The 576,716-nt window shown below is 39.4% G+C and overlaps 4 protein-coding genes across 4 annotated transcripts; 2 read left to right on the forward strand and 2 right to left on the reverse strand.

Annotated features, from left to right (window-relative positions):
* Positions 1–48,964: 48,964 nt before the first annotated feature.
* LOC132650957 (zinc finger protein 431-like) lies at positions 48,965–304,855 on the reverse strand (the record flags this gene model as incomplete). Its single annotated transcript, XM_060376276.1, has 7 exons — positions 304,814–304,855; positions 303,898–304,024; positions 303,633–303,690; positions 300,545–301,257; positions 300,261–300,461; positions 231,361–231,373; positions 48,965–50,012 (listed from the first exon to the last, which is right to left on the reverse strand). Coding segments are annotated over exons 1-7 (2,202 nt in total), but the record flags the coding sequence as incomplete, so codon positions are not given.
* LOC132651004 (zinc finger protein 120-like) lies at positions 147,965–164,222 on the forward strand. Its single transcript, XM_060376331.1, has 4 exons — positions 147,965–148,070; positions 161,369–161,495; positions 161,708–161,768; positions 163,129–164,222. Exons 2-4 carry the CDS (start codon positions 161,462–161,464, stop codon positions 163,316–163,318), a joined length of 285 nt encoding a protein of 94 aa, XP_060232314.1. The 5' UTR covers positions 147,965–148,070; positions 161,369–161,461; the 3' UTR covers positions 163,319–164,222.
* Positions 181,331–182,198, forward strand: LOC132650931 (pro-adrenomedullin-like). The gene is made up of 4 exons (XM_060376253.1): positions 181,331–181,416; positions 181,507–181,522; positions 181,571–181,716; positions 181,904–182,198. Exons 1-4 carry the CDS (start codon positions 181,331–181,333, stop codon positions 182,196–182,198), a joined length of 543 nt encoding a protein of 180 aa, XP_060232236.1.
* A 36,736-nt stretch (positions 304,856–341,591) lies between the features above and the next one.
* LOC132650990 (zinc finger protein 431-like) lies at positions 341,592–347,217 on the reverse strand (the record flags this gene model as incomplete). The annotated part of the gene is made up of 4 exons (XM_060376315.1): positions 341,592–341,614; positions 343,901–345,576; positions 346,852–346,912; positions 347,103–347,217. Coding segments are annotated over 4 exons (1,875 nt in total), but the record flags the coding sequence as incomplete, so codon positions are not given.
* Between the last annotated feature and the right edge of the window lie 229,499 nt (positions 347,218–576,716).

The raw sequence follows: 576,716 nt of genomic DNA on the forward strand, positions 1-576,716 counted from the left end.
CATGTTCTCATGTGTTACTATATGGCAAATCATGCTGAAGTTCTGCCTTGTAAGAGAAATATCTACAGGTGCTAGACAATGTAAAGACAATGAGATTTATTTCATAAAAGCATGTTATATGTGTATAATGTGACTGTGTGTTCTTAGGCCATGACAGATATGTGAAAACTTGACGACACTTTTGGGTGTTTATTTTGACCATTCTTATATGCTGGCCAAGGCCGTGTTGCCAGTTTGTCTGTGGATTTTTTTGGAGAGTTTATTTTTTTTTCTTTTTTCTTTTAATTGGTTACAGTTTATTCACTTTGTATCCCAGTTGAAGCCCCCTCGCTTGTGCCCTCCCAATCCTGCTGTCCCTCCTTCTGAATTTATTAAATTAAAAAAATATTTTATATTTTGACTTTACATCCCCAAGGTGTTGAGCATCCATCCTCTGCTCTTAGTCCACCATCATCCTTCTCTTTATCTTCTCTCTCACCTCCAAGAAATCTTTAGTCCTCCTTTCTTGTTTCATCCCTCCAAAACACATCAAGTCATATAAGGACTGAGCATATCCTCATCCATTGAGGCCAGGCACTGCAACCCTGATGAGGAGGTGATCTAAAAGCAGGCAATAGAGTTAATAGAGTTAATATTAGAAACTGTCCCCTTCCAGTTGCCACTCAACTCACATGGACCAAGCCACCCATAGTACATATAAGTTCAAGAGGACTAGGTCCAAACCATCCATGCTCATTTTCTGTAAGCCTCTCCTGGGTCTGGGTTACTTGTCTCTGTTGGTCTTTTTGTGACATCCTGTCCCCTCCAGATTCTTCCAATTTTACCCCAGTATTTCCATAAGATCGCTGGAAGTCCACCCCATGCTTACTTGCAAATTCCAGCATCTGTCTTCTTTGGCTGCTGGGTGGATCCTCTCAGATAACAAGCATGTCTAGGCTCTTTTCTACAAGCACAGCAAAACAATATTTACAATTTCATTGGCCGGCTCTGTAGTGTAAGCTGGGTCTCTTGTTGCCCCTATTATTGATTGGACATTCCTTCAAACTTTGTTCCCTCGTGATCCCTAAACTTCTTGTAGGCAGAGTAATTTTGGGATCATAGGTTTTGTGGATCAGTTGTTGTTTCCTCTCTTCACTAGTCCAGTCTGGCCAGAAGGTGATCACTTCAGTTTCCATGTGCCTTTTCCCCACCTCTCAATTACATGTCTCATCTAGAGTCATACCCATATCCTCTCAGGAGACATCCCTGTCAAATGTCTCCAGCTTGTCAAAGAGATGTCCCTCTCAGTTTCCCTACTAGTTCTCAGCTCTCTCAACTCATATGCAGTTCTCCCTACATTTGGTGCCCATACTTGTTTCCCTCCCCATTCCAACTTCTGCCCAGTTCTCTTTTTTCATCCACTTCTCTCTATTCTATTTCTATTCTGAGTGACATTTTGGAACCCTCCTGTGGACCCTCCTTTTTACTTAGCTTCTTTGGGTGTGTGGATTGTACTATGGTTATCCTGTACTATCGACCTAATACCCACTTGTAAGTAAGTACATGCTATATGTGTCTTTCTGCATCTCAGTTACCTCTCTCAGGATGATCTTTTCTATTTAGATCCATTTGCCTGCAAATTTCATGATTTCTCAGTTTTTAATAACTGAGTAGTATTCTATTGTATGAATGTACCAGAAGTTCTTTTTCCATTCTTCAGTTGAGGGGCATATAGGTTGTTTCCAGTTTCTGACTGTTATGAATAAAATATCTATGAACATAGTACAACAAATGTCCTTGTTCTACATCTTTTGGATATACTCCCTGAAGTGGTATAGCTGGGTCTTGAGGTAGAACTATTCCCAGTTTTCTGAGAATTCACCAGATTTATTTCCATAGAAATGTAGAAGTTTGTACTCACATCAGCAATGGAGGAATGTCCCCTTTCCTTACCAGCATGTGTTGTCACTTGAGATTTTCATCTTAGCCATTTGAGTAGCATAAGATGGAATCTTAGAGTCATTTTTATTTCCATTTTTCTCATGGCTAAGGACTTTGATCATTTCTTTAAGTTCTCAGTTATTCAAGATTCCTCTGTTGTGAATTCTCAGGTTAGCTCTGAACCCCAGTTTTACATTGGACTATTTGATTTGTTGGTGCTTAATTTTTTAAATTCTTTGTATAGTTTAGATATTAGTGTTCTTTCTCATGTAAGGTTGGAAAGATATTTTCCCAATCTGTTGGCTGCCATTTTATTCTATTTATAGTGTATTTTCACTTACAGAATCTTTTTAGTTTCTTGAAAAGCTTTATTAATTGGTGAGCTCAGAGCCTGTGCTGTTGTTGTTCTACTGTCTCCTATGTTAATGAGTTCCATACATTTCTCCACCTTGTCTTCTAGATTATTTAGTCTTTGATTTTATGTCAAGGTCTTTGACCCATAAGGACTTCATGTTTTTCAGGGTGATATAAAGGGTTCTATTTTCATTTTTCTACATAGAGACATCCTGTTATACCACCACCATTTGTTGAAGGTGCTGTCTTTATTCCAGTGTATGGTTTTGGCTTCTTTGTTGAAAATAAAGTTCCATTAGGAGTGTGGGTTTATTTCTGTGTCCTTATTCCAATTGTACAGGATTGGTCTGCGATCAAGGGTCTTTTATTTTTCCATATGAAGTTTATGTTTGCTCTTTCAAGGTCTGTAAATAACTGTGTTGAAATGTTGGTGGGAAATGGATTGAATCTATAGATTGCATTTGTTAAGAATGCTGTGTTACTATCTTAATCCTACAGATCCATGAGGTTTTTTGTTCATTCCATCTTCTGATATCTTCTGCAGTTTCTTTCTTTAAAGACTTGAAATTCTACTCATAGAGGTCTTTCACTTGCTTGGTTGCAGTTACAACAAAATATTTCATACTGTTTTTAGCTACTCTTCAGGGTGTTCTTTCCCAAAATATCATTCTCAGCCCATTTTTCATTTGTATACAGAAGGGCTAATAATCATTTTAGTTAATGGTGTTTCCAGCCACTTTGTAGAAAGTATATATCAACTTTTGGAATTCTCTGGTAGAATTTCTTTTGTCATTTATGTATGCTAGTATATCATCTTAGAATAGTGGTACTTTGACTTCTTTCTTTCCAATGTGTATCTCCTTGATCACCTTCAGTTGTCTTACTGATCTATCTAGTAGGATTTTAATAATATATTGAAGACATATGGAGGGGGAAGGCATCCTTGTCTTGTATCTCATATTAGTGGGATTTCTTTAAGTTTCTCTTCAAGTAATTTGATGTTGGCTATCATCTTGCTTTTTACTGCCTTTATTATGTTAAGTATGTGCTGATTCCTTGTATGCCTGATTTCTCCACGTTTTATAACATGAAGGGGTTTTGTATTTTATCAATGTGTTTTCTCATGTAATGAGATGTTCATGTGATTTTGTTCTTTAAGTTTGTTTATATAGTGAATTACATTGATGGATTTTCATATGCTTTACCATCTCTGTATCCACGAGATGAAGCCTATTTGTTCATCATCTATATCTTTGATGTGTTCTTGTATTTGGTTTATGATTATTTTATTGAGTAAATTTGTGTCAATGTTCATAAGTGAGATTGGCCTGACATTCTTTCTTTGTTGAGTCTTTGTGTGGTTTGGATATCAGGGTTACTGTGCTGTCAGAATGAGTTTGGCAATGTTACTTCTGTTTGTACTTTTGGAATACTTTGATAAGTATTAATATTAACTCTTGTTTGAAAATCAGGTATGATTCTGTGCGAAAGCCATCTGGCCCAGAGCTTGTGTGTGTGTGTGTGTGTGTGTGTGTGTGTGTGTGTGTGTGTGTGTGTTTGGCATACTTTTAATGACTGCTTTCATATTCTAAAGCATATTAGCTCTATTGTTTTATTTTATTAATTTTGTTTTTGCTTTTGAAGTAAAAGTTCTCTCTGTTGTCTTCTGTGTCCTGTTATTAAGCATGTAAATCAAGCAAGCCTTAGATTTAGAGATCCACCTGGATCTGAAGTCCTGGGGTTAGATGTGGGCCCACATGCCTGTCTTTGTACTGTTGTTTTGTTTTTATATTATTGGCTAATGGGCATGAAATTTGATATTTGTACGTATCAAACCTGTTCTTGAATTGATCTTTACCCACATCTTGAATTTTGAGAATTTGCAGAGCATATTTCTCATTTGGCAACTTCAGACTCATTAACCCTTGCTGTTAGATTAGGGCCATGCCTATAAACTTCCAGTAGCCTCCCAATACCCAGAAACTCAACCACCTTGATTTCTATTTTTCTCCTTGTTTCCTCCTACCTCTACTCTCCCCATACCTGATGTCCATCCCCATTACTGTAACCACTCCCACTTCCAACCTATTCCTTCTCTCCATTTAATTCAGATACTTTTCTTATTTTGTCGCAGAGTGAATTTCCTATATCCTCTCTTTGCTATCCTTGACTCACTGGGTCTGTGGATTGTTCCATGATTATCCTGTAGTTTATGATTAATTTCCACTTATAAGTGAGTAGGTACCACGTGGGTCTTTCTGGGTCGGGTTATCTCACTCAGAAAATTTTTCCTAGTTCCATCCATTCTCTTACTAATTGCATAAAGTCTTTCCTATTAATAGCTAATTGGTATTCCATTATGTGACTATATCACATTTTCTTTATATATTCTTCAGCAGAAGGATGCCAAGTTATTTCCAGTTTTGGTTTATTACAAATAAATCTGCTGTAAACATAGTTGAGCAAGTGTCCTTGTGGTATGGCACAGCACCTTTTGAATATATTCCCCTCATTGGTACAGCTATTGAGGTATATAGGTATTGAGATAGGTGTATTCTAAAATTTTTGAGAAACACCTAAAGGGATTTCCAAAGTGTTTGTTCAAGTTGTCATTCTCACCAGAACTTGAGGTGTGTTCTTACTCCTCCTCACCACCATGTGCTGTCATTTGAGTTCATGATCTGAGCCATTCTGACAAGTGTGAGATTGAAATGCAGAATCCTTTTAATTTGCATTTCCGTGATGCCTAAGGACACTGACTATTTCTTTAAGTGCCTCTCAGCCATTAGCACTTGCTCTGCTGAGAGTTCTCTGTTTAGCTCTGTATGCCAGCATTCAATTGGGTTATTTGTTTTGTTGCTGTCTAGTTTGTTGAATTGTTTAATTTGGATATTATCCTTCGGGGAGGTGTAGGATTGGTGAAGGTGCTCTCCCAGTCCACATGCTGTCATTTCTCTTACTGATAGTGTTGTTTGCCTTCCAGGTGCTTTTCACTTTCATGCATCCCTTTTGTTAATTGTTAATCTTCTTGTCTGAGCTGTTGGTGTACTATTCACAGAGGTGACTCCTGGACCAATGAGTTCAATGCTATTCCCCACTCTCTCTTCTATTGTATTTAGTATATCCAGTTTTACATTACAGTCTTTGATCCAATTGGACTTGAGGTTTGTGCAGGGTGATAAATATGACTGTATTTGCATTCTTCTACATGCAGACATCAAGTTAGAGAAATACCAATTGCTGAAGATGCTGTCATTTTTCCCATTGTATCTTTTTGGCTTCTTTGTCAAATATCAAATTCCTGTAGGAATATGTGTTTATTTCTCAGTCCTTAATCTGGTTCCATTGATAAACCTGTGATTTTCTATGAAAACACCATGAAGTTATTACCATTGCTCTGTAGTATAGCTTAAAATTATGGCTGTTGGTACTACCAGAAATTCTTTTATACTACAGAAATGTTTTACCTATATTGCATTTTTCCAATGAAGTTAATGATTACTATTTCAAAGTCTATAAATAATTGTGCTGGAATTTTGATGGGAATTGCTTTGAATCTATAGATTGCATTTGGTAAGATGACCATTTTTTACAATGCCAATTGTATGATCCATGAGTTTGGCATGACCTTTCCATCTTTGGTATCTTCTTCAGTTTCTTCCTTCAGGGACTTGAGGTTCTAGTCATACAGATTTTCACTTGTTTTGTTAGAGTTATACCAAAAATATTTTATATTGTTTGTGGCTATTAGTCAAAGTGTTGTTTCCCAAATTTCATTCTAAGTCCATTTAATGTCTGTATACAGAAGGGCTACCAATGTTTTAAGTAAATTTTGTACCAAGCCACTTTGTGGAAAGGGTTTGTCAACTGTAGGAATTCTCTTGTAGAATTTCTAGATTCACTTATATATACTACTATATTGTCTTTGTATATTGTTACTTTGATGTTTCTTCCTTTCCAATCTCTATCTCCTTGAACATGTTCCATTGTCTTATTGCTCTAGCTAGGAATTTGGTGGAACTGCATAAATTTTCTTTCCATTTAATTTGATGTAGGCTCTAGGCTTGCTCTTGATTGCCTCTGTTATGTTTAGGTTTGAACCTTGTATGCCTGATCTCTACAAGTCTGTTAAGATGAATGGGTGTTTGATTTTGTCAAAGGCCTTTTCAGCATCTAATGAGATGATCATGTGGGTTTTTTTTTCTATCAGTTTGTTTATAAGGTGGATTAAATTGATGGATTTACATATGTTGAACCATCCCTGCATCATTGAGATGAAGGCTTCCTCCTCTTGGTGGCTTATATTATTGATGTGTTTTTGAATTACGTTTGTGAGTATTAAAGTGAGTGTTTTTTACATCACTTTCATAAGGGAGATTGTTCTGAAATTCTTTTTCTGTTGTTTCTTTATGTCATTTAGTTATCAGGGTGACTGTGATGCCATAGAATGATTTTGGAAATGTTCCTTTTATTTCTACTTTGTGGAATACTTTGAGGAGTATTTGTATTAGCTTTTCTTTGAAAGTCTGGTACAGTTTTTTTTTTTTTTTTTTTTTTTTTCAAAAACCTGCTGGCTCAGAGTTTTCTTTTTTGTTTGGGAAACTTTAATGGCTGCTTCTTTTTTCTTAGGATATATAGGCCTTGTTTTTTGTTGTTGTTGTTTTGTTTTGTGGTGTGTTTTTTTTGAAGTCATTTCCTTTTTGTATTCCTGTGTGTCCTGTATGTAGGTATATAGACCAGGCAGGCCTCAACTTAGAGATCAAGTTTAAAGTGTCTTTAGAGTGCTGGGAGTTGTAGTTATATTATTTTGTGATAAGCCTGGAATGTACGTATTGTACATGTTAAACATATGTGTTGATCTTCATTATGACATTAATACTGCTTAAATCTCCTGAATCATATGATTGCTTATTTAAAAAAATTAATGAATATTAATATTTTACCTGTTCCTGTGAATAAATACTTCATGTGTGCTTAGTCTTCACAGTACTCAGAAGATAGCCTCAGAACTCTTGTATTTAGAATAATGGATCGGTGTGAGTTACGATGTGTTGGATATGTCAAGATAAGCCCTTAAGAGGTCCATAGGGAAAGGCAAGTGAATCTTCAGGAACTGATCCATTGCATACAGTGTTTTTATACTAGCTACTTCTAACACACTATTGAAGTCTCAAAGAGATACAACACTAGGGCAGTGTTGCTTTCCCCTTCTTTATGGAAATTTCCTAAGTTGTGGGGTACCCTACAACTCCAACATTCCTTACAGTTGCACTAACCTGATTGATTGTTAATGGAACTTGGGGCTAGCATGGAATGGTACAATTGGGCTTTCAATCATTTAAAAGCTGTTACACTTGTTTATAGTGTTAGAACTGTATCTTTGAGTATTGTCACTGGAGTTTGATTACCAGGTTTCTGTGTGGACTCTGTCACTCTTAACCCACCTACTGCATGGTTCCTGATCCCCACCTATGTAAATACTGGCGATCAGGTACAAATATCTGCAAAACCAACAAGTCTTTACTGCTGAGCCATCTTTCATGCCCTATGTTGCCTATTTCATTAATTAATTTGTTTATTCATTCATTTATTTCTAATAATTAATTTAATTTTGTGTGCATTGATGTGAGGATATCAGTTTGATTGAACTGGAGTTACAGACAGCAATGAGCTGTCATGTGGGTCCTGGGAATTGAACCCTGGTCCTCTGGAAGATCAGACAGTTCTTAAACACTAAGCAATATTGCCTATTTATGATCAAAATCTACATTGCTAATATTTTCATCTGTCCTATTTTAATTATTCAAACATACATTTCATTTTAGCAAGATCCTATTGATACTACGGTTTAAAATGAGGTAGTTCAGGTGTCTATAAATGAGTACAGAACTGGAGAGAATGTATAACAATTTGTAGGAACTTTCTCTAAGTTTTTTCTATCTTTTGTTTGATTAATTTTTGTAGAATACTCAGAGTCTTATGTACCGCTTATTGTCCTGGAACTTATTGCTTTGAGTAAGCTAGCATCCACCTCTATGAGATACACCTGCCTCTGTCCCCTGAGTGATTTTGGAATTAAAGACATCAGAAAATACACCCAGGCTGCCCATTGTTATTATAATCAGGAATCATTCATACTATTTTTCTCATATGGGCTCAATACTTTTGATCTGTTTACTCTTTCTTTGTCTGTTAATTGGCATTTTTCTTGAAAGTCTATATCCTAATTAAAGGATGCAAAAATTAGAGATATGTACCTAATATTCAGTTTCCTCCTAAAAGGAGTTGCTTATTAAATTAGAACTTGTGTGTCAGAAAATAAGTAGAAGAAACACCAGAATTCTTTGAAAATATTATAAATGAAGTATATTATATTGAAAATATAATATATTATATTTTTGAAAATATTATAAATGAAGTATACAGAATCTTTAGAATACCTTTCCAGTATTCTAAGTATCATGCCTTCTGTTGTACATGTGTGCGGATATATTAGAGTGCATTGACCTACAATGATGTGCATGTGAACTTCACTCAAGAAGAGTGGGCTTTGCTGGATCCTTCCCAGAAGAGTCTCTATAAAGATGTGATGCTGGAGACCTACGGGAACCTCACTGCTATAGGTAGGAAAATGAATATTCTTTACTTATTAAAATATGGGGAAACTTTTAATTCATTGTAGATGTGCTTCTGTAATTTCTCTTGAGGATGAGGAAGAATGAGATGAATGGTTCTTTGATTGAGTAGAGATCACGACCTAAATTTTGCCTTTTTCCAATAATAAATCATACATTTTCTGTTACTGTATTTTAGGCTACAATTGGGAAAATGATAATATTGAAGAGCATTGTCAAACTTCTAAAACACATGCAAGGTAATTTTTATATGTAAGCTGAAATGACTAATTCTGAGAAAACTTTATTATGTCTTCGAAGTTTGAAAGAGAAAGGACAGTGTAAATGAACTGCTTTAAGTGTATTTATTGATGATTATTAACTTGTTACTAAACCATGTACCTCCGTGTTAGTTATTTGATGTGTGTTTGCAAGGCATTCCTGTAAGAAAGAATGCAAGGAAACCATACCTTATGCAAGATCAACATTTAAATCATAGCCTCATTAGTGCTATGAGGCAGAACTGCAATTTGTTTAGTCTCCTACAGCTCAGGTAATACCAAATGTATTCATAGTAAATAGGTGATGAAAGTATATCTAAAACATTATACTAATCAAGTAGTCCATAGTAAAGCTGGGTTTATTCATATTCTTGTAGTAATGTTGCTAAGTTTTGTGAGAAGGGCAGTATTTTAGAGTCAAGAATGTTGTGGAAAAAAACATAATCCCTATTGCACATGTCTATGATGAACAAAAATCAAATGTGTGAATGCAACATGAAACCATGTCATTTTATTATTCTCCTTTTAATAGTTAAATAGTTATATTGTATAATACAATGACTACAAGTCATGTTAGTATATGTATCTTAAAAGAAATGATGTACCACCCAGAACAACTAAAAGGTATAGTAATCCTCATTTTGAATAGATGTCAAAAATTAATACCTAGTAAGCTTTATATGGGTTATTCAGAGCTGCCTGCAGTACAAATAATGACACAGAATCTTTTTAATAATTAAAAGCTTAGGCAATTTAACTGGGCAGATTCTGAACCCTTTTTTCCCCTAACACAAATAAACCTAGCACAGTGTCCCGATACATGCCCAGCTCTACCTCTTTGTTCATGTTCATGTCAATCTGTTAATCTCACTGGCCTGCTGGTGAGTAGCCTGTCATTTGCTTTCTTCTTCCCAGGAACCCTCTCACACTCAGAAGTTCAGGCATCCATTTTGTGCCCTGCTATCAGTTGTTAGAACTTTTTAAGGATGGACAAATGTTTACAAAATATAGGACAGGAGATGGTCCATAAAAGGAGCAATTCCACAATCTGGTCATCACTTAGCTCTCTGCTGGCTCAGCAATCAGCATATACTGATACACTTTCACGCAATATACAGCAACATCACTTAACTGGTTATTTAACTTCATTACAAATTCTCACAAAATCCCACTGCAGAAAATATAATTTTTAGGAATATACAAATTATTCTGTTTGTCTCAATTATCTTTGCATATTTAGTATGGCACACAGTATAGGGAAATATATTAATCCAGTCACAGTGGTAAAGCTCTGTAGTCTTGCAGTTTTCTACAAATCTGTGGTAAAACATGTTATAGAAGAAAGTAGGGTATAAATGTGAGCCAGATAACCAATATTTTTACCATCACAGGTATTTTCAAATATGCAAAACAATCCGCAGAGAAGGAGAACACCGTAAATGTAGAAATAATGATGAAAACTCAAGATGTAATTCCTCTTTATATTTACACCAAATTGTAAAATTAAGTGACATGCACAAAAAATTCATTAGTATAATGAATGTGATAAAGATTTCATATGTGCCAATTATCTTTGCAGGTATGGAAACAATCATAGTGGAGACAACCCCCCTGAAGATACTCAATATGATAAAGTCTTTTCATATCGTAGGAGTCCCCACACGTATAAATGTATGCATATTGGTGAGGATCACTATGAATGGAACCAATATGATAACACCTTTGCACATAACAGTCTACTCCTAAGATATAAAAGGGCACATACAGGAGATAAACTTCATGAATGTAACCAATGTGTTAAAGCCTTTTCATCTAACAGTGATCTCCTAAAACATAAAGGAACTCACACTGGAGAGAAACCTTATGAATGTAACCAATGTGGTAAAGCCTTTGCACGTAACATTAATCTCCTAATACATGAAAGAACTCATACTGGAGAAAAACCTTATGAATATACCCAATGTGGTAAAGCATTTGCACATAAGAGTAGTCTCCTGATTCATGAAAGAACTCACACTGGAGAGAAACCTTATGAATGTAAGCAATGTGGCAAAGCCTTTGCACAGAACAGTAATCTCCTACTACATAAAAGAACTCACACTGGAGAGAAACCTTATGAATGTAACCAATGTGGTAAAGCCTTTACTCAGAAAAGTAATCTCCTAATACATGAAAGAACTCACACTGGAGAGAAACCTTATGAATGTAACCAAGTGGTAAAGCCTTTGTATGTAACCATCACCTCCTAAGACATAAAAGAACTCACACTGGACAGAAACCTTATGAATGTGACAAATGTGGTAAAGCCTTTGTACGTAACATTAATCTCCTAATGCATGAAAGAACTCACACTGGAGAGGAACCATATGAATGTAACCAATGTGGTAAAGCCTTTGCAAGTAATAGTCATCTCTTAAGTCATAAAAAAACTCACACTGGAGAGAAACCTTAGGAATGTCACCACTGTGGTAAAGCCTTTGCATATGAAAATATTCTGCTACATAAAAGAAATCACACTGGAGAGAAAACTTATGAATGTAACCAATATAGTAGAGCCTTTGCATGTCACAGTTACATAAAAGAATGCACGCTGGTGAGAAACCTTATGACTGTAACCAATGTGGTAAAGCCTTTTCACTGAACAGTGATCTCCTAAAACATAAATCTCCTAAAACATAAAAGAACTCACACTGGAGATTAACCTTATAAATGTAAGCAATGTGTTAAATAAAGTCTATGCATGTAACAGTAATCTCTAAATATACAAAAGAACTCACACTGGAGAGAAACCTTATGAATGTAGCCAATGTGGGAAAGCCTTTACATGCAAAAGTCATATGGTAGTACATTAAAGAACTCACACTGGAGAGAAATCTTTTGAATGTATCCAATGTGGTGAAGTCAATGCATTTTAGAGTAGTCTCTGAAGACAAAAAGAACACAGCTTGGAGAAAAACCCTATGAATGTAAGCAGTGAATGAACCACCTTTGTACACAGTCATCTCCTAATACAAAAGAATCCATGTTGCAGAAAATCCATATGAATATAACCAATGTCATAAAGGCTTTTCATGTAAGAGTCATCTTGAACAAGAACACTTACTGGAGTGAAACACTATGAATGTAACCAATGTGTCAAAACCTTTGCATGCCATAATAATCTCTATGTACATAGAAGAATGCACACTGGAGAGAAACTTTATGAATTTAACCAATGTGATAAAGCATTTTGACATAATAGTAATCTCCTGTGACATAAAGAACACATACTGGAGAGAAACCTTATAATTGTATCCAATGTGGGAAAGCCACTGAATGTAACAGTAGTCTCCTAAAACATAAAACAACTCACACTGGAGAGAAAACTTATGGATGTAATCAATGTGTTAAAGCCTTTGCACGTAACAGTCATCTAATAAATGAAAGAGCTCACACTGGAGAAAATCCTTATTTATATAAACAGTGTGCTAAAGCCTTTGCATGTAACAGTCATTTCCTAATACATGAAAGAGCTCACACTGGAGAGAAACCTCATGAATGTACCGTATATGGTAAAACCTTTTACACATGTTGTAAAAGCCTTTACAACAGTCATCTCCTAATAAAAACTTCTCTTCACAATCATCTTCAACGTCATGAAAGAGTTCATTATGGTAAGAAATACATACTGAGTGTATTTACATGGTGAAGCTATTCCACATTTGTATAATCTTCATCATCATGAAAGAATTTGTACAAAGAGAAACTATAAATTTGTTAAAATGTGAGGCCTTTGCACATATGTATATTCTACATTATCATAAAAGTTTCAAAATGGAGGAAAAAATATGAGAATATAATTAATATGGTAAGACTTTTGTGTTCTTCTGTCCACTGAATCCAATACAACACAAACACTAGGTCAATACAGATGACAAAATTTTATTGTCATCCAGGCACTACTGCTTGATTAGGGCCACATAATGTTCTTGGGAGCTGAACTTTGATGCCTACCTGTCCAATGAGCCAGAAAGTTACAGAGGTTGTAAGCTTGAAAATCATAAACATCTTTAACATTTTAAAACTAAATTATTTCCATCAGTTATGGTTTAGGGATATGGGAATTTTTTTATGTCATTGGGGAAGTCACCTGTTGCAAAATGTAGGTTTTACAGTCAAAACAATCATATCCATTTGTTCTTTTGTGGTTAAGAAAAGGTATTATGTTTTAGGAAAGAGAATCTGTGGTTTGGGTCAGTCATTTTGTTAGGGCACCAGAAACCATGGTATGTAACAGTCATGTTTTGGGCAACAAAAGTTAAGTGATGAAAGCTGGTCAGCTATTGGGAAGTCTACAGACTTCCTAGGGACTATGAACTTAAACTTATGCTCACCCTATAAATTAGTGGAGGCTGGTATCTTAAAGGAAATACTTATGCAAATTGCTTTTGCATGTTCCCACATACAATTTGCTTTTACAAGTTTTGCATGTCAAAGTCATCTTCAAGTATACAAATGAACAGATAGTAGAGAGAAAACTTACACATGTATTCAATGTGATAAAGCCTTAATGCATTTATCTCCAAATACATAAAAGAACAAATACTGCAGTGAAACCCTATGAATAAGCAATGGAATAAATCCTTTTCATGGAGTTGTCTTTGAAATCATGAGAAAAAGTCATGTTACAAAAAAAACAAAAAACAAAAAAAAAATTCCATGAATGTAATCAGAGTATGGTAAAGTTTTCTGCTTCATGGTACCATTTAAAAGAGTAAAAGCTTTAGTATGTGAGCTACATCTCACAAAGCCATTGTGTATCACAGTAGTCCTTGAAAACCTGAAAGAACTCATTCTGAAGAAAATCTATTAGGAGAAAAATTTGTAAGATCTTTGACCCACCAACTTGTATTCAGTTACACGAAATTATTTGGGAGAAAAATTCTAACAAGTGTCAACAATGTATTCATGAATTATGATATCCATCCTTATTTTGTTTCCAATTGAAAGCATATATGAACAAAAGGCTTATAAATTTTAGATTTCAAAAGACTCTTCAATTACATGAAATAAACCATCCACTTGTAAAATTTATGTGTGTGTATTATTGCCTTTTTTGTGACAATACACAATGTCTGTGTCAATCTTCCAAATGTGTTTGCTTTGCCTTATGGTTGCAGAGTGAGGTGGGATCTCTATTGAATGGGCATCACAATTGTCACACATAGCAGATAACATAGCAAACTTGAAGCTCACATCCTCAACCAGAAGCATGAAGCAGCGTGGGAACTACAGATGTTATGCAGTTGAAAACTAACAAGCCCACCCAAAGTAACATACTTTCTCCAAGAGTGCTGCATTTCCTAAACCTTCACAAATGATACCACCAACTGAGAAGGATTCATTTCTCTGACTTCAATCCTACATGTTTGATTTCTTTTACATGAAGTAATTCATGATGCAGAAAAAACTCTGTAGATAAGCCTGTAGATGCTTCAACATCTGGACGAATGCTTATACAAGTAAAACATTCATGAGTAAACATATATTAGCTTAACTTTTGTTTTAATTCACATTATGTGATATCAGTGTGTCTTTCCATGTTTATGTGCCTGTCCATTCTAGTTTCCATGAAAAATGGACCCTTTGATCTTCTTGTACCAAGAATTATAGACAGTTTTCAAAACCTGACCTAGGTCCTGGGAATGAACTCAACTGCAAAGCCATGTCTCTGGTACTGTAAATATCTTAAATCTTTGTATATAATCTTGAGGTGAAGTAGAAAAGAATTCATAGAAGAGAACAACCCTATTTGTATATAAGATTTGGTTTCTTTGGACATAACAAATGTATTCAATTTCAAGAAAAGAAACTTTAAAATCTGTTTATCATAACCTTGGAGCAAGTAAATTATTTACTGTGTTCACTTAAATGTAATGGAGGAGCTCAACAATTGTGGTTGTGGTCTGAACTGAAACATTGGAGCAAATATTGAAGTTTGTTGTGTGTGTAGCAAATGCATTCGCAGAAGTTTATTAAGTTGTTCTGATATTCTTTCTGTGGTGGCTGTTCATCTTTTACTGCATTTCCACTTGGTGATAGATATTTTTCTGCTGCAATGTATAGAAGGGGATCTCCATCATCTATGTGGTCTATTGCTTATTTCTATCAGGCAATGTGTGATCATAGTTTTTAAGAAAGGGTCTCTGAGAAGGCATTGCACTTTTTTATATTTTCACAATTTTCTTTAAGATGTTTTTCAGCCTTGTTTGAATGTTAGTAATTAATTAATGTTAAAATGCTCAATAGTATTTGGTTATGTATGTATATATTGTTTGAAGTTCCATGCTTCTTCATGTTCCCGTATTTGCTATATATCACATCATATATCACATCATATTGAAAAACTCCCTTCTAAGAGAATTGTCTAGAGGTGTTAGGTAATGTAAAAGCAATGAGATTTATTTTAAAAAAGATTGTGTTGTATGTGTAAGGTAACTGTGGGATCTTGGGTGATGACAGATATATGAAGATTGTGTGATACTTTTTGAGGTTTATTTTCATCATTGTTATATGATGTTCAAGGTTATGTTGCCAGTTTTACATACCACAAACATTCCCCCACTGAGCTCATTGATACTAAAATAAACTTAGTTGAAACAGTACGTCAGTGCAATATTGTCTTCTATTCATGTTATAAACAAATTGTCATCTGAGGATGGAAGAAAATGATATGATTTGGATAATAAGTGCTATTTGCAAATGGAAATGATTTACTGATTTCCTGTTTTGAAATGTGTTAGTTTATTCTTAGGAGTAAAGACTTGTTCATGACACTTTCTCAGAACTACAAGTGACTGTCAGAGAATTGTCTCTGTGGGTAAAGTTGGTTGTTGCTAACCCTGATGATTTGAGCTCAATCTCTGGGTAACCTATGTCATACCTACATATTTTTGTAATATTGCTATACTTGGGTTGCTGTATATGCAAACACAAACTAGCACGTACATAATTTTTCAACCTAAATGAGGGTCATTGTAGTCACTGACCAAAAGACTCTTTGGGTTCCATGTTGAAAACTCAAATATAGGATGTAGATTATAAATAGCATAAGTTGTACTCTTACTGGCACACACACACCATGGCATAGTTTTATACACACAAACACACTTTAAAAGGATGAAATTAACAAAGCAAAGGAAAGAACTCACTTATGAACAACATCAGAAATTATTTGTAAGTATAAATAACTGTAGAATTTTCAGAATTATTTTCTTTATTAAAAGAATAATTGATCCTTTATACATCTTATATTATCATTTCATTCATTGATTTAAGGGTAGGTCATTTTAAAAACATTTCAGCTGAGGCTCAGAGGTGATTCCTGTCATCCTAGACCTAGAAGTTAGTGGCAGGTCCCTGTCTCTGAGGTGGAGGTCAGCATGGTCCACAGAGTGAATTCTTTTGTTTGTTTGTTCGCTTGTTTTTATAATTTGTTTTTGAGGGAGAATTTGCTTATGTATCCTTGGCTGTCCTGGACTCACTTTGTAGACCAGGCTGGTCTTAAATTTACAGAGATCTGCCTGCCTCTTGCTCCCTGAGTGATGGCATTACATGTGTGTGCCACCATGCCCTGCCCCACATATTGAGTTCTAAAACATCCATGGCTATATGGACATATCCTGACTGTAAATGAGTCCAAAAGGTAGACTAAATCTCAAATGATGGGTCTTTTTCCAATATAATTGATGGGTTTCCACAATTTTTGTTACATTTACTCATATCAAAAGAACTGTGAAAATAAGAACCAATGTGGAAAATCCATACAGCAGTAAAAACCGATTGATTCCTTCTCCAGACATTTATCAGGGACATCATCACCTTCAAATGCTAGGAAACAAGTGGGGTAATGCAGCATCTTCATCCTGTGTATTTTAATGGTACCACTGGGAACTAGAGGGTTAGTGGTACTGCTCCTTTGTAAACTCAGTTTAATTCCTAGCACTCACATCAAATGGCTCAGAACTACCTGTGTTTTAAGTAGAGGATATCAGATGTAGTCTTCTGGCTTCCTAGAGGACAAGAGAATGAAAATGGAGAAAAAGACACATGAACATGTGATTCCCTGATATAAAACATATTTTCTTCACATATATCTTATTTTTTTGTTAAAAAATTAAAAGTGATTTAATTTAGGTGCATAAGTTATGCCAGTGTGTATATATCGTACATGCTTTGTATCAGTGGAAACCAGAGAGAATGTCTGTTCCCCTATGATTATAGTTACAGACAGTTGTGAAGTATCTCTTGAATAGGCCATGTGGTTGTGCAGCCAGCGCTCTTAGGTGCTGAGCCATCTATTCTGCCTTAGGAACATATTTTTAGTGCTATGGTGTGTTTCTTGTATGCAGCAGAAATATGGATCCTTTTCCCCTGTCCATTCTGTTAACCTGTGCCTTTTCATTAGGGACTGATACCTTTGATGGTGAGAGGTATTAATGAGGTGAAAGCTTCATTTAAAAAAGACAACTATAACACCTGGTGAAAACCTCATTTCCACCTCCCACAGTAAGACCAAGTGCCTGGCCTAGAGTTCAGGCCTTGAGCTTGAACTAGCCTACTCCCTTGCTCTCTTTCTAGAGAGATATGGTACCTATGGTCTCAGGGTCCATCTGTTCTTTGTCCAGAAGCTGAGAGCCAGTTCCCAATCCACCACTGTTTTGTTTATCAGAAACAACACACAGTGTTTTATTAGAACACAAAGATTTTAAAAAAGAAATTAAGTAATTAACACTCATAAAAGTAAGTTTGTGTGGTATTTTCTGCTGCATAAAATTCTCAAATCTTTTAGTCAACTAAATTATGATGAGTTTTGTTTTTAGCCTTGGTTACCCTGTAACTCGCTCTGTAGACCAGACTAGCCCCAAACTCACAGAGAATCCTCTGCCTGTGTCTCTAGAGTGCTGGGGTTAAAGGCAAGAGCCGCCCACCATCCAGATAATTCTGATTATTTTTTACATAACAACATGACTTAATTTTATTCAAACATTATTGTTTTATTTTATTTTGAATTATGAGTTTGTATAAATGGAGGAAGTCAACCAACATCCTATATACTTAAAAGTTTATATGTGCATACATGTATGATACACATAAACACAAGCGTACATGTATATGTAGACATATAGCGTGTATGTTCACACAGATTATATTTCTGTATGATTGTTCATTTTTTTAATTCATTAAAAAATAGTATTTTTAAAACGTGTTAAAAGATTATGATGCACATGCCTGTAATATCAACATGTGAAAGAGGAGAATAAGGAGCTCAGAAATATTCAGCTTCATACCAAATTACATGCTCCTCTGCCTCTAGTAAAATAGAAAGCATTTATAGGTTGATTTTTAAAGTTTTATTTTTAGGTTTATTTTATTTTTAAGTATATTTGTAGGGGACTGTGTGGAAGATTGTGCACAGTAAGTGCTGGTATCCCTGGAGGCTAGAAGATAATTTCAGACTGCCTGTGGGTTAAGTTAAAGGAGCTTTGTGACCTGACTGGTATACACAGTAGGAAGTGAACTTTGCTACCCCAGAGCAATGGCTCATTTATTTGTTAAGAGCCCTTGTTGCTCTTGAGGACATGAGTTTGAATGTGAAAAGCTTAAGAGCTCTGCCAACAAAAGATCTCCAGTTTTAGTTGTGATTTACATGCTAATTCCAGGCTGAATGTCTCTTCTCTGGTTGGAAGTACCCTGCTGTTTCAGGTTGCAGCCCTCCCAATCTGGATAGCCATTCTGAGCTGGACATTAAGGTACAGAACTCCCACTCCCCACCAGATCTTAACTATATCTGTAGAGTGTGTTTAGACAAAGATGCCAACTACCACTTTTGATACATAGTCTTGGACACAGATACTATCTAACACTCCATTCCCTCCACCTAAAGGACAATTAGGTACTGTGTTCTTGTTCCTATGATAGGAGTGTGCTGTTTAATGCAAATCAAGCATCTTAGAAGTGCCTAATTTTAAATAATTATGCAACCTATCCTTGGAGAACCCCAATTTCAAGGAGTATATAGCTTTTATTTTCTGGAATTAAAATTGAACTTGCTTTCTGCAGGGGTTCCCAGAATGGCCAATCTCTGTCATACTTGGTCACCTTCCAAGTTTTACACCCAATCTTCTCTCCCTCCTGCCTTCCTGGGTTTGTGGAAAACAGCCTCCAAGGCAGGAGGAGAACCACCTTATCTCTGTAAGGCTTGTAAACCTTGGGATCAAAATTTCAAACATCATAGCATTTCATATTTCAGATGTTTCTGGATGTGAGATGCCCAATCAACCAGTGACTTGGGGGTGGGACTCTGTGAAATGTGTTACACCTAATGTTTATTTCACAGTAATGTTGCAGGCATGCTTCAGGGTATGGTATCTTTTGAGCCAAGCATAGTGGTGAATAGAGAAGAAAGAAGAGCAGAAATTTGAGTACAGCCTGGGTAACTGCCCTCCCTCACAGAAAATAAAGTTTTATTATCAGGTTTATTTTATTTTTAATTAAGTATATTTGTAGGAGACTGTGTGGAAGATTGTGCACAGTAAGTGCTGGTATCCCTGGAGGCCAGAAGATAATTTGAGACTGCCTGTGGGTTAAGTTTATTTTTTATTATAATTGATTATTGGTTATCCCAATTTCAGCTTGCCAATAAAGAAAACCTGGCTGAGAAGTTACATTTCCTGTTCATCTTGTTAATTGATCACAAGTTGGTTACTTAGAAGTGTGTATCAGGTCTTGGGAAAAACTTGTTTTTCATATTTGTTTTTTACCCGTAATATGTAAAACATTTTATTATGTGAAGGTATTGGGGGATATATGGGGTTTTTTTGCATATATTCCTTGCACTCATTCACTGAAAGAAAAATAGAGTGTAACCACATTGTGTGTTTAGTACTGCTTGAAAGATCTTAATGGGATAGATAAGATGCGGGGAAAAGAGTAAAAGTGTGGTTTGAACTGGCACTCTGGGTCTTGTTCCATCCACCAATGTGTATGTATGTAAGGTGCTTTAGACCTCACTCTTTGGAGTTTGTTTCATCCACAAAGATGTATGTATTTAATTTTGGGATGGAAGTTGCTTTTTTGTGTTTGGTCCATCCATCAAGATATATGTGTATGTAGGTAAGGTGGTTTGGTGCTTGCTCTTTGGAGTTTGCTCCGTCCACTAATATGTATGTATGTAAGGTGGTTTGGCACTTACTCTTTGGAGTTTCTTCCATCCACCAAGTTGTATATATGTAGGATGGATTGAAACTCACTCTCTGGAGTTTGCTCCATCTGCCCAATATGTGAATGTGATTGTATATATGTATGTATGTAGGCATGTGCATATATATGCATATATATATATATATATATATATATACATATATATGTATGTGACTGTGTACAGTAAAATAAGCCTGTAAGAGAAGGTAAATAAAGAGAAGCTTAAATAAAGAGAAGAAACTTTTTGAAACCTACCTGCTGGAGTCTGTTGTACTTCATCTTTAAGAATAAGTGTGTGCGTGTGTGTGTGTGTGTGTGTGTGTGTGTGTGTGTGTGTACCTGAGAGCTACAGCTGATCAGGGCTTTTAGGGCTTCTCCATGCATTGCCATTGGTTACAGTATCATTCTCTGCAAGGGTCCCAGGGTCTAGTATTTTGGGATCTTTTTGGATCTCCTTTCCCCTCTAGGTCTTTCTTTCTCCCCATTCTTTCATAAAATTTCATGTATTCTGCCCCAAATTTGACTATGAGTCTTAGCCTCTGCTTTGACACTTCGATCAGTGGATTCTTTCAGAGTTCATCTGTGGTAGGGTCTTGTCCTATTCCCTGTCTTCTCTTTGGATATCTATCGCTTTGGATATCTATCGCATTTGCCATTCTGAATGAGGTTTGAGCATCATCCCTAGAGTCTTCCCTGTTTTCCAGCTTCTGCAGGAGTATAGATCTCAGTATGTTTATCCTCTATGTCTAGTAATCACTTATGAGTGAGTATATACCAAGTGTGTCTTTGTGCTTCTGTATTATCTCACTCAAGATGATATTTTCTAGTTCCCACAATCTGCCTGCCAGAAATCTCCTTCAGCTGATAAACACCTTCAGCAAAGTGGCTGCATACAAATGTTACTCAAAAACATCAGCAGCCCTCTTTAATACAAAAGACAAAATGGCTGAGAACAAAACAACACCCTTTACAATATCCACAAATAACATAAAGTACCTTGGTGTGACTCTTACCAAGCAAGTGAAAGACCTGTATGAAAAAAAAAAAAACAAACATCCTTTTGGATCTTCAAAGCTCCTCAGTCCCCACTCTTTCATCTTTTAACCTGCCTGGTAGGAATAAGGATATTCTAAAGACACATTTATATCTCTCCCTTAGGCGAACATCTCGTGAAACTGTGAACTCCATGAAATTCTAATTTCCCCTTGAGTCTCTTTCTATGAAAAGGCTGATTCCTCTAGATGAGATCTTCTTTGCTAAATAAACAGTAACTCAATGTCTGAATACCTTGTGGAAGATAAAGGAGTTAAGAATGAAGAGGTATTTAAGGATGGGAAAATTTTATTATATGGTTTGGTTAGATTACTTAGTGCTGTGTATCTTGCCTTCCATCTAAAATTGTTAGGACCTCAAGGATGAATTAGTTACCTTATAACTTCATCACTGGTCAAAATTATGGAATAAATATTTTAATATGTTTTCAGTTTTCATTAATAATTTACTTTTTGTCATTGTTTTCTCTATTTTTTTATTTTAAAGAATAGTGCCACTATGTATCTCTGGCTGTCCTGGAACTCAGTATATATCCTAGATATACTCACCATGCCTCCAGAGTGCCTGCTTTATAAGGAGACATGTCATGGCTTGGTAATTCAGTTCTTTTAATTGGCTTATTGAGGGTGAGTGGTTGAGCCTGACTGGTTAAGGGAGTTAGGACATGGGATTTGGTCCTAACTCCAGTAACAGAAGAAGGCTCCCATCAAATGCAGCTCTCCTGGTTAAAGTCCACTGTCTTCCATCTATGAGCAATATCACTTTCCTTTATCATCGAGTGTATTATAACTCATCTAAGAGCAGGGCAGAGTTCTATCCTTATTCTACAGAGTGTGAAACTGAGGCTCAAAGAGATATGTGGTTTTGTAATGTAGTTAAGTGTAACTGTTCATCTTACTCATCACATCATTTTATTATATCACTAAATGAAGTTGAAGCCTCCTCATCCAGGTATGGTGACACAGTTCTGTAATCAAGGTACTTAGAAAGAGGACGCAGGAATTTCAGGGTTTCAAGGTCACCCAAGGAGTGAATGATCAGTGGTATGGTGGGAGACCTTCAGAACAAAGAGAGGCAGTTAGTAGCCTAGGCCAAAGTCCATAGGCTTCAGGCCATAGTCTACAGAAATTCAGAGCCATGGCACTAGCAATTGTTTGCTGAAGTATTTACCACTTTGTCTTTTCTAATGTTTCTCTTTCAAGGCAGCTTAGGTCACTTCAGGTCATTAATGAATGGAACTCTCCTACAAGTGGAGAAATTTGCCTCAGGCAAGGATGAGCTCCCTCACTACATATCCAATGGAAAGTCTTCAGCCCTGAAACCATATACACAGAATCAACAGAAATGGATTCAGGTTTAATTCATATATTCACACATAATTGCTCACATACTTATAAGGAAAAATTGGAATGGAAGAATTTGGGAAGGGATGAAGAGAGGACATGGAAAGGGGAAATTGATGTAATATATTTTAATTAATGTACAATAAATACACCCAACAGAAATGGACTCAGCAGGTATTGTTTATATATTTATGCAAACTTACATACTTAATAGGAAAAAATAGAAGGGAAGTATATGGGAAGGGATGGAAAAAGGACATGCAAAGGAGGAAATGGTGTAGTGTATTTTAATTAACATTTACAAAAATAGATTTTAACTCAAAAGTGCCTAGAAAGATACCATAGCAGTGATACCATAGCACTGGATGGTGTTACAAAAGATCTAGGTCCCAATTCACAAAAAAGCTCCTAGCTAAACAGCTCCTTAACTTCATTCCCAGTGAATCTGGTGCACACTTCTGGCCTCTGCCTGTACTGTACATGGATACATGGAAAAAACTTCCATATACATATACATAAAATATAAATAAACCTTATGAAATAAAATTTCCTGTGATGATGTCATAGCCCTGAGATAGACTGCAGCCAGGGGTAGATGAAATGAACTGGTTCTGCATAGAAGCAGCTGTGTCTCTCCTCTGAGCCTGCCTTCTCAGAGGCAAAAGATGCCTTATTTTGAAGTAAGAGTAGCTCAGCATATCTGTTCATCTATGAACTGTGAACACAGTGCTTATAGGTGACTTTTCCTTGATGTTTTCCGTATTTGTGTTCTCTATTCTTTGTATGTGTGAGCATTGTGGCATTGATAAACTCTTCAGGTCTATCTTTCAGGGTATACATTTTGATCCAGAAGACAGATTGCTCTGTAAGTATCCTAGTACTTTAAGGGTGAGACTTGCAGTCTAGCATTTGTAACAGCTGAAATTGTTCAAAAACCTGGGTCCTGAACCTAGAAGAGATTTAAGGTTGACAGGACATGTGGAATGCAAAAATCTGTGTTAGCCAGCTCCCCTTTCAGTAGTAGTCAGAGATCAATGCATGCTACCACTTAAGATATTTTTATTTAACAATCTCTTAAGTGTATGAATTTCCTTGTATAAAGGTTATTAATTCTAGAACATGGTGGCTTGGAGGTCTTCTCCATCTTGGACTCCAGTGCAGGACTTCTGGGGTGCATCTTTTTTCCAAAGTGTTACACTATTTTCTTAAGACTTGATAAGATCCCTTTGAGATGTTTTAAAAACAAAAGACAACATATAAATAATTGATTATTTTCATGAATTCACAGTATCTCTAATAAAACACATTAGTATAATAAAATTAAACTACCTACTTTTGAGTAGTTTTTCTTGAAATGTATATTTAATCAAAAATGAGAGCCCCTCACTTTGTCTCACAATCACAGACATTCTATGTTCAGAATAGATGCTACTGTTGAAAACACATTTTAGGAAGTTTTGGCTGTTAATTATTAATTTGTGGACAATATAAATATTCAAAATTTAATAACATGATAGTAATTATTATATATAAGAAATGAACTAAATATGTGGTACCCTTTTTCTTTTTTAGAGTATAACAAAACATTTGGTGTTATTTGAGATTCTTCTATGGAACAGAAAAATAACTGGATTTCTGAAAAACAAGATAGGGCAGCTTTTAAAAAGGTTGAGCCATTCCAGAAATCAGTGTAGAAATTTCTCTTAAAGGAAAAAAATAAATCTGCCCCATGACCCTGCTCTCTTATACCTTGACAATATGCACAAAGGAATTAACATCCCAGTCCAGATATACTTGCTCAGTCACCTTCATCACTACTTTATTCAGAATAAGTATGAAATAAAAACTTATAAATATCTTTTAAATGGATAAGGAAAATGTCATACAAATAAATCGATGGACCTAGAAAAACATATTGTTTTTGGTTACCCAGAACCAAAAAAGCCAAAGATCACTTGTTCTCTCTACTCTGAGGCATCTACTTCCAAATCTTCAGCTGTGAGTATTCACCATTGAGTAACTGTAGAAACAAAGAAACATGGTAGACAATCAATACAGTGGCAAGGTGAAATTGATCTGATTGGGATAATGTGGGGGAGGACTCTAAATATGAAGGTGGATAAATATAAAGGAAGGAAGTGGGAGAACTTCCAGTAAATATATGTGACAGTCTTAAGCAATAATACTGAGTTATCTACATAAAAATAAGTATAATACAAATAAGTCCATGCATGTATATAAACATATTGTTAAAATGGAAAGTATACAATGATCACTTTAATAAACCAGCATAATATCTACCTAATATTTTCATTATATCTATAGATAAGCATAGTTCACCAGTGACCAAAAAAAAGCCTTTTGTTTTGTTTTTTATTTTGTTTTGATTTGTTTTTGCCAAAAAAATCATGAGAGAAAACTAAAACTTATTAAAAGCCAAAATTTTCGATAACACATCTGCTACAAAAGAATCCCCACATTTAATGCCTAGAGAACATGCAAAAAAGGTTGTGAAAATATTGTTTAAGACAGAGAATCAGAGTAGGATCTGAGATTGTGTCTGCTTTTAATGACAGAAACTACACTCATAAAACTTACCAGTATATGTGCATAAACATTAACTGAAAAGGAAAATGCTAATAGACATACTGAGGTGCTCCAGGAAGGAATCATATTCCTCAAACCTAGGCAAAGAAATACATGAGAATGGGAGAAATATTCTTCCTAGTAAACAGCATAATAATCAGTTATTATCCAGCACCAAAAAAGTCACCCTGAAAGCATATAGAGGTCACATTAAGACATATTTAGAACTCTATATGCATACATATGTGTAATTAATAGCAGTAAATTAAATCAGACAATGGATGTGTTTTTTTCTTCCAATATAGATTTATTTATAATTTCTATATTGTAACATTCTTCTTTTTCCTTTTTATTTATTTATTTTTTATTTATTACAATTTATTCACTTTGTATTCCAGCTGTAGCCCTATCCCTCATCCTCTCCCAATCCCACCCTCCCTCCATCTTCTCCATCCATGCCCCACCCCAAGTCTACTGAAAGGGGAGGTCCTCTTTCCCTTCCATCTGACCCTAGCCTACCAAGTCTCATCAAGACTGGTTGCATCATCTTTTTTGTGGCCTGTAAGGATGCCCATGTCAGGGGGAAGTGATCAAATAGCCTGCCACTGAATTCTTGTCAGAGACAGATCATTTCCCTTACTAGGGAACCCACTTGGAAACTGAGCTTCTATGGGCTATAACTGAGCAGAGGTTCTAAGCTATCTCAATTCATGTTCCTTGGATGGAATATCAGTCTCAGAAAAGACATCTAGACCCAGTTTTTTTTTTGTCTCTGTTAGTCTTCTTGTGGAGATCCTGTCCCTTCCAGATCTTCCTATCTCCCTCATCTTCCATAGGGTTTCCTGCACTCTGCCCAAAGTTTGGGTATGAGTCCTAGTATCTCTGGCAAAACCCTTGTGGGTAGAATCTTTCAGAGGACTCCTGTGGAAGGCTTCTGTTTTGTTCTTTGTCTTCTCCCACTTCTGATGTCTATCCTGTTTGCCCTTCTGATTGAGATTTCAGGCGCTTCACTAGAGTCCTCCTTGTTGTTTAGCTACATTAGGACTATAGATTTTAGTATGTTTTTCCTATATTATATGTCTAATATCCAATTATAAGTGAGTATACTCCATATGTGTCTTTCTGTTTCTGGATTACCTCACTCAGGATGATATTTTCTAGTTCCTGCCATTTGCCTGCAAATTTAATGATTTCTTTGTTTTTAATTGCTGAGTAATAGTCTCAAGTTCATATGAAAAAAAAAAAAAAACAGAACTGCTAAAACAATCCTGTGTAACAACAGATTGTCTGGAGGTATCTCCATCCCAGATCTCAAGCTGTACTACAGAGCAACAATAATAAAAACTCCATGGTACTGGCATAGAAGTTGACTGGTAGATCAATAGAATCAAATAGAAGACACAGAGGAAGAACCAGAACTGCCCCCTGAGTGCTGTGGGAGAGCTCCAGCATGCCATGAGATCTTGTTGGAGAGCAGCAAGTGGCTGAGCGGCCAGGGTGGGATGGCTGGGCGGTTCCGAGGCTGGGTGTGCAGGCAGATGTGCAGGATATGGGAGGACAGGCATTAGCGCTGCTGAAATGCGAACCTCTGCAGATCTGGAGAAGGCGCTGTCCTGGACTGGAAGCCAGGGTCAGGGACTAAAGGGCTGTGTCTGTTCCGCACACTCTAACCCTAAAGGAGACTCCCTAAACCTAAGGAATGGGCTCCCATCACTCAAGACACTCCGGCCAATCAAGGCCTCCGGACCCGCCAGACAAGAGAGGAGGCCTGTCCTTCCCGATGCCTTGCTGTGGGTTCAGCTCCTGCTGCTGAGCAGGCTCACGTGGTTCCGGGTGAAGTGCTTTGAGCGCCGCCTCCACCGCCGCTGCTTGGGTGCTGTGAGAGAAACTGAGGCAAGCTCCGAAGTCGCAACATGGTGAGTGCGGGGAGGAGAAGGCGGATGAGCGGCGGGAGCTGGTGTGCGTGGTCTCTTTCAGGACTGGCTAGTCAGCAGCGGCCACTGGGGAGGAACCTTGTGGTCCTGGGCGCTCGCTGGGCCCAGCGGTGGCATCTGAGTCACTTCAGTGCAGGGACTGTATCCACGCAGAGCTTTTGCAGCAGGGTTTTGTGTGCAGAATCATCCTCGTGGCGGGATGCCAAACACGGAATACTGTAGTCTTAGTTTCTCTTTGGTGTTCCAGTTTCTCTCAAGTCTTCCACAAATTCTTCTCTTAGCATTTAACATTTAGGTGTGAGATCCATTCGGAGGTAGTTTTGTGGGGGTTGTAAACGGCATCTCGTGTGTTGGGTAGCACTCCAGTATTAAGCTGTGATGAGGAAGAGTAGAATTAATGATGTAAAGGATTTCCAATGCTTGGGAAATAGTAAGTGACACTAAGTACAATTTAGCTGGGGGAGGATTGCCTCTAAACCACCCCACAGGTAAATAGTATGCTAACCAGGCCTGTTAGAGATTAGCATGCTAGCATACACAAGTTGAATGGCTTGTCCAGAAATTTGGTTCCAACCCTAGCAAAGGAGAGAGACGACTCTGGTTTACAACCGGGTAACAGGGCAATCCTCATATCAAAGATCAGGCCTCTACCGAGCTGCTCAAGGTGGTCTTACAGGGTCACTACCAACATCATGGCCTGTGATGACATAAAGGTGTTAAAGCAACTTTTATTCCCCTGATGTAATTGTCCTCCAAAAGCTTAGTGCTTTCATCTGCTAACCTAGGCCTAGTCCTGCAAGGTTCTAGGCTCCATACAATCTAATCTAGGCCTAGAATGTTTTCATCCTCTAAGACTTAGTGCTCACCCTTTCTAGTTGTTTCTGAACTCTTTCTAGCCTCTTCAGCTCAGCTCTTCTAGCTCACACTCTCCTCCAAGGTGACTGAATCAATTTGGCTTTTCTTAGTTTCTGATTGAATTGCTCCACTTGGCCTCATACTAACATTGGCAATATGTTATAATCTTCAGGATTGTTCTCATTCTCTGGCTCTGTCTGTCTTCACCTGTGTCTAGTTTCTCTCTTTAAGTTGTGTTTGTAAAAGTCTCCAGTGAAAACTTTTTCTGAATTCTGCAAACTCAACTTGAGCTCACTGACTCTCACCTCACTGACTTAGCTGAACAGCTTGTGCAGAAATGTCTAGAGCTCAGTCATCTGCATGCCTGTTTCCTGAGGGCTAGGATTAAAGTTTTCTACCACCATACCCAGACCACTTCAGAAGCACTTCTTTACCTGAAGCTTGCTCTATACCTGGCTGGCCTTGACAACAAGACTGCTTATCACTTTCTCCTAGGAGTAAAGGTGTGTCTGTATTCCAACCAGATCATATAGACCTAGAAAGTCTTTAGATGTGATCTCTTGCCAGAACAACCATGTTCTGAATTAAAATTCATTTACCTAAAGGTCCAGTTTTCTTTTTGAGGAAAGAATAGTTTTGCCACAGGGGCAAGTCTATACTGGTTGACAACTCTTTGAAAAGGAAAACAAACAAACAAACAAACAAACAAACAAAAACTTGTTTGTGTTCATGGCTGACTTAATCAATAAAGGCATACCATGAGGCTGTCATTTAAGGGGAAGGGCATAGTTCTTTCTCAAACCCATTAACATTCTTAGCATAGCCCATAACAGACAGGGGTCTAGGCCTTTGGAACTTTCCCTAAGTTCTCCATGTATTGAGAATAAAATGGAGATCCTTCTCAAAAGCCAAGAAAATGTTTGGGAGAGCCTGTCATGATCTTGGTCCCAGGCCTTTGGGGAGGCATTGCTTCAGATCTTGAGATCCCAGCTCTTCCCACAACATGTCTTTGATTGTCAGTCCCAAGGCCATTGTAGGCTTGGTTAGTAATGTTCTTGAGAGATCCTGTGTTCCTCGTAATGCAGCTTTGTTTCATTAGAGTCCTCATGAGTTTGTTCCATCCTATGATATTTTCTGCTGACATCACAGAAGTTAACCATTTCCTTCTATTTTCCCCTAAAAGTAGTATACCAGATGCTATTCTTGAGAAGCTAACTTGGCCCATGGTGCTCACAGAGACTGAACTACCAACTAAGTAGTAAGAGTGGGCTGGACTTAGCACCCCTCCACATTTGTAGCAGATGTGCAGCTTGGTCATCATGTAGCTCTCCTAACAATGGGAGTTTCTGGCTGTTTCTGACTCTGTGTTTGGATCACTTTACTCCACCTGGCCTTCCTTGCCTAGATTCAGTGGGAAATGGTACAATTGGTCCCAATTAGACTTGATACATCAGGGTATGTTGGTACTTAAGTGGGGAAGGGACTCTGCTTCTATGAGGATAGAGGTAGGGAGGAGTGGGGTGTGGGGGTGAGAAAGGGAGGAAAGGAAGTTGGAGGTTTCCATCTGGGTGTTAAGTGATTAAATAAATGAACTGAAGGACAAAAACTCTTAACACATAACTTGTACAAGACCTCCCCACCTCAGCTTTTATTTTTTTTTCCAATGTTGCTTTTTCCTGTCTTCTCCTCTTCTGGCATACTCACTTCAGGACCCTGTCATTGAAGAGTAGCCTGCTGTTTGAGGGCACTGGTGTACTTCTGGCAATATTTTGCTATGTAAATCTTTCTAAGTAGCTAGACTCCAGTCCACATTTAAATTGTTGAAAACATAACCTGGGGCCTGAACCTAAAAGTGACTTAAGGGTTACAAGATCCATGTAATGCAAAATTCTGTCCTCAGCTGGCTCCTTTTGAGCATTGGCCAGAGCTGAATGTATGCTGTCATTAAATGTATGCTGTCTTAATTAATCTTTTAATTGTGTTTACAGTGATTTCTCCTTGGGAGGGGATATTAATTCTAGACCAGCTGCATCTTCAACTTGGTAGATAATTGTTTCCATGACAAGCTGTTCAGACTGAGGTCACCTTCATCCAAGTCTGTTTCTCCCTAGTGCAGTGACCTTGCTTTCCTCTTGATTAAACTTTCTAAATTCCTTAGTTAAAGGGCTGTAACAAAAAAGAGCTTTATAATTTGAGTTAATAATAAACTGTCCATTGTACTTACAGTGAAAGGATTTCCATGTAGAGCTTGGTTTATGTCTTCTGTTCAGAACAGGAAGAACAATTTATTATGTACAATTGCTGGGTGAAACAGGATAGGCAATAGCTAGATCAAAGACTAAAGTTTAAGGCAGTCAGCTGCAGGGGTCACTCTATGAAGAAGGACATGATCCCCACAGGGTTAGTGATTTTTCAATTTCTAGCATGAATTAACTTTTGCATGTAAGTGAAAACAGACCAGATTGGTGGGTGTTCAATTTCGGTAGGTCAGATGGAGCCAGTGAATACTGAATTTCCAAGTAATGTCTATCCTATGCATTTATTTACGGTCTTCATAGACAGGGCTATTTCTGCTCAAAAATTTGAGACTCATCTATTGGTGGTAGCTTTGTATGTCAGGTTACCAATCTCAGCAGCTAACATTGCAGGTAGAATCAAGGTCAAACAGTATCTGATTAATGCTATTAGCTCTACCAGAGAAAGGCCTGCTTTTATTCAAAGTCCGTATACCTACGTAGTTTTTCAATTATATTTATCTTTCTAAAAAAGTCAATTGTTGGTATTACTTAGTAAGTTTTACTTTCTTTATGCATCACTGCTCTAATCTCTTATTTCTTTCTCTTCTCCAACATTTATGAGCCATTAAGAATTTCATTCCTGGTATTGGAGAGATGGCTCAGTGGTTAAGAGCACTGTCTCCTCTTCTAAAGGACCCAGATTCAATTCCCATCACTCATGTGACAGCTCACAGATGTGTGTAATGCCAATTCCAAGCAATCTAACACCTTCACACTAATGCACAGAAAAGAAAATTAAAAAAGATTAAAATTAAAATTAAAATTAAAAGATTAAAAATTAAAATTAAAATTAAAATTAAAAAAATTAAAAAAAGAATTTCATTCCTAATTAAAAATGGATTTCTCATTAGTTTCTGTTTAGAGAAATGTCTCCAAAAACTCAGCGTTTCTTCATGCTATGTAGTTAAGACTTCCTTTGAACCACCTAATCCTGCCTTTGTGGTCCAATGTCTTGCAACTCATTTCAGGCTGGACCTTAACCTGGTCAGTGAAATACAAAAGGAACCAGTGAATGAGGTCCCTCAAACATCCCTGGCTTTCATAGTGTGGGTAATTACAAATAAAGAGGGACCTCTGAATGAATTGAGTTCAATGACCTACTTTGAAGCTGGTGTCATCATAGCACAGAAAGGGATGGAGAAGAAGGATGGTGAGAGCTTTCCTGCTTGGACAGAAGTGTCAGTTATTCAGTTTAAATGGTTAGGAAAAGTCCAAACTGGTACTACTTGGAGTTCACAGACCAAGGCAATCAAAATTGTAGAAGAGGAACTAAACTTATTTCTAGAAACCAAATTTCTTTAGTTACACTGGTTCAACAAACACAGAAGACCTGGGCAAACTGGTGTGGCTGAGCCTAACAGGAATGTTATTACTCTAACAATAATGTGCATCCCAAGAGAAAAGGAGTGCATAATACTTGGTGTGCTCTTCTATGCATGTCTAGTCCCAGAAAAATCTTGGGGCATGAAGCCAGTTTCAACTTTTTAAAACAAGTTTTGAGATTATAGTGAAATCATTTCAACCTCCTCATTCTTCCCTACTGTTAAGTCTCAAATCCTGGGACAAATGGCTGAGGTACCTATTTAACAAATAAAAGCAGGCTCAGCTGCTGGTTCTCCCAGCATCCTTGTTTCTACCTGCCATAGGGTAATGCTTGGCATGCCCAGCCTTCTAGACCAGGGTCTGAGTTCCCCTTCCCCTGGGTGATCTTCCTTATGTAATCCAACCATTTTGGTTACCTGGGCTTTTTCATCTATCATTTACTATCCAGGGTCTTGGTCTAGCTTTCCCCTCTCCCCTCCTACTTTTCCTCATAATGCTCACAGTCATGTCCACTCTGGACTCTCCCAGATGTCCCTGACTCTCGCTATTCTATCCCTTTTCTCTATAATAAACTTTCTACCCCACCATACCTAGAATCATCCATGACCATTCTTTTTTATTTCTTTTTTTTTCCATTCATTTCCCATTTACCACTCCTTTCAAATTCTTCGTCAATTTTTGTTTTAATTGTTATTGTTTGACTTTGACTTGTTTGGCTTCAGGATTTCTCAGCTATAATGTAGAGATAGTGACACTGAACAATGATTGTGTGTTGGAATGTCCACACAAAGGACCCTGTGAGGTAGAAGAGGAACTGTCTCCTTTTGTCTTGGAGACGGGAACGTCACACTAAAATACAGATTTCTTAGAGTAGGGCTCTGTGTGTGCCTAAGGTGTGGGCCCAGCTGGGAAGGTCTCAGCTGCCTGAGCTATTTGATCTCATCCCCTAGTAGAGTAGCTGTTAGTGTCCTTAAGCCCAGCTGGGTAGTCAAAGGAAACGAGGGACTCTAGGCAGACCTATTAATCAGTAGCACCAGTGGGAGGTAGCTCATAGTTTGTTTCCAGGATTCTTTTCTGATGCAGCTGAAGAGAACTGTGAGGGGGACTTCAAACCATGCAATGGTGAGTGTGTGGGCCACTGTACCAAAACCAGGAGGAACAGATCTGCTAAGCTCTCAGAGTCTGATATTGTGATGCTGAGACTGTGGGTCAACTGTCATTCTGTTGATCTATGTGGTGATTTGGGGATTGGTCCTTGGTCTCTGACTCTTAAGTGTGGATTCCTTTGGGGCAGTAGGTGGGAGCTGGGAGAATTCCTCTGCATCCCTGGCAGCTCAAAGCTGTGATACTTAAAATATCCCTGTCCAGTGCACACACACACACATAGCTTTTGGTGTGTGGTAAGAAGAGAAATTGGAAAACTGATGGTCTGCTCTCTAGAAGTTCTGAACCTTGCATTCCACATTCAGGTTTGTGTGGCAAATTTTATAAATAGTTTTGAAGCTGGAAAAAGGGGGCGATGTGCATCCTCCATCAATTTTTGTTTGGAATATTTTTATCTTTTTGTTACTTTCAGCCATACTGGTGTGATTCAGGAAAATTTAATTTCAGGACACAAAAGGAATTTCTGAGATGCAGAGGTTTTTACGTTGTGCATAGTGTTGGGGAGGTAGATACGGCAGATTCCATATCTTATGGCACAATCCATGTGGGAGTAAGAAAACATGAAAACACTCACCACATTGGTTGTGTATTGCTTTCATTGGTGCTGGATTTGCCTGAAACCACAAGAAGGCATGAGGGGCTTTAGAATCGTAGCCCTCTTTTTTGATCACTTTTTTTCCACAGTGAGCTCCAGACCATTGAGCATGTAGTCTCTCCTTTTGGAAGAGTGACCTGCAGTAGCTGGTTTATCAGAAATATACTTTAGGGGTCAGTTTGAGTTGCTTTTGTAAGAGTTTTGCAGTCTGTGCTTATTTAATTTCTGTACACACATAACCATAAGTAACCTTGGTCAAGTCACATTTTTCCTGGCAGAGTTTCCTTGGGTCTTTGGAGGAAAACTTGAATATATTTTTAGGCTTATGATTTTGGCTTTTTCTCTTTGTCTCCTAATTTGGTCACAACTGTTGTACACATTCTTGATAGTTGTAGCTCTGAGATACGTTCTGAGGTCACAGCTGCATATGTGTGTACTCTTACTTCATTATCCTATTTGGAATTCTTTGTCATTTTTTCATGGGACATAGCTTTGGAATCAGCTTTCCTCTTAGAAATTCATAGAAATTTTCTTTGGATTCTGGTGAATTCATACTGAAATAGAAAATAGCCAACATCTTTTTTTTAAAAATACATCATCCCATTGGTGTTGTTTACTCTAGTATAAAAGGGTAAATGATATCCTACATAATCATTTGTTTAGCAAACTACAGTTAGTATATAAAATTGAAAGTGATGAAATAATTTACACAGCCATAGAAAGAAGACTTCAGTATAGAGTTTACTGACACATAATACATTGCTATGGTTACAAAAGCTATTCCCCCATGTATAATTTGAGAAGACAAAAAGTGAAAATAAAACATGGTTCACAATTGAACAATAAATTTGAATGTGGTATGGGATCATGTATTAGCATACAAAATAATCTCTTGATAGCGGAATTTAGGAATTCCCACAGATTTGAACTAAAATTAAGTAACATCAGTTTGTGTTCTTATAGTTCATGTAAAACTGCAAGTATTTAGTGTTTGTAATCTGATGCATTTGTTGGTGTTACCTACACCTACACCTCCTCATTACCAAAAAAAGCACAATAAACCATGTTCTTCATACCTTCTTATTGTATCCATGTTTACGTGTGCCTACATTGCATGTAGCTCTCATAAAATGACAAAATTGCTATTGATCCCAGCAGTCTTCTCAGTAAAGTTTCATGTGCTTTTGATTAGTTTTAAAAAAGTATCTGTATTCTCACGCTTATTGTGTTTATGTTCGTGGTGGATAACTTTTAAAATAACCTAATTCCGTATTTGTTGAGGTCATGGTTTGTGACTCAGAAGGATGGTATGGTAAATGAATGAAGGCAATAACAATGGTAAAGGGATTATACACTTACAAAAGACTTTCACAGTCAGTGCTATATTGGTCATGAAACAGTGTATAATTACAGCATAAGCAGTGTCAAATCAACAAACTTCTCTCTCTCTCTCTCTCTCTCTCTCTCTCTCTGATTTCAATCTTGCTGCATTCCCATTTGTTCATTGGGTAGGAGAGCTTCAGTCAACTTGTCTAACTTATAGTTCACAATAGAAAATGAAGGGCAAAAACAACACAACCTAGCTAAAGCAATCACTTTCAAAGAATTTTTGTAACATATTTTTAGTTGGTATGCAGAGAAGGAAAATCAAATCTCAGGCTTTTTAGAGCAAAAGTTGTTATTGAAATAAAAAGCAAATGTGCTTTTACAATATACTATAAAAATGCAGAAAGTTGGTTTATTTTCATGGCATAAGAGTTTTCTGCCAATGAGTCATGCTGCATGAAGTGAAAATGAGTTAGGAAACAGACTGACTTGTTTTGTTTGAATTGAAATAATGACAAATTACAGTTGAATAAAAATGTAATAATATTAGACAAGTAAGACTTTTCTTAGTTTTGTTTTGATCAGCTAACCCACCTTAGATGATGACACTTATTTTTATTGGGAAAACATGTTTAAACACTTAGCATTTTAAAATATCAGTTTGTATATACTTAATGTATTATATAGTTATGCATAAATAGTGTATAACATTACATACTTATTTATATTATTGTGAATATTATTCAAATTTACTTTTTTGTTTTTTTAAAGACTATATATTTAATTAATGTTCTATCAGCATTTGTACCTGCATGCCAGAAGAGGGCAACATATCTCAGTATAGATGATTGTGAGCCACTATGTGCTTTCTGGGAATTGAACTCAGGACCTCTGAAGGAACAGAGAGTGTTCTTATCTGCTGAGCCACCTCTCCAGCTCCAAACTTTAGTTTTTATTATAGAGAAGAAAGAGTACTCTTTTGGAATTAAGTGAGCAGGGACCCTGTAATTCCACATAACACCAGAAAATTACCTCATTTTACCTGTGTGATATACATTTCACATTGGTGAGAGCAAAACATCTGATTTCATAGATCTAGATAAGACTAAAGAATAAGCTTGTTAAGCTCCAGAGTGATGTTTCCCCTCTTTGCACACAGAATAATAACTGTACATCATGATTTTGTTTTCCTTATCTTCACTATTTCACTTCTCTTTGATTGCGTCTCTTCTTTGCATTTTTAGGTAGAAAAATTAAATTAATGCTTTTTAATTGAAAAGGATTCTTCCCTCATACAATATATTCTGACCACTGTTTTCCCTCCCTGCCCTTCTCCCACATCCAGCATAACTCCCTTCTTCCCCATAACTACTTCCTTCCTCTATATCCTTTTCAGAAAAGAACAGGCCTCTAAGATAGGACTGCCGAACAAGATACAAAAAAGACAAGGCCAACAGACCTCACAGTGAGGATGGACAAGGAACCCAATAGGGGAAAAGACTCTCAAGAGCAGGTGAGAGAGTCAAAGCTACACCTGTTCTTAATGTTAGGAGTCTCACAAAAATATAGAACTAACAGCCACGACATCTCAGCATGTTTATGTCTTGGAGACATTCCTGGCCATCAAGGGAATGGGTTCCATCTCATGAATTGGGCTGCAAGTTAAACCAAACATTAGCTCACCACTCAAGCAAGTTTGGGGCCATCACTGCCCCTTTACATCTTGCAAGCAATACAGATTTTAGGTGGAGTAGTTTTTATTCTGGATTTGTGTCCAGGTTTCTTTTTTGGGAGCCTGTACAGTACTGTCTCACCCCAAAGAGACTAGAACATAGGGGTGAAATCTTTCAGCCTGCACCTGGTCCACCTCTCCACTTTCAGTGCACTGTGTATAAGCTTTCCTCCAGAGTGTGGCCCTGCTATTGTTTTTCAGAGAAAAACGCTCTCTCCTAACATCAGCCTGGGCTTTTAGGCATCCTCTTACCCAGTTTTGTGAGAAAATACAATGTTAGCTGTATTTGTTTGCCCTCCAACCAGCAATGGAGGAGTGTTCCCCTTCCCCAACACCTTTGTCAGTGTGAGTGAGCTGTCACTTGTCCTGTTAAACTTCACCACTCTGACATGTGTAAAATTAAAGCTCAAAGAAGTTTCCATTTGCATTTCCTTAAATGCTAAGGATGCGGAACCTGAATAGTGTTTCTCAGCCATATGAGATTCTCCTGTTGAGAATTCTACATTGAGATCTGTTCTCTGTTTTATATATTTTTTTAATATTAGTTACAGTTTATTAACTTTTTATCCCAGCTGTAGCACACTCCTTCACTCCCTTCCAACCCCACCCTCTCTCCCTCATTTTCTCCATGCCCCTTTCCAAGGCCACTGATAAGGGAGGTACTCCTCACCTTACCTTATCAGGTATCTTCAGGACTGGCTGCAATGTCCACCTTTGTGGTCTATGAAGCTCCTCCCTGGGGGTGGGGGTAGATCAAAGAGACAGCCATCGAGTTCATGTCATAAACAGTCCCTGTTCACATTACTAGAGAATACACTTGCCTATTAAGCTACCATGGGCTCCATCCGAGCAGGAGTTCTAGGTTATATCCATACATGGTCCTTGATCGGAGATACAGTCTCAGAAAAGACCCCTGTGCCCAGATATATTTGGTCCTTGTGGAGCTCCTGTCTTCTCCAGGTGATACTAACTCTCTCTTTTTTCATATGATTCCTTGCCCTCAGAGGATCAGACCCACAGTGCAAGTGATGCTCAGCACAGAACTCACTGCCTGGGGAGATGTTTTTCTAAAAAAATAAAATAAAATTTCTTAAGCATAAGAGTAAAAGCTCTGATCTAAGAAGGTCTATGAGGATGGCAACAATGTCTGATTTAATGCACACACAGACACATACAGATAATAATAATCAGAGGTCCCCTCATCCACCCACTCAAAAATCTTATAAAAATTTAGTTATATAAGAAACCCTCCCTTAAGCAAATCCTTAAAAGTCTAAAGTCTTGCCAGCCTGGCTTGCCCAAGCCTTTAATCCAGGTACCTGAAAGGCAGACACAGGCTGTTCCCTGTGAGTTCAGTGTTGGCCTGGTTGACAAAGAGAGTCCAGCACAGACAGGCCTACATGATGAAACCCGGTCTTAAAAAAAACAAAAGATAAAATTAAAACAAAATCTGAGATGGAGTTAGTGGCACAGACCTTGAATTCCAGACCTCTGGCAGGAAGAAGCAGGTCAGTCTTAGTGAGTTCAAGGTCAGCCTCGTCTACACATCTAGTCCAAGACAGCCAGGGCTAAAAGGAGAAGCCCGGCTCAAAATACCAAATCATATATACATACATACATACATACATATATATATGTGTAAACATATATATGTGTGTGTGTGTGTGTGTGTATTAGCTGTATACATACAGAGAAATTTATTCTGTCAGTTCTTTTCGTGTAGAGAGCCTTCACTAGTACAGCTTTCTGTTTTCTTCATCTTCCCATTGAGGAAGAAGATTTACCTGATGATAGTACTCCAAAGTGTCATGTTTTTCCTGCCTTTCCCCCACTGGGGTTGTCTCTTAACTTCTAGGAGAAAAGTGGTTGCAGTTTACCTGGCCCCAGTGTGAAGTCACAGAACAAAAATCTCCTTGCATTTTCTAAAATTTCTCTGTAATTCTTAATAGTCTTGGCACCCTTCTACCTGTGGGACAGACTGTTCACTCTGATACAGGTTGAATAATGGTTGTGCAATATTCACCTTGATTCCAGGAGGAAGAGGGGAATTGCATCCTGAGTGCTGGAAGACAGAAGGTAGGCTAGGGGAGGACTGGCACAAATGATGATGAAAAGGAAATCTGCAGATCTGAAGAAGATTCGGTCTGGAAATTGAAGCCTGGGCCAAAAATCACTAAGCCTTGTCCCTTCAGTACAGTGTAAGCCAAAGGGATGTGCTCATGTCACTCAAGACTCACTGGCCAATCAGGATCTTCCATCCCTCCCGTAGAGGAAGAGGCGGATTCTTCCTGGTGCCATGGTGCATGTTCTCTCTATAGCTGAGCTGGATTGAATGGTTGGTTTGCTCTGGTATGAGCGCAGCTGCTGTGTTCTGTGAGAGGATTTCAGACAAGTTCCAAAGTCTCAACATGGTGATTATGTGGTCAGTGTCCCCAACCTTGTGGAGCACGAGGCTGAACAGCAGGAACTGCAGTGTAGGATCTTTCGTAAGGCTGAGTGTGAACAAGCAGCCAGAATCAGCCATGGGAGAGGTCCCTTTTCCTATCCCTGAACACAGCAGAGCATCTGAATATTTTGACTATTTTGGCTTTGGGTTCTGAGCAGAGAAAACTCATTTCTGGAACAGAAGGTTAAAATTAAAACTTTATTTATTGTGCTCAGGGAGGCAGCCAGTTCAGGATCTGAACGGTGCCCTAGGGTAAGCTTTATTGTATATTTCAAGAGTTAATCCATAAGGGTCGGGTCCCTTGGAGAGTCTTGGGTTCATACAATCAAATTTTAACGTTGTGGGTTAGACAAGGGAGTTTATGTTGGAGGCTGTGATGAACCAGGCCACTGGGCTCAAGGCCTTTAACTGTTTTCTACGACATTTGGTCTGGATTCGAAGGCCCTTAATTTATAGCTCTTGACATTTGGTCTGGAGCACAAGGTTATAAAGAAAAAAAAGACGTGAGTGCTCTGTCTGTAATAAAGCAGGGCTTTGTAAGTGATATATTTTTACAATTTAGGCACGTTGGTTAAGGTAACAGCAAGTTTTACCAGTTAACTGTTAATTAGGAAAATGTTTCAATGGGTTCAGTGGGAGATGGCGCTGCAAGGTTTGGAATGTGAAGATAGTTTAATCTTTCTAGTAAAGTGGAAGAGTTGCTTGGAGAGGGCTGGGACACTGGAGGCTCCCTCCTTACGCACTATGGGCTTGCATGTTTACAAAGTATTTGCAGCAGGGGCTTGAACACAGAAATGTCCTTGGTAGGATGCAAACTCAGAGAAGCCTAGTTTCTAGTATCTTTTCCAATTTCTGACCTTGGCATTTAACATTCAGGTATAAGATTCCTTTGGAAGAAATTTTGTGGAGGTTGTAAATAACGTGTTGAGTAGCACTTCATTATAAAGCTGTGGTGTAAATGCCTAGAATTGTTCATGTAAAGGATTTACCAATACTTAGGTGACAGGAAGTCACACCAAGTAGAATTTAGCTAAGGGCTACATAAATAAGTAGCATGCCAACCAGACATGCTTGAGATAAGGATGCTAGGAAATACATGTTTGCTTAAGACAATAGTCAACAAATTTGTCTCCAGCCATAACCAGGGAGACAGCCCTGATTCATATGAAACACTGGCCCATGTCCATGTCAAAGAACAGGCATCTAACAAGCTGCTTAATTGACATTACAGACTGACAGCCAGCATTGAAGACTGTTGTGCCATAAAGTTGCAGTTTTCTTAAGAAAAGCATAGCTCTGTCACATGGTGAAGACATCTGGTGAAAACCAATTGAATAAGGAAAACACTGCCCTGATCAAACAAAGCTTTCTCCAAAAGCCTCGTGTATGGAGAGTGACCTAACTTCTTCTCACACTCCTCACTTATGCTTGGCAGAGCCAGATCTACCTGTGGCCTAGGCTTTGGGAGATTTCTCCAAGATTATGAGGTATTTAAAATGAAGCACTGTTCCTATTCTAAAACCAGGAATAGGGTGAGCTGCAGATTCAGGGCATTTGAGGAGGGTTTCCTTCAGATTCTGAGAACCCAACGCTTTCTAACACCTGGAAATACCCACATCAGTTCCAAAGTCACTGTGTTCTTGGTAAATAATGTTCTTGAGATCCTGTGTTCCCCTTGTGCAGTGTTGTTTATTAGACTTTTCATGGTTTTATACCATTGTATGAGATTGTCTGATCAATTCATAGATGTCTCCTGTTTCCTTCCAAGACATCTCACTTATACCCTGTCACTGAATAATGACCTACTGTATTAGGGGAGTGGAGTACATAAATCATTTTAGGAATAGCTTTGCTATGTAAATCTCCCAATTGGCTCAGTGGCTAGACTTGAACTCTCTGGTCCATATTTAAATTGTTTAATGTATAAACTGGAGCCTAAAAGAGACTTAAGGAAGACTGAATGTATGGAATACAAAATCAGTTTTAGGTTGTCTTATAGCATTAACTAGAGCTAGATACATGCTATTATTAAAGAAAACTTTTTTAATTAACCATTTGATTGTGTGTGGCGTACATTCTCCCTGATGGTGCATATTAACTCTAGAATAGCTGCATCTTCATTGTTTTGGAAAAATATTTCTGAGACAAGTGTTGTTGGCTCAAGTCACATTTATCCTAGTCTCTTGCTCCCCAGATGCATGACTTTGCTTTCCTCTTGGTTAAAATTCCTAAATTCTCAAGTTAAAGGCTGTACACATCTGACATAATCTGATTGGCCTGCTCTTTGATCACCTCCCTCTGGGGGGGAGGAGCCTTACCAGGCCATAGTAGAGGACAATGCAGCCACTTTTGATGTGAACTGACAGACTAAGATCAGAAAGGAGAGGAGAACCTCCCCTATTAGTGGACTTGGGGAGTGGCATGCAAGCAGAGGGAGGAGGGAGGGTGGGACTGGGAGGGGAGGAGGGAGGGGCTTATGGGGGGATGCAGAATGAATAAAGTGTAATTGATGAAAAATTTTAAAAAAAGGGGAAAAATAATTTAAGAACCTTAAATGACTTTCAAAAGTGGAGGAAAATATGGAGTTAGTCAATTGGCATGGAGCACGTCTCGCCCCTGGGGGCAATGGTCTCCTGAACCTACTCAGACCTCGGACACCACCACTGCTAGTTCTAGAACTGATGCAGGATGTTCCAACGAGGGGGTTAAGGCTTCTCATAATATTTCCTATAAGCCCACACCTGTTTGTTTATATCCTCCATTTTTATTCATTATTAGCCAGATAGAGCCAAGTAATCATGGTAATGATACTTGCTTTTTTGCCCAATGCTGGAATGCTAGTAAATTTAGGTATGCTCTGGTTACTCGCATGCCTCGCTGGGTGCCTGTGCCCGTTGATGCCCCACACGCTATGACTCTCTTCAGACAGAAAAGGGATCTTGGAATTACAGCTGCCATTGTTACTGCCATCTCATTGTCGGCTGTTGGAGCTACCACCGGGCATTAGCCATAAGTCATACTGGGCAGACTGCTCAGACCCTGAATAACCTCTTAGCCAATGTAGCACATGCCTTAGATGTACAGAAAGGAATTAATGCTCAACTAAAAGGAGACTTGATGGTGTTCAATCAGAGGATTGACCTCGTGCAGGAGCAAATTGATACCCTATGGCAAATCGCTCAACCTGGCTGTCAATGTAAGTATGCTGGACTTTGAGTCAGTAGCATACAACATGAGAATTTTTCCTGTGCTGCAAATCTGTCTAAACAATTGTCGAGCTATATTTTAGGTAATTGGACTGGAGAATTCGATACTACGATGGAGCAGCTGAGAGTGGCCATTGTCACGGTAAATTCTACCAGAGTGGACGCAGGACTAGCCACAGGATTATCACCATGGATTGCTGCAGCCACGAATCATCTGAAGGAATGGGCGGGCATGGGAGCGTTAGCAGGCCTTCTGGTGTTGGTCTCCTTGGTTTGCCTGTGGTATATATGCAAGATTAGAGTCTCACAACAGCGTGATGCAGCCATGATCATTCAGGCCTTTACAGCCATTGAAGCAGGACAGTCTCCCCAAGCATGGGAGCTAAAATGTTACACTCAGGATGCGAGGCTAAGCACTGCCCTCAGGGTCAGCTGCTTTTGACCCAGAGAAGAGCATGTCTGATTGCATGCAGGTTGATGCCCCAGGTCCCGCCTCTGAGAAAAAGGTATCAGATGGGTCTGATGCTCTTTGGGTGGATGACACCTAAATGAACATCGGTACAAAGTCCTAATTTATTTCTAATATCAGAGATCAGACCTCTACTCTTGCCTGATGCGTCTAAAAAAAAGGGGGAACTGTAGAGAGCTGCGTAATGCCGGGCCTTAAAGATGGAGCTGGTTTCCGCCTTCCACCTTCCCGATGGTGAGTGCTCTCTGTCACAAACAACTCCACATTTGGCTAAGGCTGAGGATCTGGCTTGCTTCCATGTATATGGACCTATCTGCATTACCCACGTGGCATGCTGGGGTTGGCTACCCAGAGGCTATTTAAGCTGTGGGCTGGCTTTCCCCAGGGTTAGATGATTGTTCAAGATTCCTGAATAAACTGCATTGAAAAAAATAATAAAGTAATAAAATAATAATAATAATAATAATAAATAAAATAAAACAGTAAATTCTGAAAGTTAAAAAAAACACTTTGCAAGAGCTAAACATTTTTACTGTTACAAAAATTCAATGATTTTAAAGACAGGCATTCTAATTTTGAATAATTTGTCCATGATTATTATATTTACAATGTATACAGCATATTTTATTATGAAATTGACAGAGTATCTCTTCAGTCAAAATTCTTTGTGCCTCTAGGATTAATATATAAAATTTGCTATATATTAATAAGCATGTGTAGTCCTCTCCACTTTTCGAAACTTCCTGACTTCTCTGTGCATGAAACTTTCTGACTGTATCTCAGTACAGTGCATTTATCTTTAAAATCTGCTGTGATTTTTGCATGTCTTATACTCTAAGTTTCAGTCTTAATGATTTTGAATGCTGCCTTTTTTCACATAGACCTTTAACAGTTTAAAATAATTAGGAATTCATAACCTTTGGAGATGAATATAAAATTCCTGATGCCTTTTTTTTAACATTACTGTTTATTATTTTAATTATTAACATTTATTAAAATTCATTCAAATTGTACTGTGGCTGTGCCCCCTTTCCTCATCTCCATCTGCTCACATCTTCCTTCCCTCTTCTGTGCCTAAGTCCCTCCCATAGTCCACTGATAGGCAAGGTCCTATTCCCCTTCTATTTGACCCTAGCCTATCACGATGTTTTATACAAGTATCCTTCCTACTGTTGCACACATATTATTACAGTTATCTAGCCATCTATCTCACACCTATCATCTACCATCTTTGTCATATATCTATTACACACACATTGTTGTGAAAATCTGTCATTTCTTCCAGAGAAATGTGGTTCAAAACTTGTTCAAAAACAATGTTTTAAATCAAAAGTAATCTAATAAAAATGGGGACAGAGCTAAACAGAATTTTCTGTAGAGGAATATCTCTGAGAAACACTTAAAAATGCTCAATGCACTTAGTTATCAGACAGATGCAAATCAATATGACCCTGAGATTTCACCTTACACCCATCAGAATGGCTAAGATCAAAAGCTCAAAACACTATTCAGGCTTGTGGTCATCCTCAGCTACAGACCGAGATTAAGGGCAGCCAGTGTATATGAGACCCCACCTCAAGAAAAAAAAGAGTGAACTAGTGTGCAGTGATGAACAGAGAAAGTAGCAGAAGATTTGATGGACTTGCATAGTAGGGTTAGCAGGAGCTGAAGCAGGTTGATGTGCACAGCAGCTTGGCAGGCACAGTGAGGGGTCTTAAGCATAGCGGTAGTCTCCAGTGCAGGGCGAGCTCATGCTGTGTCCACCTGTCCATCTCTCTCTGTCTGTCATTCTCAGTTTTTAAGTAGATTTATTTTATTTATCTGTGTGCATGTGGGTATACATGCCTGGCAAAGGCTAGAAGAGGGTAAGAGATGCCCAAAAGCTAGAGGTCATTGTGAGCCACCTGATATAGGGGCTGGGAGCCCAACCCAGTCCTCTGCAAGAGCAACATGTGTCCTAACTACTGAACCATCTCTTCAGCCCAGTTCTCTGGGTTTTGGTGGGAAAAAATTTGGAAACATGAAGCCGAGGTTGGTCTGGAACTCATCATCCTCCCTCAGCTTCTTGTCCTCTAATTATAAGTCTGCACCTTCATGCCTGCCAGTCTTTTCTTGAATGGTTTCCGGTCCTCATTTTGTGTTCCAGGCCACAGACTGCAGATAACAGTGAACCTGACTTTAGCCCTGTGTCCCTGAGGGTGTACAGACAGAGTGTTTCCTCTGTTGTTAGTGAGGCTAGGGTAGACCTGCCACCCTGCTAGAGCTTTAAGAATCACGCTGGGAGTGAATTTTAAAACTTGTCCTTCATAAGGGCCTTTTCCCCTTAGCAAAAGTAAAAGTGAATAATTAATTACTGTTTTGTCTAGGGCTGATCTCGTGGATCCCAGGCTTCTGTAGATCTAAGGTTGGAACACTGTGCCCCAGTACCCAAGTGGTAATCAACAACAGGAGAGTGCAGCAGTCATGCATGCAGTAGGAGGCTACAACCTGGAGCATGTGGGAACCCAGAAACTTTTCCTGAACTGGTTGTCCTGAGTTTGGAATTGATGTTTCCCCCACTGTATGGTAATCTTCTGACAGGGTGACCCAGTCTGTCCTGTTTTGGGGTAACAGTTCAGTCTAGGATGTTGAGTAGAGCACACAGGAGCAGGTAAGGGGCTTTATGCTGGTGACTGGGCATCAGAAGGAACCCAAAAACTTTTCCTGAGAACTTTTTGGGGGAGTGTGGGGGAATTCCACTGGATGCCCTGAGGTTGGACTTGATGTTTCCTTCACCATGGGGTTTCCTCCCAACAGGGAAACCTGGTCCCTGGTGCTTTTGTGCTCACAGTTCTGTGTGGGACAGTGATTTGGGCATATAAGCAGCTCTCTGGACTGAGCACCATCTAGAGCCCAGACATTTTTCAGGGGTTTTCAGGGTGACCTGAGGTCAGTCCTGATTGCTTCCTACTCTGTGGGGTTTTCTATAGCCTGGAAATCCCAATCTCTGGTGTTGTGGGGCCCACAGTACAGTCTGGGATGGTAACCAGAGCACACAGTCATGTGTCTCTGGGCTGGTGACCTATTGCCTGCAGGGACCCAGAAACTCTTCCATGGTTTATCTGGGTGTCCTGAGTAAAGACCCGATTACTTCCCACTTCGTGGGGTTTGTTCTTAACTTGGAAACACAATTGCTGTTGTTTTAGGGCTCAGAGGTTGGTCTGTTGCTTGCTGTGTAGTCACTGCTATACTGCTGTGCAAATACTGTCCTCTTGGTACCACCATCTTTGATTCTCCTTTCTTTTATTAAACATTTTTAAAATTTTTCTTTTCTTTTTAATTTTATTTTAATAATTACAGTTTATTCACTTTGTATCCCAGCTATAGCCCCTCCACCATTCCCTCTCAATATCACCCTCCCTTCTTCTTCTTTTCCTATGTCTCTCCCCCAGTCCAATGATAGGGGAGGACTTCCCCACATTCTGTCTGACTATAGTCAATCAGGTCTCATCAAGACTGGCTTCTTTGTATTTCTCTGTGGACTGACAGGATTGTTCCCCACTCAGGTGGAGCTCATCCAAGAACTAGCCCATGAGTTCATGTCAGAGATGGTCCCTAGTACTATTATTGGGAACCCTCTTGGATACAGAGCTGCACTGGACTATTTCTGTGTAGGGGTTCTAATTTATTTCCATGCATGGTTCTTGTTTAGAGTATCAGTCTCAAAAAGACCCCTGTGCCCAGACCTTTGATTCTGTTTTTCTCCTTGTGGAGCTCCAGTTCCATCCAGATATTTCTATCTCCCCCTTATTTCATAACATTCCCTGCACTCTGCAAAATGTTTAGCTCTGAATCTCAGCATATATTTTGATACCCTGCTGGGTAGAGTCTTTCAGAGGACCTCTGTGATAGGCTCCTGTTATTTCTCAGACAATTAGGAATAGTGATACCTCAAGATCCAGCTATACCACGCCTAGGCATATATCCAAAAAATGCTCAAGTATACAACTAGGATATTTGCTCAACCATGTTCATGGCAGCTTTACTTGTAATAGCCAGAAGCTGGAAACAAGCCAGATGTCCCTCAGTTGAGGAATGGATACAGAAATTGCTGTACATTTACACAATGGAATACTACTCAGCAATTAAAAACAAAGAAATCATGAAATTTGCTGGCAAATGGTGAGATCTAGAAATTATCATCCTGAGTAATGTATCTCAGAAGCAAAAAAACACACATGGTACATACTCACATATAAGTGGATATTAGACATATAATATAGGATGCTCATACTAAAATCTGTAGACCTAGAGAAGGTAATCAAGAAGGAAGACCATGGTAAGATGCTTAATCTTTTCTTTCTTTATATCTTTTTTTTTTTTTTTGAGCAAAGGCAGTTACCCAGACTGAACTCAAATTTTTGCTCTCTGGTTTTGTTTTTCTAATTCTTTTTTCTTTTATTAATTATTTTTAATTTTTTCACAGTTTATTCATTATATATCCTGACTGAAGGCCCCTCTCTCAACTCCTACTGGTCACATCCTTTCTCTTCCCTCTATCCTCTTCCCATAGTCCACTCAAAGGTGAGTTTCCCTCCTCTGCCATCCACCCTATCACAATACTACAAAGCTATTAAAACAAAGAAGTAATATTTCTGATCTTATTACTTCTCCATAGGCCACTCTGCTCACATCAGAAGACTCCATACCCTGAAGCTTGCCTGCAACCTTACTGTGAAATTAACACTAAGTATAACTCATTTTACAGAGTCCCACTCACAAGACAATGTTTAATTGACCATCTCACATCCAGAAACATGTGAAATATGAAATGCTATGAAGTCTGAAACATTTGATCACAAGCATTTCAAAGAACTTGGTTCTCCTTCTGTCTAGAGGAAACACCTCAGGAAATAAGTTCAAATTGAATTTCAGAAAACAGAGGCTATATACCCCTTGGGAAATGATTGGGATGCTACATGGAGAGGTGTATATAATCGTTCAAAACTAGGTACTTCAGGAATGCTTGATTTGCATTAAATAGCACATTCGTATCATATGAACAAGAGCACAGATCCTAATCATCCTATATTTAAAAGGAGGAGAGAGTTAGCAGGGATCAGTGTCAAAAGCCATCTATAAAATTTGGCTAGTAGCATCTATGTCTAAAGACAGTCGCAAAGTTGAAGTCAGGCACAGAAAACTTACCCTTACATGGTTACACATCTAGGCCAGCAGCAGGGTCATACATGGAAGAGAAAGCCTGTTCCTTCACATCTCAAAGTTCAGTCTGGGTTGTGATGGTTTTCAATAGAACCCCTGGAACAATATATATGTATACACAACAAAACTTCTACAGGCTACCACTGTTCTATTACTCTCAGAGAACTTCCTGGCTGGTGTTAGTTCACCATTCCCTACATATTCATCCACTGGACTGAACTTTTCTTGTCTAAAGTGGGCAATTGAAAACAGTAAATGTTGAGAATCAGATTTATCAACAAGTCTTCCCTAAACACATTTTATAATACTTTTGCATGTAATTGATATTCACCATTCATTTTATTCTTTTTAAAAATAAGTTTATTTGCTTTAAATTCCAATTGTAGTCCCACTCCCTTCTCTCCCCCATTACTACCCTCCATTCCTATTTCCCCTATTCCCTTTCCCTTTCCCCTTCACAAAAGGGAAGTCATTTCCATTGAGCTAGTTTTTCAGTTCTGTTGGATCTCAGTAGACCAAAGAACACAAAGGTCTTTCCATATTGCTTATAGTCAAAGAATTCCTCTCCAGTAAGGATACTTTTATGATGATGATGATGACTCTAGATTTGTGCAAGGCTTCACCATTTTAACACATTCAAAAGTTCTCTCCAGTATGAATCCTTTCATGATGATGAAGATTATACAAATATGGAATGGTTTCACCATGTTAAAAGCACTGTCCAATAGGATTTCTTTCATGAGTGTGAGGATGATTCTGAAGTGCAAAAGTTTTTTCACATTGGTTAAAGCCAGATAACTTCTTTCCAGTATGTTTTCTTTTATGTATTAGGAGATGTTATGTACAAAGGCTTTGCCACACAGTTAATTCATATGGTTTCCCTCCCGAATGTGTTGTTGTCTTAGGAGATGACTGTTATATGCAAAGGTTTTATCACACTAATTATCCTCACCAGGCTTCTCTCCACTGTGGGTTTTTTCATGTTTCTGGAGACAGCTGTGCAAAGGCTTTATCATATTGGGTATATTCATAAGGTTTCTTTCTAGTATGTGTTCTTTTATGGCTTATGAGATTATTGTGGCGTGCAAAGGCTTTACCACACTCATTACATTCATAAGGTTTCTCTCTAGTGTGTGTTCTTTTATGGCTTAAGAGAGTACTGTTTTCTGCAAAAGCTTTGCCACACTGGTTACATTTGTAAGGCTTCTCTCCAGTATGTGTTATTTTATGCCGTATGAGAGAACTGTTATGTGTGAAGACTTTACCACATTGATTACATTCATGAGGTTTCTCTCCAGTGTGTGTTCTTCTATGACTTAAGAGATGATTGTTTCGTGCAAAGGCTTTACCACACTGGTTACATTCATAAGGTTTCTCTCTAGTGTGTGTTCGTTTATGGCTTATGAGAGCACTGTTTTGTGCAAAGGCTTTACCACACTGGTTACATTCATAAGGTTTCTCTCCAGTGTGTGTTCTTTTATGGCTTAAGAGATGACTGTTTTCTGCAAAGGCTTTACCACACTGGTTACATTCATAAGGTTTCTCTCCAGTGTGTTTTCTTTCATGGCTTATGAGATGACTGTTTTCTGCAAAGGCTTTACCACACTGGTTACATTTGTAAGGCTTCTCTCCAGTATGTGTTCTTTTATGCCGTATGAGATTACTGTTTTGTGCAAAGGCTTTGCCACACTCATTACACTCATATGGTTTCTCTCCAGTGTGTGTTCTTTTATGGCTTATGAGATGACTGTTTTCTGCAAAGGCTTTACCACACTGGTTACATTCATAAGGTTTCTCTCCAGTGTGTGTTCTTTTATGGCTTATGAGATTACTGTTTTGTGCAAAGGCTTTGCCACACTCATTACATTCATATGGTTTCTCTCCAGTGTGTGTTCTTTTATGGCTTATGAGATGACTGTTTTCTGCAAAGGCTTTACCACACTGGTTACATTCATAAGGTTTCTCTCCAGTATGTGTTCTTTTATGCCGTATGAGATGACTGTTTTTTGTAAAGGCTTTACCACATTGGTTACATTTGTAAGGCTTCTCTCCAGTGTGTGTTCTTTCATGGCTTATGAGAACAGTGGTATGGTAGAAGGACTTACCACATAGAGTGCGTTTAAAAGGTTTCTCTCCAGTACGACTGCTTTCATGCCTGCAAAGATAATTGGCACATGTGAAATATTGACCACAGTCATTTGATTACTATAATAAATATATTCATCTATATGAATCAATTTTATAATTTGGTCTAATGATAAAGAAGAATCAAATCTTAATCTTTTATCATTTTATTTACATTCATGGCATTCCCCTTCATTATGGGTATTTTTGAAGATCTCTGTGATGGTAAGAACATTTATTATGTGGTTCATTTTATAGCATCATTTTTCTATAAGAGGTTTTCTCGTGTATATGAAGAGTATTGTAAGAATTCAGAGTTTTACCAAAGCATTTCCATTCACAAATTTTTGTACGGTATGAATGACACTTCATTTACAAAGTGAGCCAGGATAAGCAGAAGAAGTTCCAAATTTCTAGTATTCATAGGTATTTTCAGCAGTATGATTTTGCTGATGAATTCTCAGTGAAGTTGCAAAACTAATTAACTGTTACCTTTTATCACATTCAGAAAATCTACTCAAAGTGGGGACTCCTACAAAATTAATTATTCTTGGAGAAAACATAGGTACACTGCTTCTTTCAATATCTCTAAGCTCATGTGTCTTATAAACATTGTGACATATGATATACCAATTTAAATTACAAAAATAATAAAAGATTCCCACATTGAATTAACACTTTTTTTGCTCATCATAGACATGTCATCTAGGGATTAATGTTTCTCCACAATTATATTCTTGACTCTCATAAGCTGCTCCTTTCACTAAACTTTACAGTGTTACTACATGAATATGTGTAACACTCGTTGTACTATGAAATATCTGCTCATTAGAAGGTTTTGAAACATACTGATCACCTATTCAACGTGTATACCTCTTACAATATCTGAGTAGATAAAATGAGACTAAACAGATTGGCAGTTTAACTCAGTAGCTGTAATGTCTATATGATTTAAATGGTATTTTCTGTTACAACATTATTTTATTTTCTTCTATCTTAGGGGAGTGCCTTGCAAACAGAAATCATATACCTGACATTGAGGTACGTGGAATTGTGAGATTTTAATGATCATCATTATACTAAAACAGTGCTCTTTTTACTCTGTTGCTTTTCTTTAAAACCTCCAGGTCACAGCCAGGTGTGCTGGTACATTCCTTTAATCCCAGCATTTGTGGAGGCAGAAGCAGGCAGTTCTGTGTGATTTTGAGATCACTTTGTTCTAACAAGCAAGTCTAAATCAAGCCACAGCTACACAGCAAAAAGAAAAACTATTTCAAAAACAGAAAATAAAAAGCAGACAACAAACAAACAAAAAAACCACAAACTTCCAGGACACATTAAAATTTCTTAAGATTCACATCTATATCAGTGTGCACATAAAGTTACCTTTTATTACTTGTAGAGCTTTGAAAATGTTCTTCAATGGTATGGTCTTCCAAATTGTAGCCTAAAATAGAGTACCAGAAAATATATATGACTGGAAATATCATATTATTATTAAAGCAAAACTTAAATCACTATCTTCTATGACCCTTAGAACAATGCCTGATTCATTCACCTCATTCCTCCTCATTCTCAATTGGAATCATAGAAAAGGATCAATAACAAAGTAAGACTTGTCTCCTTATTTTAAAAGTGAAAGAAAATTTGCTGCCTTACCTATAGCAGTGAGGTTTTTACAGGTCTCTAGCATCACATCATTGTAGAGTTGTTTCTGTGATGGTTCCAGCAAAGCCCACTCTTCTTGGCTGAATTTCACATGCACATCATTGAAGGTCACTGCATTCTAAAATATGCCGTGCATTTGTACAACAGAAAGAGTAGCAACAATATAAATTTATACTTCATTGACAATAGAATCATATAATTCTAGTGCTGCTTCCATTTATTTTATGACACAGAAGTGCTAGTGTTAGATAGTTGGGTGCTGTGCATCAGGTGAACAAGGGGAGAAGAAAAAGCTTAAAGGTTAGATTGTAAGGAAAACCAAAGGCGTGCTTTGGAAACCTTTGTTAAAGGCATTTCATTAGTTTGTAAGGCATGAATATGAATTAGACATTAGTTGGTTTCTTGAGTGATTTATGAATCATCTTTAGTTACTTGGGTGAGTAGGTCAGGACCCTGTCATGAGACAGGTGGAAGGACAAAACACAGTCATCATATTTTATCTAGCAACAAAGGAAATGTGGCTATCAGGTGACAGTGAACAGATGGGTGGCTTCAGTCAAAAGACAACATGACACTAGATATCATGTTTTGACCATGGATCAGAGATTTGGCATACCAGTATATGAAAATGGGGGCTCATATATTTGTGGAAGGGAAATTGTACTACAGTGAATAGATGGATAAAAATAATGTGAGTGGCAAGCAACAATAATCATAGCTGATAACATCATATTTCTGAGTTCCCAGACAAAAGAAAAGGCATAGAACATATGATTATTCTTTGATCATTGTTTTGTATATTTTCCTTTCTAAATCATGTATAGTCTATAGTTTAAAATAAAGATTAAAACTTTTCTATTAAAAAATAAGTGTTAATGTTATCACTAAGTCATTTTAGAAGAAAACTTTAACTGTGTTATATCTGAATAGGACAGAGGTTTGGAATAGTCATGGCAATTAATGTGGACAAAGACAAACAGAGAGAAGAGAGCAAAATAGAAAGAGAGAGACAGAGACACACAGAGAGAAATTAACAGATGAACAGTACTAAGTACACATCAGAGAAATTTATGAACAGTTACTAACTACAAAAAAATGATGGACAAGCTGGGTATATTCTATAATGCCTTTAATTCCATAACTCAGGAGGCAGACACAGGTATATCTTATTGAATTGGATGTCAGCATGATCTATACAAAGTGTTCTAGGACAGCCAGACCTATATAGTAAGACAGAGTCTCCCCTATAAGTCAATAAAACAAACACAAAAGATGGAAAGAACTGAGAGGTGTTTACTGAAGCTTCTACAAGGAATTATACATTCACTGCATTTGTGTATTCATTTTCCAGAAATCTACAATGCCTTAGCTTAAACTGTAACTTTAATAAGATCTTACTAAAAGGGAATGCATGTTTAAATAGCTAAAAATAGAAAGATGAAAATATTAGCAATGTAAATAATGATCATAAATAAGCAACACAAGGCAGGAGAGATGGCTCAGCAGTGAGGAGCTCTTCTGCTCTTGCAAATAATTGGGCTCAATTGTCAGTGTTTAACTGGGACCCACTACTATCAATTGCTATAAGTTCATGAATTCTGAACACATCATCAGACTACTGTGAGGATAAGGCACACAAGATGTTCATATTCATGCATACAATCAAAATACTCATATTCAGTAAAAATTAAAAACAGATCCCAGATGGCAGGGCCGATCACAGACTGTGGCTGATCAGCGGGGTAACAGAGACTGCACAGTGACAAATTGTTGGAACTGTTGGCCTCCAAACACCATTTACTGTGTTTACCAGGTGATAAGAAACCCACTGATGAGAAAAACAATTGCGTTCAACCTCAGAGCACCCAGCTAATCCCTGGAAAATTTCCTGGGCTGTTGTGTCAGGAGTAAGGTTTTCAAGCAAATAGACCCAAGAATCATGTCCTGATCACCTTCCCAGGCTGAACTGTGCACCCCAGGGCAGCAGAGACTGGGAGTCACACTATCAAGAAAACCTCACAGGGAAGGAAGCAAGTGGGACTGACCGAATGTCACCCAATATATCCCTGGAAAAGGTCCTGTAGACTTGCAGGTGCACAGCAGCCAGCCCTGAGTGGGGCTCCAGCTGCCAGACCCAGGCAACCGTCTCTCCATCACAGATAGAACTGTGTGTGCCAGGGTACTAAAGGAGGGGTTTCCATGTAGGGAGAAAACCCGACAGGGAGGGAAACAGCAGGTCCCAGCTTAGAGCACCCAGCTGACCCCACCACCACCACTATGACCACCACATATGGGAATGTTCTCGGGAAAAGTTCTCAGGTTCCTGTCCAGTCACCGGCTTGGAGCCACCACTCACAAGCAAGTGCCTACATACTCTACACACCTCCAACAGTACAGACTGGGTCTTCCTGTTGGGAGAAAACCCAAAGGTGGGGGAAATATCTGGCCCTACCTCAGGACACCTAGCTCCAGAAAAGTTTCTGGTTATACACAGGCTCCAGACTCTAGCCTTCTGCTGCATGCCTGAGAACGGTGCTCACTTGCCACTGATTACCACTTCAGTACTGGGGCACAGAGCTCCAAACTCAGACCTACAGAAGCCTGGGTTCCCTGAGATCAACCCCCAGATACTGCTCCAAGTGACAACCAGTTATTCCTAACTAAACTGACCAAACCATGGGGTACCCAGGTTAAAGTTGCAGCTCACTAAATTTACAGCAAGAAACCCAGGAGCAGGGCAGCTGTCTCCAGGACTTCTCTGGGTGAGATTAGAGCTCCCTTGACTAACACAGACCATACTTACCACTAAGGTCTGTACACCTGAGATGAGCTGTGGCAATTCCTGAAAAACACCTGCCATTCAGTGACCATACCCAAAAAGCTGAGAAGGCCTTCTTTGGGAAAAAAATCATCTTCCTGCCACGGGGATTTGACCCACCACAGGATTCCAGGAAGTACCAGAAACTAACACACAATACCTAAGATAGCCCACTGGGTAGAGGCCAGCATAAAAGCTCAACCAACAAAAGACAGAGAAATATGTCAATTCCAAAACCATTATCCAGGAGCAAGCATCCCTGGATACCGCAGCATAAATGAAATTCAAGATGATGACTTTACATCTGTGCTTATGAACAGGATAATAGAGGAGACAAATAAACTGTGTAAAGACCTAGAGGAAGATAAAGTCAAACAGATTATGGCCATCCTTAAAGAAACACAGGAAGTTGCAGCCAAACAATTTGTGGCCTTTAGAGAGGAATTACTTAAATAACTCAAAGAAATTAAAGAAACAGAGGATTGTTCAAACAAACACCTGAAGGAATTAAAGGAAAATACAGTGAGAGAGGTGAAGGGAATCAATAAAATGGCTCAAGATCTGATGATAAAATTGGAAAAATTAAAGAAAACACAAATGGAGGAAATTGTGGAGAAAAAGAACTTAGGGAAGAAAACAGGAACTACAGAGGTAAACATAACCAATTGACTATGAGAGATGGAAGAAAGAATTTCAGGTATGGAAGACACAATGGAAGAAATTGATGTATCCATCAAAAAAATGTTAAATCAAAAAATTCCTGACACAGACCGTCCAAGAAACCCAAGACAACATGAAAAGGCAAAACCTAAGAATAATAGGAATAGAGGAAAAATATTTCCTCCTCCAAGGGCCAGAAAATATTTTCAGCAAAATCATAGAAGAACAACCAGAGAACTCCTCCAGATGATAAACACCTTCAGCAAAGTGGCAGGATACAAAATCAACTCAAAAAATCAGAAGCCCTCCTGTATACCAAAGACAAAAGTGCTGATAAAGAAATAAGGGAAACAACACCCTTCACAATAGCCACTAACCATATAAAGTACCATGCGGTGACACTAACCAAGCAAGTGAAAGACCTGTTTGAGAAAAACTTCAAGTCTCTTAAGAAAGAAATTGAAGAAGATATCAGAATATGTAAAGATCTCCCGTGCTCATGGATTGGTAGGATAAACATTGTGAAAATGGCCATCCTGCCAAAAGCAATCTACAGATTCAATGCAATTCCCATCAAAATACCAACTCAATTCTTTACGGACCTGAAAAAAAAAAAGATTCTCAGCTTCATATGGAGAAACAAAAAAACCCAGAATCTCCAAAACAAGCCTGTAAAACAACAGATCATCTGGAGGTATCTCCATCCCCGATCTCAAGCTGTACTACAGAGCAATAGTAATAAAACTGCATGGTATTGGCATAGAAACAGAAAGGAGGATCAATGGAACCACATAGAAGACCCAGAAATAAACCCACACACCTATGAATACTCGATTTTTGACAAAGCAGACAAATCCATTCAATGGAAAGAAGACAGCATCTTCAACAAATGGTGCTGGTCCAACTGGATGTCTACATGTAGGAAAATGAAAATAGATCCATATTTATCACTGTGCACAAAACTAAAGTCCAAGTGGATCAAAGACCTCAACATTAAACCAGATACTCTAAATCGGTTAGAAAAAAAGTGGGGAACAGCCTATAACTCATTGGCACCGGAGACAAATTCCTGAACAGAATTCCAACAGCACAGGCTCTAAGAGCAACAATCAATAAATGGGACCTCATGAAGCCGAAAAGCTTCTGTAAAGCAAAGGACACCATCATCAAAACAAAACAACTGCCTACAGATTAAAGAAGCCAGAAAGCAACAAAAGAAATAATCCAATTAAAAAATGGGGAACAAAGCTAAACAGAGAATTCTCGATAGAGGAATATCGAATGGCAGAGAAACACTCAACGTCATTAGCCATTAGGGAAATGCAAATCAAAACGATCCTGAGATTTCACCTTACACCCATCAGAATGGCCAAGATGAAAAACTCAAGTAAAAACACATGCTGGAGAGGTTGTGGAGAAAGGGGAACCCTCCTCCACTGCTGGTAGGAATGTGAACTGGTACAACCACTTTGGAAGTCAATCTGGCGCTTACTCAGACAAAAAGAAAGACCAGTATCATTTTTCTACCTGTTTGGTTGGAAATGTGCTGCTCTGGACAAAATGCACAAGAGAAACAGCAGACTGGTCTTTTTGTCTTTTTCCTTAATTTCTCATCCATCAGATTCTCTGTTTTCTTGACTTTTACTGAGCTCTTTAATCTATTTTGGTGAGTTTTGTTCAGAGTGATACATAGGGATCTTTTGAATTATTTTATGTGCATTCTTCTAGATTGACCACAAAAATGTGTTGAAGATGTTATCTTTTTTCCAGTATTTATTTCAAGATTTCTTATTTTAAAAATATCAATTGTCCATAGGTATTCTGCCTGGGTCTTCGATCTCATCATTGACCAAAGTGTTGTAACTATGCCAATACCATCCTGTTAATTACTACTATATTTTTTAGTTCAATTTAATCTTTGGATGGGTGATCCCTCTTGCAGTCATTATTTAGGATTGTTTTAGGTTTCATGGTTTGTTTGTGCTTCCATTTGAAGCTGAAAATTGTCCTTTCAACATCTAGTAAGAATTGTCTGTAATTTTGATGAGGATTGCACTAAATGTTGATGTTGATTTTTTTTAGGATGGAGAGTATTACTCTATTAATCTTACTTATCAATGAGCAGGGGAGATCTTCCTAGCCCTTGCCCAGGCATAAAGATAAACAATCTTCAAAAATACAGCAGATAACTGAAAATCTTCTCCATAACAAAGGACTACCATCATTCTGAAAATGTAAAAGTGTACAGAAATCTAAAATACTTTCATCAATTGCATACCCAAATAAAGGCTAATATGCAAATGCATAAATAAGTCAAAAGAAAAATTAGATATAAAGAATATATAAAATACAAATAAAGCACACATGTAATTCTAAATAAAGGCTTTTTTATTACTCTTATTAATTACAGTTTATTCACTTTGTATTCCAGATGTAGCATCCTCCCCTATCGCTTCCCAACCCACCCTCACTTTTCTTCTCCTATGCCTCTCCCCCAGTCCAATGATAGGGTAGGACCTCCTCCACTTCCATCTGGCACAAGTCTATCAGGTCTCATCAGGACTGACTTTTTTTTTGTTTTCATATGTGGAGTGGTAAGGCTGCTATCCCCTCAGATGGAGGTGATCAAAGAGCCAGCCCATGAGTTCATGTTATGTCACTATTTGCAGATGATATATGGTAGTATATCTGAGAGACCCCAAAAATTCTACCAGGAAATTCCTACAGCTGATAAATCTATTCAGCCAAGTGGATGGATATAAAATCAATGCAAAAATACAGTAGCACTCCTGTATACAGAAGACAAAAGTGCTGAGAGAGAAATTGGGAAAACATCACCCTTCACAATAGTCACAAAGGACATAAAGTACCTTGGTGTAACTCTAACCAAGCAAGTGAAAGACTTATAAGGAAAAAACTTCAGTCTCTGAAGAAAGAAATAGAAAAAGATATCAGAAGAGAATTCTTAAAGAAATAATTCAAATGGCTGAGAAACATTTAAAGATATGTGCAAGATCGATAGTCAATAGGGAAATGGAAACCAAAGGTAGTTTGAGGTGTGGTCTAAAGAGAGTCACAATGGCTAAGAATATTCAGACATTGCTATTAGGAGTACAAAAATGTTTAGCCACTAAGGACATACTTGTGGCTTTTCCTGAGCAATATGGAGAATGTTCTGCCTCAAGAACCAGCTATACTACTCTTGGGAATATATCCAAAGAATGTTTCATCCTTCCATGGAAACATTTGTGCAAACATGTTTATGATTGCTCCAATAAATACTTCCAGAAATTGGATATAACCCAGACATCCATAGCAGAAGAATAGATAAAGAAAATGTGGACATTTACACAACAAAATAGTACTCAGTCATTTTACAAAGTAAATCATGAAATGTGAAAGTAAATGCTTATCTGCAGACAAACTAGAAAGAAGTCAGTCTGAGTATCTAGTAACACAAGTTCAAATATACTAATATGGCATGTATCTTCTTACATGTTAATATTACTTTTAAAGTGAATGACAAGCAACCTACAGTACATAAAACCATGTAGGATACACACAGAATAAGGGACTAGTGTTTGAGAACAAGTAACTAGATCTCCCTAGGATAGGTCAGTAAAATAGTTATTTATAGATGGAGGATGGGCTAATAAGAAGAATCGGTTGGAAGTGGGGAAGAAAGATGACATTAAGGAAAGTAATATTATGAGAGAGCGAAGATGAAATGTCAATTGAATGTTACTGTAGTAACCTAATACAGCAGGAGATTCCTAAAATGTATACATATCTGAAGGTGATCCAAATGAAATAATACAAGAGAGTCTCAACAGGATGTCACTTGTCATCAAATGAAGAATGGGTTTTATCGACTTGAGGTGGTGGCCAAAAGAGTCTTATTTGAATGCCCAAACAATGCACACTTTTATCAAGATTATAATTTGCTCTCCATAACTTCACTGCAAGTCTCTATCGCTGAATACAGCACTTACACAACTCACTGAACACAGAGACATTAAGCTGGTGCCTACATAGAAATTTCACTGTATAAGTATATTTATCTATATCTGGACTGATGTAGAAAAAATAGATAGATAGACAGATAGATAGATAGATAGACAAATAGATTTATTTGTGTGTGTAATCTATCTGTCTATCTATCTATCTATCTATCTATCTATCTATCTATCTATCTATCTATCTATCTATCTATCTATATCAGATAGATGATAGATAGATTTGTGTGTAACGACTATATATTTTTTTAAAATTCCAGTAAACAAATTTTGCAAGACTATACATAGGAGACATCAATTAATTATTTTGTTTGTTTATATACAAGAATTAACAGTACATAATTATTTTTCACTTTCCTACCTTCAAAGCCTCTTGCAGTTTTAGCTCTTTTGAAATTTCATGGCTGCATTTTCATGAATGGAGTTTACATAAGTTAGATATCAAATTTTGATTTGCATTATATTGTATATGTCTTATTATAACAATATGTATAATAAAAATACCATGAAATTATATCAGTAGTAATTATGATAAACAGTATTACAGTAAAGTAGAAAAGGTATAGAGATGAAGTACTTTTCTTTTTGGTTGTTATTATGAGATAGTTGACTGACTCCAGCCATCTCAAGACTTCTGCTGCCAGGTTCAAAGCTGAGTTCATAATCACAGGCTCCAAAACTTACTCCTATCCTGATTCTTAAGATGGTTAATGTTTGTCTTTTAATCAGGAAAGAATGTAAAGAGTAATGTGGCTGATAAGCTAAGCTAAGCATACAAGCTGTAAATGTGTTGTCTGTCATGACTTAAATTGCCTATGAGCATCTTGCCCCCCCCTTTTGGTCCTGTATAATTCTGAATTTGGTGCCAGATATCCAGGAGGAGGTCTGAATGCAAAAGCTGAGTTGAGAACCCTGAACCCAGGTGTCCTGCATAAGGCTGAGTCAGTAGTGTTTACTTTCTTGGTCAAAACCCCATGTCAAAGTATGATTGAAATATCCCTTTCCAGCCTCCTCCCATGTTCCTCCTCTAATCCACTGATAAGGGATGTCCTCTTCCTCTATCTTACTGTAGCTTATCAGGTCTCTTCAAAACTGTCTGGATCTACTTTCCCTGTTGCTTAGTTTAGCCACCTTGACTAGTGGAAGTGATCAAAGAGCTATCAAAGTGATCAAAGCATGACTTCCCCTGCTCCTCATCCTAGGAGAAATCAAATGTTCAAACTACTCTCACAACAGCAATCCAAAACAAACAAGCTGTTTTTGGATGAACTACATTTTTGTCTCAGACTCTGGTGCTCTCCAAAGTCACTGTGGACCATGATGAAATCATACAGATTGTTGAAGAAAGAACCAAACATGTTTTTCACCCACATGGAGGAACCAGGTGCAGAGCCTCAGGGCTATGGGATTCCAAGAACACCACGATGAGAGGAAAACAGAACAATAAAAAGACAACACATTCAAAGCAAGTCTGGCTACAATGACAGAAATATCTCAGCACTGTGAGCCTCAGTTGTCTGGACTTTGCTACAGTGTGTGCGATGGCCTGTTATGAAAACCTTTGGGTAGGCACAGACTAAGAGCCTGAAGCAACAGTAGGAAGCAGCTGTAGCATATGAAGTCTTCTCTGACATTGTTGAGGTCTGAGCCTATTGCAGGAACTAAGCCAATAATCTCCTTGGATCCACCTTGATGCAGACTGTCTCTGTGTAGTGAAGAGCCTGACATGTCCCTTCCTTTGCTTTGCCTCAGCCTCCTCCTAAAACCTGTGTATACATCAATGGAGATGCCTCTGTTCGATTGTGCTTATTACGAGGAAACCAACCCCTACATGGAGGGAGACGTTAACCTTGCTACATTTATCCCCATTTCCATCCCACTTGATCTACCCCAATACCGCCAGAACCTTTTTGACAGAGAACCAAGTCTACTATGGAATATCAGCCTGTGAGTACTTGTTTGAATGTGCTATGTTTGTTCTGGTTCAAAGATAGTACATGACCTGCTAAATACAAATAATTCCAATGAGAATAATGAACTAGATGCAGAACAATGTGAAAAAGTTTCATATTTTTTCTGCTTCATTGTGCTTCTGCAAACATTTCCACTTCTCTTTGTTATGTTTCCAATCAGGAAGAAATCAGACAGTGAAATAACCAACCTTTGTGTCCGCTCCATGGTGTGATTCCATGGTCAGACTTAACATATTTTTAACACAAGGACTGTAATATGTCAAGATAAGTTTCCATTCTTTTCAGGTCCATTTGGCCATCTAAATGTCTTTTGATTAAATATCTGTTTCTTTCCAGAGACTTGGAGAGATTCTGCTAAAGTGAACTTGAATATTCCTATGTCCTCAGTACAAATCTTAGACTCTCTGGTTTCACATGTTCTGGCTTTATTATCTTTTAAAGTATCTCAGAGTTTAGACACTGTGGTAGTACTTATTACTGATACTGTAATAGAGTGTTCTGAAATTCATGTTTTTCGTGCCCATATTCTGGCCCCTGCTTAGTTAGCTCTGCTGGAAACCCAGTGTTCTCTGATTTGATTGGTGGATTTATGATTTTAATTTGCAACCTTTCTGTCTGTCTTTCTCCTCCCCCACAATCTCAGTTTGGTTTTAGGATTTGTATTTTATGGTACTCAGTTTTCCCTGTGTACATCTGTTTATTCTATCCTTCATCCGAGTTCTGGTGGAGACTGCTGATTCTTGCTTCAATGCCCAGGTGAAATCATTGATTGGCTCTGTCTTCTTTTCTGTTGTTCATCTCTTTACATTCTGAAGTATTCATCAGACACTTTATCTCTCTGAGAAACTGTGTGTTAGGTTGTTGGTTATTTGTGATACTGTGGAGGAGTCATTAGGCTTTTTCATATTCCTGTTTTTCAGATGATGCTATAATTGGTACATGTGTTCATTTGAACATCAATTTTGGGATTAGGGTGGTCCTTTGCTGAAAAGTACCTTCTTGAAACTTGAGTACATATTTCCTCTCTGAGCAGGAAATAAACATACAAGCCTATATTTCTGGTAGTTGTATTGTTATGGAGTATTTGTATAGGAAAAAAAAACCCATGCACAAGGATTCCTAATATTTTTGTGGAAATAAAGAACTCTTAGAAATGCTTTCACAAGATAGAGAAAGCATAGTTCAGTAGCCCACCACAGCCAGAGAGAGAAGGAATCCCAACACAGGAGGAAGAAAAGAGCCCATCCTCAGAGATAGATAAAAGACAGAAAAGACTGAATTGTCAATTGACCCGTCTTAATCTAGATTCTGTTTGACCTGTGATAGGTGGATCAAGTCTCAACTCCTTGAAGTTTAAATCATGGTTGTTTAAAGTATTTAAACAAAGATATAAAAGTTCTGAATATATTAACATGACCACAATCTATAATCTACACTGAAAATCTCACTGTAGGAAAAGCAGGTAACAAGTATCTGTAAACAGTTGGAGAAGACTGATGCTTCACAGATAAGCTTGGGTACCAAAAAAAGATGGTTCTGAGCTAAAAAAAAAAAAGAACAGCCTTTCCTCTCTCTGAATATGTAATGACAAATAAGATTTCAGCAAAATGAGAGGCATTGAAATTTGTCTTCAGCAGGAATGAAAGGACATTAAAAAGTTTGATCTTGTAACTAAGAGAAGACTAGACAGTGCTTTTACCTGGTGGTTCTCAAAGCATTTCAGAACTCCACTGATTAATATTTTAAAACTCTGAAACTTTAAACTCTTTAAGTCTCATTTTCACATACTTTAAACCACTTTCTCAGACATTTATAGCTTGCAATTACATACCCTAAATCACTTTCTTAGACATTCAAAATTTACATCAACTTTAAAGTGTGTGTTTCCCCAATCTAGGCATTTACCAGGAGGCAGATTTGTTTGATTACTGGGATAAATGTTTGACAAGCAATTTCTTTTAAATGAAAGAACCATAAAATGTAAACTGTTAGGTATTAGTAGCTATAGTTTAATCTCATTTAAATCTAATTTTGTGAGATTAGATATTTCAATGTGAAGCCAGCAAGGTAATGCCTTCTTCACCAGGGAATCTAGATATCTGTAGAAAAGAACAAGGCCTGGCTTTCATGCATGATACGGATGGACCATCCAGCTGCAGCTTTGTTCACAGGAGCTGCCTAAAGTTTCATAACCTCTGCTAAACTTTCAGAGTGACCACCTGCTGTGAACAGGACAAGAAATCTGAGAGGGGTCAATTGGAGCAGGAAGTATAATCCAAATGGCCTCTATATCAGTTAAAATGACAGAGACTTACTGGATACCTGGGCACCCAGTCTGGGGTCCTCTGTGGCATTCTCAAAGACTTTGTAGGGAGCAAGGATTGACAGTCTTTGAATGCCACATAAAACAACATTGTCTTCAGCTGCCATACAAGGCATCAAGACCCACCAAACGTCAGACTTGTGAGGCCTGAGATTTTTTTTTTATCAAGTAGGAACTTGGAAAAGTAACCTACGTTGGCCAGGCAGAGTAGAGCATTTAACTCAACAGTGTCCAAAGGTTGGGCAGGGATTTATTGTTGGGTGAAGCATATGGCAATTCATGGTTCAGTAGTCATCATCATCACAGTTGAAATATGATCAAAGGAAAGGCCATTTCTGCCTATCTTAGCTACCAACTCCAGATGTCTGGCAGAGACATCATTTTCATAACATCTTAAATCCATACTCAGCAGAACTCTCTGAGGACTTTGAGGGAGAGCATCTAACTTATTGCCGTATTTTTTCAGTTGAATACTTTTTATTAATTAATTCCATTTACATCTTGGTCATAGGCCCCACCCTCTTCTCCTCCCAATCCTACTCTCTCTCCCACATCCTCCTCCAGTATTCTGTCCCCTAACTACATGCCCCAGCCTCTGTAGTCTTATGATGACTGAGTTCATTTTCCTCCCCTAAGATTCCTTAGGACCCTCTGGCCCTGGTTGATTGTCCCTGATGATCTTCTGGTGGCATTCCTGTCACACAAATATAAATGAATAAGTATTCATATGTAACCACCTGAATCAATTCTTTAGTCTTTAGTAACAATTTTATGTGATTGGAAAAACATAAGCCCTCAGCTCAAATGAAAAAAGAGAGAATTTCTTTTTGAATAAATTTGAGAGTCTGTAAACACAATTTAGGTTATCCCAAATTCCATGATACAATGTGGAAGCAGCTTCATGAATGTTCATAGTAACAGAATAAGTGAAGAAAATTATGGATCCAATACAGGACGGGAAACCTCAAAGAGGACGTTGACAGCAAAATGGTGCAAGTTATCATACAGGCCCAAGATGGCTATGTGATGTCGTTCTTGTCTTTTAGATTGACAAAAGCCAGGAGTATGCTGGGTTACTATGTTCTAAAATGATTTTATTCATCAGCTATAAGAGAGATAGATAGAAATTTTCTTTCCAGGTCTGTAAAGAATTGTGTTGGCAATTTGATGGGAATTGCATTAAATCTGTAAATTGCTTTTGGTAAGATGGCCATTTTTACTATGTTAATCCTACCAAGCCATGAGCATGAGAGATCTTTCAATCTTCTCATATCTTCTTCTAATTCTTTCTTCAGAGACTTGAAAATTTTTCATACAAGTCTTTGACTTGCTTGGTTAGGGTTACACCAAGGTACTTTATGTCATTTGTGGCTATTGTGAAGGGTGTTGTTTCTCTAATTTCTTTCTCAGCCCTTTTGTCTTTTGTATACAGGAGGGCTACTGATTTTTTGAATTAGTTTTGTATCTGGCCACTTTGCTGAAGGTGTTTATCAGCTGTAGGAGTTCCCTGGTAGAGTTTTTATGGTCACTCATGTATACTATCATATCATCTGCAAATAGTGATAATTTGACTCTTCCTTTCCAATCTGTATCCCCTTGATCTCCTTCAACTGTCTTATTGCTCTAGCAAGGACTTCCAGCACCATGTTGAAGAGATATGGAGAGAGTGGGCAGCCTTGTCTTGTCCCTGATTTCAGTGGGATTGCTTTAAGTTTCTCTCTGTTCAGTTTGATGGTGGCTATAGGCTTGCTGTATATCGCCTTTACTATGTTTAGATGTGTGCCTTGTATCTCTGATCTCTCCAATACTTTAAACATGAATGGATGTTGGATTTTGTCAAATGCTTTTTCAGCATCTAGGGAGATTATCATGTGTTTTTTTTTCTTTCAGTTTGTTAATATGGTGGATCACATTGATGGATTTTTGTATGTTGAACCACCCCTGCATACCTGGGATGAAGCCTACTTGGTCATAGTGGATAATATCTTTGATGTGTTCTTGGAATCGCTTTACAAATATTTTGTTGAGTATTTTGCATCAATGTTCATAAGGGAGATTGGCCTGAAATTCTCTTTCTTTGTTGAGTCTTTGTGAGGTTTAGGTACCAAGGTGACTGTGGCTTCATAGAATGAGTTTGGTAATGTTGCTTCTGTTTCTATTTTGTGGAATAGTTTGAAGAGAATTGGAGTTAGCTCTTCTTTGAAGGTCTGGTAAAATTCTGTGCTGAAGCCATCTGGTCCTGAGCTTTTTTTAGATAGGAGACTTTTGATGTCCGCTTCTATTTCTTTGGAGGATATAGGACTATTTAATTGATTTACCTGGTCCTGATTCAGCTTTGGTGTTATGCCAGGTTTACGGGACCTTCAGAGACAACCAGATGACTCAATGCAATTGCAAGAGAGCTTTATTATGAGAGCGATCAAACTCGGGACCCAAGTCTCACTGGTGCAGCAGAAGAGAAGTGGGACCCCACGCTCTGAGTGAACAGGATTTTTAAAGGGAAAGTCTGTGAGCAAGGGGTTTCCATGGCAGCAAGCAGGGGCACACAAGCCTTGGCGTTACAGAGTTGGGTGAAGTTTAGCAGGGCGGGGTGACCTTTTCTGAGGCACATAATCACAATGGCTAAGGCATATAATCACAATGGCTATTTTTCTAAACCATAACTGAAACATTGGGGAGAATTTTTCCACCCGATTCCCAACCAATTCCCATTGATTATTGCCAGGGTGTTTGTCTCTATTTTCTATGAAGCATTGATTCTGTTATATTTTCTGGAGGCTGTTGCTAGGAGAGTTAACTTTGTTTTCTGCCAGGTGTACATTCTGTGATATTTCCTGGTACCTGAATTCAGTTCCCAGTCAAGATCTTTATTTCAAAATGGAGTTATATTCAGGCTATCTTAAGCTCTTCATTGGTAAGTCAAACCGATCAAGAAAATTGTCCATTTCATTTATATTTCAAATTTTGTGGCATATAGACTTTTGAAGTAAGTCCTAATGATTGTTGGGATTTCCTCAGTGTCTGTAGTTATGTCCCCCTTTTCATTTCTGATTTTGTTGATTTGGGTGGTGTCTCTCTGCCTTTTAGTTAGCTTGGCTAAGGGTTTGTCGATCTTGTTGATTTTCTCAAAGAACCAGCTCTTGGTTTCATTGATTCTTTGAATTGTTTTATTTGTTTCTAATTGATTGATTTCAGCCCTGAGTTTGATTATTTCCAGCAATATACACCTTTTTGTTGTGTCTGCTTCTTCTTTTTCTAGGGTTTTTGAGTGGGCCATTAAGTTGCTTGAATGAGCTGTCTCAAATTTCTTCTTGAAGGCACTTAGTGCTATGAACTTTCCTCTTAGCACTGCTTTCATTGTGTCCCTCAAGTTTGGGTATGTTGTGTCTTCATTTTCATTGAGTTCTAGGAAGACTTTAATTTCTTACTTTATTTCTTCCCTGCCCCAGCTATCATTTAGTAACAAGTTGTTCAGTTTCCATGTGTGTGTAGGCTTTTTGCTATTTCTGTTGTTGTTAAGGTCCAGCTTTATTCCATGGTGATCAGACAAGATACAAGGGATTATTTCAATCTTCTTGTATCTGTTGAGGCTTGCTTGGTGATCAACTATAATGGTCTATTTTGGAGAAGGTTCCATGAGATTCTGAGAAGAAGGTAAATTCTAACTTTGTATGGAATAACAAGAAACCCAGAATTGCTAAAACAATCCTCTACAATAAAAGATCTTTGGGAGGTATCTCCATCCCTGATCTCAAGCTGTACTATAGAGCAACAGTTATAAAAACTGCATGGTATTGGCATAGAAACAGAATGATGGATCAATGGAACCAAACAGAAGACCCAGAAATAAACCCACACACTTATGGACACCTTATTTTTTACAAAGATGCCAAAACTATACAATGGAAAAAAGATAGCATCTTCAACAAATGGTACTGGTAAAACTGGGTGTCTACATGTAGAAAAATGAAAATAAATTCATACTTATCACCCTGCACAAAACTGAAGTCCAAATGGATAGAAGACCTCAACATAAAACCGGACATATTAAATTGGCTAGAAAAAAAAAGTGGGGAATACCCTAGAACTCATTGGTACAGGAGAAAACTTCCTAAACAGAACACCAACAGCACAGGCTCTAAAATGATACTTTTACTCCATCTGCTTGGGAATGGAGACAGGAAAAGTTAAGAAAGTGACCGTGGTGTCCTAATGTAATGCTCTAACACTCATCCCTGAATCCATTATTAATCATCACTGAAGCCACACAATGTGTGAAGTTTAGAGTGGCAATTCTCATGCTATTGTGACATATACACCCTACTTTTAAAAACCTGCCTTTTGGTGCATGGAATGGCCATCTCAGCTCTTGCAGTGATCCATGCTATGAGCTACCCATTAAATGTGAGATATGCAGTTGTCCAGGATCGATTTGTATTTCTGTGATTAACAAACCTAACGATTCCTGCCTCAAAATAACTCCAGGAAAGCTACATGTCTGACGGTTTCTGAATGCACAAGGAACTGAACTGCATTTACAACACAGTTGTCATTTTCAGTATCAACAATAGAAAAAGCAAGTCTTTGTAAATGAAAACATGGCTGGTTGTTTAGGGTTGTGGTCAACACTGTGATAACATATATAAGTAACATCATATGGAATGAGCAGGTTGCATTTTTATATACAAACACACACACAAAGACAGAAACACATCTAATGAGAACCATATATTTGAGAGAGAATAAATATAAAGTGGGTGTTGGAGAAGGTTTAGAGTGATCAAAAAGAAGAGGCATAGTGAGGTAATTATATTCTTTTTAAAATGAAATTTTTATGAAAAAAAGTCAGAAGGAAAATACATTAATATTTACATTAATACATTAATATTAATGATGAGAATCTACTATATATTTAAAAAGGCCAATCCTTAGACTTCCATAATACAAACAGAATTTTTATGTATTATTGCAAATGATCAAATGTTGAAAAATTAATTAAATATTCTTTATATTCTTAGATGTAATGCTATCATAAGTTAAATTCCTTGCAAAGTGATACATGACTTCAATTCCTATGTTAAAACGATATGGAGAGAGCAGGAATCCTTGTCTTGTCCCTGATTTCAGTGGGATTGATTTGAATTTCTCTCTATTTAGGTTAATGCTGGCTATATGGTTGCTGTATATTGACTTTACTATGTTTAGGTATGTAATTTGTGTCCCTGATCTCTCCAAAATTTTATACAGAACAGGCATTGCATTTTTTGGCTTCTATGGAAATGATCATGTGAATCTTTTCCTTCTCTTTGTTGATGTGGTAGATTAAATTGATGGAGTTCTATAGACTGAACCACTCCTGCATGCCTGGGATAAAGCCTATGTGATAGTGGTGGATAATATCTTTTACGTGTTCTTGTATTTGGTTTGCGAGTATTTTACTGAGTACTTTTGTGTCAGTGTTCATTAGGGAAATTGGTCTGAAGATCTTATATTTCTTGGGTCTTGACTGTGACCTGAATGTGGCTTTCATAGAATTAATTTGTTAATGATCCTTCTGTCTCTATTTTGTGGGATAGTTTGAAGAATATTGGTATTTACTATACTCTGAAGGTCTGGTCAAATTCTGAGCTGAAACCAACTGGCCCTGGGCATTTTGGATGGGTACTTTTGATGACTTCCTCTCTTTCCTTAGGGAAGATAGGATGTTTTATTTACCTGATTTTGATTTAACTTTGGTAAGTAGGATCTATCATGAAAATTGTCCATTTTATATGGATGTTAAATTTTTGTGATGTATACACTTTTGAAGTAAGACCTAATGATTCCTTTGATTTCTGTACTTCTATAATTCTTATCCTTTTTTATTTTGTTCATTTGGATAGTGTCTTTCTGCCTTTTAGTTACTTTGGCTAAGAGGTTGTCTCTCTGGTTGATATTCTCAAAGAACCAGCTCTTGGTTTTGTTGATTCATTGAATCATTTCATTTTTAGTATGTTGATTTCAGCACTGAATTTTATTATTTCCAGACCTCTAATCCTCTTGGCCCTGTCTACATCTTCTTTTATTCTAGGTCTTTCAGTTGTGTCATTAGATTGCTTGTAAGAGATGTCTCAAATTCCTATATGAAGGTACTTAGTGCTATGAATTTTCTTCTTAGCACGGCTTTCATTGTGTCCCATAAGTTTGGGCATGCTGTGCTTTAATTTTTACTGAATTCTAGGAAATCTTTAAATACTTTCTTTATTTCTTCCATGACACCTGTCATTGAGTAGAGTTGTTTAGGTTCCATGTATATGAGTAGGCATTTTGCTCTTTCTGTCATTGTTGAAGTACAGATTTAGAACATGGTTGTGTAATTGGATCCAAGGGATTATTTCAGTCTTATTGTATATGTTAAGACTTTCTTTTTGCCTGAATATATGTTCAATTTTGGAGAAAGTTCCTTGATTTTCAGAGAATAAGGCACATTTGTGCCTGGGTGAAAATTTTTGAGGACTTCTATTAGGTATTTGATTCATGACCTATGTAAGCTTCATTATTTCACTGTTTAGCTTCTGTGACAATGATCTGTCACTTGGTGAGAGTGAGGTAATGAAGTTTACCATTATTACTGTGTTGGAACTGATGTGTGATTGAAGTTTTAATAATGTTTCTTTTACAAATGCAGGTGCCCTTCTATTTGGGGCATATTTGTTCAAGATATTGTTGTCCTCATGGTGGATTTTTCTATAATGAGAATGAAGTATCCTTCACTTCTCTTTTGATTAAGTTTGGTTGGAAGACTATTTTATTAGATATTAAGATGGTACTGCCATTTGCTCCTTGCATCCATTTGATTGGAAAACCTTTTTCTAGCACTTTACTCCAAGGTAGTGTCTATCTTTGGGGCTGAAGTGTGTTTATTGTATGCAGCAGAATGTTGGATCTTGTTTCCATAACTATTCTGTTAGCATGTGTCTTTTTATTGGATTGCTGATTCCATTGATGTGGAGAGATACTAGTCACCAATGAATATCAGCTCCATTTATTGTGGCATTATTGTGGATAGTGTGTTTTTGTGCTTGTTTTAATTTTTGTTCTGAAGTTATCTATATTGTGTGTTTCATGGGTGTAGTTGATCTCACTGGGTTGGAGTTTTCCTTCTAGTAGCTTCTCAAAGTCAGGGATAATGCATAGGTATTGTTTTAATTTAGTTTTGTCATGGACTATCTTGTTTCCTCCATCTCTGTTGATTATAAATTTTGTTGAGTACAGTAGCCTGCTCTGGCATCTGTAGTCTCTTCACATCTGCATGACATCCCCCAGGCCCTTCTGAGTTTCATAGCCTCTGTTGGAAAATCTGGTGTGATTCTGATAAGTCTGCCTTTATATGTCACTTGATCTTTTTCCTTTGCTGCTTTTGATATTTTTCTTCATTGTGTATATTTATTGTTTTGATTATTTTATGGCAAGAGGATTTTCTTTTCTGGTCTACTCTATTTGGGGTACTGTAAGCCTCTTGTATGTTTAAAGTTATCTCTTTATTAAGGTTGGAGAAAGTTTCTTCTATGATTTTATTAAAAATATATTCTTTACCTTGGAGCCTGGAATCATCTATTTAGTCTATTCCTGTTGTTCTTAGGTTTCACATTTTCATGGAGTCCTTGGACTTTTCTGATTGTATGTTTTCTTTGAGAGATTGATCAGTTTCTTCAATTGTATCTTCAATTCCTGAGATTCTTTCCTTCATTTCTTATATTTTGTGGGTGATGCTTATCTTTGTGGTACTTGATCTCTTCTCTACATAGTCCATCTCCAGGTTTTTTTGTGTGTTTCCTTATTGATTCAAATTTTGTTTTCAAGAATTGAATAATTTTAATAATTTCCTTCACCTGTTTAATTGTGGTTTCTTGTCTTTGATGGCCTCTCTTTGTTTGCCCTGTATTTCCCTGTATTTCTTTGAAACATTTTTTCTTTTCCTTTTTATATGTCTCTAATAACTGAATAAACATAGATTTAATGTCCTTTTTCTGTGTTTCAGCTGTATTACAATATCCATTGCTCTTGGGGATGGGTTCTGGTGGAGCCAGGATATCCCAGTTTTTTGTTGACTGTGTTTCTATGCTGGCCTTTAGCCATCTGGTTGTCTGTAGTCTTACCTGTTTCTTCCTGGAAACTGCAGAAAAGACTAGATACTCTTGTCTTTGGAGTTTAAAGTAGTATTCAGGAAGATATCAAATGTGCAGTGGCTCAAGAATGGATACTGGCAGTTCAGATGCAAGCACCTTGAAGGGCAAGGCACATGGCAGTGTATGGACACATAAACATGTAGGGACTGGTGAATTGAAGGACAAGGGTGTGCATGCACTGGAACCCTGAATTTTGGGGTGTATTTACTGGTGCTCATCATTATCAAGTTGCAGGTGCCCCAAGTGGCAGCCCTGGATTCCTCAGAATAAAGCTGGGCTGCCACTTACAGGCCTGCCCCAAATTGTGTTCCTTGTAATCAGATTCCTCTGAGATTTGTCTTCTTGGATCTGGGATCCCTGTAATTCTATTGCTCACCTGGTGTACACAGGGTGACCAGTAGAACAGTAGCTTGGTGGCTTGGTTGCTCTCCCAGAAATCCTGAAGCTGCACTACAGGGAGCAGGAGGGATTTGAATTCTGGCTGCTTGAGCAAAGAGTCCCTGGATATGGGGATCCAAACTCACTGGAGTATGTGAAGGGGCAGGTGGCCCAAATTTTGTTACTCCTGATTCCATGAGATGGCCACAGAGAGCCTGGATCAGATCGACTCCATTTCCTGCATGACCTGTCCAGAACAGGAAGCAGCAAAATTGATGCTCTGGATCTAGCCACCTGTCCTTACACTGGTCTCAGAGTCTCTGAATCTCTGCCCCTAAGATATGTTGCATACTGGTCTCCACCATATTTGGAGTCTCCTTGTTTTGATCTTTCATCATTTTCTTTTTTGGTGGCAGCCTTTTCTGATCTTTTTAATTTACACTTGGGTCTGTTTAGGTTTATTTAGGTTGCTGAATTATTGTTGAATATATCTTTGTATAATGGTTGCTTGGGTAAATCTAAAACATCCATCTCATGACCATTTTTAAGCTGAATAGAATATAGTATGTTTTAAAAATATTTCCTTAGAATATTCTGAATTTCCTTGAATTCTGTAGTAATGTTTTTTTTTTTCTGTAATTTCCTTTAATTTCAGTACTCAGTTTTTTCCTTAATTTACTTGAGATATAGGTCTGTCAGTTTTTTTATCTTCAGAAAGAGCCAGCTCCTCCTTTGGTTAATTGTATGTATTGTTTTCTTTGTTTCTATTTCACTCATTTCTATCACAATGTTACAATGTTTTTATTATATTATTAATTAGTTTGTGTACTATCACAGCATCTGCTCACATCTCTCCTCTCAGACCCTGCCTCTTACCTCACCTACCAACCTAATGTGCCCCTCTTCCCTTTCTTTAAAAAAAAAAAAGAAGTCCCCTATGGATATCCACCAGACTTGGCGTATAAAGTTGCAATAAGATTAAGCACAATTTCTGTTATTGAGACTACACAAGGCAGTAAAATTAGGAGAAAAAGAGTGAGAGACAGCTTTGGTCTTTCTGTTATGTGTCCTCATAAAGACCAAGCTTCACAACTGTTATGTATGTGCAGACATCCCATATCGACCCCATGCATGCTCTATTGTTGGGGGTTCATTCTCTGTGAGTTTGTGCCTGGAGCCTTTCTGTGGAGCAATTCTGAGCATGGAAAGGAGAGGTCTTTGCGTACAGTGTGCTCCAGAGAGCAGATGAGGGGTCAGCAATGAGAGGAAGTTAGTCAGCTGAAGTGGTCAGGGTAATCTAGCAGCTGACGTCTAAAATTCAGACCTTTATTTGGCTCTGACTTATTGCTGACAAGGCTCTTCTTGTTTATACAAGTTTCACAGTGCAAACACAGATTAATGATTATACAAGTTGTACAGAATGGGTGTTTGATTTTTTTTTCATTATACAGAGATAAAAGCTCAGTTACAATTTAAAAAGTACACACAGAACATATTTGATTATCATTATTAGCCCTATAACTCTACTTTAAATAATCTAAAGAATATCTCCTTCAAAGAAAACACATTTAATATGTGAAAGTCTGCTTTTAGGCTGGCATTGTTTGCAGTATGAGTTCAGTCCAGAGAAACAGAAAATACTTTAACTGGTCTTTTTATGCACAGCAAGTACAAATAAATAGCTCCCTTTACTATATGTATCACCATCTATGCTACAAACTAAAAAAAGTTTATTTAAGTCAATGTATCTTATTTACTAAATTTTATTCTATCAGGGGTGTACCCTCTGTGACCTTCTATCTTTAAACTACATTTTCAGGGAGCTCTAAGCCTATAATAAAAGATCTTAAACCTATACATGAATCTCGAGGCCTCTCAGGGTATGCATATTGCCTTTGTTTACCCTGCACCAATATACTGTTTAGGAGCACATATCCCAAGAAAACTCCTGAAATAATGGTCTCATCTCTCTATCTGCTTAACTCTGCTTAATAATTTCCAGGGCATAAAGAAGATTTTGAAACAGTGGACAGATAAAGTTAAGTTTAGTATTTTCATAAGGCTCAGGTCTCATCAGGGCTGGCTGCATTGTCTTCCTCTATGACCTGGTAAGGCTGCTCCCTGTTAAGGGGAGGTGATCAAAGAGCCAGCCACTGAGTTTAATTCAGAGGCAGTCCCTCTTCCCCTTACAAGGCAACCAGACCTGATAGGCTAGGGTTAGAGGGAAGGGAAGGAAGACCTCCCTATCAGCAGACTTGGAGAGGGGTATGGGAGGATATGAGTGTGGGAAGATGTGAAGGGCATGAGCAAGGGTGCTACAGCTAAGATACAAAGTGAATAAACTATAAATAATTAAAAATGTCTAATTAAAAAAAAAGACTCAGACATAATTTTTATGTAGAAAAAAAAAATAACAGAAATTGAATCAAAGTGCAGAAAGGCCCCAGTAATGCAAAAAAACAATTAAAAAAAAAAAAACAGAAGTTAGAGATAAAACAATTGTAACAATCTCAGCTTTGCTGGAATAGCACCAAGCAACTATACTGGCTCATTACTCTCAACAATTTCAGTGAATATGGCTCTGTCATTCTCCCTTTGTGATAAAACATTTTGGTAGATTTATGGTATTTATGACATGCAGGTCATTTTTCAGTCTTCAGTATTTTACTGGAAGAACAAGAGTGGAAATTAGAACAATTCCTAGGATTATTCTGGAATTAATAATGAAAGACAAAGAGTCCTGTCCTGAGTCAAAGGATGTCAAAGACTATAGATATTTATTTGAAACTTCCACAGCTGAGATAGGTAATTATTGGTCTGAGATTATAGCTGGAGTTTGTTGATGTAAGGGCTGTATATTTACCACCAAATCAGAACTGTTCCATAGGTCATGGAGGTGAAACCTAACTTATTCCCATGTTACCTTAGAAAAATTATAGGAGTGGGATAACATATCCACTGAAACAGTGAGTAACAAGAAAACTGAGAAGAACCCATGATAATGGAAACAATGAAGTATTTTTATACATTGATGTCACCAAAATACAATGTACACATACTTAGAAACTCAACGTGTAAAAAAAAAAAAGATTTGAAGGCACACTTGACAGTATTACTTTATCTGAATACGAGTAAAATAGATTTTACTGTCCTTGACAAACAGTGATAAGCTGCTGAGAAGAAAGCTTATTTTTGATTAAACAAGATAAACAGTACAAATGTGAATTATAAAGATTTCATATACTTGGCAGTAACAGGAAGCAGAATATACCAGAACACACACATCACTGGAAAGCACTTTAAATGTGCAACAAATAGATGTTTATATAAGATGAAATGTTGATCCAATTTCTCCATACAGACCAGCAGGAGTGCATCACTTGCCCAAGTCATGAGTACCCAAACCCTGAGAGAACCAACTGTCTGCCCAAGGCAGTGACCTTTCTTTCATTTGAGGATCCTCTGGGCATGGCGCTGGCATGCACAGCTATGTGCTTCTCTGTCAGCACAATTGCCGTTTTGGGAGTCTTTCTCAAACACCAAGAATCAGCCATTGTTAAGGCCAATAACAGGACTCTCAGCTACACCCTGCTCATCTCCATCCTCCTCTGCTTCCTCTGTTCCTTTCTCTTCATTGGACGCCCAAACACAATCTCCTGCATACTGCAACAAATAACATTTGCACTTGTGTTCACCTTGGCTATTTCCACCATTTTGGCAAAAACTATAACTGTAATTCTGGCCTTTAGAGTTATGAAACCAGGGAGAACAATGAGAAGGTTGTTTGTCTCAGGCATCTATAATGCTGTCATCCCTATCTGTGTCCTGATCCAACTTATTCTCTCTGCAGTCTGGCTGGGAACCTCACCTCCTTATATTGACACAGATGAACACTCTGAACATGCTCATGTCATCATTTTATGCAACAAGGGCTCAGTCACTGCTTTCTACTGTGTGCTGGCTTACTTAGGGACCCTGGCCTTAGGCAGCTTCACTGTGGCTTTCCTGGTAAGGAACCTGCCTGACACATTCAATGAGGCCAAGTTCCTGACATTCAGCATGCTGGTCTTCCTCAGTGTCTGGGTCATCTTCATCCCTGTCTACCAGAGCACCAAGGGCAAAGCCGTCGTGGCTGTGGAGGTCTTCTCCATATTGGCCTCTAGTGCAGGGCTGCTGGGGTGCATCTTTTTCCCAAAGTGCTACATTATTCTCTTAAGACCTGATAAAAACTCTTTGAGATGTATTAAAAACAAAAAATAGCATATAAAAGTGATCATTTTGATGTATTAGTTTTCTTTTTTCTAATAAAACCCATTTGTATAATAAAATTAAATTATTTACCTTTTAAGTAACTTTTTTCTTAAATGTATATTTAAACAAACATAAGAGCCCCTCACTTTGTAGAACAATCACAGACACTCTACTTTAGAATAGAAGCTGCTGCTGGAAACACATTTAAGTAAGTTATGCATGTTATTTATTATTTTTTGGACAATATACATATTCAAAATGTAATTACATGAAAGTAATTGAGATAAATAGTACATGAACTAAATACTTGTTTTCTTTGTTAATTTGGTGTGTATACAGGGCTTTGAGTGATATCTGAGATTCTTCTATAGACCAGGCATGAAAATCAATTTCTGAAAAGGGGTTGGTGGTGTTTCTTTTAAACAGGTTGAGCCATTCCAGAAACCAGAGTAGAGAATTTTCTAAAGGGTAAAAATAAAAATAAATCTACTCCCTGACCCTGCTCTCTTTTCCTAGACTCAGGTAAAAATGACTTGACAATCCACTCTACAAATACTTGCTCAGTCACTTTCATTGCTATTGTGTTCACAATAGGTAAAAAATGGAAAATCATAAATATATTTAACATGATAAATATCATACACATAAATATTTGTAAGTAGAAAAATTATAATTTAGGTAACTCATATCCAGAAGAAAAATATCTCTCATTCTCTACTCTGGGGCATCTAGCTCCAAAGTTTCAGATGTGAATATCACCATGGAATAACTCTAGAAATAAAACATGTTGGGCAAGCAATACAATGGCAGGAACAATTGATCTGATTGGGAACATGTGGGGAAGGTTCCCTAATTATCAAGGTGGATAAATATGAAAGAAGGAAGTGGGAGAAATAACAGTAAATATTTGTGAAAGAGTTTTAAGCAATCATACTGTGAATTATCTACATAAAATCCCTATAATACAAGTAAGTCCATGCATGAATATAAACATGTTACAACCTAAATATTTTTAATAATACACACAGATAAGTATAGTTCACCACTGTCAGAAGAAGCTTTCCTTTGCAACAGCAATCATGACTGAAAAGCACAACCAATCACAAGGCAGTATTCTGGAGAACACTCACACCTGATAAATGTACAAAACAATCTAGATCTAAGGCTCAGAGATCAAGCAGAACAAGTGATGAAAAAATTATATAAGGCAGAGGATCAGAATATGTTCTGGTAGTGTGCCTCCTAATAATACCAGAAGCTACACCCATAAGACAAACCAATATTAAAAAAGAAAAAAAAAAGCTTACCAATATGCCTGCACAAACATGAACTGAAAAATGGAAAACACCAATAGGCATGCAAAAGTGGTCCAGGAAGAAACTATTGTCCTGAATCCTATGCAAAAATCTGCAGGGAACTAATAAAAACTGAGAGTGTGAGGAAAAAAAAAAAGTAAAAAAAAAAACCTTCCCAGGAAAGAGCATAAAATCAGTTAGTTATTCAACACCAAATAATCAACCCTGAAAACACACAGGGGACACAGAAGTATCCCCAGAAGCACTTTCCTGTCACCAAAGAGCACACAGCATTCCTCCACCACCACCCGTGTCATGTAAATGTCCCTGTCCTTTGCCTCTAGCTGTCTTCAGGATCCAGAGCTTCCAGGGAGAGGATTCCTGATGCCATTGCCCTGCCCATCTGCTTCTGGAAGTAAACACGCCTGGCTGCTGGAAGTCATTTGTGTGAAGGAAAAATGTGCACTTTGAATTCTCCTGATCTGACATAGTTGGAGAAGGGATTCTGGGATCCTTGTCCCCTTTTTTTAGTCATTTCGATTCTCCCAGTCAAAGCAGGGCTGGTCTCAGGAAGGCAGAAATGCCCTCACAAAGATAATAAATATTTTTTTAAAGTTTAAAAACAAAAAGCCAGAGGCTGGAAAGATGGCTCAAAGGTTAACAGCACTGGCTGCTCTTCCAAAGGTCCTGAGTTCAATTCCTAGTTACCACATGGTGGCTCATAACCATCTATAATGAGATCTGGTGCCCTCTTATAGCGCACAGGCATAATGCTGGAGAATGAATGAACGAATGAATTAATTAATGAATTAATTAATTAATTAAAAAAAATAAAGAAACAAAACTCTAGACTCAGTTTCTCATGCCTGTCATCCCAAAAGCCAGGGTGCTCTGTGAAGCAGAGATTCCCTCTCTCTTCCCTAGGTGCTTGGTTACATCCCCACCGACCACAGGGTCATCTGTCAAGTGATGTGGTGCCCTCTTGTGGCAAGCATGTGTCACTTAATAACACGCTTTACATAGATGTTGTACTTAATATAATACTATATACTTATTTTAATTTAATAAGAACAGAGCAAGGAGTGTCTGGAGAGCCGGCCTCCTCCTCGAGTCCTGTGGCCTCGGGATGTGGGAGGACTCTGTGCTAGATCAAAGCAGGGCCTGGGACCACCTAACTTGTGTCCACCCCCTTGGGCTCTCCACAACCTGATGGTAAGATTCTATTGCTGAGAACAACACTCCACAAGTCATTGGACACAGGTAATCCCACTTGGCACCTACCTAGAATGTTCACCCCCTATGGACTACTCTTCATGATACTGGAACATACCCTGCATGCCACCAGAAGAGAAAAGTGCACACCAACCCATCCATACAGCCTTCGCTCTCCAATGGTGACCTGCCTACATGATTTGCTGGTGCGCTTGTGGCACAAACATCATGGAAGTGACCAACTAATATCTGGTTGGGTTTCAGGAGGCCCACTCCATGAAAAGGAACCTGGATCCAATACTGCTTGGGTACCCAGGAGCCTGAGTCTACACAAGCCAGGAACATAAGAGAAATCTAAATGTTACAGTTACTGTAAAGGAGTACAGCCATAGTCATAGATCTGTGCCTTGCTTGGCCATCATCAGAAATTTCCTCCTGCAGCACATGAAAACGAATACAGAGATCCAGTTGATACACAGAGAGGTGAGAGGCATTGGACCATTCCACCCTAAATGAGATGTCTCCAGGAAACTCTCACCCCTAAGGGCTCAAGGTACTCTGTGTGCAGAGTGTAAGCACCAGAGGGAATGAAAGACATGAGGGTAACAGTCCTTGTAAACACTTCATGACCAACACACATAATGTACCCTGACCTACAAGCTATCTTTTCTATCAATTTGCCTTTCAGGGCTACCTCGCCAGGCCACAGGGGAAGAGGATGCTCTCTGTCCTGATGGACTTGATATGCTGGCTTGGGTGGGTGGACACAGGATTCTCTGAAGAGCCAGGGGAAACAGGGAGGTTAGGCCTGGGAGGAGAAGAGAAAGGGATGAGAAGGATGTATAATGAATAAATAAAAATAAAAAAATAAGGGATCTGGAGAGATGGCACAGAGCTTAAGAGCACCAGCTGTTCTTCCAAAGGTTTTGGGTTCAATTTCCAGCACCCTTGTGGCAGCTCATAATCATCTATAGTGAGACCTGGTGACCTCCTCTGGCAAGCAGACAGAATACTGTACAAATAATAAACAAATCTTCCATAATAAAAATAACTACACCATGAATCATAAAGTTTCCCTCCCTCCAAAAAGCACACTCACTACCTCTTTAAGTAATAATAATAATAAATGAAAAACTTAGTTTTCTCCAAGGGAGTTTCATTGGGGGAAACAAACCAGACTAGGTCCCATGAGCCACAACAGATGGTAACAGAAAAACTCAAGGGTATACTTGTAAGGTGTCAATTCTTTATATGCCTGTATATATATATATATATGTATGTATATATTGCTTTAAAATAATTTAGTGGGGGGTTGGACAGGACTGTGGTGAATGTTAAGTGTAAATTATGTCTTCTCGTTTCATGCTTTTATGGTATTTTCATGTGAACGAACATCTGTATCTCTACCCACATGTAGTCCTCATATTTTTTTCTTCACTCTTTTTACTAATAACAATAGACATGTCAATTATTTTAATGTTTTCTGGAAAACTGGAGCCTAACAATTTCCTCTTTATGTAATACAAAATGTGTGTCCGTGAGATAAAGCCCCTTCTCCAAACAAGTGATCTGCCCTGCCTTTTAGGGTCCTCTGGTTATGGTTTTGGCATAGCTCTGTGCATCTCTGTTATCATTGCTGTGGGTTCCAGTCATTTCATGGAGTACTAAGCCTTGCCCAATTGTTGATGGCTATCCCAGAATTCTAAGCCATCTCTTAATTATCTGGTGCTGTTGCTGCTTCCTCTGCAGTGATGTGGCAACATTGGTATGTCCAGAGCCAAATAACGATTTGTGTTGGGCCATCTTTAGCCCTTATTGGCCATTGCTTACCAGCCTCTTTGGTGGACCTAGTGTACTAACACTGAGGAATACCTGTAAGCTTGTGCTAACTGTAACACAAGCTTCTACCAGGCCCAGTGTTAAGAATTCCACCTGATGGCACTGGAGGCCCATACCTGAGTTTTCTATGTTCTGCCATAACCCACTTTTCTAAAGTCTAACTGAAGAGCATTTATGGCTATTCTGAAAGTAAATATCCTCCATAGGACTGCCTCTGTTGTGCCCAGTTTATGAGAGCACAAAAGACCACCAGGAGCTGAGCCACTGCAGAACACATGAGGATCTTTTTATTAAAAGCTATAGCTTGAGCCCACACCCTCACTGACTCAGCAGTTGAGAGTAGAGTTTCTCATGCTCAGGGCAGGTGGACTTGACTACTTTCTTTTAGTGAGTGCCAACTCTCCTAGTCAAACCAGGGCTGGTCTCAAGAAGGCAGACACATATACAGAAATTATAAATCATTTTTAAAGATTATAACAAACAGCCAGGTGTGGCATCATATGTCTGTGACCATCAGGGGGGCAAGCAGAGGCAGGTGTCAGTTCCAAGTCATCCAGGTTTGCAAAGGGAGTCCAGGACATGCAAGGTCACATAGATAAACCCTGTCTCCAAAAACAAGGGCTTGCACCCCCTGCCAGCTGTTCACACTCACATGTGTGGACATGTCCTAAGTTACACAGTATGACTTCAACCGAGCTATAAGAATGTCCTGCCTCAAGCATGGTGGTACATACCTTTAATCCCAGCACTGGAGAGGCAGAGGCAGGAGGATCTCTGTGAGTTAGAGGCCAGCCTGGCCTACAGAGCAAGTCCAAGACAGCCAGGGCTACACAGAGAAACCCTGTCTAAAAAATCTATAATAATAATAATAACAATAATAACAATAACAATAATAATATTAAACCAAACATCAGAGCCACCCCTGCTGGCAGTTTGCAAGGTTCTTTTCACAAGGAAGGCACACAGTAGAGTTTATAGAAAAAATGGTGATGGAAGAAAGATTTAAATCTCGATTTTATTTCAATTTTTAAATCTCAATTACAAGAAATTCTTAATGATTTGAAAACAAAAGAAGTCAAAGGTGGCAAGAGAAACGACAGAAGACCCATGGGGCAAGGGCTAGGGGGAGACACAGGGTTCTATTTTTATTTTGTATAGAGGACATGTGAACACCTTCTACTGAAAAAGAATGGTGTGAAACACTTGAGGAAATATTCTGTTCGTAAGGTCACATTATCACAGTGCTTCTCAAAATGTGCTTTTCTAGTTGTGATTGCACATTTACTTTTTAAAAGACACATGCGTGTGTGTGTGTGTTCGTGGAGGATAGAAGAGGATAGTGGATAGTGGATACCCTGGAGTTGGAATTCCAGTTGGTTAGGGGTTGCTTGACATGGCAGAGTGATACATTTTAATATTTTATTAAATGTGTGAGATACATTAAACACATCAAGTTTGGAATCCTTAAAAGGTGATAATCCCCACAAACAGATAAATGTACCATCTGCTTCAGTGTTCTCATTTTAGCAGCCCAAGCCTAGATCCCCAGCATTCACAAGGCTGAGAGAGTAGGATCACTAGTTCAAGGATGGACTTCCCACCTCTCCATGAAAAGGTTTAATTTACTCATCCATCCAGTTAGATCAGCTAAGGCAGCATACAGCCTCCTAGTGATCATGAGTAAGAATCATCATCCTGAAAACACAATGATAAATTTCATTCACCACATTGTGACATAAGCCATTTAGATGAATGTGACAATATTCATTCAAACTTATCTATGGCCATAGTAAAGAATCATTAAGACATTTGTTAAGCATCTTGGCTACCATCCGTTTTGACACTTCACATTGTTTCCTTGAAAAACAATGCCTCCTTCTACATATGTTCATAACACATTCATTTATGTTTTAGACAATTTAAGCAACATGAAGTAAAGAAAAATGGGACCAGGGCTAGAGAGGTAGCTCAGATGTTAAGAGCACTGGCTCTTGTAAAGGTCCTGAGTTCAATTCCCAGCAACCACATAGTGGCTCACAACCTTCTATAGTGAGATCTCATGCCCTCGTATGGCTTGCAGCAGTACATGCAAGGAGAACACTGTATAATAAATAAATAAATAAATAAATAAATAAATAAATAAATAAATAAATAAATCAGAGGAAAGAAAGGAAGTAAGGAAAGAAGAAAGGGAGGGAGGGAGAAAGAAAGAAATAAAGAAAGATAGAATGAAAAAGGAACCTGAACAATTTATTACCATAAATTCCTTCTTAAAAATGTTCTTGGATGAGGCTGGAGAGGTGGTTCAGAAGTTAAGAGCACTACTCACTATTCTTCCAAAGGCCATGAGTTCAATTCCCAGCAACCACATGGTGGCCCACAACCATCTATACTGAGATCTAGTGTGCAGGTAGAATGTTGTATAAATAATAAATCAATCTTTAAAAAGTTTTGGAAACGTGATCCTCCTGCCTCTGCCTCCTGAGTGCTTACCCTGCAGGTGTGTTCCCCACACCTACCCTTACCAGGCCACAGAAGAATACAATGCAGCCACTCCTGATGGGTACTTATAGACAAGGATCAGAGGTAAGGGGAGGAGGACCACCCTTATCAGTGGACTGGGGGAGGGGTACTACTAAGGGATAGGGAGGGAGGGTGAGATTTTGAGGTGAGGTGGGTGAGAGCTACAGGGGGGGATACAAAGTGAATAAACTGTAATTAATAAAAATAAAAATAAATTTAAAAAATTCAAAAATTATGTAGCCTTGTAAGAGACATGCTAATTAACAGACCTAAGGAGGGGGAGACAAGGAAAAAGATCAACTGTGCTTAGCCCACCTCAGAGAAATTCTATGAACAGTTCCTAAGTATAAAACAATGGGGAAGCTGGGTGTATTTTGTCATGCCTTTAATTCAAACAACCCTCAGGAAGCAGAGGCAGGTATATCTCATAGAGCTGGACAAGAGCCTAGGTTATGCAATGAGTTCCAGAATAGTCAGGGGCACATAATACTCTACAAAAATTAATCAAACAAACAATAGATAAAAGAACTGACAGATCTTTGCTCAAGTTTCTGCAAAGAGTATTTATTCCCTCTAGTTATGTACACATTTTCTAGAAACCTGAAGTCCTTCACTGTAAATTGTAACATTAATTTGATCTTCCTAAAATGAAATCTGTGTTTAAACAGTTACCAAAAAAAAAAATGAAAGCATCAGCAATGTAAATGTTGGTCAAAAATAGGCAATATAAGGCATGAAAGTTGGTTCACCAGTGAAGAGGTTTATGTGGGAATCAGGAACCACAGGGAATTGGAGTGAGTGGCAAAAGAGCCCCACACGGAATCCTGGGAATCAAACTCCAGAGACAAGACTAAAAGCGGCAGATCTAACTTCATTATCCATTGTAACAGCCTGTAAATGACTGAAAGCCCAATCAGAACATCCCATGCTATCCTCAAGTACCAGAAACAATCAATTTGTTTGGTACAACTATAAGGAAATATAGTAGTTGAGTGGGGAGGCAAGGTCACCTTAGGAGATTCATAAAGAAGGGGGAAGCAGTCATCGCCCTTGGCTACCATCCATTTTGATACTTCACTAGTGTGGCAGCAGTCCCTAGTAGATCAACACTATGTGCAGTGGATCAGGACCTTTCAATGAGTCATAGGATTCACTGAAGCTTCACTTGCCATTCCTTATGGGCTTCTGAAAGCCTTACCTTGACATACATAGAAGTATACACCTACCTTTACTCTAAATTCAGAGTTCAGGAGTTCTGGGGCCATCTTCTGACTACTATGAGGACCAGACACACATGAGAAAAATAATAGTATTCATTAAAAAAATTAAGACAAGCACTAAAAAGGAAAGAAAAGTACCACACAGTTGAAATAATATGACTCAGAAGGTTCAAGTATTATTAATATCCTGATGAAAATCAACACAAGAGTATATGCTTGACATGTACAAAACCTACACTCCAGGCCTATCAGATAATAATATAAAAACAAAACAAAATTGCCTGAATGTGAGCCACAACCGCCATAAGATTAACTCTAAATGGATTTTACACCTGAATGTTAAATGCTAAGGGAAGAACTTGGTGAAGATTTTAGAAAAATTAGTGCTCTCTGGGTTTGGCATCTTAAGAAAGATGCATCTGCACACAAGCCCCTGCTCCAAAAGTTGGCCAAATGTAGCCTCATAGTGAAGTTATTCAGAGGCCACCCTGGGTCAAAGAAATGACTAGGACCATAAGAGACCTAAGAGGTAGCTGAATATGGTCGCTGCTTACCACCCAATTTCAGCGAGAATCCACCACACCAGCTCCAGGAGTTCAGCTTCTTGCTCTTCCATGTGGTGGACAGTGAACCTGAGTGCACCCTGTTGAAACTTTAGATCTTGCCAGATCTCCCCTCACAGCACCCTGTGGTGCTCAGAGGTGCTGCAACAAGCTCAGAAAAGGCAGAACCTTCAGCTTGGGGCCTGGAAGAACATACCTACTCTTATGCCTGCAGGCCCTAAATGGACAGTGTGTCTTGAGTGACATGAGCCCCTCAGGGTTAGTGTGTGGTGAAGGAGAAAAGCATAACTATCAATCCTAGGCTTCCAGTTCAGGGCCATGCCTTTTCCAGATGTGCACACATTTTCATTTCAGTAGCCCTTGTGCCTGTCCTCCCATAGTTTACTCATCTGTCTTCTCATCCAGCCTCAGGCAGGACCCTCCACTCCCGATAGCTGTGTTTAGCAGCCTGCTCCTCCCATTTGTGGGCAATGACCCTCCACTCACCATTTTTAGACTTCAGAATTTGATCTAGCTTCCCTCACAACATCCAGCAGCAGCTCTTACATCTCATCACACATGGACATTCTGCTCAGAAATAGAGTATTACCTAGAGCTGGGCACCCAAAAAGACCTGCCTTCTCTTCTGCTAGATGCCCTGATTGGCCAGTGAGTCATGAGTGACATGAGCCTCTCTCTTAAGAATAGAGTGTGCTGAAGGACACAGCATAATACTACTGGAACAAGGTTTCCAGATGAGTGCTGGGTTTTTTCCACACCCGCACAGATTTGCATTTCAGTAGCACTTGAGTCTGTCCTCCATCTGTCTTCCCAACTATTCCCAGGCAGGAACCACCACTCCATCTAGCTCTGATCAGCAGCCTGCTCATCCTATTTATGGGCAGTGACCCTCCACTCACCATGTCTGGAATTTGGAACTTGCTTGAGGTTATACCCTCAGAACACCTAGCAGCAGCACTCAGAACACCTCACATGGAATCATTCGAGCCTGATCAGCTACAAAGCAGACTCTAGCATGACTCTCCAAAGAACCTGTCTCCTAGCATGACAGACAACTCTCACAAATGGACCAGTCCTTTGGATAAAACCCATATTTTTGGCCTGCCTGCTCACATGGGAAGCTGTCTTGGGACTTGCAAGCCTAGGAACAAGATAGATCTGAGGAGAGACTGTATCCCAATGAAAAGGCATCCTGAGATATGGGAACCCAGAAACCACACAGCTCTGAGATGGGACAATGTCCTTATAGAATAGAATTTCGAGATAGGAAGGCCAAAGAACCACACAACTCTGAGAGGAGGCCTCTTTAGCCGAGGTGTTGCAGCTCCCATGGGAGGGTATCTCCAGTTGAACTTAAGAAGGACATCAGGAGCCTTGGCCCTACTTTTATTTCACCTCTCCTTTGCTAACTTAAGAAAGACATCAGGAGCCTTGGCCCTACTCCTACTTCACCTCTCCATTGCTGTGCTTCTTGGCTCCTTCCAAGGAGAGTCAGACCTGGCAGTAAATCTCATAAAAGGGGTATATATTGGAGGATCCAGCCAGTAATGGAAGAAAACCAGGAGTGGCTGCCTCTGTGGAGAAGGCAGCAGAGAAGTGGGCAGACACACCATTTTAATGTGATTTGTTATGGGGTGGAGCTTTCTAGGAAAGACATTTTCAAAGTGAGGATTAGGAGGATTTCAAATTCTTCACTTAAGGGACTTCAGGATTTCCTGGTTTTTCTGTTCAGAGACTGGTCTGAACTCTAACTCATGGATAATGTGTGTGGGTGGGGGTAGCTCAGGAATTGGTAGGTTTTCCTGCTCAGATATTAGTGAACTGTTGTTTAGGGTTTTTACCTAAACTTAGCATAATATAGGGTAGGTCCTACATAGTGGCTCAAGATGGCCTTAATGACAGTTACAGAGGCAGAAAATGACATTGTAACAGTTACAGCAGTGTGTGGGTGAGGGACCTATTGACTTCTGCCTCAAGGGGTTTACACAGACTTCATTTCTGAGCTAAGGAAAACAATTTTCCTCAAATAAACTATGAACTTATCTTGAAATGGCAGAGACCTGATCTAGTCACCATGCCAGACCAACTGAAGCACCCTGAATCAGGGGAATGGCTAGTTTATACATTGTTGCCACAGAGATTGTGCTGGAGCTCACAAACTACCTTCATATAGATAAATCAGTCAGCAGCAGCCCCACCTGAGGCTTCAGGAACTGCTACTGTCTCCTTCTTTTATGGCTAAGTACATTATTTCATATCAGTTTTCAGAGTTACACACTAAATGTAGTTTGCTAAATACATGATTATGTAGAATAATATCTTTACTCATTTGTATTACTGTAAACAACACCACTAAAATAATGTCTTACATAAAGATAACAATTTGCAGCATAAATTCAATACAATCCAAAGAAAATTTCTAGAAATGTATAAAAGGAAAGATGATTCAAAAGGTATGTGTCATTGCAAACCTCAGAATTTTCAATAGGACTATGAAGAAATTGTACACATATTGGGACAATGTGACTTTTGTACTAAATACATGACTAGAAAAAGCCCAAAATGTAAGCCTAAAAATATATTCAAGTTTTAATCCTAGGTCCTAAGGAAAGTCTACCAAGAGAAGTGTGAATTTGACTCAAGTTATATTCATTCTATGTGTAAAACAAAATAAGGCAGAGTCCACAACTCCTACAAAAACAACTCAAAGTGACCCCTGAATTGATGTATTTCTAACTCTTCACCTACTGCTGATCTCTCTTCCAAACTGATGACTTGCCTCTGTGACAGAACTATGCTTAAAGAAATCTGCAACTTTATGGCACACCAGGCTTTACTGTTGGTAGTGATTCTGTAATGGTCCACTAAGCAGCTTCTTAGATGCCTCTTCTTTGACTTGAAGATTGGCCAATGGTTGGTAGAAATCAGGGATGTCTCATTGGTTATAGTTGGAGACAAATTTGTTTACAATCCTCTTGAAGAAACATGATTCCTAGCATCCTAATCTCTAACAGGCCTTGTTGGCATGCTACTTATCTATGGGGTGTTGTAAAAGAGCCCTTAGCTGTTACTTGGTGTGACTTCATGTCTCCTAAGCACTGGCAAATCCTTTACATCAACAATTCTGTTTAAACCACAGCTTTCTAATGAAGTGCTACTCAACACATATGTTATTTACAACCGTAACAACATCAACTCTAAGTGAATCTTACACCTACATGTCAAATGCCAAGGGCGGAACTTTTAGAAGATACTAACAAAAGGAGGCCTCTCTGAGTTTGCATCCTGACAAGGACATTTCTATGTTCAAGCCCCTGCTGCAAATGCTTTTTCAACATGCAGCCCCATTGTGTGTAAAGAGGAAGCCTCCAGAGCCCAGCCTTCTCCAAGCAACTCTTATATTTCTCTTCCCTATTTTGCAAGAAAAGTTAAAACAACTTCACATTCCCAAGTTTGAAGAGCAGTCTACCACCTTGCTCTTTGAAACATTTTCCTAAGTATCTGTTAACTGGTTAAACTGTTACCTTAATGGAGGTGCCTAAATTGTAAAATATATCACCTTCAAAGCCCTCACTATGGACAAAGGACTCACTTCTTTGTTCCCTTGTCATCTTGATCTCTGGATCAAATTTCTAGCTGGATAAAATAAGGACCTTAGATTTCAGACTTAATGTCTTGGAAAATAGTTAAAGGCCTTGAGTCCAGGTGTCCTAGATCAGCACAGCTTCCAACAGAAACTCCTTTGCTTAATCCATATCCACAATTAACTGGCAGAGGACCCTGGTTCGAGCCTCACTCCCCACTACATTGCACCTCATGGACAAGGTGGCTCCTGAGGCACCTAAGGGCAGGTATCGAAACTGCCTGTGGTGTGTGAAACTTTTAGGATCCTGGGGATGGGGAGGGAGTGAGCGATCCCTGGGTGCCCGGGTACCCCGATCTCTGGGTCTCTGTTTCCCAAATCTTCTCTGGCCTTGGCCATTTAGAGATTTCCTTGCCCAAGGCTGTTTCAGCCTCCGCGGCGGAAGGATTGGAATGGGCAGCTTGTTCTTAAGCAGCTGCAGCTGCACCTACACTCCTGTCCATGTCTCTATGCCCGACCTTAGATAGATAGTCTAGAGAAACTTATTACATTGATGCTGAGAAACTAGGAATGCTGCTGTGTGGCAGTGTGTAAAAATTTGCGTGTCCCTGGACTCCCAACACACACAATGGCCAGGGGCCTGGGGCGAGGTCCTTGCCCCAGGCGGGCCCCTGGCCCCTGCCCCCTGCCCTATAGGTGTCTGTCTCTTAGCTCCCACCACTTGGCTTGCCTCGCCCAGCCAGGACTCCCCCAAACCCAGAGGGCAAAGGATGGCCGCCCAGGGCGGGGCCTCCTCACAACAGCCTTGGCCTCCTTAGAGCAACTGGACCCCAGTCTATGGATGGCTCCGCCCACAGTGGGCGTGGCCGCCGTGGCCTCCCCTCCTCCACCCCGGCATTCCCCAAGTCCTGCAATCTCATGCCTTCTTTCCAGGGACCCAGAATCCAAGCAAGCCCCAGGGTCGGTCATTACTTCTCGTCATTGCTTTTCATGGGTTTGTGTCTCTGAGACGGGATCTCTCTGTGTAGCCCCGCATGTCCCAGTGTTGTGCCAGATTCTCGAGACTCTCTCCCTCCTTTTTCTTTCCCCATTCCCACCCAGAAGACCACCAGAAGTTGAGTCGTAGGCCAAATCCAGGAGGACGTTTTCATCGAGAGCTGTCTCTGTGGCTCACCTACCCTCCCTCCTGGAGTCTGATCCCTCTGGCTCCCAGAGAGGGTGAGTGGGAATATTCCTGCCTGGTGAAGGTCTGTTGGTGGAAACAAGAAATCAGATGATGTCGCCTTCTGAACTGACTGACTGTGGGAGGGAAACCCCCCCAATCCTGAATGGTCTGGCTTCCCCTATTTGACAGTACTAGGAGAGGAGGAGACCGTCCATTGCCTGCAGTGAGCTAGACTACAGAATTCCTTTCCCGAGGATTCCCTGGGTCCCCAGGTCCCCTTTCCCCTATCTTCTCTGGCCCTGGCTCTTTAGGGATTTATGTACCCAGGTCTGTTTCAGCATCAGCAGCTGAGGGAATGGAAATGACATTTTGGCAACCCTCGCCTCCCTGTCCTACAGTGGCAGGTCAAAGTTCAGACTGCGCCCAGAGGCCCTAGTCACTATCACCAGGGCACACCCACCAGGGCACATGCAAGTCTGCTCCCTTTGTCCCCCACCCCCCACCTGCGGGAGGGACACTCCTGCTCAGAGGTTGTGGCAGGAGCCTTGGAACGCTGATGGGAGGGAAATGGCAATGGAAAGCCCCATCCATTTTTCCTACCAATTCTACCCACCCCTCCTTACTACCCATTCCCTCTCCCCATCCCACTCCTCTTTCTAACCCTTTCTCCCCACCCCTCCATCATAACCCTCCTCCCCACCCACTCCTCCTCCCCACCCCACCCCCAACCCCCCAACCCTGCAACTCCAGGGACCAAGAATCCAAGCAAGCACAGGGATCTAACATTACTTCTTTGTTATTGTTTTTAATTTTTTTTCTGAGTCAGGCTCTCTCTCCACTTAGCCCTGGCTGTCCTGGACTTGCTCTGTAGAGCCGGCTGGTCTCCAACTCACAGAGATCCTCCTGCCTCTGCTGCCCAGAGCACAGGGGTCACAGGCATGCCACATTCAGCCCTGATGCCCTAGTCTCTACTTTGAAGAAGTTGATTTCTATCAGGCAGGGTTGTACTCTTCCTCTCCTCTCTCCTGCATGCCTGTCATCTGCCACACCTCCAACCTGCTCTCTTTCTTTCTCCCAGGACAAGAACAAAGCCCTCCCTGCCTCCCTCCCTTCATCTGGCCCCAGGCAGCCTAGCACAGGCATATGGTAGCTGAAGGTGCCGCTTGGAGAATGGACTTCACACCTCCTCCTGATCCATCACCTGTGATCTGACACCTGTGAAGAAGAAGATCGGTACTAGGGATATAAGTAAATATGGGGATGCTGAGGATGTAGCTCAATGGTAGAAAGCATGCTAAGAATGTATGAGAGAGAAGATTTCATCCTCAATGCTGCAAAAAATGCGCCTTATTTTGTTTTGTTTTTCCTTTTCAAACAGGACCTCATTTAGCTGAGGATAATCATAAACTCACTAGCCAAGGATATTCTTAAAATTCTCTTTCTCCCTTTGTGTACCTCCTAAGTGCTTTGATTACAAGTAATGCTATCATGTCAATTTTTATGTGGTGTTGGACTTCAACCCAGTAGGAAAGCACTGTACTAACTGAGCCACAACACCAGACAATTTTTTTCTGTGATTTCACTGAAAAAAAATCTCACTGCATTTTCTAAAATTACTCTTTAATTATTAATAGTCTTGGCACCCTTCCACCTATGGGACAGATTGTTTACTCTGCTACAGGTTGAATAATGGACTGTGCAGCTATCCACCTTGATTCCAGGAGGAAGATAAGTGTGCCTGCTGGAAGAGAGAGGGTAAGCTAGGGAAAGACAGGCACAAATGATGATGAAGCACAAATCTCTGCAGATCTGGAAAAGGTCTGGCTCTGAAATGGAAGCCTGGTGTGGGAATCGCTAAGACTTTTTCCTTCCGTATATGCTAACCCTAAGGGAGGTGCTAATGTCACTCGAGACTCGCTGGCCAATCAGTACCCTGAAGCTGTCTCTTCAGTGAGAGGAAGAGGCGGGTTCTTCCGGGTACCGTGCTGCATGGTCGCTCTGTAGCTGAGCAGGCTTGAATAGTCTGTGTGCTGTGGTCTGAGTGCAGCTGCCGTGTGCTGAGAGGGGATTTCAGGGGAGTTTCAAAAGTCGCAACATGGTGAGTGTGTGTCCGCTGCCCCAACCTGGTGGAGTAGGAGGCTGAACAGCAGGAACTGCATTTCAGTTCCTTCCGGGGGCTGGGTAGGAACCAGCAGCCAGAAGCAGCCAGAGAGAGATCCCTTGCCCTAGCCATGAACGCAGAAGGGCATCTGAATATCTTAACTGTATTGGGATTGGGGTAGAAGCTGAGAAAACTTACTACTGGAACAGAAGGTTAAAATGAAAGCTTTATTTTCTGAGCTCAGGGAGGTGGCCCATTCAGGATCTGAACGGTGCCCCAGGGTAAGCTTTATTGTATATTTAAAGGGTTAAATCCACAAGGAGAGGGCCCCTTGAAAAGAGTCGGGGTCATCCAATCAAATTTTCACATTGGGTTAAGCAAGGGAGTTTCTGTTGGAGGCTCTGTTGATCCAGGACACCTGGGCTCAAGGCCTTTAAATGTTTTCCAAGACATTCGATCTGGAATCAAAGGCCTCTAATTTGTGTCCCTTGACTTTAGTTCCGGAGCTCAAGGTGATAAGGGAACAAAGAATTGTGTCCTCTATCTGTTAGTAAGTGAGGGCTTTGTAAGCGATATAGTGTTTACAATTAAGGCACCTTGGTTAAGGTAACAGCAAGTTTAACCAGTTAACTGATAATTAGGAAAATGTTTCAATGTGTTCAGTGGAAAACGTCGCTGCAACCTTGGGACTGTAAAGTTAGATTTATCTTGCCAGTAAAATGGAAGAGCTGCTTGGGGAAGGTTGGGCTCCTGAGGCCACCTCTTACACTATGTGTATGCATGTTTTGTGGAAGTTGTAAATGTACTGAGTAGCACTTCAGTGTAAAGCTGTGATGTTATTGTATAGAACTGTTGATGTAAGGGATTTATCAGTGCTTAGGTGACAGGACGTCACACCAAGTAGAATTTAGCTTAGGGCTGTTTTAAAACACCCCATAGATGAGTAGCATGCCAACCCCACCTGTTAGAGATTAAGATGCTAGGAAACATGTTTGCTCAAGTCAACAAATTTGTCTCCAGCCATAACCAAGGAGACAGCCTTGATTCATAGCAACCTTTGGCTCATTTCCATGTCAAAGAAGAAGCATCTAACAAGCTGCTTAATTTTTTAATTAAGCAGACTCACAGCCATGACTAAAGCCTGGTGGGCCATAAAGATGCACTTCTTGAAAAAGCATAGATCTGTCACATGGGCGAAAACCAATTGAACAGGGAAAACTCTGTTGTGTTAAGGGCTACCTTGATCAAACAAAGCTTTCCCTGAGGTCCTCATGTATGGAGAATGACCTAACTTCTCACAGTCTTCAAATATGTTTGAAAGAGCCAGTACAACCTGTGGCCTAGGCCTTGGGAGATTTCCCCAAAATTCTGCGGTATTTAAAATAAATCAGTGTTCCTTTTTTAAAACCAGGAATAGGGTAAGCTGTGGGGCCAGGGCATTTGAGGAGGGGAGGGCTTGCTTTAAGATTCTGAGAACCCAACTCTTTCCAACACATGGAGATATACTCATCAGTTCCAAAGTCAGTTATTGATTTCTATTAAATTTGTCTCTAAGTGTGTCACTGCTCTAATCTCTCATGTGTTGTTCTTCCCTGATGTTTCCCTGTCATTGGAAATGTCTTTCCATTTTTCTCAAGTGCTGTTGATTATTTTTTTCTATATAGAGCAATGTCTCCTATAGCCCAGGCTTGCCACATGCCATGTTATCAAGAATTGCTTTGAACACCCTATCCTACCTCTGCTGCACAGTGCTGGGGAAACAGTCCTGAAACTCCTTCCACACTGGGCCTTGACCAGTCAGTGAAGAAGAGAAAAAGGCCAGTAAATGAGTGTCCTCCAGTCTCTCTGGCTCTCATTCTGCTTACAAATGAAGAAGGGCTTTTGCAAGAAATGAGCTCTGTGCCTTATTCTGCCTCCCGAATTCTGGGATTAAAGATTTATTTATTTGTTTGTTTATTTTTTGTTTGTTTGTTCTAGTTACAAACTTTTTGTTTTAGATGTGTTTGTCATCTAAAGAGGTCAAAAGAATTCTTGGTGTCCTGTGGAGGTGGATCAGCTGCTGTGAGCCACCCTAAGTGGATACTATGAATCAAACTTAGCTTTACTTTTGAAATAGCAAGAAATGTTCTTTTCCAATGATCCATTCCTTTAGCCCTCTCAATTTTTTTTTTTTTTTTACTTTTAATTGATATAAGTAAATTTGGGGAATTTGACAATGTAGCTCAATGGTAGGAAGCATGTTCAGCATGAATGAGACCAAAGATTTCATCCTCAATGCTGTAAAAAAAAAAAGCTTCTGTAGTTTTGCTTTTCCTTTTCAGACAGGACATCATGGAGCCGATTATGGTCATAAACACACTAGCCAAGGGTGTGCATGAACTTCCTATTCTCCCACGTGTACCTCCTAAGTGCTTTGATTACAGGCAATACCACCATGTCAAGTTTTATGTGGTGTTGGGCTTGAACCCACAGCTTCATGAATGCTAGGCAAGCACTGTACCAACTGAGCACCATCCCTTCCTTTTTTTTCATTGCATTTTCTAAAATCCCTCTTTAATGCTTAGTATGCTTTGCATCCTGCCACCTGTGAGACATCCTGTTCACTCTGCTGCAGGTTGAATAATCGCCTGTGCAGCTATCCACCTTGATTCCAGGAGAAAGAGGGACAGTGCCTACTGCATGCTGGAAGACAGAGGGTAGGCTAGGGGAGGAAAGGTACATATTATATTGAAATACAAATCTCTGCATATCTGGAAAATGTCTGGTCCTGAAATGTAAGCCTGGGCTAGAAATCACTGTACCTTTTTCATTCAGTGCACTCTAACCCAAAGGGAGGTACTCATGTCACTCAAGACTCACTGGCCAATCAGGATCTTCAGGCTACCCCTATAGTCAGAGAAAGAGGCGGGTTCTTCCGGGTGCCACCCTGCTTGCTCACAGGTTATCAGAGTAGGCTTGAGTGGTTAATGTGAGTGCAGCTGCTGTGTGCTGTGAGGGGATTTCAGCTGGGTTCCAAAGTCACAACATGTGAGTGTGTGTCCCCAACCTGATGGAGCCGTAGGCTGAACAGCAGGACCTGCGTATAGAGTCCTTCCTGGGGCTGGGTGGGAACCATCATCGAGAAGCAGCCACGAGAGAGATCCCTTGTACTAGCCATGAACGCAGTGGGGGCATCTGAATATCTATATTTGGGTTCACGGTGAAGGGCGAAAAAACTCACATCAGGAACAGAAGGTTAAAATGAAAGCTTTCTTTTCTAATCTCAGTGAGGCAGCCATTTCTGGATCTGAACGGTCCTAAAAGGTAAACTTTATTGTATATTTAAAGGATTACATCCACAAGTTGAGGGGCCCTTGGTGAGTGTTGGGGTCATCCAATTAAATTTTAACATTATGGGTTAAGCAAGGGTGTTTCTGTCAGAGGCTGCACTGATCCAGAACACCTGAGCTCTGGAACTTTAACTGTTTTCCAAGGCATTCGGTCTGGAATCCATGGCCTTAATTCATCCCCGTAGATATTTGGTCTAGAGCTCAAGTTGATCAGGGAAAAAAGATGGTCCTCTGTCCATAGTAAGTGAGCTCTTTGCAGGTGATATAGTTTTACAATTTAGGTGCCTCAGTTAAGGTTACAGCAAGTTTAATGAGTTAACACATACTTAGGAAAATGTTAAAAAGGGCCCGGTGGGAGATAGCTCTGTAAGGTTGGGAATGTGAAGTTAGTTTATTCTTGCTACCAAAATGGGGGAGAAGGCTGGGTTGTGGAGGCTGCCTCCTTACACACCATGGGGCTGCATATTCACAGCATTTGCAACAGGGACTTCAACATAGAAATGTCCTTGGCAGGACACAAACTCGGAGAGGCCTAGTTTCCTTGGTATCCTCTCAATGTTTTGCTCTTGGCATTTGACATGTAGGTGTAAGATTCATTTGGACTTAATCTTGTGGATGTTGAAAATACATATGTGTTCATAGCACTTAATTAGAAAGATCTGTTGTAAACAGGTAGCATTTTTGATGTAAAGGATTTACCAGTGCATAGGTGACAGTAAGTCATACACCATGTTGACTTTAGCTAAGGACTGTTTCAAAACATCCCATAGCTTACATTCCCACCAGCAATGGAGGCAGGTTATCATTTCTGCACATCTTCTCCAGTGTGTGTTGTCACTTGAGTTTTTGATCTTAGCAATTCTAATGAGTGTAAGGTGAAATCTCAGGACTGTTTTGATTTGCATTTCTCTGATGACTAAGGATGTTGAACATTTCTTTTTTTTAATTTTTTTATTTAACTTTTATTAATTACACTTTATTCATTTTGAGAGCATTTCTTATGTGTTTCTCTGCCATTCAGTGTTCCTGTATTGAGAATTCTCTGTTAGCTCTGTACACCATTTTTTTTTAATTGGATTACTTGGTTTGTTGGTGTTTAACTTCTTAGGTTCTTCATATATTCTTAATATTAGCTCTCTGAATTTTTAAATTTGGCAGAGTATATTCTGTTTCTCAGGATGTCATATGTTTACCACATCTGAGTCTTCAGAGATATTGCATTCCAGGTGCATGACATTCTTACTACCTATCTGTTTTGAAGTTTTTAAATGAATGAATATGAGTATTTTACCTGTATGTATGAATATGCCACCTCTTGTGTGCCTCACAGTAGTTAGAAGTAGTCCTCAGGTTATTCATGAGATGACCTCAGAGCTTCTGAAGTTGTAATAGTGGATAGTTGTGAGCCCCATGTAAATACTGGCAACTGTGTTCAATTATTTTCCAGATCAGCAGGAACTCTTCACTGCTGACGCATTTGATCTGCCTTATGTTGCTTATGTATGATCAACACCTGAATTGCTAATATTTAATATGTCCATTTATAACTGTTTAAACCTGCATATACTTTTAGTAAGATCTTATTAATATTATCGTTTAAACTGGGACCCTTCAGGTTTTTAGAAGGTCAATACAGAGCTTAGGTGAATTTATACTTCTCTGAAGGGAAATGAGGAAAATCCCGAGTCCTTCGATTCATTTATGTATATTAGAGTGATTATTGCAGTGGATTTGGAGCCTTAATATGTACGTATGCCTGTCCTAGGACAAATACCATAAACCAGGATGGAATCCAGTTCAGTGAGATACACCTGTTTTTGCCTCAAAGTGCTAGGATTAAATGCATGAGACAACACTCACAGCTTGCGCATCAGTTTTTGTAGTCAGTAATTCTTCATACAAGTTCTCGGATGTGTGCTCAGTACTTTTCTTCTGTTGGTTGCTTCTCTCTTTTTCTGTCTGTGAATTGGCATTTCTCTTGCCAGGCCATATCCTATGCAAAAGCTGAAGAAAATACAGAGGTGAACCTTATTAATTTTCATTCTAAAATGACTTAGTGATTTCATTAATACTTCTGTGTCAGGAAATAACTTGAGGAAGCACGAGACTTTTGTGAATATATTTTCCATGATATATACAGTTACAGTGATGCCACTGTCATGGTTTCTGTTGTACACATGTATGGAATATTTTAGGATGCATTGACCTATGATGATGTGCATGTGAACTTCACTCGGGAAGAGTGGGCTTTGCTGGATCCTTCCCAGAAGAGTCTCTACAAAGATGTGATGCTAGAGACATACTGGAACCTGTTTGCTATAGGTAAGACTACTAATTTACTTCACTTTCTAAAACAATGGGGCAACTGTTGTTGTTTTTGAGGTAATTCTGTAATTTTAACTGTAATGAAGGAAGAATAAGCTGATTAACTCAGGCATCATTCTGCAGTTCACAGAGGATAGTAACTTTATATTGTGGGATTTCTTATAATAGATCAAACATTTTCTGTTATACATTTTAGGTTACAATTGGGAACACCATAATATTGAAGAACCTCGTCAAAGTTCTGGAGGACTTGAAAGGTAATCTTCATGTGCAAACGGACGCAAATATGTATTTTCACAGTGCCTCTGAAGAAATGTTAATGTGTCCCAGAAGTTTTAAAGAAAAGCAACAGTGTAAAAACACTACTTTAAGTATATTGATGATTATTAAATTCTCACAAGTCCAAATACCTCAGTGTCAGGTACATGAATTGTGTTTGCAAGGCATTCCTCTAAGAAAGCAGAAAAGGGAACAATGGATTAACAGATATCAACCATTAGAATCATAGGTACATCAGAGCTATGCTATAGAACTCCAAATCTATTATCTCATGCCACTCAGACATTGCAAAATGAATACACATTAAATAGGGGATAAGTATATGTCCAGTAATCTTCTAATAAGCAAATAGTCCACAGTAAAGCTGGTGATACTCATTCATGTACTTGCTAGTAAGAGGGGCAGTTTGTAAGAGTGAAGAATGTTGTTGTGGAGAAACCTTAATCCCTAAAGCACATGTCCATGAGTAACAGAATGTCAAACTGTGTGAATGTGGTAATCTTTCACTTACTATTTTTCTTTTGATAGGTATATCATTTGTCAGAATAATTGCAACCCACGTGGGCATAAGGATACTGAATGAAGCAACATATTTCTCTCTTTGAATAAAGTTGAAAAATATGTAGTAGTCCCCACTTTGAGTACAATTTCTGACTGTGATACAAGATTAGTTACTTTATTATTAATTAATAATTAGTTAATAATGGTTAAATTACTATTAAATAGTAAAAAATCACTGTTCAACCTGTAGGCATGGGGTTCTTGCAGGTCACCAACATCACATGCTTGTAGAGACTTTTCTTAGTGCAAATCTGGCAAAGTGTACTCTTTCCAAGTGAAGTTCACATTTGCAACATCATAGGTCACTGCATTCTAAAATATCCAATTCATCTATACAATAAAAAATTGGATAATGAGAACACTGTGAATCTATATTTCATTTTAGTTAAATAATTAATTGTTAATAAGTTAATTGTAAATGTGTATCACATTCACAAAATCTGTTCTACCTGGGGGATTACTACTCCATTAAACTAATATAATTAACTACCTTTCTAACTTCATTGGGAATACATCTATGATCTTACACTGTGGAAAATCCCTGGAAGTACTATGAATGTGGAATTTCTTCTGTTAGTCCTGGTTCACTTTACTAATGTAATATGACTCACTCTATAGAAAAATCTATTAGTGCAATCACTATCATATAGCACTGAGTTCTTCCAAATAAAGATATGTAAAATCCTCATAGTAAAGTACACTATAATGTGAGCCATGTAATTAATGTTCTCACCATCACAGGTATCTTCAAAGAAACAAAACATTCCATAATGAAGGGGAAAATGACGAATGTAAACAAAGTGATAAAACTATAAGATTTGATTTTTCTTTACAATTAGACAAATTATAAAATTAACTCATACAGATAAGAACATTTATCACTTTATTAAATATGGAAGAGCTTACACATGTACCAATTGTCTTTGCAGGCATGAAAGAACACATACTGGAGAGAAACTGGCCCAGGCCAGTATATATAGTCTTCCCTGTAGCTCCAGAAATTCAGAGCCATGGAACCAGCAATTGTTTGCTAAGGTATTTACTACTTTGTGTTTTCCAATGTTCTGTTTCCAAGGCAGCATAGGGTCAGATTCCTGTTAGTCATTAATGAATGGAACTCTCCTGAGAGAGACTGTAGCTAGAGCTAGTTGAAATGAATCTTTTTGGTCCTGCATATAAGTGGTTGTGGCTTTATTCTGAGCCAGACTCGTCAGGGGCAAAAGCCACTGTATTCTGAAGTTAGAATAGCTCAGTCTAGGTTTCATCTAAGAACTGCAAACACAGTGTTCATAATTAACTTTTCTGTGATGTTTTCTACGTTAGTGTTCTCTCTCCTTTGTATATGTGAGAACTTCCACAATCATAAATCCTTTTAGATTATATATTATTGTCTAGAAGATAGATTTGCTCTCTAAAACTCTGTGTGCTTATGGGGCTAGACTTTCAGTCTTCTTTCCCTATTGGAATTCTTCAAAGTTTAACCTGGAACCTGAACCTAAAAAAGAGATTTAAGGGTGACAACATACATGGAATGTAAAATCTGTTGTAGTCAGTTCCTCTTTAAGCAGTATACAGAGTTGAAGGCATTCTATCTTTGAAGAAGTTTTTCTTCATTAAACTCTTAGATGTAGGAAGTGATTTCTCCCTGTGAAAGATGTAAATTCTAGAACGGCTGCAGCTCAAGGCTTCTAGAAAAATGTTTCTGAGTCAAGTTCTTCTACATTGACTCAGATGACCTTGATCCCAGTCTGTTACTCCTCAGGACAATGACCTTGTCATCTTGATTAAGGTAAATAAAACTTTCAGTTAAAGGGCAGTACCACCACTGAGTTTGAAAATTACTTATTGAGGTCATATAGTCAACTCTCCATTGCAATCACAGGAAAAAATATGCATGTAGAGCTCAGCTTCTGATTTCAGCTGAGAATAGGAGGACTGGCTTATTATGCACATCACAGGCAGAAATAGATTAGGCCAACTGTGATGTCAGCATTTTAAAAAAGGTTCTGATCATGATTTTGTTATTTCACCGCATGTATGAATTAATGTCAGATAAATGAAGACAAACCAGATTGGTGAGTGTACAATTTGGGGAGACTAGCTTGATCCAATGTATATTGAATATCCAACTGGAGGACTGTCGTTTGCAGATATGTCTAATCCACTTACACATTTATGCCAGTTCTGAGGGTTGAGACAAAGGCTGTTCACTGTACCTGTGTGTGTCAGGTTACAGAACTAAGCAATGTCACACTTGAGGGAAGGTCACACAGTATCTTATGAATGCCATTACCTCTGCCAGGGATTTGCCTGAGCTTTTTCCAAGTCACTATACCTATGGTCTATTGCTTTTTAAATTATATTTATCTTTTTAAAAGGTCAGTTATTGATTTCTATTATATTTGATTGTCTCTAAATGTATCACTGCCCTTATCTCTTCTTATCCCCAGTGATTCTATATCATTGGGAATGTCTTTTCATTTTTCTCAAATGCTGTTGATTATTTATTTCTGTATAGAGAAATGTCTCCTAGATCCCAGGCTTGCCTCATGCCATGTTATGGGGAATTTCTTTGAAACCCCAATCCTACCCCTGCTGCCCTGTGCTGGGAAAACAGTTCTAAAACTTCTTACAGGCTGGACCTTGACTGATCAGTGAAAATGAAAAAACAGGCTACTGAATGAGTGTCCTCCAGTCTCTCTGTCTCTTATTGGGCTTACAAATGAAGAAGGACTTGTGCAAGAATTGGCCTCTATGACCAGATTTTAAACTGGTATAGTCACAGCACAGAAAGTGATGGAAGAGAAAGAGATGGACAGCTCTTTTGCATTGACAGTAGTTGGCGCTAGCTGTTTGTAGTGAGGTAACCAATGTTATGATGATCAACAATTCTCAGGCCAGCACACCGTGGTACGCCTATGGGGAGTGGGATTCAGCATTATCTTCTGGGAAGTCCTGCGTGTTCATTTCTTCAGGAAGCTGGGGTCTAGATGGGTCAAAATCATCAACAGTGTATAGTCCTCTCAGAAGACAAGAAATGATTTTTATGGTGGTGCCCCTGATGAGGAGGAATGCCAAATGATCAGGCTGAGCTGATGTCTGTGGATTCAGTTGGGAAACTTCTCATTTAAGAGGCAAGGCATGGGATGTTGAGGAGTCAGAAGGAAAGGGTACAGGGTTCTGATGTTGGGTACAGGCCAGACACATAAGACAAACACAAGTGAGGGGTTTAGGATGACATAAATAAAGGAAATGGAAGTACAGATGGGAGGGTTTCTGGGACACTGCTGGTGGATTGGTGAGGGACACACATGGTGAAGGGCAGTTCTATAGATTGGTGTATGGGAAGCCAAGGACAGGTTCTGAGAGAGGGGTCCTGTGAGAGATGTCTAGGGACTGATCTGTGTGGGGAATTGTGAAGAGGAAACATGAGGTCCTAGAAGCCCTGAGAGGGATGTGGAGGGAGACTGCAAACGTGGTGGGATGAGGATCGAGTTCCAGCGTTCAGAGCTGGGAATGCTTTGTCCATGCTTCTAGCATGGTTGTGGAGGTGAGGTGACCCCATGTCATGCCCTAAGCTTGGCTTCCCCCGCAGTGCCTGGCAGCACTTGATGCCTCCAGGAGAAGAGGCCATCGGGAGCAGGTTTACCTGCATCGAGAGCGCCACAATCACAGAGCAGAGCTTCCCTGTCCTTTTACTGCTTCTCCAATGCCCGTGATCACATCTGTGCAACCCATGCAGGCCAGGCTCTCTCTGAAGGCTTCCTGGGGCCAGAAACCATTGACAGGTCTGCAGGTGCCATTTCATCCACTGAAGGGAGCAGCTGCCCTCCCCCATCCCAAGGAGATTCAATCAATTTGCCACCCCCTTAGGTCCACCACAGAAGACTGATAAGAGACATGGCCATTTGATACGTGACCCATGAGGCTGGACCCTGGTTATGGGATTCCTCCCCAATAATGAGAGGTCCTGAAATGTCCATTATTTTCTACTTCAGTCTCAGCCCTGGTAACTGTTGAGGTGGGAGAAGGTGTGCTGTGAAGAAGATTGTCATCTAAGCAGCCAATGATACTGGTCGAAGGTGGGCTCTTGTGATATTTGACCAATGGAGTCATGAGAATGGGAATGAGGTTGGAGTCCTGGGCAGTGGGACTTAAGGCCAGAGTCTGAATGAAATGGAGGAGGAGCTAGTGGAGGGGCATGTTCCAGTGTAAGGATAGGCGGGATCAGACAAGGGTGGGGCTTCTGGCTTGGGTCTTAGAATGGGTATGACCAGAAAGAGCATCTTCAGAGCCCAGGTCTGGACCAAGGGAAGGGTGGTTAAGGTAGGTCTTAAGCCTCCATGTTGGGTGAATCTGGCGTCAAAATTCAGACTGCATCTTCCACCCGTTCCAACTGTTACCTGTCTTGGGGCAGAGTAGGGTAGGGAGGGCAGGTGTGTGCATGTGCCAGGTCTTTTGAGGTCAAGAGCCATACATGTGAAAGCTGCTTCTAAAAACTTGAAGAAAGAGTGAATGGGCCCATGATAGTTTTGTCACCCCTTCCTCTTTCTTTCCCTTTCCTTTTTATTTATTTTTCATTTTTTTTTATTTTTGAGACAGGATCTTCTATAGATCAGGATGACTTCAAACTTTTCCATAAAACAGAGGGTGACTTTGAATTCCATATCCTCCCTCCTCACTTCCCTTTCTCCATCATGGCCAGACCCTAGATTCTTTAATAAGTGAGGGAAAAGACCATGTTTGGGCCATCAGTGACAGCCAGCATGACTCATAAAATAGATTATTCTAGGATGTGGGGATGGGCCTTGGACAGGGTGGGCAGGGTGGAATGTGTAATAGAAGCAAAGGTGAGATCATAGATACAGCAGGCATGGTGGTTCCCCTCTGGGGGAGACTGCTGAGTGCTGGAGGGCAGCCTGATTCACAGAAAGAGTTCTAGACCATTCTAGGTAAAATAAAGCTCAGTACGGTAGCTGTAGATAGGGAGACAGGAAAAAAAACAAGGTCTATTATATAGTTAGGGGTTCTCTTTCATTTTGTGAATAACAGTTGACATTCATGTGGCCTTTTTTTCAATTTATGTTTGACATCGGGTCTCAACACAGCCCAGGCTGACCTCCAACTCACAGCACAGCCTAGGCTGGCATCAAACTCTGGATTTTCCTACCTCATATTTCAGAGTACAGAGAATCCTGGAGTGTATTACTGAGCTTACACATACTCTTTCCCTCTACATGGTACCTACTAAAATACTGAAGGTGTCAAGAAAATCTAAACTATTACTAAAATTTCATGTGATAAAAATTCAATTAACTTCTCCTGCCATCCATATTCCTCTATTTCTTTACCCCATTAAAAATATGTTCTTCTATAGCCACTTTGTATGCTGGCTTCTGTTGAACATTAACAAGAAATGGGCCCCCTGTTGAGGCTGTAGCTCAGTTGGTAGAGTGACTACCTAACATGGATGAAGCCCTGGGTTTTATCCTCAGTACTTCTGTAAGTGAGAGATGGTAGTAAACATATGTAGTCTTTAGCACAGGAGAGGTGAAGGCAGAAAGACAGAAGTTCAAGGTCATTCTCAGCTATATAGAGTTTGCAGCCATCCTAAGTTACATGGAACTATGCCTCAAAACGGAAGGAGCACCTGACCAGGTGGGTAAGGAGTTTGCTCTTGCACAGGGCCAGAGTTTGTTTCCCAGCACCCATATCTCATGGCTCATATCCAACTGCAATTCCAAGTTTAGGATATCTGATGCCTCTATTGGCCTTTAATGCAATAAAATTAAATTGAAAAAAAATTAAATTCTCATATTTATTTATTTATTTATTCAGAATAGGGTCTCATTATGTAACCCTGTATGTCCTGGAATTACTCTGTAGACCAGACTGGACTTGAACTCACAGGTATCAGCCTGCTGCAGCTGTCATTAAAGACTTTATTTATTTGTTAGTTAGTTTGTTTGTTTGTTTTAGTTTGGTTCCTGTGTTGGTCATCTGAGGAGGCCAGAAGAAGTCATGGGATCCAGTGGAAGTGGATCAGCTGCTGTGAGCCACCCTAGGTGGATACTATGAATCAACCTCAGGTTTATTTTTGGAATAGCAGGAAGTGTTTTATCCACTGAGCCATTCCTTCAGTTCTCTCAGTTTTTTTTTTTAATTTTAATTGACATAAGTACATCTGGGGACTTGGAGGATGTAACTCCATGGTAGAAAGCATGTGAGGAATGTATGAGAGAAATGATTTCATGCTCAATGCTGCAAAAAAGCCATGTTTTGTTTTGCTTTTCCTTTTTAGACAGGATCTGAGAATAGTCATAAATTCACTAGCCAAGGCTATTCTTAAACTTCTGATTCTCCCATGTGTATTTCCTAAGTGCTTGGATTATAAACAATGCCACCATGTCAAATTTTATGTGGTGTTGGACTTGAACCCACAGTTTCATGAATGCAAGGAAAGCACTGTACCAACAGAGCCACTACACCAGCCAATTTTTTCCTCTGATTTCATAGAAAAAAAATTCCCATTTCATTTTCTAAAATTTTTCTTTAATTATTAATAGTCTTGGCAGCCTTATACCTGTGGGACATATTGTTCACTCTACGACAGGTTGAATAATGGGCTGAGCAGCTATCCACCTTAATTCCAGGAGGAAGAGAAGAAACATGCCTACTTAGTGCTGGATGACAGAGGGGAAGCTAGGGGAAGACAGGCACAAATGATGATGAAGTACAAATATGCAGATCTGGAAAAGGTCTGGCCCCAAAATGGAAGCCTGAGACAGGAATCACTAAACCTTGTTCCTTCAGTATACTCTAATCCTAAGGGAGGTGCTCATGTCAATCAAGACTCACTGGCCACTCAGGACATTGAGGCCATCCCCCCAGTCAGAGGAAGAGGCTGGTTCTTCTGGACATCATGCTTCCTGTTCGCTCTGTAGCTGAGCAGGTTTTAATGGTTGGTATGCTGTGGTCTGAGTGTAGCTGCTGTGTGCTGTGAGGGAATTTTAGGGTTCCAAAGTCGCAACATGGTGAGTGTATGTCCTCTGCCCCTAATCTGAATAGTGAGAGCTGCTGTGTAGGGTTCTTCCTGTGGCTGGGTGGGAACCTGCAGCCAGAAGCAGTCATGGGAGAGATCCCTGTCCTATCCATGAACACAGAGGGGACATCTGAATATCTTCACTATATTGGTTTAGAGTGGAAGCTGAGAAAACTCACTTCAGGAACAGAAGGTTAAAATGAAAGCTTTATTTTCTGAGACCAGGGAGATGGCCAGTTCAGGATATGAACGGTGCCCTGGGTAAGCTTTATTGTATATTTAAAGGGTTAAATCCGTGCTGGGATCATCCAATCAAATTTTAAAATTGTGTTTAGTTAAGCAAGGGAGTTTCTGTTGGAGTATGCACTGATCCAGGACACCTGTCTGCAATTCCTTAAACTTTACTCCCAGGTCTGGAATCCAAGGTCCTTAATTTACATTCCTAGATGTTTGTTCTGGAGTACACGGTGATAAGGGAACAAAGAAGTGGGTCCTCTATCCATTAGTAAGTGAGGGCTTTGTAGGTGATATATTTTAACAATTTAGACATCTTTGTTAAAATAATAGCAAGTTTAACCAGGTAACAGATAATTAAGAAAATGTTTCAAGAGGCTGACTGGGAGATGGCTCTGTAAGTGTGGGAATATGAAATTATTTCACATTGCTAGCAAAATGAGGTAGCAAAGTGTAAGAGTTTCTTGGAGTAGACTGTGCTCTGGAGGCTGCTTCATTATATGCTCTGGGGCTGCATATGCACAAAGTATTTGTAACAGGGGCAGGAATGTAGAAACATATGTGGCAGGATGCCAAACTTGGAGAGGCCTACTTTCTTTAGTATCTTCTGAAAGTTTTGCCCTTGGTATTGGACACGTAGGTGTAAGATGCATTAAGAATTGTGGAGGTTGTAAATAACATCTATGTTGAGTTCAGTAGACGTTCAGTAGAAACCTGTTATGGAAATGAGTAGAATTGTTGATATAATAGATTTACCAGTGCTTAGAAGCTGCAAGTCACACCAAGTATAATTTAGTTAAGGGATGTTTTAAATCATCCCATAGATAAGTATCATGTGAACGCGGCCGGTTAGAGATTAGGAAACATGCTTGCCCAGGAGGATTATCAACAAATTTGTTTCCAACCATAACCAAGGGGACAGCCTGGTTGCATAGCAACTATTGGCTCATATCCATGTCAGAGAAGAGACATCTATCAAGCTGCTCAATGGTGCATTACAGAATCACAGCCAACATTAAAGCCTGGTATGCCAAAAAGTTGCAGTTTTTTTCTTGAGAAAAGCATAGTTTTGTCACATGGGCAAGATATCTGGGGACAGCCATTTGAACAGGAAAAACACTGCTGTGTTGAGGGCTGGCCTGATGAAACACAGCTCTCCTAGGGGTGGTGATATATGGAGAATGGCATAAGTGCTTCTGACCCCCCTTCTTAGATATACTTAGCCAAGTCAGTATAGCCTAGGGAATAAGCATTGAAATTTCCCCAGGATTCTGAGGTATTGATAATAAAAAAGAGCTCATTTTCTAAAGCCAGGTATATGACTGTTGAGATTTGGGCCAGGGTGTTTGAAGAGGGTTTGCTTCACATTTGGAGAGGCCAACTCTTTCCAACACATGGGACTATGTTTCAAGGCCACTGTGGTCTTGGTAAATAATGTTCACCTTTTGCAGCATTGTTTCACGAGACTCCTCGTGATTTTCTCCCATTATATGAGTTTCTGATCAATTTATAGATGTGTCCTCTTTCCTTCCATTTCTTCTCTGGAAGGATACAAGATGGCATTCTTCTTAAGAAGCTTAGTTAGGAGAAGACATAGCTTGTGTCAGACCTTCTAAAACCAGCTTTTATACTTTCTCCCTTCAACTTTTCCTATCATTTGCAACCTCTGTTCCATTCCACACATGACCGTGACACTGTATCAGGGGAGAGGAATGCTTAAATAATTCTAGTAACATCTTTGCTGTACAAATCTCCCATCTGCCTCACTGGCCATATTTGAAATCTCTAGTCCATATTGAAATTGTTTACTATGGGGACTGAGCTTAAAAGATACTTAAGGATGACTGCATATAGGGAATTCAAAATCATTTTAAAGCTGTATTCTCTTTTAGCATTAACTAGAGCTGGATGCATGCTAGTATTAAGGAGAATTTTTTATTAACAATTTAATTGCATTACTTTCTCCCTGGGGATGCATACTAATTATAGAATATGTCCATCTTCAAACTGTTGGAAAAATATTTCTCAGATAAGATATATTGGTTCAGGTCACATTGATCACAGTCTGTTGTTTGTGAGGGCTTTCCTTTTAGTTGAAACTCCTAAATTCTTAAAGAAAAGGTTGTATCACAGCAGAATTTTAAAAATTACTCATGTGAGTCATGTAATGAGCTAGCTATTTTTGTATGCAGTGGAAAGACAGCTTGGAAAAATGATGGTCAAATTTCTAGACGTTTTCAACATTGCTTTGTAAATTCATTTTTTGCAATAAAATTAATTTACACATCGGTTAGAAACTGTTGTCAAGGAAGGACTGTAGATCAACCTTCAGCAATATTTGATTAATATCCTTTAAACTTTCCACAAGTAGTAACCACAATGATGTGATTTAAGGAACTCAATTCCAACATATAAAAGGAGTTTTTGAGCTGCAAAGGTGTCTCAAGTGTGCAGGCTATGTTGCAGTTAGATAGGGCAGATTTCATATCTTGTGCTATCTATGATGTGGCAGGAAGTAGACATAAAATTACTTTTTAATTTTGTTTTCTTTATGGAAATGAGAGGGGGTGAGTTTGTCTTAAATCGCACGGTGAGTGGGGGGACTGTAGTGCCATAGACCACATTTCTAATGACCTCCATTTACAAAGAGCTCTAGCACATGGAAACTGTTCAAAAAAAATCAGTTGTATCAGAGGTTTATTTGAACAGGATAGTGTTTACTTGAGTTATTTTTGTGAGAGTTTTGATGTTTGTATTTATTTCTACATGTATAAAATCATAGGTAACATTTGACTACTTCACATTTTTTTGTGGCTGAGTTCCCATAGATACCTTGATGAAAACTTAACTATTTTGTTGGACTTTTGTTCTTGGCATTTTTTTCTGCCTTGCTTTATTCTTTCACAAATAATTGTGCACAATCCTCGTTGCTGTGGCTGTACAGTAAATACAGCAGTCATTTTTTTCTATGTGTGTAATATGCTTTTTCAATCATAATGAGAATTCTGAGGTTTTCACATGGTGATTTCATTTGACAGAATGCCATCATAAAATGGCTGGTTCCCACCAACCATAAAGCATGAATGGACTGGACCTGAGCATCTGACATATATCTTGCTATAGGGCAGCTTTGTCTTCATGCCATTCGCCTAACAGTTGAAGGCGGCTGTCTGTGACATGGACAGAGTTGACTGCTTTTGGATCACTTTCCCCTAACTAGGCTGCCTTTTCTGGCCTGAGTGGAAGCAGATGCACTTAGTTTGTATGTAGCTTGATGGGCTGAGGAGAGTTAGTATGGAGAGGGTCCCCTTTTCTGAGAAGAATGGGACAAGGAGGGTAGGAGGATGATATCAGGAGTACATATCAGGAGTAGAGGAAGTATGGAACTGCAAGGAGGATGTAAAGCAAAAATAAATAAATAAACCATTGAGAAAAATGGCTGGTTTCTGTGTATGTGAGAGATTCTGTTGATTGATGGTTTCTGTGGAAGGGTCTTCCATTGATGGTGGCAATATTCCTAAGCAAGTGGCCCTGGGATGGATAAGAGAACTAGCTGAGCATGAGACAATGTAGAAACAAGAGAACAGGCCATGAAACATTTGCATGGTTTTTGCCTTAAGTTTTTTGAAGCCATATTCTGTAGGTTTCTGAAGTTTTTGAAGACTACCTATCTTTATGTAATCGATCTGTCTACAAATTTATATCTATCTGTGTAACCTAGGATGTATACTCCTATGATAAATTATTATTAGTGTCTTACACAACTATGACTTGATTAACTAAAAATTTAACAAGCATTCCTTGTTGTTCTCATGGATTTCTTCTAGCTGACATTTTGGACATGCAGAAATCCTTTTAGGGGTCCCAAAGGAAATTGGGAAAAATCACCAATTAAGCAAGCATTATCATCTGTGGTCTAGTCCTTGAATGTTGAGAAATTTCAGGCTTAATGAAAGTCCTGTTTGGAACAGTCTAAAATTCTGGACAAAGTGAAATTAGTAGCTTTCTTCAACACTCTCTTGGGAGCATGCTTTGATGAAAAATCACTATTGAAGCAGTTGAGGAAGGAACAAGCAGAATGCTGGAACTTGTAATGCTGGAACAGATATGTCAATGTCTCAGCATATTCAAAGGATGATTTCTGTCAGGTTTCATCTAGTGTCTCTAGTGTCCAGTCCTTTTGTTCTGCAAACATACAACTTTCCACAAGCATTATGCAGTTATAAAATTATAAATGTATGAGATGTGCAGGATAAAACTAAAATGTAAGCCATTTTTATCTATGCCAATTGAAAGAATGGCATAATAAATTTTGAGAGTATTATAGCCAAGGATTTCTTGGCCGTGTATTGTTGAAGTTCTTACTGGAGACATATTTTATGTGTCAGTCAGTTTCAGAGTTTTTCCCATGTAAAGGGATCAGCAATATAAGTTACCATTATTATTGAACATACAATCATTATCATGTTAAAATCAAAACAAGGTTGTATAGATCAAAATTACATTTTTGGGCTCTTGAGTGCCTGTTCTATTAGGCCAAGCTGCTACCTATTTCCTGAGAGAAGGCCTCCCATTGCTGAGACAAATTGGTTGCCTTGAGCAATTAAAAAGGCATGCTTTAAGTAAACTTTATATGAACGCCTTTTTAAATTTAGAGTTTAAGCATACCCTGGCCATCTTGTACCTGTTTAGAGGTTTATGCCTAGGTTTTTACATAAGTTGCAGCTGTTTTTGTACTATCCTCTATAGTATGGGCAGTTATCCCTTCATAACCAAACTTAATAAAAACTCCCTTTTACCTTTAGTATTTAAGCAAACCCTAGGCATCTTGTACCTAGATTTTTACATTGGCTGTGGCTATTCTTTGGCTTGTCTCTTTTTTATACAGAATGGGAAATTAAGCCTTTATAGCTAAACTTTATATAAACTCCCTTTTACCTTTAGCATTTAAACATATCCTAGGCATCTTGCACCTGGGTTTTGACATTTGTTTTGTCTATCTTTGGCTTGCCCCTTCTTTGATATGGGATGGACAATTCTGCCTTTTAAACATATGAATTATAAATTTTGAGCTTTTAGGACTTAACTAGGCTGGTGTGTACTTTGCCATCTGTAAGCCTCCTGTGTCTTTTTTTACATCAAGCATGATCAACATTTGTCTTCTGTGAACATGTCTCACAGTTGAAAGGATAAGCCTGCTTTCAGAGCAGTGTGACATCTTAATTTAGTCAGCATTTAAAAGTTTTTATACATGGGAGGCATGCAGTTTGCATGTTTGTCTCCCAGCCTAATTTTGAGTACTGACATTGACCTACAGTACATATTTCTTAAGCCAAAATACCCTTTTATACCAGTTTTGTGGAAGTACCAGTTTTTGAGATTGGCTGGCCTTTTTAGGTCAATGTGATATAATTTCTCTCTACATAAACCTAAAATTGGTATGTATCCAATCTTTAGAACAGTAAAGACATAGAATTTATTATTAAGAAAAAAGAAATTACATGGTAACCTTAAAGAAAATGTTGTCATTTTGAATCTTATTTCTGCAAGTGGCTATAACAGCAGGAGATGCCACCCTTTTATTATGTAAATTAGACTGATCAGCAACTCTGTGATATGCCTGATTCTTTTTACTTTGTGTTGGGATTAAAGGAATGTGCCTTCACCAACTTGTTTAAATAGTCTCAAATTCATATCATTGTAAAGCAAAGCCTTTAAATGAAAATCAAGCAAAGAGACATGAAAATATTACATTTTGGGTCAGTTGTGTGAATTAGACTGTAACAAGCAAGTTGGTTATTTTTTGGATTTAGTCGTTGTTATATTTAAATGGTGGACCTTTACCAGAAAGAGCTGACAAGTATCTTGCAGCCAGAGAGTTTTGGATTTTAGTCGTTATTAATCTAATTTTTATTAGGGGGAATGACCTTTTTATTGTCTGTAACTTAGTATTCCAATCTTTGGGTTTTCTCCCATTTTCTCCTTGAACTTTCTCTTAGAAGGCATGGAGAAGACCCATCACCCTTAAACATATTGCAACCAGATCCACGACTATGACAACCAAAACTAAGCCAAAGGGATTAAAACCCCCTCTGCCATGGCATTTTTTTGTTTGTTTGTTTTAGACGCACTTCTATGCCAAGCTCTGTCTAGAGATCTGTCTGCCTACAGTTCCTTTTCCTTCCAGCCATGGCTGCTGCTGTTGCTCTGAGCCAGCCACAGTATAAGGAAGCCATGCTTGTGTCCCCCTCCTGTTAGACTGTAACAGCCTTCAGTTTTATTATGTTCAGTCTCAGATCTGCCCACTGTAGGCTGCCTTTTGCTTCTGAGTCTGTTTAAGAGTCTCTCTTAAAGGGACAGTAATTGACCCAGGAGATTTTAGGTTTTAAATTTGGGTTGTATCACTGGGAGCTTATTCCACCAAATTATGTTGAAGTATGATTTAAAGGGTGTCGATATTTAGATTAGTTGGGTGCCATTTGTTGTGTTTCTTAATGGTTACTATTATTTACCTTTAGTTAAGTAGTGGTTTTTCACTGCCTACCACAACAGTTGAATCTGCCTAAGTGAGGGCTGGGGGAAAAAGAGCAGGGTGACACAAGGAAGACACCAAAGCAAGACTCTGATCAAGGTGCCATTTATTGAGCCTTTAAACAGTGCTTATAAATTACGATGTCACAAGCAATTATCTCAAGGTAACAGTATCACTTAGCAAAGCAGCTGAGGATTTACTCAAGGTTACAAAAATTTTACTTATCTGGTTTCCATGGTTGTAAGGAATTTATTCTATAGTTCTCAGGGATAAAACACCCAGCTGTAAGGAATGCCCAAGTCAGTCTGTGAGAAACTGAGCTTTAGATAATACCCATGTTTGCCAAGGCCAGGAGGTGAAATTCCAATTACCAGAAGCCACTGCTCAAACTCAGCACCAAATAGCAATACACACTCTTTTTGACTACCAACTCCATTTTGGCTGCCACGGTGGTTAATTCTAAACCAACTATATACCCAAATTATGATGCAGAGACTGAGATTTATTTAATTAACCCAGCACACTATTCTGGGAAATAGTTATTTCATCTTGAACCTCCAAGCCCGCATAGTTTCCAACCATTCAGATTTCACCCATTATTGCTTTCAGTCATATTTTAGGGTCCAGCTCATCTCTACTCATGGTTCCAAGTTCTCTCCTGCTGATCTCTCCTCCTCACTTCCTTCTCTCCTTTCCCAATCAGGATGTTCCACCTCATCCTCCCCATTGCACAGCACTGGGGCTGGTTGTTTAATTGACAATATAGACAACAAGTGGTGGCATATTTATACAAACTTGAGACTTACACAAACTTGAGACAGGTGATACTTAGAATAAGCATTACAATGCAGTGTCTGGATTGAAAACAGATAGTGGGGTAGAGAAATCAGCCTTTGAATGAACAAGGATAAATCGTATACATTCCAAAGGAACATTATACCAACATATATGTTCAATTACATTCTAATAAGCAAATAATCCACAGTAAAGCTGGTGTTACTCATTCATATACTTGTTTAGACAGGGGAAGTTTATGAGAGTCAAGAATGTTGTTGTGGAGAAACCTTAATCCTTATACCACATGTCCACAAGGAACAAAATGTCAAACTATATGAATATGATAATGTTTCACTTGTTATTTTTCTTTTAATAGGGATATAATTTGTCAAAATACTTATAAGCCATGTGAGCCTAGGGATACCAAAAGAAGCAACATAAATCTTTCTCAGAGAACAAGCAGAAGATATGTAGTACTCACTACTCTGAGTGCACTTTCTATTTGTGATAAATACATTGTTATTAATTATTAATTAGTTAACAATGGTTAAATTGTAAAATAATCACTGGTCATCCTATACGAGTGAGGATCTTGTAGGTCACCAGCATCACATGCTTGCAGAGCTTTTCTAGAGCAAATCTGGCAAAGCGTACTCCTTCCAAGTGATGTTCAGATAAACAACATCATATGTCAGTATATTCTGAAATATTCAACACATCTTTGTAAGGAAAAATTGGATAGTGATAACACTGTGAATCTATATTTCATTTTTAGCTAAATAATTAATTGTTTATAAGTTAATTGTAAACTTGTATCACATTATCAAAATCTATTCTAACTAATAGATCACGAATACATTAAACTAATTACTAATATATTAAAATAAATATTAAACTAAGATAATTACTTTTCCAAATTCATTGGGAATACATCTGCAGTATTACACTGTGCAAAATTCCAATAAGTATTAGGAATGTGGAATTTCTTCTATTTGTCCTGGTTTAGTTTACTAATGTAATGTGACTCACTCTAGAAAACATCTATTAATGCAATCGGTGTCATGTAGCTCTGAGTTCTTCAAGATCAAGTATATATATAAAAAAAACCTTATCTATGAGGAATGTTGTTTTCCTTTGTCATCCAGTCTGTTATAAGTCATCTAAAGACTGGGGAAGATTTATATCCTTATTTTACAGAGTGAAACTCAGGCTCACAGAGATGAGTGGTTTTATAATACAGTTTATGTGTAACTGCTCATCTTGCTCAAATTGCTATAACATTACTAAATGAGCTGAAGCCACCTCAGCCAGATATGGCAACACAAGCCTGTAATCATGGTGCTTACAAAAAGGAAGCAGGAATTTCAAGATTTGAAAGTCACCCAAGGAGAGAATGGTCAGTGGTATGGTAGGAGGCCCTTAGAACAAAGAGAGGTGTTGATTGGCCCAGGCCAATATCCATGATCTTCCCTGCAGCTCCAGAAACTCAGAGCCATGGCACCAACAATTTTTTTGCTAATGTATTAACTTACCACTTTGTGTTTTCTAATGTTTCTTCTAGAAGACAGCTTAGGTCACTTCAGGGTCAGACTCCTTAAATGGAACTCTCCTGCAAGTGGGAAAATTAGCCTTAGGTGGGGATGAGCTCCTTAATTACATATCCAATGGAAATACTTCAGCCCTGAATCCATATACACAGAATCAACAGAAATGGACTCAGATTTAATTCATATATTTGCACATAATTGCTCACATACTTAAAGAGAAATATTGGAATGGAAGAATTTGGGAAGAGATGAAGAAAGGACATGGCAAGGTGAAATTGATGTAATATATTTTAATTAACATGTAAAATAATAAATTTTAAAGAAAAAGTGGCATAGCAGTTAAAAGCACTGGGTGTTGTTACAGAGGACACAGGTCATATTTTAGAAACCAGCTAGTAGCTGACCATCTGTATCTTCATTTCCAAGGAAACTGATGGCCCCTTCTGGCATCTGTAGGTACTGTGCAAAGACACATGCAAAAGATCCATATAAATTAAAATAAAGCTTAATGAAATGGAATTTGCTGCAGTGATGTCATAGCCCTGAGAGAGACTGCAGCTAAGGCTAGTTGAAATGAACTCATTTTGGTCCTGCATATTAGCAGTTGTGGTATTGTTGTGAGCCAGCCTCCTCAGAGACAAAAGCCACTATATTCTGAAGTTAGACTAGCTCAGTATAGCTTTCATCAAAGACCTGCAAACACAGTGCTCATAGTTAACTTTTCTGTGATGTTTTTTTGCATGAGTGTTCTCTCTCCTTTTTATGTGTGGGAATTTTGACAATCATAAATCCTTAAAATCTATCTTCTAGATTATACCTTATGCTCTAGAAGACAGATTTGCTCTGTAAAATTTTATCTACTTTCAGGACTGTACTTTCAGTCTTCTGTCCCTATTGGAATTAGTCAAAGTTTAACTTGGAACCTGAACCTGAAAGAGATTTAAGGGTGACAGCATATGTGGAATGCAAAATGTGTTGTAGTCAGTTCCTCTTTGAGCAGTATACATAGTTGAATGCATTCTATCTTTAAAGAGGTTTTCTATATTAAACTCTTAGATGTAGGGAGTGATTTCTTCCTGTGATGAATGTTAATTCTAGAACATTTGCAGTTCAAGGCTTCTAGAAAATTGTTTCTGAGTCAGCTTCTTCTATGTTGACTCAGTTGACCTTGATCCCAATCTGTTGCTCCTCAGTGCGATGATCTTGTTGTCATCTTGATTATGGTAAATAAAACTTTCAGTTACTGACATGGTCTGAGGCCTGCTCATTATGGAGCTTCATGTTCACAAAGTATTTGCAGAAGATGCTTGAACATGGAAATATTCTTGGTAGGATGCTAACTCTGAGGAGCCTAGTTTCTACTATCTTCTCCAAGATCTGACCTTGGCATTTAACATTTAGATATGAGATTCATATGGAATTAATTTGTGGAGGTTGAAATGACATATGCGTTGAGTAGCACTTCAATATAAAGCTGTGCTGTAAAAGCATAGAATTGTTGATGTAAGTGTTTTACCAATGTTTAGGTGGCAGAAAAACACACCAAGTAGAATTTAGCTAAGCGCTAAGTAGTTAAGTAGCATGCCAAGCAGGCCTGTTCGAGATTAGGATGCTAGGAAACACATGTATGCTTAAGAGGATAGTCAACAAATTTGTCTCCAGCCATAACCAAGGAGACAACCCTGATTCATACCAACCATTGGCCCATCTCCATGTCAAAGAAGACACATCTAACAAGCTGCTTAATTGCCATTACAGACTCACAGCCAACATTAAAGACTTGTGTGTCATAAAGTTTCAGTTTTCTTCTTGAGCAAAACAGCTCTGTCACATGGGGAAGACATCTGATGGCAACCAATTGAATAGAGAAAACACTGTTGTGTTGAGGGCTGCTCTGTTCAAATAAAGCTTTCCCTGAGGTCCTCATGTGTGGAGAAAAATCTAACTTCTCACAGTCCTCCAATATGCTTAAGCCAGTACAACTTGTGGCCTAGGCTTTGGGAGATTTCCCCAAGAATCTGAGGTTTTTAAAATATAGCAGTGATCCTTTCCTAAAACTAGGAAAGGGGTGAGCTGCATGCTTAGGGCATTTGAGGAAGACTTACTTCATATTATGAGAACCCAACCCTTTACAAAACATGGAGACACCCTCATCAGTTCCAAAGTCACTGTGGTATTGGTAAATAATGTTCTTGAGATCCTGTGTTCCCCTTGTGCAGTGTTGTTTTATTAGACTCCTCGTAGTTTTATCCCATTGGATGAGAGTTTCTGATCAATTCATAGATGTCTACTGTTTCCTTCCATTTCTCCCCAAGAAGTATACAATATGCTATTCTTAAGAAGCTTACTTTGGATAAGACATAGCTTGTGCAAAACCTATCCACCCTAGCTTTTACATTTTCTACCTTCTACTTTTCCTAACATTTGAAACCGCTGAGACCTCTCACTTATATTCTGTCACTGAATAATGACCTGCTTCATTAAGGGAGTGTAGTACATAAATCATTCAAGAAATGCCTTTGCTGTGTAAATCTCCCATTTGTCTCAGTGGCTAGACTTGAAATCTCTAGTTCAGAAATTGTTTACTGTATAGCCAGGATCCTAAACTTAAACGAGACTTAAAGAAGACTGCATGCATGGAATGCAAAATCTGTTCAGCCTCTCTTCTCTTATAGCATTAACCAGAAGTAGATACATGCTACACATAATTTTTTTTTCTTTAACCATTTAATTTTGTTTACAGTACTTTCTTCCTGGGGATGGATAATAAATCTAGAACAGCTGCATCTTCAACATTTTAGAAAAATATTTCTGAGACAAACTTTGTTGGCTTAGGTCACATTGATCCCAGTCTATTGCTCCCCAGAGCATTGACCTTGCTAAATTCTTAAGATAAAGGCTATAATACCACAGCAGAGTTTTAAAAATTACTTATTTGAGTCATGTAATTATCTGTTTATTTTTGTACAGTGGGAATACAGTTTGGAAAAATGAAGTTCATTTCTGGAAGTTTTAACATTGTTTTATAAATTCAATTTTATGTGATAATTTTTACAAATATTTTGGAAACTAGTGTCAAGGAAAAATGTGGATCAAATTTCAGCAGTATTTGATTAGCATGCTTTAACCTTTCCACTAATAGCAGCCACAGTGATGGGACTTAAGGCACTGAATTCCAGGGTTAAAAGGAGTTTCTGAGATGCAGAGAGGTCTGAGGTGTACATGGTGTTATGTAGTTAGATGGGGAAGATTTTACATCTTGTGCTGTAATAGATGTGGTAGTAAATAGACATAAAATTACTATTTAACACTGTTTTGTTTATGGGCATCAGTGGGACTGGGTTTGCCTGCAATCACTAGGGGTCCATGAGGGGCTACTGTGCCATAGCCTACCTTTCTGCTGACCTCCATTTACTCAGAGAATTCTAGGGCATGTAGACTCTGTTTGAAAAAAAAAAAGGTCAGTAGTACCTAGAAGGTAATTTGAAAAGGTCGGAGGTCACTTTGAGTTGTTTTCGTCTAGTTGTGACATTTGTGTTCATTTAATTTTTATATGTATACAATCATAGGTAACATTGGTCTACTTCACATTTTTTATCTTGGTTGGGTTTCCTTAGGTATTTTATTGAACATATTTGTTTTACAGACAGCTATAAGCTGTCATGTGGGTGCAGGGAATTTAACCCAGGTCTTCTGGAAGAAGAGATAGTGTTCTTAACCACTCAGGCATACCTCTGTCCCTCATGTTGCCTATTTATGATCAACATTTAAATTGCTAAAGTTTTCAATCTCCTTTTGTATTTGTTCAAACATACATTTCATTTTTAAAAGATCACATTAATATTACAGGTGAAAATGAGGAACTTCAGGTTTCTAGATATTTATGCAGAACTCAAATGAATATATAAATCTTTGTAGAAATTTGAGAAAGATCTTTAAGTTTTTTTATCTTGCTTGTTCGATTAATTTTTGCATATTATTCAGGATCTTATTATGTACCCCTGAGTGTCCTGGAACTTATTTCAAAGAGCAGTCTACCATCCAGCTCTATAAAATACACCAGCCTCTGTTTCCTGAGTGATTTTGGAATTAAAGTCATCAGAAAATACACCCAGCCAGCCCATTCTTATGAGAGTCAGGAATCGTGTATACAATTTCTATCATGTGGGCTCAGTACTGTTGACTGTTTACTCTATCTCTCTCTATATATCTGTTATTTGACATTTCTCCTGCAAGGCTATATCCTACTAAAAGGATGCAGAAATTAGAGAGGTGAACCTCACTACTGAGTTTACTCCTAAAAAGAGTTGGTGATTACATTACGACTTGTGTGTCAGAAACTAAGTAGAAGAACCACCAGAATACATTGAAAATATTGTAAATGAAGTATACATTTCCAGTATTCTAAGTATCATGCTTTCTTTTGTACATGTGTGTGGATATTTTAGAGTATATTGACCTACAATGATGTGCATGTGAATTTCACTCGAGAAGAGTGGGCTTTGCTGGATCCTTCCCAGAGGAATCTCTACAAAGATGTAATGCTGGAGACCTATAGGAACCTCACTACTATAGGTAGGACAGTGAATTTTCTTTACTTCTTAAAATATGGGGAAACACTTTATTCATTATTGATGTGCTTCTGTAATTTCTCTTGAGGATGAGGAAGAATGAGATGACTGGATCTTTGACCATAGATCAAGACTTAAACTTTGTATTATTTCCAATAATGAAGCAAACATTTTCTGTTACTGTATTTTAGGCTACAATTGGGAAAGTCATACTATAGAAGAGCATTGTCAAAATTCTAGAAGACATACAAGGTAATTTTCATTGTCAGCTGATATGAATATGGTTCTGAGAAAATTTTAATATGTTCTGGAAGTTTGAAAGAGAAGGGACAGTGTAAATGAACTGTTTTAAGAGTATTTATTGATGATGACTAACTTGTTACTAAACCATGTACCTCCATGTTAGGTATTTGATGTGTGTTTGCAAGGCACTCCTCTAAGAAAGAATGCAAGGAAATCATACTTACGCAAGATCAATGTTTCAATTGTTTACTCATTAGCGCTGAAGTAAAACTGCAATTTGTTTAGTCTCCTACAACACAGATATTGCCAAATGTATTCACAGTAAATAGGTGATGAAAGTATATCCAAAACATTATACGAATCAACTCATCCATAGTAAAATGGGGTTACTCATATACTTGTAGTAATGTTCCTAAGTTTTGTGAGAAAAGCAGTTTTTTTAGAGTCACGAATGTTGTGGAAAAACCATAATCCCTATAGCACATGTCTGTGATGAACAAAAATCAAATGTGTGAATGCATCATGGAACCATGTCATTTATTATTATCCTTTTAATAGATATATATCACAATGAGTCCAAGTCATTTTAATATGTGTATATTGAAAGAAACAATGTACCACCCAGAACAACTAAAAGGTATAGTAGTCCCCATTTTGAGTAGATCTTTAAAAATTGATACCTATTATGCTTTATATGGGCTATTTAGAGCTTCCAGCAATACAAATAATGATGCAGAGGCTTTTTAATATTTTAAAGCTTAGGCAATTTACTGGGCAGATTCTGAACCCTTTTTTTCACTAACACAAACCTAGCACAGTGTCTGGATGCATGGCCAGCTCTACTTCTTTGTTCATGGTCATGTCCATCTGTTAACCTCACTGTCATGCTGGTGAATGGTGTGTCATTTGCTTTCTTCTTCCTAGCAATCCTCTCTCACTCAAAAGTTCTGTCCTCCATTTTGTGCCCTGCTATCACTTGTTAGCTCTTTATTATGTACAATAGATAAGTAAGGAAGGAAAAATGTTTACAACATATACGACATGTGATCAGGCATAGAACTAACAATACTATGATTTCATCAGTACTTAGCTGATTGCTTGCTCAGCAAAACAACCAGTAGAGGAGAAAACCGTGAATATAAAAATAATGATGAAAACTCAAAATGTAATTTTTCTTTAATTCAAACTGCAAAATTAAGTCATGTGGCAAAAACATCCATTAGTGTAATGAATGTGGAAAAGCTGTCATATGTGCCAATTATCTTTGCAGGTATGAAAACAATCATTGTGCAGAAAAACTCCCTGAAGATACTCAATATGAAGTCTTTGCACATCACAGTAGGCCCCACACATGTAAAAGTATGCATACTGGTGTGGATCACTATGAATGTAGCCAATATGTTAATGCCTTTGCACATAAAAGTCATATCCTAAGACATAAAAGGATACATATAGGAGAGAAACCTCATGAATGTAACCGATGTGGTAAAGCCTATCCATCTAACAGTGGTCTCCTAAGACCAGGAACTCACACTGGAGAAAAACCTTATGAATGTAATCAATGTGGTAAAGCCTTTGTACGTAACAGTCATCTCCTAATACATAAAAGAACTCACACTGGAGAGAAACCTTATGAACGTAACCAATGTGGTGAAGCCTTTGCATGTAACAGTAAACTTTTAGTACATAAACAAACTCACACTGGAGAGAAACCTTATGAATGTAACCAATGTGGTAAAGCCTTTACACAGAAGAGTATTCTCCTAGCACATAAAAGAACTCACACTGGAGAGAAACCTTATGAATGTAACCAATGTGGCAAATCCTTTGCACGTAACAGTCATCTCCTAGTACATAAAAGAACTCACACTGGAGGGAAACCTTATGAATGTAACTAATGTGGTAAAGCCTTTGTAGATAATAGTGTTCTCCTAAGACATAAAAATCTTTGTTGCAGAGAATTCTTATGAATTTAACTAATGTCGTGAAGTCTTTTCATGTAAGAATTATCTTGAACAAGAACAATCATTGTAGTGAAACCCTATGAATATAACCAATGTGTCAAAAACTTTGCATGCCATAATAATTTTCATGTATGTAGAAGCACAATGGATAGAAACTTTATCAAAACAGCCAATGTGATAAAGCATTTTGACATAATAGTAATCTCCTATGACATAAAGAAAGCATACTAGAGAGAAACCCTATGAATGTTACTAAGGTGGTAAAGCCATTGCATGTAACAGTAGTCTCCTAATACAAAAAAAGAACTCACACTGGAGAGAACTCATGGATGTAATCAGTGTGTTAAAGCCTTTGTATGTAACAGTCATCTCCTAATATACAAAAGACCTCACCCTTGAGAGAAACCTTAATAATGTAATCTATGTGGCAAAGCCTTTTCACATAATAGTCATCTCCTAATAAAAATTTGCTCTTCACAATCATCTTCAACGTCTTGAAAGAATTCATACTGGAACAAAAGACTATGAGTGTATTTACATGGTGAAGCTACTCCACATTTGTATAATCTTCATCATCATGAAAGAATTCATAAAGAGAAAATTTATGAATGTGTTAAAATGGGAGACCTTTACACATATCTATATTCTACATCATCATAAAAGTTTCAAAATTGAGAAAAAAATCTGAGAATATAATCAATATGGAAAGGCTTTTGTGTTCTTCTGTCCACTGAATCCAATACAACTCAAACAGTTCAATACAGATGAAAAAAAAATATTGTTATCCAGTGTGATGAAGGACACATAATGTTGAACTGTGATCCCTCCCCATCCAATGAGTCAGAAAGTTACAGAGGTTCTGAGCTTAAAAATTGTAAACATCTTTAGTGTTTTACAACTGAATTATTACCGTCAGTTATGGTTTAGGGATATGGGATTTGTTTACATCATTGAGGAAGGCACCTGATGCAAAATGTAAGTTTTACAGTCAAAACAATCATATCCATTTGTTCTTTTGTGGTTAGGAAAAGGTATTATGTTTTAGAAAAGAGAATCTGTGGTTTGGGTCAGTCATTATGTTAGGGGACCAGAAATCATGGTATGGAACAGTCATGTTTTGGGCAAAAAAAGTTAAGTGATTAAAGCCGATAAGCTATTGGGAAGTCTACAGCTTTCCTAGGGACTATGAACTTAAACTTATGTTCACCCTATAAATCAATGAAGGCTGGTAACTAAAAGGAAATACTTAGGACACCTTGCTTTTCCATGTTCCCACATACAATTTGCTTTTACATGTTTTGCATATCAAAGTCATCTCCAAGTGTACAAATGGTCAGATAGTAGAGAGAAACCTTATACATGACTTCAATGTGATAAAGCCCCTTCTTAATACAGTTACCTCCAAATACATAAAAGAACACACACTGCAGTGAAACCCTCTGATTAAGCAATGTGATATATCCTTTTCATAGGGTTTTCTTTGAAATCATGAGAAAAAGTCATGCTGCAGAGAAACTCCATGAATGTAGGCAGTATGGTAAGGTTTTCTACTTCATGCTACCATTGTATAAGAGTAAAAGCTTTACTGTGTGGGCTACATCTTAAAGCCTTTGCTTATCACAGTAGTCTTTGAGAACCCAAAAGAACTCATTCGGAAGAACATCTATTAGAATAAAATATTTTGTTAAGATCTTTGACCCACCAGCTTGCATTCAATTACACTAGATTATTTTCGAGGAAAATTCTATCAAGTGTCAACAGTGTATGCATGCATTTATGACATCCATCCTTATTTTGTTTCCAATTGAAATCTTATAAGGACTAAAGGCATATGAATTCAAACAATAAGATAATCATTTTTTTATTTCACAATTCACTTCAATTACATGAAATAAATCATCCAGTTGTAAAATTTATGTGTGCATATTTGTGCATTTTCTGTGACCAAACACAATGTCTAAGGCAACTTGCAAATGGGTTTACTTTGCCTTATGACCTGAGAGGATATGGGATCACTATAAATTTGGTAACACAAGTGTCCTACATGGCAGCTAAAGTAGGAAGCTTGGAGCTCACAACCACCACCTGCAGCATGAAGCAGCGAGTAGGAACTACAGAAGGTATGCAGCTGAAAACTATGAACCTCACCCCATGTAACATACTTTCTCCAGCAGGGATACATTTTTTAAACATTCCCAAATGATACCACCATCTGAGAAGGATTAATTTCTCTGACTTCAAACCTACATGTTTGATTTCTGTTACATGAAAGAATTCATGATGAAGAAAATATTTGTAGATAGGCCTGTAGTTGTCTCAACACCTGAGTTCAGTAATGAATTCTTATTTAAGTAAAACATTTATGAGTAAACATATATTTAAGAATTTGTTTTAATTTCCCTTATGTGATAATAGTTTGTCTTTTTGTGTTTATGTGCCTGTCCATTCTAGTTTCCATGTAGACTAGACCCACTGATGTTCTCATACCAATAATTATACAAAGTTGTCCAAAACCTGACATAGTTCCTGGGAATGAATTTGCCTTAACGGCAAAGCCATGTATCTAGTACTGTAAATATCTTAAATCTTAATATATCACCTTTATGTCAGGAAGGAGAAAAGAATTCATAGAAGAGAGCAATCTTATTTGTGCAAAAGCGTTATTACTTTGGACATAAAAATGTATTCATTTCCAAGAAAAGAAACTATTTGGAATCTGTTTTTGTCAGAGCCTCAGAGGAAGAAATTATTTACCATGTTCACTTCATTATAATGGAGGAGATCACCAATTGTGGTTGTGGTCTGAATTTTGAAACAGTGGAGTAGCTATTGAATTTGCTGTGTGTGTAGCAAATCCATTCACAGAAGTTTATTCGGTTGTTCTGATATTCCCTCTGTGGCAGCTGTTCATCTTCTAATGCATTTCCACTTCGCGATAGTTATTTTTCTGCTGCAATGTATAGAATGGAATCCCCATCTTCTATGTGGTCCATTGCTTATTTATATCAGGCAGTGTGAGATCATAGTTTTCAAGGAAGGGTCTATGAGAACTTGTACTTTTTTATGTTTTCACAAATTAATTTAAGATGTTTGTTTTTAAGCCTTTCTTAAATATCAATAATTAATTGATGCTTTATAGTATGTGTGTACACAGGAATGTATATATTGTTGGAAGTTTCATGCTTCTACATGTTCCCATATTTACTATATGGCACATCATTTTGAAGTATTGCCTTCTTAGAGATTTATCTAGAAGTGATAGTTAATGTAACAGCAACAAGATTTATTTCAAAAAGACATGTTATGTGTGTGATGGACTATTCATTCTTAGGCTATGACAGATCTATGAAGAGTGTGGGATCTATTTTCATCATGGTTCTATGATCTTCAAGGTATGTTGTCTCTTTTGCATACCACAAACACTCCCCACTAAGCTCATTGAGACTCATAAAATTTACTTGAAAAATTACATCAGTACAATATTGTCTTCTATTCTGATTATGAATATATTGTCATCTGAGGATGGAAGAAAATGAAATTATTTGAAAAATAAATGCTACTTGCAAATGAAAATTATACACTCCTGTCTTGCTTTGGAATGTGTTAGTTCTTTCTTAGGAGTAAAGACTTATTCTTAAGAATTTCTCAAAACTGCAAGTGAAGATCAGAGAATTGTCTCAGTGGGTAAATTTAATTATTGCTAAGCCTGATGATTTGAGCTCAATCCCTTTGTAGTTCATATCAGTGCTACAGATTTTTCCAATGTTTCTATAGTTGGGCTGCTGTATATGCAAAATCACACACTAGCATATATGTAAATATATTTTCAGGCTAAATAAGGGCCAGTGTGGTCACTGGCCAAAAGACTCATTGTGTTCCATGTCAAGAACTTATGTATGGGATGTAGATAATAAATAGCAATAAGTTGTACTCTATCACATATACACAATAACATGTATGTATACACAAACACACTCCAGCATTTTTAATTCATTTTTATTTTTATTGATTACAGTTTATTCACTTTGTATCCCTGCTATAGACCCCTCCTCATCCCCTCCCAATCCTACCCTCTCTCCCTCTTCTTCTCCTATGCCCCTCCCCCAGTCCACTAGATAGGGGAGGTACTTCTCTCCTTCCATCTGAACCTAGTATATCAGGTTTCATGGGGACTGTCTTCATTGTCTTCCTCTGTGGACTGGTAAGGCTGTTCACCCTGCAGGCAGAGGTGATCAAAGAGCCAGGCCCTGAGTTCATGTCAGAGACAGTCCTTGTTCCCATTACTAGGGTACCCTCTTGGACACTAAGCTGCAATGGGCTAAATCTGTCGGGTATTACATTATCTCCATTTGTGGTTCTTGTTTGGATTATGAGTCTCCAAATATCCCTGTGTGCAGAGTTTTTCATTCTATTTCTCTCCTCATGGAGCTCCTGTCCCCTCCAGGTCTTTCTATCTCCACCTTCTTTCATTAGATTACCTATACTGTGCCCAAAGGTTGGTTATGAGTCTCAGCATATGTTTTGATACTCTGCTGGATAGAGTCTTTCAGAGGCCCTCTGTGGTAGTTTCCTGTCCAGTTCCCTGTTTTCTCTGTTTTCTGATGTCCATCCCGTTTGCCTTCCTGAACGAAGATTGGGCATCTTACCCAGGGTCCTCCTTCTTGATTAGCTTCTTTAGCTGTACAGATTTTAGTATTATATACCTTATATCCAGTTATAAATGATCAAATTAACAAAGCAATGGAGCCACTTATAGATGACAGAAATTATTTGTAGAATTTGAAGACTTATTGCTGTTCTTGAAAAGGAAAATGGTTCCTCTGTACATCTTATTTTATCCTTTAATTTATTGATTCAAAGATAGACGACTTAAAAATCATAGCTTGGCTCAGAAGTGCATCCTTGTCACCCTAAACCTAGGATTCAGTGGCAGGCTGATCTCTCTGAGACTGAGGCCAGATTGTTCCACAGACTGTATTCTCTGTTTTTTTTTTGTTTGTTTGTTTTTGAGACACAATTTTCTTGTGTAGCTTTGATTGTTCTGGACTCACTTTGTAGACCCAGCCATCCTCAAAATTACATAAATCTGTCTGCCTCTTCCTCCTTGAGTGCTGGGATTACAGGTGTGTGCCACCATGCCCAACTTCACGGACACTTCTAAAACAGGCCTGGCTATGTAGGAATATCATGTATCAAAATGATTTCAAAATGCAAACTATCTTTCAAGTAATAGATTTTTTTTCCTGAGGGATAGTGTACACAGCGATGTTAGAAGTTTTCTGAAATTGGGCTCTCTGTCCTTTCTGTAAGTGAGAACTGTAGCATTGTAATATCCCTCTCATAGATCAGATATTATTACCAGATGTCATTGCTCCCTGAGCAATCTACGTTCATGGCCTCATTTACTTCATTTTCAGCTAAGAACTGTGGTCAAAAGTAAACATTCCAGAGGCATTTCTGTCCATAATTTTAAAATTTTTACATCTATTTCTGCCAAGAAATGCCAAGAGTGCCTTTTTATCTCTTATTTTTACATTATTTTCACATTCAGAATAGGACTTAATTTAGAATGTCTTTGAGTAGACAAACCCACATTTGAACTTATCCATATGCCATAAGTTAAATTCCGGTGCTTGCTTTCTTGAAGCAAACCATTGCTTTGGAAAGGACTCTTATGCTCTTCTTGCCTGTGCCAGGAAAATCTCTTTCTCAGGTCTTGTGTCTTTGCTGGTGTAACAAAACACCAAAAACACAGGCTCTAAGAGCTACAATCAATAAATGGGACTTCATGAAACTGAAAAGCTTCTGTAAAGCAAAGGATACTGTCTACATATTGGGAAAGGATGGTCACGAACCCTATATGTGACAGAGGGCTAATATCCAGAATATATAGAGAACTCAAGAAGTTAAACAGCAATAAATCAAGTAATCCAATTTTTTAAAAAAATGGGGTACAGAGCTAAACAGAATTCTCAATAGAGGAATGGCAGAGAAACAATTAAATGCTCAATGCCCTTAGTCATCAGGGAAATGCAAACCAAAACAACCCTGAGATTTCACCTTACACCCATCAGAAGAGCTAAGATCTAAAGCTCAAGTAACAATGCATGATGAAGAGGATATCGAGAAAGAGGAACCCTCCTCCACTCCTGGTGGGAATGTAAACTTGTACATCACGTTGGAAATCAATCTGGCACTTTCTCAGACAGTTAGGAATAGTGCTTCCTCAAGATTCAGCTATACCACTCCTAAGCATATATCCAAAAGATGCTGAGGTATACAACAAGGTCATTTGCTCAACCATGTTTGTAGCAGCTTTATTTGTAATAGAATTTGGAAACAACCCAGATGCCCCTCAACTGAGGAATGGGCACAGAAAATGTGGTACATCTACTTAATCGAATATTACTCAGCAATAAAAAAAAGGAAATTACGAAAATTTGCTGGCAAATGGTGGAAACTGGGAAAGATCATCCTGAGTGAGGTAGCCCAGACGCAGAAATACACATAGGGTATATACTACTCACAAGTGATTATTAGACATATAATATAGGATAAATATACTAATTTATGAACGAGGAGAACTCTGGGTAAGATGCTGAATCCTCATTCATAAAGGCAAAGAGGACAGACATCAGAAGAGGAAGAAACAGGGAACAGGATAGGAGCCTACCACAGAGGGAATCTGAAAGGCTCTACCCTGCAGGATATCAGAGAAGATGCTGCGACTTGTAGCCAAATTTTGGGCAGAGTGCAAAGAACTTCATGAAAGAAGTAGGAAATAACAAAACCTGGAGAGGATATGTACTCCACAAGGAGAGCAACAAAACCAAAAAAATCTGGGCACAGGGTTCTTTTCTGAGATGGATAACTCCAATCAAGGACCATTGATGGAGATAAACTAGAACCCTGCACAAATGTTGCCCATGGCAGTTCAGTGTCCAAGTGGGTTCCATTGTAATGGGAATAGGGACTGTCTCTGACATGAACTGATTGGCCTGCTCTTTGATCACCTCCCCTGGAAGGGGAAGCAACATTACCAGGCCACAGAGGAAGACAGTGAAGCTATTCGTGATGAGCCCTGATAGACAATGATCATAGGGAGGAAGAGGAGGACCTCCCCTATCAGTGGACTTGGGGAGGCACATGAGTGGAGAAGGGGGAGGGAGGATGGGATTGGGAGAGGAGGAGGGAGGGGGCACAGAAGCTTCAAAGTGAATAAAGTTTAATTAATAAAAATTAAGATTAAAAATGGAAAGAAACCAGATTTATAAACTCTCATTGGTCAAATGACAAAACAATTTAAACATCAAAATGATCTGCATATCTATGTCCTCCCAAAATTCCTATGTTGAAGTCCTGAGACCCAAAGTAATAGAACTGCATGAGATCTTTGGGAGGTACTCAGGTCTGGGAGGTGAAGCCCTTATAAATAGGTTCATAACCATATTGAAGAGATCCTATAAAATCATGTGACCCTTTAGAACACTGAGTTTAAAGGGAAAACAGGACTGTAGAGAAGCATGCCCCCAACTAGACCTTATAATTTAACTTTAGACTTTCCAGAGTTCATGACTGTGAAAAGTAAAACATTTGTTTATAAATCATTTGTCACTTAGACCCAGCAGACTAAAACAAACAGTAACAGTCCAGTCCACTACAGAAGGCACATAAATCATGAATCCATATTGATGTAAGTGTATGGCAAATGCATTAACATTCTGATGAGGACCAAGACACAGAGTGTCAAGGTACTCATGGGGGTGCAGGGTGTTAACTGTGTAGTAGAAAAGCCTGGAAAACACTGATTACAAGTAATCAAAGTGAAAGTATGTCCCACCTGATAGGACACAATGTGTTACACTTTTGTGATACCCTTGTCCCAGTTTATGTATTGATCCATGAGAACACAGAGAGCTTAGAGAGAGTCTATCAATATAACTAACCTGGGATATTAGCCATATAGTACAGGATAACCATAGTACAACCCACAGACCTAAATAAACTAAGTAACATGGAGAGTAGAAGAGAGGATACTTGAATCCCACTAAGAAGGGGACAGACATGGGAAGTGGAGGGAGAGAGGAGGGGGGTGAAGAGAGGAGCAGGAGGGAGGATCATGTATGGGTAAAGTGGAGAAGGGGGAGTAAGAGGGCTAAGAGAGAAGGGAAATTGGTGTTGAGGCATCTCTGAGACAAGATGAAGACCTGGAATTTTGGAGGTGCCTGGGAATATATGAGGTTGACCCTGGATGAGACTCCTAGCAGCAGGGATATTGAAACTGAAGTAGACACATCCTGTAGCCAGAGGAGGGAGGAGGACCCCAATCAACTCACAAATCCCTCGACCCAAATTTGTCACCTACAAGATATGCAGGAATAAAAGATGGAACAGAGATTGAGGAAATGGCCAACCAATGACTGACACAACTTGAGACCCAATCCATAGAAAAGACTCAACTTCTGACACTATTAATAATACTCTAGCATAACTATCATCTGAGAGGCTTCATCCAACAGATAATGGAAACAGTTGCAGAGACCCACAGCCAAACAAATATTAGGCAGAATTTGGAGAGTCTTGTGGAAGAATTAGAGGAAAGATTTAGGGAGCTGGGAGGGGGTAGTACACCACAAGACTTACATAGCCAGCTTACCTGGGACCATGGGGCCTCATAGAGACTGAACCACCAATAAAAGAATGTGCCTGGACTAGTCCTAGGACCCCTCCACATATGAAATTGATGGGCTGTTTGTCCTCAAGTGGGTCCCCTAACAACTAGATCAGGAGCTGTCTCTGACTTGGGCTCCTATCTCTGTTCCTCCCTCTGGATCCCATTTTCCTAGCAGGGCTGCCTTGTCTTACCTCAGTGAAAGAGGAGGTACTTAATACTGATGTAACTTGATGTGCCAGGGTGGGTTGGTTGTGGGCTATCTGGGGAAAATGGGTGAGTGGGATGAGGGTGAGACTGGGAGGAGAGGAGGGAGTGGGGTTGTGAGTGGGATGTAAAATGAACAAATAAATAAATTGATGAAGACAAAATCCAACTGACCCACAGTCATCAAAAGTAACAGGATCATGAAAAAGATGATGGGACTATTCCATATTGAAAGAGACTAAAGAGATAAGGAAACAATACAACACTTAAATGTACCAACTTCCTCGACAATTATGTGAGTAATAACATAGTCAACACAACCCAAATTAAATGCAATACTGTGTCGGAGTGAATTACCAATTTTGATAACTGCACTGTCATTATGTAAGACAAAGTTCTTGTTTGTATAAAATCAACACTAAACCATTCTGAGTGACAAGGCATAAGAGCAGCAGCTTCCTCTCAAAATGTCCAAAGTAAAACAGCAATTAACCCTGTACCATACTTGGAACTATCTTCAAGTTTGTTATTGTTTCAAAATCGTTATGGGGAAGCTGCATGTGGTCTTTAACTCCAGCATTTGGGAGGCAGAGAAAGGCAGATCTCTGTAAGTTCAAGGCTAGCCTGGTCTACATAGGGAAGCCCAGGACAACCAGGTCTCTGTAGAGAGAATTTGGGTCAAAAAACCAAACTAAATAAAATTGTAAGAAGAACAATGTAACTGAAAACTGAATAAGATTAAAAACAAAGCTGATTCTCCACACTGGCAGTCTGGGTAAGACTATGTCTATAAGAGACTGAAAAATGAAATGACATGACATTTTGGAGCAACAAGAAGATTCTCTAAATACAGCCCACAGTCTTCTTTTTTTATTGTGTATGTGTTTGGGGGCGGGAGGAGTGTTCTTGATGGGGATAAAGGATGAATACTAGTGAACACATCGGAAGGTCAGATGACAACTCTGCAATCATTTTTGCCTTCCACCTTTTCAGGAATTCAGGGATCAAACTCAGGTTTCCAGGCTTACCCAGCAAGAGCCTTTATCTGCTAAGCCATCCTAACGACCTGCAAGCGATTCTCTTAAATGACCTCAATTAGATAATAGTGAGAAAAAAAAATGTGAAGGGTCCCTTCTCTTAAACAATTTTTTAGGGACAAATAAATAATAAAAAAGAGATAAGTAGAACATTAGTACACTAGTGCTATCAATGACTAACAATCATCCAAACACAACCTAAGCACCTCCTGAGACAAGGGGCTGCAGGGATGGTAGCTAAAATTCCCTGCAAGTGTGAAACTGGAATTACCCTGAAATAAAAGAGCTTTCCCAGCTCTACAGTACACTTGTTATTACATCCTGATTATCTACACATAGCAACCCAAAGAAATACAAATAGGAAAATAAGCCTGCATGTACCCTGTATGAACCAATTCCATCAAAGTATAAGCAGCAATGTATCTGTCAAACTGTTCCTTATGAAGAATTCTCTGATGAATAAAGAGAACAATTAAATCATGTGAAAGCTAAGTGAGAGAGAGCACCTGCAGTGGCTGCCTTTACTTAAAAAGAGTCATTTCATTCTAGAATGCCTGCACATAGGTCCTCAATGTTCCTAGAAATGTGCACGGATCCTGTGGACTTTCCAAGTACCCTGCTTTCTTTTGACCCGGCTGTCCAAGTTCCCCCACCCCATGAGCCCCAGGGCAGGCAGGAGGCAGACCTGGACTCTCTGTATTTCCTTTCCCCTTTCCGGGAGGACTGGCCCCAGCATCACTTTTCCTCAGGATGCAGGGCACAAGTGTATCCCTACGAACTCCACACAGTGTGTTCCCGCCCTCCCAACCCCTGCCGCCAGAGGGCGTGGTTCCGGGTACCAGCAGCCTCTACAGAAGCTCTCGGCAGAACCTGGGCAGACTCTCCCGCCCAGCCCGCCAGCTGCAACGCCCGGCCTCGCCCCGCGACCGCTGTCCTGTGGGTCCCTCACACAAGCCCACAGCCAGCCAGACTCAACTGCTCCACGATGGCTGACACCCGTGGACCCGCCCCTCCTCTGCGGGACCCAACCCCTCTCCTCCCCACCTCCCAGCCGCGATGCCATGCCCAGCACAACCTGGCCCTATGGATGGCTGCTGGGGCGGAAGCGGAGCCCAGAGCCGGAGGAGGGGGAGGAGCCCGGGGCATGGGCGGAGCCCGGGGCGGAGACGGGGGAGGAGCCCAGGGGCGGAGGGGGAGTCCAGGGTTATAGGCGGAACCTGGTGGCGGAGGCGGAGCCCGGGGAGCCGAGGCGGAGCCCAGGCGGCGCTCGCCCTACACCCTTACCTGGCTTTTCCCGGTCTCAGCCTACCACGTTGAAGTAGTCCAATAGCCAAGCCATGACCGCCACCACCGCGCCCGGGAATTGGGTTTCTGTTGCCGTCTTAGACATTGCCCACCTGGCCCGTGCCAGCTCAGCGTTTTCCCTTCAGCGTCTGTAGCCATAGCAATGGCGCTTACGTCACGCTGGACAATGGAGGCGCGCACTGCACCTGCGCCACGCCTCCCGCCAGCCCCGCCCCCGCCCCACCCGAGAGGGCTAGGCCTTCGGGTTCCTCTGACGTCTCTCGGACCCAAGGCCGAGCTCTTAGAGGCTTGGTCTCTGCCTCAACGCCCCCCTCCCCTATTCTTTATTTTCCTGTATCAGGGGTCTTTCCTTACTTCTTTCTCCCATTTGCAGTGGGGGAGAAGGGCATGGAGGGGCGCCGGGTCACTGAAAAGTTTGCACTTCTCTACCGCCTGCTTGCCACTGGCAGCTCAAATGAGGTTCTCCCGCCCTTGGCTGGAAGCTTGGAATTTGCACCGCTGAGGAGGCTTTTGGCTGCACGTGCCCTGTTTATGTTGTGCAGATGGGGATTTTAGGAACAAGACACCGAGCTGGTGGGGGAGGACTTGTGCAATCTTCAGAAGCGCCTATGGTTTCTGGGCTGCTTGGGCTGGGGGCGGTCAGCTTGGGCTTTCCTCTGAGTGCCCAAGAGAGTTGGGTTCCTCCCAGGAGCAGGGCATCAGGGCATCCCAGGGATCCACCTGAAATGGTCCTGTCTCTCCCCGGGGAGCTCTGCCCACCTGAATTTCACTGCTTTTTTTTGTCTCAAAGCTCTGGTAGCTGAAGCAGGTGTTAACTTCCAAGTTGCTCTTTTGCAAAAGTGCAGTCAGATAAATTCATGGGGCTCTTTGTCCAGTCTAGAGATTATCCTAGTCGATTGAGTTTATTTTTTATTTATTTTTTATTTTTTAAATTTTCATTAGTTACAATTTATTCACTTTGTATTCCACCCTGTAGCTCTCTCCCTCCCTCTCCTCCTCCCAATGCCACCCACCTTCTCTCTTCTCCACTCATGTCCCTCCCCAGTCCATTGATAGGGGTGGTTTTCCTCCTTTTCATTCTGATCCTAGTCTATCAGGTCTCATCAGGACCGGCTGCATTGTCTTCCTCTGTGGCCTGGTAAGGCTGCTCCTCCCTCAAGGGGAGCTGATCAAAGAGCAGGCCAATCAGTTCATGTCAGAGACAGTCCCTGTTCCCAAAATATCCACTAGTGATGTTTTCAAATTTGGCTGGCACACACTTGGATGAGTTTACTTTGTCACTTTTTCTTAATGATCATGAAGATTTAGTGGTAGAATATGTACCCAAATTAAGACCGAAGTTTTCAGAACCTGTGGTTTAGAAATAATCTTTGTGAGGACTTCATTCACTGAGGGGTTTGATCCTTAATATATCGTATATAGTAGATGCCAATGAGCTTAGTGCAACACATACACCTTCTGCCAATGACTAGCAGGAAGCTAGTGACTAGAGCTGTGAACTAAGAGTCCAACGTGTCATCACCTCAGTTGCTGTGATTGACTAGGTCTCTTTTATGGGCCAGCATTTCCCTTCGCGATTCCATGCTGGGAATTGAACTTGGGGTCTCATACATGCTAGGAAAGCCTTCTATCATTAAGCCATATTCCAAGTGACAGGGCATACTTTTTCAGCAGGGGTCTGAATGGGTTGGGCTGGGCCATGCTGTAAGAATTGAAACCGAGGGGTACTTTAACTCAGGGCATCCTTTGTAAATGGCTGCTATTCAGCAGAGGAGTCAGTATAATTGAAGTGATGAAGAGTAGGTTGTTAAAAAAAAAAAAGAGTAGGTTGTTTTTCTAAATAATTAAAGCAAACAAAACAGTGGACACCAATCATGTCCTTGGGAGCTCATCCTCCACCTTTTCAGTAAAGAGAATCTCACTTACTCCAGAGACAGCCTGTTCCAAGGCTTAAGAGCAATGTTAGAAAGAGCTTCCTTATGAAGTCAGGGTTGGCCCCCTGTAACTGCCCTTGTGTTCTCTGAAGCTACCACAAGGGGAGGGACACCACATGACTGTGTCTGATTTTTAAAAATTATTATTGTCGGGTTTTTTCTCTCAGTTTTACCTATTTTTTTTTAATTTGGGGTAAGGGACTGAAGTGATGACTACGCAGTTCAGAGTATTGTATTGCTCATCCAGAAGACCACATCCAGAAGACCACATCCAGAAGACCAGATTTGACTCCAAGCATTCGCTTGACAATTCAAAACCATAACACCAGGTACATGGTATCCTCCCCTGATCTTCTCCAGAAACAGGCATGCATGTGGCACATGAACATGCAAAATCCATACACATAAAATAAACAATCTTTTTATACTTGGAATAAATTTATATATCATGAAAGTAAATATACACTCCAGTGGCATTTAATATATTCACCATTGGACAATGAATACAACTGTCTTTTTTGTTTCAAGCCATTTTCATCACCCACCCAAAATCCATTAAATATACACTACCATTTCTCTCTCTAGGCCCTGGCAATAACCACTCACTTTATGATTCTATGGGTTTGCCTGTTTCCCATAACTTTAATTAATTTTGTCTCTAATATTGTTTCCTAGGTTTTTGGTTTTTGCTTTTTGGTTGGTTGGTTAGTTGATATTTTGAGAGAGGGTTTCTCTGTGTAGCCTTGGATGTCCTGGAATTCTCTTTGTAAACAAGGCTGGCCTTGAACTCACAGAGATCTCCTTGCCTCTGCCTCCTGAGTGCTTGGATTAAAGGCATGAGCCATCACACCAGCACCTGGCTTGATTCCTAGTTTTATCCCTGATGTATCATTAGGGCTGCCTTGTACTACATTAGAGCATTACAGTACTGCATTTTCCCTTACTACTGCATAACCCTCTACTGTACGTACACAACAATGATTTGCTTATCTACTGGTAGTTTGGGACATTCTTTCTATCACCATGACCATGTATAGAAAATATGTGAGTGGGTCTAAAGAGATGTCTCAGTGGCTAAGAGCACTGGTTGCTCTTTCAGAGGTCCTGAGTTCAATTCTCAGCACCCGCATCATAGTTCATAACCATCTATACTAGAATGTGATGCCCTCTTCTGGCATGCAGGTGTATATGCAGATAGAGCACTCATACAGAAAATAAATCTTAAAAGAAAAAAAATGTCTCTGAGTACCAATTTGGAATCCTCTTGGTATATCCTTAGGAGTAGCACTGCTGGGCAGTGGTGAATTACATATGGTAATGACTTTACCTACCAGCACTGAACAAGGATTCTAACTTTATTTCAAACTTTATATCTTTGTCAACACTTGATTTCTTGTTTGTTTGTTTTTTTTTTAATATTATAAGCATCTTAAGAGGTATGGATTACTTTTTGTTTGTTTGTTTGGGGTTTTTGTTGTTTTGGTTTAGTTTTTGTTTGCTTGCTTTTTAAGACAGGGTTTCTCTGTGTAGCACTGGCACTCACTCTGTAGACCAGGCTGGCCTCAAACCCGTCGATCTGTCTGCCTCATACTCCTGAGTGAGTGCTGGGATTAATGGAGTGCCCCACAACTGCCTGGCCAAATAAGTATGAATTATTAACTTTTGCTGTTGCTTTTAAGACAGGGTCTCACTAGAGACCTAACTAATCTGTAACCTAGTTTACTCTTTTTTTTCCTAGTTTACTCTTAAACTCTGGATAATCCTGCTTAATTTTCGCCCCCAATACTGAGGTTAACAACATGGAATTGACCACCAGGTCTAGCTGAGGAGATGTCTTACTGTCCTTCTGATTTATATTTCTTTAATGACTCACAGTGTTCACCATTTTTTCCTGTGTATGTCTGCCATTTCTAAATCTTCCTTGGAGAAATGTCTAGTCAAGTCCTTTGCCTAACCACACCCTTACCCCACCCTGATGAGGCTCCAAACCTTGGCTTCTCCCATGCTAGGTAGGCTCTGTTGTACTGAGCCAAACCCCTAACCCAGCCATGCTTGGGTTTTATGTGTATGTATGTGTTTGTTTACTCTAAAAACAAGATTTCTATTAAATATAAACTCTGCAGTTGCTCTTCCTGTAGACTGTTATGTTATCTTCTTGATATTGCCCTTTGGTTGACAAAAATATTTTACTTTGATGAAGTAAAAACTTTTATTGGTTTTATATTATTTTTATATCTAAGAATTAATTATTGAATTTAACATCATGAAGATCCACTTCTATGTAAGCTACGCATAATTATAGCTCTTATATTTGGGCCTTTGATCCATTTGGGATTGACTTTGTAATGGTAGGATTTTCATTTTACCTTTTTTTAAGATCTAAGTTTATTTTCTGTGTGTGTGTGTGTATGTGTGTGTGTGTGTAACTCTATGTGTGTACATATGTATGGGTCTGCTTGTGATGACCAAAAGAGGGTGTCAGAGTCCCCAGAGCTGGAGTTAGAGGCAACTGTGATCTACCCAGTATGATGCTAGGAACTGAACTTAGTTCTTTGGATGAGAATCAAGTTCTCTTAAACACTGAGCCGTCTTTCTAGCCCCCATTTACTCTTTAAATGCATATTATTTAAATTATATTTGCAAATATTGACATTAACCCGAGGTAATCATTGTTCTTCCTACTAATACTAAACTACATTCCCAACCTGCAAGTTTATTTTGATTTCTTTCTTTTTCTTTATCCAAGTTGTTTTCCAAACCTAGAATTGAGCACTACCTTCTTGAGTATACTTATTTTATTAAGGTCTTAAATAGACTAGTGGATATGTAAATTGCTGTTTTGTAAATAAAGTTTTCCCATGACATTAGGTAAAGGCCTAAAAGTACTGTGTATTCCTATCTACACATGAACACGTTAGCATCCACTAAAACTATACTTTGATTTCTCACCCAACAACTGCCAGGCTGCTGAAACTGATAAGCCTGGACAGGGGAGCCTGATTGCTGAGGTTGGCTGAAGGCCATCCCACCTCCTAAGATAGCTATCATCACCTTTCACTAACAAGGGCAAGAACAAAGCAAGTTCAGATTTGTTTTTCTGAAAGCTGGGAGCCACCAGGGAGGAAGGCTATGCAGCATAGTGATGAAGCTGCATAAAGGAGACTAGAGCCTTTTTTGCCTTAGAAGACAAAATGGAGCTGATTGCTAGTGGGAGGATTTCTCACCCTGGTACTCCCCCAGTGAGCTACAGAGGAGTAGGTGGTTTCACTGTACAGTCATTGCAAGTGATTCTTGTGGTTAGCCACTACAGTTCAGGCAGGCAGTCTGAGAGTTGGATTTGACCATATATCCAGCAGACACAACCAGGGCTCCTTCAGATTGCTTCTCCAACCCATAACAAAGGAGACTGAGAGATGTGTTGGAAATTTCCCTGATATATCACCACATCTCAGACCATTCAGTTGCCTAAGAAAGAATCTTAATGGCTGCTACCCTTGATACTGGTCTTTCTCTCAGCCCCATATTCATCATTCAGTCCTGTTGCTCTTACTTCCAACATATCCACATCACCCTCACATCATTGTCATCTCTAATCTTGATAGTTTATAATAGCTTCCTCACCTGTTTCCTTGTTCATTTCTTCAATGTATGTAAAAGGTGGTTTTATATATGTAAAACTTATTTTTTAAGATCAGGTTTTACATATATCAGGCTAGTCTCAAACTTGCCAAGTACACAAAGATGAAGTTGAACTTCTGATCCTCCTAATTGCACCTTCTTATTGGGATTACCGGTACACACCTGTAAAATGTACCAAACGCAAGGTTTCACGGATGCAAAGCAAGACTTTACCAACTGAGCTACATTCTAAGCCCTTATATAGAAAACCTAAATACAAAAAGCAGGCTATTGAGCCTGTCTTAAAATTAAATCTGTAAGCCAGGTGCTGTGGTGCATACCTGTGAGTCCAGCACTCAGAGCAGCAGAGGCAGGTATGTTTACAAAGGCCAGCCTGGTCTACAAAGCCAAGACAGCCAAGGCTACACAGAAAAGTCCTGTCTTGAGAAAAAAAAAGTTTGTGTACGAAGCACACCATTTTCAGTTTAAACTATGTTTTGGATGCAGGAAAGAGAAATTCAGATATGGTTGATAGACTGTGTCCTAGGCCTTTTAGTCTTGACATTTTTTTTTCTGAAGTACCCATGACTCTAGTGGCTACAGCATAAATAGGTACTGTGTACCTTAGCGGGTTGCTCTTACTTAGATTGCATGTTTGGTAAAGAGGCCTTGGCAAAATAGTTTGGAGAGTCCAGTGCAAAATGAAAGTAAAAGACCCCTTGCTCAAAAGTTAAGGATTTCAAAATTTGGGTTTTTCTTAGATTTATTTGTTTATTCTACATACACCGCAGAAGAGAGCACCAGGTCTCATTATAGATGGTTGGGAGCCATCATATGGTTGCTGTGAATTGAACTCAGGACCTCTAAAAGACTGGCTTGTATTCTTAACCTCGGAGACATCTCTCCAGCCTGTTTTTTTTTGTTGTTGTTGTTGTTTTTCTTTTTCTTTTTATGAGTGCTCTACCTGCATATACACCTGCATGCCAGAAGAGGGCATCATATCCAAGTATATGTGGTTTTGAACCACCATGTGGTTGCTAGGAATTGAACTCAGGACCACTGGAAGACCAGCCAGACCTTTTAACCTCTGAGCCATGATACTCTGCTTTGTTGTTGGTATTTTGGAGCTGACAATGGGGCCTAGAAGTACCTTGTGCATGCTTAGTACATGATTTACCACTGAGCTACACACCCCAGCCTCAAAACAATCTCTGGTTGCTGTTGTGTTGTCATCATTGTTGATATAATCTCACTATATACCCCAAGCTTAAAATCCTTATGCCCCCAACCTCCTGAAAGTGCACCATTACACCCAATATTCAAAATTATTACTTGTAAAATGTGTGTGTGTGTGTGTTTGTTTTTAGCTTTTAGAAACTTGATTTTCCTTCCACCTTTTTTCCCTTTGCTCAGGTTTCTGCAGAGTTGCTCAGGACCATTCAGTGGTGGCTCCAGCCCACTCAGTACCCTGTGCTGTGGGAGAACTGACCAGTCATCAGTGGCTGGTTGGGTACTCCAGTCTTCAGTAGGAAACTGCTGGGTGGGTACAGAGGGTACCTCAGACCAGTCTGCCACCTTGGGATGAGTGACAGTGAACTCAGGAACTGGCACAGTCCATTCATCCTGGAATTCCTCCTTGCTCATGGCCTTCTCAGCAACAGCCTGCTACTCTTTCTCAGTCTCCTCTGAGTCTATGTAGAAGTAAAGATCAAGCATAACCTCCCATGAATGCTCATGGGAGATAGTGCCATGTATGAGCAGTACTTCTGGGCCAACATCCACCACATCTGGCCCACTGAGTGAACTCCCTTGTTGTTGCATGGATGGCAATGTCCACATAGAGCAGAAGAGAATCTGTGTTGCACTGAGCGATGGTGGGCAAGTTGACCTAAGCGGCCTCTGTGAGGGGCTGGTGGTCAGCCCTGGGATCAGTTACCACTAGAAGCCGTGGCTCGCTGAAAGCTGCTTGCATCTGGTTAGTGAAGATCCCAGGGGTGAACGGGACAGCAATTGGAGTGGCTACAGTGGCAGTGGCAAACTTCAGCACATCTTGCTCACCAGTGTTCCTGGAGGCGATGACACTGACATCAGCAAGGTTCTCAATGGCAACAATAGCCTGAGCTGCAAGCAACAGGTCCTCTTCAGATTTATGATGTAGATACCATCACTTTCCTTTTGTAGATGCATTGCTCCATCTGAAAGTCAAGGTTCCTGCCACCTAACTGGGTTCCTGTGGCAAGGCACTTGAGGACATCCTCCTACTTCATCTGCAGGACATCAAGGGCTCAGAACATTGTGTAAGTTTCCCCTTTAAATTATGCTGGGAATCAAGAACAAGACCATATGGACCCATCCACAGGCAGTGCATAAAAGTGTGTGTATGTTTAAATTTTTGTAATCTTACTATTAAGTTTATAGGACAAAAAGATCTTTGAGATAAGTGTACACTAAATCATTTCTATCCTATTTTCAAACCACTTGTCTTAGTTACTTTTCTATCACTATGCTAAGATATCATGACCAAAGCAGCTTATAGAAGAAACAGTTGTTTGGGTACTTAGAGTTTCAGATGATAAGTCCATGAATATCATGGCAGGGACCATGGTGGCAGACAGTAATGGCAGACAGAGCACCAGAGAGAACAGTGGTTAAGAGCTTACATCCTGATCTATAAGTATGAGGCAAAGAGCTAACTGAGAATGTGTGGGATTTTAAAACCTCAGAGCTGACCCACAGTGACACACCTCTTCAACAAGATCACACTTATTTTTCCAAAATTGTTCCACCAATGGGAGACCAGATTTTCAAACATATGAGATAGTAGGGGTCATTTTCATTCAAAGAACTACACTCCTCAATAGCTTCCTATGTAGCCAGGAATTAAGATAAAAATTTGAATGTCCCAAAGCATCTCAGGCACTCAGATTCTTGTGCTGTTTTGTTGTTGCTGCTGCTGTTTTGTTTTTGAGACCGAGTTTCATATAGTCCAGGTTGACCTTCATTCGTGACCTCCCTGTTGCTCCATTTACAGGCATGTGTCACCACACTTGCTTTATGATAGTTTTTGTTTTGTTTTGTTTATTTGTTTGTTTGTTTTGGTTGGTTGGTTGTTTTGCTTTGCTTTTCAAGACAGAATCTCCCTGTGTAGCTTTGCCTGGACTGGACTAGCTCTGTTGACCAGGATGGCCTCAAAATCACTGAGATCCAGTGTGTGCCACCATGCCTGCTGACCTCTTTTTTTTTTGAGGGGGTATTTTTATCTTTTCTGTAGATGAGTGATAAGATTATTTTACTTGTATGTATATAAGTGTACCACATGTGTGCCTTATATCCCAGGAGGCCATATGGCATCAAATTTTCTGTAACAGGAGTTACAGAAGATTGTGAACCACCATGGACATGCTAGGAACTCTGCAAAAAAAAAAGTAGAGAATGTTTTGCTTTGTTCTAAGATTTATTATGTATACAATGTTGTGTTTTCATATACACCTGCATGCCAGAAGAGGGCAACAGATTTCATTGTGAGCCACCATGTGGTTGTTGGGAATTGAACTCATGACAAAAAGCAGCCAGTCCTCTTAAGGAATGAGGCATCCCTCCAGCCCCACAAAAAATACAGAAAAATACATAAAGTATTTTTCATCACTAAGCCATCTCTTCAGCCCCTCTGTCTTCCTCTTTAATCTTTGTTATTTCTTTTTGAGAAGCACATGGTGGGAGTGTAGCTCAGTTGATAAGAGGTGGATCAGACGGATCAGAAATTTAAGCTGTTTAGTATAAGGCCAGGCTGGGGTACAGGGGACCCTAACCAAGTAATAATAATATTAATAACTATAATACGCTTCAGGTAAAAGCATTATTTGGCGATCATTGTTCCAAGCCAGAGCTAACCTCATGTCACCAACTTTCCTCAGAGAAAAAGCAAGGAGGCAACATGGTCCAGCCCAACAGGATTTTCTGCATACCGATCCCTCTCCAACCGAGATTTCCCAGCCAACCATGTGGAAATGTGTGCTCCCACAGGAGACCAGAGGTGCCCCAGCTTGTAGCGCTGGCAGTATGGGGCAGGCAAAGTCACAATGGATCACAACTGTTTTGTCACCAGCCCACTGAGACCATGACAAGCAAACAAAACCGCAAAAGAACAACACAAGAAAAAATGCACTGGGTACAATGCGTGCAAAGAAAATGGAAGAAGAAAATACCAAAACTCAAAACAGTGACCTGTCTCTCTATGGGCCCTCTATCCTGTTCCATAAGTGGTGACCTACACCGAAATCAGGATCCAACCAACTACACCAGAGTTTGGAATGGTGTCCTGCATTCAGCCAGACCAGAGAATGACGCAGTAAAATATCTGTTGATCTCTACCAGACCAGAGTCCAAACACCAGCCAAACTCTGCCAGACCAGAGACCATAGCAGCAGCAAATCTCGGCCAGATCACAGTCCAGAGCAGCATCCAAACTCTGCCAGACCTGAGGCCAGAGTAGTGGCTAAGCTCTGCCAGACCAGAGACCAGAGAACATTGGCAGAGGTGCCAAGCCTGGGGCTCCACATACTGTATCCATCCTTTGGCACCTCCTTGCCACTCTCATGGGAGCCTGTGGAGCATAGCTCAAGCTTCCCTGAAATGAGAAAGAATCAAGTCTAGAGGGATAGAAGGATTCTGTCCCATGTCCTCAGTCAGTCTCAGAGACAAAAAAATGGCAACAAGGGACAAAACAGTTAAACAAGACACAAACAGCTAGATCCCATTGCTTGTGCAGCAGAAAAATACACAGAGCTAGACAGCAGATTCCACCATTCCTGCAGTGGAAAAAAATGAAAGTAGGATATCAGAGAATCTCTGCTACAGGAGATACCTGCATTGTCCTTGTCCAACGATCCAGAGATCACAGAAAACTGGGTACTCTACCACCCTTTACAGATAGGGGCATATTCATCCTCTCTGAGGTCCAGAGATCACAGAAAACTCAGTACTCAATTACCTTTACAAATGTGCCTCTTTGAGGGGTGTCTGGAAAGTCTTCCAGGCCCCCTCTGCCCCACAGCTGTCCAAAGCATCAGCTCTAACCTTTCTGACCACACAGATTACATATTTTGCCTCGAGTCTTGAAAAAAGAAACTACAGAAACACAGAGACAGACACAGAGAGATACTGACAGAGTGCTCACTTACTGGCTGTTGTTCAGCTCCATGTGCTGGGGGTGCTTGGGAGACTTGGGAATCCAATATGAGAACCCATATGTTATGGCCAGCACTTAGGGTCACCAAAGATCATCAGGAGCTGGACCATATATGCAAGAGCAAAGAGTTTTATTTGGGCTTAAGCTGGGTCTCTCCATCATTACCAACACAATGGATCAGAGAGGAGAGCCCTGAGCAGCTGCATGGCAGGGTTTTGATTGGGGTCTGAGGAAGGACCAGGAAGTTGTAGTTTAACAGTTAAAGGATTGGGTGACATTCAGCAAGGGCAAGCTTTTTATCAAGTGATTGGCTAGCTAACATAACTCTAGGCCTCAGGAATGTTAGGTATTTTCTGTGTCATTGAATCTTCTACAAGGTTGGTAGGGTGCTCAGCACAATCGTCCCACTTTAAGATACTTTTCCATCCTTGTGGTTATCCTCAGACTGTTCCTTGGGTAGGGAATCTTATGACATGGCCCAATTCCTGGTGACCTTGGGGTAGAGTCACTAGTCTGGTGACCTTTAGGTGACCTTTTTTAGTCCTAGTTCCTGGTGATCTTTGGGGGTGTCAGGTAGGTTCTCTAAGTTCTAAAAGATCCATTTGGATTTTGTGGGGGTTGTAAATGATATGTCCTGTGTCAGAAAGCACTCCAATATCAAGCTATGATATAGAAGAGTAGAACTGATGATGTAAAGGATTTACTATTGCTGAGAAACTAGAATTTAGCCGAGGGAAAACTGCCTGTAAAACACTACACAAATAAGTAGTATGATAACCAGGCCTGTTAGAGATTAGGATCGGAGGATGCACATGTTTGCTGACCAGGATTATCTAGAAATGTGGCAGGATGAGTTCTTTTAATTTGTAATTTTCCAACGTGTATTTATTAATTCATGAATGTGAATGAAAACAGACCAGACTGGTGGGTGTACAATTTGGGTCAGGTAGCTTGATCCAGTGAATATTGAATTTCAAATTAATGGACTTTCCTATGCCCATATGTACAATCCTCATTGAAATAGTTCTGTCAGTTCAAATTTGAGCCACAGGCTAGTGGATAAAGCTGTGTCTGTCAGGTTACAGGTCTCAGCAGCTAATATTGTACACAGGGACAACATTAAACAGTATCTTATTAATGGCTTTCACTCTACAAGAGATTGACCTGTGTTTTTCAAAGTCAGTATGCTATGTGTATTTTTCAACTAAGAGGTTAAGATCACTGGCTGCTCTTTCAGAGATCACAAGTTTAATTCCCAACAACCACATGGTGGCTCACAACATCTATATGAAATCTGGTGCTCTCTTCTGGCGTGCAAGTGTACATGCATGCAGAACACTGTATACATAATAAATAAATAAATAAATAAATAAGTCAGTTGTTGGTATTACTAAATTTTATTTTGTTGATGAATCACTGCTCTAGTCTATTAGTTAATATTCTCTGATAATCCCCAGTCATTAAGAATTTCATTCCTTTTTCTCTAGTGCTTTTATTTTTGTTTTTGTTTAAAGCAATGTCTCCTGTAGATCAGCCTTTCACATGTTATGTAGTTTACACTTTATTTGAACACTGAATGCTACCTCTACAGCCCAGTGCCTAGAATATAATCCTCCAACTCTTTTCAGGTGGGCCCTGACTGGTTAGTGTGAAGTAAAAGAGATCAGTGAATGAGTGTCCACTGACTTCCCTGGGTTTTGTTTGTTTGTTTGTTTGGAGCTGGGTGATTACAAATAAAGCGAGACCTGTGTAAGAATTGAGCTCACTGAGCTACTTTGAAGCTGGTGTTGTCACAACACAGAAACGGAGGGGAAGAGGGAAGATGGCAATGATAATGGTAATCAATTTTAGATGGTCAGTAAATGTGAAAAGTGTATACTTAGGGCTGGGAGTTATACACAAAGAGAATCAAGAATATGGATTAGTTGCTGAACTTGTTTCTGGAAAGCAAATTTTTACAGTTACACTAGTTCAAACACACAGGAGATCTGGACAAAGTGGGGTGGTAGTGCCTAACAGGAATGCTTTCCCCTCCCCCCATTTGAAAATGCACAACCTGAGAGAGAAAAGGTGTGAGTAATATTTTGTGTGCTCTAATACATACTTGAATTCCCTGAAGAATATTGGACCATAAAGCCATTTTCAACTTTTAAAAATAATTTTTAAGATTATAATGAAATCGTTTCAACTTTCTCATTCCTCTCTACTCTTACATCTCAAAAGTTGGGATAAATCCTTAAGGTGGCTACTTAACAATCAAAGCAGATTTGGCTGTCAGGTTCTCCCAGCATCCCTCAGTCCTTACCTGTTACAAGGTATGGGTGTCAAACAGAGTTCTCTAGCCCAGGAGTTAAGCTGCCCTCCTCCCAGCTGTCCTCCCTTATGTATTCTAACCGTTTTGGTTACCTGGTCTTTTTCATTTATCATTTATCCTCCTGGCCCTTTGTTCTGGCTCTCTACTTCCCTCTGTCCTCTCTTCTCACATAGCTCAGGGTCATGTCAACTCTAGACTGTCCCACATTTCCCTGTGTCTATCTATAATAAACTTTCTACTCCAACATACCTAGGAACAGCCACATCCTTTTTGTTTTATATCTCATTTTTGATGAGCTTAACTACTCCTTGATTAGAATTCATGGCCGTTTGTTTCTTTAATGGTTGTTACTGTTTGTCTTTGACTGAAGTTTCGATGAAGGACTTCCCAACTATGAGGTAGAGATGAATGCACTGGACACTGAGTGTGTAACATAAATTACCTGTATCATGGAAAATGAACAGGTGCCCTGGGAGAGTGGAAAACTGTATTTTAAATTATTTCCAAAATGAGGGTGTTGCAGGATTTGATCCCAGTGTGATTCCTTAGATTGTGAACTGTAAAAACCTGGGCTTTGTTTGGTATGGTTGAGCCCTAACACAAATCTTAATTCCAAGAACTTTCCATTTATTCTAAACAGGTGATTATGGTATGAATCCGTCAGCCCTGGAACATACCTTTAATTCAAAAGCTCCCTGTGCATAGGATTAAATAATGTTAACCCTAGGTCAAGAGGCAAAGCAAGAAGCCAGCTGACAGGGATTAAAGAGTAAGTGGAAATTTCAGCTGAAATGTATTTAAGAGAGAGTGTAAAAGTGGAAGGAGTTTTAGCTTGGTAGCTATGGGGCTTTTTGAGCTTTGAGCTAGAACGCCTTTGGTGTTGGATTATTTTGGCCTATCCCCCCTGAGCTGTCATCTGAACTGGTGAGCTTTTGGAGCTTTTTCCTCTTAGATGTGAGGTGAGTAGCAGGGTCAGATGGATGCTTTATCTGACTTTCTGAACTACCAGGTTTTCTCCCCAGTACCTAGCTCCTGGGTCTGTATTGGTAAACTCAAACAATTGGGATTTTCATTTTTTTTATAACAACACTAGGGTTCTGTGTGCCCCTAGGGGTTGGGGCAAAGCTAGAATACCTCTGCTATCTGCATCAGTTGATCTTTTATACACTGGTAGAAGAGCTACTACTGTCCTGAGACTCAGCTGTATTGTCCAAGCTAATGAGGGAGTCTGCATGGGACTAGCAGTCAGGACCAACAGTGGGAGGTAGCTTATGGGTTTGTTCTGGGATTGTACTCTGATGTAGCTGTAGGGAGCTGTGAATGAGACCAGAGCCCATGCCATGGTGAGTGAGGGGCCATTGTTCCCAGGCCAGGCAGAGCAGGTCTGCTAAGCTATCACGGCCTATTCTGCTTTGACCGAGATGGGCTGTGTTTCAGACTCTGATTCTGTTGTTTTCCATGTGGTGACTTCAGCAGAGATCCTTGTCCTCTTACCCTTCTTGAGTGTTGACTGTTCAAGGAGGAGGGGACCCTGTGGCTTGGGCAGTAGAAAGTTGTGGTGCTTATAGTATCACTATCTAGTGTGCACACCCAGGCATTGCTTTTGCTGTGCATTAGATAGATAGATTGGAAAACTGAAAGTCTCATTTCTAGAAATGCCTCATGTTATATTCCACACATGGTTTTGTGTAACAAATTTTATAAATAGTTTTGAAAGTGGTAAAAAAAAGTGGTGGTGGTCATCTTAAGCAATACTTGCTTATTTTTTTTTTAATTTATTTTTTACCTTTCAACTATCAATGAACACACTGGTGTAATTCAGGAAAATTGAATTCTTGGGTTCAAAAGGATTTTCTGAGGTGCAAAATTTTGTCCGTGTCAGGTGTGCCTGGTTTTAGATAAGTGAATAGGGCAGATTCCACATCTTGTGACATAATCCACACAGCAGGAAACATTAAATTATTCTCCAACTTTGTTTTGGGTGTGAGTGTTGGCAAGGGCAGAGATGTGCCTGAACCCACAAGGCGACATGAGGGACTGAAAGCCATAGCTCATCTTTTTGATCACCTCCACTTTCTAAGAGACATCCAGAACAAAAGGACTCTCTGGAAAGGACATTAGGAGTAGCTGCAAAGTCAAAAATATAACAGTTTTGGTGTACTTTGAGTTTGTCTTGTAGGAGTTGTGAAATCTGTGTTTATTTAATTTGTATTAAATTTAAAAAAATCAAAGGTATCTCTGATCCAGTGTACATTTTTCATGTTAGAGTTTCTTTAGGTTTTTTCATGTAAAATTGGCTATATTTTAGGCTTATGTTTTTGGCTTTTTTCTCCCACAAATACTGTACATATTCTTGATTGTTGAAGTTTGTGGGGAGTACAGAAGTCACATCATGCCAGAAGATTTATGAGATTAGTGGCAATAGAGTCTTCATTTATTTTTCTGTTTTCCTCTATTTCTTACCAGGTGGCTTTTCTGATATTAGAGTTAGAGATTTTGGATTGTCCTTTAGCAAGCACATAAAGACAATTTGCACTTATGTCTGTAAAAGGCCGAAGAGACAACATTAAGGTGAGTGATACCACTTGACCAGTTACTCCTTTTCTTTGGGCATATTCTTTTGGTGACATATTCTGTCCTTTTTCTTCAGAAGTTTCATGTGGTGGTCCAGTGGTATCCATATTATTTAGTTGGATGTTTTTATTCTCCTGAAAAGATTACATCAAAACCCTGCCCCATACCCATTTTTTATTTAAGAAGAAATCACTAGTCTTTATAAGTTTGTTTGGACTCAATGACCAAGGTCTCTGATGAAGAGTTACCTCTGCTTATTCAGAAGATCTCTACTATTCAAATCTAATCATTATCAATTTTGATAGGATCCACCTTTCTTTTCCTGTTAAAACATTCGGTTTTACCAGTGAAGACACAGTTCAGTAGTTTCTCACTGTCTACTCCTTTTAGTTATGTTTACTTCTTTTTTTTCTAGAGTATTTAGGTGTGCTGTTAAGTTGCTACTAAGAGATCTTTCTGATTATTTTTTTCTGAATATACTTAGTGCTATGAACTGTCTTCTGGTCAACATTTACATTGTGTACTATGAGTTTTGATATGCTGTGTATTCATTTCATTTACTTCTAGAAAGTCTTTAATTTCTTTATTTCAGTTTTGATCCATTTTTTATTCAGTAGAGAGTTGTTGAATTTCTATGAGTTCGTAAGCTTTCTATTGTTTTTGTTATTGGTGATGTGCTGCTTTAAACCTTAGTGGTCTGATAGGATGCAGGAGGTTATTGCAAATTTCTTATATCTTTTGAGACTTCCACTGTTCAAGTATATCATCAATTTTGGAGAGCAATATATGATTTGCTGAGAAGAAGGAACAATCTTTTGTGCTTGGGTAGATGTTCTGTAAATATTATTTGGGTATATTTAGATTTTTGATGTTAGCTGGAGCATTTCTCTGTTCAGTTTGGTCAGGAGGAACTGTCCATTGGTGAGAGTGATATATTGAAGTCTTTCCCTATCAGTTTATGAGGGCCAGGATGTGATGCAAGCACTGCAGAAGTGTTTCTTTTATAACTTAGGTGCTCTTAGGTTGGGAGCATACATGTTAAGTATTGAAATGTTATATTGCTGGATTTTTTGAATACATCATGTCCTTTGCCATCTTTTGATTAGGTTTTTGAAAGCTGTTTCATTGGATATTAAAATTGATATACAAGCTTGATACTCCAGTCCACTTATTTAGAATATCTTTTTCCAAACCTTTACCTTGAGATAATGTCTATCTTGATGTGAAGCTGTGTTTTTTTGTATTTAGAAAAAGGGTGGATTCTATTTTATCATCCATTTTGTGAGTCTGTGTTTTTTTATTGGTGAATTTGGGTTAATGTTATTAAGAGATATCATTGAACAGTGATTGTTATTTTGGTGGTGGTGGTGGTTTTAGCACCTTGAGTGGGGCTGTATTTATAGATACATATTATTTAAAATTGACCTTTTTATGGAACATCTTATTTTCCCCATTTGGTGATTGAAAGTTTCTGGGCATAGTTAGTAATTTGTGTTGGCTTCTGTAGTTTTTTAGAATCAGAAGCACTGTGTCTAAGCCCTTCAACTTCTAGCATTTTTACTGAGAATACAGGATTAATTCCAATAGATCTGCCTTTTTTTTGGTTGGTTTTTGTTTGTTTTGGTTTGTCTGATTGGTTGGTTAGTTTGGTTTCTTTGTTTGTTTTTAGTTGCAGCTTTTCATATTCTTTCTTCATTCTGTATATTTAGAGTTTTGATTATTCTCTGGTAAGAGGACTTTCTTTTCTGGTCCAGTGTCTTTGATATTTTGTATGCTTCGTGTGCCTTGATAGACATCTTCTTCTTTAGGTTAAGAAATTTTTCTTGTATGATTTTGTTGAAAATGTCTTCTGGACCTTTGATCTCATCCTTCTTCTTCTAATCTGATTATCAGCATGTTGTGTGTTGTCATACTGTCCCGTAAATCCTGAATGTTCCCTGAAAGTTTGTATGTAGACAGGCTGGTTTTGAACTTACAGCTCTAACTCCACTCAAGTGTTGGGCTTAAATGTAGGCCAACATGCCTGGCATCAACATCACCGTCATTGGCTGCTGAGCATGGAATATACGGATTTAGGTATTTATTTTGTTTTGTTTTGTATATGTAAGCATAGGTTATTGTGTTGATCTTCATCAACATCTTGCATTTGAAATATTGGCAGGGAGTATATTTAATTTCTTAGGATGGCATTTATTCATTGACACTAACACTATCTGAGCTTTCTGAGTCATTGAATTGTGGGTTTGTGACGCTCTTCTTACCTGTTGTATTTTTTTATTTTATTCGTTTGTTTTATTCACATTTAATTTATTTTTAATTTAAATTTGTTTTTTTTTAATTTATTCTCTGACATGAACTTGAGCCTTTGATTACCTCCTCCTAAGTGTTGCAGCCTTGCAATGCCACAGAGGAAGATGATGCAGCTATCCTTGATGAGACCTGATAAGCTAAAAGGGAAGGAGTTCCTCCTCAATTAGAAGACTAGAGAAAGGGAATAGGGGCAGAAGAAGGAGGGTGGGTGGGACTGAGAGGATATGAGGGAGGGGCTACAGCAAGGATACAAAGTGAACACATTGTAATAAATAAATAAATTAAATTAAAAATAATTTATTCACTTAACATCCCAATTGTAATCCTCTCTCTCATCTCTTCCTAGTCTCACCCTCCATTCTTCTTTCTCCTTTATGCCATTTCCAATATCTCAGATACAGGGAGCCCTCCTCTCCTACCATCTGAACCCAGCCTATCAAGTCTCACTAGGATTGCCTGCATCCTCATCCTCTGTGGCATAGCAATGCCCCCTCCACCAAGGGGAAGTGATCAAATAGCAGACAACAGAGTCCATGTCAGAGCAGGCACCTTCTCCCCTTACTATGGATAGAACATGGAGACTGAGCTTCCTATCAGCTACATCTGAGCAGCGGTCTAGGTCCTCTTCATGAATGGTCTTTGGTGGGTGCATCAATCTCTCCAAGTCCCCATGGGCCCAGATTTGTTGTCCTTGTTGGTCTTCTTATGGAGGTCCTGCCAGCTCTGGGTCTTTCTATATTCTATCCTCCCACTCTTTCCTATGATTCCCTGTGCTCTACCCAAAGTTTGGCTGTGAATCTTAGCATCTGCTTCGATCCCCTCCTGGGCAGAATCTTTCGGAGGATATGTTTGTTAGGCTCTCATTCTCTTCCCTCTCCTCAGTCACTTCTGGTGTCGATTCTATTTGCCCTTTTGAATAAGACTTGACCATCTTCCATAGGGTACTCCTTTTTATTTAGCTCCTTTAGGTCTGTAGATTGTAGTATGTTTATCCTATATTATGGCCATTACCATTTACAAGTGAGTATATACCATGCATGTCTTTCTGGTTTTGGAATAACTCACTTAGGATGATCATTTTTAGTTCCATCTACTTGCCTGAAAATTTTATAATTTCCTTGTTCTTTTAAAATACCCGAGGTGCATTCCATTGTGTGAATGTACCACAATTTCTGTAAAACAATGGTTTGGTTGAGAGATGTGTAGTTTGTTTCTCTGTTATTGCCATTATGAATATAGATGCTATGAACACAGTTGAGCAAATATTTTTGTTGAATGGTGGAGCATCTTTTTGATATATTCCCAGGAATGGTAGAGCTGGGTCTTGAAGTAACACTATTTTCAATGTCTGAGAAAGCATCAGATTGATTTCTAAAGTGGTTGTATAAGTTTGCACTCCCACCAGCAATGGAGGAGTATTCTTCTTTCTCCACATTCTCATTAGCTTGCTGTCACTTCACGTTTTGACCTTAGCCATGATGGGTTTAAGATGAAATGTCATTTGCATTTCCATGATGACTACAGATATTGAGCATTTAATGTCCACCATTTGATATTCCTCTGTGGAGAAATCTCTGTATAGTTCTGTACCCCAGTTTTAAATTGGATTATTTGGATTGTTGGAGTTTAATTTCTTGAGCTCTTTATAAATATTGTTTATTAGCTCTTCCTGTTGTATGTAGGGTTGGTGGAGATCTTTTGTCAGGCTGTAGGCAGTCATCTTGTTCTACTGACAGAGTTCTTTGCTTCATAAAAGCTTTTTTCTTTCATGAGATCCTATTTGTTAATTCTTCATCTTCGAGCCAGTGTTCTTGGTGTTCTGTTAAGGAAGTTACCTTCTATGCCAATGAGATCAAGCTCTTTCCCAATTTTTCTTCTAACAGATTTAGTGTATCTGGTTTTATGTTGAGGTCTTTAGAACAACTTGGACTGTAGTTTGATGCAGGGTGATAAATATGGATCTATTTTCATTTTTCTACATGTAGACATCCAGTTAGACCAGCACCATTTGTTGAAGATGCTGTCATTTTTCCATTGCATGGTTTTGGCTTCTTTTACAAAAATCAAGTGGCCATAGGTGTGTGGGTTCACTTATGGGTCTTCACTTCAATTCCATTCATCCACCATTCTGTTTTTATCACAGTACTGTGCAGTTTTTATTACTATTGTTTTATAGTAGAGCTTGAGATCAGGGAAGGTGATACCTAATGAAGATCTGTCTTTGAACATGATTGTTTTAGCTATTCTGGCTCTTTATTTTTCCATATGAAGCTGGGAATAATTTTTTCAAATTCCTTAAGAATTATATTGATATTTTGATGGGAATATCATTGAATCTGTAGATTGTTTTTGTTACGATGACAATTTTTACTATGTTGATCCTACTGATCCATAAGCATGAGAGATATTTCTATCTTCTGGTATCTTTTTCAATTTCTTTCTTCAGAGGCTTGAAGTTTTTGGGTTTTTTTTTTTGTTGTTGTTGTTGTTCATATAGGTTTTTTACTGGCTTGTTGAAGATAACACCAAAATACATTATGTTGTTTTTTTTTTTTTACTGGCTATTGTGAAGTGTGTTATTTTCCTAATTTTTTTCAGTCCATTTGTCCTTTGCATACAGGAGTGTATTTTTTTGAGTTTTCTTTTTCGTTTTTAGTTAACTTTATATCTAGCCACTTTGCTGAAGTGTTTTTCAACTGTAGGAGTTCCCTACAGTAGAATATTGGGGGTCATTTTTGTTTACTGTCATATCATCTGTGAATCAAGATACTTTGACTTCTTCCTTATCAATTTGTATCCCCTTAATCTCCTTTAGTTGTCTTATTGCCCTAGATAGGACTTCGAGTACTGTATTGAAGAGATTTGGAGAGAGTGTGTAGCCTTGTCTTGTCCCCAAGTCCAGTGGAATTGACTTAACATTTTTTTCATTTAGTTTGATGTTAACTATATACTATTCTGTATATATTCTGTATATTCTGTATATATTCTGTATACTATCTTTACTATTTTTAGATATGTGCCTTTGTCCCTGGTCTCTCTAAGACTTTAAACAAGAATAACTGTTGGATATTGTCAAATGCTTTTTCAGCATCTAAGAAAATGGTCTTTTTTTTTCAATTTGTTTATACAGTGGATTACATTGATGGATTCCATATACTTAACCACCCTTGCATGCCTGGGATGAAGCCTACTTGGTCATGGTGGATGACATCTTTGATATGTTCTTGGATTTGGTTTGCAAGTATTTTATAGAGTATTTTTACATCATTGTTCATAAAAGAGATTGGTCTGAAGTTCTCTTTCTTTTTGGGGATCTTTGAGGATTTATCAAGGTGACTGTGGTCTCACCAAAGGAATTTGGTCATGTTGCATCTATTTCTATTTTGTGAAATAATTTGGAGAATATCAGTATTCGCTCTTCTTTGAAGGTCTTGTAGAATTCTGCTCTGAAATCATCTGACCCTTGGATTTTTTTTGGTTGGGAGTATTTTGATGGCTGCCTCTATTGCCTTATTCACTATAAGGCTATTTAATATCTTTACCTGATGTTGATTCAACTTTGCTAAGTGGATTTTAAAGAGAATTGTATATTTCATTTAGATTTTCAAATTTTGGAGCATATAGGCTTTTGACATAAAAGGTAATGGTTCTTTGGATTTTCTCAGTGTATATTATATCTTTTTCTTTCAGACTTTGTTGATTTGGATAGTGTCTTTCTGCCATTTACTTAGTTTGGCTAAGAATTTGTCTGTGTTTTTTATTTTCTCAAAGAACTAGCTCTTGGTTTCGTTGATTCTTTGAATTATTATCTTTGTTTCTAATTTATTGATATCAGGCCTGAGTTTGTTTTTTCCTAGTGGTCTACTCTTGCTGGGTGTGTCTGCTTCTTTTTTCTTAGGTCTTTCAGGTATGCCATTAAGTTGCTTGTATGGGATGCCTCCATTAGCTTATGATGGCCTTTGTTGGTATTCAAACTCCTCTTCGGACTGCTTTCATTGCATCCCATATGAAGTTGAGAAATCTTCTATCAAGGTTTGTAAAATATTCTGTTGGTATTTTGATGGAAATTTCATTGAATCTGTACATTACTTTTGGTAAGATGTCCATTTTTACTATGTTAACCCTGCCAAGCCATGAGTATCGGAGATAGTTCCATATTCTGATATCTTCTTCTAATTCTTTCTTCAGAGACTTGAAGTTTTTTTATACAAGTCTTTGACCTGCTTGGATATGGTCACACCAAGGTACTTTATGTCCTTTGTGGCTATTGTGAACGGTGTTGTTTCACAAATTTCTTTCTCAGCCCTTTTATCTTTTGTATACAGGAGGGCTACTGATTTTTTTTTTGAGATAATTTTGTATCCAGACACTTTGCTGATGGTGTTTATCATCTGTAGGAGTTCCCTGGTAGAAGTTTTGGAGTTACTCAGGTATACTATCATATAATCTGCAAATAGTGATACTTTGACTTCTTCCTTTCCAATTTGTGTCCTTTTGGTCTCCTTTAATTTTCTTCTTGTTCTAGCAAGGACTTCAAGAACTATGTTGAAGAGATATGGAGAGAGTGGGCAGCCTTGCCTTGTCCCTGAATTCAGTGGGATTGCTTTAAGTTTCTCTCTGTTTACTTGATGTTGGCTACAGGCTTGCTGTATATTGCTTTTACTATGTTTAGGTATGTGCCTTGTATCCCTGATCTCTCCAATAGTTTAAACATGAATGGATGCTGGATTTTTTCAAATGCTTTTTCAGCATCTAAGGAGATTATCATGTTTTTTTCTTTCAATTTTTTAATATTGTGGATCACATTAATGGATTTCCGTTTGTTGAACCACCCCTGCATACCTGGCATGAAGCCTACATCGTCATAGTGGATGATATATTTGATGTGTTCTTGTATTGGGTTTGCAAAGTATTTTGTTGTGTATTTTTGCATCAATGTTCATAAGGGAGATTGGCCTGAAATTCTCTTTCTTTGTTGGGTCTTTGTGAGGTTTAGGTTGCAAGGTGACTGTGGCTTCAATGAATGAGTTTCGTAGTGTTCCTTCTGTTCCTATTTTGTGGAATAAATTGAAGATAGCTGGAGTTACCTCTTCTTTGAAGGTGTGGTAGAATTCTGCACTGAAACCATCTGGTCCTGAGCTTTTTGTGGATTGGAGTCTTTTGAGGAATGCTATTTCCTTAGTGGATAAAGGACTATTTTATTGATTCAGCTTTGGTAAGTGTAATTGATTAAGAAAATTGTCCATTTCATTTAGATTTTCAAATTTTATGGCATATAGACTTTTGAAGTAAGTCCTAACGATTGTTTGGATTTCCTTAGTGTCTTTTGTTTTGTCCCATTTTCATTTCTGATTTTGTTAATTTGGACAATCTCTCTCTGCCTTTTAGTTAGTTTAGCTAAGGGTTTGTCTATCTTGTTAATTTTCTCAAAGAACCAGGTCTTGGTTTCATTGATTCTTTGAAATGTTTTATTTATTTCTAATTTATTGATTTCAGTCCTGAGTTTGATTATTTCCAGGTGTCTCTTCTTTTTCGGTGTGTCTGCTTCTTTTTTTCTAGGGCCATTAGATGGGCTATTAAGTTGATTGTGTGAGATGTTACAAATTTCTTCTTGAAGGCACTTAGTGCTATGAACTTTCCTCTTAGCACTGCTTTCATTGTCTCCCATAAGTTTGGTTGTGTTGTGTCTTCGAATTCTAGGAAGACTTTAAGTTCTTTCTTTATTTCTTCCCTGACCCAGCTGTCATTTAGTAGTGAGTTGTTTAGTTTCCATGTGAGTGTAGGCTTTTTGCTATTTCTGTCGTTGTTGAGGTCCAGCTTTAGTCCATGGTAATTAGATAGGATACAAGGCATTATTTCAATCTTCTTATATCTGTTGAGATTCACTTTGTGACCAACGACATGGTCTATTTTGGAGAAGGTTCCATGAGGTGCTGAGAAGAAGGTAAATTCTTTTGTCTTTGAGTGTAAGATTCTGTAGATATCTGTTAGGTCCATTTGATACATGACCTCTATTAGAGATATTGCTTCTTTGTTTAATTTCTGTTGTTTACTTGTCCTTTGTTGAGAGTGGGGTGTTGAAGTTTCCCAGTAGTAATGTATGGGGATTTGTGTGCGGTTTAGGTTTTATTGATCTTTCTTTTACAAACGTGGGTATCTTTGTATTTGGAGCATAGATGTTCAGAATTATGATTTCTTCTTGGCGGAATTTTCCTTTGATGAGTATGAAATGACCTTCCTCATGTCTTTTGATTAATTTTGGTTGAAAATCTACTTTATTAGATATTAAAATGGCTACTCCTGCATGTTTCTTGGCTCCATTTGCTTGGAACCTTCCACCTTTCTATTTTGTGACTTAGATGTGTTTCTTGTATGCAACAGATTGTTGGGTCTTGTTTACATATCCATTCTGTAAGTCTGTGTCTTTATTGGAGTGTTAAGTCCATTGATGTTGAGGGAAATTAATGACCAGTGGCTGTTAGTTCCTTTTATTTTGATGTTGCTTGTGGTAGTGTGTTTGTGTGCTTGGTTACTTTTAGTTTTGCTGTAATGACATTATTTCTTTCCTGTGTTTTTCTGAATGTAGTTAGCTTTCCTGGGTTGTAGTTTTCCTTCTAGGAGCTTCTGTACCCCTGGATTTGTGGGTAGATGTTGTTTAAATTTGTTTTTGTCATTAAATATCTTGTTTGCTCCATCTATGATGACTGAGATTTTTCTGGGTATAGTAGCCTGGGTGGTCATCTGTGTTCTCTTAGGGTCTTCATGATATCTGTTCAGGCCCTTCTGGCTTTCATAGTCTCTGATGAAAAGTCAGGTGTGATTCTTATGGGTTTGCCATTATATGTTAAGTTGGCCTTTTTCCTTTGCAGATTTTAGTATTTTTTCTTTGTTCTGTATACTTACTGTTTATTATGTGGTGGGAGGATTTTCTATTCTGGTCTAATTTATTGGGTGTTCTGTAGACCTCTTGTATTCTTATAGACCTCTCTTTTAAGTTGGGGAAATTTTCTTCTATGATTTTGTTGAAAATATTTTGTGGGCCTTGGAGGAGGGAATCTTCTTTTTCCTCTATTCCTATTATTTTTAGGTTTTGCTTTTCATGTTGTCTTGGATTTCTTGGATGGTCTGTGTCAGGAATTTTTTAGATTTAACATTTTTTTTTGATAGCTACATCTATTTCTTCCATTGTGTCTTCCACACCTAAGATTCTTTCTTCCATCTCTCGTAGTCTATTTCTTATGCTTACCTCTGTAGTTCCTCTTTTCCTCTCTAAGTTCTTTCTCTCCACAGTTTCCTCCAATTGTGTTTTCTTTAATTTTTTTCCAATTCTCTTATCAGATCTTGAGCCATTTTATTGATTTCCTTCACTTCTCTGACTGTATTTTCCTTCAATTCTGTCAGCTGTTTGTTCGAACAATCCTCTGTTTCATTAATATCTTTTCGTGATTTAAGTATTTCCTCTCTAAAGGCCACAAATTGTTTGGCTGCAACTTCCTGTATTTCCTTAAGGATGGCCATAATCTGTTTGACTTTATCTTCCTCCATTTCTTTGCAAATGGCAATAATCTGTTTGACTTTATCTTCATCTAGGTCTTTACGCAGTTTATTTTTTTTCCTCTATTATCCTGTTCATAAGCACAGATGTAAGGTCATCTTCTTGAATTTCATTTACCCTGGTGTGTCCAGGGCTGCTTGCCCTGAATAACTGGGTTCTGGAGATGCCATATTGCTTTGTCTTTTTGAGCTTTTACACTTGCCTCTACCCTTTTGGCTATCTTAGGTGTTGGGTGTTAGTTTCTGGTGCTTCCTGGAATCCTGTGGTGGGGATAATCCCCTTGGCAGGAAGATGATTTTTCCTGAAGGAGGCCTCCTCAGCTTTTGGGATACGGTCACTGAATAGCAGGTATTTTTCAGGAATTGCCAAAACTCACCACAGGCATAGAGACCTGAGCGGTAATTGTGGTCTTTGTTAGTCAAGGGGGCTCTCCTCTCACCCAGAGAAGTCCTGGAGACAGCTGTCCTGCTTCTGGCTTTCTTGCTGTAAAGTTAGTAAGCTGCAGCTGCAACCTGGGCACCCCATGGTTTGGTCAGCTTAGTTAGGGATAACTGGTCATCCCTTGGAGCAGTATCTGGGGTTGATCTTGGGGATCCCAGGCTTCTGTATGTCTGAGGTTAGAGCTCTGTGCCCCAGTACCCAAGCAGTAATCCATGGCAGCTTGGCACTGCTCTCCCATGTGCAACAGGAGGCTAGAGTCTGGAGCCTGTGAATAACCAGAAACTTTTCCAGAGCTAGGTGTCCTGAGGTAGGGCCAGATGTTTTCCCCACCTTTGGGTTTTCTCCCAACATGAAGACCTAGTCTGTGGTTTTTGACATGGTGTGTAGAATGGGTAGGCACTTGCCAGATGGCTACCAAGCTGGTGACTGGGAAAGAACCTGCGAACATTTCCAAGAATGTTCCCATTTGTGGTGGTGATAGTGTGTGTGGGGGGTAGTTGGCTGAGTGCTCTAAGCTGGGACCTGCTTTTTCCCTGTCTATGGGTTTTTCTCCAGACAGGGAAACCTATCCTCTAGTGTCCTGGGGCACACAGTTCTGTCTGTGATGGAGAATAGGGCATGCCGGTCTAGTGACTGGAGGCCCACTCAAGGCTGGCAGCTGTGCACCAACCAGTCTGCAGGATCTTTTCCAGGGATAGACTGGGTGACCTGAGGTCAGTCCCACTTTCTTCTTCCCTGTTTTTTTTTTTTTTTTTTGACACTTGGCTCCCAGTCTCTGGTGCCCTGGAGCACACAGTTTGGCCTGGGAAGGTGATCAGGACACACAAGTATATCCTGAGCCTGGAATATTTTCCGGGTTCTCACTGAGTGACCTGAGAGTGGAACTGAGTGATCCCCACACCATGGAGTTTCCTCTCACCTGGGAAACACGATTGCTGTTGTTTTAGGGCCCAGAATTCAGTCTTTTAGTTGCTGTACCAATATTGCTGTCCTGTTCCTGTCCTGTTCCTGTTCTGTTCCTGTCCTGTTCCTCCTGGCAATGCCATCTTGGATTCCCTCTTTCTCATCCCTTTCAATTAATTTTGGTTGAAAGTCTGTTTTATTAGATATTAGAATAGCTACTCCTGCTTGCTTCATGGGTCCATTTGCTTGAAAACCTTATTCCTGATGCAACATCCAAGAAATTTTCCCAGAGATTAGTGGGGTTCTCTGAGGTTGGACCCAATTGTTTCCCTCATCATTGGTTTTCTACTTACCAAGGAAACACAGTCAGTGGTGTTTGGGGGCCCACAGATCCAACTATTGGTCACTGTGCAGTCTCTGCTACCCATCTTATCAGAACAGTGTGAAATCAGCCCAGCCATCTGGGATCTATTTTTAGTTTTTACTGAATATAAGTATTTTGATTGTATGCATGAATATGCATCTCTTCTGTGCCTAATCCTCACAGTAGTCTGAAGATGTCTTCAGAACTCATGAACTTATAGCAATTGAAAGTAGCGGGTCCCAGGTAAACACTAACAATTGAGCCCAATTATTTGCAAGAGCAGTAAGAGCTCCTTACTGTTGAGCCATCTCTCCTATCTTATGTGGCTCTTTTATGATCAGCATTTACACTGCTAATATTTTTGTCTTCTATTTTTACCTGTTTAAACATGCATTCCCTTTTAATAAGATATCATTGCAGTTGCAGTTTAAGCTGGGGCAGTACAGATTTCTGGAAAATAAATATACAATAGGAGTGAATGTATAACTCCTTGTAGAAGCTTCAGTAAAGACCTCTGAGTTCTTTCAATATTTTGTGTTTGTTTGATTGACTTTTAGGGGAGGCTCTGTCTTAATATATAGGTCTGGCTGTCCTAGAACTCTTTGAATAGATAATGCTGACATCCAGTTCAATAAGATACACCTGCATCTGCCTCCTGAGTGATGGAATTGAAGGCATGACAGAATACACCCAGCTTGTCCACCATTTTTTGTAGTTAGTAACTGTTAATAAATTTCTCTGATCTGTACTTAGTATTGTTCATCTGTTAATTTCTCTCTCTGTGTGTCTCTGTCTCTATGTCTCTGTCTCTGTATTTCACACACTTCTCTCTGTTTGTCTTTGTCCACATTAATTGCCATGTCTATTTCAAAGCTATATCGTCTTCAAAAAGTTCAGATATGATACAGTTAAAACTTGTTATTCCGTTTTCTTCTAAAATGATTTAGTGATAACATTAACATTTCTTTTTTAATAGAAAAGTTTTAATCTTTATTTTTAATCTATAGATTACATTATTTAGTAAGGAGGATATACAAAACAATGATCAAAGAATAATCATGTGTTCTATTCCTTTTCTTTTGTCTGGTCACTCAGAAATATGATGTTATTGGCTATGATTGTTGTTGCTTGCCACTCACATTATTCTTATCCATGTATTCACTGTAGTCCACTTTCCCTTCCACAAATATATGAGCCCCCCTCTTCACATACTGATATGCCACATCCCTGAGCCCTGGTCAAAACATAATATTCAGTACCAGGTTGTCTTTTGACTTATGTTACCCATTTGTTCAGTGTCCCCTGATCAACACATCTCATTTGTTGCTATATAAAATATCATGACTGTGTTTTGTCCTTCCACCTGTCTCATGACAGGGTCCTGACCTACTCACCCAAGTAACTGAAGATGATTCATAGATTGCTCAAGAACCCAACTAATGGCTACTTTATATTCATGTCTTACAAACTGATGAAACACAAGTTTTTGAAGCACGCCTTTGTTTTTTTTTGTTGTTGTTGGTTTTTTTTTCAATCTAACCTTTAAGCTTTTTCATCTCCCCTACTTCACATCATGCACAGCACTCAACTCTAAAACATTCCCACTTCTGTGTCAGAAAATAAATTGAAGAAGCAGTAGAATTATATGATTATATTGACAATGAAGTATAATTTTATATTGTTGCCACTGTTTCTGTTGTACAAATGTATGGCATATTTTAGAATTCAGTGACCTTCAATGATGTTCATGTGAAATTCAACCAAGAAGAGTAGGCCTTGCTGGAACCTTCCCAGAAGCAACTCTACAAAGATGTGATGCTAGAGACCTGTGAAAACCTCGCTGCTATAGGTAAGACTGCAATTTTTCTTTCACTTTTAAAATAAAGAGACAACTCTTACTTTGTTATTAATCCTCTTCTGTAATTCCAATTGAGAATGAGGAGGAATGAGGTAAATAAATCAGGCATGGTTCTAAGGGTCATAGAAGATAGTGATTTAAGTTTTGCCTTAATAATAACATGATATTTCCAATAATATATATTTTCTGGTACTATATTTTAGGCTACAATGGGGATAAACATAATATTGAAGAACATTTTCAAAGTTCTACAAGTAATAAAAGGTAACTTTATGTGCATGTTGATACAGATATAAATCTTAAATTTTAATGTGTCCTGGAAGTTTGGTGTTTTTTGTTTGTTTGTTTGTTTGTTTGTTTATTGGCTGCTTTTCATTTTCTGATTTTGAAATAGATTTTTTTCTGAGTATCTGTGACTTTCTTAAACTTGCTTGTTAGACCAGCCTGACCTCAAAATCATACAGATCTGCCTGCTTCTGCCTCCACAAGTGCTGGGATTGAAGGCATGTACCAGCACACATGGCTGTGTCCTGGAAGTTTTAAAGCAAAGCAACAGTGTAAAAACAGCACTGCTTTAAGTGTACTGATGATCATTAATATCTCATAATTCCATGTACTTCAATGTCAGGTATCTGATTTGTGTTTACAAGGCACTCCCCTAAGATAGAAGAAAATGAAATTATATTGTAACAAAATTACCATTTGAATCATATGGATATTACAGCTACAGACTTGAACTGCCAATCTGTTTAGTCTCATTCTATCTACTCAGATATTGTAAGAGGTATACACACTGAATTGGTGATCAGTATGTGTCCAAAACCTTCTAATAAGCAAAAATTTCATATTAGAACCAGTGTTACTCATTTTCGTGCAGTCACATTGTAAAGTTTAGTGAAAGGAGCAGCTTATGAGAATCAAGAATATTGTTGTGGAGAAACCTTAATCCCTATATGACATGTCTATGATGAACAAAAAACAAAATGTGTTAATTCAATGTGGGAATCTTTATTATTTTTGTAAATTAAACTGGTATATCATATGTCAAAATGATTCTAAGACACATGAGCATTGGGATATTGAAAGCAGTGTCCCTGTCTTTCTCCAAGAACAATTGATTTGGTTGTAGTCCCCACTGTGAGTAAATTTTCTGAATATGATAAATGGTTAATGTTAATTGGTTTTGCAACTTCACTGAGAATTCATCAGCAAACTCATATTGCTGAAAATACCTATGAATACTAGGAATTTGGAACTTCTGCTTGTCTTGGCTCACTTTGTAAATGAAGTATCATTCATATAGTACAAAATTTGTGAATGGGATTGCTATGGTAAACCTCTGAATTCTTACAATACTCATTATATATAGGAGAAAACCTCTTATAGAAAAATGATGCGATAAAAGTGATCCACATAACAAATGCTCTTACCATCACAGGGATCTTCAAAAATACCCATAGTGAAGGGGAATACTGTGAATGTAAATAAAGTGATAAAACTTTAAAATTTGATTCTCCTTTACCATTAGACCAAATTATGAAATTAATTCATATAGATAAATATATTTATTAGTGTAATGAAATGACTGTGGTAAGTATTTAACATGTGCCAATTATCTTTGCAGGCATGAAAGTAGTCATACTGGAGAGAAACCCTTCAAATGCACTCTATGTGGGAAAGCCTTCCCGTATACCACTGTTCTCATACGGCATAAAAGAACACACACTGGAGAAAAACCTTATGAATGTAACCAGTGTGGTAAAGCCTTTGCAGAAAACAGTCATCTCATACGGCATAAAAGAACACACACCTGAGAGAAACCATATGAATGTAACCAGTGTGGTAAAGCCTTTGCAGAAAACAGTACTCTCTTAAGCCATAAAAGAACACACACTGGAGAGAAACCTTATGATGTAATGAGTGTGGTAAAGCCTTTGCAAAAAGCAGTCATCTCATAAGACATAAAAGAACAAACACTGGAGAGAAACCTTATGAATGTGACAACTGTGGTAAAGCCTTTGCAGAAAACAGTCATCTCTTAAGCCATAAAAGAACACACACTGGAGAGAAACCTTATGAATGTAACCAGTGTGGTAAAGCCTTTGCACGAAACAGTCATCTCATAAGACATAAAAGAACACATACTGGAAAGAAACCTTATGAATATTTCCTAACATGATAAAGCCTTTGCACAGCAGAGTAGTCTCTGAAAACATGAAAAAACACAGAGTGGAGACAAGCCTGGTGAGGAAAATTAGTGTGATTAAGCCTTTACATGTAACAGTCATCTCCTAAGACAACAACACATTCTGGAGGGAAACCATATGAATTAACTGTGTGGCAAAGCCTTTGCACATAACATCTCCTAATACATAAAAAAAAAACACATACTGGAAAGAAGCTGTCTGACTGTAACCAATGTGAAAAACTTTTGCACTTCAGAATCATCTTCACACTCATGAAAGAAATACTAATGGACAGAAAGCCTGTGAGTGCTTTTACCATGGTGAAACCATTCCATATTTGTATAATCTTCATCATCTTGGAAGGATTCATACTGGATAGAACTTATGAATGTGTTAAAATGGTGAGGCCTTGCACAAATCTACAGTCATCATCATCATGAAAGTATCCCTACTGGAGAGGAATTCTGTGACTAAAAGCAATATGGAAAGGCCTTTGTGTTCTTTGGTCCACTGAGATCCAACAGAAGTGAAAATCTAGCTCAATGGAAATGACCTTCCTTTTCTGAAGGGAAAGATTAAAGGGAATAGAGACAATAGGAGTGGAGGGTAGTAATGGGGGAGAGAGGGAGGGGGATTATGATTGTAATGTAAAGTAAATAAACTTATTTTTTAAAAGAATACAATGAATGGTAAATATCAATTACATGCAAAAGTATTATAAAATGTGTTTTCGGGAAGACTTATTGATAAACCTGATTCTCAACATTTACTGTGTTCAATTGCCTCACTTTAGACAAGAAAAGTTCAGTCCAGTGGATGAATATGTAGGGAATGGTGAACTAACACCAGCCAGGAAGTTCTCTGAGAGTAATAGAACAGTGGTAGCCTGTAGAAGTTTCTTTGTGTATACATATATATTGTTCCAGGGGTTTTATTGAAAACCATCACAACCCAGACTGAATTTTGAGATGTGAAGGAGAAAGATTTCTCTTCCATGTATGACCCTGCTGCTGGCTTAGTTGTGTAACCATGTAAGGGTGAGTTTTCTGTGCCTGACTTCAACTGGGGAGTGTCTTTAGACATAGATGCTACTAGCCAAATTTGATAGATGGCTTTTGACACTGATCCCTGCTAACTCTCTCCTCTTTTTAAATATAGGATGATTAGGATCTGTGCTCTTGTTCATATGATAGGAATGTGCTATTTAATGCAAATCAAGCATTCCTGAAGTACCTAGTTTTAAACAATTATATACACCTATCCATGGAGCATCCCAATCATTTCTTAAGGCGTATATAGCCTCTGTTTTCTGGAATTAAATTTCCTGAGGTGGTTCTTCTAGACAGAAGGAGAACCAAGTTCTTTGAAATGCTTGTGATCAAATGTTTCAGACTTCATAGCATTTCATATTTCACATGTTTCTGGATGTGAGATGGTCAATTAAACATTGTCTTGTGAGTGGGACTCTGTAAAATGAGTTATACTTAGTGTTAATTTCACAGTAAGGTTGCAGCCAAGCTTCAGTGTATGGAGTCTTCTGACGTGAGCAGAGTGGCCTATGGAGAAGTAATAAGATCAGAAATATTATTTCCTTGTTTTAATAGCTGAGTAGTATTGTGATAAGACATGGGTAGATGGCAGAGGAGGGAAACTCACCTTTTGAGTGGACTAGGGGAAGAGGATAGAGGGAAGAGGAAGGATATATAATGAATAAATTGTAAAAAAAATTAAAAAGAAAAAAAGAATTAGAAAAACAAAACCAGTGAGTTAAAATTTGAGTTCAGTCTGGGTAACTGCCCTTGCTAAAAAAAAAAAAAAAAAAAAAAAAAAAAAAAAAAAAGATATAAAGAAAGAAAATATTAAGCATCTTACTACAGTCTTCCTTCTTGATTAGCTTCCCTAGGTCTACAGATTCTAGTATGATCATCCTATATTATAGGTCTCATATCCACTTATATGTGAGTATGTACCATGTGTGTCTTTCTGCTTCTGAGATACCTTACTCAAGATGATCATTTCTAGATCCCACCATTTGCCACCAAATTTCATGATTTCTTTGTTTTTAATTGCTGAGTAGTATTCCATTGTGTAAATGTACTGCAATTTCTGTATCCATTCCTCAACTGAGGGACATCTGGCTTGTTTCCAGCTTCTGGCTATTACAAGTAAAGCTGCTATGAACATGGTTGAGCAAATATCCTAGTTGTATACCTGAGCATTTTTGGATATATGCCTAGGAGTGGTATAGCTGGATCTTAGGTAGCACTATTCCTAATTGTCTGAGAAAATAACAGGAGCCTATCAGAGGTCCTCTGAAAGACTCTACCCAGTAGGGTATCAAAACATATGCTGAGATTCAGAGCCAAATATTTTGCAGAGTGCAGGGAATGTTATGACAGAAAGGGGAGATAGAAATATCTGGAGGGAACAGGAACTCCACAAGGAGAACAACAGAATCAAAAGGTCTGGGCACAGGGGTCTTTTCTGAGACTGATACTCCAAACAAGGACCATGAATGGAGATAAATTAGAACCCCTGCACAGAAATAGTCAAAGACAGCTCTGTATCCAAGAGGGTACCCCAATAATAGGACTAGGGACCATCTCTGACATGAACTCATGGGATAGTTCTTGGATCAGCTCCACCTGAGCAGAGAACAATCCTGCCTGTTCACAGAGAAAGACAAAGAAGCCAGTCCTGATGAGACCTGATTGACTATAGTCAGATGGAAGGGGAGGAAGTCCTCCCTTATCATTGGACTGGGGAACAGACATAGAAGAACAAGAGGGAGGAGGGTGAGATTGAGAGGGGATGCTGGAGGAGCTAGATCTGGGATACAAAGTGAATAAACTGTAATTAATAAAATAAAATAAAAAAGAAAAGAAAAATTTAAAAAATATTTAATAAAAAAGGAGAATCAAAGATGGTGGTACCAAGAGGACAGTATCTGCAGAGCAGTACAGCAGTGACTACACAGCAAGCAATAGACTAATATCTGGGCCCTCAAACAACAGCAATTGTGTTTCCAAGTTAGGAACAAACCCCACGGAGTGGGAAGTAATCGGGTCCATTCTCAGGTTACCCAGGTAAACCATAGAAGAATTCCCGGTTCCCTGCAGGCAATAGGTCACCAGGTCAGAGCCACATGACTGTGTGTTCTGGTCACTATCCCAGACTGTACTGTGGGCCCCACCAGAGATTGGGTTTTCCAGTCTAGAGAAAACCCCATGGAGTAAGAAGCAATCAGGACTGACTTCAGGTCACCCAGAAAATCCCTGAAAAAGGTCTGGGCTCTACAAGGTACTCAGCCCAGAGAGTTCCTTCTATTCCCAAATCACTGTCCCACACAGAACTGTTGGCACCAAATCACCAGGGACCAGGTTTCCCTGTTGGGAGGAAACCCCAAGGTGAAGGAAACATCAAGTCCAACCTCATTGCAACCAATGGAATTCCACCACACTCCCCCAAAAGGTTCTCAGGAAAAGTTTTTGGGTTCCTTCAAATGCCCAGTCACCAGCATAGAGCCACTTACCTGCTCCTGCATGCTCTACTCAACATCCTAGACTGAACTGTGGACCCCAAAACAGGACAGACTGGGTCACCCTGTTGGGAGGAAACCATACGGTGGGGAAAACATTAGTTCCATACTCAGGACACCCAGTTCAGGAAAAGTTTCTGGGTTCCCACAGGCTCCAGGATCTAGCTTCCTTTTGCATGCATGACTGCTGCACTCACATGCTACTGATTACCACTTGGGTACTGGGGCATAGAGCTCCAACCTCAGATCTACAGAAGCCTGGGATCCACGAGATCAGCCCTAGACAAAACAGTAATTAATTATTCGCTTTTCCTTTTGTTAAGGGGAAAGGCCCTGATGAAGGACAAATTTTTAAAAGGAGTCCCAGCATGATTCTTAAAGCTCTAGCAGGGTGGTAGGTCTACCCTAGCCTCACTCTAACAACAGGGGAAACACTGTCTGTACACCCTCAGGGACACAGGGCTAAAGTCAGGTTCACTGTTATCTGCAGTCTGTGGCCTGGAACACAAAATGTGGACCTGAAACCATTCAAGAAAAAGACTGGCAGGCATGAAGGTGCAGGCTTGTAATTGGAGGACAAGAAGCTGAGGGAGGATGATGAGTTCCAGACCAACCTGGGCTTCATGTTTCCAACTGCTTGTCCCATCAAAACCCAGAGAACTGGACTGAAGATATAGATCAGTAGTTAAGACACATGCTGCTCTTGCAGAGGACTGCATTAGGCTCCCAGAATCTGTATCAGGTGGATCACAACGACGTCTAGCTCTTGGGCATCTCCTACCCTCTCCTGGCCCTTGCCAGGCATGTATACCCACATGCACACAGATAAATAAAATAAAGCTACTTAAAAACTGAGAATGACAGACAGAGAGATGGACAGGTGGACACAGCATGAGCTTGCCCTGCACTGGAGACTACTACTGTGCCTAAGACCCCTCACTGTGCCTGCCAAGCTGCTGTGCCCATCGACCTGCTGCAGTTCCTGCTAACCCTACTGCCAAGTCCATCAAATCTTCTGCCACTTTCTCTGTTCATCACTGCACAGTAGTTCACTGTTTTGTTTTGTTTTTTTCTTTCTTGAGGTGGGATCTCATATACCCTGGCTGCCCATAATCCTGGTCTGTAGCTGAGGGTGACCACAAGCCTGAATAGTCTTTTGAGCTTTTGCCATTCTGATGGGTGTAAGGTGAAATCTCAGGGTCATTTTGATTTGCATCTCTCTGATAACTAAGGGCATTGAGCATTTTTAAGTGTTTCTCTGAGATATTCCTCTACTGAAAATTCTATGTGTAGCTCTGTCCCCATTTTTGATTGGATTACTTTTGATTTAAAACATAGTTTTTAAACAATTTTTGAACCATGTTTCTTTGGAAGAAATAACAGATTTTCACAACAATATGTGTGTGTAATAGATATATGACAAAGATGATAGATAGACAGATTATAGATGTGAGATAGATGGTTATATAACTGTAATAATATGTGTGCAACAATAGGAGGGAGACTTGTATAAAACATCATGATAGGCTAGGGTCAAATAGAAGGGGAGTAGGATCTTGCCTATCAGTGGGCTAGGGGAGGGGCTTAGGCGCAGAAGAGGGAAGGAGGATGTGAGCAGATGGAGATGAGGGAGGGGCACAACCACAGTACAATTGGAATAAATTGTAATAAATGATAATAATAAACAGTAATGTAAAAAAATCACCTTGAAATTTATATTCATCTCCAAAGATTATGAATACCTAATTCTTTTAAACTGTTAAAGGTACATGGTGAAAATAAAAGAACAATAAGGCAAGAATTCTAGAAAAACCAGAGTGTGTAATCTTGACTGCTTAGAAGGACAGAAAGGCCCCAGGTGAGGCTGACATATCAAGCATTATTAACTACTCATACAATGTTTTTGAGTCCTTTAAAAAATAAAGATTTGAAGTTGGGCATCTTGGCGCAAGCCTACAATTCCAGCAACTCAGGGAGGCAGAGGCAGGTGGATCTTTTTTATTTCCAGGACATCCTGGTCTACAAAATGAGTCCAGGATAGCCAAGCTATAAAGATCAAAGAAAGAAGAAGGAAGGAAGGGAAGGAAGAAAGGAAAGTAAAAAGCCAGACCACACTAGTACATGGAGCTGGTCTTTTTAAGTTTTAATAAAACGCATTCAAAGTTTTCCAAACATATATTCATACCTATCACAATGAGATTTCTCACATGGGGGGTTTTTAATCAGCTAACCTCAATTCTTATCATTTCTTCTACCAATATTCTGCAATTTGGTTAGTAAAAACAACAATCAAATAAGGAAAGTTAGAGTTAAAAATGATCCTTTATGCCAAGCAGTGATGGCACACACCTTTAATCCCAGCAGTGCTCAGGAGGTAGAGACAGGCAGATCTCTGAGTTTGAGAACATTCTTGATTTACAGAGGAAGTTCCAGGATAGTCAGGGTTACATGGAGAAACCCTATCTTGGGAAAACAAACAAACAAACAACAACAACAACCAAAAACTGAAAAAAAATGTATAAATTCTCAAAAGAGTACATCATTCATTAGAGTAAACTTGCAGTTCATGATTTGCTATTCAATGATGGAGTTAAATACTCACAAGTAAAAATGGGAGGCCACAGGAAGGGGGGAGACTTTACAGTCTCCTCCTTATCTGTACAATGCATATAAGTAGATCATCTGTACATTCAACCACAAAGTTCTTCAATAACTGCTTCTCTCAATGGTGCCCTCAATTGTTTACACATGACGCTGAAAAACATTCCTTCACTATCTATGTCCCTGGATCCTGATAACCCATCCTGTCACCTTGTACCTGTTTTGCCAGCATGAAACTGAAAACTCAGATTTATAGTGCTTTAAACATATAATGTTATTATTTATCATGTTAAAAACAAAGAAAAACAAAACACAAAGCAGCTATCTAGACCTGCTATGGCAACCCTACTGTCAGTCATTAGTTATCCAGGATCTTTCTAGCTGTTTGCTCTGTTACTCCTACCCAAGATTGCTGCTACATCTCCAGTCCATTTCTTGCTTGATTGCTTGGATTGGGTTTCTCTGTGTAGGTTTCTCTGCTGTCCTGGAACTAGATCTATAGACCAGGATGGCTGTTAATGCAGAGATCCAAATGCTTCTGCCTTGCCTCCCAAATTCTGGGATTAAAGATGAGCCACCACCTCCCAGCCAATCTCCAGTCTCAGCTAAAGAAAGGCTAGGAGGGAATAAACACCATTATCCCCTTAGAACACTTTTGAAACATTGTATTCATCATTCTATTTATATTCAACTAATGTAAACATAGTCACATGATTATATCTGTTAAAAATTTAAAAAGCACTGGAGTTGACTCAGTGATTAAGAGTACTGACTGCTTATCAAGTGGTGCAAGCCTTTAATTCCAGTGCTTTTGAGGCATAGGCAGGTGGATCTCTGTGAATCTGAGGAAGAGTTCCAGAACAGCCTGGACTACACACCCAGAGTCCATGTCTTGATGACTCCTTCTCTCCCCCACAAAAAAGTAGGAAAAAAGAAATGTAAAAAATTCGTTTTAATTTGAAAACAATCTCTTCTATACAGCCATGTAACTAGACAAAAATTATGGCTCATATCACCTACAAGAAAAATAATATCTATTAGGGAGAGCTGAATATCTCTTCCAAGTTCACAAAATGCATTTGCTGCTCCTCTTCTTTCACCCCTAAGCAATGGTGTACCCCAAAGCCTGGGCCTTCGTCATTTAATCATATCTTTGCTATGCTTGTAGACAGGAGACCAGCATAACTGTCATCTGAGAGGCTTCATCCAGGAAATAATGGAAACAGTTGCACAGACCCACAGTCAAACAAACATTAGGCAGAACTCTGGGAATCTTGTGGAAGAGTTACAGGAAGGATTGGAGAGGTAGGAGACCATAAAAAAACCTACATAGTCAGCTTCACCTGGGACTATGGGGCCTCATACAAACTGAACCAGCAACAAACGAACATGCCTGGCCTAGCCCTCAGCCTCTTATACATATGAAACTGATGGGTTGCTTGTCCTCAAGTCAGTCCCCTAGCAACTACAGCAGGAGCTGTCTCTGACTTGGACTCTGTTGCCTCCCTTTGGATCCCATATTCTTATCCAGGGCTGCCTTGTCTTGCTGCAGTGAAAGAGGAGGTACTTAATCCTGATATAACTTGATGTGCCTGGGTGGGTTGGTTGGGGGAAGTACAGGGAAAGTGTTTGGGAGTTTGGGACTGGCAAGAGATGAGGGAGTAGGGCTGTGAGTGGACTGTAAAATGAACAAATAAATAAATTAATGAAGAAAAAATATAACTGACCTATAGTCATCAAAGTGACAAGATCATGAAAAAGTTGAGGGAACTGTTCCATACTGAAAGAGACTAAAGAGATAAAAAAAATGAAACACTTAAATATACCAGCTTCTTTTGACATTTTTGTGAGTAATAACATAGTCAATAAAACCCACATTAAATGGAATATTATGTCAGCATGAATTTCCTATTTTGATAACTGCACTGTCATTATGTAGGACAATATTCTTGTTTGCATAAAATTGACACTAAACCATTCAGAGTGACAGGGCATAAGGTCAACAGCTTCCTCTCAAAATGTCCAAAGTAAAACAGCACTTAACTGTGTACCATACTTGGAACTTTTTTCAAGTTTGTTATTGTTTTAAAATTGTTGTGGGGGAAACTGGGCATGGTCTTTAACCCAAGCAATTGGGAGGAAGAGGAAGGCGGGTCTCTGTAGGTTCAAGACCAGCCTGTACTACATAAGGAATCCCAGAACAGCCATCCAGGGTTCTGTAGAGAGAATTTGTCTCAAAAAAAAAAAAAAAAACCTAAATAAAATTATTGTAGGGGAAAGAACAATGTAACTGAAAGCTGAACAAGATTAAAAACAAAACTGAATCTCCACACTAGCAGTCTGGGTAAGATTATGTCTGTAAGAAACTGACAAGTGAAATGACATGACATTTTGGAGCAGCAATAATATTCTCTAAATACAGCCCAATGTCGTCTTTGTGTGTGTGTGTGTGTTCATGATGCTGGTGAAGCATGCATACTAGGGAACACATAGGAAGGTTAGAAGACAACTCTGTGCAATCACTTCTTGCCTTCCACCTTTTCATAAATTCAGGGATTGAACTCAGGTCTTCAGGCTTGCCCAACAAGAGCTTTTATCTCTTGAGCCATCTCATCGACCTGCAAGCGGTTTTTTAAGTGACCTCAATTAGGCAGTAGTGAGAAAAAACTGGGAAGAATCCCTTCTCTGAAACAAATTCTTAGGAATGAATAAATAATAAACATTGGTACTCTAGTGCTACCAACGACTAACAATCAGCAAAACACAACCTAAGCACCTCCAGAGACAAGGGGATGCAGGCTGGTAGCTAAAATTCCTTGCAAGTGTAAAACTGGAATTACCCTGAAATAAAAGAGCTTTCCCAACTCTACAGTAACTTTGTTATTATGTCCTGGTTATCTATACATAACAACACAAAGAGATAAAAATAAGAAAATAAGCCTGCGTGAACCGTGTATACTCCTGGTTGTGCAAGTCCATTAAAGTATAAACAGCAGTGTATCTGCCAAACTATTCCTTATGAAGAATTCTCGGACAAATAAAGGGAACAATCAAAACTCATGAAAGCCCAGTGAGAGAGAGCACTGGCTCTCTTTACCCAAGAGTCTGGCTGTCTTTACTTAAGAAGAATCATTTCATTCTGGAATGCTGGCATATACATCCTGAAAAAATAATGTTCCTAGAAATGTGCATGGATCCTGTAGCCTTTCCAAGTACCCTGATTTCTTTCAGCCCAGATGTGTAAGCTCCCCACCCCACGAGCTCCAGAGCAGCGGGGAGGCAGCACCGGACTCTCTGCTCTTACTTTCCAGGAGGACTGGTCCCCGCATCATTCTTCCTCAGGATTCAGGGCACAAGTGTATCCCTAGGAACTCCACACACTGTGCTCCTGCTGTCCCAACCCAGGCGGCCCGAGGGCGTGGCTCCAGGTAGCAACAGCCTCCACAGAAGCTCATGGAGGAACTCGGGCAGGCTCTTCTGACCCGGCCAGCCCACCAGCCCCCAACTGCACAGCCCTGGCCTTGCTCCACAACCGCCTTCCTGCGGGTCCCTCACACACGCACACAGCCAGCCAGACTCAACCACTGACACCCGATAGACCCGCCGCTCCTCCACCGCGGAACCCAACCGTCTCTCCTCCCCACCTCCCGGCCGGGACGCCAGGCCCAGCACCACCTAGCCCAATGGATGGCTGCTAGGGGCGGAGGCCGAGCCCAGAGGCGGAGGAGGAGGAGGAGGAGCCCAGGGCAGGGACAGAGCCCGAGGGGGCGGAGGCGGAGCCCGGGGCGGGGACGGAGGAGGAGCCCGGAAGATGAGGAAGGCGGAGCCTAGTGGAGGCGGAGGCGGAGCTCGGAGTGGAGACGGGGAGGGGCCTGGAAGCTGAGGAAGGCGGAGCCCTGGGAGGTGAAGGCGGAGCCCGGGGGAGGAGGGAGGCGGAGCCCGGGGCGGAGGCGGAGCCCAGGAGGCACGCGCTCAACACCCTTACCTGGCTTCTCCTGGTCTCAGCCCACCACGATGAAGTAGTCCACTAGCTGAGCCATGACCGCCGCCATCGTGCCAGGGAAGCGGGTTCCGGTCCACCAGCCCTCGCCGCCACCGCCCACCAGGCCCAGGAGAGCCCAGCGTTTTCCCTTTAGCGTCTCTAGCCATAGCAACGGCGTTTAAGTCAGACAATGGAGGCGTGCACTGCGCCTGCGCTGCGCCTCACCAAAGCCTCTTCCCCTCCCCACCTGAGAGGGCTAGGCCTTCTGGGTTGGGGCACTCTGAGGCTTGAAATTCCTTAATTCTTACTGTTAATTTTACAGGACAAAAATATCTTTGAGATAAATGTACATCAAAGCATTTCTCTCCTGTTTTCAAACCCCTTGTCTTAGCTAATTTTCTATCACTGTGCTAAGATATCATGACCAAGACAGCTTATAGAAGAAACAGTTGATTAGGTACCTAGGGTTTCAGAGGATAAGTCCATGACCATCATGGCAGGGACCATGGTGGCAGACAGGAATGGCAGGCAGAGAACCAGAGAGAACAGTGGCTGAGAGCCTTCATCCTGATATATAAGTATGAGGCAAAGACCTAACTGAGAATAATGTGGGATTTTAAACCTCAAAGCCCACCCACAGTAACACACCTCTTCAACAAGATCACACTTTTTAATTTTTCCAAAACAGTTCCACCAAATGGGGACCATATTTTCAAACATATCATTCAAACAACTACACTCCTCAATAGCTTCCTATGTAGCCAGGAAATAAGTTAAAAAAAATTTCAATGTCCAAAAGCCTCCCAGGCACTCAGATTATTGTGCTGTTTTGTTGTTGTTGCTGCTGTTTTGTTTTTGAGACAGAGTTTCCAATAGTCCAGATTGACCTTCATTCCTGACCTTCCTAATGCTCCAATTATAGGCATGTGTAACCACATTTGCTTTATGATCTTTTATGTTTGTTTTTGTTTTGTTGTGTTTTGTTTTGCTTTTTCAAGACAGGGTTTCCCTGTGTAGCTTTGCCTGGACTGGACTCATTCTGTAGACCAGGATGGCCTCGAACTCACAAGATCTGATGTGTGCCACTATGCCCACTGACCTCTTTTATTTTTTGAGGAAGATATTTTTATCTTTTGCATGGATGAGTGATAAGAGTATTTTAATTGCATTTATATAATTGTACCACATGTGTGCCTTATATCCCAGGAGGTCATTTGGCATCAAATTCCCTGAAACAGGAGCTACAGAAGATTATCAACCACCATGGACATGCTAGGAAGTTTGCAAAACAAAAAAGCAGAGAATGTTTTCTTTTGTTTTAAATTTTATTATGTGTACAATGTTGTGTTTGCTTGTACACCGGCACACCAGAAGAGGGCCAGATTTCATTATAGATGGTTTTGAGTCACCATGTGGTTGCTGGGAATTGATCTCATGACTTCTAGAAAAGAGGTCAGTGCTCTTAACTTCTAAGCCATTCTTTCCAGCCCCACAGAAAGGGTTTTTCATCACTCAGCTATCTCTTCAGCCCCTCTGGCTTCCTCTTTAATCTTTATTATTATTATTATTATTGTTGTTGCTGTTCCCTTCTTCTTCCATAGTATATTCCAAACAAATTCACCTTCTCTCATTTCCCCTACTGAACTAAAATATTTTCACATCTGGGCCTTTGAATACATGTATTCTTTATTCCTTCTGGTGTGTTAGGTCCCTCTTGCTTTTCTTTAGGTTTCATAGTGTAATTTATAGTGATGTATGCATTTCTATGCCTGGTCTATGGGTTTGTTTATGGTGGATTACCACACAAGACTGTAAGATTCTAGAGAAAGAATGAAGTGCATGAATCATTTTTGTGTGTTCAGGACTTAGCACAGTATTTGGTACATAATTCACAAACAGTAACTTTCTTTGGAAGGACAAATAACCTTTTAAGTAGTAAATGCCTTTAACAAAGTCTTCATAATCTTATAGTAATACAGAATTCCCACCTAGAGGATGAGGACATGTAGCATTTTATTTGTTAATACCAGCCATTGTGCCATCTGTAATAAACTTCTCCTAAAGTCTTTTTATCTTGTTCTGTTACTGCTGTTAGAAGGACAGCCTCCTCTATGTCTGTTGCCTTCTCTGTGTTCTCTTTCATTTATCTCATAACAAGTTACTTTCTTTAAGCTTTAGTAAGGTTTAGCGTCTGCCATTATCATATGCAAAAACTATCTGTATCTGCCTGTTTTGTGCAGAAACTAGGAAAACAGCTCAGAGGTAGAACATTTGTTTTACATATATGAGGTAAAGAAGGAGGGGGAAGGGGAGGAGAAAGAAAAGGAACAGGAGAAGCAAAGCATTGCTTTTCTTTATGCAGATGCTCTGCCTTAAATAAACAGGTTAACAGTCTTTCTGTCTCTGCCTTCCAAACAAGATAGAAATTACAGATACAGCAACGGTGCTGCTCATGATTTCCTTGTTTTTAATTGTTGAGTAGTATTCCATTGTGTAAATGTACCACAATTTATGTATCCATTCCTTAACTGAGGGACATCTGGGTTGTCCCTTATAATAGCTTCTGGCTATTATAAATAAAGCTGCTTGAGCAAATGTCCTTGTTGAATTCTTGAGCATCTTTTGGATATATGCCTACGAGTGGTATAGCTGGATCTTGAGGAAGCGTTATTCCTAATTGTCTGAGAAAGTCCCAGATTCATTTCCAAAGTGGTTATACAAGTTTACATTCCCACCAGCAGTGGAATGGGTTCCTTTTTCCCCACATCCTCTCCAGCATATGTCGTCACTTGAGATTTTGATCAAAGCCATTCTGATGGGTGTAAGGTGAAATCTCAGGGTCATTTTGATTTGCATTTCCCTGATGACTAAGGATGTTGAGCATTTCTTTTAAGTGTTTCTCTCCCACTCAATGTTCTTCTATTGAGAATTCTCTGTTTAGCTCTGTAGCCCATTTTTAAATTGGATTCCTTGATTTGTTGCTCTTTAACTTCTTAAGTTCTTTATATATTTTGGATATTAGCCCTCTGTCAGATATAGGGTTGGTGAAGATCTTTTCCTAATTTGTAGGCTGTCGTTTTTACTGAAGACAGTTTGTTGCATTACAGAATCTTTTCAGTTTCATGAGGTCCCATTTATTGATTGTAGATCTTAGAGCCTGTGCTGTTGGTGTTCTGTTCAGGAAGTTGTCTCCTGTGCCAATGAGTTCAAGGCTCTTCCCCACTTTTTATTCTTCCAGGTTTAGTTTGTGTCTGTTTTTATATTAAAGTCTTTGATCCACTTGGGTTTTACTTTTGTGCAGCGTGATAAGTATGGATCTATTTTTATTTTTCTACATATAGACATCCAGTTAGACCCACATCATTTGTTGAAGATGCTCTTTTTTCCATTGTATGGTTTTTAACCTGGTCCCTCACTTGACATTCACTGTATACCAGCTTTATACATAGTTGCTTTTATGTACATGTTCATTTTCTGGGAATAATCTATATTCTCATTAGGTTTTATGAGAGGTCAGATCCGCAGAAAATGTCCTGTGCTTTGCATCCTGCCATACTTATGCCTAGGAGACCCTATCTGCAAAGCTGATTGTGTCCTCCTGTAAATTATTTGATGTTTCAACTTCAGGATACATCTTGAACCTTGTTTTCAAGAGGATGTTGTAAACAAGCCCTAAGCTTAACAGGCATTTTGTGCCTCATGAAAGAAAAAAATTCATCATAAAATGTCCTGTCTGAAAAGAGATCATTGTACAATGCACTCAGTTACTTTCACTTTAGTCACTAACATTATTAGTACTGTTTATTGTTTTTTTGTTACTTTTCTCTAGACCCAAGTATTATTACCCTGGTGTAAGAGACTGTGTATACAGTGTTAACTAAGAAAATAAAATCACATATTCAAAACAAGCAAAACCTTCAAATAGTTCAGTTTTAATGAGAAGAAGATATTGAAACACCATTATTCAGGAAGCTTTTAGAGCACACACACACATACATGTTTGTAAATATGATGAAAAGATGTACACATAAACACAACTTAAGAATTCTTGGGCACATGCACAAAAAGTGGATCTTTATTAAGCAGTAATTTTTTTCCTTTCAATTATCTTGCCAGGAAAATTTTAAACATGTTATTTCCTTCTCCTCCCCTCCCTTATATTCCTCTCCTCTCTTCTTCCTTTCCCTTCTTTCCTTGCTCAGTGTGAATTTACAAACATTGCACTTGAGTTGATGCAATTCTGTGAAAGCACAGCCAAAAGTACCCTTTCTGCCTCATTTCTAGACTTTGAACCCAAAATGCATCCTAGCTATTTTTTTTTCTCTTGCACCATTGATTAAGTAAGGCACTTCATTTCCTGGGGGGATGGGTAGTTACCCAGACATGTTGAATTCCTCATCTATTCTCTCCACCCCCTCTTATGTCCTTTAGCACTTTGGGGAACAGTTTCACAGTGTTTCCTCACCCACCCAAACCACAATCATACGCGTGCTTTCTAAGATTTTCCAACAAAATTTTTCTAGCTGCCAGCCTGGGACCTTGCCTAAAAAGACAATAAGCTTGATTATCAGGTGACAGTCTCTTAGGTACCAGTGCAGGGAAGAGCACCCAGCCTAATAAGGCACATGCCAATGTGCTCAGGTGGGTATACTTGGCACAGTGATAATACACTGGCACAGACCTAGGAGCTCAGTAGAACCAAGCCTTCCCCATTTGGGTTCGGTTCACTTCCTTGTTGAGGCCACCTACGGCTCAAAAAAAAAGAAGTTTGAGGGATTGGCAGTGTAGCTCAGTTGATAAGAGGTAGAACAGAAGGATCAGGGATTCAAAGTCATCTTATAGCTGTTTAGTTTCAGGCCAGGATGGGTTACAGGGGACCCTATCCAAATAATAATAATAGAAATAACCACAATACATTTCAAATAAGAGCATATTTGGCAATCATGGTTCCACACTAGAGCTAACCTCAGGTCACAGACTTTCCTTAGAGAGGAAGCAAGGAGTCAAGGAGATACAGCCCTGCAGGATTTTCTGCACACAGAGCCCTCAAGAATGGTAGAGGCTGGAGAGGAGTTCAGCTCATGAGATGTGCCCTGGCTGTGGGCCAACACCTGGATGCCCTTGACTTGGGCAGACTGGGTCAGGAAATGAAAGTAAAATCTGAGGTCGCCCTGGCCCAGCTGTAAGTTAGCAACAGGTAGGTTGCATCCTCAGAAACACTGACACCAGCTGCATTGACAGACAATCCAGGGATGAAGTGAGAGAAAGGGGGAATAAAGGGACAGAAACCAGAAAAAAACTGTGGTGATTACCTGAGGTTCCTGGGAACCTGGCAGCTCTCTGATCTACCAGTGCTCTATGGTGCAGACAAACAGCACCTGGCTGGGGCTGCTGTGGTGACTGTCCTAGGGCCCAGAAGGTCCTAACGCAGGCCAGTACACCAAGCTACAATCCTTTCAATATCCGTATCTAAGGCCCCTACCAGAAGCAGAACCTGGAATCTGTCCTCTGCCCCAGGTGGAACTCAGATCTCCTCTTCTAGGAAGATTCCCTGGAATAAGTAACCTCAGTGCAGCCATTTCCCCCCCCCCCTAGTTGCAATGTCCATGGTTCAGTCTGGAGAGTGGTAATTGAGCTGATCCAGCAATGCTCAACCCAGACCTTGCTTTGAGCTGCCTTTGAGCGTGGTCTCAGATCAGGTAGGAATCTTGGAGATCTGCTGGTGACACTAAGAAGGAGACATAACTTATCTGTGTCCAGATTTCTAGGACCTGAGACTAGCAGCTGTGGTAGATCATATCTTTAGCTTCAGTGACCTTCCAGGAGACTTGCCTGTGGAGCTATGTCTTGTTTCCCAATTTGGCCCTAGAAGGGAGGAAAGTGAACTCAAGGATCCTTTAATATTACAAACCAGAGGCAAACCGATTTGAACTGATTTGTCATGAATTAGCACATACCTCTGGGAGGGGGCTGGGATTTTCCTCTTCACCCTTGATAAGAATGGTGACCCCTGCCAGAAAAATTTAAGCTGCCACACCCGTCTTTCGAGTTTGGGCTCTATAGCTTTCCACCTTTTGTGTGACTAGGCAGTATACTTCCCCTCTCTGAACTTCACTTTTATACATGAGAATCCCCGTTCAGAAGTGTGTGTAACGATCTAAAGAGACAACAATTAGCACACTTGCTAATGAAGGCAGTCAGGCCAACTCTCAGGTTACAGACTTATAAGGCATAATAGTATTATGAGGAAAACAAAACTATCTCACTTCCTAATTTTGGCTAGTCCTGTATTTCCAAGAACTGTGAGTTCTCAATTTTCAGATAACTACCCTCTCCAAACCTCAATTTTCATCTCAGCTGTTTCCAGCTTTGCCCTTACTACAAAATTTTGCTAGCCAGCCCATCGAGAAACCCTTCAGTCTCAGATGCTGTCAGGGGGACTGGACCCTTCCAGGTGTACTCTGCAGGCAGAGGTGGGGCTAGAGTCTCATCTAGGTGCTAAGCATGCAGGGGCACAGCCTGTTTGAGTCAACAGCTCCCCAAGTCTAATGTCCAGGTTAGCCAGGTGTCCTGCCAGTCTCTGGTTCTTGCAGCTCTATTCTGAAAGCTCAGACCAACACCTGGGTTGTAGTCATTCTTGGAAAAGAATCCCCCATACCCAAGTTGTTCTGGCTCATCTTTCCTTCTTAATGCCTGAACCCTAAGCCAGGAAATTAAGGCAGCATAAGTCCTGCACCAGCCTAATCTCCCAGAACTGATCTCTGAGGTGCCTGTCCACAAGTGACCTCTACGCTTAGCCCTATACCCACAGGCAAGTTCCTGGGCAGGTCTGATCTTAGAAGCCAGAGAAAAGGGAGGGCTCCAGGTCATAGCAGACCCTCCCCTGAGTGTTTAAAATGCTGGAGCTGGCTCTTGCTGTTCAGTGGTTTCTTGGCGACACCAGGCAGAAGAGTTCCAGCATTACCTCTCCTAGCTTCTCATAGCAGTCAGCCTTGGACTTTGGGGATTTGCCAGAGTCAGAAGGACATCTCAGACTTTCTCCAAGTTCTTGACTACTCACTCCTTCAGCAGGTAGGGACAACTGGTCTCCAGGGTGTAGGGGCAGGGAGTGTGGCTTTTCCAAAGGCCCAAAACTTGCAGAACTGGACAAATGCATTCTACTTTGGGGGATCCACTGTAGAGCACACCTCATGTCCCAGGTCTAACTCATATACCCAGCTGTTTCTCTCCTGAGATCCCTCTCCACCTTGGGCAATGATCCTAGGAGTTGAATTGGAGACCTCGGGAAACCTGGTTCTCCGGTTTCCTTTGCTTTGCTTGTCACCCACCTGGCCAGCGCAAAAGCCTCTGGATGCGTCTCGGTGTCAGGGAGAGATAAGCAGCAGAACCGGGTAGAGTGCCACCAATCTGCTTCCCTTCCTGCCTACGCCCTTCGTGACCCTCTGGGGCTGTGCAGCTGGCCCTGTTGCTCACCCTCGGCTTCTTGCTCCTTTCCAGGGTATCTGAGCATCTGCACAGAATGAAGCTGGTTTCCATCATCCTGATATTCCTGGGTTCACTTGCCTTCCTAGGTGTGGACACTGCACAGTCAGATGCGTCCTCGCAGTGAGTTTGGGGCAGTGCTTTCTTCAGTCCTAATACATGGCAGTCAGGGAACACTGAGGGATGGTTTGAAGGGGTTAGAAGAAAGTGGAGATGGGAGCTGGCCTGGGCATCACTTGAACACAACCAAACACATCTGCTTGTGTTTTCTAGGCAGAATAAGTGGGCGCTAAGTAGTGGCAAGAGGGAACTGCAGGCATCCAGCACCAATTCCTCGGGACTCACTGGTGAGGAGATAGTTCTTAACTCGACTCTTGTTCCGCTCCAGGACAAGGAGAGCACATCGAAATCCCCACAAGCCAGGTAACTATGCCCTCTACAAAGGATGTGCCCTCTCTACTACTCTGGCCCCAGGAGGATTGTCCAGGCAGGACTGCAGCTCCAGGGGAGGGAGCAGGTCCCAGGTCCCTCAGGTTCTCCATGGCCCTGGTCCCAGGTGGTTAGGAACAAAGCTCTGGTTGGTGAAGTTTCAAGAGTCCTTTCTTCACAGCACTCCCAGCATAGCCCATATTGGATTCAAACACTACCGCCCTATGATGAACCCTGGCTCTCCTAGCTCTCCATGCCGCTTAGGGACGTGCATACTGCAGAAATTGGCCCAACGGATCTACCAGTTGACAGACAAAAGTAAAGATGCTGTGGCCCCCCAAAACAAGATCAGCCCTCAAGGCTATGGCCGCCGGCGCCGGCGTTCCCTGCCAGAGGTCCTCCAGGCCCAGACTGTGGTGTCCTCCCAAGAGCAGACACAGGCAACAGCAGCCTCCGGGGACGGGTGGCAGCAATGAACAGTTCAGCGAGCGTCCCACTAGTGTCTGCTTCACACCAGGGCATATTGAGACAAACCTGCAGAGATTTGCCTGGCTGCCACTGGGGGAGGCAGAGGAACCCAAGATCAAGCCAGGCTCACTCCACAAGCTGAGAAGTACAGACTGTTACTCTTCGGGGTAGGGGTCTGAGCCACTGCCTTGCCTGCTCATAAATTGGTTTCTCAAAGGGCTTAATAAGCCTCATTACTAATTGAACTGGGTTCCAAAACCCAGTAAGGAAAAGTGAAATGCTTGTTGTACAGCCAGAGGTCACTATCATATTTAAGATTGTTGCTGCCAAGAGATGGGCTTTTTTGTAACTTCAAATACATAGAGAGATTTTTTGTTTGTTATATATTGTATTAAAGGCATTTTAAAGGAAATTATGTTGTTACCATCCCCTATTTTAAGATGTGAAAGTCTCAGCCAGGTATAACATGGTTTGGTTCTCTGTGTGTGTGTGTTTGTATATGTGTGTAAGGTGGAGAGCGCCTGATTACTGTTAGTGGAAGAAGAAAAGACATTATACCTCTTATAATCTATTTACTTAAAATATATGATCTTGGAAAAATTAAACCAATAAACTTTCTCAATGCTGATTCATTCTCTGTTCATGCATCTAGGGAAGGGTGGTCTTGGTTTGGGTTGGCCTGGAAGTGCTGAAGTCTTACTTCATGCTTTGGGAAGATAGAACTGCAGTGTGGGTGCAAGCCAACATCTCTGTTCATGAGAGGTCAAACCCTCTTGTGCTGATTTCCAAGGTCCCAGAATGCCACTGTGCACTCAGGTGGTTAGGACCCAAGTCCATGCCTGGTGAGTCCAATGGAGCTCTGGCTCTTGTGTTTTCCCTTTCAGGATATATAGTTGGACGTTACAGGCTCAGTTCCCACAGGAGCTCCAGCCATGCCTGTGTAGTAAGTGCCATGGTGAAAAAGATTATCTAAAAGATCCCACCCCAAGTCTTCCCTTTTCTCCAACATAGTAAGTCAGAAGGAAAGCTGTGGTTTTGGGAAAATCCACAGACTTTGCCATCATCAAAGACTTGAAGATGCAGAGGTTATTTTTGTAAAAAAATATTTGTTGTGTATGTGTCTATGTGTGCATGTGTATGTGTACACTGGCTCACAGGCGGAGGCTGAAGGACAACTTTTGGCCTCCTAGCTTTATGTGGGTTCTAGGGCTCAAAATTGGGTCACCACACTTTGCAAGCTCTTTTCCTTGGCGAGCCAACTCAGCAGCCCTAGGTGTCATTTCTGTCACATGAACTGTAATCCAATGTTTCTCTGTATGGATGACACAGGTCTTGGAGAATGGCAGAGCACTTTAGTCAATCTATTCTAATGGCGACTTTATTCAGGCAGTTCTAAATATGGTATTGTCACTCAATGTGAAGCTAGCTGACAATTTCCCTCTCTTTCTCATAAGGAGTTCCCGATGACATTTTCTTCCTCTTGATAGGGACAACAGTGCATCTTTCTTATCTTGTCTTGAGACTCATCATGGTTTCTGTTATGATTTAATTGATGGGGATTTTGAGTCCTTCTCCATTCATCTCAGGACATCAGTTATACCACGGTCCTAGAAAGTAGCAGGTCTTTTAAGTGCATCAAAGAGACATAGATGTCCCTGAGCACAAAAAATAAGTTCCACGAGAAATAGAGACTTATGCTTGAGTTATGTTTCTGTCATGAGCTCTGTTGTCCATCTGGGTGCGCAAAACGAGTGTCCTGGGTGGGAGTTCACCAGCTTGTGTGGCAGCCAGACAAGGTTGGTAGGGTGAGCCCCAGTAGTTAGGCCAGACTGGGTCTGCTAGGTTGCACAAAATACTCCCAATTTTATGGGGTTCCTCATAGAACCTAAGCTAAGGCATAACCTAAATGTAAGTAGAGTTTATGTTACAGCTGCAGGTATTAAAAAGCTTCTCAGGTAAATCCGACAAAATGTTCGCACATCTCTAGAAAACCCTCTGCTTGGATCCCAAGTCCTCACTGGGCCCTAGAATCCATAAGTGGGTCCCTAGCGCCCCCTGCTGTTAGTCACTCGTGGTCCCCGAGAGTGGTGGAAGTAGTATCAGCAGTTTAGTAAGTTCTCCTATGTGGGAGTCAACACATAGCCTTAAAGAAAGCGGAAAGAAAGAGAAAAAAAAAAGCGTTTTGCAGATGCTATCCAGGCTCCCCCCATCTGCACGCCGGCTTGCTGTGCCAGGACAAAGACTCAGCACCCTCACGCTGTGCAGGGAGCAGCTGCTGGCCAGAGGCCGGGGGACAGTCAGACGGACATGCAGCTGGAACCGTGTGCCTCAGAGGGCCTGAGACCTTCATTGTTCATAATCATTATTAGTATTTTAGTCTATACATTTTAGACACTTTAATACATCATAGACATATACATTATAGACACATAGACAAATACATCTAATACACAGGCACATATTTTTAAGAATGGAATCCTTGAGTGGGTGTGAAGAGCTGAATTGAACACATTTGTCAGTTTAAGGCAAATTGTCATTACCAATCTGTGTAATACTTCTGTTTTATAATATATATGTATATATATGTACATTATTTTAAATAATATATTATGGATTATGTTATATATAATATATTCATTTTATAATATTTTTGTTTTTCAAGACATTGTTTGTGTAGCCTTGGCTGTCCTGGACTCACTTTGTAGAGCAGACTGGCCTCAAATTCACAACTATCTGCCTGCTTCTGCTTCCTGAATGCTAGGATTACAAGTGTGCACCACCCTGTCTGGCTCATGCCCTTTCTTGAATCCTTGATAGCAGCTCTCTCTTATTTTTGGACACTAACTTGTTATGTGTCAATGCTGGCCTTGAACTCCCGATCTTCCTGTCTCTACCTCCTGAGTACTGGATTACAGGTAGGTATTCCTACACATGCTTCTCAACAGCCCTCCTTAAAATGCTTTCTACACATAGAAAGTGGAAGTGGGATTGTAAAATGTATCATTTTGTGCCTACAGGTTTTTTAAAATTAAATTTTATTTGTTTTTTTATAATTTTATTTTTTTTCTTATCAGTTACATTTTATTAACTCTGTATCCCAGCCATGTCCCGCTCTCTCATTCCCCCCCAATCCCACCCTCCCTCCCTCATCTCCACCATGCCCCTTTCCAAGTCCACTGATAGGGGGGACCTCCTCCCCATTCATCCAATCCTGTTTTATCAGGTATCTTCAGGACTGGCTGCGAAGACCTCCTCTGTGGCCTAACATGACTGCTCCTCCCTTGGGGGGTGGGGAGGTCAAAGACCCAGTCATAGAGTTCCTGTTATAAATAGTCCTTGTTCCCCTCACTATGGGAAACCAATTGGTTACTGAGCTACCACAAGCTACATCTGAGCAGAGGTTCTAGGTTATAGCCATATATGGTCCTTGGTTGAATGTCAGTCTCAGAAAAGACCCTGTGCCCAGATATATTTGGTCCTTGTGGAGCTCCTATCCTTTCCCCATCCTACTAACTCCCTTCTTTTTTTTTTTTTTGATGGGGAAGAAAGAATTTATTTCATCTTACAGCTAATACTCATTATCCAGGAAAGTCAGCACAGAAATTCAAGGCAAGAATCCAGGGGCAGGAACTAATCCAGAGGCGATGGAAAAATGCTGCTTACAGAATTGCTCATCCTTCTTTCTCATAGCAGCCAGGACAACCTACCTAGAGGCAGCATTGCCTACAATGGGCTGGTCTCTCTCACATCAGTCACTAATAAGAAATTGGACCACAGGCTTGCCCACAGTACAGTCCGATGGGAGCATTTTCTAAATTGAGGTTCCATCCCCTCAAATGACTCTAGCTTCTGTCTAGATGACATAAAACTAGTCAACAAAGTTGGAAACCTTCAAAATTTTCACTCCTATTTATAAATGGATAGTAATTAATAAACATAAGCAACATTTTTGTTTCTTGAGATGAGAGGTGCTTATACTTATATTATAGTCTTAACTATTTCTTTATTATTATTATTATTATTATTATTATTATTAATTATACTTTATTCATTTTGTATCCCCCCATAAGTCCCTCCCTCCTCCCCTCCAGATCCAGCCCTTCCTCCCCTTTCTGCATGCATGCTCCTCCCCAAGTCCACTGAGAGGGGAGGTCCTCCTCTCCTTCCTTCTGATCTTAGTCTATCATATCACATCAGGAATGGCTGCATTGTCTTCTGTGGCCGGGTAAGGCTGCTTCCCCTGGAGCAGGCCAATCAGCTTATGTCAGAGGCAGTCCCTCTTCCCATCACTATGTAACCCACTTGGACACTAAACTGCCATGGGCTACATCTGTGCAGGGGTTCTAGGTTATCTCCATGAATAGTCCTTGGTTAGAGAATGAGTCTCTGGGAAGTTCCCTGTATTCAAATTTTCTTGTTCTGTTGCTCTCCTTGTGGAGTTCCTGTCCTCTCCAGCTCTTACTATTTCCCACTTCTTACATAAAATTCCATTCACTCTGCCCATCAGTTGGCCATCAGGCTCAGCAGCATCTGCTTTGATATTCTGCAAGGCAGAGGTTTTCAGAGGCCCTCTGTGGCAGGTTCCTAGGTTGTTTCCTGTTTTCTTCTTCTTCTGATGTCCATCCTCTTTGCCTTTCAGGATGGGGATTGACCGTTTTAGTTAGGGTCTTCTCTTTTGCTTAGTTTGTTTAGATGTTCTGATTTTAGTGGGTTTATCCTATGTTGTATGTTTATATGAGTGAGTATATACCATGTGTGTCTTTTTGCTTCTGGGACAACTCACTCAGGATGATCCTTTCCAGGTCCCACCATTTACCTGAAAATTTCATGATTTCCTTATTTTTCATTGCTAAGTAATACTCCATTGTATAGATGTACCACCATTTCTGCATCCATTCTTCAGTTAAGGGGCATCTGGGCTGTTTCCAGCTTCTGGCTATTACAAATAAAGCTGCTACAAACATGGTTGAGCAAATGTCCTTTTTGTGTACTTGAGCCTCTTTTGGATATATGCCTAGGAGCATATGTATGGCTGGATCTTGAGGAAGCGCTATTCCTAGTTGTCTGAGAAAGCGCCAGATTGATTTCCAGAGTGGTTGTACAAGTTTACATTCCCACCAGCAGTGGAGAAGGGTTACCCTTTCTCCACAACCTCTCCAGCATGTGTTGTCACTTGAGTTTTTGATCTTGGCCATTTTGATAGGTATAAGGTGAAATCTCAGGGTTGTTTTGATTTGCATTTCTCTAATGGCTAATGATGTTGAGCATTTCTTTAAATGCTTCTCTGCCATTCGATATTCCTCTACAGAGAGTTCTCTGTTTAGCTCTTTTTCCCCATTTTTTAAGTGGATTACTTGGTTTGTTGCTTTTCAGCTTCTTTAGTTCTTTATATGTACTGGGTATGAGTCCTCTGTCAGATAAAGGGTTTGTGAAGATTCTTTACCAATCTGTAGGCAGTTGCTTTGTTTTGATGACAGTGTCCTTTGCTTTACAGAAGCAAATATTAGTTACAGTTTATTAACTTTGTATCCCAGCTGTAGCCCGCTCCCTCATTCCCTCCCAATCCCACCCTCCCTCCTTCCTCTCCTCCCTGCCCCTTTCCAAGTCCATCGATAGGGGAGGTCCCCCTCCCCTTCCATCTGGCCCTAGCTGCAAAGTCATCCTCTGTGGCCTAGCAAGGCTGCTCCTCCCTTGGAGGATGGGAGGGGAGGTCAAAGAGCCAGCCATTGAGCTCATGTCAGAAATAGTCCCTGTTCCCCTTACTATGGTACCCACTTGGATACTGAGCTACCATGAGTTACATCCGAGCAAGTGTTTTAGGTTATAAAACACTTGGTTAGAGATACAGTCTCATAAAAGACCCCTGTGTACAGATATATTTGGTCCTCGTGGAGCTCCTGTCCTCTCCAGATGCCTACATGTTTTAACATATAAACCTACTGTTACATTTTTGTTGTTTCCCAGTTTTCTCATGTAAGAAATTCTACTACATTTTATTTTTCATATCTTTAAAAAATTGATTTTTAGTCAGGCATGGTGGTGCATGCCTTTAACCCCAGGACTCAGGGAGGCAGAGGCAGGCAGATATTTCTGAGTTTGAGGCCAGCCTGTTCTACAAAGTGACCCAAGATAGCCAAGGCTGCACAGAGAAACATGTCTCAAAAATTTTTTATGAGAAATTTTATGGAGGTCCAGGGAAGTCCAACAATTCATTTCAACTCACACATCAATTAGGGTAAGAACCATATTCTGTTGATTTATTTCCCTTGTATGTTTTTTGAAGAGATGATTTTTTTTATATTTTGTGTCCCAGCCATAGCCCCCTCCATCTTTCCCTCCCAATTCTACCCTCCCTCCCTCATTTCCTCCCTTCCCCCTTCCAAGTCCACTGATAGGGAAGGTCTTCTTCCCCTTCAGTCTGATCCTAGCTTACCAGGTATCTTCAGGCCTGGCTGCAATATGCTCCTCTGTAGCCTAGAAAGGCTGCTCCTCCCTCGTAGGGGGAAGGTCAAAGAGCCAGTCATTGAGTTCCTGTCAGAAATAATCCTTGTTCCCTTTATAAGGGTACCCACTTGGATACGGAGCTATCATGGGCTACATCTGAGCAGGTGTTCTAGGTTATATCCATACACAGCCCTTGATTGGAGAAACAGTCTTATAGAAGATCCCTGTGCCCAGACATATTTGGTCCTTGTGGAGCTCCCGGCCTCTTAGGTCATACTAACTCCTCCTTCTTTCATATTATTCCTTGCACTCTGCCAAAGGTTTGGTTATGAGTCTTAGTATCTGCTTTAATACATTGCTAGGTAGAGTCTTTCAGAGGCTCTCTGCAGTAGCCTCCTGTCCTGTTACTTGTTCTCTCCTACTTCCAATGTCCATCCCTTTTGTCTTTCTAAGTGAAGATTGATCATCTTACCCTGGGTCCTCTTTCTTGTTTATTGTCTTTAGGTGTACAGATATTAGTGTGTTTATAGTATCTTATAGGTCTAGTATATACTCACACACACACACACACACACACACACACACACATATATATATATATATGTACGTGAGTATATATGCATCTATCGTGTGTGTCTTTCTGTCTTTCTGCTCCTGGGATATCTCACTCAGGATGATCTTTTCTAGATTCCACCATTTGCCTACAAATTTCATGATTTCCTCCTTTTTGATTGCTGAGTAGTATTCCATTGTATAAAAATACCACAATTTCTGTACCCATTCCACCATTGATGGACATCTGGGTTGTTTCCAGGTTCTGGCTATTGCAAATAGAGCTGCTATAAACATGGTTGAGCAAGTGTCCTTTTTGTGTACTTGAACAAACTTTGGGTATATACCTAGCAGTGGTATAGCTGAGTCTGGAGGAAGCACTATTCCTATTTGTCTTAGAAAGCGCCAGATAGCTTTCCAAAGTGGTTGTACCAGTTTACATTCCCACCAGCAGTGGAGGAGGGTTCCCCTTTCTCCACAACCTCTCCAGCATGTGTTATCGCGTGAGTTTTTCATCTTGGCCATTCTGATGTGTGTAAGGTGATATCTCAGGGTCGTTTTGATTTGCATTTCCCTGATGGCTAATGAGGATGAGCATTTCTTTAAGTGTTTTTCTGCCATTCGATATTCCTCTGTCGAGAATTCTCTGTTTAGCTCTGTTCCCCATTTTTTAATTGGATTACTTGGATTGCTGCTTTTCAGCTTCTTTAGTTCTTTGTATATACTGGATATTAGTCCACTGTCAGATAAAGGGTTGGTGAAGATTCTTTCCCAATCTGTAGGTGGTCATTTTGTTTTGATGACGGTCTCCTTTGCTTTACAGAAACTTTTCAGTTTCATGAGGTCCCATTTATTGATTGTTGCTCTTAGAGCCTGTGCTGTTGGTGTTCTGTTCAGGAAGCTGTCTCCTGTGCCAATGAGTTCTAGGCTGTTCCCCACTTTTTTTTTTCCAATTGATTTAGGGTATCTGGTTTTATGTTGAGGTCCTTGATCCACTTTGACTTTAGTTTTGTGCAGGGTGATAAATATAGATCTATTTTCATTTTTCTGCATGTAGACATCCAGTTGGTCCAGCACCATTTGTTGAAGATGCTGTCTTTTTTCCATTGAATGGAATTGGCTTCTTTGTCGAATATCGAGTTTTCATAGGTGTGTGGATTTATTTCTGGGTCTTCTATGTGGTTCCATTGATCCTCCTTTCTGTTTCTATGCCAGTACCATGCAGTTTTTATTACTGTTGCCCTGTAGTACAGCTTGAGATCAGGAATGGAGATACCTCCAGATGATCTGTTGTTGTACAGGATCGTTTTGGAGATTCTGGGTTTTTTGTTTCTCCATATGAAGCTGAGAATGTTTTTTTCAAGGTCTGTAAAGAATTGAGATGGTATTTTGATGGGAATTGCATTGAATCTGTAGATTGCTTTTGGCAGTATGGCCATTTTCACAATGTTAATCCTACCAATCCATGAGCACGGGAGATCTTTCCATCTTCTGATATCTTCTTCGATTTCTTTCTTCAGAGACTTGAAGTTTTTCTCAAACAGGTCTTTCACTTGCTTGGTTAGGGTCACACCAAGGTACTTTATGTTATTAGTGGCTATTGTGAAGGGTGTTGTTTCCCTAATTTCTTTCTCAGCCTTTTTGTCTTTGGTATATAGGAGGGCTTCTGATTTTTTTGAGTTGATTTTGTATCCTGCCACTTTGCTGAAGGTGTTTATCAGCTGAAGGAGTTCTCTGGTTGAATTTTTGGGGTCGCTATGTATACTATCATATCATCTGCAAATAGTGACACTTTGACCTCTTCCTTTCCGATTTGTATCCCCTTGATCTCCTTTAGTTGTCTTATTGCTCTGGCTAGGACTTCAAGTACTATGTTGAAGAGATATGGGGACAATGGACAGCCTTGTCTTGTCCCTGATTTCAGTGGGATTGATTTAAGTTTCTCTCCATTGAGTTTGATGTTAGCTATAGGCTTGCTATATATTGCCTTTACTATGTTTAGGTATGTGCCTTGTATCCCTGATCTCTCCAAGACTTTAAACATGAATGGGTGTTGGACTTTGTCAAATGATTTTTCGGCGTCTAAGGAGATGATCATGTGGTTTTTCTCCTTCAGTTTGTTTATGTAGTGGATTACATTGATGGATTTCCGTATGTTGAACCACCCTTGCATGCCAGGGATGAAGCCTACTTGGTCATGGTGGATGATATCTTTGATGTGTTCTTGGATTCAGTTTGCAAGTATTTTATTGAGTATTTTTGCGTCAATGTTCATAAGAGAGATAGGCCTAAAGTTCTCTTTTTTTGTTGGGTCTTTGTGTGGTTTAGGTATTAAGGTGACTGTGGCTTCATAGAATGAGTTTGGTAGTGTTCCTTCTGTTTCTATTTTGTGGAATAGCTTGAGGAAAATTGGAGTTAGCACTTCTTTGAAGGTCTTGTAGAATTCTGCGCTGAAGCCATCTGGTCCAGGGCTTTTTTTGGAGGGGAGACTGTTAATGACTGCTTCGATTTCCTTGGGAGATATAGGGCTATTCAGTCTTTCTACCTGATCTTGACTTAGTTTTGGTAGATGGAATCTTTCAAGAAAATTATCCATTTCATTTAGATTCTCAAATTTTGTGGCATATAGGCTTTTGTAGTATGACCTAATAATTGTTTGGATTTCCTCAATGTCTGTGGTTATGTCCCCATTTTCATTTCTGATTTTGCTGATCTGGATAGTTTCTCTCTGCTTTTTAGTTAGTTTGGCTAAGGGTTTGTCTATCTTGTTGATTTTCTCAAAGAACCAGCTTTTTGTTTCATTGATTCTTTGGATAGTTTTATTTGTTTCTAGTTGATTGATTTCAGCCCTTAGTTTGATTATTTCCAGCCGTCTGGTCCTTTTGGGTGTATCTGCTTCTTTTTGTTCTAGGGTTTTCAGTTGGGCCATTAAGTTGTTTGTATGTGATGTTACGAATTTCTTCTTGCAGGCACTTAGTGCTATAAATTTTCCTCTGAGCACTGCTTTCATTGTGTCCCATAAATTTGGGTATGTTGTGCCTTCCTTTTCATTGAATTCTAGGAAGTCTTTAATTTCTTTCTTTATTTCTTCCTTAACCCAGCTGTCATTGAGTAGTAAGTTGTTTAGTTTCCATGTGCATGTCGGCTTTTTGTTGTTTCTGTTGTTGTTGAGGTCGAGCTTTAGTCCATGGTGGTCAGATAGTATACAAGGGATTATTTCAATCCTTTTGTACCTGTTGAGGCTTGCTTTGTGGCCCACTATATGGTCTATTTTGGAAAAGGTTCCATGGGGTGCTGAAAAGAAGGTGTACTCTTTTGAGTTTGGGTGAAATGATCTGTAGACGTCTATTAGGTCCATTTGATTTAGGGATTCTGTGAGTGCTTTTATTTCCCTATTTGGTGTCTGTCTAGTTGATCTGTCCCTTGGTGAGAGTGGAGTGTTGAAGTCTCCCACTATTAAGGTATTAGGATCAATGTATGATTTAAGCTTTAATAATGTTTCATTTACGAATGTCGGTGCTCTTGTATTTGGGGCATAGATATTCAAGATTGTGATGTCCTCTTGGTGGATTTTTCCTTTGATGAGAATATAGTGGCCCTCCTTATCTTTTTTGATTAACTTGGGTTGAAAGTCTATTTTATTAGATATTAGGATGGCTACTCCAGCTTGTTTTCTGGAACCGTTTGCTTGAAAAACAGTTTTCCAGCCCTTTACTCTGAGGTAGTGTTTGTCTTTGTTGCATAGGTGTGTTTCTTGGATGCAACAGAATGTTGGATCCTGTTTCCTTAACCATTCTGTTAGCCTGTGTCTTTTTATTGGTGAGTTGAGTCCATTGATATTGATTGATAATAGTGACCAATGCATGTTAGTTCCTTTTGTAATGGAGTCGATGATCTAACCCTGATTCATTGCTTGTTTTCTTTTCATTTTTGTTGGGACATTATCTGTATGCCCGGTTTTCTTGGGTGAATTTGTTTTCATTGGATTGGAGTTTTCCTTCTAGTATCTTCTGTAGGGATGGTTTGCTGTGTAGATATTGTATAAATTTAGTTTTGTCATGGAATATTTTGTTTTCTCCATCTATGTTGATTGAAAGCTTTGCAGGGTATAGTAGTCTGGGTTGACATTTGTGATCTCTTAGAGTCTCCATGATACTTGCCCAGGCCCTTCTGGCTTTCATAGTTTCTGATGAGAAGTCCGGCGTGATTCTGATAGGTCTACCTTCATATGTTACTTGGCCTTTTTCCCTTGCTGCTTTTAATATCTTTTCTTTGTTCTGTAGATTTAGTGTTTTGACTATGATGTGACGTGATGTGTTTCTTTTCTGGTCTAGTCTATTTGGAGTTCTGTAGGCCTCTTGTATATTTATGGACATCTCTTTCTTTAAGTTGGGAAAATTTTCTTCTATGATTTTCTTGAAAATATTTTCTGGACCTTGGAGTCTGGAGTCTTCTTTTTCGTGAATTCCTATTATTCTTAGATTTTGTCTTTTCATAGCATCCTTGATTTCTTGGATATTTTGTGATTGGAACTTTTCTGATTTTACTTTTTCTTTGAGAGAAGTATCCATTTCTGCAAGTGTGTCTTCAGCTCCAGAGATTCTCTCTTCCATCTCTTGTATTCTGTTGGTGATGCTTACTTTTGTGGTTCCTGATCTTTTCTCCAAGTTCTCCAGCTCAAGGGTTTTCTCATTTTGTGTTTTCTTTATTGATTCTAATTCTGTTTTCATGCCTTGCACCATTTCTTTCATGTGTTTGAATTTGGATTCCTGTCTCTCTACGATGGCCTCTATTTCTTTTTTCATTTCCTTCTAATATGCCACTAATTTTTCCTCTACTTGTGTATCTATTTGTTTGGCTATGTTTGCCTGTGTTTCTTTAAGGATATTGTCTATTTCTTCTTTCTTTGCCTCCAATTGACTGGCCATCTCTTTGAAAGACTTGTTCATTTCCTCCTTATGAGCCTCAAATAATTGGGCAAGCATGGCTTTAAAATCATTTTCCTGTGCTTCTGCTGAATTGGTGTATCCATCGATTTTGGGGTTTGCTGGTGAAGTCATGATGTCCTGATTTATGTTGGAAGTGTTCTTTCGCCTACCTCTGGCCATTGGCTTATCTGAAACCTTCCCTGTTTGTTTTTGGATTCTGCAGATCAGACTGGTGCTGTCTCTCTCTGGTGTCTGGAGAGTTCTTCAGGAAGCTGAGCACTCTCAGCGTGTGCTGAGGACTAGCTGTACCTGTGGGAGGAAAGTACGCAGGCGCAAACGGGGCAAATGCAAGCGTGTGTGTGTGTGCGCGCGCGCGCTCGTGTGTGTCTGTGTGCGTGGATGAGTTTCTCGAGGGACAGAGTGATGGCTAATGTTGAACCCTTGAGTGTGTGGGAGGGGCTCTGTACTGTATATGTCGCAGGCGCTAATGATGATCGCAGCGCAATTTCTGGTATTAACTGTCTTAGCTCCTCAATCTGGCCCACAGGGCAGGAACTTCAAAGTCCCTAGTGCCCCTCTGTTTCCCAAAGTGGGTATGTGGGTGGGAGGGGGGTTCGATGCCTGGCTTCTGATTTAGAAGGACCCAGGATCTGGGGAACTGCAGATTCTCAAGGGTGCACTCACTTACAGGCAGGTCTCTTGGCCGAGATCGTGGTATCCGGGGCTCTCTGCTCTCTGGTTTGGCCCTGCTTCTTTGATGTGTTCCGCCAGTTCTGTGCTGCTGTCACTGCCAGGTTCTGAGGTCTTGCTGCAGCTGGAGATTTCAGGGTGGTCACTTCAGCAGGGATGGGGTAATCAGGCTCTCTGTTCTCTGGTTTGGCCCTGGTTAGTCTTAAACTGGAGGGCTGTGGTGCCCCGCCAGTTCAGTACTGCTCCGCTGCCACGTCCTGCTGTAACTGGAGACTGGCTTGCTAGTCCCAATGCTTTCTGGGAAGTCCTGGGATCTCTTCGTTGTGCTCTCCAAGCTTGGGAGGCCCAGTGCCTGGTGTGTCCAGGTTGTATGACGTTTCTGCCTGGTTTTGGTGAGTATATAGCGTATTCTCTGTCACTGTGGGATTGGGCGGGTCGTACCGTCAGTGATGGCGATCCTGCGGAGCTAGTATGGTGTCTAGCAGATTCGCGCCCTGGGAGGATGGTGCAGCCGCTGCGCGAATCTGGGACTCCGGGGTACGTACTGCTGGCTTTTGTCTGCCGCTAAAGTGCTTGGGGCTCCGTCTCAGCGGCTGTATACCCCAGGCAGTTAGGTCTGCGCTGAGAAAGATGAGTCCGCTGTGCCGCTGTGCCGAGGAGGAAGGAAGTTTGGGGGAAGGGAGTGCAGCAAGAACAAAGGATCGTTTCTCTCCTTCCCCAAGCAAGTCTCCGGGTGACCGGAGGCCAAAGTTTTCACCTCCTGCGATGTTCTCTGGTGTTCAGAAAGCCTCGCTGTGGTTTTCCTGGGTTGGGGGTCCTTCCATTCTCCAACTTAGAAGATCAGGTATCCCACTGCTCAGAAACTATGTGTGCTAGTCGCCATCTTGGCTCCAGTTCCTGTCTTTCTATTGGAGAATTGAACATCCAAGTTGAGAGATTTCAATGAGCAATGTTTATTATTTCCCTTTATTTTGTAGTTATGGTGTGGGGTTTTTGCCTTCTGATTTGATGCTTGGGATTATTCATTCTTTTTGTTGTCTTGGGTATGGTTAACACTTTAGATTGGAGTGTTCCATTGATTGGCTTCTGTAGTGAAGTTTTACAGAGATATTGCTCATATTTGGTTTTATTATGCAATATATCTTTATTCATCATTTATTATTTAAAGTTTACTGGATATAGGAATAAGGGTCCCTTAAAGATTATATATAATTTGTTTCAGACATTCTAGGTTTAGAATCTCTCTTGAGAGATTAAGAGTTACTCTAAAGAGCCTGAATTTATATGCAACTTAATATTTTCAACTTGCAACTTTTAATATCCCTTCTTTGTTTAACATACTTTTCTTTACATTTAATGTTTTGATTTTATGTGCTGAGCACAATTTCTTTTCTGTTGTTGTTCTATATACTTTTTGTACTTTTATAGGCTCCCCCTTCTTCATTAGGCTAAGGATACATTCTTCTATTATTTTGCTGAAAATATTTTCTAGGATTTTGATGTGAGTTTTGTCTTCTTTTTCTATTTTTATTATTTATAAATTACTTTTTTGCACTTTTTAGATTTTCTGGATCTTTTGTGCATAGCTATTTAACATTTCTTTTGACACATTTCTTCTTCTTCTTCTTCTTCTTCTTCTTCTTCTTCTTCTTCTTCTTCTTCTTTTTCTTCTTCTTCTTCTTCTTCTTCTTCTTCTTCTTCTTCTTCTTCTTCTTCTTCGTCTTCTCATCTTCTCCTCCTCCTGATTTTCTTCTTTCTCCGAATCTTCCTTCTTCTTTTTCTTTCTCTTCATTCTCCTCCTCCTTTTTTTCTTTTAAAAATAGTCACTTTACTTATATGTTCATCCGGATTAAAGTTTTCCCTTCCTCTAATCCTGGTAACTCTTTCCCATCTCCCCTTCTATCCTGTCTAAATTCACCCTCATATTAAAAAAGGAGGGATATAGTTTATAATAAGAAAATAAAATAGCAAAAAAGAAAAAGCAAACACATCTGAGTAGGAAAAAAAAAAACAAAAAGAGACCAAGTTGGGAAATGATGCAGACTTGTTCATACATGCAGGAATCTCATAAAATATTAAACTTGAAACAATGGTATACACACAGAGGACATGTAGCTTTAAAAATAGAAAAAAAAATCTTTAGCCAATTAAAATGAGAACTATGATAAAAACATTTTAAATGAATGCCAGAATTCTAGTACATAAGAATCCAAACTTGCCAGTGAGGGAAATTTTTGGCCATCTACCTTTTGGAATGTACTCTTAAATGTACAATTAAGAGTAGTCCCTTGGATAAAATGAGTGTCCCTTGGAGAAAACTACATTTTTATTTGCAAGCACTTATCAATTAGAGATAGGGCTAGGGACAGAACACTAAAGGCCTTGTGCATGCTGCCTCAGTCTATCACAGTTTATCTATTCTTCAGTCCTCTTAATTTATAGTGCTTTGTTCTTTGATATGCTCTATCCTTTCTGGCTCTTACACTCTTCTGGCTGAATTACTGAAGAGCCTGGAGGGCATATTCTGAGGTCTCTGACAAACTGTCTACTTTCTCTATGGGTCTCTGAATTTGTTTCCATCAGCTGCAGGAGGAAGCTTCTTTGATGATGGATGAACAAGATGCTGGTCTGTGAGTATAGCAGAATGGTGACAAGGGTCATTTTATTACTTTTAGTAGAGCATAGTATTTGCTTTTTCCCTACAACCCTGCGCTATGTAATTTCTTTTTCTTGATCAATAATCCAGTGTCAGGTGTGGATTGCATCATGTGAAGTGGGCTTCAAGTCAAACTATAGATTGGTTATTTACTCCTATAACTCTTGCACTAATATGTCTTACAGGTAGGACATTGTTATAGTTCAAAAGTTTGGTAGCTAGGTTAGTGTTTATATTTCTCATCTTGTAATTGCAGAGTACTCCCTATATCAAAGTTGCTAGAATGTAAGTGTGAAGGTTCTATGTAGGCACAAGCTCTATTTATTTATGTTCCATGTAAGTGTAAGTGTTGTCTTCAGCAATACGGCATTGCAGTCAATTTATGGAGAGCAGCCTATAGTCTTGGCAAAAGCCTGTATTGTTTTGGCATTACAATCACACTACTTTGGCCAATACCTCAGTTAAATATAGACTATTACCAGTACTGGATGCTTTACTTAGTGACAAGAGATTTCCAGTTGGGACTTTCTTCTTGTGTGGTGATTTCATTTATATTGGCTTCTTATATGTATATATTTTAGATATTTTAGAAAGTTTCTATTGCAGTAGGTTTCCACTGTACTAAACAAATGACCCTTAATTTTACCTGTTCTTCCTCATGTTACCTTTTCATTGCCCTCTTCCTTTCCCAATGCCCTTCAATTCTATCCTTTTAGCCCACCTTCCATTTATTCCAAGTATTTTATTTCCCTTTCCTATGGAAACATCTCTGCCTCCCCTAACCTCCAGTTCTTAATCTGTATGTATCCCCTGTGGTATTATGTTCAGTTGCTTCCATATCATACATCTTGCAACTAATATATATGTAAAGCAAATACATACCCTATTTCTCTTTTGGGGTCTAGGTTCTCTCAGTCTCAGTTACCTGCAAATCTGCATTTACCTTCATGTTTCATTATTTGATTTTTTAAATGTCTGAGTAATATTTGATTATGTAAATGCATTAGTACTATAACAAATAAATATAACTATAACAAAGAAATAGAAATACAGACTGGAAAGCAAGAAATACACATTGGAAAAAACAGATAAAATCTTCATAAATGGTGCTGAACAAACTAGATGTCTATATGTAGAAACATGGAAATAGATGCTTATTTTCACTCAAAAGTCACCTCCAAATGGATTAAAACCTCACTAAAGTTTATATAGAGTTAAAGTCTCAAAGTCAGCACAGCTATTTGACCAAAGATCCAGCATAGCTGAGTTGCATGTTACAATAGCCTTAATACTATCTTTCAGGCTTGGTCTTGATCTCCACTTGCTACATGCTTAGAGGGTTTTCAATACATGTACAACCTGGGGCCATTGGAGCAATGGGAAATTTTTTCATGAATCATTTATGCCTTCACCCTGGAATACTGCTTCTAAGCTTCCCCAGAAAAATCCTGAGCATACTGCTCCTCTCATTTTTAGGAGAAATATCAATTATCTGGCCCTACAAGAATGTCTTTCTCATGGAAGTTTTTACTCACATAAATATGGCAGAAAACTCCTTATGAGACTTCATCTCCAAGATAGTCTTGCAAAACCTACCCCTGTGCTTCCTCAAGAAAAAAATAATCAGAACAACATACTCTTAAAAAGGCAAACAAAGTTTCTAGAGCTAAGAGAGTTGATAGTATTTGAGATTAATTACCTTGTACTGCTGTATCTTCAGATGATTACTTGGCATATAAGATTAGGAGTTACATATGGTATGCCCTCAATGATTAGATAAACATGTAAATGAATGGCTTGAGACATCATCACCTTACAGTAGGGTCTATAATGATGGACAAAGAATGTTTTATAAAAATGATTTTTAAAGTGAGGTATTAGGGCCTCCTTTTCCTAGAAATATCAGCTTTCACAGTATGACCAAAATAATAAAAGAATACTTAAATTTAGCACATAAGTAAATTCTACAAAGATAGGAGGTATAGACATTGAATTATGCCAGTAATGGAATAATAACTGTTGCTGCTTTGGACTAAATGGTTTTTCTAGAGGCTGTCCATCAAAATTTGATAATATACCTTTTGGGACAAAGCAATATGCCCAAGCTTACTTGAAGATTTTCTATCTATTACCATTGAATCTGATAATGCTGCCAACCTGAGAATGTGCTTTCAGGCTGTGGCAAATATGCCTTAGGATTCTCAAAAATGTCACGTTATGGGATTGAGGAAGAAAAATGATAGTAAAAGATAAAGTTTATCAATGATGACTAAATTTTTAACTAAGAGACAATTGAAACACCTGTCTGGGGACAAAAAGGATATAATCTATGTTTTAGAACAATGTGAATATTTTATTATTGTACTCTGTCTAAATAAAGAAGTACTCTGACTGCCAGTGAGTCAAGACTGTTTCCTTGGACAACCATGTCTGACTCATTTCTGTCCCACCTTATCCTTCCCTCCTCTCTGGAAACTCAACTGCTGAGGCTGGTCTCCAATCTTTCAGGACAATCTTTCTTTTCTTTCACAGTAGGCTGAATACTCACAACTGAAGACCTAGAGCTACATGCTTCAGAGTAGATAGGACACGTGATATCTGTTTTCTAGATTTGAGTTACCTAAACCAATATCATCATTTATATTTCTATCTACTTATGTGCATACCATTTCACTTATCTATATCAGTTGAAGGATATTTAGGTGTTCCCATTTTATACCTATTGTGAACAGAATAGAAATGAGCATGGTTGAGAAAATATTTTTGAAGGAGTATATTGATTCCATTGTGCATATGTCAAGGAAAGTTATAAGTGGTTCATATGGTAGATTTATTTTCATCATGTTGAGAATTCTGCACACTGATTTCCGCTGTGGATGTACAATTTTGCAAGCTCCCTTTGCCAGAGGTCCAGGTTTTTGCCTGTCCAACAGAAGATGTCAACTGTCAACTTAATTCCTGTTGTTGATCTCCTTGTGTGACTCCTGACCCTTTTAGGTCCTTCTATCTCCCACTTCTCCAATAAGACTTTTTGTGTTCTATACAAAATTTTGCTGTGGGTCTCTCCATCTGCTTCAATCACCTGTTAAGTGGAGTCACTTAGTGTACATCCGTGGAAGGCTCCTATCCTGTTCTCTCTCTTCTATGGGTTCTGGTGTCTATCCTATTTTCTTTTCTGAATAAGAATTAAGCATCTTCCCTATGTTTCTCCTTGTACTTTAGCTTTAAAAAGTCTGTAGATTTTAGTATGTCCAATCTATATTGTATGGGTAATGTACACTTATAAGTGAATATATACCATACATGTATTTCTGCTTCTGGAATACATCTTTCAGGGTGATCTTTTTTAGTTCCATCCATTTGCCTGCAAATTTCATGATTTTCTTGTTTTTAATACCTGAGTAGTATTTCCTTGTGTAAATGTACCACAATTTCTGTATCCATTCCCCCACTGAGGGACATCAAGTTTGATTCCAGATTCTGGCTATTATGAATAAAGCTGCTATTGTCATAGTTGAGCAAATGCATTTCTTGTATGGTTAATCATCTTTCTGATATATGTCTAGGAGGTGTTTAGCTGGGTCTTGGGGTAGCAGTATTCCAAGTTTTCTGAGAAAGCGCCAGACTGTTTTCCAAAGTGGTTGTACAAGTTTACATTCTACCAGCAATGGAGGAGGGTTCTCCTTTCTGCACATCCTCTCCAGCATGTGTTGTCCCTTGAGTTTTTGATCTTAGCCATTCTGATAGGTGTGAGGTGGAGTCTCAGAGTTGTTTTTCATTTCTCAGATTTTTAAGGATATTGAGCATTTTAAGTGTTTCTACACCATTCAATATTACTCTGTTGAGAATTTCTGTTTAGCTCTGAACCCGATTTTAAATTGGATTATTTGATTTGTTGGGTTATTTATATATTCTGGATATTAGCCTTCTGTCAGATGTAGAGTTGGTGAAGATCCTTTCCCAGTCTGTAAGCCATCATTTTGTTCTGCTGACAGTGTCCATTGCTTTAGAGAAGCTTTTAAGTTTCATGAAATTCCATTTATTGATTGTTGATCTTAGAGCCTGTGCTGCTGGTGTTCTGTTCAGAAAGTTGTCTTCTGTGCCAATGTGTTCAAGCCTCTCCCCCACTTTTTTAAAATAACAGATTAAGAGTGTTAGTTTTATGTTGAGGTATTTTATCCACAAGGACTTTACTTTTGTGCAGGGTGATAAGTATGGATCTATTTGTATCTTTCTATATGTGGACATCCAGTTAGACAAGCAACATTGGTTGAAAATCTTTTTTTTTTCCATTGAATGGTTTTGGCTTCTTTGTCAAAAATCAGGCGTTGTAGGTGTGTGGGTTTATTTCTGGGTCTTTGATTCAATTCCACTGATCCACCTGTATGTTTCTATGCCAGTACCAAACCATTTTTACTGTTTCTCTGTAGTTAGTACAGCTTGAGATCCAGGATGGAGATACCTCAAGAAGTATTTAATTATACTGGATTCTTTTAACTATTCTGGCTTTTTTTGTGTTTTTATGTGATGTTGAGAATTGTTCTTTCAAGGTTTGTAAACAATTGTGTTGGTATTTTGATGGAAATTTGCATTGAATTTACATTTACATTTACATTTAAATTTACATTTCTTTTGGTAGGATGGCCATTTTGCTGAAATGTAATGATTCTTTGATTTTCCTCAGTGTCTGTAATTATACCCCCTTTTATTTTCTGATTTTGCTGATTTGTATAGTGTCTCCCTGTGTTTTAGTTAGTTATGCTAAAGGTTTGTCTATCTTTATCATTTTCTCCAAGAACCAGCTCTTGCTTTTGTTTATTCTTTGAATTGTTTTCTTTCTTTCTAATTTATTGATTTCTACCCTAAGTTTGATTATTTCTTGACATCTACTCCTCTTTTGTATGTCTGCTTCCTTTTGACTAGGTCTTTCACATGTGTTGTTATGTTGATTTGGGATGCCTCAGATTTCTTTATAAAGGCACTTAGTTCTATGAACTTTCCTCTTAGAATTACTTTCATCATGTCTCATTAGTTTGGGTAAGTTGTGCCTTCATTTTTGTTAAATTCTAGAAAGTCTAATTAGTTTATTTCTTCCATAATCCAGCTGTCATTGAGTAGAGTTCAGTTTCCATGCATATGCAGGCTGTTTACTATTTTTTGTTACTATTGAGGTCTAGCTTTAGACCTTGTTCTAATATGATACAAGAGATTATATTGGTATAATGTTCTTTTTTGGAATGTATACAATTTACCCTTGTTCATTCAAATGCTGATTTCTCTCCTCCACTGTCTGGTTTGAATCCAAGTATTGCATTGTGATGTTTTTCTAACCATCACCTGCCTCAAGTTTTCATAAACATGCCACCATTTGTTCTCATATTGTCAATTAAAACAACCAGCCCCAATACTGAGTAATGGAGAGGATAAGGTGAGACATCCTGGTCCAGAGTGGGAGGAAGAGAAAGGAGACAGGAGAGGAGAGGAGGAGAATCTGCAGGAGAGGGCTTGGCACCACATGCAGAAATTAACTGGAACTAAAATATCACAAAAAGCAAGTATGATGGGTGAATCTGAATCCTAGGAATCTCTGCGGGCTTGGAGGTTTAGGATGGAATAACTGTTAGCCAACATTGTGCTCTAGGTTAATTAATTAAATCCTAGTCTTTGCGTGGTGATTTGGTTATACAGCTGTTTAGGAATAACCACTGCTTAACCAAAAGATTTATCAATAGTAAATATTAATAATCTGCAACAAATGGCACTCAACTAATCTAAGTATCCACACCCTTTAAATCCTACTTTAATTTAATTTGGTGGGGGAGAGGAATAAGCTCTCAGTGATACAACCCAAACTTTAAACCTAAAAACTCCCAGATAAATTACTGGCTCTTTAAAAGAGACTCTTAAACATGCCTCAGAGCAAAAGACAGCCTACTGTGGGCAGACCTGAGACTGAACAAAACTGGTTGCCACTACAGTCTAACAGGATGAGAGATAAAACAGACTTCTTTGAGCTTGGCTGATAATCTCTTCTACAGTTTTAACCATGGTTACATTCATATTCCTCAATTTAACTTTAAAAATTGATTTAGCCTTTTATGTGTTCTCAAAGGCAAAGGCTTTCGAAAAGATACTGGAACAACACAAAGAACAAGTAGAACAATATGAAGAAAAAAATGAAGGTTGGAAACAGGACATGAAACGAGATACAAAAACTTACAGAACATGATAAACAACAGGAAAAGAGGGCAGAGGTTTTAGAAAATATACTGGAAAACACAAAGAACAAGTAGAACAATATAAAGAAAAAATTAAAAGTTAGAAGCAAGGCATAAAACAAGACATTCAAGAGATTATTGAACAAAACAAAAAATAGAGAGATGGGTGTAAAATATGGGTACAGACCTTAAAAAAGAGTTTAGAATACTAATACTCAGGCAGACGCAAAAGATAATAATATAGAAAGCCAAACAAAGTTGGTTAGAAAACAAATGTTAGCTTATCCAGTCAGTGTACAACAGAGAACAGCAGATGATTACCCACAGGATTACCATGAGGCTGAATGGCACCCTGTGGAAGTGCTAGACCTGAGCAAGTTTAAAGAGAGTGTCACCAATTTTGGAATGCATTCACCATTTGTTAAACAAATGCTGACTTCCTGGCCAATCAGTATAGTAATCCCAAAGGACTGGGAGGATATGGCAAAGACAATAAAAGAACCTGAGCCATATTTACAATGGCTATCATGGTGAAGAGAAGAGGCTAGAGAGATAGCATACAAAATAGAGCCAGGGCTGTTGGTATTTTTAAGGAATGGCTGCTTGGTGATGGCCAATAGGCTGACACAGATATACAAGCTGTATATAATGAAGAAACCTTAGTATTATGTCACCTAGCAGCCTTAAATACCTGGGACAATGTTGAGGGATCAGGAAAAAGGCTTGATCCATTCTCTCAGGTCATACAAGCTCCAAGTGAAACATTCACTAATGTTTTGCAAAGCTGGGGATACAAGTATATCAGATCCACTAGCTAGAAAAGCACTAATAGAACCTTTAGCTTTTGAAAATGCAAAGATTTTGAATGTAAAGAGGGAATACAGCCATTAAAAGCAAGGGGTGCACAAATAGACAAATGTGTTATAAATATGATTGACATCAGACCTCAATTTGACCTTGATAGGAGAAGCTACCCCTAAAAACATTGGGAAATGTCTTAATTTTGATGAGCAAGGTTGCTGCAAATGGAGTTACCAGGAAAAACAAAATAATTCAAAAAGTGAGCCTATACGTCCTAGAATATGCAGAAGATGTGGCAAGGGTTGACATTGGATTAGTGAATGTAGAGCACAGGTAAATGGGGTCATCCTTTATCAAAAATGCCTGAAGGGGCCTTTCTCAGGCCCCAGTACAGGACAGGGATACTCTTCCACAAGAAAGTTAAATGCCACTGCTCTGGGAATAAACATTAAAAACTTGGACAGCAAGGACAAAGCAGATTCTATATATAAATTAAAAAAAAAAAACAGGAAGAGAACAAAAAACATATATATTTGCAAGCCTATATAAATGATCAAAAGCCAAAGTTAAAGATAATTTTAAATAATATTGAAATTGAAGGCATGGTAGATACTGGGACTGATGTCACAATTATTAGTTCTAAATCCTGGCCCCCAAATTGGCCACTTCAAGAGGTGGATATTCAATTCCAAGGCGTTGAAACTTTATCTAAAGTGAAACAAAGTGTTAGATGGCTAAAACGTACAGGACCAGAAGGTCAAATAAGAAAACTAAGTCCCAATTTATTTCTAATATCAGAGATCAGACCTCTACTCTTGCCTGATGCATCTAAAACAAAAAGGGGGAACTGTAGAGAGCTGCGGAATGCTATGCCTTAAAGATGGAGCTGGTTTCCGCCTTCCACCTTCCCGATGGTGAGTGCTCTCTGTCACGAACAACTCCACATTTGGCTAAGCCCGAGGATCTGGCTTGCTTCCATGTCTGTGGACCTATCTGCATTGCCCCCGTGGCACGCCTGGGTTGGCTACCCAGAGGCTATTTAAGCTGTGGGCTGGCTTTCCCCGGGGTCCGAGGATTGTTCAATGTTCCTGAATAAACTGCATTGAAAAAAAAAAAAAAAAGAAAACTAAGACCATATGTGGCTGAGATAGCCATAAACTAATGTAGAAGAGATCTGTTACAACAATGGGAGACCCAGATTAACAACCCCAAATTCAAAGGCAAAACAGGTAATACTCCCGATAAACAAGTTAAAATTATTTTAAAATGCCATCAAAAACAGTTACAGGCTGTCCAGTCTGTCCATAAACAAAATACAACAAAGGCATTCTTTTCAACTTCATGTTGGGAAGCCACTGCTAATAAAACCCCAACAAGCTTTCCGAGGTGGTTGGCTGACCAACCTATTTGGATTGAACAATGGTCTGTGAGTAAAGAAAAATTACTGGCACTAGAACAGTTAGTCCTGGAACAGCTGGAGGCTCAACATATAGAGGAGTCCAACAGACCTTGGAATTATCCTGTATTTGTCATCAGAAAGAAATCTGGAAAATGGAGGATATTAACAGATCTCAGAGCCATTAACAAAATTATTCAGCCAATGAGATCGTTACAATCCAGAATCCCATTGCCTTCCGTGTTACCTAAGGAATGGCCTATTATTGTGATTGATTTAAAGGATTGCTTTTTCACAATTTCTTTACATGAACATGATAGGGAAAGGTTTGCTTTCTCAGCACCCACTTTTAATAGAAGCTGTCCAATAAAGAGATATCACTCGAGGGTCTTACCACAGGGGATGTTGAACAGTGCTACTTTGTGCCAATATTTTGTACAACACCTGTTAGAGATAATTCATAAGCAGTTTCCTCAATCCATAATTTACCACTATATGGATGATATCTTATTAGCTGATTCAGATAGAAAAACATTAGAAAACATTTTTGATGAAATAAATAGAACTTTGCCTTGTTGGGGTTTAGAGATTGCTCCCAAAAAAGTACAAAGAGGAGATTCTATTAATTACCAAGGATAAAAAATAGGTCTATAGAAAACTCAACCACAAAAAGTACAAATTAGAAGAACCCAATTAAAAACTCTCAATGATTTTCAAAAATTGCTGTGAGATATTAACTGGCTATAGCCTACATTTGATTTAATTACTCAAGAGCTAAATAACTTATTTCAAAATTTACAGGATGATAAGGACTTTAAAAGTCCAAGAACATTATCAACTGAAGATGAAAGTGAATTGGCTCTGGCAGAAAGGAAATTACAAGATGCATATATAGACCATATTGATCCAAAGAGGGCCTGTATTTTGGTTATCTTGCTTTCCACTCATTCACCCACAGGAATTCTTATGCAGAGGGAAGACTGTCTTAGAATGGATATTTTTGAGACACAAACAAAATAAAAACTTAAAAACTGAATCCTTATGATTCAGTTCAAAAATCAAAATTATATACGATTCTCTTGGTGTTATCAGATTTTCAAGAATCTCTTAATATAGTCACTGACTCACAACATGCAGAAAGAGTTTTTCTGCATATAGAAACTGCTGATCTAATTCAGGATAATTTGGATTTAACGTCACTGTTTCTTCAATTAAAATGAGCAATCAGAAATAGAAATAATACACTGTATATAACATAGATCAGATGTGATATGGGTCCACAAGGCCCTCTAGCACAAGACAATGATGAAATTGATCAACTATTGATAGGAAGCGTGTTAGAGGCCTCAGAATTTCATTAAAACACCATGTTAACAGCAAAGGTTTCAAAAGAGAGTTTTCTATCACTTGGCAACAAGCCAAAGAAATTGTGTGAAAATGTCCCACTTGTTCATTATATAACTAAACTTCACTAACTGCAGGAAGTAACCCTATCAGTAAATAAAGAAATGAAATTTGATAAATCACGTGTTTTATTTTATAGAGTTTGGTAAACTGAAATATGTGCACCATACTATAGACACATGTTCAGGGTTCTAATGAGCAAAAGCCATAAGTTCTGAGAAGGCTGATTCAGTTATTATGTATTTATTAGAGGTGATGGAAGTTATGGTTATTCCTACACAAATTAAGACTGATAATACTACATTTTATGTCTCTAATAAAATGGAAAGATTTTTTTACATATTTTAAAATAAAACATGTAACAGGTATACCCCACAATTCTGCCAGTCAAGCAGTCATTGAAAAATTGAATCGTACTTTAAGGGACATACTTAACCGAGAAGGTTGTTATCCACCCCCAGAGATAGATTACATAATGATTTATTGACCTTTAATATCTTAAATGTTAATGAACAGCAATCAGTAGCTGCACAGAGACACTGGATTATAGAAAAAAAAAACTGCTGAATTATTTCAGCCTATATATTTCAAAGATACCCTAACTTCACAATGGACAGTAGGGAATGTGTTACACTGAGGAAGAGGTTTTGCAGGAGAAGAGAAATTATAGGTTCCTTCAAAACTAATAAAAATCAGATATCACAGAGGAAGACCACCGGAAGACCTTGGCCACACACAAGAAGAGAGAAATCAAGAAGACCAAAAAGAACAGGTAATATAATTTGATAATCCCTTCACATGGGAACAACTCTAAAACTGACTGAGACATAAAAACGAAATGTCTCTAACCAGAACTTCAGCAGTAAATGGCCAATAAATCCTTGGCTATAATATCCTCAAAATTTATTATGCCATTCTTTTAATTGACATTGATGCAATTGGTTCACAGTTTAATTTTATTCTGAACATCTCATACATTTATAATTTTATTACTGTGTAATGCTTGTGAGAAATTATGTTTTCAGAACAAAAGGAGTGAATACTAGAGATGCTGGACCAAACCTGACAGAATCCTCCTTCCAGCATGCTGAGACATTGACACATCTGTTTCAGTATCTTGCATGTTCCAGAATTCTGCTTGTTCCTGCCTCAACTGCTTCAATTACTGTTTCTCATCACGACCTGTTCCCAAGAGAGCTTTGAAGAAAGCTGCAAATCTTAATTGGTCCCACATTTTAGACTGTTCTAAACAGGACTTTTATTATTTTCTCAACATTCAAAGACTAGAGCACAAATATTGCTTACTTAATTAAACATTTTTCCAATTTTCTTTTGGTCCCCAGTAAGATTTCTGCATGTCCAAAATGTCACCTAGAAGAAATCAATGAGAATGATGTCTAATTATCCTCAAGGGGGGTTGGGTAGGTTTTTGGTTTTTTTCTGTGGCTACAAGTGTTTATTGTCGTTGGGAGGTGTTTATAAATTACTAATGGTCTTATTCGGACTGAAACTGTTATGCCCAGTTTGGGAACCCCAAAAGACCAGGGATACACTCTGCTGTAAATACATGAGGTTTTTAAAATTGTATACATGTTCAGACATGGGACACAAACTTCCTGTGGACATAGGAGAGGAATGTATCCCTGAGATCTAGGGAAGCAAGGTTTTTATGAGGCAAAACTGCAAGCAGGGACTTACATGCTTTGGCATTACATGATCGGGTAAGGGAAATTGACTTTTGAAATGATTGGTCCATTTTAGGCACCAAGACTACACACAGTTCTGGCCTGGTCCTATGGGCCTGTTTCCTAGCAACTGTATAATTAGTGGGCAGGAAAGAATGCAGTAAGGCTAATTTGTCCCCTCAGGGCATTAAGGCTAGTTCTTCCCCAAGGAGGCTGGACATGTCTCCAACTAACTAGCCTTTATTCATGCTTATGCTTTAAACTTTAAAACAATACCCACTGATTTTAAGTCTTTGGTCTCTCAAATTCACAAAGAATTAATGTAATTGAGATTTTAAAAATGAAATAAAATGAAGTTTCAAATCTTTCTTCCATCTGCTATTTTTCCCATAAACTCTACTGTGTGCCTTCCTTGTGAAAGGAACCTGGCAATGTGCCAGCAGGCCTAGCTCTCATTTTTTTATTTCAATCTTATTATTATTATCATTATTATTATTAATTTGGGTTTTTGAGAAAGGATTTCTCTGTGTATCCCTGGATGTCCAGGCCTCTTTGTATACCAGGCTGGCCTTGATCTCACAGACATACTCACAAATATTTACCTGCCTCTGCCTCTGCCTCCTGAGTGCTGGGATTAAAGGTGTGTGCACTATGCTTGGCAGGACTTTCTTATAGCCTGGTTGAAGTCATACTTTATGACTTAGGACATGTCTAGACAAGTGAGTGTGACGAGCTGGCAGGGATGCAAACCCTTGCTTTTGGAGACAGGGTTTTTCTTGTGGCTTTGCATATCCTGAACTCGTTTTGCAAACCCATATGGCCTGGAACACACACCAGACTCTGCTTGCCCCACTGACAGCCACAGGCATGCGACACCACACCTGGCTTCTTGTTATAATCTTTAAAAAATGATTTATACTATCTGTCTGCCTTCCTGAGACCAGCCCTGTTTTGACTGGGAGAGTCGGCACTCACTAAAAGAAAGGGTGGAAGGGACCCCAGGATTCCTTCTGCAGTGAGCAGGGACTGGCTGGACCTTGGCTGAGCAGGGCATTTAAACTGGACACATTTAAACAGGAAATACATAAATTTAAGCTGGGGCTGTGTGTGCAATGAACTAGCTTTACTTACTAATGGACCCTTGTGCTTTTTCCCCCTCTTCTAAGAAGTGTAAATTATTATTATCATTATATTATCAAATTATTATTATTAAATGATTATTAAATTTTTTACTAAATTATTAAATTAAATATTATCATCAAATATTAATAATATTAAACAATATTAAATAATATTAAATTTCTAAATTATTAAATTATCATTGAATTACTAAATTATTTTTAAATTATTAAATCAAATATTATTATCAAATATTAATAATATTAATAATATTAAATATTATTGTTAAATTATTATTAAATAACATATAATATTTATTATTAAATTATTATTATTATTAAAAAGGGAATGAGTTGTTTTCGGAGGAAACTTTATGTATTTATGATTCCTGGTGTAGTTCTCTTTATTATGGAAGATTTGTTTATTATTTGTACACTATTCTGTCTGCACGCAAGAGGAGGGCACCAGGTCTCACGATAGATTGTTATGAGCCACCATGTGGGTGCTGGGAATTGAACTCAGGACCTCTGGAAGAGCAGCCTGTGATCTTAGACTCTGTGCCATCTCTCCTGCACCCTCATTTCTTATTTTTATTTTTTAAATTTTTATTTATTCATTTCACATCCCTGTCCTAGACCCCTCCCTCTTCTCCTCCTGGTCCTCCTCTCCCTGTCTCCCCTCCCTATCATCCCTCACCTGGCTTCTCAGAGAAGGGAATCCCCCTGCCTCTCCTGTCCACACCCAACCACCCCAGCCTGTCAAGAGAGTTTAGAGAGTTTCTTCCCATTAGAGAGAGTTTCTTCCCATTAGAGAGAGTTTCTCCTCCTTAGAGAGAGTTCCTCCCCATTAGAGAGAGTTTCTTCATATTGGAGAGAGTTTCCCCCCTTAGAGAGAGTTCCTCCCCAGTAGAGAGTTTCTCCCCATTAGAGAGAGTTCCTCCCTATTAGAGAGAGTTTCTTCCCCTTAGAGAGAGTTCCTCCCCATGAGAGAGACTTTCTCCACCTTAGAGAGAGTGGCATCAGGACTGAGCACACACTCTTTGCCCGGCGAGGCAACCCCAACAGGAGAAGTGAAAGAAGAGCGAGCTTGTGGGTCGGGGTACATTCATAGGTGTGTTGGTCCTGCTGGGTTGACAAGGTCTTGTTCCCCTTGTGTCTTTCATCTACTCTGGTGCTTACACTCTGCACACAGAGTTTCTTGAGCCCTTAGGGGCATGGGTTTTTGGAGACATCTCATCTAGGGTGGAATGGTCCAAGGCCTCTCTCTCTCTCTGCAGGTTGACTGGACATGGGTCTCTCTATTTATTCCCATCTGCTGCAGGAGAAAGTGTCCAATGATGGCCAACCAAGGCAAAGATCTGTGACTATGGCTGTGCTCCTGGAGCACAACTGTAGCATTTAGATTTCTCTTATGTCCTTGGCCTCTGTAGACTCAGGTTCCTGGCCACTCAAGCAGTATTGATCAAGGTTCCTTCTTGTGGGTTGGGCCTCCTGAAACCCAATTAGATATTAGTTGGTCACTTCCGTGACCTTTATGCCACAAGCGGACCAGCAAATCTTGTAGGCACGTCACTGCTGGAGAGTGAAGGGTGTATGGTGGGTCGGTGTGTACTTTTCTCCATCCATCTATCCATCCATCCATCCATCCATAGTCCTCAATCCATCCATCCATCCATCCATCCATCCATCCATCCATCCGTCTATCCATCCATCCTCCTCCATCCATCCATTTATCCATCCATCCTCATCCATCCATCCATCCATCCATCCATCCATCTGTCCATCCATCTTCCTCCATCCATCCATCTATCCATCCATCCATCCTCCTCCATTCATCCATCCATCCTCCATCCATCCATCCATCCTCATCCATCCATCCATCCATCCTTCTCCATCCATCTATCCATCCATCCTCATCCTTCCATCCATCCATCCATCCATGTTCCAGTATCGCAAACAGCAGTCTATAAGGGTGAAGGTTCTCGGTAGGTGCCAGCTGGGATTCGCTGTGTCCAATGACTTGTGGAAGTGTTGTCCTCAGCAACAGAATCTCACCATCAGGTTGAGGAGAGCACTGGAGGATGGACACAGGTTTGGTGGCCCCAGGCCCTGCTTTGATCTAGCAGAGAGACCTCCTGCGTCCCGACTCCACCGGACTCTGGGAAGCCTGCTCTCAAGACACGCCTTCGTCTGTTCTTATTAAATTAAAATAAATACAGAGTATTAAATGAAAACATCATATATATAAAGTGACACTTTTGTGCTACCAGAGGGCACAGATGGTTTGGGTGCCACCGTGTGGTTCCTGGGAAGAAACCTGGCACCTTGGTAAGAGATGGATTCTCTGTGTCACATAGCCCTGGCTGTTGTGATGACAATGGTCGGCTTTTTTTTAAGATTCATCCATCCATCCATTTATTCATCCATTCATTCATCCATTCATTCATTGTACAGCATTCTGCCTGTGCACCAGAAGAGGGCACCAGATCCCATTACAGATGGCTGTGAGCCACCATGTGGTTGCTGGGAATTGAACTCAGGTCCTCTAGAAGAGCAGCCAGTGTTGTTAACCTCTGAGCCATCTCTCCTGCCTCCAGTTTTTTATTTTTAATCTTTAAAACAGATTTATTTTCCATGTGAGCGCATTTCTGCCTTCTCAAGACTAGTTCTGCTTTGACTGGGAGACTCTAAATTAATTTTAAAAAGGGACAGGGACTCCAGGATCCCTTCTCCAGGGACCAGGGACCAGCTGGACTGCGTCTGATCAGGAGAATTCAAAGCGCACATTTTTCCTGCACACAAGTCGCTTCCAGCAGCCCTGTGTGTTTACTTCCGGTACCAGGGGTGGGGCGATGGCATCACAAATTGGCTCTGAAAGGCCCCTGATCCTGAAGACTGCGAGGGGCGCAGGGCGGGGACATTTACCGAACACCAGGGACCAGGGAAAACGCTGTGTGCGCTGTGGCACGGGGAAACCGCTTCCAGGCGATACTTCTGGGACGTGACAAAGCTCCAGGCTAAGTAAGGAGGAGGAGCATGGCTTGTGAGGGTGTAATGCAGTGCGTACAGCATTCTGGGAATTGTATTTCTGCGTCTGCGACTCGGCAAAGAGGACGATACAGTGAGACCTGGTTATGTTACTACAAACAATCCCAGAAGTCCTTGCTATGAGGCAGTTCTCACAGGGGCTCCCAGCCTCCACAATGCACTCTGGGATTATTTGTAGTTCCGTGGCTGTGGAGTTCTTGGCTCTAAGAATTTCCGTGTCTGGGACATTTCATCCTGAGTTCAGAGCTCTGTCGTAAAGATGTTCACAGTCGTACAAGATAAAACAATTTTTTTTTTTTTTTTGCCTATGAAACACCTATAATACAACATGAGTGGCTAGAAGTGGAGCTGAAACGCGGTAGATAGATTTAAAGCCTGGACAGCTCCTAAAAGGGTGGGTGGGGTATTGGAGCTTTTGGACAGGACTGTGCTGAATGTTAAGTGGAACGCGAGCACCCACCAGCATACATGCCATGTCTTCAATGTGTTATGTACTGTTGAAAAAGCAGGCACTTGAGGAAAACTATAAGGTTATATTCCAAGAAGTTGTCAGTTGGTGGATATTCAAAGTTCAAGAGTTAGTGCGGCACCTCTTCATTTTTCTAGTTCCTCATTCTGCATCCTGTCATTTTCAGGTATTTCAGACCGAACAAACAGCATCTTTTCTGGCTGGAAATGGACTGTAGTTTTCAGTTCAGATAGGTAGTAGCATATAATTTTTGAGGATTCTCTAAGAAAACCTTTCCCAATAACTCAAAAGTTGACTTCTCATGCCTGGTGTTGGAGTTTTTGTTAGATGGAGGGACAATTGTCATCACAGATGGCAAAATTTCATTGAAACTAAATTTTAGTTTTATACAACAGTTTACATGGATTATACATATCTTAGATAGTTACTAATATGATTCCATATTACTTTTTCAGACATCCTTACTGTTATTTTACCATCTTCCCTTTTGTATTTCTTTCTGTCTTACCTCCGAAATTAATATACCCCCTTCAATTTTTTTCCCATTTCCTCTTTCAAATATCTATATCCTTCTACTTCCTACTGCCCCCCCTTCCATTCTCACCTTGGAAATGGTCACTATTTCATTCTTGGTTTTTCAATTACTGCCAGATATGGACTCACATATGAGTACACACATATGCAGTTTAGAGCTGGGAAACTTAGAAGAGAGAATATGTGAAGTTTGTCTTTCTGTGTTTGGATAACCTCATATAACATGATTTTTTCCTAGTTCCATCTATCTACCTGCAAGTTTTATGTTTTTATACTACTCAATCGTGATGCATTTTAAAATCATGACCTAAAGAGCTAATATTTAATTCATTTTTAAGGTTATTTATTAATTACATCATTTTGTGCCTTCTCTTTTCTTCCCTCCAAACCTTCCCACAGACCTCTCTTATTTCTCTTTCAAATTCATCTTCTTTTTTCAAATTCGTAATATGCTCTTAATGTAAGTTGCTCAGTTTAGTAATGTTACTTCCATGCATGTTTTCAGGGTTGATTGCTTGGTATTGGATAACTAACTGATTTTATGCTTTTTCCTGGAAAGATTTTTTTCTCATACTCTCAGCATTTATTAGTTCCCTGCACATTGTTTCATAGGATTAAAGACAATGGTTTCTTCCTAGACCACTTTTGCGTATCTATTAGCATTTCCAATTTTCAGCTCGTTTTTATACAGGTATATTGGTAAGCCTTTTTTTCTTTATTTTTTTATATTGGTCCATCTTATGGGTGTAGCTTCTGGTATTATTAGGAGACACATTACCAGAACATACTCTCATCCTCTGCCATATATATATATATATTTTACCTCCTGTTATGCATGATCACTGAGTCTTAGATCTGGAAATTGTTTTGTAGATGTATCAGATGTGACTGTTCTCCAGAATTCTGCCTTGTGATTGGTTGTGGTTTTCAGTCATGATTGTGGTTCAAGGAAAAGCTTCCTTGGTCAGTGTTGAACTATACATATCTATGTGCATTATTAAAAGTATTTAGGTAGCAACATGTTTATATTCATGCATGTACTTACATGTATTATAGGGATTTTATGTAGATAATTCACAGTATGATTGCTTAAAACTATTTCAAAAATTTACTGTTATTTCACCCACTTACTTCTTTTATATTTATCCTGTAAGACCTGGGGTTTCACAGCTCAGGAGTTCAAGATTGTGCCTTTCTCAGGAATTCCCAGAGACCACAACTCGATGCAAAAGCAAGGTTTTGTTTTTGTTTTTGTTTTGTTTTTTTATTTCAATTGCAATAGGATCACCCCTCCAAATGCAGGAGATTACCCAGAGCATGCAAAGCCCAGAGCATGCAAAGCACAGTGTTTTTATACTTAAAAATCTGGCCATTTTTGCTCTATATATTGATTGGTCAGCAAGAATAGCATGAAGATAGTTTATAGCTAGTTGTTTGCATTTTTTGGCTGTTTTTGAGTTTTCTCAAAACAAATCACCCTGGCCTTCAAGAGCTACCTGCCTCTGGCTTCAATTCAAGTCTATCTTGGAGCAGTTCATCCTGCCATTTGAGAGCTATGTGCCTCTGGATTTAATTCAAGGATGGGAATGGTCACAGCCGTTTTTCTTTTACAGTTGTTTTCATTCTCCGGTGGGCTCTCATCCCCTCTTTTCTTTGTGATCCAATTTTAACCCCCAAATTGTGGATCAGCCTCAGAGAGAGGTTGATACTGCCTTTGGAGCATCAGGACCTGAAGCACACTTACACATTCCCTGATGAAGGCGAGTAATCAGTTAACAATACAGGGTACTATTGTGACAAGGAGCAAAAGGGTAGCAAAAGGTCCCAGTAAGAGAAGCACATAGGGGAGCAGACCATTAAACCCATTCCAAAAAGGAGATTCTATTAATTCTCATCTCCTTTTTTTCAAGATCTTTTTGTAATTTTTTAATCTTTCCTTTAACAAACAATGCTTGATATATTAGTGTAAAAACAGCATTTCTCTTGTAGGGCTAAGCAGATTCCTCCTTTTTCGGCTGTAAGGAGGTCTAATCCCCTCCGGGTCTGGAGAACTACTTCTGCTAAGGAATTGAGTGGCTCTTGGAGGTCATTGATGGTGCTCGAAAGCAATTGTACATCACTAATTAACTGTTGGGACAGTTTGTTGTATTCATATAATAAAACACCCAGCTGACCCAGCGCCTATGGAAGCAGTCAGCCCAATTCCCACTAACAGAGGAATGAACTGAATGGCTCTCTTCGTTCTTCCAGCCATTAAGTCAAAGCTGGGGACTGGGACTGGCTCATCCTCTGTAATGATGCTAAGATCAGGGAGTTGCCTGTACACAGGTCCCAGTCCAATCTGTGGGCAAGAACGTATAGGCTTTACTATTCTTGCATAAGAAAACAGTGTTATTGTCAGGGCAGAGAGCTGTGGAGGTGTCAATTGTTGAATCATAAATGGCAAAGGTAGCATCCCCTACAGGTAGATCTGAGCTATCATTTTTGTAGGGTTTTGTCAAACAAGTAACATTTTGGGTGAAGAGAAGCTGCACTATCATAGGGGGTGCTGAGTGTCAGGACCCCTCAGCAGTGGAATAAGTGACATTGGGGGGGAAGCTCCAGAGGAACAGGCTGCCCTTGTCAGAGGCGGAGCCAGCAGTCACTTTCAAGCGAAGGATTGGTGTCATTTAGGAGGCTATGAGTGGCAGTAATAACATCTACAGTCTAGGGGTCTAAAATAAAGTTTCCCCTACTATCAGGAAGAACCAGAGGGTGGTAATTGAGGGACGAGTATTTCTTCTATTAACTCTTCAATGCATTGTTTAACCTGTTCTTGTCTGACCTGATCCTGCAGCCCTCCTCCAACTGAGAGGTGAATGGGAGGTACCATTCTTCAGCATACAGGCTTCCCTACCATCCCTGAACAAGGGGCTTGGAGTAATTTAGATCCATGGCCTCCTGTTGGCACACTGTGGAACCAATCATCTATCCTCATCTCCTCCCTGACTTGGTTTAATATGGCAGTGAAATAGGTGATGTTATCTTTTCCATTACATTGTTGCACAACCCTATAGCAACTGCTATGCACAGCCTGTTGGTAGGTATCACAAGGGTAAGGCGTGGGGCACAAATTTACATCAGGAATCATTTTCGGTTTGGTTACACAATGCCATTCTAAACTTGGAGTGCTCTCTGAAGGTTGTAGGGCTCTATATGCCCATGTATCACCACACTCAACTTGAGCATAGGCCTTGTTGGGCCCCCAAATCTCACCATTTAGTAAGACTCTGCCATTCATCACCCCACCCTTGCAATCACAGGGTTTACCATATATTGCTTCCAGGGCCTTGCGAGCCTGGTGAGGATCACCAAAGCTCCCATCAATAGTTACCCAATTGAGTGCAAACAGCACCACCCAGAGGTACCATTGTCTGTCATTGTCCCTGATGAGTTTCAGTTTTAACAGGTTGCTAGAAGCTTGGACTTTCCAGGTGTCAGCAGGTTGATGAAGAGCAGGCTTGACATGTGACCCATGGAACCAAGCTGCAATGCTCTCTACTTTGACGGCTGTTGGGGTGTTGAGCAGGACACAATAATGAACCTTCCACCGAGGTTCCAGATTCTGGCTGCGGTGTCATAACAAGTACACCATATCCAACCTGGAACTGATGGAGCACCTCCAAGGACCTGGGCAGATGCACTGCCAACCTTGCTCAAATTCTCTTTCTGAATAAGTTGCAGTCGTTTCAGCCTGGACAACAAGTCAGAGTTACCACTAGTTATGTCAAGGGGGTCCCAAAGAAGAGTCAGGGTAGCAGGAACCCCACATAGTAGTTCGAAGGGAGTTAAGCCTAATATGGAGAGAGTATTTCTGACTCTAAAGAGGGCTAAAGGAAGGATCACCGCCCAGTCACCATCAGTCTCCATGGTCAATTTGGTGAGAGTCTCTTTGAGAGTCCTATTCATTCTCTCTACCTGTCCTGAACTTTGGGATCTATAAGCACAATGTAACTTACAGTTAAGCCCCAGAAATCTGGCCACCTCCTGCCTTAACTGAGCAATGAATGCCGGCCCATTGTCTGACCCAATTACCTTTGGAATACCTTACTGAGGAAAAATGTCTTCCAGAATTTTTTTGGCCATGACCAGGGTGGTTTCTTTCTTTGTGGGAAAGCTTCCACCCATCCTGAGAAAGTGTCCACAAAAAATAGGAGATATTTATTGCCATACCTGGTGGTTTAATTTCAGTGAAATACACTTCCCAATGCATTCCAGGTCTAGTTCCTTGTCACCAGCCAGAGGTGATACCTGAGTACCACCTGAGAGAAGGCTCAGAGAGAGAGAGAGGGAGAGGGAGAGAGAGAGAGAGAGATAGAGAGAGAGAGACATGGTGACACAGAGGATACCAAGTCTACATGCTGATCCAGGTATCAATTTAATGGATGTCAGGTTAACTCTTAAGTAGGCAAAAAAGTACAAGCATTTTCCAGCGTAGGAGCTTTACTTGGTCAAAACATAGGAGAGCTCACTCAAGGTTACACAGAGCCTACTGTCTGGTTACTATGATTTCACAGAGTTTCTCAAGGTCAGAGCAGTCTGATGTAGGACCACCAAGGTCAGTTTATGAGAAACTGGACTTTGGAAAATAGCCAAAGCCAAGAAGCTGAATTCCACTGCTCAGATGCCATTAACTCCAAATTTGCCCTTAACTGCAAAAAGGCTGCCACAATTCCTCCCTTTTGAATTAAAGCAAAGGGACTATGCCTCTCTTAGGTGGGGGTGATTCCCGATAAATATCTTACCTGTCATGGGAGAATCCTGCTTATAGGGGGATTTCCGTGTCTTAGGTTTATAAATATCCGATCACCCAGAACCCGTTATTGACTAACCGGACCATCACAGAGGAAAGGAGAATTTAAAGCTGACGTTTGAGCTGGGCAAGCCAAGCCCTTACCTGGGGCGAGGGAGTCACAGCATGCTGCTGTTTCAATGACCTTAAATCTAGCTTGTCGCTGTTGAGCTAAGTGGACATATTTGGCAATGACAAAGATAAATAGTACCAGACCAGCTAAACAAAGGTGTGCTAACATGTACAGGGAGAACAAGAGAGGGATTGGGTACTAAGGCCTAAAAGTGTATTTTAGCCTTCAATGGATGAATCAGCTGCAGCAGGAACAGCAATATTGTAACTTGGAGAATGACCTTGTTCCTTGAAGTAATCCACTTGTTGCACCAGTCTTTCTGGCAGCCATCAAGCAGCATCTTTAACCTGCAAAAACAAAACAAACAAAACCCACAAACATAGCCTCATCCCCAAATTAAAATGTGGTCGGGTCCATGCCATGTATTATTCAAGGGGTCCCTCCATTTAACCATGGAGGTTTTAGGGTGCCAAAATTGTTTAGCTGCAGATTTGCCATGTTTGTCCAAAGTTAAAAAATTTTAAATTGAGCTCTGGATGAACAAGGAGGACATATTTCCCCCTTTTTTTCTTTTGTAAATATATCTTAGTGGTGGCATGGGCATCTTTAACCATGCGTTGGCCCATAGGATTATAAGGAATACCTGTTACATGTTTAATAAATAATTTTTTACAAAAAATTTGAAAGGGCTTGTTGCTATAGGCTGGTCCATTATCAGTTTTAATTTGGTATGGCACACCAAGAACAGCAAATGCAGCCAAAAAATGATCTATATTATGGCATGCAGCTTCTCTATAATGCAAGGTAGTAAAAATAAATCTTGTAAACATATTAATAGTTACATAAACAAAATTTATTTTTTAAAAAATTTTATAAAATGAGTCACATCCATTTGCTATACCTGACCTCGGGTCAGCTCTCGGGGGTTAACCCCAAGATGAGGTACTGGACAGAAAATATCACAATTATTATAATTTTTAACATTTTTTTGCTTGCTTTTTGGTAAGGCCATAAGTTAAACGTAAGGAGTGACTATTAAAATGGTGTAATTTATGAGCCAATTGAGCTTTTTGTATAGGTGTTTTTTGAGCCAAGGTTATTAAGGCTTTGTTACCTAAAGCAAGAGGTCCAGGATGGCCAGAATGTGCTCTAACATGAGTAATAGCAAAAGGAATATGATGAGCCTGAATAAGTCCTTGAATCTGAGCAAACATTTGACTAGCCCAAGTGGTAGAAAGAATCTGGCTTGCAGTTTTAGCTTAGGAATAGCTTGAGCAATATAAACACTATCAGTAAACAAATTAAAAGGCTCAGAAAAATGTTGTAAAACTGCATGGATAGCCATAAATTTTGCAAGTTGAGCAGATAACTCTGGAACTTGAAAAATAACTTTTTGTCTATTAACAGTATAGCCAGATTTTTTTTTAGCATTATCATCATAAAAAACAAGCATTTTAAAGGTTTATTTTTAACTTTAGGAAAGTTAAAGTAGGAAAACAACCCTATGTAAAGTAAAAAAAAAATTGAATAATCTTATTGGAAGGGTAATGATTATCTAGGTGTAGCCAAAGAAATTAACCATTTATCTGAATTGGCATAAAGCCAATTAGTCTGAGCTTTACTATATGGTATAATAATCTTGGAAGGCTCAATTCCAAAGTAAGCTCTTGCCTGGGTGTATCCCAACACAATGACGTGGGCAATAGCCTCATAATAAGGCAAAATAACTTTATTGGGACTAGCTGACAAGTGGATCCACAATAGAGGATTAGATTGCCATAACAATCCAGTAGGAGTTGACTGTGTTTGAAATACAAGTAATAAGAGAGGATTATCTGGATCCCAATGTGTTACAAATTGATTTTTATAAAAAGCCTTTATTATTATTATTAATCATATATCTTGAGCCTCTGGGGTCAATGTGTTTGGGGAGAAAGTAGGAGCTAAATCCTCTTTTAGAACATTAAACAATGGCATAAGTTGTCCAGTGGTTAATTTTAGGTATGGCCTAAGCCAATTTATATCTCCCAATAATTTTTAAAAATCATTAAGAGTCTTTAATTTTTTTTTATTTTGTACTTTTTGATGTTCAATAGCCAGAGAAAATAAATTAAAACCTAAATAACTATATGGATCTCTAGTTTGTACTTTTTGGAGCAATTTTTAATCCTGCTAGGGACAAAATCTTAGATAGATCTGTATAGCAAGCCATAACATCTTGAGCTATAGGAAAGGCTAATAAAATATTATCCATATAATGAATGATATAAATAGAAGGACACTTTTTTGTACTGGATTAATGGCATTAACTACACATTGCTGAAATAAAGTAGGACAATTTGCCATGGCCTGTAGCAGCATACTCCAATGATAACGTTTCATAGGTTCCTTAAAATAATAGAAGGGAGACTAAAAGCAAATCTATGGTAATCCTCAGGATGCAAAGGAATGGAAAAAAAAGCAGTCTTTTAAATCTAAAAATAATTTTGTAAGTGTTTTGGGAAATCCCACTAGGTGATGGGAGTCCTGGTTGCAATGTTTTTATAATTACTATTGTTTCATTTTTAAAATTCTTGTAATAATCTAAATTCGTTAGATTTTTTTAAATTATAAATATGGGTATGTTCCATGGTGAGTTAGAGGATACTATATGCCCTATAATGGTTAACAATGATCTGAATATAACCCTGTATAATCCTGGGCTAATATGGAGCTGCAGTACTTCTTTAAAATTTCTTTAAAAGAGCATAAGCAAACATTTTGCATTGAAGAATCTCCAGCCTTTTTAAATGAAGAGCAACATATTATTTTAATTTTTCATCAATTACACTTTATTCATTCTGCATCCCCCATAAGCCCCTCCCTCCTCCCCTCCCAATCCCACCCTCCCTCCTCCCTCTGCTTGCATGCCACTCCCCAAGTCCACTAATAGGGGAGGTTCTCCTCTCCTTTCTGATCTTAGTCTGTCAGTTCACATCAAAAGTGGCTGCATTGTCCTCTAATATGGCCTGGTAAGGCTGCTCCCCCCCAGGGGGAGGTGATCAAAGAGCAGGCCAATCAGATTATGTCAGAGGCAGTCCCTCTTCACATTACTATGTAACCCAATTGGACTCTGAACTGCCCTGGGCTACATCTGTGCAGGGGTTCTGGGTTATCTCCATGAATAGTCCTTGGTTGGAGTATGAGTCTCTGGGAAGTTCCCTGTGTTCAAATTTTCTTGTTCTGTTGCTCTCCTTGTGGAGACCCTGTCCTCTCCAGCTCTTACTATTTCCCAGTTCTTACCTAAAATTCCATTCACTCTGCCCAACAGTTGCCCATCAGGCTCAGCATCTGCTTTGATAGTCTGAAGGGCAGAGGCTTTCAGAGGCCCTCTGTGGTAGGTTCCTAGTTTGTTTCCTGTTTTCTTCTTCTTCTGATGTCCATCCTCTTTGCCTTTCTGGATGGGGATTGGACATTTTAGTTAGGGTCCTCTCTCTTGCTTAGTTTCTTTAGATGCACAGGTTTTAGTGGGTTTGTCCTATGTTGTATGTCTATATGAGTGAGTATATACCATGTGTGTCTTTTTGCTTCTGGGACAACTCACTCAGGATGATCCTTTCCAGATCCCACCATTTACCTGCAAATTTCATGATTTCCTTATTTTTCATTGCTGAGTAATATTCCATTGTGTAGATGTACCACAATTTCTGCATCCATTCTTCAGTTGAGGGGCATCTGGGTTGTTTCCAGCTTCTGGCTATTACAAATAAAGCTGCTACAAACATGGTTGAGCAAATGTCCTTTTTGTGTACTTGAGCCTCTTTTGGATATATGCCCAGTAGTGGTATGGCTGGATCTTGAGGAAGCGCTATTCCTAGTTGTCTGAGAAAGTGCCAGATTGATTTCCAGAGTGGTTGTACAAGTTTACATTCCCACCAGCAGTGGAGAAGAGTTCCCCTTTCTCCACAACCTCTCCAGCATGTGTTGTCACTTGAGTTTTTTATCTTGGCCATTCTCATGGGTGTAAGGTGAAATCTCAGGGTTGTTTTGATTTGCATTTCCCTAATGGCTAGTGAGGTTGAGCATTTCTTTAAGTGCTTCTCTGCCATTCGGTATTCCTCTACAGAGAATTCTCTGTTTAGCTCTGTTCCCCATTTTTTAATTGGATTACTTGGTTTGCTGCTTTTCAGCTTCTTTAGTTATTTATATATACTGGATATGAGTCCTCTGTCAGATAAAGGGTTGGTGAAGATTCTTTCCCAATCTGTAGGTGGTCGTTTTGTTTTGATGACGGTGTCCTTTGCTTTGCAGAACCTTTTCAGTTTCATGAGGTCCCATTTATTGATTGTTGCTCTTAGAACTTGTGCTGTTGGTGTTCTGTTCAGGAAGTTTTCCCCTGTACCAATGAGTTCTAGGGTATTTCCCACTTTTTTTTCAAGCCGATTTAATGTGTCTGGTTTTATGTTGAGGTCTTTGATCCACTTGGACTTCTGTTTTGTGCAGGGTGACAAGTATGGATCTATTTTCATTTTTCTACATGTAGACATCCAGTTAGACCAGCACCATTTGTTGAAGATGCTATCTTTTTTCCATTGTATGGTTTTATCATCTTTGTCAAAGATCAGGTGTCCATAAGTGTGTGGGTTTATTTCTGGGTCCTCTGTTCGGTTCCATAGATCCACCATTCTGTTTCTATGCCAGTACCATGAAGTTTTTAAAACTGTTGCTCTATAGTACAACTTAAGATCAGGGATGGAGATACCTCCGGAAGATCTTTTATTGTAGAGGATTGTTTTAGCAATTCTGGGTTTCTTGTTATTCCAGATGAAGTTGAGAATTTTTCTTTCCAGGTCTGTAAAAAACTGTGTTGGTAATTTGATGGGCATTGCATTGAATCTGTAGATTGCTTTTGGTAAGATGGCCATTTTTACTATGTTAATCCTGCCAATCCATGAGCATGGGAGATCTATCCATCTTCTCATATCTTCTTCTAGTTCTTTCTTCAGAGATTTGAATTTTTTTTTTTTCATACAAGTCTTTGACTTCCTTGGTTAGGGTTACTCCGAGGTACCTTATGTCATCTGTGGCTATTGTGAAGGGTGTTGTTTCCCTAATTTCTTTCTCAGCCCTTTTGTCTTTTGTATACAGGAGGGCTACTGATTTTTTTTAGTTAATTTTGTATCCACTTTGCTGAAGGTGTTTATCAGCTGTAGGAGTTCCCTGGTAGAGTTTTTGGGGTCACTCACATGTACTATCATATCATCTGCAAATAGTGATAATTTGACTTCTTCCTTTCCAATTTGTATCCCCTTGATCTCCTTCAACTGTCTTATTGCTCTAGCAAGGACTTCCAGCACTATGTTGAAGAGATATGGAGAGAGTGGGCAGCCTTGTCTTGTCCTTGATTTCAGTGGGATTGCTTTAAGTTTCTCTCTGTTCAGTTTGATGTTGACTATAGGTTTGCTGTATATTACCTTTACTATGTTTAGATATGTGCCTTGTATCCCTGATCTCTCCAATACTTTAAACATGAATGGATGTTGGATTTTGTCAAAGGCTTTTTCAGCATCTAGGGAGAGGATCATATGGTTTTTTTCTTTCAATTTGTTAATATGGTGGATCACATTGATGGATTTCCGTATATTGAACCACCCCTGCATACCTGGGATGAAGCCTACTTGGTCATGGTGGATGATATCTGTGATGTGTTCTTGTATTCGGTTTGCGAGTATTTTGTTGAGTATTTTTGCATCAATGTTCATAAGGGAGATTGGCCTGAAGTTCTCTTTTTTGGTTGGGTCTTTGTGAGGTTTAGGTACCAAGGTGACTGTGGCTTCATAGAATGAGTTTGGTAATGTTGCTTCTGTTTCGATTTTGTGGAATAGTTTGAAGAGAATTGGAGTTAGCTCTTTTTTGAATGTCTGGTAGAATTCTGCGCTGAAACCATCAGGTCCTGGGCTTTTTTTGGATGGGAGACTTTCGATGACTGCTTCTATTTCCTTGGGAGATATAGGACTATTTAATTGATTTACCTGGTCCTGATTTAGCTTTGGTAAGTGGAATCGATCAAGAAAATTTTCCGTTTCATTTCAATTTTCAAATTTTGTTCCATATAGACTTCTGAAGTAAGTCCTAATGATTGCTTGGATTTCCTCAGTGTCTGTAGTTATGTCCCCCTTTTCATTTCTGATTTCGTTGATTTGGATGGTGTCTCGATGCCTTTTAGTTAGCTTGGCTAAGGGTTTGTCTATCTTGTTGATTTTCTCAAAGAACCAGCTCTTGGTTTCATTGATTCTTTGAATTGTTTTATTTGTTTCTAATTGATTGATTTCAGCCCTGAGTTTGATTATTTCCAGCTGTCTGCTCCTTCTTGGTGTGTCTGCTTCTTCTTTTTCTAGGGTTTTTAAGTGAGCCATTAAGTTGCTTTAATGCGCTGTCTCAAATTTCTTCTTGAAGGCACTTAGTGCTATGAATTTTCCTCTTAGCAGTGCTTTCATTGTGTCCCACAAGTTTGGGTATGTTGTGTCTTCATTTTCATTGAGTTCTAGGAAGATTTTAATTTCTTTCTTTATTTCTTCCCTGACCCAGCTGTCTTTTAGTAGTAAGTTGTTCAGTTTCCATGTATGTGTAGGCTTTTTGCTATTTCTGTTGTTACTGAGGTCCAGCTTTATTCCATGGTGATCAGACCGGATACAAGGGATTATTTCAATCTTCCTGTATTTGTTGAGGCTTGCTTTGTGACCAACTATGTGGTCTGTTTTGGAGAAGGTTCCATGAGGTGCTGAGAAGAAGGTAAATTCTTTTGTGTTTGGGTGTAATGTTCTGTAAATGTCTGTTAGGTCCATTTGATTCATGACCTTTGTTAGAGATATTGTTTCTTTGTTTAATTTCTGTTTTGTTGACCTGTCCTTTGTTGAGAGTGGGGTGTTGAAGTCTCCTACTATTAGTGTGTGGGGATCTATATGTGGTTTAAGTTTTATCAATATTTCTTTCACAAATATGGGTGTCCTTGTATTTGGGGCATAGATGTTCAGGATTGTGATGTCTTCTTGGTGGAATTTTCCCTTGATGAGTATGAAGTGTCCTTCCCCATCTCTTTTGATTAATTTTGGTTGAAAGACTATTTTTATCAGATATTAGAATGGCTACTCCTGCTTGCTTCTTGCATCCATTTGCTTGAAAAGCTGTCTTCCATCCCTTTACCCTCAGGTAATGTCTATCTTTGTGACTTAGGTGTGTTTCTTGTATACAACAGATTACTGGCTTTTGTTTAAGCATCCATTCTGTTAGTCTGTGTCATTTTATTGTAGAATTAAGTCCACTGATATTGAGAGACAGTAATGACCAGTGGCTGTTAGATCCTTTGAATTTGATGTTTCCTGTGGTCATACGGTTGTGTGCTTGGTTGCTTTTTGTTTTACTGTAGTGGGGTTATTTATTTCCTGTGTTTTCTTGAATATAGCTAGCTTTCTTGGGTTTTATTTTCCCTTCCAGTGTCTTCTGTAATGCTGGATTTGTTTGTAGGTATTGTTGAAATTTGTTTTTGTCATTGAATATCTTGTTTTCTCCGTCTATGAGGACTGAGAGTTTTGCAGGTTATAGTAGCCTGGGCTGACATCTGTGTTCTCTTAGGGTCTGCATGATATCTGTCCAGGCCCTTCTGGCTTTCATAGTCTCTGTTGAAAAGTCAGGTGTGATTCTAATGGGTTTGCCATTATAGGTTACTTGGCCTTTTTCTCTTGCAGCTTTTAGTATTTTTTCTTTGTTCTGTATACTTACGGTTTTGATTATTATGTGGCAGGAGGATTTTCTTTTCTGGTCTAATTTATTGGGTGTTCTATAGGCCTCTTGTATTCTGATTGGCCTCTCCTTTAGGTCGGGGAAATTTTCTTCAATGATTTTGTTGAAAATATTTTCTGGGCCTTGGTGCAGGGAACCTTCTTTTTCCTCTATTCCTAATATTCTTAGGTTTTGTCTTTTTATGTTGTCCTGAATTTCTTGGACGGTCTGTGTCAGGAATTTTTTAGATTTAACATTTTCTTTGACAGATACATCTATTTCTTCCATTGTATCTTCTACACCTGAGATTCTTTCTTCCATTTCTTGTAGTGTATTGGTTATGCTAACCTCTGTAGTTCCTGCTTTCTTCCCTAAGTTCTTTCTCACCACACTTTCTTCCATTTTTTTTTTTAATTTTTCCAATTCTATCTTCAGGTCTTGAGCTATTTTGTTGGTTTCCTTCCCTGTCTGACTGTATTTTCATGTTTTTCCGTCAATTCCTTCAGCTGTTTGTTTGAACAATCCCCTGTTTCTTTTATTTCATTCAGTGATTTAAGCATTTCCTCTTTAAAGGCCACATACCGTTTGGCTGCAGCTTCTTCTATTTCTTTTCATATTTTATTTGTTTCCTCTGTTATCATCTTCTTGAGCATAGATGTTAGGTCATCTCCTTGAATTTCATTTATGCTGGGGTGTCTAGGGCTATTTGCCCCTGGATAACTGGGTTCTGGAGATGCCATAATGCTCTGGCTTTTGTTGGTTCAACTTTTACACTGTCCTCTACCCATTGGGCTATCTTAGTTGTTTGAATTTAGTTTCTGGTTGTTCCTGGACTGTTGTAGTGGAGAGAATCCCTTTAGCAGGAAGATGGTTTTTCCTCAAGGAAGCCTTCCCAGCTTTTTGGGTATAGTCCCTGGATGTCTGGTGTTTTTCAGGAGTTGCTACAGCTCACCTCAGGCATAGAGACCTGGGTGGTAACTGTGGTCCTGATTGGTCAAGAGGGCTCTCCTCTCACTGGGAGAAGTCCTGGAGACAGCTGCCCTCCTTCTGGGTTTCTTGCTGTAAATTTAGTGATCAGCTGCTGTAACCTGTGTGTCCCGTGGTTTGGTCGGTTTTGTTAGGGATAACTGGTTGCCCCTTGGAGCAGTATCTGGGGGTTGATCTCAGGGTTCCTGGTCTTTTGTAGGTCTGAGGTTGGGGCTCTGTGCCCCAGAACCCAGGAGGTAATCTGTGGCGGGTGAGTACTGCTCTCTTGGTAACAGCAGGCTATCTGGAGCACAGCAGTTCCCTGGGTTGGACCAGTCTGTGGGACCTTTTCCGGGGATATACTGGGTTGCCTAAGTCCGTTCTCTTTGCTTTGTTCCTTGTTCCTTGTGAGGGTTTCTCCAGACAGTGTCTCTAAGACTCTGGTGTCTTGGGGCCCACAGTTCTGTCTGTAAGGAGTAGTTGGTACAAAGCAGGCCTCTGGGCTGGTGGATCATGTGCTCGCCTGCTACCCTGCAGGAGCTGGGTCCCCAATACTTCTGTGCTCCCTGCTTAGGCCCAGATCTGTGATGGCTGGGCGTACTCCCCTGTTTGCTATCTGTGGTCTGCTAGACTTTCCCCAGGCAATGCCTAGGTGACCCCAGCAGCACGGTTTCTTCCTTTCCTGTGGGGCCCTCTCTGGACAGGGATTCCCAATCTCTTTTGCACTGGAACAAGCAGCTTGTCTGTACTGGTGAGCTGGGCGCGCGCAGCTGCTCTCTGCGTGGCGGGAGCTCAGTTCATATAAGTTTTTTAGCCTAAATAATTTTAAACAAATGTGCAATATTATGACGTTTTTCTGTGTTGCCTTCAGACTCCTCAATCTGTTTGTGCACAAAGCTGTGGTCCAGGATTCTGGAAAGTTCTACAAGAAGAAATACCCGTCTGCTGTTTTTCTTGTGTATTTTGTCCAGAACAGCACATTACCAACCAGACAGGTAAAAAACTAATACCTTTCCTCACACTGCTTGGGAATGTACATGGGGAAAGTTAAAAAGTGAGCTTGGTGTCATAATCAGTGCTGTTCCCTATGGGTCTTTCACTCATCCATGAATTCATTAGTAACCACTTGCTGATTTCACACAATATTTGAATGGGAGTTCTCATGCTATTGTGTCATATGCACTCAAAATTTAAAAACCTACCTTTGTGCTTAGAATGGCCATCTCAGCTCTTGCAATGATCCATGCTAAAGGTTGGCCATTGTACGTGAGTTTGCCAGTTTTCCAGGATTGATTTGTATTTCTGTAATTAGAAAAACTTAATGATTCTTGCCTGAAAATAACTCCAGGAAAAGTGCATTTGTGGATGTTTCTTGAATGCACAAGAAATGGAACTGCATTTACAACACTTACAGTTGCCATTTTCAGTATTTACATTAGTAGAAAAAGCATGTCTTTGTAAATTAAAATATAGCTGCCTGTTTAGGGTTGTGTTCAACCATGTGATAACATATACAAGTAACATCATATGGAACGAGCAGGTTGCATTTTGAATACAAACACACACATACACAAAGATACAAACACAATATTTATTGAAAAAAGGGCATGAATTTGAGAGAGAATGAATATAAGGTGGGTCCAGGAGCCACCAAACAAGAAAAGGCATAGTGAAGCAATTATGTTATTTTTAAAATGAAAATTTTTACAAAAAAAATGAAGTCAGAAATACATTATAATGATGAGAATCTATATTTATTTTATTCAAAATGGCCAACCCTTAGACAACTGCATAACAAACGGAAATTTTTATGTTTTATTGCAAACAAGCAAATGTGGAAAAATTAAATATTCTTTATATTCTTAGATCTATAGGTTAAATTCCTTGCAGTGTTCTTTATAACTTCAAGTCCTATGTTGAAGAGATATGGAGAGATCAGGCAGCCTTGCTTTGTCCCATCTTGATTTCAGTGGAATTGATTTGAGTTTCTGTTTAATTTTATGTTGGCTATAGGCTTGTTGTATATTGTCTTTACTATGTTTAGGGTTGTGCCTTATATCCCTGATCTCTCCAAAACGTTAAACATGAATAGGTGTTGAATTTTTAGAAATGATCATGTGATTATTTTCCTTCTTTTTATGTGGTGAATTACATTGATGGATTTCCATAGAATGAGCCGCCTCTACATTCCTCGGGTAAAGTCTATGTGCTTATGGTGGATAATATATTTTATGTGTTCTTGGATTTGGTTTGAACGTATTTTACTGAGTATTTTTGCATCAATGTTCATAAGATAATTCGTCTGAAGTTAATTCTTTTTCTTGGGTCTTTGAGCAGTTTAGGTATCAAAGTGACTGTGGCTTCATAGAATGAGTTTGGTAATGTTCCTTCTGTTTCTATTTTATGTAATAGTTTGAAGAGTATTGGTATTAGCTCTTCTTTGAAGGTTTGGTAGAATTCTGAGCTGAAACCATCTGGCCCTAGACTTTTTTAAATGAGACTTTTGATGACTACTTCTGTTTCCTTGGGGGAGTTACAAATTTTCCATTTATTTACCTGTTCTTGATTTAACTTTGGTAAGGGTAATTTATCAAGAAAATTGTCCATTTCATATACATTTTGAAATTTTGTGATGTATAGGCCTTTGAAGACCTATTCCTTGGCTTCTGTCCTTATATCTCCCTTTATTGTTGTTGTTAATTTGGATAGTGTCTTTCTGCCTTTTAGTTACCTTGGCTAAACATTTGTTTATCTGTTTGATTTTCCAAAAGAATTGCCTCTTGGGTTCTTGTTTTTTTTTTTGTTTGTTTGTTTTTGTTTTTGTCATGTTTTTTTTTTTTTTTTTTGGTTTGTTTGTTTGTTTTTTTTTTTTGGTTCTTTGAATCATTTACTTTTTATTATAATGATTTTAGCACTGAATTTCATTATTTCCAGCTGTCTACTCCTCTTGGTCCTGTCAACATCTTGTGTCTTTTTGTTGTTGTTGTTTTGTTTTTGTTTTTTTTCTGGGTTTTTCAGGTGTGTCATTAAATTGCTTGTATGATACATCTCAAATTTCTATATGAAGGCACTGAGTTCTATGTACTTTCCTCTTAGAAATGCTTTCATTGTATACCACAAGTGTGGGCATGTTCTGCCTTCATTTTCATTGAATGCTATGAAGTCTTTAATTATTTTTTTTTATTTCTTCCCTCACATACCTGTCATTGAATAGAGTTGTTTGGGTTCCATCTGTGTGTGTAGGCATTGTGCTTTCTGTCATTGTTGAAGTCCAGCTTTAGAACATGGTGGTATAATTGGATACAAAGGATTATTTCAATCATCTTATGTCTGTTTATACTTGCTTTGTGTCTGACTAAATGTTCAGTTTTGGAGAGGGTTCCGTGATGTGCAGAGAAGAAGGTATATTTGTGCCTGGGAGAAAAGTTCTGTAGACGTCAATTAGGTATTTTACTCATGACCTCGGTAAGCTTCATTATTTCACTATTTAGCTTCTTTCCCAATGATCTGTCACTTGGTGAGAGTGAGGTGTTGAAGTCTCTCACTATTACTGTGCTGAGACTGATGTATGATTTAAGCTTTAATAATGTTTCTTTTACAAATGCAGGTGCCCTTGTGTTTGGGGCATAGGTGTGATATTGTTGTCCTCATGATGGAATTTTCTTTGATGCAGATTAAATATCTTTCACCATTTCTTTGGTGGAAGATTATTTAATTAGATATTAGGATGGTACTTCCACTTTCTCTATGGGTCCATTTGATTGGAAAACCTTCTTCCAACACTTTACTCCTAGGTGGTGTCTGTCTTTATGGCTGAAGTGTGTTTATTGTATGCAGCAGAATGTTGGATCTTGTTTCTGTAACTATTCTGCTAGCCTTTGTCTTTTTGAGTTTATTGATGTTGATAGTCATTAGTCACCAATGAATTTTAGTTCCTTTTATTTAGAAGTTGGTGCAGATAATGTGTTTGTGTGCTTTTTTCCTTTTGATTATTTTGTTCTTGAGTTATCTATATCCTGTGTTTCATGGGTGTAGTTCTCATTGGGTTGTGGTTTTCCTTCTATAAGTTTCCATAGGTCCAGAATGGTGCATTAACATTGTTCAAATTTAGCTTTGTTATGGAATATCTTGTTTCCTCCATCTCTGTTGATTGTAAATTTTGTTGGGTACAGAAATCTGGGTTGGCATATGTGGTCTCTTATTGTCTGAATGACATCCTCTGAGGCTCTCCTTGCTTTCATAGTCTTTGTTGGAAAGTCTTGTGTGATTCTGATAGGTCTGCCTTCATATGTTACTTGATCATTTTTCCTTACTGTTTTTAATATTTTTTCTTTGTTGTGTAGATTTATTGTTTTGATTATTATGTGGCAAGAGGATTTTTCTTTTCTGGTTTAGTCTATTTGGTGTACTGTAATCCTTTTGTATGTTTAAAATTATCTCTTTCTTAAGGTTGGAAAAAAATTTTGTTTTATGGTTTTATTAAAGATATATTCTGCATCTTGGAGCCTGGAATCATGTAATCTATTCCTTATTATGCTTACATTTCATCATTTCATGGAGTCATTGAACTTTTCCTTTTAATGTTTTCTTTGAGATTTGAATCAGTTTCTTCAATTGTATCTTCAATGCCTGAGATTCTCTCCTCCATCTCTTATATTCTGTTGGTGATGCTTATCTCTGCGGTCCTTGATCTCTTCTCTTAAGTATGACATCTCTTGGTTTTTCTCTGTGTTTTCTTTGTTGATTTTCTAATTCTGTATTCTAGACTTGAACAATTTTAATCATTTCCTTCACCTTTTGATTGTGGTTTCTAGTCTAAGATGGTCTCTCTTTGTTTGCTTTGTATTTCCCTGTATTTTTTGAGAGGTTTGTTCTTTTCCTCTTAATATGCTTCTAATAACTGCATACACATTGATTTAAAGTCTTTTTTTCTGTTTTTCAGCTGCATTAGAATATCCATTGTTTGAGGTGTGTGTTTCTGGTGGAGCCATGATGTCCTGGTTTTTGTTGACTCTGTTTTTAGGCTGGCCTTTAGCCATCTGGTTTTCTGTAGCCTTAGCTGTTTGTTCTTGAAACCCACACCAAAGACTGGATCCACCTGTCTTTGGAATGTAGTGTTCAGGAAGAAGTCAAATGTGCAGTAACTCAAGAATGGATGCTGACAATTAAGATGCCAGTGTCTTGAAAGGCAGGGCAGAGGGCAGTGTGTGGGCAAACAAATATGCTGAGGCTGGTGAACCAAAAGTCAGAGGTCATGGATATACTAGAACCCTGAATTTTGGGGTGCTGGTGTTGGTCATAAGCCTTTTGGGTGTAAGTGACTTAAAAGGCTCCATGCCCAAGTGGCATCTGTAGTATTCCTCAGAAGAAAGTTGGACTGCAACTTACAGGGCTGCCCAAAACTTTACTCCCAGTACTCAGATTTCTCTGAGCTCTGCCATCTTGTATAAAGGAACCATAAGATTCTATTATTCACCTGGTGTCCACAGGGTGACCAACAGAACTGTGGCTTGGTAGCTGGGATGCTGTCCTAGGAATCATGATGCTGCCCTCAGGGTAATGGGAGGGATCTGGAGTCTGGCTGCGACAGCTGAGAGGCCATGAATCTGGGGATCCAAACTCACTGGAATATGTGGAAGGGCAGGTGGCCCACAGTTTGCTACTCCTGGACCAGTGAGATGTTCAGTGGGGACCTGGATCACATAGATTCCAATTCTGAATGTCTTTTTCAGAACAGGAAGCATCAAACTTGATGCAGTAGACATAGCCACCTATTCACTCACTAGTCTCAGAGTCTCTGATCCTCTGCTCTTCAGATATGGTGAACACTGTTCTCCACAATCTTGGATTCTCCTTTTTTTGATCTTTCATCCTTCCTTTCTCTTTTGTGACTTTTTGAATTTCCTCATAAGGCAGTTTAGGTCTATCTAGATTGTTGTATTATTGTTGAATTCATGTTTGAATCATGGTTGCTAAGGCAAATCTAAAACTTATCCATCTCTTGTACATTGTTGTACTTTTTATATTAATTAAAGTTTATTCATTTTGTATCCCAGCTGTAGCCCCCTCCATAATTCTCTCCCAATCCCACCCACCCTTCCTCATATCCTCCCATACCCCTCTCCAAGTCCACTGATAGGAGAGGACCTCCCCCTTCATCTAAACATAACGTATCCAGTCTCATCAGGACTGGATGCACTGTTTTCCTTGGTGGCCTGATAAGGCTACTCCCACATCAGGGGGGAGGTGATCAAACAGACAGTCCCTATTTCCCTTAAAATGTAGCCAGTCCTGATGACACCTGATAGGCTAGAGTCAGATAATAGGGGAAGAGGAACTCCCTATCAGAGGAGTTAGAGAGTGGCATGGGTGGACATAAGGGTGGGAGGGTGAGATTGACAAGCAATGAGCAAGGAGGCTACTGTTGAGATACAAAGTAAATGAGCTGTAATTTAAAAAAATATGCCTAATTAAAAAAAAAGACTCAGAAATATTTTTTCTGTAGAGAGAAATTGAATCATAGTGCAGAAAATACCCAGTAATGCAATACAGAGAAAAAAAGAATCCAAAAGTTAGAGACAAAAGAACAATGATTTTTTAACAATCTTCTCAGTTTTGCTTGAATTGCATCAAGCAGCTGTGCTGGCTTAATGACTCTCACCAATTTCACTAAAAATGGCTGTGACAATCCCCTTTCTGATTTAATATTTTAAAGATTTATGGTACTATTGTATGACATGTAGGTCATTTTTTAGTCTTCAGAAAATGACTGGAAGAACAAGAGTGAAAATTAGAACAATTCCCAGTATTATCCTAGAATTAATAATGAAAGACAAAGAGTCCTATACTGGGTCAAAGGATGTCAAAGACTGTAAAAATTTATTTGAAACTTCCACAGCTGAGATAGGTAATGGTTGGTCTGAGCTTAAAGCTGGAGTTTGTTGATGCAAGTATTGGATATTTAACTGCCAAATCAGAATTATTCCATAGGCCATGGAGATGGGATCTATCTAACTTATAGACATAGTACTACAGAAAAATTACATAGAAGAGGGGTAACAAATATCCACTGAAAATGTGAGTAACAAGAAAAATGAGAAAAACTCATGATGATAGAAAGGAAGTGTATTTTTATACACTGATGTCATTAAAATACAATGTATACATACCTAGAAACTCAAAGTAATTTTAAAAAGCATTTGAAGGATTACTTGACAGTTTTACTTTATTTCAAAGTGAGTAAGATATATTTCACTGCCCTTAAGAAACAGTGATAAACTGTTGAACAGAAAGCTTATTGTTAATTAAACAAGATGAACAGTGGAATTGGGAATAATAAAGAGTTCATGTTCTTGGCAGTGTCAGGATGCAGATTATGCTGGGATACACACATCATTGGAAAGCATTATCATGAATTAAATGTGCAATGACCAAACGACTGTAAAAGCAGAAATGTTGAATCACTTTGTCCACACAGATGAGCACAAGTGCATCCCTTGCCTAAGTCAAGCATACCCAAACCCTGAGAGAAACCAGTGCCTGCCCAAGGCAGTGACCTTCCTGTCCTTTGAAGATCCTCTGGGTATGGCTCTGGCTTGCACAGCTCTGTGATTATGTGTCAGCACAACCGCAGTTTTGGGGATCTTTCTCAAACACTGAGGATCAGCCATTGTTAAGGCCAATAACCAGACTCTCAGCTACATCCTGTTTATCTCCATCCTCCTCTGCTTCCTCTGTTCCTTTCTCTTCATTGGCCACCCAAACACAATCTCCTGCATACTACAACAAATAACCTTTGCAGTTGTGTTCACCTTGGCTATTTCCACTGTTTTGGCAAAAACTATAACTGTAATTCTGGCCTTTAGTCATGAAACCAGGGAGAACAATGAGAAGGTTGTTTGTCTCAGGCATCTATAATGCTGTCATCCCCATCTGTGTCCTGATTCAACTTATTCTCTGTGGAGTCTGGCTGGGAACCTCACCTCCCTATATTGACACAGATGAACACTCTGAACATGCTCATATCATCATTTTATGCAGCAAGGGCTCAGTTACAGTTTTCTACTGTGTGCTGGCTTACTTAGGTACCCTGGCCTTACGGAGCTTCACTGTGGCTTTCCTGGTGAGGAATCTGCCTGACACATTCAATGAGGCCAAGTTTCTGACATTCAGCATGCTGATGTTCTGCAGTGTCTGGGTCACCTTCATCCCTGTCTACCAGAGCACCAAGGGCAAAGCCATGGTGGCTGTGGAAGTCTTCTCCATTCTGGCCTCCAGTGCAGGGATGCTGGGGTGCATCTTTTTTCCAAAGTGCTACATTATTCTCTTAAGGCCTGATAAAAACTCTTTGAGATGTTTGAAAAACAAAAAAATACCATACAAAAACTGATAATTTTGATGTATTGGTTTATCTAATAAAACCTATTAGTATACTAAAAATAAATTACTTACCTACTTTTCAGAAATTTTTCTGAAATGTATATTTAAACAAAAATAAGAGCCCCTCACTTTGTCTCACAATCACAGACATTTTATTTCAGAAGAGAAGCTGCTGCTAAAATTTTAGTATATTATTCATGTTACTTATGAATTCAATTCATAGACAATATAAATATTCCAAATGTAATTACATGACAGTAACTGAGATAAGTAGTACAAGAACTAAATACTTCTTCTCTTTGTTATTTTGGGGGGTATAACAAGGCATTGGGTGGTATTTGAGAGTCTCTTTATAACAGGCAAAAAAAGTCGATCTCTGCAAAGGGGACGGACTTTTAAAAAGGTTGAGTCATTCCAGATATCAGTATAGAGAATTGTGTAAAAGATATAAATAAATCTACTGAATGAAACTGTTCTCTTTTCCTTTACATATGTAAAAATGACTAGATATCTCACTTAGAAATACTTGCTAAGTCATGTTCATTATTATTCTATCCACAATAGGTAAGAAATGGAAACCCATAAATATATTTAACACGATAAATCGATAAGAAAAATATCACACATAAATATATGTAAGAGAAAAATTATAATTAAGGTAACCCATATTCAGAAGACAAATATCTCCCATTCTATACTCTGGGGCATCTAGCTCCAAATATTCAGATGTGAATATTCACCACGGAATAACTGTAGAAACAAGAAAACATACAATGGCAGGGTATAATTGATCTGACTTGGATAATGTGGGGGAGGGACTCTAAATATGAAGATGGATAAATATATAAAAGAAGAAAGTCAGTGCGATAATAGTAAATATTTGCGAGAGTTTTAAGCAACCATTCTCTGAATTATCTACATAAATCCCTACAATACATGTAAGTCCATTCATGAATATAAACACCATAACCTAAATATTTTTAATAATGCACACAGATAAGTAAAGTTCTCAGATAAGTAAAGTTTCATCAGTTTATGACTGATGAAAGAAGCTTTTCTTTACAGCAACAATCATAACTGAAAAGCACAACCAATCATAAGGCAGAATCCTGGAGAACACTCACACATATCTACAAAACAATTCCCAGATCTAAGCCTCAGAGATCATGCAGCACAGCTGATGAAAAAAGTTTATAAAAAGAAAATCAGAGTAGGTTCTGGTACTGTGTCTCCTAATAATACCAGAAGCCACAGCCATAAGACTTACCAATATAACAAATAAAGAAAAAAAAAACAACACTTACCAATATACCTGCATAAACATGGACTGAAAGTTGAAAAATATAAGACATGTGAATGTGCTCCAGAAAGAAACCACTGGCCTCAATCATATGCAAAAATCTACAGGGAACTGATAAAGGCTGAGAGTGGGATAAATATTCTTCCCAGGAAAGAGCGTACAATCAGTTATCCAAAACCAAACAATCAGCCCTGAAAACATCCATGGAAGCCACATTATTAAACTGAGCAACTAATGTTAAGAGTATAATACCAATTAACCAAAAAAAAAACATGAATTTAAGAGAGAAACAGGAGAGGTATATGGGAAAGTTTGGAGGGAAGAAAAGAGAAGGCACAAAATTATATAATTATATTATAGCCTGAAAAACGAACTAAATATTACCTCTTTAGCTCATGATTTTAAAATGAATTGCTATTGAGTAGTATAAAAATTTTGCAGGTAAAGAGATGGAACTAGAAAAAAAATCATGTTATATGAGATAATGTGAACACAGACAGACAAACTTCACATATTCTCTCCTCTAAGGTTCCTAGCTTTAATCTGAGTATGTATGTACTCAGATGTGAGACCATATCTGGCAGTAATTGAAATAACAAGGAATGACAAAAAGAGCATTTCCCAGATGAGAATGGAGTTGTTGTGGGAGCAGCAAAAAGTAGAAGATTTTAAGTGATTTGAAAGAGGAAAGGGGGAAAACATGAGGGGGTTATAATAATCAGGAGGTGAGAATGAGAGAAATACAAAAGGGAGGAAGGTAAAAATAACAGTAAGGATGCCTGAAAAAGTAACACGGAATCATACTAGTAACTATCTACCTAAGATATGTATAATCCATATAAGTGGTATAAAACGAAAATTTAGTTTAAATGAAACGTTGTCCCTGTGATGACAATGGTCCTTCCATCTAACAAGAACTCCAACACCAGGCATGAGAAGTCAACTTTTGAGTTTTAGGTAAGGGATTTCTAAGAGAATCCTCAAAAATTATATGCTATTACCTATCTGATGTGAAAACTACAGTCCATTTCTAGCCCAAAAAGATGCTTTCTGTTCGGTCTGAAATACCTGAAAATAACAGGATACAGAATGATTCCAGAACTAGGAAATCGAAGAGGTGCCCTGCTACCTCTTGAACTTTGAATTCCCACCGACTGTCAGGTTCTTGGAATATTATAACCTTAAAGTTTTCCTCATGTGCCTGCTTTTTCAACATTACATACGACATTGAAAACATGGCATGTATGCTTGTGGGTCCTCGCGTTCCACTTAACATTCTCCACAGTCCTGGTCCAATCGCCCCTGTCTTAGTAGCCTTCCAGGTTCTGAATCTATCTTCTGCATTTCAGCCCCACATCTAGCCACTCATGTTGTATTATAGGTGTCTCTTAGAGAAAAATTATCTGTTTTATCTTGTACGACTGTGAACATCCTTATGACAGAGCAATGAACTACTGATGAAATGTCCCAGACATGGAGGTGAACGGTGGACCTGCAGAATTCCTAGAGCAGAGCACTCCCTAGCCAGGGAACTACAAACAATCCCAGAGTGCATTTTGCCGGCTGCAAGCCTCTGTGAGAACTACAAACATGGCAGGCCTCGGGGCAAGGCCTTCTGGGATTGTTTGTAGTCACATATGCAGGTCTCATCCTGTCTTCTGGTTTAGAGTCGCAGACGCGGAAATACAATTTCCAGAATGTTGTGCGCACTGCTTACGCCCTTCCACGCCACCCTCTGTATCCTTGCTTTGTCAGGACCCAGAAGTATTCCCCGAACCCTTTCCCTTCGCCACAGCTCACACAGCATTTTCCCTGGTTCCCGGGGTTCTGTAAATGTCCCTGCCCTTCGCTCCTCACCATCTTCAGTATCACAAGGCTTTTGGTGCCAGTTCGTGATGTCATCGCCACGCCCCCAGTATCGGAAGTAAACGTGATGGGCTGCTAGAAGCTGCTTGTGTGCAGTGAAAATATGCAGTTATAATTCTCCTGATTAGAAACAGTCTAGCCGGTCCCTGGTCCTTGGAGAAGAAATCCTGGGGTACCTACCCACTTTTATTAGTCATTTCGACTCTCCCAGTCAAAGCAGAGCTGTTCTAAGAAAGAAGAAACGCGCTCACACAGAAATTTGTTTTTTTAATTTTTTTTTTTTTTTTTTTTTTTTTAAAGCTGGAGGCTGGAGAGTTGTCTCAGAGGTTAACAGCACTGCTGGCTGCTCTTCCAAAGGTCCTGAGTTCAGTTCCCAGCAACCCCATTGTGGCTCACGATTATCTATAATAAGATCTGCTGCCCTCTTCTGGTGCACGGGCAGAATGCTGTAGAAGGGAGGGAGGGAGGGAGAGAGGGTGGGAGGGAGGGAGGGATGGACGGACGGACGGACGGATCTAAAAAAAGAAAAAGAAAAAGGTGGACTTTGTGGCTCACGCCTGCCATCCAAACTTCCAGGGTTCAGTGACACAGAATCCGTATCTCTTCCCAAGGTGCCGGGTTCCATCCCCAGTGACCACACGGTGGCGCTCGACCCATCTCTCAAGGGATCCTTGCCCTCTGGTGGCATACACGTGTCACTTACTAACTAGCTTTATAGAGGTGATGTGCTTAATTTAATACTATGTATTTATTTCAATTTAATAAAAACACACAAAGGAGTGTCTTGAGAGCCAGCCTCCTCCCAGAGTCCTGTGGGGTCAGGACGCGGGAGGAGTCTGTGCTAGATCAAAGCAGGGCCTGGGGCCACCCAACCTGAGTCCATCCTCTCATGCTCTCCTCAACCTGATAGTAAGATTCTGTTGCTGAGGACAACACCTCCGCAAGTCATTAGACACAGAGAATCCCAGCTGGTGCCTACCTAGATCCTTCACCCCCTATGGACTACTGTTCATGATACTGGAACATACGCTGCATTCCATTGGAAGAGAAAAGTACACACCAACCCAGCCATACCCCCTTCACTCTCCAATGGTAACCTGTCTAAATTTTGCTGGTGGGCTTGTAGCACAAACGTCATGGAAGTGACCAACTAATATCTGCTTGGGTTTCAGGAGGCCCACTCCATGAGAAGAAACCTTGATCCAACACTGCTTGGATGGCCAGGAGCCTGAGTCTTCACAGGCCAGGGATCTACAGAGAAATCTAAATGCTACAGTTGTGCTTTGGAGCACAGCCATACAGATTGGTGCTTTGCTCTGCCGTAATCAGAAACTGACCCACAAGCTAGCTTTTCTATCATTTTACCCTGTTGGGGCTACCTCACCAGGCCACAAGGGAAGAGGATGCGCTCAGTCCAGATGTGACCATGATATGCTGGTGTGGGTGGGTGGGTATGGGGAAGAGTGATCTCATTCTCTGAGGAGCCAGGTGAGTGGTGACAGGGGAAACAGGGAGGGTAGGCCTGGGAGAAGAAGAGAAAGGGGTCTATGACAGGGATGTAAAATGAATAAATAAAAATAAAAAATAAGGGACCTGTAGAGATTGCACAGAGCTTAAGAGCACCAGCTGTTCTTCCAAAGGTTTTGGGTTCGATTCCCAGCACCCACATGGCAGCTCATAATCATCTATAGTGAGACCTGGCTACCTCCTCTGGCATGCAGACAGAATACTGTACAAATAATAAACAAATCTTCCATAATAAAAAGAACTATACCCTATACCATGAATCATAAAGTTTCCCTCCCTCCAAAAAGAACACTCACTACCTCTTTAAATAATAATATTAATAATAAATTAAAAACTTAGTTTTCTCCAAGGGGGTTTCATTGGAGCAACAAACCAGACTAACATGTAGGTCCCATGAGCAACAGCAGATGGCAACAGAAAAACTCAGGGGTATACTTGAGGGGTGTCAATGCTGTATTTATGTATATACATATATAAATGTATATACATATATACATACTGTTCCTTTGTGTACATTATGGCTTCTGGTTTCATGCTTTTATGGTATTTCCATGTGAATGAACATCTGTATCTCTATCCACATATATCCCTCATATTTTTTCTTCGATCTTTTTATTAATAATAGACACATTAATCATTTTAACGATTTCTGGAAAACTGGAGCCTAACAATTTCCTCTTTATGAAATACGAAAGTGTGTGTCTGTGAGATAAAGCCACTTCCCCAAACAAGTAATCTGCTCCACATTTTAGGGTCCTCTGGTCATCGTTTGGCACAGCTTTGTGGGTCTCTGTTATCTCTGCTGTGGGTTCCTGTAATTTTGGGGATTACTAAGCCTTGCCTCATTGATGAGGGCAATACCAGAATTCTAAGCCATCTCTTGATCATCTGCTGTTGCTGCTGCTTCCTCTGCAGTGATGTGGTAACATTGGTATGTCCAGAGCCTAATAACGATTTCTGTTGGGCTATCTTTACCCCTTATTGGCCATTCCTTGACAGCCTCTTTGGTGGACCTTGTGTACTAGGACTGATGAATACCTGTACAGTTGTGATAACTGTAACACAGCTTCTACCAGGCCCAGTGTTAAGAATTTCACCTGATGGCACTGGAGGACCATAACTGAGTTTTCTATGCTCTGCCATAACCCACTTTTCTAAGGTCTAACTGAAGAGCACTTATGGCTGTTCTGAAAGTATAAGTCTTTCATGGGACTGCCTCTGTTGTGCCCAGTTTGTGAGACCACAAAAGACCACCAGGAGTCGAGCCATTGCAGAACACATGAAGATCTTTTTATTACAAGCTATAGCTTGAGCCCACATCCTCACTGACTCAGTATTTGAGAGTAGAGTACCTTATGCTCAGGGTAGGCAGACTTGACTCCTTTCTTTTAGTGAGTGCCAACTCTCCTGTCAAAACAGGGCTGGTCTCAGGAAGGCAGACACATATGCAGAGATTATAAATCATTTTTAAAGAGTATAACAAAAAGCCAGGTGTGGCATCACACACCTGTGACCATCAGTGGAGCAAGCAGAGGCAGGTATCAGTTCCAAGGCATCTGAGTTTGCAAAGCGAGTCCAGGAAATGCAAGCTCACACAGAGAAACTCTGTCTCCAAAAACAAGGGCTTGCACCCCTTGCCAGCTCTTCACACTCACATGTCTGGACATGCCCTAAGTTACATAGTATGACTTCAACCGGGCTATGAGAATGTCCTACCAAGTATGGTGGTAAAGACCTTTAATCCCAGCACTGGGGAGGCAGAGGCAGGAGGATCTCTGTGAGTTTGAGGTCAGCCTGGTCTACAGAGCAAGTCCAAGACAGCCAGGGTTACACAGAGAAACATGTCTAAAAAATCCAAAATAATAATAACAATAATAATAATAAACCAAACATCAGAGCTACACCTGCTGGCACTTTGCTGGGTTCCTTTCACAAGGAAGGCACACAGTAGAGTTTATAGAAAAATGGTAGATGGAAGAAAGATTTAAATCTTTATTTTATTTCAATTTTTAAATCTCCCTTACAAAAATTCTTAATGGGTTGAAAACAAAAAAAGTCAAAAATGGCAGGAGAAACTAGAGAAGACCCATGAGGCAAGGACTAGCTGGAGACACAGGTTTCTATTTTTATTTTGTATAGAGAACATGTAAGAACCTTCTACTGAAGATGAATTGTGTGAAACACTTGAGGAAATATTCTGCACGTCAAGGTCATATCATCACAGTGCTTCTCAGTTGCACATTGCTTCAAAATGTGCTTTCCTAGTTGTGATTGCATATTTACTTTTTAAAAGACACATATGTTGTGTGTGTGTGTGTGTGTGTGTCCATAGATGATAGAAGAGGATAGTGGATCCCTTAAAGTTGGAATTATAGTTGATTAGGGATTGCCTGACATCGATACATTTTAATATCTTATTAAATGTGTAAGATGCATTAAACATACCAAGTTTGGAATTCTTAAAAGGTGATAATTCCCACAAACAGATAAATGTACCATCTGCTTCAATGTTCTCGCTTTAGCAGCCCAAGCCTAGAACCCCAGCATTCAGAAGGCTGAGACAGGAGGATCACAAGGTCAAGGCTGGCCTTCCCACCTCTCCATGAATAGGTGCAATTTACTCATCCATTCAGTTAGATCAGCTAAGGCAGCATATAGCCTCCTAGTAGTCATAAGAAACATCATCCTGAAAACACAATGATAAATTTAATTCACCACATGTTGACATAAGCCATTTAGATGAACTTGACAGTATTCATTCAAACTTATGTGTGACCATAGAAAAGAATTATTACATTCGTTAATCATGTTTTCATTTTCTTCCTTGAAAAACAATGCCTCCTTCTACAGATGTTCATAACACATTCATTTCTGTTTTTGAAAATTTGAGCAACATGAAGTAAGGAAAAGTGGGGCCAGTGCTAGAGAGGTAGCTCAGATGCTAAGAGCATTGGCTGCTCTTGTAAAGGTCCTGAGTTCAATTCCCCGCAATCACATAGTGGCTCACAACCACCTATAGTGAGCTCTCATGCCCTCGAATGGCTTGCAGTGGTACATGCAGGCAGAATACTGTATAATAAATAAATAAATAAACAAAAAATCAGAAGGAAGGAAAGAAGGAAGGGAGTGAGGGAGGAAGGAAGGAAGGAAGGAAAGAAGGAAGGAAAGAAGGAAGGAAGGAAGGAAGGAAGGAAGGAAGGAAGGAAGGGCCATGAACAAATTAATACCATAAATTCCTTCTTAAAAATGTTCTTGGATGAGACTGGAGAGGTGGCTCAGAGGTTAAGAGTACTACTCACTATTCTTCCATGAGTTCAATTCCCAGCAACCACATGGTAGTTCACAACCATCTATACTGAGATCTAGTGTGCAGGTAGAATGTTGAATAAATAATAAATAAATCTTTAAAAATTATTGGAAATGTGATCCTCCTGCCTCTGCCTCCTGAGGGCTTACCCTGCAGGTGTGTTCCCCACACCTAGCCTTACCAGGCCACAGAGGAATACACTGCAGCCACTCCTGATGAGTCCATATAGACTGGGATCAGAGGGAAGGGGAGGAGGACCTCCCTTATCAGTGGATTTGGGGAGGGGTACTGGTAGGGGAGAGGGAGTGATGGTGGGATTGGGAGGGGAGATGGGAGGGAGCTACAGGGAGGATACAAAGTGAATAAACTCTAATTAATTAAAATAAAAATAAATTTAAAATTTCAAAAAAGATGTAGCTTTGAAAAAGAAATGCTAATTAACAGACATAAAGAAGAAGAGACAAGTAAACAGATCAACTGTGCTTAGCCTACCTCAGAGAAATTGTATGAATAGTTCCTGAGTATAAAAAGAATGGGCAAGCTGGGTGTATTTTATCATGCCTTTAATTCCAACAACCCTCAGGAGGCAGAGGCAGGTATATCTCATAGAGCTGGACAGTAGTCTGGTCTATGCAATGAATTACAGAATAGTCAGGGGCACATAATATTCTGCAGGAATTAATCAAACAAACAAGAGATAGGAAGAACTGACAGATCTTTGCTTAAGTTTCTTCAAACTATTCATTCCCTCTAGTTATGTACACATCTTCTAGAAACCTGAAGTGCCTCACTTTCAATTGTAACATTGATATGATCTTCCTAAAATGAAATCTATATTTAAACAGTTACAAATAACAGATGAAAGCATCAGCAATGTAAATGTTGGTAAGAAATAGGCAACATAGGGTGTGAGAGTTGGCTCAGCAGTGAAGAGGTTTCGCTGGTCTTGCAAATAACTAGTCCTGATTGCCAGTACTTACATAAATATGGGAATCAGGAACCATCCGGAATTGGAGTGAGTGGCAACAGAGCCCACACAGAATCCTGGGAATCAAACACCACAGACAAGACTAAAAGGGGCAGATCTAACTTTATTATCCATTGTAACAGCATATAAATGACTGAAAGCCCAATCAGAACCTCCCATGCTATCCTCAAGAACCAGGAACAATCAATGCAGTTGGTTCAACTATAAGGAAAAGTGGGAGTTGCGTGGAGAGGCAAGGTCATGTTAGGAGACAGATTGGGAAAGAATCTTCACCAACCCTTTATCTGACAGAGGGCTAATATCCAGTATAAATAAAGAACTAAAGAAGCTGAAAAGTAACAAACCAAGTAATCCAATTAAAAAATGGGGAACATAGCTAAACAGACAACTCTCTATAGAGGAATATCGAATGGCAGAGAAACACAGAAATGCTCAACGTCATTAGCCTTTAGGGAAATGCAAATCAAAACAACCCTGAGATTTCACCTTACACCCAGCAGAATGGCCAAGATCAAAAACTCAAGTGACAACACCTGCTGGAGAGGTTGTGGAGAAAGGGGAACCCTCCTCCACTGCTGGTAGGAATGTAAACTTGTACAACTCTGGAAATCAATCTGGCGCTTTCTCAGACAACTAGGAATAGCGCTTCCTCAAGATCCAGCCATACCACTCCTAGTCACATATCCAAAAGAGGCTCAAGTATACAATAAGAACATTTGCTCAACTATGTTTGTAGCAGCTTTATTTGTAATAGCCAGAAGCTGGAAACATCCCAGATACCCCTCAACTGAAGAATAGATGCAGAAATTGTGGTACATCGACACAATGGAGTATTACTGTGCAATGAAAAATAAGGACATCATGAAATTTGAAGGTAAATGGTGGGACTTGGAAAGGATCATCCTGAGTGATCTTTCCCAGAAGTAGAAAGACACACATCATATATATTCACTCATATAGATATATAACATAGAATAAACCTACTAAAATCTGTACATCTAAAGAAACTAACTAAGAGAGAGGACCCTGAGTAAAATGCTCAATCCCCATCCTGAAAGGCAAAGAGGATGGATATTAGAAGAAGAAAACAGGAAACAACCTAGGAACCTGCCACAGAGGGCCTCTGAAAGGCTCTGCCCTGCAGACTATCAAAGCAGATGCTGAGACTTATGGCCAACTGTTGGGCAGAGTGCATGGAATCTTGTGTAAGAGGTGGGACACAGTAAGACCTGGAGAGGACAGGAACCCCACAAGGAGAGCAACAGAACTAGAAAATTTGAACACAGGGGTCTCCCCAGAGACTCATACTCCAACCAAATACCAGGTATGGAGATAACCTATAACCCCTGTACAGATGTAGCTCATGGCAGTTTAGTGTCCAAGTGGGTTCCATAGTAATGGAAAGAGGGACTGCCTCTGACATAATCTGATTGGCCTGCTCTTTGAACACCTCCCCCTGAGGGGGAAGCAGCCTTACCAGGCCACAGAAGATGACAATGCAGCCACTCCTGATGTGATCTGATAGACTAAGATCAGAAGGAAGGAGTGGAGAACCTCCCTTATGAGTGGACTTGGGGTGGAGCATGGGTTAAGGAGGAGGGAGGGTGGGACTGGGAGGAGAGTAGGGAGGGACTTATGGGGGATACAAAGTGAATAAAGTATTATTAATAAAATTAAATTAAATTAAAAAATCAGAGTTGGCATGAACACTCACTTTCTTTGTTTTTACCCATTCTGATGGAATAAAATTCCTATGAGATCTTTAGGAAGATGCGCTGCTATTCAGATGAATCAATTCCTGATTATATAATTCCTGATTTGATTCAAACAAATTTAGAAGTTAACTTGCTTAGAACTTCCAAAACAATTTTACATTTTTTGGCTGCAATAAATACTTTTGTGGTTCTCCATAAGCCTCACTAAGAGAAGGGCTTGAGATAGATGGTGGCTTCAGATAATCTCGGTCTAGGAATAGCTCCATTCACTCTTGTATACAGTTAAAATATAGGCAAGTTTACTCTTCCAAAAATGCAAATTATAATGGGGCAACCAAGAAATGACTAAATTAAATACAAACCTTGACGTCAATATATATAAATTGTTTCACTGTAATTCCTTATGCCTTGTCAGCATATGGCATAAAATACTGTCAGTCTAAATTCACTTTGTATGTTGGAATGAAAGACAGATAAAATTTTGGTCCTGAACTCACTACAAACTAAGAGATAGCTGGAGAATGTGTAGCCAGGTCAGTCCTAATTGGGCAGACATATATCTTCTTGTAATCTCTTGGACCCTGTTAACCTTTAACTCCTGTCAACCTTTGTCATTCTGAACTTGCCATGAAATTCTATAATGGATACACAAATAGAAAATATTTAGTTTTAATGAAAATACGTGTAACCTGTTAATTTTTTAATTCCTCTTTATCTGTAATCAATTACCTTTTTGACTACGAATTTACTCTTTTGTCTCAGAAATAAAAGAGCTAAGACCAGACCATAAGCAGGACTGAAGCCCGCTGGAAGTTGCTTCATCCATGAGTTGTAAATATGTAAATATGTGTATTGATGTGTTTGCATGAAATATGTCTGTTTTTGTACACGTTACATGAGTCATTTGCTGCCTGTTATGTGCTCCTTTTGCATTATCCATGGAATATGTATATAAATATGTACAGGTTTATATATCTGATCATTTGTCTATGTGATTGTATGTGGGAACCAGCCATAACCGGTGGACAGGGAAGTTGTTCTCCCAAAGGCAGCCTGAATTTGCTGCAGTTTATGCAGAGGAAGTGCTAGCTAAAACCAACATGATCATCATCATCATCATCATCATATGTAAGCTTATGGGAATTTGTTTGAAAAATTTGTTTCAGTGAGTGTGTATGCCTGAGACCTCTTTTCACTCCATTTCTCATTCATTCACAGAGGGCAATGGGACCCTAAATGTCTACCAGCCCTGGGAGCCTGCCTCAGAAAGAGGACAGAGGATGGCCAGTCAGCCCATAGTGGCCTGAAGAAAGTGTCTCAGTAAACAAGCCTGGAGCACTTTGTCAGTCTAATTAAGACCACCTGTTGTTAAGTAATAACAACATTAGGAAAAGAGTAATTTTGGTGGGAGAGCAAAAAGCCTTAAGTGGCTCAAATGGTAAAGCACCAGGCTCTAAGTAAGGAGACTGGGGGTTAGGGTTAATACCTAAATAAAACTACTTTTGACTTCCTCATCAAGATGCTCAAACTAAGTTTAGGTATACAGAAAGATACAAATATCAGTCTCTGACCCTGAATTCATGTGCCACAGTCTTTTCACCCTCAGTAATCACTTCTGGATATTAAAATTTATCAATTATGTTGAGTCTATAGTTTCATCACAAAATTTCTTCCTTCCTTTTTTCTCCTTCCAGGCCTTCCCACATACCCCTGACACACACATACTCACCTTCAAATCAAAAGCTTCTTTCTTCATTGTTACTTCATGTGTGATATATACATGGATTTTGAAATATAAACTGCTTATTTTTTACAATGTTAACTATATGTATGTTTCAAGGATGAACAACATTTCTTTATATGAGAAAACTAAATGTTCTAAGTGATTGTATTTAATTTATAGTTAAATATAGGAATGAAAGTAACCAATGATAATCAATTTTAAAAAACTAAGGAAACACCAAAATGAACAAAATAATGGGAATTTATAAACATCTTTCAGTAAAACCTTAGTATTAAGAGACCCAATCCTACAACAAAGTGACAAGATTGTTAGACAAAACATTTAGACAAAACAATTAGAGTTTTTGCTGCATTCAAAAAAGTTTAATACATCAATGACAGTGATTTTATTTGTTGTTTTTATTATTTCTTTATTTTTTCAATTATAATGTTATTTCAAGCATAATGTAATTTCATCATTACCCCCCTCATTCCTCCTTTGAAACACTCTCATACACTCCTCATTGTTCTTTTGCAAAATTGTGGTGTCTTTTATCATTGTCATTACACACACACACACACATACACACACACAAACACAAACACACACACACCGTTTTTGAACATAGCATTAGAAACAATAACAAAGAAAAACTATCAGGCAGAAAAATGCTTGCTTAAAAACTACCCCACGCTCAAGAAAAACTGCCAGCACTCACAATTCCTGAATGAAACCTCAGAGGCAGAACTAAGTCCAGAAATTTATACACTGAAATCCCACAATATGTCCTCCAGCATATCAAGCCACTTAAAATCTCCAGCCCCTAGTACTACAGCACAGAATCTCCACATCCCCCCTCAAAAGACTAGCACATCAGTGTTCTGACTGAGAGAAAAATCCTGCTTCTGGAGATGCCTGTCTTCTCTCTATTAATTCCATGTCAACTGCATCATTTCTGATCTAATTCTAATTCCCCAGCGTGCATTGAGGAAAGCAAAGAATCATGAGTTCATATTTTAACTCTTCATTCAACTAAACATTCAAATATAAAATATAAATTGGTAGACTTCTACATGTATAAGATCTAACAAGATTAAATCAAGATGAAGTAAATTATTTAAGCAGACAAATAACAACCAAGACAGAAAAAGTAATTTAAATCTTTCAATTAAAAGAAAAAAATAAAAGAAAGCAAGCATAGGTTTAGATTCAGCATGAATTCTACAAAAGTCTCAAAGAACTCACTGCAATACTCCTTAAAGTATTCCACAGAAGGGAAAAGGAAGAAACACTTCTATATTTTGTTAAGACAACAGTATTATCTTGAAAACAAAAAAATCAACTCCTGAAAAGTAATAACTCAACCTAATACTGTGATAACTAATTAATAACTCAGGTTTTTAAGAACTTCTGTATAGGTATACAGTTATCTGAACAGGAGACATACTAACTTACCTAACATATTATGACCAGAAGCCATGATTATAGACTATGTCAATATCTATGTCAAATATTACTTATTCCCATAACAGTAACTTACATAGTACACTAAACATTCAGAGTTTATCTTGTATTTTCCTATCATTGACTGAATGAAGAGATCAATTGACTTGCTCAACAATATTCTTGATGCTACCCTATTTGAAGGTGATCTCCAAGGCTTATAAGTGTAAATGAGTCCTAAGTTTATATCGTTTGTTTAAAACCCTCCCATTGCATGTATCACCAATACATTGAGGTATGTTCCAGGCTAAGTGCACTGTCTGTGTTCTAAAATTTCATAATGGAAGCAGTTTTGGTTTCACCTTCATCTTACTTTATTAATACTAAATAATACTAAATTAAAAATTGAAAGCAAATTACTTTTCAGTTACTGTTGACTCTAGGACAGGGTATTTATTGTCCACAAAGGGATCTTCTTATGGTCTTGTGTCATAAATATAGATTGTAATTTTGGTGAAATGGCTACTTTGGATATGATCCCCTTGTCTATATCTTATGGTGTTGGACATATTCCATGAATTATAAAAATAAATTGTTACTGAACTTGCTATGTTTTTGCACTGATTAAACTTAAAACTTACAGAATTTTACCTCACATTAGGAAAACATTTGTTGAAATATAGTAAAATTTACTGTCTTCAAAACGGTGCTTTCAGTCCCAAAATCATGTAATTATAGACGTATATGCATATGTTGTAATAGTTCCCTTTTCCATTTTAACTTATACTTTTTATTATAAGATGAAAATGTTTTATTGGCTTGACCACAGTAAATTACTTAACAATAATGTTAGATCCTGGTGCTTCTCTTGCTTATAAGTGAGGCTTACCAGCCATGCTAGAAGTACACCCTTGTTTTTGTCTTGTTTAGATCCCTTTTCAGTTTTCCTCAACAGCATTTTATGGACGGTATAGGCCACTGCATTTGAGATAGAATAATTGGTCATTACAGCAATTCCTTCTGGATTAATCTTCATAGAAGTATATGCTAGGTATGGCTTACAATTTCTACATAGCAAAGCAGCATGCCAGCAATCGGACACACATGGTATATACTCACTCATATAGACATAAGACAAACCCACCAAAATCTATGCATCTAAAGAAACCAAGCAAGAGAGAGGACCCTAACTAAAATGTTCAATCCCCACCTGAAAGGTAAAGAGGATGGACATGAGAAGAAGAAGAAAATAGGAAACAAACTAGGAACATACCACAGAGGGCCTCTGAAAGCCTCTGCCCTGCAGACTATCAAAGCAGATGCTGTGCCTGGTGGCCAACTGTCGGACAGAGTGAATGGAATTTTATGTAAGAAGTGGGAAATAGTAAGAGCAGGAGAGGACAGGAACTCCACAAGGAGAGCAACAGAACAAGAAAATCTGAACACAGGGAACTACCTAGAGACTCATACTTCTACCAAGGACTATTCATGGAGATAACCTAGAACCCCTGCACAGATGTAGCCCATGGCAGGACAGTGTCCAAGTTGGTTACCTAGTAATGGGAAGAGGGACTGCCTCTGACATAATCTGATTGGCCTGCTCTTTGATCACCTCCCCCTGAGGGGGAGCAGCCTTACCAGGGCACAGAAGAGGACAATGCAGCCACTTTTGATGAGAACTGATAGACTAAGATCAGAAAGGAGAAGAGAACCTCCTCTATCAGTGGACTTGGGTAGGGGCATGCATGCAGAAACGGGAGGGAGGGTGGGATCGGGAGGGGAGGAGGGAGGAGCTTATGGGGGGATACAAAATTAATAAAGTGTAATTAATAAAAAAATTAAAAAAAGATAAAAAATGTCAACCCAGGATTTATGGAAGTAAGAATCTCCTGGGTACAGGGTGAATCTAGGTGCCTTGAGAAAATGTTTTAAGCAAGGGATGGTTCTTGACTTTGAATAGAGAAGCTTCCTCCAAAAAAGTTCATCAAATCATTCTAATTTGATACAGACTCTAAATATAATGTGCTGCTTTGCCATGTGTCACACTTCCTTCTAGTTGAAAATATGTTATTTGCCAAGTGGAAAAACATAAATTATTAATATCACTATAGAATACCTGTACATTTTCCTGTGTATGTTGGTTGAAGTTCTGCAAATCAACACCAAATAGTACCCACATTTTAATTAGCTGAGAGTTTTTCTGTAAAACCCACACAGACATTTGTCTTTCTTTCCTTCCTTTCCTCTTCCTTCTCCTCCACTTCTTACTTTTTCTCTTTGCCCAAATGTGTATGGTTCAGCCCAGCAAATGTGGCCAGATCCTTGTGTACTTAGTCCCCAGCACTCTAGCCACTAAGCACAGAGCACCTTAACTACTCAGCCCCCAGCACCCTAAACATTATGTTTAGTGTCCTGCCTGCTCGTGCAACTGCAAGACAGCAGAGGGCGCCAGAATACCCTTTACAAGGTCGTGTACAACCTCAGCCCGGGCAGGGGTAAACCCATCTCCCCAGGATGCGCGCAGGCTGAGTGGGCGAGGAGGCTTGTGCCTCTCTCTTCCTGCCATCCCCCTGCCTGCGGTCGGCCCCCCGCAAGAGCCACTCGAGGATTCCAGGCGGGCGGGCGGTGGACAGGCAACCCCCGCAGCCTCCCAGCGGATGATCAATAATGAGGAGTTCTGGCGAAGAGCTTGAATAAGAAGGATGCTGACCTGGGAAAACCCACAAAGGTACTGGCGCAACTATTGCGGAAGTCCCGCCCCTTCCAGCTTTGATTCCTAATTTGCCCTGCAGAGAGCAGAGACTTCGGGGCTTGGAGGCTCTCAGCCCCCTCCCCCACCTGCCTTTCCACTTCCCGCCATCTCCCAGGCCTCGGACACGGGTACGTAAATACAAAGCTTCTAGTCACAGACCGACCATTATCATTGGTTTCCCACTTGGGAGCGCTCGCTGGTCAGTGAAGTACCAACAGTCCCGAGATGCATGTGGCAAAGGCTCACCAGCCTGAGAACTACAAACATGGCTTCGGAGCAGGGTCTTCTGGGATTGTATCTGAGAACTACAAAAATGGCGTCCGGTACGCGCGATGCCTACCGGGATTGCTTGCAGTCAAGCATCAGCCTCTCTCCCCTTCTCCCCATACACCGTTGCCAGGGTACCGCCTACAAATCCCAGAATACCCCAAGTGCTATACCCACCATCACATGTTGGCGTTTCTAGGTTTAACTCAGGGGTGGTTAGGCGAGTAGCCTGGCAGTAGGTCTAGTAAGCCTTTTCACCATGCTGGTGGCCGCTGTGGCATAAAGTCATCCTCAGAGCCCACACAGCCTTTCCCCTGGTCGGGGTGTATGTAAATCTCCCTGCCAAACCATACTGACCTTGGCATCACAATTGGTCAGAAACTTTGTGATGTCTTCGCCCCGCCCCCTGTCCCAGAAGTTAACACACACTTAGCTGCTGTTTCTGCTGCTCCTGCTACTACAGTAAAAAAGGCCCAGGCTCTGGTAGCTGGAGAAGGAGTCCTTGGGTCTCCTTTAATTACGTCATTGGGAGTCAGACACAGATAATAATTCTCTTTCAAATATTAAAAAAATAACTAAATAAGAGATGTATGAGGCCTCACACGCCTCACGTCCCAGCATTCTTAACAGGCAGTGGGAGGAGCGTCTCTTTGAGTTTTATCCCCCTCCCCCAACAAATTTCACTATCTGATGAATTGTACCATTTTGTTTGATAGTGATTAATACTATAGTTTTAAAATTACATAACGAACAGTGGATAAAGCAGTGTCTACTCTTCAAGATGGACCTAGATTCAATCCCTAACACCTACCACTATCTGTGAATCCAGATCCAAGGTATATCACATCCTCACACACACAGGAAGGCTAAGAGATATTTTTCTAAAAATATAAAATAAAATTTCTTAGTCATGAGAATAAAAGCTCTGCTCTGAGAAGGACTGTGAGAAAGGCAGCAATGACTGATTTAACATCTATGCACCCACAGACACACACACTGATAATAATAATCAGAGGTCCCCTCATTCACACACTCAGAAACCTTATATAAAAGATTAGGATATATGAATCCCTCCCTTAAACAAATCCTTAAATGTCTAAGGTCCTGCCTGGTGTGCTTGCACAAGCCTTTAATACAGGCACATAAGAGGCAAACACAGACCAATCTCTGTGACTTGAATGTATGTCTGGTTGACAAAGAGAATCCAGGATAGACAGGCCTACACAATGAATCTCGGTCTTAAAAAACAAAGCAAAAATAAAATTAAAACAAAAAATCTGAGCCAGGCATGTTGGCACATGTCTCTAATCCCATCTCTCCAGGAAACACAAGCATGCTGCTATGTGAGTTCAATGTCACTGGGGTCCACAAAACAAGGCCAGGACATCACGGCTACCAAGAAAATCCTTGTCTAAAAAACAGGTTCCTTTGCACCCCCACGACTAGATATGTCTGAAATCACATAGTGTGCGTAGGCTATGAGAAAGTCTTGCCATGCATGGTGGCACACATCCTTAGTCCCAGCACATTGGTGGCAGATGAAGGTGGGTCTCTGTGAGTTCAAGGTCAGCCTGGTTTAAAAAGAGAGTCCTGGACTGGCAGCAATGCACTGAGACACTATGCCTCAAAATTAAATCACATTAAATTAAATATTAAATTAAAAGAAAAAAATCAAAGCCTGGACTGTTGGCAGATGCCTCTAATACCAGCATAATGACTGGCAGAGGGAGATGGATCTGTGTTAGTTCAAAGCCTGCCTGGTCTAGAAAGCAGGACAGGTCAGTCAAGGCCATACAGAGAATCTCTTTCTCAAAAAACAACATCCTGGGATATAAACAAAAACCTTCTAATAACGGAAAATCATTTCCTTTTTTTACTTTTTAAATTTTTATTTATATTTTTATAAATTACAGTTTATTCACATTGTATCACTGTAGCCCCATCCTTCATCCTCTCCTTTACCCTCCCTCCAAACTTCCTCCCATTCCCACTCCCAAGTCCATTGATAGGGCAGGTCCTCCTCCACTTCCATCTGACCCTAGCCTATCAGGTCTTATCCGAATTGGATCCATTGTCCTGCTCTGTGGCCTGCTCCCCCCTCAGGGGGGAGGTGATCAAAGAGCCAACCACTGAATTCATGTCAAAGACAGTTCCTGTTCACATTACTAGGGAACTCACTGGGCACGGGTTGTAGGGGTTCTAGATTATTTCCATGCATTGTCCTCGGTTGGAGTATCAGTCTCAGAAAAGAGCACTGTACCCAGTATTTTTTCATCTGTTGCTCTCCTTATGGAACTCCTGTCCACTCAAAAGTATTCCTTAATCGTCAGGGAAATGCAAATCAAAATGAACCCGAGATTTTACATTACACCCATTAGAATGGATAAGATCAAAAACTCAAGTGACAACACATGCTGGAGAAGATGTGCAGAAAGGGGAACACTTCTCACTGCTGGTGGGAATGTAAACTTGTACAACCACTTTGAAAATCAATTTGAACTTTCTCAGAAAATTAGGAATAGTGTTACCTCAAAATCCACTATACCACTCCTAGGCATATACTCAAAAGAGGCTCAAGTACACAATGAGGACATTTACTCAACCATGTTTGTAGCTGCTTTATTTGTAATAGCCAGAAGCTTGAAACAACCCAGGTCCCCCTCCATTGAGGAATGGATACAGGAATTGTGGTACATTTACACAATGGAATACTACTCAGCATTTAAAAAGGAAATCATGAAACTGGCAGGCAAATGGTGGGATCTAGAAAAGATCATTCTGAGTAAGGTATCCCAGAAGCAGAAAGACACATAAGTGGGTACTAGACATAATACAGGATAAAATATACTAATATCTGTATACCCTAAGAATCTAGTCACAAAATAAACATTTTAATCTGTTTTTCATCATAACCTTGGAGGAAGTAAATTATTTACCAGGTTCACTTATAATGTAATGGTCACCAATTGTGGTTGTGTTCTATATTTTGAAACATTGGAGTAGGTATTGAAGTTTGCTGTATGTGTATCTAATCCAATCACAGAAGTTTATTAGGTCATTCTGTTATTTTTTCTATGGCTTCTGTTGATCTAATGCATTTCCCCTTGGTGATAGGTATTTTTCTGCTGCAAAATATAGAATGGGATCTCCATCATCTATGTGATCCATTGCTTATTTATATCAGGTAGGGTGTGATCATGCTTTTCAATGAAGGGTCTCTGAGAAAGCACGGTGCTTTTGTTTTTCATTTTCACAAATACCTTTAAGATGTTTGTTTTCAAGCCTGATTTGGATGTCAGTAGTTAGGCGAAGCTACATTTGAAGTCTTGATTATCATATGTCAGCCTTCTCAGTACAAGTCCACGGGTGGAAGATGTTCCCCCAATGTGTTCTATTTTTACCAACATTATTGTTAAAATGCTTAATAGTGTGTATGTAGGTCTGTATGACTGTATGTATCTATATCTATATCTATATCTATATCTATATCTATATCTATATCTATATCTATATCTATATCTATATGTATGTATGTATTGTTTGATGTTCCATTCTTCATGGTTCCATTATGTACTACATGACACATAATGCTGAAGTACTGCCTTCTGAGAGAATTATCTAGAGGTGCTGAATAATGTAACAGCAATGATATTTATTTCAAAAAAGCATGTTGTGTGTGTGTAATGTTACTATGTGTTCTTAGGCCATGACAGATGTGTGAAGACTTGGTGATAGCTTTGTGGGGTTTATTTTGGTAATTTTTATATGATGTTCAATGTCATGTTGCCAGTTTTGCTTACCACAGACATTCACCACTGAGTTCATTGATACTCAAATAAACTTTATTGAAATATTACATCAGTAAAATATTGTCTTCTATCCAGATTATAAACCTATTGTCCTATAAGGATGGAAGAACATGAAATAATTTGAATAATACATACTATTTCCAAATTAAAATGATATAGTGCTGTCGATTTTTTTTGAATGTGTTAGTTCATTATTAGGAGTAAAGACTTGTTCATAACACTGTCTCAGATCTAAAAGTGAATGTCACAGAATTGTCTCAGTGAGCATAGTTGGTTGTTTAAGCCTGATGATTTGAGTTCAATTTCTGGGTAGCACATATTACTCCTATAGATTTTTCTAATATTTCTATACTTGGGCTATTGTATATACAAATTCACACACCAGCACATACAAAAACATATTTAAACCTAAATAAGGGCCAGTTTGTTCACTGGTCAAAAGACTCTTTAGGTTTCATGTTGAGAACTCATATATGGATATAAACAGATAGTAAACAGCAATAAGTTGTCCTCTCACTGGCACGTACATACTCAAAAATTTTTCAATGTATAAAATTAAAGCAAAGGAGAAAGCTCACTTATTGACAACAGAAATGATTTGCAATTGCCAATAAATGTAGATATTGAAGACTTATTACTGTTTCTTAAAAGAAAAATGGTACCTTTGTACATCTTATTTTATCCTTTCATTCCTTGATTCAAGAATAGGTCATTAAAATACCTTAGCTTGGCTCAACGGTGCATCCCTGTCATCCTAGACCTGGGAGTCCATGGTAAGCCACTCTTTCTGAGACTGTGGTCAGCTTGGTCAACAAAGTGAGTTCTCTTTTGTGTTTGTTCGTTCATTCATTCATTTGTTTGTTTTTTAGACAAAATGTCCTTGTGTAGCCTTGGCTGTCCTAGACTCACTTTGTAGACCTGGCTGGACTCAAATTCAGGCCTCTTCCTCCCTAAGTGCTGGGATTACAGGTGTGTGCCACCATGCCCAGCTCCAAAGATTGAGCTCTAAAACAGGTGTGCTATGTAGAAATATCATGTATTTAAATGATCCCCCAAAATGTACTCTATATCTCAAATTATAGGTTTCCCCCAGGGATAGTGTCCACAGAGCTGGATCCTGGTACTGTTCCTGGTGCTTGACCTCAGAGCCTAGCCCTAGGCTCAGCTGTGGCCCCAAAAGTCTGCTGTCAAATGCTGACTCTGTTGGACTTTCTCTCTGGGACTCAATGTATCCCAGTAGACCCCCTGGGCACCAACTACAACCTGGCAGCATCTTCTATAGAAGGATGCACATGTCCAACTCGCAGGAAACTCTTGACAAAAACAGGCTCCATACCTCTTAGCTCAGTCAGGAACACAGCCCAGGAGTGGCTCCACCCACTGTGGGCGGATGGGGAGGCCCCATCTCCAAATACATCACTTAAGATGAGTAAGCAATACCTTTTTTAAGCAATACCTTTTTTAAGCAATACCTTTTTAAGAATAATATGAAACCAATAACAATAATGCAACAGTGAAAAACAGCAATTTAAAAATACACAAAATGAATGGAATCTTTTCTTTAAGGGGAGCAGGCACTGGGTGCAGCTCAGCTGGCAATTGTACCAACTGTATGTCTACCTCTGGCAGCGAGGACATGGGATTGGGTGCCCCCAAGTACACCACAGTGAAGAGAAATAGTAGCTCATCTGCCAAGTCTACAAGGGCCTGTGTGTCCTCTGATACTAAAGCCAGAGGTTGCACTGGTCCAACTTCTGGCAAGACTGGATATCCCGCAGCTATGAGATTCAGGAGCTCAGCATCCTCTTGGGGCTTAGCATCTGACCCCGAAGCCAGGCTCCATTTCTCCTGTGCCACCAAGGCGTCTTGCATGGGCAGCTCTTCAGTTGAGGCCCCAAGTGGCTCAGAATCTGAGCAAAGAAAGGGGTGAGCCATCATCCGGGATAAAGGAGCAGCCTGAAGGCACAAAGAATGGGGTGAGGTAAATTAAGATGGCCTTTCCATGCCAGGGAATGCACAGTCCCCTCTCCTACCCGCAGGACAGTCGAGTTGACAGACGTCCTCCTCTGCTTCATTGGCCAGAGCTTCAGGAAACTTTCCCTGTGGGACACTGGGCTGGAATCAGCTGCTGCCTCACCAGGTGCCTCCCCCGAGTCTTCTTCCTCCTCCTAATCCTTCTTCTCCTTCTCGGGCTTCAGCTTATCCCAGGCTTATCCATTGCCCGGAGGATCTCCCCAGATTGGCAGTCCAACTCTGCAGTGGGCACATGGATCCTGGCATAGTCTAGCAGCCACCTCATGATGGCCAGGTCCGGGGCCCCACAGAAAAACTGGGGGAATTTCTGCAGCCACTGGGACAAGAATGATAACCTGGCCCTGTGGGTAAGAGCAGGGCAGAGGGACATGGGGTCGGGAGCCTGGCCTCACTTCAGGGCTGCGGGGCAGGGCATGGGTGTCCCCCAAGGCCCTACCTCTCCTGTCCCTCCCTCTGCTGCTCAAAACTCAGGATCCCTGTGGGAAACCTCTGTCCTCTACCAGCAGGCAAGGTCGCGGGGACAGTCCCTAGGGAGAGAACCCCAAAGGCGAGGCTCCTGGCCATTATTGGTCCTCAACCCTGGCCGCCCCAAACAACGCTCCCCTCTCACCTTTCCCTCCACCTCAAGCCCACTCATGTTTTCGTCTGCTAATCCTCCTCACAGTTGGGCCTGAAGGATCTACCTGTGACAGTCCACGGGGATGTCACCCCTAAGGCCCCGTGTCCCCAACCCACCCAGACATCTAGAAGGAACTATTAGAATCTTCCCAGGGAGGGGTTTGGGGGTGCTGGGGGCTCCATCCATAACAAACACTGCAGATGGGGTCCAGAACCTTTTACACAAACAGGGAAAGGACGCTCAGGGAGTGAGAAAGGGTAGTGTGTGACACTCGGTGGGGAAGGGGAATGTCACCTGTTAGAGTCCCACCCCTGCCCCAATCGCCCATGCTTGGCCATGTCACTTTAAGGGGCCAGGCCTTAAAGTCTGAGTCCGGGACTCAGATGTCCAGTTCTGTGAGGACACAGGGCACGGGCCCTGGGAAACAGCAGGAGAAGATCTGAGGGCTGGCTAGATCCCTGGCTGGTCTGTCCAGGCTGCTGTTGCTCTCCTACCTTTTCAGGATCAGGTCCAAAACCATCCAGATAATGGTAAACTTTGGATAAAGGGCCAAAAAGAAGCAGAGGGATACCCTGTTGTCCCTCTGCACAGCCGCGGGCAAACAGGGAATCATCTGCTCCACATAGTCCAAGCCATCATTGCTGAGCATGGGGATGCCATGCAGGAAGGCTCACTCCTTTTCGCTATGAGGTAGGACCAGGGCAGGAGGGAGGCTTTAAGTGTGCAAACCCCCAGGGGCACCAACGACCCCTTTCCCTACACCGAAGCGGGAAGCGGACATGATAAGCACCCCTCAGTGTCCCAACAGGAACACTCTCCCAGGCTGCGACCATGGTAGACGGGGTTGGGGTGGACCAGAAAGCTTCCCTGCTGCAGGGCGGCCCTGGTTACCTTGGTCTCCCAGGGAGGAACAGGCCAGAAATGTGTCAGGGTGAGCACCACGTGTCTCCAGCAGCTGCACAGGCGACCACCGCTGTCTTCTCTGAGACCTGAGCCCCTGGAGGTCTGGAAGCAGAACAGACTCATCTCTCCAGCTCCTCTGGACCGGCTGGTCTGTCCAGACTGCTGTTGCTGCTGCTGGCCTCCCGTTACCTGGCAACCGGGGTTCCGAGTTCCATCGGGAACCGGGCTGAGGAAGCATGGTCACTTCCTGGAGTCACCCTGACAGAGCCTCCCCATCCTGGGCTCTCCCTGGGGGCCACCAGCCCTGCAAGCTCTGCTGATCAACAGTTCCAGAGAGAAATGATGGAGAAGTTGCCTCTCATGACCACTAGAGGGCATAGAGGCACATGAGAGGGTGCAAGGATGAAAAGAACAGCAGCAGCAGAGAGGGATGGCTACCATCCCTCTTTAATCTTTTATTATTATTATTATTATTATTATTATTATCATCATCATCATCATCATCATCATCATCATCATCATTCCTTTCTTCTTCCCTAGTATACTGCAAACAAATTCACCTTCTTTCATTTACCATACTGAACTAAAATGTTCTCATCTCTCAGCCTTTGAATATGTAAGTTCTTTATCTTTTCTGGGGTGTTAGGTACCTCTTGCTTTCCGCTAGGTTTCATAGTAGAATTTATAATGATGTATACATTTCTTTGCATGGTCTATAGGTTTGTTTATGGTGGATTACCCCATAAGGCTGTAAGCTTATAGAGAAAGAATGGTGTTTTCATGAATCATTTTCTGTGTGTTCAGGATTTAGCACAGTATTGGGTATCTAATTCACAGATACCTAACTATCTGTGGAAGGACAAATAACCTTTTAAACAGTAAATTCCTTTAGTAAAGTCTTCATAATCTGATAGTAATAAAGAATTCCCACCTAAAGGATGGAAGCACATAGCATTTTATTTGTTAATGCCAGCCATTGTGATTTCTGTAAAAAAAAAAAAAAAAAAAAAAAAAAAAACTTTTCCTGAAGTCTTTTTATCTTGTTCTGTTACTGCTGTTACTAGGACAGCCTCATCTATGCCTGTTGCCTTCTCTGTGTTCTCTTTCATTTATCCCATAGCAAGATGCTTCCTTCAAGATTTAGTGAGCTTTAGCATCTGGCTTTATTATATCTAAAGACTATCTGTTTCTGCCTGTTTCGTACAAAAGCCAGGAATATAGCTCAGAGGTAGAACATTTGCTTCACATATAGGAGGTAAGGAAGGAGGAGGAAGGGGAGGAGAAACAAAGCAACAGGAGAAGCAAAGCATTGCTTTTCTTTATGCAGATGCACTGCCTTAAATACAGGGGTTAACAGTCTTCCTGTCTCTGCCTTCCAAACAAGATAGAAATTTCAGATACAGCAACAGTGCCACTTATTTGGTGTTAGTTTTTAACCTGGTCACTCTCCTGACATTCACTCTGTAAGTGCTTTATATGTAGTTGGTTTTATGTACATATTCATTTCCTTGGAAGAATATATTTTATTAGGTTTTATGAGAGGTCATATCCTCAGAAAATGTCCTAGGCTTTGAATCCTACCATACTTATCCCTAGGAGACCATATCTGGAAAGCTGATTATGTCCTCTTTGTACATCATTTGATGTTATGACTTCAGGATGCATCTTGAACCTTGTTTTCAACAAAATGTTGTAAACATGCCTTAAGCTTAACAGGCATTTTGTGCCTCATGAAAAAAAATCATCATAAAATGTCCTGTCTGAAAAGAGCATCTGAGATCACTGTACAATGCATTCAGTAACTTTCATTTTAGTCACTAACATTATTAGTACTCTTTGTTGTTTTTCTTTACTTTTCTATAGATCCAAGCATGATGACCCTGGTGTAAGGGACTGTGCACACACTGTTAACTCAGAAAATAAAACCACACATTCAAAGCAATCAAAACCCCTAAATATTAATAAGAATTAAGTTTAGATTTAGGGCCCAAACATAATTCAGTTGAAATGTGAGGAAGACTATGAAAAACCATCATTCAGCAAGCTTTTAGAGTATATACTTATGTGTGTGTGTGTGTGTGTGTGTGTATAAATATGATGAAAAGATGCACACATAAACACAATTTAAGAATTCTTGGGCACACAGACAAAAGGTAGAACATCATTAAGCAGGATTTTTTTCCTTTCTGTTTTCTTGCCAGGGAGATTTTGAACATGTTCCTTCCCTTCCTCTCTTCCCCTTCCTTTCACTTTCTTCCTTGCTCAGTGTGAATTTACAAACATTGCACTTGAATGGATGCAATTCTGTGAAAGTATTGCCCAAAGGCCCTCTGTTGCCTCACTTCTAGACCTTGAACACAAAATGCATTCTAGCTATTTTTTTTCTTGAACTGGTGATTTTTCTTGGGGGTGGAGGGGTAGACACCCAGTCATGGTGAATTCCTCATCTATCCCTCCCTCCTACCCCAGCTTATGTCCTTTAGCACTTTTGGAAGCACACTGACAGGGGTTACCCACCCATGAAAACCACAATCATACATGTGCTTTCTAAGATTTTCTAACAAAATTCTTCTAGTTGCCAGACTGAGACCTCATTTAAAAATAATTGGCTTGGTTCTCAAGCAACAATCTCAAGTGCAGCCAGGCAATTAAGTCATGTGCCAAGGTGCTCTGATGGGTATTCTTGGCACAGTGCCAGTATACTGACACAGACCAGGAGATCAGTGGAGCCAAGACTCCTTTTGGGTTCAGTCCACTTCCTAGTTGAAGCCACCTATGGCTCAAAAAGAAGTTTGAGGTATAAGGATGTAGCTCAGTTGATTAGCGCTAGAGCAGAAGTATTAGAAACTCAGGGTCATCTTATAGCTATTTAGTTTCTGGCCAGGCTGGGCTACAGGGGACTATAAACAAATAATAATAATAGTAATAACTACAATACATTTCGGCTAGGAGCATATTTGATAATCATTGTTCCAATCTAGAGCTAACCTCATGTAATCAACTTTCCTCAAAGAGGAATCAAGGAGGCAACAAGGTCCAGCCCAGCAGGATTTTCTGCACACAGACCGCTCTCCAACTGAGAAATTCCAGCAAACAATGTGGAAATGTGTTCTCCTACTGGCAACCAGAGGTGCCCCAGCTTGTATCACTGGGAGCATGGGGCAGGCAAAGTCACCATGGAGCACAGCTGTTTGGTTACTGGCCCACTGAGACTAATACAAGCAAACAAAATCACAAAAAAAACAACACAATAAAAAATGCACTGGGTACAATTTGCACAAAGAGCATGGAAGAAGAAGGAACACCAAAACTTAGAAAAGTGGCCTGTCTCTCTATGGGCCCTCTATCCTGTTCCATTAGTGGTGGGCTACCCCCAAATCAGGCTCCAACCAACTACACCAGAGTTTGGAATGGCAACCTGCATTCAGCCATACCAGAGAATGGAGCAGCAACATATCTGTTGATCTCTTCAGACAAGAGGCCAAAGCACCAGCCAAACTCTGCCAGACCAGAGACCACAGCAGCAGCAAACTCTGCCAGATCAGAGTCCAGAACAGTGGACAAGCTCTGCCAGACCCAAGGCCAGAGTAGTGGATAAGCTCTGCCTAACCAGAGACCAGAGTACATTGGCAGAGGTGCCAAGCCTGGAACTACACATATTGTATCCATCCCTTGGCACCTCCTCAGCACTCTCACTGGAGCCTGTGGAGCATGGCTCAAGCTTCCCTGAAATGGGAAAGAATCAAGTCTAGGGAGATAGAAGGATTCTGTCCCATGTCCTCAGTCAGTCCCAGAGACAAATACTAGCAGTGACAGACAAAGCAGTTAAACAAGACACAAACAGCTAGATCCCATTGCTTGTGCAGCAGAAAAATACATAGAGCCAGACAGCAGATCCCACCACTCCTGCAGTGGAAAAAATGTAAGTAGGATATCAGTGAATCTCTGATGCAGGAACTACCTGCATTGTCCTTGTCCAAAGATCCAGAGATCACAGGAAACTGGGTACTCCACCACCCTTTACAGATAGGGGCACATTCATCCTCTCTGAGGTCCAGATATCACAGAAAACTTGGTGCTCAACTCTTTACAGACGTGCCCCTTTGAGGGGGGTCTGGAAAGTGTTCCAGGCCCCATCTGGCCCACAGCTGTCCAAAGCATCTGCTCTAACCTTTCTGCCCACATAGATTACAAATTTTGCCCCAAGGCCCTAAAAAGAAAACTAGAGAAACACAGAGACAGACACAGACAGAGTGCTCACTTACTGGCTATTATTCAGCCCCATGTGCCAGGGGTGCTTGGGAGACTTGGGAATCTAATATGAGAACCCATATGTTATGACCAGATTTTAGGGTCACCAAAGATCACCAGGAGGTGGACCACATATGCAAGAGCAAAGAGTTTTGTTTGGGCTTAAGCTGAGTCTCTCCAACATCACCAACACAGTGGATCAGAGAGGAGAACCCTGAGCAGTTGCACGGCAGGGTTTTGATTATGGTTTTAGGAAGGACCATGAAGTTCCAGTTTAACTGTTACAGGATTGGGTGGCATTGAGCAAGGGCAAGGTTTTTAGAAAATGATTGGCTAGCTAACATAACTAACATTGAAAGAGCTATCTCTAGGAATGTTAGGTATTTTCTGTGTCATTTAATGTTCTACTACAAGGTTGGTAGGCTGCTCAGCACAAATGCTCCACTTTGAGATGAGATATCTTCCCATCCTTGTGGTTATCCTCAGGCTGTTCCTTTGGTAGCGAATCTTACGACATGGCCCAATTCCTGGTGACCTTATGGTAGAATCAGTAATCTGGTGACCTTTAGGTGACCTTTTTAAGCTTAGTTCCTGGTGACCTTTGGGGGTGTCAGGTAAGTTCTCTCAGTATTAAAAGATCCATTTGGATTTTGTGGGAGTTGTAAATGGTATGTCTTGTGTCAGAGAGCACTCCAATATTAAGCTGTGATATAGAAGAGTAGAACTGATGATATAAAAAGAATTTACTATGGCTGAGAAAGTAGTGGTCCCAGTTAGAATTTAGCTGAAGGAAGACTGTCTGTAAAATACTCCACAGATAAGTAGTATGCTAACCAGGCCTGTTAGAATTTAGGATCCTGGATTATCTAGAAATGTGGCAAGGTGAGGTTTTTTAATTTGTAATTTCCTAACATGTGTTTCTTAATTCACGAATGCCAATGAAAACAGACCAGATTTTTGGGTGTACAATTTGGGTCAGGTAGCTTGATCCAGTGAATATTGAATTTCAAATTAAGGGACTGTCCTATGCCTGTATGTACAATCCTCATTGACACAGTTCTGTCAGTTCAAATTTGAACACAGGCTATTGGCTAAAGCTGTGTCTGTCAGGTTACAGTTCTCAGCAGCTAATGTTGAACACAGGGGCAACATCAAAGAGTATCTTATTAATGGCTTTCCCTCTACCACAGAATGGCCTGTGTTTATCAAAGTCAGTATGCCTATGTGTTTTTTTCAAGTAAGAGTTTAAGAGCACTGGCTGCTTTTCCGGAGGTCATGAGTTTAATTCCCAGCAACCACATGGTGGCTTACAACATCTATAATGAGATCTTCTGGTGTGCAAGTGTATATGCATGCAGAAAATTGTATATATACTAAATAAATAAATCTTCAAAAAAGTCAGTTCTTGGTATTATTACATTTTATTTTGTTGATGCATCATTGCTCTAGTCTCCTATTAGTTAATATTCTCTGATAATCTCCAGTCATTAAGAATTTCATTCCTTTTTCCCTAGTGATTATATATTTGTTTTTGTTTAAAGCAATGTCTCCTGTAGATCAGGCTTTCACATGTTAGGTAGTTTATACTTTATTTGAGCATTGAATGTTGCCCCTACTTCCCAGTTCCTATAACATAGTCCTGCAGATTTTTTTTAGTTGGGCCCTGACTGGTGAATGCCAAGTGAGAGAGACCAGTGAATGAATGTCCACTGAACACCCTGATTTTTTGGGGGAGGTGGGCAATTACAAATAAAGAGGGACCTGTGTAAGAATAGAGTTCACTGACCTACTTTGAATCTGGTGTATTCACAACACAGAAAGGGAGGGGGAGGAGGGAAGATGGCAATGAGTCAGGTAATCAATTTTAGATGGTCAATAAAAGTGAAAACTGTACATTTGGGGAAGACATACACAAAGGGAATCTCTTGTGGATTAGTTGCTGAACTTGTTTCTGGAAACAGCAAATTCTGGATAAACTGCTGTGGTAGTGACTAACAGGCATGGTTCCTTCCCCAACACCCCAATTGAAAATGTACAACCTGAGAGAAGAGGTGTGAGTAATACTTTGTGTGTTCTAATATATACTTGAAGTACCTGAAGAATATTAGACCATGAAGCCATTTTCAACTTTTAAAAATAATTTTTGAGATTATAATGAAATTGTTTCAGCCTTCTCATTCCTCTCTACTCTTATGTCTCAAATGCTGGGATGAACCATTAAGGTGGCTGCTTAACAATCAGAGCAGACGTGGCTGTCAGGTTCTCCCAGTATCCCTCAGCCCTTAACTGTTACAAGGTATGGGTGTCAAACACAGTTCTCTAGCCTCGGAGTTGAGCTGCCCTTCACCCAGCTGTCCTTCCTTATGTATTCTAACCTTTTTGGTTACCTGGTCTTTTTCATTTATCATTTATCCTCCTGGCTCTTTGTTCTGGCTCTCCACTTCCCTCTCTCCTCTTGTTTCACATTTCTCACAGTCATGCCAACTGTAGACTATTCCAGATTTCCCTGTGTCTGACTATGTTCTCTCGTCTATCTATAATAAACTTTATACTCCAACATTCTGAGGTACAGCCATATCTTTTTGTTTTATTTCTCATTTTCATTGAGCTCTCATTAACTACTCCTTGCTTTCAAATTCATGGCCATTTGTTTCTTTAATGGTTGTTACTGTTTGGCTTTGACTGAACTTTGTCTGAAGGACTTCCCAACTATGAGGTAGAGGTGACTGCACTGGACACTGACCATGTAATGGAATGTGCAACATAAATGGCTTGTATCTGGGAAAATGAGCAGGTGCCCTGGTACAGTGGAAGACTGTATTTTAAAACATTTCCAAGATGAGGATGTTGCAGGATATTTGATCCCAGTGTGATCCCTCAGATTGTGAACTGTAAACACCATTGCTCTGTTTGGTGTGGTTGAGCACTAACACAAACCTTAATTCCAAGAACTTTCTGTTTATTGTAAACAGGTGATTATGGTATGGTTCCCTCATCCCTAGAACACACCTTTAATTCAAAAGTTCTCTGTGCATAGGATTTAATAATGTTAACCCTAGGTCAAGAGGCAAAGCAAGAAACCACCTGACATGGATTAAGGAGTAAGAGGAACTTTCAGCTGAAATGTATTTAAGAGAGAGTTTAAAAGTGGAAGGAGGTTTAGCTTGGTAGCTTTTTGGCTTTTTGAGCTTTGATCTAGAAAGCCTTTGGCCTTGGGTTCCTTTGGTCTATCCCCCCTGAGCTGTCATCTGAGCTGGTGAGCTTTTGGGGCTTTTTCCTCTTGGTGAGTAACAGGGTCAGATGGGTGCTTTCTCTGCCTCTCTGCGATAGCAGGTTTTAAAATCAAATAATTGGGATTTTCATTCTTTTATAAAAACACTAGTGTTCTGTGTGCCCATAGGGGTTAGGGCAAAGCTAGAATGCCTCTGCTATCTGCACTATTTGATATCTGATCCACTGGTAGAGTAACTACTACTATCCTGAGACTCAGCTCCATTGTTCAAGCTAATGAGGGACTCTGGGCAGGCCCAGCAGTCAGGAGCAACAGTGGGAAGTAGTTTATGGGTTTGTTCTGGGATTTTCCTCTGATGTAGCTCTAAAGAACTGTGAGAGAGACCAGAGGCCATGTCATGCTGAGTGTGGGGACATTGTCCCCAGGCCAAGAAGAGCAGGCTGCTGAGATATCTCAGCCTGAATTGCTTTGAATGAGACTGACTGTAGTTCAGGCTGTGGTTCTGTGGTGATCTTGGCAGACCCTTGGCCTCTGATCCTTCCTGAATTTTGATTGTCTGGAGAAGTGAAGACTTTGCGGCCTGGGCAGTAGAAAGTCGTGGTGCTTATAATATCACTATCTAGTGTGCACACACAGGCATTGGTTTTGCAGTGGACAGATTGGAAAACTGAAGGTCTCATTTCTAGAAATGATGAATGTTGTGTTCCACACACGGTTTTTTGTAACAAATTTTACAAATAGTTTTGAAACTGGCAGAAAAGAGTTGGCGGTGATCATCCTTCAGCAATAATTGATTATTTGTTTTTGATTTTTTTTTTTTGTACTTTGCGTCTACCACTAGGCACAATAGCATGCTTTAGAAAAATTCAATTCCAGGGTACAAAATGAATTTCTGAGATGAAGAATTTTGTCAGGTGAGCCGGGTTTTAGGTAAGTGGATAGGGCAGATTTCGCATCTTGTGACATAATCCATGCATCAGGAAACATATTAAACTATTCTCCAACATTGTTTTGTTTGTGAGTGTTGGCAAGTGCTGGGATGTGCCTGAACCCACAAGGGGCATGAGGGACTGCAAGCCATAGCTTATCATTATGATCACCTCCATTTTCCACTTCCATAGCAAAAGGGCTCTCTGGAAAGGAGGTTAATAGTAGATGGAGGGTCAGAAATATAACAGTTTAGGTGTCACTTTGTGTTTGTCTTGTAGCAGTTGTGAAATCTGTGTTTATTTAATTTGTATTAATTAGAAAATCAAAGGTATCTCTGGTCCAGTGCATATTTTTCATGCTAAAGTTTCCTTACAACTTTTCATGTAAACTTGACGATATTTTAGGCTTTTTTTTTTGGCACATTCTTGATTATTGAAGTTTGTGGTAAGTACAGAAGTCACATCATGCCAGAAAATTATGAGATTCATGACAATAGAATCATCCCTTATTTTTCTGTTTTCCTCTGTTTCTTACAAGGTGGCTTTTCTGATATGATACAGAGATTCTGGATTGTTCTTTAACAATCACATAAAGACAATTTGCACTTATGTCTGTAGAAGGCAGAAGAGACAACATGAAGGTGAGTGATACCAGTTGGCCAGTTTACTCCTTTTCTTTTGACATTTTCTTTTGGTAATCTGTCATTTTCTTCAGAATTTTCATGTGTCCAGTGGTCTCCATATTCTTTAGTTGGATGATTTTATTTTCCTGAAATTATTAAATCAAAACCCTGCCCCATCCCTAATTCTGGGATGAAGGTTGTACCTTTTTAGGAATGTTATATCTTTTATCGGGTAAAATGTTTTTTTGGAAATAGGAAAAGTATAATATCTCAAAGTTAAAAAATCTTTGAAAGTTTACAAATATACCTTAAAGTGTATTTGTTTCTAGATAATAAAGGGCATTCACTTTGATTTTCAGCCTGCCTTTTACAAGCAGCTTTTAAATAAAATCACTGTAAATCCTATGTGCCTGCCTCTGCCTCCCAGGTGGTATATAAAAGGCATGTGCCTCCCAAATGCTGGGATTAAGGCTATGAACCACTAACACCCTGTCATTGTAACTCCTGAATTTAGAAAACAACTAAGTAATATAGAACTGCTTGTCTCTGCTGGGATTACATGCATGGTCTAACACCACGCTGCTCAAATACGTTATATTCACTCAAAATTATTCCAACTGAAACAAGTTTATACTATTGAATTTACTTAAAACATTTTAAACCTCTTTAACTATTTTTAATATGAAATAACAAAAGTATCCTTTTTTATTTAAGAAGAAAACTTTAGTCTTTATTAAGTTAGTTTGGACTGAATGACCAAGCTGTGTGATGAACAGTTACCTTGCTTATTCAGGAGATCTCTACTATTCAAATCTAATCATTATCAATTTTGATAGGATCCACCATTTTTTTTTTCCTGTGGAAACATTCGGTTTTACCAGTGAAGACACCGTTCAATAGTTTTTCAGTGTCTACTCCTTCTGGTTATGCTTACTTTCTTTGTTCTAGAGTATTTATGTGTGGTGTTAAGTTGCTAGTAAGAGATCTCTCTGATTTTTTTTTCAGAATGTAAAAAATAGTGCTATGGCCTGTCTTCTGGTCAACACTTCCATTGTGTACTGTGAGTTTTGATATGTTGTGTATTCATTTCATTGACTTCTAGAAAGTCTTTAATTTCTTTATATCAGTCTTGATCTATTTTTTTATTCAGTAGAGAGTTGTTCAATTCCCATGAGTTTGTAAGCTTTCTAGTGTTTTTATTATCGATGATGTGCTGCTTTAAAACATAGTGGTCTGATAGGATGCAGGAGGTTATTTCTAGTTTCTTATGTCTTTTGATACTTCCACTGTTCAAGTATTTCATCAATTTTGGAGAACAGTATATGAGTTTCTGAGAAGAGGGAATAATCTTTTTGTTTGGGTGGAATGTTCTGTAAACATTATTTGGGTATATTTAGTTTTTGATGTTAGTTAGCTGGAATATTTCTCTGTTCAGTTTGGGCTGGAGGACCTGTCTTTGGTGTGAGTGGTGTACTAAAGTCTTCCCCTATCCGTTTATCAGGGCCAGGATGTGATGCAAGCTGCAGAAGTTTTTCTTTTATAAATTGGGTGCTCTTATGTTTGGGGCATAGATGTTAAGTATTGAAATGTTATCTTGCTGGATATCTTTGAATATGTATTGTACTTTGCCATCTTTTGATTAGTTTTTGTTTGAAGTCTGTTTTGTTAGATATTAAAATTGTTATACCAGCTTGATACTTCAGTCCATTAATTTGGAATATCTTTTTCCAACCCTTTACCTTGAGATATTGTCTATGATTGATGTGAAGCTGTTTTGGTTGTATTTAGCAGAAGGATGAATTCTGTTTTATTATCCATTTTGTGAACCTGTGTCTTCTTATTGGTGAATTTTGGTTAAAGGTATTAAGAGATATCAACAAACAGTGATTGTAAATCCCGGTATTTTGGTAGTGGTGTTAGTTGATTTAGCACCCTGTGTTGGGCTACATTTATAGATACATATGTTTAAATTTGACCTAATCATGAAGCATCTTATTTTCTCCATTTGCTGATTGAAAGTCTCTGGGCATGCTTAATAATTTGTGTTGGCTTCTGTAGTTTATTAAGAGTCAGAAGCACACTGTCTAAGCCCTTCAACTTCTAGCATCTTTACTGAGAATACAAGATTAATTTCAAAGGTCTGCCTTTATTTATTTCTTGGTTGTTTTTTGTTTGTCTATTTGATTGGTTGGTTAGTGTGGTCTGTTTTATTTTATTTTATTTTTTTTCTGTTGAAACTTTTCCAATCCTTTCCTTGTGCTATATGTATAGAGTTTTGATTAATCTCTGGTAAGAGTAATTTCTTTTCTGGTCCAGTCTCTTTGGTGTTTAGTACGCTTCTTTTGCCTTGATAGACATTTAGGTTAAGAAATTTTTCTTGTATGATTTTGTTGAAAATATCATGTGGACCTTTGATCTCATCCTTCTTCTGCTAATCTGATCATTAGCATGTTTTGTCTTTTCATAATGTCCCAGAGTTCCTGGATGTTTTGTGGTAGGGAACTTTTAGATTTAACATTTTCTTTGACACATGTAGCTATTTCATTTTTCTTTCTGTTTTTTATTTTCTATTATTTTATTTTCTTTTCAGACAGGTTTGCTTTTTATAGGCTTTGCCTATGCTAAGCTCCCAAAATGATGGACTGTGATCTGACAGTACCAAACTAAATGAATAAACCCATTCATGAGCTGACATGCTTTTGGTTAGGGGATTTAGTCACAGCAACAAAGTGGCAAATTGGAACAAAAAATTACATGCAAAGACTAATTTCACTGCTGGACAGAACCTTGGAATGTTCTCTTTTTATGGAAAACATCATGATTTAAGATATCAAAAGCATTAGAAAACTGTATACAGAGCTTCATCAGCTGTTCTTGTAAGACCTAGAAAATCAGAGTGTTGAGAATAATGCAGACAGAGGAAGTCCATATCATAGGACAACAGACTCCATGGAAAATTAAGCTAGAGGTCATGTGTGTGATATTTAAACTGCAAATCATACTTACTCTATGTATGCCTTGAGAAATTGAGTAAGGCAGAATTAAAAAATAATAGGTTGGATTTCTTACTTGGAATACTAAATCTGTTGAATGGTTATTTTTAGTGAGACATTCAGGACCACGGTGAAAGAAAAAGACAAGTGGAGCAGAAATAAATGTAAAGTTTTTGGTTTGTTGAGAAAAGCATCACTAGGTAGGTTCAGATGGCAGTCACATGCTGAAAAAGAGACAGTAATTTTCAAGGAGATTATCAACATCAAAGAAAAGGTCATAGGTCTGGATTTGAAATATGGTGTCCATACAGTAATACTCCTCACTGTTAATTCTTCTGTTAATGGAAAGAGTAGGCAGAGTGATTCCTAGTGTCAGGAAGGAACTTCATATAAAACCTGCTCCAAAAGTGGTCCAAGTGTGGTATGGTCCATCCCAATTTGTCCAACCCAATGTAGAATCCAACTTGACAGGCTCACCCATGTTGTGCTGGTTCTAAAAACAAAAAAAAAAAATGCAAAATTTAAAGTAATAGATTCTTTCTTTGTAGCTTCAATTGAGCACAATGCCAGCCATCTGCGTTTGGCAGAGTCAGATCCCCAGTGAAGATAATATAAAGGTTCATTGCATGAAGTGGTGAGGGTGAAGCCTGAGTTGTATCTTGACACTACAAGTTGTTGAGATACCTAAGTTAGGAGACACCTCCCATAGAGTGCTGCCTATAGGTAGTGGAAGTAACCAAACTGAGAGATGTATGAGATGTTGCAGGGATAGGACCATCTAAGCCTTTTGAAACAGCAACAGGATTTGTTGTTTTCCTTGCTGAACTTCTTTTCTTGGTCCAGTCTTCCCTCACTATATATGCATTCTCAATACTAGAATGGGAAGGGGTATTCTGTGCATCTATGTTGGAATGATGTAACTTACTTCTGATGTTACAAGATGTGGCACCCAAGAGATTCTCTTGTATATCAGAAGAGACTGTGAACATTTGAACAGTATATGAGCTATGGCAGAATTTTAGGATCATTGAAGTTAGACTACATTTTCATATGGAATGACAATAAGCCTATAGTGAATTTGGTCAGAACTTATTTGATTGAATCAAAAAAGCTCCCAGAGAAGATAATGTTTCTGTTTTTGACACTGAAGAAAAAGTTTCTTTGTAGCCTTGGCTGTCCTGAAAGTTGGTATGTAGACCAAAAAGGTTTTCAACTTACAGATGTAACTCCAGTCTAGTGTTGGGCTTAAATTTAGTCCAACACACCTGGCATCAACATCAATATCAACATTGGCTGCTGAGCCTTGTTTTATTTAATTTTAATTTTTTTTTTAATTTTGTTTTTTTTTAATTTTAATTTTAATTTTGGTTTTTTAAATTTTGTTTTGTTTTGTATATGCAAGAATATGTTGTGCTGATCTTCATCCACATCTTACACTTGAAATTTGGCAGAGAGTATATTTAATTTCTTAGAATGGCATGTACTCATGACACTAACAGTGTTTGAGCTTTCTGAATTATTGAATTGCAGGTGTGTGACATTCTTTCTACCTGTTGTGTTTGTTTTTTTTTTACTTTATTTATTTATTTATTTATTTATTTTATTCACACTTAACTTGTTTTAATTTAAATTTGTTTTTCTATAACTTATTTTCTGACATGAACTCAGCTCTTTGAACACCTCCTCCTGGGGGGTGCACCCTTTTGAGGCCACAGAGGAATATGGTGTAGCCATTCTTGATGAGACCTAATAAGCCAGGTTCAGATAGAAGGAAACGAGTTCCTCCCCTATCAGGAGAATATGGAAAAGGCATAGGGGGAAAAGAAGGAGAGTGGGTGAGACTGGGAGGAGATTATGGAGGGGGCTACAGTGGGTATACAAAGTGAATAAATTGTAATAAATAAATAAATAAAATTTAAAAATAATTTATCCACTTAAGATCCCAATTTTAACCCCCTCCCTTGTCTCTTCCTGGTTTCACTCCTCTGTTCCTCTTTCACCCTTAGCCCATTTCCAATTCTCAGATAGGGGGAGCCCTCCTCTCCTACCATCTGACTCCAGCCTATCAAGGCTCACTAGGACTGCGTGCATTCTCTTCCTTTGTGGTGTGGCAATGCCCCCTCTACCAGGGGGAACTGATCAAAGATCAGGCAACAGAGTCCATGTCAGAGCCAGCCCCTACTCTTCTTAATATGGATCCCACATGAGACTGAGATGCCTATCAGCTACATCTGAGCAGGGGTCTGGTTCCTCTTCATGAATGGTCTTTGGTGGGGGCATCAATCTCTGCAAGTCCCCATGGGCCCATATTTGTTGTCCTTGTTGGTCTTCTTATGGAGGTCCTGCCAGGTCTGGGTCTTTCTACTTTCTATCCCTCTACTCTTTCCTATGATTCTTTGTGCTCTACCCAAAGTTTGGCTATGAGTCTTAGCATCTGCTTTGAACCCCCGCTGGATAGAGTCTTTTGGAGGATATGTATGTTAGGCTCTCATCCTGTTCCCTCTCCTCAGTCACTTCTGGTGTCAATTCTATTTGCCCCTTTGAATAAGAATTGACCATTCTCCATAGGGTCCTCCTTTTTATTTAGCTCCTTTAGGTCTGTGGATTGTAGTATGTTTATCCTATATTATGGCCATTATCCACTTATTAATGAACCATGCATGCCTTTCTGGTTTTGGAATAACTCACTTAGGATGATCATTTCAAGTTCCATCCACTTGTCTGAAAATTTCATGGTTTCCTTTTTTTTTTTTAAATACCATAGTAGCATTCCATTGTGTAAATGTACCACAATTTCTGTAAAACAATGGTTTGGTTGAGAGACGTGTAGTTTGTTTCCCTATTCTGGCTATTATGAATATAGATGCTATGAACATAGTTGACCGAATATCTTTGTTGAATGGTGGAGCATCTTTTTGATATATATCCAGGAATGGTAGAGCTGTGTCTTTAAGTAACACTATTTTCAATTGTCTGAGAAAACATCAGATTAATTTCTAAAATGGTTGTATAAGTTTGCACTCCCACAGCAATGGAGGAGTGTTCCTCTTTCTTCACATTCTCACTAGCTTGCTGTCACTTCAGGTTTTGATCTTAGCCATGATGGGTTTAAGATGGAATGTCATTTGCATTTCCATGATGACTACAGATATTGAGCATTTAATGTCCACCATTTGATATTCCTCTGTGGAGAAATCTCTGTTTAGTTCTGTACCCCAGTTTTAAATTGGATTATTTGGATTGTTGGAGTTTAATTTCTTGAGCTCTTTATATATATTGTTTATTAGCTCTTTCAGTTGTATGAAGGGTTGGTGAAGATCTTTTGTCAGTCGGTAGGCAGTCATTTTGTTCTATTGACAGAGTTCTTTGCTTCATAGAAGCTTTTTGTTTCATGAGATCCTATTCATTAATTCTTGATCTTAGAGCCAATGTTCTTGGTGTTCTGTTGAGGAAGTTACCTTTTATGCCAATGAGATCAAGACTCTTTCCCACTTTTTCTGGTTTTATGTATCTGGTTTTATGTTGAGGTCTTTGAACAACTTGGACTGTAGTTTGATGCAGGGTGATAAATATGGATCTATTTTCATTTTTCTACATGTAGACTTCCAGTTAGACCAGCAACATTTGTTGAAGGTGCTGTCCTTTTTCCATTGCGTGGTTTTGGCTTCTTTGTCAAAAATCAAGTGTCCATAGGTGTGTGGGTTTATTTATGGGTCTTCACTTCAATTTCGTTCATCCACCATTCTGTTTTTATTTCAGTACTGTGCAGTTTTTTATTACTATTGATTTATATTAGAGCTTGAGATCAGGGATGGTGATACCTACTGAAGATCTGCTATAGTACAGGACTGTTTTAGCTATTCTGGCTTTTTTACTTTTCCATATGAAGCTGAGAATATTTTTTCAAATTCCTTAAGGAATTGTGTTGATATTTTGATGGCAATATCATTTAATCTATAGATTGTTTTTGGTATGATAACATTTTTTACTATGTTGATCCTTCTGACCCATCAGCATGAGAGATATTTCTATCTTCTTGTATCTTTTTCAATTTCTTTCTTCATAGGCTTAAAGTTTTTTTTTTTTCATGCAGGTTTTTCACTTGCTTGTTGAGGATAACTCCAAGGTACATTACGTTTTTTTTTTTTTTTCCTGCCTATTGGGAAGGGTGTTGTTCTCCTAATTCTTTTTCAGTCCATTCATCTTTTGCATACAGGAGTGCTACTGATTTTTTTTTTTAGTTAACTTTATGTCCAACCACTTTGATAAAGTATTTTTCAACTGTAGGAGTTCCCTAAAGTAGAATATTTGGGGTCACTTTTATATACTGTCAGATATGTGAATAGCAATACTTTGACTTCTTCCTTATCAATTTGTATCCCCTTGATCTCCTTTAGCTGTCTTATTGCCCTAGATAGGACTTTGAGTACTGTACTGAAGAGATTTGGAGATAGTGTGTGGCCTTGTCTTGTCCTTGAGTTCAGTGGAATTGATTTAACTATCTTTCCATTTAGTTTGATGTTAGCTATAGGATTGTTGTATATTGTCTTTACTATTTTTAGATCTGTGCCTCTGTCCCCAGTCTCTCCAAGACTTTAAACAAGAATAACTGTTGGATATTGTCAAATGTTTTTTCAGCATCTAAGGAAATGATCCTGTTTTTTTTTCAATTTGTTTATATGACAGATTAAGATTCCCTATATTGAACTATCCCTGCATGCCTGGGATTAAGCCTACTTGGTAATGGTGGATGATATCTTTGATATGTTCTTGGATTTGGTTTGCAATTATTTTATTGAGTATTTTTGCATCATTGTTCTTAAAAGAGATTGATCTGAAGTTCTCTTTCTTTTGGGGGGTCTTTGAGGATTTACCAAGGTGACTGTGGTCTTACAAAGGAGTTTGGTCATGTTGCGTCCATTTCTATTTTGTGGAATAATTTGAAGAATATCGATATTGACTCTTCATTGACTGTCTTGTAGAATTCTGCTCTGAAATCATCTCACTCTTGGCTTTTTTGGTTGCAAGTATTTAGATGGCTGCTTCTATTCCCTTAGGCAGTAAAAGACTATTTAATATCTTTACCTGATTTTGATTCAACTTTGGTAAGTGGAATCTAACAAGAGAATTGTATATTTCATTTAGATTTTTAAATTATGTGGCATATAGGTTTTTGGCATAAGATCTAATGGTTCTTTGGATTTTCTCAGTGTCTGTTATCTCTCTCTCTCTTCCTTTCAGACTGTTGATTTGGATAGTGTCTTTCTGCCATTTACTTAGTTTGACTAAGAGTTTGTCTATGTATTTGATTTTCTCAAAGAACTAGCTCTTGGTTTTGTTGATTCTTTGAATTATTCTCTTTGTTTCTAATTTATTGATTTCAACCCTGAGTTTGGTTAGTCCTAGTAGTCTACTCCTGTTGAGAGTATTTGCTTCTTTTTTCTCGGGCTTTCATGTGTTCCATTCAGTTGCTTGTATGGGATGCCTCCAATAGCTTATGAAGGCCTTTAGTGCTATTAAAACTCCTCTTAGGACTGCTTTCATTGCATCCCATGAGTTTGGGTATGATGTACCTTCATTTTCATTGAATTGTAGGAAGTTCTTTCTTTATTTCTTCCCTGACCTAGATTTCATTGTGTAGAGAGTTGTTCAGTTTCCACATGTGTGTAGGCTTTTGTTATTTCTGTTATTGTTGAGGTCCATCGTTAGCCCATCATGGTCTGATAGGATACAAGATATTATTTCAATCTTGTTGTATCTGTTGAGGCCTGGTTTGTGACCTACTGTATGTTCAGTTTTGGAGAAGGGTACGTGAGGTGCTGAAAGAAGAAAGATTCTTTTCTGTTTGGGTTAAAAAATTCTCTAGATATCACTTAGGTTCATTTGATTCATGACATCAATTTGTGTCATTATCTCTCAGTTTAAGTCCTTTTCCATTGCTCTGTCCATTGATGATAGTGACATGTTTACCTCTCCCACTATTAATGTATGGTGATTGATATGTTTTTTAAGTTTTATTAATGTTTCTCTTACAAATGTTGGTGTCCTTGTATTTGGTGCATTGTTGCTCAGAATGCAGATGCCATCTTGGTGGAATTTTCCTTTGATGAGTATGAAGTATTCTTCCTCATATTTATTTATTTATTTATTTATTATTTAGGAGCAATAACTGGTATCAGGCAATATTTTCATAGTTTGAAACTATGTGTAACAGCATAGTTTTAAAAAATCTTTCAACATTTTATTGTGTTCTTTTTAAAATTTTATTAATAAGAGTTTATTCACTTTGAATCCCCCCTATACCTCCCTCCTTCCTCCCCTCCCGATCCCACCTTCCATCTTTCCCACCCCTGTCCCTTTCCCAGTCCACTGATAAGGGAGGTCCTCCTACCCTTCACTCTGATCCTAGTCTATCAGGTCTCATTAGGAGTGGCTGCATTGTCTTCTTCTGTGGCCTGGCAAGGCTGATCCCCCCTCAATGCGAGGTAATCAAAGAGCAGGCCAATGAGTTCCTGTCAGAGACAGTCCCTGTTCCCATTACTATAAAACCCACTTGAATACTGAACTGCCATAGGCTACCTATTGTGCAGGGGTTTCAGGCCATCTCCATGAGTGGTCCTTGGCTAGCGTATCAGTTTCACAAAAGACCCCTGTGCCCAGAATTTTTGGAACTGTTGCTGTCCTTGTGGAGCTCCTGTCATCTCAAGGTTTACTATCTCCCAGTTCTTCCATAAGATTCCCTGCACTCTGCCCAAATTTTGGCTATGAGTCTCAGCATCTGTCTTGACAACCTACAGGCTAGAGCCTTTCAAAGGCCCTCTGTGGTAGGCTCCTGTCCTGTCCCTTTGTTCTCCCTCATCTGATGTCCATCCTCTTTGCCTTTCTGCATGGGGTTTGGGCATCTTAGCCAGCATACTCCTTCCTGATTAACTTCCTTAGGTGTACAGGTTTTAGTATTTTTATCCTATATTTTATATCCTATATGCACTTATGAGTGAGTATATACCCTGTGAGTCTTTCTGCTTCTGGGATACCTCACTCAGGATGATCTTTTCCACTTCCCACCATTTACCTGCAAATTTTATTTTATTTTATTTTTTTTTTTGCTGGGTAATATTCCATCGTATAGATATACCACAGTTTCTGTATCCATTCCTCAACTGAAGGGCATCTGTGTGGTTTCCAGCTTCTGGCTATTACAAATAAAGTTATTACAAACATAGTTGAGCAGATGTCCCTGTTGAATACTTGAGCACCTTTTGGATATATGCTTAGGAATGGTATAGCTGGATCTTGAGGAGGTGCTATTCCTAATTGTCTGAGAAAGTGTCAGGTTGATTTGTAAAGTGGTTGTATAAGTTTACATTCCCACCAGCAATGAAGGAGGGTTCCCCTTTCTCCAAATCCTATCCAGCATGAGTTGTCACTTGAGTTATTTGTCTCAGTCATTTTGATGGGTGTAAGGTGAAATCTCAGGGTGGTTTTGATTTGCATTTCCCTGATGACTAAGAATGTTGAACATTTCTTTAAGTGTTTCTCTGCCATTCTATATTACTCTATTGAGAATTCTCTGTTTAGCTCTGTACCCCATTTTTTAATTTGGGTTACTTGATTTGTTGGTGTTTAACTTCTTGAAATCTTTATAAATACTGGATATTAACCTTCTGTCAGATATAGGGTTGGTGAAGATCCTTTCCCAATCTGCAGGCAGTGGTTTTGTTTTGACAACAGTTTCCTTTGACTTATAGAGGTTTTTCAGGTTCATGAGGTCCCATTTATTGATTGTTGCTCTTAGAGCCTGTACCGTTGAAGTTCTGTTCAGGAAGTTGTCTCCTGTTCCAATGAGTTCAAGGCTCTTCCTCACTTTTTCTTCTAACAGAGTTATTATGTCTGGTTTTATACTGAGGTCTTTGATCCACCTGAACTTTAGTTTTGTGCATAGTGATAAATATGGATCTTTTTGCATTTTCCTACATGTAGACTTCCAGTTAGACCAGCACCATTTGTTGTAGATGCTATCTTATTTCCATCGTATGGTTTTGGCATCTTTGTAAAAAATCAGGAGTCCATAGTGTGTGGGTGTATTTCTGGGACTTCTATCCGATTCCATTGATCCACTAGTTTGGTGTCTATGCCAGTACCATGCAGTTTTTATTACTGTTGCTCTATAGTACAGCTTGAGATCAGGGATGGAAATACCCCCAGAAGATCTTCTATTATGGAAGATTGTTTTAGCAATTCTGGGTTTCTTGTTATTCCATATGAAGTTGGGAATTTTTATTTCAAGGTCTGTAAAGAATAGTGTTGGTAATTTGATGGGAATTACATTAAATCTGTAGATTGTGTTTGGTAAGAGGACCATTTTTACTATGTTAATCCTGCTAAGCCATGAGCATGAGAGATCTTTCCATCTTCTGATATCTTCTATTTATTTCTTTAGAGACTTGAAATTTTTTCATACAAGTCTTTGACTTGCTTGGTTAGGGTTACACCAATGTACTTTATGTCCTTTCTGACTATTGTGAGGGGTGTTGTTTACCTAATTTCTTTCTCAGCACTTTTGTCTTTTGTATATAGGAGGGCTACTTATTTTTTGAGTTGATTTTGTATCCAGCCACATTGCTGAAAGTGTTTGTCAGCTTTAGGGGTTCCCTGGTAGAATTTTGGGGGTCACTCATGTATACTATCATACCATCTGAAAATAGTGATAATTTGACTTCTTCCTTTCCCATTTGTATCCCCTTAATCTTCTTTAATTGTGTTACTGAGCTAGCAAAAACTTGAGAACTATGTTGAAGAGATATGGAGAGAGTGGGCAGCCTTGCCTTGTCCCTGAATTCAGTGGGATTGCTTTAAGTTTCTCTCCATTTATCTTGATGTTGGCTATAGGCTTGCTGCATATTGCCTTTACTATGTTTGGGTATGCGCCATGTATCCCTGATCTCTCCAATACTTTAAACATGAATGTATGCTGGATTTTTTCAAATGCTTTTTCAGCATCTAAGGAGATTATCATGTGTTTATTTTTCTTTCAATTTGTTAATATGGTGGATCATATTGATGGATTTCCATATACTGAACCACCCCTGCATACCTGGCATGAAGCCTACTTGGTTGTATTGGATGATGTCTTTGATGTGTTCGTGTTCTTGTATTGGGTTTGCAAAGTATTTTGTTGAGTATTTTTGCATCAATGTTCATAAGGGAGATTGGCCTGAAATTGTTTTTATGCTGGGGTATCCAGTGCTGCTTGCTCCTGAATGACTAGGTTCTGGATATGCCATATTGTTCTGTCTTTTGTTGGTTGAGCTTTTACGCTGGCCTCTATCCATTGGGCTATCTTGGGTGTTGGGTGTTAGTTTCTGGTACTTCCTAGAATCCTATGGTGGGTCGAATCCCCTTGGCAGGAAGATGATTTTTCCCAAAGGAGGCCTCCTCATCTTTTTGGGTATGGTCACTGAATGGCAGGTGTTTTTTAATAATTGCCACAGCTCACCTCAGATGTACAGACCTGAGAAATAATTTTGGCCTTTGTTAGTAAAGGGGGCTATTCTCTCACCCAGAGAAGTTCTGGAGACAGCTGCCCTGCTGCTGGGTTTCTTGCTGTAAATTTAGTGAGCTGCTGCTGTAACCTGAATGCCCCGGGGTTTGGTCAGTTTAGTTAGGGATAACTGGTTGTCCCTTGGGGCAGTATCTGGGGGTTGATCTCAGGGAACCCAGGCTTCTGGAGGTCTGAGTTTGGAGCTCTCTTCCCCTGTACCCAAGTTGTAATCAGTGGCACATGAGCATTACTCTCATGTGTGCAGCAAGAGGCTAGAGTCTAGAGCCTGTGGATAATCAGAAACTTTTCTGGAGCGAGGTGTCCTGAGGTAGGGCCAGATATTTCCCCCATCTTTGGGTTTTCTCCCAACAGGGAGACCCAGTCTGTAATGTTGGGGGGGGGCGTGTAGAGTGCATAGGTACTTGCTTTCGAATGGTGGCTCCAAGCTGGTGACTGGACAGGAACCTTGGAACTTTTTCCAAGAATATTCCCATATGTGGTGGTGGTAGTGGTGGTGGTAGTGGTGGTGGTGGGGTCAGCTGAGTGCTCTAAGCTGGGACCTGCTGTTTCCCTCCCTGTGGGGTTTTCTCCCAATAGGGAAACCCAGCCTCTAGTGCCCTGGGGCACACAGTTCTGTCTGTGATGGAGAGTCGTGTGTGTGGGGCTCATGGCTGGAGCCCCACCCAGTGCTGCCTGCCGTGCTCCCACATGTCTGCAGGACCTTTTTCAGGGATAGACTGGGTGATATTCGGTCAGTCCCACTTGTTTCCTTCCCTGTGGGGGTTTTATTGAGACTGGGACTCCCAGTCTCTGGTGCCCTGGGGAGCAAAGTTCAGCCTGGGAAGGTGATCAGGACATGATTCTTGGGTCTGTTTGCTTGAAAAACTTACTCCTGCCACAACAGCCCAGGAAATTTTCCAGGGATTAGTTGGGTGCTCTGAGGTTGAAACCAATTGTTTTTCTCATCATTGGGTTTCTTATCACCTGGTAAACTCAGTCAATGGTGATTGGAGGCCAACAGTTCCAACTATTTGTCACTGTGCAGTCTCTGTTACCCTGCTGATCAGTCACAGTGTGTGATCAGCCCTGCCATTTGAGATCTGTTTTTAAATTTTACTGAATATGAGTATTTTGATTGTATGCATGAATATGAACCTCTTGTGTGCCTGATCCTCACAGTAGTATGATGATGTGTTCAGAACTCATGAACTTATAGCAATTGATAGTAGTGGGTCCCAGTTAAACACTGACAATTGAGCCAAATTATTTGCAAGAGCAGCAAGAGCTCCTCATTGCTGAGCCATCTCTCCTGTCTTATGTTGCTTATTTATGATCATCATTTACATTGCTAATATTTTCATCTTTCTATTTTTAGCTGTTTAAACATGCATTCTCTTTTAGTAAGATCTTATAAAAGTTACAATTTAAGCTAGGGCAGTGCAGATTTCTGGAAAATTAATACACAACTGGAGTGAATGTATAATTCCTTCTAGAAGTTTCAGTAAAGAACTCTGAGTTCTTTCAATCTTTTGTGTTAGTTTGATTGACTTTTAGGGGAGGCTCTGTCTTACTATATAAGTCTGGCTGTCCTATAACTGTTTGCATAGATCATGCTGGCATCCAATTCAATAAGATACACCTGCCTCTACCTCCTGAGTGATGAAATTAAAGGCATGACAGAATACACCCAGCTTGTCCATCATATTTTTTTTGTCGTTAGTAACTGTTCATAAATTTCTCTGATGTGTTACTTAATACTGTTCATCTCTTAATTTCTCTCTCTGTGTCTCTCTGTCTTTCTCTTTCTATTTCACTCTCCTCTCTGTTTGTCTTTGTCCACATTAATTGCCATAACTATTTCAAAGCTATATCCTATCCAAAAGTTCAGATTTGACAAATTAAACTTTGTTATTCAGTTTTCTAAAATGACTTAGTGATAACATTAACACTTCTTTTTTAATAGAAAAGTTTTAATCTTTATTTTTAATCTATATACTACATTATTTAGTAAGGAGGATGTACAAAACAATGATCAAAGAATAATCATGTGTTCTATTCCTTTTCTTTTGTCTGGTCACTCAGAAATATGGTGCTATTGGATATGATTGTTGTTGCTTGCCACTCACATTATTTTTATCCATGTATTCACTGTAGTCCACTTTCCCTTCCACAAATATATGAGCCCCCCTCTTCACATACTGATATGCCACATCCCTGAGCCCTGGTAAAAACATAATATTCAGTACCATGTTGTCTTTGGACTGATGTTACCCATCTGTTCAGTGTCCCCTGATCAACACATCTCATTTGTTGCTATATAAAATATCATGACTGTGTTTTGTCCTTCCATCTTTCTCATGACAGGGTCCTGACCTACTCACCCAAGTAACTGAAAATGATTCATAGATTGCTCAAGTACCCAACTAATGGCTACTTTATATTCATGTCTCACAAACTGATGAAACACAGGTTTTTGAAGCATGCCTTTGTTTTTTTGTTTGTTTGTTTGTTTTTGGTTTTTTTTGTCAATCTAACCTTTAGGCTTTTTCATCTCCCCTACTTCACATCACGCACAGCACCCAACTGTATAACATTCGCACTTCTGTGTCAGAAAATAAATGGAAGAAACAGTAGAATTATTTGATTATATTGACAATGACATATAAATTATATTGTTGCCACTGTTTCTGTTGTACAAATGTATGGCATATTTTAGAATTCAGTGACCTTCAATGATGTGCATGTGAAATTCAGCCAAGAAGAGTGGGCCTTGCTGGAACCTTCCCAGAAGCAACTCTACAAAGATGTGATGCTAGAGACCTGTGAAAACCTCACTGCTATAGGTAAGACTGCAATTTTTCTTTCACTTTTAAAATAAAGAGACAACTCTTACTTTGTTATTGATCCTCTACTGTAATTCCAATTGAGAATGAGGAGGAATGTGGTAAATAAATCAGGCATGTTTCTAAGGGTCACAGAAGATAATGATTTAAGTTTTGCCTTAATAATAACATGTTATTTCCAATAATATATATTTTCTCGTACTATATTTTAGGCTACAATTGGGATGACCATAATATTGAAGAACATTTTCAAAGTTCTACAAGTAATAAAAGGTAACTTTATGTGCACACTGATACAGATATGAATCTTAAATTTTAATGTGTCCTGGAAGTTTGGTGTTTTTTGTTTGTTTGTTTATTGGCTGCTTTTTATTTTCTGTTTTTGAAATAGATTTTTTTCTGGGTATCTGTGACTTTCTTAGACTTGCTTGTTAGACCTGCCTGACCTCAAAATAACAAGCAAGATATGCCTGCTTCTGCCTCCACAAGTGCTGGGATTGAAGGCATGTACCAGCACACATGGCTGTGTCCTGGAAGTTTTAAAGAAAAGCAACATTGTAAAAACAGCACTGCTTTACGTGTACTGATGATCATTAAAATCTCATAATTCCATGTACTTCAATGTCAGGTATCTGATTTGTGTTTACAAGGCACTCCCCTAAGATAGAAGAAAATAAAATAATATTGTAACAAAAATACCATTTGAATCATATGGACATTACAGCTACTGACTTGAACTGCCAATCTGTTTAGTCTCATTCTATCTACTCAGATATTGTAAGAGGTATACACACTGAATTGGTGATCAGTATGTGTCCAAAACCTTCTAATAAGCAAAAATTTCATAGTAGAACCAGTGTTACTCATTTTCGTGCAGTAACTTTGTAAAGTTTAGTGAAAGAAGCAGCTTATGAGAATCAAGAATATTGTTGTGGAGAAACCTTAATCCCTATATGACATGTCTATGATGAACAAAAAACAAACTGTGTTAATTCAATGTGGGAATCTTTATTATTTTTGTAAATTAAACTGGTATATCATATGTCAAAATGATTCTAAGACACATGAGCATAGGGATATTGAAAGAAGCAGTGTCCCTGTCTTTCTCCAAGAACAATTGATTTGGTAGTAGTCACCACTGTGAGTAAATTTTCTGAATGTGATAAATGGTTACTGTTAATTGGTTTTGCAACTTCACTGAGAATTTATCAGCAAACTCATATTGCTGAAAATACCTATGAATACAAGGATTTTGGAACTTCTTCTGCTTGTACTAGCTCACTTTTTAAATGAAGTGTCATTCATACAGTACAAAACTTTATTGAATGGGATTGCTGGGGTAAAACTCTGAATCCTTGCAATACACTTTATATATAGGAGAAAACTTCTTATAGAAAAATGATGCTATAAAAGTGAATCACATAACAAATGCTCTTATCATCACAGGGATCTTCAAAAATACCCATAATGAAGGGGAATATCATAAATATAAATAAAGTGATAAAAGTTAAAAATTTGATTCTTCTTTACCATTAGGCCAAATTATAAAATTAATTCATATAGAAAAACATATTTATTAGTGTAATGAAATGACTGTGGTAAATCTTTCACATGTACTAATTATCTTTGCAGGCATGAAAGCAGTCATACTGGAGAGAAACCCTTTAAATGCACTCTATGTGGTAAAGCCTTCCCCTATACCACTGATCTCATAGGGCATAAAAGAACACACGCAGGAGAGAAACCTTACAAATGTAATCAATGTGGTAAAGTCTTTGCAAAAAACAGTCACCTCATAAGCCATAGAAGAAAACATACTGGAGAGAAACCTTATGAATGTCACCAGTGTGGTAAAGCCTTTGCACGAAACAGTCATCTCATAAGGCATAAAAGAACACACACTGGAGAGAAACCTTACGAATGTAATGAGTGTGGCAAAGCCTTTGCAGAAAACAGTCATCTCATAAGCCATAAAAGAACACACACTGGAGAGAAATCTTATGAATGTGACGAGTGTGGTAAAGCCTTTGCAGAAAACAGGAATCTCTTAAGCCATAAAAGAATACATACTGGAGAGAAACCTTATGAATGTAACCAGTGTGGTAAAGCCTTTGCACAAAACAGTCATCTCATAATCCATAAAAGAACACACACTGGAGAGAAACCTTATGAATGTAACCAGTGTGGTAAAGCCTTTGCACAAAACAGTGCTCTCATAAGCCATAAAAGAATACATACTGGAGAAAAACCTTATGAATGTAACCAGTGTGGTAAAGCCTTTGCACAAAACAGTCATCTCATAAGCCATAAAAGAACACACACTGGAGAGAAACCTTATGAATGTAACCACTGTGGTAAAGCCTTTGCACAAAGCAGTGCTCTCATAAGACATAAAAGAACACATACTGGAAAGAAACCTTATGAATGTACCCAATATGATAAAGCCTTTTCACAGCAGAGTAGTCTCCGAAAACAGGAAAAGACACACAGTGGAGAGAAGCTTGGTGAGGGTAATTAGTGTGATAAAGCCTTTGCATGTAACAATCATCTCCTAAGACAACAACACATTCTGGAGGGAAACCATATGAATATAACTATGTGGCAAAGCCTTTGTACATAACATCTCCTAATACATAAAATAACACATACTGGAAAGATGTCTGACTGTAACCAATGTGAAAAAACTTTTGGACTTCAGAATCATCTTCACACTCATGAAAGAAATCCTAGTGGATAGAAAGCCTGTGAGTGTTTTTAACATGGTGAAACCATTCCACATTTGTATAATCTTCATCATCTTGAAAGGATTCATAATGGAGGAAAAACTCATGAATGTGTTAAAATGGTGAGGCCTTGCACAAATATAGAGTCATCGTCATCATAAAAGTATCCTTACTGGAGAGGGATTCTGTGAGTATAAGCAATGTGGAAAGGTCTTTGTGTTCTTTGGTCCACTGAGATCTAACAGAACTGGAAAACTAACTCAATTGAAATGACCTCCCTTTTCTGAAGGGGAAAGGGAATAGGGGCAATAGGAATGGAGGGTAGTACAGGGGGAAGAGAAGGGAGGGGGACTAAAATTGGAATGTAAAGTAAATAAACTTATTTTTATATACAATGAATGGTAAATATCAATTACATGCAAAATTATTATATAATAAAGTGTTTTGGAAAGGCTTACTGATAATACTGGTTCTCAACATTTACTGTTTTCAGTTACTTCACTTTACACAAGAAACTTTTAGTCTAGTCGATGAATATATAGGGAATGGTGAACTAACACCAGCCAGGAAGTTCTCTGAGAGTATCACAACAGTGGTAGCCTGTAGAAGTTTCTTTGTTTACACATACCTTTTGTTCCAAGGGGTTCTACTGAAAACCATCACAACCCAGACTGAATTTTGAGATGTGAGAGAGGAGGCTTTTTCTTCCATGTATGACCATGCTGTTGGCCTAGCTGTATAATCATGGCAAGGGTGAGTTTTCCCTGCCTGACTTAATCTGGAGAATGCCTTTAGACATAGATGCCACCAACCAAATTTGATAGATGGCCTTTGACACAGATCCCTAATAACTCTTCCCTCCCTTCAAATATAGGATAATTAAGTTCCATGTTCTTGTTCATATGATAGGAATGTACTGTTTACTGCAAATCAAGCATCCTTGAAGTGCTCAGTTTTAAACAATTATCTACACCTATCCTTACAGCATCCCAGTCACTCCCTAAGGGGTATATACCCTCGGTTTTCTGGAATTAAATTTGAACTTACTTCCTGAGGTGGTTCCCAGAGTGTTCTGATCACTGTTATTCTTGTGGGTGTCTTCCAAGCTTTATACCTCATCTTCTGGTCCTCCTTCCTTCCTGGGCTTGTGGGAAACGGCCTCCAGGCAGCAAGAGAACCCCGTTCTCTGAAATGCTTGTGAAAAAATGTTTCACACTTCATAGCATTTAAAATGTCACATGTTTCTGGATGTGAGATGGTAAATCAAACACTGTCTTGGGAGTGGGACTCTTTAAAATGAGTTATACTTAGTGTTTATTTCACAGTAAGCTTGAAGGCAAGCTTCATAGTATGAAATCTTCTGAGGTGAGCACAGTGGCCTATGCAGAAGTAATAAGAGCAGAAATTTTATTTCCCTGTTTTTAATAGCTGAGTAGTGTTCTGATAATATGTGGATGGATGGCAGAGGAGGGGAACTCCTCTTTTGAGTGGACTATGGAAAAGGGTTTGGGGGAAGAGGGAAAGAGGGTGGGACCAGTAGGAGTTGAGAGAGTGGCCTTATATAGGGGTATACAATGAATAAATTGTGAAAAAATAAAAATAATTAATAAAATAAAAATGAATTAGAAAAACAAAACTTGACAGCAAAAATTTGAGTCCAGTCTGGGTACCCGCCCTCCTTCAAAGCAAAGAAAGAAGATATAAAGAAAGGAAAGAAAATTAGAATCTTTGTCTTTGCCATCTTTCTTCCTGGTGAGCTCATTTTTTAATCATTACCTAATGGAGACCATCCTGCTCTCTCTGAAGTTTATATTTCCATAGATGTAGGATTCATACCTGGAACAAATGGCAGAGGTTCGTATTTAATGTATCAAAACAGACCTAGCTGCCAATTTTCTCCCAACAATCCTTCAGTTCTTCCATGTTATATGGTCCTCAAGGCTTGCATAGCCCACCGAATACCATGAATTCTCCTTCCCAGGGCCTGAGGTAACCTCATTCCTTCCTCCCCCATATATAGGCAAAGTATTTTGGCTACCTGGTCCTGTTGAGAGCCATTCAGGAGCAATAGCAAAACATCTGTAGCACTCATTGAATTTGGCTCCCCTGTTAGCATGGTCATGATGATGAGTTTGTCTTGGAAAAGCATAAACCGAAGGGGTGTTTATACTGAGGACTTTGTGCTGTTTTGGAACATAACTCTGTTTGATGCCATTATGATGTCCATATCCCTCATAACACGAGTTGTATGAAAACTCTAAGAATGCTCCTAGCCCCCTCACTGGGCAGTATCCCTGGCATTTAAAGTTTTAACAATGCTTGATCTCTTTTCTCTTGATCTCTTTTCCCAGATCAAGCTGGAGCAGATCAAGCTGGAGCAGATTAATGAATTAACCACTGCCCTTGAAAGAAACCATAGATGTAGGTTGTATCAATGACCATTATACTTAGAAAGAATTTTTTAAAAGATTGTTTAACAATGTTGGAGAAGATGTTTTTGCTAATGTCTGTGATGTACAAAATCTTGGAGAATAATTTAAGGTTAAGAAAAGTACACTCTTTATAGTAAAGCCAGGGATGTTAAGGTTGATAAGCAGAAACAATAGCCAAGGTAGCATTGGCTGACTGCATACTTTCAAGCTGGGCCTGAAACTGAGACCACATTTGATTCCACTATATTTATTTTGTCCTCAACTTCTTAATATGATTTAATAAAAATTACTAATTGTCCTGACCCGCAGAAGTTCATCGGGGTCCTAAGGAGGGGGGTGAAAAGAATGGTGAGACAGAGAGACCTGAAGGAGGCCAAGTCTTCTTGTCTGATCAAAGCCTCATTTATTAGAAATTTTTACCCAACTTATATAGGGAGAAGGCAGGAAAGGGGGAAGGCTTAATTACTGTTGCAGGAGACAGCAAGAGTGCTTCCATGGCTTGAATATTGCACCTGCAAGATACCATAAGGATGTTTTCTTAAGATTTCTCATGGATGCTCTAAAACTGACAGACGGATGTCCTCACAAATCTATCACCCATGACTTAGGATCCTAAATAACTCTTTCACTAAATAGCTTTAGGTTGCCACTAAATGACCTTTGCTCATTATTTGGCTTAGGCTTCAGTAAATAGCTTTGGCTCCAGCAACTAATAAGTAAATGCACACCCCTTAAAGATTTAAAGTACTGGTGCCATTACCATGCCGTTTTTATTACTATTGCTCTAAAGTCCAGCTTTGAGATCTGGGATGAGGATAACCTCTAGAAAATCTTTTCCTGTACAGGCTTGTTTTGTCAATTCTGCATTTATTGTTTTCCCATATGATATTGAGAATTGCCAAGTTTGCAGAGCCATCTCCCTCCGGGCTCCTTATAACATTTTCCCAATTATCTGTTAACTGATTAAACTTGCTGTTAACTTAATGGTGATGCCTAAATTGTAAACTAGACCACAAACGACTCACTTTTCACCAGACCAAGGATCCAATTCTTCATGCTTTATCACCTTGAGCTCTGGACCAAATGTCTAGGGATATAAATTAAGGACCTTAGATTCCAGACCGAATATCTTGGAAAATTATTTAAGGCCTTGAGGTGAAATATGCTGGATCAGACCAAGCCTCCAACAGAAACTCCCTTGCTAATCCAAAAATATTAAATATCAAAAATAGCTTACTCTTGGGGGAACTAGATGATCCTGAACTAGACAACTCCCTGAGCTCAGAAAATAAGGCTTTGAATTTTAATCTTTTATTCCTGAAGTGAGATTTATTGGTTTCCACCCAGAACCCAATACAGTGAAAATATTCAAATGCCCCTGCTATGGTCATGGCTAGGGCAAGTGATCCCTCCTGTAACTTCATGTAGGTTCCTAACCAGACTCTGGAAGTACCCAATAAAGCAGGTCCTGCTCTTCAGCCTCCTGCTCTATAGGTTGGGGTCAATATCCACACACTCACCATATTGCGACTTTGGAACTCGCCTGAAATATCCTCACACAGCAGCCTCAAATGGACCACAGGACACCAGCTTTTAAAAGCTGCTCACCTACAAAGCGTTTGTGCAATATGGCACCAGGAAGAATCCACCCCTTCCTCTGAAGGCATGACCTCACAGTCCTGATTGGCCAGTGAGTATTGAGTGACATGAGCACCTTCTTTATGGTTAGAGTTTACTGAAGGGACAAGGCTTTGTGATTCCTGGCTCATGCTTCCATTTTAGGACCAGACCTTTTCCAGATCTCAGAGATTTTTATTTCAGTATCATTTGTACCTGTCCTCCCCTAGTCTACCTTCTGTCTTCTAGCACTCAGTAGGCACATTCCCTCTTCCTACTGGAATCAAGGTGGATAGATGCACAGCACATTATTCAACCTCCTGTCCCTAAGTGGATGGGTCCCAAGAATATTACAAATTAAACAGAGATTTCAGAAAATGCAATGATATTTTTGTTCTGTGATTTAACGCTACCATCAAATATACTGCAGCTACTTTCCCCCTGGAAGGTCTGAGGCAACCCAGGGGAAAAAAGCAGGAAACACATGATATTTTTGAGCACCACGTTAGCAAGCACTTGTATCCCAATGGGAAAGTGGGGAAAAAAACAAAGCTGTATTAGAAAAAGCTCTCTACATGAAAAGATCTGATAGAATATATTTCTCTGTGTATGTAGGAAGTTAATTTATAAGAATTGCTCAAAGACTATGCAGAGTTAAAGAATCCAGTGGCTGTTGAGACCGTTTGGCTGGATAATTAAGCTTCGTGATCATCAAAATACACCAGAATTCCAAAGACGTAAACTCTAATGGAAGTGAAAAAATGAACTTGCTAGCCAGAGCTAAGGCACATAGAACAAGAGAAAGATTAACCATCTTCAGTTTCCATTATATATTTAGGCTACCACGAGATATGTGGCTTAAGTTAAGGAGGGGGCTCATCACCTCAATAGGTCTAGAGCAAAGAAAAGATAAATTAAATATCTTTAATTTATCTTATTAAATATTTTTAATTTATCTTATTCCAAAAGATAAATTAAAATTTTCATTTATAATACCGAACTATTTGGCTTTTATTTACTTTTATTTACTTATTTATTTGATTTCATTTTTAAATCATTTTTGTTTTATTTTTGTTTTTTGTTATTCTAGACAAGAGTTTCTCTGTGTAGCCTTAGTTGTACCTCTGCCTCCCTGAGTGCTGGGATTACCTGTGTAAACCATGTCAGCAGAGGGAATAATGACATTACCCCACTCTTCCAAATTTGACCTCTATTATTATTCTACAATTGTCTTCTATTATCGACTCTAATGCCAGAACTACTTGGCTGAATCTGCTGCTTGCTGGGGCTGGAACTTGGGACCAATGTTCAATGAAATCTACATAAGCTTCCCTTATTCCAATGTTTTCTTCACTGATTAAGCTTGGATCTGCTGGAACTTGCTCCATATATGACTTTGGGCTCAGAAACCTATATTCTGCTCTCTCCTGAGTGCTGATGTTGAGGGTATATACCACCATGCATGGCTCTAAGCTTTACTTTTATATGATGGAAGCTTTGCCAACGGGAGTATTCCCCGGAGGTCACTACTCCTTTTTTTCCACTTCTCCAAATATTTTCCTAATCCAAACTTACAAAAATCCACATTCTTCCAAAGAAACGCATGGAAAGGACTATTGCAGCTATACCCCAGCTCCTGCTAGCAACTTCATTCATAGTTACAGTTTCCATTGCTTTGAAGAGACACCATGACCACAGCATCTCTTATAAAATAAAACATTAATTTTGGCTGTCTTTTTTCTGAGGTTTACTGCTTTATTGTCATGGTGGGAAACCCGACAAAGTAAAGGCAGGTATAGTTCTGGAGAAGCTACGAGGTTTACATCTTGATCTGAAGCAAAAAAGAGACTGTGAACATGGACTTATTTGAGCATAGAAGACTTCAAAATCTGCCTCCACAGTGACACACTGCTTCAAATTAAAATTCCACAGATCCAGAGTGTTAGGTAAACAAGATAGTAGAAATTGGAGCTCTCTGGGAAGGAGAGAAAGAATAGATGCTGTGGGTATACTGGAGCAGAAAACATCAGGTAATGAAGGGAGAGAAAGGCTACAGGAAAACACAGCTGGAATCAGGATATTTTTGCTGCTTAGAGTGGAAAAAAAGTTTTGTGGCAACTTCATGGAGTCTATAATTGCATCCCTAGTAAAAAGTCCTAGTAACAAAGGATACAGAGTCTGAACTGACCATCTTTTATTGTCAGACAGGGTTTTCAGTGCTGGAATTGTGTTACAATCAATTGATGTCTTGGTTCATTGGCCCTGTAGATATCCCTAAACAAACCAAGCTGATGGTAGTAAAAAAGGTCTCTCTTTCTAAAAACTGAGAAAGGCCCCCATTGCTGAGGCCACTTCCACAGAGCTTTGCTGAATATACAGAAGATGAGCATGTACAGGCTTGGAGTCTTCAACCCTATATTCCAGCCACTTGGGGGAAAGAAAATTCTCTACACACAATGGGAAGAGAAACCTCACCACCAACTGAGCCAGAAAAGTTGTCCTGCGACTTGATGGTACAGAATATTTGGGAGTGCCAAGAGAATATCTGCTTTAAATTGAAGCTAAGGGGATGGGGGGAACCCATGTATTATACTGCCTAGATTTTCAGGAATATCACAGAGACATAATTATCAAACATGGGGTGAAGGAGTCTGGTAATTGGAATTCTGCCTCCTGGCCTTGGCAGATGCAGATCTTAACTAAGTTCCATTTTTCAGAGACAGTCTTGGCAGTCTTTGCAAGCAGGGTGTTCAGAGCATGAGAAGTAGATAGCAAGCTCCCTACAACCCTGAGAACCAGACAGCAAACTTTGTGCAACCCTGAGTGAATTTCTTGGATGCCTTGCCAGGTGGTGCAGATGTGTGGCTACTGTGAAAAAAAAATTGCTTGTACCCTTTGCTTTATAAGTGTTGTTTGCACATTCAGTAAACTAAGACCTTGTTCAAAAAGCCTGTCTTGGTCACCATTCTTCGCCTCTCTGTCCCCACATTTCTACTCCCTCTTTCAGGTAGACCCTGTTTGACTAACCCGTCAAATGGGATGGGTCAATGGGGCTTTTCTAAGTCTGTGCCATGTCTTCTGTGGCTGTATTATGAATATAACTGCAATGAGCATGAGAACTGTGACACTTCACAATACCAATTTCATGTGCATGGAAAATCTAATGAATCCACAGCAATTCTGTCTTTTTATGAGAACTCTACATAATGTAGTCACTATGTGACCATGTTAATGTATGCTGTGTCACTGAACTCAACAGTAAAGTCACTTTGTATCACTTTGTACCTTATATCAAATAATCTTCAGTGGCATGTACTTGTGGTTTATGTGAAATTAATGATTATATAATAATATATTTTACCCTTTCAAACAAGTATAAACACCACCATTAAACATATTTTTTTTCAGAAGAAAAAGATTTAAAAAATTAACTTTCAATTTGAAGATTGAATTAAAAGCAATCCAAAGAAAATTCCTAATGATTTATTACAGGAAATCTGATTCCAAAACCATGTACTATGTGAAAAACTCAGAATTCTCAATAGGATTATGAGGAAATTTTAGACACACACTTGTACAATGTGACTTCTGTACTTACCTGAAACTACAATAATTAAAAGGTATACAATATTAATGAAAGAATAACTGGATGCAGACAAAACCACAAAACCATAATCCCCTAAATATATTCAAGTTTTCATCAAATGACTTAAGGAAACAGATAGAATGTGAATTTGACCACTGTTACTTATGTATGTAGAAATTAAACAAACTCAGATTTCACAATTCACAAAAAAGTAAATTCAGCATGACAGCCTAAACTGTTATATTATTGGCTTTCCAGCTACCATTATTTATTTCTCTTCCAAAAAGGAGAGGCCCCATGTTCTATACTTCTCTCTGTAAATTGAAGTGGTCAGAAAGTTGGGCTATTTCTCTGTGGCTCCTCAAGTCTTTTTCTGATTCCAAGAAACTCAGCCACAGCGATGTCCACATACAAAACAATGTTGAAGTATACTTTCATGTCAGCTTCCTGACATATAGGTGATAGCACAAGATGTGAAATCTGCTCTATCTATCTGCATAATGCATGCACACTTGAGAAACCTCTGCTGCTCAGCAGTTTCTTTTGTACCTGGAATTGAATTTTCCTGAATCACACAACTGTGGATGGTAGTAGTGGAAAGGTAAAGAGAATCTAATTAAATATTGCCAAAAGGTTGCTTCTGTCTCCTCTGTTCTACCAGTTTCTAAACAAAATGTAAAAATTATCACAGAAAGCTGTAGTTCGGAGGTAATTTTCAGGCTTTTATAAAACTTTCATTTTTTTTCAAACTGTCCTGTTACTGCATATCAAATGCAATGTCAGGGCATGCACACTTAACAAGGATATCATGAGCACCATCACCTCCTATTGCCAGGGTTGCAGCGCCCCCCCACCTCTCAAAGGGATCCTCATTAACATCACCCTGTGTACCAACAGAGCTGTAGTGTGGCTCATTGTATACTATTCCAGTATCAGCAGATCAGACTGAAAGCTCAGCCAACCTGCTTTGGCTGATATGGAGAGTAGACCAACTCTCATCATGGTATGGCATGAGATCTCCTTCACAGTTACCACAGCTGCATCAGAGAAAGATCCAGAAAAGAAGTCTCAGGCTGCCACTTAATGGTGTTCCTGGTTACTAGGACTTCCTACAGTCCATCATTAGCTAAACCACCGAGTTCTGCCTCAGGTCAAGCAACAGCTCCTCTCCTGGGTAAACAGAGATCAAATGACTCAAAAGGCACAGGCCTATCACACCTGCCCTTCCACTCCAAGGTTAGAAAGGGAGATAGTCTAGTAAATTTGGACTTTGGAGAAATTCCTGCAGTCTATTAGAGCACTTATTTCTCTTCCAGGGCATAAGGCCAATTGTGTGCATATTTCATTACACACCAAATGTCCTTGAAATAATTTTCTTTTTCAAAATATAATTTATTTATTACAATTTATTCACTTTGTTTCCCAGCTGAGCCCCCACCCTCATCCCCACAATCCCACCTTCCCTCAGTCCCTCATCTCCTCCCATGCCCCTTCCCCAGTCCACTGATAGGGGAGGATCTCCTACCCTTCAATCTGACGGTAGCCTATCAGGTCTCATCAGGACTGTCTTTCCTAGTCTTCCTCTGTGGCCTGGTAAGGCCGCCCCACCTCATTGGGAGGTGATCAAAGAGCCAGCCACTGAGTTCATGTTAAAGACAGCCCCTGTTCCCCTTACTATGAGGCCCATTTGGAGACTGAGCTGCCATGGGTTCCATCTGTACAGGGTTTTTAGGTTATCTCCATGCATGGATCTTGGTTGGAGAATCAGTTTCAGAAAAGTCCCCTGAGCGCAGATATTTTTTGCTTCTGTTGTTCTCTTTGTAGAGCTCCAGACGTTTCTAGGTCTTTCAATCTCCCCTTCTTTCACCAGATTCCCTGCAATCTGCCCAAAGTGGCTATGAGCCTCAGCATCTGCATTAATATCCTTCTGGGTAGAGTCTTTTAGAGGCCCTCTGTGATAGACTCCTGTCTTGTTCCTTGTTTTCACCTCCTTTCTTTGTCTATCCCATTTGCCTTTCTGAATGAGGATTGATCATTTTTCCCTGGGTCCTCTTCCTTGCCTACCTTCTTTAGGTGTACAGATTTTAGTATGTTTATCCTATATTACATGCCTAATAACCACTTAAAAGTGAGTATATACCATGTGTCTTTCTGCTTCTGGGATACCTCATAATTTCCTTGTTTTTAATTGCTGAGTAGTATTCCTTGTGTAAAAGTAACACTTTAACATCCAAAGCTCCCTCCTTAATAATTCCTCCACTTTCCACAGGTCTTTATAAACACCTGATTTTTCCAGCCTTATAGTTTGACCCTCATGTTCCTCTGACCACAACCTCTACAACTTATAGAGTCTCCATCTTGGGCTCCTAACTGAATGTTTTGCAGGCATCAGGGAAGCAGAATGCAATCTGCTTCAGAAAAGTTAGTCTTCATGTCTTCAAGTTGATTTTATTTCTTTACAGTAGTCACAATCTCAAGCAGGGGTATGTGTCTTGACATGCGTCCTTGTGGGCTCCCATTGCTGCCTATTTAACACATGCAAGATAAACTCAGTCTTGTGGCTTTGTTCAAGTGGTCAGGCACTTTTTAATCATTTGGTATTATCAGTTCTGTCCTGATCATTTTCGGATACTTCCATATTTTTATGGAGATTTTGGCTTAGAAACTTCTTTAAAAACCAATCCTAAATTCCTTAAGCTATCAATCTTCTTCTTCTGGGTCATCTGGGCTGAGTTAAAGATGAACTGAAGATCAACCTTTCCTACCTTACTGCTATTAATGACATGTTTATGGAGCTGAATAGATGGCTCAGTCCCTAGGCACACTGGCTGCTCTTCCACATGACCTAGATTTGATGTCAGGCATCCAAGCCACAGCTCACAATTGCCAGTAACTCTAATCACATGGAGGAGACACGATCTTCTGCTTCAGCTCATACATTGCATGCACTTGGGATACACAGCAATAAAATTTATGTACCTAAATTACATGAATTTTAATAAAAATAACATATACATTAAGAAAACCTCTTTTACAATGTGGAGTCAAATATGCATGTGGGTTTTCACCATTTTCATAGCTGGTGCCCTAGGTGGCCAGAGGAATTCATAAGATACCCTAGACCTGGAAATATACATTATTCTCAGCTATCTGATGTGGGTTCTAGGAAACAAATTTGGGCATGCAAGAGGAGCAGAACTACTAACATTCTATCTCCCAAACATGTCATTACAATAGAGAGGATGAAGATGTTCCATTACTACTTTGGTCTCCTATCACTTGAAGGTTATGTATTCATGCTAGATGGCTGCTGAAGGGCTCAATGGATTTCTTTCCCTCTGTGACTGGACTTCGGACAGTTTCCTATTTTCATTATTATCACAGGTCTCTTAATGTGAGTAAATGTAACAAGAATATTTATTAAAACCAATGTTCAGGAAGATTATATCAGAAACATTTCCATGCTTTGAGATATACTCTTTCATTTTAGGATCTTTTTGAGAGAGGATATCTCTACATATCCATGGCTGTCTGAAATTCACTATGTAGACCACACTGGTCTAAAACTCATATTGGGTTACCAATGTCTTTCAGGTGCTTGGATTACAGGCATGCACCAGTAAGCTAAACTGAGACATATTTTTTAAATGACCTGTTTTTGAACTGCAAAACGAATGAAAAAAAAATATCCACTCATTTTCCAAATCAAAACCAGGACATTAATTCAAAAAGGAACCATCATTGTTTCAATGAACAGAAATACATCTTGAAATCCAATAGCAATAATTTAGTCTGTCAAATCTTTTCATATGTTCTCTTGTGTTATTTTTCTTAGCTTTGTGAATTTCATCCTTTAAAATGTTTGCACTCTGTTAGCATGTAAGTACCTGTGTATGTGGCATTGAGAGGACAGTGTATTGCTGACTATCATCTACATCTCCAATGTGGGTCCTAGAGATGAAACTCAGGCAATTATTTGGTTCAGGTGACCTCAATGGTCCTGACTTAGATTTACAAAGAATTTCTGTATACGCTGGTGTGTGAGTGTGCATATGCCATAGCTTAAATGTAGAAATAAGTGAAAAATTTGGAATAATATGAAACTCCCAGAGATTGATGTCATGTTATCAGGCTTAGCAGCAACCAACTTTACCCACTGAGACAATTCTTTGACACTCACTTGTAGTTCTCATATATGTTATGAACAAGTGTTTACTCCTAGGAATAAATCAATACAGTCCAAAAAATAGAGCTCCAGATCATTTTCATTTACAAATAAAATTAATTCAAATCACCCTGATTTCCTCAATTATTACATGAAAATGTTTACAATGTGAAAAGACATTTTATTTATGTAATATCTCAACTAATCTTATTTGAGCATCATGAAAACAGTTCTGTAGGGAACATTTGTGGTGTCCAAACCTGGCAACTTGACCTCAGTCATCATATAAAGATAGACAAAGGAGACTGCACAAAGTTGTCTCCCAATTTCTACATATCTGTCATGACATAAAAACCCATAATTATGTTCCGCACACACATCAGAAGTGGTTTTGAAATTAATATTCTTGCTGTTACATTATCTAGAATCTTCATATATTTCCTATAGAATGCAGTACTTTAGATGAAATCACAAATGGATAATTAAGAGGAACATGCAGAATCATGGAACATCAAATTATATATTCATATCACAGCAAGCTATGTAGTGAGATATACAATTGATTGCTGATTATATCACTTCATTACATCTCTATGGTAGATGAAAATGCAAAACTTTCATTTACCATATTAAATACATTCATAGGGTGTCTCTTCAGTATGATTCATTCACAATAATAAAACCTATAGAAATGTACAAAGGTTTCATCATACTAAATATATTTATAAGGTTTTCTCTCAAGTATGATTTCTTTATGGTTTGAGGGTCAATGCACCATGCAAAGGCTTTACTACACTGTTTATAGTCTTAGGGTTTCTCTCCAATATGAAAACTTTCATGCCTTCGGAGATCACAGCAACGTGAAAAGGCTTTATCACATGGATTACATCATAGGCTTTCTCTCCAGTGTGTTCTTTTATGCTTTTGGAGACTATTGGGATGTGAAAAGGCTTTATCACATTGATTACATTTGTAGGGTTTTTCTCCAGTATGAATTATTTCATGCCTTTGGAGGTTACTGCAATGTGCAAATGCTTTTCCACATTGATTACATTCATAGGGTTTCTCTGCACTATGAATTCTTTTATGCCGCTGGAGATTAGAACTTCGTGCAAAGGCTTTTCCACATTGATACATATGTAGGCTTTCTCTCCAGTATGAATTCTTTCATGCCTTCGAAGGTCACTGGAATGTGCAATGACTTTACCACATTGACTACATCCATAGGATTTCTTAGCAGCATGAATTCTTTCATGCCTCTTGAGATCACAGCAACGTGCAAAGGCTTTATCACATTGATTACATTCATAGGGCTGCTTTCCAGTATGTGTTCTTTTATGCCTTTGGAGACTACTGGGATGTGAAAAGGCTTTGCCACATTGATTACATTCATAGGGCTTCTCTCCAGTATGAATTCTTTCATGTCTCTGGAGATCACAGAAACGAGAAAATGCTTTATCGCACTGATTACATCCATAGGGTTTCTCTCCAGTATGTGTTCTTTTATGCTTTTGGAGACTACTGAGTTGTGAAAAGGCTTTACCACATCGATGACATTCATAGGGTTTCTCTCCACTATGAGTTCTTTTATGACTCTGGCAGTTACTGCGATCTGCAAAGGCTTTACCACATTGATTACATTCAAAGGGTTTCTCTCCAGTATGTGTCCTTTTATGATTTTGGAAACTACTGTGTCTTGAAAAGGCTTTTTCACATTGATTACATTTGTAGAGTTTCTTTCCATTCTGAATTCTTTCCTGTCTTTGAAGAGATCTATGACATGCAAAGGCTTTACCACACTGATTACATCCGTAGGGCTTCTCTCCAGTATGAATTCTTTCATGCCTCTGGAGATCACAGCAACGTTTAAACGCTTTACCACACTGATTACATTCATAGCGGATCTCACTAGTATGTGGTTTTTCATGGCTGCAAAGATAATTGGTATATGTGTAAGCTTTTTCACATTCATTACAGTGATTCATTACAGTGAATTAAGTTTACAATTTGATCTAAATGTAAAAAGGACTTACATCTTAATGTTTTATCACTTTGTTTACATTTATAATTTCCCCCTTGGTTGTGGAAATTTTGCATTTTGAAGATACCTTTGAGGTAAGAAACATATTACATGGATTGCTTATAGCATCCTTTTTCTTTCTTTCCTCTTTTAAAGAGCATATTTTTATTAATTACAGTTTATTCACCTTGTATCCCAACTGTAGCTCCCTCCACCTGCCCCTAATAATCTCATCCCCCCTCCCTCTTCTCCACCCATGCTCCTCCACCAGTCCACTGGTAGGGGGGTACTTTTTCTATAAGTGTTTTTTCACATATTTGAAAAGAACTAGAACTCATCTATACAATAGTGACTGCATTCATAAATTTTCCTATAGTGGGAGTCACACTACATTTGGAAAGTGAACTAGGGTAAACACAACAATTTCCACAGGGCTAGTAATCTCTAATGTGATTTCTGTGGCTATATTCCCAATTAGTTTCAAAAACTAATTAAGTACAGTAGTTTAATTTATTAATTGTCCCCTGCTTTCATTAGACTTTCTGTCATTAATAATGAATTGATACATGAATAATTATAAATTTAGTGTTGTCACTTTCATGGTTTCTGTTGTACATATGTATAGAATAGTTTAGAATGCAATAACCTATGATGGTGTGCATGTTAACTTCACTCAGGAAAAGTGGGCTTCGTTGGATCCATCCCAAAAGAATCTCTTCAAAGAAGTGATGCTGGAGACCTAAAGGAATCTCACTGCTATTGGGTAGATGGGGAATTTTCTTTAACTGTTTAAATAATAATCTGATTATTATTTATGATTATTATTTAATTATTATTAGTGATTATTACTAAATTAAATGTAAACTTGCATCACATTCACAAAGTCTATTCCAAGTAAGGAATACTACATATCTTCTGGTAAGTATGATTTTTCTTTTCATATCCTTATGGTCAAATGATTTGAGTAACAAATGGAAGATCCTCATATTCACAGTTTGTATTTTGTCTTCAACGACATGTGCTATGGGGATCATTTTTCCTCCACAACAATTTTCTTGACTTTTATACTTTCCATCTAACTAAACTTAGCAAGTTTACTTCAAGTATTTGAGTCACATCAGCTTTTCTATGGAATATTTGCTCTTGAGTAGGTTTTGTACATAAAATTATCACCTATTTAATGAGCTTGCTTTTTCCAATATCTGAATTGTATAAGACTTAAGAGATTAGAATTTCTACGGAGCATCTGTAATGTGGATATGAGTAATGATTTTTATAGAGGAATTTGATTTAGAGACTTGTTGCTCTGGCAAAAGATCACATCAGAAGACCCTCTATTTCTATGTGATCTGGCTGGAATATAACAATACATTAATCCAGTATACAGAGGCAAGAAGATCTGCCTTCAGTGCCAGCCTGGTATAGAGCAATGTCCAGTAAAGAAAAGCTTAGTTTCAGGCATGGTGATACATGTGTTTAATCTCAAACAATGGGTGTAAAAATAGTTGGGAGAAGGAAGCACACATGTTTGAAAGCAATATCTAAGTGAGTGGCAGAAAAGGGGACAAATTCAGAAAAATATTTGACAGAATAGGATACTTTCATCTCTCATGAAATAGAGAGGAAATGAAGCTCCTTAAGGGACACAGCATGGAGAGAGGAGGCAGTTTTTCTGGGACAGTAAAAGAAAGACAGGTTGGAGAGAACTAAGGTGAAGATCAAATGATCAGGAAAATAAGAGCCTAAAGATTAGAAAAGACTGCTGGAGTTAGTTTGAGGCCAAACAAAGCAATTCAGAGGATGGGAGAAAAGCCAGATTTAATAAGTTAGCTAGGAAAGGAGTTTGAGCCACAACAGCTGAACTGAATCAGCCATCTATACGCTCAGAAAGAAAGGGTGTGCATATTAAGCAGTAATTCACAGAGGCTGAAAATATTCTATGCTTAAGATAGATTGTATGGAACCTAGAAGCTGCCCTGCCCAGGTCTAGGGCAGCAGACAGGGGCAGTAGTCTTCAGATAGAGCAATGACTACATGTGAATTAAAGTCCTTTTCACAGCAATATCTGTTAAGCAAGTGTTTCATCATCTTCTTTCTTAGAGAAATGCCTTGAAAACATAAATCAGACACCTGACTGTGAGGAAAATGGGTTTGGGAGAATTTAATATTCCTTAATATACTTAAACTAGTGCTTTTTCTCTATTGTTTTTATTTAAAACTTCTGGGACACATTAAAAAAAATTTTTCACAGGAATATTTACACCAGTTTCCACAAGAAAATTACCTTCCATGTCTTCTAAAATGTTGACAATGTGCTTCAGTATGGTCTTCCCAATTGTAGCCTAAAATATATACCAGAAAGTGTATGACATATTATTCAAAATTAGGCAAAATTTAAGTTACTATTTTCAGTGAATCTTAAAAACATGTGTGATTTATTCTTCCTCATTCCAATTGAAATTTCATAAGAGCATCAATAAGAAAAAACAAAAACAATAACAACAGATGTCCTCTTTTTCTTAATAGTGAAAGAAAATTCACTGTCTTACCTAGAGCTGTAAGGTGTTTGTAGGTCTCCAGCATGACATCTTTGTAGAGACTCTTCTGGGAAGGATCTAGCAAAGCCCACTCTTCCGGAGTGAAATTAACATCCACTTCTTCATAGGTTATTGATTTCTAAAATATCCCATACGTGAGTATCACAGAAAGCATGGCAATGCATGCTGTATATGTATACTTAATAGACAATGTATTCCTATAATTCCAGTGCTTCTCTTACTTATCTCCTCACATAGACGTTGATGTAATGAATTAATGTAATTACCAAGTCATTTTAGAAGGAAACTAAATGATGAGGTTCACCTTGTCATCTCTGGACCCTTTGACTAAAATATAGCTTTTCAAAGGAAATGCCAATTAAAAGACATAAAGAGAGACAAGCAAATAGATGAACAGTACAGATGGCACATCACAGAAATGCTATGCTCAATTACTAACTACAAAAAATATGGGCAAGCAGGATGTATTGGCTCATGCCTTTAACGCTAGCACTCAGGCGGAGGTCTGTGTATCTCATTAAGATAGATGCCGGCCTTCCTTTCAAACAAGTTTCATGACTTCCAGAGGTACATTTAAGATCTGAATCCACTGCAAAAATCATTCAAAAAGAAAGATACAAAGAACTCAATGGTTTATATATTCACTACAGTTTTATATCTAACTTCCAGAAACCTGAAGTGTCCCAGGTTAAACTGTAACAGTAATAAAAACTTATTAAAAGGGAATGCGTGTTCAAACAGGTACAAATGGACAGATGAAATAAGCAACATAAGGCAGTTGAAGTGGCTCAGCAATGAAAAGCTCTTGTTGGTCCTGCAAATAATTGGGCTCAATTGCCAGTGTTTAAATGGAAGCTCACATCTATCCATTACTCCAAATTCAGGAGTTCTGAGACCATCTGCTGACTATTGGGAAGACCTGGTACAAAAGAGGTGCATATTCATACATACAGGCCAAATACTACCCTTATTCGCCCGTTAAAACAAAACAAAACAAAACAAACACAGGAGGCAAGAAGAATGTCACACACCTACAATCCAATGACTCAGAAATACAGGCAGTGTTAATGTGATGAATACATGACAACCTGAGAAACAAAATATACACTCCGACAAATATCAAAATTCAAGTGTGGATGTGAAGACCAGCAAAATAGAATATGCTTGACATGTACTAGACCCTACATACCAGGCCCATCAGCCTATATATCGAAACAAAATGTGCATATTGGACTACATTTGATCCCAGCCCTCTGCAGCCAGAGGGAGGTAGACCTCTAAGTGTGAAGCCTGGCTGAATTTCATACCTACATTCAGGACAGCCAACGCTACACAAAGAAACTTGGTCTCCAAAAACAACAAAATTAAACATGTAAAAACCTCAGGATACCAAAATAGCCTAGCACTGAATAGCAATTGCTTTGAGTCTTTCCTATATAATTTTGGGATAGAGTTGATAAAGGTGAAAGCATGAGAACATAACAAGGGGTCAGAATGATCAATTTCAATCACAACACAGTAGACACAAACACCAGGAACTGGGTTGAGATCATAGACACTCAAATCCAATCCCCAATCTAGACAGGTTCCTCCTCCAAAAGCTTTCCTAAGTTCCCCCAAAGAAACACACAAAGAAGAAACAAATGTTCAGTGATATTCTCCTACTTGTTTCTGTGGAGCTTTTCCCACTCTCTGTTACAGAAGACCCAATTCTCATGGTTGCCCCTAGCACTACAAAGAACACCAGTGGCAGCTTCCCCTTTCTTCTGTCCTGTAGATTACACACTCCCAATCTCTGTTCTGCTTCTGTAATCTCACCCCCAACTCCTCTGCTCAACCATAGGCCATACTTGCATGGAGACCAAGGTGGAATACCAGAAATCTTCCTCACTATCTTTGTTACCACAAACCCAATTCCAGGATCTTCCCTACTGTTCCAACTGAACACATGTTGCACCTCTCCCTCCATACCATCCCAGCAAACATAACACCTCTCTTGGCATGAATACATGCCAAGCAGGTCATTAAAATATCAAGACTCAGCCAACACACTTTCTGGAACTTCAGAGTGCTAGCAGAACCTCAAGCACAAAACTCCCACCCAAAAAACCTGCACTTAGACCTATAATCACCCCAAATCCAGATCTCTAGACACCAGCATAGGAATAGATTCAAGAACAGTCAGGCAATATGTCACCACCTTAGCTCAGCTATATTACCATAGCAGGACCTAAATCTATCTGAGAATTACAAAACATTCTACAGAAACACAAAAAAATATACCTTCTCGTCATTTCATGACACATCCTCTAAAATTGACTACATATTCACACACAATGTAAATCTTAATAGAAAATTAAAATAACATCTTATATCCTGTCAGACCACCATGGTTTAAAGCTGGATAAAAATAGCATCAGAAAGAATCATAAAAACATTACAAACTCATGGTAAGTGAATAATCTTCTACTGAATGAAAAATGGGTTAAAACAAATGAAAAAAATAAAGACTATAGAATCCAATAAAAATAAATACATACTGTATGCAAACTCATGGAATACAATGAGGAATGAAAGTGGTGCTAAGAGAAAACTTCATAGCACAAAGTGCCTACATAGAGATATTGGAGAGATCTCATACTATCAACTTAAAAACACACCTGAAAAGTCTAGAACAAAAATATGTAAGCACACAAAAAAGGAGTAGACATCAAGAAACTATCAAATTGAGGGCAGAAATCAATAAAATAGAAAGAGAAGATAAAGAACCAATGAAACAAAAAGTTGGTTCTTTGAGAAAAATCAACAAGACAGACAAACCCTTATCTAAATTAAATAAGTACTTATCTAATCTAAGTAAAAGACAGAGAGAAAATAACCAAAGTAATAGAATCAGAAATTGTGTTACAAATGTATGTTCCTTTAAAATCCCACTCATGTTATGTGAATGTGTTTTTCTTTTAACCCCAGGTGTGGAGCACGAGGCTGCTTCAATTTGTCCACAGCTGTTAATTCTGATTGTCTCGTGCTCTAGCAGGCATGTGTTTTTGCCAACTGCACATAGTTTAATTCTGAGTCTTCTGGAGAGGGTACACATGCGAGAGCCATAAGAGGGCCTGGGGTATTTGAAGAAGAAAGAATGCTGCTCTTCATGATGCTTTTCACCCACACTGCTACTGTGTTTGTCATTGCTGGTTTGTTGGACTGCTGAATATCCTCATGATTAAGAGGTATTGCCCCAAAGAACTTGACCACAATAAACCATAGGAGGCAGCTTTATTAAAGAGACCTATATCTCTTTTCCCTCTAGCCTTCTTTCTCTTTTACCTAGTGTTGGGGTGTTTGAAGGAATAATGGTTGTAAGGGAAGTAGAGGCATAATAACCCAAATAAAATATATTATAAAAAATCGTGCCAAGCTGTTTGCTGTTTGAGTAGACTTCTGGAATCCAGATGGCTGAGACTGGTATTGCCCTAAAGAAGCCAACAACCCTAACCAGCATTAAGTAGCTGGAGAGGTCTGAGTTCCTTGTCTGTACAAACCAGTTTTCTCTCCTAACTAGGGGTAGTGGGTGGAAGGGGGATAGAGGTATTTAAGAATCCTAAATTTATTAGGTTTTTCAAAAAGCAAAGCCTATAATTTTGCTCTCAGCAATGTGAAATATATATCCTCGAGGAAACATATTTAGGTCATCTTTTGTCTTATCTTTCACTTGCTTGGATTGTGGCATTACAGAGGTTCATGCTCATTTCTTTCCAAAACAATACTTTTGCTTTGCAAAAAAAAAAAAAGAGAGAAGAAAATAAACAAAAAGCTAAAATGGTACTCATGCCCTTTACCATTCAAAGAAATCCTTTCCAGTGCCTCACCCTTCAGGGCACTGTACTTGTGCCCTTCCTTCAAAATACATATTCCTGCTTGGCTCCATCTGAAAATCCAGCACCCACTCGTGTTTCCCTGGACATCTCTTGTCATAAGGAAGAGTACTCAGACTCCAGAGATGAACTTCTGGAAGTATCTACATACCTGACTTCAAGATATATTACATACCCAAACTTATGGGACACAATAGTAGCAGTGCTAAGAGGAAAGTCCACAGCACTAAGTGCCTTCAAGAAGAAATTTAAAACATCTCATAAAAGCAACTTAACAGTTCACCTGAAATCCTGTAAAAGTAAAAGTAGACACTTCCAAGAGGAATAGAAGGCTAGAAATAATCAAAATCAGGGCTAAAATTAATAAATTAGAAACAAAACAATTGAAAGAATCAATTAAATGAAGAGCTGTGTTTTTTTTTTTTTTTGAGAAAATCAACAAGATAGACAAACCCTTCACCAGGCTAAGTAAAAGAGAGAGTCACTACCCAAATCAACAAAATAGGAAATGAAAAGGGGGACATAACTGACTTTGAGGAAATCCAAACAATCAGTAGGTCTTACTTCAAAACCTATATGCCACAAAATTTGAAAATAGAAATAAAATGTACAATTTTCTTTATCAATTCCACTTACCAAAGCTGTATCAAGACCAGGTAAATAAATTAAGTAGTCCTATGTCACCTAAGCTGTCATCAAAAGTCTCTCACCCAAAAAATTCCCAGGAACAAATGGTTTCAGTACAGAATTCTACCAGACCTTCAAAGAAGAGCTAACTCTAATTCTCTTCAAACTATTCCACACAATAGAAACAGAGGGAACATTTACAAACTCATTCTATGAAGCCACAGTCACCTTGATAACTAAAACACACGAAGACCCCACAAAGAAAGAGAATTTCTGGCCACTATTAGGAACATTGATGCAAAAATACTCAACAAAATGCTTGCATACCAAATCCAAGAGCACATCAAAGATATCATCCACTATGACCAAGTAGGTTTCATCCCAGGAATGCAGAGGTGGTTCAAGATACAGGACTCTATCAATGTAATCCACCATATAAACAAACTGAAAGAAAAAAAAAAACAACAACACATGATACTCTCCTTAGATCCTGAAAAAGTATTTGAAGAAATTCAACATATATTTATGTTTAAGGTCCTGGAGTGATCAGGGATACAATGCACATATCTAAACATATAAAGTCAATGTACAGCAAGGCTATAGGCAACATTAAACTAAACACAGAGAAACCTAAATCAACCTCACTGAAATCAGGGACAAGACAAGGCTGCCCACTCTATCCATATCTCATCAACATACTTTTTGAAGTCCATGCTAGAGCAATATGACAATTAAAGGAGATCAAGGGGATTTGGTTTGGAAAGGAAGAAGTCAAAGCATCACTATTTGCAGATGTTATGATAGTGTAGATGAGTGACCACAAAAATTCTACAAGGGAAATCGTACAACTAATAAACACATTCAGCAAAGTGGCTGTATACAAAATAACTCAAATAAAAAATCAGTAGCTGTCTGTACACAAAAGACAAATAGGCTGAGAAAGAAATTAGGGAAACAACACCCTTCACAACAGCCACAAAGGACATAAAGTACCTTTGGTGTAACTCTAACTAAGCAAGTCAAAGACTTGTATGAAAGAAAAACTTAAAGTCTCTAAAGAAAGAAATAGATGAAGATATCAGAAGATGGAAAGATCTCCCATGTTTATGGCTTGACAGGATTAGCATAGTAAAAATGGCCATCTGACCAAAAGCAATCTACAGATTCAATGCAATTCCCAACACAAACCTTGAAAGAAACATTCTCAATTTCATATTGAATAACAAGAAACCCATAATCAGTAAAACAATCCCCTACAATAAAAGATATTCTATGGGTATCTCCATCCCTGATTTCAAGCTGTATTATAGAGCAACAGTAATAAAAACTGCACAATGGCATAGAAATAGAATTGTAGATCAATGGAATCAAATAGAAGACCCAGAAATAAACCCACACAATTATGGATACCTGATTTCTGACAAAGGAGCCAAAACCATACAATGGAAAAAAAAAAAAAAAGACAGCATCTTTAACCTATGGTGCTGATCTAACTGTATATCTACATGTAAAAAAATGCAAATAAATCCATACTTATCACCTTACACAAAATTAAAGTCCAAGTAGATCAAAGACCTCAATATAAAACCAAACACACTAAATTTACCAGAAGAAAAAGTGGGGAAGAGCCTTGAACTCATTGGCACATGAAACAATTTCCTGAACAGAAAAACAGCACAGCCTCTAAGATCAACAATCAATAAATGGGACTTCATGAAACTGAAAAACTTCTGTAAAGCAAAGGCCAATATCATCAGAACAAAATACAGCTTATAGAATGGGAAAGTATCTTCACCAACCCTATATCTGATAGATAGCTAATATCCAGTATATATAAAGAACTCAAGAAGTTAAACAGCAATAAGCCAAGTAATCCAATTATAAAATGGGGTACAGAGACAAAGAGAGAATTCTCAATAGAGAATAAAACAAGAAATAAAATAAATATAAGATCAAAAAATCAAGTGACAACACATGCTGGAGAGGATGTGGAGAAAAAGGAACCCTCTTCTATTGCTGGTGGGAATATAAACTTCTACAACCACTTTGGAAATCAATCCAGCTCTTTCTCAGACAATTAGGAATATTGCTACATCAAGATCCAGCTATTCCAATAATAGGCATATATCCAAAATACCCTCAAGTACACAACAAGGACATTTGTTCAACCATGTTTTTAGCAGATTTATCCATAATATCCACAATTTGAAAACAACCCAGATGTCCCTCAGTTGAGGAATGGATACAGAAATTGTGGTGCATTTACACAATGAGCTAGTACTCAGCAATTAAAAACAAGGAATCATGAAATTTGTAGGCAAATGGTAGAAACTAGAAAGATGATCCTGAGTGAGGAATCCTAGAAGCAGAAAGAAACAAATAGTATATACTCACTTAAAACTGTATATTAGTCATATAATATAGAATAATCATACTAAAATATGTACACCTAAAGAAGCTAAGCAGGAAGGAGGACCTTTGGTAACATGCTCAATCCTCATTCAGAAAAGCAAATGGGATGGACATTGGAAGAGGGTGAACACAAGGAACAAGATAGGAGCCTACCACAGAGGGCCTCTGAAAAACTCTACCCAGCAGGGTATTAAAGCAGACACTGACAATCATAGCCAAACTTTGGGTAGAGGGCAGTGAATCTTATGAAAGAAGGGGGAGATAGAAAGACCTAGAGGGGAGCTCCAGAAGAAGAGCAACAGAACCAAAAAATCGGGGCACAAGGGTCTTTTCTGAAATTAAAACTCCAACCAAGGTCCACGTATGGAGATAACCTAGAACTCCTCCACAGAGGGAGCTCAGTCTCCAAGTGGGATCACTAGTAAGGGGAACAGGGACTGTCTCTGTCATGAACTCAGTGGCTGACTCTTTGATCATCTCCCCCGGAGGGCGAAGCAGCTTTGCCAGTCCACAGAGGAAGACAATGCAGACAGTCCAAATGAGAACTGATAGGCTAGGGTCAGATGGAAGGAAAGGAGGACAGGCCCCATCAGTGTACTGGGGAATAGGCATGGGAGGAGAAGAAGGAGGGAGGGCATATTGGGTGTGAATGAGGAAGGGGTTACCACTGGGATACAAAGTGAATAAATTGCAATAAATACAAAAAGAAGGAAAGATATATTATAGATAAATATTAATACAATCTGGCATAGAAATAGGGTTATTGATCAATGGAATAAAATCAGAGACCCAGAAATAAACCCACATTCCTACACAATTGCTTTTTAACAAAGGAGCCAAAACCATACAATGGAAAATTATAGCAACTTAAACAAATGTTGCTATGTGAAATGGATGTCCACATGTAGAAAAATGCAAATAGATCCATATTTACTACCCTGCATAAAACTAAAGTCCAAGTGGGTCAAAGACCTCAACATAAACGCAGACACACTAAATCTCTTAGACAAAAAATTATGGAAGAGCCTTGAACTCATTGGCACAGGAAAGAACTGCCTGGAAAGGACACCAACAGTACAGGCTCTAAGAGCAACAATCAATAAATGGGACCTCATAAAACTGAAACGCTTCTGTAAAGCAAAGGACAGTGTCATCAGAACAAAATGACAGCCTACAGATTGGGAAAGGATCTTCACCAAACGTACACCTGACCGATGGATAACATCCAGAGTATATAAAGAACTCAAGAAGTTAAACACCCCAAAACCACATAATCAATTTTAACAATTGGGTACAGAGCTAAACAGAAAATAGTCAACAAAGGAATACTGAATGGCAGAGAAGCACTTAAAGAAATGCTCAACATCCTTAGTCATCAGGGAAATACAAATCAAAATTGACCTGAGTTTTTACCTTACACCCATCAGAATGGCTAAGTTCAAAACTCTAGTGACAACACATGCTAGAGAGGTTGTTGAGAAAGGGGAACTCTACTCCATTGCTGGAGGGATGTCAACTTGTAAACCACTTTGAAAATCATTCTGGTGTTTTCCCAGAAAATTAGCAATAGTGCTACCTCAACATCCAGCTAGACCACTCCTGGGAATATATCTGAAAGGATGCTCAACCATACAACAAGGACATTTGCTCACCTATGATCATAGCCGTTTTATTCCAGAACCTGGAAAAAACCTAGTTGTCTGTCATCTGAGGAATGGATATGGAAACTGTGTTACATTTACACAATGGAATACTACTGAGCCATTAAAAACAAGGAAATCATAAAATTTGCAGGCAACTGGATGGCACTAGATAAGATGATCCTGAGTGAGGTAACCCAGAAGCAGAAAGCCTCACATGGTATATAATCATTTATAAGTGGATATTAGCCATATAATATAGTATAAACATACTAAAAGTCATAGTCCTAAAAAAGGTAAACAACAAGGAGAACCCTAGGGAAGAAGCTTAATCCTCATTCAGAAGGGCAAACAGGATAGACATCAGAAGTGGGAGAGGACAGTAGCCTTACTTACCTGTGCATACATTTCTTGCCTTCTATCCAAATATGCTATTACCCCAAGGATCAAATAGCCTCTTTTTTCACTGTTCCAACCCTTAAACTCCACTATCTTGCAACTATGAGAAATACTGTTTTTCTTTACCAATGAGTGTATTCTTTTTAATTTTATTTTTATTTAATTCATTTATTCACCTTTTATCCCAGCTGTAGCCCCCTCCTCCATCCATTCCCAATCCCACTCTCCCTCCCTCTTCTCATGTGCCCTTCCTCAAGTCCACTGATAGGGGAGATCCTCCTCTCCTTCTGTCTGAAACTAGGTATTGGGTCTTGTCAGGACTGGTTGCATTGTCTTCCTCTGTAGCCTGGCAAGGTGATCAAAGAGCCAGCCACCAAGTTCATGTCAGAGACAGTCCCTGCTCCCTTACTAGGGAATCTGCTTGGAGACTGAGTTGCCATCAGCTACATCTGAGCAGAGGTTCTAGGTTATCTCCATGTATGGTCCTTGGTTGGCCTACCAGTCTCAGAAAAGACCCCTGTGACCAGATATTTTTGGTACTGTTGCTCTTCTTCTGGATCTCCTGTCCCCTCCAGGTCTTACTATCTCCCCCTTCCTTCATAAGATTCTCTGCACTCTGTCCAAAGTATGGTTATGAGTCTCAGCATCTGCTTTGATACCCTGCTGGGCAGAGACTTTCAGAGGCCCTCTGTGTCTCTCTTTCAGAGGCTCCTGTCCAGTTCGCTGTTTTCTCCTTCTTCCAATGTCGGTCTCCCATTTGCCTTTGTGAGTGAGGACTAATCATCTTACCCAGGGTGAAAATGTTACTTTTGCAGAAAGGTTCTATGCACAATACTGGATGAGAAAAGTAATATTCAGTCTTACCGAGATATGAACTATGTAAGCTACAATAATGACCAGGCTGAAAGTTATGCCCACTGGTGAAATTGTGGCACAAATATTATGGAAGTATCCAACCACTTTTTAAATTGAATTTTATGTCCTTTCCATAAGATGGAACCCACGCCTGATACTGTCATTAAGGCCAAGAACCAGAGAGCAGATAAATCATGAGCCCTAGAAGAAAACCTACTAATATTAACCTATTAAATTGATATAGAGATAAAATGATTCCTAATGACACACAGTTGTATCAACTGTATCAACCCTCATCTGAGCAGCTTCTTCCCACAGTAGATAGTAATTAACAAGGAAATCTATGACTTGTCCAGGAAGAGTATCAGATATTTTGGAATTCTCAGCTCTCACTTTGGATGTCTATGTCACTAACTGAGGTGGCATCCTCAGAGGCCTGTTCCTGCACAGGTGTTAATTTCAAGTCAAGGGCCCTTTATAACAACCTCTTGCAGTTTCGATTAGAAGCTGCTTTTTACATTTTCAGTCAGAGAAAAACATGTGTTTAGTTTTAGTTTTCCTCCTTAGCAGTAGTATATATAGCCAGTCCCTAATCCTGGAGAAAAAAACCTGGGCTCCCTCCCTATTTCTTTTCCTTTCAACCATCCTTCCTGGTCACTTGCCTGGCAACCCAAGAGATAAAGAAAACAGGGATTCTGCATCTGTCCCAGATCCAACACTGCACACAGGAACCCTGCCATAGCAGAAAGAGAGAGAGAGATTGACATGTGGATTTTAATAATGTATTATAGCTAAACCATTAGAAACAGAAAATTTTAAAAAATGGTATTAAAATTTGCATTGAGAAAGATCAAGTTACTAGCAAATGTGGCAAGCCCAATAGAATAATACAAAACTATTTGACATAAACTTTAACCTCAGAAGCAAATCAGAAATATACTCTAACTCCTGAAACATTGTAATTTTTAGCCCAGATGATACAGTCAGCAAAGGAATGTATTAAAACTGCAGGAGGAATAAGCTTTTCTAGTAAAAAAAAAATTAAAAGAGCTTATATGTAGAAAAATAGCACTACAGAGAAAATTAAGAGAAATGCATCAGTCTGAAGAGAATAAACACATGCAAGATTTCACAATATGTTAAAAAACATTGCCCTTACAATGTTTATTTATCAAATAGATGCAAGAAAACAGCATGAAATCAAGAAAATGAGAAGAATCAATACACATCTTTCAAAAATAACTACGTTACTGGGCTCAATTTCTCAATAAAAACAGTCTATCAGACTGAATAAGAAACAGAATTCATCTGGTTGCTGCCTCTAAAATCCTCCCATCAACACTAAATGTAGACACTTATTTGTGGTAATAGGTTCAATAGGATTCTGAGGAAATGGAGCCAGAAAACTATCATGTATTCAGATATTCCATTGCCTGAGAAAACATACTAAAAGCCAAATGTAGTCAATATATTTAAGGGAGGAACACTTCATACTCATTAAAGAAAAACTGAGCAAAAGATATTACAATAAGCTGGAGGGTGGTTGCAGTGCATGCCTTTACATAATCCCAGCACACATGGAGTCAGAGGGAGGTTGATTGCTGTGAGGTCAAGACAATCCTGGTCTAAAAAGCAAGTCCAGGAAAGGCAGGATTACACAGAGATAAGAGATATCCTATCATTAAAACAAAAGAAATTCCAATGCCAAATATATATATATATATATATATATATATATATATGAAACAAGTGCACTCAATTTCATAAAAGAAACAAAATTAGATGTGAAACAACAGACAACAGATTTACCCCAAAAGGGTAATAATCAAAAATTCTTTCTGCCAATAAACTGGTTATCTGGAAATAAACTAATCTAAGGAACTGTGGAATTAAAAGACAACATAAGTCAAATGCAACTAACAAATACAAGTCAAACATTAAGTCACTAGAAAAGAAACCAGAAGATGGAAAGACTGCACACGCTTAGGGTTTTATAGGAATAACCTTGTGAAAATGTCCACTGTACCAAAAGCTATTTATATAGTCAATGCAATCTTGACACCAGTTTCAAACACAATGTAAATTTTTTCAGAAAAAAAATTGAATTTAGAAAGCAGTGTTAAAAACTACTAGAAATTTGACCTTCTACTAGAAATTAGACATATTTTTTTCTACTAGAAAACTACTAGAAATTAGACAGATTTTTCCAATCTGTCTTCCCCATGCACACAAAAATTGAGCTCATTACCTGACTCAAATGATTAATTTTTAAAAGTCTGTGGTGGAACAGCCTTTAACTTAAGAATTTAGGAATTTTATCAAGGAGAAAAGCAAGGTCATTGTTCTGGGGAGCAACAGACTGGGATCAATATGAACTGATCCAACATAACTTCTCTCAGAAATATTTTCCCAAAAGGCTGAAGATGCAGCTGTTCTAGAACTAATATGCATCCCCAGGGAGAATGTACTCCAAACACAATTAAATGGTTAAGTTAGGAAAAAAAATCTCTTTAAGAGTAGCATGTATCCAGCTCTAGATCATGCTAAAAGAGAAGACAGCTTAGAACAGATTTTTATTTCCCTACATGTAGTCATCCTTATGTCTCTTTTCAATTTAAGGCCCAGGTATATATTAAACAATTTCAATATGGACTAGAGATTTCAAGTCTAGCCATTAAGGCAGATGGAAGATTTGCACAGCAAAGATATTCCTAGAACTATATATGTCCTCTGCTACTATAAAACAGGTGGTTATTTTTCAGTGCCAGGGCCATAAGTGGAAGGTCTCTGAGGTTTCAAATGAACGGAAAAGTATAAGGTATAAAAGTTGGAGTGGGAAGGTCTTGTACATGCTGTCTTATCATAACTAAGCTTTTTAAGAAAACTAGCATCTTGTACATTACTTCCAGGGAAGAAATGGAAGGAAACAGGAGACATCTATGAATTAATCTCTCATAGAAAGGGATAAAATCATGAGGAGTCTATTAAAAACAATATTGCACAATGGGAACATATTTACCAAGGCCATATTGACCTTTGAACTAAGAAATTCTGCTCCATATTTAGGAAGAGTTGAGTTCTCAGAATCTGGAGCAAATCCTCCTCAAATGCCCTGCCCCACATCTAACCCAGATATATATCTGCCTTTAGGAAAGGAGGGCAATTTTATTATACCTGACAATCATGGAGAAATCACCCAAGGCCTAGTCCCTAGGTCATACTGACACTGCCAATCATATCTGAGGAGTGAGAGAAGCTGTTATGCCATTTTCTATACATAAGGACCTCAGGGAAAGCCCTGTTTGGTCAGGCCAGCCCTCAAACAATAGTGATTACCCTGTTCAAATTGGTGTCAGTAGATATCTTGCCCAAGTGGCAGAACTGATTTTTCTCAAGAAGAAAACTGCAATGTAAAGGCACACCAGGCTTTAATGTTGGCTGACATTCTGCAATGCCCCTACTGAGAAGGTTGTTAGATGCCTCTTCTTGAACATGGAGATGGTCCAGTAGTTGCTATGAATCAGGGCTGTCCCCTTGATTATGGTTAAAGAAAAAAATTGTATACAAACCTCGGGAACAAACGTATTCCCTAGCAAACTAATCTCTAACAGGCTTGGCTGGCATGCTACTTATCTCAGGGATATTTTAAAACAAACTCTTACCTGATTTATATTTGTAGTGACTTCCTATCTCCTAAACCTTGGTAAATCCTTCACATCAAGAATTCTACTCCTTTATATCACAGCTTTATGATGAAGTGCTACTCAACAAATATGTTATTTCCAAACTACACAAAATTAACTCCAAATGAATTTTATACCTAAATGTTAAATGCCAAGATCAGAACTTGGAGAAGGCACTAGAGGCCTCTCTGAGTTTGCATCCTACCAAGGACATTTCTACGTTCAAGCCCCTGCTGCAAATACTTTGCGAACATGCATCCCCATAATAGGTAAGGAGGTGGCCTCCAGAGTCCAGTCTTCTCCAAGCAACTTTTAAGTTTTGCTCTTACATTTTCTTAGCAAAGTTTAAATAACTTCACGTTCCCAAGCTTGCAGCACTATCTCCCACCAGACCCCCAGAAATATTTTCCTAATTATCTGTTAACTACTTAAATTTACTGGTACCGGAAAAGAGGTACCTAAATTGTAAAAATATATCACCTACAAAGCCCTCACTATGAACAGAAGTCTCATTTCTTTGGTCCCTTATCACATTGAACTCTGGACCAAACCTCTAGCGGGATAAATTCATACCTTGGATTCCAGATCTAATGTTTTGGAAAATAGTTAAAGGCCTTGAGCCCGGTTGTCCTGGATCAGCACATCCTCCGACAAACTCCCTTGCTTAACTCACAATTTTAAATTTTGATTGGATGACCCCCACACTCACCAAGGGAGCCTAGCTTTGTGGATATTACCTTTTAAAAATACAATAAAGCTCACCCCCTTGGGGACCTTTCAGATCCAGAACTGGCCGCCTCCTTGAGCTCATAAAATAAAGCTTTCCTTTTAACTTTCTGTTCCTGAAGTGAGATTTCTCGGCTTCCACCCCTAACCCAATATAGTGAAGATGTTCAGATGCCCGCAGTGCATTCAAGATTAGGACAAGGGATCACTCCCCTGGCTTCTTAGGGCTGTAGGTTCCCACCCAGCCCCAGAAAGGACCCTACATGCAGGTCCTGGTTTAGACCCTGCTCCACCATGTTGTGGGCAGCGGACACACACTCACCATGTTGCGACTTTGGAACTCGCCTGAAATCCCCTCACAGCACACAGCAACCACGCTCAGACCACAGCACAAAAACTATTCAACTCTGCTCAGCAACACTGCAAACAAGGAGCATGGCGCCAGGAAGAACCTGTCTCTTCCGCTGACTAGAGGGATGTCCTCAGGGTCCTGATTGGCCAGTGAGTCTTGAGTGACATGAGCACCTCCCTTAGGGTTACAGTTTCCCGGAGCAAAAATGAAAAATGTACAGTGGTTCCTGGCGCAGCTTCCCTTTCAGGAGCAGACTTTTTCCAGACCTGCAGATATTTGTATTTTATCATCATTTGTGCCTGTCCTCCCCTAGCCTGCCTTATGTCTTACAGCACTCAGTAGGCAATTTCCCTCTTCCTCCTAGAATCAAGGTGGATATATGCCACACAATCCATTATTCAACCTGCCGCAGAGTGAACAGTCTGTCCTTCAGGTGGCAGGGTGACAAGAATATTAAGAATTAGAGAGAAGTTTTATAAAATGCAATGAGATTTTTGTTCTGTGATTTCACGCTAGAGTCAGGTAAACCGCAGCTACTTTTCTTTGGGAAGGTATGAGACAATCCAGGGGCAAAAAGCAGGGAACACGTGACACTTTGGAGTACTAGTGTCAGCTAGCACTTCTTCCTCAATGGGAAGGTCTGGAAAAAACAAATCTGTATTAGTAAAGGCTCTGTAGACGAACAGAACTGATAGAAAGAATTTCTCTGTGTATGTAGAAAACTATTTTATAAGAATGGCTCAAAGGCTGTGGAGAGTTGAATCCAGTAGCTCTTCAGAATGTTTGGCTGGATAACTAAGCTTCCTGATTATCAGAATATTCCAGAATTCCAAAGAAGTAGACCCTAATGTCAGTGAAAAAAAAAAGTTACTAGCCAGAGCTTAGGCATGCAGGACAAGAGACAGATTGACCATCTTCAATGTCCATTATATATGCAGGCTGCCACCAGATATGTGGGTTAGCCTAAAGAGGGAATTTATCACCTCAAATAGTCCAGATTAAAGAAAGGTTTACTTATGTCAAAAGATATAAATAAAATAAATCTTTCACAGTACCTAACTATTTGGGTTTTTACTTACTTGAACTACACTATTGTGCTTTCATGGTAAGTTTGGGGTTTTTATTTGTTTGTTTCTTTTCTTTTGTTTTTTGTTTTGTTTTGTTTGTTTTTGTTTTTCTACAAAGGGTTTCTCTGTGTAGCCTTAGCTGTCGGGACTTGCTTTTGTAGACCAGGCTAGCCTTGAACTCACAGAGATCCACCTGCCTCTGCCTCCCTGAGTGCTGGAATTTCCTGGAATTTCCTGTGTGAGCCATCTTACATTGTGGAATATAATATAACCACATCTTCTATTCTCCAATCTAAAGCAAGAACCACTTGGCTGAGGCTTCTGAGTTCTGCTGCTTACTGGGGCTGGAACATGGAATCATTGTTCAATGAATTCTGAACAAACTTCCTTTTTTCAATGCTTTTCTTCAATGATTAAGGTTGGCTCTGCTGGTACTTGCTCCGTAGACTGACACTGAACTCAGAGATGAACATGTTTCTATCTCATGAATACTAGTGTTGAAGGTGCATAGCACCATGCATGGCCTAAGTAGTACTTTCACAAAATGGAAGCTTGGCTGCATGGGGTCTTACACTGAGGTCACTATTCCCTTATTTCCATTTCTCTAGCTCTTTTCCTAGTCCACAGTTACCAAACTCACATTCCTCCAAGGAAAGCATGATAAGGTCTATTACAGCAATACTCCAGCTCCTGGTAACAACTTTAGTCTTAGTTACAGTTTCCATTGCTGTGAAGAGACACCAGGACCATGGCATCTCAACAAAAGAAAACATTTAATTTGGGATAGACTATACTATACTTTCAGAGGTTTATGTCATGGTGTGGGACATGACAAAGGAAAGGCAGGCATAATTCTGGAGAAGGAGCTACAAGTGTTCCATCTTTTTTAATTAATTAATTTTTAAAAATAATTACAATTCATTCATTTTGTATCACAGCTGTAGCAAGTCATGATCAGCTTATGCTTTCAAACCACAGCAGCAGGATTAATTTGTTGTGTACATAGCAGAATGAATGGACAAAGCAATAAAGGAGAAAGAAGAGCAAAATAGTAATGACAGGAAAACCTTGGTTTTGACAAACAGAATTCTTGTTCTTTTTGTGTAGTGGCTGAACATCACATGGGAATTCATGACAAGTTCTGTCTCAGGCATATCTACATCTGTGAATTGAGAAGCATTGCTCTCAGTCAAGTGAAACAAAGAAAAAATTGAGGGGCTGGAGTGATGGCTCAGAGGTTAAGAATACTTGCTGTTCTTACAAAGTTTCTGAGTTCAATTCCCAGCAACCACATGGTGGCTCATAACCATGTATGGTAAGATCTGGTGTACAGGCAGTATGTTGTATAAATAATAAATAACTACTTAAAAAAAGAAAAGAAAACAAACTCAGGTCATTTTTTGGTGTTGGCTTTCACTAGTTTTTATTTAGGAATTACAGCAGTTCCTGCACATTTCATTCCAGAAGAATACTCTTCTTTCCTTCTAAAAAAAAAATAAGTGTTTGAATTCAAATAGAAATAAATATGAAATACAATCCAGTACAGCTATTTTTATTATATAATATGTTAAAAATAAAGAAAAGTGTGTATAAAAATGTTAAATGTTTAAACACATTATCGAAAGCAAAAGTGAAAATCTTTCCATCTATAGTGATTATTTAATCAGAAAAAAGCGTCATTTTTCTGAGAAATCATATTTTTGTTCAACTGTAATTTATTGTCATTGTTTACATTCAACCATGTCAGTCTATTTCTTAAACTCATTTGTAGTTTTGCATGCAGTGTTATTTATTGGCAGAAATCTCTCATACCATCCAAGTTAAGCAACTTTCTGGATTTTTTTTTATAATCTACTGTAACAGCACATTTGCTTCTCCTTTTTATAACAACTCTTGCTACAAAAATCTTGATATTTAATTTTTCTTATCCACATACCATCTAAAAGAACATTAGAAAAACCTTTTGAAGGTGATTGTGTGAACTAGACTCTGTGCTTTTAGCCTGTCATTTACTATTGGCATCTGAAGTGTAGACAAAATTGATGGATCTCTCCTATCCATCTGAAAAAAAAAACAAAAAACATGTGCACTAATAATTAAAATCAGGAGGGAGAAAAAGTGGGTTGATACTGCCTTTGCTGCTATTACATGGTGTCTCATGACTAATACAGCACTGACTGTGAGAGTCAGTTTTAAGTGTATAATCCTTTAATGGTTGCTATTGTCTTCACTCTTTTATTATGATGTCCTCTTGAGGTACAAGATTATCCTGGGTAAACAAGCATAGGAGGAATTTTAATATGTAGGCAATGATGAGTATAACTGCAATGAAAATTAGAACTGTGATACTTGTCAATACCAGTTACATGTGACTAGAAAATCTAATGAGAAGATTGCTTTAACCTATAGCAATTATGTCTTTTTGTAAGAACTCTGCTCAGTGTGGTTGTTATGTGACCATATTGTATGAATATATTAGGTGTCACTGAACTTTGTCCAAAAGGCCACTTTCTATACCTTGAACATCATTTGACAAAAGTTTAAATGTCACACACTTACTATATTTTGCCAAATTAATGAATATAATAAAATTCACCCATTTCAAACACTTTAACTATGTTTTCAAAAGGAAAAGATAAAAGACTTTGAACTTTCAATTTGCAGCATGAATTAAAAACAATCCAAAGAGAATTCCTAACAATTTATTACAGAAAAGCTGATTCAAAAGCCATGTGCCATGTAAAAAACTCCGAATTCTCATTATGACTATGAAGACATTGTACACACACTGGTACAACATGACTTCTGTACTTCCTTGAAACTAAAATAATCAAAAGGTATACATTATAAGTGAAATAATAAGTAGATGAAGACAAAAATACAGAAAACATAATCCCCAAATTATATTCAAGTTTTCATTAAATGACCTAAGGAAACAGGAAGAATGTGAACCTGAACAATGTTACAATTGTATGTGCACAGAAATCAAACAAACACAAATTTCACAACTCACACAAAATAACTAATTTCTGACTCTCCAGCTACTACTTATTTCTCTTCCAGAGAGGTCCCATGTTCTATACATCTCTGTATAGGGAAGTGATCAGAAAGGTCTGTTATGGATCTGCAGCTACTCAAGCCTATTTGTAAGTTCAGCAAACCCAGCCACAGTGATGCCCACACAAAAATAATGTTGAACTATAATTTCATGTCAGCTTCCTGGACATATGGATAATGGCACAAGATGTGAAATCTGCTGTATCTACCCATGTAACACATGCACACTTGAGAAACCTTTTCAGCTCAGAAATTTCTTTTGTACCTAGAGTTGAATTTTCCTGAATCACACCACTATGGCTGCTGGTAGTGGAATGGTAAAGAAATTCCAATTAAATGTTGCCTAACTGACACTGAAAAAGATCAGGCGGTTCCTTTGCAAAGTGAACTAGATTAATAAAATACTGTGTGAACTTAATCCTGAGTGCAATGTTACTTGTTTAGATCTGTGACCTGACACACACAGCTATAGTGAATGGCCTGTGTCTCAAGCCTCAGAGCTGACTTAAATATGTCTGTGGACTGGACATATCTGCAAAGGACAGTTCCATGGTTGAATATTCAATATTAAATGGATCATGCTATGAGGGGAGTGTCAACATGAAACTATTGGAGGCCCAAAATGGAATGGCGAGTGATGTCAGTGACTCCTATGGATCCTCAAAAGATTCATGTATCCACTGCATACAGTGTTCATCTCCTAGGGACTCATAACTCACTATTAAACTCTCAATCTCAAATGGATCTGAAACTAGGGTTGGGACTGCTTCCACCTTCTTTAGAGAAGTTTCCTAAGGTGACCTTGCCACCACACACTTTTCCTTATAGTTGCACCAAACTTTGTTGGTGCTTGAGACCATAGGATGGTCTCATTGGCTTTTCAATCATTCAAAGACTTTTGCACTGGACAATAAAGTTAGACCTGCACCTTCAGTCTGATTTCCCAGGATTCTGGGTGGGATCTTTCACCACTCCCACACCTCCTTCACCTGGCTCCTGATCCCCACAATGCTGTCCTCCCCAATTGTACACCCACGAATCTGGTCTGTCTTCATTCATCTGACATTAATTATTACTTTTTGGGAAATTACAAAAGCACTCACCCTGCCACAACAAGTTCATTTTCACAATGGTGAAATCAGTAGCTCTATGAGTACCCTATTTCTCTTTGGGATCTACAAAAGTAACTAGTCCTTTTACTGTGGTCTAAAAGCAGATGCTGAGCATGACATGCAAGTCTTTTTCCTCTTACTGTAATTGAGAGTTGACTGTATGATTCAAGTGGGTAAATAAAACTGAGTGATGGTGCCACCCTTTAATTGAAGAAGTTATTTAAATTAATAAAAAAGATGACAAGCTCATTTCCCTGGAGAGCAATAGAATGGTATCCTGGTGATAAAATTCAACATGGGAGCAACTCTTACTTCAGAGTAAAGCAGCTTTTGCCTCTGAGAAGGCAGGCTTAGAGAAAGAGATACAGCTGCTTCTATGCAGGACCAGAAGTTTATTTCAACCACCCTGGCTGCAGTCTATCTCATGGCTATGACATCATCACAGGAAATTTTATTTCATAAGATTTATTTATATTTTATGTATGTATATATGGAAGTTTTTTTTTTTTTCATGTATCTGTGTACAGTACAGGTAGAGGCCAGAAGCAGGCATCAGATTCATTGGGAATGAAGTTAAGGAGCTGTTTAGCTAAGAACTTCTTTCTGAATTGGAACCTATGTCTTTTGTGACACCACACAGTGATCTTCACTGCTATGGTATCTTTTTAGGCACTTTTCATTTCAAATTTATTTTTGTACATGTTAATTAAAATACATACATCATTTCCTCCTTTACATGGCCTTTCTCCATCCCTTCCCATATTCTTAATTTCAATTTTTCCTATTAAATATGTAAGTTTTTTATAAATATATATACAATACTTGCTGAGTTTTTCTGTTGGGTGTATTTATTGTTGTACATTAATTAAAATATATTACATCAATTTCCCCTTTCCATATCCTTTCTTCATCCCTTCCCAAATTCATCCATTCCAATTTTTCCTTATAAGTATGTGAGCAATTATGTTTAAATATATGAATTAAACCTGAATCCATTTCTGTTGGTTTTGTTTATATGGTTTCAGGCCTGAAGACTTTCCATTGGATATGTAATGAGGGAGTTAATCCCTGTCTGAGGCTGATTTCTCCACCTGCAGGAGAATTCCATTCATTAATGACTAACAGGAGTCTGATCCTCAAGTGACCTAAGCTGCCTTGAAAAAGAAACATTAGAATAGAAAAGAGAAAGCAGTAAATATCTCAACAAACAATTGGTAGTGCCATGGCTCTGAATATCTGCAGCTGCAGGGAAGACTATGGACTTTGGCCTGGGCTACTAACTGCCTCTCTTTATTCTGATGGTCTCCCACTATACCACTGATCATTCACTCCTTGGGTGACCTTGAAACCCTGAAATTCCTGCCTATTCTTTCTAAGTACCTTATGTCACCATACCTGGCTGCGGTGGCTTCAACTTTATTTAGTGACATAATAGAATGATGTAATGAGTAAGATTAGCAGTTACACTTAACTATATTACAAAACCACATATTTCTTTGAGCCTCAGTTTGACTCTCTGTAGAATGAAAATAGAACTCTGCCCTACTCTTAGATGAGTTATAATACACTCGATGATAAAGGAAAGCAATATTGTTCAGAGATGGACTTTAACCAGGAGTGCTGCGTTAGATGGGAGTTTTCTTCTGTTACTGGAGTTAGGAACATAGCCCATGTTCTAATTACCATATAGTCAGGTTCATCCACTCATCCTCAATAAGCCAATTAAAAAAAACCTGATTTGCCAAGCTGTGACATGTCTCCTATAGTGCAGGCACTCTGGAGGGAAAGTGGGTATATCTAGGATATAGTGAGTTCCGGGACAACCAGAGATACATACTGGGATTATCTTTTTAAATAAAAAAAGAGAGAAAACAATGACAGAAGGAAATTATTAATGAAAACTGAAAACATATTAACATATTTATTCAGTAGTTTTGACCAGAAATGAGGTTATAAGGAAACTATTACATGCTCTAGGTCCTAACAGTTTTAGATGGAAGGCAAAATACACACAACCAAGTATCTAAAGAGTGAGGACTGAGGAGCTTTAAGATCCAATAAGATATTTTTTTTCATACAGGTCTTTCACGTATTTGTTTAGAGTACACCAAGTTACTTTTTGTTATTTGTGGCTATTGTAAAGGGTGTTGTTTCTTTCTCAGCACTTTTGTATTTTGTATACAAGTGGACTACTGATGTTTTTGAGTAACTTTTTTATCCAGCCACTTTGCTGAAGGTGTTTGTCAGCTGAAGGAGATTTCTTACAGGCAAATCATGGAAACTAGAAAAGATCATCTTGAGTGAGGTAACCCAGAAGCACAAAGACACACATGGTATATACTCACTCAGATGTGGTTATTAGACATAGAGGATAAACATACTGAGATCTATACTGCTGCAATAGCTGGACAACAGGGAAGATGATCAATCCTCATTCAGAAGGGAAAATGCAGTGGATATCCAAAGCAATAGAAGACAGGGAATAGGACAGGAGCTTACCACAGGTGGACCCTGAAAGAATCCACTGATTGAGGTATCGAAGCAGAGACTGAGACCCATAGTCAAACTTTAGGCAGACTACATGGAATTTTATGAAATAAGGGGGAGATAGAAAGACATGGAGGGGAAAGGAGATGTAAAAAGGGACCAATAGAACCCCAAAATAGTGGGTCTTGGGGCCCTTGTAGAGACGGATACCTCAACCAAGGACAATGGATCGAGAAGACCTGAAAACCCTGCTCAGATGTAGCCAATAGGTTCTCTCTCTCTCTCTCTCTCTCTCTCTCTCACACACACACACACACATGCACACCACACTTATTCTTGAAGGTTAAGTAAGAGACTCCAGCAGGTAGGTTCCAAAAAGCTTCTTTTTATTTAAGCCTCTCTTCATTTAGCTTCTCTTACAGGCTTTTTTTTTTTCTTTACACAATCACATACATACATATATACATACATACATACATTCATGCCTGCATACATACATACATACATATATACACATTCACATACTGGGTAGATAGGGCAAACTCCAGAGAGTGAGTTTCAATCCATCTTACATATATACAACTTGGTGGATGGAAGAAACTCCGAAGAGTAAGGTCCAAAACCACCATACCTACATACATTTTGGTGGATGGAATAAACTCCAAAGAGCCAGCACCGAGCCACCTTACCTACATATACATACATCATGATAGATAGAACAAACACAAAAGAGCAAGTTCCATCCCAACCTTACATACATACTTATACTTACATCTTTGTGGATGAAACAAACTCCAAAATGTAAGGTCCAAACCACTCTATACAAATACACATCGGTGGATGGAAAAAGACCCAGAGTGCCGGTTCATATCACACTTTCCTCTTTTTCCACAGCTTATCTATCCCAGCAAGATCTTTCAAGCAGTACTAAACACAGAATGTGGTTACACCCTATTTTCTTTAAGTGAATGATTACAAAGAATATACCTCCAAAAAAAAAAAAAAAAACACATATTCCGCAATACCTTCACATGACCAAATGTTTTATGTATTATGGGTAAAAAACAAATATGAAAAACAAGTTTTTGCCAAGACCCCATATACACTTGTAATTAATGAACTTGTGATCAATTAACAAGATGAGCAAGCAACATAACTTCTCAGCCACCTTTTTTTTACTGGTAAGCTGAAATTTGTGGTAATTAAGAAACCATTATATTAAAAAGTAATCTTACAACATTCTTAAAAGGATCACAAATCTAAACTTTTATACATATAAGACAATCAGCCACCTCTACATTAAATCTTAAAGGGATGTACATCTGCTCATTAACTTGTATTAAGTCATATCAAGAAGCTGAGGGCAAAACAAGTATAAGGAAACCAATTGCTGTCTCAGTTACAGGCACAGCTGGAGAGTGTCCAGTCAGCTAGTACTACCTTGGGTTTTTGTTTCTGCTCATGAAACTTAAAGAGTCCCCAGCTTTACTGTTAAGAGTGTACTTTTCTTAACTTCACATGGTTCTCTAAGATTTTTTTTACATCAGACTCATTAGCAAAAACATCTTACCTAATCTGCAAGTTGATATGGAGAAGGGAGGTTAGCCCAGAAAATGGGTTGATATGGGCAGAAAAAATCAGGGTAGGGAGTGCAATTTGCCAGCCAAGAGAACCATACTAAGCTTTGGAAGGACGGAAGAATTTCTGAAAGAAAATTGGCAGCTAGGTCTGTTATAATATTTTTAAATAGGTACCTCTGCCATTTAGTCCAGGCTTAAAACCTACATCTATGGAAATATAAAGTTTAGAGAACACCATGATCTGCATAACATAATGATTGTCAAATGAGCCCACAAGGAAGAAAGGTAGCAAAGAAGATTATACTTTTTTCTTTTTTTTTCTTTCTTAATATCTTCTTTCTTTTCAATGAAGAAGGTTAGTTACCCAGGCTGGACTCAAATTTCTGCTCTTAACTTCTTCTCCGTCAGCCACTGTGCTTGGCTCAGAAGATTCCGTACCCTGAATCTTGCCAGCAACATTCTTGTGAAATAAATATTAGGTGTATCCCATTTTACAGAGCCCCACCCCCAAGGCACTGGTTGATTGGGCATCTCACATCCAGAAACATCTAAAATATGAAATGCTATGATACCTGAAACTTTTGATCTCAAGCATTCCAGAGATAAGGTGGTTCTCCTCCTGCCTTGGGGGCTTTTTCCCACCAGCCCAGGAAAGCAGGAGCAGGAGAAGATTGGGTGTAAAGCTTGGAAGACCAGCAAGCATGACAGAGATTGACCATTCTGGGAACCCCCACAAAGAGCAAGTTAAACTTTAATTTTAGAAAACAATGCTATATACTCCTTGGGATACTTCAAGGATAGGTGTGCATAATTGTTTAAAATTAGGCACATCTAAGATGCTTGATTTGCATTAAACAGCACACTCCTATCATATGAACAAAAACACAGTACCTAATTATCCTATAGGTGAAGGGAGGGGAGCGTTAGCTAGGAGTTGTGTCCAAGGCTATCCATCAAATGTGGTTGGTGGTATCTATATCTAAAGACATTCCTTATGAAGTCAGGCAGAGATCAGTAGGCTCTGGTGGGGAGAGGGACTCCTGCACCTTAATGTCCAGCTCAGAATGGCTATCCAGACTGGGAGGGCTGCAACCAGAAACAGCAGGGTACTTTCAACCAGAGAAGAGACATTCAGCCTTCAATTAGGGTGTAATTAAACACCTAAAAGTGGACATCTTTTGTTGGCAGAGCTCTTAGGCTTTTCATATTCAAACTCAGGGCCTCAAGAGCAACAAGTGTTCTGAACCAATCAATAAGCCTTTGGTCTAGAGTGAACAAGTTCATTTCCTACTATGCACATCAGTCAGGTCACAATCTCCTTTTACTTCACCTTCAGGGAGTCTGAAAATATCTTCTGGTCCCCAGAGACACCTGCACTCATGTGCACATACTTGCACACATACCCCTACAAACATACTTAATTAAAAATAAAATAAGCCTAAAAATAAATCTTTAAATATCAACATTCAGCCCTACAGAAGATACTACAAGGAGAACTGCAGCCCAAGGAGGAGAACTACACCCAGGAAAACACAAGAAATATATAACCCCACATTAGCAAAACCAAAGGAAAGGAAACACATGCAAAAAAACACACACATTACCACCACCAACATCAAAATAACAGGAAGTAACAAAAACTGGAAATTAGTATCTCTCAACATCAATGGCAGCAACTCCCTTGTGAAAAGACACAGGTTAAAAGGATGGACATAAAAAAATTCCTTTCTTTCTGCTTCATAAAAGAAACACACCTCAGCACTAAAAATAGATATTACTTTTATTAATGATATGTTCCTAGCACTGAATAGTGGGCTTAGCACCTATGAGCGATGGATTGCTCAGCAACATGGCCTACCCAGCAGATAGCTTACAACTGTCTGTAACTCCAATCATGGGAGAAAAGACATTCTCTTCTGGCCTCCACTGATATCGTGCATGTACTTAGTATACACACTGGCAAAACTTATGCACCTAAATTACAATCAATTTTAATTTTTCAAGAAATGAGTACATATCTGGGAAGAACATGTGTTTTACATTAGGGAATCTCATGTGCATGCATCTTTTCACCATTTTCATTGTCTTGTCCTCTATGAGGCCAGAAGAATACACCCAACACCCTTGGCTTAGAAACACAGGTAGTTCTGGCCATTTGATGAGAGTGCTAGGAATTAAACTGCGTTTACAAAGGGCTCCATAGTTTACAAGTATATACCGTTTGTAGTTCCCACTATCTGCTTCAGACTGCAGGTTGAGGATGTGAGCTCCAAGCTTCCTAATTCAGCTACCATGTGTGACACTGGTGATGACCATTTCACAATGATCCCATATCCCTCTACAACCATAAAGCAAATTAAACACATTTGGAAGTGCCTTAAGAGATTGTGTTTTGTCACTGAAAAGGAAGTAATACACACCCATAAATTTTACAACTGGATGATTTATTTATTGCTGAGACTCATAGACAAAATTTGGGCAGAGTGCAGGGGATCTTATGAAGATACCAATCCAAGGGGTGGAAACCAAACCGCGAACCTCTGGACCTGCAGCCTATACTCTTACCCCCTGAACTGGACCTGCAACAGATCCTCTTAACCTCTGTGCCATAGTATTTTCTCTCTGCTGTTGCTCTTCTTTTAGGGCACATTCTCCCGTGTCTCCGAGCCCTCTAGTGGTGACGGGAGGCAACTTCTTCACTGCTTTTCTTCAGGACTGTCTCAGGTTTCATTGGCAGCATTTCCTGGCGCCATGGCAGGGGCACCCTCTTCTCCTACACTCCCCCAGGCAGAGCACCACTGCGAGAGAGAAGCCAGAGGCTCGGCTACTGCCGGGCCAAGGGGCACAGGGCCTCGGGCACCCCATGGAGGAAAGAGAAGGGGCTAGAGAATTGCATGGCTGTTTCTGTTGTTGTTGTTTGCTTGTTTGTTTTGTTTTTTGTTTTTAATTTTTATTTTTGGAAATGTGGCCATAGACCTTTGCCTTTAGCTCACGAAAAGGGATCTGACCCCAGGCAGTTGAGCAAACCTTCTGCCGTCCTCTCTCCATCACAGCGATGAAACTCCACCAGCAAAGCGACTCGGGGAGCAGAGGGTCTCTTTCCCCTACAGTTCTGCCCTGTTCGGTGGTGTCCAGGGAACTGTGAAGCAGTGGGGCAGACAGGGATGATGGCCCTCAGGGAGAGCAGAGAGCCCGTGAGGGGGAGGCTTGGGCTGGGGAACTCCAGGAAGTGACCCTGCTTCCTCAGATAGAACTCTGAACCCTGGTTACCAGGTAACCAGAGGCAAGCAGCAGCAGAGGCCTGGAGAGACCAAAGCATCTGGAGAACATTGAGAGTTAAGCCCTTTCTCCTGCTTCCAGACCTCCAGAGGCTCAGGTTTCTGAGAAGACAGCCAGGGTGGTGGCCTGGGCCGCTGCTGGACACCTCAGGTGCACTCCCTGACAAGCTCCTGGCCTGTTCCTCCCTGGAAGACCAAGGTGAATGGGGCCTGCCTGCTGCAGGGGAGCTTTCTGCCTGCCCCCTCGCCCCTCCCCCAGACCCTATGATCAACAGTAATCCCAGCTTGGGTGAGTGTTCCCCTGAAGACACCCAGGAACACTCTTCATGTCCCCTTCCAGCTTCGGTGTACGGAAAGGGGTCCTTGTTGCCTCTCAGGGTTTGCACACTTCAAGCCTCCCTTCAGGCCTGATCCTTCCTCAGAGTGAGAGGGAGTCCCTCCATGCCCTTCTTCCCCCACTGCAAAAGGGAAAGAGAAGGCAGAAGGAAAGACCCCGCTCCAGGAAAATAAAGAATAGGGGAGGGGGGCGTTGAGGCCTCTGCCTCTAAGAGCTCGGCCTCCGTGGTGAGGCTGCGCCTGGCAGCCCATTTCCCCAGCCCCGGGTCTGACCGGCCTGGGAGAAACGCGAAGGCCAAGCCCTCTGTGGGTGGGGCGGGGGAGGGGCAGGCGCAGAGCGCTCCTCCATTGTCAAGCGCCGTCGCTATGGATACAGACGCTGAAGGGAAAACGCTGAGCTCGCCTGGTCCTGGTGGGCGGCGGCGGTGAGGGCGGTGATGGGAATCCGCTTCCTGGACGCGGTGGCGGCGGTTGTGGCTCGGCTAGCGGACTACTTCATCGTGGTACGCTGAGACCGGAAGAAGCCAGGTAAGGGTGTGGGCGCCGCCTGAGCTCCGCTTCTGCCCCTGGGTTCCCCCTCCGCCCCCTCGGGCTCTGCCTCTACCCCCGAACTCTGCCTCCTTCGCCCCGAGCTCGGGCTCCGCCTCCGCCTCCGCCTCCGCCCCAAGCTCTGCCTCCTACACGGGCTCCGCCTCCCTCCTTTCCCGGGCTCCACCCCCCGCCCCGGGATCCTCCTTCCACCCCAGGGCTCCATCCACGCCCCGTCCCGGGCTCTGCCTCTGCCGCAGGCTCCGCCCCCAGGTTCAGCCTCTGCCTCCCTAGGCGCCGCCTCCATCCCCCGGGCTCCGCCTCTGCCCTACCAGGCTCTGCTTCTGCCCACCGGGCTCCGCCTACACACCGGTCTCCTCTCTCCGCACCGGGCTCCTCTCCCCGCCCAGCTCCAGTTTCTGCCTCCATCTCCCGGGCTCCGCCTCCGCCCCCACTAGGCTCCGCCTCTGCTTCCTCGGGCTCCTCTCCCATCCCCGCCCCGGGCTCCGCCTTCATCCCTGGGCTCCGCCTCTCTACGCCCCGGGCTATGTCTCCCGCCGCCCTCGGGCTCCGCCTCCGTTCCCTGGGCTCCTCTGCCGCCGCCTCCTCTGAGCTCCGCCTCAGCCCCCAGCAGCCATCCAGTGGGCTAGGTGGTGCTAGGCCTAGCATCGCAGCTGGGAGGCGGGAAGGAGAGAGGGTTGGGTCCCGAGGTGTAGGAGCGGCGGGTCCACAAGTATCAGCCATCCCAATGCAGCCAAGCTTGGCTGGCTGTGGGCTTGTGTGAGTCACCCGCTGGATGGCGGTCGCAGGGCAAGGTCTGGGCGGTGCAGCTGGGGGCTGGCGGGCTGGGCGGGTCGGGAGAGCCTGCCCGAGTTCTGCCAAGAGCTTCTGTGGAGGCTGCTGGTACCCGGGACCGTGCCCTCGGGCCGCTGGGGTTGGGAGGGCTGGAGCACAGTGTGTGGACTTCCTAGGATTACGCTTGTGCCCGGCATCCTGAGGAAGAGAGATGCTGGGGCCAGTCCTCCCGGAAAGAAAGTACAGAGAAGTACAGAGAGTCGGGTGCTGCCTCCTGCCTGCCCTTGGGAGGGTGGGGTGGGGGAGTTTGGACATCCCAGTCGAACAAAAGCCAGGTACTTGGAAAGGCCACAGGATCCGTGCACATTTTTAGGAACATTGTTTCAGGATGTATGTGCCAGCATTCCAGAATGAAATGGCTCTTCTTAAGACAGCCAGCCAACCACTGCAGGTGGTCTCTCTCACTTAGCTTTCAAGTGATTTGATTGTTCTCTTTATTCATCAGATACTTCTTCATAAGGAACAGTTTGGCAGATACACTGCTGTTTATACTTTGATGGACTTGCACAACCAGGAGTATACAGGGTTCACACAGACTTATTTTCTTATTTTTATATCTTTGTGTTGTTATATATAGATAAACGAGATGTAATAACAAGGTTACTGTAGAGCTGGGGAAACCTCATTCATTTCAGGTTAATTCTACCAGCCCTGCAGCCCCTTGTCTCCAGAGGTGCTTGGGCTGTGTTTTGCTGATTGTTAGTCATTGGTAGCACTAGGGTACTAATGTTCTTCTCATCACTTATTATTATTTATTCATCCCTAAGAATTTGTTTAAGAGAAGGGATCCTTCACATTTTTTCTTCCTACTACCTATTTGAGGTCACTTAAGAGAACTGCCTGCAGGTTGGTGAGATGGCTCAGCAGAAAAACACTCTTGCTGGCAATCCTGGAGACCTGAGTTTGATCCCTGAATTCATGAAAAGGTGGAAGGCAAGAATTGTCTTCTGACCTTCCTATGTGTTCCCTAGTATGCATGTTTCACCTTCATCATGAACACACAAACATACACACACACGGACTAAAAAGAAGACATTGAGCTGTATTTAGAGAATCTTCATGCTGCTCCATAATACCACGTCATTTCACTTTTTAGTTTCTTACAGACATAGTCTTACCCAGACTGCCAGTGTAGAGAATCAGTTTTGTTTTTAATCTTGTTTAGTTTTCAGTTACATTGTTTTTTTTCCCCTAAAACAACATTATTTAGGTTATTTTTTTTTTTGACAGATTATCTCAACAAAGCCATGGCTATCCTGGGCTTCCCTAAGTAGATCAGATCAGGCTGGCCTTGAACCTACAGAGATCTGACTTCCTCTGCCTCCCAAGTACTGGTGTTAAAGAACATGCCCAGCTTCCCCCACAACAATTTTGAAACAATAACAAACTTGAAGATAGTTCCAAGTATGTACAGTTAATTGCTCTTTTACTTTGGACATTTTGAGAGGAAGCTGCTGACCTTATGCCCTGTCACTCGGAATGGTTTAGTGTTGATTTTATACAAACAGGAACTTTGTCTTACATAATGACAGTGCAGTTATCAAAATTGGTAATTCACACTGACACATTATTGCATTTAATTTGAGCTATGTTGACTATGTTATTACTCACATAATTGTTGAGGAAGTTGGTACATTTAAGTGTTGCATTGTTTCTTTATCTCTTTAATTTCTTTCAATATGGAACACTTCCCTCATCTTTTTCATGATCTTGTCACTTTTGATGACTACAGATCAGTTACATTTTTCTTCATTAAATTATTTGTTCATTTTACTCCGATTCACAACCTCACTCCTTCCTATCATCCCAGTTCCACCCTACCAACCACTTTCCCTATAACCCCCACAACCCACCCACCCTGGGATATCAAGTTACATCAGTATTAAGTACCTCTTCTTTCACTGACGCAAGACAAGGCAGCCCTGCTAGGAAAATGTGATCCAGAGGGAGGCAACAGAGATAGGAGCCGAAATCAGAGACAGCCCCTGCTCTACTTGTTAGGGGACCTACTTCCAGACAAACAGCCCATCAGTTTCATATGTGGAGGGGTCCTAGGACTATTCCAGGCATGTACTTTTGTTGGTGGATCAGGCTCTATGAGGCCCCATGTTACCAAGTGAGCTGCCTATGTTGGTCTTCTTGTAGTGTCCTACCCCTCTAGATCCATTAATCCTTCCTCAAACTCTTCCACAAGAATCCCTGAGTTCTGCCTAATTGTTTGGCTGTGGGTCTCTGCATCTGCTTTCATTATCTGCCAGATGAAGCCTCTCAGATGGCAGTTATGTTAGTCTTCTGTCTACAAGCATACCAGAGTATTATAGTGCCAGAATTTGGGTCTCTCCCATGGGTTGGGTCTCAAGTTGTGCCAGTCTTTGGTTGGCCATTTCCTCAATCTCTCTTCTGTCTTTTATTCCTGTATATCTTGTAGTTGACAAATTTGTGTCAAGGGTTTTGTCAGTTGGTTGGTGTCTCCCTCCCTCCACTGGCTACAAGATGTGTCCACTTCAGTCTCAATATCCCTGCTGCTAGGCATCTCAGCCAGGCTCACACCCCCATATTTTCCTAGGTACCTCCAGAATTCCAGGTCTTCATTTTATTTCAGAGATGCTGCAACACCAATTTCCCTTCTCTCCTAGCCCTCTCACCCCATCCACACTTTTCCAACATATGATCCCCCATCGTGTTCCTCTTTTCACCCCCTCTCCCACCCACTTCCTCTCTCCCTCCACTTCCCATGTCTGTCTCCTTCTTAGGGGGATTCAAGTATCCTCTCTTCTACCCTCCATGTTATTTAGTTTATTTAGGATTATACCGTGGTTATCCTGTAAGATATGGCTAATATCCCAGGTTTGTTATTTTTGTTGACTCTCTCTAAGCTCTCTGTGTTCTCATGGATCAATGCATAAACTGGGACCAAGGTATCACAAAAGTATAACACACTGTGTCCTGTCAGGTGGTACATACTTTCACTTTCATTACTTGTAATCAGTGTTTTCCAGGCTTTTCTACTACAGTGTTAATACCTGTACCCCCATGAGTACCTTAACACTCTGTGTCTTGGTCCTCATCAGAATGTTAATGCATTTGACATACACTTACATCAATATGGATTCATGATTTATGTGCCTTCTGCAGCTGACTAGACTGTTATTGTTTGTTTTAGACTGCTGGGGCTAAGTGACAAATGATTAATAACAAAGGCTTTAGTTTTCACAATTGTAAACTCTGGAAAGTCTAAAGTTAAATTATAAGGTGTACTTGGGGGCATGCTTGTCTACAGTCCTGTTCTCACTTTAAACTCAGTGTTCTAAAGGGCCACATGATTTCATAGGATCTCTTCAATAAGGTTCTGAACCTATTTATAAGGGCTTCACCACCCATACCTGAGTACCTCCCAAATATCTCCTGCAGTTCTGTTACTTTGAGTTTCAAGACTTCTACATAGGAATTTTGGGAGGACATAGATATGCAGATCATTTTGATGTTCAAATTGTTTTGTCATTTGACCAATGAGAGCTTATATATCCAGCTTCTGTGTCTTTTTTTTCTTTCCATTTTTTATATTATTTTTTATTAATTACACTTTATTAACTTTGAATCCCTCTGTGCCCCCTCCTTCCTCCTCTCCCAATCCCATCCTCCCTCATTCTTCTCCACACATGCACCTCCCCAAGTCCACTGATAGGGGAGGTCCTCCTCTCCCTCCCTCTGATCATTGTCTATCAAGGCTCATCACGAATAGCTTCATTGTCTTCCTCTGTGGTCTGGTAAAGTTTCTTTCCCCTCAGGGGGAGGTGATCAAAGAGCAGGCCAATCAGCACATGTCAGAGACAGTCCCTGTTCCCATTACGATGGAACCCACTTGGACACTGAACTGCCATGGGCAACATCTGTGCTGGGTTCTAGTTTATCTCCATCAATGGTCCTTGGTTGGAGTATTAGTCTGAGAAAAGTCCCCTGTGCCCAGATTTTTTGGTTCTCTTGCTCTCCTTGTGGAGCAGCTGTCCTCTCCAGGTTTTATTATTTCCTACTTCTTTCATGAAGTGCTCTGCACTCAGCCCAAAATTTGGCTACAAGTCTCAGCATCTTCTCTGATACCCTGCAGGGTAGAGCCTTTCAGATTCCCTCTGTGGTAGGTTCCTGTCCTGTTCCCTGTTTTATCCCTCTTCTGATGTCCATCCTCTTTGCCTTTCTGAATGAGGATTCAGCATCTTAGCCAGAGTCCTCCTCCTTCGTAAGTTTCTCTGGTTGTACAGATTTTAGTATGTTTATCCTATATTATATATTTAATATCCACTTATGATTGAGTATATACCCTGTGTGTCTTTCTGCTTCTGGGATACCTCACTCAGGATGATCTTTTCCAGTCCCCACCATTTGCCTGCAATTGTCATGATTTCCTTATTTTTTTATTGCTGAATAATATTCCATTATGTAGATTTACCAAAAATTTTGTATCCATTTTTCAGTTGAGGGGCATCTGGGTTGTTTGCAACTTCTGACTATTACAAATAAAGCTGTTACAAACATGGTTGGACAAATAAATGTCTTTGTTGTATTCTTGAGCAACTTTTGGATATATGCTTAGGAGTGGTATAGCTGAATCTTGAGAAAGCACTATTCCTAATTGTCTGAGAAAGTGACAGATTGATTTCCATAGTGATTGTACAAGTTTACATTCCCACCAGGAGTGGAGCAGGGTTCCTCTTTCTCAACATCCTCTTCAGCATGTATTGTTATTTGAGCTTTAGATCTTAGCTATTCTGATGGCTGTAAGGTGAAATCTCATGATTGTTTTCATTTGCATTTCCCTGATGACTAAGGGCATTGAGCATTTTTTTAAGTGTTTCTCTGTCATTCGTCTATTGAGAATTCTCTGTTTAGCTCTGTGTCCCTTTTTTATTGGATTACTTGATTTGTTGCTGTTTAACTTCTTGATATATTCTAGATATTAGCCTTTTTGTCAGATATAAGGTTAGTGAACTTTATATTCTTTCCCATTCTGTAGACAGTGTCCTTTGCTTTACAGAAGCTTTTCAGCTTCGTGGGGTCCCATTTATTGATTGTTGCTTAGAGCCTGTGTTGTTGGTGTTTTGTTACACCAGCCAAGACACAAGACCTGAGAAAGATATTTTCCTGGCAAGAAGAACATAAGAGTCCTTTCCAAAGCAATGATTTTCTTCAACATAGCAAGCACTGGAATTTAACTTAGGGCATATGGATATGTTCAAATATGGGTTCTCTATTCAGAACCATGCTAAATTAAGTCCTATTCTGAATGTGATCAAAATGTAAAATCTGAGCTCAAAAGGCACTCTTTGCTCAAAGCCAGGTGGAAATATGTGTAAAATTTTTAAAATGGATAGAAATTCCCCTGAGATTATGACCACAAGTTCTTAACTGAAAATGAAGTAAATGAGGCCATGAAACTAGATTGCTCAGGAGGCAATGCCATCTGGTAATCATGATGTCTGATCAATGAGGGGATAATTCAATGCTATATTTCTCACTTACACAAATGACAGAGAACACAAATTCAGCAAATTTCTAGCATCCCTGTGTACACTATACCTCAGGGAAAAAAAACATCTATAACTTGAAATATAGTTTACATTTTGAAATCATTTTGATACATGACATTTCTACATAACCATGGCTGTTTTAGAACTGTCTGTGGAGCTGGGCATGGTGGCACACACTTGTAATCCCAGCATTCAACCAGGAAGAGGCAGACAGATTTATGTGATTATGAGGATGGCTGGGTCTACAAAGTGAGTCCAGAACAGCCAAAGCAACACAAGAAAATTGTATATCAAAAACAAACAAACACAGAACACACTCTGTGTAACAGTCTGGCCTCAGTCTCCGAGAGATCACCCTGCCATTGAAACCTAGGTTTAGGATGACAGACATGCACTTATGAGCCAACCTATGATTTTTAAGTGGTCTATACTTGAATCAAGGAATTAAAGGATAAAATAAGATGTACAAAGGAACCATTTTCCTTTTAATGAACAGTAATAAGACTTCAAATTCTACAAAAAATTTCAGTCATCTATTAGTGGCTGCATTCCTTTGTTAATTTCATCATTTTTAACTGGATATTAGGCATATAATATAGAATAATCATCCTAAAATCTGCACAGCTAAAGAAGCAAATCAAGGAGGACCCTGGGTAAGATGCTCAATCTTCATTCAGAAAGGCAAAGGGGATGTATATCAGAAGATGTAGAAAACAGGGAACTGGACAGGAACCTACCACATAGGGCCTCTGAAAGACTCTATACAGCAGAGTATCAAAACATATGCTGAGACTCATAACCAACCTTTGGGCAGAGTACAGGTAATCTAATGAAACAAGGGGGAAGATAGAAAGACCTGGAGGGGACAGGAGCTCCACAAGGAGAGAAATAGAATGAAAAAATCTGGGCACAGAGATTTTTGGAGACTCATAATCCAAATAAGGACCACAAATGGAGATAATGTAGTACCCGACAGATATAACCCATTGCAGCTTAGTGTCCAAGAGGGTACCCTAGTAATGGGAACAAGGACTGTCTCTGACATGAACTCAGTGCCTGGCTCTTTGATCACCTCTGCCTGCAGGGGGAACAGCCTTACCAGTCCACAGAGGAAGACAATGACAGTCCCCATGAAGCCTGATAGACTAGGTTCAGATGGAAGGAGAGAAGTACCTCCTCTATCAGTGGACTGGGGGAGAAGCATAAGAGAAGAGGGAGATTTGGAGGGGAGAAGAAGGGGTCTATAGCATGGATACAAAGTGAATAAACTGTAATCAATAAAAATGAAATAAAAAAATTAAAAAATGCTGGAGTGTGTTTGTGTGCACATACATATGTTATGGTGTATACGTGCTAGTGAGAGTACAACTTATTGCTATTATGTACATCTTATATGTAAGTTCTTGACATGGAACACAAAGAATCTTTTGGCCAGTGACCATACTTGCATTTATTTAGCCTGAAAATATATTTACGTATCTGCTAGTGTGTGAATCTGCATATACAGCAAGACAACTATAGAAACATTAGAAAAATCTGTAGCAGTGATATGGACTGCTCAGGGATTGATCTCAAATCATCAGGCTAAACTAAATTTACCCACTGAGACAATTCTCTGACATTCACTTGCAGTTTTGAGAAAGTCTTAAGAACAAGTCTTTACTCCTAAGAAATAACTAACATTCCAAAACAAAACAGGAGTGTATAATTTTCATTTGCAAGTAGCATTTATTATTCAAATAATTTCATTTTCTTCCATCCTCAGATGACAATATATTCATAATCAGAATAGAAGACAATATTGTACTGATGTAATTTTTCAAGTACGTTTTATGAGTCTCAAAGAGCTTAGTGGGGAGTGCTTGTGGTATGCAAGAGACAACATAAACTTGAAAAATATATAACCATGACCAAAAGAGATCCCATAGAGTATCACATATTCTTCATATAGCTGTCATAGCCTAAGAATGAATAGTCCATTACACACACAAGATGCCCTTTTGAAATAAATCTTGTTGCTGTTACATTAACTATCACTTCTAGATAAATCTCTAAGAAGGCAAAACTTCAAGATGAAGTACCATATAGTAAATATGGGAAACATGCAGAAGCATGAAACTTCAAACAATATATACATACATATGTACACACATACTATTAAGCATCAATTAATTATTTATATTCAAGCAAGGCTTAAAAACCAACATCTTAAATGAACTTGTGAAAACATTTAAAAAAATTACAAGTTCTCATAGACACTTCCTTGAAAACTATGATCTCACACTGCCTGATATAAATAAGCAATGGACCACATAGAGGATGGGGATTCCATTCTATGCATTGCAGCAGTAAAATTCCTATAACCAAGTGGAAATGCATTAGAACATGAACAGCCACCACAGAATGAATATCAGAACCTAATAAAACTTCTGTGAATGGATTTGCTATACACATAGCAAATTCAATACCTACTCCAATGTTTCAAAATTTAGACCACAACCACAATTGGTGATCTCCTCCATTACAATGAAGTGAACGTGGTAAATAATTATTTTCTTGGAAATAAATACATTTATTATGTCCAAAGTAATAAACGCTTTTGCATAAATAAGATTGCTCTCTTCTATGAATTATTTTCTACTTCCTGACATCAAGATGATATACTAAGATTTAAGATATTTACAGTACTATATACATGGCTTTGCAGTTAAGACAAATTCATTCCCAGGACCTACATCAGCTTTTTTACAACTTTCTATAATTCCTGGTATGAGAAAAATTAGTGTGTCTAGTCTACATGGAAACTAGAATGGACAGGCACATGTATAGACAAAGACACATTATTTCTTAGGAATAAAGACTTGTTCTTAAGACTTTCCCAAACCTGCAAGTGAATGTCAGAGAATTGTCTCAGTGGGTAAATTTAGTTTAGCCTGATGATTTGAGATCAATCCCTGAGTAGTCCATATCACTGCTACAGATTTTTCTAATGTTTCTATAGTTGTACTGCTGTATATACAGATTCACACACTAGCAGATACGTAAATATATTTTCAGGCTAAATAAGGGCCAGTATGAGATTCTTTGTGTTCCATGTTAAGAACTTACATATGAGATGTTGTACATAATAGCAATAAGTTGCACTCTCACTAGCACGTATACACCATAACATATCACATAAGGGAAATTAAAACAAATTCTTGAATATATGTTTACTCATGAATGTTTTACTTATATAAGCATTCATTACTGAACTCAGGTGTTGCGGCAACTACAGGCTTATCTACAAATGTTTTCTTCATCATGAATTCTTTCATGTAACAGAAATCAAACACGTAGGTTTGAAGTCAGAGAAATGAATCCTTCTCAGTTGGTGGTATCATTTGGGAATGTTTAAGAAATGTATCCCTGCTGGAGAAAGTATGTTATTTGGGGTGGGCTTGATAGTTTTCAGCTGCATACCTTCTGTAGTTCCCACTCTCTGCTTCATGCTGTAGGTGGAGGTTGTGAGCTCCAAGCTTCCTACTTTAGCTGCCATGTATGACACTTGTTGCCCAATTTAAAGTGATCACATATCCTCTACCATATCATAAGGCAAAGTCAACACATTTGGAAGTTGCCTTAGACATTGTGTTTGGTCACAGAAAATGCACTAATACGCACACATAAATGTTAAAACTGGATGATTTATTTCATGTAATTGAAGTGAATTGTGAAATAAAAACATATTATCTTATTGTTTCAATCCATATGCCTTTGGTCCATGAGATTTCAATTGGAAACAAAATAAGGATGGATGTCATAAATGCATGCATACACTGTTGACACTTGTTAAAATTTTTCTCGAAAATAATCTAGTGTAATTGAATGCAACCTGGTGGGTCAAAGATCTTAACAAAATTTTTATTCTAATAGATGTTCATCCGAATGAGTTCTTTTAGGTTCTCAAAGACTACTGCGATATGCAAAGGCTTTAAGATGTAGCCCACACAGTAAGGCTTTTACTCTTATATAATGGTAGCATGAAGCAGAAAACCTTACCATACTGACTACATTCAGGGGGTTTCTCTGCAGCATGTCTTTTTCTAATGATTTCAAAGAAAACCCTATGAAAAGGATGTACCACATTGCTTATTGAGAGGGTTTCACTGCAGTGTGTGTTCTTTTATGTATTTGGGGATAACTGTATTAAGAAAAGGCTTTATCACATGAAGGCATGTGTAAGGTTTCTCTCTACTATCTGACCATTTGTATACTTGAACATGACTTTGATATGTACTACATGTAAAAGCAAATTGTATGTGGGAACATGAAAAAGCAATTTGTCCTAAGTATTTCCTTTTAGTTACCAGCCTTCATTGATTTATAAGGTGAAAATAAGTTTAAGTTCATAGTCCCTAAGAAACCTGTAGACTTCCCAATAGCTGACCGACTTTAATTCCTTAACTTTTGTTGCCCAAAACATGACTGTTCCATACCATGATTTTTGGTCCCCTAACTAAAATGACTGACCCAAACCACAGATTCTCTATCCTAAAACATAATAACTTTTTCTAACCACAAAAGAACAAATGGATATGAATGTTTTGACTGTTAAACCTACATTTTGCATCAGGTGACTTCCTCAAAGACATAAACAAATCCCATATGCCTAAACCATGACTGATGGAAATAATTCAGTTGTAAAACGCTAAAGATGTTTATGATTTTCAAGCTCAGAACCTCTGTAACTTTCTGGCTCATTGGATGGGTAGGCATCACAGTTCAACATTATGTGTCCTTCATCAAACTGGATGACAATATTTTTTTATCTGTATTGACCTGTTTGAGTTGTATTGGATTCAGTGAACAGAAGAACACAAAAGCCTTACCATATTGATTATATTCTCAGATTTTCCTCTCCATTTTGAAACTTTTATGAGGATGTAGAATATAGATATGTGTAAAGGTCTCCCATTTTAACACATTCATAAATTTTCTCTCTGTATGAATTCTTTCATGATGACAAAGATTATACAAATGTGGAGTAGCTTCACCATGTAAATACACTCATAGTCTTTCGTTCCAGTATGAATCCTTTCATGATGTTGAAGATGATTGTGAACAGCACGTTTTCATTAGATGACATTTATGTGAAAAGGCTTTACCACATAGGTTACATTAATAAGGTTTCTCTCAAGTGTGAGCTCCTTTATGTATTAGGAGATGACTGTTACATACAAAGGCTTTCACACATTGATTACATCCATAAGAGTTCTCTCCAGTGTTAGTTCTTTTTTGTATTAGGAGACTACTGTTACACGCAATGGCTTCACCACCTTAGTTACATTCATAAGGTTTCTCTCTAGTATGTGTTCTTTATGTCATAGGAGATTACTATTACATCAAAATGCTTTATCACATTGATTTCATTCAAAAAGTTTCTATCCCGTGTGCTTCTTATATGTACATGGAGATTATTATGGCATGCAAACTTTTTCACACATTGGTCATATTCATAGGGTTTCACTTCAATAAGTGTTCTTGTTCAAGATAAGTCTTACATGAAAAGACTTCATGACATTAGTTATATTCATAAGGATTTCTGGAACATGGATTTTTATGTCTTCGGAGAACACTGTTATCTATGAAGGTTTTACCACATTGGTTACATTCATAAGGTTTCTCTCCAGTGTGCGTTCTTTTATGTATTAGGAATTGACTGTTCTGTGAAAAGGTTTTACCACATTGGTTACATTCATGAGGTTTTTCTCCAGTGTGAGTTCTTTTATGTACTAGGAGATTACTGTTCTGTGCAAAGGCTTTACCACATTGGTTACATTCATAAGGTTTCTCTCCGGTGTGAATTCTTTTATGTTTTTGGAGATCACTGTTCCATGCAAAGGCTTTCCCACATTGATTACATTCATAAGGTTTTTCTCCAGTGTGAGTTCGTTTATGTACTAAAAGCTTACTGTTATATGCAAAGTCTTTACCACATTGATTACATTCATAAGGTTTTTCTCCAGTGTGAGTTCCTTTATGTCTTAGGAGATCACTGTTAGATGCATAGGCTTTACCACATCGGTTACATTCATGACGTTTTTCTCCAGTGTGTGTTCTTTTATGCACTAGGAGATTACTGTTCTGTGCAAAGGCTTTACCACATTGGTTACATTCATAAGGTTTCTTTCCAGTGTGAATTATTTTATGTACTCGTAGATTACTGTTAGATGCAAAGGCTTTACCACATTGGTTACATTCATAAGGTTTCTCTCCAGTGTGAGTTCTTTTATGTCTTTGGAGACTACTGTTATCTGCAAAGGCTTTAGCACATTGGTTACATTCATAAGGTTTCTCTCCAGTGTGAGTTCTTTTATGTTTTTGGAGATCACTGTTCCATGAAAAGTCTTTACCACATTGATTACATTCATAAGGTTTTTCTCCAGTGTGAGTTCCTTTATGTCTTAGGAGATCACTGTTAGATGCATAGGCTTTACGACATCGGTTACATTCATGAGGTTTTTCTCCAGTGTGAGTTCTTTTATGTACTAGGAGATGACTGTTACGTACAAAGGCTTTACCACATTGGTTACATTCATAAGGTTTCTCTCCGGTGTGAATTCTTTTATGTACTCGTAGATTACTGTTAGATGCAAAGGCTTTACCACATTGGTTACATTCATAAGGTTTCTCTCCAGTGTGAGTTCTTTTATGTCTTTGGAGACTACTGTTATCAGCAAAGGCTTTACCACATTGGTTACATTCATAAGGTTTCTCTCCAGTGTGAGTTCTTTTATGTTTTTGGAGATCACTGTTCCATGCAAAGGCTTTCCCACATTGATTACATTCATAAGGTTTTTCTCCAGTGTGAGTTCGTTTATGTACTAAAAGTCTACTGTTATATGCAAAGGCTTTACCACATTGGATACATTCATAAGGTTTCTCTCCAGTGTGAGTTCTTTTATGTATTAGATGTCTGTTACGTACAAAGGCTTTACCACATTGATTACATTCATAAGGTTTTTCTCCAGTGTGAGTTCCTTTATGTCTTAGGAGATCACTGTTAGATGCATAGGCTTTACCACATCGGTTACATTCATGAGGTTTCTCTCCTATATGTATCCTTTTATGTCTTAGGATATGACTTTTATTTGCAAAGGCATTACTATATAGGCTACATTCATAGTGATCCGCACCAGTATGCATACTTTTACATGTGTGGGGACTACTGTGATGTGCAAAGACTTCATATTGAGTATCTTCAGGGAGTTTATCTGCACATTGATTGTTTTCATACCTGCAAAGTTAATTGGCACATATGACAGCTTTTCCACATTCATTACACTAATGGACCTTTTTTGCCACATGACTTAATTTTGCAGTTTGAATTAAAAGTAAAGAATAATTACATTTTGAGTTTTCATCATTATTTTTACATTCACAGTGTTCTCCTCTACTGGTTGTTTTGCTGAGCCAGCAATCAGCTAAGTACTGATGAAATCATAGTGTTGTTAGTTCTATGGCTGATCACCTGTCATATATTTTGTAAACCTTTGCCCTTCCTTACTTATCTATTGGAAATAATAACGAGCTAACAAGTGATAGCAGGGCGCAAAATGCAGGACAGAACTTCTGAGTGAGAAAGTGTTGCTGGGAAGAAGAAAGCAAATGACACACCATTCACCAGCATGACAGTGAGGTTAACAGATGGACATGACCATGAACAAAGAAGTAGAGCTGGCCATGCATTTGGACACTGTGCTAGGTTTGTGTTAGGGAAAAAAAGGTTCAGAATCTGCCCAGTAAATTGCCTAAGCTTTAAAATATTAAAAAGCCTCTGCATCATTATTTGTACTGCAGGAAGCTCTAAATAGCCCATATAAAGCATAATAGGTATCAATTTTTAAACATCTACTCAAAATGGGGACTACTATACCTTTTAGTTGTTCTGGTTGGTACATTGTTTCTTTCAATATACACATATTAAAATGACTTGTACTCATTGTGATATATGATATAATTATTAAAAGAATAATAATAAATGACATGATTCCATGATGCATTCACACATTTGATTTTTGTTCATCACAGACATGTGATATAGGGATTATGGTTTTTCCACAACAACATTCCTGACTCTAAAAAAACTGCCCTTCTCACAAAACTTAGCAACATTACTACAAGTATATGAGTAACCCCATTTTACTATGGATGAGTTGATTAGTATAATCTTTTGGATATACTTTCATCACCTATTTACTGTGAATACATTTGGCAATATCTGAGTTGTAGGATACTAAACAAATTGCAGTTTTACCTCAGCGCTAATGAGTAAACAATTTAATCATTGATCTTGTGTGAGTATTATTCCTTGCATTCTTTCTTAGAGGAGTGCCTTGCAAACACACATCAGATACCTAACGTGGACGTACATAGTTTAGTAACAAGTTAGTCATCATCAATAAATACACTTAAAACTGATCATTTACACTGTCCCTTCTCTTTCAAACTTCCAGAACATATTAAAATTTTTTTCAGAACCATATTCATATCAGCTTACAATGAAAATTACCTTGTATGTCTTCTAGAATTTTGACAGTGCTCTTCTATATTATGACTTTCCCAATTGTAGCCTAAAATACAGTAACAGAAAATGTATGCTTTATTATTGGAAATAATACAAAGTTTAAGTCGTGATCTATTTGTCAATCAAAGATCGATTCATCTAATTCTTCCTCATCCTCAAGAGAAATTACAGAAGCACATCAATAATGAATAGTGTTTCCCCATATTTTAAGAAGTAAAGAAAATTCATTGCCCTACCTATTGCAGTGAGGTTCCTGTAGGTCTCTAGCATCACATCTTTGTAGAGATTCCTTTGGGAAGGATCCAGCAAAGCCCACTCTTCTTGAGTGAAGTTCACATGCACATCATTGTAGGTCAATGCAGTCTAAAATATCCACACACATGTACAACAGAAAGTATGATACTTAGAATACTGGAAATGTATCCTTCTTTTACAATATTTTCAATGTATTCTGGTGGCTCTTCTACTTAGTTTCTGAAACACAAGTTGTAATGTGATCACCAACTCTTTTTCGGAGTAAACTCAACAGTGAGGTTCACCTCTCTAATTTCTGCATCCTTTTAGTAGGATATAGGCTTACAAGAGAAATGTCAATTAACAGATAAAGAGAGAGAGAGAGAGTAAAGAGAAAAACAGTACAGAGCCCACATGAGAAAAATAGTATAAATGATTCCTGACTCTTATAAGAATGGGCAGGCTGGGTGTATTATCTGATGACTTTAATTCCAAAATTACTCAGAAAACAGAGGCTGGTGTATTTCACAGAGGTGGATGGTAGACGGCTCTTTGCAATAAATTCCAGGACACTCAGGGGTACATAATAAGATCCTGAACAATATGCAAAAATTAATCAAACAAACAAGATAAAAAACCTTAAAGATCTTTCTCAACTTTTTATAAAGAGTTACACATTCACTCCAGTTCTGCATACATGTCTAGAAACCTGAAGTACCTCATTTTAAACTGTAATATTAATATGATCTTCTTAAAAATGAAATGTATGTTTGAACAATTACAAAAGGAGAGATGAAAATATTAGCAATGTAAATGTTGATCATAAATAAGCAACATGGGGATGGAGGTATGGCTCAGTAGTTAAGAACACTGTCTGTTCTTCCAGAGGACATGGGTTAAATTCCCAGCACACATATGACAGCTAATAGCTGTCTGTAACACAAATATATTCAATAAAATACTCGTAAAACATATGCAAGAACACATCAAAGATATACATGATGAAAAAATTGGCTTAATCTCAGAAATACAGGGATAGTTCAGTATATGAAAATCCATCCGTAATCCACCATATAAACTGACTGAAAGACCAAGATCACATGATCATCTCATTAGATGAAAAAAAAAGGCTTTGACAAAATTCAACAACCCTTCATGTTAAAAGACTTGGAGAAATCAAGCATACAAGGATTCAGGCACACACTTAACATAATAAAGGTAGTAAAAAGCGAACTGAGGGCCAACATCAAATTATTTGGAGAGAAACTTAAAGAAATTCCACTCATATGAGGTACATATCTCCATATCTCTTCAATATACTCCTTAAGTCCTAGCCAAAACAATAAGACAACTGAAGGTTATAAAGGAGATACAAATTGGAAAGGAAGAATTCAAAGTATCACTATTCGTAGATGATTTCTTAGTATACCTAGGTGACCCAAGAAATCCTACCAGGGAATTCCTACAGTTGAAATACACTTTCCACAAAGTGGCTGGGAGCACAACTCAAATTTTCATTATTCCTTCTGTATACAAATAAAAAATGGGCTGAGAATAAAATTTGGAAAACAACACCCTGAACAGTAGCCACAAACAAGATGAAGTGAAAGACCTCTATGACTAGAATTTGAAGTCTTTAAAGAAAGAAACTGAAGAAAATATCAAAAGATGGAAAGATCTCCCAAACTCATGGATATATAGGATTAACATAGAAAAACAGCATTCTTTTTTAAATATTTTATTAATTACAGTTTATTCACTTTGCATCCGTCCTCCTTCTCCCCTCCCAAATGCTCCCTTTATTCCCTTTCTCTAAAGCAGCATTCTTAAAAATGGAGTCTATAGATTCAATCCATTTCCCAACAACATTCCAACACAGTTCTTTACAGACCTTGAAAGAGCAAACATTAAATTTAAGTGGAAAAATAAAATACCCTTGATAACAGTACAATCCTATAAAATTGGAATAATGACACAGAAATAAACCCACACCCCTATTGGAACTTTACTTTCAACAAAGAAGCCAAAATTATACAATGGAAAAAAGACAGCATCTTAAACAAATTGTGGTAGATGTCTGCACATAGAAAAATGAAAATAGACCCTTTGTATGACCCTGCAGAAACTGAAGTCCAAGGGAATCAAAGACCGTCACATAAACCCAGAGACTCTAAATCATATAGAAGACAAGGTGGAGAAAATTCTGGAACTAATTAACACAGGAGAACAACATCAGCACAGGCTCTGAGATCAACAATAAATGGCATCTCAAACTGAAAAGCTTCTGTAAGTCAAAGGACACTATCAATAGAACAAAACAGCAGTCAACAGATTGGGAAAATATCTACACCAACCCTACATCAGACAGAAAAGTAATATCCAAAATATACAAAGAACTTAAGAAATTAAACACCAACAAATAAAAAAAACCAATTTAAAAATGGGGTTCAGAGCTAAACTGAGAAGTCATAAGAGAGAAAAGTGAAATGGCTGAGAAACACTGAAAGAAAAGATCAAAGTCCTTAGCCATTAGACAAATGGAAATCAAAATGACTCTAAGATTCCATCGTACACCAATGAAGTTGCTAAGATAAAAAAACTCAAGTGACAACACATTCTGGTGAGGATGTAGAGAAAAGGGAACTTTCCTCCAGGTCTGATGGGAGTGCAAACTTGTACTACTTCTCTGGTAATCAAACTGGTGCATTCTCAGAAAATTGGGCATATTTCTACCTCAATACCCATCTATACCACTCCAGGGAATATATCCCAAAGATGTTTCATTATAGAACAAGGACATTTGTTCTACTATGTTCATAGCTGTTTTATTCATAACATCCAGAAAGTGAAGAATGGATAAAGAACTACTAATACATTTACACAATGGAATACACCTCAGTTATTAAAAATAAATCATGGAAATTGCAGGCAAATGGATCAAACTAGAAAAGATCATCCTGAGAGAGGTAACCCAGACACAGAAAGAAACACATTGCTTATAAGCAGATATTAGACCTATAGTACAGCATACACATTCTACAATCCACACACCCAAAGAAGCTAAGTAAGAAGGGTCCATGGGAGGTTGGCAGAATATCACTCAGAATAAAAAAAAAAGAGAACAGACAGCAGAAGTAGATGAATAGAGGGAACTGTGCAGAAGTTAGAATGGGGAGGGAAACAAATGTGGGTAGCAGATGTGGGGAGAATTGTAGTAGGACGTGAGAGGCATGAGAACAAGAAGGGTAACTGAGGGGGCTTCTCCTTGGAGTCATTTGACAGGGAAGTTTCATGAGAGGACCTGGGTGTGACTGGGCGTGACTCTAGCTGAGAATCCTAATGGAGGGGCAGGAGAAGAGAGACATGGAAAATTAAGTATGAAGTGACCACCTCTTAGCCAGTCAGGACTAGTGGAGAGAGGGAACAACAACTGGACAACAAAACCCACTATCCAAAAATTACCCTGACTGCAATAAGTTTAGGGATAATGATGGAACAAAGATTGAGGGAATGTCCAACCAATAATTGGGCCAACCTGAGACCCACACTACACTAGAGAGCCAGCCAATGAAACTGTAAATGTTGCATTGCTGAGCTTGTAGAAAAGAGCCTAATTATGCCTGTTACCTCAGAGGCTCCACCCAATAGCCAATGGATACAGATGCTGGAACTTGCAACTAAGCATGGGGAGGATCTCTGGGCGTCTTATGGAAGTACTGGGGGAAACATGGAAGAACCCGAAAGGGATAGAAAGCCACAAGAAGACCAACAGAGAAAAGTAACCCAGACCTGGGGGGGGTTAAGAAAATGAGACATCAGCTAAGGAGCATGCATGTTCTAGACCTAGGCTTCTTGAACTTATCTGTACTAAGGGTGGTTGGGTCCATGTGGGTTGAGTGGTAAGTTGAGGGGACTGTTTCTAAAAGGAACTCTACTGCCCGCTTTTAGAAAATCTCCCCCTGTCAAGTGTGCCTTGAATGGCCTTAGTAGATGAGAATATGCTCAGTCCTGATGTGACTTGATGTGCTGCAATGGGGTGATACAGGAAGACTAAGGCTCTATTTTTGTGAGAGGGGAGGAAAAGGGTGAGGGTGGACTGAGAGTAGAGGAAGGAAGGATCACTCTTTGGATGTAAAGTCAAAAAACAAACTAATCTCTCTAAAAAATTTAATACACTCAGAGAGAGAGACAATGGAATTGAAAGGTGATAACGGAGGGGGCTGTAGGTGGGACATGAAATAAACATAATAAATAAAAATGAAAAAGAATAATATTAATACATTCTCTGAAATATCCAGAGGGAAAACTGGCAACATGACCTTGCCCATCAAATTAGAATTCGTCCAAATAAACCTCCAAAACTGTCATCAAATCTTCATATATCTGTCATAGTCTAAGAACACAGTCATATTATACATCTATAACATGCTTTTTTGAAATTAATTTAATTATTGTGTCATTATATAGAATCTGTAGGAAATTCTCTTACAAGGCAGAACTTCAGCACGATGTGACATAAAGAAGTATGTAACTTCAAACAATACATATATACATACATACATACATTTTATTAAACATTTTAATGTTAATGTCCAGGAGAAAAGTCACTTTTAGCATACTTTTTTTTCTTCTAACCTGCTACTGTGCTGCTGTGATTGAATCCCCTAACCACCAACATCTCAGGTCATGAATGGGTTTACTTTTTTGGCCCATCATTTTGAAAACCTAGGATAGAAACTCAAATTTCAAGAAAACTAAGGAAAAAAATCAGGGCAAATATTGTTTCCTGTCTTGCTCTCATTTCTTCATTGTCTCAGGCTCAGCTAGCTTTTTTATGCAGCCCAGGGCCACTTAATTAGGGATACTGCCATCCTCAATTGAAGAACCTTCTATAGAAATCATCAGTCAATGCAATCTCTCGTTTACATAGAAACCAGCCATTTTCTCATTAGTTTACTTACTTTTTCACCTTATAGCCTGCTCAAAGCTCTGTACCTCCTCTCCTGCTGTTATCATCCCCACCATCATCTTTCACTCCTCCTCCCCTTCTTCTCAGGAAAGGGGAGACTCCCCATAACAAATCTCAGCACATCAAGTTGCATACAGACTAAGTGCATCTTCTTCCACTGAGGCCAGAGAAGGCTTCCAAGCTAGGGCAAAATGATTCATAAGCAGTCAACTGTGTCCATGTCACAGACAGCCCCCATTTCAGATTCTAGGTGACCAACATGAAGACAAAGCTGAACATCAACTAGACATGTGTAAGTGCCTAGGTCCATTCCATGCATGTTCTTTGAATGGTGGCAACCAGCAATTTTAGGCTGGCATGCTGTGAACTGAATTTATCATGTAAAAAACCCACAGTATTATGAAACGCAGGATTATGAAGATATATTACGGACACAAAAATATGACTTCTGTACTTACTGTTCAGCAAAAGTAATGACGATTGTATACAATATGTGTGAAGGAATATAGCAAAAATTCCAAAACATAAGCCCAACAATATACTCAAGTTTTCATCAAGACACCTAAGGAAACTCAACCAAGAAAAAAAGGTAGACCAATGTTTCCTATGATTATATACATATAGAAATTAAATAAACACAAACATCACAACTCCCACAAAAATAACTCAAAGTAACTCCTACACTGTTCAAATTATGCTCTAGGTACTACTGACCTTATTTTCAAACAGAGTCCCCATGACCTGTCTCTCTAAATGGAGGTCACCAAAATGACAGACTATGGCACTGTAGCCCTGCATGGCCCCCTAGTGACTGCAGGCAAATCCAGTCCCACTGATGCCCCTAAACAAAACAATGTTAAATAATAATTTTATAACTGTTTCCTGCCACATCTATTATGTCACAAGCTGTGAAATCTGCCCTAGTTAACTATATAACACAATGTGCATCTGTGACACCACTGCAGCTCAGAAACTCCTTTTAACCCTGGAATTGAGTTCCTTAAGTCCCAGAAATTTGACCTTCATTTTTTTCAAGTTGTCTTCCCACTTCGCACACATAAATAGGCAGCTCATTACATGACTCAAATGAGTAATTTTTAGAACTCAGCTGTGGTACAGGCTTTACCTTAAAATTTTGGGAATTTTAACCAAGAGGAAAGCAAAGTCATGCTGCTGGGAAGCAATAGACTGGGATCTAAGAGACCTGTACCAATAAAGCTTGCCTTAGAAATATTTTTCCAAAAGGCTGAAGATGCAGCTGTTCTAGAATTAATATCCACCCCCACAGTGAAAGTACACCATACATAATTAAATGGTTAACTAAAAAATAATCTCTTTAATAGTAGCACGTATCTAGCTCTACTTAATGCTATAAGTGAAGTCATCCTAAAACTGATTTTGTATTCCATACACACAGTCTTTCTTAAGTCTCTTAATTTTAGGCTTCAGTTTATACATTAAACAATTTTAATATGGACCAGAGATTTCAAGTCTAGCCACTGAAACAAATGGGAGATTTACACAGCAAAGATATTCCTTGAATGATTTAAGTACTCCACTTCCATAATACAGCAGGTCATTATTCAGTGTCAAGGTAGAAGAGAGAGGACTCAGTGGTTTCAAATGTTAAGAAAAGTAGAAGGTAGAAAAAGTGCCAAAACCATACAATGAAAAAAAAAAGACATCTTAACAAATGGTGTGGACTAACTGGATGTGTACACGTACAAAAATGCAAACAGACAAATACTTATCACCCTGCACAAAACTAAAATACATATGGATCAAAGACCTCAATATAAAAACGGACACACTAAACCTGTTAGAAGAAAAAGTGGGGAAGAGCCTAGAACACATTGGCACAGGAGACAACTTCCTGAACAGAACACCAACAGCACAGGCTCTAAAATCAACAATCAATAAATGGGACCTCATGAAACTGAAAGGCTTTTGTAAAACAAAGGACACTGTCATCAGAACAAAACAGTTTACAGACGATCTACAGGTTGGGAAAGGATCTTCACCAACTCTATATCTGACAGAGGGCTGATATCTAGAATATATAAAGAAATTAAGAATCAACAAATCAAGTAATCCAATTTAAAAAATGGGATACAGAGCTAAACAGAATTCTCAATAAAGGAACATCAAATCACAAAGAAACACGTAAAGAAAGGCCCAACATCTTTAGTCTCATGGAAATGCAAACCAACACGACCCTGAGATTTCACCTTACACCCATAAGAATGGCTAACATCAAAAACTCAAGTGACAACACATGCTGGAGATTACGTGAAGCGGAACCCTCCTCCATTGCTGGTGGAAAAGTAAACTTGTACAACCACCTTGGAAATCAATCTGGTCCTTTCTCAGACACTTAGGAATAGTGCTAACTCAAGATCCAGCTATACCACTCCTAGGCATATATCCAAAAGTTACTCAAGTATACAACAAGGACATTTGCTCAACCATGTTCATAGAAGCTTTATTTGTAATAGTCAGAAGCTGGAAACAACCCAGATGTCCCTCAACGGAGAAATGGATACAGAAATTATGGTACATTTACACAATGGAATACTACTCAGCAAAGAAAGCATGAAATCAGCAAGCAAAAGGTGGGATCTAGAAATGATCATCCTGAGTGAGGTATCCCAGAAGCAGAAAGAGGCACATGGTATATACTCACTTATAAGTGGATATTAGACATATAATATAGGATAATCATACTAAAATCTGTACACCTAAGGAAGCTGATCAAGAGGGAGGACCCTGGTACGATACTCAATCTTCATTGAGAAAGGCAAACAAGACAGACATCGGAAGAGGGAGAAAACAGAAAACAGGACAGGAGCCTATCACAGAGGGCTTCTGAAAGACTTTACTCAGCAGGATATCAAAAAAAATATGCTGAGATTCATAGCCCACCTTTTTGCAGAGTGCAGGGAATTTGGGGGAGGAAGGGGGAGATAGAGGGACCTGGAAGGAAAAAAAGCCCCACAAGAGCAACAGAACCAAGAACTCTGGGCACGGGGTCATTTCTGAGACTGATACTCCAAGGAAGGATCATGCATGGAGATAACTTGGAACTCCTGCATAGAAGTGCCCCATGGCAGTTCAGTGTCCAAGGGGGTTCCCTGGTAGAGGGAACAGGGACTGTCTCTGACATGAACTCAATGACTGGCTCTTTGATCACCTCCACCTGAGGGGGGAACAGCCTTGTCAGTCCACAGAGGAAGACAGAGAAGCTGGTCCTGATGAAACCTGATGGACTAGGGTTAGATGGAAGTGGGAAGGACCTACCCTGTTATTGGAATGGGGGAGGGGCATGGGAGAGAAGGAGAAAGGGAATGTGGGATTAGGAGAGGAAACGGGGAAGGGGATGCAGCTGGGATGGAAAGTGAATAAACTAATAAAATAAAAATTAATAAAAATAAAATTAAAAAAATACAACAACAACAAAAAGCTAGGGTGGGAAGGTCTTGCACAAGCTACATCTTATCCTAACTAAGCTTCTTGAGAAGAATAGCATCTTGTACACTACTTCCTTGAAAGAAATGGAAGGAAACAGGAAACGTCTATGAATTGATCAGAAATTCTCATACAATGGGATAAAATCATGAGGAGTCTAAAAAAACAATACTGCATGAGGGAAACACAAGATCTCAATAACATTATTTACCAACACCACAGTGACTTTGGAATTGATGAGGGTATCTCCATGTGTTTGAAAGAGGTGGGTTCTCAAAATGAGAAGCAAGCACTCCTCAAATGTCCTTACCCTGCTGCTCACCCTATTTCTGGTTTTAGAAAAGGAACAGTGCTTTATTTTAAATAACTCAGAATCTTGGGGAAATCTCCCAAGGCCTAGGCCACAGGATATACCTGCTCTGCAAAGCATATTTGAGGAGTGTGAGAAGTTAGATTATTCTCCATCATGAGGACCTCAAGGAAGGTTTTGTTTGGTCAGGGCAGCCCTCAACACAACAGTGTTTTCTCTGTTCAACTGTTTTCATCAGATGTCTTGCCCATGTGGCTGAACTATGCTTTTCTTAAGAAGAAAAATGCAACTTTATGGCACATCAGGCTTTAATGTTGGCTCTGATTCTGTAATGGCCCACTAAGCAGCTTGTTAGATGTCTCTTTTTTGACATGGAGATGGGCCAATGGTTGGTATGAATCAGGGGCTTTCTCCTTGGTTATGGCTAGAGACAAATTTGTTGACTATCCTCTTGAGAAAATGGGTTTCCTAGCATCCCAATGTCTAACAGGCTGGGTTGGCATGCTACTTATCTGTTTTAAAACAGCTCTTAGCTATTCTACTTGGTGTGATGTCCTGTCACCTAAGCACTGAAAATTTCTGTACATCAACTGTTCTATGAATTTACATCACAGCTTTACACTGAAGTGCTACTCAATACATATGTTACCTACAACTTCCACTAAACATGCATACACATAGTGTAAGAGGTGGCCTCCGGAGCCCAACCTTCCTCAAACAGCTCTTCCATTTTACTAGCAAGATAAATCTAACTTTAAAGTCCCAATGTTGCAGCGCCGTTTTCCACTGAACACATTGAAACATTTTCCTAATTATCAGTTAACTGGTTAAACTTGCTGTTACTTTAACCAGGTGCCTTAAATTGTATAAGTAAGCCCTCACTTACTAACAGTCAGAGGACACACTTCTCTGTTGCCTTATCACCTTGAGCTCTGGAACAAATGTCAAGTGATAAAAATTAGAGGCCTTAGGTTCCAGGCCAAATGTCTCAGAAAACATTTAAAAGTGTTGAGCCCAGGTGTACTGGATCAGCATAGCCTCCAACATAAACTCCCTTGCTTAACCCACATTTGATTGGATGACCCCGACTCTCTCCAAGGGGCCCTCACCTTGTGAATTTAAACCTTTAAATATACAATAAAGCATACCCTGGGGCACCATTCAGATCTGAACTGGCCACTTCCCTGAGCTCAGAAAATAAAGCATTCATTCTAACCTACTGTTCCAGAAGTGAGTTCTCTCTGTTCGGAACCAAAAGTCAATATACTCAAGATATTCAGATGCCCGGCTATGTTCAGGGCTAGGAAAGGGGGCCTCTCTGGTGGCTGTTTCTTGTTGCCAGCTCCCACCCAGCCTCAGGAAGGACCCTAAACAGCTTCTACTGCTGTTCAGCCTCCTGCTCCACCAGGCTGGGGGCAGTGGACACACACCATGTTGCAACTTCGGAACTTGGCTGAAATCCCCTCACAGTACACAGCAGCAGCGCTTATACCAGAGCAGACCAACCATTCAACCCTGCTCAGCTAAAGAGCGAACTTGCAGCAAGGCGCCAGGAAGAACCCGCCTCTCCCTCTGACTGCAGGAATGAAAGCATCTGATTGGCCAATGAGTGTTAAGTGACATGAGCACCTCCCTTAGGATTACAGTGTACTGAAGGGACAAGGCTTAGTGATTCCTGGTCCAGGCTTCTCTTTTAGAACCAAACTTTCTTCAGATCTGGACATGTTTGCATTTCATCATCATTTGTGCCTGTTCTCCCATAGCCTACCCTGTGTCTTTCAGCACTCAGGATACAATTACCCTCTTCCTCCTCGAATCAGCTTGCATAGCTGCGCAAACATTATTCAACCTGTAGCAGAGTGAACACTCTGTCCAACAGGTGGAAGAAGGCCAAGAATTTTAAGAATTAAAGAGAGATTTAAGAAAATGCAAAGAGTTTTTTGTTCTGTGACTTCAGGTAAACTGGAGCCACTTTTCTCCTGGAAGAGACCCAGGAGAAAAAAAAGCAGGGAAAACATGACACTTTGGAGTACTATCATCAGGTAAAACTTCTTCCTCAATAGGAAGATGAAGAACACAGAAACCTGCACTAGTGAAGGCTCTCTGCATGAAATGACCTGACAGAATAAATTTTTCTGTGTATGTATACAGCTAATACATATATATTTATGTATACACACACACACACACACACACACACGATTTGGTATTTTGAGACAGGGCTTCTTCTTTTAGCCCTGGTTGTCTTGGACTAGATCTGTAGACCAGGCTGACTTTGGACTCGCTGAGACTGGCCTGCTTCTTCCTGCCAGAAGGCTGGGATTCAAGCCCTGTGCCACTAAATCCATCTTAGATTTTCTGTTTTATTTTATTTTTTTTAAAGACCGGGTTTCATCATGTAGGCCCGTTTGTGCTGGACTCTGTCAACGAGGCCAACACTGAACTCACAGAGCACAGCCTATGTCTGCCTTTCAGGTGCCTGGATTAAAGGCTTGTGCAAGCATGGCTGGCAAGACCTTATACTTTTAAGGATATGTTTAAAGGAGGGTTTCTTATCTAAATAATTTTTTTTAAGATTTTTGAGTAGGTAGATGAGGAGACCTCTGACTATTATTATCTGTATGTGTCTGTGTGTGCATTAAATCAGACATTGTTGCCATGCTCACAGACCTTCTTAGATCAGAGCTTTTACTCTTATGCCTAAGAAATTTTTATTTTATTTTATTTTATTTTATTTTATTTTATTTTATTTTATTTTATTTTATTAGAAAAACTTCTCCCCAGGCAGTGAGTTCTGTGCTGAGCATCACTTGCACTGTGGGTCTGATCCTCTGAGGGCAAGGAATCATATGAAAGAAGAGAGACTTAGTATCATCTGGAGAGGACAGGAGCTCTACAAGGACCAAATATATCTGGGCACAGGGGTCTTTTATGAGACTGTATCTCCAATCAAGGACCATGCATGGATATAACCTAGAACCCCTGCTCGGATGGAACCCATGGTAGCTTAGTAGCCAAGTGTGTTCTATAGTAATGGGAACAGGGACTGTTTATGACATGAATTCAATGGCTGGCTCTTTGATCTACCCCCCACCTCCAGGGAGGAGCAGCCTTCCTAGAACACAAAGGTGGATATTGCAGTCAGTCCTGAAGATACCTGATAAGCTAAGGTGAGGTGGACCTCTCTTATCAGTGGCCTTGAAAAGGGGCATGGAGGAAATGAGGGAGAGAGGGTGGGATTGGAAGGGAGTGAGGGAGTGGGCTACAGGGGGATTAAAAAGTTAATAAACTGTAACTAATATTAAAAAAATAAAATAAATAAAATAAAAAACAGAGAACAGATCTCAATGTAGAATTCTCAACAGGAGAATCTCAGATGGCTGAGAAACACTGTTCAGGTTCAGCATCCTTAGCCTTTAAGGTAATGCAAATGGAAACTACTTTGAGCTTTAATTTTACACATGTTAGATGGTGAAGTTTAACAGGACAAGTGACAGCTCACTCACACTGACAAAGGTGTTGGGGAAGGGGGACACTCCTCCATTGCTGGTTGGAGGTCAAACAAATACAGCCAACATTGTATTTTCTCACACAACTGAGTTGTTGTCCCAGGAGGTTGTATGAGGATGCCCAAAAGCCCAGGCTGATGTTACGAGAGAGCATTGCTCTCTGAAAAACAACAGCAGGGCCACACTCTGGAGGAAAGCTTATACACAGTGCACTGAAAGTGGAGAGGTGGACGAAGTGCAGGTTAAAAGATTTCACCCCTATGTTCTAGTCTCTTTGGGGTAAGACAGTACTGTACAGGCTATCAAAAGAGAAACCCGGACATAAACCCAGAATAAAAACCACTCCACCTAAAATCTGTACTGCTTACAAGATGTAAAGGGGGCATGATTATACCAAACTTGCTTGAGTGGTGAGCTAATGTTTGGTTTACCTTGCAGCACAATCCATTAGATGGAACCCACTCCCTTGATGGCCAAGAATGTCTCCAAGACATAAACAGCAAGGACTGTGTTTGTATGTGTCCGCTCCAGGTCCACTGCAGAGATGTCATGGCTGTTAGTTCTATATTTTTGTGAGACTCCTAACATTAAGAACAGGTATAACTTTGACTCTCTCACCTGCTCTTGAGACTCTTTTTCCCCTATTTAGGGTTCCTTGTCCATCCTCACTGTGAGGTCTGTTGGCCTTATCTTTTTTGTATTTTGTTTGGCAGTCCTATCTTAGAGGCCTGTTCTTTTCTGAAATGGATACAGAGGAAGGAAGTAGATATGGGGAAAGAAGGGAGGTATGCTGGATGTGAGAGAAGTGGAGGGAGGGAAAACAGTGGTCAGAATATATTGTATGAGGGAAGAATCCTTTTCAATTAAAAAGCATTAATTTAATTTTCCTACCTAAAAATGCAAAGAAGAGAAGCAATCAAAGAGAAGTGAAATAGTGAAGACAAGGAAAAAAAATCATGATGTACAGTTATTATTCGGTGTGCAAAGAGGGGAAACATCACTCAGGAGTTTAACAAGCTTATTCTTTAGTCTTATCTAGATCTATGAAATCAGATGTTTTGCTCTCACCAATATGAAATATATATCACACAGGTAAAGTGAGGTAATTTTCTGCTATTGTGTGGAATTACAGGGGTCCCTGCTCACTTAATTCCAAAACAGTACTCTTTCTTCTCTATAATAAAAACTAAAGTTTGGAGCTAGAGAGGTGGCTCAGCAGATAAGAACACCCTCTGTTCCTTCAGATGTCCTGAGTTCAATTCTCAGAAACCACATGGTGGCTCACAATCATCTATACTGAGATATGTTGCCCTCTTCTGGCATGCAGGTACAAATGCTGATAGAACATTAATTAAATATATAGTCTTTAAAAAACAAAAAAATAATTTGAATAATATTCACAATAATGGAAATAAGCATGTAATGTTATACACTATTTATGCATTAACTATATAATACATTAAGTATATACAAACTGATATTTTAAAATGCTAAGTGTTTAAACATGTTTTCCCAGTAAAAATAAACATGTCATCATCTAAGGTGGGTTAGCTGATCAAAACAAAACTAAGTGTTACTTGTCTAAGACTATTACATTTTTATTCAACTGTAATTTGTCATTATTTCAATACAAACAAAACAAGTCAGTCTGTTTCTTAACTCATTTTCACTTCATGCAGCATGACTCATTGGCAGAAAACTCTTACGCCATCAAAATAAACCAACATTCTGCATTTTTATAGTATATTATATTGTAAAAGTACATTTGCTTTTTATTTCTATAACAACATTTGCTCTAAAAAGCCTGACATTTGATTTTCCTTCTCCACATACCAAATAAAAATATATTAAAAAAATTCTTTGAAAGTGATTGCTTCTGCTAGGTTGTGTTGTTTCTGCCCTTCATTTTCTATTGTGAACTATAAGGTAGACAAGTTGACTAAAGTTCTCCTACCCAATGGACAAATGGGAATGTAGCAAGATTGGAATCAGAGAGAGAGAGAGAAGTTTGTTGATTTGACACTGCTTATGCTGTAATTATACACTGTTTCATGACCAATAAAGCAATGACTGTGAAAGTCTTTTATAAGTGTGTAATCCCTTTACCATTGCTATTGTTGTCATTCATTTATCATACTGTCCTTCTGAGTCACAAACCATGACCTCAACAAATAAGGAATTAGGTTACTTTAAAAGTTATCCACCACAAACATAAACACAATAAACATGAGAATTCAGATACATTTTATAACTAATCAAAAGTACATGAAACTTTACTGAGAAGACTGCTGGGATCAATAGCCATTTTGTCATTTTATGAGAGCTACGTGCAATGTAGGCACACGTAAACATGGATACAATGAGAATGTGTGAAAAACATGGTTTATTGTAGGTTTTTTGTTTGGGTAATGAGGAGGTGTGGGTGTAGGTAACACCAACAAATGCATCAGATTACAAATAATAAATCCTTGCAGTTTTACATGAACTATAAGAACACAACCTGATGTTCCTTAATTTTAGTACGAATCTGTGGGAATTCCTAAATTCTGCTATCAAGAGATTATTTTGTATGCTAATACATGATCCCATACCACATTCAAATTTATTGTTCAATTGAGAACCATGTTTTATTTTCACTTTTTTTCTTCTTAAATTATACATGGGGGGATAGCTTTTGTGACCATAGCAGTGTATTTTGTGTCAGTAAACTCTATACTGAAGTCTTCTTTCTATGGCTGTGTAAATTATTTCATTACTTTCAATTTTATATACTAACTATAGTTTGCTAAACAAATGATTATGTAGGATATCATTTACACTTTTATACTAGAGTAAACAAAACCAATGGAATGATGTATTTTTAAAAAAAGATGTTGTCTATTTTCTATTTCAATATGAATTCACCAGAATCCAAAGAAAATTTCTATGAATTTCTAAGAGGAAAGCTGATTCCAAAGCTATGTCCCATGAAAAACGACACAGAATTCCAAGTAGGATAATGAAGTAAGAGTACACACATATGCAGCTGTGACCTCAGAACGTGTCTCAGAGCTACAACTATCAAGAATGTGTACAACAGTTGCGACCAAATTAGGAGACAAAGAGAAAAAGCCAAAATCATAAGCCTAAAAATATATTCAAGTTTTCCTCAAAAGGCCCAAGGAAACTCTGCCAGGAAAAATGTGACTTGTCCAAGGTTACTTATGTTTATATGTGTATAGAAATTAAATAAGCACAGACTGCAAAACTCTTACAAAAGCAACTCAAGCTGACCCCTAAAGTATATTTCTGACAAACCAGCTACTGTAGATCGCTCTTCTAAAAGGAGAGACCACATGCTCAATGGTCTGGAGCTCACTGTGGAAAAAAAGTGATCAAAAAACAGGGCTACGATTCTAACGCCCCTCATGCCTTCTTGTGGTTTCAGGCAAATCCAGCACCACTAAAAGCAATACACAAACCAATGTGGTGAGTGTTTTCATGTTTGCTTACTCCCACATGGATTGTGCCATAAGATATGGAATCTGCCTTATCCACCTCCCCAACACTAGCACATCTTAAAAACCTCTGCATCTCAGAAATTCCTATTGTGTCCTGAAATTAAATTTTCCTGAATCACACCACTATGGCTGAAAGAAAGAAAAAGATAAAAAGATTCCAAACAAAAATTGATAGAGGATTCACATCACCCACTTTTTCCAGCTTCAAAACTATTTATAAAATTTGCCACACAAACCTGAATGTGGAATGCAAAGTTAAGAACTTCTAGAGAGCAGACCATCAGTTTTCCAATTTCTCTTCTTACCACACACCAAAAACAATGTGTGTGTGTGTGCATACTGGACAGTGATATTTTAACTATCACAGCTTTAAGCTGCCAGGGATGCAGAGGAATTCTCTCAGCCCCCACCCACTGCCCCCAAGGAATCTACACTCAAGGAAGAGTCAGAGACCAGGGACCAATCCCCAAGTCACCACATAGATCAACAGAATGACAGTTAACCCACAGTCTCAGCATCACAATATCAGACTCTGAGAGCTTAGCAGACCTTTTCCTCCTGGTTTTGGTACAGTGGCCCACACACTCACCATTGCATAGTTTGAAGTCCCCCTCACAGTTCTCTTCAGCTGCATCAGAAAAGAATCCTGGAAAGAAAATATGAGCTACCTCCCATTGGTGCTGCTGACTGATAGGTCTGCCTAGAGTCCCTCATTTCCTTTGACCACCCAGCTGGGCTTAAGGACACTAACAGCTACTCTACTGGGGGATGAGATCAAATAGCTCAGAGAGCTGAGACCTTCCCAACTGGGTCCACACCTTAGGCACACACAGAGCCCTACTCTAAGAAATTTGTATTTTAGTATGACTTTCCCATCTCCAAGACACAAGGAGATAGTTCCTCTTCTACTTCACAGGGTCTTTTGTGTGCACATTCCAACACACAATAATTGTTCAGTGTCACTATCTCTACATTATAGCTGAGAAATCCTGAAGCCAAACAAGTCAAAGTCAAACAGTAACAATTAAAACAAAAATTGATGAAGAATATGAAAGGAGTGGTAAATGGGAAATGAATGAAAAAAAAGAAATAAAAAGGAAAGGTCATAAATGATTCTAGGTATGGTGGGGTAGAAAGTTTATTATAGAGAAAAGGGACAGAATAGCCAGATGCAGGGACATCTGGGAGAGTCCAGAGGAAACATGACTGAGCATTATGAGGAAAAGTAGGAGGGGAGAAGGGAAAGCTAGACCAAGAGGCCTGGATAGTAAATGATAGATGAAAAAGCCCAGGTAACCAAAATGGTTGGATTACATAAGGAAGACCACCCAGGGGAAGGGGAACTCAGACCCTGGGCTAGAAGGCTGGGGATGCCAACCATTACCCTATCACAGGTAGAAACAGAGGGATTCTAGGAGAACCAGAAGCTGGGCCTCCTTTGATTTGTTAAATAGGTACCTCAGATATTTGTCCCAGCATTTGAGACTTAACAGTAGGGAAGAATGAGGGGGTTGAAATTATTTAACTATAATCTCAAAAATTGTAAAAAGTTAAAACACGCTTCATGCTCCAATAGTTTTTTGGGACTAGACATGCGTAGCAGAGCACACCAAGAATTATAAACTCCTTTTCTCTAGGGGTGCACCATTGTTAGAATAATAACATTCCATTTATGCTTGGCCACACCAGATTATCCAGTTCTTCTTTGTTTGTTGAACCAGTGTAACTACAGATATTTGGTTTCTAGAAATAAGTTTAGTTGCTTTTCCAGAATCTTGATTGCCTTGGTCTGTGAACTCCAAGTATTGCCAGTTTGGACATTTCCTAATCATCTAAAATTGAATAACTGACACTTCTGTCCAAGCAGGAAAGCTCTCACCATCCTTCTTCTCCATTCCTTTCTGTGCTATGATGACACCAGCTTCAAATTTAGTCACTTAACTCAATTCATACACTGGTGCTTCTTTCTTTGTAATTACCCACCCTATGAAAGCCAGAGATGTTTGAGGAACCTCATTCACTGGTCCCTTTTCCATTTCACTGAGCAGGTTAAGGTCCAGCCTGAAATGAGTTGCAAGACACTGGGCCACAAAGGCAGGATTAGGTGGTTCAAAGCAAGTCTTAACTATATAGCATGAAGGCTGAGTTTTGGAAGACATTGCTCTAAACAAAAACTAATGAAAAATCCATTTTTAATTAGGAATGAAATTCTTTTTAAAAGATATTTAATTTTATTTTCTGTGCATTAGTGTGTAGGTGTCAGATTGTTTGGAATTGGCATTACAGACAGTTGTGAGCTGTTACATGGGTGCTAGGAATTGAATCTGGGTCCTTTAGAAGAGGAGGCAGTGCTCTTAACCACTGAGCCATCTCTCCAGTCCCAGGAATGAAATCCTTAATGACTGATAAATGTTGGAGAAGAGAAAGAAATAAGAGATTAGAGCAGTGATGCATAAAGAAAATAAAACTTACTAATTAATACCAACAATTGACTTTTTTAGAAAGATAAATATAATTGAAAAACTACATAGGTATATTTACTGAGTTTGAACAAAAGCAGCCCCTTCTCTGGTAGAGCTAATAGCATTAATCAGATACTGATTTACCTTGATTCTACCTGCAGTGTTAGCTGCTGAGATTGGTAACCTGACATACAAAGCTACCGCAAATAGCTGAGTCTCAAATTTCTGAGCAGACTTAGCCCTATCTATGAAGACGGCACATAAATGCATAGGATAGACCTACTTGCAAATTCAATATTCACTGGTTCAACCTAACCTGCCCAAATTGAATACCCACCAATCTGGTCTGTTTTCACTCACATGCAAGAGTTAATGTGTGCTAGATATTGAAAAATCACTAACTCTGTGGGGATCATATCCTTCTTTGTAGCCTGATCCCTGCAGCTGACTGCCTTAAAGTTTAGTTTTTGATCTAGCTATTGCCTACCCTGTTTCACCTAGCAATTGTACATAAAGAATTGTTCTTACTGTTCTGAACAGAAGGCAGAAACCATGCTCCACATGCAAATCCTTTCACTGTAACTACAATGGACAGTATTACACTCCCAAACATGTTCCTGGCTTTTGAGAGGGAACTCCATTTTATTCTCAATGCATGGAGAACTTAGTGAAAGCTCTCAAGGCCTAGGCCCCAGTCTGTTACTGGCTATGATAAGAATGATAATGGGTTTGAGAAACAACTATGCCATTTCCCTCATATGAAGTCCTCACGGAATGCCTTCATTGATCAGGTCAGCCAAGAACACAAACAAGTTTTGTTTTGTTTTGTTTGTTTGTTTTTTTCCCCTTTTCAAAGAGATATCAACCAGTATAGACTTGCCCCTGTGGAAAAATTATTCTTTTCTCAAAAAGAAAACTGGATCTTTAGGTAAATGAATTTTAATTCAGAACATGTCTGTTCTGGCAAGAGATCACATCCAAAGGCTATAAGATCTAGTTGGAATTCAGGCACACCTTTAATACCAGAAGAAAGAGATAAGCAGATCTTTGTGGTCAAGGCCAGGCAGGTATAGAGCAAGCTTCAGGTATGGAAAAGTTTAGGTCTGGGTGTGGTGGTGCAAACCTTTAATCCTAGCCCTAAGGAAACAGAGAGATGCAGATGTTTGAGTTCTAGCCATTTCTGCTCAGGCTGTTCAGCTGAGTCAGTGAGTTGAGAGGCAATGCTGTCAAGTTGAGTTTTCAGAATTCAGAAAAAGTTTTACTGGGAGACTTTTACAGACACAAGTTGAAGACAGAAACTAGACACAGGTGAAGACAGACAGATCCAGAAAATGAGAACCATCCAGAAGATTATAACATATTGCCAAAGTTAGTATGAGGCCAAGCAGAGCAATTCAGTCATAAACTAGGAAAAGCCAGATTGATTCTGTCACCTTGGAGGGGAGTCTGATCCAGAAAAGCTGAGTTGAACAGGCCAGCAAGAGTTCAGAAAGAACTAGAAAGGGTGAGCTTATTTAGCACTAAGTCTCAAAGGATGAAAACATTCTAGATTACATTGTACGGAGGCTAGAATCTTGCAGGACTAGGCCTAGGTTAGCAGATGAAGGCACTAAGCTGGAGGACAATTACATCAGGGGAATAAATGTTACTTTAATACCTTTATGTCATCACAGGCTGTAATGATGGTAGTGACCCTGTAGGATCGCCTTGAGCAGCTTAGTTCTTTGATATGAGGATCTGCCCAGTAGCTGGTTGTAAATCAGTTTTCTCTCTCCTTTGCTAGGATTGGATCCAAATGTCTAGACAAGCCCAGTCAACATGTGTATGCTAGCATGCTAATCTCTAACAGGCCTGGTTAGCATCCTATTTACCTGTGGGGTGATTTAGAGGCAGTCCTCCCTCGGCTAAATTCTGTTTAGTGTCACCTACTATTTCCCAAGCATTGGAAATCCTTTACATCATCAATTCTACTCTTCTTCATCACAGCTTAATATTGGAGTGCTACCCAACACACGAGATGCTGTTTACAACCCCCACAAAACTACCTCCGAATGGATCTCACACCTAAAGGTTAAATGCTAAGAGCAGAACTTGTAGAAGACACGAAAGAAACTGGAACACTGAAGAAAAACTGAAGTACTCCGAGTTTGGTGTCCAGCCACGAGGATGATTCTGCACAAGAACCCCTGCTGCAAACGCTCTGCGCGGATGCGATCCCCTCAGTGAAGTGACTCAGATGCCACCACTGGTTCCAGCGAGAGCCCAGGACCACAAGGCTCCTCCCCAGTGGCCGCCGCTGACTAGCCAGTCCCGGAAGAGACACCGCACACCAGCTCCCGACGCTCAGCCGCCTTCTCCTTCCCGCACTCACCATGTTGCGACTTCGGAGCTTGCCTCAGTTTCCCTCGGAGCACCCAAGCAGCGGCGGCAGCACTCAGAGCTCTTCACCCGGAACCACGTGAGCATGCTCAGCAGCAGGAGCTGAACATGCAGCTAGGCACCCGGAAGGACACGCCCACTCTCTTGACTGGCGGGCCCTGGCGGGGCCCTGATTGGCTGGAGAGTCTTGAATGACAGGAGCCCCTCCCTTAGGGTTAGGGTGTCTCCCTTAGGGTTAGAATGTGTGGAAGGGACACAGCCCCTTAGTCCCTGACCCTGGTTTCCAGTCCAGGACTACGCCTTCTCCAGATCTATGGAGATTCGCATTTCAGCAGCACTAATGCCTGTCTTCTGATAGCCTATGCCTGTCTGCACACCCAGCCTTGGGACTGCCCAGCCCTCCCACCCTGGCCGCTCAGCCACTTGCTGAACCCCCCTGTGGGAAGGGACCCTAGGCTCCCCAACTCAATATCTCAGGGCATGTCTGAGCTCCCCCACAGCACTCAGTAGGCAGTTCTGCTTCTTCCTCCTGGTGGATCAGGCTTCCATAGACCATTACTCAACTGCAACAGAGTTGTTTAAATGCTTTAGTAGTAATATATATATTTTATATAAAACTAAGGAATCATATACTCCAAGAAGCCCATTCCTGTGAGATGATTAACATGTCTAGAGAACATATTCAGTACAATCAAACAATGCTGACAAAATGATTGCAGGATTCTTAAGTTATGCTAAGTCATATTCATCTCTGGTGGAATGTCGAATTTATAGTGACTTACAAGTACTACAAAGGAGTTTATTAGATTTTATAAATGACTCTCACAGGAGTTATATAGTCTTCTCAGAGAACAATATGCATTGTGTTTTGTAATAAATGCAAAATGCACTCTTGGCAAAAAGTATAAAAGCTGCTAACAGAATTTTGGTTGTGACTGTGAATTCCTTATACATTTCATTTCTAAATATTATGAATTTTTAAATTTTTATTTTTTATAATAATCAAAGTTTATTCACTCTGTATCTCAGCTATTAGCCTCCTTCCTCAGTCTCTCCCAATCTCACTCTGAACTCCTCATTTCCATCCATGTTCCACTCCGACTTTTCTAAAAATGATTCTCCAACCAAGGACCATACATGGAGATAACCTAGAACTCCTGCTCAGATGTAGCCCATGGAAGCTCAGTATTCATGTTGAAACACTAGTAAGGGGAGTTTATAATATTTATTTTTAATATATTTTATATAAATATATTAGTATATTTATATGGATATACATTATATGTTATATATTATATGTATTTATATAACATATATATTTATATATAATTATATATTTTATGTATTTATGGATTGGTATTTATATAAATACATTAATATATTTATAATGATATATTTAATATATATTTTATATTATATAATATGTATATTTATATATAATTTTATACATTATATATTTCATATATTTATGGATTTTTATATAAATATGTTGTTTTTTTACAAATATATATTTTATATACTATAATATATATTTTATATATAATATATTTTATAAATATATTTTTATAAATATATTTATATAGATATATTTTATATGTTTATGGATTGGTTTGTTCTCACAGTACCCTAATAGTGCAGGACACCAGACTTATATTACTAAAAAACAAGCCTTTAATCGTCAGATGAGAGTGCCTATAGAGTTGACACAGCCTTACACTCGTGTATGAACATCTTGAAAAAGTGGCAAAATCACAACTCTCTTCTTTATACATTCCAAAGAACCACTGGATAATGTAGTCCATGGTTATGGTTTCTCATTGCTGGTGGGAAGACTACAGAGAGGAGTAGGTTGTTGGCCCATGACCTCATTCTAATGAGCTCATCATCGAAGGGCAGAGACATGATTCATTGGGGTGCAGGTAGCAGGGAGGGAAAACAAGGGAAGAGAAATAATGGAACCTTTTGATGCCACATCAGATCAGAATTGAAACCCAAGCCAGGGATGAATCCAAGGCTGCTTGTCTCATGGCCGAATTGTTTCTCTTGCCTCTGATGCAACTGCTCTGTAGTGAATCCTATCTACAAAGAGGTTCAGTCGCTGCCCTTTCCAGCCTGTCCTTATATGATTCAACTGTGAAATTGTTGCTGAAGAAATAGAAGGGAAATAGTACTCACTAGGACCTCAGCAGTTATTTCCCTCAGTAGGAGGCACTGGGGAACAGAGAGAAAAGTGAGTGTGGATGTGAAGGTTGAGTTAAGGCCATGACAAGATGGAAGCTGGGTTTATTTCCTAAATTTTATATACTAAAATACATACAATTTCAACTTCCCATAGCAGCTGTTTGTGTTTGTTTGTTTCGATTTGTTTTGGATGGTTGGATTTTGTTTGTTTGCTTGTTTTTGTTTTTCTAGGCTGTCCAGGACTCTGTAGACCAGGCTGGCCTTGAACTCACAGGCCAAGCTTCAGTCAGATCTTACTGAAGAAAGGAAAAAGAGGCTCTATGTCAACAGTCTTTCACTACAGTGGCAGTTTCCCAAACTTGGCTCATGGGAAAGAAATATCATTTCCATTGTCATATTCTAATGTTCTCTGTGTTTGTTTGTGTCAATCATTCTTCAAATACAAGAATAGGAAACTGAGGGACTTAAACAGAACTCGAGAAAGACCCATGAAGGAGGCCACAGCATCTCAGCCCATGTGGAGGTCAGGCAGTGGCTTCAAATTTTTTCTCAAGAAATTGGCATAGTGAATTCAGGTGGCACTAACCGCTCTGGTGACTGCAGGGAATTCAAAACTCCTCCAGAACTCCTCTCGTCCAAGGGTTTGGATGAATTCCTCTGAGAAGGTTCCTACGTGTGTCTGAGCTTGGAGAGCATCACTGAAGATGAGGAGGGGGTCTTCCTCCCCTCACCCTTAAATGTCTTTCATCATCTACCTGTGCAGGCCTGACCCAGGTGCATTTACCATTTATAAAACCATGAGGGTGTGCATTTGCGGCCTGTGGTCTCCTTAAATGTCATAATCACTATGACACTATTCTATCCTATTCTATTCTGATTACTGTAATCCTAGAGAAACTTCTTTTTCTCAGGGGTCCCGACCCGATCGTGAAGTTATTGTCATATGCTGCCAATATGGGAGGAGGGGATGGGGTGGAGTGGGTAAGGTGTGTCTATGAATGCTCAGAGTAAGATTTCTTTCCCTGATAAGGAACAGAGAATTCAGATAATCTCACCGCTGGCTGGGGAAAGCAGTGGAAGTTGATTGCTTTGTTTTTAATGGCTGAGTATAGTCTTTTGTGTAAATGTGCCACGGTTTCTTTATCCATTCTTCAGTTGTGGGACATCTAAGTGGTTTCCAGATTCTGACTATTAAAAATAAAACTGCTATGAATGTAGTTGATTAGGTGTCCTTCTTGTAGAGCTTCTTTTCTGAGAAAGAGCTAGATTGATTTCAAAAGTGCTTGTAAAAGTTTCCACTCACACCAGCAAGGAAGGCGTGTTACCCTTTGTCCTCATCCTCACCAGGATGTGCTACAACTTGAGATTTTTGATCTTAGCCTTTCAGACTGATATGAGATAGAATATCAGAGTAATTTTGATTTGCATTTCTCTGATGATGAGGGAAGGTGAGCATTTCTTTAAGTACTTCTAAGCCATTCAAGATTTCCCTGTTGAAAATTCTTTGTTTAGTTCTGTGACAATTATTTAATTGGGTCATTTTTTTTGAGTTTGATTTCTTGAGTCCATTGTATAGTTTGGATATTAGCACTTTGTTGAAGACAGGATTGATGTGTTCTTTTCCTAATGTGTAGACTGACATTTAGTTTCATTGATAGTGTTTACTCCTTACAGAAGTTTTCAGTTTCATGAGGTCTCATTTGTTAACTTTTGATTCTAGAGCCTGATCTGTTGGTGTTCTGTTAAGGAAGTTGTCTCCTGTACCAATGAGTTGAAGGCTCTTTCCAGCTTTCTCTTCTAACAGATTTAGTGTGTCTGCAGTTATATTGAGGTCTCTGACCAACTTGGATTTGAGATTTTTTTTCAGGGAGAAAAATATGTATCTATTTGCATTTTTCTATATGCAGAGAGATACAGTTAGACCAGCATGGTTTGTTGAAGAGGCTGTCTTTTTTCCATTGTATGGTTCTGGCTTCCTTGTCAAAAAATCAATTGACCAAAGGTATGTGGGTTTATTTCTGTGTCTTTGATTTAATACCATTGATCAACCAACCAGTCTATCTCGATGCCAGTACCAGACATTTTTTATTACTATTGCTGTGTGTTGTAGCTTGAAGTCAGGGATGGAGATAACTCCAGAAGTTCTTTTATTGTGTAGGATTGTTTAAGCTGTTCTGGATTTTTTTTTAATTTAATTTTTCTTTTTAGTTTCATTTTGTTAACTCTGTGTCCCAGCTGTATCCCGCTCCCTCATTCCCTTTCCAACCCCACACTCCCTCCCTGGTCTCCTCCCTGTCCCTTTCCAAGTACACTGATAGGGGAGGACCTCCTCCCCTTTCATTTGACCCTGTTTTATCAGGTATCTTCAGGGCTGGCTGCAAAGTCCTCCTCTGTGGCCTAACAGGACTGCTCCTCCCCTGGGGGGGGGGAGGTCAAAGAGCCTGCCCTTGAGATCCTGTTAGAAATAGTCCTTGTTACCCTTACTTTGGAAAACTACTTGGTTACTGAGGTACCACGGGCCAAATCTGAGCAGAAGTTCTAGGTTATATCCATAGATGGTCCTTGGTTGAGTCTCAGTCTCAGAAAAGACCCTGTGCCTGGATATATTTGTTCCTCCATGTGAAGTTTAGAATTGTTCTTTCAAAGTCTGAAAGGACTGTGTTGGTATTTTGATGTGACTGCATTGAATCTGTAGATTGCCTTTGGTTAGATGGCCATTTTCACTATGTTAATCCTATGGATCCAGGAAATTGGGAGATCTTTCCATTTCTGACATCTTCTTAATTTTCTTTCTTCAGACCATTGAAGTCCTTTTCATGCAGGTCTTTCACTTATTTGTTTGGAGTCACACCAAGACACATTATAGCATTTGTTGATATTATGAATGGTGTAGTTTCCTTATTTTCTTTCTCAACACATATGTCCCTTATGTACAGGAGAGCTACGGATATTTTTAAAAAAATAATCCTGTATCCAGTTACTTTGCTGAGGCTGTTTATCAGCTGTAGGAGTTCTCTGGTGGAATATTTGGGGTTGCTTACATACACTATCACCTCATCCACAAATAGCAATATTTTGACTTCTTCCTTGCTGATTTGTATGCCTTGATCTCCCTTAGTTGTCTTATTGCTCTAGCTAGAACTTAAAGTACTATATTGAAGAGGAACAGAGAGAGTGGACATTCTTCTCCTGTCCCTGATTTTAGTGGAATTGCTTTAAATTTTTCTACATTTATTTATTTTCTACAATATTTCTTCATTTATTTATTTTGATACTTGAAATCAGCTTGCTGTATATAGCCTTTATTATGTTTAAATATAGACTTTGTATCTTTGATCTCTCTAAGATTTTCATCATGATGGGATGTTGGATTTGGTCAACCATATTTTCTCCATCTAATGAGATGACCATGTGATTTTTTTTCTTTAAATTTTTTAATGTGGTGGATTACATTGATGACATTTTGTATGTTGAACCACCCCTGCATCCCCGTGATGATGTATATGATGTGTTCTTGGATTCAGTCTCTATTTTATTGATATTTTTTTGCATGGAAGTTCATGCATGAAATTAGTCTGGAATTATCTTTCTTTGTTGGGTCTTTCTGCTGTTTAGTTGTCAGCATGACTGTGGCCTCATAGAATGAATTTGGCAATGTTTCTTCTGTTTCTATTTTGTGGAATAATTTGAAGAATATCTGTATTAGTTCTTTTTTGAATGTCTTACAGAATTCTGCACTAAAACCATCTGGATCTGAATTTTTTTTTTTTTTTGGTTGGGAGATTTTTGATGATACCTTCTATTTTCTTAGTGGTTATTGGACTATTTAAAGTTTTTCCTGATCTTGATTCATCTTCGGTAGGTGAAATCTATACAGAAAATCATTTGTTTACTTTATATTTTTTAATTTTGTAGAATACAGGCTTTTGAAGTAAGTCCTAATGATTTTTTTGGATTTCCTCATTGTCTGTAGTTATGTCCCCCTTTTTGTTTCTGATGTTGTTTATCTGGATACTCTCCCTCTGCCTTTCAGTTAGTTTGTCTAAGGGTTTGTTTATCTTGTTGATATTTTCAAAGAACCAGCTTTTGGTTTTATTGATTCTTTGTATCAGACTCTTTGTTTCCGATGTATTGATTCCAGCCGCAAGTTTGAATATTTCCTGTCAACTGCTCCATGTTGGTGTGTTTGCTTTCTTCTGTTAGAGAGCTTTCAAGTGTGCTGCTAAATTATGAGTACAGGATCTCTCCAATTTCTTTATGAAGGTACTTCATTTTTCAAAATGCTGTCAGCTTTTCTCTTAGCACTGCTTTCATTGTGTCTCATAAGTTTGGTATGATTTTTTTCTCTTTTTTATTAATTACACTTTAATCATTTTGTATCCCCCCATGAGCCCCTCCCTCCTCCCCTTACAGTCCCCCCTCCCCCCTTTCTGCATGCATTCCCCTCAAGTCCACTGATAGGGGAAGTCCTCCTCTCCTTCTTTCTGATCTTAGTCTATCAGTTCTCATCAGAAGTGGCTGCATTGTCAGGGTTCTAGGTTATCTCCATGAATAGTCCTTGGTTGGGGTATGAGTCTCTGGGAAGTTCCTTGTGTTCAAATTTTCTTGTTCTGTTGCTCTCCTTGTGGAGTTCCTTTCCACTCCAGCTCTTACTATTTCCCACTTCTTACATAAAATTGTGCCTTCATTTTCATTGAAAACTAGAATGTCTTTTATTTCTTCCATGATCAAGTGGTGTTTCTCTTGTTGAAGTCTAGCTTTAATCCATGGATGTCTGATAAGATTCACAGAGTTATTTCAATGTTTTTATATCTGCTGAAGCTTGCTTTATAACTGATTATATGGTAAAATTTGGAGAAGGTTTCATGAGGTGCTGAGAAATGTTCTGTAGATATCTGTTAGGCCCATTTGATTCAAGATGTCTGTTAGTTTCTTTATTTCCCCATTTACTTTCAGTCTTGATCTGTCCTTTGGAGAAAGTCAGTGCTGAAGTCTCCGAATATTATTGTGTGAGATTCAATGTGTGATTTAAGCTTTAGTAGTATTTCTTTTATGAATGATGCCACCCTTACATTTGCATCAGAGATGTTCATTATTGAGTGGTTGTAGTGGTGGATTTTTCCTTCGGTGAGTATAAAGTGTTCTTCCCCATATCTTTTGATTAATTTTGACTGAAAACTTATTTTTTGAGACATGAAAATGGCTACTTCATCTTTTTTTTCTTGTTCAATTTACTTTCAAAACCTTTTCCAGTCCTATATTCTGAGGTAATTTCTATGTTTATTCATCATTATTTTTTAGTGTAATCACCCATTCCTAAAAAAAGTCTCTGTCTAGTATCCCTAATGACCTATCAAGGCACACACTCAGAATAATTCTCTATAAGACAATACACAGCCAACACCCTTTCCTAAGATCCAGAGAGGGAATCAGAAGAGAAGAAATTAAACATCATAAACCTAAAATAGACTAGTCCAGATAGCAACAGTTAGAATCACAATCATCCCAAACCCAGATAACTAGTCACCAGAGCGAAACCAAAATCATTAACACCCAAGACACCAAGGCAATACAACCCTACTAGAGGAGACCCTGAGAAATTCAATATAGCCACAGAACAAGACAATGACTTAAAAACATAGATAACTCAAGGGTATAACAGAGGATATTGATAAAACCTCAATGATGTCTGTGAAAACAAAGAAAAAGTGAAATAAAACACTGAAGATAGTTGAAGACATTTTATTACAAAAGGAACAGATAAAATTAAAAACAGAGATGTATCTAGAAATTAAAAAAACTGAAGAAATCTAACAAAAAATCAAGTGATAAGGCTCACCAACACAGTCCAAAACATGAAAAAGACATTCTCATTACTAGAGAAAATGCTATTCCTTAATTTCTCATCCATCAGGTTCTCTGTTTCTTGATTTTACTGAGCTCTTTAATCTATTTTTAGTGAGTTTTGTGCAGAGTGATACATGAGGATCTTTTGAATTAATTTATGTGCATACTTCTAGTTTGACCACAACAATGTGTTGAAGATGCTGTCTGTTTTTCCAGTGTTTATTTCAAGATTTCTTATTTTAAAAATATCAAGTTTCCATAGGTATTTGGATTTCTGCCTGGGTCTTCGATCTCATCATCGACCAAAGTGTTTGTTACTCTGCCAATACCATGCTGTTACTACTATAGTTTTTAGTTCAATTTAATCTTTGGATGGGGATCCCTCTCCCAGTTTTTATTTAAGATTGTTTTAGGTTTCGTGGTTTGTTTGTGCTTCTATTTGAAGCTGAAAATTGTCCTTTCAACATCTGGTAAGAATTGTCTGGAATTTTGATGAGGATTACACTGAATGTTGACTTTGATGGTTTTTTTTTTTTTTTGGATGGAGAGTTTTACTCCAATAATCTTACTTATCTATGAGCAGGGAAGATCTTCCTAGCCCTTGCCCAGGCATAAAAATAAACCATCTTCAAAAATACAGCAGATTAATAGATCCATACTTATCACCCTGCACAAAACTGAAGTCCAAGTGGATCAAAGACCTCAACATAAAACCAGACACATTAAATCGGCTTGAAAAAAAAGTGGGAAATACCCTAGAACTCATTGGTACAGGAGAAAACTACCTAAACAGAACACCAACAGCATAGGCTCTAAGAGCAACAATCAATAAATGGGACCTCATGAAACTGAAGAGCTTCTGCAAAGCAAAGGACACCGTCATCAAAACAAAGCGACCGCCTACAGATTGGGAAAGAATCTTCACCAACCCTTTATCTGACAGAGGACTCATATCCAGTATCTATAAAGAACTAAAAAAGCTGAAAAGCAGCAAACCAAGTAATCCACTTAAAAAATGGGGAACAGAGCTAAACAGAGAATTCTCTGTAGAGGAATACCAATTGGCAGAGAAGCACTTAAAGAAATGTTCAACCTCACTAGCCATTAGGGAAATGCAAATCAAAACAACCCTGAGATTTCACCTTACACCCATGAGAATGGCCAAGATCAAAAACTCAAGTGACAACACATGCTGGAGAGGTTGTGGAGAAAGGGGAACCCTTCTCCACTGCTGGTGGGAATGTAAACTTGTACAACCACTTTGGAAATCAATCTGGCGCTTTCTCAGACAACTAGGAATAGTGCTTCCTCAAGATCCAGCCATACCACTCCTGGGCATATATCCAAAAGAGGCTCAAGTACACAAAAAGGAAATTTGCTCAACCTTGTTTGTAGCAGATTTATTTGTAATAGCCAGAATCTGGAAACAACCCAGATGCCCCTCAACTGAAGAATGGATGCAGAAATTGTGGTACATCTACACAATGGAATATTACTCAGCAATGAAAAATAAGGAAATCATGAAATTTGCAGGTAAATGGTGGGATCTGGAAAGGATCATTCTGAGTGAGTTGTCCCAGAAGCAAAAAGACACACATGGTATATACTCACTCATATAGACATACAACATAGGACAAACCCACTAAAACCTGTACATCTAAAGAAACTAAGCAAGAGAGAGGACCCTAACTTAAATGTCCAATCCCCATCCAGAAAGGCAAAGAGGATGGACATCAGAAGAAGAAGAAAACAGGAAATAACCTAGGAACCTACCACAGAGGGCCTTTGAAAGCCTCTGCCCTACAGACTATCAATGCAGATGCTGAGCCGGATGGGCGACTGTTGGGCAGAGTGAAGGGAATTTTATGTAAAAACTGGGAAATAGTAAGAGCTGGAGAGGACAGGGTCTCCACAAGGAGAGCAACAGAACAAAAAAATTTGAACACAGGGAACTTCCCAGAGACTCATACTCCAACCAAGGACTATTCATAGAGATAACCCAGAACCCCTGCACAGATGTAGCCCAGGGCAGTTCAGAGTCCAATTGGGTTACATAGTAATGTGAAGAGCGATTGCCTCTGATATAAACTGACTGGCCTGCTCTTTGATCACCTCCTCCTGAGGGGGAGCAGCCTTACCAGGCCATAGTAGAGGACAATGCAACCACTTTTGATGTGAACTGATGGACTAAGATCAGAAAGGAGAGGAGAACCTCCCCTATCAGTGGACTTGGGGAGTGGCATGCATGCAGAGGGAGGAGGGAGGGTGGGATTGGGAGGGGAGGAGGGAGGGGCTTATAGGGGGATGCAGAATGAATAAAGTGTACTTGATGAAAAATTAAAAAAAAATACAGCAGATAACTGAAAGGCTTCTGCATCACAAAGGACCACCATCATTCTGAAAATGTAGCAGTGTAAACAAAGGTAAAATAGTTTCACCAACTACACACCCAAATAAAGGCTAACATTCCAATGTATAAATAAGTCAAAACGAAAATTAGATATCAAGAAAATATGCAATACAAATAAAACACAGATAATTATAAATAAAGAATTATTTATTACTATTATTAATTACAGTTTATTCACTTTGTATCCCAGGTGTAGCCCCCACCCCCTCCCAAGCCCACCCTCCCTCTTCTTCTCCTATGCCCCTCCCCGAGTCCAATGATAGGGTAGGGCTTCCTCCCCTTCCATCTTACACCAGTTTATCAGTTCTCATCAGGACTGGATTTGTTGTTTTCCTCTGTGGACAGGTAAGGCTGCTACCCCCTCATGTGGAGGTGATCAAAGAGCCGGCCCATGAGTTCATGTCATGTCACTATTTACAGATGATATATGATATTTTAACTGAATGACCCCAAAAGTTCTACCAGGGAACTCCTACAGTTGATAAATCCATTCAGCCAAGTGCCTGGATACAAAATCAACTCAAAAAATTTAGTAGCACTCCTGTATACAAAAGATAAAAGGGCTGAGAAAGAAACTCACAATATCCCCAAAGGACATAAAGTACTTGGTGTAACTCTAACCAAGCAAGTGAAAGACTTGTATAAAAAAAAAATCTTTCGGTCTCTGAAAAAAGAAAATGGAAGAAGATATAACAAGAGAATTCTTTTTTATTATTTTATTGTATTATTCATTTTGTATCCCCCCATAAGCCCCTCCCTCCTCCCCTCCCAATCCCACCCTCCCTCCCATTTCTGCATGCATGCCACTCCCCAAATCAACTGATAGGGGAGGTTCTCCTCTCCTTTCTGATCTTAGTCTATCAGTTCACATCAAAAGTGGCTACATTGTCCTCTACTGTGGCCTGGTAAGGCTGCTCCCCCCTCAGGAGGAGGTGATCAAAGAGCAGGCCAGTCAGATTATGTCAGAGACAGTAATGGGAAGCCATTACTATGTAACCCACTTGGACACTGAACTGCCATGGGCTACATCTGTGCAGGGGCTCTAGGTTATCTCCATGAATAGTCCTTGGTTGGAGTATGAGTCTCTGGGAAGTTCCCTGTGTTCAAATTTTCTTGTTCTGTTGCTCTCTATGTGGTGACCCTGTCCTCTCCAGCTATTTCCCACTTCTTGACATTTCATAAAAAAAGTCATATAAAATTTCATATAAATTTCATATAAAATTTAATAAATTTCATATAAAATTTAATAAATTTCATATAAATTTCATATAAAATTCCATTCATTCTGCCCAACAGTTGACCATCAGGTTCAGCATCTGCTTTGATAGTCTGTAGGGCAGAGGCTTTCAGAGGCCCTCTGTGGTAGGTTCCTAGTTTGTTTCCTGTTTTCTTCTTCTGGCTTTCAGAAACCCTCTGTAGAAGGTTCCAATCCCCATCCTGAAAGGCAAAGGGGATGGACATCAGAAGAAGAAGAAAACAGGAAACAAGAGAATTCTTAAAGAAATAATTCAAATGGCTGAGAAACATTTAAAGATATGTGCAAGATCCATAGCCACTGGGGAAATGGAAACCAAAAGTAGTTTGAGGTATGGTCTAAAGAGAGTCACAATGGCTAAGAATATTCAGACATTGCTAGTAGGAGTACAAACATGTTTAGCCACTAAGGACATACTTGTGGCTTTTCTGCAGCAAGGTGGGAATTGTTCTGCCTCTAGAACCAACTATACTACTCTTGCGCATATATCCAAAGAATGTTTCATCCTTCCATGGAGACATTTGTGCAAACATGTTAATGATTGCTCTAATCAACACTTCCGGAAATCGGATATAACCCAGATGTCCATTAACAGAAGAATAGATAAAATGTGGACATTTACACAACAAAATATTACTCAGGCATTTTACAAAGTAAATCATGAAATTTGAAAGTAAATGCATTATCTGCAGGCAAACTAGAAAAAAAATCAGTCTGAGTATATAGTAACAGAAGTTCAAATATACAAATATGGCATGTATCTTCTTACATGTTAATATTACTTTTAAAGTGAATGATAAGAAACCTACAGTACATAAAACCTTGTAGGATACACACAGAATAAGGGACTAGTGTTCTAGCACAAGTAACTAGATCTCCCTAGGATAGGTCAGTAAATTAGTTATTTATAGATGGAGGATGGGATAATAAAGAAGAATCGGTTGGAAGTGGGGAAGAAAGAGGACATTAAGGAAAATAATATGAAGAAAGACAGTGAAGATGAAATGTCAATTGAATGTTACTGTAGTAACCTAATAGAGCAGGAGTTTCCTAAAATATGTACATATCTGAAGGTGATCCAAATGAACGAATATGAGAGTCACAACAGGATGTCACTTGTCATCAATGAAGAATGGATTATATCTACTTGAGGTGGTGGCCAAAGGAGTCTTATTGGAATGCCCAAACAATGCACACTTTGATCAATATTATAATTTGCTCTCCATAAATTCACTGCAAGTATCTATCGCTGAATACATCACTTACACAATTCACTGAACATAGAGAAATTAAGCTGGTGCCTACATAGAAATTTCACTGTATAGGTATATTTATCTATATCTGGATTGATATAGATAGATAGATAGATAGATAGATAGATAGATAGATAGATAGATTTGTGTGTGTAATCACTATATAGTTTTTTAAAATTCCAGTAACCAAATTTTGCAAGATTATACATGGGAGGCATCAATTAATTATTTTGTTTGTTTATATAGAAGAATTAACAGTACATCATTTTTTCACTTTCCTACCTTCAAAGCCTCTTGCAGTTTTAGCTCTTTTGAAATTTCATGGCTGCATTTTCATGAATGGATTTTAGTTAAGTTAGATATCAAATTTTGATTTGCATTATACAGTATATATCTTATTATAACAATATATATAATAAAAATACCATGAAATTATATCAGTAGTAATTATGATAAAGAGTATTACAGTAAAGTAGAAAAAGTTTAGAGGTGAAGTACTTTTCTTTTTGTTTGTTATTATGAGATAGTTGACTGAGTTCAGCCATCTCAAGACTTCTGCTGCCAGGTTCAAACCTGAGTTCATAATCACAGGCTCCAAAACTTACTCCTGTCCTGATTCTCAAGGTGGTTAATGTTTGTCTTTTAATCAGGAAAGAATGTAAAGAGGAAAGTGGCTGATAATCTAGGCTAAGCACACAAGTTGTAAATGTGTTATTTGTCATGACTTAAATTGCCTATGAGCATCTTGCCCCCTCTTTTGGTGCTGTATAATTCTGAATTTGGTGCCAGATGTCCTGGAGGAGGTCTGAATGCAAAAGCTGAGTTGTGAACCCCGAACCCAGGTGTCCTGCATAAAGCTGAGTCACCAGTGTTTAATTTCTTGGTCAAAACCTCATGTCAAAGTATGATTGAAATCTCTCCTTCTGCAGCTCCTACCCCGATGTCTCTCCCTGATGATAGGGATGTCCTCCTCTTCTACTATCTTACTGTAGCCTATCAGGTCTCATCAAAACTGTCTGGATCTATTTTTTCCTATTGTTTAGTTTAGCCACATTGACTGGTGGAAGTGATCAAAGATGTAGTAAAGTGTTCAAAAAGTGACTGCCCCTGCTCCTCTTACTAGAGGAAATCAAATCTTCAAACTATCTTTAACAACACCAGTCCAGAAACAACCAACTGTTTTTTGATGACCTACAATTCTGTCTCAGACTCTGGTGCTCTCCAAAGTCACTGTGGACCATGATGAAATCACACAGGTTGTGGAAGAAAGAAAGAACCAAACATGTTTTTCAGCCACATAGAGGAACCAGGTGCAGAGCCCCAGGGCTATGAGATTCCAAGAGTACATGGATGAGAGGGAAATAGAACAATAAAAAGACAGCAAATTCAGAGCAAGTCTGGGTACAGTGACAAAAATATCTCAGTACCGTGACCCTCAGATATCTGGACTTTGCTACAATGTTTGTACTGACCTGTAATGTAAAAGTTTGGTTTTGCACAGACTGAGAGCCTGAAGCAACAGTAGGAAGCAGCTGTAGCATACAAAGTCTTTTCTGACACTGTTTAGCTCTGATCCTGCTCCAGGACCTAAGCCAATAATCTCCTTGGATATGCCTCAATGCAGGGGACTGTCTGTGTAGTGAAAAGCCTGACATGTCCCTTCCTTTGCTTTGCCTCAGCCTCCTCCTACAACCTATGTATGCATCAATGGAGATGTCTCTGATCACTTGTTATTATGGGAAGACCAACACCTACATGGAGGCAGACTTTAACCTCGCTATATTTATCCCCATTTCCATCCCACTTGATACATCCCAATACCTCCAGAACATTTTTGACAGAGATCCAAGTCTACTATGGAAGTTCGACCTGTGAGTACTTGCTTGAATGTGCTATGGTTGTTCTGGTTAAAAGATAATACATGACCTGCTAAACACATGTAATTCCAATGAGAATAATGAACTAGATACAGAACAATGTGAAAAACAGTTTCACATTTTTTTTCTGCTTCATAGTGCCTCTGAAAACATTTCCACTTTTCTTTGTTATATTTCCAGGCAAAAGGAAATCAGGGATAGAAAAAAGAACAACTTTTGTGTCTGCTCCATGGTGTGATTCCATGGTAAGACATATATTTTTAACACACTACGCTAATATGTCAAGATAAGCTTCTATTCTTCTCAGGTTTATTTGGCCATCTAAATGTCTTATGTTTGAATATCTGTTTCTTTCCAGAGAAAGTTTCTGTTTTTGGAGAGTTTCTGTTAGAGTGAACTTGAATATCCCTGTGTTCTCAGTACAAATCTTAGAATCTCCGGTTTCACGTGTTCTGGCTTTAGTATCTTTAAAGTATCTCAGAGTTTAGACACTGTGATCATACTTATAACTTATTTATTTATCACTGATGTTGTAATGGAGTGTTCTGAAATTCATGTCATTTATGTCCATATTCTGTTCTCTGATTAGTTAGCTCTGCTGGAAACCCAATGTTCTCTGATTTGATTGGTGGTTTTATGATTTTAATTTGCAACCTTTCTATCTGTCTTTCTCCTCTCTCACAATCTCAATTTTGTCTTATGATTTGTCTTTTATGCTACTCAGTCTTTCCTGTATACAGCTGTTTATTCTATCCCTTATCCGAGTTCTCATGGAGACCCCTGATTCTTATCTCGTTGCCCAATTGAATTCATTGCTTGGTTCTGTCTTCTATTCTATTGTTCATCCCTTTACTTTCTGAAATATTCATCTGTCATGTTATCTCTCTGAGATTATTTTTGATAATGTGGAGGAATCATTAAGCTTTTTCATATTCCTGTTTTTCAGTTGATGCTATAATGGTACATAAGTTAATTTGAACATCAGTGTTGGGAATAGGGTGGTCCTTTGCTGAAAACTTCAATGTATATTCCCCTCTGAGTAGGAAACAAACATACTAACCTAAGGTCCCGGTACTTGTATTGTTAGGGAGTACTTGAAGAGAAAAAAAAATCAAAGATGTCTAATTTATTCCGGAAGTAAAGAACTCTTAAGAATGCTTTCACAAGATAGAGAAACCATAGGTCAGTAGCCGACTGCAGCCAGAGAGAGAAGGAGTCCCAACACAGGAGGAAGAAAAGAGCCCATCCTCAAAGATAGATAAAAGACAGAAAAGACTGAATTGTTAATTGACCAGTATTAGTCTAGATTCTGTTTGACCTGTAATAGGTGGATCAAGTCTCAACTCCTTGGAGTTTAAATCATAGTTGTTTAAAGTTTACACACAAATATACAAGTTCTAAATATATTTACATGAACACAATCTATAATCTACACTGAAAATCCCACTGTAGGAAAAGCAGGTAACAAGTGTCTGTAAACAGTTGGAGTAGACTGATGCTTTACAAATAAGCTTGGGCACAAAAAAAGGATGGTTCTGGGAAAAAAAGGACAGCCTTTCCTCTCTCTGAATATTTAATGACAGGTAAGATTTCAGCACAATGAGAATCACTGAAGTATATCTTCAACAGGAATGAAAGGACATTAAAAAGTTTGATCCTGTAACTATGAGAAGACTAGCCAGTGCTTTCACCTGGTGGTTTTCATAGCATTTCAGAACTCCACTGATTAATATTTTAAAACTCTGAAATTTTAAACTCTTTAAGTCTCATTTTCACATACTTTAAACCACTTTCTCAGACATTTACAACTTTCATTTACATACCTTATATCCCTTTCTTAGACATTCAAAATTTCCATCAACTTTAAAGTATTTGTTTCCCCCATCCATGCATTTACCAGGAGAGAGATTGACAAACAAGTTCTTCTAAATGAAAGAACCATAAAATGTAAACTGTTAGGCATTAGTAGCTTCAGTTTGAATCTCATTTAAATCTAATTTTTTGAGATTAGATTTTTCAGTGTGAAGCCAGCAAGGTAATGCCTTCTTCAGCAGGGAATCTAGATATCTGTAGAAAAGAACAAATCCTGGCTTTCGTGCATGATATGGACTAGCCATGCAGCTGTTCAGAGGGGCTGCCTAAATTTTCATAACATCTGCTAAACTTCTATAGTGACAACATGCTCTGAACATGACAAGATATCTGAGATGGGTAAATTTGAGCAGTAAGTATAATCCAAATAGCCTCTATATCAGTCAAAGTGACAGAGATTTCCTGGATACCTGGGCACCCAGGCTGGGATCCTCCATGGCATTCTCAAAGACTTTGTAGGGAGTAGAGGTTGACAGTCTTTGGATGACACACAAAACAACATTGTCTTCAGCTACCACAGAAGGCATCATGACCCACAAAATGTCGGACTTGTGAGGCCTGAGATTTTTTTTTTTATGGAGCAGGAACTTGGAAAAGTAACCTACCTTGGCCAGGCAGAGTAGAGTATTTAATTCAACAGTGTCCAAATGTTGGGCAGGGATTTATTGTTGGGTGAAGCATGTGGCAATTCATGGTTGAGTTGTCATCATCATCACAGTTGAAATATGATCAAAGGAAAGGCCATTTCTGCCTATCTTAGCTATCCACTCCAGATGTCTGGCATAGAAATCATTTTCATTACATTCCTTAAATCCATACTCAGCAGAATTCTCTGAGGGCTTTGAGGAAGACCATCTAACTTGTTACCATATTTTTCACTTGAATATTTTTTATTGAGTAATTCAATTTACATCTTAGTCATAGGCCCCACTCTCTTTTCCTCCCAATCCTACTCTCTCTCCCATATCCTCCTCCACTCTTCTGCTCCCTACCTACACACCCCAGCCCCTGTAGTCTTATGATGACTGAGTTGGTTTTCCTCCTATGTGGTCTGTTAGGGCAGTTCCATTATGGGAAAGTGATCAACAAACAGAAAATATAGTCCATGTCCACTCCACTAACTAGTGGGCCCACATGAAGCCTAATCAGCACATCAGCTACTTATATGTAGAGGAGCTAGGTTGAGACCATGCATTGTCCTTGGTGGGTGCATCAGAATCCTTAGGACCCTCTGGGCCCTGGTTGATTGACCCTGATGATCTTCTTGTGACATTTCTGTCACACAAATATAAGTAAATAAATATATAGATATAACCAACTGAATTGATTCTTTAGTCTTTAGTATTGCTTTCCTGTGATTAGAAAAACATAACCCATTAGCTCAAATGGAAAAAAGAAAGAATTCTATACATTTGAGAGTCTGTGAACATAATTTAGGTTATCCCAAATGTCATGATGCAATGTGGAAGCAGCTTCATTAATTTCCATAATAACAGAATAAATAAAGAAAACTATGAATCCAATACAGGAGTGGAAACCTCAGAGAGGACATTGACAGTAAAATTGGGCAAGTTATCATACAGGCCCAAGATGGCTATGTAATGTCAGTCTTGTCTTTTAGATTGGCAAAATCCAGTAGTGTGCTGGGTTACTACATTCTAAAATAATTTTATTCATCCACTATAGGAGATAGATAGATGATAGATAAATAGATAGATAGATAGATAGATAGAGATAGATAGATAGATAGATAGAGATAGATAGATAGATAGAGATAGAGATAGAGATAGAGATAGAGATAGAGATAGAGATAGAGATAGAGATAGAGATAGAGATATCATCTTAACCACAGAGGTGTCCAAGAAATGGCTACTCAGGTTGCTGCAGGTAGCCCGGTGTATGGTAATAAGCCTCGCAAACTACAACATTGCAATCTCTCAACATCAATGACGTTTTAATAGCCAGTCTCTGCAGACACAGATCTTTCCAGGAGTTCTCACTGATACATGTATACATTCCTACAGTTCAATATTTAGTATGGAATAATCCTTAAGGAAGACAAATTCTCTTTTTCTAGGTTGTTGCTAATTGCCTGCTTTTGCCCAATAGATTCTCTCTTGACAGAACATTAAGCCACAGATCCCAGATTAATGTAGTACAGCCAAATGTAATTTCTTTCTGGTGATGGCAGGTCAAAAGGCAGAATCCTTCCTTCAGTAGAACCCAGTGGACTTCAGGTTAATAATTTCTGTTAAACTCTTTCTGTAGGAGTCACCCAGACTCTTATCTACCACAGACTTTAAAACAAGTTTCTGAGGACCTATCCCGAAACACTGAAGGCTATGTGTGACACAGTTCAACTCACTTACCTGCAACAAAGTTCCAGTTTCTCCCATTGTGAGCACTTTTGTACTGCCTTAATGTATTTGGGGGTTTTCCTCTCTTTTATATGCTATTTTAATTTGCTTTTTCCCCCTGCCTTACCCAGGAAACTACTCATTCATTTAATCTGCAAGATTAGAGAAACACCTTTCCTTTATTACTATTTTTACTACCTTTTGAATTTTTGTAAAGATTTATTAGTTTTTAAATTATGTTTATGAGTGTCTTGCCTACATGTTTGTGTGTGTACCACTTGTGTGCAGGGTCCCTTGAGAGGCCAGTGGAGGACATGGTTCCCATAGAACTGGTGATATGCACTATTTGAACCTAAAACTGGCTACTCTGACTTGAATCAGTCTTCGACAAGAGCAGCAACTAGTCATAACATATCAATCATTTTTCAAACCCAAGAGCACTATTTTGCACATGCTTATTTATTCTTATTTCATGTACTTGAGAGCTCACCTTCTTATATATGTGTGAATACCACAGGTGTGCCTGGTGCCCAAAGATGCCAGAAAGGATCATATGAAGTGGAGCTAAACATGTTTCCAAGGCCACCCTGTGGGCACTGAGAACTGATGCTAGCTTGTATTCAAAGTGGTCTTTCTATAGATAGATGCCCAGGCATCTGTCTATACCACAAAGAGACATTTTAACACTAGGAGTGCATAAAACTTGTTAGAATTTTCATAAGTAAGTATTAAATTGAATCATTACAAAAGTTTATCAAGCTCTTACTTATATTCCTAGTGAACACCTTAATGACTCTTCCATAATCCAGTGCTTCCATGCACTGAAACATCATAAGCACCTATGTATTCAGTACTTATAAGATACAAACAAGTGACATTTTATGCACACAATGTACACCAAAAAACATTAGAAACAGTTAAACTTCTGAGAGTTTAGGAGCCATTCTATGATGTTCCCGGGTTGTCATGGGCTTATTCACACAAGATTTACATGTCACAGGAAATGTCAAAGTCTAGGACCTCTAGGTTCCTGTATTTGATAAAGACTTTTTGAGAAAAATGTACTGACAATACCCATCCTTCTGTTCCTCTGGTTTAGAGAGACTTGGAGAAACTATCAATATTTGCTTACCTTATACTTTGCAATTGAAGAGATCAATAAGGATTCAAACCTGCTTCCCAATATGACCTTGGGTCCTCACATCTACAATGCCTTTAATTCTAACAAAATGACCTTAGAGGGCCCTCTGATATGGCTGTCTGGAAGGAGTGATTATATCCCTAACTACAAGTGCAACACTCAACACAAAGCTCTAGGAATCATTTCAGGAAACAAGCCGGAATTTTCTGCTGCAATTGCAACCCTTTCAGAGCTCTACAATGTCCCACAAGTAAGTTAGAAACATATTTTTAAGCACAATCACATCTTAGACCTGAGTGAAATAAACAAACCATCAAAAGAACTATAACAAAACAAACAAAAGAAAACAGAGAAGTGGATTATGTTTAATTCAGGCAGATTTCAAATAACAGTGAACAAATTATTTTGATATAGCAATAGTTAACAGATGACAGAGTGTGGTGAATAGCACAGACAGCAAATTCTGGGAATTTCTAAGCAGATCATTTAGTAGTATCCATGATTATATCTCCAAACAATGGATGATGTATTGTAGATACTAGTGTGCATTTGATCATAAGTCAAATTCTACAGCAAAGATTCCTACCTAGCCAATCTAGCATATAAACATCTCAAAATTCCTACGTTTGTCAATACCTGACATATGGAAAAAGAAAGTCCAGGACATGTAACTAAATTTGGAACAATGTTTAATGCCATCACTGATGAAAATCTTTCAAGGAATTAATGATCTCATTCAGGAAAGTAGATCTCAGAATAGCACCCACAGAGACCAACCACTTAGCTATATTGTTGCAATTGACTCATGCCAGGCTACACTGAAGAAATGCATCTGTCAGCAGTCATCACTACAAACAGAAAATATTTGGTGAGCACAAGAGTCAACAAAATCAAGATTAAAAACCCACATGGTAACTCTCATTGTTATTACTCAGTTAAACAATTCATAAATGTATTTTAACCTAATGTAACAAAAAATAAAACACAATAATGTACATCTATCTTAGTTTTGTCTCTATCAAATCTATTGAGAAGAATGATTCAACAAACACTGGCAATGTGCCCCCAGGACATCACAACTTGAACCATTTTAACTCAGGAAACTGAATCTCTAAAAACTTTGTTAGTCTCTTTCTGTATTTGCTTTCCTAAAGATGAAGGTTCTGAGAAACATGGTGTTATGTGACTAGAAAGCACTTGTTAATGCTTTCTGCAGTCTTTCACTACATCAGATACTCTGTTGCATTGTTATTGCAACCAGAAAGATCTATCATGTCTTTCAGAGCCAGTGAACAGCTTCTTGTTTACTTATTGGCTGCTTTACTATGCTATTTGTAAAAGACTGTTTATAGTCTTTTTCTCTCACATGAATGAGAGAAAAACTAATTTCACAGAAGACAATATTAACAACATTCAGTCCTTTAACCCTCATATTTGAATAATGAAGTCACTTCCTCACTCAGGGTAATGATTCCAAATACCTGAAACTCAGAATCACATTTTTCTTTGCTTTTTCAGGTCACATATGGACCATTTGATTCCATGCTTAGTGACAAAGATACATTCCCATCCCTTTATCAAATGTCTACTAAAGACAGAGCTCTAGCCCAAGGGCTGATCTCTTTATTGCTCCAGTTTGGCTGGAAGTGGGTGGGGCTCATTGTGTCTGATGATCAGAAAGGAAGGGAGTTTCTCTCTGACCTGAAAGTAAAGATGGTATCAGAAGATATCTGTGTGGCTTTTACAGAAAAAATCCCAGATAATTGGAATGAAAATATAAAATATGACTATGGTTTGCTGAACTTGAAACAACATACACGAGTAAATGTGAATTTATTCTATGGTGATATAGATGACTTGCTGTTCTTCTGTGTAGACTTTCATATCTTTTTAACCCTAAAGAAGGTATGGATCTTGGCAAAGCCACACTCGACATACTTAGAGTCTATGATAAATGACAAGCATGTTATGATAAATGTATTCAGTGGAAGCTTCTCATTTTTAAAGAAGAGAATTATCCCTGGCTTCAAGCACTTTCTTGAGGCCCTTACACCCTCACATTACCCAGGAGATGTTTACTTCTCTAAATTCTGGATTGACAATTTTAATTGTTCACCTCCTGCTTCACGATGTGAAAATCATAAACCCTGTCCAGTGAATATTTCCCTAAAGACTAAGGATAAAATAAATGACATGATGACTATTTCTGAGCCAAGCTATTCCATCTGGAGTGCAGTGTATGCACTGGCCCATGCCCTACACAAAATGCTATTGAGCAAACCTGAAATAGGATCTAAGGAAGACAGAAACACAGACTGGCTTCTACCATGGCAGGTAAGCCTCACTCATAAGCAGCAGAATCTTAGAATCTTACATTATTAGTAAATAATTTACTGTGTTCAAGCCAATGAAACATTTTCATCTTATAATTAAAGGTATAAGTTAAAATGGAAAAGGGTTTAAGTTTCTCTCCATTTAGTTTGATGTTGGCTATAGGCTTGCTGTATTTTGTCTTTACTATGTTTAGGGATGTGCCTTGTATTCTTGACCTCTCTAAGACTTAGTTAAACATGAATGGGTATAGGATTTTGTCAAATGCTTTTTTTTGGCATTTAAGAAGATGATCATGTGTTTTTTCTCATTCAGTTTGTTTATATGATTGATTACAATGATGGATTTCTGTCTATTGAACCTGCATGCATGGGATGAAGCCTACTTGGTCATGGTTTATGATATCTCTTATGTGTTCTGGGTTTCAGTTTGCAAGTATTATATTGAGTATTTCTGCATAAATATTCATAAGAGAGATAGGTCTGAAGTTCTCTTTTTGTTGGGTCTTTATGAGGTTTAGTTATCAAGGTGACTGTGCATTCATGCCTTCATAGAATGAGTTTAGTAATGTTCATTCTGCTTCTATTTTGTGGAATAGTTTGAAGAGAATTGGAGTTAGCTCTTTTTCTACATTTTTTTTTATTAATTACACTTTTTTCACTTTGTATCCCCCTGTAGTTCCCACCCTCTCCCCTCCCAATCTCTCCCTTCCTCTTCCTTTACCATGCAGGCCCCTCCCCATGTCCACTGATAGGGGAGGACTTCTTTTCCTTCCTTCTGATCCTAGTCTGTTAGGTCTCATCACGAGTGGCTGAATTGTCTTCTTCTGTGGCCTGGTAAAGCTGCTCCTCCCTCAGGGGGAGATGATCAAAGAGCAGGCCAATCAGTTCGGGTCAGGGACAGTCCCTGTTCCCAATACTATGGAACCCACAAGGAGACTGAACTGTCATGGGCTACATCTGTGCAGGGGTTCTAGGTTATTTCCCTGCATGTTACTTGTTTTGACTATCAGTCTCAGGGAAGACCCATGTGCCCAGATTTTTTGGATCTGCTGTTCTCCTTGTGGAGCTCCTGTCCCTTCCAGGTCTTACTAATTCCCACTTCTTTCATAAAATTTCCTGCAATCTCTTCAAAGGTTGGCCATTTGTCTCAGCATCTGCTTTGATAGTTTGCAGGGCAGAGCCTTTCAGAGGCCCTCTGTGGCAGGCTCCTAACTTGTTTCCTGTTTTCTCCTTCTTCTGATGTCCATTCTCTTTGCCATTCTGAATGGGGATTGAGCATTTTAGCCAGAGTTTTCCCTCTTGTTTTGTTTCTTTAAGTGTACAGATTTTAGTAGGTTTATCCTATATTATATGTCTATATGAGTCAGTATATACCGTGTGTGTCTTTCTGCTTCTGGGATAGCCCACTCAGGATGATCTTTTCTAGTTCCCCCATTTACCTGCAAATTTCACGATTTCCTTGTTTTTTATTGCTGAGTAGTATTCCATTGTGTAGATGTACCACAATTTCTGTATCCATTCTTCAGTTCAGGGGCATCTGGGTTGTTTCCAGCTTCTGGCTATTACAAATAAAACTACAAATGTGGTTGAGTATATATCCTTATTGTGTACTTGAGCCTTTTTTGGATATGTGCCTAGAAGTGGTATAGCTGGATCTTGAGGAAGCGCTATACCTAATTGTATGAGAAAGCACCAGATTGATGTCCAGAGAAGTTGTAAAGTTTACATTCCCAACAGCAGTGTAAGAGGGTTCCCCTTTCTCCACAACCTCTCCAGAATGTGCTGTCATTTGAGTTTTTGATCTTTGCCATTTTGATGGGTGCAAGGTAAAATCTCAGGGTTGTTTTGATTTGCATTTGCCTGAGAGCTAATGACGTTGAACATTTCTTTAAGTGTTTCTCTGCCATTCAATATTCCTCTATTGATAATCCTCTGTTTAGTTCTGTTTCCCATTTTTTAATTGGATTACTTAATTTGTTTCATTTTAACTTCTTTAGTTTTTTATATATACTGGATATTAGCCCTCTGTTGGATATAGAGTTGGTGAAGATCCTTTCCCAATCTGTAGGTTGTCATTTTGTTCTGATCACAGTGTCCTTTGCTTTACAGAAGCTGTTCAGTTTCATGAGGTCCCATTTATTCATTGTTGGTCTTAGAGCCTGTGCTGTTGTTGTTCTGTTCAGGAAGTTGTCTCCTGTGCCAATGAGTTCAAGGCTCTTCCCCACTTCTTCTTCTAACAAGTTTAGTGTGTCTGGTTTTATATTGAGGTCTTTGATCCACTTGGGCTCTAGTTTTGTGAAAGAAAAATTCTCAACTTCATATGGAATAACAAGAAACACAGAATTGCTAAAACAATCCTCTACAATAAAAGATCTTCTGGAGGTATCTCCATCTCTGATTTCAAGCTGTACTATAGAGCAACAGTAATAAAAACTGCATGGTACTTGCATATAAACAGAATGGCTGATCAAGGGTACCAAATAGAAGACCCACAAATAAACCCACACACTTATGGACACCTGATCTTTGACAAAGATGCCAAAACCATACAATTGAAAAAAGATAGCATCTTCAACAAATGGTGCTGGCCTAACTGGATGTCTACAGGTATAAAAATGAAAATAGATCCATACTTATCACCCTGCACAAAACTAGATTTAGCTCCTTTTAATGTCTGTAAAATTCTTTACTGAAACACTCTGGCCTTGAGCTTTTTTGTAAGGGATACTTTTGAGACTGCTTATATTTCCTTGGGGTATATAGGATTATTTATTCTATTTATACAATCTTCATTTAATTTTGGTAAATGGAATCTATCAAGAAAATTCTCCATTTCATTTACATTTCCAAATATTTTGGCATATAAGCTTTTGTAGTAGACCTAATGATTGTTTGGATTTCATCAGTACCTGTCATTATGTCCCCTTTATCATTTCTGATTTTGCTGATTTGGACATTTTCTCTCTGCCTTTTAGTTAGTTTGCCTAAGGGTTTATCTATCTTGTTGATTTTCCCAAAGAACTAGCTCTGGGTTTCATTGATTCTTTGAATTGTTTTCTCTGTTTCTAATTCATTGATTACAGCTCTGAGTTTGATTATTTCTAGTCATCTACTCCTCTTGGGTATGTCTACTTCTTTTTCTTTCCCCTATTGATTTTAGGTGTCTCATTAAGTTGTTTGTATGAGATATCTCAACCTTCTTTCTGGCAGCACTTTGTGCTATGAATTTCCTCTTAGCACTGCTTTCATTTTGTCCCATAAGATTTTATTACTATTGCTCTGTAGTACAATTTGAAGTCAGGGATGGAGATATCTCCAAAAGTTCTTTTATTATACAAAAAAAGTTTTAGTTATTCTCTTTTTGTTGTTATTGTTGTTTCTTTGTTTTTGTTTTGGTGTTCGATATGAAACTGAGAATTGTGCTTTTTTTTAATTTTTTATTTTTTTATCAGTTACATTTTATTAATTCTGTATCCCAGCCGTGTCCTGATCCCCCATTCCCTCCCAGTCCCTCCCTCCCTCCCTCATCTCCACCGTGCCCCTTTCCAAGTCCACTGATGGGGGGACCTCCTCCCCATTCATCTGATCCTGTTTTATCAGGTATCTTCAGGACTGGCTGCAAACCCTCCTCTGTGGCCTAACAGGACTGCTCCTCCCTTCGGGGGTGGGAGACCAAAGAGCCAGTCATTGAGTTCCTGTTAGAAATAGTCCCTGTTCCCCTCACTTTGGGAAACCAATTGGTTACTGAGCTACCACAGGCTACATCTGAGTGGAGGTTCTAGGTTATATCCATACATGGTCCTTGGTTGAATGTCAGTCTCAGAAAAGACCCTGTGCCCAGATATATTTGGTCCTTGTGGAGCTCCTATCCTTTCCCCATCAGACTAACTCCCCTTCTTTCTTATGATTCCCTGTACTCTGCCAAAGGTTTGGTCATGAGTCTTTGCTTTGAAAACACTAGTTAGAGTCTTTCAGATGTGCTCAGTAGACTCCTGTCATACGTTCAATGCACATCCCATCTGTCTTTCTAAACGAGGATTGATCATCTTACCCCATGTCCGCTCAATTGATTATCTTTTTTAGGTGTATAGATATCATTATGTTTATCATATCTTATAGGTCTATATAAGTGAGTATATCCCATGTTTGTCTTTCTCCTTCTGGAAAGCTATCTGGCGCTTTCTAAGACAAATAGGAATAGTGCTTCCTCCAGACCCAGCTATACCACAGCTAGGTATATACCCAAAGTTTGTTCAAGTACACAAAAAGGACACTTGCTCAACCATGTTTATAGCAGCTTATTTGTAATAGCCAGAACCTGGAAACAACCCAGATGTCCATCAACGGTGGAATGGGTACAGAAATTGTGGTATTTTTATACAATGGAATACTACTCAGCAATCAAAAAGGAGGAAATCATGAAATTTGCAGGCAAATGGTGGGATCTAGAAAAGATCATTCTGAGTGAAATATCCCAGAAGGAGAAAGAATTGTTCTTTTAAGGTCTGTGAAGAATTGGGTTGGTATTTTGATAGTAATTGCATTGAATCTGTAGATTGCTTTTACTAGGATGGCCATTTTTACTGTTATCTTTGACCGGTTCCTGAGCATGCAATCTCTCCATCTTCTGATATCTTTTTCAGGTTTTTTTTTCAGAGGTGTAAACTTCTTGTCATGAAGGTCTTTCTGTTGCTTGGGCAGTTATGCCAAGATACGTTATATTATTTCTGGCTATTGTGAAGGATGTTGTGTCCCTAATTTTGTTTTCAACCAATTTATCATTTATAGTTAAGCAGAATACTGATTTTATGAGTTAATTTTATAGCAGCCAGTTTACTGAAGGGGTTTATGACCTTTAGAAGATCTCTGGAAAAATTTTGTGGGTCACTTATGTATACTACTGTATCATCTGTGAATAGGGATATTTTGACTTCTTCCTTTCCAATTTGGGCCCCTTGATCTTTAAAGTACTATGCTGAAAAGATTTAAGAGTGTGAACAGCCTTGTATTGTCCCTGACTTTAGTGTAATTGCTTTGAGTTTCTCCCCATTTAATTTGATTTTGGCTATCGGCTTGTTGTATATTACCTTTATTATGGTACTATTATGGTAATATTATCAGGCCTTGTATCCCTGATCTTTTCAGGGCTTTTATTATGAAGTGGTGCACGAATTCATCAAATATTATGAAGTGGTGCACGAATTCATCAAAGGCTTTTTTTTTTTTGCATCTAATGAGATGAACATGTTTATTTTTTTTTTCTTTCAGTGAATTACAGTGATGGATTTAAATATGTTGAACCATCCCGGCATTCCTGGGATGATACCTTTTTGATCATAGTGGATGATGTATTTGATGTGGTCTTGGACTGGTTTTACCAATATCCTACTGAGTATTTTTGCATCAGTCCATAAGGAAAACGGATTTGAACTTTTCTTTCTTTGTTGGATCCTTGTGTGGATTAGGTACCAGTGTGACTGTGGATTCATAGCATGAGTTTGGCAATGTTCCTTCTGTTTCATTTTTTCAATAATTTCTGAAGTATTGGTATGAGCTCCTCTTTGAAAGTCTGGTAGAATTCCATGCTAATGCCATCTGGTTCTGGGATTTTTTTTTTTTTTTTGGTTGGGAGACTTTTGATGACTGTTTCTATTTTCCTATGGGCTATAGCACTCTTTAACCTGCTTATCTGATCTTGATTTAACTTTGGTAAGGTAAATCTATCAGGAAAATCTTCCATGTCCTTTAGATTTTTGAAACTTGTGGAATACAGTCTTTTGAAATAATATCAAATGATTCTTTGGAGTTATTCCTCCTTTTCATTTCTGATTTTGTTTATTTGGATACAGTCTCTCTGACTTATTGTTAGTTTGTTTAGACGAATGTCTATCTTGTTGATGTTCTCAAAAAAAAAACAGCTCTTGGTTTCACTGATTCTTTGTATTGTTTCCATTTTTTCTATAATACTGATTTCATTCATGAGTTTATTTCCTGTTGTCAGCTCCTCTTGGGTGTGTTTACTTCTGTCTGTTCTAGAGCTTTTACATGTGTTTTTAAATTGCTACTATGAAAATTTGTTAATTCTTTTTAAGAAGGCACTTAATGCATTGAAACTTCTCCTTAGCACTGCTTTCATTGTGTCCCAGAAGTTTAGGCATGTTGTCCCTTCATTTTCATTGAATTCTAGAAAATCTTTAATTGATTTCTTCCCTGACCCAGTGGTCACTTTGTTCAGTTTGTTGTTGTTGTTGTCATTGTTTTTATTTGTTTGTTTGTTTGTTTTTTTAGGTTCTGTCTTGTTTCCATTGTTATTGAAATCTAGATTTAATCCATGGTCGTCTGATAAGATAAAAGGTTTATTTTAACTGTCTTGTACCTGTTGAGGCTTGTTTTCTGCCCAAGTCATTGGGCAATTTTGGAGAAGCTTATGTGAAGTGCTGAAAAGAAGGTATATTCTTTTTGTCTGGGTGAAAATTCTGTAGATGTCCATTAAATCCATTTGATCTTGCATCTGTTAGTTTAATTGTTTCTCTATTTTCTGTCTTCGTGTCCTGTCCTTTGGTGAGTGTAGGGTTTTGAAGTCTCCTTCTATTATTGTGGCAGTATTAGTATATAATTTAAGCTTTAGTAATGTTACTTTTACAAATGTAGATGCCCTTGTATTTGGAGCAAAATATTCAAAATTGAGACATCATCTTGGTGGATTTTTCTATCTTATGTATCATTCTGCTATGATATGTGTCCTTTCTCATCTCTTTTGAAGAAATTCAGTTAAAAGATTATTTTATTAGATATTAGGATGGCTTCTTTCAATTTACTTCTTGGGCCAGTTTCCTTGAAAAACCTATTTCCAGCCCTTCACTCTGAGGTAATGTCCTCCTTTGTTTTTAAGATGTGTTTTTTGTATGCATCATATTGATGAGCCCTGTTTAAGCATCCATTCTCTTAGTCTGTGTCTTTTTATTGAGGAATTGAGTCCATTGATGTTGAGTGATATTTAATGATTAATGATTGCTCATGCTTGTTATTTTGATTTTCATGATTGCAGTGAGTTTGTGTGTTTGTCTTCTCTTGTTTTTGCAACAGTGGTATTATTTATTTTCTGTGTTTCTTTGGGTGTTGTTTACTTCCTTTGTTTGGGGTTTTCCTTCTAGTAACTTTTGTACAGTTGTGAAGCATAGACACTGGCATTTTCAAGTCCACAGCATGACCTCCCACTTGCTGTGAAGTCACTACAGTTGAAGCCTTATTAACCATGTGCACTTGGTGCCATCACTTTGGATCTTCTTCAAATCTGCATCTTCTAAATGGAAATATTATTTCCTAGTGCTGGAGAAAGACACAGTACTTTTTCCAACTAAAGACATGCTACACACTATACTATCTTCCCTCTCATAGACAATATTTCTACTTGTGTTCAGTAGCTCTTGCATTATTTCTATGGGGAAGAATTTTAATCTCACTAAACAACTGGGAAGACAAATAAACCAAGCACCTTCAAAAAGAAAGCCATGTTAGAGAGAGGGAAAATGAACTTCTCTTTAAAGTCAGTCAGTAATCTATGTGGGCCACTCATATCATATGATGTCTCTCTTCAGCTGCATCCATTTCTGAGGAAAATTAAATTTATAAATGCTGCTGGAGATGAAATAAGCTTCGACAAGAATAAGAATATTATGGAATTGTATAATATACAAAACTTTATTGCATATAGTTTTCGAAATGCATTACTACTTAAAGTGGGAGAGTTTGTCTTCAAGAGCACACAAGATCAAAGCTTTTTCATCAATGAAGTTCTGATTCAATGGCCGAGCAACTTCAAACAGGTCTGGAAAGTTTTCAGTATTTTATATGAAGGGAATTATTTGTAAAGAATTATAAAAAAAAATAATAGTGTAATAATTCTTTGAACTTTTAAAATAACTGTGAAATTTTAATTTCTTAGCTCTATTGTGACTGTGAGCTTGTGTGTGGGTGTTCATGCACACGAGCACATGTGCTTTTTAAGTCCACAGTCAACTGTGGTAATCTTCTTCAGTTGCTGTCAAGTTTATTTTTATCTCTACGAAACCCTTACTTTCTGATTTTGCGGAACTCAGTGGACAGCAGTACCTAGGTTCTGTCTCTGTCTTCATGATCCAAAGTTTGGATTACATTCCTATTTTTCTGTTTTCAACTTTTCTTCCATCCTTTCATCATGATCAAATTCACATTTTCCTTTTTATTGTGGCAAGCATGTTAACTACTAAAACATCTCTTTAGTTCTGTTTGATTACTTTAAATCAGAAATGAACCAATATCTCAGAATTACATATATGTATATATACATACACATAGTAATATACATACAAATGCACACATAATATCAGCTAATTCCTTAGCTAGAATTAGATGAATTGAATCTGAATGTTTGTGTTTGTTCATAATGCAGTGAATGAATGATTGACAGCTCATGCTCATATAGAGGCATGTATGTGTGTTTGTATATGTAAACACACATGCACACAAACTTATGTAAATTTTCACATATAGTAATTATACAGGCTAGCTCATGATCAAGCATTCTTCCATTCACACAATTCATACTCAAGCATATCAATAATTTTACAAGGTTGTGAGCTAGCATATATAATTAATAAATTATGGATTTGGACACAAGACATTTCTGTAAACAATGTGTATGAGCTGCCTAATATATGTGTCAGGAACTGAACTCATATTTCAGTGCAAGAGCTGTATGCATTCTTAACAGCTGATCCAGTTGTTCAGAAACATATTCCTGTTCATATGTACATATTCATTAGACAGAAACTGAATCCAAACCAAGGCAGAAAAGTGGTCTAAGATAGAAATATTTCCTGTCCTACAAAATTTCTAAAAAACTAAAATTGCATTAGAATTTTATTAGAAATGTGATGAAGAATACAACTGGTGAAAGTCCCAATTGATGATGTCACCAACGTTTGAAATGAAAGGCATAGAACAATCCCTAACATAGGGAGACAAGAGTAAAATTTACAGTTACAGATTATAATTCACCAATGGCCAAACCATTTTCATGAGAAAATTGAACTTCCTTTTGCAGCTGAATCAGAGGGCATGCGTGTTACTAAAAGATTGGAAATATAAAGGCTGAAACAAGTGTGCTTGGAGGCAAGAATGATTAGATTCTTGTTTTAAAATCCAACTGTTCCAAAATTCATGCAATAAAATGAGTTCTGGCTCACTGCCTCACAGAAGAGAATATGTTGATGTCCTACACATTTCACACAGGATAGGCAGTAGTGAGTCATGATTTGGTCACCATTAAGGGATGTTGAACATTTAGTATTGAAAAGCATAGTAAGTTTAAATCTCCATTCTACATTCTCACATTAAAACCTCAGAGTTCCTCATAAACAAATACAATTTTCATAGGTTATGTGTATTTAGCCTAAACTCTTTTAAACTGATGTTTAATATCATGACCAGTTTTTCTGTGTTGCCTTCAGACTCCTCAATCTGTATGTACACAGAACTGTGTGCCAGGATTCTTGAAAGTTCTACAAAAAAACAGACCAGTCTGCTGTTTTTCTTGTGCATTTTGTCCAGAGCAGCACATTTCCAACCAGACAGGTAGAAAAATAATACTGTTACTCAAAATGCTTTGGAATTGAGATGGGGAAAGTTAAGAAGTGACTGTGTTCCCTATGTCTCTAACATTCATCCCTTAATCCGTTATTAATCATTGCTGAAGCCACACAATGTGTGAAGTTTAGATTGGCAATTCTCATGCACCCTACTTTTAAAACCTGCATTTTGGTGCATGGAATGGACATCTCAGCTCTTGCAGTGTACCAGCTCATGCAGTGTTCCTCATTAAATATGAGATCTCCAGTTGTCCAGGATCAAGTTTTATTTCAGTGATTAACAAACCTAATGATTCTTGCCCCAAAGTAACTCCAGGAAAACTGCATGTCTGATGGTTTCTGAATGCACAAGAAACTGAACTGCATTTACAACACAGTTGTCATTTTCAGTATCAACAATAAAACAAGCAAGTAAGCAAGTCTTTGTAAATGAAAACATGACTGCTTGTTTAGGGTTGTGGTCATCTGTGTGATAACATATATAAATAACATCATATGGAATGAGAAGGTTGCATTTTTATATACAAACACACACACAAAGACACAAACACATGTAATGAGAAAAGAGCCTATGTATTTGAGAGTGAATAAATATAAGGTGGGTACGGGAGAAGGTTTAGAGAAATGAAAAGAAGAGGCATAGTGAGGCAGTTATATTATTTTTAGAATGAAATTTTTTACAAAAACATAAATAGTCAGAAGGAAAATACATTAATATAATGAAGAGAATCTACTATTTATTATATTAAAAAGGCCAATCCTTAGACAATCATAATACAAACAGAATTTTTATGTATTATTGCAAATGATGAAATGTTGAAAATGAAATATTCTTTATAATCTAAGATCTAATGCTATCACAGGTTAAATTCCTTGCAGAGTGACACATGATTTTAATTCCTATGTTAAAAAGATATGGAGAGAGCAGGCAGCCTTGCCTTATCCCTGATTTCAGTGAAATGATGAAGCTCACATAAGTCATGAATCAAAAACCTAATAGAAGTCCTCAGTTGGGATTGATTTCAGTTTCTCTCTGTTTAGGTTAATGTTGGCTATAGGGTTGCTGTATATTGACTTTACTATGTTAAGGTATGTGCTTTGTGTCCCTGACCTCTCCAAAATTTTATACATGAACAGGCTTTGGATTTTTGGCTTCTATGGAAATGATCATGTGATTCTTTTCCTTCTCTTTGTTTATGTGGTAGATGAAATTGATGGAATTCTATAAACTGAACCACTCCTGCATGCCTGGGATAAAGCCTATATGATAGTGGTGGATGATATCTTTTATGTGTTCTTGTATTTAGTTTGCGAGTATTTTACTGAGTATTTTTGTGTTAGTGTTCATGAGGGAAATTGGTCTGAAGTTCATATATTTCTTGGTTCTTGACTGTGACGTGACTGCGGCTTCATAGAATTAATTTGTTAAGGTTCCTCTGTTTCTATTTTGTGGGATAGTTTGAAGAGTATTTCTATTTACTCTTCTTTGAAGGTCTGGTCTAATTCTGAGCTGAAACCATCTGGCCCTTGGCTTTTTTGGATGGGGAGTTTTGATGACTTCCTCTATTTCCTTAGGGAAAACAGGACATTTTATTTACCTGATCTTGATTTAACTTTGGTAAGTGGAATCTCTCATGAAAATTGTCCATTTTATATAGCTATTAAATGTTTCTGATGTATAGAATTTTGAGGTAAAACCTAATGATTCATTTGATTTCCCCAATTTCTGTACTTCTATCACCCTTTTCTTTTTTTATTTTGTTCATTTGGATAGTGTCTTTCTGCCTTTTAGTTACTTTGGCTAAGAGTTTTTCTCTCTGGTTGATATTTTCAAAGAACCAGCTCTTGTTTTATTTTTTGATTCTTTGAATCATTTCATTTCTAGTATGTTGATTTCAGCACTGAATTTGATTATTTTCAGCCCTCTACTCCTCTTGGCCCTGTCTATGTCTTGTTGTTTTATTCTAGGTCTTTCAGTTTTGTTATTAGATTGCTTGTAAGAGATGTCTCAAATTCCTATATGAAGGCACTTTTCCTCTTAGCACTGCTTTCGTTGTGTCCCATAAGTTTGGGTATGTTGTGCCTTAATTTTCATTGAATTCTAGGAAATCTTTAATTACTTTATTTCTTCCATAACACCTGTCATTGAGTTGTTCAGGTTCCATGCGTATGTCTAGGCATTTTGCTATTTCTGTCATTGTTGACGTCCAGATTTCAAACATGGTTGCGTAATTGGATCCAAGGGATTATTTCAGTATTATTGTATGTGTGAAGACTTGTTTTTTGCCTGAATATATGTTCAGTTTTGGAGAAAGTTGCTTGATTTGCAGAGAAGATCGCATATTTGTGTTTTGGTGAAAATTTTTGAGGACTTCTATTACGTATGTGATTCATGACCTATATAATCTTCATTATTTCATTGTTTCACTTGTGTGATAATGATCTGCCACTTGGTGAGAGTGAGGTGATGAAGTTTACCATTATTACTGTGTTGGGCCTGATGTGTGATTGAAGTTTTAATAATGTTTCTTTTACAAATGCAGGTGCCCTTCTATTTGGGGCATAGTTGTTCAAGATAGTGTCCTCATGGTGGATTTTTCTATGCTGAGGATGAAGTATCCTTCACTTCTCTTTTGAATAATTTTGGTTGGAAGACTATTTTATTAGTTATTAAGATGGTACTGCCACTTGCTTCTCAATTCCATTTAATTGAAAAACCTTTTTCTAGCACTTTACTCCAAGGTAGTGAATTTGGGGCTGAAGTGTGTTTATTGTATGCAGCAGAATGTTGGATCTTGTTTCCATAACTATTCTGTTAGCATGTTTATTTTTATTGGATTGCTGATTCCATTGATGTTGATAGACATTAGTCACCAATGAATTTCAGTTCCTTTTATTGTGGTGTTATTGCAGATAGTGTGTTTGTGGGATTGTTTTCTTTGGTTTTGTTTTCTTTTTATTATTATTTTTTTATCAGTTACATTTTATTAACTTTGTATCCCAGCCGTGTCCTGATCCCTCATTCCCTCCCAGTCCCTCCCTCCCTCATCTCCACCATGCCCCTTTCCAAGTCCACTGATAGTGGGGACCTCCTCCCCATTCATCTGATCCTGTTTTATCAGGTATCTTCAGGACTGGCTGCAAAGCCCTCCTCTGTGGTCTAACAGGACTGCTCCTCCCTTCGGGAGTGGGGAGGCCAAAGAGCCAGTCATTGAGTTCCTGTTAGAAATAGTCCTTGTTCCCCTCACTTTGGGAAACCAATTGGTTACTGAGCTACCACAGGCTACATCTGAGTGGAGGTTCTAGGTTATATTCATACATAGTCTTTGGTTGAATGTCAGTCTCAGGAAAGACCCTGTGTCGAGATATATTTGGTCCTTGTGGAGCTCCTATCCTTTCCCCATCAGACTAACTCCCCTTCTTTCTTATGATTCCCTGTACTCTGCCAAAGGTTTGGTCATGAGTCTTTGCTTTGAAAACACTGCTAGTTAGAGTCTTTCAGATGTGCACAGTAGACTCCTGTCATACGTTCAATGCACATCCCATCTGTCTTTCTAAACGAGGATTGATCCTCTTACCCCATGTCCGCTCAATTGATTATCTTTTTTAGGTGTATAGATTTCATTATGTTTATCATATCTTGTATGTCTATATAAGTGAGTATATCCCATGTTTGTCTTTCTCCTTCTGAGATATTTCACTCAGAATGATCTTTTCTAGATCCCACCATTTGCCTGCAAATTTCATGATTTCCTCCTTTTTGATTGCTGAGTAGTATTCCATTGTGTAAAAATACCACAATTTCTGTACCCATTCCTCCGTTGATGGACATCTGTGTTGTTTCCAGGTTCGGGCTATTACAAATAAAGCTGCTATAAACATGGTTGAGCAAGTATCCCTTTTTTGTACTTGAACGAACTTTGGGTATATACCTAGCAGTGGTATGGCTGGGTCTTGAGGAAGCACTATTCCTAATTGTCTTAGAAAGCGCCAGATAGCTTTCCAGAGTGGTTGTACCAGTTTACATTCCCACCAGCAGTGGAAGAGGGTTCCCCTTTCTCCACAACCTCTCCAGCATGTGTTGTCGCTTGAGTTTTTCATCTTGGCCATTCTGATGTGTGTAAGGTGATATCTCAGGGTCGTTTTGATTTGCATTTCCCTAATGGCTAATGAGGATGAGCATTTCTTTAAGTGTTTCTCTGCCATTCGATATTCCTCTGTCGAGAATTCTCTGTTTAGCTCTGTTCCCCATTTTTTAATTGGATTACTTGGTTTGCTGCTTTTCGGCTTCTTTAGTTCTTTGTATATACTGGATATTAGTTCTCTGTCAGATAAAGGGTTAGTGAAGATTATTTCCCAATCTGTAGGCAGTCATTTTGTTTTGATGATGGTGTCCTTTGCTTTACAGAAACTTTTCAGTTTCATGAGGTCCCATTTATTGATTGTTGCTCTTAGAGCCTGTGCTGTTGGTGTTCTGTTCAGGAAGTTCTTTTGATTTTTGTTCTGATGTTCTTTATATCGTGCGTTTCCTGGGTGTAGTTGTTCTCTTTGTGTTGGAGTTTTCCTTCTAGTAGCTTCTCAAAGTCAGGGATAGTGTATAGGCATTGTTTTAATTTAGTTTTGTCATGGAATATCTTGTTTCCTCCATCTGTGTTGATTGTAAGTTTTGGTTAGTACAGTAGTCTGCTTTGGCATCTGTGGTCTCTTTGCATCTGCATGACATCCCCCAGGTCCTTCTGGGTTTTATAGCCTCTGTTGGAAAGTCTGGTGTGATTCTGATACATCTGCTTTTATATGTCACTTGATCTTTTTCCTTTGATGCTTTTGATATTTTAATTCATTATGTAGATTTATTGTTTTGATTATTTTACGGCAAGAGTATAGTCTTTTCTGGTGTAGTCTATTTGGGGTACTGTAAGCCTCTGGTATGTTTAAGTTTATCTCTTTTTTAAGGTTGGAGATATTTTCTTTTATGATTTTATTAAACATATATTGTGCAACTTGGAGCCTGGAATCATCTATTTAGTCTATTCATGTTGTTCTTGGGTTTCACATTTTCATGGAATCTTTGAACTGTTCTGGTTGTACATTTTCTTTGAGAGATAGACCAGGTTCTTCAATTGTATCTTCAATGCCTGAGATTCTCTCCTCCATTTCTTATATTTGGTGGGTGATGCTTATCCATGTGGTACTTGTTCTCTTCTCTAAGTAGTCCATCTCCAGTATTTTTTGTGTGTGTTTCCTTATTGATTCAAATTCCATTTTCAAGAATTGAATAATTTTAAAAATTCACTTCACCTATTTAATTGTGGTTCTTGTCTATGATGGCCTTTCTTTGTTTGCCTTGTATTTCCCTGTATTTCTTTGAGACATGTGTTCTTTCCCTTTTTATACGTCCATAATAATTGCATAAACATAGATTTAATGTCCTTTTTCTGTGATTCAGCTGTATTAGAATATCCATTGCTCTCAGGGGTGGGTTCTGGTGGAGCCAGGATGTCCCAGTTTTTGTTGACTGTGTTTCTATGTTGGCCTTCAGCCACCTAGTAGTCTGTAGCCTTTCCTGTTTCTTCCTGGAAACTTCACCAAAGACTGGATCCTCCTGTTTTTGGAGTTTAGAGTAGTTATCAGGAAGTTGTCAAATGTGCAGTGGCTCAAGAATGGGTGCATTTTAAGATAAAAAGAATGAGATACAAAGAATGACAGCAACTTGAAGGGGAAGGCACAGGGCAGTGTATGGACATGTAAACATGTAGGGGCTGGTGAATTGAAGGAGAGGAGTGTGCATGCACTGGAACCCTGAATTTTGAGTTGCAGGTACTGGTGCTCATCATTATCAAGGTGAAGGTACCCTAGGTGGCATCCCTGGGATTCCTCAGAATAAAGCTGGGCTGCCACTTTCAGGCCTGCCCCAAACTGTGCTCCCTGTACTTAGATTCATCTGAGCTCTGCCTTCTTGGATCTGGGATCTCTGAAATTCTATTGTTCACCTGGTGTCCAAGAGATGACCAGAAGAACAGTGGCTTGGTGGCTGGGATGCTCTCCCAGTAATCCTGAAGCTGGCCCACAGGGAGCAGGAGGGATCCGAAGTCTGGCTGTTAGAGCACAGAGTCCCTGGATATGGGGATCCAAACTCCCTGGAGTATGTGAGTGGCAGGTGGTCCAAAATTTACTACTCCTGGATCCATGAGATGACTCCAGGGGGCCAAGATCAGATTAACTCCATTGCCTGGATGACCTGTCCAGAACAAGAAGCAGCAAAGTTGATGCTCTGGATCTAATCACCTGTCCATACACTGGTCTCAGATTATATGAATCTCTGCCCCCCATATATGGGGCACACTGGTATCCACCATATTGGATTCTCCATTTCTTGATCTTTTATCCTTCTTTTCTTTTTTGGTGGGAGCCTTTTGTAGCCTTTTGAATTTCCTGATGGGTCTGTTTAGGTCTATTTAGGTTGTTGAATTTTTGTTGAATTCATCTTTGAATAATAGTTGCTTGGGCAAATCTAAAACTTATCCATATCATGACTATTTTTCAGCTGACTAGAATATAGTATGTTTTAAAAATGTTTCCTTAGAATATTGTGAATTTCATTGAATTCTGTAGTAATGTTTATCTGTAATTTCTGATTCTGTTAATTTGAATACTCTACTTTTTCCTTAATTCACTGTCAATTTTCTTTATCTTCTGAAAGAACCAGCTCTTCCTTTGGTTAATTATATGTATTGTTTTGTTTGTTTCTTTTTCACTCATTTCAATTACAATGTTATAATTTCTTTTTATTATGTTATTAAATAATTTGTGTACTATCACAGCATCTGCTAACACCTCTCCTCTCAGGCCCTCCCTCTCACATCAACTCCCAACCAAATGTGCCCCTGCTTCCTTTCTTTCCAAAAAAAGAGAACTCTCAATAATGGATATCAACAAGCCTTGGCATATAAAGTTGCAATAAGATTAAGCACAACTTCTGTTATTGAGGCTACACAAGACAGTCAAATTAGGAGACCAAAGAGTCAGAGACAGCTTTGGTCTTGCTGTTAGGTGTCCCCATAAAGACCAAGCTGCACAACTGTTATATATGTGCAGAGATCCTAGATCTGTTGCATGCATGCTCTATTGTTGGCAGTTCATTCTCTGTGAGCTTGTGCCAGGAGCCTTTCTGTGGGGCCATCCTGCTCATGGAAAGGAGAGGTCTTTGCCTACAGCGTGCTCCAGAGAGCAGATGAAGGTTCAGCGACGAGAGGGAGTTAGTCAGCTGAAGTGTTCAGGGAAATCTAGCAGCTGACTTCTAAAACTCAGACCTTTCTTTGGCTCTGAGTTGTTGACAAGGCTCTTCTTGTTTATGCAAGTTTTACAGTACAAACACTGATTAATGATTATACAAGTGGTACAGAATGGGTGTTTGATTTTATTTTCATTATACAGGAATAAAAGCTCAGTTACAACTTTAAAAATACATAAAGAACATATTTGATTATCATTATTAGCCCTGTAACTCTACTTTAAGAAATCTAAAGAATGTCTCCTTCAAAAAAAAAAAAAAAAACACATTTAATATGTGAGAGCATGCTTTTAGGTTGGAATTGTTTACAGCATGCTCATACTGTCCAGAGAAACAGAAAATACTTTAACTGATCATTTTATGCATAGCAAATACAAATAAATAGCTCCTTTATATATGTATCATCATGTATGCTACAAAGTAGAAAAAGTTTATTTAATTCAATCTATCTCATTCACAAAGTTTCATTCCATATGGCTTGTACCCTCTTTGACCTTCTATCTTTAAGCTACATTTTCCAGGACCTCTAAGCCTATAAGAAAAGCATCTTAAATATATACCCAAATCTCTAGGCCTCTCAGGGTTCACATATTGTCTTTGTTTATCCTGCACCAATATACTGTTTAGGGGCACATACCCCAAGAAAACTCCTGAAATAATAGCTTCATTTCTCTATGTGGTTACCTCTGCTTAATAATCTCCAGGGCATAAAGAAGATTTGCAAACAGTGGACAGATAAAGTTAAGTTTAATATTTTCATAAGACTCAGGTATCATCAGGACTGGTTGCAGTGTCTTCCTCTCTGACTTGGTAATGCTGCTCCCTGTTCAGGGGAGTTGAACAAAGAGCCAGCCACTGAGTTTATGTCAGAGACAGTCCCTGTTCCCCTTATAATGCAGCCAGTCCTGATGAGACCTGATAGGCTACGGTCAGAGGGAAGGGGAGGAGGACATTCCTATCAGCACACTTGGAGAGGGGCATGGGAAGAGATGAGGGTGGGAAGGTGTGCAGGGAATGAGCAAGGGGGCTACAGGAAAGATACAAAGTGAGTAAACTATAATTAATTTAAAAATGCCTAATTTTTAAAAAGACTCACTCATAAGTTTTCTGTATAAAAAACAGAAATTAAATCATAGTGCAGAAAGTGCCCAGTAATGCAACACACACACACACACACACACACACACACACACACACTCACACACACACACACACAAAAACCCAGAGGTTAGAGATAGAAGAACAATGATTGTCACAATCTGCACAGTGAAAAATGGCTGTGTCATTCTCCCTTTCTGATTTAACATTTTTATAGATTCATGGTATTTATGACATGTACGTCATTTTTTAATCTTCAGAATATTACTGGAAGAATGAGAGTGTAAATTAGAACAATTCCCAGGATTATTCTGGAATTAATAATGAAAGAGAAAGAGTCCTGTCCTGAGTCAAAGGATGTCAGAAACTATAGAAATTTATTTGCAACTTCCACAGTTGATATAGGTAATAATTGGTCTGAGCTTATAGCTGGTGTTTGTTGATGCAAGTGTTGTATATTTACCACCAAATCAGAACTGTTCCATAGTTCATGGAGATTGGACCTAACATATCCCCATGTTACTTTAGAAAAATTATTATAGGAGTAGGGTTAACAAATTTCTACTGAAACAGTGAGTAAGAAGAAAAGTGAGAAGAACCCATGACTATGGAAACATTTTTATACATTGATGTCATCAAAATACAAGGTAAACATACTTAGAAACTCAAAGTATAATAAAAGCATTTGAAGGCTTATTTGACAGTATTATTTTATCTGAATATGAGTCTCGCTATCCTAGAGAAACAGTGATAAGCTATTGAGCAGAAAGCTTATTTTTTAATTAAACAAGATAAACTGTAGAAATGCAAATTATAAAAAGTTCATGTCCTTGGCAGTAACAGGAAGCAGAATACACCAAGTTAACACACCTCATTGGAAAGCACTTTAATGAATTAAATGTGCAATGAATAGATACTTATATAAGGTGAAATGTTGACCTAATTACTCCACACAGATCAACAGGAGTGAATCCCTTGCCCAAGTCAAGAGTACCCAAACCCTGAGAGAAACCAGTGCCTGCCCAAGGCAGTGACCTTCCTTTCTTTTGAGGATCCTCTGGGCATAGCTCTGGCCTGCACAGCTCTTTGCTTCTCTGTCAGCACAATTGCAGTTCTGGGGATCTTTCTCAAACACTGAGATTCAGCCATTGTTAAGGCCAATAACCGGACTCTCAGCTACATCCTGCTCATCTCCATCCTCCTCTGCTTCCTCTGCTCCTTTTTCTTCATTGGCCACCCAAACACAGCCTCCTGCATACTGCAACAAATAACATTTGCACTTGTGTTCACCTTGGCTATTTCCACTGTTTTGGCAAAAACTATAACCATAATTCTGGCCTTTAGGGTCACGAAACCAGGAAGAACAATGAGAAGGTTGTTTGTCTCAGGTGTCTATAATGCTGTCATCCCTATCTGTGTCTTGATCCAACTCATTCTCTCTGGAGTCTGGCTGGGAACCTCACCTCCATATACTGACAGAGATGTACACTCTGAATATGATCATATCATCATTTTATGCAACAAGGGCTCAGTTACTGCTTTCTACTGTGTGCTGGCCTATTTAGGGACCCTGGCCCTAGGCAGCTTCACTGTGGCTCTTCTGGTGAGGAACCTGCCTGACACATTCAGTGAGGCCAAGTTCCTGACATTTAGCATGCTGGTGTCTTGCAGTGTCTGGGTCACCTTCATCCCAGTCTACCTGAGCACCAAGGGCAAAGCCATGGTGTCTGTGGAGGTCTTTTCCATCTTGGCCTCCAGTGAAGGGCTGCTGGGGTGCATCGTTTTCCCAAAGTGCTACATTATTGTCTTAAAACTTGATAAGAACTCATTGAGATGTTTGAAAAACAAAAATATAGCATACAAAAACTGATCATTTTGATGTATTGGTTTCTCTAATAAAACTCATTAGTATACTAAAAATAAAGTATTTACCTACTTTTCAGAAACTTTTTTTCTGAAATATATATTTAAACAAAAATAAGAGCCCCTAACTTTGTCTCACAACCACAGACACTTTATTTCAGAAGAGAAGCTGCTGCTAAAATTTTAGTATGTTATGCATGTTACTTATGAATTCAATTCATAGACAATATAAATATTCAAATGTAATTACATGACAGTAACTAAGATAAATAGTACAAGAACTAAATACTTCTCTTTTTTATTTTGGGAAGTATAACAGGGAATTGGGTGGCATTGAGATTCTCTACATAACAGGCAAAAAAGTCGATCTCTGCAAAGGGAATGGACTTTTGAACAGGTTGAGCCATTCCAGATATCAGTATAGAGAATTTTGTAAAACATAAAAATAAATCTACTGCATGACCCTGTTCTCTTTTCCTTTACAAATGTAAAAATGACTAGATATCCCACTTAGAAATACTTGCTCAGTCATGTTCATTATTATTCTATTCACAATAGGTAAGAAATGGAAACTCATAAATATCTTTAACACGATAAATCAATAAGAAAAATATCACACATAAATATATGTAAGAGAAAAATTATAATTAAGGTAACCCGTATTCAGAAGACAAATATCTCCCATTCTATACTCTGGGGGATCTAGCTCCAAATGTTCTGATGTGAGTATTCATCACGGAATAACTGTAGAAACAAGAAAACATACAATGGCAGGGTATAATTGATCTTACTGGGATAATGTGTGGGAGGAACTCTAAATATATAGATGGATAAATATATAAAAGAAGGAAGTCGGTGAAATAATAGTAAATATTTGTGAAAGAGTTTTAAGCAACCATTCTCTGAATTATCTACATAAAATCCCTATAATACATGTAAGTCCATTCATGAATATAAACATCATAACTTAAATATTTTTAATAATGCACACAGATAAGTAAAGTTCACAAATAAGTAAAGTTTCATCAATTCATAACTGACGAAAGAAGCTTTTCTTTACACCAACAATCATAACTGAAAAGCACAACCAATCATAAGGCAGAATCCTGGAGAACACTCACACATATCTACAAAACAATTCCCAGATCTAAGCCTCAGAAATCATGCAGCACAGCTGATGAAAAAAGTTTATAAAAAGAAAATCAGAGTAGGTTCTGGTACTGTGTCTCCTAATAACACCAGAAGCCACAGCCATAAGACTTACCAATATAACAAATAAAGAAAAAAAAAAAAACACTTACCAATATACCTGCATAAACATGGCCTGAAAGTTGAAAAATATAAGACATGTGAATGTGCTCCAGAAAGAAACCACTGGCCTCAATCATATGCAAAAATCTACAGGGAACTGATAAAGGCTGAGAGTGGGATAAATATTCTTCCCAGGAAAGAGCGTACAATCAGTTATCCAACACCAAACAATCAGCCCTGAAAACATCCATGGAAGCCACATTATTAAACTGAGCAACTAATGTTAAGAGTATAATACCAATTAACGAAAAAAAAAACATGAATTTAAGAGAGAAACAGGAGAGGTATATGGGAAAGTTTGGAGGGAAGAAAAGAGAAGGCACAAAATTATATAATTATATTATAGCCTGAAAAACGAACTAAATATTACCTCTTCAGCTCATGATTTTAAAATGAATTGCTATTGAGTAGTATAAAAATTTTGCAGGTAAAGATATGGAACTAGAAAAAAAATCATGTTATATGAGGTAATGTGAACACAGACAGACAAACTTCACATATTCTCTCCTCTAAGATTCCTAGCTTTAATCTGAGTATGTATGTACTCAGATGTGAGACCATATCTGGCAGTAATTGAAATAACAAGGAATGACAAAAAGAGCATTTCCCAGATGAGAATGGAGTTGTTGTGGGAGCAGCAAAAAGTAGAAGATTTTAAGTGATTTGAAAGAGGAAAGGGGGAAAACATGAGGGGGTTATAATAATCAGGAGGTGAGAATGAGAGAAATACAAAAGGGAGAAAGGTAAAAATAACAGTAAGGATGCCTGAAAAAGTAACACGGAATCATACTAGTAACTATCTACCTAAGATATGTATAATCCATATAAGTTGTATAAAACGAAAATTTAGTTTAAATGAAACGTTGTCCCTGTGATGACAATGGTCCTTCCATCTAACAAGAACTCCAACACCAGGCATGAGAAGTCAACTTTTGAGTTTTAGGTAAGGGATTTCTAAGAGAATCCTCAAAAATTATATGCTATTACCTATCTGATGTGAAAACTACAGTCCATTTCTAGCCCAAAAAGATGCTTTCTGTTCGGTCTGAAATACCTGAAAATAACAGGATACAGAATGATTCCAGAACTAGGAAATTGAAGAGGTGCCCTGCTACCTCTTGAACTTTGAATTCCCACCGACTGTCAGGTTCTTGGAATATTATAACCTTAAAGTTTTCCTCATGTGCCTGCTTTTTCAACATTACATACGACATTGAAAACATGGCATGTATGCTTGTGGGTCCTCGCGTTCCACTTAACATTCTCCACAGTCCTGGTCCAATCGCCCCTGTCTTAGTAGCCTTCCAGGTTCTGAATCTATCTTCTACATTTCAGCCCCACATCTAGCCACTCACACTGTATTATAGGTGTCTCTTAGAGAAAAATTATCTGTTTTATCTTGTACGACTGTGAACATCCTTATGACAGAGCACTGAACTACTGATGAAATGTCCCAGACATGGAGGTGAACGGTGGACCTGCAGAATTCCTATAACAGAGCACTCCTTAGCCTGGGAACTACAAACAATCTCAGAGTGCATTGTGCAGGCTGCAAGCCTCTGTGAGAACTACAAACATGGCGGGCCTCGGGGCAAGGCCTTCTGGGATTGTTTGTAGTCACATATGCAGGTCTCATCCTGTCTTCTGGTTTACCAGTCGCAGACGCGGAAATATTACAATTTCCAGAATGCTGGGCGCACTGCTCCCACGCCACCCTCGGTATCCTTGCTTTGCCAGGACCCAGAAGTATTCCCCGAAGCCCTTTCCCGTCGCCACAGCGCACACAGCATTTTCCCTGGTTCCCGGGGATCTGTAAATGTCCCTCCCCTGCGCTCCTCGCCATCTTCAGTATCACAAGCCTTTTGGTGCCGATTCGTGACGTCATCGCCACGCCCCCAGTATCGGAAGTAAACGTGCTGGGCCGCTAGAAGCTGCTTGCGTGCAGTGAAAATGTTCAGTTAGAATTCTCCTGATTAGACATAGTCTAGCCGGTCCCTGGTCCTTGGAGAAGGAATCCTGGGGTACCTACCCACTTTTATTAGTCATTTCGACTCTCCCAGTCGAAGCAGAGCTGTTCTAAGGAAGAAGAAATGCGCTCACACAGAAAATAATTATTTTTTTTTAATTTTTTTTTTAAAGCTGGAGGCTGGAGAGATGTCTCAGAGGTTAACAGCACTGCCTGCTCTTCCAAAGGTCCTGAGTTCAATTCCCAGCAACCCCATTGTGGCTCACGACTATCTATAATAAGATCTGCTGCTCTCTTCTGGTGCACGGGCGGAATGCTGTAGAAGGGAGGGAGGGAGGGGGGAGAGAGGGAGGGAAGGAGGGACGGACGGACGGACGGATGGATCTAAAAAAAGAAAAAAAAAGGTGGACTCAGTGGCTCACGCCTGTCATCCAAACTGCCAGGGCTCAGTGACACAGAAACCATATCTCTTCCCAAGGTGCCGGGTTCCATCCCCAGTGACCACACGGTGGCGCTCGACCCATCTCTCAAGGGATCCTTGCCCTCTGGTGGCATACAGGTGTCACTTTATAGAGGTGATGTGCTTAATTTAATACTATGTATTTATTTCAATTTAATAAGAACACACAAAGGAGTGTCTTGAGAGCCGGGCTCCTCCCAGAGTCCTGTGGGGTCAGGACGCGGGAGGAGTCTGTGCTAGATCAAAGCAGGGCCCGGGGCCACCCAACCTGTGTCCATCCTCTCATGCTCTCCTCAACCTCTTAGTAAGATTCTGGTGCTAAGAACAACACTTCCGCAAGTCATTAGACACAGAGAATCCCAGCTGGCACCTACCTAGGACCTTCACCCCCTATGGACTACTGTTCATGATAAAGGAACATATGCTGCGTGCCACCGGAAAAGAAAAGTACACACCAGCCCAGCCATACACCCTTCATTCTCCAATGGTAACCTGCCTAAATTTTTGCTGGTGGGCTTGTGGCACAAATGTCATGAAAGTGACCAACTAATATCTGCTTGGGTTTCAGGAGGCCCACTCCATGAGAAGGAACCTTTATCCAACACTGCTTGGGTGGCCAGGAGCCTGAGTCTGCACAGGCCAGGGACATAAGAGAAATCTGAATGCTACAGCGGCCCAAGCTTTGAACCCCAGCATTCAGAAGGCTGACACAGGAGGATCACATGTTCAAGGCTGGCCTCCCCATGAAAAGGTGCAATTTACTCATCCATCCAGTTAGCTCAGGTAAGGCAGCATACAGCCTCCCGGTGGTCATGAGTAAGAAACATCCTGAAAACACAATGATAAATTTCATTCACCACATGGTGACATAAACTGTTGAGATATACTCGACAGTATTCATTCAAACTTATGTGTGACCAAGTAAAGAATCATTAAGAAATTTGTTAATGTTTTGATTTTCTTACTTGAAAAACAATGCCTCCTTCTACAGATGTTCATAACACATTCATTTATATTTTAGAAAATTTAAGTAACATGAAGTAAAGAAAAGTGGGACCAGGGCTAGAGAGGTAGCTCAGATGTTAAGAGCATTGGCTGTTCTTGTAAAGGTCCTAAGTTTAATTCCCAGTAACCACATGGTGGCTCACAACCATCTATAGTAAGATCTCATGCCCTCGTATGGCTTGCAGTGGTACATGCAGGCAGAACACTGTAAAATAAATGAATAAATAAACCAATAAATCAATAAATTAGAAGAAAGAAAGAAGGAAAGAAAAGACCATGAACAAATTAATACCTTAAATTCCTTCTTAATGTTCTTGGATAAGGCTGAAGTGGTTGCTCAGAGGTTAAGGACACTACTCGCTATCCTTCCAAAGGTTATGAGTTCAATTTCCAGCAACCACATGGTAGCTCACAACCATCTATACTGAGATCTAATGTGCAGGCAGAATGTTGTATAAATAATAAATAACAAATAATTCTTTAAAAAGTTTTGGAAACATGATCCTCCTGTATAGACTAGGATCAAAGGGAATGGGAGGAGGACCTCCTTTATCAGTGGGTTGAGGATGGGTACTGGTAGGGGAAGAGGGAGGGACGGTGGGATTGGGAGGGAGGGTGGGAGGGAGGGAGCTACAAGGGGGATACAAAGTGAATATACTGTAATTAATAAAAATAAAAAAACATGTAGCCTTGTAAGATAAATGCTACTTAACAGACATAAAGAGGGGGAGACAAGTAAACAGATAACTGTGCTTAGCCCACCTCAGAGAAATTGTATGAACAGTTCCTAAATATAAACACAATAGGCAAGCTAAGTGTATTTTATCATGCCTTTAATTCCAAACAACCCTCAGGAGGCAGAGGTAGGTATATCTCATAGAGCTAGATGGTAGCCTGGTCTATGCAATGAGTTCCAGAATAGTCAGGGGCACAGAATACTCTGCAAAAATTAATCAAACAAACAATAGATAGAAAGAACTGACAGCTCTTTGCTCAAGTTTCTACACAGAGCTATTCATTCCCTCTAGTTATGTACATATCTTCTAGAAACTTGAAGTGCCTCACTTTAAATTGTAACATTGATATGATCTTCCTAAAATGAAATCTATATTTAAACAGTTACAAATAACAGATGAAAGCATCAGCACTGTAAATATTGGTCAAAAATAGGCAACATAGGGTGTGAGAGTTGGCTCAGCAGTGAAGCGATTTCACTGGTCTTGCAAATAACTAGTCCTGATTGCCAGTACTTACATAAATATGGAAATCAGGAACCACGAGGAACTGGAATGAGTGGCAACAGAGCCCACGGAGAATCCTGGGAATCAAACACCAGAGACAAGACTGAAAGGAGCAGATCTAACTTTATTATCCATTGTAACAGCCTGAAAAGACTGAAAGCCCAATCAGAACCTCCTATGCTATCCTCAAGTACCAGGAACAATCAATGCAGTTGGTTCAACTATAAGGAAAAGTGGGAGTTGAGTGGAGAGACAAGGTCATGTTAGGAGACAGATTGGGAAAGAATCTTCCCCAACCCTTTATCTGATGGAGGGCTAATATCCAGTATATATAAAGAACTAAAGAAGCTGAAAAGCAGCAAACCAAGTAATCCAATTAAAAAATGGGGAACAGAGCTAAACAGAGAATTCTCTGTAGAGGAATAGCAAATGGCAGAGAAACACTTAAAGAAATGTTCAACATCATTAGCCATTAGGGAAATGCAAATAAAAATGGCCCTGAAATTTCACCTTACACCCATCATAATGGCAAAGATGAAAAACTCAAGTGACAACACATGCTGGAGAGGTTGTGGAGAAAGAGGAACCCTCCTCCACTGCTGGTGGGAATGTAAACTTGTACAACCACTCTGGAAATCAATCTGGCGCTTTCTCAGACAACTAGGAATAGGGCTTCCTCAAGATCCAGCCATACCACTCCTAGGTATATATCCAAAAGAGGCTCAAGTACACAATAAGGACATTTACTCAACCATGTTTGTAGCAGCTTTATTTGTAATAGCCAGAAGCTGGAAACAGCCCAGATGTCCGTCAACTGAAGAATGGATGCAGAAATTGTGGTACATTTACACAATGGAGTATTACTCTACAATGAAAAATAAGGAAATCATGAAATTTGCAGGTAAAGGGTAGGACTTGGAAAGGATCATCCTGAGTGTGCTGTTCCAGAGGCAGAAAGACACACATGGTATATACTCACTCATATAGACATATAACATAGGATAAACCTATTAAAATCTGTACATCTAAAAAAACTAATGAGGAGAAAACCCTGACTAAAATCCTCAATCCCCATCCCAAAAGACAAAGAGACTGTACATCAGAAGAAGGAAACAGGAAACAACCTAGAAACCTGCCACAGAGGGCATCTGAAAGGCTCTGTCCTACAGACTATCAAAGCAGATGCTGAGACTTATGGCCAACTGTTGGGCAGAGTGCATGGTATCTTATGTAAGAAGTGGGAAATAGTAAGATCTGGAGAAGACAGGAACTCCACAAAGAGAGCAACAGAACCAGAAAATTTGAACACAGGGGTCTCCCCAGAGATTCATACTCCAACCAAGGACTATTCATGGAGATAACCTAGAACCCCTGCACAGATGTAGCCCATGGTAGTTCAGTGTCCAAATGGGTTACATAGTAATGGGAAGAGGGACTGCCTCTGATATGAACTTCTCTTTGATCACCTCCCACTGAGGGGGGAGCAGCCTTACCAGGCCACGGAAAATGACACTGCAGCCACTCCTGATGTGATCTTATAGACTAAGATCAGAAGGAAGGAGAGGAGGACCTCCTTTATCAATGGACTTGGGGAAAGGCATGTGTGAAGAAAGGGGAGGGAGGATGGGATTGGGAGGGAAGGTGGGAGGGGCTTACGGGGGGATAGAAAGTGAATAAAGTGTAAGAAAAATAAAAGAAAAAGAAAATACCCACACAAAAAATGGGAGGTCACAGGAAGGAGACTTTACAGTCTCCTCCTTATCTGTACATTGCATATAAGTAGATCATCTGTACATTCAACCAAAAAGTTCTTCAATAACTGCTTCTCTCAATGATGCCCTCAATTGGTTACATATGACACTGAAAAACATTCCTTCACTATCTATGTCCCTGGATCCTGATAACCCATCCTGTCACCTTGTACCTGTTTTGCCAGCAAGAAACTGAAAACTCAGATTTATAGTGATTTAAACATATAATGATATAATGTTATTATTTATCAATGTTAAAAACAAAACACAACAAAGAAAAACAAAACACAAAGCAGCTATCTAGATCTGCTATGGCAACCCTACTGTCAGTCATTAGTTATCCAGGATCTTTCTAGCTCTTTGCTCTGTTACTCCCTACCCAAGATGGCTGCTACATCTCCAGTCCTTTGCTTGCTTGCTTGCTTGCTTGCTTGCTTGCTTGCTTTTGTTTGCTTGGATTGGGTTTGTCTGTGTAGCTTTCCTGGATGTCCTGGAACTAGATCTATAGACCAGGATGGCCTTTAATGCAGAGATCCAAATGCGTCTGCCTTGCCTCCCAAATTCTGGGATTAAAGGTGAGCCACCACCTCCCATCTGATCTCCAGTCTCAGCTAGAGAAAGGCTGGGAATACACACCATTACCTACTTAGAACAATTTTGAAACATTATATTCATCATTCCATTTATTTTCAACTAATGTAGACATAGTCACATGATTATATCTGTTAAAAATTTAAAGACAGCTGGAGATGATTCAGTGATTAAAGAGTACTGACTGCTCATCAAGTGGTGCAAGCCCTTAATGCCAGTGCTTGGGTGGCAGACGCAGGTGGATCTCTGTGAGTCTTAGGCAGAGTTCCAGAACAGCCTGGATACACAAACCACACAGAGATACCATGTCTTGACAATCTCTTCCCCCACAAAAAAAGAAGGAAAAAAAGAAAAAATAAATCTAAAAAAAATGTTTTAATTTGAAAACAATCTCTTTTGTACAGCCATGTAACTAGACAAAAATTATGGCTCACATCACCTACAATAAAAGTAATATCTATTAGGGAGAGCTGAATATCTATTCCAAGTTCACCAAATGTATTTTCTGCTCCTCTTCTTTCATCCCCTAAGCAATGGTGTACCCCAAAGCCTGGGCCCTTGTCAATTATTCATATCTCTGCTATGCTTGTAGACAGGAGACCAACATAACTGTCATCTGAGAGGCTTCATCCAGCAAATAATGGAAACAGTTGCACAGATGCACAGTCAAAAAAAAAAAAAACATTAGGCAGAACTCTGGGAATCTTGTGGAAGAGTTACAGGAAGGATTGGAGAGGTAGGAGACCATAAGAAAACCTACATAGTCAGCTCACCTGGGACTATGGGGCCTCAAAGAATCTGAACCAGCAACAAAAGAACATGCCTGGCCTAGCCCTGGGCCTCTTACACATATGAAACTGATGGGTTGCTTGTCCTCAAGTCAGTCCCCTAGCAACTATAGCAGGAGCTGTCTCTGACTTGGACTCTGTTGCCTCCCTTTGGATCCCATATTCCTATCCAGGGCTGCCTTGTCTGGCTGCAGTGAAAGAGGAGGTACTTAATCCTGATATAACTTGATGTGCCTGGGTAGGTTGGTTGGGGGACATACAGGGAAAGTGTTTGGGAGTTTGGGACTGGCAGGAGATGAGGGAGTAGGGTTGTGAGTGGGCTGTAAAATGAACAAATAAATAAATGAAGAAAAATATAACTGACCTATAATCATCAAAGTGACAAGATCATGAAAAAGTTGAGGGAACTGTTCCATACTGAAAGAAACTAAAGAGATAAAAAAAAGAAACACTTAAATATACCAGCTTCTTTTGACATTTTTGTGAGTAATAACATAGTCAATAAAACCCACATTAAATGGAATATTATGTCAGCGTGAATTTCCTATTTTGATAGCTGCATTGTCATTATGTAGGACAACATTCTTGTTTGCATAAAATTGACACTAAACCATTCAGAGTGACAGGGCATGAGGTCAACAGCTTCCTCTCAAAATGTCCAAAGTAAAACAGCACTTAACTGTGTACCATACTTGGAACATTTTTCAAGCTTGTTATTGTTTTAAAATTGTTGTGGGGGAAGCTGGGCATGGTCTTTAACCCCAGCAATTGGAAGGAAGAGGAAGGTGGATCTCTGTAGGTTCAAGACCAGCCTCTACTACATAGGGAATCCCAGAACAGCCAGCCAGGGTTCTGTAGAGAGAATTCTCAAAAAAACCCTAAATAAAATTATTTTAGGGGGAAGAACAATGTAACTGAAAACTGAACAAGATTAAAAACAAAACTGAATCTCCACGCTAGCAGTCTGGGTAAGATAATGTCTGTAAGAAACTGACAAGTGAAATGACATGACATTTTGGAGCAGCAAGAATATTCTCTAAATAAAGCCCAATGTCGTCTTTGTGTGTGTGTGTTCATGATGCTGGTGAAGCATGCATACTAGGGAACACATAGGAAGGTTAGAAGACAACTCTGTGCAATCACTTCTTGCCTTCCACCTTTTCATAAATTCAGGCATCGAACTCAGGTCTCCATGCTTGCTTAACAAGAGCTTTTATCTGCTGAGCCATCTCATCGACCTGCAAGCGGTTTTTTAAGTGACCTCAATTAGGCAGTAGTGAGAAAAAACTGGGAAGAATCCCTTCTCTGAAACAAATTCTTAGGAATGAATAAATAATAAACATTGGTACTCTAGTGCTACCAACGACTAACAATCAGCAAACACAACCTAAGCACCTCCAGAGACAAGGGGATGCAGGGCTGGTAGCTAAAATTCCTTGCAAGTGTAAAACTGGAATTGCCCTGAAATAAAAGAGCTTTCCCAAGTCTATAGTAACCTTGTTATTATGTCCTAGTTATCTATACATAACAACACAAAGAGATAAAAATAATAAGCCTGCGTGAACCGTGTATACTCCTGGTTGTGCAAGTCCATTAAAGTATAAACAGCAGTGTATCTGCCAAACTGTTCCTTATGAAGAATTCTCGGACAAATAAACGGAACAATCAAAACTCATGAAAGCCAAGTGAGAGAGACCACTGGCTCTCTTTACCCAAGAGTCTGGCTGTCTTTACTTAAGAAGAATCATTTCATTCTGGAATGTTGGCATATACATCCTGAAAAAAATAATGTTCCTAGAAATGTGCATGGATCCTGTAGCCTTTCCAAGTACCCTGATTTCTTTCAGCCCAGATGTGTAAGCTCCCCACCCCACGAGCTCCAGAGCAGCGGGGAGGCAGCACCGGACTCTCTGCTCTTACTTTCCAGGAGGACTGGTCCCAGCATCATTCTTCCTCAGGATGCAGGGCACAAGTGTATCCCTAGGAACTCCACACAGTGTGGTCCTGCCCTCCCAACCCAGGCGGCCCGAGGGCGTGGCTCCGGGTAGCAACAGCCTCCACAGAAGCTCATGGAGTAACTCGGGCAGGCTCTCCTGACCCGGCCAGCCCACCAGCCTCCAACTGCACAGCCCTGGCCTCCTCCACAACCGCGGTCCTGCGGGTCCCTCACATATGCCGACAGCCAGCCAGACTCAACCGCTCCGAGATGGCCGACACCCGTGGACCCGCCGCTCCTCCACCGCGGGACCCAACCGTCTCTCCTCCTCGCCTCCCAGCCAGGACGCCAGGCCCAGCACCATCTAGCCCAATGGATGGCTGCTAGGGGCGGAGGCCGAGCCCAGAGGCGGAGGAGGGGGAGGAGCCCAGGGCAGGGACAGAGCCCGAGGGGGCGGAGGCGGAGCCCGGGGCGGGGAAGGGGGAGGAGCCCGGAAGATGAGGGAGGCGGAGCCCGCAGTAGCAGAGGCGGAGCCTAGTGGAGGCGGCGGCGGAGCTCGGAGTGGAGACGGGGAGGGGCCTGGAAGCGGAGGAAGGCGGAGCCCTGGGAGGTGAAGGCGGAGCCCGGGGGAGGAGGGAGGCGGAGCCCGGGGCGGAGGCGGAGCCTAGGAGGCACCCGCTCAACACCCTTACCTGGCTTCTCCTGGTCTCAGCCCACCACGATGAAGTAGTCCACTAGCTGAGCCATGACCGCCGCCATCGTGCCAGGGAAGCGGGTTCCGGTCCACCAGCCCTCGCCGCCACCGCCCACCAGGCCCAGGAGAGCCCAGCGTTTTCCCTTTAGCGTCTGTAGCCATAGCAACGGCGTTTACGCCACGCTTGACAATGGAGGCGCGCACTGCGCCTGCGCTGCGCCTCGCGCAAGCCCCTCCCCCGCCCCATCTGAGAGAGCTCGCCCTTCGGGTTCCCCCGAGGCCGCTTGGACCCTCGGCTCAGGAAGTGGGCGGCTGCTCCGAGGGGGAGCTCTTAGAGGCCGCCCTCTGCCTCAACGCCCCCCTCCCCTATTCTTTATTTTCCTCTATCAGGGGTCTTTCCTTCTGCCTTCTCTCTCCCTTTTGCAGTGGGGGGAGAAGGGCTTGGAGGGTCGTGAGGTCACTGGAAAGCTTGCTCTTTGCTGCCTGCTTGCCACTGGCCGCGCAGCAAAGATTCTCCCGCCCTCTGCTGGAAGCTTGTAATTTGCACCACCGAGGCTTTCTGGCTGCACGTTTTCTGTTTATGTTGTGCAGATTGGGATTTTAGAAACATGCCACCGAGCTGGCCGGGGGGGGGGGGGGAAAGACTTGCGCAATCTTCAGAGACACCTATGGTTTCTGGGATTCCTGGGCTGGGAGCGTTCACCTTGGGCTTTCCTCTGAGTGCCCAAGAGAGTTGGGTTCCACCTAAGAACAGGGCATCCCAGGGATCCTCCTGAAATGGTCCTGTCGCACCCCAGGGAGCCCTGCCCACCTGAATTTCACTGCTTTTTTGTTTCAAAGCTCTGGTAGCTGAAACAGGTATTAACTTCCAAGTTGCTCTATTGCAAAAGTGCAATCAGATAAATTCATGGGGCTCTTTGTCCAGTCTAGAGATTATCCTAGTCGATTGAGTTTATTTTTTATTTCTTTTTTATTTTTTTTAATTTTCATTAGTTACAATTTATTCACTTTGTATCCCCCCTGTAGCTCCCTCCCTCCTCCTCTCCCAATCCCACTCACCCTCTCCCTTCTCCACCCATGCCCCTCTGCCAGTCCACTGATTAGGGGTGGTTTTCCTCCCCTTCATTCTGATCCTAGTCTATCAGGTCTCATAAGGACTGGCTGCACTGTCTTCCTCTGTGGCCTGGTAAGGCTGCTCCCTAAAGGGGAGGTGAACAAAGAACAGGCCAGTCAGTTCATGTCAGAGACATGCAAAATCCATACACATAAAATAAACAATCTTTTTATACTTGGAATAAATTTATATATCATAAAAGTAGATATACACTCCATTGGCATTTAATATATCTCACCATTGGACAATGAATACAGCTGTCTTGTTTCAAACCATTTTCATCACCCACCCAAAATCCATTAAATATACACTACCATTTCTCTCTCTAGGCCCTGGCAATAACCACTCACTTTCTGATTCTATGGGTTTGCCTGTTTCTTATAACTTGAATTAATCTTGTCTGGAATATTGTTTCCTAGGTTTTGGGGTTTTGCTTTTGGGTTGGTTGGTTGGTTGATATTTTGAGTGAGGGTCTCTCTGTGTAACCTTGGATGTCCTGGAACTCTCTTTGTAGACAAGGCTGACCTTGAACTCACAGAGATCTGCCTACCTCAGCCCCCTGAGTGCTGGGATTAAATGTGTGAGCCATCACACCACCACCTGGCTTTTTTCCTAGTTTTATCCATGCTCTATCATTAGTGCTGCCTTGTACTATATCAGAGCATCAGTACTGCATTCTCCTTTACTGTTGAATAACCCTCTTCTCTATGTACAAATCAGGCCTTGCTTATCCACTGGTGATTTAGAGCATTGTTTCTGTCTAGCGCCATGACCATGTATAGAAAATATGTGAGTGGGGCTAAAGAGATATCTCAGTGGTTAAGAGTACTGGTTGCTCTTTCAGAGGTCCTGAGTTCAATTCCCAGCACCCACATGGTAGCTCATAACCATCTGTACTGAGATCTGATGCCCTCTTCTGCCATGCAAGTGTACATACAGATAGAGCACTCACATACATAAAATGAATAAATCTTAAAAGAAAAAAAAGTGCCTGAGTACCAGTTTGCAATTCTCTTGGTATATCCTTAAGAGTAGCACTAATGGACAGTAGTAAATTACATATGGTAATGATTTTACCTACCAACACTGAACAAGAATTCTAACTTTATTTCTATCTTTATATCTTTGTCAGCAGTTGTTTCCTTGGTTGTTTCTTTTTTAAATATTATAGATATCTTCAGAGGTATAGATTACTGTTTGTTTGTTTGTTTGGGATTTTGTTGTTTTGCTTTACTTTTTTAGCTTGTTTAAAAAACAGGGGGGTTTTCTCTGTGTAGCCCTGGCTGTCCTAAAACTCACTCTGTAGACCAGGCTTTCCTCATACTCAGAGATCTCTCTGCCTTGTACTCCTGACTGAGTGCTGGGATTAAGACTGTGCCACCACTGCCTAGCCCAATAAGTGTGAATTATTAATTTATGCTGTTGCTCTTAAGACAGGGTCTCACTAGAGACCCAACTAACCTGTGACCTAGTTTACTCTTGTACTCTGGATCCTCCAGCCTAATTTTCACCCCCAATACTGAGGTTAACAGCATGGAATTAACCACCAGGCCTAGCCTAGTAGATGTCTTACTGTCCTCCTGATTTATATTTCTTTAATGACTCATGGTGTTCAGCATATTTTCCTCTGTATGTCTGCCATTTCTAAATCTTCCTTGGAGAAATATCTATTCCAGTCCTCTGCCTAACTACACCTTTACCACACCCTGCTGAGGTGTCTAACCCTTGGCTTCCCCCATGCTAGGCAAGCTCTGTTGTACTGAGCCATACCCCTAGCCCAGCCCTGTTTGTTTTTGTTGTGTTTGTTATTCTAAAAACTAGACTTCTGTCAAATAAAAACTCTGCAGACTTTTTTTCTGTAGACTGTCATGTTATCTTCTTGATATTACCCTTTGGTTCAAAAAAGTATTTTACTTTGATGAAGTCCAAAGTTTTATTGGTTTTCTATGATTTTTGTGTCATATTTAAAAATTAATTATTGAATTTAACATCATGAAAGTTCACTTCTATGTAACCTTTACACACTTATAGCTCTTATATTTTGGCCTTTGATCCATTTTGGGTTGACTTTGTAATGATAGGGTTCTCATTTTATCTTTTTTAAAAGATCTATGTTTATTTTGTGTGTGTATAACTCTTTGTGTGTACGTATGTATGTGTGTGCATGTGATGACCAAAAGAGAGTGTCAGAGACCCCAGATCTAGAGGGAGAGACAACTGTGAGCATCCAGCATGGATGCTAGGAACTGAACTTAGTTCTTTGGATGAGAATCAAGTTCTCTTAACCACTAAGCCATCTCCCCAGCCCCCATTTACTCTTTAAATGCATATTGTTTAAATTCTCTTTGAAAATATTGACATTAACCTGAGGTAATCATTGTTCATCCTACTAATACTAAACTACATTCCCAACTTGCAAGTTTATTTTAATTTCTTTCTTTTTCTTTATTGAAGTTGTTTTCCAAATCTAGAATTGAGCACTACCTTCTTGACTATGTTTATTCTATTAATGTCTTAGATAGACTAGTGGACATTTAAATGGCTGTTTTGTAAATGAAGTTTTCCCATGACATAAGGTAAAGGCCTAAAAGTACTGTGTGTTTCTATCTATGCATGAACACATTAACATCCACTGAAGATATACTTTGGTTTCTCACCTAACAACTGCCAGGCTGCTGAAACTAATAAGCCTGGACAGGACAGCCTGATTGATGAGGCTGGCTAAAGGCCATTCCACCCCCTAAGATAACTACCATCATCTTTCACTAACAAGGGAGAGAAAAATCCAAGTCCAGATTTGTTTTGCTGAGGGCTGGGAGCCTCAAGTGATAAAGCTATGCAAGAGAGAAGACAGCCTTTCTTGCCTTACAAGACAAGATGAAGCTGATTCCTAGTGTGGGGGGGATTTCTCAGCCTGATACTCCCCGTGTGGACTGTGGTGGGGTAAGTGGTTTCACTGTACAGTCATTGCCAATGCTTGCTGTGGTTAGCCACTACAGTTTAGGCAGGCAGTCTGAGAGTTGGATTTGATCACATTTCCTGCAGCCACAACCAGGGCTCCTTCAGATTTCTTCTCCCAACCCATAACTTAGGAGACTGAGAGATGTGGAAATTTCCCTGATGACTGCCATATCTCAAAACACACAGTTGCCTAAGCAAAATTCTCAATGACTGCTACCCTCGATACTGGCCTTTCACTCAGGCCCACATTCGTCTTTCAGTCCTGTTGCTCCTACTTCCCACATGTCCATTTCACACTCACATCATTGTCATTTCCCATCTTGATAGTTTATAATACCTTCCTTACCCTTTTCCCTCTTCATTGGTTCCATGTGTGTAAAAAAATGGCTTTTTATATGTAAAACTTATTTTTTAAAATCAGGTTTTACTTATCTCAGGCTAGCCTCAAAAATTCCAAGCACATTAAGATGATGTTGAACTTCTGATGCCCCTGACTGCACCTCCTTATTGGGATTACAGGTGTGTACAAAACACGAGGTTTCATGGATGCAAGGCAAGAACTTTACCAACTGAGCTATGTTCCAAGTCCTTATATAGAAAACCTAAAGACAAAAAGCAAGATATTGACCCAGTCTTAAAATTAAGTCTGTAAGCCTGGAGCAGTGGCACACACCTGTGAGCCTGCACTCAGAGAAGCAGAGGCAGGTGGGTCGCACTGAGTTCAGGGCCAGCCTGGTCTACACAGAAAAGCCCTATTTTGAGAAAAAAAAGTTAGTGTACCAAGCACACATTTTCATTTTGAACTATGTTTGGACTGCAGGAAAGAGAAATCCAGAGATGGCTGACAGGCTGTATCTTAGGCCATTGTGTCTTGACATTTTTTTTCGAAATATCTGGGACTGCAGTGGTCACAGTGGTACTGAGAGGCTTTGCAGGCTGTTCTTATATAGATTGAATATTTGGTACACAGGCCTTGGCTACATAATTTGCAGAGTCCAGTGCAAAAGAAAAGTGAAGGATCCCTTGTTCAAAAGTTAAAGATTTCAAAAGCTTTAGCAGAGCATTAGAACAAAGGTGGGCTCCTCTGAGTGCAGATCCCTAGTACCTGAACAGGGTATGTTTCCACAAAGCTGACTCTGTTGGTGCAGTCTGTGTGCATGCTGGAGTAGGGGGGGTGGTTGCTGGGAATTGAGCTCAGGACCTTTAGAAAAGTAGCTAGTGTTTTTAACCTCTGAGCCATCTCTTCGGCCCATTTTTTTTTTCTTTTTTTGATTTTGATTTTTATGTCTATGAGTTCTCTACATGCATATACACCTGCATGCCAGAAGAGGGCATCAGATCCCTGTATAGGTGGTTGTGAACCACAATGTGGTTGCCAGGAATTGAACTCAGGTCCTCTGGAAGGACAGCCAGTTCTATTAGCCTCCAAGTCATCTCTCCAGCCCCAATATTCTGCTTTGGTTGTTTGGTATTTTGGAGATAACAACGAAACCTAGAACCACCTTGTGCATGCTTAGCACATGATTTACCACTGAGCTACATAACCCAGCCTCAAAACAATCTCTAGTTGTTCTAGTCTTGTCATTATTGTTGAGATGATCTCAATACATAGCCCAAGTTCACCATCCTTCTGCCCCAACCTCCTAAGAGCCAGGATTACAGAAGTGTACCATTACACCCAACACTCAAAACTATTGTTTCTAAAGTGTGTGTGTGTGTGTGTGTGTGTGTGTGTGAGTGTGTGTGCATATTTTCAGCTTTTAGGAACTTTATTTTCATTCCACCTTTTCTGTTTGCACAGGTTTCTGCAGAGGAGCTCAGGACCACTCAGGGGTGGCTCCAACCCAATCAATGGCCTATGCTGTGGGAGCTGTTCACCAGTCCTCAGTGTCTGGCTGGACACTCCAGTCTTCAGTAGGGAACTTCTGGATGGGTACAGAGGGCACCTGCATACCCTCAGACCGGTCTGCCACCTCGGGATGAGCGACAGTGAACTCAGGAGCTGGCACAGTCCATTCACCCTGGAATTCCTCCTCGGTCATGGCCTTCTCAGCAGCAGCCTGCTATTCTTTCTCAGTCTCCTCTGCGTATATGTAGAAGTAAAGATCAAGCATAACCTCCCATGACTGCTCACAGGAGATAGTGCCATGCATGAGGTGTACTTCCTCGGCCAGCATCCACCACTGAGTGAACTCCCTTGTTACGTGGATGGCAATGTTCACATAGTGCAGAGAATCTGTCTTGCACTGAGCAATGGTAGGCAGGTTGACCTAAGCAGCCTCTGGGAAGGGCTGGTTTCAGCCCTGAGATCAGTTACCACTAGAAGCCATGGCTCCCTGAAGCTGTTTGCATCTGGTTAGTGAAGATCCCAGGTGTGAAGGGGGCAGCAATTGGAGTGGCTACAGTGGTAGCGGCAAACTTCAGCACAGCTTGCTCACCAGTGTTCCTGGAGGCGATGACACTGCCATCAGCAAGGTTCTCAATGGCAACAATAGCCTGAGCTGCAAGCAACAGGTCCTTTTCAGATTTATGATGTAGATACCATCACTTTCCTTTTGTAGATGCATTGCTCCATCTGAAAGTCAAGGTTCCTGCCACCTAACTGGGTTCCTGTGGCAAGGCACTTGAGGACATCCTCCTACTTCATCTGCAGGACATCAAGGGCTCAGAACATTGTGTAAGTTTCCCCTTTAAATTATGCTGGGAATCAAGAACCAGACCATATGGACCCATCCACAGGCAGTGCATAAAAGTGTGTGTATGTTTAAATTTTTGTAATCTTACTATTAAGTTTATAGGACAAAAAGATCTTTGAGATAAGTGTACACTAAATCATTTCTATCCTATTTTCAAACCACTTGTCTTAGTTACTTTTCTATCACTATGCTAAGATATCATGACCAAAGCAGCTTATAGAAGAAACAGTTGTTTGGGTACTTAGAGTTTCAGATGATAAGTCCATGAATATCATGGCAGGGACCATGGTGGCAGACAGTAATGGCAGACAGAGCACCAGAGAGAACAGTGGTTAAGAGCTTACATCCTGATCTATAAGTATGAGGCAAAGAGCTAACTGAGAATGTGTGGGATTTTAAAACCTCAGAGCTGACCCACAGTGACACACCTCTTCAACAAGATCACACTTATTTTTCCAAAATTGTTCCACCAATGGGAGACCAGATTTTCAAACATATGAGATAGTAGGGGTCATTTTCATTCAAAGAACTACACTCCTCAATAGCTTCCTATGTAGCCAGGAATTAAGATAAAAATTTGAATGTCCCAAAGCATCTCAGGCACTCAGATTCTTGTGCTGTTTTGTTGTTGCTGCTGCTGTTTTGTTTTTGAGACCGAGTTTCATATAGTCCAGGTTGACCTTCATTCCTGACCTCCCTGTTGCTCCATTTACAGGCATGTGTCACCACACTTGCTTTATGATAGTTTTTGTTTTGTTTTGTTTATTTGTTTGTTTGTTTTGGTTGGTTGGTTGTTTTGCTTTGCTTTTCAAGACAGAATCTCCCTGTGTAGCTTTGCCTGGACTGGACTAGCTCTGTTGACCAGGATGGCCTCAAAATCACTGAGATCCAGTGTGTGCCACCATGCCTGCTGACCTCTTTTTTTTTGAGGGGGTATTTTTATCTTTTCTGTAGATGAGTGATAAGATTATTTTACTTGTATGTATATAAGTGTACCACATGTGTGCCTTATATCCCAGGAGGCCATATGGCATCAAATTTTCTGTAACAGGAGTTACAGAAGATTGTGAACCACCATGGACATGCTAGGAACTCTGCAAAAAAAAAAGTAGAGAATGTTTTGCTTTGTTCTAAGATTTATTATGTATACAATGTTGTGTTTTCATATACACCTGCATGCCAGAAGAGGGCAACAGATTTCATTGTGAGCCACCATGTGGTTGTTGGGAATTGAACTCATGACAAAAAGCAGCCAGTCCTCTTAAGGAATGAGGCATCCCTCCAGCCCCACAAAAAATACAGAAAAATACAGAAAGTATTTTTCATCACTAAGCCATCTCTTCAGCCCCTCTGGCTTCCTCTTTAATCTTTGTTATTTCTTTTTGAGAAGCACATGGTGGGAGTGTAGCTCAGTTGATAAGAGGTGGATCAGACGGATCAGAAATTTAAGCTGTTTAGTATAAGGCCAGGCTGGGGTACAGGGGACCCTAACCAAGTAATAATAATAGTAATAACTATAATACGCTTCAGGTAAAAGCATTATTTGGCGATCATTGTTCCAAGCCAGAGCTAACCTCATGTCACCAACTTTCCTCAGAGAAAAAGCAAGGAGGCAACATGGTCCAGCCCAACAGGATTTTCTGCATACCGATCCCTCTCCAACCGAGATTTCCCAGCCAACCATGTGGAAATGTGTGCTCCCACAGGAGACCAGAGGTGCCCCAGCTTGTAGCGCTGGCAGTATGGGGCAGGCAAAGTCACAATGGATCACAACTGTTTTGTCACCAGCCCACTGAGACCATGACAAGCAAACAAAACCGCAAAAGAACAACACAAGAAAAAATGCACTGGGTACAATGCGTGCAAAGAAAATGGAAGAAGAAAATACCAAAACTCAAAACAGTGACCTGTCTCTCTATGGGCCCTCTATCCTGTTCCATAAGTGGTGACCTACACCGAAATCAGGATCCAACCAACTACACCAGAGTTTGGAATGGTGTCCTGCATTCAGCCAGACCAGAGAATGACACAGTAAAATATCTGTTGATCTCTACCAGACCAGAGTCCAAACACCAGCCAAACTCTGCCAGACCAGAGACCATAGCAGCAGCAAATCTCGGCCAGATCACAGTCCAGAGCAGCATCCAAACTCTGCCAGACCTGAGGCCAGAGTAGTGGCTAAGCTCTGCCAGACCAGAGACCAGAGAACATTGGCAGAGGTGCCAAGCCTGGGGCTCCACATACTGTATCCATCCTTTGGCACCTCCTTGCCACTCTCATGGGAGCCTGTGGAGCATAGCTCAAGCTTCCCTGAAATGGGAAAGAATCAAGTCTAGAGGGATAGAAGGATTCTGTCCCATGTCCTCAGTCAGTCTCAGAGACAAAAAAATGGCAACAAGGGACAAAACAGTTAAACAAGACACAAACAGCTAGATCCCATTGCTTGTGCAGCAGAAAAATACACAGAGCTAGACAGCAGATTCCACCATTCCTGCAGTGGAAAAAAATGAAAGTAGGATATCAGAGAATCTCTGCTACAGGAGATACCTGCATTGTCCTTGTCCAACGATCCAGAGATCACAGAAAACTGGGTACTCTACCACCCTTTACAGATAGGGGCATATTCATCCTCTCTGAGGTCCAGAGATCACAGAAAACTCAGTACTCAATTACCTTTACAAATGTGCCTCTTTGAGGGGTGTCTGGAAAGTCTTCCAGGCCCCCTCTGCCCCACAGCTGTCCAAAGCATCAGCTCTAACCTTTCTGACCACACAGATTACACATTTTGCCTCGAGTCTTGAAAAAAGAAACTACAGAAACACAGAGACAGACACAGAGAGATACTGACAGAGTGCTCACTTACTGGCTGTTGTTCAGCTCCATGTGCTGGGGGTGCTTGGGAGACTTGGGAATCCAATATGAGAACCCATATGTTATGGCCAGCACTTAGGGTCACCAAAGATCATCAGGAGCTGGACCATATATGCAAGAGCAAAGAGTTTTATTTGGGCTTAAGCTGGGTCTCTCCATCATTACCAACACAATGGATCAGAGAGGAGAGCCCTGAGCAGCTGCATGGCAGGGTTTTGATTGGGGTCTGAGGAAGGACCAGGAAGTTGTAGTTTAACAGTTAAAGGATTGGGTGACATTCAGCAAGGGCAAGCTTTTTATCAAGTGATTGGCTAGCTAACATAACTCTAGGCCTCAGGAATGTTAGGTATTTTCTGTGTCATTGAATCTTCTACAAGGTTGGTAGGGTGCTCAGCACAATTGTCCCACTTTAAGATACTTTTCCATCCTTGTGGTTATCCTCAGACTGTTCCTTGGGTAGGGAATCTTATGACATGGCCCAATTCCTGGTGACCTTGGGGTAGAGTCACTAGTCTGGTGACCTTTAGGTGACCTTTTTTAGTCCTAGTTCCTGGTGATCTTTGGGGGTGTCAGGTAGGTTCTCTAAGTTCTAAAAGATCCATTTGGATTTTGTGGGGGTTGTAAATGATATGTCCTGTGTCAGAAAGCACTCCAATATCAAGCTATGATATAGAAGAGTAGAACTGATGATGTAAAGGATTTACTATTGCTGAGAAACTAGAATTTAGCCGAGGGAAAACTGCCTGTAAAACACTACACAAATAAGTAGTATGATAACCAGGCCTGTTAGAGATTAGGATCGGAGGATGCACATGTTTGCTGACCAGGATTATCTAGAAATGTGGCAGGATGAGTTCTTTTAATTTGTAATTTTCCAACGTGTATTTATTAATTCATGAATGTGAATGAAAACAGACCAGACTGGTGGGTGTACAATTTGGGTCAGGTAGCTTGATCCAGTGAATATTGAATTTCAAATTAATGGACTTTCCTATGCCCATATGTACAATCCTCATTGAAATAGTTCTGTCAGTTCAAATTTGAGCCACAGGCTAGTGGATAAAGCTGTGTCTGTCAGGTTACAGGTCTCAGCAGCTAATATTGTACACAGGGACAACATTAAACAGTATCTTATTAATGGCTTTCACTCTACAAGAGATTGACCTGTGTTTTTCAAAGTCAGTATGCTATGTGTATTTTTCAACTAAGAGGTTAAGATCACTGGCTGCTCTTTCAGAGATCACAAGTTTAATTCCCAACAACCACATGGTGGCTCACAACATCTATATGAAATCTGGTGCTCTCTTCTGGCGTGCAAGTGTACATGCATGCAGAACACTGTATACATAATAAATAAATAAATAAATAAATAAATAAATAAGTCAGTTGTTGGTATTACTAAATTTTATTTTGTTGATGAATCACTGCTCTAGTCTATTAGTTAATATTCTCTGATAATCCCCAGTCATTAAGAATTTCATTCCTTTTTCTCTAGTGCTTTGATTTTTGTTTTTGTTTAAAGCAATGTCTCCTGTAGATCAGCCTTTCACATGTTATGTAGTTTACACTTTATTTGAACACTGAATGCTACCTCTACAGCCCAGTGCCTAGAATATAATCCTCCAACTCTTTTCAGGTGGGCCCTGACTGGTTAGTGTGAAGTAAAAGAGATCAGTGAATGAGTGTCCACTGACTTCCCTGGGTTTTGTTTGTGTGTTTGTTTGGAGCTGGGTGATTACAAATAAAGCGAGACCTGTGTAAGAATTGAGCTCACTGAGCTACTTTGAAGCTGGTGTTGTCACAACACAGAAAGGGAGGGGAAGAGGGAAGATGGCAATGATAATGGTAATCAATTTTAGATGGTCAGTAAATGTGAAAAGTGTATACTTAGGGCTGGGAGTTATACACAAAGAGAATCAAGAATATGGATTAGTTGCTGAACTTGTTTCTGGAAAGCAAATTTTTACAGTTACACTAGTTCAAACACACAGAAGATCTGGACAAAGTGGGGTGGTAGTGCCTAGCAGGAATGCTTTCCCCTCCCCCCATTTGAAAATGCACAACCTGAGAGAGAAAAGGTGTGAGTAATATTTTGTGTGCTCTAATACATACTTGAATTCCCTGAAGAATATTGGACCATAAAGCCATTTTCAACTTTTAAAAATAATTTTTAAGATTATAATGAAATCGTTTCAACTTTCTCATTCCTCTCTACTCTTACATCTCAAAAGTTGGGATAAATCCTTAAGGTGGCTACTTAACAATCAAAGCAGATTTGGCTGTCAGGTTCTCCCAGCATCCCTCAGTCCTTACCTGTTACAAGGTATGGGTGTCAAACAGAGTTCTCTAGCCCAGGAGTTAAGCTGCCCTCCTCCGAGCTGTCCTCCCTTATGTATTCTAACCGTTTTGGTTACCTGGTCTTTTTCATTTATCATTTATCCTCCTGGCCCTTTGTTCTGGCTCTCTACTTCCCTCTGTCCTCTCTTCTCACATAGCTCAGGGTCATGTCAACTCTAGACTGTCCCACATTTCCCTGTGTCTATCTATAATAAACTTTCTACTCCAACATACCTAGGAACAGCCACATCCTTTTTGTTTTATATCTCATTTTTGATGAGCTTAACTACTCCTTGATTAGAATTCATGGCCGTTTGTTTCTTTAATGGTTGTTACTGTTTGTCTTTGACTGAAGTTTCGATGAAGGACTTCCCAACTATGAGGTAGAGATGAATGCACTGGACACTGAGTGTGTAACATAAATTACCTGTATCATGGAAAATGAACAGGTGCCCTGGGAGAGTGGAAGACTGTATTTTAAATTATTTCCAAAATGAGGGTGTTGCAGGATTTGATCCCAGTGTGATTCCTTAGATTGTGAACTGTAAAAACCTGGGCTTTGTTTGGTATGGTTGAGCCCTAACACAAATCTTAATTCCAAGAACTTTCCATTTATTCTAAACAGGTGATTATGGTATGAATCCGTCAGCCCTGGAACATACCTTTAATTCAAAAGCTCCCTGTGCATAGGATTAAATAATGTTAACCCTAGGTCAAGAGGCAAAGCAAGAAGCCAGCTGACAGGGATTAAAGAGTAAGTGGAAATTTCAGCTGAAATGTATTTAAGACAGAGTGTAAAAGTGGAAGGAGTTTTAGCTTGGTAGCTATGGGGCTTTTTGAGCTTTGAGCTAGAACGCCTTTGGTGTTGGATTATTTTGGCCTATCCCCCCTGAGCTGTCATCAGAACTGGTGAGCTTTTGGAGCTTTTTCCTCTTAGATGTGAGGTGAGTAGCAGGGTCAGATGGATGCTTTATCTGACTTTCTGAACTACCAGGTTTTCTCCCCAGTACCTAGCTCCTGGGTCTGTATTGGTAAACTCAAACAATTGGGATTTTCATTTTTTTTATAACAACACTAGGGTTCTGTGAGCCCCTAGGGGTTGGGGCAAAGCTAGAATACCTCTGCTATCTGCATCAGTTGATCTTTTATACACTGGTAGAAGAGCTACTACTGTCCTGAGACTCAGCTGTATTGTCCAAGCTAATGAGGGAGTCTGCATGGGACTAGCAGTCAGGACCAACAGTGGGAGGTAGCTTATGGGTTTGTTCTGGGATTGTACTCTGATGTAGCTGTAGGGAGCTGTGAATGAGACCAGAGCCCATGCCATGGTGAGTGAGGGGCCATTGTTCCCAGGCCAGGCAGAGCAGGTCTGCTAAGCTATCACGGCCTATTCTGCTTTGACCGAGATGGGCTGTGTTTCAGACTCTGATTCTGTTGTTTTCCATGTGGTGACTTCAGCAGAGATCCTTGTCCTCTTACCCTTCTTGAGTGTTGACTGTTCAAGGAGGAGGGGACCCTGTGGCTTGGGCAGTAGAAAGTTGTGGTGCTTATAGTATCACTATCTAGTGTGCACACCCAGGCATTGCTTTTGCTGTGCATTAGATAGATAGATTGGAAAACTGAAAGTCTCATTTCTAGAAATGCCTCATGTTATATTCTACACATGGTTTTGTGTAACAAATTTTATAAATAGTTTTGAAAGTGGTAAAAAAAAGTGGTGGTGGTCATCTTAAGCAATACTTGCTTTTTTTTTTTAATTTATTTTTTACCTTTCTACTATCAATGAACACACTGGTGTAATTCAGGAAAATTGAATTCTTGGGTTCAAAAGGATTTTCTGAGGTGCAAAATTTTGTCCGTGTCAGGTGTGCCTGGTTTTAGATAAGTGAATAGGGCAGATTCCACATCTTGTGACATAATCCACACAGCAGGAAACATTAAATTATTCTCCAACTTTGTTTTGGGTGTGAGTGTTGGCAAGGGCAGAGATGTGCCTGAACCCACAAGGCGACATGAGGGACTGAAAGCCATAGCTCATCTTTTTGATCACCTCCACTTTCTAAGAGACATCCAGAACAAAAGGACTCTCTGGAAAGGACATTAGGAGTAGCTGCAAAGTCAAAAATATAACAGTTTTGGTGTACTTTGAGTTTGTCTTGTAGGAGTTGTGAAATCTGTGTTTATTTAATTTGTATTAAATTTAAAAAAATCAAAGGTATCTCTGATCCAGTGTACATTTTTCATGTTAGAGTTTCTTTAGGTTTTTTCATGTAAAATTGGCTATATTTTAGGCTTATGTTTTTGGCTTTTTTTCTCCCACAAATACTGTACATATTCTTGATTGTTGAAGTTTGTGGGGAGTACAGAAGTCACATCATGCCAGAAGATTTATGAGATTAGTGGCAATAGAGTCTTCATTTATTTTTCTGTTTTCCTCTATTTCTTACCAGGTGGCTTTTCTGATATTAGAGTTAGAGATTTTGGATTGTCCTTTAGCAAGCACATAAAGACAATTTGCACTTATGTCTGTAAAAGGCCGAAGAGACAACATTAAGGTGAGTGATACCACTTGACCAGTTACTCCTTTTCTTTGGGCATATTCTTTTGGTGACATATTCTGTCCTTTTTCTTCAGAAGTTTCATGTGGTGGTCCAGTGGTATCCATATTATTTAGTTGGATGTTTTTATTCTCCTGAAAAGATTACATCAAAACCCTGCCCCATACCCATTTTTTATTTAAGAAGAAATCACTAGTCTTTATAAGTTTGTTTGGACTCAATGACCAAGGTCTCTGATGAAGAGTTACCTCTGCTTATTCAGAAGATCTCTACTATCAAATCTAATCATTATCAATTTTGATAGGATCCACCTTTCTTTTCCTGTTAAAACATTCGGTTTTACCAGTGAAGACACAGTTCAGTAGTTTCTCACTGTCTACTCCTTTTAGTTATGTTTACTTCTTTTTTTTCTAGAGTATTTAGGTGTGCTGTTAAGTTGCTACTAAGAGATCTTTCTGATTATTTTTTTCTGAATATACTTAGTGCTATGAACTGTCTTCTGGTCAACATTTACATTGTGTACTATGAGTTTTGATATGCTGTGTATTCATTTCATTTACTTCTAGAAAGTCTTTAATTTCTTTATTTCAGTTTTGATCCATTTTTTATTCAGTAGAGAGTTGTTGAATTTCTATGAGTTCGTAAGCTTTCTATTGTTTTTGTTATTGGTGATGTGCTGCTTTAAACCTTAGTGGTCTGATAGGATGCAGGAGGTTATTGCAAATTTCTTATATCTTTTGAGACTTCCACTGTTCAAGTATATCATCAATTTTGGAGAGCAATATATGATTTGCTGAGAAGAAGGAACAATCTTTTTTGCTTGGGTAGATGTTCTGTAAATATTATTTGGGTATATTTAGATTTTTGATGTTAGCTGGAGCATTTCTCTGTTCAGTTTGGTCAGGAGGAACTGTCCATTGGTGAGAGTGATATATTGAAGTCTTTCCCTATCAGTTTATGAGGGCCAGGATGTGATGCAAGCACTGCAGAAGTGTTTCTTTTATAACTTAGGTGCTCTTAGGTTGGGAGCATACATGTTAAGTATTGAAATGTTATATTGCTGGATTTTTTGAATACATCATGTCCTTTGCCATCTTTTGATTAGGTTTTTGAAAGCTGTTTCATTGGATATTAAAATTGATATACAAGCTTGATACTCCAGTCCACTTATTTAGAATATCTTTTTCCAAACCTTTACCTTGAGATAATGTCTATCTTGATGTGAAGCTGTGTTTTTTTGTATTTAGAAAAAGGGGGGATTCTATTTTATCATCCATTTTGTGAGTCTGTGTTTTTTTATTGGTGAATTTGGGTTAATGTTATTAAGAGATATCATTGAACAGTGATTGTTATTTTGGTGGTGGTGGTGGTTTTAGCACCTTGAGTGGGGCTGTATTTATAGATACATATTATTTAAAATTGACCTTTTTATGGAACATCTTATTTTCCCCATTTGGTGATTGAAAGTTTCTGGGCATAGTTAGTAATTTGTGTTGGCTTCTGTAGTTTTTTAGAATCAGAAGCACTGTGTCTAAGCCCTTCAACTTCTAGCATTTTTACTGAGAATACAGGATTAATTCCAATAGATCTGCCTTTTTTTTGGTTGGTTTTTGTTTGTTTTGGTTTGTCTGATTGGTTGGTTAGTTTGGTTTCTTTGTTTGTTTTTAGTTGCAGCTTTTCATATTCTTTCTTCATTCTGTATATTTAGAGTTTTGATTATTCTCTGGTAAGAGGACTTTCTTTTCTGGTCCAGTGTCTTTGATATTTTGTATGCTTCGTGTGCCTTGATAGACATCTTCTTCTTTAGGTTAAGAAATTTTTCTTGTATGATTTTGTTGAAAATGTTTTCTGGACCTTTGATCTCATCCTTCTTCTTCTAATCTGATTATCAGCATGTTGTGTGTTGTCATACTGTCCCGTAAATCCTGAATATTCCCTGAAAGTTTGTATGTAGACAGGCTGGTTTTGAACTTACAGCTCTAACTCCACTCAAGTGTTGGGCTTAAATGTAGGCCAACATGCCTGGCATCAACATCACCGTCATTGGCTGCTGAGCATGGAATATACGGATTTAGGTATTTATTTTGTTTTGTTTTGTATATGTAAGCATAGGTTATTGTGTTGATCTTCATCAACATCTTGCATTTGAAATATTGGCAGGGAGTATATTTAATTTCTTAGGATGGCATTTATTCATTGACACTAACACTATCTGAGCTTTCTGAGTCATTGAATTGTGGGTTTGTGACGCTCTTCTTACCTGTTGTATTTTTTTATTTTATTCGTTTGTTTTATTCACATTTAATTTATTTTTAATTTAAATTTGTTTTTTTTAATTTATTCTCTGACATGAACTTGAGCCTTTGATTACCTCCTCCTAAGTGTTGCAGCCTTGCAATGCCACAGAGGAAGATGATGCAGCTATCCTTGATGAGACCTGATAAGCTAAAAGGGAAGGAGTTCCTCCTCAATTAGAAGACTAGAGAAAGGGAATAGGGGCAGAAGAAGGAGGGTGGGTGGGACTGAGAGGATATGAGGGAGGGGCTACAGCAAGGATACAAAGTGAACACATTGTAATAAATAAATAAATTAAATTAAAAATAATTTATTCACTTAACATCCCAATTGTAATCTTCTCTCTCATCTCTTCCTAGTCTCACCCTCCATTCTTCTTTCTCCTTTATGCCATTTCCAATATCTCAGATACAGGGAGCCCTCCTCTCCTACCATCTGAACCCAGCCTATCAAGTCTCACTAGGATTGCCTGCATCCTCATCCTCTGTGGCATAGCAATGCCCCCTCCACCAAGGGGAAGTGATCAAATAGCAGACAACAGAGTCCATGTCAGAGCAGGCACCTTCTCCCCTTACTATGGATAGAACATGGAGACTGAGCTTCCTATCAGCTACATCTGAGCAGCGGTCTAGGTCCTCTTCATGAATGGTCTTTGGTGGGTGCATCAATCTCTCCAAGTCCCCATGGGCCCAGATTTGTTGTCCTTGTTGGTCTTCTTATGGAGGTCCTGCCAGCTCTGGGTCTTTCTATATTCTATCCTCCCACTCTTTCCTATGATTCCCTGTGCTCTACCCAAAGTTTGGCTGTGAATCTTAGCATCTGCTTCGATCCCCTCCTGGGCAGAATCTTTCGGAGGATATGTTTGTTAGGCTCTCATTCTCTTCCCTCTCCTCAGTCACTTCTGGTGTCGATTCTATTTGCCCTTTTGAATAAGACTTGACCATCTTCCATAGGGTACTCCTTTTTATTTAGCTCCTTTAGGTCTGTAGATTGTAGTATGTTTATCCTATATTATGGCCATTACCATTTACAAGTGAGTATATACCATGCATGTCTTTCTGGTTTTGGAATAACTCACTTAGGATGATCATTTTTAGTTCCATCTACTTGCCTGAAAATTTTATAATTTCCTTGTTTTTTTAAAATACCCGAGGTGCATTCCATTGTGTGAATGTACCACAATTTCTGTAAAACAATGGTTTGGTTGAGAGATGTGTAGTTTGTTTCTCTGTTATTGCCATTATGAATATACATGCTATGAACACAGTTGAGCAAATATTTTTGTTGAATGGTGGAGCATCTTTTTGATATATTCCCAGGAATGGTAGAGCTGGGTCTTGAAGTAACACTATTTTCAATGTCTGAGAAAGCATCAGATTGATTTCTAAAGTGGTTGTATAAGTTTGCACTCCCACCAGCAATGGAGGAGTATTCTTCTTTCTCCACATTCTCATTAGCTTGCTGTCACTTCACGTTTTGACCTTAGCCATGATGGGTTTAAGATGGAATGTCATTTGCATTTCCATGATGACTACAGATATTGAGCATTTAATGTCCACCATTTGATATTCCTCTGTGGAGAAATCTCTGTATAGTTCTGTACCCCAGTTTTAAATTGGATTATTTGGATTGTTGGAGTTTAATTTCTTGAGCTCTTTATAAATATTGTTTATTAGCTCTTCCTGTTGTATGTAGGGTTGGTGGAGATCTTTTGTCAGGCTGTAGGCAGTCATCTTGTTCTACTGACAGAGTTCTTTGCTTCATAAAAGCTTTTTTCTTTCATGAGATCCTATTTGTTAATTCTTCATCTTCGAGCCAGTGTTCTTGGCGTTCTGTTAAGGAAGTTACCTTCTATGCCAATGAGATCAAGCTCTTTCCCAATTTTTCTTCTAACAGATTTAGTGTATCTGGTATTATGTTGAGGTCTTTAGAACAACTTGGACTGTAGTTTGATGTGGGGTGATAAATATGGATCTATTTTCATTTTTCTACATGTAGACATCCAGTTAGACCAGCACCATTTGTTGAAGATGCTGTCATTTTTCCATTGCATGGTTTTGGCTTCTTTTACAAAAATCAAGTGGCCATAGGTGTGTGGGTTCACTTATGGGTCTTCACTTCAATTCCATTCATCCACCATTCTGTTTTTATCACAGTACTGTGCAGTTTTTATTACTATTGTTTTATAGTAGAGCTTGAGATCAGGGAAGGTGATACCTAATGAAGATCTGTCTTTGAACATGATTGTTTTAGCTATTCTGGCTCTTTATTTTTCCATATGAAGCTGGGAATAATTTTTTCAAATTCCTTAAGAATTATATTGATATTTTGATGGGAATATCATTGAATCTGTAGATTGTTTTTGTTACGATGACAATTTTTACTATGTTGATCCTACTGATCCATAAGCATGAGAGATATTTCTATCTTCTGGTATCTTTTTCAATTTCTTTCTTCAGAGGCTTGAAGTTTTTGGGTTTTTTTTTTTGTTGTTGTTGTTCATATAGGTTTTTTACTGGCTTGTTGAAGATAACACCAAAATACATTATGTTGTTTTTTTTTTTTACTGGCTATTGTGAAGTGTGTTATTTTCCTAATTTTTTTCAGTCCATTTGTCCTTTGCATACAGGAGTGTATTTTTTTGAGTTTTCTTTTTCGTTTTTAGTTAACTTTATATCTAGCCACTTTGCTGAAGTGTTTTTCAACTGTAGGAGTTCCCTACAGTAGAATATTGGGGGTCATTTTTGTTTACTGTCATATCATCTGTGAATCAAGATACTTTGACTTCTTCCTTATCAATTTGTATCCCCTTAATCTCCTTTAGTTGTCTTATTGCCCTAGATAGGACTTCGAGTACTGTATTGAAGAGATTTGGAGAGAGTGTGTAGCCTTGTCTTGTCCCCAAGTCCAGTGGAATTGACTTAACATTTTTTTCATTTAGTTTGATGTTAGCTATATACTATTCTGTATATATTCTGTATATTCTGTATATATTCTGTATACTATCTTTACTATTTTTAGATATGTGCCTTTGTACCTGGTCTCTCTAAGACTTTAAACAAGAATAACTGTTGGATATTGTCAAATGCTTTTTCAGCATCTAAGAAATTGTCTTTTTTTTTCAATTTGTTTATACAGTGGATTACATTGATGGATTCCATATACTTAACCACCCTTGCATGCCTGGGATGAAGTCTACTTGGTCATGGTGGATGACATCTTTGATATGTTCTTGGATTTGGTTTGCAAGTATTTTACAGAGTATTTTTACATCATTGTTCATAAAAGAGATTGGTCTGAAGTTCTCCTTCTTTTTGGGGATCTTTGAGGATTTATCAAGGTGACTGTGGTCTCACCAAAGGAATTTGGTCATGTTGCATCTATTTCTATTTTGTGAAATAATTTGGAGAATATCAGTATTCGCTATTCTTTGAAGGTCTTGTAGAATTCTGCTCTGAAATCATCTGACCCTTGGATTTTTTTTGGTTGGGAGTATTTTGATGGCTGCCTCTATTGCCTTATTCACTATAAGGCTATTTAATATCTTTACCTGATGTTGATTCAACTTTGCTAAGTGGATTTTAAAGAGAATTGTATATTTCATTTAGATTTTCAAATTTTGGAGCATATAGGCTTTTGACATAAAAGGTAATGGTTCTTTGGATTTTCTCAGTGTATATTATATTTTTTCTTTCAGACTTTGTTGATTTGGATAGTGTCTTTCTGCCATTTACTTAGTTTGGCTAAGAATTTGTCTGTGTTTTTTATTTTCTCAAAGAACTAGCTCTTGGTTTCGTTGATTCTTTGAATTATTATCTTTGTTTCTAATTTATTGATATCAGGCCTGAGTTTGTTTTTTCCTAGTGGTCTACTCTTGCTGGTTGTGTCTGCTTCTTTTTTCTTAGGTCTTTCAGGTATGCCATTAAGTTGCTTGTATGGGATGCCTCCATTAGCTTATGATGGCCTTTGTTGGTATTCAAACTCCTCTTCGGACTGCTTTCATTGCATCCCATATGAAGTTGAGAAATCTTCTATCAAGGTTTGTAAAATATTCTGCTGGTATTTTGATGGAAATATCATTGAATCTGTACATTACTTTTGGTAAGATGTCCATTTTTACTATGTTAACCCTGCCAAGCCATGAGTATCAGAGATAGTTCCATATTCTGATATCTTCTTCTAATTCTTTCTTCAGAGACTTGAAGTTTTTTTATACAAGTCTTTGACCTGCTTGGATATGGTCACACCAAGGTACTTTATGTCCTTTGTGGCTATTGTGAACGGTGTTGTTTCACAAATTTCTTTCTCAGCCCTTTTATCTTTTATATACAGGAGGGCTACTGATTTTTTTTTTTGAGATAATTTTGTATCCAGACACTTTGCTGATGGTGTTTATCATCTGTAGGAGTTCCCTGGTAGAAGTTTTGGAGTTACTCAGGTATACTATCATATAATCTGCAAATAGTGATACTTTGACTTCTTCCTTTCCAATTTGTGTCCTTTTGGTCTCCTTTAATTTTCTTCTTGTTCTAGCAAGGACTTCAAGAACTATGTTGAAGAGATATGGAGAGAGTGGGCAGCCTTGCCTTGTCCCTGAATTCAGTGGGATTGCTTTAAGTTTCTCTCTGTTTACTTGATGTTGGCTACAGGCTTGCTGTATATTGCTTTTACTATGTTTAGGTATGTGCCTTGTATCCCTGATCTCTCCAATAGTTTAAACATGAATGGATGCTGGATTTTTTCAAATGCTTTTTCAGCATCTAAGGAGATTATCATGTTTTTTTCTTTCAATTTTTTAATATTGTGGATCACATTAATGGATTTCCGTTTGTTGAACCACCCCTGCATACCTGGCATGAAGCCTACATCGTCGTAGTGGATGATATATTTGATGTGTTCTTGTATTGGGTTTGCAAAGTATTTTGTTGTGTATTTTTGCATCAATGTTCATAAGGGAGATTGGCCTGAAATTCTCTTTCTTTGTTGGGTCTTTGTGAGGTTTAGGTTACAAGGTGACTGTGGCTTCAATGAATGAGTTTCGTAGTGTTCCTTCTGTTCCTATTTTGTGGAATAAATTGAAGATAGCTGGAGTTACCTCTTCTTTGAAGGTGTGGTAGAATTCTGCACTGAAACCATCTGGTCCTGAGCTTTTTGTGGATTGGAGTCTTTTGAGGAATGCTATTTCCTTAGTGGATAAAGGACTATTTTATTGATTCAGCTTTGGTAAGTGTAATTGATTAAGAAAATTGTCCATTTCATTTAGATTTTCAAATTTTATGGCATATAGACTTTTGAAGTAAGTCCTAACGATTGTTTGGATTTCCTTAGTGTCTTTTGTTTTGTCCCATTTTCATTTCTGATTTTGTTAATTTGGACAATCTCTCTCTGCCTTTTAGTTAGTTTAGCTAAGGGTTTGTCTATCTTGTTAATTTTCTCAAAGAACCAGGTCTTGGTTTCATTGATTCTTTGAAATGTTTTATTTATTTCTAATTTATTGATTTCAGTCCTGAGTTTGATTATTTCCAGGTGTCTCTTCTTTTTCGGTGTGTCTGCTTCTTTTTTTCTAGGGCCATTAGATGGGCTATTAAGTTGATTGTGTGAGATGTTACAAATTTCTTCTTGAAGGCACTTAGTGCTATGAACTTTCCTCTTAGCACTGCTTTCATTGTCTCCCATAAGTTTGGTTGTGTTGTGTCTTCGAATTCTAGGAAGACTTTAAGTTCTTTCTTTATTTCTTCCCTGACCCAGCTGTCATTTAGTAGTGAGTTGTTTAGTTTCCATGTGAGTGTAGGCTTTTTGCTATTTCTGTTGTTGTTGAGGTCCAGCTTTAGTCCATGGTAATTAGATAGGATACAAGTCATTATTTCAATCTTTTTATATCTCTTGAGATTCACTTTGTGACCAACGACATGGTCTATTTTGGAGAAGGTTCCATGAGGTGCTGAGAAGAAGGTAAATTCTTTTGTCTTTGAGTGTAAGATTCTGTAGATATCTGTTAGGTCCATTTGATACATGACCTCTATTAGAGATATTGCTTCTTTGTTTAATTTCTGTTGTTTACTTGTCCTTTGTTGAGAGTGGGGTGTTGAAGTTTCCCAGTAGTAATGTATGGGGATTTGTGTGCGGTTTAGGTTTTATTGATCTTTCTTTTACAAACGTGGGTATCTTTGTATTTGGAGCATAGATGTTCAGAATTATGATTTCTTCTTGGCGGAATTTTCCTTTGATGAGTATGAAATGACCTTCCTCATGTCTTTTGATTAATTTTGGTTGAAAATCTACTTTATTAGATATTAAAATGGCTACTCCTGCATGTTTCTTGGCTCCATTTGCTTGGAACCTTCCACCTTTCTATTTTGTGACTTAGATGTGTTTCTTGTATGCAACAGATTGTTGGGTCTTGTTTACATATCCATTCTGTAAGTCTGTGTCTTTATTGGAGTGTTAAGTCCATTGATGTTGAGGGAAATTAATGACCAGTGGCTGTTAGTTCCTTTTATTTTGATGTTGCTTGTGGTAGTGTGTTTGTGTGCTTGGTTACTTTTAGTTTTGCTGTAATGACATTATTTCTTTCCTGTGTTTTTCTGAATGTAGTTAGCTTTCCTGGGTTGTAGTTTTCCTTCTAGGAGCTTCTGTACCCCTGGATTTGTGGGTAGGTGTTGTTTAAATTTGTTTTTGTCATTAAATATCTTGTTTGCTCCATCTATGATGACTGAGATTTTGCTGGGTATAGTAGCCTGGGTGGTCATCTGTGTTCTCTTAGGGTCTTCATGATATCTGTTCAGGCCCTTCTGGCTTTCATAGTCTCTGATGAAAAGTCAGGTGTGATTCTTATGGGTTTGCCATTATATGTTAAGTTGGCCTTTTTCCTTTGCAGCTTTTAGTATTTTTTCTTTGTTCTGTATACTTACTGTTTATTATGTGGTGGGAGGATTTTCTATTCTGGTCTAATTTATTGGGTGTTCTGTAGACCTCTTGTATTCTTATAGACCTCTCTTTTAAGTTGGGGAAATTTTCTTCTATGATTTTGTTGAAAATATTTTGTGGGCCTTGGAGGAGGGAATCTTCTTTTTCCTCTATTCCTATTATTTTTAGGTTTTGCTTTTCATGTTGTCTTGGATTTCTTGGATGGTCTGTGTCAGGAATTTTTTAGATTTAACATTTTTTTTGATAGCTACATCTATTTCTTCCATTGTGTCTTCCACACCTAAGATTCTTTCTTCCATCTCTCGTAGTCTATTTCTTATTTTTACCTCTGTAGTTCCTCTTTTCCTCTCTAAGTTCTTTCTCTCCACAGTTTCCTCCAATTGTGTTTTCTTTAATTTTTTTCCAATTCTCTTATCAGATCTTGAGCCATTTTATTGATTTCCTTCACTTCTCTGACTGTATTTTCCTTCAATTCTGTCAGCTGTTTGTTCGAACAATCCTCTGTTTCATTAATATCTTTTCGTGATTTAAGTATTTCCTCTCTAAAGGCCACAAATTGTTTGGCTGCAACTTCCTGTATTTCTTTAAGGATGGCCATAATCTGTTTGACTTTATCTTCCTCCATTTCTTTGCAAATGGCAATAATCTGTTTGACTTTATCTTCATCTAGGTCTTTACGCAGTTTATTTTTTTTTCCTCTATTATCCTGTTCATAAGCACAGATGTAAGGTCATCTTCTTGAATTTCATTTACCCTGGTGTGTCCAGGGCTGCTTGCCCTGAATAACTGGGTTCTGGAGATGCCATATTGCTTTGTCTTTTTGAGCTTTTACACTTGCCTCTACCCTTTTGGCTATCTTAGGTGTTGGGTGTTAGTTTCTGGTGCTTCCTGGAATCCTGTGGTGGGGATAATCCCCTTGGCAGGAAGATGATTTTTCCTGAAGGAGGCCTCCTCAGCTTTTGGGATACGGTCACTGAATAGCAGGTATTTTTCAGGAATTGCCAAAACTCACCACAGGCATAGAGACCTGCGCGGTAATTGTGGTCTTTGTTAGTCAAGGGGGCTCTCCTCTCACCCAGAGAAGTCCTGGAGACAGCTGTCCTGCTTCTGGCTTTCTTGCTGTAAAGTTAGTAAGCTGCAGCTGCAACCTGGGCACCCCATGGTTTGGTCAGCTTAGTTAGGGATAACTGGTCGTCCCTTGGAGCAGTATCTGGGGTTGATCTTGGGGATCCCAGGCTTCTGTATGTCTGAGGTTAGAGCTCTGTGCCCCAGTACCCAAGCAGTAATCCATGGCAGCTTGGCACTGCTCTCCCATGTGCAACAGGAGGCTAGAGTCTGGAGCCTGTGAATAACCAGAAACTTTTCCAGAGCTAGGTGTCCTGAGGTAGGGCCAGATGTTTTCCCCACCTTTGGGTTTTCTCCCAACATGAAGACCTAGTCTGTGGTTTTTGACATGGTGTGTAGAATGGGTAGGCACTTGCCAGATGGCTACCAAGCTGGTGACTGGGAAAGAACCTGCGAACATTTCCAAGAATGTTCCCATTTGTGGTGGTGGTAGTGTGTGTGTGGGGTAGTTGGCTGAGTGCTCTAAGCTGGGACCTGCTTTTTCCCTGTCTATGGGTTTTTCTCCAGACAGGGAAACCTATCCTCTAGTGTCCTGGGGCACACAGTTCTGTCTGTGATGGAGAATAGGGCATGCTGGTCTAGTGACTGGAGGCCCACTCAAGGCTGGCAGCTGTGCACCAACCAGTCTGCAGGATCTTTTCCAGGGATAGACTGGGTGACCTGAGGTCAGTCCCACTTTCTTCTTCCCTGTTTTTTTTTTGACACTTGGCTCCCAGTCTCTGGTGCCCTGGAGCACACAGTTTGGCCTGGGAAGGTGATCAGGACACACAAGTGTATCCTGAGCCTGGAATATTTTCCGGGTTCTCACTGAGTGACCTGAGAGTGGAACTGAGTGATCCCCACACCATGGAGTTTCCTCTCACCTGGGAAACACGATTGCTGTTGTTTTAGGGCCCAGAATTCAGTCTTTTAGTTGCTGTACCAATATTGCTGTCCTGTTCCTGTCCTGTTCCTGTTCTGTTCCTGTCCTGTTCCTCCTGGCAATGCCATCTTGGATTCCCTCTTTCTCATCCCTTTCAATTAATTTTGGTTGAAAGTCTGTTTTATTAGATATTAGAATAGCTACTCCTGCTTGCTTCATGGGTCCATTTGCTTGAAAACCTTATTCCTGATGCAACATCCAAGAAATTTTCCCAGAGATTAGTGGGGTTCTCTGAGGTTGGACCCAATTGTTTCCCTCATCATTGGTTTTCTTCTTACCTAGGAAACACAGTCAGTGGTGTTTGGGGGCCCACAGATCCAACTATTGGTCACTGTGCAGTCTCTGCTACCCATCTTATCAGAACAGTGTGAAATCAGCCCAGCCATCTGGGATCTATTTTTAGTTTTTACTGAATATAAGTATTTTGATTGTATGCATGAATATGCATCTCTTCTGTGCCTAATCCTCACAGTAGTCTGAAGATGTCTTCAGAACTCATGAACTTATAGCAATTGAAAGTAGCAGGTCCCAGGTAAACACTAACAATTGAGCCCAATTATTTGCAAGAGCAGTAAGAGCTCCTTACTGCTGAGCCATCTCTCCTATCTTATGTGGCTCTTTTATGATCAGCATTTACACTGCTAATATTTTTGTCTTCTATTTTTACCTGTTTAAACATGCATTCCCTTTTAGTAAGATATCATTGCAGTTGCAGTTTAAGCTGGGGCAGTACAGATTTCTGGAAAATAAATATACAATAGGAGTGAATGTATAACTCCTTGTAGAAGCTTCAGTAAAGACCTCTGAGTTCTTTCAATATTTTGTGTTTGTTTGATTGACTTTTAGGGGAGGCTCTGTCTTAATATATAGGTCTGGCTGTCCTAGAACTCTTTGAATAGATAATGCTGACATCCAGTTCAATAAGATACACCTGCATCTGCCTCCTGAGTGATGGAATTGAAGGCATGACAGAATACACCCAGCTTGTCCACCATTTTTTGTAGTTAGTAACTGTTAATAAATTTCTCTGATTTGTACTTAGTATTGTTCATCTGTTAATTTCTCTCTCTCTGTGTCTCTGTCTCTATGTCTCTGTCTCTCTATTTCACACTCTTCTCTCTGTTTGTCTTTGTCCACATTAATTGCCATGTCTATTCCAAAGCTATATCCTCTTCAAAAAGTTTAGATATGATACAGTTAAAACTTGTTATTCCGTTTTCTTCTAAAATGACTTAGTGATAACATTAACACTTCTTTTTTAATAGAAAAGTTTTAATCTTTATTTTTAATCTATAGACTACATTATTTAGTAAGGAGGATATACAAAACAATGATCAAAGAATAATCACGTGTTCTATTCCTTTTCTTTTGTCTGGTCAATCAGAAATATGATGTTATTGGCTATGATTGTTGTTGCTTGCCACTCACATTATTTTTATCCATGTATTCACTGTAGTCCACTTTCCCTTCCACAATTATATGAGCCCCCCTCTTCACATACTGATATGCCACATCCCTGAGCCCTGGTCAAAACATAATATTCAGTACCATGTTGTCTTTTGACTGATGTTACCCATCTGTTCAGTGTCTCCTGATCAATACATCTCATTTATTGCTATATAAAATATCATGACTGTGTTTTGTCCTTCCACTTGTCTCATGACAGAGTCCTGACCTACTCACCCAAGTAACTGAAGATGATTCATAGATTGCTCAAGAACCCAACTAATGGCTACTTTATATTAATGTCTTACCAACTGATGAAACACAGGTTTTTGAAGCATGCCTTTTTTTTCAATCTAACCCTTAGGCTTTTTCATCTCCCCTACTGCACATCACGCACAGCACCCAACTATATAACAGTCACACTTCTGTGTCAGAAAATAAATTGAAGAAGCAGTAGAATTATATGATTATATTGACAATGAAGTATAAATTTATATTGTTGCCACTGTTTCTGTTGTACAAATGTATGGCATATTTTAGAATTCAGTGACCTTCAATGATGTGCATGTGAAATTCAGCCAAGAAGAGTGGGCCTTGCTGGAACCTTCCCAGAAGCAACTCTACAAAGATGTGATGCTAGAGACCTGTGAAAACCTCACTGCTATAGGTAAGACTGCAATTTTTCTTTCACTTTTAAAATAAAGAGACAACTCTTACTTTGTTATTGATCCTCTTCTGTTATTCCAATTGAGAATGAGGAGGAATGAGGTAAATAAATCAAGCATGGTTCTAAGGATCACAGATCATAGTGATTTAAGTTTTGCCATAATAATAACATGATATTTCCAATAATATATATTTTCTCATACTATATTTTAGGCTACAATTGGGATGACCATGATATTGAAGAACATTTTCAAAGTTCTACAAGTAATAAAAGGTAACTTTATGTGCATGTTGACACAGATGTAAATCTTAAATTTTAATGTGTCCTGGAAGTTTGGTGTTTTTTGTTTGTTTGTTTGTTTGTTTGTTTATTGGCTGCTTTTTATTTTCTGTTTTTGAAATATATTTTTTTCTGGGTATCTGTGATTTTCTTAGACTTACTTGTTAGACCAGCCTGACCTCAAAATCACAGAGATATGCCTGCTTCTGCCTCCACAAGTGCTGGGATTGAAGGCATGTACCACCACACATGGCTGTGTCCTGGAAGTTTTAAAGAAAAGCAACAGTGTAAAAACAGCACTACTTTAAGTGTACTGATGATCATTAAAATCTCATAATTCCATGTACTTCAATGTCAGGTATCTGATTTGTGTTTACAAGGCACTCCCCTAAGATAGAAGAAAATAAAATAATGTTGTAACAAAAATAACATTTGAATCATATGGACATTACAGCTACTGACTTGAACTGCCAATCTGTTTAGTCTCATTCTGTCTATTCAGATATTGTAAGAGGTATACACACTGAATTGGTGATCAGTATGTGTCCAAAACCTTCTAATAAGCAAAAGTTTCATAGTAGACCCAGTGCTACTCATTTTCGTGCAGTAACATTGTAAAGTTTAGTGAAAGGAGCAGCTTATGAGAATCAAGAATATTGTTGTGGAGAAATCTTAATCCCTATATGACATGTCTATGATGAACAAAAAACAAAATGTTTTAATTCAATGTGGGAATCTTTATTATTTTTGTAAATTAAACTGGTATATCATATGTCAAAATGATTCTAAGACACAGGAACATAGGGTTATTGAAAGAAGCAGTGTCCCTGTCTTTCTCCAAGAACAATTGATTTGGTAGTAGTCCCCAATGTGAGTAAATTTTCTGAATGTGATAAATGGTTACTGTTAATTGGTTTTGCAACTTCACTGAGAATTCATTAGCAAACACATATTGCTGAAAATACCTATGAATACTAGGAATTTGGAACTTCTGCTTGTCTTGGCTCACTTTGTAAATGAAGTATCATTCATACAGTACAAAAATTTGTGAATGGGATTGCTGTGGTAAAACTCTGAATTCTTACAATACTCTTCATATATAGGAGAAAACCTCATATAGAAAAATGATGCTATAAAAGTGATCCACATAACAAATGCTCTTACCATCACATGGATCTTCAAAAATACCCATAATGAAGGCGAATACCGTGAAAGTAAATAAAGTGATAAAACTTTAAAATTTGATTCTTCTTTACCATTAGACCAAATTATGATATTAATTCATATAGATAAATATATTTATTAGTGTTATGAAATCACTGTGGTAAATCTTTCACATGTGTCAATTTTCTTTGCAGGCATGAATATAGTCATACTGGAGAGAAACCCTTTAAATGCACTGTATGTCGTAAAGCCTTCCCGTATACAACTTTTCTCATACGGCATAAAAGAACACACACTGGAGAGAAACCTTACGAATGTAACCAGTGTGGTAAAGCCTTTGCAGAAAAGAATAATCTCATACGGCATAAAAGAACACACACTGGAGAGAAACGTTATGAATGTAACCAGTGTGGTAAAGCTTTTACACGAAACAGTCATCTCATAAGCCATAAAAGAACACACACTGGAGAGAAACCTTATGAATGTAACCCGTGTGGTAAAACCTTTGCAGAAAAGAATAATCTCATACGGCATAAAAGAACACACACTGGAGAGAAACGTTATGAATGTAACCAGTGTGGTAAAGCCTTTGCACAAAACAGTCATCTCTTAAGCCATAAAAGAACACACACTGGAGAGAAACCTTATGAATGTAACCAGTGTGGTAAAGCCTTTGCAGAAAACAGTACTCTATTAAGCCACAAAAGAACACACAGTGGAGAGAAACCTTATGAATGTAACCAGTGCGGTAAAGCCTTTGCACAAAACAGTGCTCTCATAAGCCATAAAAGAACACACACTGGAGAGAAACCTTATGAATGTAACCAGTGTGGTAAAGCCTTTGCACAAAACAGTACTCTCTTAAGCCATAAAAGAAAACACACTGGAAAGAAACCTTATACGTATACTCAACATGATAAAGCCCTTGCACAACAGAGTAGTCTCCAAAAACATGAAAAAACACACAGTGGAGAGAAGCCTGGTGAGGGTAATTAGTGTGATAAATTCTTTGCATGTAACAATCATCTCCTAAGACAACAACACATTCTGGAGGGAAACCATATGAATATAATTATGTGGCAAAGCCTTTGCATATAACATCTCTTAATACATAAAAGAACACATACTGGAAAGAAGCTGTCTCACTGCATCCAATGTGAATAAACTTTTGCACTTCAGAATCATCTTCAAACTCATGAAAGATATCCTAATGGACAGAAAGCCTATGAGTCCTTTTAACATGGTGAAACCATTCTATATTTGTACAATCTTCATCATCATGAAAGGATTCATACTTGAGAGAACTTATGAATATGTTAAAATAGTGAGGCCTTGCACAAATCTAGAGTCGTCATCATCATCATAAAATTATCCTTACTGGAGAGGAATTCTGTGACTATAAGCAAGGTGGAAAGCCCTTTGTGTACTTTGGTCCACTGAGATGCAACAGAAGTGTAAAACTAGCTCAATGGAAATGACCTCACTTTTCTGAAGGGGAAGGGGAATAGAGGCAATAAGAATGGAGGGTAGTAATGGGGGAGTGAAAGGGGGGAGACTTAGATTGGAATGTAAAGTAAATAAACTCATTTTTTAAAAGAATACAATGGATAGTGAATATGAATTACACGCAACAGTATTATATGATAAGGTGTTTATGGAAGACTTATTGATAATCCTGATTCTCAACATTAAGTGTTTTCTTTTTTTTCCTACTCCATCATTTATTTTTCCATAATATGTAAGAACAAAGCATCGAGAGCATGATAAAGTGGGGAGCAGAGAGTGTTTTAATCATCACCTCTTGAAGGATGGAGTACATTTAGATAGTTTCAAGGTTGAGGGCCATTACCTCCCTACACAGATGTGAAGGGGTTGCTCGACTCCCTACCCTTCCCTCTTTTTCAGCACCCCTGGGGCAAGCTGTGAAACTCAAGGTGTTCCCCTGAGAAAGGTATTGCATGCCTTCTTCTGCCATTGTGCAATCACAAAGGACAGGACACAGAACTTATCATACTATAGCATATCTTAGGGAACAAAAATACATTACAAGGAACAAAAATCAAACCTAATTGCCTCACTTTACACAAGAAACTGTTAGTTCAGTGGATGAATATGTAGGAAATGAACTTTCACCAGCCAGGAAGTTCTCTGAGAGTATCACAAGATTGGTAGCCTGTAGAAGTTTCTTTGTGTACATCTACCTATTGTTCCAGGGGTACTATTGAAAAAAATCACTTTTTTTTCTATGTATGACTGCTTCTGGCCTAGATGGGTAACCATGTCAAGGGTGTGTTTTCTCTGCCTGACTTCATCTGGAGAGTATCTTTAGACATGGAAACCACCAATCAAATTTGATAGATGGCCTTTGACACAGATCCCTGATAACTCTCCCCTCCCTTCAAATATAGGATAATTTGGTTCTGTGTTCTTGTTCTTCTTATTCATATAATAGGAATGTGCTGTTTAATGCAAATCTAGCATTCTTGAATTTCCTAGTATTAAACAATTATCTACACCTATGCTTGGAACATCCCTGGTACTCCCCAAGGGATATAAGCCACTGTGTTCTGTTTTCTGGAATTAAAGTTGAACTTACTTTCTGAAGTGGTTCCCAGAGTGGCTAACCAATGTTATGCTTGTGAGCTTTCCAAGCTTTATACTACTCATCTTCTGCCCCTCATGCCTTCCTGGGCTGGTGGGAAACAGCCATCCAGGTAGCAAGAGAATCACATTCTCTGAAATGCCTGTGATAAAATATTTCAGACTGCATAGCATTTCAAATTTCACATGTTTCTGGATTTGAGATGGTCAATCAAACAGTATCTTGGGATGGGACTCATTAAAATGAGTTATACTTATTGTTTAGTTCAAGGTAAGGTTGCAGGCAAGCTTCATGGTATGAAATCTTCTAAGGTGAGTACAGTGGCCCATGGAAAATAAATACAAGCAGAAATTTTATTTTTCTGTTTTTAATAGCTGAGTACTGTTCTGATAATGTAAGGGTGAATGGCAGGCAAGAGGAACTCTCCTTTTGAGTAGTCTATGGGAAGGGGATGGGGGAAGGTGGAGGGAGGGACCAGTAGGAGTTGAGGGAGTGACCTTCAATCAGCATATATAATGAATAAATTGTGAATAAATTGTGAAAAATAAAAACATTTAATAAAATAAAATATAGTAAAGAAAACAAAGCAAAACAGCAAAAATTTGAGTCTAGTTTGGGTAACTGCCCTCCCTCAAAGAAAGGAAAGAAGATATATAGAAAGAAAAGAAAAACAGAATCTTTGTCTTTGTCACCTTTCTTCCCTATGAGCTCAGTTGAAGATCATTATGCAATGGAGACCATGATTCTTTCTCTGAAGTTTATGTTACCATAAAAGTAGGATTCAAACCTGAAACTAATGGCAGAGTTTCCTAGTTAACATATCAAATCAAACCCACATGCCATTTTCTCTCAGAAATCCTTCAGTCCTTCCATGTTATCTGGCCATCCAGGCTAGTACAGCCCATGCATTACCCTGAATTCTCCTTCCCAGGTCTTGAGATAACCTTACCCCCCACACACATATAGGCAAACTATTTTGGCTACCTGGTTCTGTCAAGCGCCATGCAGGAGCAACAGCAGAACAGCTGTAGAACTCATGGAATGTGGCTCCCTTGTTAGCATAATCATGATGAGTTTGTCTTGGAGAAGCATAATCCCAAGAACTCATTTTCCTGATGACTTTGTGTTCTTATGTAGCATATCTCTGCTTGTTGCCCTTGCGATGCCCATATTCCTTATAACATGAGTTGTATGAAAACTCTAAGAAAGCTTCTATATCATCACTGGGCAATATCACTGGCATTTAAAATTAACAATGCTTGATCTCTTTTCACATGTTTACTGGAGCAGTTTAATGAATTAACCACTGCCCTTGAAAGGAGCCATAGATGTAGATTGTTAGCAATAGCCATTACACTTAGAAAGAATTTGGAAAAATAGATTGTTTAACAAATTCAGGGAGGATGTTTTTGCTAATGTAAAAAATCTTGGAGAACAATTTAAAGTTAAGAAAAGTACACTCTTAATAGAAAAGCAGGGATGCTTTAAGGTTGATGAGCAGAAAAAATAGCCCAAGGCAGCATTGGCTGTCTGGGCACCCTCAAACTTGGTCTAAAACTGAGACAGCAGTTGATTCCCCTATATTTGTTTTTCCTCTCAGCTTCTTGATATGATTTCATAAAAATGATTAATGAGTAGATGCACACCCCTTCAAGATTTAAAGTACAGGTGCCAGTACCATGCCATTTTTTATTACTGTTGTGCTATAGTACTACTTGAGATCTCACATGAAGATACCTCCAGAAAAGCTTTTATTGTACAGGCATTTTTTTTTTAAATCAATTCTGCGTTTTTTGTTTTTCTGTATGAAACTGAGTCTTGTTCTTTCAAGGTCTGTAATGAGTTGTGCTTGTATTTTGATTGGAATTGCATTGACTCTTTAGATTTCTTTTGACAGAGTGGCCATTTTTACTATGTTAATCATACCAATTCTGGAGAATGGGAGATCTTCTGATATCTTCCTTGAAGTTCTTTTTTTTTCATACAAGTCATTCACTTTCTTGATTAGTCACACCAAGATACTTTATGTTATTTGTGGCTTTTGCGAAGGGGTTTTGTTTCTCTAACTTCCTTCCGAGCCCATTTGTCTCCTGTATGCAGGCGTGCTTCACTTTTTTATAAATTTAATTTTGTATCCAGTCATTTTGATGAAGTTGTTTATCAGCTGTAGAAATTCCCTGGTTGAATTTTTAGTGTTATTCATGGATACTATCACATCATTTGCAACACAAGCTGGACTGGATGTGGAGAAAAGTGAACCCTCCTTCATTGATGGTGGGAATATAAACTTCTACAACCACTTTGGAAATCAATCTGGTGTTTTTTTCAGAAAATTATGAATAGTGCTACTAGAATATTCAGTTATACCAACCCTGGGCATATATTCAGAAGATTGTCAACCATACAACAAGGACATTTGCTCAACTATGCTCATAACAAATTTATTGACAGTATCTAGAATCTGGAAACAATTTAGATGTCCCCAAACCGAGGAATGGACACAGAAATTGTGGCACATTTATACAATGCAATACTATTCAGCAATTAAAAACAAGGAAATCAGCAGGCAAGTGGATGCAACTAGAAATGATCACTCTGAGTGAGGTATCCAGAAGCAGAAAGGCAGTCATGGTATATACTAACTTATATGTGGATATTAGTCATATAATATAGGGTTTAAAAATACTAAAATCTAGAGTCCTAAAAGATCTAAACAACAGGAAGAACCCTAAGGATGATGCTTAATCCTCATTCAGAAAGGCAAATGGGATAGACATCGGTAATGGGAGAAGATAGGGAACAGGGCAGGAAACTACCACAGAGAGCCTCTGAAAGAATCTACATAGCAGGGTATTGAAGCAGATGATTAGACTCATAGCCAAATTTTGGGCAGAAAGCATGGATTAATATGGAAGATTCAGGAGGTAGAAAGACCTGGATGTGAGAGGCCCTCCACAAGGAGGCCAATTGAGCCAAAAAATATGGGCCATGGGCCCAGGGGGTCCTGTTCCAACCAAGGACCACGCATGAAGAACACCTAGAACCCCTGCTCAGATGTAGTTCATAAGTATCTCAGTTTCCATGTGAGTTCCCTATTAAGGGTAACAGGAGCTGTCTCTGACATGAATTCAGTGGAAGGCTCCTTGATCACCTACTCCTGGAAGGTGCAGCCTTGCCAGGCTGCAGAGGAAGAAGGTACAGTCATTCTTCGTAAGACTTGATAAGTCCCCTATCAGTGGACTAGGAGAGGGGCATAGAGGTAGAATAGGGAGGTAGGTTGTAACTGGTGGAAGATGAGGGATGTGCTTACAGCCAGAAAATAAAGTGGATAAATTATAATAACAAAAAAGAAAAAAATGAGGTTTTTTTTTTTTTTCCTGAAATGGCTGGACTCAGGCAACTGTCTCTTAAAAACAACTAGAAAGAATAGTATTTCATCTCTTCACATTTTCCTTTTTCTTGTGATACTATATATAATAAATACCCTTGATAAAATTCAGTGGTTTGTCGTATATTCCTAGTATTATAATATTGTAAAATATTGTACAAATCAAATTTTGGTATGTTAAGTGTGTAAAAGTAGTTTATGAAAAAAGTCGCTTGAATTTTCAAAAGAGCAAAGAATGATTACTCAAAACTCAGGAGGGTGAAAATGAAAGGAAAATTGATGGAAGAATAAATAATATATAAATAAGTTAATATCTCTTACACAGTAATTATAACATTTTGGTTATTGAGATTTAAAGATAGACACAGAATATTTCTCAAGTAAACAATGTAAGCTATTATTAATAGCTCTTATGCATGCACCCTGTAGTATTTCTTTATATTATTCCTTTTGTCACTGAAATGTGTTCTTTGACAAGTCATGCCACTACATCCTGATGTTCAGGCTCTAATACTGATTATTCAGTTCTTATTTCAGGGTACTGACTGCTTATACCCCAATTAGGAGTGAAGTCAGACAATGTTTGATTTCTGTGTCTAGCTAAGGTCACAATTTTTGATGATACATTTTTAATTCATTCATAATTTTCAAAGTAAAATGATTGACTTTCTTGAAATGTTAAATGTTCTGTCTCTCACACATGCACACCCCCCCACATATACATAATGCATGATACATGTAATAGGAATTATTGGCAACACAAGACTTGAAATTGAAAGAGCCAAAGGAGGGCTGTATGGGAGATTTTGTACGGGGGGAACAGAGAAAAGAGAAAAAAAATGTGATTATATTAAAATCTCGAAAAACAAATGCACATGTTTTCCATGAATGAAAAAATTGAATAATATAATATTTTGCACTAATGTGATTCAGGACAATCAAGTCTATTCTATCTTATCACACAGTCAGCTGTATTTCAGTAAACATGAGTATAGATGTGTGCTGGACCTGCACAAGTCATTTGTTGGTTTCATATGGATAATGGTGGAACTCCTCATTCAGAGTGTACAGTATATATTCTCTTTAAATTGACTCAAGAATTTTAGGTATTTTTTGTGTGTGAACTGGATAATATAAAGATCCCCTAAACTTTCTAGGTCCACTTTCTTCCACTGTCTCCTTCCATCCTTTTACACCGAGATGCTATCTAACCTGTGTAAAGAGTGTTCAGTAGATGCAGCAGAAGAATGGATATTTTTTGTCTAGTCCATTCTGTTAGTTCATGTCTTTCTATTGGAGAACTGAACATCCAAGTTGAGAGTTTTCAATGAACAATGTTTATTATTTCCCTTTATTTCGTAGTTATGGTGTGGGGGGTTGCCTCTTTTTATTTGATGCTTGGGATTATTCACTTTTTGTCTTTTATTGGGTGTGCTTAACATATTTAGATAGGAGTTTTGCTTCTATTGGCTTCTGTAGTGAAGGAGTTTTACGGAGATATTGCTCATATTTGGTTTAATTGTGCAATATATTTTTATTCACCATTTATTATTGAAAGTTCACTGGATATAGTAATAAGAATCCCTTAAAGATTATATACAATCTGTCTCAGCCATTCTAGGTTTAGAATTTTTCTTAAGAGATCAGGAGTTACTCTAATGAGCCTGAATTTATATGCAACTTAGTCTTTTCAACTTGCAACTTTTAATATACCTTCTTTGTTTAATATAATTTTCTTTACATTTAGGTTTTGATTTTATATGCTGAGCACAATTTCTTTTCTGGTAGGCTTTGTTGTTTTCTATACTTTTTGTAGGCTACCCCTTCTTCATTAGGTTAAGGATATATTATATTATTTTGCTGAAAATATTTCTGGGATTTTGATGTGAGTTTTGTCTTCTTCCTCTATTTCTGTTATTCATAAATTATTCTTTTGCACTTTTTAGATATTCTGGATCTTTTGTGCATGGCTATTTAACATTTCTTGTGATGCAAATATCCAGTTGTTGTTGTTTCTTTGTTCTTGTTGTTCATAATCATCTTCATCTTCATCTCTTCGTCCTCTCCTGCTTCTCTTCTTGCTCCTCTTCCTCCTTTTTTTCTTTTCAAAATAGTCACTTTACTCATATACTCACCCTGATTAAAGTTTTCCCTTCCTCTAATCCTGGCAACTCTTTCCCATCTCCCCTTCTATCCTGTTTAAATTCATCCTCATATAAAACAAGGAGGGCTATAATGTATAATAAGAAAGTAAAATAAAGAAAAGACAAAAACAATCACATCTTATTAGAAAAAACAAACAAAAGAAAAAGAGCTCAAGGGGGGAAAAGATGTAGACTTGTTCACACATGCAGAAACCTCATAAAATATTAAACACAAAACAATAGTACACAAAGAGGGTCCATGTAGCTTTAAAACTAGTAAAAACACTTCAGCAAACTAAAATGAGAACTGTGATAAAATTTTTAAAATGCATGCCAAAATTACAGGACATGAAAATCCAAAAGTGCCAGTGAGTGAAAATTTTGGCCATCTACCTTTTGGAATGTATGCTTAAAAGTACAATTAAGAATAGTTCCTTGGATAAAATGAGTGTACCTTGGAGACAACTACATTTTCATTTGCAAGCACTTATCAATTAGAGATAGGGCTAGGGACAACATTAAATGCCTTGTGCATGATGCATCAGTCTCTCACAGCTTATATATTCTTCAGTTCTCTTAATTTATAATGCTTTCTTCTTTGATATCCTCTATCCTTTCTGGCTCTTATACTCTTCTGGCTGAATTACTCAAGAACCTGGAGGGCATATTCTGAGGTCTCTCACTGACTGTCTATTTTCTCTATGGGTCTCTGAATTTGTTTCCATCAGCTGCAGGAGGAAGCTTCTTTCATGATGGACGAACAAGATACTGTTCTGAGTATAGCAGAATGGTGGCAAGGGCCACTTTTATTACTTTTAGTAGTATGTAGTATTTGCTTTTTCCCTACAACCCTGCTCTATGTAATTTCTATTTCTTGATCAATAATCCAGTGTCAGGTGTGGATTGCATCATGTGAAGTGGACCTTAAGTCAAACTATAGATTGGTTATTTACTCCTACAACTCTTGCACCGATATGTCTTACAGGTAGGACTATGTTATAGTTCAAAAATTTGGTAGCTGGGTTAGTGCTTATATTTCTCCTCTTGTAGTTGCAGAGAACTTCCCATATCAAAGTTGCTAGAATGTAAGTGTGAAGGTTCTATGTAGGCACAAGCTCTATTTATCTATGTTCAATGTAGTGTAAGTGTTGTCTCCAGAAATAGGGCACTGCAGTCAATTTATGGAAAGCTGCTATAGTCTTGGCAAAAGCCTGTATTGTTTTGGCATTACAATCACACTACTTTGGCCAATACCTCAGTTAAATATAAACCATTACCAGTACTGGATGTTTAACTTAGTGACAAGATATTCCCAGTTGGAACTTTCTCCTTGTGTGGTGATTTCATTTATATTGGCTTCTTATATGTATATATTTTTAGAAAGTTTCTATTGCATTAGGTTTCCACTGTACCAAACAAATGTCTTTCCTCATGTTACCTTTTCATTGCCCTCTTCCTTTCCCAATCTCCTTCAATTCTATCTTTTTAGCCTACCTTCCACTTGTACCAAGTATTTTAGTTCCCTTTCCTATGGAGAAATCTCTGCCTCCCCTAACCTCCAGTTCTTAATCTGTATGTATCCCTTGTTGTATTATGTTCAGTTGCTTGCATATCATACATCTTGCAACTAATATATATGTAAAGCAAATGCATACCCTATTTGTCGTTGGGGGTCTAGGTTCTCTCACTCTCAGTTACCTGCAATGGTGCATTTACCTTCATGTTTAATGATTTGATTTTTTCAATGCCTGATTGATATTTGATTATGTAAATGCACTAGTACTATAACAAAAATATAAATACACACTGGAAAGCTAAAAATACACACTGGAAAAACAGATAAAATCTTCATAAATGGTGCTGAACAAACTAGATGCCTATATGTAAAAACATGGAAATAGATGCTTATTTTCACTCAAAAGTCACCTCCAAGTGGATCAAAATCTCACCAAAGTTTATATGCAGTTAAAGTCTTGAAGTCAGCACAGCTATTTGACAAAGATCCAGCATAGCTGAGTTGCATGTTACAATAGCTTTCATGCTGTCTTTCAGGCTTGGTCTTGATCTCTACTTGCTACATGCTTAGAGGGCTTTCAGTACATGTAAGACCTGGGGACATTGGAGCAATGGGAAATACTTCAATGAATCATTTATGCCTTCACTCTATGGTACTGCTTCTAAGCTTCCCCAGAAAAATTCTGAGCATACTGCCTCTCTCAGAAATATTAATTATCTGGTCCTACATGAATGTCTTCCTTGTGGAAGTTGTAATTCACATAAAAATGGCAGAGAATTCTTTATGAGACTTCAGCTCCAAGATAGTCTTGCAAAATCGACCCCTGTGCTTCCTCAAGAAGAAAATAATCAGAACAACATACTCTTAAAAAGGCAAACAAAGTTTGTAGTGCTAGGAGAGTTGATAGCATTTGAGATTAAATACCTTGTATTGCTGTATCCTCAGGCGATTAATTGGCATATAAGATTAGGAGCTACATATGGTATGCCCCTCAATGACTAGACAGAGCTGTAAATGAATGGCTAGAGACATCTTCACCTTACACAAGAGTCTATAATGATGGACAAAGAAAGTTTTGTAAAAATGATTTTAAAAGTGAGCAATTATGACCTCCTTTTCCTAGAAATATCAGCTTTCAGAGTATCACTGTGGTGTTGTATGACCAAAATAATGAAAGAATACTTAGATTTAGCACATAAGTAAATTCTACAAAGATATGAGGTATAGACAATGCATTATGCCAGGAATTTAATAATAACTGTTGCTGCTTTGGCATAAATGGTTTTTCTTAAGGCTATCCATTAAAATTTGATAATATACTTCTTGAGACAAAACAATATGCCCAAGCTGGCTTGAAGATTTTCTATCTTTTGCCATTAATCTGAGAATGCTTCCAACCTGAGAATGGGCTTTCAGGCTGTGGCAAATATGACTCCAGATTCTCAAAAGTGTCAGGTTATGGGATTGATGAAGAAAAATGATAGTAAAAGATAAGGTTTATCAATGATGGCTAAATTTATGACCAAGAGACAGTTAAAACTCCTGTCTGGGGACAAGAAGGATATCATCTATGTTTTAGAACAATGTAAATTTACCTTTTATTATTGAAATCTGTTTAAATAAAGAAGTACTCTGACTGTCAGCCAGTCAAGACTCTAAGTTTCTTTGGACAACCATGTCTGACTTGTTTCTGCCCCACCGTATCCTTCCCTTCTCTCTGGAAACTATCAACTCCTGGGGCTTGTCCCCAGTCTTTCACCACACTCTTTTTTTTTTCTTCACAGTAGGGTGTATACTCACAACTGAAGATCTAGAGCTATATGCTTCCAAATAGATAGGACATGTTATATCTGTTTTCTGGATTAGAGTTACCTAAATCAATATCGACACTTGTATTTCTATCTACTTATGTGCATATCATTTCACTTATCTATGTCAGTTGAAGGATATTTAGGTGTTCCCATTTTGTACCTATTGTGAACAGAATAGCAATGACTATGGTTGAGAAAATATTTTTGAAGGAGTATGTTGAGTCCATTGTGCATATGTCAAGGAAAGTTATAAGTGGTTCATATGGTAGATTCATTTTCATCATTTTGAGAATTCTGCACACTAATTTCCGCTGTGGATGTACAATTTTTCAAGCTCCCTTTGCCAGAGGTCCAGATTTTTGCCTGTCCAACAGAAGATGTCAACTGTCAACCTAATTCCTGTTTCCTCCAGAAAAATAAAATACTAAAAGAAAAATATATAGTACCTGTATTATTTATTACAATTACTATTATGTAATTAAAATTAATAGTTTTATGTCCACAAATTTAAAAAGTAACATGTATAACTTACTAAAATGTGTTTTCAGAAGTAGTTTCTATTCTGAAATAGGGTGTATCTATATAACATTGCTTAAATGAAGGGCTCTTTTAATTTTGGTTAGATATACACTTTATATAAACCTACAAAAAGTAGGGATAAATAATTTCATTTGAAGACACTAAGGTATTTTATTATAGTCTGCTTATTGGACTTAATGATGGGTGAGTTATGGTGCTTGAGAAAGATCCCAAAAACTAGTTGTGCTGAAAGATAAGTACAAAGCCATGCAGACCAGAGCCAAGCCCAGAGGATCCTCAAATGACAGGAAGGTCACTGCCATGGGCAGGCAGTGATTTCTCTCAAGGGTTGGGTACTCTTGAATTCAGCAAGGGATACATTCCTGCTAATCTGTGGGGAGAAAGTAAATCAACATCTCAACTCCTACAAGTCACTCCATGTTCAGTCCATGAAGAAAGATTTCCAATGATATTGTATGCATCCTGTCACATTCTCTTTTACTATAGTGCCAAGAAGAACACTAAACATACATTATTTGTCATTTGAGGTATCGGTTGCTGAAGTTTTTTTTTTTTTTCTAGCTAGATCTATGATTAAAGATGGTGAGTATTTTTTGTGTATTTCTCAGTAAATTGTGTCTTATTTATGCTTCATTCTGTCACTCATGTTTATCATTAATTTTTACAATATATTCACCTTGTATCCCAATTGTAGCCCCCTCTCTCATCTACTCTATGTCCCACTATTCCTCCCCCCCTCCTCCCCTATCCTTCTCCCCTACCTTCCTCTGATAGGGAAGGTCCTATTAGTCCCTAGCCTATCAGTTTCTATTAAGACTCCTTGTATCCTATTCATCTGTGGGCTTACTAGTTGTCCCCACCAGGCAGAAGTGATCAAGAAGCAGGCAACTGAGTTCAGAGACTGTCTCTTCACCCCTTACTAGGAATCCCATATGGAGACAGAGCTGTCTATGGGCTACATCTGAGCAGGGGTTCTAAGTCCTCTCATGCTCTTTGTTTGATGCATCAGTCTCTGCAGGGCCCCAGGACCCAGATTTTTTTGGCTTTGTTGGTCTCCTTGAGTGACCCCTGTCCCCTTTAGGTCCTTCTATCTCCCACTTCTTCAATAAGACTTTTTGTGCTCTATACAAAATTTTGCTGTGGGTCTCTGCATCTGTTTCAATCACCTCTTGAGTGGAGTCACTTAGTGTTCATCTGTGGAAGGCTCCTATCCTGTTCTTTCTCTTCTATGGTTTCTGGCGTCTATCCTGTTTTCTTTTCTGAATGAGAATTAAGCATCTTCCCTATGTTTCTCCTTGTACTTTAGCTTTTTAAAGTCTGTAGATTTTAGTATGTCCAATCTATATTGTATGGGTAATATCCACTTGTAAGTGAATATATACCATACATGTATTTCTGCTTCTGGGATACATCACTCAGGGTGATCTTTTTTAGTTCCATCCATTTGCCTGCAAATTTCATGATTTTCTTGGTTTTAATACCTGAGTAGTATTTCCTTGTGCAAATGTACCACAATTTCTGTATCCATTCCCCCATTGAGGGACATCTATGATTCCAGTTTCTGGCTATTATGAATAAAGCTGTTATAGTCATAGTTGAGCAAATGCCCTTGTTGTATGGTTGAGCGTCTTTCTGATATATGTCTAGGAGGTGTTTAGCTGGGTCTTGGGGTAGCAGTATTCCAAGTTTTCTGAGAAAGTGCCAGACTGATTTCCAAAGTGGTTATACAAGTTTACATTCTACCAGCAATGGAGGAGGGTTCTCCTTTCTGCACATCTTCTCCAGCATGAGTTATCCCTTGAGTTTTTGATCTTAGCCATTCTGATGGGTGTGAGGTGGAGTCTCAGAGTTGTTTTGATTTTCATTACTCAGATTTTTAAGGACGTTGAGCATTTTAAGTGTTTCTACACCATTCAATATTCCTATGTTGAGAATTTCTGTTTAGCCTTGAACCCTATTTTAAATTGGATTATTTGATTTGTTGGGTTATTTATATATTCTGGATATTAGCCTTCTGTCAGATGTAGAGTTGGTGAAGATCCTTTCCCAGTCTGTAAGCCATCCTTTTGTTCTGCTGCCAGTGTCCTTTGCTTTAGAGAAGATTTTAGGTTTCATGAGATCCCATTTATTGATTGTTGATCTTAGAGCCTGTGCTGCTGGTGTTCTGTTCAGGAAGTTGTCTCCTGTGCCAATGTGTTCAAGCCTCTTCCTCAATTTTTTTTTTAAATAACAGATTAAGAATGTTAGTTTTATATTGAGGTATTTGATCCACAAGGAATTTACTTTTGTGCAGGGTGATAAGTATGGATTTATTTGTATCTTTCTATGTGTGGACATCCAGTTAGACAATCACCTTTGGTTGAAGATGTTCTTTTTTCCATTGAATGGTTTTGGCTTCTTTGTAAAAAATCAGGCGTTGTAGGTGTGTGGGTTTATTTCTGGGTCTTTGATTCAATTCCACAGATCCACCAGTATGTTTCTATGCCAGTACCACATCTACTGTTTTTCTATAGTACAGTTTGAGATCCAGGATGGAGATACCTCCAGAAGTTTTTTATTGTACTGGATTCTTTTAACTATTCTGGCTTTTTTGTGTTTTTTATGTGATGTTGCGAATTGTTCTTTCAAGGTCTGTAAAGAATTGTGTTGGTATTTTGATGGGAATTGCATTGAATCTGTACATTTCTTTTGGTAGGATGACCATTTTGCTGTTATTCCTACTGATCCATGAGTATGGGAGATCATTCTATCTTATGATATCTTTTTCAATTTCTTTCTTTAAATACTTGAAGTTTTTTTCATACAGATTTCTCACTTGCTTGGTTAGAGTCACACCAGTGTACTTTATGTTATTTGTGGCTATTGCAAGGTTGTTTTTTTTTTTCCTAATTTCTTTCTCAGTCCTCTTGTCTTTTCTATACAAGAGGGCTTCAGATATTTTTTAGCAACTTTGTTTTCAGCCACTTTGCTGAAGGTGTTCATAGGCTGTAATAGTTCTCTGGTGAATTTTTAGGGTCACTCATGTATACTATCATATCACCTATGAATAGTGATACTTTGACTTCTTCCTTTCTGCTTTGTATCCCCTTGATTTACTTTAGTTGTTTTACTGCTATAGCTAGAACTTCCAGTACTATGTTGACGAGAAAGGAGAGAGTGAGCAAACTTGACTTGTCTCTGATTTCACTGGGACTGGTTTAAATTGCTTTTCATTTAGTTTGATGTTTGCTATAGGCTTGTTGTATATTATCTTTACTGTGTTTAGGCATTTGCCTTTTATTTCTGATATCTCCAAGACTTTAAACATTAATGGAGCTTGGATTTTATTAAATGCTTTTCAGCATCTATTGAGATGATCATGTGGTTTTTCTTTTTCAGTTTGTTTATGTGGTGGATTACAATGATGGTTTTCTGTCATTGTATCTCCCCTGCATGCCTAGGATGAAGCCACTTGGTCATGGTAGATGACATTTTTGATGTTTTCTTGGATTCATTTTGCAAGTATTTTATTGAGTATTTTTGTTTCAATATTAATAAGAGAGATTGGTCTGAAATAATCTTTCTTAGTGTATCTCTGCCTTTTAGTTAGCTCTTGTGAGGTTTAGGTATCAAGGTGAATGTGGCTTCGTAGAAAGAATTTGGTAATGTTCCTTCTTTTTCTGTTTTGTGAAATAATTTGAAGAGTATTGGCATTACCTCTTCTTTGAAGGTCTAGTAGAATTCTGCATGGAAACTTTCAGGCCCTGGGCTTGGTTTGGCAGGGAGACTTTTGATGAATGCTTCAAAAGGGCATGTAGGTCTATTACTTTAGTTACCTGATCAAGATTCAACTTTGATTAGTGGAATCTAGCAAGAAAATATTCCATTTCATTTAGATTTTCAAGTTTTGTGGCATATAGACTTTTAAGGTGAAACCTAATGATTCTTTGAATTTCCTCAGTGTCTGTAATTATACCCCCTTTTATTTTCTGATTTTGCTGATTTATATAGTGTCTCCCTATGTTTTAGTTAGTTATGCTAAAGGTTTGTCTATCTTTGTCATTTTTTCCAAGAACCACTCTTGCTTTTGTTTATTCTTTGAATTGTTTTCTTTGTTTCTAATTTATTGATTTCTGCCCTAAGTTTGATTATTTCTAGCCATCTACTCCTCTTGTATATGTCTGCTTCATTTTGACTAGGTCATTCACGTGTGTTGTTATGTTGATTTGAGATGCCTCAGATTTCTTTATGAAGGCACTTAGTTCTATGAACTTTCCTTAGAATTACTTTCATTATGTCTCATTAGTTTGGGTAAGTTGTGCCTTCATTTTTGTTAATTTCTAGAAAGTCTAATTAGTTTATTTCTTCCATAATCCAGCTGTTGAGTAGAGTTCAGTTTCCATGCATATGCAGGCTGTTTACAATTTTTTCTATTATTAAGGTCTAGTTTTAGACCATGTTGTTTTAATATGATACAAGAGATTATATTGGTATAATATTCTTTTGTTGGAATGTATACAATTTACCCTTGTTCATTCAAAAACTGATTTCTCTCCTCCATTGTCTGGTTTCAATCCAGATACTGCATTGTGATGCTTTTTATAAGCATCACCTGTCTCAAGTTTGCATAAACATGCCACCATTTGTTCTCTATATTGTCAATTAAAACAACCAGCCCCAATACTGAGTAATGGAGAGGATAAGGTGAGACATCCTGGTCCAGAGTGGGAGGAAGAGGAAGGAGACAGGAGAGGAGAGGAGGAGAATCTGCAGGAGAGGTCTTGGCACCACATGTAGAAATTAACTGGAACTAAGATATCACTAAACACCATATGATGGGTGAATCTGAATGGTAGGAAACTCTGTGGGCTTAGAGGTTTAGGATGGAGTAACTGTTGGCTTGCATTGTGCTCTAGGTTAATTAAATAAATCCTAGTCTCTGTGTGGTGATTTGGTTATACCACTGTTTAGGAATAACCACTGGTTAAATAAAAGATTTATCAATAGTAAATATTAATAATATACAACAAATGGCACCCAACTAATCTAAGTATCCACACCCTTTAATTCCTACTTTAATATAATTTGGTGGGGGAGAGGAATAAGCTCTCAGCGATACAACCCAAACTTTAAACCTAAAAACTCCCAGATAAATTACTGGCTCGTTAAAAGAGACTCTTAAACATGCCTCAGAGCAAAAGACAGCCTACTGTGGGCAGACCTGAGACTGAACAAAACTGGTTGCCACTACAGTCTAACAGGATGAGAGAAACATTGAAACAGACTTCTTTGAGCTTGGCTGATAATCTCTTCTATGTTTTTAAGACAGAAATAAAGGAAAGTTTAGAAATTATGACTATGGTTACATTCATATTCCTCAATTTAACTTTAATAATTGATTTAGCCTTTTATGTATTCTCAAAGACAAAGGCTTTAGAAAAGATACTGGAACAACACAAAAAACAAGTAGAACAATATAAAGAAATAACGAAGGTTGGAAACAGGACATAAAAGAAGAGATACAAAAACTTACAGAACATAAGAAACAACAGGAAAATAGGGCAGAGGTTTTAGAAAATATACTGGAAAACACAAACAACTAGAACACTATAAAGAAAAATTAAAAGTTAGAAGGGAGGCATAAAACAAATGATTGAAGAGATTATTGGACAAAACAAACAACAGAGAGATAGGTGTGAAATGTGGGTACAGACTTTAAAAAAAGAGTTTAGAATACTAAGTAAAGAAAATACTCAGGCAGAGGCAAAGGATAATAATAAAGAAAGCCAAACAAAGATGGTTAGAAAACAAAAATTAGCTTATCCAGTCATTGTACAACAGAGACCAGCAGATGATGATACCCCACAGGATTACCAAGAAGCTGAATGGCACCCTGTGGAAGTGCTAGACCTGGGAAAATTTAAAGAAAGTGTCACCAATTTTGGAATGCATTCACCATTTCTAAAACAAATGCTGACTTCCTGGCCAATCAGTAGAGTAATCCCAAAGGACAGGGAGGATATGTCAAAGGCAATAAAAGAACCTGAGCCATATTTACAATGGCTATCATGATGAAGAGAAGAGGCTAGAGAGATAGCATACAAAAATAGAGCCAGGGTTCTTGGTGTTTTTAAGGAACAGCTGCTTGGTGATGGCCAATAGGCTGACACAGAGATACAAGCTGTATATAATGAAGAAACCTTAGAATCATGTCACCTAGCAACCTTAAATATCTGGGACAAGGTTGAGGAATCAGGAAAAAAGGCTTGAGCCATTCTCTCAGGTCATACAAGCTCCAAGTGAAACATTCATTAATGTTTTACAAAGATTGACTTCAGCTGGGGATACAAGTATATCAGATCCACTAGTTAGAAAAGCTTTTGAAATGCAAAGATTTTGAATGCAAAGAGGTAATACAGCCATTAAAAGCAAGGTGTGCACAAATAGACAAATGGGTTATAAATACAATTGACAACAAACCTCAGTCACCCAATTTAGCCTTGATAGGAGAAGCTACCCCTAAAGACATTGGGAAATGTCTTAATTTTGATGGGCAAACGGAGTTACCAGAAAAAAACAAAATAATTCAAAACGGGAGTCTATACTTTCTAGAATATGCAGAATATGTGGCAAGGGTTGACATCGGATTAGTGAATATAGAGCACAGATAAATGGGGTAATCCTTTATCAAAAAATGCCTGAAGGGGCCTTTCTCAGGCCCCAGTACAGGACAGGGATACTCCTCCACATGAAAGTTAAACACCACTGCTCTGGAAATAAACATTAAAAACTTCAACAGTGAGACCAGGGTAGGTTTTATAGATAAAACAAACAAACAAACAAACAGGAATGGAACAAAAAAACAAATATATTGGGAAACGTCTATAAATGATCATAGGCCAAAGTTAAAGATAATTTTAAATAATATTGAAATTGAAGGCATGGTGGATACTGGGGCTGATGTCATAATTATCACTCATGAATTCTGACCCCTAAATTAGCCAATTCAAGAGGTGGATATCCAATTCCAAGGAGTTGGAACTTTATCTAAAGTAAAACAACATGTCAGATGTCTTAAATTAATAGGACCAGAAGGTCAACTAGGAAAATTAAGGCCATATGTGGCTGAGATAGCCATAAACTTATGGGAAAGAGATCTGTTACAACAATGGGAGACCCAGATTAACAACTCCAAATTCAAAGGCAAAACAGGTAATACTCCTGATAAACAAGTTAAAATTATTTAAAAATGCCATCAAAAACAGTTACAGGCTGTCCAGTCTGTCCATAAACAAAATACAACAAAGGCATTCTTTTCAACTTCATGTTGGGAAGCCACTGTTATTAAACCCCCACAAACTTATCAAGGTAGTTGGCTGACCAACCTATTTGGATTGAACAATATTCTATGAGTAAAGAAAAATTACTGGCACTAGAACAGTTAGTCCTGGAACAGCTGGAGGCTCAACATATAGAGGAGTCCAACAGCCCTTGGAATTCTCCTGTATTTGTCATCAAAAAGAAATCTGTCAAATGGAGAATGTTAACAGATCTCAGAGCCATTAACAAAATTATTCAGCCAATGAGATCGTTACAATCCAGAATCCCATTGCCTTCCATGTTACCTAAGGAGTGGCCTATTATAGTGATTGATTTAAAGGATTGCTTTTTCACAATTCCTTTACATGAGCATGATAGGGAAAGGTTTGCTTTCTCAGCACCCACTTTTAATAGGAGCTGTCCAATAAAGATATATCACTCAAGGGTCTTACCACAGGGGATGTTGAACAGTCCTACTTTGCGCCAATATTTTGTACAACAGCTGTTGGAGATAATTCATAAGCAGTTTCCTCAATCCATAATTTATATATGGATGATATCTTATTAGCTGATTCAGATAGAAAAACATTAGAAAATATTTTTAATGAAATAAATAGAACTTTGACTCTTTGGGGATTACAGATTGATCCAGAAAAAAAAAAAAAAAAAACAAAAACAAAAACAAAAACAAAAACAAAAACAAAAACTATTAATTACCGAGGATACAAAATAGGTCTACAAAAAAATTGGCCAAAAAAAAGTATAAATTAGAAAAATACAATTACGAACTCTTACTGATTTTCAAAAATTGATGGGAGATATTAACATGCTATGGCATACCATTGGTTTAGCTACTCAAGAGCTAAGTAACTTATTTCAAATGTTGCAGGGTGATAAGGACTTAAATAATCCAAGAAAATTATCAACTGAAGTTGAAAAGGAATTGGCTCTCGTAGAAAGGAAATTACAAGATGCTTATATAGATTGTAGTCATCCAAAGAGGGCCTGTATTTTGGTTATCTTGACTTCTCCTCATTCTCCCACAGGAATTCTTATGCAGAGGAAGGACTGTGTCTTTGAATGGATATTTTGTCACACAAACAAAATAAAAATTTAAAACCTATATAGAAAAGGTTTCTGAATTGATCCTAAAAAGTAAAATGAGACTTTGTCAATTAGCTGGAATAGATCCAGCTGAAATTGTGTTGCCCTTTACCAATCCTGAGATTGCATCATTATGGGCAGAAAACAAATATTGGAAAAGAGCTGGCTGTGAAATTTTGGGAGAAATCAACAAAGATACCCAAAAAGCAAGCAACTTCATTTTATATATAGAACCAATTGGATTCTCCTTCATATAAGAAAAGGAACCCAAGTTTCTGGAGCTCCTACATTTTATACAGATGCCAATAAATAAAAAAGGACAAGTTATAAGTCCGAAAATCTGAGTAAAGTGGTGCAGAGTCCTTAAGATTCAGTTCAAAAACCAGAATTATATGCAATTCTTTTGGTGTTACGAAATTTTCAAGAATCTAATATAGTCACTGACTCACACAGGATGATTCAGGCTTAACCTCACTGTTTCTTCAATTACAATGAATAATCAGAAATAGAAATAATTTATTTTATATAACACATATCAGATCTGATACGGGTCCACCAGGCCCTCTATCACAAGGCAATGATGAAATTGTTCAACTATTGACAGGAAGCATGTTAGAGGCCTCAGAATTTTATTAAAAACTCAGTGTTAACAGCAAAAGTTTACAAAGAGAGTTTTTTATCACATGGCAACAAGCCAAAGAAATTGTGAGAAAATGTCCCACTTGTTCTTTATATAATCAAATTCCACTACCTGCAGGAAGTAACCCTACATGTAACCAAAGAAATAAAATTCTGCAAATCATGTGTTTTATTTCACAGAATTTGGTAAACTGGAATATTTATATCATACTATAGACACATATTCAGGGTTCCAATGGGCAACAGCCTTACGTTCTGAAAAGGCTGATTCACTTATTATGCATTTATTAGAAGTGATGGTAATTATGTGTATACTGATAATACTACAGCATATCTCTCTAATAAAATGAAAAGATTTTTACATAAGATAAAACATGTAACAGGTATACCTCATAATCCTACCGGTCAAGCAGTCATTGAAAGATCCAGTTGTACTTTAAGGGACATGCTTAACAGAGAGGGGTATTAAAACCCCCCAGAGATAGATTACAAAATGCTTTATTGACATTACATTTCTTAAATGTTAATGAACAACAAACAGCTGCATGGTGATCCTGGGTTTAGAAAAAACTGCCAAATTATTTCAGCCTATATATTTCAAAGATAACCTAACTTCACAAGGGAGAGTAGGGAATTTGTTACACTGGGGAAGATGTTTTGTGTATGTTCACACAGAAGAGAGAAATTATGGGCTCCTTCAAAACTAATAAAAATCAGATACAACAGAGTAAGACCACCTGAAGACCTTGGCTACACACAAGAAGAGAGAAATAAAGAAGACCAAACAGAACAGTTAACATAAGTTGATAATCCCTTCACATGGGAACAAGTCAAAAACTGACTGAGACATAAAAAAATGTCTCTAGCCAGAACTTCAGCAAATCATGGCCAATCAATCCGTAACTGTGCTAGCCTCAAAGTTTATTATGCCATTCTTTTAATTGACATAGATTAAATTGGCTTACAGTTTGGTTTCATTCTGAACATTTCATACAATTATCATTTTAGAACTGTACAATGCTTGTGAGGAAATATTATGTTTGCAGAACAAATTACTGAACACTGAAGATGCTGGATCAAACCTGACAGAATCCTCCTTCCAAAACCTGATCCCAAGAGAACTTTGAAGAAAGCTACAAATCTTAATTGGTCCAGCATTTTAGACTGTTCTAAACAGGATTTTATTAAGCCTGAAATTTCTCAACATTCAAAGACTGGACCACAAATGTTATTGTTTGATAGATAAACCATTTTTCCAATTTTCTTTGGGGTCTCTGAAAGGACTTTTGTGTATCCAAAATGTACCAGGGGGCGGAGCGATGACGCCACAAATTGGCTCGCAAAGGCTACTGATCCTGAAGACTGCGAGGGGCGCAGGGCAGGGACATTTACAGAACACAAGTGACCAGGGGAAACGCTGTGTGCGTTTTGGCGCGGGGAAAGCGCTTCCGGGGGATACTTCTGGGTCCTGACAAAGCTCCAGGCTAAGTAAGGAGGAGGAGGATGGCTTGTGAGGGCATAAGCAGTGCATACAGCATTCTGGGAATTGTATTTCTGCGTCTGCGACTCGGCAAAGCAGACGATACAGTGAGACCTGGCTATGTTACTACAAACAATCCCAGAAGTCCTTGCTCTGAGGTAGTTCTCACAGAGGCTCTCACAGAGCCGGCACAATGCCCTCTGGGATTATTTGTAGTTCCCTGGCTATGGCGTGCTTGGCTTTAAGAATTTCCGTGTCTGGGACATTTCATCATGAGTTCAGTGCTCTGTCGTAAGGATGTTCACAGTCGTACAAGATAAAGCAAATACTTTTTTTTTTTTTTTTTGTCTATGAAACACCTATAATACAACATGAGTGGCTAGAAGTGGAGCTGAACTGCGGTAGATAGATTTAAAGCCTGGACAGCTCCTAAGAGGGTGGATGGGGTATTGGAGCTTTTGGACAGGACTGTACCGAATGTTAAGTGGAACGCGAGCACCCACAAGCATACATGCCATGTCTTCAATGTGTTATGTACTATTGAAAAAGCAGGCACTTGAGGAAAACTATAAGGTTATATTCCAAGAAGCTGGCAGTTGGTGGAAATTCAAAGTTCAAGAGTTAGGGCGGCACTCTTCATTTTCCTAATTCCTCATCCTGCATCCTGTTATTTTCAGGTATTTCAGACCGAACAAACAACATCTTTTCGGGCTGGAAATCGACTGTGGTTTTCAGTTCAGATAGGTAGTAGCATATAATTTTTGAGGATTCTCTTATAAAACCCTTCCCAATAACTCAAAAGTTGACTTCTCATGTCTGGTGTTGGAGTTTTTGTTAGATGGAGGGACAATTGTCATCACAGATGGCAAAATTTCATTGAAACTAAATTTTAGTTTTATACAACAGCTTACATGGATTATACATATCTTAGATAGTTACTAGTATGATTCCATATTACTTTTTCAGACATCCTTACTGTTATTTTACCATCTTCCCTTTTGTATTTCTTTCTGTCTTGCCTCCGAAATTATTATACTCCCTTCAAGTTTTTTCCCATTTCCTCTTTCAAATCTCTATACTCTTCTACTTCCTACTGCCCCCACACACTTCCATTCTCACCTTGGAAATGGTCACTATTTCATTCTTGGTTTTTTAATTACTTCCGGATATGGACTCACATATGAGTACACACGTATTCAGTTTAGAGCTGGGAAACTTAGAAGAGAGAATATGTGAAGTTTGTCTTTCTGTGTTTGGATTACCTCATATAATATGTTTTTTTTTCTAGTTCCATCTATCTACCTGTAAGTTTTATGTTTTTATACTACTCAATAGTGATACATTTTAAAATCATGACCTAAAGAGCTAATATTTAATTCATTTTTAAGGTTATTTAATAATTACATCATTTTGTGCCTTCTCTTTTCTTCCCTCCAAACCTTCCCATAGACCTCTTCTATTTCTCTTTCAAATTCATCTTCTTTTTTCAAATTGGTATTATGCTCTAAATATAAGTTGCTCAGTTTAATAATGTTACTTCCATTCATGTTTTCAGTGTTGATTGCTTGGTATTGGATAACTGATTTTATGCACTTTCCTGGAAATAGTTTTTTTTTTCTCACACTCTCAGCATTTATTAATTCCCTGCATATATTTTCATAGGATTAAGGACAGTGGCTTCTTCCTAGGTCACTTTTGCATATCTATTAGCATTTCCAATTTTCAGCTCGTTTTTATACAGGTATATGGGTAAGCCTTTTTTTTTCTTTATTTTTTTATATTCGTCCATTATATTATGGGTGTAGCTTCTGGTATTATAAGGAGACACATTACCAGAACATACTCTGATCCTCTGTGTTATATAATTTTTTTTTACCTCCTGTTATGCATGATCATTGAGTCTTATATCTGAGATTGTTTTGTAGATGTATCAGATGTGACTGTTCTCCAGAATTCTGCCTTGTTATTGGTTGTGGTTTTCAATCATGATTTTGGTTCAAGGAAAAGCTTCCTTGGTCAGTGTTGAACTATACATATCTATGTGCATTATTAAAAGTATTTAGGTTGCAACATGTTTATATTCATGCATGTACTTACATGTATTATAGGGATTTTATGTAGATAATTCACAGTATGATTGCTTAAAACTATTTCAAAAATTTACTGTTATTTCACTCACTTACTTCTTTTATATTTATCCTGTAAGACCTGGGGTTTCACAGCTCAGGAGTTCAAGATTGCACCCTTCTCAGGAATTCCCAGAGACCACAATCGATGCAAAAACAAGAGTTGTTTTTTTTTTTTTTTATTTCAATCGCGATAGGGTCACCCCACCAAAGGCAGGAGATGACTCAGAGCATGCAAAGCACAGTGTTTTTATACTTAAAAGTCTGGCCACTTTTGCTCTATACATTGATTGGTCAGCAAGAATAGCATGAAGATAGTTTATAGCTAGTTGTTTGCAGTTTTTGGCTGTTTGTGAGTTTTCTCAAAACAACTCACCCTCCCCTTCAAGAGCTACCTACCTCTGGCTTCAATTCAAGGCTATCTTGGAGCAGTTCATCCTGCCATTTGAGAGCTATGTGCCTCTGGCTTTAATTCAAAGATGGGAATGGCCACAGCTGTTTTTCTTTTACAGTTGTTTTCATTCTTGGATGGGCTCTCATACCCCCTTTTCTTTGTGTTCCAATTTTAACCCTAAAATTGTGGATCAACCTCAGAGGTTGATACTGCCTCTGGAGCATCAGGACCTGAACCACACTTACACATTCCCTGACGAAGGTGAGTAATCGGTTAACAATACAGGGTACTATTGTGACAAGGAGCAAAAGGGTAGCAAATGTTCCCAGTAAGAGAAGCACATAGGGGAGCCGACCATTATCCCATTTCAAAAGGGAGATTCTATTAATTCTCATCTCCTTTTTTCAAGATCTTTTTGTAATTTTTTAATCTTTCCTTTGACAATGCCTGATTTATTAGTGTAAAAACAGCATTTCTCCTGTAGGGTTAAGCAGATTCCTCCTTTTTTGGCCATAAGGAGGTCTAATCCACTCCAAGTCTGGAGAACTACTTCTGCTAAGGAATTGAGCTGGTCTTGGAGGTCATTGATGGTGCTCGAAAGCAATTGTACATCACTAATTAACTGTTGGGACAGTTTGTTGTACAGTTGTACAACAAGAGGTAAAAAAAAAAAAAAAAAAAAAAAAAAAAACTGTACCCAAACCAGCTGACCCAGTGCCTATTGAAGCAGTCAGCCCAATTCCCACTAACAGAGGAATGAACTGAATGGCTCTCTTCATTCTTCCAGCCATTAAGTCAAAGCTGGGGACGGACTGGCTCATCCCCTGGAATGATGCTAAGATCAGGGAGTTGCCTGTACACAGGTCCCAGTCAAATCTGTGGGCAAGAACGTATTGGCTATATTATTCCTGCATAAGAAAACAGTGTTATTGTCAGGGCAGAGAGCTGTGGAGATGTCAATTGTTGAATCACAAATGGCAAAGTAGCATCCCCTACAGGTAGATCTGAGCTATCATTTTTGTAGGGTTTGTCAAACAGGTAACATGTTGGTTGAAGAGAGAATGCACTCTCATAGGGGGTGCTGAGTGTCAGAACCCACACAGCAGTGGAATAAGTGGCATAAGAAGGGGGTAGATCCAGAGGAACAGGGTGCCCTTGTCAGAGGCAGAGCCAGCAGTCACTTTCAAGCAAATGATTGGTGTCATTTAGGAGGCTATGAGTGGCAGTAATAACATATAGTCTGGGGGTCTAAAATAAAGTTTCCTCTACTATCAGGAAGAACCAGAGGGTGGTAATTGAGGGATGAGTATTCTTTTTTTTATTAACTCTTCAATATATTGTTTAACCTGTTCTTGTCTGACCTTATCCTGCAGCCCTCCTCCATCTGAAAGGTGAATGGGAGGTACCTTTCTTCAGCATACAGGCTTCCCTACTGTCCCCCAAAAAAGATCTTGGGGTAATTTAGATCCATGGCCTCCTGTTGGCACACTGTGGGACCAATCGTCTATCCTCATCTCCTCCCTGACTTGGTTCAATATGGCAGTGAAATAGGTGATGTTATCTTTTCCAGTACCTTGTTGCACAACCCTATAGCAACTGCTATGCACAGCCTGTTGATAGGTATCACAAGGGCAAGGCCTGGGGTACTGGGATTGGCGGGCAACTGCAGCCAATTTCTTTGCCCTCAAGTGAATCCATTTATACATCTGAGTTATTATTCTCTCAGCGTCTTCCTCTGGTAGAATGATCTTACCTTTGGAGTTAATCCATGCCCCCACGTCGGTGTCAAATATCCCCTTTTTTTGCCATATTAACTTTAAGTCACTTTCTGAGTAGTTTAGTCATTCTTCTCTGGGCAGTTCAGCAGTTAGTACCATTGGGACAGAGTTTCCTCTAGCAGCTGCTTTAGCCTTCTGATCGGCCATGTTATTCCCCTTTGCTGCCCTGGAAGTCCCCTTCTAATGTCCTGGGCAATGAATAATGCTTACCTTGTCCAGCAGCAACAAGGCATTGAGCAAAGCCAAAACCTTGTTTTTATTTTTAATCTCTTTACCAGCTGATGTTAGCAGGCCTCTCTGCTGATAGATAGCCCCGAGCTCATGGGCTGTTGGTAAGGCGAACCAACTATCAGTGTAGATGTTTATCTTTTTTCCCTTTTCCAGAGATAATGCCTGGGTTAAAGCAATCAATTCAGCTCGCTGAACAGATGTGTCCTCTGGCAACGCCTGGGCCCATATTACTTTATGTCCATCTACTACTGCTGCCCCTGCCTTTCTCTTCCTGTTCTCAAAAAACTGCTCCCATCCATATAGTATGTTACCTCGGCATTGGGCAGAGGCTGATCTTTCAATTCCTTTTGCAATCCCTGTTCCTCTACTAGAACCTGCAAAAAATCATGCTCCAGGGGCTGAATTTCTGGATCCTGCAATATGGTGGCAGGGTTTAGCCTTGTAGCCAGAGCAAAAATGACTCTATAATTATTCAAGAGCAAGGCCTGGCATTGTGTCATGCGGGCATTCATGAGCCAGCAATCAGGTGGCTGCCTTATGACACTCTCAAGGGCATGAGGAGCACAGATGGTGAGGTCCTGTCCCAGAGTCAGTTTGTCTCCATGTTTTACTAGTGCCGCCACTGCTGCTATTATTTACAGGCAGGTCGGCCATCTTGCCACTACTCAATCAAGCATTTTGGATAGATAGGCTACTGGTCTCTTCCAGGGTCCAATTTTCTGTGTTAGCACCCCATTGGCCATTCCCTGATTCTCACACACATAGAGATAGAAGGGTTTGGTTACATTAGGGAGTCCCAATGCTGGGGCCAATATTAAGGCTTGTTTGATATTACCAACTGCAGCTTGTTCATCCTTTCCCCAGATGAAAGAGTCACTACCCTTTGTAAGGGCATGCAGAAGGGCTGCCATCTTGGCAAATCCCGGAATCCACAGCCGGCAAAACTCCGTTGTACCTAAAATTTCCCTCAGTTGTTCAGTAGTACGTGGAGAGGGAATATGAAATACAGTCTCTTTTCTAGCCTCCGACGGCCATCTCTTTCCCTCTTTTAATATATATATCCCAGATAACTGACCTGTTTCCTGCAGGATGGGACTATTTTGCTGTAGCTGAGCTCACCCATCTCTTGCAACAGCTGGTTGGTGGCCTCAAAACAGCTTTCTTTACAATCTGCTGCTAATAGTATATCATCCACATATTGGAGATGAGTTACCTGGGGATTGGTGGCCCGGAGGTGTGCCAGGTCCAGGTATAGGGCTTCATCTTCCTTTTGGGACAATCCTGGATCCAGTGTCCTTTCTCCTTGATATAGGCACACTGATCCTTAGACAGAGGGCCCCTCCGATTTCCAGGAACTCTCCAGGATCCTAGTCAATTTTCTGTCTTGCCTCTTATCCTTTCTCTTTCTCTCCCTTCCTGCTCTTTCTGCTTTCTTTCCTCTTTCTCTTCTTCCATCTCCTGGCTGTAGAAAACCTTTAAATCCTTCAAAGTCTTGTCCTGTAAACCCTCTATTTTCTGGAATTTTCTACAAATATCTCTGGCTGACGGGTCTATAAAGGTTATAGTCACCATTGGCTTAGGCTCATCTGAGATAGGGTCATAGGGCGTAAACCAACAGTATGCCTCTATCAGCCATTCAAGAAAGGCTGCAGGAGATTCATCTGGAACCGGAACCATCTCTCTTACCTTCGTCAAATTGGTGGGACTTCAAGCGGCCCCATGGAGACCCGCAATTAGGGAATAGACTCTACCTCCAGATGTGTTGTAATCCCAGTTGGTGCGAGTGAGGGGAAAGCCATCATGAATCTCATTAGGGAGGATGGAAGGCCTCCTGTCCATTCCAGGAACAGTCTTTCTTGTCCCAATGAGGACCCGTCTCATTCCTCAGTAGTTCAGAGTGCCTGCAAGTGTTTCTGGCAATCATCCCAAGTGGGCTGGTGAATAGGACAGATTCAAACAAATATGTGCCTTTTATCTCACCTCCAAGAAATGATAGTCACTGCCTGTCCCATAATAAAGTTGTCCATCAAGAAAGTCAAAGAAGCAACAATGATAGAGACAAAGAGAATAAGACAGGCAGTTAGACAAGGACAACCTTACCGGTGGTACCATAGAATTCTGATTGAGAGGCTGCCTCATGGCGGCTGTCTCTGAAGAGAAACAGATAGGAGGAAGACCATCAGGACCTAGCCTCCCCAAATGGAATCTGGAACATCCTCCAGTTCCCAGTCAACCGATATTCTGACAAGTCTGTCTATCTCAGGGACTGAGCATATGACCAAAAATATCCAGATAGGTGACTAAAGAGAAACAGTGGTATACCAGAAATCAGACTAACCTGCTCAGAGCTTGACCTCTGAGCCCAGCCAGTTGAGGGTTAAGGAAGGGCACACTCTTTTCTGGGCAACGCACCAAAATGTAAGACCTGGAGTCTCACTGCTCAGGAGCTCAGGATTGCGCCCTTCACAGGAACACTCACAGACCACAACTCAATGCAAAAGCAAAAGGTTTTATTGCTGTCGAGATAGGGTCACACCTCCAAAGACAGGACATGACCCTGAACATGCAAAGCACAGGATTTTTATGCCTGAAAATCAGATCACTTTTGCTCTATACTTTACAGCTGGTTGTTTCTCAGAACAGTTCATCCCGCCCTTCAAGAGCTATCTGCACCTGGCTTCAATTCAAATAATCACAGTTGTTTTTCTCATTCCCAGGTGGTCCCTCATTTGTTCTGATGATGAAGTCACTGAATAATGTCATGTTGCAGTGTTAAGAGTGCAGGGATCTGTTAAGGAGCCTGTGCAAAACAACAGCCTCATTCACTAAGGTAATTCAAGGCCCTAGAGAAGACTGTTCACTAACTTCATACAGAGATTGGGTTCAGCTCTAAAGAGGGCAGTACCAGACTGACACCAGATAAGCACTGATGCCATTCTTGGCGCATGATACTGCAAATACCACATGTAGGAGAGTATTTAGAGCATGAAAAGGAGGAGCGGCCCCAAGAGATGAATGATTAAGAGAGACAACTGCTGTTGGCTCTCAGGAGCATCATGCCGACCTCACAGGACAAGCTACAGCTAGAGTTCCCAGTTCTCAAAACACCCGGTGTGCTATTTTGGGTGAATCTGGGAATTTACCAAAAAAAAAAAACTGTGAGTTTAAAATCTCTAGAATGCAAAATAGGAGGTGTGTTAACACAGAGGCAAGTGGTCCCTTTACTCACAGAAGGGAACAAGCAGATTCTGGCTCCAAGGGAATGCAAAGGTTCCCGGGGTTTCATGGCAGCTGTGGCAAGGGAAAGCACTGGTCTAGAGATCACTGCTCCAAGAGGGACATACAGGCTAACCTCTTGCCATCAGTAAACCAACAGAGGGGCCTGTCAGGCTTAGGCCCCTCATGCAACAATACGAGCTGTCTCCCATCAGGCAGCCATGAGGTACTAGGCAGGTAGGAAAATCTCAACTGAGGATTTCAGATTTGATACACACCACTGCATGCAGCAGCACAGCTTTGCATCTGGCTGCAGATAAACCTCTGACCCTATCCGCAAGAGTTCTATGTCACAAAGGAAATACAGATGTTTATGGACCTGTGTATTCAGGGATGGTAAAGAGGATCTCTGGAAGAAGCAGAATAACTTCTAAAGGATCTATTGTACACCCAGGTACTGTCAATGGGGACTGCAAGAAAAAAGTTAAAATTATGGTGCATGTAAAACAGGAGATGCAAAAATAAGGCAGGGGTAGAATTGCTCAGCTGTTACTGTTCTCCTCCATCTAGGGCAAAGCCGCACCCTTAGGAAGGATAGGCACATTTGGCAGTACCGGAAATTGTGTGTTCTGGAAAGCAGTGTTTAATGATCAGAGATCCAAATTAATGGCAGCAACAAGTGGTGTTCATTGAAATGCAGGAGATGACTTCAGTATCCTCTCCCAAAAGTCTTGTGATCCACAATGTGTGCTTCTGAAGGTTCATATACAGTTTCTAGGAATCTGTAAAATTTCTCCAGTAGGACAAAGTGTATGGGGGATTAAATAGGTGGAACCAGAGGGTCCAAGAGGGAAGTTGACACCTTCTGTAGCCTGCCACTGAAGGAGAAATTCAGAAATAATTCCAGGAGTCTTTCTGCAGGATAAGTCTCCTCTCTGCCCAAATGCTTATACTTGCAATTTCCTAAACATATTTAGATTGTTGAAATCATACACTGGGAGACTGAAGCTGAAAGGAACTTAAAGCAGAAGCACACGCAGAGTGCAAGATCTGTTCTAGCCACGTTCCTCCTTGAGCATCAGCCAGAGCTGAATGAATGACTTCGTTAAAGTAGGCAAAGACTGCTCCTGGCTTCTGCCCCTTCTCCTTGCCTGATCATCAGAAGCCGTGCCTTAGACTCTCCCCTCAAACTCCTTGTGGGCCAACACAGGTGCGTACTGTGAGCTAAGCAGTGGAATTTGGGTAGAACACAAGACCACCTGTATCTGGAAAGGGTGCTTTAGGGTGGGATATGGGAAAATTCGCAGGAGGAAGGAAGGGTTTCACAGTTTGGAAGCAGAAGGGCGTTCCACGGTTTAGCCTGTAATTGGAAGCCTCGAGGGAGTGGGTGGGGCCTAGGTCGGTATTTAAGGGTGAGCAGCAGACCCTTTACGCATTTGCCATAGCCTGCACTATCCTGGGTGTTGTTCTGAGTACACACTGGAGAGGAAGAACTCCTATCAAAGTGTCCTCGGCAGGATGGAAGATCAGGCAGATGTGGGTGGCTGCAGTAAGATAAAGACATCCCTGCGTCTAAAGACTGTTTGGCAGGCTAAGCAGAAGGAGGTCTTGCTCTCAGTTTTTGCCAAGACACCTTACCCGAGCATCAGGACCAGGCAGGAACTGGCCAGGGAATTCGGAGTTCCAGAGTCCTCCATCCGCGTGTGGTTTCAAAACCGCAGAAATAGAACTGGCATGTCGAGGAAGACCTCAAAGCAGACCACCGCAGGCTCCAGGCATGAAGCCTCCCAACAGCCTCCTGAAAAGCTTGTCGCCAGGGTACAACAAGCAAGAGGCCCGCCCGCAGAACGGAGAAGGCCTCGAACGCGGCTTAGTCCAGCACAGATCAGCATGCTAGTGCAAGCTTTTGAGATCTCTCCATCCCCAGACTATGCCACGAGGGTGCAACTGGCACTGAGCACAGGTTTGCCTGAGGACACCGTCCACATATGGTTCCAGAACAGAAAGGCCAGGCAGAAAGGCCGTGCTGGAGGCAGCACAGCTAAAGGTGAGGACCTGCCTGCCTCTCCTGGCCCAGAAAGGGCTCCTGGAGCATCGTGTTGCATTGAGCAGGAGGCTTCCCGGGACAGCTTGTTGACATCGGGTTCTGCAGGAGGCCAGTGTGCAGAAGCGTTGATGTCAAGACCCGAGCTCACCTTCTTCACAGAGGCCTACCCAGAATCCAGCGACTCCTACCCTGTCCAGCTCTTCCTGGAGCAACTGGTGAGAACAGTGGAAGAGGAACAGGGACCTGCCGCTCTGGACCCAGATGTACCATGGGAGCAGATCGAACCAACACTCAAGGCTCCTCTCACGGAAGAAGAATATCAGGCTCTGTTGGACGATATTTGACCACATTGAGAACGCCCAGAATTGGGACTGTAAAACCCCGTTGCCTGGACCCTAACCTGACCATTGTCTCAGAGACTCCAGCCAGAAATGAGCTTGGACAGATGCTCAGACTTGAACCTAAGAAAGGTGCAGAGCTCTAGGGATCCTGAGTAAGTGTTGGGGAAAAGATGGAATGCCCTGGAGGTGCGAGGAACCTCACAAGAAGACCAACAGAAACAGGTGACCCAGCCCCCAGGGGGCTTGCAGAGACTGAGCCATCAAATAAGGAGCATGCTTGTTCTGGACCTAGGGACCCTACATACACGTAGCAGGTGGGAGGTGAATCCTTGTGCTTAATGTGGGTTGCCCTACGAGGGAGGTGTTGTGGAGTGGCCCAGCGGCGGTGGAGAGTTGTTTCTAACCTGGACTTTGTTGTTTCTAACATGGACGGTTTTTGAAGGACAGTTATATAATGTTAGCTTCAGTTATTATCAAGATAAATATGTAATTTGTCTGCTGTTGTACTCTGCGTCATTAAATTATTTTTTGGCATTATTATGACCTGTTATTCTTTTCATTTGGAAGTTAATGTAAAGAGGAGATATGATTATCTTTCAAGCTGAAAAGAGGTGTGATCATGAGTCTTGGTTTTTAACTTGACTGCATATGGAATTAAGCAAAACACCCAAATTAAGGACACAATTGTAAAGTACTCTTGCTTATTTGAAATAGTCTTCTCTACTTCTCTTCTGGATCTATAAGGCTGAAGAACACACCTTTAATCCATATCTTCACACTGCAAAACCAACCACTCACCTTTGCCTCACCTTCTACTGGAAACCTATACACGGACATGGAAGAAGGAATATTTTACTCTTTGCCTGTTCCCTTTTGCTTTGGTAGCAAGTCTATTTCTTCATTGACTATAGAACCTTCTTCTTGAGGATTTCAGTGTATTTGAAGGTGAGTTGCGCCAACCAGCCTCATGGACTAAGCCACTGATAGATTCCTCGATTTTCCATTTTTAGCCATCCACTGTTGAATTAATTAACTCACAGATTGTAAATCATTCTCATAAATCCTTTCCTATAAAGAGAGTGTTAGAGGGAAAATAAACTATGCATATAATTATCTTTCACATAGAACTACCAAATTTTCTGCTTTTAATAATGTTATGTAATTCATTCAGGAATCACTTAAACAACAGTAATCGACATATGAGGAGTTATAGAAAAAATATTCATCACCATGCAAAATCAAAATGCTACATACATTTTGGGGTATATTGATGGACTAGGAATTATTTTTTGATGCAGTTATAATCTAAAATATCATAATTGAATTACAAGTATTTTAATTTTTGCAGCATTTATTTATAGTTTATTTTTACCTCAAATTAGTCCCTTCTTTGTCTTAATTCCCTCAACACACATTAAAGTGTGTTCATTTTTCATTTTCTTAGGTTACGGAGATTCTATTTTATATGGGGATGACACCATGAAAATTAACTGTTCTATGCATGACACTGCTAATACCAAAACATCATTCAAATAATAAGTAGACCTATCAGAATCACACTAGAATTCTCAGCAGAGATTATGAAAGCCAGAAGGGCTTGGATGGATATCATGCAGACACTAAGAGACCACTGATGCCAACCCAGACTACTATACCCAGTATAGATGCAGCCATACAGCCCTACAGAAGATACTAGAACAAAAAACCCCATCCCAATAATATGAAATACACTCCAGAAAATACATTGAGGCCCACACCATGAGGGCAAGTCCATGCCTGACACTGCCTGGATGACCATGAACCAGAGTCAAGATAGCCTAGAGACACACGATATCTGTAAACATGACAGGCAAAAAAAATGTCAATGAAAGATACTCTGCTATAATCATAGATGAGTGCCTAGCCCAGTTGTCATCAGAGAGACATCACCCAGCATCTGATGGGGCCAGATGCAGAGACCCACAGCCAAACACAGTGATGTATCCAGGGAGGGGAACCCCAGAAATGAGGGAATTCGTATTGTAGGAACCAGAGATATCAAGGACACAACAAGAGCATGGCCCACTGAGTCAATTGGGCTCATAGGGGATCACAGAGACTGAAGGACAAAAACATAAACATTCTATGAGTCTTGTTAGCTAGGTTGTTGGCATACACCTTATGATTATTATCCTGATGTCGCTGAGGGACTTCCAACAGTGAGAATGGGGGTGTCTCTGACTCTTTTTCCTGCTTTAGCTACACTTTCTCTCCTCATGTATTGCTTTGACCAATTCTGATGTGAGGGATTGTTCCTAGTTTTATTATAACTTGCTATGCCATCACATTTTTTTTTCATTGAAAATAAAATGAATGGAAAAAAAAGAAGTGGATGAAGGAGAGGTGAGCTGGGCAGAGTAGAGTTGGATAGATTGTGGCTGGGAGGAGTGTAGGAAGAGGAAACTGCAGTTCAGATGTAGTGTATGAAACAACAACAAAAATAAAATGCTAAAACAAAATAAACTGTCAGCAGCTCCGGCTATTGGTGAGCACCTGCATTCCTAGCACTCAGGAAGTTAAAGGTAGGTGGATCTCTGTGATTTCAAGCACAGGCTGTTCTATAAAGAGAGCCCGGGACAGCCAAAATTAATCAGAAAAAAAAATCCTGTTTTCAAAGAAACAAATAACTGTCAGCATTTTGTGTTTCATCTTTAGAAACTTTGTTATATGTCCCACTTTTTTATTTTTATTTTTTAATATTAGATACAGTTTATTAACTTTGTATCCCAGCTGTATCCCAGTCCCTCATTCCCTCCCTATCCCACCCTCCTTCCCTCATCTCCTCCCTACCCCTTTCTAAGTCCACTGATAGGGGAGGGCCTCCTCCTATTCCAACTGACCCTAGCTTATCAGGTATCATCAGGACTGCTGAAATATCCTCCTCTGTGGCCTAGCAAGTCTGATTCTCCCTTGGGAGGGGGGAGGTCAAAGAGCCAGCCACTGAATTCATGTCTGAAATATTTCCTGTTCCACTTAGTATGGTACCCACTTGGATACAGAGCTGACATGGACTACATTTGAGCAGGGGTGGTAGGTTATATGCATACATGGTCCTTGGTTGGAGAAACAGTCTCATAAAAGCCCCCTGTGCTCTGATATATTTGGTCCTTGTATAGTTCCTGTCCTCTCCTGGTCACACTAACTCCCCCTTCTTTCATATGATTCCCTGTGCTCTGCCCAAGGTTTGGATATGAGTCTCAGCATCTGCTTTGATACACTGCTAGGTAGAGTCTTTCATTGGTCCTCTGGAGCAGGCTTCTGTCCTGTTTCTTGTTTTTGCCTATATCCATCCCATTGGTCTTTCTAAGTGAGGATTGATCATCTTAACCCAGGTCCTCTTTCTCATTTATCTTCTTTAGGTGTACAGATCTTAGTATGTTTATCCTATCTTATAGGTCTAGCATCCACTTAAAAGTGAGTGTATACCATGTATGTCTTTCTGCATCTGGGACACCTCACTGAGGATTATCTTTTCTGGATTGTTTTTTTGTTCATGTTTACATTTTATGACTTCTTTGAATGGTCTAGAATTAAACTTATCTGTTGTATATCTGGTAAAGAGGTTTCCCATTTTATAAGCTGCTCCACCACCTAAAGAATGGATTGCAAAAGCATTTTAGTTTCATGTTGTAAGACCTGGATTCTCACTGCTCAAGGTCTCAGGATTGTGCCCTTCCCAGGAACACTCATAGACCACAACTTGAGGCAAAAGCAAGTGTTTTATTCCAATTTCTATAGGGTCCCCCCTCCAGAGACAGGAGACAACCCTAAATATGCAAAGGACAGGGTTTTATACCTGAAATTCAAACCACTTTTGCTGTATACATTGATTGTTCAGCAAGAATAGTATGAATAGTTTACACCTGGTTTTAGGTAGTATACAGCTGGTTGTAGATAGTTTACAGGTGGTTGTAGATAGTTGTTCTCAGAACAGTTGACCCTTTCCTTCAAGAGTTATCTACGGCTGACTTTAATTCAAATAATCACTGTTGTTTTTCTCATTCTCAGGTGGTCTCTCACACACACCCTTTTTGCCTCAATTTTAACTCTAAAATTGTGGATCAACCTCATGGAGAGGTTGATACTCTTTCTGGAGCATCAGGACCTGAACTGCACTTATACTTTCCCTGACAAAGGGGAGTTCTGGTCGGAGAGTTTATTGTCCCTGATGAGTTTCAGTTTCAGCAGGTTGCTGTAGGCTTGGACTTTCCAGGTGTTGCAGGTTGATGAAGAGCAGGCTTAACATGTGACACATGGATCCAAGCTGTGATGCCCTCTACTTTGACGGCAGTTGGGGTGGTGAGCAGGATGTAATAAGGATCTTCAACTGAGGTTCCAGATTCTGGCTGCGATGTCGCACATATACCAGATCTCCAACCTGGAACTGATGGGGCACCTCCAAGGACCTGGGCGCATATGCACTGCCAACCTTGCTCCATATTTCTTTCGGCATAAGCTGCAGTCCTTTTAGCCTGGACAAGTCAGAGTTACCACTAGTTATGTCAAGAGGGTCCCCAAGAAGAGTCAAGGGAGGAGAGCAGGAACCCCATATAGTAATTCAAAGGGAGTTAAGCCTAGTAGGGAGTGAGTATTTCTGACTCTAAAGAGAACCAAGGGAAGAAGCACCACCCAGTCACCACCAGTCTCCATTGTCAATTTTGTGAGAGTCTCTTTTAGAGTTCTATTCATTCTGTCTACTTGTCCTGAGCTTTGGGGTCTATAAGCATGATGTAACTTCCAATCAGGCCCCAGAAACCTGGCCACCTCCTGGTTTACCTGAGCAAGGAAGGCTGGCCAATTGTCTGACCCAATTAGCTTTGGAATACCTTACCGAGGAAAAATGTCTTCCAGAATCTTTTGGTCATGACCAGGGTGGTTTCTTTCTTTGTGGGAAAAGCTTCCACCCATCCTGAAAAAGTGTCCACAAAAACCAGGAGATATTTATTGTCACACCTGTCTGGTTTAATTTCAGTGAAATCCACCTCCCAATGCAATCTGGAGCTAATTCCTCTCAGCCACTTTCCTGGGCTCTGGAAATTCTTACCTATGTTTACTCTCTGGCAAGGTTCACATGCCCTAGTCACTCTCTCAGTCAGGATGGTGAGGTTTAGTATTCGGTACGGGGATTGGAGGGCAACTTCAGCCAATTTCTTTGCCCCCAAGTAAGTCCACTTATGCATCTGAGTTATCAGTCTCTCAGCATCTTCCTGGGGTAGAATGATTTTACCTTTAGAGTCAATCCATGCCCCCACATCGGTGTTAAATATACCATTTTTGCATATTAACTTTAAGTCATTTTCTGAGTAGTTTACTCATTCTTCTTTGGGCAGTTCAGTTGTTAATACCACTGAGACAGAGTTTTCTCTAGCAGCTACTTTAGCTTCCAGATGGTCCACGTTATTCCCCTTGGCTGCCCTGAAGTCCCCTTCTGCTGTCCTGGGAAATGAATAATGCTTACCTTGTCAGGCAGCAACAGGGCATTGAGCAAAGCCAGAATCTTGTTTTTATTTTTTATCTCTTTACCGGCTGATGTTAGCAGGCCTGTCTGATGATAGATGGCCCCGTGCATGTGGGCTGTTTTTAAGATGTACCGAGTATCAGTGTAGATGTTTATCTTTTTGCCTCTTTCCAGAGTTAATGCCTGGGTTAAAGCAATCAATTCAGCTTGATGAACAGAAGTGCCTTCTGGCAATGCCTCGGCCCATATTACCTTATGTCCATCTACCACCGCTGCCTCTGTCTTTCTCTTCCATTCTCCAAAGAACCTGCTCCTATCCATATAGTATGTCACCTCAGCATCAGGAAGAGGTTGATCTTTCAAGTCCTTTCACCATCCCTGTTCCTCTGCTAGAATGTGCAAACAGTCATGCTCCAGGGGCTGGATTTCTGGATCGGGCAATAAGGTGGCAGGGTTTAGCTCCATAGCCAGGGCAAGGGTGACTCTATCATTATTCAAGAGCAAAGCCTGGTAATGTGTCATGCAGGTGTTCGTGAGCCAGCAATCAGGTGGCTGCCTTATGACACTCTCAGGGGCATGAGGAGCATAGATGGTGAGGTCCTGTCATAGAGTCAGTTTGTCTGCATCTTTTACTAGTGCCACCACTACTGCTATTATTCGAAGGCAGGTTGGCCATATTGCCACTACTGAATCAAGCGTTTTGGATAGATAGGCTACCGGTCTCTTCCAGGGTCCAATTTTCTGTGTTAGCAACTCCTTGGCCATTCCCTGTTTCTCAGCCACATAAAGATGGAAGGGTTTGGTTACATCAGGGAGTCCCAATGCTAGGGCCCACATTAATGCTTGTTTGATATTATCGAATGCGGCTTGTTCATCCTTTCCCCAGATGAAAGAGTCTTTGCCCTTCGTAAGGGCATACAGATGGGCTGCCATCTTGGCAAATCCTGCAATCCACAGCTGGCAAAACCCTTCTGTACCTAAAATTTCCCTCAGTTGTTTAGTATTCTGTGGAGGGGGAACATGAACTACAGTCTCTAGCCTCTGATAGCCATTTCTTTCCATCTCTTAATATATATATATATATATATATATATATATATATATATATATATATATCAGATATTTCCTGCAGAGCTGGGCCTTTTTTGCCAATGCTCTATAGCCAAGGTCACCCAGCTCTTGTAACAGCCGGTCGTTGGCTTTAAGGCAGGTTTCTTTATAATTTGCAGCTAATAGAATGTCATCCACATATTGGAGAAAAGTTACCTGGGGATTGGTGGCCCAGAAGTGTGCCAGGTCCCAGTGTATGGCTTCATCAAATATAGTAGAAGAATTTTTAAACCCTTGAGGAAGTCGAGTCCATGTAAGCTGGCCTAATACCCCTGAGTCTGGGTCTTTCCATTCAAAAGCAAAAATGTCTTTGCTGGTAGGGCTGAGTTGGAGAAAAAAATGCATCCTTAAGGTCCAGGACAATATACCAAACCCTGTCAGGGTAAAGGGAACTCAACAGGTTATACGGGTTGGGCATGGCAGGATGTAAGTCTGTGACCTGTTTGTTAACTTCTCTCAAGTCCTGTACGGGTCGATAGTCGTTGCTCTCAGATGTCTGAACTGGCAGCAACAGGGTATTCCAGGCAGATTGGCACTTTTTGAGAACCTCTAGGTGAAGGAGCCATTGTATATGAGGGCAGATCCAGTCATGGGCTTCCTTAGAAATCAGATATTGCTGCACCACGATCAGGGTAGCCTGAGGCTTCAGCTCTATCTAAACTGGGGGCTGTTTCTCTGCTTTTCCTAGGCCAGCCATTTCAGCCCATGTCCTGGGATGTCTCTGTAGCCACCAGTCAATGTCTTTTTCTGGACTTACCACCTTTTCAGACAGGTGGTATTCATCTTCCAGTTTAATTGTCAGTACATGAATGGGATATCCTTTATTGTCTGTCACCTGTGGGCCATCTGCTCTAAAATGGATATGGGACTCTATCTTTATTAGGATATCTCACCCTAACAGCAGGTACGGGCATTCAGTGACAACTAAGAATGAGTGGGATACCTGGACCACTCCAAGGTCCACCATTCTTCAGGAAGTCCATGAGTATTGTTTACATCCAGTGGCTTATTTGACCCATGATTTCTTCTCTTTTTTAGCTCCAAAGTCTTGTAACAGAACAGAATGCTGGGTGCCAGTGTCCACCAAGAAGTGGACTGGCTTCCCCTCCACCTTAAAGATTACCCTGAGCTTGGGGAGGGGACCAAACCCCATCCCCCCTAATCGCTGTCATCACGCAGGGTTATGACCCGGGTCTCCAGGGCTTGGGTGTTCGGTTTTTCTGGCTTTTTCTTCCTTTTAGGACAAGCCTTGATCCAGTGTGCTTTCTCCTTGCAATATGCACACTGATCCTTAGACAGAGGGCCTCCTGGAGTCTGGAGGGTCTTAATCTTGACAACAAGGATCTTGTCTAGGTGAAGGGTGCCCTCCTGTGGCCATCCAACCTGAAAAAGAGGCCACTCTGAGGAACAGAAAGTTTGCCATTTCCCATTTTTAACTTCAACTGAAAGGTTATGTGCCCTATATCTCACCCCCAAGAAATGATCACGGTTGAGGGATAAGGGTATAGTCACAGTTTGCCCCATAATAAAGTCGTCCATCAAGAAAGTAAAACAGGGAACAATGATAGAGACAAAGAGAACAAGGAACCAATTAGACAAGGACGCCCTTGCGGGTGGTACCACAGAACTCTGATTGAGAGGCTGCCTGGTGGCGGCTGTCTCTAACAGGAAACAGATGGGAGGAGAACTATCACGGTTCTAGCCTCTCAAACTGGAGGGTCCTCCAGTTCCCAGTCAAGAGATAGTCTGATATGTCTGTCTATCACAATGACTGATCAGATGACTATAAAATGTCTAGATAGGCGCCTAAACAGAAACATATTGGTAAGACAGAAACAAGCAAAGAAAAACAGAAATCAGACTAACCTGTTCGAAGCTCGACCTCTGAGCTCAGTCTGATGAGGGTTGGGGAAGGGGCATGCCATTTCCCGGTCAAATGCACCAAAAATGTAAAACCTGGGGTATAACAGCTCAGCAGTTCAAGATTGTGCCCTTCCCAGAAACTCTCACAGACCACGACTAAATGCAAAAGCAATAGGGTTTTTTTTTTTTTTTTATTCCAATCGCGATAGGGTCTCCCCTCCAAAGACAGGAGACGACCCCAAGCATGCAAAGCACAGGGTTTTTATACTTAAACATCTGGCCACTTTTGCTCTATACATTGATTGGTCAGCAAAAGTAGCATGAAGATAGTTTACAGGTAGTTGTTTGCAGTTTTTGGCGGTTGGTGAGTTTTCTCAAAACAATTCACCCTGCCCTTATTTTTTAAAAACTATCTCGGAGCAGTTCATCCTGCCCTTTGAGAGCTATGTGCCTCTGGCTTCAATTCAAGGATGGGAATAATCACAGCTGTTTTTTTTTACAGTTGTTTGCATTCTTGGATGGGCTCTCAGATGCAGATGAAGAGAGAGAGAAAGAAGGAAAGAGCAGGACATGATAGGGGGAAGAGAGAGAGAGGGGCACCCCAACGGAGAAAGGGGGAGGGCAAGAAGGCAATAGCAAGAGGGCAAGAGAGGCCAAGAGAGAGACAAAATGGGCTGGTAGATCCTTTTAAGGAACAAAGTAACCACGCCTGCCCTTCATGGCTGTCGACACATAATGACATCACAGTTTGCTAGGAAAGCCAGAAGCAGGTGCCTAAATGCCCCAACCCGCAGGGCTTCAATGGGGTTCCTAAAGTAGGAGAATGGAAGGAATGGGGGGAGGGGACAAGAAACGCAGGAATGGAGCCAAGTCTGTTCATCTGATCAAGGATTCCGTTTATTAGAAATTTTTACCCAACTTATATGGGGAGAAGGCAGGAAAGGGGGAAGGTTAATCTACTGCTGAAGGAAATAGGAAGAGTGCTTTCATGGGTTAAATATTGTACCTGCAAGATACCATAAGGATGTTTTCTAAAGATATCTTACAGATGCTCTAACAAACGGATGTCCTCACAATCTATCACCCATGATTTAGGGTCTTAGATAACTCTTTCACTAAATAGCTTTAGGTTTCCACTAAATGTCCTTTGCTCTGTACTTGGCTTTGGCTTCAGTAACTACCTTTGTCTCCACTAGATAGCTTTGGCTCACTGATTGACTTTGGCTTCAGCAGATACCTTTGTCTCTACTAGATAGCTTTGACTTTGGCTTCCGTGGCTAGCTTTGGCTCCCGGCACATAAATACTAAGAGTTGGCATAGGCCTTTATTTCCAGCACTCTGCCAGGCAGAAAGCAGGCCAGTCTCTGTGATTTCAAGGTCAGGCTGGTCTACAGATCTAGTCCAAGATAGCCAGGGCTAAAAGGAGAAACCCTCTCTCAAAACATCAAAATATTCATATGTATAATTAATATATACTCACTAAATATAATAATATAAACCCATATATTTAATAAATATGTTATATATTAATATATACATTTTGTTTTAGTCATATGTATATGTTTCAATTTATGTTTTAATCATATAAATATATGATTGAAATAAAAAATTTGAGCCAGGCTTTGTGGCACATATCTCTAATCCCGTCTCTCCAGGAGACAAAAGCATGCTGCTGTGTAAGATCAGTGTCACCCTGGTCTACAAAGCAAATCCAGGACATGCACGGCTAGAGAGAAACATTGTCTAAAAAAACAGGCTAGATGTGTAGCTAGATATGTCTGAAATCACATAGTGTGACTAGGCTATAAGAAAGTCTTGCCAGGCATGGTGACACACATCTGTAGTCCCAGCACTTGAGAGGTAGATGAAGGTAGGTCTCTGTGAGTTCAAAGTCAGCCTGGTTTACAAAGAGATTCCTGGATTGGCAATGATGCACTGAGATACCGTGTCGCAAAAATAAAACATTAAATTAAATTAAAAAAAATCAAAGCCTGGACTGTTGGCAAATGCCTCTAATACTAGCACTATGACTGACAGAGGGAAATTTATCTGTGTTAGTTAAAGGCCTGCCTGGTCTAGAAAGCATGACAGGTCAGTCAAGGCCATACAGAAAATCTTTTCTCAAAAAACAACATCCCGTTATGTAAACAAAAATCTTCTAGTATCTGAAGGTTGTTTCTTTTTTTTTTCACCTTTAAAAATTTATGTTTTTGTAAGTTACAGTTTATTCACATTGTATCCATGCTGTGGCTCCATCCTTCATCCCCTCTTTTACCCAACCTCCTTACTTCCTCCCGTTTCTGATTCCAAGTCCACTGATAGGGAAGGTCCTCCTCTACTTCCATCTGACCCTAGCCTATCAGATCTCATCAGAAATGTCTGCATTGTCCTCCTCTGTGGTCTGCTCCCCAATCAAGGAGAGGTGACCAAAGAGCCAGACACTGAGTTCATATCAGAGACAGTTCCTGTTCCCATTACTAGGGAACTCACTTGGAGACTGAGCTGCCATGGAATATATCTGGACAGGAGTTGAAGAAGTTCTAGGTTATTTCAATGCATGGTCTTTGGTTGGAGTATCAGTCTCAAAAAATACCCCTGTGTCCAGTATTTTTTCATCTGTTGCTCTCCTTGTGGAACTCATGTCCCCTCAAAAGTCTTCCTTAGTCATCAGGGAAATGAAAATCCAAATGACCCTGGGATATCACATTATACTTATCAGAATGGATAAGATCAAAAACTCAAGTGACAACACATGCTGGAGAAGATGTGTGGAAAGAGGGACACTCCTCCACTTCTGGTGGTAATGTAGACTTGTACAAACACTTTGGAAATCAATCTGGCAATTTCTCAGAAAATTAGGAATAGTGCTACCTCAAGATTCAGCTATACTACTCCTAAGCATATATCCAAAATTTGATCAAGTATACAACAAGGACATTTGTTCAACCATGTTTGTAGTTGCTTTAATTGTAACAACCCAGGTGCCACTCAGTTGAGGAATGGATACAGAAATTGTGGTACATTTACACAAGGGAATACTACTCAGCATTTAAAAGTAAAGAAATCATGAAATTGGTAGGCAGGATCTATAAAAGATCACCCTGAGTGAGGTATCCCAGAAGCAGAAAGACACACAGGGTATATACTCTCTCATAAGTGGGTATTAGACATATAATACAGGATAAACGTGCTAATATCTGTACACCCTAAGAATCTAATCATGAAAAGAACCATGTCCTTGGATGAAGTAAATTATTTACCATGTTCACTTATAATGTAGTGGAGGAGGTCACCAATTGTGGTTGTGTTCTATAATTAGAAACAATGGAGTGGTTATTGAAGTTTGCTGTATGTGTATCAAATCCAATCACAGAAGTTTATTAGATATTCTGATATTCTTTCGGTGGCTGCTATTGATATAATGCATTTCCACTTGGTGATAGGTATTTTTCTGATGCAAAGTATAGAATGGGATTCCCATCATCTATGTGATCCATTGCTTATTTATATCAGGTAGTGTATAATCATGCTTTTCAAGGAAGGGTCTCTGAGAAAGCACGGTGCTTTTGTTTTTCATTTTCACAAATATCTTTAAGTTGTTTGTTTTCAAGCCTGATTTGGATGTCAGGATTTAGGCAAAGCTACAATTGGAGTCTTGATTCTCATATGTCACCCTTCTGAGTACAAGTCCAAGGGTGGAAGATGTTTCCCTATTGTGTTCCGTTTTTACCAACATTAATGTTAAAATGCTTAATCGTGGGTATGTAGGTATGTATGACTGTATGTATTTATATCTATATCTATATGAATGTATGAACTGTTTAATGTTCCATTCTTCATGGTTCCATTATTTACTATATGACACATAATGTTGAAGTACTGCCTTCTGAGAGAATTATCTAGAGGTGCTAAATAATGTAACAGCAATGATATTTATTTCAAAAATCATATTATGTGTGTGTAATGTTACTATGGGTTCTTAGGCCATGACAGATGTGTGAAGACTTGGTGACAGCTTTGTGGGGTTTACTTTGGTCATTGTTATACGATGTTCAAAGTCATGTTGCCAGTTTTGCTTACCACAGACATTCCCCACTGAGTTCATTGATACTCAAATAAACTTTATTGAAATATTACATCAGTAAAATATTGTCATTTATCCAGATTATAAACCTACTGTCATATAAGGAATAATAAATGTTATGTCCAAATTAAAATGATATAATACTGTCATTTTTTTTGGAATGTGTTAGTGCATTCTTAGGAGTAAAGACTTGTTCATAACACTGTGTCAGATCTACAAGTGAATGTCAGAGAATTGTCTCAGTGAGCATAGTTGGTTGTTTCTAAGCCTGATGATTTGAGCTCAATTTCTGGGTAGCCAATATTACTCCTATAGGATTTTTCTAATATTTCTATACTTGGGCATTTGTATATGCAAATTCACACACCAGTACATACATAAATCATTTTTAAATCAAAATAAGGGCCAGGTTTTTTCACTTGTCAAAAGACTCTTTGGGTTTCATGTCGAAAACTCACATATGGGATGTAAACATGGCACATGCATACTCAAACATTTTTTTAATATATGAAATTAAAGCAAAGGAGAAAACCCACTTACTGACAACATCAGAAATGATTTTGCAATTGTAAATAAATGTAGAATTTGAAGACTTATTACTGTTCATTAAAAGAAAAAAATGTTACCTGTGTACATCTTATTTTATCTTTTCATTCCTTGATTCAAGAATAAGTCATTAAAAATATCTTAGCTTTGCTCAGAGGTGCATCCCTGTCATCCTAGATCTGGGAGTCCATGGCAAGCTAATCTTTCTGAGATTGTGGTCAGCTTGGTCCACAGAGTGAGTTCTCTTTGGGTTTGTTCATTAGTTTCTATATTTGTTTGTTTGTTTGTTTGTTTGTTTAGACAGAATTTATTTGGTGTAAGCTTGGATGTCCTACAGTCACTTTATAGACCTGGCTGGACTCAAATTCAGGCCGCTTCCTTCCTGAGTGCTGGAATTTCAGGTGTGTGCCACCATGCCCAGCTCCAAAGATTGAGTTCTAAAACAGGTGTGCTATGTAGACATATCATGTATTTAAATGATCCCCCAAAATGTACTCTATATCTCAAATTATAGGTCCCCCCTCAGGGATAGTGCCCAAAAAGCTGGTTCTTGGTACTGGTCCTGGTCCTTGACCTCAGATCCTAGCCCTAGACCAAGCTGTGGCCCCAAAAGTCTGCTGTCAAGTGCTGACTCTGTTGGGCTTTCTCTCTGGGACTCAATCTATCCCAGTAGACCCCCTGGGCACCAACTACACACCTGGCAGCATCGTCTATAGATGGATGCACATGCCCAATTCACAGGAAACTCTCGACAAAAACAGGCTCCATACCTCTTGGCTTAGTCAGGAACACAACCCAGGAATGGCTCCAACCACTGTGGGCAAATGGGGAGGCCCCATCTCCAAATATATCACTTAAGATGAGTAAGCAACACCTTTTTAATAATAATATGAAACCAATAACAATAATGCAACAGTGAAAAACAGCAATTTAAAAATATACAAAATTAAGGCAATCTTTTCTCTAATGGGAATAGGCGCTGGGTGTGCTCAGTCGGTGATTGTACCAACTGTATGTCTACCTTGAGCAGTGAGTACACAGGATCAGGTGCCCCCAAGTGCACCACATCGAAGAGAAACAGTAGCTCACTCTCCAAGTCCACAAGGGACTGTGTGTCCTCTGATACTAAAGCTGGAGGTTGCACTGGTCCAGGTTCTGGCAAGACTGGGGGTCCCGCATAGTCCAGCAACCACCTCACAATGGCCAGTTCCGGGGCTCCAGAGAAATCCTGGGGGAATTTCTGCAGCCACTGGGACAAGAACGAGAAGATGGCACTGTGGGTGAGAGCAGGGCAGAGGGACACAGGGTTGGGAGCCTGGCCTAGCTTCGCTGCTGCGGGGGGCGGGCATTGGTATCCTTCCTTTCCTGTCCCTCCCTCTGCTGCTCAAAACCCAGGAGCCTGGTGGGACAGTCCCTAGGGAGAGAACCCCAAAGGTGAGGCTCCTGGCCAAAATTGGCCCTCCACCCTGGCCTCAAATGTCCCTCCCCGCTCACCTCCCCCTCCACCCCAAGCCCACTCACATCGTTGTCTGCTGGTCCCCATCACAGTCTGGCCTGAAGGATCTATACCTGTGACAGTCCACGGGGGTGTTACCCCTAAGGCCCTGTGTCCCCAACCCACCCAGACATCTAGAAGGAACTATTATAATCTTCCAGGGTGGGGTATGGGGGTGCTAGGGGCTCCATCCATAACAAACACTGCAAATGGGGTCCAGAATCCTTTACACAAACGGGGAAAGGACGCTCAGGGCATGAGAAAGGGTGGTGTCTGACATTCCCTGGGGAAGGTGAATGGCACCTGCTAGAGCCCCACCTCTGTCCCAATTGCCATGTATGGACATGTCACTTTAAAGGGCTAGGCCCGGCACCTAGGCTGCTGCAACTCCGTCGTCCCGGTTCTGTGTGGGCACAGGCCCTAGGAAACAGCAGGAGGAGGACTGAGGGCTGCCTCCCTGGTGGAGCCGCTCAACTGCCTTTTCAGGATCAGGTCCAGAACCACTCCTGTGGTCGCAAACTTTGGATAAAGGGCCAGAAAGAGTGGTGGGCAAATAGGGGATCATCTGCTCCACGAAGTTCACGCCATCATTGCTGAGCAATGGGGATACCATGCTGGAAGGCTCGCTTCCTTTCTCTCTGAGAAAGGACCAGGGCAGGAGGTAGGCGTGAAGTGTGCAAACCCCGAGGGGCACCAATGACTTCTTTGCCTACACCAAAGCGGGCTTGAAAAGTGTTCCTCAGTGACCCAATAGAAACACTTGCCCAGGCCGCGACCACGGTGGATAGGGGGTGAGAGTGGACCAGAAAGCTCCCCCACCACATAGAGGCCGTGGTTACCTTGGTCTCCCGGTGGGGAACAGGCCAGAAACGTGTCAGTGAGCGCACCATATGTCTCCAGCAGCGGCCCAGGCGACCACCGCTGACTTCCAAGAGACATGAGACCCTGGAAGTCTGGAAGCAGAAGAACAGATTCATCTCTCCAGCTCCTCTGGACCAGCTGGTCTGTCCAGGCAGCTGTTGCTGCTACTGGCTTCTGGTTACCTGGCAACCAGGGTTCCGAGTTCCACCTGGAACAATGCTGAGGAAGCATGGTCACTTCCTGGAGTCACCTGCCCAAGCCTCCCCAACATGGGCTCTCCCTGGGAGCCACCAGCCCTGCAGGCTCTGCAACAGTTCCAGAGAGAAATGATGGAAAATTTGCCTCCCATCACCACTAGAGGGCACAGAGGCACATGAGAGGGTGCAAGGATGAAAAGAAAAGCAGCAGCAGAGAGGGATGGCTATCATCCCTCTTAATCTTTTTTCATTATTATTATTATTATTATTATTATTATTATTATCATTATCATCATCATCATCATCATTATCATTCCTTTCTTCTTCCCTAGTATACTTCAAACAAATTCACCTTCTTTCATTTCCCCTATTGAACTAAAATGTTCTCATCTCTCAGCCTTTGAATATGTATGCTCTTTATCATTTCTGGGGTGTTAGATCCCTCTTGCTTTCCTTTAGGTTTCATAGTGTAATTTATAGTGATGTAAACATTTCTATGCATGGTCTCTGGGTTTGTTTATGGTGGATTACTCCACAATACTGTAAGCTTATAGAGAAAGAGTGGTGTTTACATCAATCATTTTTGTGTGTTTAGGACTTAGCACAGTATTGGGTACCTAATTCACAATTCGTCCTTCTGTAGAAGGACAAATAACCTTTTAAACAGTAAATTCCCTTAACAAAATCTTCATAATCTCATAGTACTACAGAATTCCCACCTAGAGGATGGGAGCATGTAGCATCCTATTTGTTAATGCCAGCCATTGTGCCATCTGTAAAAAACTTTTCCTCAAGTCTTTTTATCTTGTTCTGTTACTGCTGTTACTAGGACAGCCTCCTCTATCCCTGTTGCCTTCTCTGCGTTCTCTTTAATTTATCCCATAATAAGTTACTTCCTCTAAGCTTTAGTGAGCTTTAGCATCTGGGTTTATTAGATCTAAAGACTATCTGTTTCTGCCTGTTTTGTACAGAAGTTAGGAATACAACTCAGAGGTAGAACATTTGCTTCACATATAGAAGGTAAGGAAGGAGAAGAAAGGGGAGGAGAAAAAAAAGGAAGAGGAGAAGTGAAACATTGCTTTTCTTTATGCAGATGCACTTCCTTAAATACAGGGGTTAACAGTCTTCTTGTCTCTGCATTCCAAATAAAGTGGAAATTCCAGATACAGCAACAGTTATACTTATTTGCTGTTAGTTTTTAACCTGATCCTTCTCCTGACATTTACTCTGTACCTGCTTTATATGTAGTTGGTTTTATGTACATGTTCATTTTCTGGGAAGAATCATTTTTTTTCATTAGGTTTTATGAGAAGTCATAACCTCAGAAAGTGTCCTGGGCTTTTAATCCTACCATACTTATCCCTAGAAGACCATATCTGCAATGGTGATTATGTCCTCTCTGTACATAATTTGATGTTATGACTTCAGGATGCATCTTGAACCTTTTTTTCAAGAGAATGTTATAAACAAGCCTTAAGCTTAACAGGCATTCGTGCCTCATGAAAAAAATTTTTATCATAAAATGTCCTGTCTGAAAAGAACATCTGAGATCATTGTAAAATACACTCTGTTACTTTCATTTTAGTCATTAACATTATTAGTACTATTTACTGTTCTTCATTATTTTGTTAGAGATCCAAATATGATGACTCAGGTGTAAGAGACTGTGTACACACTGTTAACTAAAAAAATAAAACCACACATTCAAAACAAGTAAAACCTCCAAATATTGATAAGAATTAGGTTTAGATTTAGTGCCCAAAAATAATTCAGTTGAAATGTGGGAAAAACATTGAAACACCATTATTCAGCAAGCATTTATAGTATATATGTAAATATGATGAAAGGAATGTACACATAAACACAACTTAAAAATTCTTGGCACACGGTATATACTCACTCATATAGACATATAATATAGGATAAACCTACTAAAATCTGTACATCTAAAGAAACTAATCAAGAGGGAGGATCCTGACTAAAATGCTCAATCCCTATCCTGTAAGGCAAAGAGGATGGACATCAAAAGAAGAAGAAAACAGGAAACAAGTTAGGAACCTTCCACAGAGGCCCTCTAAAAGGCTCTGCCCTACAGACTATCAAAGCAGATGCTGAGACTTATGGCCAACTGTTGGGCAGAGTACATGGAATCTTATGAAAGAAGTGGGAAATAGTAAGATCTGGAGAGGACAGAAACTCCACAAGGAGAGCAACAGAATGAGAAAATTTGAATACCAGGGTCTTTCCAGAGACTCATACTCCAACCAAGTATCATGCATGGAGATAACCTAGAACTCCTGCACAGATGTAGTCCATGACAGTTAGTGTCCAAGTGGGTTCCATAGTAATGGGAAGAGGGACTGCTTCTAACATAAACTGATTGGCCTGCTCTTTGATCTCAGGCCACAGAGGAAGACAATGCAGCCACTCCTGATGAGACCTAACAGACTAAGATCAGAAGGAAGGAAATGGAGACCTCCCCTATCAGTGGACTTGGGGAGGATCATTCATGAAGAAAGGGAAAAGTAGGTGGGATTAGGAGGGGAGGAAGGAGGGGTTTATGGGGGGATACAAAATGAATAAAGTGTAATTAATAAAAGTTTAAAAAATTAAAAAATATTTAACACAAAAAAATTAAATAAATAATAAAAAAATTCTTGGGCACACATACAAAAAGTGGGACTTCATTAAGATTTTTTTTCATTTTTGTTTTCTTGACAGGAAAAGTTTGAACATGTTCCTCCCCTGTCCTCCTTTTTATTCTCCTCCCCTCCCCTTCCCTTCCCGGCCTTCCTTGCTCAGTGTGAATTTACAAACATTGCACTTGAATGGATGCAGTTCTTCGAAAGCATTGCCAAAAGGACCCCTGCAGCCTCACGTCTAAACTTTGAACCTCAAATGCATTCTAGCTATTTTTTTTTCTTGCATTGGTGATTAAGTAAAGCAACTCATTTTCTGGGGCGTAGGGGTAGATACCCAGACATGGTGAATTCCTCATCTACTCCTCCCCATTCCCCATGCTTACGTCCTTTAGCACTTTGGGGAGCACAATGATAGAGGTTCCCCACCCATTCAAACCACAATCAAACATGTGCTTTCTAATATTTTCTAATAAAATTCTTTTAGTTGCCAGTATGAGACCTTGACTAAAAAAGAATTGGCTTCATTCTCAGGTGACAATCTCATAAGTACAGCCAGGCTAATAAGTGACATATCAAGGTACTCAGGTGGGTATTCTGTGTACAGTGCTAGTACACAGGCTCAGACCCAGGAGCTCAGTGGAGCCAAGCCTTCCCTATTTGAGTTCGGTTCACTTCCTTGTTGAAGCCACCTATGAGTAAAAAAAAAAAAAAGAAGTTTGTGGGATTGGGATTGTAGCTCAGTTGATAAGTGGTGAAGCAGAAGAATCAGAAATTCAAGGTCATCTTATAGCTGTTTAGTTTAAGGCCAGGCTGGGCTACAGGGGACCCTAACCAAATAATAATAATAATAACTACAATATGTTTCAGCTAAGAGCATTATTTGGCAGTCATTGTTCCAAGCCAGAGCTATCCTCAGGTCACCGACCTTCCTCATAGAGATAGCAAGGAGGCAACAAGGTTGAGCCCAGCAAGATTTTCTGCACACAGAACCCTCTCCAACCGAGCTTTCCTAGTCAAATGAGTGGAAATATGTGTTCCCACTGGTGACCAGAAGTGCCCCAGCTTGTAGTGCTGGGAGCATGGGGAAGGTAAAGTCACAATGGAGCACAGCTGTTTGATCACCAGCCCACTGAGACCATCACAAGCAAACAAGATCACAAAAGAACAACAAAGGAAAAAATGTACTGGGTATAATATGCTCAAAGAGAATGGAAGAAGAAAATACCAAAACTCAAGACAGTGGCCTGTCTCTCTATGGGCCCTCTATCCTGTTCCATTAGTAGTGACTATCCCCAAATCAGGCTCCACCCAACTACACCCGAGTTTGGAATGGTGACCTGCATTCAACCAGACCAGAGAATGGAGCAGTAACATATCTGTTGATCTCTACCAGACCAGAGGCCAAAGCACCAGCCAAACTCTGCCTGACCAGAGACCACAGCAGCAGAAAATCCAGATCAGAGTCCAGAGCAGTGACCAATCTCTGCCAGACCCAAGGTCAGAGTAGTGGCTAAGCTCTGCCAGACCAGAGACCAGAGAACATTGGCAGAGGTGCCAAGCCTGGGGATCCACATATTGTATCAATCCCTTGGCACCTCCTTGCCACTCTCAATGGAGCCTGTGGAGCATGGATCAAGCTTCCCTGACGTGGGAAAGAATCAAGTCTAGAGGGATAGAAGGATTCTGTTCGTTGTCCTCAGTCAGTCGCAAAGACAAAAAACAAACTAACAAACAAAAAACCTGGCAGCGACAGACAAAACAGTTAAACAAGACACAAACAGCTAGATCCCATTGCTTGTGCAGCAGAAAAATACAGAGAGCCAGACAGCAGATCCTACCACAACTGCAGTGGAAAAAAATGAAAGTAGGATATCAGCGAACCTCTGATGCAGGAGCTACCTGAATTGTCCTTGTCCAAAGATCCAGAAATCACAGAAAACTGGGTACTCTACCACCCTTTATAGATAGGGGCACATTCATCCTCTCTGAAATCCAGAGAACACAGAAAACTCAGTACTCAACCCTTTACAGATTTACCCCTTTGAGGGGGGTTCTGGAAAATCTTGCAGGCCCCCTCTGGACCACAGTTGTCCAAAGCATCAGATCTAACATTTCTAACCACACAAATTACAAATTTTGCCTCAAGTCCCTAAAAAGGAAACTAGAGAAACACAGAGAAAGACCCAGACAGAGTGCTCACTTACTGGCTGTTGTTCAGCCCCATGTGCCAGGGGTGCTTGGGAGACTTGGGGATCCAATATGAGACCCCAAATGTTATGCCTAGACCTTAGGGTCCCCAAAGATCATAAGGAGCTGGACCACAAATGCAAGAGCAAAGAGTTTTATATGAACTTAAACTGGGTCTCTCCATCATCACCAACACAGTGGATCAGAGAGGAGAGCCCTGAGCAGCTGCATGGCAGGGTTTTGATTGGGTTTTTAGGAAGGACCAGGATGTTCCAGTTTATCAGTTACAGAATTGGGTGACATTCAGCATGGGCAAGCTTTTTACAAAATGATTGGCTAGCTAAAATAACCAATATTGAGCAAGCTATCTCTAGGTCTCAGGAATGTTAGGTATTTTCTGTGTCATTGAATGTTCTACTACAAGGTTGGTAGGCTCCTTAGCACAAATGCCCACTTTAAGATAAGATACTTTCCCATCCTTATGGTTATCCTCAGGCTGTTCATTGAGTAGGGAATCATACGACCTTGTTTTTGGAATTGGTGACACATGGCCCAATTCCTGGTTTCCTTATGGTAGAGTCACTAATCTGGTGACCTTTAGGTGACCTTTTTAGGCATAGTTCCTGGTGACCTTTGGGGGGTGTCAGGTAGGTTCTCCCAGTTCTAAAAGATCCATTTGATGTTGTCAGGGGTTGTAAATGGTATGTCCTGTGTTAGAGAGCACTCCGATATTAAGCTGTGATATAGAAGAGTAGAACTGATGATGTAAAGGATTTACTATTGCTGAGAAACTAGTGGTCTGAGTTAGAATTTAGCTGAGGGAAGACTATCTGTAAAACATTCCACAGATAAGTAGTATGCTAACCAGGCCTGTTAGAGATTAGGATCCCCAGATATACATGTTTGCTCACCAAGATTATCTAGAAATGAGGCAGGGTGAGGTTTTTTTTTTAATTTGTAATTTCCTAACATGTGTTTATTAATTCATGAATGCCAATGAAAATAGACCAGATTGGTGGGTGTACAATTTGGGTCAGATAAGTTGATTCAGTGAATACTGAATTTCAAATTAAGGGACTGTCCTATGCCCATATGTACAATCCTCATTGACACAGTTCTGTCAGTTCAAATTTGAGACACAGGCTATTGGCTAAAGCTGTGTATGTTAGGTTACAGTTCTCAGCAGCTAATATTGTACACAGAGACAATATCAAACAGTATCTTATTAATGGCTTTCCCTCTACAAGAGAATGGCCTGTGTTTTTCAAAGTCAGGATGCTTGTGTGTGTGTGTGTGTGTTTTTTTTAACTAAGAGGTTAAGAGCACTGGCAGCTCTTCCAGAGGTCATGAGTTCTATTCCCAGCAACCACATAGTGGCTCAAAACCATCTTTAATGGGATCTGATGCTCTCTTCTGGCACGCAAGTGTACATGCTTGTAGAACACTGTATACATACTAAATAAATAAATCTTTTAAAAAGGCTGTTTTTGGTATTATTAAATTTCATTTTGTAGATGCATCATTGTTCTAGTCTCTTATGAATTAATATTCTCTGATAATTTCCATTCATTAAGAATTTCATTTCTACCATCTCATTGACGGCTGTTGGAGCTACCACCAGGGCATTAGCCATGAGTCATACTGGGCAGACTGCTCAGACCCTGAATAATCATTTAGCCAATGTAGCTCATGCCTTAGTTGTACATAAAGGAATTAATGCTCAACTAAAAGGAAGCTTGATGGTGTTCAATCAGAGGATTGACCTCTTGCAGGAGCAAATTGATACCCTATGGCAAATCGCTCAACCTGGCTGTCAATGAAAGTATGCTGGACTTTGTGTCACTAGCATACAACATGAGAATTTTTCCTGCGCTGCAAATCTGTCTAAACAACTGTCGAGCTATATTTTAGGTAATTGGACTGGAGAATTCGATACTACGATGGAGCAGCTGAGAGTGGCCATTGTCACAGTAAATTCTACCGGAGTGGACGCAGGACTAGCCACAGGATTATCAATATGGATTGCTGCAGCCATGAATCATCTGAAGGAATGGGCGGGCATGGGAGTGTTAGCAGGCCTTCTGGTGTTGGTCTCCTTGGTTTGCCTGTGGTATATATGCAAGATTAGAGTCTCACAACAGTGTGATGCAGCCATGATCATTCAGGCCTTTACAGCCATTGAAGCAAGACATTCTCCCCAAGCATGGTTGGATACCATAAAAAGCTAAAATGATACGCTCAGGATGCGAGGCTAAGCACTGCACTCAGGGTCAGCCGCTTTGGACCCAGAGAAGAGCATGTCTGATTGCATGCGGGTTGATGCCCCAGGTCCCGCCTCTGAGAAAAAGGTATCGGACGGGTCCGATGCTCTTTGGGTGGATGACACCTAAATGAACATCTGTACAAAGTCCCAATTTATTTCTAATATCAGAGATCAGACCTCTACTCTTGCCTGATGCGTCTAAAACAAAAAGGGGGAACTGTAGAGAGCTGCAGAATGCTATACCTTAAAGATGGAGCTGGTTTCTGCCTTCCACCTTCCCGATGGTGAGTGCTCTCTGTCAGGAACAACTCCACATTTGGCTAAGGCTGAGGATCTGGCTTGCTTCCATGTATGTGGACCTATCTGCATTGCCCCCGTGGCACGCCTGGGTTGGCTACCCAGAGGCTATTTAAGCTGTGGGCTGGCTTTCCCCGGGGTCCGAGGATTGTTCAATGTTCCTGAATAAACTGCATTGAAAAAAAAAAAAAAAAAAAAAAGAACTATAAAAAAAAAAAAAAAAAAAAAAAGAATTTCATTCTTTTTTCTCTAGTGCTTTGATATTTGTTTCTGTTTAAAGCAATGTCTCCTTTTACATGTTATGCAGTTTATACTTTATTTGAACACTGAATGCTACCTCTACTGCTCAGTGCTTAGAACATAATCCTTCAACTCTTTTCAGGTGTGCCCTGACTGGTGAATGTGAAGTAAAAGAGACCTGTGAATGAGTTTCCACTGACCTCCCTGTTTTTTGTTTGTTTGTTTTGTTTTTTTTTTTTGGAGGTGAGTGATTACAAATAAAGAGGGACCTGTGTAAGAATTGAGTTCACTGACCTACTTTGAAGCTGGTGTAGTTACAACACAAAAAGGGAGGTAGAGAAGGGAAGATGAGCATGAGTCAGGTAATCAATTTTGGACAGTCAGTAAAAGTGAAAACTGGACATTTGGGGAATTCATACACAATGAAATCAAGAATATGGATTAGGAGCTCATCTTGTTTCTGGAAAACAAATGTCTGTAGTTGAACTAGTTAAAACAACACAGAAGATCTGGAGAAACTGGTGTGGTAGTGCCTAACAGGAATGTTTTAACCCCCTGCTTGAAAATGAACAACCTGAGAGAAAAGGTGTGAGTAATAGTTAATGTGCACTAATACATACCTGAAGTCCCTGAAGAATATTGGACCATAATGCCATTTTCAACTTTTTAAAATTATACTTTATTTACTTTGTATCCCCCCTCTAGTTCCCTCCCTCCTCCCCTCCCAACCCCTCCTTTTCTCCACCTTCTCCACACACTCCCCTCCCAAGTCTACTGGTAGGGGAGTGTTTCTTTTTCTTCCTTCTGATCCTAGTCTGTTAGGTCTCATCAGGAGTGGAAGCATTGTCTTCCTCTGTGGCTTGTTAAGGCTGCTCCCCCCTCAGGGGGAGGTGATCAAAGAGCAGGCCAATCAGTTCATGTAAGAAGCAGTCCCTGTTCCCATTACTATGGAACCCACTTGGATAATGAACTGCCATGGACTACATATGTGCAGGGGTTCTAGGTTATCTCCATGCATGGTACTTGGTTGGAGTATGAGTCTCAGGAAAGACCCCTGTGCTCAATTTTTTTTTTTTTTGGTTCTGTTGGTCTCCTTGTGCACCTCCTGTCCTCTACAGCTCTTCTTTCATAAGAATGGATACAGAAGTTGTGGTACATCTACACAATGGAATACTACTCAGCAATTAAAAATAAAGAAATCATGAAATTTGCAGGTAAAATGGTGGAATCTGGAAAGGATCATCCTGAGTGAGCTATCCCAGAAGAAGAAAAACACACACGGTATATACTCACAAAAATAGACATATAATACAGGATAAAGCTACTAAAATCTGTACACCTGAAGAAACTAATCAAGAGGGAGGACTCTGGTTAAAATGCTCAATCCCCACTCTGAAAGGCAAAGAGGATGGATACCAGAAGAAGAAGAAAACAGGAAACAAGTTAGGAGCCTCCCAAAGAGGGCCTCTGAAAGGCTCTGCCCTGCAGACTATCAAAGCAGATGTTGAGACTTATGGCCAAACTTTGGGCAGAATGCAGGGAATCTCATCTTCAACTTTTAAAATTCTTTTTGAGATTATAATGAAATCATTTCAACCTACTTATTCCTCTCTACTCTTACGTCTCAAATGCTGGGATGAATGGTTAAGGTGGCTACTTAACAATCAAAGAAGATGTGACTGTCAGGTTCTCCCAGCATCTCTCAGTCCTTACCTGTTACAAGGTATGGGTGTCATACCCAGATCTGTAGCCCAGGAGTTGAGCTGCCCTCCTCCCAGCTGTCTTTCCTTATGTATTCCAACCATTTTGGTTACCTGGTATTTTTCATTTATCATTTACCCTCCTGGCCTTTTGTTCTGGCCCTGCACTTTTATCTCTACTCTCTTCTCACATGGCTCAAGGTCATGTCATATCTAGACTGTCACAGATGTTCCTGTATCTGACTCTGTTCTCCCTTCTATCTGTAATAAACTTTCAATTCCAACATATCAAGGAACAGCCACGTCCTTTTTGTTTTATTTTTCATTTTCATTGAGCCCCTATTAAGTATTCCTAGCTTTCAAAGTCATGGCCATTTGTTTCTTTAATGGTTGTTACTGTTTGGCTTTGACTGAAGTTTCGCTGGAGGACTTCACAACTATGAGGTAGAGATGACTGCACTGGACACTGATTCTGTAATGCAATGTGCAGCATAAATGACCTGTATCTTGGAAGATGAGCTGGTGCCATGGGAAAGTGGAAAACTGTATTTTAAAACATTTCCAAGATGAGGGTGTTGCAGGATATTTGATCCCAGTGAGATCCCTTAGATTGTGAACAGTAAAAACCTGATCTTTGTTTAGTGTGGTTGAGCCCTAACACAAACCTTAATTCCAAGAACTTTCTGTTTATTGTAAACAGGTGATTCTGGTGGTGTTCCGTCAGCCCTAGAACATACCTTTTATTCAAAAGCTCCCTGTGCACAGGATTTAATAATGTTAACCCTAGGTCAAGAAGCAAAGCAAGAAACCAGCTGACATGGATTAAAGAGTAAGAGGAACTTTCAGCTGAAATGTATTTAAGACAGAGTGTAAAAGTGGAAGGAGTTTTAGCTTGGTAAATTTTGGGCTTTTTGAACTTTGAGCTAGAAGGCTTTGGCCTTGAGTTCTTTTGGCCTATCTCCCCTGAGCTGTCATCTGAACTGGTGAGTTTTGGGGATGTTTCCTATTGGAGTAGAGGTGAGTAGCAGGGTCAGATGGGTGCTTTCTCTGCCACTCTTGTTCGAAGGTTTTAAAATCGAATAATTGGGATTTTCATTCTTTTATAACAACACTAGGGTTCTGTGTGCTCATAGGGTTAGTGCAAAGCTAGAATGCCTCTGCTATCTGCATCATTTGATCTTTGATCCACTGGTAGAGGAGCTACTACTGTCCTGAGACTTAGCTCTGTTTTTCAAGCTAATGATGTACTCTAGGCAGGCCTAGCAGTCAGGAGCAATAGTGGGAGGTAGTTTATGGGTTTGTTCTGGGATTTTCCTCTGATGTAGCTCTAAAGAGCTGTGAGTGAGACCAGAGGCCATGTCATGCTGAGTGTGGGGCCATTGTCCCCAGGCCATGAATAGCAGGCTGCTGAGCTATCACAGCCTGATCTGCTTTGGCCAAGATGGACTGTGGTTCAGACTGTGGTTCAGGCTGTGGTTCTGTTTGTCTCCATGTGGCGATCTTGTCAGAGACCTGTGGCCTCTGACCCTTCCTGAGAATTGATTGTCCAGAGAAGTGAGGATTTTGTGGCCTGGGCAGTAGAAAGTTGTGGTGCTTATAATATCACTATCTAGTGTGCACACACAGGTATTGGTTTTGCAGTGGAAAGATAGGAAAACTGAAGGTCTCATTTCTAGAAATGGTGAATGTTGTATTCCACATACTGCTTTGTGTAACAAATTTTACAAATCATTTTGAAACTAGAAGAAAAGAGGTGGTAGTGGTCATCTTTCAGCAATACTTCATTATGTTTTTTAAACCTTTGAACTTCCACCAGTCTTAATGGCATGATTTAGGGAAATTTAATTCCAGGGTACAAAAGGAATTTCTGAGATGAAGAATTTTGTCAGGTGTGCCTGGTTTTAGGTAAGTAGATAGGGCAGATTTCACATCTTGTGACATAATCCATGCATTAGGAAACATATTAAATTATTCTCCAACATTGTTTTGTGTGTCAGTGTTGGCAAAGGCTGGGATGTGCCTGAACCCACAAGGGGACATGAGGGACTGCAAGCCATAGCTTATCTTTATGATCACCTCCATTTTCCACTTCCAGAGAAAAAGGGCTCTCTGAAAAGGAGGTTAGTAGTAGATGGAGAGTCAGAAATATAACAGTTTAGGTGTTACTTTGAGTTTGTCTTGTGTGATTTGTGAAATCTGTGTTTATTTTATTTGTATTAAATAAACAATCAAAGGTATCTCTGGTCCAGGGCACATTTTTCATGTTAAAGTTTCCTTAGGTCTTTTCATGTAAACTTGGCTATATTTTAGGCTTATGTTTTTGGCTTTTTCTCTCACCCCCCTCATTCTTTCACAAACACTGTACACATTCTTAATTATTGAAATTTGTGGTAAGTACAGAAGTCACATCATGCTAGAAGATTATGAGATTCATGACAATAGAATCATCCCTTATTTTTCTGTTTTTCTCTGTTTCTTACCAGGTGGCTTTTCTGATATGAGATAGAGATTTTGGATTGTTCTTTAGCAATCACATAAAGGCAATTTGCACTTATGTCTATAGAAAGCAGAAGAGACAACATGAAGGTGAGTGATACCATTTGGCCAGTTTATTCCTTCTCTTTTGACATTTTCTTTTGGTGATCTGTCATTTTCTTCAGAAATTTCATGTGTCCAGTGGTCTGCATATTCTTTAGTTGGATGATTTTATTCTCCTGAAAAGATTAAATCAAAACCCTGCCTCATCCCTAATTCAGGGGTGAGGGTTGTACCTTTTAGGCATATTATATCTTTTATAGAGCAAAATGGTTTTTGGAAATAGAAAAATAATATATCAATTAAGTTTAAAAAAATCTTTGAAAGTTTACAAATATACCTTAATGTGTATTTATTTCTAGATAATAAAAGGCATTCAATTTGATTTTCAGCCTGCCTTTTAAAAGCAGCTTTTAAATAAAATCACTGTAATTCCTATGTGCCTGCCTCTGCCTCCCAGGCCATATGTAAAAGGCATGTGGCTCCCAAATGCTGGGATTAAGGCTGTGAACCACCAACACCCTGTCATTGTAACTCCTGAATTTAGAAAACTACTAATTAATAGAGAACTGCTTGTCTCTGCTGGGATTAAATGCATGGTCTATCACCATGCTGCTCAAATATGTTATATTCACTCCAAATTATTCCAAATCAAACAAGTTTATACCTTTGAATTTACTTCAAACATTTTAAACCTCTTAACTGTTTTTAATATAAAACAACAAAAGTAACTTTTTATATTTAAGAAGAAAACGTTAGTCTTTATTAAGTTAGTTTGGACTGAATGACCACACTGTCTGATGAACAGTTACCTCTGCTTAGTCAGGAGATCTCTGCAATTTGAATCTAATCATTATCAATTTTGATAGGATCCACCTTTCTTTTCCTGTGGAAACATTTGGTTTTTCCAGTGAAGACACAGTTCAGTAGTTTCTAACTGTCTACTACTTTTAGTTATATTTACTTCTTTTTGTTCTAGAGTATTTAGGTATGCTGTTAAGTTGCTACTAAGAGATCTTTCTGAATATTTTTCTGAATGTAGTTAGTGCTATGAACTGTCTTCTGGTCAACACGTCTATTGTGTACTATGAGTTTTGATATGCTGTGTATTCATTTCATTGACTTCTAGAAATTCTTTAATTTCTTTCTTTACTTCAGTTTTGATCCATATTTTATTCAGTAGAGAGTTGTTCGATTTCTATGAGTTTGTAAGCTTTCTATTGTTTTTGTTACTGGTGATGTGCTGCTTTAGACCTTAGTGGTCTGATAGGGTGCATGAGGTTATTGAAAGTTACTTATATATTTTGAGAATTCTACTGTTCAAGTATATCATTAATTTTGGAGAACAATTTGGAGTTGCTGAGAAGAGGGAACAATCTTTTTTGTTTGGGTGGATGTTATTTAAACATCATTTGGGTATATTTAGTTTTTTGATGTTAGTTAGCTGGAGCATTTCTCTGTTCAGTTTGGTCAGGGGGATCTGTACATTGGTGAGAGAGATATATTGAAGTCTTTCCCTATCAGTTTATGAGAGCTAGGATGTGATGCAAGCTGCAGAAGTGTTTCTTTTATAACTTGGGTGCTCTTAAGTTGGGGGCATAAATGTTAACTATTGAAATGTTATATTGCTGGATATTTTTGAATATGTCATGTTTTTTGCCATCTTTTGATTAGTTTTTTTTTGAAATATGTTTTGTTAGATATTAAAATTGCTATACAAGCATGATACTCTAGTCCATTTATTTGGAATATCTTTTCCAACAATTTACCTTGAGATAATACCTATCTTGATGTGAATCTGTGTTTGATGTGTTTAGAAGAAGGGTGGATTCTGTTTTATCATCCACTTTGTGAGCCTGTGTCTTTCTATTGGTGAATTTGGGTCAATGGTATTAAGATATATCAATGAACAGTGATTGTTAATCTTGGTATTTTGGTGGTGGAAGTGGTGGTGGTTTTAGCACCTTGTGTGGGGCTGTATTTATAGATACATATTGTTTAAATTTGACCTTAACATGCAACATCTTATTTTCTCCATTTGCTGATTGAAAGGTTCTGGGCATAGTTAGTAATTTTTCTTGGCTCCTGTAGTTTTTTAGAGTCAGAAGCGCACTGTCTATGTCCTTCAACCTCTAGCATCTTTACTGAGAATACAGGATTAATTCCAATAGATCTGCCTTTATTTATTTCTTGGTTGGTTTTTGTTTGTTTTGGTTTGTCTGATTGGTTAGTGTGGTCTGTTTGATTTTTTTTTGTTACAACTTTTAATATTCTTTCGTTGTACTGTATATTTAGCATTTTTATTATTCTCTGGTAAGATGACTTTCTTTGCTGGTCCAATGTCTTCGGTATTTTTGTATGCTTTTTGTGCCTTGATAGACATCTTCTTCTTTAGGTGAAGAAATTTTTCTTGTATGATTTTGTTAAAAATATCTTCTGGACCCTTGATCTCATCTTCTGCTAATCTGATTATCAACATGTTTTGTCTTTTCATAATGTCTCAGAGTTCCTGGATGTTTTATGATAGGGAACTTTTGGATTTAACATTTTCTTTGACACATGTATCTAGTTCAGCTTTTTTTCTGTTGTTTTTTTTATTGTTTATTTTCAGACAGGATTGCTTTTTATAGGCTTTGCTGTCCTGGAATCACTTTGTAGACCAGGCTAGCCTCAAACTCACAATAGTCCAACTGTTTTTGCCTCCCTGAGTTCTGGTATTAAAGGAGTGTGTAAACACACCTGTCTTCCATTTCTCCTATTTTGTATTCAGTGCATAAATTTATCTCCTTGATTTATGTTTTTTTTCTGTGAACCTTGCCTCTGTATTTCCTTGCTGTAGTCTTTAAATTTTTCATTTCCAGGATTCCCTAAATTTCTGCATTTAAAAAATAATTTTCTTTTGGTTTTTTGAGCCTGGGATTCTCTGTGTAGCATATGCTGTCCTTGCCTTGCTTTGTAGACCAGGCTAACCTCAAAGTCACTCTGCCTCTACCTACCCAAGTGCTGGGCTCACAGGTGTGCACCACCATGGCCAGCTTGTTTTTACTTTCTTTATTGTTCATATTTCCATATTTTGAGAATGTGTTTCATTCTGTCATTCTCCATTCAGCAGAGGCCTGGAGCTCAGCTTCCAGATGGAGAACAGTGGCTCCATTTCTCTCAGGGGCAGCTAGAACAGTTTAGGGAAACACCCATGTTCACTAGATGGGGGTGTGGAAAGAATTTTCTATTGACTCTTACAGGTAGGGATTTCTTTAGAATGAAATCACCAGTGGTAGTGGAAAGTTTGGTATTCCAGAGCCTATGGCAATACCAAAGTGTTATCATTCTTGGATAAGCTGCTGTGCCTTGCTCTAAGGACTTTAACCTCAGAGGTTCAAGTAAATGTCCATGCCTGGTTGGCTTGCAACCAAGACATAGGCTTAGTGAGACACAGACCCAGTGAGGCCTAGGCCTATGGGCCAGTGAGCAAACCCAGATGGGGATAAATGATGAATCTCAGAGGACATGATGGAAGGCTGATGGTATCAGGTGGCATACAACCTACCAGCACACATGCACCCCCAGCATGGGCTGGATTTCTTAGGAAGAACATTGAATCTGTTGAATGGTTATTATTAATGAGACGGTCAAGACCACAGTGAAAGAAAGAGTCAAGTGGAGCAGAAATAAATGTAGTCTTTGGTTTGTAGAAAAAAGCATCACTAGGTAGTTTCAGATGGCAGTCTGAAACAGAGACAGGAATTTTTAAGGAGATCATCATCAAAGAGAAGGTCCTAGGTCTGGATTTGAAGCCTAAGATGGTGTCCTTAAATTAACACTCCCTCCTGATATTTGTTCCATTAATCAAAGAAGTAGGCTAAGTGATTCCTAATACCAGGAAAGAACTTCATATAAAAACTGCTCCAAATGTGTTCCAAGCGTGGCACGATCCATCCCATTTTGTCCATCCCAACTTAAAATCCAACTTGACAGTCTCACTCATGTTATGCACATTCTGGAAACAAGAAAAGTGCAAAATTTAAGAGAATAGATTCTTCAGTTCAACACTGTGACAGCCATCTGTGTTTGGCAGAGTCAGTTTCCCAGGGAAGATACTGTAACTTTTCATTGCATGAAGCAGTGAGGGTAAAGCCTGAGTTGTGTCTTGACAGTACAAGATGTTGAGGTGCCTAAGTTATGAGATACCTACCAGAAAGTGCTACCTATAGGGAGTGGAAGTAAGCAATCTTGGGAATGTATGAGATGTTTCAGGGATAGGACCATCTAAGCCTTTTCAAACAGCCTCGGGCTTTGTTGTTTTCCTTGCTGATCTTCTTTCCTTGGTCTACTCTTCCCTAAATATGTACACATTCCTCTCTACAAATGGGAAAGGGGTATTCTGTGCATCTATGTTGGAATGATGTAACTTGCTTCTGATGTTACAAGATGTGGCACCCAAAAAATTCTCTTGTGTGTCAGAAGAGACTGTGAAAATTTGAACAGTGTATGAGCTATTGCAGAATTTTAGGATCATTGAAGTTAGCCTACATTTTCATCATGGGGTGACAATAATCCTATAGTGAATTTGGTCAGAACTTATTTGATTGAATCAAAAAAGCTCCCAGAGAAGATCATATTTCTATCTTTGACACTGAAGAAAAAGTTTCTTTGTAGTCCTGAAAGTTGTTATGTAGACCAAAAAGGTTTTGAACTTACAGATCTAACTCCAGTCTAGTGTTGTGCTTAAATACAGTTCAACATGCCTGGTGTCAACATGAATATCAACATTATCTGCTGAGTCTGGAATGTAGCATTTTGGGTTTTGTTTTTTTTTTAATTTTGTTTTGTTTTGTTTTGTACATGTAAGCATAGGTTGTTGTGCTGATCTTCATCCATATCCTGCATTTGAAATTTGGAAGACAGTATATTTAATTTTTTAGGATGGCATGTATTCATGACACTAACAGTGTCTAAGCTTTCTGAGTTATTGAATTGCAGGTATGTGACATTCTTTCTACCTGCTGTATTTGTTTTTTTTAGACTTTATTTATTTATTTTATTCACACTTAATTTGCTTTAATATAAATTTGTTTTTCTATAATTCATTCTCTGACATGAACTCAGCTCTTTGAACACCTCCTCCTGGGGGGTGTAGCCTTGTGAGGCCACAGAGGAATATGGTGCAGCCATCCTTGATGAGACCTGAAAAGCTAGGGTCAGACAGACAGGGACAACTATCAGGAGACTATGGAAAGGGCATAGGGGGAGAAGGAGAGTGGGTGGGACTAGGATGAGACGATGGAGAGGGCTACAGTGGGTATACAAAGTGAATAAATTGTGATAAATAAATTAATAAAATTTAAAAACAATTTATCCATTTAACATCCCAATTTTAGCCCCCTCCCTTGTCTCTTCCTGGTTTTACCCCTCTGTTCCTCTTTCACCCTTATCCCATTTCCAATTCTCAGATAGGGGGAGCCCTCCTCTCCTACCATCTGAACCCAGACTATCAAGGCTCACTAGGAATACCTGTATTTTCTTCCTTTGTGGTGTGGCAATGCCCCCTCTACCAGGGAAAAGTGATCAAAGAGCAGGCAACAGAGTCTATGTCAGAGCCAGCCCCTACTCTTCTTAATATGGATCCCACCTGAGACTGAGATGCCTATCAGCTACATCTGAGCAGGGGTCTGGTTCCTCTTCATGAATGGTCTTTGGTGGGTGCATCAATCTCTGCAAGTCCCTATGGGCCCTGATTTGTTGTCCATGTTGGTTTTCTTATGGAGGTCCTGCCAGTTCTGGGTCTTTCTACTTTCTATCCCCCTACTCTTTCCTATGATTCCCTGTGCTCTACCCAAAGTTTGGCTGTGAATCTTAGCATCTGCTTTGAACCGCTGCTGGGCAGAGTCTTTCAGAGGATATGTATGTTAAGCTCTCATCCTGTTCCCTCTCCTCAGTCACTTCTGGTGTCGATTCTATTTGCCCTTTTGAATAAGAATTGACTATCTTCCATAGGGTCCTCCTTTTTATTTAGCTCCTTTAGGTCTGTAGATTGTAGTATGTTTATACTATATCATGGCCATTATCCATTTACAAATGAGTATATACCATACATGTCTTTCTGGTTTTGGAATAACTCACTTAGGATGATCATTTCTAGTTCCATCTACTTGCCTGAAAATTTCACAGTTTCCTTTTGTTTTTGTTTTTTTGTTTTTTTTTTTTTTTTGTTTTGTTTTGTTTTGTTTTGCTTCGCTTTTTTTTTCAATGCAGTTTATTCAGGAACCTTGAACAATCATCTGACCCTGGGGAAAGCCAGCCCACAGCTTAAATAGCCTCTGGGTAGCCAACCCAGGCGTGCCACGTGGGCAATGCAGATAGGTCCACATACATGGAAGCAAGCCAGATCCTCAGCCTTAGCCAAATGTGGAATTGTTCGTGACAGAGAGCACTCACCATCGGGAAGGTGGAAGGCGGAAACCAGCTCCATCTTGAAGGCACAGCATTCCACAGCTCTCTACAGTTCCCCCTTTTTGTTTTAGATGCATCAGGCAAGAGTAGAGGTCTGACCTCTGATATTAGAAATAAATTGGGACTTTGTACCGATGTTCATTTAGGTGTCATCCACCCAAAGAGCATCAGACCAGTCTGATACCTTTTTCTCAGAGGCGGGACCTGGGGTATCAACCCGCATGCAATCAGACATGCTCTTCTCTGGGTCCAAAGCGGCTGACCCTGAGTGCAGTGCTTAGCCTCGCATCCTGAGCGTAACATTTTAGCTTTTTATGGTATCCAACCATGCTTGGGACGAATGTCCTGCTTCAATGGCTGTAAAGGCCTGAATGATCATGGCTGCATCACACTGTTGTGAGACTCTAATCTTGCATATATACCACAGGCAAACCAAGGAGACCAACACCAGAAGGCCTGCTAACGCTCCCATGCCCGCCCATTCCTTCAGATGATTCATGGCCTTTTGTTTTTAAAATACCCAAGTAGCATTCCATTGTATAAATGTACCACAATTTTTGTAACTGTTGTTCCATTGAGAGACATGTAGTTTGTTTCCCTGTTATGGCTATTATGAATATAGATGCTATGAACATAGTTGAGCAAATATCTTTGTTGAATGGTGGAGCATCTTTTTGATATATGCCCAGGAATGGTATATCTGGGTCTTGAAGTAACACTATTTCCAATTGTCTGAGAAAGCATCAGATTAATACCTAAAGTGGTTGTATAAGTTTGCAATCCCACCAGCAATGGAGGAGTGTTCCTTTCTTCACATTCTCACTAGCACGTGCTGTCACTTCAGGGTTTGATGTTAGGCATAATGGGTTTCAGATGGAATATCAGAGTCATTTTGATTTGCATTTCCATGATGACTATGGATATTGAGCATTTATTTAAGTGTTTTTCTACCATTTGATATTCCTCTGTGGAGAATTCTCTGTTTAGTTCTGTACCCCAGTTTTAAAGTGGATTATATGGTTTGCTGGATTTTAATTTATTGATCTCTTTATATATTTTGTTTATTATACCTCTCTGTTGTTTGTAGGGTTGGTGAAGATCTTTTCTCAGGCTGTAGGCTGTCATTTTGTTCTTTTGACAAAGTTCTTTGCTTCATAGAAGCTTTTCATTTCATGAGATCCTATTCATTAATTATTGATCTTAGAGCCAGTGTTCTTGGTGTTCTATTGAGGAAGTTACCTTCTATGCCAATGAGATTGAGGATCTTTCCCAATTTTTTTTTTCTAACAGATTTAGTGTATCTGGCTTTATGTTGAGGTCTTTGAACAACTTGGACTGCAGTTTAGTGCAGGGTGATAAATATGGATCTATTTTCATTTTTCCACATGTAAACTTCCAGTTAGACCAGCACCATTTGTTGAAGATTCTGTCCTTTTTCCATTGCATGGTTTTGGCTTCTTTGTCAAAAATCAAGTGGCCATAGGTGTGTGGTTTTATTTATGGGTCTTCACTTCAATTCCATTGATCCCCTGATTGTTTTTATTCCAGTACCGTGCAGTTTTTATTACTATTGATTTATAATAGAGCTTGAGATGAAGAATGGTGATACCTACTGAAGATCTGCTATTGTACAGGATTGTTTTAGTTATTCTGGCTTTTTTATTTTTCCATATGAAGCTGAGAATTGTTTTTTTTCAAGTTCCTTAAGGAATTGTGTTGATATTTTGATGGGAATATCTTTCAATCTGTAGATTGTTTTTGGTACAATGGCAATTTTTCCTATGTTGATGCTACTGATCCATGAGCATGAGAAATATTTCTATCTTCTGGTATCTTTTTCAATTTCTTTCTTCAGAGACTTGAAGTTGTTTTTTTCATATAGGTTTTTCACTAGCTTGTTGAGAATAACATCAAGATACATTATGTTTTTTTTTTTTTCCTGGCTATTGTGAAGGGTGTTGTTTTCCTAATTCTTTCTCAGTCCATTTGTCTTTTGTATACAGGAGTGCTACTGATTTTTTTTTTTGAGTTAACTTTATATCCAGCCACTTTGTTGAAGTGTTTTTCAACTGTAGGAGTTTCCTAGAGTAGAATTTTTGGGGTCATTTTTGTATACTGTCATATCATCTGTAAATAGTGATATTTGATTTCTTCCTAATCAATTTGTGTCCCCTTGATCTTCTTTAATTTTCTTATTACCCTAGATAGGACTTTGAGTACTATATTGAAGAGATTTGGAGAGAGTGTTTAGCCTTGCCTTGTCCCTGAGTTCAGTGGAATTGATTTAACTTTCTTTTCATTTAGTTTGATGTTAGCTATGGGGTTTCTTTACACTGTCTTTACTATTTTTAGATATGTACCTTTGTCCCCAGTCTCTCCAAGACTTTAAACAAGGACAACTGTTGGATATTGTCAAATGTTTTTTCACCATCTAAGAAAATGATCCTCTATTGTTGGTTTTTTTTTTTCAATTTGTTTATATGGCGGGTTACATTGATGGATTCCATATACTTAAAGTCTATTTTATTATATATTAGAATGGCTACTCCTGCATGTTTCTTGGGTCCATTTTCTTTGACCCTCCTTCCAGATCTTTACTCTCAGGCAATGTCTATCTTTGTGACTTAGATATGTTTCTTGTATGCAACAGATTGTTGGGTCTTGTTTACATATCCATTCTGTTAGTATTTGTCTTTATTGGAGAGATAAGTCCATTGATGTTGAGGGAAATTAATGACCAGTGGCTGTTAGATCCTTTTATTTTGATGTTGCTTGTGGTAGTGTGTTTGTGTGCTTGGTTACTTTTAGTTTTGCTGTAGTGACATTATTTATTCCCTGTGTTTTCCTGAATGTAGTTAGCTTTCCTGGGTTGTAGTTTCCCCTCTAGGAGCTTCTGTACCTCTGGATTTGTGGGTAGGTATTGTTTAAATTTGTTTTTGTCGTTAAATATCTTGTTTGTTCTATCTATGATGAGTGAGACTTTTGCTGGGTATAATAGCCTGGGAGGTCATCTGTGTTCTCTTAGGGCCTGCATGATATCTGCTCAGGCCCTTCTGGCTTTCATAGTCTCTGTTGAGAAGTCAGGTGTGATTCTGATGGGTTTGCCATTATATCTTACTTGGACTTTTTCCCTTGCAGCTTTTAGTATTTTTTCTTTGTTCTGTATACTTACTGTTTTTTATATGGTGGGAGAAATTTTTTTTCTGATCTAATTTATTGGGTGTTCTGTAGCCCTCTTGTATTCTTTTAAGTTGGTGAAATTTTCTCCTATGATTATGCTGGAAATATTTTCTGGGCCTTGGAGGAGGGAATCTCTTTTTCCTCTCTTCCTATTATTCTTAGGTTTTGCCTTTTCATGTTGTCTTGGATTTCTTGGATAGTCTGTGTTATGAATTTTTTAGATTTAACCTTTTCTTTGATGGATACATAGATTTCTTTCATTGTGTCTTCCACACCTGACATTCTTTCTTGCATCTCTCATAGTTTATTCATTATGCTTAGCTCTGTAGTTCCTGTTTTCTTCCCTAAGTTCTTTCTCTCTAAAATCTCCTCCATTTGTGTTTTCTTTAATTTTTCCAATTCTATCATCAGATCTTGAGCTATTTTATTGATTTCCTTCACCTCTCTGACTATTTTCCTTCAATCCCTTTAGCTGTTTGTTTGAACAATCCTCTGTTTCTTTAATTTCTTTTAGTGATTTAAGTATTTCCTCTCTAAAGGCCAAAAATTATTTGGCTGCAACTTCCTGTATTTCTTTAAGGATGGCCACAATCTGTTTGTCTTTATCTTCTTCTATTTCTTTGCAGATGGCAATATTCTGTCTGACTTTATCTTCATCTAGGCCTTTACAAAGTTTATTTGTTTCCTCTATTATCCTGTTCATAAGCACGGATATAAGGTCATCTTCTTGAATTTCATTTGCACTGGGGTATCCAGGGCTGCTTGCTCCTGGATAACTGGGTTCTGGAGATGCCATATTGCTCTGTCTTTTGTTGGTTGAGCTTTTATGCTGGCCTCTACCCATTGGGCTATCTTAGGTGTTAGGTGTTAGTTTCTGTTACTTTCTGGAATCCTGTCGTGGGTCAAATCCCCTTGGTAGGAAATAGATTTTTCCCAAAGGAGGCCTCCTCAGCTTTTTGGGTATGGTCACTGAATGGCAGGTGTTTTTCAATAACTGCAACAGCTCACCTCAGATGTACAGACCTGAGTGGTAATTGTTGCCTTTGTTAGTAAACGGAGCTCTCTTCTAACCCAGAGAAGTCTGGGAGACAGCTGCCCTGCAGCTCGATTTCTTGCTGTAAATTTAGTGAGCTGCAGCTGTAAACTGGGTGCCCCGTGGTTTGTTCAGTTTAGTTAGGGATAACTGGTTTTCCCTTGGAGCAGTATCTGGGAGTTGATCTCAGGGAACCCAGGCTTCTGTAGGTCTAAGTTTGGAGCTCCGTGCCCCAGTACCCAAGTGGTAATCAGTGGCAGGTGTGCACCACTCTCATGTGTGAATCAGGAGGCTTGAGTCTGGAGCCTGTGGATAACCAGAAACTTTTCTAGAGCTAGGTGTCCTGAGGTAGGGCCAGATATTTCCCCCACCTTTGGGTTTTCTCTCAACAGAAAGACCCAGTCTGTACTGTTGGGAGGGTGTGTGTGGAGTGAGTAGGCACTTGCTTGCGAGTGGTGGCTCCACGCTGGTGACTGGACAGGAACCTGAGAACTTTTCCCGAGAACATTCCCATATGTGGTGGTGGTAGTGGTGGAGGGTCAGCTGAGTGCTCTAAGCTAGGAGCTGCTGTTTCCCTCCATATGGAGTTTTCTCCCAACAGGGAAACCCAGAACTGTGGGTTTCCACAATTCTGTCTGTGATGAGGTGTGTGGGTATGTGAGGGTGTGTGGGTCTGGTGGCTGGAGCCCCACTCAGGGCTGGCTGCTATGTGCCTGCAGGTCTGCAGGATCTTTTCTAGGGATAGACTGGGTGACATTTGGTCAGTCCCAGTTGCTTTCTTCCCTGTGGGGTTTTTTTGAGAGTGGGACTTCCAGTCTCTGGTGCCCTGAGGTGCACAGTTCAGCCTTGGAAAATGATCAAGACACGATTCTTGGGTCTATTTGCTTGAAAATGTTACTCCTGCCAAAACAGCCCAGGACATTTTACAGGGATTAGCTGGGTACTCTGCAGTTGAAGCCAATTTTTTTTCTCATCATTGGGTTTCTTATCACCTGGTAAACACAGTCAATGGTGTTTGGAGGCCAACAGTTCCAACTATTTGTCACTGTGTAGTCTCTGCTACCCTGCTGAGCAGACACAGTGTGCGATCAGCTCTGTTATCTGGGATCTGTTTTTAATTTTTCCTGAATATGAGTATTTTGATTGTATGCATGAATATGAACCTCTTGTGTGCCTGATCTCACAGTAGTCCAAAGATGTGTTCAGAACTCATGAACTTATAGCAACTGATAGTAGTGGGTCCCAGTAAAACACTGACAATTGAGCCCAATTATTTGCAAAAGCAGCAAGAGCTCCACACTACTGAACCATCTCTCTTGCGTTATGCTGCTTATTTAAGATCATCATTTATATTGCTAATATTTTCATCTTTCTATTTTTAGCTGTTTAAACATGCATTCCCTTTTAGTAAGATCTTATTAAAGTTACAGATTAAGCTAGGGCAGTGCAGATTTCTGAAAAATGAATACACAACTGGAGTGAATGTATAATTCCTTGTAGAAATTTCAGTAAAGACCTCTCAGTTCTTTCAATCTTTTGTGTTTGTTTCATTGACTTTTAGGGGAGGCTCTGTCTTACTATATAGGTCTGGCTGTACTGAAACTCTTTGCATAGATCATGCTGGCATCCAATTCAATAAGATACAGGTACCTCTGCCTGCTAAGTGATGGTATTAAAGGCATGACAGAATACACCCAGCTAGTCCATCATTTTTTGTTGTTAGTAACTGTTCATAAATTTCTCTGTTGTGTACTTAATACTGCTCATCTCTTCATTTCTCTCTGTGTGTCTCTGTCTCTTTCTATTTCACTCTCTTCTCTCTGACTTTGTCCACATTAATTACCATGACTATTCCAAAGGTATATCTTCTTCAATAAGTTCAGATATGACACAGTTAAACTTCATTATTCACTTTTCTTCTAAAATGACTTAGTGATAACAGTAACACTTCTTTTTTAATAGAAAAGTTTTAATCTTTATTTTTAAACTATACACTATACATGATTTAGAAGGGAGAATATACAAAACAATAATCAAAGAATAATCATGTGTTCTATGCCTTTTCTTTTGTCTGGTCACTCAGAAATATGATGTTATCAGCTAGGATTATTGTTGCTTGCCACTCACATTATTTTATCCATCTATTCGCTGTAGTCCACTTTCCCTTCCACAAATATATAAGCCCCCATTTTCATATACTGATATGCCACATCTCTGATCTCCGGTCAAAACATGATATTCAGTGTCATGTTGTCTTTTGACTGACATCACCCTGATATCCACATCTCATTTGTTGCTAGCTAAAATATCATGACTGTGTTTTTTCCTCCCACCTGTCTCATGACAGGGTCCTGACCTACTCACCCAAGTAACTGAAGACGATTCATAGATCACTCAAGAACCCAACTAATGGCTACTTTATATTCATGTCTTACAAACTATTGAAACTCCTTTAATACTGGTTTTCAAAGCACGACTTTTGTTTCCCTTACAATCTAACCTTTAGGATTTTTTCTTGTCCCCTCCTTGACCTGATGCACAACACCCAAAGGTCTAAAACTAGCTCTTCAGTGTCGGAAAATGCACTAGAATTATAAGATTATATTGCCAATGAAGTATAAATTTATATTGTTGCCACTCTTTCTTTTGTACAAATGTATGGCAAATTTTAGAATTCAGTGACCTTCGATGATGTGCATGTGAAATTCAGCCAAGAAGAGTGGGCTTTGCTTGAACCTTCGCAGAAGCAACTCTACAAAGATGTGATGCTAGAGACCTGTAAAAACCTTACTGCTATAGGTAAGACTGCAAATTTTCTTTTAAAATAAGGAGACAACTCTTACTTGTTATTGATTCTCTTCTGTAATTTCAATTGAGAATGAGGAGGAATGAGGTAAATAAATCAGGCATGTTTCTAAGGGTCACAGAAGATAGTGATTTAACTTTTGCCTTTATAATAATATGATATTTCCAACAATATATATTTCCTGTTACTATATTTTAGGCTACAATTGGGAAGACCACAATATTGAAGAATATTTTCAAAGTTCTACAAGTAATAAAAGGTAAATTTATTTGCATGCTGATACAGATATGAATCTTATGAAATTTTAATTTGTCCTGGAAGTTTGTTTTTTGTTTGTTTGTTGGCAGCATTTTATTTTCTGTTTCTTAAATAGTTTTTTATTTTTTGTGTAGCTGTGGCTTCACATAGACTTGCTTGTTAGACCAGCCTGACCTCAAAATCACACAGATCTGTCTGATTCTGCCTCCACAAGTGCTGAGATTAAAGGCATGGACCAGCACACCTGGTTGTGTCCTGGAAGTTTTAAAGAAAAGCAACAGTGTAAAAACAGCACTGCTTTAAGTGTAATGATGATCATTAAAATCTCACAATTCCATGTACTTCAATCTCAGGTATCTAATTTGTGTTTGCAAGGCACTCCCCTAAGATGGAAGAAAATAAAATAATATTGTAACAGAAAATACCATTTGAATCATATGGACATAACAGCTACTAATTTGAACTGCCAATCTGTTTAGTCTCATTCTATCTACTCACATATTGTAAGAGGTATACACATTGAATATGCTATTAGTATGTGTACAAAACCTTCTAATATAGAAATATTTTATAGTATAACCAGTGTTACTCATGTTCATGCAGTAACGTAAAGTTTAGTGAAAGGAGCAGCTTATGAAAGTCAAGAATATTGTTGTAGAGAAAATTGAATCACTATATGACATGTCTATGATGAACAAAAAACAAACTGTGTTAATTCAATGTGAGAATCTTTTATTATTCTTGTAATTTAAATTGTCATATCATAGGTCACAATGTTTCCAAGACACATGAACATAGGGGTATTGAAAGAAGCAGTGTACCTGCCTTTCTCCAAGAACAATTAATTTTGTAGTAGTCCCCACTTTGAGTAGATTTTCTGAATGCTATAAATGGTTACAGTTAATTGGTTTTGCAACTTCATTGAGAATTGATCAGTAAACACATACAGCTGAAAATACCTATGAATACTAGAAAATTGGAACTTCTTCTGCTTGTCCTGGCTCACTTTGCAAAGGAAGTGTCATTCATACAGTACAAAAAAATGTGAATGGGATTGCTGTGGTAAAGCTCTGAATTCTTAAAATACTCTTCACATATACAAAAAAACTCTTATAAAAATGATGTTATAAAAGTGAACCATGTAACAAATGCTCTTACGATCACAGGGATCTTCAAAAATACCCATAATGAAGGGAAAAAAACATGAATATAAATAAAGTGATAAAACTTTAAAATTTGATTCTTCTTTACCAAGAGATCAAATTATGAAATTAATTCATATAGATAAATATATTTATCAGTGTAATGCAATGACTGTGGTAAATCTTTCACATGTGCTAATTATCTTTGCAGGCATGAAAGCAGTCATACTGGAGAAAAACTTTCTAAATGCACTCTATGTGGTAAAGCCTTCCCCTATTCCACTGATCTTGTACGGCATAAAAGAACACACGCTGTTGAGAAGCCTTACAAATGTAATCAATGTGGTAAACCCTTTGCACAAAACAGTCATCTCAAAAGCCATACAAGAACACATACTGGAGAGAAACCTTATGAATGTAACCAGTGTGGTAAAGCCTTTGCACAAAACAGTCATCTCACAAGACATAAAAGAACACACACTGGACAGAAACCTTATGAATGTAACCAATGTGGTAAAGCCTTTGCAGAAAACAGTACTCTCATACGGCATAAAAGAACACACACTGGAGAGAAACCTTATGAATGTAATGAGTGTGGTAAAGCCTTTGCAGAAAACAGTACTCTCTTAAGCCATAAAAGAACACACACTGGAGAGAAACCTTATGAATGTAGTGAGTGTGGTAAAGCCTTTGCAGAAAAAAGTACTCTCGTAAGCCATAAAAGAACACACACTGGAGAGAAACCCTATGAATGTAACCAGTGTGGCAAAGCCTTTGCAGAAAACAGTACTCTCTTAAACCATAAAAGAACACACACTGGAGAGAAACCTTATGAATGTGACAAGTGTGGCAAAGCCTTTGCATTAAACAGTCATCTCGTAAGCCATAGAAGAACACACACTGGAGAGAAACCTTATGAATGTAACCAATGTGGTAAAGCCTTTGCAGAAAACAGTACTCTCATACGGCATAAAAGAACACACACTGGAGAGAAACCTTATGAATGTAACCAGGGCAGTAAAGCCTTTGCACAAAAAAAGTCATCTCATAGGCCATAAAAGAACACATACAAGAAAAAAACCTTATGAAGATACCGAATGTGGCAAAGCCTTTGCACAGCAGAGTGGTCTCCAAATACGTGAAAAAACACACAGTGGAGAGAAGCCTGGTGATGGTAATTAGTGTGATAAAGCCTTTACATGTAACAGTCATCTCCTAAGACAACAACACATTCTGGAGGGAAACCATATGAATATAACTATGTGGGAAAGCATTTGCATATAATATCTTTTAATACATAAAAGAACACATACTGGAAAGAAGCTGTATGACTGCAACCAATGTGAATAAACTTTTGCACTTCAGAGTCATCTTCACACTCATGAAAGAAATCCTAATGGACAGAAAGCCTATGACTGCTTTTAACATGGTGAAACCATTCCATATTTCTATAATTTTCATCATCATGAAATGATTCATACTGAAGAGAACTTATGAATGTGTTAAAATGGTGAGGCCTTGCACAAATATAGAGTCATCATCTCATAAAAGTATCCTTACTGGAGAGGAATTCTCTGACTATAAGCAATGTGGAAAGTCCTTTGTGTTCTTTGGTCCACTGAGATCCAACAGAACTGAAAAACTAGCTCAATGGAAATGACCTCTCTTTTCTGAAGGAGAAAGGGAATAGGGGCAATAGGAATGGAGGGTAGTGCTGGGGGAGAGAAGGGAGGGACACTCTGATTGGAATGTAAAGTAAATAAACTTATTTTTAAAAAGAATACAATGAATGATGAATATCAATTACATGCAACAGTATTATATAATAAGGTGTTTATGGAAGACTTATTGATAATCCTGATTCTCAACATTTACTATTTTCAATTGCCTCACTTTAGACAAGAAAAGTTCAGTCCAGTGGATGAATATGTAGGGAATGGTGAACTAACACCAGCCAGGAAGTTCTCTGAGAGTATGAAAACAGTGGTAGCCTGTAGAAGTTTCTTTGTGTACACATATCTATTGTTCCAGTGGTACTACTGAAAAACATCACAATCCACACTGAATTTTGAGAAGAGGGAGAAGGCTTTCTTTTCCATGTATGACCCTGCTTCTGGCCTAGATGTGTAACCATGTCAAGGGTGAGTTTTCTCTGCCTGACTTCATCTAGAGAGTGTCTTTAGACAATTGACACCACCAATCAAATTTGATAGATGGCCTTTGACACAGATCCCTGATAACTCTTCCCTCCCTTCAAATATAGGATAATTTGGTTCTGTGTTCTTGTTCTTCTTATTCATATACTAGGAATGTGCTGTTTAATGCAAATCGAGCATCCTTGAATTGCCTAGTATTAAACAGTTATCTACACCTATACTGGAGCATTGCATGCACTCCCCCAGGGATATAAGCCTCTGTTTTCTGTTTTCATCTTCTGCCCCTCATGCCTTCCTTGGCTGGTGGGAAACAGCCCTCTAGGAAGCAAGAAAATCAAATTCTCTGAAATGCCTGTGATGAAATGTTTCACACTTCATAGGATTTCAAATTTCACATGTTTCTGTATGTGAAATGGTCAATCACACATTGTCTTGGGGTGGGACTCTTTAAAATGAGTTTAGTTCATGGCAAGGTTGCAGGCAAGCTTCATGCTATGAAATCTTCTGAGATGAATACAGTGGCCCATGGAAAAGAAATAAGAGCAGAAATTTTATTTCTCTGTTTTTAATAGCTGTGTACTGTCTGATAACGTATGGGTAGATGGCAGAGGAGAGGAACTCCCCTTTTGTGTGGTCTAGGGAAAGGGGATGGGGAAAGATGGAGAGAGGGTGGGACCAGTAGGAGTTGAGGGAGTGACCTTCAATCAGCATATATAATGAATAAATTGTGAAAAATAAAAACAATTAATAAAATAAAATATAGTAAGAAAAACAAAACAAAAAAGCAAAAATTTGAGTCTAGTTTCGGTAACTGCCCTCCCTCAAAGAGAAGAAAGAAGATATATAGAAAGAAAAGAAAAACAGAATCTTTGTCTTTGCCACCTTTCTTCCCTGTGGGCTCACTTGATAATCATTATCCAATGGAGACCATGCTTCTCTCTCTGAAGTTTATGTTACCATAGAAGTAGGATTCGAACCTGGAACTAATGGCAGAGGTTCGTAGTTAGCATATAAAATCAAACCTACCTGCCATTTTCTTCCAGCAATCCTTCAGTCCTTCCATGTTATCCAGTCCTCCAGGCTAGTACAGCCCATGCAATACCCTGAATTCTCCTTCTTAGGGCCTGAGCTAACCGCATCCCCCCTTACGCATCTATAGGCAAACTATTTTGGCTACCTGGCCCTGTCAATAGCCATGCAGGAGCAACAGCAAAACAGCTGTAGAACTCATGGAATGTGGCTCCCCTGTTAGCAAACTCACAATGAATTTGTCTTGGAGAAGCATAATCCCAAGAACTGTTTTTCCTGAGCACTTTGTGCTCTTATGTATCATATCTCTGCTTGCTGCCCTTATGATGTTCATATTCCTCATAACATGAGTTGTATGAAAAATTTAAGGAGGCTTCTAGCCCATCACTGGGCAATATCACTGGCATTTAAAATTAACAATGCTTGATCTCCTTTCACATGTTTACCTCCTTGCATGATCACACCTCCTTGAACGCTCACACCTCCTTGCATGCTCACACCTCCTTGCTCGCTCATGATCACACCTGCTTGCAGGCTCACACCTCCTTGCAGGTTCACTCCTCCTTGCATGCTTACACCTCTTTGCATGCTCAGGCTCACAGCTGCTTTCATGCTCTCACCTGCTGTCGTGCTCACACCTCCTTGTCCACTCACACCTCCTTGCACGCTCACACCTTCTTGCATGCTCACACCTCCTTGCATGCTTACACCTGCTTGCATGCTCACGATCACACCTCCTTGCACACTCACAATTCCTTGTCCTTACAAAGTAGTTGACATTCCTACATCCAGTTTGTCCAGCATTCGGTTTGCACTATAATCAAAGGCATTCCTTGCCCAGTGGCTACCTTGCCACATATGGAGCCATATCCTGAAGGAGAATTTTTAGGCCCATCATATTCTTTGAGGTGGAAAGTGTGCTGCCAGGAGATGACATGTCTCATTGCCAAAATTTTTTCAAATCAATAAAATATCTTTAAATTTTACAGATTTCTGACGTTTCTGAAAACAATCTAGTTATATCTAGTATATTTGAACTACTTGTTTCTAGCTATGAACTGACTCATTTGGTAAGCAAACATCTGTGTGAAACTAAACTAGTTCCTAACAAAACAACAAATTTGATTACTAGTTTGTATTTCTTAGATATCCTAAAGAGTTTATGACAGTAGCTTTCAACCTGACTAGAACTTCACATTGCATTTTCAAGGTTTACACAGGTACAATACCTTAAAAAAGAGTTGTTACATTGTATGCTGTAACCAAAACATAACCTTAATTTTGTATCAATATACAAATGATCTATACCAATGCAAGCAATTATAAGCTTAATTTTGGTGTCAATATCCAAATATCTATGAGATTCAATAATCTACCATTTCTCCTCTTGTTCCTATATTATTTCAGTTTTTAAGTTTATTTTTTATTCACTTTACATCATAGTTGTAGCCCTATCCCTCTTCCCCTCCCAGTCTTACCCTCCCTCTGTCTCTTCCTCAAAACCTTACCCTTATCTGTTCCTCTGTAAAAGAAAACTCCCTTTCACATACACTCCAGATCATCAAGCTGCATCAGGAAATAGCAAGTCATCTTCACTTGTGGTCTGTCAAGGAAGTCCCAATATGGGAAAGAGATGAGAAAGCTAGCTAGTGAGTAAGTGTCCAATGCAGACCCTAATTCCCTTATTAGAGGATTCAAATGATTCCTAAGCTGCCCATCTGCTGCATCTTAGTAGGGGGCTATGTCCAGTCCTTACCTAGTCTTTGGACGATCCTTAAGTCTCAGCAAGCATCTCTGTGACCTGGTTGGATGGCTCTATTGGTCTTCATGTGGAGGTCCTGTCACTTCCAGGTCCTTCTCTCTTTCCTCCCACTTTCCATAAGACTCCCTATCATGGCAAAATGTACGGCTGTGAATTTCAAGTTCTATTTTGAGGTGCTGCTGGGTAAAGATTCTCAGAGAATATCTCTGACAGGCTCCTTTCTGGAACCTTAGTGGAGTATTATTTCTAGTGACAGAGGATGCCATTCTTCCATAATGTAGGTATTTGGTTGGGTCACACATTGGTTGTTTATTCTTTCAGTCTTGGCTCTAAGTGCTCTATCTTTTCACATACACATCTTGAAGGCAGGGTAAATTTGGGGTTGAATTTTTTGAGGAAGTGTTGGTGTTCACCTCCCTGTCCTAGGAGACTACTCTAGTTAGAGGGTGCACTCTTCAGTCTCTATGGCCTCTGATATTAGCAGTCTCTGTTGGAATTTCTCTCATAACCTCCAAGGAGCCTATCCTAAGTTAGGTCTCCAGCTTGTCAAAGATATATCCCACCCTCGGTTTCTCTTTTCCCTAAAGGCCTTCTGTCCTCTCTTCCTCTTTCTCTGCTTGGCTGATCTGTATTCTCCTAACTCTCTTCATCTCCTCCCCACCCTTTCTCTCTCTCTGCCACCACTACTTCTGTCTATTCTGTCTCTTCCCCTGAGTGAGATTTATACATCCACCCTTGGAGCCTCTATGTTGCTTATCTTCTTTGAGTCTGTACCTGATAGTGTGCTTATCCTGTATTATATGGCACTCCACATATAAATGAGTACATATCATGTATGTCTTTCTGGGTCTGGGTTAGTTCATTAAGGATGATCTTTTACAGTTTAATTCATTTGCCTGCAAATTTCATGATTCCTTTGTTTTTAACAGCTGAGTTGTATTCCATTGTGTATATGTGCCGCAATATCTGTATCCATTACTCAGTTGAATTACAAATAGGTGTTTGACTACCACTAAAATCTACTAAAAACAGAGTTAAGTAGGTGTCCTTGTTGTACGGTGGAACCTCTTTTTGGTATATATCCAGTAATGAGGTCTTGAGGTAAGGTAATTCCTAATTTTCTGAGAAAGCACCAGATTGATTTCCAAAGTGGTTACACAAGTTTACACTCCCACCAGCCATGAAGGTGTGCTCCCATTTGTCCTCATCCTCACCAACATGTGCTGTAACTGAGATTTTGATCTTAGCTATTCAGACTGGTGTGAGATGGTATCTCACAGTTCTTTTGATTTGCATTTCCCTGATGACAAGAGATGTTGAGTATATCCTTAAGTGATTCTCAGCCATTCAAAGATTGAAAACTATCTGTTTAGTTCTGTGCCCCATTTTTAATTGGGTCATTTTGTTTATTGGTGTTTGATTTCTTGAGTTTATTGCATATTTTGGATAATAGCACTTTGTCGGATCTAGGATTGATGAGACTTTTTCTTAAAGTGTAGGTTTCTGTTTAGTTCTATTGACAGTGTCATTTCCTTATAGAAGTTTTATGTTTCATGAGGTTCCATTTTATAATTGTTGATTGTAGAGCTGGAGCAGTTGATATTCTGTTCAGAAAGTTATCTCCTGTGCCAATGAATTCAGGCTTTTCCCAATTTTCTCTTCTAATATGTTTAGTGTATCTTCTGTTATATTGAGATCTTTGATCTACGTGGGTTTGTGTCTTTTGCAGGGAGATAAATATGATCTGTTTGCATTTTTGTACATACAGAGATACAGTTAGACCAGCACCATTTGTTGAAGATGCTGTGTTTTTCGATTGAGTGGTTTTGGCTTCTTCATCAAAAATTAATTCACCAAAGGTATGTGTGTTTATTTCTGGGTCTTTGATTCAATTCCATTGATCAACCTGTCTATCTCTATGCCAGTACTATGCAGTTTTTATTAATATTGCTCTGTAGTATAGCTTGAAGTCAGGGATGGAGATAAGTCCAGAAGTTCTTTTATTGTATAAGCTTGTTTAAGCTATTCTGGGTTCTTTGTTCTTCCATATGAAGTTTAGAATTGTTCTTTCAAGGTCTGTAAAGATCTGTGTTGGTATTTTGATGGTGATTGCATTCAATCTTTAGATTGCCTTTGGTAAGATAGCCGTTCTTACTAAGTTAATCCTACAGATCCAGGAGCATGGGAGATCTGTCCCTTTTCTGATATCTTCTTCTGATTCTTTCTTCAGACACAAAGTTCTTTACATACAGGTCTTTTACTTTTTTGGTTAGAGTCATACCAAGAGACTTTATAGTATTTGTGGCTATTGTGAATGGTGTAGTTTTCCTGATTTCTTTCTCAGCTCATTTCTAACTTGTGTTCAGGAGGGCTACTATTTTTTTTTTAATTAATCCTGTATCGAGCTACTTTGCTGAAGGTGTGTATCAGCTGTCAGAGTTCTTCTGTGGAATTTTTTGGGTTGTATACACAAACTACTAACTCTTCTGCAGAAAGCAATATTTTGACTTGGTCTTGCTGATTTTTATGCCCTTGATCTCTCTTAGTTGTCTTACTGCCCTAGCTAGAACTTCAAGTGCAACATTGAAGAGATATTTAGAGAGTGAACACCCTTCTCTTGTCCCTTATTTTATTGTAATTGCTTTCAGTTTTTGTCCATTTAGTTTGATGCTTGCAATCAGCTTACTGTATATAGCTTTTATTAAGTTTAAATATAGACACTGTGTCCCTGATCTCTCTAAGACTTTCATCATGATAGGATGTTGGATTTTGCCTGAAGCATTTTGCATCTAATGAGATGAGCATATGATTTTTTTTTCCTTTGAGTTTCTTTATATGGTGGATTAGATTAATGAAGTTTTGTAAGATGAACCATCCCTGCATCACTACAATCATGTATATGATGTATTCTTGGATTCAGTTTATATTTTATTGAGTATATTTGCAATAACGTTCATGCATTAAATTGGTCTGAAACTCTCTATCTTTGTTGGGTCTTTGTGTGGTTTAGGTATCAAGGTGACTGTGGCGCTATAGAATGAATTTGGCAATGTTCCATCTATTTAGGAACAGTTTAAACAGTATCCATATTATCGCTTCTTTGAATGTCTGGTAGAATTCTGCTCTAAAACCATGTAGACCTCAGTATTTTTTCGGGGGTGGGTTGGCAGATTTTTTGATGACTCCTTCTATATTCGTAGTGGTTATAGGACCGTGGTGGATAAGTAGAGCAGTTCAGTTTCCAAGAATTTTTAGGCTTTCTGTTGTTTCTCTTGTTGAAGTCCAGCTTTAATCCATGGTGGTCTGATAAGATTCAGAGGGTTATTTCACTTTCTTTCTATCTGCTGAGGCTTGCTTTGTGACTGAATTTTCTCTAATTTGGAGAAAATTCCATGAATTGCTGAGAAATATTCTGTAGATATCTATTAGGACCATTTGATTCAAATTGTGCATTAATTTCTTTACTTCCCCATTTAGTTTCTGTCTTGATGATCTGTATTTCTGGAGGAAGAGGGTTGAAATATCCTACTATTAATGTGTGGGATTCAATGTAGGATTTAAGCTCTAGTAATATTTCTTTTATGAATGAGGCTGCCCTTGCATTTGAGTCATAGATGTTCATAATTGAGTGGCCATTGTGGAGGATTTTTCCTTTGATGAGCATAAGTGTACTTCTGCATCTCTTTTGATTAGTTTTGGTTGAAAACCTATTTTATGAAATACGAAATTGGCTACTCCATCTTGCTTTTTGGGTCTGTTTGATTGGAAAACCTATGTCAGCCCTATACTCTGAGGTAATGTCTATCTTTATCCATCATTATTTTTAGTGTAATCAGCAACACCTAAAAACATCCTCTGTCTAGTATCACTAATGACTTATCAAGACATGCCCTCAGAAAAATTCTCTAAAAGACAAAACACAGCCAACAACTTTCTTAAGATGCAGAGAGGGAAACAGAGATGAAGAAATTAAAATAAAAATAGACAAGTCCAGACAGCAAGAGCTAGAGTCACAATCTTTCAAATCCCAGTTACCTAGACACCAGTGTGAAACGGAAATCATTATCACCCAAGAAAACACTAGTCCACCAAATCACATCAACACTACTAGAGAAGACCATGAGAAATTCTATAGCCACAGAACAAGACAATGACTTTGAAATATAAATATGTTCAAGGACATTACCCATGATATGAATAAAACCATAATGAAGACCATAAAAAAACAAAGAAACAGTGAAATAAAATGCTGAAGACGATTGAAGACATCATAGTGGAAAAGAATTATTAAAATTAAAAAGTAAGATAAACCTAGAAATAAAAATTTGAAGAGGTCAAACAAAATCTCAAGTGATAAGCCTCACCAACACAGTCGAAAACATGAAAAACCAACTCTCAATATCAGAAGAAATGCTACTGTATTTAGTAAGTCTTTTTTCTCTCAGCAAGTGAGTTCAAGGCTATTCCTTATTTTGTCATCCATTAGATTCCCTGTTTCTTGATTTTACTGAGCTCTTTAATCTATTTTGTTGGTGAATTTTGTGTGGAGTTATAAGTAGGAATCTACTTGAAATGTCTTACATGCTTACATCCAGTTTGACCATCACAATGTGCTGAAGATGCTTTCTTTTTCCATTGTTTATTTCTGGAATTTTATTTAAAAAATCATGCCTCCATAAATATATGGAATTCTGCCTGGATCTTCAATCTCATTACTGACTAAATGGTTTGTTACTCTGCCAATACCATGCTCTTACTTACTACTATAATTTTATAGTTGAATTTGATTTTTGTATGCATGATCCCTCAAGCAGCTATTATTCAGAATTGTTTTATCTATCATGGTTTGTTTGTGCTTCTGTGTGAACCTGAAAATTGTCCCTTTGGCATCTGGGAAGAATTGTCTGAAATTTTCAAGGAGGTTGCATTACATATGTTGATTGTCTTTCTTAGGATGTGGACTTTACTATATTAATCTTATTTATCCATGAGCAGTGGAGATATTCCCAACTTTTGCCCATTAGTCATTTGAGAAATGTACATTAAAAAGAACCCTGAGATTTCACCATATAACCATCAGAAAGGCTAAGATCAAAAACTCAAGGGATTATGCATGCTGGAGAGGTTGTGGAGAAAGGAGAACCTCCTTCATTGTTGGTAGGAATATAAACTTATACAAGCCCTTTGGAAATAAATCTGGTGCTTTCTCAAAAAAAAAAAAAGAAAGAATGCTACCTCCACATCCAGGTATATGACTCCTAGGTATATACTCAAAATATGCCCCACCATTCAATAAGGACATTTGCTCAACTATGTTCATAGCAGCTTTATTTGTAATAGCCAATATCTGGAAACAACCCAGTTGTCATTCAACCAAGAAATGGATACAGAAAGTGTGGTACATGTGCACAATGGAATACTTCTCAGCAATTAAAAACAAGGAAATTATGAAATTTACAGGCAAGTGGTGGGAACCAAAAAAGACCATCCTGAGTGAGATAACCCAGAAGTAGAAAGACCCACAGGGTATATACTCACTTAAAGTATATATTATCCATATAATATAGGATAAACACACTAAAATCCATAGTCCTAAAGAAGCTAAATAACAAGTTGGATCCAAGGGGAGATGCTTAATCCTCATACAGAAGGGTAAACAGGATAGACATACAAAGTAGTAGGAGACAATGAACAAGAGCCATCCACATGGGGAATCTGAAAGTCTCTACCCACTAGGGTATGGATGGAGATACTGAGACTTATAGCCAAACTTTGGGCAGAGTGCTAGAATCCTTATGGAAGAAGAGGGAGATAGACTGGAAGGGACAGGAATTCAACTAGGAGGCCAACAGAGCCAAAAACACCTCGGCATGGGGGCATCTGCAGAGACCCATACTCCAACAAAGGATCATGCAAGGAGAGGACCTAGACCCCTTGTTCAAAGGAAGCCCATAGGCTGCTCAGTTTCCAAGTGGATTCCCAAGTAAGGAGATCAGAGGCTGTCTCTGACATGAACTCAGTGGTCAGCTCTTTGTTCACCTAACCCTGGGGGATGTGCCAGGCCACAGAGGAAGATGATACAGCAAGCCTTGATGAGACCTGATAAGCTAGGATAAGCTAGAAGGCAAGGAGGTCCTACCCTATCAGGGGACTAGGAAAAGGACATAGGGAGAGAAGTGAGAGGGTGAATAGAACTGGGAGTACATGAGGGAGGGAGCTGCAGAAGGGATACAAAGTGAATAAATTGTAATAAATAAATTAATTAAATTAAAATTAAAATGAATGAAAGTGAAATTAAAAAACCTCATGGCAGTGTTTTCATGAATGGATTTTCCATAATTTAGATATATAAATTTGATTTGCATTATATTATATTATAATAACAATAATATATAATAATACCATAAAATTATATCAATATTATTTATGATAAACAGTATTACAGCAAGTTCGAAAAAGTACAGAGATGAAGTATCATTTTGCTGTTGTTAGGAGACATTTGCCTGAGTCCAGACATCTCAGCACTTCTGCTGCCAGGTTCAAAACTGAGTTCATATACACAGGCCCAGAAACCTTCTCCTATCCTGCTTCTTTAGGTGTTTCATGTTTGTCTGTTAATCAGGAAGGAATGTAATGAGCAAAGTTGCTGATCATCTAAACTAAGGCACAAAAGTCATAAATGTGTTTCTTGTCATGACTGAAATCGACTATGAGCAGATATCCCCCTCTTTTGTTCCTGTAACATTCTGATTTGGGGGCCAGAATTCCAGGAGGAGATGTGAATGCAAAACCTGTGTTGAGAACCCTGAACCCAGGTGTCCTGGATAAGCCTGAGTCACCAGTGCTTACTTTCTTGGCAAAAATCCCTGTCTAAGTATGATTAGAAAATGCTAAAACCTGCCTGCTTTCCATTGACTTGTGGTTCCATCCTATAAAAATGGTATACAATTTCACTTTAGGTCATAGTTCAGCTCTTGAATCTGTTATGAGGGCCTGAATAATCACCAGCAGCCTGAACACAGAAACATTTTATCATCTGCTTAAATATTTATACTATGACAAATGTTCAGAGAATCAGTCAGTGCCCACATCTGTGCTATTGTCCCCGACTAATCAGTTTCTCCCTCCTTATTCAAATAAACATCTTGCTTTGATGGACTTTTGCAACTTCTTGGATTATTTTGGTATTTCTGACCCCACATTGTGTTTTACTGAAAAATATAATTGTGGAATGGCTGGTACAATAGTGTACTAGCAGCAAAACACAAATTGTGAGATTAAGGCTTGAGGATCTTAATAATATGAAAGAGTGAGGTAGAAAATGATCATCTGTACTTGGCTGTAATAAACTTACTTTTTTTACATATTTATTATTGTAGCTGCAAATGAGTCAAGATAGGTAAAAGGCCAATGGGCTTCTGAATGTCAGAAACTGGAAACTGATATTACAAGTCCTCTTCTTAAAAAAATGCACTGAATATTTTAAAACTGAATATTTTAAGTGTGCTTTGTGGAAAACAGCTATGGCAGTTTTCAAATCACCTGTTCTTTTTGATGATTTTTTTTCATTATTATTATTATATATTACAGTTTATTCATTTTGTATCCCAACTGTAGTCCCCTCCCCCATCTACTCCCTGTCCCACCCTCCATTCATCTTTTCCACCACTGTGTTCCTCCCCTAGTCCACTAATAGGGAAGGCTCTCTTCCACTACTATCTGACTTTACCCTATAAGATTTCATCAGGACACTCTGGACCCTCTTACTCTGTGGCCTAGTAAAGCCACCTTGACTGGGGGAAGTGAGCAGGCAACCAAGTTCATGTCAGTGTCTGCCCCCACTCACCTTACTAGAGGAAATCAAATGTTCTAACTACTTTCACAATAGCAATCCCAAACAAACAAGATGTTTTTGATGACCTATAATTCTGGCTCAGACTATGGTGCTCACTAAAGTCACTATGGACTATGATGAAATCATCCAGGTTGGTGAAGAAAGAAAGAACCAAACATGTTTTTCACCCACATGGAGGAAGCAGGTGCAGAGCCCCAGGACTATAGGATTCCCAGAGCACATGGATGAGAGGGAAGTAAAACAATGAAAAGACAGAAAATTCAGAGCAAGTCTGGCTATAGTGACAGAAATATTTCAGCACTGTGACCCCCAGTTGTCTGGACTTTTCTGCAGTGTGTGTGCTGGCCTGTCATTAGAACTATTGGGTATCCATAGACTGAGAGCCTGAAGAAAGAGTAGGAAGCAACTGTAGCATACAAAGTCTTCTCTGACACTGTTGAGGTCCGAACCTGTTCCATGACCACAGCCAATAATCTCCTTGGATCAGCCTCAATACAGGAGACTATCCCTGTGTAGTGAAGATCCTGACATGTCCTTTCCTTTGCTTGGTCTCGTGCTCTTCTTGCAATCTGCATATACAACAATGGATATGTCTCAGCTCAGTTGTCATTATTACCGGGAGCCCAGCACCTACATGGAGGCAGATATAATCCTCAGTACATTTATCCCCATTCACATCCCACTTGATCTACTCCGAAATGTCCAGAACATTTTTGAGAGTGAACCAAGTCTACGATGGAACACCTTTCTGTGAGTACTTGTTTGAAAATGCTATGGGTGTTCTGGCTACAAGATAGTACATGACCTGCTAAACACATGTAATTCCATTGAGAATAATGAACTAGATGTGGAGCAATGTGAAAGACAGTTTCACATTTTCCTGCTTCCTTATGCATCTATAAATATTTCCACTCTGCTTTGCTATGTTTCCAGTCAGGAAGAAATTAGAGAAAGAAACCACCAACTTTTGTGTCTGCTCCATAGTGTTATTCCATGGTCAGACTTACATATTTTTAACACATTGACTCTAAATATGTCAAGATACATTTCCACTCTGCTCTCCTCTATTTGGCCATCAAAATGTCTTATGTCTGAATATCTGTTTCTTTCCAGCGACTTACAGAGTTTCTGTTTAAATGAACTTGAATATCACCATGTCCTCAGTACAAATCTTCAAATCTCCTCTTCCACATGTTCTGGTTTTAGTATCTTTAATTTATCTCAGAGTTCAGACACTGTGGTTATATTTACGCCTTATTTATTTACCATTGACATTGTAATGAAGTGTTCTGACAGTCAGGTCATTCATGCCTGCTGGAAACCCAGTGCTTTGTGTTTTGATAGGAGGTTTTATGATTTTCATTTCCAACATTTATATCTGTTCTTCTCTCCCCACAGAATCTCAGTTTTGATTTGGATTTGTCTTTTACCATACCAAGACTTTCCTGTGGATTGCTATTTATTCTATTTCTAGTCCAAATTCTCCTGCACGCTGTTGATTCTTCTCTCAATATCCAGTTTAATTCATGGCTTGCTTCTGTCTTCTTTTGTGTTATTCATCTTTTTACACTCTGAAGTATTCATCTGTCAATTTAACTCTCTGAGAAACTGTGAGTTCAGTTGTTGGTTATTTATGATACTGTGGAGGAATCAGTCAGCTTTTTCATAATACCTGTTTTTCAGTTAATGTTATGTTTGGGACATGTGTTCATTTGAAAATCAATTTTGGGATTAGGATGATCCTTTGCTGTGAAGTGTCTTCTTGAGTCCTCAGTACATATTTCCTCTCTGAGCAGGAAACAAACATATAAGCCTGTTTTCCTAGTAGTTGTAGTGTTATGGAATACTCGAATAAAATAAATCCCAGGATGCCTGATTTATTTTGGAAGTAAAGCACTCTTAGGAATGTTTTCACAAGATACAGATACTATAGATCAGTAGCCCACTGCAGCCAGAGACTGAAAGAATCCCAACACCAAAGGAAGGAAAGAGTCCATCCTCAGAGATAGGTAGTAGGTAGAAAAGACTGAACTGTTAATTGACAGGAGTCTTAATGTAAATTCTGTTTCACCTGTGATAGGTGGATCAAATCTCAATTCCTTGAAGTTTAAATCATAAAGTTTTTAGAGTTTACCAAAAGATATAAAAGTTTTAAATATATTAACATGACCACAATCTGTAATCTCCACTGCAATCCTCACTGTAGAAAAAGCAGGTAGCAAGTGTTTGTAAACAGCTGAGTTAAACTCATGCTTTACAGCTAAACCTTGGGCACCAAGAAGGATGGTTGGTTCTGCTGTTAGAAAAGGAACATCATTTCCTCTCTCTGAATATGTAATGACAGATAAGATTTCAGCACAATGAGAAGCATTGAAGTATGTCCCCACCAGAAATGAAAGAATAAAAAGTTAGATTCTGGAACTATGTGAGAGAAGCCAATGCTTTCACATTGGTTTTCATAGCATATCAGAACTCCACTGACTAATATTTTAAATCTCTGAAATTTTAAAATCTTTAACTCTCATTTTCAAATAATTTTAAACCACTTTCTTAGACATTTACAACTTGCAATTACATACCTTAAATCACTTTCTTTCAAAATTTACATCAACTTTAAAGTGTTTCCCCGATCCAAGCATTTACCAGGAGACAGATTTGTTTGATTACTGTAATAAGTGATATACAATCAAGCTCTTTTCAATGAAAGAACTGTAAAAAGTAAACCATTAGGTATTAGTAGCTTCATTTTGAATTTCATTCAAATTGTGAGATTAGGTTTTTCACTGTTAAGCCAGCAAGGTAATGCTTTCTTCAGCAGGGAAACTAATATCTGTAGAAAAGAACAACACTTGACTTTCATGTATGATATGGACTAACTATGCAGCTGCAGCCTTGTTCAGAGGACTGCCTAAGAATTCATTACCTATGCTTAACTTCTACAGTTACAATTTGCTGTGAACATGACAAGAGATCCAAAAGGGGTAAATGTGAGCAGGAAGTATAATCCAAATGGCCTCTATATCAGTCAAAATGACAGACTTAAGGGATACCTGGGCACCCAGTTTGGAATCCTCCATGGCAATCTCAAAGTCTTTGTAAAGAGAAAAGTTTGACAGTCTTTGGATGTCACCCAACACAACATTAAGACTTCAGCTGCCACACAGAATATCATCAGCCTTCAAACACCAAACTAGTGAGGTCTGAAAGATTTTTTTCTGTGGAGGGAAAATTGGGGAAAGTAAGCTAATTTGGCCAGGGATAGTAGGGCATTTAACTCAACAATGTCCATAAGTTTGGCAGGGATGGATTGGTGAAACATATGGCAATTCATGGTTTAGCTGTCATTATTACTACAGTTGAAATATGATCAAAGAAAAGGTCATTTCTGCCTATCTTATTTGTGGATAGGCATAGCTACTGACTCCAGAAGTCTTTCAGAGGAAGCCTTTTTCATTAAATTTCTTAAATCCATATTCAACAGAACTCTCTAAGGGGTTTGAAAGAGAGCATCTAATTCATTTCCATATTTTTAACTTGAATATTATTATTAATTAATTCAATTTAAATCTTGGTCATACACCCTCCTTTCCTCATATCCTCCTTTCCTCCCAATCTCACCCTCTCTCTCACATCCCCCTCCCTCATTCTCCCCCATACCTACACACCCTAGCTCCTGTAGTCTCATGAGGACTGTGTTCATCTATCTCCCTTGTAGTCTGTTAAAGCAGTACCATCAGGGGAAAGTGATCAACAAACAGAAAACATAGCCCATGTCAGAGATACCTCCCACTTCCCTAACTAGTAGGCACACATGGAGACTAATCAGCACATCAGCTACTTAAATGTAGGTCCAGACCATGCATTGTTCTTGGTGGGTGCTTCAGGCTCCATAGGCCCCTCTGGGCCGATATTGATTGGCCCTAATTATCATCATGTGGAATTCCTGTCACACTTACATGAATGAATAAGTATGAAGATATAACCAACTGAATTCATTGCTTATTCTTTAGTATTGCTTTTATGTGACTTGAAAAACATCAGCCCTCAGCTTAAATGGAAAGAGAAAGAATTTAATCTAGAATAAATTTGAGAGTCTCTGAATACAATTTATGTTATCCCAAATTCCATGTTACACTGTGAAAGAATCTTCGTGTCTTTTTCATAGTAACAGTATAAAGAAAGCTATTAAATTCAATGCATCACTGAAAACATCAGAGAGGAGGTTACATCAAGATGGGAAAAGTTATCATACAGGTCCAAGATGCTATGTGATGTCATTTTTGTCTTTTAGATTGGAAGAAGCCAGTGGTGTGTTGGGTTATGACATTCCAAAATAATTTTATTAATTAGATATAGGATATGTATATATAGAGAGCTAGACAGAGATAGAAAGAAAGAGAGAAAACAAGCAAGCAAGGAAGGAAGATATATAGATAGAAGATAGATATAGACACCATCTCAACTGCAAATTTGTACAAGAAATAGCTGGCTACTCAGGGTGCTGCAGATAGCCTGAACGACAGTAATGAGCCCTTAGAGCTACTATATTCCTATTGCTCCATATCAATGAAGTTTTTATAGCCAGTCTTTTCAGACACAGCTCTTCCCAGGAGTTCTCATTGATACATGTATACATTCATACAGTTCAATATTTAATATGGAATAATTTCTGGGGAAGACTAATTCCCTTTATCTCATTTGTTGCTAATTGCCTGGTTTTGACCAATAGATATTCTCTTAACATATCATCTAGCCATAGACCTCAGATTAATGCAGTACAACCAAATAACATTTCTTTCTGTGATGACAGATTTTGAGGCATAATTGTTCCTTCAGTAGAACCCAGTGGACTTCAGGCTCATGATTTCTGTTAAGCTATCTCTATTAGGGTCACCCAGACTCTTATGTACCACAGGTTTTGAAAGAAGCTTCTGAGGACCCATCCCCAAACACTGAAGGCCATGAGTGACACACTTCAGCCAACCTACCTGCACCAAAGATCCATAATCTCTCCTAGTGAACATTACTTTTTTTAAAGTCTTAATGTCCCCTTTTCCTCTCTTTTGTATGCTAGTTTAACTTACTTTTTTTTCTCCACCTTACCCAGGAAACTCTATTCAATGTTTTCATCTGAAAACTTATAGAAACACTTTTCCTTTAGTTACTACCTTTTACATTTTTAATATATATATTAATCTTTACATTAGGTTTACAAGTGTTTTGCCTACATATTTGAATGTGTACCACTTGTGTTCATGGTTCCTTAAGAGGCCAATGGAGGGCAAGGATCCCCTAGAACATATTATTGGAACCTAAAACTGGCTACTGTGACATGAATCAGGGTCCTCCACAAGAGCAGCAAGAGTCATAACATCTCAGTCATTCCCATGCCCAAAGAAAACTATTTTACACAGGTTTATTTATTTTTATTTCATGTATTTGAGTGTTTACTTTCTTTTTTTAACAGTTTTTTTAATTTTATTTTTTTCTTATCAGTTACATTTTATTAACTCTGTATCCCAGCCATGTCCCGATCCCTCATTCCCTCCCAGTCCCTCCCTCCCTCCCTCATCTCCACCGTGCCCCTTTCCAAGTCCACTGATGGGGGGGACCTCCTCCCCATTCATCTGATCCTGTTTTATCAGGTATCTTCAGGACTGGCTGCAAAGCCCTCCTCTGTGGCCTAACAGGACTGCTCCTCCCTTCGGGGGTAGGGAGGCCAAAGAGCCAGTCATTGAGTTCCTGTTAGAAATAGTCCTTTTTCCCCTCACTTTGGGAAACCAAATGGTTACTGAGCTACCACAGGCTACATCTGAGTGGAGGTTCTAGGTTATATCCATACATGGTCCTTGGTTGAATGTCAGTCTCAGAAAAGACCCTGTGCCCAGATATATTTGGTCCTTGTGGATCTCCTATCCTTTCCCCATCAGACTAACTCCCCTTTATTTCTTATGATTCCGTGTACTCTGCCAAAGGTTTGGTCATGAGTCTTTGCTTTGAAAACACTGCTAGTTAGAGTCTTTCAGATGCGCTCAGTAGACTCCTGTCATATGTTCAATGCATATCCCATCTGTCTTTCTAAACGAGGATTGATCATCTTATGCCATGTCTGCTCTCTTGATTATCTTTTTTAGGTGTATAGATTTCATTATGTTTATCATATCTTATAGGTCTATATAAGTGAGTATATCCCATGTTTGTCTTTCTCCTTCTGGGATATTTCACTCAGAATGATCTTTTCTAGATCCCACCATTTGCCTGCAAATTTCATGATTTCCTCCTTTTTGATTACTGAGTAGTATTCTATTGTGTAAAAATACCACAATTTCTGTACCCATTCCTCTATTGATGGACATCTGGGTTGTTTCCAGGTTCTGGCTATTACAAATAAAGCTGCTATAAACATGGTTAAGCAAGTATCCCATTTGTGTACTTGAGTGAACTTTGGGTATATACCTAGGAGTGGTAGAGCTGGGTCTTGAGGAAGCACTATTCCTAATTGTCTTAGAAAGCGCCAGATAGCTTTCCAGAGTGGTTGTACCAGTTTACATTCCCACCAGCAGTGGAGGAGGGTTCCCTTTTCTCCACAACCTCTCCAGCATGTGTTGTTGCTTGAGTTTTTCATCTTGGCCATTCTGATGGGTGTAAGGTGATATCTCAGGGTCGTTTTGATTTGCATTTCCCTGATGGCTAATGAGGATGAGCATTTCTTTAAGTGTTTCTCTGCCATTCGATATTCCTCTGTCGAGAATTCTCTGTTTAGCTCTGTTCCCCATTTTTTAATTGGATTACTTGGTTTGCTGTTTTTCAGCTTCTTTAGTTCTTTGTATATACTGGATATTAGTCCTCTGTCAGATAAAGGGTTTCTGAAGATTCTTTTCCAATCTGTAGGCAGTCGTTTTGTTTTGATGACGGTGTCCTTTGCTTTACAGAAGCTTTTCAGTTTCATGAGGTCCCATTTATTGATTGTTGCTCTTAGAGCCTGTGCTATTGGTGTTCTGTTCAGGAAGTTGTCTCCTGTGCCAATGAGTTCTAGGCTGTTCCCCAATTTTTTTTTCCAATTGATTTAGAGTATCTGGTTTTATGTTGAGGTCCTTGATCCACTTTGACTTTAGTTTTGTGCAGGGTGATAAATATGGATCTATTTTCATTTTTCTGCATGTAGACATCCAGTTGGTCTAGCACCATTTGTTGAAGATGCTGTCTTTTTTCCATTGAATGGAATTGGCTTCTTTGTCAAATATCGAGTATTCATAGGTGTGTGGATTTATCTCTGGGTCTTCTATGCGGTTCCATTGATCCTCCTTTCTGTTTCTATGCCAATACCATGCAGTTTTTATTATTGTTGCCCTGTAGTACAGCTTGAGATCAGGGATGGAGATACCTCCAGATGATCTGTTGTTGTACAGGAACGTTTTGGAGATTCTGGGTTTTTTTGTTTCTCCATATGAAGTTGAGAATCTTCTTTTCAAGGTCTGTAAAGAATTGAGTTGGTATTTTGATGGGAATTGCATTAAATCTGTAGATTGCTTTTGGCAGGATGGCCATTTTCACAATGTTAATCCTACCAATCCATGAGCACGGGAGATCTTTCCATCTTCTGATATCTTCTTCGATTTCTTTCTTCAGAGACTTGAAGTTTTTCTCAAACAGGTCTTTCACTTGCTTGGTTAGAGTCACACCAAGGTACTTTATGTTATTAGTAGCTATTGTGAAGGGTGTTGTTTCCCTAATTTCTTTCTCAGCCTTTTTGTCTTTGTTATATAGGAGGGCTTCTGATTTTTTTGAGTTTATTTTGTATCCTGCCTCTTTGCTGAAGGTGTTTATCAGCTGAAGGAGTTCTCTGGTTGAATTTTTGGGGTTGCTCATGTATACTATCATATCATCTGCAAATAGTGACACTTTGACCTCTTCCTTTCCAATTTGTATCTCCTTGATCTCCATTAGTTGTCTTATTGCTCTGGCTAGGACTTCAAGTACTATGTTGAAGAAATATGGAGACAATGGGCATCCTTGTCTTGTCCCTGATTTCAGTGGCATTGATTTAAGTTTTTCTCCATTGAGTTTGATGTTAGGTATAGGCTTGCTGTATATTGCCTTTACTATCTTTAGGTATGTGCCTTGTATCCCTGATCTCTCCAAGACCTTAAACATGAATAGGTGTTGGACTTTGTCAAATGCTTTTTCGGCATCTAAGGAGATGATCATGTGGTTTTTCTCCTTCAGTTTGTTTATGTAGTGCATTACATTGATGGATTTCTGTATGTTGAACCACCCTTGCATGCTTGGGATGAAGCCTATTTGGTCATGGTGGATGATATCTTTGTTATGTTCTTGGATTTGGTTTGCAAGTATTTTATTGAGTATTTTTGCATCAATGTTCATAAGAGAGATAGGACTGAAGTTCTCTTTTTTTGTTGGATCTTTGTGAGGTTTAGGTATCAAAGTGACTGTGGCTTCATAGAATGAGTTTGGTAGGGTTCCTTCTGTTTCTATTTTGTGGAATAGCTTGAGGAGAATTGGAGTTAGCACTTCTTTGAAGGTCATGTAGAATTCTGCGCTGAAGCCATCTGGTCCAGGGCTTTTTTGGAGGGGAGATTGTTAATGACTGCTTCAATTTCCTTGGGAGATATAGGGCTATTCAGTCTTTCTACCTGATCTTGACTTAGTTTTGGTAGATGGAATCTTTCAAGAAAATTATCCATTTCATTTAGATTTTCGAATTTTGTGGCATATAGGCTTTTGTAGTATGACCTAATAATTGTTTTGATTTCCTCAGTGTCTGTGGTTATGTCCCCATTTTCATTTTTGATTTTGCTGATTTGGATAGTTTCTCTCTGCTTTTTAGTTAGTTTGGCTAAGGGTTTGTCTATCTTGTTGATTTTCTCAAAGAACCAGCTTTTTGTTTCATTGATTCTTTGGATAGTTTTATTTGTTTCTAATTGATTGATTTCAGCCCTTAGTTTGCTTATTTCCAGCCATCTGCTACTCTTGGGTGTATCTGCTTCTTTTTTTCTAGGTTTTTCAGTTGGGCCATTAAGTTGGTTGTATGTGATGTTAGGAATTTCTTCTTGCAGGCACTTAGTGCTATAAATTTTCCTCTGAGCATTGCTTTCAATGTGTCCCATTAATTTGGGTATGTTGCGCCTTCCTTTTCATTGAATTCTAGGAAGTCTTTAATTTCTTCCTTTATTTCTTCCTTAACCCAGCTGTCATTGAGTAGTAAGTTGTTCAGTTTCCATGTGCATGTCCGCTTTTTGTTGTTTCTGTTGTTGTTGATGTTTAGCTTTAGTCCATGGTGGTCAGATAGTATACAAGGGATTATTTCAATTCTTTTGTATCTGTTGAGGCTTGATTTGTGATCCACTATATGGTCTATTTTGGAGAAGGTTTCATGCGGTGCTGAAAAGAAGGTATACTCTTTTGAGTTTGGGTGAAACGATCTGTAGACGTCTAGTAGGTCCATTTGATTTAGGGATTCTGTGAGTGCTTTTATTTCCCTATTTGGTGTCTGTCTAGTTGATCTGTCCCTTGGTGAGAGTGGAGTGTTGAAGTCTCCCACTATTAAGGTATTAGGATCAATGTATGATTTAAGCTTTAATAGTGTTTCATTTATGAATGTCGGTGCTCTTGTATTTGGGGCAGAGATATTCAAGATTGTGATGTCCTCTTGGTGGATTTTTTCTTTGATGAGAATATAGTGGCCCTCCTTATCTTTTTTTATTAACTTGGGTTGAAAGTCTATTTTATTAGATATTAGGATGGCTATTCCAGCTTGTTTTCTGGAACCATTTGCTTGAAAAACAGTTTTCCAGCCTTTTACTCTGAGGTAGTGTTTATCTTTGTTGCATAGGTGTGTTTCTTGGATTCAACAGAATGTTGGATCCTGTTTCCGTAACCATTCTGTTAGCCTGTGTCTTTTTATTGGTGAGTTGAGTCCATTGATATTGATAGATAATAGTGACCAATGCATGTTAGTTCCTTTTGTAATGGAGTCGGTGATCTAACCCTGTTTCATTGCTTGTTGGGACATTATCTGTATGCCCTGTTTTCTTGGGTGAATTTGTTTTCATTGGATTGGAGTTTTCCTTCTAGTATCTTCTGTAGGGATGGTTTGCTATGTAGATATTGTGTAAATTTAGTTTTGTCATGGAATATTTTGTTTTCTCCATCTATGTTGATTGAAAGCTTTGCAGGGTATAGTAGTCTGGGTTGACATTTGTGATCTCTTAGAGTCTCCATGATACTTGCCCAGGCCCTTCTGGCTTTCATAGTTTCTGATGAGAAGTCCGGTGTGATTCTGATAGTTCTACCTTCATATGTTACTTGGCCTTTTTCCCTTGGTGCTTTTAATATCTTTTCTTTGTTCTGTAGATTTAGTGTTTTGACTATGATGTGACGTGATGTGTTTCTTTTCTGGTCTAGTCTATTTGGAGTTCTTTAGGCCTCTTGTATATTTATGGACATCTCTTTCTTTAAGTTGGGAAAATTTTCTTCTATGATTTTCTTGAAAATATTTTCTGGACCTTGGAGTCTGGAGTCTTCTTTTTCATGAATTCCTATTATTCTTAGATTTTGTCTTTTCATAGCATCCTTGATTTCTTGGATATTTTGTGATTGGAACTTTTCTGATTTTACTTTTTCTTTGAGAGAAGTATCCATTTCTGCAAGTGTGTCTTCAGCTCCAGAGATTCTCTCTTCCATCTCTTGTATTCTGTTGGTGATGCTTACTTTTGTGGTTCCTGATCTTTTCTCCAAGTTCTCCAGCTCAAGGGTTTTCTCATTTTGTGTTTTCTTTATTGTTTCTAATTCTGTTTTCATGCCTTGCACCATTTCTTTCATGTGTTTGAATTTGGATTCCTGTTTCTCTACGATGGCCTCTATTTCTTTTTTCATTTCCTTCTTATATGCCACTAATTTTTCCTCTACTTGTGTATCTATTTGTTTGGCTATGTTTGCCTGTGTTTCTTTAAGGATATTGTCTATTTCTTCTTTCTTTGCCTCCAATTGACTGGCCATCTCTTTGAAAGACTTGTTCATTTCCTCCTTATGAGCCTCAAATAATTGGGCAAGCATGGCTTTAAAATCATTTTCCTGTGCTTCTGCTGAATTGGTGTATCCATCGATTTTGGGGTTTGCTGGTGAAGTCATGATGTCCTGATTTATGTTGGAAGTGTTCTTTCGCCTACCTCTGGCCATTGGCTTATCTGAAACCTTCCCTGTTTGTTTTTGGATTCTGCAGATCAGACTGGTGCTGTCTCTCTCTGGTGTCTGGAGAGTTCTTCAGGAAGCTGAGCACTCTCAGCGTGTGCTGAGGACTAGCTGTACCTGTGGGAGGAAAGTACGCAGGCACAAACGGGGCAAATGCAAGCATGTGTGCGTGCGTGCGTGTGTGTGTCTGTGTGTGTAAGTGTGTGTGGATGAGTTTCTCGAGGGACAGAGTGATGGCTAATGTTGAACCCTTGAGTGTGTGGGAGGGGCTCTGCACTGTATATGTCGCAGGCGCTAATGATGATCGCAGCACAATTTCTGGCATTAACTGTCTTAGCTCCTCAATCAGGCCCACAGGGCAGGAACTTCAATGTCCCTAGTGCCCCTCTGTTTCCCAAAGTGGGTATGTGGGTGGGAGGGGGGTTCGATGCCTGGCTTCTGATTTAGAAGGACCCAGGATCGGGGGAACTGCAGATTCTCAAGGGTGCACTCATTTACAGGCAGGTCTCTTGGCAGAGATCTTGGTATCCAGGGCTCTCTTCTCTCTGGTTTGGCCCTGCTTCTTTGATGTGTTCTGCTAGTTCTGTGCTGCTGTCACTGCCAGGTTCTGAGGTCTTGCTGCAGCTGGAGATTTCAGGGTGGTCACTTCAGCAGGGATGGGGTAACCAGGCTCTCTGTTCTCTGGTTTGGCCCTGGTTAGTCTTAAACTGGAGGGCTGTGGTGCCCCGCCAGTTCAGTGCTGCTCTGCTGCCACGTCCCGCTGTAACTGGAGATTGGGTTGCTATTCCCAATGCTTTCTGGGAAGTCCTGAGATCTCTTCGTTGTGCTCTCCAAGCTTGGGAGGCCCAGTGCCTGGTGTGTCCAGGTTGTATGACGTTTCTGCCTGGTTTTGGTGAGTATATAGCATATTCTCTGTCACTGTGGGATTGGGCGGGCCGTACCATCAGTGATGGTGATCCTGCGAAGCTAGTATGGTGTCTAGCAGATTCGCACCCTGGGAGGATGCTGCAGCCACTGCGCGAATCTGGGACTCCGGGGCACGTACTGCTGGCTTTTGTCTGCCGCTAAAGTGCTTGGGGCTCCATCTCAGCGGCTGTATACCCCAGGCAGTTAGGTCTGCGCTGAGAAAGATAAGTCCGCTGTGCCACTGTGCCGAGGAGGAAGGAGGTCTGGGGGAAGGGAGTGCCGCAAGAACAAAGGATTGTTTCTCTCCTTCCCCAAGCAAGTCTCCGGGTGACCGGAGGCCAAAGTTTTCACCTCCTGCGATGTTCTCTGGTGTTCAGAAAGCCTCGCTGTGGCTTTCCTGGGTTGGGGGTCCTTCCATTCTCCAACTCAGAAGATCAGGTATCCCACCGCTCAGAAACTGTGTGTGCTAGTCGCCATCTTGGCTCCGCCCCCTCCAGAATTCTTTTTTTAAATTATTTATTTATTTTGGGTGTTAAATATTTTTAATTTTTTTAACTTTTATTAATTATACTTTATTCACTTTGTATCCCCCCATATACCCCTCCCTCCTCCCCTCCTAATCCAATCTACCTTTTCCTTTCTTTATGCATGTCCCTCCCCATGTCCACTGATAGGGAAGACCCCCTCTCTTTCCTTCTGATCTTAGTCTATCAGAGCTCATCAAGAGTGGCTGCATTGTCATCTTCTGTGGCCTGGTAAGGCTGCTCCCCCCTCAGGAGGAGGTAATCAACAGAGCAATAAACCAATCAGTTTATGTCACAGGCAGTCCCTCTTCCCATTACTATGTAACCCACTTGGATACTGAATTGCCATGGGCTACATCTGTGCAGGGGTTCTAGGTTATCTTCATAACCTAGAACTCATACTCCTTGGTTGGAGTATGAGTCTCTGGAAAGACTCCTCTGTTCAAATTTTCTGTTTCTGTTGCTCTCCTTGTGGAGTTCCTGTCCTCTCAAGATCTTACTATTTCCCTCCCACTTCTTTTATAAGATTTCATGCACTCTGCCTAGCAGTTGGCCATAAGTCTCAGCATCTGCTTTGATAGTCTGCAGGGCAGAGCCTTTAGAGGCCCTCTATGGCAGGTTCCTAACTTGTTTCCTGTTTTCTTCTTCTTCTGATGTCTATCCTCTTTGCCTTACAAGATAGGGATTGAGCATTTTAGACAGGATCCTCCCTCTTGATTAGTTTCTTTAGATGTACAGATTTTAGTAGGTTTATCCTATATCTATATGAGTGAGTATATACCGTATGCCAAGAATTCTTAAGTTGTGTTTAGCATATTTACATGTATATACATATATATATATATATATATATATATATATATATATATATACTCTTAATGCTTGCTGAATAATGGTGGTTCAATGTCTTTCCCACATTTCAACTGAATTATTTTTGAGCCCTAAATGTAAACATAATTGTTATCAATATTTGGAGGTTTTACTTATTTTTAATGCGTGGTTTTATTTTCTTAGTTAACAGTGTGTACACAGTCTCTTACACCAGAGTCATTATATATGGGTCTCTAGCAAAGTAATGAAAAACAGTAAACAGTACTAATAATGTTAATGACTAAAATGAAAGTAACTGAGTGCATTGTACAATGATCTCAGATGCTCTTTTCAGACAGGACATTTTATAATGAATTTTTTTTCATGAGGCACAAATGCCTGTTAATCTTAAGCCTTGTTTACAACATTCTCTTGAAAACAAGGTTCAAGATGCATCCTGAAGTCATAACATCAAATGATGTACAGAGAGGACATAGTCACCTTTGCAGATATGGTCTCCTAGAGATAAGTATGGTAGGATGCAAAGCCCAGGACATTTTCTGAAGATATGACTTTTTCTGAAGATATGACTTCTCATAAAACCTAATGAAAATATAGATTATTCCTAAAAAATGAACATGTACATAAAACCAACCACATATAAAGCAGGTACAGAGTAAATGTCAGGTTAGGGACGAGGTTAAAAAACTAATGCCAAATAAGTATCACTGTTGCTGTATCTGGAATGTCTATCTTGTTTGGAAGGAAGAGACAGGATGACTGTTAACCCCTGTATTTAAGGTAGTGCATCTGCATAAAGAAAAGCAATGTTTTGCATCTCCTGTTCCTTTTTTTCTCCTCCCCTTCCTCCTCCTTCCTTACCTCCTATATGTAAAGCAAATTTTCTACCGCTGAGCTGTGTTCCTAGCTTCTGTACAAAATAGGCAGATACAGATAGTCTTTGAGTATAATAAAGCCAGATGGTAAAGCTCACCAAAGCTTAAAGAAAGTAACTTGTTATGGGATAAATGAAAGAGAACACAGAGAAGGCATCAGGCATAGAGGAGGCTGTCCTATTAACAGCAGTAACAGAAAAAGATAAAAAGACTTCAGAAGAAGTTTATTACAGAAATCACAATGGCTGGCATTAACAAAAAAAATGCTACATGCTCCCATCCTCTAGGCAAGAATTCTGTATTACTATCAGATTATGAAGACTTTGTTAAAGGTATTTACTGTTTAAAAGGTTATTTGTCCTTTCACAGATAGTTACTGTTTGTGAATTAGGTACCCAATATTGTGCTAAGTCCTGAACACACAAAAATGATTGGTGCAAACATAATTCTTTCTCTAGAAGCTTACAGCCTTGTGGGGTAATCCACCATAAACAAACGTATAGACCACGCATAGAAATGTATACATCACAATAAAATCCACTATGAAACCTAAAGAAAAGCAAGGGGGACCTAACACCCCAGAAGGTATAAAGAATATATGTATTCAAGGGCCCAGAGGTGAGAACATTTTAGTTCAGTAGAGGAAATGAAAGAAGGTGAATTTGTTTGGAATATAATATGGAAGAAGAAATAGATAATAATAATAATAATAATAATAATAATAATAATAATGAAGATTAAAAAGAAAGCCAGAGGGGCTGAAGACATAGCTTAGTGATGAAAAATACTTTCTCTGGGGCTGGAGAGATGGCTCAGAGGTTAAGAGCACTGGCTGCTTTTCCAGAGGTCATGAGTTCAATTCCCAGGAATCACATGGTGGCTCACAATTGTCTATAATGAACTCTGGTGTCCTTTTCTGTCGGGCAGGTGTACATGCAAACACAACATTGTATACATAATAAATAATAAATCTTAAATCAAAACATTCTCTCTTTTTTTCCCCCAGAGTTCCTAACTTGTACATGGTTGATGACCATCTTCTGTAGCTCCTGTTTTAGGGAATTTGATGCCATATGACCTCCTGGAATATAAGGCACTCATGTGGTATGCTTATATACGTGCAAGTAAAATACTCTTATCACTCATCTACGCAAAAGATAAAAATAGCTCCCTCAAAAAAGAAGAAGAAGAAGAAGAAGAAGAAGAAGAAGAAGAAGAAGAAGAAGGAGAAGAAGAAGAAGAAGAAAAAGAGGTCACACACACCGAATCTCTGTGAGTTCGAGGCCATCCTGGTCTACAAAGTCAAATCTACTCAGGGAAACCTTGTCTTGAAAAGCGAAACAAAACAACAAAACAAACAAACAAACAAGATCATAAATCAATTGTGGTGAAACATGCCTGTAAATGGAGCATCAGGATGGTCAGGATTGAAGGTCAATCTGGACTATTTGAAACTGTCTCAAAAACAAAACAGCAGCAGCAACAACAAAACTGCACAAGAATCTGAGTGCCTGGGATGTTTTGGGACATTGACATTTTTTATCTCAATTCATGGCTACATAGAAAGCTATTGAGGAGTGTATTTGTTTGAATGAAAATCACCCCTATAATCTCATATGTTTGAAAATATGGTCCCCCGTTGGTGGAACTGTTTTAGAAAAATTAGGAAGTGTGATCTTGTTGAAGAGGTGTGTCACTGTGGGTAGGCTTTGAGATTTTAAAATCCCATAGCATTCTCAGTTAGCTCTCTGCCTCATACTTGTAGATCAGGATGTAAGCTCTCAGCCACTGTTCTGTCTGGTTCTCTGCCTGCCATTCCTGTCTGCCACCATGGTCCCTGCCATGATGGTCATGGACTTACCCTTTGAAACTCTAGGTACCCAACCAACCGTTTCTTCTATAAGCTGTCTTGGTCATAATATCTTAGCACAGTGATAGAAAAGCAGCTAAGACAAGGGGTTTGAAAACAGGAGAGAAATGCTTTGATGTACACTTATCTCAAAGATCCTTTTGTCCTGTAAAATTAATAGTAAGATTTCAGAAATTTCAGGCTTCAGAGCATCCCGACCCAGAAGGCAGAACCTACTCGGTTGGGGCGGGAGAGGGGTTTGCGCGAGGCGCAGCACAGGCGCACTGCGCGCCTCCATTGTCAAGCGTGACTGAAGCTCCGTTGCTATGGCTACAGACACTGAAGGAAAAACGCTGACCTCCTCCCCGGCCTGGTGGGTGGCGGCGGCGAGGGCTGAGACGGGAACCGGCTTCCAGAGCTCGGTGGCAGTGGTCAGGGCTCAGCTAGCTGACTATTTCATCATGGTAGGCTGAGACTAGGAGAAGCCGGGTAAGAATGTGGGGCGGGCGCCGCCTGGGCTCCGCCTCTGTCTCACAGGCTCCGCCTCCTTTCCCACTAGGCTCCGCCTACGCTCCCCGGGCTCCTCCCCTGGCTCCGCCTCCGCCCTGTGTTTCACTTCCGTCTCCCGGGCTCCGCCTCCACACTCTTGGTCTCTGCCTCCGCCCCGGGGCTCCGCCCCCGCCAGCAGACACCTCCCCCTCCTCCTCCTCTGGGCTCCGCTTCCGCCCCCAGCAGCCATCCAGTGGGCTAGGCGGTGCTGGGCCTCTCATGGGGATGGGAGGCGGGGAGGAGAGAGGTTGGGTCCCACGGTAGAGGAGCGGCGGGTCCCCGGGTGTCGGCCAACGCGGAGCGGTTTAGTCTGGCGTGTGTGAGGGGCCCGCAGGACGGTGGTCGCGGGGTGAGGCCGGGGCGGTACAACCGGGGGTTCGCAGGCTGGGCGGGTTGGGAGAGCCTGCCCGCATTCAGACAAGAGCTTCTGTGCTGGCTGCTGGTATCCGGGACTGCGCCCTCGTGTCGCCTGGGTTGGGAGGGCAGGAGCACACTGTGTGGAGTTCCTAGGAATACACTTGTGTCCTGCATCCTGAGGAAGAGTGATGCTGGGGGTAGAAGTCCCAGAAAGGAAGTACAGATAATCCAGTGCTGCCTCCTGCCTGCCCTGGGGCTCGTGGGGTGGGGGAGCTGGGACATTCGGGTCGAAAGAAAGCAGGGTACTTGGAAAGTCCACAGAATCCATGCACATTTCTAGGAACATTGTTTGAGGACCTATGTGCAGACATTCCAGAATGAAATGATTCTTCTTAAGTAAAGACAGCCAGGCTCTTGGGTGAAGAGAGCCAGTGTTCTCTCTCTCACTCAGCTTTCACGTGTTTTGATTGTTCCCTTTATTTGTCAGAGAATTCTTTATAAGGAACAGTTTGGCAGATACATTGCTGTTTATACTTTGATGGACTTGCTCAGCCTTGGAGTATACAGGGTTCATGCGGGCTTATTTTCCTATTTGTATTTCTTTGTGTTGCTATGTGTAGATAATCAGGATGTAATAACAAGGTTACTGTAGAGCTGGGAAAGCTCTTTAATTTCAGGATTATTCCAGTTTTACACTTGCAAGAAATTTTAGCTACCAGCCATGCAACCCTTTGTCTCAGGAAGTGCTTAGGTTGTGTTTGGATGATTGTTGGTCGTTGGTAGCACTAGAATACAAATGTTCTACTCATCTCTTTTTATTATTTATTCATCCCTAAGAAATTGTTTAAGAGAAGGAACCCTTCACATTTTTTTCTCACTATTACCTAATTGAGGTCACTTAAGAGAATCACTTGCAGGTCGGTAGGATGGCTTAGCAGATAAATGTTCTTGCTGGGCAAGCCTGGAGACCTGGGTTTGATCCCTGAATTCATGAAAAGGTGAAGGCAAAAATGATTCCACAGAGTTGTCATCTGACCTTCCCATGTGTTCACTAGTATTCATCCTTTACCCACATCATGAACACTCCCCCCCACCCCACACACACATACACAATTACAAAAGTAGACTGTGGGCAGTATTTAGAGAATCTTCTTGCTGCTCCAAAATGTCATGTAATTTCATTTTTCAGTCTCTTACAGACAAAGTCTTACCCAGACTGCCAGTGGGGAGAATCAGCTTTGTTTTTAATCTTGTTCAGTTTTCAGTTACATTGTTCTCCTTACAACAATTTTATTTACTTTGTTTGTTTGTTTTTGACACAAATTCTTTCTACAGAGAACTGGTTGTCCTGGGCTTCTATATGTACACCAGGCTGGCCTTGAATCTACAGAGATCTATCTTGCTCTGCCTCCCAAGTGCTGGAGTTAAAGACAACGCGCAACTTCCCCACAACAATTTTGAAATAATAAAAAACTTGAAGATAGTTCCAAGTATGTACAGTTAATTGCTGTTTTACTTTGTACATTTTGAGAGGAAGTTGCTGACCTTATGCCCTGTCACTCATAATGGTTTAGTGTTGATTTTATACAAACAAGATCTTTGTCTTACATAATGACAGTGCAGTTATCAAAATTGGTAATTCATGCTGACACAATATTACATTTAATTTGGGTTGTGTTGACTATGTTATTACTCACATAATTGTAGAAGAAGTTGGTACATTTAAATGTTGCATTGTTTCCTTGTCTCTTTTGTCTCTTTCAATATGGAATAGTTCCATCATTTTTTCATGATCCTGTCACTTTTGATGTCTGAGGGCCAATTACATTTTTTCATTAATTTATTTGTTCATTTTACACCCCACTCACAACCCCACTTCTCTCCTCACAGTCCTGCCCTCATCCCACTCACCCATTTTCCCCAGATAGCCCCCAACCAACCCAACCTGGCACATCAGGTTACATAAGTATTAAGTACCTCCTCTTTCACTGAGGCAAGAAAAGGCAGCCCTGCTAGGAAAATGGGATCCAGAGGGAGGCAACAGAGATAGGAGCCCAAGTTAGAGAGAGCCCCTGATCTAGTTGTTAGGGGACCCACTTGAGGAAAAACAGCCCATCAATTTCATATGTGGAGGGGTCCTAGGAATAGTCCAGGCATGTTGTTTTGTTGGTGGTTCAGTCTCTATGAGGCCCCATGGTCCCAGGTAAGCTGGCTATGTAAGTCTTGTGGTGTACTACCCCCTCCCAGCTCCCTAAATCTTTCCTCTAACTCTTCCACAAGGCTCTCCAAATTCTGCCTAATGTCTGTTTGGCTGTGAGTCTCTGCAACTGTTTCCATTATCTGTTGGATGAAGCCTCTCAGGTGATTGTTATGCTAGTGCCCTGTCTACAAGCATAGCAGAGTATTATTAATAGTGTCAGAAGTTGAGTCTTTTCTATGCGTTGGGTCTCAAGTTGTGCCAGTCATTGGTTGGCCATTTCATCAATCTCTGTTCCATCTTTTATTCCTGCATATCTTGTAGGTGACAAATTTGGACCGAGGGATTTGTGAGTTGGTTGGGGTCCCCCTCCCTCCTCTGGCTACAGGATGTGTCTACTTCAGTTTCAATATCCCTGCTGCTTGGAGTCTCAGCCAGGTTCAACCTCATATCTTCCCAGGCACCTCCAAAATTCCAGGTCTTCATCTTGTCTCAGAGATACCTCAACACCAATTTCCCTTCTCTCTTAGCCCTCTTACAGCCCATCTCCACTTTACCCACACATGATCCCCCATCCTGTTCCTCTCTTCACCCCCCTCTCCCACCCCCTTCCTCTCTCCCTCCACTTCCCATGTCTGTCCCCTTCTTAGTGGGATTCAAGTATCCTCTCTTCTACCCTCCATATTACTTAGTTTATTTAGGTCTGTGGGTTGTACCATGGTTATCTTGTACTATATGGCTAATATCCCAGGTTAGTTATTTTAATAGACTCTCTCTAAGCTCTCTGTGTTCTCATGGAATACATAAACCGGGACAAGGGTATCACAACAGTGGCACACACTGTGTCCTGTCAGGTGGTACATACTTTCACTTTGATTACTTGTAATCAGTGTTTTTTGGCTTTTCTACTACACAGTTAATACCCTGCACCCCCATGAGTACCTTGACACTCTGTGTCTTGGTCCTCATCAGAATGTTAATGCATTTGCCATACACTTACACCAATATGGATTCATGATTTATGTGCCTTCTGTAGTGGATTGGACTGTTACTGTTTGTTTTAATCTGCTGGGGCTAAGTGACAAATGATTTAGAAACAAAGGCTTTACTTTTCACAGTCGTGAACTCTGGAAAGTCTAAATTTAAATTATAAGGTCTAGTTGGGGGCATGCTTGTCTACAGTCTTGTTCTCACTTTAAACTCAGTGTTCTAAAGGGCCACATGATTTTATAAGGTCTCTTCAATAAGGTTATGAACCTATTTATAAGGGCTTCACCTCCCAGACCTGAGTACCATCCAAAGATCTCATGCAGTTCTATTACTTTGGGTCTCAGGACTTCAACATAGAAATTTTGGGAGGACATAGATATGCAGATCATTTTGATGTTTAAATTGTGTTGTCAATTCACCAATGAGAGTTTATAAATCTGGCTTCTGTGTCTTTTTTTCTTTCCATTTTTTAATCTTAATTCTTATTAATAACACTTTATTCATATTGAATCCCTCTGTGCTCCCTTCCTCCTCCTCTCCCAATCCCATCCTCCCTGCCCCTTCTTCACACATGTGCCTCCCCAAGTCCACTGATGGGGAGGTCCTCCTCTTCCTCCCTTTGATCATTGAGTATCAGGGCTCATCACCAATAGCTTCACTGTCTTCCTCTGTGGTCTGGTAATGTTGCTTTCCCCTCAGGGGGAGATGATCAAAGAGCAGGCCAATCAGTTCATGTCAGAGACAGTCCCAGTTTCCATTACAATGGAACACACTTGGAAACTGAACTGCCATAGGCAACATCTGTGCAAGTTTCTAGTTTATCTCCATCAATGGTCTGTGATTGGAGTATCTGTCTCAGAAAACACCCCTGTGCCCAGATTTTTTTGGTTCTCTTGTTCTCCTTGTGGAGCACCTGTCCTCTCCAGGTCTTATTATTTCCTACTTCTTTCATGAACTGCTCTGCACTCTGCCCAAAATTTGGCTACAAGTCTCCACATCTTCTCTGATACCCTGCAGGTTATAGCCTTTCAGATTCTCTCTGTGGTAGGCTCCTGTCCTGTTCCCTGTTTTCTTCCTCTTCTGATGTCCATTCTCTTTGCCTTTCTGAAGAGGATTAAGCATTTTATCCAGAGTCCTCCTCCTTCATATGTTTCTTTAGTTATACAGATTTTAGTATGTTTATCCTATATTTTTTATCTAATATCCACTTATGAGTGAGTATATACCCTGTGTGTCTTTCTGCTTCTGGGATACCTCACTCAGGATGATCTTTTCCAGTTCCCACCATTTGCCTGCATTTTTCATGTTTTCCTTGCTTTTTATTGCTGAGTAATATTCCATTATATAGATGTACCACAAATTCTGTATCCATTCCTCAGTTGATGGACATCTGGGTTGGTATAATAAATAGAGCTGCTACACACATGGTTGGACAAATGTCCTTGTTGTATACTTGAGCATCCTTTGGATATATGCTTAAGAGTGGTATAGCTGAATCTTGAGGAAGCACTATTTCTAATTGTCTGAGAAAGTGCCAGATTGATTTCCAAAGTGATTGTACAAGTTTACATTCCCACCAGGAGTGGAGGAGGGTTCCTCTTTCTCAAAATCCTCTTCAGCATATATTGTCACTTGAGCTTTAGATCTTAGCTATTCGGATGGATGTAATGTGAAACCTCAGGGTTGTTTTGATTTGCATTTCCCTGATGACTAAGGGCATTGAGCATTTCTTTAAAGTGTTTCTCTTCCATTCCTCCATTGAGAATTCTCTGTTTAACTCTGTAGCCCATTCTTTAATTGGATTATTTGATTTGTTGCTGTTTAACTTCTTGAGTTCTCTATATATTCTGGATATTAACCCTCTTGTCAGATATAGGTTTCTACCCCTGTGCAAATGGAATTTCCACATTGCTTCTGATTTTCATTGTTGCCACAGTTCTCTTGATATAAATATATGTAACAAAAGTCTTTGTTGGAACCAGTCAGCTAATATTAGAAAAAAATCCATAATTTGAGATATAGTCTAACTTTTTGGAATCATTTGGAGACAGTATATATTTACATAGCCATGGATATTTTAGAACTCAATCTATGGAGCTGGGCATGGTGGCACGCACCTGTAATCCCAGCACTCAGGGAGCAAGAGGCAGGCAGATCTCTGTGAATTTAAGACCAGATTGGTCTACAAAGTGAGTCCATGACAGCTGAGTATACACAAGCAAATTTCCCCTCCAAAAAAAAACCCCACAAACAAACAAACAAACAAAAAACCAAAGAAATAAACAAACCAAAGAATTCACTCTGTGTACCATGCTGACCTCAAACTCAGAGAGAGTGGCCTGCCTCTGACTTCCAGTCTAGGATGACAGGGATATACTTCTGAGCCAAGCTGAGATATGTTTTTAAAATGACCTATTGTTGAATCCAGGAATGAAAGGATAAAATGAGATGTACAGAGGAACCATTATTCTTTCAATAAACAGTAATAATTCTTCAAATTCTTTAGTTATTTATACTTCCTAATAATTTCTGATGTTGTCAATAAGTGAGTTCTTTCCTTTGCTTTGTTAATTTCATCCATTAAAAATTGTTTGAGTGTGTTTGCATGTGTAGAAACCTATGCCATGGTGTGTATGTGACAGCGAGAGGACAACTTATTGCTGTTTATTACCTACATCCCCTATGTGAGTTCTAAACTGGAAACCCAAGTAGTCTTTTAGCCAGTGAACACACTTGCCCTTATTTGGGTTTAATTATTTTTATGTATGTGGTGGTGTGTGAGTTTGCATACACAACAGCCCAAGTATAGAAATATTAAAAAAAAATCTGTAGGAGTAATATGGGCTACGCAGAGATTGAGCTCAAATCATCATGCGTAACCACAACCAACTTTACAAACTGAGAGAATTTTCTGACATTCACTTGTACTTCTGAGAAAGAGTTATGAACAAATCTTTACTCCTGAGGATGAATTAACACATTCCAAAAGACAAAAGCAGTAAATCATTTTCATTTGAAAACAGCATTTTTTCAAATTATTTCATTTTATCCCATCCTTAGATGACAATATATTTATACTCAGAACATAAGACAGTATTTTACAAATGTAAAGTTTCAACTAAGTTTATTTGAGTATCAATGAGCTCAATGGGGAATGTTTGTAGTTTTGCAAAACTGGAAACATGATCTTGACGATCATATGAGAGTGGTAAAAATAAAGCCCACAAAGCTTTCACACATTCTTCAAATCTCTATCATGGCCTAAGAACCCATAGTCACATTACACACACAAAACATGCTTTTTAAAAATAAATCTCATTGTTGTTACAATACCTAGCACCTCTCAATAATTCTCTTAGAAGGCAGTACTTCAAGATGATGTGCCTTATAGTAAATAAGGGAACATGAGGAGGCATGGAACTTCAAACAATACATGCATACATACGTACAGACAGACAATTAAGCATTTTAACATTAATGTTGGTAAAAATACATTGACAAAACAAAACACATTGGGGAAACATCTTGAATGGTGGCACATGAGAATCAAGATTTCAAAAGTAGCCTTGACTAATTAGTGACATCCAAACAAAGCTTGAAAAAATGTTTCAAATGAATTTGTGAAAACATGAAAATCAAAAGCACCACACTTTCTCAGAGACACTTCCTTGAAGAGCTTGATCACACATTGCTTGATATTAATAAGGAATGGACTACATAGATGATCAGAATGCCATTCTATCCCTTGCAGCAGAAAAACACCTATCACCAAATGAAAATGCTTTAGAAGATGAACAGCAGCTACGAAAGAAGATCAGAATTACCTAATAAATGTTTGTGAATGAATTTGCTACACATACAGCAAACATCAAAACCTACTCTTATGTTTCAAAATACAGACCATAATCACAATTGGTGATATCCTCACATTACCATGTGAACATGGTAAATAATTTACTTCCTTCAAGGCTATGATAAAAACAGATTTAAAAAGGTTTCTTTTCATGAAAATGAATATATCTATTATGCCCAATGTCATTAAATCTTTTACATGAATAGGGTTGCTCTCTTCTATGAATTCTTTTCTACTTCTTGACATCAAGATGATGTATAAAAGATTCAAGATATTTATATTACTAGAGACATGGCTGTGCAGTTAAGACAAGTTCATTTCCAGGATCTAGATTGGGGTTTTGACAATTTCCTGTAATCCCTGGTTAAAGAAAACCAAATGGTCTGTTCTTCCTGTAGACCAGAATGCATAGGCACATAAACACACAAAGACATATTGTTATCACATAATGGAAATTAAAACAAATTCCTAAACTAATATGTTTACTCATGAATATTTTTCATGTGTAACCATTTATTCCTATAGTTCAGGTGTCTACAGAGTAGTTTACAGAGGCCTTACCACATTGATTATATTCACAGAATTCTTTCCCAGTATGAAACTTTTATGACCATGAAGACTATAGATATGTGCAAGGCCTTATATTTTAACACATCTATAATGTTTCTCTCCAGTAGGAATTCTTTCATGATGATGTTAAGTATGCTCATAGAATTTCTGTGCAGTATGAATTCTTCCATGACTTTGAAGGGGATTCTGATGAGCAAAAGTTTTACCACATTGATTATATTCATAAGATTTCTCTCCATTACATGTTCTTCATGTCTTAGGAGATGTTATGTTCACAGCATTTCTCTTCAGTGTGTGTTCTTTTATGTATTTGTGGATTGTTATGCCTTGCAAAGGCTTCACCACATTGTTTACATTCATAGGGTTTCACTCCAATATGTTTTCTTGTCTTAGGAGATATCTGTTACATGGAAAGCCTTCATATTTGTTATATTCAGATTTTTTCTCCGGTATGCATTTTATATGTATTAGGAGATGACTGTGTTGTACAACGATGAAACCACACTGTTTACATTCATAAGGTTTTTTTTTCCATTGTGTGTTATTTTATGTTTTCAGAGACTAATCTGAAATGGGTGCATTCATGAGGTTTCTCTCCAGTGTGTGTTCTTTTATGTTTTTGGAGACTACTATGACATTCAAAGGCTTTACCACATTGGTTACATTTACATGGTTTCTTTCCAGTATGGGGTCTTTTATGCATTAGGAGATGACTGTTACATGAAAATATTTTACCCCACTGGTTGCATTCATAAAGTTTCTCTCCAGTGTGTGTTGTTCTTATGTATTAGGAGATGACAGTTACATGCAAAGTTTTTATCACACTGATTACATTCATGTGGATTCTTCCCAGTGTGTGATCTTTCATGCATTAGGAGAGGAGTATAAAAAAAATGATTTACCACATTGGTTGCATTCATAAGGTTTCTCTCCAGTATGGGAGAGACCTGGACCAGAACCAGAACCAGGACCAATATTCTCCTGTTTCACTGCTTCCTAATTAATCTCTTTGCCAGCAGAGGGTGCTATCTCTGAGCCACCACTGGTGGCAGGAATTGAACTCTGGAAGAATATCTTGTGCTCTTAACCTCTGAGCAGTCCTGTTAGCCATCCCTCTCTTCTGCTGCAGTTCCTTTCATCCTTGCACTGTCTCCTGTGTCTCTGAGCACTCCAGTGGTGATGGGAGGCAACTTCTCCATCATTTCTCTCTAGAATATTTGACGCTTTCATCAACGGAGCCTGCAGGGCTGGTGGCCCCCAGGGAGAGCCCATGATGAGGAGGCTCTGGCAGGGTGACTCCAGGAAGTGACCATGCTTCCTCAGCATTGTTTCGGGTGGAACTCGGAACCCTCGTAACCAGAGGCCATCAGCAGCAACAGCTGCCTGGACAAACCAGCTGGTCCAGAGGAGCTGGAGAGATGAGTCTATTCTGCTTCGAGACCTCCAGGGGCTCAGGTCTCAGAGAACACAGGAGTGGTCGCCTGTGCCCCTGCTGGAGGCATGTGGTGCTCACCCTGACACGTTTCTGGCCTGTCCCCCACTGGGAGACCAAGGTAACCAGGGCTGTCCTATGGCAGGGAAGCTTTCTGGTCCACCCCACCCCCGATCCACCATGGTTGCAGCCTGGGAGAATGTTCCTGTTGGGACACTGAGGAACGATTTTCATGCCTGCTTCGCACTTAGGTGTAGGGAAAGGGGTCTGAACACTTAAAGCCTCTCTCCTGCCCTGGTCCTTCCTCATAGTGAAAGGGAGTGAGCCTTCCTGCATGGCATCCCCATTCTCAGCAATAATGGCATGGACTATTTGCCCACTGCTGTGCAGAGGGATGACAGGGTGCCTCTCTGCTTCTTTCTAGCCCTTTATCCAAAGTTTGCCACCATCTGGGTGGTTCTGGACCTGATCCTGAAAAGGCAACAGAGTGGTTCCACCAGGGATCTATCCAGCCCTCAGATCTCCTCCTGCTGTTTCCCAGGGCCCGTGCCCTGTGCACTCACAGAACTGGACATCTGAGTCCCAGCAGCCTGGGTCCCAGGCCTGGCTCCTTAAAGTGACATGACCAAACATGGGCGATTGAGGCAGGGGTGGGGCTGTAACAGGTGCCATTCACCTTCCCCAGGGAATATCACACACCACCCTTTCTCATGCCCTGAGCAACCTTTCCCCGTTTGTGTAAAGGATTCTGGACCACATTTGCGGTGTTTGTTATGGATGGAACCCCGTCCATAACCCAATTCCCTGGGAAGATTCTAATAGTTCCTTCTAGATGTCTGGGTGGCTTGGGGACATGGGGCCTTAGGGGTAACACCCCCCGTGGACTGTCACAGGTATAGATCCTTCAGGCGGAAAAGCAGACAAAGACATGTGTAGGCTTGGGGTGGAGGGGGAGGTGAGCAGGAAGGGGCATTTGAGGCGAGGGTGGAGGGTCAGTTTTGGCCAGGAGCCTCACCTTTGGGGTTCTCTCCCTAGGGACTGTCCCCACGACCTCACCTGCTAGTAGAGGACAGAGGTTTCCCACTGGGCTCCTGGGTTTTGAGCAGCAGAGGGAGCGACAAAAAAGGAAAGGCCCTGGGGGATACCAATACCCCCCCTGCAGTTCCAAAGAGAGGCCAGGCTCCCGACACCGTGTCCCTCTGCCGTGCTCTCACCCACAGTGCCATCTTCTCGTTCTTGTCCCAGTGGCTGCAGAAATTCCCCCAGGATTTCACTGGGGCCACCGGACCTGGCCATCGTGAGGCAGCTGCTGGACTATGCCAGGATCCATGTGCCCACTGCAGAGTTGGACTGCCAATCTGGGGAGATCCTCCGGGCAATGGATAAGCCCGGGATAAGCTGAAACCTGAAAAGGAGAAGGAGGATTAGGAGGAGGATGAGGACCCGGGGGAGGCGCCTGTTGAGGCAGCAGCTGATTCCAACCCCATGTCCCACAGGGGAAGTGTCCTGAAGCTCTGGCCAAGGAAGCAGAGGAGGAAGACTGTCAAATCGATTGTCCTGCGGGTAAGAGAGGGGACTGTGCCTTCTCTGGCATGGAGAGGCCATCTTGGGTTAGCTCATCCCATTCTGCATGCCTTCAGGCTGCTCCCTTATCCCAGATGACGGCTCACCCCTTTCTTTGCCCAGATCCGGGGCTACTTGGGGCCTCAACTGCAGAGCTGTCCATGCAAGACACCTTGGTGGTACAGGAGAAACGGAGCCTGGTTTTGGAGGCAGATGCTAAGCCCAAAGAGGATGCTGAGATCCTGGATCCCATGGCTGCAGGATCCCCAGTCTTGCCAGAAGCTGGACCAGTGCAACCTCTGGCTTTAGCATCAGAGGACACACAGGCCCTTGTGGACTTGGCGGATGAGCTACTGTTTCTCTCCACTGTAGTGCACTTGGGGGCACCCATTCCCCTGTCCCCGCTGCCCGAGTTAGACATATAGTTCGTACAATTGCCGGCTGAGCTGCATCCAGCGCCTTCTCCCCTTAGAGAAAAGATTCCCTTAATTTTGTATATTTTTAAATTGCTGTTTTTCACTCTTGTGTTATTGTTGTTGGTTTCATATTATTATTATTTAAAACGTGTTGCTTACTCAACTTAAGTGATGTATTCAGAGATGGGGCCTCCCCATCGGCCCACAGTGGGTGGCTTAGCCAAGGGTTATGGAGCCTGTTTTTGTTGAGAGTTTCCTGCGAGTTGGGCATGTGCATCCATCTATAGAAGATGCTGCCAGGTGTGTAGTTGGTGCGCAGGGGGTCTACTGGGATAGATTGAGCCCCAGAAAAAAAAGCCCAACAGGGCCAGTGCTTGACAGCAGAATTTTGGGGCCACAGCTGGGCTAAGAGCTAGGCTCTGAGGACCAGGACCAGGACCAGGACCAGGAACAGTACCAGGACCCAGCTCTGTGGACACTATCCCTGAGGGGAAAAAAAACCCTATAATTTGAGATACAGAGTACATTTTGGGGGATCATTTAAATACATGATATTTCTACATAGCCATGCCTGTTTTAGAACTCAGTTTTGGAGCTGCGCATGGTGGCACACACCTGTAATCCCAGCACTCAGGGAAGAAGAGACTTGAATTTGAGGCCAGCCAGGTCTACAAAGTAGATCTAGGACAGCCAAGACTACACAAGGAAATTTTGTCTAAAAAACAAACAAATAAATGAACGAACAAACACAAAAGAGAGCTAATTGTGTGGACCAAGCTGACCATAATCTCAGAAAGATTAGGTTTCCATGGACTCCCAGGTCTACGATGACAGGGATGCATCTCTGAGCAAAGCTAAGATATTTTTAATGACTTTTTCTTGAATCAAGGAATGAATGGATAAAATAAGATGTACACAGGTAACATTTTTTTTTCTTTTAATGAACAGTAATAAGTCTTCAAATTCTACATTTATTTACAATTGCAAAATCATTTCTGATGTTGTCAGTAAGTGGGTTTTCTCCTTTGCTTTAATTTCATCCATTGAAAAATGTTTGAGTATGTATGTGCCATGAGAGGACAACTTATTGCTGTTTACTATCTGTTTACATCCCATATATGAGTTTTCAACATGAAACCCAAAGAGTCTTTTGACCAGTGAAAGAACTGGCCCTTATTTAGGTTTAAAAATGATTTATGTATGTGCTGGTGTGTGAATTTGTACATACAAAGGCCCAAGTATAGAAATATTAGAAAAATTCTATAGGAGTAATATTGGCTACCCAGAAATTGAGCTCAAATCATCAGGCTTAGAAACAACCAAGTATTCCCACTGAGACAACTCTCTGACATTCACTTGTAGATCTGAGACAGTTTTATGAATAAGTCTTTACTCCTAAGAATGAACTAACACATTCCAAAAAAAATGACAGCATTATATCATTTTAATTTGTACATAGCATTTATTATTATTATTATTATTATTATTATTATTATTATTATTATTTCATGTTCTTCCATCCTTATAGGACAATAGGTTTATAATCTGGATAGAAGACAATGTTTTACTGATGTAATATTTCAATTAAGTTTATTTGAGTATCAATGAACTCAGTGGGGAATGTCTGTGGTAAGCAAAACTGGCAACATGACTTTGAACATATAACAATGACTAAAATAAACCCCACAAAGCTGTCACCAAGTCTTCATACATTTGTCATGGCCTAAGAACCCATAGTCAGATTACACATACACACACAACATGCTGTTTTGAAATAAATATCATTGCTGTTACATTATTCAGCACCTCTAGATAATTCTCTCAGAAGGCAGTACTTCAACATTATGTGTCATGTAGTAACTAATGGGAACATAAGAAGAATGGAACTTCAAATAACATATATATGTGTGTATATATATATTCATATATATTTATGCATATATACATACATACATATACACTATTAAGCATTTTAACATTAATGTTGGTAAAAATAGAACACATTGGGGGAACATCTTCCACCCTTGGACGTGTACTCAGAAAGCTGACATGAGAATCAAGACTTCAAATGCAGCTTTGCCTAATTACTGACATCCAAATCAGGCTTGAAAACAAACATCTTAAAGGAATTTGTGAAAATGAAAAACAAAAGCACCATGCTTTCTCAGAGGCCCTTCATTGAAAAGCATGATCACATACCACATGGTATAAATAAGCAATGGATCACATAGATGATGGGAATCCCATTCTATACTTTTCAGCAGAAAAATACCTATCAGCAAGTGGAAATGCATTAGATCAACAGCAGCCACAGAAAGAATAACAGATTTACCTAATAAACTTCTGTGATTGGATTTGATACACATACATCAAACTTAAATACCTACTCCAATGTTTCAAAATATAGAACACAACCACAATTGGTGACTTCCTCCTTTACGTTATAAGTGAACATGGTAAATAATTTACTTTCTCCAAGGCTATGATGAAAAACAGATTAAAAAAATTTTTTAGTAGATTCTTAGGGAGTACAGATTTTAGTATGTTTATCCTGTATTATATGTCTAATACCCACTTATGAGTGAGTAAATACCCTGTGTGTCTTTCTGCTTTTGGGATACCTCACTCAGGACGATCTTTTCTAGATCCCACCATTTGCCTGCCAGTTTCATGATTTCCTTATTTTTAAATGCTTAGTAGTATTCCCATGTGCAAAAGTACCACAATTCCTATATCCATTCCTCAATGGAGTGGGACCTGGGTTGTTTCCAGCTTCTGGCTATTACAAATAAAGCAGCTACAAACATGGTCCAGCAAATGTCCTTGTTGTACACTTGATCAAATTTTGGATATATACCTAGGAGTGGTATAGCTGGATCTGGAGGTAGCACTATTCCTAATTTTCTGAGAAATTACCACATTGATTTCCAAAGTGGTTGTACAAGTTTACATCACGACCAGACATGGAGGAGTGTTCCCCTTTTCACACATCCTCTCCAGCATGTGTTGTCACTTGAGTTTTCGATCTTTTCTGTTCGGATAGGTGTAATGTGATATCCTGGGTTCATTTTGATTTGTATTTCCCTGATGACTAAGGAAGACTTTTGAGGGGGCAGGAGTTCCACAAGGAGAGCATTGGGACTGATACTCCAACCAAAGACCATGCATGGAGATAACCTTGAACCTCTTCAACTCCTGCCCAGATATATTCCATGGCAGCTCAGTCTCCAAGTGAGTTTCCTAGTAATGGGAACAGGAACTGTCTTTGATATGAACTCAGTGTCTGGCTCTTTGGTCACCTCCCCTTGATGGGGGAGCAGGCCACAGTAGAGGACAATGCAGCCAGTTCTGATGAGATCTCATAGGCTAGGGTCAGATGAAAGTGGAGGAGGACCTCCCATATCAGTGGACTTTAGGACAGAAATAGGAGGAAGTTAGGAGGTTGAATAAAGGAGGGGATGAAGGATGGAGCCACAGCATGGATACAATGTGAATAAACTGTAATTTACAAAAACATAAATTTTTTAAAAGTTAAAAAAAAGAAACAACCTTCAGATACTAGAAGTTTTTTTTGTTTACATCCCAGGATATTGTTTTTTGAGAAAGAGATTTTCTGTATAGCCTTGACTGACCTGTCATACTTTCTAGACCAGGCAGGCCTTAAACTAACACAGATCCATTTCCTTCTGCCAGTCATAGTGCTAGTATTAGAGGCATTTGCCAACAATCCAGGCTTTGATTTTTTTAATTTAATTTAATGTTTTATTTTTGCGACATGGTATCTCAGTGCATCATTGCCAATCCAGGACTCTCTTTGTAAACCAGGCTGACCTTGAACTCACAGAGACCTACCTTCATCTGCCTCTCAAGTGCTGGGACTATGGATGTGTGTCACCATGCCTCGTAAGACTTTCTTATAGCCTTGTCACACTATGTGATTTCAGATATATCTAGCCACACATCTAGCCTGTTTTTTTAGACAATGTTTCTCTCTAGCCATGCATGTCCTGGACTTGCTTTGTAGACCAGGGTGACACTGAACTTACACAGCAGCATGCTTGTGTCTCCTAGAGAGACAGGATTAGAGATATGTGCCACAAAGCCTGGCTCAGATTTTTTTATTTCAATAATATATCTATATGATTAAAACATAAATTGAAACATATACATATGATTAAAACAAAATGTATATATTAATATATAACATATTTATTAAATATATTGGTTTATATTACTATATTTAGTGAGAATATATTAATTATACATATGAATATTTTGGTATTTTGAGAGAGGGTTTCTCCTTTTAGCCTTGGCTATCTTGGACTAGATCTGTAGACCAGCCTGACCTTGAACTCACAGAGACTGGCCTGCTTCTGCCTGGCAGAGTACTGGGATTAAAGGCCTATGCCAACTCTTAGTATTTAGGCACCTGTTTCTGGCTTTCCTAGCAACCTGTGATGTCATTACATGTTGACTGCCAGGGAGGGCTGGTGTGGTTGCTTTGCTCCTTAAAAGGATCTGCCTGCCCACTTTGTCTCTCTCTTGGCCTCTCGCCCTCTTGCTATTGCCTTCTTGCGCTCTCCCCCTTCTCTGTTGGGGTGCCCCCTTCTCTCTCTTCCGCTATCATGTCCTGCTGTCTCCTTCTCTCTCTCTCTTCATCTCCATCTGAGAGACCACCTGAGAATGCAAACAACTGTAAAATAAAAAACAGCTGTGACTATTCCCATCTTTGAATTAAAGCCAGAGCCACGTAGCTCTCAAAAGGCAGGATGAACTGCTCTGAGATAGGTTTTAAAAAATAACGGCAGGGTGAATTGTTTTGAGAAAACTCACAAATGGCCAAAAACTGCAAACAACTAGCTGTAAACTATCTTCATGCTATTCTTGCTGACCAATCAATGTATAGAGCAAAAGTGGCCAGATTTTTAAGTATAAAAATCCTGTGCTTTGCATGCTTGGGGTCGTCTCCTGTCTTTGGAGGGGTGACCGTATCACGATTGGAAAAACAAAAAACAAACAAACAAACAAACAAACAAAAAACTCTTGCTTTTGCATGGAGTCGTGGTCTGTGGGGATTTCTGGGAAGGGCGCAATCTTGAACTCCTGAGCTGTGAGACCCCAGGCCTTACATTTTTGGTGCGTTTGACCAGGAAAGGGCGTGCCCCTTCCCCAACCCTCATCAGACTGAGTTCGGAGGTTGAGCTCAAAACAGGTTAGTCTAATTTCTGTTTTGCTTTGCTTGTTTCTGTCTTACCAATCTGTTTCTGTTTAGGCGCCTATCTAGACCTTTTTTTAGTCATCTGATCATTCATTGTGATAGACAGACGTATCAGACTATCACTTGACTGGGAACTGGAGGACGCTCCGGTTTGGGAGGCTAGGATTGGGACGCTCCTCCTCCCATCTATTTCCTGTTAGAGATGGCTGCCGCCAGGCAGCCTTTCAATCAGAGTTCTGTGGTACCACCCTCAAGGGCGTCCTTGTCTAATTGTCTGTCTCGTTCTCTTTGTCTCTATCTGTGTTTCCTCTTTGACTTTCTTGACAGACGACTTTATTATGGGACAAACTGTGACTACACCCTTATCCCTCACCCTTGATCATTTCTCAGAGGTGAGATATAGGGCACATAACATTTCAGTTGAAGTTAAAAAGGGAAAATGGCAAACTTTCTGTTCCTCAGAGTGGCCTACTTTTCAGGTTGAATGGCCACACGAGGGCACCCTTCACCTTGACAAAATCCTTGCTGTGAAGATTAAGACCCTCCAGACTCCAGGAGGCCCTCTGTCTAAGGATCAGTGTGCATATTGCAAGGAGAAAGGACATTGGATCAAGGATTGTCCTAAAAGGACGAAAAAGCCAGAAAAACCGAATGCCCAAGCCCTGGAGACCCAGGTCCTAACCCTGGATGATGACAGTGATTAGGGGGGTAAAGAGTTTGACCCCTTACCCAGAGCCCAGGGTAACCCTTAAGATGGACGGGAAGCCAGTCGACTTCTTGGTGGACACTGGCTTCCAGCATTCTGTTCTGTTACAAGATTTTGAAGCTAAAAAAGAAGAAATCATCGGTCCAAGGAGCCACTGGATGTAAACAATACTCATGGACTACCCGAAGAATGGTGGACGTTGGAGTGGACCGGGTATACCACTCATTCTTAGTTCTCCCTGAATGCCCATACCCGCTGTTAGGGCGAGATATTCTAACTAAGATAGGAGCCCATATCCATTTTAGACCAGATGGCCCACATTTGACAGACAATAAAGGAGATCCCATTCATGTACTGACAATTCAACTGGAAGATGAATGCCGCCTTTCTGAAAAGGTGGTAAGTCCAGAAAAAGACATTGACTGGTGGCTACAGAGATTCCCCAGGCATGGGCTGAAACAGATGGCCTAGGAAAAGCAGAGAAACAGCTCCAGTTCTGATAGAGCTGAAGCCTCAGGCTACCCCAATCACGGTGTAACAATATCCAATGTCTAAGATAACCCGTGAGGATCCACCCTCACAAACAGAGGTTCCTTGATCTAGGGGTTCTCAGAAGGGGCTATTCTGCCTGGAATACTCTATTGCTGCCAATTCAGAAGCCTGGATGCAATGACTATTGACCCCTACAGGACTTGAGGGAAGTTAACAAACAGGTCATGGACTTACACCCTACCGCACCCAACACATATAACCTGTTGAGTTCCCCTCCCCCTGACAGGGTTTGGTATATGGTCCTGGACCTTAAGGACACATTTTATTTTTTTTGTCTCCAACTCAGCCCTACCAGGCAAGACATTTTTGCTTTTGAATGGAAAGACCCAGACTCAGGGGACTCAGGTGAGCTTACATGGACTCAACTTCCTCAAGGTTTAAAAATTCTTCTACTATATTTGATGAAGCCCTACACTTGGACCTGGAAAACTTCCGGGCCACCAATCCCCAGGTAAATTTTCCCCAATATGTGGATGACATTCTATTAGCTGCAAATTGTAAAGAAACCTGCCTTAAAGCCACCAACTAGCTGTTACAAGAGCTGGGTGACCTTGGATATAGAGCATCAGCAATAAAGGCCCAGCTCTGCAGGAAACAGGTCAGTTATCAGGGATATATATTAAGAGAGGAAAAGAAATGGCTATCAGAGGCTAGAAAAGAGACTGTATTTCATATTCCCCCTCCACGGACTACTAAACAACTGAGGGAAATTTTAGGTACAGCAGGGTTTTGCCAGCTGTGGATTGCAGGATTTGCCAAGATGGCAGCCCATCTGTATGCCCTTACAAAGGGCAAAGACTTTCATCTGGGGAAAGGATGAACAAGCCACATTCGATAATATCAAACAAGCCTTAATGTCGGCCCTAGCATTGGGACTCCCTGATGTAACCAAACCTTTCCATCTTTATGTGGCTGAGAAACAGGGAATGGCCAAGGAGTTGCTAACACAGATAATTGGACCCTGGAAGAGACCAGTAGCCTATCTATCCAAAACGCTTGATTCAGTAGTGGCAAGATGGCCAACCTGCCTTCGAATAATAGCAGTAGTAGTGGCACTAGTAAAAGATGCAGACAAACTGACTCTATGACAGGACCTCACCATCTATGCTCCTCATGCCCCTGAGAGTGTCATAAGGCAGCCACCTGATTGCTGGCTCACGAACACTTGCATGACACCTTACCAGGCTTTGCACTTGAATAATGATAGAGTCACCTTTGAACTGGCTATGGAGCTAAACCCTGCCACCTTATTTACGGATCTAGAAATCCAACCCCTGGAGCATGATTGTTTGCACGTTCTAGCAAAGGAACAGGGATGGTGCAAGGACTTGAAAGATCACCCTCTTCATAAAGCTGAGGTGACATACTATATGGATAGGAGCAGTTTTTTTTGAGAATGGAAGAGAAAGGCAGAGGCAGTGGTGGTAGATGGACATAAGGTAATATGGGCCCAGGCATTGCCAGAGGGCACTTCTGTTCAGCAGGCTGAATTGATTGCTTTAACCCAGGATTTAACTCTGGAAAAGGGTAAAAAGATAAACATCTACACTGATAGTCAGTACGCCTCATAAACAGCCCATGTGCACGGGGCCATCTATCATCAGAGAGGCCTGCAAACATCAGCTGGTAAAGAGATAAAAAATAAAAAGAGATAAAAAATAAAAACAAGATTCTGACTTTGCTCAATGCACTGTTGCTGCCCAACAAGGTAAGCATTATTCAATTCCTAGGACAGCAGAAGGTCGAGACTTCCAGGGCACCAAAGGGGAATAACATGGCCGATCAGGAGGCTAAAGTAGCTGCTAGAGGAAACTCTGCCCCAGTGGTATTAACAGCTGAATTGCCCAGAGAAGAATGACTAAACTGCTCAGAAACTGACTTAAAGTTAATATGGCAAAAATGGGATATTTAACACCAATGTGGGGGCATGGATTGACTTTAAAGGTAAGATCATTCTACCCCAGGAAGATGCTGAGAGATTGATAACTCAGATGTATAAGTGGACTTACTTGGGGGCAAAGAAATTGGCTGAAGTTGCCCTCCAATACCCGTACCGAATACTAAACCTCACCATCCTAACTGAGAGAGTGACTAGGACATGTGAACCTTGCCAGAGAGTAAACATAGGTAAGAATTTCCAGAGCCCAGGAAAGCGGCTAAGAGGAAGTAGACCCAGAATGCATTGGGAGGTGGATTTCACTGAAATTAAACCAGACAGGTATGACAATAAATATCTCCTGGTTTTTGTGGACACTTTTTCAGGATGGGTGGAAGATTTTCCCACAAAGAAAGAAACCACAATGGTCGTGACCAAAAGATTCTGGAAGACATTTTTCCTCAGTAAGGTATTCCAAAGCTAATTGGGTCAGACTATGGGCCAGCCTTCCTTGCTCAGGTAAACCAGGAGGTGGCCAGATTTCTGGGACTTGATTGGAAGTTACATCATGCTTATAGACCCCAAATCTCAGGACAAGTAGAGAGAATAAATAGAACTCTAAAAGAGACTCTCACAAAATTGACAATGGAGACTGGGGGTGACTGGGTGGTGCTTCTTCCCTTGGCACTCTTTAGAGTCAGAAATACTCACTCCCTACTAGGCTTAACTCCCTTTGAATTACTATATGGGGTTCCTGCTCTCCTCCCTTGACTCTTCTTGGGGACCCTCTTGACATAACTAGTGGTAACTCTGACTTGTCCAGGCTAAAAGGACTGCAGCTTATGCAGAAAGAAATATGGAGCAAGGTTGACAGTGCATATGTGCCCAGGTCCTTGGAGGTGCCCCATCAGTTCCAGGTGGGAGATCTGGTATATGTGCAGTGACATGGCAGCCAGAATCTGGAACCTCAGTTGAAGGGTCCTTATTACATCCTGCTCACCACCCCAACTGCCAAAGTAGAGAGCATCACAGCTTGGGTCCATGTGCAACACGTTAAGCCTGCTCTTCATCAACCTGCAACACCTGGAAAGTCCAAGCCTACAGCAACCCACTAAAACTGAAACTCATCAGGGACAATAAACTCTCAGACCAGAACACCCCTTTGTCAGGGAAAGTATAAGTGAAGTTCAG

Source organism: Meriones unguiculatus (genome assembly GCF_030254825.1).
Source record: "Meriones unguiculatus strain TT.TT164.6M chromosome 13 unlocalized genomic scaffold, Bangor_MerUng_6.1 Chr13_unordered_Scaffold_37, whole genome shotgun sequence".
In the NCBI taxonomy this organism is placed as follows: domain Eukaryota; kingdom Metazoa; phylum Chordata; class Mammalia; order Rodentia; family Muridae; genus Meriones; species Meriones unguiculatus.

Excerpts from the sequence above, each read along its gene's own strand:
- LOC132651004 (XM_060376331.1), top strand. The coding sequence starts at position 161,462 with ATGCTAGAGACCTGTGAAAACCTCGCTGCTATAG. Across the intron at positions 161,496-161,707 it reads TGAAAACCTCGCTGCTATAG|GCTACAATGGGGATAAACAT; the intron begins GTAAGACTGCAA and ends ACTATATTTTAG. Across the intron at positions 161,769-163,128 it reads AGTTCTACAAGTAATAAAAG|GCATGAAAGTAGTCATACTG; the intron begins GTAACTTTATGT and ends TTATCTTTGCAG.
- LOC132650931 (XM_060376253.1), top strand. The coding sequence starts at position 181,331 with ATGAAGCTGGTTTCCATCATCCTGATATTCCTGGGTTCACTTGCCTTC. Across the intron at positions 181,717-181,903 it reads TCGAAATCCCCACAAGCCAG|CACTCCCAGCATAGCCCATA; the intron begins GTAACTATGCCC and ends CTTTCTTCACAG.